The sequence below is a fragment of the Panthera leo genome, chromosome D4, assembly GCF_018350215.1.
Source record: "Panthera leo isolate Ple1 chromosome D4, P.leo_Ple1_pat1.1, whole genome shotgun sequence".
Taxonomy (NCBI): Eukaryota; Metazoa; Chordata; class Mammalia; order Carnivora; family Felidae; genus Panthera; species Panthera leo.
Genome location: NC_056691.1, coordinates 44,987,136 through 45,563,851, shown reverse-complemented (window position 1 = coordinate 45,563,851; position 576,716 = coordinate 44,987,136). Strand labels below are relative to the sequence as shown.

The 576,716-nt window shown below is 41.6% G+C and overlaps 10 protein-coding genes and 1 pseudogene across 14 annotated transcripts; 9 read left to right on the top strand and 2 right to left on the bottom strand.

The window, feature by feature from the left end:
- Positions 1 to 3,713: 3,713 nt before the first annotated feature.
- On the top strand, positions 3,714 to 4,393 carry LOC122204553 (interferon omega-1-like). Its single transcript, XM_042912083.1, has one exon. It carries the CDS (start codon positions 3,803 to 3,805, stop codon positions 4,391 to 4,393), a length of 591 nt encoding a protein of 196 aa, XP_042768017.1. The 5' UTR covers positions 3,714 to 3,802.
- A 9,790-nt stretch (positions 4,394 to 14,183) lies between these two features.
- On the top strand, positions 14,184 to 14,753 carry LOC122205007 (interferon alpha-like). Its single transcript, XM_042912944.1, has one exon. It carries the CDS (start codon positions 14,184 to 14,186, stop codon positions 14,751 to 14,753), a length of 570 nt encoding a protein of 189 aa, XP_042768878.1.
- Positions 14,754 to 23,034: 8,281 nt separating this feature from the next.
- LOC122205002 (interferon alpha-like) lies at positions 23,035 to 23,601 on the top strand. Its single transcript, XM_042912935.1, has one exon. It carries the CDS (start codon positions 23,035 to 23,037, stop codon positions 23,599 to 23,601), a length of 567 nt encoding a protein of 188 aa, XP_042768869.1.
- A 5,636-nt stretch (positions 23,602 to 29,237) lies between these two features.
- On the top strand, positions 29,238 to 29,832 carry LOC122205256 (interferon omega-1-like). Its single transcript, XM_042913477.1, has one exon. It carries the CDS (start codon positions 29,238 to 29,240, stop codon positions 29,826 to 29,828), a length of 591 nt encoding a protein of 196 aa, XP_042769411.1. The 3' UTR covers positions 29,829 to 29,832.
- A 16,336-nt stretch (positions 29,833 to 46,168) lies between these two features.
- On the top strand, positions 46,169 to 46,738 carry LOC122204995 (interferon alpha-like). Its single transcript, XM_042912925.1, has one exon. It carries the CDS (start codon positions 46,169 to 46,171, stop codon positions 46,736 to 46,738), a length of 570 nt encoding a protein of 189 aa, XP_042768859.1.
- A 5,628-nt stretch (positions 46,739 to 52,366) lies between these two features.
- Positions 52,367 to 53,091, top strand: LOC122205223 (interferon omega-1-like). Its single transcript, XM_042913416.1, has one exon. It carries the CDS (start codon positions 52,391 to 52,393, stop codon positions 52,979 to 52,981), a length of 591 nt encoding a protein of 196 aa, XP_042769350.1. The 5' UTR covers positions 52,367 to 52,390; the 3' UTR covers positions 52,982 to 53,091.
- A 22,978-nt stretch (positions 53,092 to 76,069) lies between these two features.
- Positions 76,070 to 76,627, top strand: LOC122205560 (interferon alpha-2-like). Its single transcript, XM_042914028.1, has one exon. It carries the CDS (start codon positions 76,070 to 76,072, stop codon positions 76,625 to 76,627), a length of 558 nt encoding a protein of 185 aa, XP_042769962.1.
- Positions 76,628 to 110,598: 33,971 nt separating this feature from the next.
- On the top strand, positions 110,599 to 111,159 carry IFNB1 (interferon beta 1). Its single transcript, XM_042914027.1, has one exon. It carries the CDS (start codon positions 110,599 to 110,601, stop codon positions 111,157 to 111,159), a length of 561 nt encoding a protein of 186 aa, XP_042769961.1.
- A 52,119-nt stretch (positions 111,160 to 163,278) lies between these two features.
- HACD4 (3-hydroxyacyl-CoA dehydratase 4) lies at positions 163,279 to 200,272 on the top strand. Of its 2 annotated transcripts, none has more exons than XM_042914244.1 (7): positions 163,279 to 163,391; positions 164,655 to 164,758; positions 167,566 to 167,693; positions 181,040 to 181,152; positions 185,646 to 185,752; positions 197,341 to 197,466; positions 198,563 to 200,272. In XM_042914244.1, the coding sequence occupies exons 1-7, from the start codon at positions 163,363 to 163,365 to the stop codon at positions 198,643 to 198,645; spliced, it is 690 nt and encodes a 229-aa protein (XP_042770178.1). In that variant the 5' UTR covers positions 163,279 to 163,362; the 3' UTR covers positions 198,646 to 200,272. The 2 variants fall into 2 exon arrangements, with proteins under 2 accessions (XP_042770178.1, XP_042770179.1); XM_042914245.1 differs by lacking the exon at positions 163,279 to 163,391 and adding an exon at positions 163,468 to 164,566.
- Positions 200,273 to 206,274: 6,002 nt separating this feature from the next.
- FOCAD (focadhesin) lies at positions 206,275 to 529,226 on the bottom strand. 4 transcript variants are annotated; one of them, XM_042914239.1, is made up of 44 exons: positions 529,171 to 529,226; positions 498,014 to 498,112; positions 494,741 to 494,815; positions 492,291 to 492,445; positions 472,367 to 472,471; positions 454,314 to 454,415; positions 449,144 to 449,348; positions 444,043 to 444,249; positions 434,980 to 435,067; positions 431,168 to 431,370; positions 421,223 to 421,480; positions 375,931 to 376,035; positions 374,962 to 375,063; positions 374,309 to 374,439; positions 372,250 to 372,376; positions 335,371 to 335,505; positions 329,227 to 329,277; positions 328,138 to 328,221; positions 320,726 to 320,864; positions 316,342 to 316,527; positions 306,498 to 306,619; positions 292,301 to 292,393; positions 285,884 to 285,972; positions 283,116 to 283,160; positions 277,632 to 277,740; positions 274,628 to 274,744; positions 271,410 to 271,648; positions 268,164 to 268,253; positions 261,773 to 261,920; positions 259,473 to 259,592; positions 257,720 to 257,842; positions 257,175 to 257,252; positions 256,476 to 256,547; positions 254,824 to 254,926; positions 252,620 to 252,700; positions 231,792 to 231,920; positions 229,060 to 229,175; positions 224,960 to 225,220; positions 224,114 to 224,203; positions 220,713 to 220,890; positions 218,991 to 219,088; positions 211,471 to 211,722; positions 209,222 to 209,297; positions 206,275 to 206,673 (listed from the first exon to the last, which is right to left on the bottom strand). In XM_042914239.1, the coding sequence occupies exons 2-44, from the start codon at positions 498,068 to 498,070 to the stop codon at positions 206,600 to 206,602; spliced, it is 5,418 nt and encodes a 1,805-aa protein (XP_042770173.1). In that variant the 5' UTR covers positions 498,071 to 498,112; positions 529,171 to 529,226; the 3' UTR covers positions 206,275 to 206,599. The 4 variants fall into 4 exon arrangements, with proteins under 4 accessions (XP_042770173.1, XP_042770177.1, XP_042770174.1 ...); XM_042914240.1 differs by lacking the exons at positions 206,275 to 206,673; positions 209,222 to 209,297; positions 211,471 to 211,722 and adding an exon at positions 218,080 to 218,370; XM_042914241.1 differs by lacking the exons at positions 206,275 to 206,673; positions 209,222 to 209,297; positions 211,471 to 211,722; positions 218,991 to 219,088 and having other exon boundaries at positions 220,726 to 220,885.
- On the bottom strand, positions 433,070 to 433,168 carry LOC122205720 (annotated as a pseudogene).
- Positions 529,227 to 576,716: the final 47,490 nt, after the last annotated feature.

Genomic DNA, 576,716 nt, shown 5'->3' with positions numbered 1-576,716 from the left:
ATGAGACAGAACATGAACGGGGGAGGGGCAGAGAGAGAGGGAGACACAGAATCGGAAGCAGGTCTGCTAATTTTTTGAATATCACCATCTTTGGTGGGTCCCCAAATAACACAATTATTACATAAAGACTGACAGTCTTTTGGGGCACCTGAGTGCTCAATTAAGTGTCCAACTTTTGTTTTCAGCTGAAGTCATGATCTCAAGACTCCTTAGATGGGCCAGGTGTCGGGCTCCAGGCTGACAGCAGAGAGCCTGCTTGAGATTCTCTCTCTTCTCTCTGCCCCTCCCCCACCCGTGCTCATATTCTCTCTCTCTCAAAATTAATAAGTAAACTTAAAAAAAAAAAAGACTAGCAGACTTTCTTCACATGAGAGTGCGAAGCTGGGTTAGGCATCGTCTTCATACTTAAGGCAACAAAAAATTGTTTAAAATCAGCTGTAACCGCAACATGAATAATGGAAATCCATGGAGCAAATGTGAGTTGTGTATAATTCAGGAACAAAAACAGAGCTAAGAATTATAACAGAATATTGTGAATACTAACTAAAGTCATGCACTTGAATGGCACCAAGCAACGCATCTTCCATAGAGTAACGACCAAAAGTATGGTTCATATTTTCTTATTTTTCTTCAGACGGCTCTATATGAGAATAGTGTTTGTCTCTTTCAACAAAATTCTAGGCAACTGTGTGTCCTACCTTTCACTAACTGACCTTCAAAGGAGGCAGCATTAGAAAACAGCATTTTGTGGTGAATTCTGGAGAAGGCTGACTGAGTCACTCCTTATTTCAAACAAGTGTCTTATTTATATTCAATTAGGAAATAGTGGCTTGTATTAATATCTGAGAGTTGAGAATAAGTATCTAGATGGATGTACAGGGGCACCTGGGTGGCTCAGTCAGTTGAGCATCTGACTTTGGCTCTGGTCATGATCTCGCAGTTCGTGAGTTCGAGCCCCACACCCAGCTCTGTGCTGACAGCTCAGAGCCTGGAGCCTGCTTCGGATTCTCTGGAGCTTGTTTCAGATTCTGTGTCTCCCTCTCTCTCTGGCCCTTCCCTACTCGTGCTCTGTCTCTCTCTCAGAAATTAAAAAAAAAAAAATTAAAAAAAACTTAGATGGAAGTACAAAAAAACATGATGTTTCTTTAATATTGTGGCACCTGCACCTCTCCCCTCAGCATTCCAGGACACATTCCCCTGTCCTAATCGTTTCTAGTTTCCTCCCTGTCCCAGAAGGAAGTCCCCACACACCCTGTCACTCACTCCCTTCAACTGTCAGCCTATTCACACAGCAGCTTTCTGGTCTGTTGTGGTCTCAGCTTAAACGTTTCCCTGAAGAGCAGCATGTCACAAGTAGAAACTAAAAATCAAATGAAATCTCTAAGTTTTGCAGAAACATCTTCAAGAAAGGCTTTTTATTTACTACCGTCAAATGTGATGTATTAGCACTTGCGGGGAAAAAGACAGAAAGGAGGATCCGGTTGAAGGGTGGGCTACCGAAGCTCCTCTCAGAGAAGACCACCCCCTGGTGGCCACGTGCAGCAAGGGCAGAGACCAAGACTGGAGGGCTGGCTTGGGATCCCTGCAGAAATCCCGCCACTTCTTGAGGATGTCCCCTCAAGCTGCAAAAAGCTACCAGCTGGCAACAACAGATTCTAACGCTGTCTATGACAAGGACTAAGTATTGCCCTGAAACTCTCTATAGCCATCTTCAGTTTCAATCCCAGAGCTATTAAGTGCTAAATACTGGAAAGTGTTGGAGAACCGAGTCTCAGGGTGGGAGGCACGGGCGGGCGAAGGGAGTGATCACCATCCGCCAGCTCTCTCCTTTGAGCCTCAGGCCAAAGCAGCTATTTTCCTGATTTGGGGGAATTCAGTGTGGCCTTCACTCTTCCCTCTGCCAGAGCTCCCGGCCCCCAGTTTGCTGCACCGATTGTGTTAACCAGCCCTTTGCTTTTTTGCCAGCAGAGAAGTCACTTCCCTTTTTTCATTTTCATGACATTCAGACCTATATTTTCTTTTGCCCAACACAATTGTTGTGTTTTGCTTTCTAGGAGAGTTGAAATGAGAAACAAAAAAACAAAAACCTGATATCTTGGAAATATAGAGAAAAACGGTGCAGCCCCTCATTCTTTTACTTGCCTTTGTATTGCCTGCGGATGATATAAAACATGATGCAGGAAGAGCAAGACAGACTATGTCCAGTAAACCACTGCGTAAAAACTAAGTCATTAAAATTCTTTTTGTTGCTGTTTTTTAAATTTAAAATGAAATAACACAAGTAAGTAAAGGAGAGAAGGCTGTTTCTCCCTGACATAATAGCCGGGGCCTCACCCCCTACATTCTGACCCTCAGACAGATGAACAGACTAAGAAGCCAAAGAGAAATACCTAGACTGAATGAACAATGGAGAGTTGCTAGTTTCTGTGCTGGAAGCTTCCACTGAGAGGCATCATCAGTGAGTCCCCTGAGCCCAGCTCAGAAATGTTGAGTCTAACTAGTGCTCAATAGTTGAAGTAAAAGATTGAACAATAAAAGCTGTGGTGGCAAAATGACAAATATTTGCTTACTGAAGGTGAAATGATTACAGTTGGGCTATTCCCCTACTTTTGCCTCAAAAGTTGAGACAAATTTTGCCCTAAGCATCTGAGGGCTATTGACACTTTGATACCTGCTCAGGAGAGTAGGAGGTCAGCGCTGAGAGCTAGGGTCCCTCACAAAAACACTCCAGGGACAAGGCCAAGGATCTAGGGGCAATAGCTGTTTTGCTAACAAAGAACCTAGCCTCTCCACAGCAGAGGAATTCTAATGTCCTCAGGACAAGGTGAGCCTGCCCTCGGGGAGTGAGTCCAAGAGAGGTTGGGTTGAGGACACTCAGTCACTCCAGAGGAACATGTTAGTAGAGGTGATAACAACCTTGCGCGTGAGGGTTTGCTGAGAAAATAAAATGATCTGGGATTAGAATCTTCACAGCTACATGTCCCCGACCAGAACCGGGCTTCCTGCTGGGGCACACTGGCACAGTCTGAGGAGCACTGTAGACGGGTTACGAAATGGCAGAAGGATAGTGTCTGTATTATTAGTCTTGACCCTGAGGCCCCAGTGAAGCATAACTGCATGGACCTGCATCAATTATTTCTAGAATGAAGAGAAACATCCAAGAAACTCATTCACTTATCACCACAAGCCTCTAATGTGAATACAACAGTAATTAAAACCCAGTCCTAAGTAAAGTACTAAGTACTAAGTACTTATTTAGTAAATAAGTTCTAAAGAGTTTATTTACCATACATCGTCTGGTCAGAACCTAGCAAGATACAAAAACCCATAGGAATGAAGGAGTCTGTCTCTGTATGAAGTAAAGAGGGTAAAAACCTAGTCCACGATCAAGGCCAAAGTTTATTTCTAACACAAAGAGCAATGTTCATATATGAAAATATATATGTGAGCAGGTGTGTGTATGAGTACCTACATGCCTACATCACTCCAGTCTTTAGGACAAAGACGTTTCTCATTTGGTTGATAAGTGTCCATTGGGGTGGACATATCAGAAGTTTATTGGGAAATAAAGCTTCCATTGCCAACGTAGTATTTTAGATTGATGACATCTTCTTAGACAATAAGGAGAATGCATAAATGAAAACAAAAAAAAGGAAGTAGAAGTGGAGAGGATGTTCAGAAAATGAAATTGTCCGCGTTCCCTATTTAAGAGCCATGCTTCGAGGCCGTGCTCAGAGAACCTCGGCCCCGAGGTCCCCCAGCCGCCCAGCTCAGCCCGGCCAGCAGCCCCCTCGGCTTCCCCATGGCTCTCCTGCGCCCTCTGCTGACCGCCCTGGCGCTGCTCACCTGCCGCCCTGGAGGCTCTCTGGGCTGTGCCCTGCCTGGGAGCCACGCGCAGGTTAGCAGGGACAACTTGGTGCTCCTGGGCCAGATGCGGCGACTGTCCCCTTTCTTGTGCCTGCGGGCCAGAAAAGACTTCCGCTTCCCCCGGGAGATGCTGGAGGGCGGCCAGCTCCGGGAGGCCCAGGCCGCCGCCGCCGTCCTGCGGGAGCTGCTCCAGCAGACGTTCAACCTGTTGCACACGGAGCGCTCCTCGGCGGCCTGGAGCCCCGCGCCGCTGCACGGACTCCGCTCTGGCCTCCACCGGCAGCTGGAAGCCCTGGACGCCTGCCTGGTGCAGGCCACGGGCGAGGGAGAGCGCGCCCCGGGGATGCACGGCCCTGCCCTGGCCATCAAGAGGTACTTCCAGGACATCCGCGTCTACCTGGAGGACCAGGGATACAGTGACTGCGCCTGGGAAGTTGTCAGGCTGGAAATCATGAGAGCCTTGTCCTCCTCGGCGACCTTGCAAGACAGCTTGGCCATCAAGGATGGAGACCTGGGGTCACCTTGAAGTGATTCTCAATGACTCACGTGCCACATCACCCTGCACTATGCCTGCTCACTTCAAGAGACTCTCACTGCAGCCTTCATTACAGAATTTATTGACTTTAATTCCACAAATATTTTGTGAGTAGTATTAAGCAAGAATATGTAAAAAAAAAAAAAAAAAAATCCGGCTTCAGGATCATCAGTCCTTAAGAGATGATTGCCCTGATGTTATTTATTTATTGTTTATTATTTATTTATTTATTTATTCATTCATTCATTCATTCTGTTGACTAATTTATATTTATATTTCCCTATAAAGGTTTTTGTCTTTACATTGTGTTAAAATGTATAAAACGTATTCACCTTTTCATTTTATTAAATATGCATTTTGTCTTAATAAATTCTTATCAAAGACAACTTGTTGAGTCTCTTTATTCTTAAAACCTAAGTCCAGGGTGCCCGGGTGATTCAGTCAGTTGGGTGCCCAACTTTCACTTGGGTGGTGATCTCACAGTTCATGAGTTTGAGCCCAGAGTCGGGTTACTGATAAAGGCCCTACTCACTTTTCCACCTTCCCCCGCTTGATGAGAGAGCATCGCTCTCCCTCATCCCAAGCCTCACCATGGTGCCCTTCCCCTGGGTGCAAAACCTCTGTGACCCCAAACAGAGGGACAGTTCCAGAAGGCTTAGCTTTGGACAGATTTCCTTGGCGCACAGCAGAGAAGGCTCTAGTAAGATGCTTATACTTTATCAGTGACCTCTCCTCTCTCCTGACAGTATTTTCCTTTCCACATAAAAAAAGTGAGCATCAGATGTGCCTCATTTTCATCTTCTTCATCCCAGCCCTACAACCACCTGTAGGTATTATCTTGCTTCTGTCATTCTGTTCATACCCAGACTATTTGAAGTTCTCTGCGGTGTCTGTTCCCAGTTCGCGGTCAGGTCGTCCTGCCCTCACTGTAACGTGGCTTCAGCCTCCCTGTTCTCCTGAAACTGCTCGGCCCAGGTTTACACTAAACCACATCTTACTGAGGTCAGAGATTGCTGTCAGCCAGCCCTGGCTGCCATTTCCAAACATCTGAGCCCTTTGGCCACGCCTCCACTTTCAAGTCTGACCTCCATGTGGCTTCTGTGTCTCTACTGTCTTCTGCTTTTCTGCTCCTGCCCCGCTCTTTCCTTTGTTGACTATTTTCTCTCATCTTGGGGCAATCTGGGTGTTCCTCAAAATTCCATGCTGGGTGCCACACTCCTTCCTCTCTGCACATACAGACTCAACCTCCCAAATAATTCCGAGTGTCATCTCTAAGATATGACTTCCAGGTGTGTGTCTTTGCCCAGAATCGTATCACGAGCATTAGTCATCATCTCCAAACTCTTATTTCTGTCTGCGCTCCCACAATATCTCCACTGATCATGTTCAGAATCGACCATCATGCATTTATTTGGCGAACTCCTACAGATCCTTGGATGCCAGCTTGGCAGACGCTTCTTGTAGAGTTTGCGCCCCTTTCATGCTCCTTTGTGCTCCCAGCGTCCTGTCCTTTCCCTGTCCTGGCCACAGAATGACGTTACTTGAAAGCTCAATGACCCAGAACCACCAGACTGGAAGCTCTGTGACAGCAGGCGGTGTGTCCACTATTTCGTCGTATCGGGCACCCACCGCAGCGCCCACGGATAGAAGATGTATTCACTACTTTGTTGTTGAAAGTGAAATTCCAAGATTCTGTAATATCTTTCACTTTGGTGTCTAGTTCATGCAATCGCTGAAATGGAATCAACAATCATCAGACATGATTTCTCCAAGAAACTTTTAAGTCCAGTGGACCAGCTCCAGCTGCTATAATCTGTCAGAGTGTCCACTCCACCTCCTTCATCATTGTAGAAAGGATTCCTACGTAATTACTTACTCCTTATGGTTAGCCTTCTCTGCCACAGTGTTCCACTAAAGAAAATAATATTTTTGTTTTATTTCCCAACACACTCACCAACACAAGTGAATTACTGAGATACTTCAAAATATTTCTTTATGAGTCCTTGAAAGGAGTCAAACTGTTTATGTTCCCCTTGGATTTAAAGACACCTTAAGCATTTAAGCACACTTGGATCTCATTATGAGTAAGACATAACGTTGAAGCTAGATTTCATATCCCTGAAGCAAATGAACACAGACGACAAAACCGGTCATACAATAATATGACAAGTACATTTTGTAAATACAACACTTGCTGTGGATAAATGCATAAATTATAATTCTTATTGTGACGCTGCAGATCAAACACACTCATGGAAATAATAGAAGTCTCAGTCCAATAGGATACGTTCACCTAAATGACACCCCAGGTTGAGGTAAAAACCCGACTCTCCGTCCATGTCTCTTTTTCAATTCTAAAAAGAACGCTCAGTGGTTTGATCCAGGTACCATTCTTCCACTTCTTCCAATGCACTCGAAGACAACATGCCCCAACCCTCTGCATTTCTCTCGTAAGGGGCTCTCCATTAAGTTTGAATTCTCCCCTATTTCTTTACAGGAGACATGGCTCATATATTCTGACACAGTCTGAAGATAGTAGAGGCATAAAGGTGAACTTCAAAGGTTAACTTACAGAGTTCTCTGCATCCTGTCCCCCAGAAGGTGCTGCCTGCACAACACGCGGAAGGCAGTGTGTGGCCATGTGGACTCACAGAAGGCAAGACAGGGATGGTGACTGCCCTCCAGGGAACAAGGAAGGCAGACATTAAAGACATGGTTCAGATTAATGAGGCAGCAGTACAGTCAGTGCAGCTAAGGGCACGTACTAAGAGCTGAGGAAGAGGAGGGACTGGAGAGCGGCAGAAAACCCCACTTTTGAAGACACCTGTGGCTGCGGAGGATAAATGACACCGGATTTTCATCTCCTCCTCCAAAAGAAGTGGAGACAACATTAGTAGTGGTCACCCAGGAAAGTGTAAAGATTAAATGAGATAAAGTTTGCAAACTTTAGGCTGATCATAGATGAGAGTCCACCTGACCGCAGTAAATGGTAGCTGCCTGCAGGGCTAGTAGGACGTCCAATGCTGGGTAGAGTCCACACTCAGCCAAACCAGCTCAAGCTTTCAGTGAAGCTCTCCTAACACCCTCAGGGGTGTGCATGGGGAGCCCCTCCCCCCACCCAGGACCCTCCTGGAGAGGGCAGTGTCTGCAGGACTGTGAAGGACCAGAGCCCAAGTTTCCCCTCTGGGGTCAGTACCTGGAGCATAAAGGAGAGAGATCTCACAGCGCAAAGAAGGTCTTTGCGGGGAACCAGCCTCTTGAAAGTTGTCTGACAGAAATGGCTGCTCTGTGAATCGTATAAAGCGGTCAGAGCTCCTTCCCTCAGGCTCACTCACCTTCAGACCACTTCCGGTGATAGTTCTGAAGGCACAGTGGAGAAGACACAATTTGTAGAAACGAGGACACCAGTTTTAAAAATTATGAAGGAGAGGGTGATGAGAAATGGGACATTCCTAGATGTTCAGCCATTGACTTTCACAGCCCTAATTCAAAAGCTATTTCCTGGGTTAGTATTTGGGTAAAGTAAGTGAGTACTTCCTTCAAGTACTAAATTTAAAGAGGCACCAAATCTAAGTAATCAAGATAAATACCTTAATGCAATACTTTAAAATGTAAGCTAACGCAAAACATCCATGAGGTACAAAATATCAACATGTTAAATACAGAGGAGAACTGACCTTGCACGTGCAACTTCCTGAGTCTTCAAAGGAGCCACGGTGCATATGAAATTCTGGCAAATTCCATTCAGTCTATGAATTTCTTGCCAAAGAAAATAAAAAGATCTCACCTGCCAAATGTGCTGAATGCTTGTGCACAACACCACCCTTCCTCTTTAACCATAGAGTCAAGTTGGAATACTGGGAGAGAAGTTTCATTAACCAGGAGTTAAATAAAAATGACATGAAGTTTGTCAGGGAGACACAAGAAATGGTCAAACGTACAGTTCTACCAACTGTAAGAAGAAGTAATCTCCACTATATTATTGAGTTTGTTTCCATCAATGGTGGAGGAGTAAAGTTATATTCAATTGTGGTTTTGCGGTAAATATCCATTCAATCCCACTGCAAAAAGTTCACGAAAATAGCGGTTGAATATCTTAATATGAGAATGTTTAATATCTTAGGTCTGATATTTTAATGTAATATTCACTATCAAATACGTCATGGTGACCCAGTTGACGACAGTGCTGTGCGAGATTCTCAATTCCTCCTTTGCAAAGTGCCATCTGTTGACGCCTGCGCACCAGCTTCCCGCTGGCCAATGTTGCTAGTAGTCAGCAGAACGCTAGTGGGCGCCACACTTCCTCACAAAGAGCATCCAGATGGTGGGGGCGCGCGACTGGCTCCCACGACTGTATCAGCGCTTTGGTCCAGGAGCGTCCTATCGCCCCATCGCCCCATCGCCCGTCGCCCTATCGCCCCATCGTCGCATCGCCCCATCGTCCCATCGTCCCATCGCCCCATCGTCCCATCGTCCCACCGCCCCATCGCCCATTGTCCCATCGTCGCATCGCCCCATCGTCGCATAGCCCCATCGCCCATCGCCCCACCGTCCCATCGCCCCAAGTCCCAGCGCCCCATCGCCCAATGCCTCATCGTCCCATCGTCCCATCGCCCCATCGTCCCATCGTCCCACAGTCCGGTCGTCCCTTGATTCCGACGCTGGCCACTGTTGCTGGAAGTCAGCAGAACGCTATTGGGCGCCGGACTTCCTCACAGAGAGCATCCAGATACTGGCGGCGCGCGACTGGCTCCCACGACTGTATCCGTGTTTTGGTCCAGGCGCGTCCCATCTCCCCATCGCCCCATCGCCCCATCGCCCATTGTCCCATCGCCGCATAGCCCCATCGTCCCATCGCCTCACCGTCCCATCGCCGCATCGCGCATTGCCCATCGTTGCATCGCCCCATCGTCCCATCGTCCCATCGCCCCATCATCGCATCGCCCCATCGTCCCATCGCCCCATCGTCCCATCGCCTCACCGTCCCATCGCCCCATCGCCCATCGCCCCATCGTCCCATCGCCCCATCGTCCCATCGCCCCATCGTCGCATAGCCCCATCGTCCCACCGCCCCATCGCCCATTGTCCCATCGTCGCATCGCCCCATCGTCGCATAGCCCCATCGTCCCATCGCCCCATCGTCGCATCGCCCCATCGTCCCATCGCCCCATCGTCCCATCGCCTCACCGTCCCATCGCCCCATCGCCCATCGCCCCATCGTCCCATCGCCCCATCGTCCCATCGCCCCATCGTCGCATAGCCCCATCGTCCCACCGCCCCATCGCCCATTGTCCCATCGTCGCATCGCCCCATCGTCGCATAGCCCCATCGTCCCATCGCCCCATCGTCCCATCGCCTCACCGTCCCACCGCCCCATCGCCCATTGTCCCATCGTCGCATCGCCCCATCGTCGCATAGGCCCCATCGTCCCATCGCCCCATCGTCCCATCGCCTCACCGTCCCATCGCCCCATCGCGCATTGCCCCATCGTCGCATCGCCCCATCGTCGCATAGCCCCATCGTCCCATCGCCCCATCGTCCCGTCGCCTCACCGTCCCATCGCCCCATCGCGCATTGCCCCATCGTTGCATCGCCACATCGTCCCATCGTCCCAATGCCCCATCGCCCCATCGTCCCATCGCCCCATCGTCCCAATGCCCCATCGCCCCATCGCCCCATCGTCGAATCGCCCCATCGTCCCATCGTCCCATCATCCCATCGCCCCATCGTCCCATCGCCCCATCGCCCATTGTCCCATCGTCGCATAGCCCCATCGTCGAATAGCCCCATCGTCCCATCGCCCCACCGTCCTATCGCCCCATCGCCCATTGCCCCATCGTTGCATCGCCCCATCGTCCCATCGTCCCATCGTCCCATCGCCCCATCGTCCCATCGTCCCATCGTCCATTGTCCCATCGTCGCATCGCCCCATCGTCGAATAGCCCCATCGTCCCATCGCCTCACCGTCCCATCGCCCCATGGCGCATTGCCCCATCGTCGCATCGCCCCATCGTCCCATCGTCCCATCGCCCCATCGTCCCATCGCCCCATCGTCCCATCGCCCCATCGTCCCATCGCCCCATCGCCCATTGTCCCATCGTCGCATAGCCCCATCGTCCCATCGCCTCACCGTCCCATCGCCCCATCGCGCATTGCCCCATCGTTGCATCGCCCCATCGTCCCATCTCCCCATCGCCCATTGTCCCATCGTCGCATTGCCCCATCGTCGCATAGCCCCATCGTCCCATCGCCCCATCGTCCCATCGCCTCACCGTCCCATCCCCCCATCGCGCATTGCCCCATCGTTGCATCTCCACATCGTCCCATCGTCCCATCGCCCCATCGCCCCATCGTCCCATGGTCCCAATGCCCCATCGCCCCATCGTCCCATCGCCCCATCGCCCCATCGTCGCATCGCCCCATCGTCCCATCGTCCCATCGCCCCATCGTCCCATCGTCCCACCGCCCCATCGCCCCATCGTCCCATCGTCGCATCACCCCATCGTCGCATTGCCCCATCATCCCATAGCCCCATCGTCCCATCGTCCCATCGTCCCATCGCCTCACCGTCCCATCGCCCCATCGCGCATTGCCCCATGGTTGCATCGCCACATCGTCCCATCGTCCCATCGCCCCATCGCCCAATCGTCCCATCGTCCCATCGCCCCATCTTCCCACCGCCTCATCGCCCATTGTCCCATCCTCGCATCGCCCCATCGTCGAATAGCCCCATCGTCCCATCGCCCCACCGTCCCACCGTCCCATCGCCCCATCGCCCCATCGTTGCATCGCCCCACCGTCCCACCGTCCCATCGCCCCATCGCGCATTGCCCCATCGTTGCATCGCCCCATCGTCGCATAGCCCCATCGTCCCATCGCCCCATCGTCCCATCGCCTCACCGTCCCATCGCCCCATCGCGCATTGCCCCATCGTTGCATCGCCACATGGTCCCATCGTCCCATCGCACCATCGCCCCATCGTCCCAATGCCCCATCGCCCCATCGCCCCATCGCCCCATCGTCCCATCATCCCATCATCCCATCGTCCCATTCCCCCATCGTCCCATCGCCCATTGTCCCATCGTCGCATCGCCCCATCGTCGAATAGCACCATCGTCGAATAGCCCCATCGTCGAATAGCCCCATCGTCCCATCGCCCCACCGTCCCAATGCCCCATCGCCCCATCGTCCCATTATCCCATCGTCCCATCGTCCCATTCCCCCATCGTCCCATCGCCCCATCGCCCATTGTCCCATCGTCGCATCGCCCCATCGTCGAATAGCCCCATCGTCGAATAGCCCCATCGTCCCATCGCCCCACCGTCCCAATGCCCCATCGCCCCATCGCCCCATCGCCCCATCGCCCCATCATCCCATCGTCCCATCGTCCCATTCCCCCATCGTCCCATCGCCCATTGTCCCATCGTCGCATCGCCCCATCGTCGAATACCCCATCGTCGAATAGCCCCATCGTCGCATCGCCCCATCGTCGAATAGCCCCATCGTCGCATCGCCCCATCGTCGAATAGCCCCATCGTCGAATAGCCCCATCGTCCCATCGCCCCACCGTCCCAATGCCCCATCGCCCCATCGCCCCATCGCCCCATCGCCCCATCGTCCCATCGCCCCATCGTCCCATCGTCCCATCGCCCCATCGTCCCATCGCCCCATCGTCGCATCGCCCCATCGTCGAATAGCCCCATCGTAGAATAGCCCCATCGTCGAATAGCCCCATCGTCCCATCGCCCCACCGTCCCAATGCCCCATCGCCCCATCGCCCCATCGCCCCATCGCCCCATCGTCCCATCATCCCATCGTCCCATCGTCCCATTCCCCCATCGTCCCATCGCCCCATCGCCCATTGTCCCATCGTCGCATCGCCCCATCGTCGAATAGCCCCATCGTCGAATAGCCCCATCGTCGAATAGCCCCATCGTCCCATCGCCCCACCGTTCCATCGCCCCATCGCCCATTGCCCCATCGTCCCATCGCCCCATCGCCCCATCGTCGCATCGCCCCATCGTACCATCGTCCCATCGCCCCATCGTCCCATCGCCCCATCGCCCATTGTCCCATCGTCGAATAGCCCCATCGCCCCATCGCCCCATCGCTCCATCGCCCCATCGTCCCATCGTCTCATCGTCCCACAGTCCCGTCGTCCCTTGATTCCGACGCCTGATCACCCCGTCGTCCCATCGCGCTAACGTCCCACTGTCCGCTCATCCCGTCGCTCCATCGCCCCCTCCTCCCACCCTCCCATCTTCCTGCCTTCGGGCCCTGTCCTCCGTACCCTCTTACCCCCCAATCCTGTCCGAGCCGGTCTCGGCCGCGGCCTCGGGCGCACACGCTACCCTAGGCTGACAGCGCGATTCAACGCGCTCACGCGGGTTCGGAGCCTCCAGTTCGTTTAGGAAACGATTGTTGGAAAAAATGGCCCGGCTGCACTTTCGGCGCAAAAGGAGCGTTCTGGACACAGGGAGCCCAGAAAACTCAAGGTCCACGCCTCCCTCCCCGTGGAGGATGTTCCTGGAGGAGGAAGCACAGAGGAGGTGCCCGCCAGGCGTGAAGGGCGGGGAGAAGCAGGGCTCTGCGGGGATATAAAGGCAGCACACAGTTGGCGCCGAGAGCGCCTCAGCCCTCGCTTTGCCCTGGCGCTCTTGGAACGGCTCAGCCTGGAGTCCCCCGAAGCTGCCCAGAAGCTGCCCCGACGCTCCGCTTTCGGTTTCAAAGTCACAGCTTCTTTGCCCCAAAGCCACTTCCGAAAAGGACGGCCGCGGGCCACCTGCCGGCCGCCTGGAAAACCACCGAAATCGTCAATGGCCCAGTAGCTGGATCGCCAGAGGACTCTCCCTCCATCATTTGCTACATTTCAAAGCTGTGTTGTGAGAGGTGGGCTTCCCTTACCTAGAAGAGGCCACGGTGCTTACGTTGGAGCCTTAGCGTGAACTGGGCTCTAAAACTAAATGCGAGTAGTTTATATTTGATCATTTAGTTCTACTCAAGTTATTCAACTCATTTATAATTATGTCAATTGCTGAAAAGAAATCGATGTTGAGAATATCTTGATGAATATCTAGCTGCTAGTGAAATGAAAAATTGTTTTTTGATACGAAGCAAAATTAAAAGTTAAGACCTAAAAATACATGTTAAGACAATACTGTAATTTTTCATTTGTTTTTAGAAGTTCTTGAAAACGTTTTAAGTATATCATTACATGTATATTATTATTGTCTTTGTATAATTTTCAATTTGAATATGTAACTTAATACATTACTATTTATATACGTAAATATGTTAAAATTTGCTCTGCAAACTTAGCTATAGAGATACATAAAATGTTAATAACTTTAAATTTACTTTTAGCTTAAAATTTTTATCAATTTTAACCCTGCCTTGGATAAAAAAGGAAGTTTGGCACTCTCTTTTTCTATGTATAAAGGATAGATACAGAGAGAGTACATAAATAGATATAGAGTATAACTGTGTCATTAAAATTTCATTAGGGGTTCAATTAGCAAAAAAAATCTAAAAGGGCTCAGGGGTCAGGGGAAGGGGACAATAATTAAAAAAAATGGTTGAGAAGCACTGCTCTAAACCCATTTGGAGAATGCAAAATGAAAAACAGAAAACAAAAATAGGAAGTAAGAGGAGATTCGGAAAATGGAAACTCACGTGTTCCCATTTAGGAGGTGCGCACAAGGGAAGATGTTCAGAGAACCTAGAGCCACGGGTCACAGAGTCGCCCACCCCAGCCAGGCCGACAGCATCTGCAAGATCCCCGATGGCGCTGCCCTCTTCCTTCTTGGTGGCCCTGGTGGCGCTGGGCTGCAACTCCGTCTGCTCTCTGGGCTGTGACCTGCCTCACACCCACGGCCTGCTGAACAGGAGGGCCTTGACGCTCCTGGGACAAATGAGGAGACTCCCTGCCAGCTCCTGCCAGAAGGACAGAAATGACTTCGCCTTCCCCCAGGACGTGTTTGGTGGAGACCAGTCCCACAAGGCCCAAGCCCTCTCTGTGGTGCACGTGACGAACCAGAAGATCTTCCACTTCTTCTGCACAGAGGCGTCCTCGTCTGCTGCTTGGAACACCACCCTCCTGGAGGAATTCTGCATGGGACTTGATCGGCAGCTGACCCGCCTGGAAGCCTGTGTCATGCAGGAGGTGGGGGAGGGAGAGGCTCCCCTCACCAACCAGGACTCCATCCTGAGGAACTACTTCCAAAGACTCTCCCTCTACCTGCAAGAGAAGAAATACAGCCCTTGTGCCTGGGAGATCGTCAGAGCAGAAATCATGAGGTCCTTGTATTATTCATCAATAGCCTTGCAGAAAAGATTAAGGAGCGAGAAATGAGACCCGTTCAACATGGAAATGACTAAAGTGTGACGAATCATATCACACTTTCCACGTGTTCTGCCATGTCAAAGAGTCATTTCTGCTGTGATTGTGACATGAATGGCATCAATCTGTCAATATTTTCAGGAGTCTTAAGTACATCATGTCAACTCTACAAGCACTAGTCACTTTCCGATGACCTTGCTGATCTATTTAACAATTTATTTATTTACTTAACTATTTATAAGATTTAAATTATATTTGAATAATAATGATGTACTTTCACTTTGTGGTTAAGAGAAAAATATATTCTTTATATTTATTCAACTTATTATTTTCTTTATTAAATATTTTCTATAGAAAAATTCTTGTCTTTGTTTATCATTTAAAAAAGAAACAACTCTGATGAAAGAATGGATTGTGCAATTCACTTATTCATTACATTATTCACGTTATACATTAAAAATAGACTTTCTCTAAGCCAGTCTGTATGCGGCTGTCAGGATAGGGGTGGACATAACAAATCCAGTTCTGCTTTTGCACCAGTGGGTTTTGTGGAGAAAGCAACCTAAAGACAATAATCACACTGAATTTATATCTGTTATATTAAACGGTAGGATGAGGAGAAGGGGAAAAATGGAGTTCTCTCAGCAGAATCTGCAGGAAAGCATGCCAGGAAACAGAAACAAAAGCCGTAGATATCTCCTATAATTGACTGGTAGACTTCCAAGTGCGAATATTCTTTGGAAAATGGATATTTGAGTCTGCAATTTACAAGCAACGCCATTAACTGAAAGCCTTAAAACAGAAGCGGTCACACGGGAGGAGGAGAGCATGAGCAAAGAACTTCAGATTGATTCCTCGAAACTTCACATGGTAAAGGGAGAAAAGAGCCACAACAGAAACAGAGACGGAATGGCCATGAGGTAGTAGGGTAAGAGAGAATATCGGTAAAAGTCTATTTCAAGGACTGAAATGGCTTCAAAGAATTGCATCATTGTAAAATGTGGATGTCAAGTGCCCACCGCACTGGGATGAAGGGGGCATTGAAGCTTTGGTGAGAGCTGGTTTGGAAGAACTCACAGAAACCATATTGGAGGGTGGGAGGGAATGAGTGAATAAGAGAAGAGAAGTTCAGCTATAAGGAGCAAATAGTTGTGAGAGATGTGCCTGCTGCAATGCAAGAGGAGAATAGAATGGGAATTGGGAATTACGTGAATTTTTTTTTTTTTTTTTCCTGCAGAGTTCTCCGTTTTGCGCTATGTGTGTCTCTGGATAGATACATGGATTGGATGTATTGGCAAATCATGTTCATATGCTTAACGTTGTGTTTATTTTAAAGCATGGCACCTTTCATTCCTTACCATGATAATCTATTATCATTTTGATGCGTACTATGCGGAAGGTCAGGAAGCTGTTCTGTGGACGGAAACCTTCCAGTATGTGGGGAAGCAGATGGAACTGACCTTAGCGAGGGCTGGGTGGAATTCACAAGCAGGCACCACAGTGAGCAGGTGGAAGGTGGTAGCAGAAGCCAAGGGCTCCTGCTGGCTTCCTCTCACCTGGGAGCCACCCTAGCGTTTCCACGGCCATCACCACGGTCAGATTTGCCTTTGATTTCCTGGTGCCTCGGTGCATCCCAATGCCGTGACAGCTTTCTAGGAAAGCTGAGTGGAGAAAGAAAAAGATGCTGTATCAAAACTGATGGGAAATAATGGTATAGGCCCTTCCCGTTTTCACTCTTGCTTCCCTCTTTTGGTACTGACCTCAAGATGAAGGAGAAAGGAATTCAGAAGAGAAGTCCACCCGTGCCTATAAAATTACTAAATTAAAAAGAACATATACAATGTAGAAAACTCCAAGCTAGTAAAGAAAGGGGTTAGTTTTCTCAGGTATGTGGCCTCCCTGCCCCACATCTTCGCTGTGAGATGGATCACGATGAACCAAATAGCCCAGGAGAAAAGAACTGACTCACTAACCCCGGAACCCTTATTAGTTACTTCAGTGCAAGCCTCCAGCAGCAGGAAAATCAACACTGAGTCCCCTGCGGCCTCAGAAACTGAGAGCATGAGAAGGACTCCACAGGTTAATAAACTGAACTCCACATAGAAATCAACATTTAGCAAAATAAATTTCCTATTTTAGGTTACAATAGGTAAATTGTAAATAGGTAAATTCCTATTTAAGGTTACAAAAAAAAAAAAAAAAAGATAGTTTACCCACACCAGTGCCCCCTACACACATGAAGTGCATAACGTTTGTGTCCTCTGGAAGCTATGGAAAAATCTGACTCTTGAGCACCTGACAGAAAGAGAAGGAATTGGTCACAGAAACAAGCTTGGGTCGCAGACAGTTGATTATTTGGGGGACAAAAGCAGTCACCCTCCAATAAAATTTTGCTCAAAGCTGGAAGTATGATGAGCTGACTCCTGGCGGCCAGTTACAGAGAAAGAGAGAGTGAGCGAGGGGAGCCAGGTGTCACACACAGGGCTATGGGCACGCTGACCCAAAGGGACCAGGCATCTTGACTGATGCGCAAAAAATAAAAATCACAACAACAGAGCTCAGGATCGGAGGTAAAACTATGTCCTGAGCAAGGAGAACAACACCTACCTACTTTTGATCGTAACACAAAAGATTTCCGTCATTTGAAAGCTTTGGATCCCTTTACGCTGAAACATTTGAAGTACTGGGGCAAATTAAACTTCAATGAAATAGTGAAATGAGTAATTCATAGGGTTAATGTTTTCTAATCTAATCTACTCTAATCTAAGGCTTACATAAAGGAAGGAAAAAAACTTGAGAAGAATAAAACGTATACAGGAACATTCAGAAAATGAAAACGGTTTTGTATTAAAAGACATGTGAAAAAGAACTTGAGATGAACTAGGGCCCAAGATGCCCCCCTCGCTCGTCACCCAGGCCACCAGACCCCTCAGGTGCCCAGCACGCACCCCCTCTGCGGGACTCCTGCTGGATCCCTGTGGCCGCATCTCCTTTCTGGGCTCTGACCTGCCTCCCGGCCACGGGCGGCTTCACAGGAAGACCTACTGCTTCTGACACAGATCAGGAGGATGTCCCCGTTCTCCTGACTGAGGGGCATCCCCCCCGGGGAGAGGGTGGGTGGCTGCCGGTTGCAGGAGGCCCAGGCCACCTCTGTCCTCAGGAGCTGCTCCGGCAGACCTTCTAAGTTCCTCACAAAGTGCCATCCGCTGCCTGGAACCCGATTCTGCTGGACAAACTGCCCGGGGCTCCAGGGACAGCCGGAACCTGGGACACCTGCCTCAAATGCACACACCCGGACACTCCTGCAAGAACCTTTCACTAGAGGACAAAAGTTCCATCCGGGACTTCATCTCAGTCTAAAGAGAAGCAATGGAGTGATTGTGCCTCTAGAAAGATGCCTGAGTGCAAATCACGTGATCGTTGTCTGCATATTCAAATTCGTAACAATTAGTAAGGAGGAAGGAAGGAGACCCCAAAATGATTCTCTTTAATACATGAAGTCACATTCCCAGGTATTTAGTCATTTCACTGACTTTATTTCTGCTCTCGTCTTAGAATGTATCGAGTTAAATTGTTCAAAAATGTGCTCCAATGTTCTTCTCCAGTGATTATCTCTCGGGCCTCTTTCCTTGGGAGACACTTACCTCTAACGATGGGACATACGTATTCATGTATTGGCGGACGTTCTGGTTCCCATCCAACATGTAATCAGCTGGGCTCGTCGTCAGCCTTGACCTTCCATCAACTACAACACAAGTGCCAAACAAGCTGAAAAGCAACAACTCTTCTTAGATCCATCAGAGAATTGGGGGTCGAGGTGCCAGCTGCCGCCCTTAGCTCTGCAGAAAGAGGGGGATGCAGGCAGAGACCCTGGATGACTGGGAGCAGAAATGCAAGAGTTTAAAGCACAGCTGAAGCTCGTATTGGTAGAAACACTGAAGCTGAAATGGAAGAATTACTGGCAGTTCCATATGGATGAGCTTGAGATCGAAAAACTGCAAGATATCCTGTCTTTGGGGGCCACAGGCTTTTGTGAGTGTTACCTTCGGGAGAAACCTTCACCAGGTTCTCACTGTGAAGATGAGAAAACAAACTCCTGGTGCTTCCAGCAGAGGAAAGGAAAGAGAAATCACTGGCTGGGAATCCTCTCAGTCTTCTGTTCCCCTCAACAAAGGCCTGCTCTCCAGGGAAATGATTTTCCTAGAGCCTCCCCCCACCCCCACCGGGGGAAGGGAAGTCCAGCCCTCTCTCCTCTTCCACTCGGGGGACAGGGAGGACAAAACTGCAAGCCCCTCTAACTTTCCTGTGTCCCCTTAGCAGGGTGGTCACGTTAGAACATTTAGAAGCACTTAGCGGAGTATTTTCCACTGAATGAAGGCTTACCATCATGTTCTTATTTATTCGTAGAGGTCTATAAGAGCATAAGTAACTTCTCCTAGCCCTCTCTCTGTAACTGACTGCAAAATGCTGATAGTCTAAAGAAACAGAATTGGGATCAAGTGGCTCATCAATGCAATTATATACCTACTAATATACTATGTGCACATAGATACTATGTATATACACGTGCACTATGTATTCTGACACTAGCACGTTCCCCTTTCCTCCCGCTTCTCCAGATCTCATTCTTCACCTGCATCTCACAGTGTTTCCTTCTGCCCCAGTGTAGAAACCCCCAGTGAGCTCTGCTCTCCTCAGTCTCTCCTCCTGAACCTGCCCTGCCCATTCACACAGCTGCTTCCTTTTCCGCTGTGGTTTCTGGCCATGTGCAAAAGTCACTAACTGAAATCAAGAGTTGTGTGAAAGTTCTAGGTTTTTGGAAACTCTCATAGGAGAGTTCTTGTTCTCTTCTTTTTCTTCTCGTGACTATTTTTGGCCATGACGGAATGTTCCTCCTGCAATGATGTAACTAGCTTAGGGAAAAAGGAAAGAGAAAGCAGCATCATTTTAGTCAGGGGTCCGTTAAAATATTTACGAAGGAAGAGTGCCACCTACTGGCCAAGATGGACAAAGACAATGACCGGGTCTGGAGACGTGGCTTGTGGTCTACAGAAGTCTGTTCCCAGGCAGGAGTCTTTTCTACAGAGAAAAATGGCTCTTTCCTGGAAAGAACGGACTCCAATAACATAATAAGCCAATTTCCTTACCTTGGATACAGTTTTGAAAAAGCACAAGTGTTCTCTTTCTTTTTTTTTTTTTTTTTTTGAGAGAGAGAGTGAGCACATAAGGGAGGGGCAGAGAGAGACTGGGGACAGAGGATCTGAAGCAGGCTCTGTGCTGACAGCAGAGAGTCTGATGTGGGGCTTGAACTCATGAATCGTGAGATCATGACCTGAGCTGAACCAACTGAGCCCCCAAGAGCTGTTAGCTTCACAGCAAAATTGAGTGCGAGGTATCGAGACTTCACATACTCCCCGGTTCTGTATATGAATAGTCTCCCCCATTATCAGCATTGCCACCCCAGGTGGAATAGTTGTTACAATTGCTTCCAAGGGTATAACAGTAAGTTCCTAGGGTTGTGAACCAGCCTGGAATATTGCAGTGGTCTGTGGCACTGCAAAGCTCAACATTGGGCCAGTCTAACAAAACATTATTCCTTAATATTTATTTTCTCTCATTGGATTTTCTTGGGTATCATACGAGAAGCACGGACATTGGATTTGTGGAATATACACAAAACATCTGCAAGATCAGTGTGACAAACCTGGGGCTAAGCCGTCTCTGTGATTGGAAGAGTTTCTCTCCATTGTTTCTTGGATCTCAAAGTCATTCTGGGAGAGGTGGCCTTTGCTTATTTGTGAGCTGCTATGGGCTGTCTTGTGCATGTTGCTTTTGTCTGAGCCTCGTGTGAAATGGGCTTTGGGAATTAAATACAAATATATTATATTTTATGATTTAATTCTACAAAACTCACTCAACACATCAGCAATTATCTAGTGGGAAACAGAAAAATATTGTGACAATATCTTCAAGAGTATCTAGCAGCAGGTTAAGTTAAAAATTATTTTGTCAGGGCGCCTGGGTGGCTCAGTCGGTTAAGCGTCTGACTCTTAATCTCAGCTTAGCTCATGATCTCACGGTTTATGAGTTTGAGTCCCATGTCGGGCTCTGTGCTGATGGCGCGGAGCCTGCTTTGGATTCTGTCTCTCCTTCTCTCTGCCCCTCTTCTGCTTGTGCTCTCTCTCAAGTAAATAAATAAACTGAAAAAAATTATTTTGTCATGAGGCAACATTAAAATTCAGTACACTGAAAATAAATCAGGGAATAATTTAAGTGAATAATTAAAATTTTTTCTTGCTTTAAGCAATTTGGAATGATTTTAAATATTTAAGTACATTGAAATAGTTATGTCTTTATAGAAATTTTAATTTACTTATGTACTTTATATAAAATTTATATAAGTAAATAAGTTATAAGTCACAAATTAAATTTAGGTCTGGAATAGAACAGAGACTCCAGAATCGGACCCACAAATGTATGGCCAGCTAATCTTTGACAAAGCAGGAAAGAATATCCAATGGAAAAAAGACAGTCTCTTTAACAAATGGTGCTGGGAGAACTGGACAGCAACATGCAGAAGAATGAAACTAGACCACTTTCTTACACCATTCACAAAAATAAACTCAAAATGGATGAAGGACCTGAATGTGAGACAGGAAACCATCAAAACCCTGAGGAGAAAGCAAGAAAAAACCTCTCTGACCTCAGCCGCAGCAACTTCTTACTTGACACATCGCCAAAGGCAAGAGAATTAAAAGCAAAAAATGAACTATTGGGACCTCATGAAGAGAAAAAGCTTCAGCACTGCAAAGGAAACAATCACCAAAACTAAAAGGCAACCAACGGAATGGGAAAAGATTTTTGCAAATGACATATCGGACAAAGGGCTAGTATCCAAAATCTATAACGAACTCACCAAACTCCACACCCAAAAAACAAATAATCCAGTGAAGAAATGGGCAGAAACACGAATAGACACTTCTCTAAGGAAGACATCCTGATGGCCAACAGGCACATGAAAAGATGCTCAGCGTCGCTCCTCATCAGGGAAATACAAATCAAAACCACACTGAGATGTCACCTCACGCCAGCAGAGTGGCTAAAATGAACAAACCGGGAGCCTATAGATGCTGGCGAGGATGTGGAGAAACGGGAACCCTCTTACACTGTTGGTGGGAATGCAAACTGGTGCAGCCACTCTGGAAAACAGTTGGAGGTTCCTCAAAAAATTAAAAATAGATCTACCCTATGACCCAGCAATAGCACTGCCAGGAATTTACCCAAGGGATACAGGAGTACTGATGCATAGGGGCACTTGTACCCCAATGTTTATAGCAGCACTTTCAACAATAGCCAGATTATGGAAAGAGCCTAAATGTCCATCAACTGATGAATGGATAAAGTTTTGGTTTATATACACAATGGAATACTACTTGGCAATGAGAAAGAATGAAATCTGGCCATTTGTAGCAACGTGGATGGAACTGGAGAGTGTTATGCTAAGTGAAATAAGTCATACAGAGAAAGACAGATATCATGTGTTTTCACCCTTATGTGGATCATGAGAAACTTAACAGAAGACCATAGGGGAAGGGAAGGGGAAAAAAAAAGTTAGAGAGGGAGGGAGGCAAACCATAAGAGACTCTTAAAAACTGAGAATAAACTGTGGGTTGATGGGGGGTGGGAGGGAGGGAAGGGTGGGTGATGGGTATCGAGGAGGGCGCCAATTGGGATGAGCACTGGGTGTTGTATGGAAACCAATTTGACAATAAATTTCATATTAAAAATATAAATAAATAAATAAGCAAACATTAAAAAAATCAAATTTAGGTCCATACTTAAGCATCAATGGCATTAAATTTTAACTTTTAAAAATTTTTAGTAATTCTTAACCCTGCATTGGATAAATAGAGTAAACTTTATATTTCCTTTTTTATGATTTTTTATGTATAAAGTACAGTTAAATATACAGTACATAATTACACATAATGTGTATCTGTGTTATTAAATTTTCTTAGAAGGTTCAATTAGATAAATATGTACAAAAACTCTGGAGGCAGGAGGTAATGATGAAAAAAAAAATGGTTGTGGAACCCATGCTCTAAACCCAAGTAGAAGGTGCATAAAGGAAAGCAAAAACAGAAGTAGAAAGTAAGGACAACGTTCAGAAAGTGAAAACTGCTATGTTCCCTACTTAAGCCACACGCACAAGGGAAGATGTTCAGAGAACCTAGAGCCACGGGTCACAGAGTCGCCCACCCCAGCCAGGCCGACAGCATCTGCAAGATCCCCGATGGCGCTGCCCTCTTCCTTCTTGGTGGCCCTGGTGGCGCTGGGCTGCAACTCCGTCTGCTCTCTGGGCTGTGACCTGCCTCACACCCACGGCCTGCTGAACAGGAGGGCCTTGACGCTCCTGGGACAAATGAGGAGACTCCCTGCCAGCTCCTGCCAGAAGGACAGAAATGACTTCGCCTTCCCCCAGGACGTGTTTGGTGGAGACCAGTCCCACAAGGCCCAAGCCCTCTCTGTGGTGCACGTGACGAACCAGAAGATCTTCCACTTCTTCTGCACAGAGGCGTCCTCGTCTGCTGCTTGGAACACCACCCTCCTGGAGGAATTCTGCATGGGACTTGATCGGCAGCTGACCCGCCTGGAAGCCTGTGTCATGCAGGAGGTGGGGGAGGGAGAGGCTCCCCTCACCAACCAGGACTCCATCCTGAGGAACTACTTCCAAAGACTCTCCCTCTACCTGCAAGAGAAGAAATACAGCCCTTGTGCCTGGGAGATCGTCAGAGCAGAAATCATGAGATCCTTGTATTCGTCAACAGCCTTGCAGAAAAGGTTAAGGAGCGAGAAATGAGACCTGTTCAACATGGAAATGATTCTCACTGACCAATCATACCACACTTTCCACCTGTTCTGCCATGTCAAGGACTCGTTTCTGCTGTAGTCGTGACATGAAACGAAATAACTTGTCAAATGTTTTAGGAGTAATAAGCGACATCATGTCACCTCTACGAGCACAAGCCACTTACCGATGACCGTGCTAATATCCTTTTATCTATTTAAGTATTTATTTATTTATTTATTTATTCATTTAAATATTTATGAGATTTAAATTTTTTCAAGTAATGTGATGTGCACCCTTATGTTTTGGTAATATAATAAAATGTATTCTTTATATTTAATCAGTGTATCATTTTTTTATTTCATTTACTGTAGGAAGTGTTTATAAAGAGTAACATCAGGTCTCATGGTGCAACTTGATGGAAAACCGGATGAGAGGATTCATTTACCCATCAGATTCTATTAAAATCAGAGGTAACAACTGTCTTCCTCTAAGACAAGTTGTTCGTTGCCCTTACGACATGGGATATAACAAATACAGTTCTTGCTGTCTTTACCTTTGATTTTTGTAGGGATAGAAACCTAAAAGCCATCATCATACTTAATATTATAATGAAGCAGGGAGAGAAGTGAATTCTCTCAACTGATGGTAGAATGAAGAATGTCAGGAAATAAAAATAAAAGCTGTCAGTCTCCTCTACATTGACTGATACACATGGAAGTGCCAATGCCCATTGTCAGTGGATAGGCGAGCTTAGATTTTTTTAAAAATGCCATAGGACAGGTCGATACATGGCAACAGGAAGCCAGAAACAGAGGTGGTCATGCGGGACGACAGTGTAGTGTGACCGAAAGACTTACACTTGATTCTAAGGCACAGCAGGGGAGAGAAGAACCACGAAGGATACACAGGTATACTGACCATTCAGTAGAAGGATAACAAGAGAGGATGCTGAGTGTATTTAAGGAAATACACGTGCTTAGAAGAATGTCAGTGGATTCATGGAAGATGTGCGTCTAACTGCCTGCTACGACAGAAAAATGGATACCATCGTGAACTTCATGAGAGTTCGTTTGATGGAATTACTAAGCAGGAAACCACACTGGAATTCCTGAAAGCCTCAATAAGAGAAGTTAGCGCCTCTGAAGTGAAAAAGAATACAGCGTGCGGTCTGGAAAATAACGTGGGGCAGTTTTTCTGTGCATCGTTCTGCCTTTTATGCCATATATCTATTTCTCACTGATTTCATGGAATTGATGTGCTGGCAAATCATAATTATGTGTCTAGTATTATATTTATTTTGAACCACAGCTCATTTAATTAGTTACGATTTTTATGCTGTCTTGATTATTATTACTTTGTACATCAGCAAGCTGCTCATCTTTAAGAACCGACTGGGCAGGAATGGATAATTAATTCAATCCTTCACCAAAATATCTATTACCACTGAGAAAATAATACTCCCTAGAATTACTGGTTTTATTAATTAAGTTACTTCACTGATCATTATGACACTGGCTTGCTGTGGCAGCCTTATAGCACGTTTCACTTTCTAGGGGAGTTTGACACGATAAGAAATCTTTCACGTTACTCACGGGTAATTTCTGCTAATTTTTTTTTAAATTTTTTTAACGTTTATTTAGTTTTGAGACAGAGAGAGAGAGAGAGAGAGCATGAACGGGGGAGGGGCAGAGAGAGAGGGAGACACAGAATCGGAAGCAGGCTCCAGGCTCTGAGCCATCAGCCCAGAGCCCAACGCGGGGCTCGAACTCACGGACCGTGAGATCGTGACCTGAGCTGAAGTCGGACACTTAACCGACTGAGCCACCCAGGCGCCCCCCCCCCCTTTTTTTTTTTTTTTTAATTTTTCTAACGTTTATTTAGTTTTGAGACAGAGAGAGACAGAGCATGAATGGGGGAGGGGCAGAGAGAGAGGGAGACACAGAATCGGAAGCAGGTTTGCTAATTTTTTGAATATAACCATCTTTGGTGGGTCCCCAAATAACACAATTATTACATAAAGACTGACAGTCTTTTGGGGCACCTGGGTGCTCAATTAAGTGTCCAACTTTTGTTTTCAGCTGAAGTCATGATCTCAAGACTCCTTAGATGGGCCAGGTGTCGGGCTCCAGGCTGACAGCAGAGAGCCTGCTTGAGATTCTCTCTCTTCTCTCTGCCCCTCCCCCACCCGTGCTCATATTCTCTCTCTCTCAAAATAAATAAGTAAACTTAAAAAAAAAAAAAGACTAGCAGACTTTCTGCACATGAGAGTGCGAAGCTGGGTTAGGCATCGTCTTCATACTTAAGGCAACAAAAAATTGTTTAAAATCAGCTGTAACCGCAACATGAATAATGGAAATCCATGGAGCAAATGTGAGTTGTGTATAATTCAGGAACAAAAACAGAGCTAAGAATTATAACAGAATATTGTGAATACTAACTAAAGTCATGCACTTGAATGGCACCAAGCAACACATCTTCCATAGAGTAATGACCAAAAGTGTGGTTCATATTTTCTTCTTTTTCTTCAGAAGGCTCTATGTGAGAATAGTGTTTGTCTCTTTCAACAAAATTCTTAGCAACTGTGTGTCCTACCTTTCACTAACTGACCTTCAAAGGAGGCAGCATAAGAAAACAGCATTTTGTGGTGAATTCTGGAGAAGGCTGACTGAGTCACTCCTTATTTCAAACAAGTGTCTTATTTATATTCAATTAGGAAATAGTGGCTTGTATTAATATCTGAGAGTTGAGAATAAGTATCTAGATGGATGTACAGGGGCACCTGGGTGGCTCAGTCAGTTGAGCATCTGACTTTGGCTCTGGTCATGATCTCGCAGTTCGTGAGTTCAAGCCCCACATCCAGCTCTGTGCTGACAGCTCAGAGCCTGGAGCCTGCTTCGGATTCTCTGGAGCTTGTTTCAGATTCTGTGTCTCCCTCTCTCTCTGGCCCTTCCCTACTCGTGCTCTGTCTCTCTCTCAGAAATTAAAAAAAAAAAAAAATTAAAAAAAACTTAGATGGAAGTACAGAAAAACATGATGTTTCTTTAATATTGTGGCACCTGCACCTCTCCCCTCAGCATTCCAGGACACATTCCCCTGTCCTAATCGTTTCTAGTTTCCTCCCTGTCCCAGAAGGAAGTCCCCACACACCCTGTCACTCACTCCCTTCAACTGTCAGCCTATTCACACAGCAGCTTTCTGGTCTGTTGTGGTCTCAGCTTAAACGTTTCCCTGAAGAGCAGCATGTCACAAGTAGAAACTAAAAATCAAATGAAATCTCTAAGTTTTGCAGAAACATCTTCAAGAAAGGCTTTTTATTTACTACCGTCAAATGTGATGTATTAGCACTTGCGGGGAAAAAGACAGAAAGGAGGATCTGGTTGAAGGGTGGGCTACCGAAGCTCCTCTCAGAGAAGACCACCCCCTGGTGGCCACGTGCAGCAAGGGCAGAGACCAAGACTGGAGGGCTGGCTTGGGATCCCTGCAGAAATCCCGCCACTTCTTGAGGATGTCCCCTCAAGCTGCAAAAAGCTACCAGCTGGCAACAACAGATTCTAACGCTGTCTATGACAAGGACTAAGTATTGCCCTGAAACTCTCTATAGCCATCTTCAGTTTCAATCCTAGAGGTATTAAGTGCTAAATACTGGAAAGTGTTGGAGAACCGAGTCTCAGGGTGGGAGGCACGGGCGGGCGAAGGGAGTGATCACCATCCGCCAGCTCTCTCCTTTGAGCCTCAGGCCAAAGCAGCTATTTTCCTGATTTGGGGGAATTCAGTGTGGCCTTCACTCTTCCCTCTGCCAGAGCTCCCGGCCCCCAGTTTGCTGCACCGATTGTGTTAACCAGCCCTTTGCTTTTTTGCCAGCAGAGAAGTCACTTCCCTTTTTTCATTTTCATGACATACAGACCTATATTTTCTTTTGCCCAACACAATTGTTGTGTTTTGCTTTCTAGGAGAGTTGAAATGAGAAACAAAAAAACAAAAACCTGATATCTTGGAAATATAGAGAAAAATGGTGCAGCCCCTCATTCTTTTACTTGCCTTTGTATTAACCTGCGGATGATATAAAACATGATGCAGGAAGAGCAAGACAGACTATGTCCACTAAACCACTGCATAAAAACTAAGTCATTAAAACTCTTTTTGTTGCTGTTTTTTAAATTTAAAATGAAATAACACAAGTAAGTAAAGGAGAGAAGGCTGTTTCTCCCTGACATAATAGCCGGGGCCTCACCCCCTGCATTCTGACCCTCAGACAGATGAACAGACTAAGAAGCCAAAGAGAAATACCCAGACTGAATGAACAATGGAGAGTTGCTAGTTTCTGTGCTGGAAGCTTCCACTGAGAGGCATCATCAGTGAGTCCCCCGAGCCCAGCTCAGAAATGTTGAGTCTAACTAGTGCTCAATAGTTGAAGTAAAAGATTGAACAATAAAAGCTGTGGTGGCAAAATGACAAGTATTTGCTTACTGAAGGTGAAATGATTACAGTTGGGCTATTCCCCTACTTTTGTCTCAAAAGTTGAGACAAATTTTGCCCTAAGCATCTGAGGGCTATTGACACGTTATACCTGCTCAAGAGAGGAGGAGGTCAGCGCTGAGAGCTAGGGTCCCTCACAAAAACACTCCAGGGACAAGGCCAAGGATCTAGGGGCAATAGCTGTTTTGCTAACAAAGAAACCAGCCCCTCCACAGTAGGGGAATTCTAATGTCCTCAGGAAAAGGTGAGCCTGCCCTCAGGGAGTGAGTCCAGGAGAGGTTGGGTTGAGGACACTCAGTCACTCCAGAGGAACATGTTAGTAGAGGTGATAACAACCTTGCGCGTGAGGGTTTGCTGAGAAAATAAAATGATCTGGGATTAGAATCTTCACAGCTACATGTCCCAGACCGGAACCGGGCTTCCTGCTGGGGACACTGGCACAGCCTGAGGAGCACTGTAGACGGGTTACGAAATGGCAGAAGGATAGTGTCTGTATTATTAGTCTTGACCCTGAGGCCCCAGTGAAGCATAACTGCATGGACCTGCATCAATTATTTCTAGAATGAAGAGAAACATCCAAGAAACTCATTCACTTATCACCACAAGTCTCTAATGTGAATACAACAGTAATTAAAACCCAGTCCTGGTTCTAAAGAGCTTATTTACCATACATCGTCTGGTCAGAACCTAGCAAGATACAAAAACCCATAGGAATGAAGGAGTCTGTCTCTGTATGAAGTAAAGAGGGTAAAAACCTAGTCCACGATCAAGGCCAAAGTTTCTTTCTAACACAAAGAGCAATGTTCATATATGAAAACATATATGTGAGCAGGTGTGTGTATGAGTACCTACATGCCTACATCACTCCAGTCTTTAGGACAAAGATGTTTCTACTTTGATAAGTGTCCATTGGGATGGACATATCGGAAGTTTATTGGGAAATAAAGCTTCCATTGCCAACGTAGTATTTTAGATTGATGACATCTTCTTACACAATAAGGAGAATGCATAAATGAAAACAAAAAAAGGAAGTAGAAGTGGAGAGGATGTTCAGAAAATGAAATTGTCCGCGTTCCCTATTTAAGAGCCATGCTTCGAGGCCGTGCTCAGAGAACCTCGGCCCCGAGGTCCCCCAGCTCAGCCCGGCCAGCAGCCCCCTCGGCTTCCCCATGGCTCTCCTGCGCCCTCTGCTGACCGCCCTGGCGCTGCTCACCTGCCGCCCTGGAGGCTCTCTGGGCTGTGCCCTGCCTGGGAGCCACGCGCAGGTTAGCAGGGACAACTTGGTGCTCCTGGGCCAGATGCGGAGACTGTCCCCTTTCTTGTGCCTGCGGGCCAGAAAAGACTTCCGCTTCCCCCGGGAGATGCTGGAGGGCGGCCAGCTCCGGGAGGCCCAGGCCGCCGCCGCCGTCCTGCGGGAGCTGCTCCAGCAGACCTTCAACCTGTTGCACACGGAGCGCTCCTCGGCGGCCTGGAGCCCCGCGCCGCTGCACGGACTCCGCTCTGGCCTCCACCGGCAGCTGGAAGCCCTGGACGCCTGCCTGGTGCAGGCCACGGGCGAGGGAGAGCGCGCCCCGGGGATGCACGGCCCTGCCCTGGCCATCAAGAGGTACTTCCAGGACATCCGCGTCTACCTGGAGGACCAGGGATACAGTGACTGCGCCTGGGAAGTTGTCAGACTGGAAATCATGAGAGCCTTGTCCTCCTCGGCGACCTTGCAAGACAGCTTGGCCATCAAGGATGGAGACCTGGGGTCACCTTGAAGTGATTCTCAATGACTCACGTGCCACATCACCCTGCACTATGCCTGCTCACTTCAAGAGACTCTCACTGCAGCCTTCATTACAGAATTTATTGACTTTAATTCCACAAATATTTTGTGAGTAGTATTAAGCAAGAATATGTAAAAAAAAAAAAAAAAAAATCCAGCTTCAGGATCATCAGTCCTTAAGAGATGATTGCCCTGATGTTATTTATTTATTGTTTATTATTTATTTATTTATTCATTCATTCATTCTTTTGACTAATTTATATTTATATTTCCCTATAAAGGTTTTTGTCTTTACATTGTGTTAAAATGTATAAAACGTATTCACCTTTTCATTTTATTAAATATGCATTTTGTCTTAATAAATTCTTATCAAAGACAACTTGTTGAGTCTCTTTATTCTTAAAACCTAAGTCCAGAGTGCCCGGGTGATTCAGTCAGTTGGGTGCCCAACTTTCACTTGGGTGGTGATCTCACAGTTCATGAGTTTGAGCCCAGAGTCGGGTTACTGATAAAGGCCCTACTCACTTTTCCACCTTCCCCCGCTTGATGAGAGAGCATCGCTCTCCCTCATCCCAAGCCTCACCATGGTGCCCTTCCCCTGGGTGCAAAACCTCTGTGACCCCAAACAGAGGGACAGTTCCAGAAGGCTTAGCTTTGGGGGCGCCTGGGTGGCGCAGTCGGTTAAGCGTCCGACTTCAGCCAGGTCACGATCTCGCGGTCCGTGAGTTCGAGCCCCGCGTCAGGCTCTGGGCTGATAGCTCGGAGCCTGGAGCCTGTTTCCGATTCTGTGTCTCCCTCTCTCTCTGCCCCTCCCCCGTTCATGCTCTGTCTCTCTCTGTCCCAAAAATAAAAATAAAAAAACGTTGAAAAAAAAAAAAAAAAAAGAAGGCTTAGCTTTGGACAGATTTCCTTGGCGCACAGCAGAGAAGGCTCTAGTAAGATGCTTATACTTTATCAGTGACCTCTCCTCTCTCCTGACAGTATTTTCTTTTCCACATATAAAAAGTGAGCATCAGATGTGCCTCATTTTCATCTTCTTCATCCCAGCCCTACAACCACCTGTAGGTATTATCTTGCTTCTGTCATTCTGTTCATACCCAGACTATTTGAAGTTCTCTGCCGTGTCTGTTCCCAGTTCGTGGTCAGGTCGTCCTGCCCTCACTGTAACGTGGCTTCAGCCTCCCTGTTCTCCTGAAACTGCTCGGCCCAGGTTTACACTAAACCACATCTTACTGAGGTCAGAGATTGCTGTCAGCCAGCCCTGGCTGCCATTTCCAAACATCTGAGCCCTTTGGCCACGCCTCCACTTTCAAGTCTGACCTCCATGTGGCTTCTGTGTCTCTACTGTCTTCTGCTTTTCTGCTCCTGCCCCGCTCTTTCCTTTGTTGACTATTTTCTCTCATCTTGGGGCAATCTGGGTGTTTCTCAAAATTCCATGCTGGGTGCCACACTCCTTCCTCTCTGCACATACAGACTCAACCTCCCAAATAATTCCGAGTGTCATCTCTAAGATATGACTTCCAGGTGTGTGTCTTTGCCCAGAATCGTATCACGAGCATTAGTCATCATCTCCAAACTCTTATTTCTGTCTGCGCTCCCACAATATCTCCACTGATCATGTTCAGAATCGACCATCATGCATTTATTTGGCGAACTCCTACAGATCCTTGGATGCCAGCTTGGCAGATGCTTCTTGTAGAGTTTGTGCCCCTTTCATGCTCCTTTGTGCTCCCAGCGTCCTGTCCTTTCCCTGTCCTGGCCACAGAATGACGTTACTTGAAAGCTCAATGACCCAGAACCACCAGACTGGAAGCTCTGTGACAGCAGGCGGTGTGTCCACTATTTCGTCGTATCGGGCACCCACCGCAGCGCCCACGGATAGAAGATGTATTCACTACTTCGTTGTTGAAAGTGAAATTCCAAGATTCTGTAATATCTTTCACTTTGGTGTCTAGTTCATGCAATCGCTGAAATGGAATCAACAATCATCAGACATGATTTCTCCAAGAAACTTTTAAGTCCAGTGGACCAGCTCCAGCTGCTCCAATCTGTCAGAGTGTCTGCTGCATCTCCTTCGTTGTTCTAGAAAGGACTCCTACATAATTACTTATCCCTTCAGGTTGGGGGAAGAGGAGAGACTACAAGGCAGTAGAAAACCCCATTTTTTAAAGAAATCTGTGGCGTCAGCACATAAATGACACCAGATTGTCATTTCTTCCTTTAAAAAATGGTGACAATATTAGTAGTGGTCACACAGGAAATTATAAGGATTAAATGAAATAAAGTTTGCAAATTTTAGACTGAATCATAGTAGATGAGAGTCCACCTGACCGCAGTAAATGGTCGCTGCCTGCAGGGCTAGTAGGACATCCAATACCGGGTAGAGTCCACACTCAGCCAAACCAGCTCAAGCTTTCAGTGCAGCTCCCTTAACACCCTCAGGGGTGTGCATGGGGAGCTCCTCCCCCCACCGAGAACACTCCAGGAGAGGGCAGTGTCTGCAGGACTGGGAAGGAGCTGAGCCCAAGTTTCCCCTCTGGGGTCAGTACCTGGAACACAAAGGAGATCTCACAGCGCAAGGAAAGTCTTTGCAGGGAACCAGCATCTTGAAAGTTGTCTGCCAGAAATGGCTGTTCTATGAATAGTATAAGAGTGGTCAGAGCTCCTTCCCTCAGGCTCACTCATATTCAGACATTCTGGTGATATATTTTTTTTAATTTTTTAAATTTTAATTTTTAATAATTACATCCAAATTAGTAAGCATATGGTGCAACAATGATTTCAGGAGTAGATTCCTTAGTGCCCCTTACCCATTTAGCCCATCCCCCCTCCCACAACCCCCCCAGTAACCCTCAGTTTGTTCCCATATTTATGGGTCTCTTCTGTTTTGTCCCCTCCCGATTTTTGTCTTTCTCTGACTCACTAATTTCACTTAGCATAATAGCCTCCAGTTCCAACCACGTAGTTGCAAATGGCAAGATTTCATTCTTTTTCAATGCCGAGTAATACTCCATTGTATGTATGTATATATATATATATATATATATATATATATATATATATATATATACACATCACATCTTCTCTATCCATTCATCCATCAATGGACATTTGGGCTCTTTCCATACTTTGGCTATTGTTGATAGTGCTGCTATAAACATGGGGGTGCATGTGCCCTTTCAAAACAGTATACCTGTATCCCTTGCATAAATCCCTAGTCATGCAATTGCTGGGTCGTAGGGTAGTTCTATTTTTAGTTTTTTGACAAACTTCCATACTGTTTTCCAGAGTGGCTGCACCAGCTTGCATTCCCACCAACAATGCAAAAGAGATCCTCTTTCTCTGCATCCTCGCCAACATCTGTCGTTGCCTGAGTTGTTAATGTTAGCCATTCTGATGGGTGTGAGGTGGTATCTCATTGTGGTTTTGATTTGTATTTCCCTGATGATGAGTGACGTTGAGCATTTTCTCATGTGTTCGTTGGCCATCTGGATGTCTTCCTTGGAGAAGTGTCTATTCAAGTCTTTTGCCCATTTCTTCACTGGATTATTTGTTTTTTGGGCATTGAGTTTGATAAGTTCTTTATAGATTTTGGATACTAACCCTTTATCTGTCATTTGCAAATATCTTCTCCCATTCTGTCAGTTGCCTTTTAGTTTTGCTGATTGTTTCCTTCGCTGTGCACTAGCTTTTATTTTGATGAGGTCCCAGTAATTCATTTTTGCTTTTGTTTCCCTTGCCTCCAGAGACGTGTTGAGTAAGAAGTTGCTGCGGCCAAGATTACAGAGGTTTTTGCGTGCTTTCTCCTCGAGGATTTTGATGGCTTCCTGTCTTACATTTAGGTCTTTCATCCATTTTGAGTTTATTTTTGTGTATGGTGTAAGAAAGTAGTCCAGGTTCATTCTTCTGCATGTTGCTGTCCAGTTTTCCCAGCACCACTTGCTAAGAGACTGTCTTTATATCATTGGGTATTCTTTCCTTCTTTGTCAAAGATTAGTTGTCCATACGTTTGTGGATCCATTTCTGTTCCACTGATCCCAGTGTCTGTTCTTGTGCCATACCATACTATCAGGATGATTACAGCTTTGTAGTATAGCTTGAAGTCTGGGATTGTGATGCCTCCTGCTTTGGTTTTCTTTTTCAAGATCGCTTTGGCTATTCAGGGTCTTTTCTGGTTCCATACACATTTTAGGATTATTTGTTCTAGCTCTGTGAAGAATGCTGGTGTTACTTTGATAGGGATTGCATTGAATATGTAGATTGCTTTGGGTAGTATCGACATTTTAACAATATTTTAACAATATTTGTTCTTCCTATCCAGGAGCATGGAATCTTTACCCATTTTTTTTTTGTCTTCTTCAATTTCTTTCATAAGCTTTCTATAGTTTTCAGTGTATAGATTTTTCACCTCTTTGGGTAGATTTATTCCTAGGTATTTTATGTGGTTTTTTTTTTGTGCAACTATAAATGGGATCAATTCCTTGATTTCTCTTTCAGTCACTTCATTGTTGGTATATAGGAATGCAACTGATTTCTGTGCATTGATTTTATATCCTGCAACTTTGCTGAATTCATGAATCAGTTCTAGCAGTTTTTTGGTGGAATCTTTGGGGTTTTCCATATAGGGTATCATGTCATCTGCGAAGAGTGAAAGTTTGACCTCCTCCAGGCCAATTCGGATGCCTTTGTGTTGTCTGATGGCTGAGGCTAAAACTTCCCAATACTGTGTTGAATAACAGTGGCAAGAGTGGACATCCCTGTCCTGTTCCTGACCTCAGGGGGAAAGCTCTCAGTTTTTCCCCATTGAGGACGATATTAGCATTGGGTCTTTCGTATATGGCTTTTATGATCTCGAGGTATGATCCTTCTACCCCTACTTTGTTGAGGGTTTTTATCAAGAAAGGATGCTTTATTTTGTCAAATGCTTTCTCTGCATCTATTGAGAGGATCATATGGTTCTTGTCCTTTCTTTTATTGAAGTGATGAATCACATTGATTGTTTTGCAGATATCGAACCAGCCCTGCATCTCAGGTATAAATCCCACTTGGTCATGGTGAATAATTTTTTAATGTATTGTTGGAGCCGGTTGGCTAATATCTTGTTGAGGATTTTTGCACCCATGTTCATCAGGGAAATTGGTCTATAGTTCTCCTTTTTAGTGGGTCTCTGTCTGGTTTTGGAATTAAGGTAATGCTGGCTTCATAGAAAGAGTTTGGAAGTTTTCCTTCCATTTCTATTTTTTGGAACAGTTTCAAGAGAATAGGTGTTAACTCTTCTTTAAATGTTTGGTAGAATTCCCCTGGAAAGCCATCTGGCCCTGGACTCTTTTTTTTTTTTTTTTTTTTTTTTTTTTGTCAGATTTTTGATTACTAATTCTATTTCTTTACTGGTTATGGGTCTGTTCAAATTTTCTATTTCTTCCTGTTTCAGTTTTGGTAGTGTATATGTTTCTAGGAATTTGTCCATTTCTTCCAGATTACCCATTTTATTGGCATACAATTGCTCATAATATTCTCTTACTATTGTTTTTATTTCTGCTGTGTTGGTTGTGATCTCTCCTCTTTCACTCTGGATTTTGTTTGTTTGGGTCCTTTCCTTTTTCTTTTTGATCAAACAGGCTAGTGGTTTGTCAATTTTGTTAATTCTTTCAAAGAACCAGCTTCTGGTTTCCTTGATCTGTTCTACTGGTTTTTTGGTTTCGATAGCATTGATTTCTGCTCTAATATTTATTATTTCCTGTCTTCTGCTGGTTTGGGGTTTTATTTGTTGTTCTTTTTCCAGCTCTTTAAGGTGTTAAGTTTAGGTTGTGAATCTGTGATCTCTCTTCCTTTTTTAGAAAGTCCTAGATTGCTATACACTTTCCTCTTATGACTGCCTTTGTTGCATCCCAGAGGTTTTGGGTTGTGGTGTTATCATTTTCTTTGGCTTCCATATACTTTTTAATTTCCTCTTTAACTGCTTGTTTAGCCCATTCATTCTTTAATAGTATGTTCTTTAGTCTCCAAGTATTTGTTACCTTTCCGAATTTTTTCTTGTGGTTGATTTCAAGTTTCATATGCATGGTATGATCTCGATCGTTTTGTATTTGTTGAGGGCTGATTTGTGTTCCAGTATGTGGTCTATTCTGAAGAATGTTCCATGTGCACTGGAGAAGAATGTATATTCCGCTGCTTTAGGATGAAATGTTCTGAATATATCTGTTAAGTTCATCTGGTCCAGTGTGTCATTTAAAGCCATTGTTTCCTTGTTGATTTTTTGATTAGATGATCTGTCCATTGCTGTGAGTGGGGTGTTGAAGTCTCCTACTATTATGGTATTACTATCAATGAGTTTCTTTATATTTGTGATTAATTGATTTATATATTTGGGTGCCACATTTGGTGCATAAATGTTTAAAATTGTTAGGTCTTCTTGATGGATAGACCCCTTGATTATGATATAATGCCCTTGTTCATCTCTTGATATAGTCTTTATTTTAAAGTCTAGATTGTCTGATGTAAATATGGCTACTCCAGCTTTCTTTTGTTGACCATTAGCATGATAGATGGTTCTCCATCCCCTTACTTTCAATCAGAAGGTGTCTTTAGGTCTAAGTGGGTCTCTTGTAAACAACATATAGATGGATCTTGTTTTCTTATCCATTCTGTTACCCTATGTTCTTTGATTGGAGCATTGAGTCCATTGATGTTTAGAGTGAGTACTGAAAGATATGAATTTATTGGCATTATGATGCTTGTAGAGTTGGAGTTTCTGGTGATGTTCTCTGGTCCTTTCTAATCTTTGTTGCTTTTGATATATATATATATATATATATAGGTGTATATATATATATCTCTCTCTCTATATATATAGGTGTATATATATATATCTATATGTCTTTTGGTGTGTATATATATATCTATATATCTTTGGATATATATATATATATATATATATATATATATATATATATTTCATCTTTTTTCCCCTCAGTGAGTCCCCCTTAAAATTTCTTGCAGGGCTGGTTTAGTGGTCACAAACTCCTTTAATTTTTGTTTGTCTGGGAAACTTTTTCCCTCTCCTTCTATTTTGAATGACAGCCTTGCTGGATAAAAAATTCTTGGCTGCATATTTTTCTGTTTCAGCACACTGAATATTTCTTGCCACTCCTTTCTGGCCTGCCAAGTTTCTGTGAATAGGGCTGCTGCAAACCTGATCTGTCTTCCTTGTATGTTAGGGACTTTTTCTCTCTTGCTGTTTCACGATTCTCTCCTTGCCTGAGTATTTTGTGAATTTGACTATGATATGCCTTGTTGATGGTCAGTTTTTGTTGAATCTAATCTGAGTCCTCTGTGCTTCCTAGATTTTGATGTCTATGTGTTTCCCCAGGTTAGGAAAGTTTTCTGCTATGATTTGCTCACATAATCCTTCTACCCCTATTTCTCTTCCTCCTCTGGGACCCCTATGATTTTGATGTTGTTCCTTTTTAATGAGTCACTGGTTTCTCTAATTCTTAAATTGTGCTCTTTTGCTTTAATCTCCCTCGTTTTTTCGGTGTCAGTATTCTCTATAAGTTTGTCCTCTATATCACTGATTCTCTGTTCTGCCTCATCCATCCTTGCTGCCGTGGCATCCATCCGTGATTGCAGCTCAGTTATACCATTTTTAATTTCATTCCAGCTATTTTGTTACTTCTTTTATAGAAGGGATTCTAATCTATTTTCGACTCCAGCTAGTATTCTTATTATTGTGATTCTAAATTCTGGTTCAGACATCTTGCTTGTATCTGTGTTGGTTAAATCCCTGGCTGTTTCTTTGTGCTCTTTCTTTTGGGGTGAATTCCTTCATTTTGTCATTTTGAAGGGAGAAAAGAAATTAATGAGGTAGAAAAATTGAAATTAAAAAAATTAAAATTAAAAAAATAGTTAATTTAAAAATTGAAAACATACACACACACAAATCGAATAGATGATACTAGATCCTAGGTGTGTTTTGGTCTGGGTGTTGAAAGTGGTTTGACAGATTAGAGAAAAAAAGGGGGGGGGGAGAAAAAGAAAAAAAAAAGAAATCGTTTGAGAATTGAAAAAAATGAATACACTGAAGTAGACTAAAATGAGATGAGGGGGGTAAAATAGAATTTGAAAAAATATACACAAAAGTAAAGAATACAGTAGAAAAAAATTAAAGAAAAATATTTTTAATAAAAATTAAATATTATATGATTTTTCTTCTTATGTATTCAAGAAAAAAGAAAAGAAATGAAAAAGAGAAAAAAGATAATAAAAGAAAAAAGAAAAAAGAAAAAAGGAAATCGTTTGAATATTTGAAAAAGTGGATACACTGTAGTAGACTAAAATAAAATGATGGAAGTAAAATAGAATTTGAATAAATTTACATAAAAGCAAAAAATATATTAAAAAATTAAATTAAAATATTTTTAATAGAAATTGAAAGTAAAAATGAAGTTTTTCTCTTTCTGCATTCAAGAAAAAGAAAAGAAACAAAACAGAGAAAAAAAGAGAAAGAAAGAAAAAAAGGAAATTGAAAATTTGAAAAGGTGAATACACTGAAGAAGACTAAAATAAAATGATGGAAGTAAAATAGAATTTGAAAAAATTTACACAGAAGTAAAAAATATAATAATAAAAATCAAAGAAAAATATTTTTAATAAAAATTGAAAACAAAAATGAATTTTTTCTCTTTCTGTATTCAAGAAAAAGAAGTGTAAAAGAGAAAAAGAAAAAAAAAGAAAAGTGAATAAATCAACCTGCTAACAGATTGAAGTAGGACTGAAATTACTTCGTTTTCCCCTAGAAGTCAGTCTGTGTAGTGCTTTACAGTCCATAAAGCAAGCCGGCCGTGAGACTTGTGTTCTTGAAGAGCAAAGTTGGCCCAGTTGGGTGGGGATCAGTGTAACAGCTCCACTCTCCACTAGATGGCGCGGCTAGCCTACTGGGGTGGATTATTGCCACGCTCATAGGTGCGTATGCGCATGCGCGGGACTGGTGAAAATGGAACGACCCAGCTATCCAGTGTGTCCTCCCTGATTAGCGATCGCGCACTTGTTCTCTGCCTTCAGCTCTCGTCCACTCCCCACTTTTTCACTGTCTGTGACCAGGCCCCAGGCAGTACCTCTCTCCCGAGTTTTGTCTCAGATGGGGCTGTTTTCCCTGGCCCCTTACTTGTGAAGGACTGCAGCTTTGACCTGTTCCGCCCCTCTGCAGGAGGGTCTCATCGACCAATGGCTGAATGTCGGCTGCACCCAGGAACGCTTGCTGGACCCTGCTGCTGCCGGTGCCCTGAGACTACGGCCAGGTGCCAGCCTATCCCAGAAAAAGTTCGCGAGATAGTGTAGCAGCAGGGTTTCAGGGATTATGGAAAATCACAACACACATCTGGCACCAGGCTTCACCCTAAACGACCTGTTCTAGCACCAGCGAATGTGGCCGTTTTCTGCGGTCTGCTGGGACCAAGTGGCTTCAACAGTCTCTACCAAATGTCCTTCCAGCAGTGGAACCGCTTTTCTCCGTGTGGCCCGAGAACCTCCCGGACCCCACTCTGTTCCTGGGGATTCGCCCTTCTCACCAGAGCACTGCCAGGTATCGAGCTGCAGAGTTTCAGACTCTGCACTCCCCCTATTTATAGAGTCTTAATGGAATTTAAACCCTCTCCTGTCTCCTTTCTCCCTTTTTAGTTTGGTCCTTGCAGTTGTTTCCAATTTTCCACTTTCTCTCCAGCTGCTTTTGGGGAGGGGTGCTTTTCCCGTATTCTCCCCCCTTCCCCAGTCTCGGTCCTCTCTCCGCCCCCAAAAGTGGTTCCCTACCCTTCGCAGCTTCTCGCTCCCCAAATTCACCTCTCCGCGCCGCGTACCTGCTGAATTCTGTGGTTCAGGTTGTGCAGATTGTTGTGTTAATCCTCAGATCAGTTTTCTAGGTGTGTAGGATGGTTTAGTGTTGGTCTGGCTGTATCTCATAGACACAAGACACACAAAAAACTTCCATGCTGTTCCACCATCTTGGCTCCTCCCCGTCTTGTGATATTTTTGGAGGCACAGTGGAGAAGGCAAAATTCGAAGAAACCAGGAAAACAGTTTTAGAAATTATGAAAGAGAGGGTGATGAGAAATAGGACACTCAAAGATTTTTACCCATTGACTCTCACAACCCTAATTCAAAACCTATCTCTTGGGTTAGTATTAGGATAAAGTAAGTGAGTACTTCCCTCAAGCACAGAATTAAAGAAGGTACCAAATGTAAAGAATCCATATAAATAATATCTAAATCAATGTTAAACCATGTATACTAATGCAAAACCTTCATGAAGTACAAACACCAAAAATTTAAATAAAGGCAAGAAATCAGCCTGCACTTGAAAGTTCCTGAGAGTCTTCAAAGGAAGAAGCAGGATGCATAGGAAATTTGGGCAAATTCCATCCAGTCTTTCAAATTCTTACAAAGAAAATGAAAAAATTGACCCGCTAAATGCCCTTAATGCTTGCAGACAACTCTTTAACCATAGAGTCAAGGTGAGGTCCTATGAAAGACGCTTCACTAACCAAACGTTAAATACAAATTATTTAACACTGTCATGGGGACACAAAAGATCATCAAACATACAGTTCTGCCAACTGGAAGAAGTAAAGGAGTAACCTTCACTGTATTATTGAGTTTGTGTCCATCAGCGGTAGCAAACTAAGGTTATGTCCAAGTGTTGTTTTAATGTAAATAAAATATAGCTTCAATCCTATTGAAAAGGTTCCCTAAAATATTGTTTGAGTATTTTTATTGTGAAGAAGTTTTGATATTTATGTGTGACATTTTGATTTATTATGCACTGTCAACTATTTCATGGTGACCAAGTAGATGACAGTGCTGAGTGAGTTTCGCTATTACTCTTTTGCAAAGTGCAATCATATTCCCTCCTTCCCATGGGCAAACGGTGCTAGTAGTCAGCCGAGGGCTAGTGGGCACAAGACTCCCTCACAGAGAGGATCCAGAGGATATGGACTCCAGACTTGCTGTGTCCACCAGGTCCTCACTGTGGCCCAGGCGAATGCTGTCATCCCTTCCACCCTCCGCTGTAGCCCAATCGTCCCACCCTCCTGTCTCCTATCCTCCCATTGCTTCATTGTCCCATTGCCCTATGGTCTTTAGTCCTGTCGTCCTGTCGCCCCTTCGCCCCAAGGATGCACCTCTCCGTTGCCCCAGCACCCTTTGGCCCCATCTCACATTGTCCCACCCCCCCATTACTCGTGTGCTTTCCTCCCGTTGTCCCAGCACCTCATCACCCTCCCATCATCCCATCCCCCAGTCGCCCCATCCTCCCACTGTCCTGTCATCTCTCGCCCCCACCAGTGCCCCATCATTTCAGTGGCCCATCATCCCATCGCCCTATCATCCCATCCTCCATTCATCCTGTCCTCCAGTTACCCTATCTTCCCAACGTTCCTTCATCTCACCCCTCCACCAGCACCCCATAGTTGCAGTGGCCCATGGACCCATCAGTGCATCCCTTCCATTGTTCTGTCATCCCGTTGCCCAATCGTGCCATCATGCCGTGGTCCCTCTGTCTTTTTGCCCATGTCCCACAGTCCGATCACCCCATTGCTAAATGTGCACCTACATGTGTAGCTGTATGTTTCCCATCTTGCTATTATTTTCTTTGTTCCTATGGCTCTCTGTGTCTTTCTTTCTTAATTTCCTGCCTCCTTGGATGAATCAACGGTTTTTCAATGGTTCCATTTTATCTCCATCATGGACTCTGAGTTATTCTTTTTAATTTTAGTTTCCTTTATACTCTTTACCATATATTATTTCAAATTATCACACTCGACCCTTTCTGTAGCTTTCCCTATATTGTTGTAAGACCCTTAAACTAGCATGCTTCATTTGTTATCATCCCACCTGTGGCTCTGTGTGTATGGCCCCTGTGACTTACCTCTTACCGCTATATGTGTTTTAAATGGCTGGACACAATTTTCTTATTTTGTATTAGACAATTCAATACTTACTATTCTGTATACCTCAAAATTTCCATCTAGTATGATTTTCTCCTTTGCTTCAAGAGTATCTTTTAACCATTCTTACAGTACAAGTCTTACCATGAATTCTCTCAGCTCCTATATTTCTGGAAAAGTCTTTATTTACCTTTAATTTGAAGGATTTTTTTTTGGCTGAATTGAAAAGTGCAAGTTAAAAAGTTTTATTCCCTCAGGCTTTATATATGCCATTTAACTGATACTGACTTTGCATAATTTCTGTTGAGAAATCCAAAGGTAGTTTTCTTTTCTTTCATCAAATGTAATCTCTTCTGATATGTAACCACTTTAATATTTTTGCTTTACCAATTTTTCTCAGCAATTTTATGATGATGTGCTTTGCGCTGGTTGTGCTTGTGTGTGTGTGTGTGTGTGCGCGCGCGCACGCACTGCTTAGAGTTTATTGAGGTTCTTGGAGCCAAGGTTGGTGTTTTCATCTAATTCACAAAATTTCCTGCCATCATCTCTTCCAGTGTTTAGTGGGCCTTTCTCACTCTTATGGCCCTGGAAGAATCTGAGACCCTCATTTCGTTCCATGCTCCTGTTGGACACATTCTACTCTTGTGCATTTAAGGATCCTGATCTTTACATCTCTACCTCATTTATCCTTCTCTAAAGTGCATGTGGGTTTTCATTTATGTCTTCCATTTCTATCCTTTAGGAAGCCTTCAGGAAGAAAGGCATGTTTCTTGTTGAACTCAAGGAGATGTTGTTCTTTGCCTCGACATCACAGACAGTTTTCCAGTTGTTTCTCCTAAGAGCACATATTCAGACCTTCTTGATACATCGTGACTGAAACCGCACTCCGTTCCTTTTTCAAATCGAATCTTACACCAATTATGTATTCCATCATGATTTCATTTTCCTCTCTCATATAATAAGAGAGTTGACATTGATCTCTGTCTGGATTGGCAGGTAATCATTGTGGAACCATTTCCGGACAGTTGATCCCACCAGTTGAACATCAGATATATACTTTATCCTAAACTTAACTGTCACTGATAACACAACCATTTTGGATATCATGTGTTTTACCAGTCTCGTCCCCAGTTTTCTTCCTTGTTACATTGCATTTTCTGTACTTATGAATACCTCTTACTTTTTCATAGACAATGTTATGTCTGGACTTCTCTACTGTTCCTTTTTTTTTGATTAAATGAAGATTTGATGTTTAGGGAGAGCAATGATTTCAGAAAAATCATAACTTCTTAGACATCATTAAGTAATGAATTTGCAATGGATATGATAGCCAGGGATGCTTCTGTCATAAGATGAAAACATGAAAGGTAATCAGAAAATTTCTGTTCTCCAATATCTAACAAGCAAAGTTAAAAAGCAAGAGCATCATCAGTAAAAGCCAGAATCAAGAAAGGGTATAATTTGGGGATTCAAATGTATGAGAATTTCATAGTAAGAATTGTTAGTGAGATTTATGCCTGTGATAAAGGATTATGTACTGCATGTAGATTTTACCCAGGAATTTAGATGTTTGATCTTGAATAATTCACTTAACCCCTCTGGATCTCAGTTTCCCCATAATAAAGTAGGTTGGAAATGTTCCTAGAATTGTATTAAATAATCTAGAATATTTCAAAGTACTTAACAGAGTGTCTTCCACTGAGTGAGGACTTAACAGGTGCTGACAAGTTTCTTATTTTTTCATAGGCGTCTACAAGAGGATAGTAAATTGATAGCCTTGTCTCTGTTACTCACTAAAGAATGTTGATAGTCTAAACACACAGAATTGGGAACATGTGAATCTCACTTGTATGTAATTGTATACATGATAATATAATGTACACATTATACATTCTGATACCTAGCACATTCCTTCTTCCACTTTGTTTCCCTGGACCTTATTCTTTCACTCCCATATCATAATATTTCCTTCATCCCAAGAGTAGGAACCACCCCGCCTGCCCACCCCCCACCCCCTCGCTGCAATGAGCTCTGCTCTCTACATTCACTCCTCACTAACCTGTCCTGTCCATTCATAGAGCTGCTTCCTCTTCCGTTGTGGTTTCTGTCTGGCAATTTTACTTCCAAGTACAAAGCCACCAACTGAAACCAATAGCTGTGTGAAAGTTCTAGGTTTTTTTGCAGACTCTCCTAGGAGAGGCCTTGTTTTCTTCTTTTTCTCCTGGTGGCTATTTTTGGACATGAGAGGATGTCCCTGCTACAATGATGTAATGGTGGCAATAGGGGAAAAGGAAAGAGACAGGATCATTTTACTCTGTGGCCTGTCATGATATTTACAAAGGAAGAATGCCACCTACAGGCCTAAGAAGGACAAAGATAGTGACCAAGTCTGGAGATCTGGCTTGTGTTCTAAGTGCAAATCTGCAGGAGATTTTTCTCAAGAGCAAAAAAAGTCTCCTATCTGGAAAGAACTGACTCTAATAGTATAATAGGTCAATTTCTGTAGTTTTTATATATTTTTGAAAAAAAACATACTTTTCTTAGAGAGTTGGTAGCTTCACAGCAAAATTGACTACAAGATAAGGAGATTTTTCACATACTCCCTAGTTCTGTATTTGCATAATCTCCCCTATCATCAACATTCCCTCACCAGATGGAACAGTGGTTACAATTGCTTCCAACCTTGGGGCACCTGGGTGGCTCAGTCAGTTGAGTGTCTGACTTTGGCTCAGGTCATGATCTTGTGGTCTGATCTGTGAGTTTGAGCCTCACATCGGGCTCTCTGCTGACAGCTCAGAGCCTGGAGCCTACTTCAGATTCTGTCTCCCTCTCTCTCTGCCCCTCCCCCACTTGTACTCTGTTTCTCTCTCTCTCTCTCTCTCTCTCAAAAATAAACATTTAAAAATTTTAAAAAAACACAAAAAAACAATTGCTTCCAACCGTGTAACTGTTAGCTCTTAAGGTTGTGAACATGTCTTAAATATTTCAATGATCTGTGGCACTCCAAAGCTCAACCTTGGAGCAGTCCAACAAAACCTTATTCCTTAGTATTTATTCTCTCATTGTTTTTCATGAGTATCACACAAGAAGCATTGACGTTGATATCGTGGAAGAGACACAAAATGTCTGCAAGCTCAGTGTGTCAAACGTCGGGATAATGGGGCTCTGTGATTGGAGGAGTCTATCTCCATTGATTTCTGGGTCTCAAAGTCATCTTGGGAGAGGTGTCCTTTGCTTACCTGTGAGCTGTCATTGTCTGTCTTGTGGATGTTGCTTGTATCTGAGCCTCAATATTATACAGGCTCTGGGAATTAAATAGAAGTAGATCATATTTTATGATTTAATTCTACAAAACCTACCAAAACTTCAATAATTATATCTAGTACTAAACAGAAAAAAAATATTTTGACAGTGCCTTCAAGAGTATCTAGAGGCAGGTGCAGTTAAAACTTATATTCTCATCAACACAGCATTAAAATCCAGGACACTAAAAACAAATGTCAAGTAAATAAGATATTTTTACAATTGCTGTTAGCAATTTGGAATTATTTTAAATATTTGAATACATTGAAATCATTAATATCTCTTTTTAGAAATTGATAATTTGCATATTTGGTTTACATTTTATAATTAATATAAGTAAATACATTATAAATTACTCATCACATTTAGTAATACATTTAAGCATCAATGGATTTTTTTTTAATTTTTTTTTATTTTTTAATATATGAAATTTACTGTCAAATTGGTTTCCATACAACACCCAGTGCTCATCCCAAAAGGTGCCCTCCTCAATACCCATCAATGGATTTAAAATTTAGCCTGTAGCTTAAAATTTTTAGTCATTATTATCCCTGTACTTATAAAGAATAAAAAGAGTAACTTTACACTCTCTTTTGTATGTACAAAAATCAGATATAAATAGAGTATAAACTATATATAGAGAGTATAAACTATATATATTATATATATAACATATATATAACATATATATTTAACATTATATATAACATATATAACATAACATAACATTATATATATAACATATATATTATATATATATATATATATATGTAATATATATATACATATATGGTATCTGCGTTATTAAGATCTTGGATGGTTCGATAAAAAAAAAAAAAACAAAAAGACTCTGGACACATCACCAATAATGAAAATAATATATATGGATGGAAACAGTGCTCTAAACCCGTGTAGAAAGTACATAAAGGAAATCAAAAACAGAAGTGGAAAGTAAGGGCAACCTTCAGAAACTGAAAACTACTATGTTCCTTACTTAAGCCATGCGCACAAGGGAAGATGTTCAGAGAACCTAGAGCCACGGGTCACAGAGTCGCCCACCCCAGCCAGGCCGACAGCATCTGCAAGATCCCCGATGGCGCTGCCCTCTTCCTTCTTGGTGGCCCTGGTGGCGCTGGGCTGCAACTCCGTCTGCTCTCTGGGCTGTGACCTGCCTCAGACCCACGGCCTGCTGAACAGGAGGGCCTTGACGCTCCTGGGACAAATGAGGAGACTCCCTGCCAGCTCCTGCCAGAAGGACAGAAATGACTTCGCCTTCCCCCAGGACGTGTTTGGTGGAGACCAGTCCCACAAGGCCCAAGCCCTCTCTGTGGTGCACGTGACGAACCAGAAGATCTTCCACTTCTTCTGTACAGAGGTGTCCTCGTCTGCTGCTTGGAACACCACCCTCCTGGAGGAATTCTGCACGGGACTTGATCGGCAGCTGACCAGCCTGGAAGCCTGTGTCATGCAGGAGGTGGGGGAGGGAGAGGCTCCCCTCACCAACGAGGACTCCATCCTGAGGAACTACTTCCAAAGACTCTCCCTCTACCTGCAAGAGAAGAAATACAGCCCTTGTGCCTGGGAGATCGTCAGAGCAGAAATCATGAGGTCCTTGTATTATTCATCAATAGCCTTGCAGAAAAGATTAAGGAGCGAGAAATGAGACCTATTCAACATGGAAATGATTCTCACTGACTAATAATACACACTTTCCATGTGTTCTGCCATGTCAAAGACTCTGATTTCTGCTGTAATGGCGACAAGAATGTAGTCAATTTGTCAAATGTTTTCAAGGAGTATTAAGTAACATCATGCCTACTCTACAATCACTAGTTGCTTACAGATAACCATGCTGATGTCTATTTATCTATTTAAATATTTATTTATTTAAATATGTATAATGTATAAATTATTTCAAGTAATACTATGTGTACCTTTATGTTGCAGTAATATAATAAAATGAATTCTTAATATTTAGTAAGCATATCTTTTTTTATTTCACTTTTACTGCAGGAAATGTTTGTAAAAAGTACCACCAAGCCTAATGGTGCGACTTGATTGAAAAATGGACAACAAAATTCATTTACCCATCAGATTCTATTAAAATCAGAGGTAACGGGGCGCCTGGGTGGCTTGGTCGGTTAAGCGTCCGACTTCGGCTCAGGTCATGATCTCGCAGTCCGTGAGTTCGAGCCCCGCGTCGGGCTCTGTGCTGACAGCTCAGAGCCTGGAGCCTGTTTCAGATTCTGTGCCTCCCTCTCTCTGTGACCCTCCCCCGTTCATGCTCTGTCTCTCTCTGTCTCAAAAATAAATAAATAAAAAAAAAAAGTTTAAAAAAAAAATTTTAAAATCAGAGGTAACAACTGACTTCCTCTAAGGCAAGTTGTTCGTCGCCCTTAGGACATGGGACACAGTAAATACAGTTCCCGCTGTCTTTATCTTCGATTTTCATAGGGACAGAAATCCAAAAACAATAATCCTGCTTAATATTACATTGAAGAAGGGAAAGAAGTGAATTCATTCAACTGATGCTACAGTGAGGAATGTCAGGAATAAAAGTGAAAGCTGTCGGTCTCCTCTACAGTTGACTGATACACATGGAAGTGCCCATGCCCGTTGTAGTGGATAGGTGAGCTTATATTTTACAAAAAACGCCGTGGCTAGAGGTCCATTCTAGTCCTGGGAAGCCAGAAACAGAGGTGGTCATGGGGTGAGACAGTGTAGTGTGACAAAAAGACTTACGTTGATTCTAAGAAAAAGCAGGGGAGAGAAGAGCCACAAAGGATAGGCAGGTATACCGGCCATTCAGTAGAAGGATAACAAGAAAGGATGATGTTGAGTGTGTTTAAGGAAATAAATGTGCTTAGAAAAGCATCAGTGGATTCAAGGAAGATGTGGATCTAACTAGCTGCTATGTCACAAAAATCGATACCACCCATGACTTTCAGGAGAACTGGTTTGGTGGAATTAATAAGTAGAAACCACACTGGAGCATGTGGTAACATAAATAAGAGAAGTTAGTTCCTCTGAAGTGGAGAAGAATATAGTGTGGGTTCTCAGAAAATAATGTGGGTTAGTTTTTCCGTGCAGAGTTTTCCCTTTTGTGCCATATGGTTTTCGTGAGTGATTTCATGGATTTAATGTACCAGTAAATCGTATTAATGCATTTAGTATTATATTTCTTTTGAGTCATGACTTACTGAGTTACTTAAATTGTTTATCCTTTCTTGGTTATTACTACCTTGTGTATCAGCAAGGTGATCAACCTTAAGAATTCACTAGGCAAGAAGAGATAATTAATTTAATCCTTCATCAAAATATCTATTACCACTGATACAATAATATTTCCTGGAATTATTGGCTTTATTAACTAATTTGCTTACCTTTCGTATTGTGACAGTGGTTTACTACAGCCACTTTATAGCACGTTTCACCTTCTAGGAGAATTTGATATGATAAGACTTCTTTAACGGTACTCACTGGTAATTTCTCCCAGTTTTACGAATATTACAATCTTTGGTGGATCCCAAAATAACACAATTGTCATGGACATGAAGACTGACAGACTTTTGGGGCACCTGGGGATGCTCGATTAAGCGTCCAACTCTAGTTTTCAATTCAAGTCATGAGCTCAAGGTTTATGAGATGAGCCAGGTGTTGGGCTCTATGCTGACAGCATGGAGCCTGCTTGACATTTTCTCTCTCCCTCTCTCTACCCCTCTCCAACTCATGCTTGTGTGTGCGCGCTCTCTCTCTCTCTCTCTCTCTCAAACTAAATAAATAAACTTTAAAAAAAAGGACTAACAGACTTTCTTCACATGAGAGTGGGAAGCTGGGTCAGGCATTGTGTTTCTTAGTATTTAAGGCAATGAAAAGAACTGGTTAAAATCAGCTAAAGACACAACATGAATGACAGAAATCCATAGAGAAAATGTGAGTTGTGTATAATTCAGGAGTGAAAAAAAACATTTAACAATTAAACAGAATGTTCTAAATAGTAACTGAACTCAGGCACTTGAAAGGCACCAAGATCACATCTTCCATAGAGTAACAATTGAAAACATGGTTCGTATGTCCTTATTTTTCTTCATACAGTGGCTATAAATGAGAATAGTGTTTGTCTCTTTCTGCAAAATTCTTACTGTGTGTCCTACCTTTCAGTAACTGACCTTCAAAGGAGGCAGCCTAAATAAACAGAAATCTGTCATGAATTCTAGAGAAGGCTGATTCATTCCTCATTTCAAAGAAGTGTCTTATTTATATTTAATGAGGAAAGGTGGCTTGTATTAATATCTGAGTTTCAAGAATAAGTATCTAGATGGGAGTACAGAAGAATATAATGTTTCATTAATATTCTGGCACCTGCCCCACCCCCAGCATTACAGGATACATTCCCCTGTCCTAATCGTTTCTTCCCTGTCCCAGAAAGAAGTCCCCACACACCCTGTCACTCACTCCCTTCAACTGTCAGCCTATTCACACAGCAGCTTTCTGGTCTGTTGTGGTCTCAGCTTAAACGTTTCCCTAAAGAGCAGCATGTCACAAGTAGAAACTAAAAATCAAATGAAATCCCTAAGTTTTGCAGAAACATCTTCAAGAAACGCTTTTTATTTACTACCGTCAAATGTGATGTAATAGCACTTGTGGCGAAAAAGACAGAAAGGAGGATCCGGTTGAAGGGTGGGCTACCGAAGCTCCTCTCAGAGAAGACCACCCCCTGGTGGCCACGTGCAGCAAGGGCAGCGACCAAGACTGGAGGGCTGGCTTGGGATCCCTGCAGAAATCCCGCCACTTCTTGAGGATGTCCCCTCAAGCTGCAAAAAGCTACCAGCTGGCAACAACAGATTCTAACGCTGTCTATGACAAGGACTAAGTATTGCCCTGAAACTCTCTATAGCCATCTTCAGTTTCAATCCCAGAGCTATTAAGTGCTAAATACTGGAAAGTGTTGGAGAACCGAGTCTCAGGGTGGGAGGCACGGGCGGGCGAAGGGAGTGATCACCATCCGCCAGCTCTCTCCTTTGAGCCTCAGGCCAAAGCAGCTATTTTCCTGATTTGGGGGAATTCAGTGTGGCCTTCACTCTTCCCTCTGCCAGAGCTCCCGGCCCCCAGTTTGCTGCACCGATTGTGTTAACCAGCCCTTTGCTTTTTTGCCAGCAGAGAAGTCACTTCCCTTTTTTCATTTTCATGACATTCAGACCTATATTTTCTTTTGCCCAACACAATTGTTGTGTTTTGCTTTCTAGGAGAGTTGAAATGAGAAACAAAAAAACAAAAACCTGATATCTTGGAAATATAGAGAAAAATGGTGCAGCCCCTCATTCTTTTACTTGCCTTTGTATTAACCTGCAGATGATATAAAACATGATGCAGGAAGAGCAAGACAATGTCCAGTAAACCACTGAGTAAAAACTAAGTCCTTAAAATTCTTTTTGTTGTTGTTTTTTAAATTTAAAATGAAATAACATGAGTAAGTAAAGGAGAGAAGGCTGTTTCTCCCCGACATAATAGCCGGGGCCTCACCCCCTACATTCTGACCCTCAGACAGATGTACAGACTAAGAAGCCAAAGAGAAATACCCAGACTGAATGAACAATGGAGAGTAGCTAGTTTCTGTGCTGGAAGCTGTTGACTACAGTACAGTATTAATAAACTCTTGCCGCCTACTGTATTTAATGTAACTGGCAATAAGGCAGCAGAAGAAGGGTCTATATCTGCAGGCAGCCTGACCTAGAATGAAGCAAAGCATTCCTAAGCTTCCTCTTGTATGGAAAAGCAAAGGACTGTCCACAGGTGCTTAGAAATGACAAAAAATACACGAGAGCCAGTTGTGGACACCTTCCAGCATTTTGAAAAATCCCAAATTTCTGCCAAACACCGTGGCCTGAGACCAAGCATCTGAGCATGGGAGAGGATCACCCACAATCCAGCAGTGAGAGAGAGAGAGAGAGAGAGAGGGAGAGAAAGAGAGAACCATTGGCTCAGTGGTGATCATGTGACACTCAGCATCACCTACTACCTTTACTGCAAGACATCGCTCCTTTATCAAGTTAAAATTTATTAGAAATGTTTGCTCCTCTTGACGAACACTCAGAGAACAAGTTACTCACAATCCAAGGTTTTACTGTATTTGTTTACTAAAGGTGAAATGATTACAGTTGGGTCACTCCCCTACTTAGAGGAAACTAACTGTGACCCTCAGCATCTGAGGGCTGTTGACACTTTGATACCTGCTCAGGAAAAGAAGGGGTCACCACTGAAAACTAGGGTGTCTCACACAAACACTCCAGGGACAAGGCCAAGGATCTAGGGGCATTAACTCTTTTGCTAACAAAGAACCTAGCCTCTCCACAGCAGAGGAATTCTAATGTCCTCAGGACAAGGTGAGCCTGCCCTCGGGGAGTGAGTCCAGGAGAGGTTGGGTTGAGGACACTCAGTCACTCCAGAGGAACATGTTAGTAGGGGTGATAACAACCTTGCGCGTGAGGGTTTGCTGAGAAAATAAAATGATCTGGGATTAGAATCTTCACAGCTACATGTCCCAGACCAGAACCGGGCTTCCTGCTGGGGACACTGGCACAGTCTGAGGAGCACTGTAGACGGGTTACGAAATGGCAGAAGGATAGTGTCTGTATTAGTCTTGACCCTGAGGCTCCAGTGAAGCATAACTGCATGGACCTGCATCAGTTATTTCTAGAATGAAGAGAAACATCCAAGAAACTCATTCACTTATCACCACAAGTCTCTAATGTGAATACAACAGTAGTTAAAACCCAGTCCTGGTTCTAAAGAGCTTATTTACCGTACGTGGTCTGGTCAGAACCTAGCAAGATACAAAAATCCATAGGAATGAAGGAGCGTGTCTCTGTATGAAGTAAAGAGGGTAAAAACCTAGTCCACAATCAAGGCCAGTTTCTTTCTAACACAAAGAGCAATGTTCATATATGAAAACATATATGTGAGCAGGTGTGTGTATGAGTACCTACATGCCTACATCACTCCAGTCTTTAGGACAAAGACGTTTCTCATTTGGTTGATAAGTGTCCATTGGGGTGGACATATCAGAAGTTTATTGGGAAATAAAGCTTCCATTGCCAATGTAGTGTTTTAGATTGATGACATCTTCTTACACAATAAGGAGAATGCATAAATGAAAACAAAAAAAGGAAGTAGAAGTGGAGAGGATGTGCAGAAAATGAAATTGTCCGCGTTCCCTATTTAAGAGCCATGCTTCGAGGCCGTCCTCAGAGAACCTCGGCCCCGAGGTCCCCCAGCCGCCCAGCTCAGCCCGGCCAGCAGCCCCCTCGGCTTCCCCATGGCTCTCCTGCGCCCTCTGCTGACCGCCCTGGCGCTGCTCACCTGCCGCCCTGGAGGCTCTCTGGGCTGTGCCCTGCCTGGGAGCCACGCGCAGGTTAGCAGGGACAACTTGGTGCTCCTGGGCCAGATGCGGAGACTGTCCCCTTTCTTGTGCCTGCGGGCCAGAAAAGACTTCCGCTTCCCCCGGGAGATGCTGGAGGGCGGCCAGCTCCGGGAGGCCCAGGCCGCCGCCGCCGTCCTGCGGGAGCTGCTCCAGCAGACCTTCAACCTGTTGCACACGGAGCGCTCCTCGGCGGCCTGGAGCCCCGCGCCGCTGCACGGACTCCGCTCTGGCCTCCACCGGCAGCTGGAAGCCCTGGACGCCTGCCTGGTGCAGGCCACGGGCGAGGGAGAGCGCGCCCCGGGGATGCACGGCCCTGCCCTGGCCATCAAGAGGTACTTCCAGGACATCCGCGTCTACCTGGAGGACCAGGGATACAGTGACTGCGCCTGGGAAATTGTCAGACTGGAAATCATGAGAGCCTTGTCCTCCTCGGCGACCTTGCAAGACAGCTTGGCCATCAAGGATGGAGACCTGGGGTCACCTTGAAGTGATTTTCATTGCCTGACGTGCCACATCACCCTGCACTATGCCTGCTCACTTCAAGAGACTCTCACTGCAGCCTTCATTACAGAATTTATTGACTTTAATTCCACAAATATTTCGTGAGTAGTATTAAGCAAGAATATGTAAAAAAAAAAAAAATCCGGCTTCAGGATCATCAGTCCTTAAGAGATGATTGCCCTGATGTTATTTATTTATTGTTATTTATTTATTCTTGTAGCTTATCATATTTATATTTATATTTTGATATAAAAGATATTTCTCTTTACACTGTATTAAAATTGATAAATCATATTCACCTATTTTATTAAATATGCATTTTGTCTTATTAAATTCTTATGAAAGACAATTTCTTGAGTCTCTTTATTCTTAAACCCTAAATCCAAATCTTGGTTGTTCTAAAGCAAATGGAAGAATGGATGGTAGTATTCATCTACTTACTCATCCTTTCAGTTCACGTCATATGTAAACAGGAAATCAAGACGGCAGATGCAGAATCACCTTCACAAAGCACAGCCGAGTAAATCGAACATGGCAACTTCTGTGTCAAAACTTTTAGTCTCACAGGGAAAGAGGCATTAAAAGAGGATAAATATTTTAAAAATTTTAATTATATTAAAAAACACAAAATGATGTAAAGGAAAATGTTATTCTTACATAGAAGCTTTAAATACAATAATTTTGAGACGGGGGAAGATGCACTTGGGAAATACATAATTGCAGAAGTCTTGCTGGCTGTTGGGCATGGGGTCAGCAATGAACAACAAATGCTATGCGGGGGTGGTATTAATTTGAGATTCTTTATTACATAATTGGGAATGAGCACATGGGAATGGGTGAGGTAATTTTTGTCTTTTATTTGAGAGAGAGAGAGAGAGGGAGAGAATCTCATGCGGGCTCCATGCTCAGTGTGGAGCCTGATGCGAGGCTTGTTCCCATGACCCTGGGATCATGACCTAAGCCAAAATCAAGAGTCAGATCCTCAAGCAACTGAGCCACCCAGCACCCCTGGATATGGTCACTCTTTTTTTTTTTTTTTTTTTGAAGGTTAAACTTTGATTTAGAAAGGCTGAAACAATTGTATGTTAATTGCAACAGCTAGGTTGTACAAAAATATGACTTGAAAATTCCCTTTTCATATTCTTGAAGAACTGGATTCCCATTACATACATGCCTTATTCTCTCTTCAGACCTCTGATTTCAGACTGGAGCTGAGCAGAGAAATGGCTGAGGGTCCCTCAAATCATTCTTGGGCTCCAGACAAGGTGCTGGGCCTCTAAGGAAATAAGCAGGTTATGGGTAAACCATACCTGTTAACTCTGGAGGCTTTTTGGTAGCATGCAAGAACAAACTGCTCCATCCTTAACTCTTTCCAGGAGTTCGACCCAGGGTACGTCAGTGGGCATCATAAGCTAGGTGAACGTATCACCATCAGGACAACCGGTGTTCACCCTGGGAGGCAGCTGGGTTCCTCCAGCTTGGTGAGGATGCTCATGTAATGCCTAGTTTGCAGGGATAGATCTTGTCCCATCCTCCAACCTGTGAGGTCTTTTGAGCTGAACCACATTCTAACAAGTCGGCCCTCTTCCGCTCTTTAGTGTTCCAGTGTGCACCTGAACCCGAGTGCCATGAAAAAATTAGCTGGATATGGTCACTTCTAAGTAGAGTGGGCAATGAGAAGAGACCTAAATGTAGTCCTGCAGACCCTCAGCATTTGGAGGCAAAGCAGAGGATAGTCTGCCAGGGGCACAGAGGTGGCGTGGCCAGTCCAGCTGGAAGGACACATGGGGACGATAACACATGGGGGGAGAGACCCCCACAGGGAAGAAGGGTCAGAGTGGTGCTCACAGTGTAGGTGCAGACGAACTGCCCAGGGGGTCTGAAAACAGATGCCATAGGTGACCTTAGCATGATCTGGTTTAGTGGAATTAATGAGGCAGAAACCAGATGGGTGTAGGTTGAAGAGGAAACACAAGAAGAGGAATTACTGGCACTGTGTATAGGAAATTATTTTGGGAAGCTTCTTTGTGAAGTGGAGACAGAAATAAGGTGGGACTTTGAGGAAAATGTGGGTCGGCGGTTATGAAGAGTTTGGGCGCCCCCTTCTGGCGGTTGGGGCGCAGCGAGGGGGCCTTGGAGGCGCTGCGGATTGCTGTCCACGCGTGTTTCACTATGGCCTGAGGAATCACAGATCGCAGTGACATAATCTATTCGCTAATGGTGCTGGTGATGCTTTGTGCCAGCCCCCCTGAATCTGATGGTTGTGAAAAACAGGAAATCATGCTTTTGAGATATCTGAAAAATGATAGCTTCTCAGTCACGCCAGAATAACAGGACCTGGGTTTTTTGGTTTTTGTTTTTTTTTTGTTTTTTTTTTTTTTTTTTACCACAAAATAGATATCAACAGCCAGAAGGCACAAGCCACCTGTTTCTGCCATCAGATTCTCAAGCTGTCCCACAAAGACTACAATACAGATCTTCAACCTGTTTATACAGAAAACTACAGCACGGCTTGGAGTGGATCTGCTGGTTACATTACTCCCGAGGAAGTCTGGAACAACAGCAGAAAACGAAAGTAGAAATTCTTCTGGTTTGTACTTACTTGAAGGTACCTAAAAGCACTTGCAAGGAATCAGCAACCGTCTAAAGAGCAAGGAATGTAGCTGCTGAGCCTTGGAGGTTTTTAGAGGGGTGGCTGAAGTGTGCTTTTCCCTCTTTAATACATTCCAAAAACAATCAGGAAATGAGAAAATTATTTTCATGACTCTCTAATCACTGTATTTTTGTTTGTCAAATCAAAGAAAGCAATCTGCACTGTTTTTCTGCACCAGCTATAAAAGATCTGAAATCAGGGGCGCCTGGGTGGCAAGGTTGGTTAAGTATCAGACTTTGGCTCAGGTCATGACCTCGCCATTAGTGAGTTCCAGTCCCAAGTTGGGCTCTGTGCTGACAGCTCGGAGCCTGGAGCCTGCTTCGGATTCTCTGTGTCTCCCTCTCTCTCTCTCTCTGCCCCTCCCCTACCTGAACTCTGTCTCTACCAAAAATAAACATTAAAAAAATAATAAGAGATCTGAGATCAAAACTATATTTTAGGTATAAAGTCTCCAAAAAATGTTCAGAAAAGTAAATGATCTGTTTCTTTAAAAAATAACCTATGATAATACATTTTTCATTTATCTTTTCAAATTTTTGGAGGGTATTTTTTGTCCCTAGAATCTGAAATATAACATATCATGGAAAACCTTCTTTACGTTATTTTGTTACAGACCTCTGTGAAGATAATGTTAGATGTTCAAACAGATACAAATGAAAATATCAGTATTTTGAACATAACACATGTTTATCTTCCCTTCATGTAACACTTCAATGCAAGTATTACTGAACAAATGACTCTTCTGGTAGGTTCTCCCTCAAACAGTGACTCAGGGATCCAGCTACCTTCTATTTAGTGCCTTCAATATGTGACTTTAAATATGGCTGTGGTATTTGGGCTTCTTCCACTTAGTTGTAAAAAGAAAAAGTACCATTGATCACATGGGCATATTTTCAAGGGCCAGATCTGCACAGAGCAAACGTAACTTCCACCCACATTCAGTTGGCCAGGATTCATTCACATGGCCACATCTAACTGTAAAGAGACTGGTAGAGGGAGTATAATTTTGTCACCAGTGGGGAAAAGGTACAAGTTTAATTTACTATTTACTATTTACTAAATTTACTATTGATTTTTAAACTATGTGCACTAATGCTGTTCTTTAGAAGAAATGGCCAATTTTCTTGCTTTTGCATCCAAAAAATGCTGAGTGCAGATCTGATTCCACAAATGAAAACCAGGCAAGAGACCTAACAGAAGAAGGCATGGGTGTTTGTATTATTGGCCCTTTAAAAGGGAGATTCACAGGGATTCCCAAGGGCATAGGTTAAAGTTGAAACACACATGGGGCGCCTGGGTGGCTCAGTCGGTTGAGCGCCGACTTGGGCTCAGGTCACGATCTCGCGGTCCGTGAGTTCGAGCCCCGCATCGGGCCCCTGTGCTGACAGCTCAGAGCCTGTTTAAATTCTGTGTCTCCCTCTCTCTGACCCTCCCCCATTCATGCTCTGTCTCTCTCTGTCTCAAAAATAAATAAACGTTAAAAAATAAAAATAAAAAAAAAATAAAGTTGAAACACACAGCTTCTGGATTGGAAGTTCTTTTTTTTTTTTTTTTTCTTTTTTTTACATTTATTTATTTTTGAGAGACAGAGCATGAGCAGGGGAGGGGCAAAGAGAGGAGACACAGAATCTGAAGCAGGCTCCAGGCTCCGAGCTGTCAGCACAGAGCCCGATGCGGGGCTCGATCTCACGGACCGTGAGATCATGACCTGAGCCGAAGTCGGACACTCAACCGACTGAGCCACCCAGGCACCCCTGGATTGGAAGTTCTTTTGAGGTCCCTCTTACAAATCAGTCCCCATTCAAACTCTCTCCTGGCTTGAGACCATGCTGATCTGTAAGACTCTGGCAGATTACTTCCGGCCTGTTGTTAACTACTGTAAAATTTGGGATTGCAAGTAACTTGTTCTGGGAGTGTTCCACAAGATGAGCAAACATTTCTAATAAATTTTAATTTGATAAACAAGCACTGTCTTGCAATACAAGTAGTATGTGATGCCAAATGTCACGTGATCACAACTGAGCCAATGGTTCATGAAATTCGCTTTGATATATGAGTGCTTTGGATTACAAGCAGGTTTCCAGAATGAATTATGCTCGCAAATTTTTACTGTACTTGGAAGCTTTAGGCTGAGAGATCTTATCCATTCACCTCTGCTCCCTGGGCAATGTATATAGGGTAGAAGGAGTTGATCAGGATATACTAGCCGCTCTCACTGCCAATGGTGCTTCAACTTGAAAATATCCCTGTTAGGCAGCTAGAGGAGAACATACTGCAGACATCTCCACATCCCCAGATATCTGGGTGCACATTCAGCAATGTTCTGGGAAAAGCTGAACTATGTGAACCCAGACAATGACACTCAGAACTCAAGAATTGTGCCAAGTAGGAGTAACTGTATAAGGAATAAATGGTAGCATGCCTGCTCCTCTCCTTTATCTTCCAGAAAATCTGTTCATTGTCAATAATGCAGCATAACATAATTAGAGTGGTTGGAATTTTTTTTTTAATTTTTAACGTTTGTTTATTTTTGAGACAGAGAGAAACAGAGCATGAACGGGGGAGGGTCAGAGAGAGAGGGAGACACAATCCAAAACAGGCTCCAGGCTCCAAGCTGTCAGCACAGAGCCTGACATGGGGCTCGAACTCATGGAGTGTGAGATCATGACCTGAGCTGAAGTCAGACGCCTAACCAACTGAGCCATCCAGGCACCTCTAGAGTGGTTGGAATTTTCAGTTAGACTGTCTTGGGTTTGAATCTTCATTGCTTGGTAACTGTGTGGCCTTGGATAAATTATTTAATATTTCTAAAGTTCATTGTCCTCATTGAAAAGTGTGAACAATAAAAAATGATAAATCTGCATTATTATAGAATAGTTGATGTTATACACATTATGATCAGATAAATTTACAATCAGTTGAAAAATGGGAATAACAATTTGGACCCTTTGAGGTGTCCTTTGTTGGTGTCACCGGTATTCCTGCTCTGGTCCTCCAAACGAAATTTAGGTACTTTAGTCTCCCAAGGGGCTTTAGGGACTGAAAGAGGTTGATGGTGATTTTTGCCAATATTCTTAACCTCAGAGCTGTGATTGTGTTCTTTAGTTCTTTTTTTTTTTTAATTTTTTTAATGTCTATTTATTTTTGAGAGAGAGAGAGACAGAGTATAAGTGGGGGAGGGGCAGAGAAAGAGGGAGACACAGAATCTGAAGCAGGCTCCAGGCTCCGAGCTGTCAGCACAGAGCCCGACACGGGGCTCGAACCCATGAACCGTGAGATCATGACCTGAGCTGAAGTGCGACGCTTAACCCACTGAGTCACCTGGGCACCTCTGTGTTCTTTAGTTTCTAAAATTCATCAGTCTGTCCTGCCCATGTCTTGCCCATAAACAAAAGTGTCTACGATCTCGCGGTCCGTGAGTTCGAGCCCCGCGTCAGGCTCTGGGCAGATGGCTCAGAGCCTGGAGCCTGTTTCCGATTCTGTGTCTCTCTCTCTCTCTCTGCCCCTCCCCCGTTCATGCTCTGTCTCTCTCTGTCCCAAAAATAAATAAAAAACGTTGAAAAAAAAAAATTAAAAAAAATAAATAAATAAAATAAAATAAAAAAGAAAGAGAAACAAAGTAAGTGCTTTGTAAACCTTGCACATGAGCGTATCTGAAAATTGTGTTATCTACTTTTTGTCAGAGTGCAAGGTATTATCTCCTTTGAACTGCCCCAACTGAAAAAAAAAAAAAAAAAAGTGTCTACGAGGCAACTGTGTGTCAGGCATGGAGAAACCCTCACTACAACTGCGTGTAGGAGTTGTTACTGATGAGAAAATACAGACTTAGGTTAAATAATTCTCCTTACAGTTCAAATGGTTCAAAATACTACCTGAAATTGAATCCAGGTCTTTCTGACTTTAAAATTAGCATAATCTTGCCCATTTTTCTGAGACAGAAAGCACAGTTAGAAGCCAATCTCCTAGACTGTAGCTGACATAGCATGTTTGAACACAGGCATCTTGTTCAATGTGAGCTGCAGCCTTGGAGTCACGACAAGGATGGATCCAAAGTTTAGAACCACTGACTGTCCTTGACATGGGTGTTACTGTGCCTGGTTCTTCCAGTTTATCATCAGTCATTAATATGCTCCAGTTGTGGCAAAATAAAAGCCTAATGATGCCTCTCCTCTTGATGTCACTAAGAGGGCCAAAAGCATCACCACTGCACAATCTTCCAAGCTAGATGGATCACTGTGTCCCCACTCTGCATCCCCCTTACGCAAGTCCCATCTGAAACAGAAGTCTGATAAAATCTTTAAATGAATCTGAAAGGGCAAGTTACTCATTCATCATACTCCGCTCCTTCCAGCCTCAGAAAGACAAATCCTTAGCTTAGGACAGACAAAGATGGCCATCTAGGTAGAGGGCTGTATGGCATTCTCACCATATGAGGATCCTTTGGGGGAAGTATGTTCAGCTGCCACACAGAAAATGTCAGCAAACCATTCCGTTGTGAGTTTCTCAGCCCCCTGGGATCCCATATCTACTACCTAATCGTAAAACCCACTCATTCTTGGGCAGCATTTTGCAAAGTTTTCTCACCCAGAATCTCATTGGAGCTGCAATGAGGAATGATTTTCAGATCAAAGTGGGAAGTGATATCTTCAAGGACACTCATCCAGGCTGTGGCGAGAGGCAGAGATAGGACTCACAGCCAGTTCTGAATGTATAACTAGTGTTCTTTTTGCCATATTGAATCTGTCTAAGCTACACCTTGTCACCAGTCACGCGAGATTGATGAAAACCCTCAACACTAATACGGCTTTCGAAGAAACTTTTATTTTTCAATCTATTTCTTTTTTAAAAGTGAGCAAGCTCATTGATGCTTATCCTGGTGGATCAGCATCAGAAAGAAGAGAGTTCAGCACAGTCAGAAAATGAGGAAGAGAAAGAAAAATGTATCTGGCCATTTATGCACCATCTACAAGGTAACTAATATTACTTCCTAAATTGCCCTGTCAATTTGTGGAAACAGGGATGCTATCAAGTCCATGTATAAATGAATAAAGCAGAACCCTAAGAGATGAAGTGACCCATCCAGTGCACAGCAAGTGGAGCTAGGAGTTGAGCCCAGGTGTGCTGATAGAGACTCTTAATACCTGGCAGAACTGAGTTAATGTCATGCTTCCTCCCCTCCCAGATGACTGTGGCAATCAGGAGAGGTCAAGTGCCCACAAATCACGCTTGCCTTGCTCCCTCTCTACCTCATGCCCCAACCCCCTTCTCCTTATCCTCCTACAGCATTTATCTAGATAATGAGCAAATCTTCTGTAACCAGCATGAGTACATTCGAGACCCCAATGATTCCCCCTCAGTTATACTGAGATATAACTGACATATAACATTGTATCAGTTTACAGTATACAAGATAATGATTTGACATGTGTTTATATCGTGAAATGATTACTAAATTTAACTAACATCCACCACCTTATATGGTTACAATTTTTTTTCTTCTGATGAGCGCTTTTAAGATCTACTCTCTAAGCAACTTTTAAATATGATAGAGTATTGGTAACTATAGTCATCATGCTGTGCATTACATTCCCAGAACTGATTATCTTCTAACTAGAAGTTTGTGCCTTTTGGCCACCTTCACCACCCCCTTACCCATCCCCGCCCCTGCCTCTGGCACCCACCAATCTGTTGCATACTTTTATGCCCTTCGTCTGTATTTACTCATTTGACACACTAATCCTTGAAAAATACCATTATTGTCCCCCACATTAAAGATGAGGAAACTAGAGAACGTAGTGTTTATGTCATTTACAAAAGTTCCACTAACAGTGGATAGCAGAGCTGGGATTCAACCCTCAAACTCTGGCTCCAGAAACACATTCCTTAACCACTAAAATACATGGTGCAAACCATCAGGACAAGTCGGGGCAGAGTCCAAAACAATAAAATGAGATGTTTTGAAGAATAACCACTAACTTTCCCATAGGACCTTGCATATGTTTTCCCACACAGTCTTCCAATGTATATTTCCTCACATGCAGCAAGGAACACGGCGGGGGGGGGGGGGGGGGGAGGCAGTATGAGGTTCTGAGATGAGAAGGGTTTTGCCCAAGAGCCACAGCTGGTGAGAAGAGTCAAATGTGATCTCAGGACAGACTAGGGCCTATTATTTTCTTATCCATTTCACAGAGGACAATAGTAAATAGAGGCCAGGATTAAATGTGTAATAGTATCCCACCTCAAGTGAGCCCAGCTAAGCATGTTGCAGGTGTTTGGTGTTTAAAATGTAAGAAGTTCTAGAAGTGCCTTCTCTTTGTACTGAATGTAAAGAGCCTAAATGTCCAAAAACTGATGAATGGATAAGGAAGACGCGGAATGTACACACAATGGGATACTACTCAGCGACCGAAAAGAATGAAATCTTGCCATGTGCAACAACGTGGATGGAACCAGAGTGTATGATGCTGAATAAAATAAGTCAGGCAGAGAATGATAAATATGATACGATTTCACTCATACATGGAATTTAAGAAACACAACAGATGAACCTAGGGGAAGGGAAGGAAAAATAAGATAAAACCAGAGAGGGAGGCAAACCATAAGAGACTCTTAAATACAGAGAACAAACTGGGGGTTGCTATAGGGGAGGTGGTGGTGGGGGGATGGGTTTAATGGGTGATGGGCATTAAGTAGGGCACTTGTTGGGATAAGCACTGGGTGTTACAAGTAAGTGATGAATCACTAGGTTCTCCTTCTGAAACCAATACTACACTGTGTGTTAACTAACTTGAATTTAAATAAATAAATTAAAAATAAAATAAAATAAAATAAAATAAAAGTAACTGTTCATAGCCAGTCTTGGAATCTCGCTTCCAGGAAGTTTACTTCTAAATATCTTTTATTTTTAATGTTTATTTATTTTTGAGAGAGAGAGCGTGAACAGGGGAGGAGCACAGAGAGAAGGAGACACAGAATCCAAAGCAGGCTACAGGCTCCCCATGTTTTGAGTCATTTCCACATTCATCTGATTTCCATCCAGTAAAAGAATAAAAACAATAGTGTTTGGAATAGAAGTGTATTTACTAAAATTAAAAAAACACGGTGGCCAAGTGCATGGCATAAAAGTAAGTGCTCAAAGATTGTCATACAAAGTTCTAGGCCATAATTTCTCATTTCTTTGCCAACATGTGTCATTACTCTGGCTCCGGTCGATAAAAGACTGCCTCTTAAAAAAAAAACAAAAAACAAAAAACTGCCTCTTACACATTTTGTCATATCTGTAATACTTGACATTCTTTGAGAATTAACACCTGCTTCTCCCTTCTCTTAGCGCTAGGAAAATATTTTGTATTTATGGATTCAAGCTCTAAACGGATCTGCCAAGACAGAGGAGACTAGGGCTGGAGGTTTCAGGTAGTTCATTACAAAGTCTAATTGTTGGTCAGATACACTTGCTGCAGGGGAAAAAAGAAAACATGTAATTAGTGAAAAGAAAGTTTGTGTGTGGTGTGGTGTAAAGGCAACTTCCCTAGCAGACCCAGGTTATTAGATTTATTATTATTATTATTATTAAATCTCTTATTTAAAACGTAAACTTCTGTGGGTCTCAGGTGATTTATCTACTTGATGTTGGCTGCATATGAGAAAATAGGAGGCATGGTCCAATTGCTCTCTGAAGTTATTTCTCTATCTGGGATCCTACGAGAACGGTCTAGAAGAAATTTGTTTTTGGGCAGGCAGAGGGTACCCCTCTGTTCCTATTTGCTCTTCAGCTCCCCTGAAAAGGAAAATTGAACTATGTGTAGTAAGACCAACCATAGGATAGTCAAAGGATACAAGGTATCCTACAAGGTAGGGCCTTAAAAAGCTCCACAGCCTTGGAGATCTTCATTCTTCACCTGGGACAGCTGGAGTTCTAACGGATTCCCCATGAATCTCAGTCCCACCTTCTCATGCCTTATGTCTATCCCCTGTTTTGAACTGTGTCCACATTCATCTGATTTTTGTCAAACTGCCTCTCACCTGACTGCTTTCTTGCGACCTTCCCCCTCAAGTCTGATGGGTAGCTGGAAGGTCACCTCTCAGTGACTCCAGGGGTCCCAGTTCATGGTCTTCCTCCTTCAGCACTTCACGGAGACCCAGGAATCAGCCATCCTGGTCCTGGCCCAGAATCCCATGGCCAGCTTGCTTGAATAGGGTATCAGGAAGTTAGCTCCAAGGGATGGAGATGAAATTTGGCTTCTTATAGTCCAAACACTTAGAACGATCCTCTGATTATTCCAGGAAGGTTGTTGGGAAAAGTCTGTCTGGGAAAAGTCACTTTTCTCTCGGCTCATCATAAACTAATCACCTCTCTGAATCTTCCTCCACAATGAATTTATTTTCTGACTCAACAAACTTTGTTCACTCTGTCCTTTGCCATCCACCCTAACCACCAGCACTCTGGCTGCCACTCCCAGAGAGTGGATCCTGAACACGTTGCGCCACGCAGACAGTGCTCATTGTCATGTGATCATGCCATAGCTCGTATGATTCTACCTGGAGAAAAATGTCAAGTGAGCATCTGCTTTTACTGAATGTTTTCCATGAAATAAATTATTGATGTGTATAGCAAAGAAAGTTCCTGATGGTGGAGGTGGGGGGAGAAAATTTGGATAGCAGAACTCTAGGATCCTTTGAGAAAACAGGAACCAAAAGCCCAACCCCATTCATCCCCAGATTCAGTTATTAAAACTTGGTAATTGTCTTAGTGTGGTGCTTGAGACAAGGCACGTCAGCCCAAGGATGGCAAGAAGTCTTACACACAAAACTGTTAATGAGATACAAATGTCTCTTTTTGGTTTAAATTAGCCTACTTATACACATATGCCAATTATATGTACAAACTTACTTTGGAGTAAGAAGAGGATGATGTAGGTCTAAAAACGTACATTTCACATTACTAGGATCATTATGAATTAGAATTTATTTTGCTTCACTTATACATCTGTGTCTTTGTTTTCAAATGGGCAGGACATCAAAGTGTTTTTTCTTTTATTTCTAATTTCCTGTGCCTTCTTCCCAGCAGGAGGTCCTGGAAGGGAGCGGTGGTCTCTGAGTCAGTATTTGACCTACATGCAGTAGATGGCAGTATAACACCAAACTTCCACACCTTTAGTTCTGGACGCGTCAGTCAATAGGCCAAACAAGACTCCAGAGCTGAGGGCTTGGACCACAGAGAAGGAATGTCGTCTAAAATCTTTATTCTCTCTTTGTTTTAGCTTGATCCAGTCCAGCAGTGGATAATAAATTACCAAAGAGAAGCCATTGAAGGCCTACAGGAAGAAATGAAGATCATAGAGTAAGGAAGTAACCCCTGCTGCTTATACTCTACACTCAGACTAACTTGCTTCTTCTCCCTTTTTGGGTAAAGGTTGGAGGGAGCCATCAAAAAGGCATAGCCTATGGGGCACTCATGTACATCTTTCAATTGTTTCCTTTTCTTTCTTTTTTTTTATGTTTTTATTTATTTTGAGAGAGAAACCACGAGCAGGGGAGGAGCAGAGAGAGAAAGGAAGAGGGAGACTCCCAAGCAGGCTCCCCAAGTCAGTGCAGAGACCGCCGTGGGGCTTGAACTCCTAAACCATGAGATAGTGACCTGAGCCAAAATCAAGAGTCCAATGCTTGACAGACTGAGCCACCCAGGCACCCCTCGGTCATTTTCTTAACTGTGAATGTGCCTTACCGTAGTTTCAATCTGAAACTTGAAAAACATGTCAGAAATATAATGACTGAGAATGGCAACAATATTATCCTCATTCAAAAGATTTTGCGGGACACCTGGGTGGCTCAGTTGGTTAAGCATCTGGCTCTTGATTTCGGCTTAGGTCAGGATCTCACAGTTCATGAGTTTGAGCTGCATATCAGGCTGACAGCACGGAGCCTGCTTGGGATTCTCTCTCTCCTTCTCTCTCTGCTCCTCCCCTGCTCGTGCACACACACATACTCTCTCAAAAATAAATAAATAAACTTAAAAAAGAAGATTTTGCATTCTAGGATGACAACTGCCTTCAGAGCCAATTTACAAAGTAGCAAGTTGGCGTCTGGGTAGCTAAGTTGATTGAATGTCTGACTCTTGATTTCAGCTCAGGCCATGATCCCAGGGTTGTGGGGTTGAGCCCCACATCAGGCTCCACACTAAGGATGGAACCTGCTTAAGATTCTCTCTATCCTTCTGCCCCTCTCCCCCGCTCACGCACGCTCTCTCGCTCGATCTAAAATTTAAAAAAAAGTTTTGGGGTGCCTGGCTGGCTCAATCAGTTAAGAATCCGACTCTTGAGCTTAGAGTCGTGATCTCAAGGTTCATGGATCAAGCCCTGCATTGGGCTGTGCACTGACCGTGCAGAGCCTACTTGGGATTTTCTCTCTCCCCCTTTCTCTGCCCTTCTTCCACTCACATGTTCTCTAAATAAATAAATAAATAAATAAATAAAGTTTAAAAATATATTTAAAAAAACAAAGTAGCAAGAATATCAAAGTCATTGACCTTCAGTCATACGCTTCATCTGAAAATGTTTAATGCAAGCTGATTACCACCTCATTGACCACATGACCCTAAGAACTTCCAGTGGTTACATTTAGAATACAGGTGTTTATTTCACAAACTACATCCAAGTTAATACCATCCTCAGAGCATTCAAAATTAAATATTTTTGTTTTCTAAAACAAGAAGTAAGTTTCCATTCACTAACTTTTTAGACCTTCTTATCTGTTTATGTATAAGCATGAATTCCCATGCATATATATCTATATGATGTCTCTTATGCGCAATTATTATGACTAAAAGCAATAGTCCCTGTAAGAACTGGGAGTAAATAATAAAAGTTAAAATTAATCTTAAATTAAAATTTAAAAAATTATATTTAAAGCATTGTGCAATGTTTCACTCAAAAATTAAGGGACATTTTAAATTGTTTTGAAAAATATATTGTCCTTAATAACAATTGGGGAGCTGGAGGGAGTATGACAAGTTTCAAAAAAAATAAAAGTAATCTGAAAAATAAGGCATAAGTCAATACATTTGAGAACCAAATACATAATGGTCAAGATTAGAAGTATAAACTGCTTAAACTTCCTTTCTAAAAGAAAAAAAAAAATCATTGATTGGTTTACAGCACCAATCTCATTATTAGTTTGCATAGGGGGAAAAGCCTAAAATCAAGTTATACTACATGTTTAGTACCAAAACTGTATTATAAGAAAAGATGGGCAAAGTTGGAGCAAGAAAACACAATGGAAGAAAGTATTTAGAGGTGGCAATATTAATACAAATGAGATATTAATAATGATTAATATCAATATTGATCTCCATGAGAATTGAATGAATTAAATTTGCGAAAGAAGATCACTATACCTAGGAAACAAATAGAATCTATAATTAAAAAGCTATGGAGCTAAAATTCAAATAATATAAAACATTAAGCAAAAGTTTTTAGCAATATATACAAATGTGAACAGAAACATGATGGTAGCATTGAAATGTTAGCACGTTGTCTATAAAACAATGTAGAAAAATAATAAGGACAAGAAGATTTAAAAGTAAATTATTGGTTAAGACTCTCGAGCACTATAACTTCTTTCAAATATTTATAAATCATTCACAAAAATCATCATATATTAAACTACAAAGAAGGACACCTGGGTGGCTCAGACGGTTAAGCATACGACTTTGGCTCAAGTCATGATCTCGCAGTTTGTGAGTTCAAGCCCTGCATTGGGCTCTGTGCTGACAGCTCAGAGCCTGGATCTGCTTCACATTCTGTCTCCCACTCTCTCTGCCCCTCCCCTGCTCACGCTTTGTCTGTCTCTCTGTCTCAAAAAAAACCAACAAAAAAAAAAATTACCCACTGAGGTCAACTCACAGCCTAAACAAACATATGAATTGAAAACAGACCCACCTCACATATTAAAGTCAAAAAAAAATTCTAAATAACATTAACACACTGTATAAAGAATACAAGGGGCGCCTGGGTGGCTCGGTCGGTTAAGCATCCGACTTTGGCTCAGGTCATGATCCCACAGTCTGTGGGTTCGAGCCCCGCGTCGGGCTCTGTGCTGACAGCTCAGAGCCTGGAGCCTGTTTCAGATTCTGTGTCTCCCTCTCTCTGTGACCCTCCCCCGTTCATGCTCTGTCTCTCTCTGTCTCAAAAATAAATAAACGTTAAAAAAAAAAAATTAAAAAAAAAAAGAATACAAGCTAGCATTTATTGAATGTTCACTCTCTGCATCAGGGACAGAGCTAAACACATTACAGGAAGTATTTTTATCTTCTCAACAACGCTGTCAAGCTCTTAAACAATAAACAACACCTTATTCTCTACTGCATAACCTTAGATAATAATATTTATTGAGCACCTACTGTGTGCAAGAGCAGCAGATAATAGAAGCTATTAAGCAGCAGAACTATGATTCAGAGCCAACCAGTATTTTCCCAATTCTATATGCTGTCCAATGTGACATCATGTTAATAATCTAATTCATCATGATTAAGAAGAATATCATGGAAATATAGAGATGATTTTATACTAGAAAATATATTTATATAATGTGTTATTTATCACACCAGAGCTTGTTAAGTGGTAGTTTCTTAAGGATTAGTTGCAATGTGGAGTCTAAAACTAAAACAATAAAGTTCAAAAAGTCTATTACAAAAAAACCCATCAATCTGACTTGCTCTTTGAATAGATCTCTTTCACCCAGGCATAATTTTGTAATATATGCATCATTTTCATTTTCCAAATGAAAATATCTGTTCACTAAGATATTCTGACATTACAAATCTATATATATTTCAATTATTATAACCAAGTAATTTATTTGTTAATATCACCATTGTTGTCATCACAAAAGTCTTTTAAGTATTGAAAAGTTGTCAAGTTTGCAGTGATAGGTTTTCCAAAATTTTAATTTTCTTTTTTTTTTAAGTTTACTTATTTATTTTGAGAGAGAGAGAGAGAGAGGGAGAATCCCAAGTAGGCTGCACGTTGTCAGCACAGAGCCAGACATGGTGCTTGAAGTCACAAACCATGAAATCATGACCCAAGCCGAAATCCAGAGCCAGATGTTCATCCAACTGAGCCACCCAGCTGCCCCCCCCCCAATTTTAATTTTCTATTGAAAGCTCAAATGTTATCATTGGAAACTAATGGTTTTCTTTAAGTAACAAATTCACTTTTGTAAGTATCTTGAGAAAGTGTTTGTCAAATGCCTAAGTCTGAGTAACCATGCTTTGTCTGTCTGTCATTCTTTCAAGTGAAAACGGATTCTGCGAAGAGTGGCTAGTTTAGCTCACAACTCTAACAATCATATAAATGGTTTTCCTCAAAACGATCATCTTGCATGCAGCAGAAGTGCTTGTCACTCAGAATATTAAAAGACTATCACAGAGAATATTCAAAAGATGTGCACTCACAAGTCAAGATTTAATCATTATTATTATTAATTATTAATAAAATTAATAATCTTTTTATTTCATCAAGGACATTATTAAGTGAGACTGGCTTTATTTGTTGCTCCAAGTATATTACAGTGAAAAATGTAATAATTACTGGTACATTTTGGTGACACTGCCTTCATTGACACTTGGGCATTAGCAGTTTTATTCACTGTTGGTGTTACACCATTAGTGCAAATTGTTAATGCGGTAAACAAAGCAAATAATGTCTGGATGTTATTGCCAAAGTATTTTTGATTTCCTGGATCCCCTTAAAGTATCTTGGGGACCTCTAGGGGCCCACAGGCCACACTTTAAAAAAAATTTTTTAATGTTTATTTCTTTTTGAGAGAGAGAGAGAGAGGCAGAGTGTGAGCTGGGGAGGGGTAGACAGAGAAGGAGACGCAGGATCTGAAGCAGGCTCCAGGATCTGAGCTGTCGGCACAGAGCCTGATGTGGGGCTCGAACTCACAAACCGTGAGATCATGACCTGAGCCAAAGTCAAGACGCTTAACCGACTGAGCCACCCAGGTTTCCCAGGCCACAGACCACACTTTGAGAACTGCAAGTCTAATGAATTTCCTTGCACCAGCTCTGGTCAGGCTACTCTCTTGCTTTAAATCCTGAAGTCGCTTTCCTTGGTTCCTAAGATAAAGTCTAACATCTTTAACATAGTCTATTGTTGGACTTCTTTTCATTTCTCCAGCGTCATGACAAGCCATACTTTCCATCTGTTGGTACAGTCCACCTCCTCTGGTGTTTTGCTCTCTTTCTGAAGTACCAGCCCCTTTCCTGCTAGAGGGCCACTCCCTCCCTATGCAGCTCCTTTTAACTTCCCTGTGATATCTTGCCCTCCATGTGATACTTACCAAACACCTGTTCATCTTTCCAGTCTCATACTTCATATTACTTCCCTGGGGAAAACTGAAGGTAGTATAAATGAGCTACCCATGAAACTCACTGCCAGAGCATCTTTTCTTTCTGTGTAGCCCAGATCCCAAATGTAAATACCTAATTACATTACAACTACTTCTTTATTTATTTAAAAAAATTTTTTTTAACATTTATTTATTTTTGAGAGATGACAGAACATGAGCAGGGCAGGGGCAGAGAGAGAGGGAGACACAGAATCTGAAGCAGGCTCCAGGCTCTAAGCTATACAGCACAGAGCCTGATGTGGGGCTTGAACTCACAAACCATGAGATCATGACCTGAGCCGAAGTCGGACGCTTAACCGACTGAGCCACCCAGGTGCCCCACAACTACTTCTTTAATGGCTATGTCCTTCACTCTAATGTAAGTTCCAGAAGGACAGACACTACATACCCATAATCAAGACTCTATCCCCAAGGCCAATAAATGAATGAATGAACTGCACCACATATTTTTATGTTTAGTGTGCAGAATTAGAACCTCAGAGAAATTAAAAAAAAGAAGAGAAATGTCTTAAATTTAATAAGTAAAAAAACTCACATTTTTATTAAAGATGAAAATGTAAAAATACTTCTATATAAAAATAGAACATACGAGTGCAAATTCCATAAAAGTGAATAATAAATTAATATAAGTAAATATATACATAAACATTTTATAAAATGAGGTTCAGCCCCAGGGCACCAGTTACATTTTCTCCAATTCTGAAACTAGCTGGGCATAGACGTGTTTAACATTACTGATAAAAATACGCCAACTATGATTCGAATTATTTTATAACTGAAGCAAAAAATAACAGTTTTGGAAATAAATGAACAATTAAGAGTCTGAGCTAGGACATTAGTCACTGAAAACCAGGTTCCTGTTAATTCCTGAGTTTTCTTACGAGCTTGTAAATGAAGAGAAAGCGACTCCTGATTTCCAGTCTGACAATTTCCCAGGCGCAGTCACTGTATCCCTGGTCCTCCAGGTAGACGCGGATGTCCTGGAAGTACCTCTTGATGGCCAGGGCAGGGCCGTGCATCCCCGGGGCGCGCTCTCCCTCGCCCGTGGCCTGCACCAGGCAGGCGTCCAGGGCTTCCAGCTGCCGGTGGAGGCCAGAGCGGAGTCCGTGCAGCGGCGCGGGGCTCCAGGCCGCCGAGGAGCGCTCCGTGTGCAACAGGTTGAAGGTCTGCTGGAGCAGCTCCCGCAGGACGGCGGCGGCGGCCTGGGCCTCCCGGAACTCCCCGCCCTCCAGCTGCTCCCCGGGGTAATTTGAAGTCAGTCCTGTACTTCAGACGGGAAAGAGAGATCGTCACCGCTTGGTTGAGAGCTGTGAAGCTCTCCTGCTTTCCCAAGTCAAAGCTCTGAGGCAGGTCACAGCTAATGGAGGTCAGGGGGTGGGACAAGATCAACACTAGTGCCATCAGCAAAGAAATTGAAAAAGCCATTGGTAAGTTTCAAGACGTCCTTTTGGTTGAGATGGGAGATGATGAGATTTTGTCCAGCTTCTCTGAAAATCCTCCATCTATGTGTCTCTTAAATATTAAGCATAAGAGTTTTCATTTTCTAAATTTCCCACAGAATTTTGTTCTTCTCCATTTTGGGCTTTCCTTTCTTTTGAAGGGTCTGAAGTTGACATCAGTTTCAACTCTTTCTGTATTGTTACAATTGAAGAAAAACTTATTCACTAAAAAAGTAGAAGTTCTAAGTCAATGGAATGTTTATTATCGTAATAAAAACCAACTTTGAACTAATGATAGAGCTATCTGGATCTTTCTTCCTGATGTTAAGAACAACTTCTAAGGAAGCTTTACTAAGGCTTTCTTTTAAAATCTTCTTTCTCCCCTCTCCTCCAGATGGCCCTCTTAGAAGTATTGGTCAGGTGTGAAAGATAACCTGATTTGCATATGCATGGATGTCACCCTATTCTCTGCTGCAAAATATGTAGTTTGTCAAATTTGGTGTTATTTACTCTGCTTCACTGAGAAGACTACTGAGCATTTCTTCTGTGCCAGTTATTACCGTGAGCTCAAGCTATACTAACATGATTAAACCTCCAGTCTTGCCCACAAGAGTAAAGAGTAACCATTGCTACCTTAAAGGTGTTCAAGTTGTTAGAAAGTGTGTTTGCTGCTTTGTGGCAGGCCTCTTTGTGTTAGCCCAGACCATGGTCTTAGCTCTGGAGGAGTCATGGTTAAACAGTCCTTGTTGTTCTTTGCTATTTTGGCATAATTATAAAATCGTTGCCTTTCATTTGTATTTGTCTTTTCTCTTTATGAAAGCTGTCCTAGTGCTTTTCTATTTCCACTCTGAGGTTTGTTGGGAAACAAGGAAGGGAAAATGTAAGAGAAAAGAAGAGATGACATTTCCTCTATGATTTTCAAAACATCAGAACTTCCCTCTCTCTCTTAACATTCCTAGAGAGTAAAAGGAAGCAGTCATAAAAACGTAATGCACAAAAGACAAATGGAAAGTAAATGCTGAAAATGAAAGGGAAAAAAAAGTGACATCTTCTCTGTCCAAATGACAAAATGTCACTAAACCTCTGCAAGGGATTAAGAGCTCTATAGAGTGGCAGGTTTCAAACAAGTCTGTGTGAGATTGTTTCCCTGCAGAAAGGTCCCCAAGGAGGACAGCTGGCTTTTTTTAAGGTGGGCGGTTACCTAAAGGGCTAGTTTTCAGCTTTACTGAATCCGCAAATCTGTCTATCACTCTATCTATCTATCTGTCTGTCTATCACCTATCTACTTTTTTCTCTATCGACAGAGGTGATCAGATTCCAAGGATTTAGTCGTACCAACTCACCCTCAAGAGACTGGGTTATAGATCAGACAGCCATTTTATTAATGTGTGAGAGGTCAGTTATTACCTGGAAGCTGATAGACGTTAGTGACTGGGACAGGGCACTCCCTGTCATGTGAACACCTGCTAGATGAACACAGAAGAGATGACATTAGAAATAAAAGTGTTTATTAGTGAGCTGAGAAGGAAGAGAAGCCGATCACTTCAGGGAAAACTTGCATCCAGTTCCCATAGTTGGATGGGTTAGTTTTCTCCGTTGTGATAACGGCTGACGGCTGTTGAGTACTTATTTTGCCCAGGCATTGTTACAGGTACATGACATCATCCCGCCTTCACAGCAACCCAGTGAAATCGATATGATTATTATTTCCATATGACAGAGGAGAAAAACAAGAAGCCCAAGGTCACACACACACAGGCTGGAGCTATGATAGGAATCCAGGCAATCTGGCCCCAGAGTCCACTCTCCTAGCCACTAGATGGGGCCTTCTCTGATCTTCTTCCTATCTTCCTATCTTAGATTAATACTTAGCAAGTTTTTTCTCTCCAGCTGCCATTCTTAGTCACCAAAAAGCACCATTCGCTTATTCCGGAGACACTGCAATACCCTTGAAGAGGATACAGCTTTCTTTTCACTTGCTAGATTCCAGTCTTATCTTTCAAATGGTGTGTTTTGTTGATCTCTACTGGATCTTTGAAACTCCCTGCTCCCATCTGACATATTTTCAGAAATCATCCAGATTAAAGAATCCATTTAAGTCCATCAACTGATGAATGGATAAAGAAATTGTGGTTTATATACACAATGGAGTACTACATGGCAATGAGAAAGAACGAAATATGGCCCTTTGTAGCAACATGGATGGAACTGGAGAGTGTGATGCTAAGTGAAATAAGCCATACAGAGAAAGACAGATACCATATGTTTTCACTCTTATGTGGATCCTGAGAAACTTAACAGAAACCCATGGGGGAGGGGAAGGGAAAAAAAAAAAAAAAAAGAGGTTAGAGTGGGAGAGAGCCAAAGCATAAGAGACTGTTAAAAACTGAGAACAAACTGAGGGTTGATGGGGGGTGGGAGGGAGGGGAGGGTGGGTGATGGGTATTGAGGAGGGCACCTTTTGGGATGAGCACTGGGTGTTGTCTGGAAACCAATTTGACAATAAATTTCATATATTGAAAAAAATAATAATAAAATAAAAAGGTAAAAAAAAAAGAATCCATTTAAGATGCATCTCACTTGAGTTGGTCTTAAACTCATGGGAGATTTTGTTTAGAAAACAATATTGCAGAGTAAAAGTTATTCTTACTATCTCTGTTTTCGGAAGACTGTTGTTTTCTGACACAGCCCACAAATTTAAGGCCTACTCGTATTTGGAACATGTAGTCCTTTTTGTATTTGTTATGGGACAGAAAACTCTCTGTGTGCCTCCTCTGTAACACTCAAGATACACATTACTGCCCTCAGGGAGGTTATAGTCTATCAGGGCAGTCAGATGGTAAACAAATAGTTAAATTGATTACTTAATCACAAGCATACAGAATGTAGCCAAAAGAGAATGCTTAAAGTTAAGGAGTAATATGGAGGCAGAACAGTGCAGCGGTGAAGTACCACTCATGTAGCAAATTGTGTCTTTTAGCAAGTTAAGTAACCTCTCTGAGTGTTTGGTTTCCTTATCTGCAAAATGCAAATAATTACAGTAATTCCCTCTTAGGAAAGTTGTGAAGATAAAATGAAATAATGTTTGCAAAACACTTTGCTGAGAACCTACATATAATTGGAATTAATACTGCTGCCATTAATATTATTAAAAATAATCTATATATTACAGATTCAATGAACACATATCATGATATGCTTTGTTGGGTTTCTTTTAGATTTAAAAAAAAATTTTTTTTGCACTTATTTATTTTTGATAGACAGAGCACAAATGGGGGAGGGGCAGAGAGAGAGGGAGACACAGAACCCGAAGCAGGCTCCAGGCTCCGAGCTGTCAGCACAGAGCCCGATGTGGGGCTCGAACTCACAAACCGTGAGATCATGACCTGAGCCGAAGTCAGACGCTTAACTGACTGAGCCACCCAGGCGCCCCTAGATTTTATTTTTTTAATTTTTATTTTTTTAATGTTTACTTATTTTTGAGACAGAGTGTGCAAGTGGGGGAGGGGCAGAGAGCTAGAGGGACAGAGGATCCAAGCGGACTCTGTGGGAACAGCACGGAGCTAGATGCAGGGCTGGAACTGAACTCAGGAACCACGAGATCATGACCTGAGCTGAAGTCAGATGCTCAAACGACTGAGCCACCTAGGTTTCCCTAGATTTTATGTTTTTAAGTAATCTCTACACCCAACATGGGACACCAACTTACAACCCTGAGATCAAGAGTCACACACTCTACTGACTGAGTTAGCCAGGCGCCCCATCATGATAAGCTTTGAATACCATTACAGCCCCATTAGCCCTGAGTACGTGATAGGATATCACTTGTCGAGGGAATATCTAAGGATATGAGGCTGTCTGAATTACCACACAATGATTAAGGCAAAGTTTTTACTATGAAAGGTTGTACTTGGTAGAGAACCAAGAGACTCACACACTTGAATGCAAACTTGAAACTTTTAGGGAAACGAGCACCTAGCAAAGTGCTTGGCAGGCCATTTTGACAAATGATATCTGCAATATTGTTTTCCAAACAGTATCTTCCATGAGTTTTCAGATGAAACTCAAGTGATATCTTTGAGGCATATATACAACTGAAAAGCTTTAAAGACGGCAGAAAAGTGTAAACAAGGAAAAAAATAAGAAAAATTTAAATCTCCTGTTTTAATAGGTTTTTTATGTTTCTTGTTGACTTAGAAAGACCATCATTTCTTGCATAAATATTTCTCCCTTTTCTGACTTTGTCTAGGCTTTTCTCCCCAAGAACAATCTGGGTGGTATGAAAAATATGTTATAATGCTGTGTAGATACTGCACTGGCACATGTGGTTGGAGTCCCCCATCTAGGCACTCATGTCAATAAATGTACATTTTTTACTGATTTTGTAAAAAAAAAAAAAAAAAAAAAAAAAAAAAAAAGTAGAAAGGGAAAAGACCGGGCAAAATGGAAAAACCCAGAAAATGAAAGTTTCTATGTTCATGATTTAAAAGGCACTCATCACCCAAAGTTCTTAGAACTTTCTGAGACTTCCTCTTCAGGCAGTCCTGCAGAATCCCACCCTCCAGCTGCCTCATGGCTCTCTCAATCTCTGTGCTGTTGGCTCTGGTGATGCTGTGCTCCAGCCCTGCCTACTCTCTGGACTGTGACCTGCGTCCGAGCCACGGCAATCCAGAAACCTTCACACTTTTGAGTCAAATGGAGAGAGTCTCCATTCTGTCCTGTCTGAAGGACAGGACTGACTTCAACTTTCCTCAGATACTTGTGGCTGGGAACCAGCTTGAGAAGACACAAGTGACAGCTGTCGTGCATGAGATGCTCCAGCAGATCTTCAACCTCTTCAGCAAAAGCGACTCCTTTGTGGCTTGGGATGAGATGCTTCTGGATAGATTCCTTGTTGGACTTTACCAACAGCTGGATGACCTGGAGACGTGTTTGAGGGAGGAAATGAACGTGGAACAGCTACCCCTGGGAAATGAGAACTCCAGACTGGCTGTGAAGAGATACTTCCAAGGAATCAGTCTCTATCTTAAAGAGAAAGAATACAGCCACTGTGCCTGGGAGGTTGTCAGGGTAGAAATCAGAAGATGCTTGCTCGTCGTTAACAAGCTCACAGGGACATTCAGGAAATAAAAAGGATGCTGAGTTCACCTGGCCAACTAAATGGCTATTTTCCAGGACTCAGAGTGCAATCTTCATCTCTAATTTTATGCCATGTGAAAAGTGAATAACAGCAAATGTGTGAGATTATTTAAAATCATAGTAAATGTTATAAGTTGCACTACGCTGTTTAGAACAGAGAAATGCACAATTCATTTGCTTATAGCTTAAAATCTTTTGTATTTTTTATTTATTTAAATTATTTGAAATATTCGTGCTACTCATACTATTTAAGTATTTATTGTTCACAGACCACCTGTTTAGTGTTATGCTGTGTATTAGACTATTATTCATTTTTAAGTCATGGGAAATAAAAGCAATTTTTAAAAATCGATTGTGCTTGCACACATTTTTTAAAAATAAAAACCTAACCTAAAGCCTGATCTCACAAAATAAACCTACGGAAGGTTCCCGAATGCAAAGGGAATGGGGGTAGCCCAACATGGCTAGTGGAAAAGCCAATGCTAATGCTCATATGGAATTGCAAGTGACTTCAAATTGCTGAAAAAAATCTTGAAAAATAAAAGCAAAGTTGGAAGACTCACATTCCTGATTTCAAAACATCCTAGAAACTACAGTTATGGAAACAGCGTGTTACTGGCATAAAGGTAGACATATAGATCAATAGAGTAGAATTGAGAATCCGGAAATAAACCTATACATCTATGGTCACTTGATCTTTGACAAGGGTATTAAGACCAATTAATGAGGAAAGAATAATATCTTCAAAGCTAAATCTACAAAACTCTTAGAGAAAAACGAAGCTAAATCTTGAATGACATTACATTTGCCAATGATTTCTTAGATAAGACACTAAAAGCATGAGTAACAAAAGAAAAACTTACCTACATTGAACTTCATCAAATTAAAACTTGTGCAGCAAAGGACACTATCAAGAAAGTGGGGCTGGAGGGAAGATGGCGGCGTAGGAGGACGCTGGGCTCACCGCGCGTCCTGCTGATCACTTAGATTCCACCTACACCTGCCTAAAGAACCCAGAAAACCGCCAGAGGATTAGCAGAACAGAGTCTCCAGAGCCAAGCGCAGACGAGAGGCCCACGGAAGAGGGTAGGAAGGGCGGCGAGGCGATGCGCGCTCCACGGACTGGCGGGAGGGAGCCGGGACAGAGGGGCGGCTCGCCAGCCAAGCAGAGCCGCCGAGTCTGGCTGGCAAAAGCAGAGGGGTCTGACGGACTGTGTTCCGACAGCAAGTGCGACTTAGCGTCTGGGAGGTCATAAGTTAACAGCTCTGCTCAGAAAGCGGGAAGGCTGGAGGACAAAGGGAGGGAGAGCTGCTGAGCCCCCGGAGGGCAGAGCTCAGCTTGGCGGGGAACAAAGGCGCTCGCCAGCGCCATCTTCCCCGCCCATCCCCCAGCCAAAATCCCAAAGGGAACCAGTTCCTGCCAGGGAACTTGCTCGCTCCGCGCAAACACCCAACTCTGTGCTTCTGCGGAGCCAAACCTCCGGCAGCGGATCTGACTCCCTCCCGCTGCCACAGGGCCCCTCCTGAAGTGGATCACCTAAGGAGAAGCGAGCTAAGCCTGCTCCTCCTGCCCCCGTGCACCTTGCCTACCCACCCCAGCTAATACGCCAGATCCCCAGCACCACAAGCCTGGCAGTGTGCAAGTAGCCCAGATGGGCCACGCCACCCCACAGTGAATCCCGCCCCTAGGAGAGGGGAAGAGAAGGCACACACCAGTCTGACTGTGGCCCCAGCGGTGGGCCGGGGGCAGACATCAGGTCTGACTGCGGCCCCGCCCACCAACTCCAGTTATACACCACAGCACAGGGGAAGTGCCCTGCAGGTCCTCACCACTCCAGGGACTATCCAAAATGACCAAACAGAAGAATTCCCCTCAAAAGAATCTCCAGGAAATAACAACAGCTAATGAACTGATCAAAAAGGATTTAAATAATATAACAGAAAGTGAATTTAGAATAATAGTCATAAAATTAATCGCTGGGCTTGAAAACAGTATACAGGACAGCAGAGAATCTCTTGCCACAGAGATCAAGGGACTAAGGAACAGTCACGAGGAGCTGAAAAGCGCTTTAAACGAAATGCAAAACAAAATGGAAACGACGACAGCTCGGATTGAAGAGGCAGAGGAGAGAATAGGTGAACTAGAAGATAAAGTTATGGAAAAAGAGGAAGCTGAGAGAAAGAGAAATAAAAAAATCCAGGAGTATGAGGGAAAAATTAGAGAACTAAGTGATACACTAAAAAGAAATAATATATGCATAATTGGTATCCCAGAGGAGGAAGAGAGAGGGAAAGGTGCTGAAGGGGTACTTGAAGAAATTATAGCTGAGAACTTCCCTGAACTGGGGAAGGAAAAAGGCATTGAAATCCAAGAGGCACAGAGAACTCCCTTCAGACGTAACTTGAATCGATCTTCTGCATGACATATCATAGTGAAACTGGCAAAATACAAGGATAAAGAGAAAATTCTGAAAGCAGCAAGGGATAAACGTGCCCTCACATATAAAGGGAGACCTATAAGACTCGTGACTGATCTCTCCTTTGAAACTTGGCAGGCCAGAAAGGCTTGGCACGATATCTTCAGTGTGCTAAACAGAAAAAATATGCAGCTGAGAATCCTTTATCCAGCAAGTCTGTCATTTAGAATAGAAGGAGAGATAAAGGTCTTCCCAAACAAACAAAAACTGAAGGAATTTGTCACCACTAAACCAGCCCTACAAGAGATCCTAAGGGGGATCCTGTGAGACAAAGTACCAGAGACATCACTACAAGCATAAAACATACAGACATCACAATGACTCTAAACCCATATCTTTCTATAATAACACTGAATGTAAATGGATTAAATGTGCCAACCAAAAGACATAGGGTATCAGAATGGATAAAAAAACAAGACCCATCTATTTGCTGTCTACAAGAGACTCATTTTAGATCTGAGGACACCTTTAGATTGAGAGTGAGGGGATGGAGAACTATTTATCATGCTACTGGAAGCCAAAAGGAAGCTGGAGTAGCCATACTTATATCAGACAAACTAGACTTTAAATTAAAGGCTGTAACAAGAGATGAAGAAGGGCATTATATAATAATTACAGGGTCTATCCATCATGAAGAGCTAACAATTATAAATGTCTATGCGCCGAATACCGGAGCCCCCAGATATACAAAACAATTACTCATAAACATAAGCAACCTTATTGATAAGAATGTGGTCATTGCAGGGGACTTTAACACCCCACTTACAGAAATGGATAGATCATCTAGACACACAGTCAATAAAGAAACAAGGGCCCTGAATGATACATTGGATCAGATGGACTTGACAGATATATTTAGAACTCTGCATCTCAAACCAACAGAATATACTTTCTTCTCGAGTGCACATGGAACATTCTCCAAGATAGATCACATACTGGGTCACAAAACAGCCCTTCATAAGTTTACAAGAATTGAAATTATACCATGCATACTTTCAGACCACAATGCTATGAAGCTTGAAATCAACCACAGGAAAAAGTCTGGAAAACCTCCAAAAGCATGGAGGTTAAAGAACACCCTACTAACGAATGAGTGGGTCAACCAGGCAATTAGAGAAGAAATTAAAAAATATATGGAAACAAACGAAAATGAAAATACAACAATCCAAACGCTTTGGGATGCAGCGAAGGCAGTCCTGAGAGGAAAATACATTGCAATCCAGGCCTATCTCAAGAAACAAGAAAAATCCCAAATACAAAATCTAACAGCACACCTAAAGGAAATAGAAGCAGAACAGCAAAGGCAGCCTAAACCCAGCAGAAGAAGAGAAATCATAAAGATCAGAGCAGAAATAAACAATATAGAATCTAAAAAAACTGTAGAGCAGATCAACAAAACCAAGAGTTGGTTTTTTGAAAAAATAAACAAAATTGACAAACCTCTAGCCAGGCTTCTCAAAAAGAAAAGGGAGATGACCCAAATAGATAAAATCATGAATGAAAATGGAATTATTACAACCAATCCCTCAGAGATACAAACAATTATCAAGGAATACTATGAAAAATTATATGCCAACAAATTGGACAACCTGGAAGAAATGGACAAATTCCTAAACACCCACACTCTTCCAAAACTCAACCAGGAGGAAATAGAAAGCTTGAACAGACCCATAACCAGTGAAGAAATTGAATCGGTTATCAAAAATCTCCCAACAAATAAGAGTCCAGGACCAGACGGCTTCCCAGGGGAGTTCTACCAGACGTTTAAAGCAGAGATAATACCTATCCTTCTCAAGCTATTCCAAGAAATAGAAAGGGAAGGAAAACTTCCAGACTCATTCTATGAAGCCAGTATTACTTTGATTCCTAAACCAGACAGAGACCCAGTAAAAAAAGAGAACTACAGGCCAATATCTCTGATGAATATGGATGCAAAAATTCTCAATAAGATACTAGCAAATCGAATTCAACAGCATATAAAAAGAATTATTCACCATGATCAAGTGGGATTCATTCCTGGGATGCAGGGCTGGTTCAACATTCGCAAATTGATCAACGTGATACATCACATTAACAAAAAAAAAGAGAAGAACCATATGATCCTGTCAATCGATGCAGAAAAGGCCTTTGACAAAATCCAGCACCCTTTCTTAATAAAAACCCTTGAGAAAGTCGGGATAGAAGGAACATACTTAAAGATCATAAAAGCCATTTATGAAAAGCCCACAGCTAACATCACCCTCAATGGGGAAAAACTGAGAGCTTTTTCCCTGAGATCAGGAACATGACAGAGATGCCCACTCTCACCACTGTTGTTTAACATAGTGCTGGAAGTTCTAGCATCAGCAATCAGACAACAAAAGGAAATCAAAGGCATCAAAATTGGCAAAGATGAAGTCAAGCTTTCGCTTTTTGCAGATGACATGATATTATACATGGAAAATCCGATAGACTCCACCAAAAGTCTGCTAGAACTGATACATGAATTCAGCGAAGTTGCAGGATACAAAATCAATGTACAGAAATCAGTTGCATTCTTATACACTAACAATGAAGCAACAGAAAGACAAATAAAGAAACTGATCCCACTCACAATTGCACCAAGAAGCATAAAATACCTAGGAATAAATCTAACCAAAGATGTAAAAGATCTGTATGCTGAAAACTATAGAAAGCTTATGCAGGTAATTGAAGAAGATATAAAGAAATGGAAAGACATTCCCTGCTCATGGATTGGGAGAATAAATATTGTCAAAATGTCAATACTACCCAAAGCTATCTACACATTCAATGCAATCCCAATCAAAATTGCACCAGCATTCTTCTCGAAATTAGAACAAGCAATCCTAAAATTCATATGGAACCACAAAAGGCCCCGAATAGCCAAAGTAATTTTGAAGAAGAAGACCAAAGCAGGAGGCATCACAATCCCAGACTTTAGCCTCTACTACAAAGCTGTCATCATCAAGACAGCATGGTATTGGCATAAAAACAGACACATAGACCAATGGAATAGAATAGAAACCCCAGAACTAGACCCACAAACGTATGGCCAACTAATCTTTGACAAAGCAGGAAAGAACATCCAATGGAAAAAAGACAGTCTCTTTAACAAATGGTGCTGGGAGAACTGGACAGCAACATGCAGAAGGTTGAAACTAGACCACTTTCTCACACCATTCACAAAAATAAACTCAAAATGGATAAAGGACCTGAATGTGAGACAGGAAACCATCAATACCTTAGAGGAGAAAGCAGGAAAAGACCTCTCTGACCTCAGCCGTAGCAATCTCTTACTCGGCACATCCCCAAAGGCAAGGGAATTAAAAGCAAAAGTGAATTACTGGGACCTTATGAAGATAAAAAGCTTCTGCACAGCAAAGGAAACAACCAACAAAACTAAAAGGCAACCAATGGAATGGGAAAAGATATTTGCAAATGACATATCGGACAAAGGGCTAGTATCCAAAATCTGTAAAGAGCTCATCAAACTCCACACCCGAAAAACAAATAACCCAGTGAAGAAATGGGCAGAAAACATGAATAGACACTTCTCTAAAGAAGACATCCGGGGGCGCCTGGGTGGCGCAGTCGGTTAAGCGTCCGACTTCAGCCAGGTCACGATCTCGCGGTCCGTGAGTTCGAGCCCCGCGTCAGGCTCTGGGCTGATGGCTCGGAGCCTGGAGCCTGTTTCCGATTCTGTGTCTCCCTCTCTCTCTGCCCCTCCCCCGTTCATGCTCTGTCTCTCTCTGTCCCAAAAATAAATAAAAAAACGTTGAAAAAAAAAATTTAAAAAGAAGACATCCGGATGGCCAACAGGCACATGAAAAGATGTTCAACGTCGCTCCTTATCAGGGAAATACAAATCAAAACCACACTCAGATATCACCTCACGCCAGTCAGAGTGGCCAAAATGAAGAAATCAGGAGACTATAGATGCTGGCGAGGATGTGGAGAAACGAGAACCCTCTTGCACTGTTGGTGGAAATGCAAATTGGTGCAGCCGCTCTGGAAAGCAGTGTGGAGGTTCCTCAGAAAATTAAAAATAGACCTACCCTATGACCCAGCAATAGCACTGCTAGGAATTTATCCAAGGGATACAGGAGTACTGATGCATAGGGTCACTTGTACCCCAATGTTTATAGCAGCACTCTCAACAATAGCCAAATTATGGAAAGAGCCTAAATGTCCATCAACTGATGAATGGATAAAGCAATTGTGGTTTATATACACAATGGAATACTACGTGGCAATGAGAAAAAATGAAATATGGCCTTTTGTAGCAACGTGGATGGAACTGGAGAGTGTGATGCTAAGTGAAATAAGCCATACAGAGAAAGACAGATACCATATGGTTTCACTCTTATGTGGATCCTGAGAAACGTAACAGAAACCCATGGGGGAGGGGAAGGAAAAAAAAAAAAAAAAGAGGTTAGAGTGGGAGAGAGCCAAAGCATAAGAGACTGTTAAAAACTGAGAACAAACTGAGGGTTGATGGGGGGTGGGAGGGAGGGCAGGGTGGGTGATGGGTATTGAGGAGGGCACCTTTTGGGATGAGCACTGGGTGTTGTATGGAAACCAATTTGACAGTAAATTTCATATATTAAAAAATAAATTAAAAAAATTAATAATAAATTAATATGATTCAATCAAAAAAATAAATAAAAGCAAAAAAAAAGAAAGTGAAACGGCATTCTGCAGAATGAAAGAAAATATTTGCAAATTATATATCTAATAAGAGTCTACCGTGCAGAATATATAAAGAACTCTTATAACTGAATAATAAAAAGGCAAAATACCTTAATAAAAAATGGACAAAGGACTTGAATAGAAATTGTTTTTCAAATAAGATAAAAAAAAGGGGTCAACAATAATATAGAAAGATGTTCAGTATCGTTAGTCACTAGAGAAATGCAAATCAGAACCACAGTGAGATACCATTTCATACTTACTAAGATGGTTATCATAAAAAAATTGAAAATAACAAGTGTTGGTGAATTCAGGGACATCATAACCTTTATACATTGTTGGTGAGAATGTAAAATGTTTCAGGTTCTGTGGAAAACAGTTTAGTGGTTCTTCAAAAAGTGAAACATACAATTACCAGATGGTCCAGTAATTTCACTTCTAGATATGGATCACAAGAGAATTGAAAATGAATATTCAAACAAATGTTTGCACACATATGTTCTCAACAGCACAATTCATGATAGCAAAAAGTGGAAACAGCCCATTGGTGGATGAATGGATAATCTGTAGTATATTCATGCCATGGAATACTGTTCGGCCATAAAAAGGAATGAAATTGTACTGATATACTTGCTGCAATGGGAAGGAACCTTGAAAACATTATGCAAAGTGGTAGAAGCCAGATGCAAAAGATCACTAATTGTATGATTCCATTTATATGAAATATAAATCCATAGGGACAGAAAGCAGACTGTGGTTGTCAGGGGCTGAAAAGGAAGAGGGTGTGAGGAGAGACAATTGCTTAATGTGTATGAAGTTTCCATTTGGGCTGATGAAAAAGTTCTGGAAATGGATTGCAAAACATGGTGAAGGTACTGAGTACCACTGAATTGTACACTTTAAATCATCTAGATAGAGGATCTTTTCTTCCTTTAAGCATTTCCCATGTTCATGTCTTCCCCAAAGACCGTGAGTTCCGCAAGGACAAGGAAATACTAGATCCTTTCACCCAAGTCAGCTAGTCCAGAACTTTGCACAGAGGAACCTTTACATGATTGCTGAGTAATTGATCCTTTAGAGGAGTGATTATGACTTCTTTCAGAGTGTCTCATCCCATTTACAGGGCAGTGCAGAGAGATCATAAAGACGGTTAATAAGAGTAAAAAATTAAACCCATATATAGAGTAGTTGTGTTGAAAGAGTAATTAGTTTTTATGAATGCTGCATTATTTCATATTAACTCTAGTGTGCTAGTCTTGTCTTTTCCTTTGGGTTTCTTGCAAAGAGGAACCCTTCGTAGCATCTCCCATGGTTTACTGCAGGTCTTAGGGAAGTTGCCTAAATCTTCCATGGCTTAATTTTCACAGTGTATTATGGGATTCATAATAATACCTACCACAGAGACTTATGAGATTAAATGAGTAATGGGTACAAAATGCCAGGCACATAGGAATCATATAGAAGTGAGATATTGTTACTATCATTTGTTTAAAAAGTTTATTTATTTTGAGAGAGAGAAAGAGAGAGAGTGAGCACAAGTGGGGGAGGGGCAGAGAGAGAGGGAGAGAGAGAATCCCAAGCAGGCTATCAGCACAGAACTCATGAGATCATGACCTGAGCCGAAACCAAGAGTCGGATGTTTAACTGACTGAGCCACTCAGGTGCCCCTGTTACTATCGTTTTTTTACTAACGTGCACACTATAGTTACTCAGTAAATAATTACTCATCTCTGCGTTTGTTGTGGTAATTATTTAAAGAAATTCAGGGGCACTTGGGTGGCTTAGTCAGTTAAGTGTCTGACTTCGGCTCAGGTCATAATCTCACAGGTCATGAGTTCAAGCCCCTGTTGGTCTCTGTGCTCACAGCTCAGAGCCTGGAGCCTGCTTCAGATTCTCTCTCTCCCTCTCTCTTCCCCTCCTCTGTTCTCACTCTGTCTGTCTCTCTCTCTCTCAAAAATAAATAAACGTTAAAAAACAAAAAAGAAATTCAGATGCCTCTTGATCTTTGGCTAATGTCTCTACATTTCAGGAGCTGAGGAGAAAGAATTGGTCAAAAATACAGAGAAACTGCCAGGGAACTTACCTCAAAAACCAAAGTACAAAACTTGAGGGGATAAAAGGGTGTTAAAAGTCTTGCATCCATAACAACGGCAGCAAAACCCAAACCTAATTTTCAAATAGGCAAAGGATTTTGGAGAGACATTTCTCCAAAGAAGATACACAAATGGCCAATAAGGATATGAAACTATGCTCAACATCACTGATCATTAGGCAAATGCAAATCAAAACCACAACGAGATGCTACTTCCCACTTGTTAGAATGGTTAACTACAAAAAAAAAAAAAAAAAGTGTTGACAAGGGTATAGAGAAATTGGAACCCTATACACTGTTGGTGAGAAGGCAGAATGGTACAGTCGCTATGGAAAAAAGTATGATGGTTCCAAAAAATTAAAAATAGAATTGCCATATGATCCAGCAAACCCGGCAATTCCACTTCTGGGTATACCCTCAAAAGAAGTGAAATGCAGATTCTCAGATATTTGTACACTCATGGTCATAGCAGCACTATTCACAATAGCCAAAAGATAGAAGCAGCCCAAGTGCCCACTAATAGGTAAATGGATAAATAAGATGTGGTCTATCAAGACAGTGGAATGTTATTCAGCTTTAAAAAGGAAAGGAATCTGACACATGCTACAAGATGAATGAACATTTAAGACATTATACTATACATTATATGTACTATACATTATATGTTATAGTTTACTATGTATATATACACATATATACATATATACGTTATATACACTATACATTATATATTATAGTTTACTATATACACATATACATACATATATACATTATATATACTATATATAGTATAGTATACTACACACACACACACACACACACACACACACATACATACATATATATTATAGTATACTATACATTATACCTGAGCTGTGCTGACACCTCGGAGGCTGACAGGGGCTCGAACTCACGAACCGTGAGATCATGATCTGAGCTGAAGTCAGACACATTATACTAAATTAAATAAGCCAGTCACAGAAAAGATAAATACTGTATGATTTCAATTATATGCAGTACCTAGAGTAGTCACATTCCTAGATACAGAAAGTGGAGTGGTGGTCGCCAGGGGCTTAGGCAAGGGGAGAAGGAGGTTGTTTTTAATGAGTATAGAGTTTTCAGTTTTGCAAGATGAAAAGAGTTCAGGAGGTTGGTTGTGCAACAATGTGAATATACTATAAGCTTAAAAATGGCTAAGATGGTAAATTTTATGCCTTTGCATTTTACCACAATTAAAATTAAAAGAAAACATTTTAAGTCTTGCATAGACACCCTAAACTCATCAGTGTGGGTAAAGGCATGGGATTTTTTCAGAGTCTTGTCTACGGCCATACCACCCCGAACGCGCCCGATCTCGTCTGATCTCGGGATTTTTTCAGAGTCTAAACTAGTGTTTAAAAAAATTTTTTTAATGTTTTATTTATTTTTAAGACAGAGAGAGACAGAGCATGAGTGGGGATGGGGCAGAGAGAGAGGGAGACACAGAATCTGAAGCAGGCTCCAGACTCTGAACTGTCAGCACAGAGCCTGACGTGGGGCTCGAACCCACAGACCGTGAGATCATGACCCAAGCTGAAGTTAGACGCTCAACCGACTGAGCCACCCAGGCACCCCTAAACTAGTGTTTAAATTCTGGCTTCTGTCTAATTCACTGTATGACCTTGGGAAATATACTTAACCTCAGTTAAGTTTTCTTAACTTTCGCAGCCTCAGTTTTCTCCTCTACAAAATGGGAAGAATTATACCTTCTTCGCGGCATTGCTGAATTGATTAAGTGAGATAGGGTATGCAGTACAAAACAATACTTGGCCCATGAAATGGAGAGTTATTATTGTTGTTATTCAAACCAAGAGAAGTCTATTGAATTTGTCAATCAGGTCTCTGGTGATCAGGAAGAGGGTAATATCAGTAACAAGTTAGTAGTAGACTGAGCCCTATTCAGCAGTGAGAAAAATGAAGGCAGTAGTAAGAAAGTTGTTTCATCATGGATAAATACAGGAAAAATATCTAACCAAGGGCCTCATGGAAATGTCTCAGGTTATGGGCTCTCCTCCTTCCCTCCTTGCTCTAACCTACGTAGCTTCTTTCATATTAACGCTTATCAGGGGTTACCTTGTACTGTTAATGAATATTTTATTTTCAAAATCTACTACCAGGGAGAAAAATATTCAAGGGTAAGTATTCCTGGTCTCTTCTCCCCCCCCCCCCCCCCCCCCCCCCCCCCGTAAGGACCTGGGTGTGTCTCTTGACTCTCAGTGTTGGGTTCCTTGGAGTTAGGGATGAAGATGCTCACCTGAAGTGACTCACAGAAGGGGAAAAAAAAGTCTTGCTGTTTGGAAGGAGGCAAGGAGAGCAGGATGGTCTGGAGTTTGCAAAGACAGGTGAGAGTGATATGAGGATGACCAGCTGTCGTGGTAACTGTGACTTTAAAGGAGATTTCTTTCTTTCTTTCTTTCTTTTTTTTTTTTTTTAATTTACAACCAAGTTAGTTGCATATAGGGCAACAATGATTTCAGGAGTAGATTCCTTAGTGCCCCTTACCCGTTCAGCCCAGCCCCCTTCCCACAACCCTTCCAGGAACCCTCTGTTTGTTCTCTATATTTAAGAGTCTCTTATGTTTCATCCTCCTCCCTGTTTTTATATTATTTTTGTTTCCCTTCCCTTATGTTCATCTGTTCTGTATCTTAAAGTCCTCATATGAGTGAAGTCATATGATATTTGTCTTTCTCTGACAGACTAATTTCGCTTAGCATAATACCCTCCAGGTCCATCCACGTAGTTGCAAATGGGATTTCATTCTTTTTGATTGCCGAGTAATACTCCATTGTGTGTGTGTGTGTGTGTGTGTGTGTGTGTGTGTGTGTGTGTGTGTGTATACACCATACTTTCTTTATCTAATCATCCATCGATGAACATTTGGGCTCTTTCCATACTTTGGCTATTGTTGATAGTGCTGCTATAAACATGGGGGTGCATATGTCCCTTCAAAACAGCACAACTGTATCCCTTGGATAAATCCCTAGTAGTGCAATTGCTGGGTCGTAGGGTAGTTCTATATTTAGTTTTTTGAGGAACCTCCATACTGTTTTCCAGAGTGGCTGCACCAGCTTGCATTCCCACCAACAATGCAAAAGAGATCCTCTTTCTCTGCATCCTCACCAACATCTGTTGTTGCCTGAGTTGTTAATGTTAGCCATTCTGACGGGTGTGAGGTGGTATCTCATTGTGGTTTTGATTTGTATTTCCCTGATGATGAGTGACGTTGAGCATTTTCTCATGTGTCGGTTGGCCATCTGGATGTCTTCCTTGGAGAAGTGTCTATTCATGTCTTTTGCCCATTTCTTCACTGGATTATTTGTTTTTTGGGTGTTGAGTTTGGTAATTTCTTTATAGATTTTGGATACTAACCCTTTATCTGATATGTCATTTGTAAGTATCTTCTCCCATTCTGTCGGTTGCCTTTTAGTTTTGCTGATTGTTTCCTTCACTGTGCAGAAGTTTTTTATTTTGATGAGGTCCCAGTAGTTCATTTTTCCTTTTGTTTCCCTTGCCTCTGGAGATGTGTTGAGTAAGAAGTTGCTGCGGCCAAGATCAAAGAGGTTTTTGCCTGCTTTCTCCTCAAGGATTTTGATGGCTTCCTGTCTTACATTTAGGTCTTTCATTCATTTTGAGTTTATTTTTGTGTATTGTGTAAGAAAGTTGTCCAGGTTCATTCTTCTGCATGTTGCTTCCAGTTTTCCCAGACCACTTGCTGAAGAGACTGTCTTTATGTCACTGGATATTCTTTCCTGCTTTATCAAGGATTAGTTGGCCATACGTTTGTGGGTCCATGTCTGGGTTCTCTATTCAGTTCCATTGACCTGAGTGTCTGTTTTTGTGCCAGTACCATACTGTCTGGATGATTACAGCTTTGTCGTATAGTTTGAAGTCTGGGACTGTGATGCCTCCTGCTCTGGTTTTCTTTTTCAAGATTGCTTCGGCTATTTGGGGTCTTTTTTGGTTCCATACAAATCTTAGGATTGTTTGTTCTACCTCTGTGAATAATGCTGGTGTTATTTTGATAGGGATTGCATTGAATATGTAGATTGCTTTGGGTAGTATCGACATGTTAACAATATTTGTTCTTCTTATGCAGGAGCATGGAATCTGTACCCATTTTTTTGTGTCTTCTTCAACTTCTTTCATAAGCTTTCTATAGTTTTCAGTGTATAGATTTTTCACCTCTTTGGGTAGATTTATTCCTAGGTATTTTATGGGTTTTGGTGCAATTGTAAATAGGAGCGATTCCTTGATTTCTCTTTCTGTCACTTCATTGTTGGTGTATAGGAATGCAACCAATTTCTGTGCATTGATTTTATATCCTGCAACTTTGCTAAATTCATGAATCAGTTCTAGCAGTTTTTTGGTAGAATCTTTGGGATTTTCCATATAGAGTATCATGTCATCCGTGAAGAGTGAAAGTTTGACCTCCTCCTGGCCGATTCGGATACCTTTTATTTCTTTGTGTTGTCTGATTGCAGAGGCTAAGACTTCCAATACTATGTTGAATAACAGTGGTGAGAGTGGAAATCCCTGTCTTGTTCCTGACCTCAGAGGGAAAGCTCTCAGTTTTTCCCCATTGAGGACGATATTAGCATTGGGTCGTTCATATATGGCTTTTATGATCCCGAGGTATGATCTTTGTATCCCTACTTTCTTGAGGGTTTTTATCAAGAAGTGATGTTGTATTTTGTCAAATGCTTTCTCTGCATCTATTGAGAGGATCATATGGTTCTTTTCTTTTCTTTTATTGAAGTGATGAATCACATTGATTGTTTTGTGGATATTGAACCAGCCCTGCATCCCAGGTATAAATCCCACTTGGTCATAGTGAATACTTTTTTTAATGTACTGTTGGGTCTGGTTGGCTAATATCTTGTTGAGGATTTTTGCATCCATGTTCATCATGGATGAACTTGGTCTGTAGTTCTCCTTTTTAGTGGGATCTCTGTCTGGTTTTGGAATCAAGGTAATGCTGGCTTCATAGAAAGAGTTTGGAAGTTTTCCTTCCATTTCTATTTTTTGGAACAGATTCAAGAGAATAGGTGTTAACTCTTCCTTAAATGTTTGGTAGAATTCCCCTGGAAAGCCATCTGGCCCTGGACTTTTTTTTTTTTTTTTTTTTTTTTTTTGGCAGATTTTTGATTACTAATTCGATTTCTTTACTGGTTATGGGTCTGTTCAAATTTTCTATTTCTTCCTGTTTCAGTTTTGGTAGTATATATGTTTCTAGGAATTTGTCCATTTCTTCCAGATTGCCCATTTTATTGGCATATAATTGCTCCTAATATTCTCTTATTATTGTTTTTTTCTGCTGTATTGGTTGTGATCTCTCTTCTTTCATTCTGGATTTTGTTTGTTTGGGTCCTTTCCTTTTTCTTTTTGATCAAACTGGCTAGTGGTTTGTCAATTTTGTTAATTCTTTCAAAGAACAAGCTTCTGGTTTCCTTGATCTGTTCTACTGTTTTTTTTTGGTTTCGAAAGCATTAATTCCTGCTCTAATCTTTATTATTTCCTGTCTTCTGCTGGTTTGGGGGTTTTAATTGCTGTTCTTTTTCCAGCTCTTCAAGGAGTAAGGTTAGGTTGTATATCTGAGATCTTTATTCCTTCTTTTAGGAAGGCCTAGATTGCTTTTACTTCCCTCTTATGACCACCTTTCCTGCATCCCAGAGTTTTTGGGTTGTGGTGTTATCATTTTCATTGGCTTCCATGTACTTTTTAATTTCCTCTTTAAGTTCTTGATTAGCCCATTCATTCTTTAGTAGGATGTTCTTTAGTCTCCAAGTATTTGTTACCTTTCCAAATTTTTTCTTGTGGTTGATTTCAAGTTTCATAGCGTTGTGGTCTGAAAATACGCACGGTATGATCTCGATCTTTTTGTACTTGTTGAGGGCTGATTCGTGTCCCAGTATGTGGTCTATTCTGGAGAACATTCCGTGTGCACTGGAAAAGAATGTATATTCTGCTGCTTTAGGATGAAATGTTCTGAATATATCTGTTAAGTCCATCTGGTCCAGTGTGTCATTTAAAACCATTGTTTCCTTGTTGATTTTTTGATTAGATAATCTGTCCATTGCTGTGAGTGGGGTGTTGAAGTCCCCTACTATTATGGTATTATTATCAATGAGTTTCTTTTTTTTTTAATTTTTTTAACATTTATTCATTTTTGAGAGGCAGAGACAGAGTGTGAGTGGGGGAGGGGCTGAGAGAGAGGGAGGCACATAATCCGACAGTTGAGCTGTCAGCACAGAGCCTGAGGTGGGGCCTGAACTTACAAACCATGAGATCATAACCTGAGCCAAAGTCGGAAGCTTAACTGACTGAGCCACCCAGGTGCCCCAGTGAGTTTCCTTATGTTTGTGATTAATTGATTTATATATTTGGGTTCTTCCACATTTGGCACATAAATATTTACAATTGTTAGGTCTTCTTGGTGGATAGACCCCTTGATTATGATATATGCCCTTCTTCATCTCTTTATATAGTCTTTATTTTAAAGTATAGATTGTCTGATATAAGTATGGCTACTCCAGCTTTCTTTTGTTGACCATTAGCATGATAGATGGTTCTCCATCCCCTTACTTACAATCTGAAAGTGTGTTTAGGTCTAAAGTGGGTCTCTTGTAAACAGCATATAGATGGATCTTGTTTTCTTATCCATTCTGGTACCCTATGTCCTTTGATTGGAGCATTGAGTCCATTGACGTTTAGAGCGAGTACTGAAAGATATGAATTTATTGCCATTATGATGCTTGTAGAGTTGGAGTTTCTGCTGGTGTTCTCTGGTCCTTTCTAGTCTTTGTTGCTTTTGGTCTTTATTTATTTGGGTTTTTTTTTTCCATCTTTTCTCCTCTCAGAGAGTCCCCCTTAAAATTTCTTGCATGGCTGGTTTAGTGGTCACAAACTCCTTTAATTTTTGTCTGGGAAACTTCTTATCTCTCCTTCTATTTTGAAAGACAGCCTTGCTGGATAAAGAATTCTTGGCTGCATATTTTTCTGATTCAGCACATTGAGTATATCCTGCCACTCCTTTCTGGCCTGCCAAGTTTCTGTGGGTAGGTCTGCTGCAAACCTGATCTGTCTTCCCTTGTAGGTTAAGGACTTTTTTCCCTTGCTGCTTTCATGATTCTCCTTGCCTGAGTATTTTGCTAATTTGACTATGATATGCCTTGTTGATGGTTGGTTTTTGTTTAATCTAATGGGAGTCCTCTGTGCTTCCTGGATTTTGATGTCTGTGTCTTTCCCCAGGTTAGGAAAGTTTTCTGCTATGATTTGCTCACATAACCCTTCTACCCCTATATCTCTCTCTTCCTCTTCTGGGACCCCTATGATTCTGATTTTGTTCCTTTTTAATGAGTTACTCATTTCTCTAATTCTTAAATCGTGCTCTGTTGCCTCAGTCTCCCTTTTTTTTTCTGCTTCATTATTCTCTGTAAGTTTGTCCTCTATATCACTGATTCTCTGTTCTGCCTCATCAATCCTTGCCGCCATGGTATCCATCCATGATTGCAGCTCAGTTATTGCATTTTTTATTTCATCTGGACTACCTTTTCCTTCTTTTATCTCCGCAGAAAGGGATTCTAATCTATTTTCGACTCCAGCTAGTATTCTTATTATCGTGATTCTAAATTCTGGTTCATACATCTTGCTTGTATCGGTGTTGGTTAAGTCCCTGGCTGTCATTTCTTCCTGCACTTTCTGTTGGGGTGAATTCCTTCATTTCATCATTTTGAAGGGAGAAAAGGAAGTAATGAGGTAAAAAATAATAAAATTTAAAAATTATTAAAATTAAAAAATTAAAAACACACACACACACACACACACACACACACAAACAACAACAAATAAATGATGCTAGATCCTAGGTGTGTTTTGGTCTGGGTGTTGAAAGGGGCTTGATAGATTAGAGAAAAAGGGGAAAGGAAAAAAAAGGAAATTGTTTGAAAATGTGAAAAAGTGAATACACTGAAGTAGAATAAAATGAAATGATGGAAGTAAAATAGAATTTGAAAAAATTTCCACAAAAGTAAAAATATAGTAAAAAAAATTTAAAGAAAAAAATTTTAATAAAAACTGAAAATAGAAATGAATTTTTTCTCTTTCTGTATTCAGGAAGAAGAAAAGAAATGAAAAAGAGAAAAAAGAAAATTGAATAGATGGACCAGCGGACTGACTGAAATACGACTGAAATTACTTTGTTTTCCCCTAGAATCAAACTATGAAGCTCTTTATAGTCCATAAACTAAGCAGGCAGAGAGACTCATGTTCCTGAAGAGCAAGGTTGGCCCAGTTGGGCGGGGCTTAGTGTAATGGCTCCGTTCTCCACTAGATGACGCTGCTTACCTTACTGGGGTGGTTTGTTGTGGCGCTTGTAGGTGCCTATGCGCGTGCGCAGGAGCAGTGAAAATGGCGTCACCCAGCTACCCGGTCTCTAGTATCGGAACTCTGCTCTCCCCAACCAGCAATTGTGCACCTGTCCTTTTTCTTCAGCTTCCTTCCACTCTCTGCTATTACACAGTCCGTGACCAAGCCCCAGGCAGCACTTCCCTCCCGAGTGTTGTCTCAGATGCAGCTGTTTTTTCCATCCCCTTATTTCTGAGGGACTGCGGCTTTGACCTGTTCCACCCCTCTGCAGGAGGGTCTCACCGAGCAATGGCCAGGTGCCAGCCGCACCCAGGAATGTTCGAGGGACTGTGCTGCTGACAGCTACCAGAGACCGCGGCCGGGTGCCAGCCCGCCCCAGAAAAAGTTCTTGAGATAGTGTGGCAGCAGCGTTTCAGGGATTATGGCAAATCACAACACGCATCTGGCACCGGGCTTCACCCTTAATGACCTTGTTCCAGCACCAGCGAATGTGGTTGTTCACTGGGGCCTTGCCTTTGGGGGACCGACACGGCCTCTACCAGTTGTCCTCCCAGCAGGGGAACCGCCTCGCCCCGTGTAGCCTGAAGAACCCCAGACCTCGCTCTGTTCCTGGAGATTCGCCCTTCTCACCAGAGCACCTCCAGGTAACAAGCTTTGGAGTTTCAGACTCTGCACTCTCTGTTTATATAATCTTAATGGAATTTATACCCTCTCCTTTCTCCCTTTTTAGTTCAGTCCCTGTGGCCGTTTCCACTTTTCCACTTTCTCTCCAGCTGCTTTTGAAGGGGGGGTGCTTTCCCATATTCTCCCCCTGCCCCAACGTCTCCGTCCTCTCTCCTCACTCCGAAGTGGCTCCTTGACCTCCGTGGCTTCTCTCTCTCCGCCAGTTCAGCTCTCTGTGCCGCGTACCTGCTGGATTCTGTGGTTCAGCTTGTGCAGATTGTTGTGTTAATCCTCAGATCAGTTTTCTCGGTGTGCAGGATGGTTTAGTGTTGTTCTGGCTGTACTTCATGGACGGGAGACACAAAAAAAACTTGCGCGCTGTTCCACCATCTTGGCTCCTCCCCCTAAGGGAGAATTCTTAAATTTATTTATATTTACAAAATACACATGGATTTATTGTCATTGTTAAGTTTTCAAACAATTCATATAAGGAAAAAGTCCACCTTTCACCTCTTGACCCCAGCCCAACCCCACACTGCTAATAATTTAATGTGTATCCTTCTAGACATTGTCCTATGTATTAAGGAAATCTCTACATACAGAAATATTCAGTGTAAATACATCAATATTATTATTCCATATATATCAATCTCTAATTTGTCTTTTTTTACTTAGTAATAGATCTTAGAGATATTTCTCTCTTTGTACATACAAATCTACATTATTTTAAATTTTGTATTAGTGTATAAATTGAATTCATTCCTAATCCATAGATCAATGAGAACTTTAGATGGAACTTGACTGTAAAATGTATCAAGAAGAAATCATTTACATGAAAATCTGAGAAAGGAAGAAATATACAGGTCAGCTTGACTTCTCAAATATCAAATGATCTTCTAAGGCTATAGAAATTGAAACCAAGTGGTGTCCTATTCGATCAAGAAAACAGAATGGGGTTGCCTGGGTGGCTCAGTCAATTTAGCGTCAGACTCTTGATTTCAGCTAAGGTCATGATCTCACTCACAGTTTGTGGGATCCAGCCCCTCATCAGGTGCTGATAGCTCGGAACCTGCTTGGGATTCTCTCTCTCCCTCTCTCTCTGCCCCTACCCCACTTATGCTCTCTCTCTCAAAATAAATAAAATTTTTAAAAGGAAACAGAATAAAAGTTGAGGATAAGACAATTGGATTTAGTGGAACTTTCAAGCCAGTGGGAAAAGTGGGTGTTAGCTAAGCCATTTAAAAATAGCATAATCCCTCTATCACATTCTTAGAGTTCTCACTGCTGCTTTAGGCCTAATTATATAATCAAAACTGGGGAGGGGGACACAAATATAAGCTAGATATAGCCATGTGACAGAATTCTAAACATGAGATTTGGGGGAAGTCTGCTGGGGGCAATTCTAGAAAGAATTTCAGCTTTTATTCCTTTCTTTCTGCTAGGGATGCTCTTGTAAGTCTTTGATGTTTGCAGTCAGTGTACCCGACCTATGACTATGAGCAAGAGACCAAAAGAGGGACAGAGATGACAGTTCAGCACACTCACAGCTTTAAGCTGCTGATCTAACCCTGCAACCATCACCCTGTAGACTTTAAATTGACATAAGATAAGCACCCACCTTCATTATTTTGCCTCTAATAACTGAGTTACCTGTTAACTTACAACAAAAAGAATTCCTAACAGATATAATAATATTGATCAGATTTAAGCTCCTTCTTCAAGCTTCAGTAGGCTAAGGTATAGCTTTTTAATTAATGCAGGGATTCTGAGACACCTATTAAGATTAGTTTGGTTTTTCTCCCTGTTGCATACTAATGCAGTGAATTCCACAAACAGATTTTTCTTTTGAACTATCATTAATGTCCTGGATAAACTCCAGTTGTTTGTTGATAAATTCTTTTGGTCTGATCTCCTAATGTTTAACGTGGTATTTTTATCTTCACGTTTATAAGTAAGAATGTCATATGGTTTTTTCCTTCTGATTTTCTTTTCTAGGTTATAAGAGCCTTATAAAATGAATTGATTAACTTTCCATCTTTTCCCATACTTTCTTACAACAGGAACTCAATATGATTTACTGAATAGTTTCATGATATGGTTTCCCACTTTGCTATTTCTTCAAGACACTTCCCTGAAGACCTGTATTGCTTTCTAAAGACTTTTGATGATAGATTTTTACTTCTTTTGGATGCAATACCATGCTGAAAAGAGCTTAAGAAGTAGTAAGAAGATCCTCATGCAGTGGGGCTATCCTTGTCTAAAATAATATTTAAGTTTTATCAAAAGGAATAGTATTGTATTTTGAATTTTGTTTTTCTTCCTTTGTTCACCTTGCCTAGCAATGCGCTCATGCATATAACAGGGGCTTGAATTCTTGTCAAGACAACTTATTACATGAACTCTCAGCAAATAGCATTGAGATAGCCTCTTGGAGCTTGACAACCAGAAGCTCATCAAAGCACATATTCCAGGCACAGTATTTATTTAAGAAACAATATTTAAGTCCCTACCATGGGCTGGAAACTGTGCTAATGACTGGGCATACAATGCTCAGATTCAAAAAGTCTAATCTTCTGGAAGAGACAGAAAAAAAAATAAATAAACCATCAAGTACAGAATAGAATGATATGTTCTACTGGAAGAGCTGTATTTGCAAAGAGCCATAAGCGGGGGGGGGGGGGGGGGGGGGGGGGGGGGGGGGGGGTTGTGAAGTGGAGAGAGATAATCAAATAATTGGTACTTTAAGGCTGCTAGATGGAGATGGAAAGACATTTAAAGAATTGGACAATGGGAGAAGAGCCAGAGATGTGCAGGGATTTGGACGCAGGAGTTAGTCAAGGAGTTGGCAAAATTGGACATTTTATAAAAATAAGAAATCAGAGCTAGGAACAAAATCAAGTTTCCCTCCCTACAAGGGGTCTGGAAATGAGGATGGGAAAGTTACACTAGACCTTCAACGTCCCTGCTAAAACTTTGAGACCAGGATGTTATTGTTAAATTTCTTAACAGTCCAGGAAAAGAGGACCCTGTGCCCAGTTTCCTTATCTGTAAAATTAAGATAACCATTGTACCACCTCCTAAAACTGGGGTGAAGATTAATTGCTGTAATTTATATAATGCAGTCAGAATGGCACTTGGCAGGGGTGCCTGGGTGGCTCCGTCGGTTAAGCATCTGACCGGCTCAGGTCACGATATCAAGGATGGTGAGTTTGAGTCCTGCGTCAGACTCCATGCTGGAGCTCAGAGCCTGGAGCCTGTTTTAGACTCTGTGTTTCCCTCTCTCTCTGCCCCACCCCTGCTTGTGCTCTCTCTCTGTCCTCAAAAATGAATAAACGTTAAAAAAAAAATTTTGTTTTTTTAAATGAATGGCACTTGGCGCTTCGTAAGTGCTCCTTACATGTCAACCGTTTGAATCTGGTTAGAAGATTATTCCCTGATGTTCCACGTTTGTGGGCGGGAAGAAGCGGCAGTTCCAAGAGAGATGCCCAGGAGCACGTGCAGTGCCAGCTAAACCACTGCACCGGGGACGAGAAATAGCCATTCACGGGGATGGCCCGGCCAAATGGATCTTGGCCAGGAATCCGACTTGGGACACACACCAGCTGTCTCCAAGCACACGCCTTTCCCGGCTCCGCTCCCCGCTGTGAATCTCCCTTGCATTCACGATCTAGAAGTTTCCACCAGAAGAATCCTGTGCTCCGTGAAGTTTCCACGCACTGAACTAAGACAAGCCTCTGGGCCAGAGGGAAATCCCAGCCTCCTTTTTCAAATTCAATTTGACCACTTGCATTTTAGTTTCCTTTTCGTTTGTTGCATCAGACTCATTGTTATTTTCTGCATTCACTACGCAATGGCTGATGATGAAATAAAACTAAATTTAGCTGTTAAGTCTTAACTACTTAGAAGGTTTTGCTTCGGGCTGTTTCCCTTTAAAGAAGACCCAGAAACTGCTGCAGCCACCGGAAACGTCCAAGGAGCGAAGACAGCTAGCCACTCCCACTGTTAGCGGAGTTTATGCTGACTCAGCTGCTATTGTAAAAGTGTTGCCCATTTAATTCTCTTCTCAAGCCCCGCTGGGCCTGGCTCAGGCCACCCCTAAGAGGGGTCGTGAGAAAAAGAAATCCGGCTCAGAGCCTTGCCTGGCATTTGAAGGGAAACGTGAAGCCAGGCTTGATGCAGACTGGCGTCTGTGTCTCTGGGGGCCGGTCTGCAGTCGTAAGCAGCAGTGGCATTCCCGGCAGCAAGCGCGGGGAGACCCTGGGTGGGCGGCCCGGTGTGTGTCTCTCGGCCACCGGCCTGTTGATGGGAGCATTCCGAGGGTGGCAGGGGGATGCACAGTGCAGGACCCTCTGGCGGTGTGTGCGTGTTGGAGCAAGGCTGCGGGTAGCGCGAGGTAGGCAGGACCTTCAGCAAAGTGGCTTTGTCCCAGGGGATTCCAGGGGACCAGGAGGGAAACCGAGGAATGAGTCTAGTCAAAGGCCTGTGACAAGACACCCAGGATGTGGGAAAGGGAAAAGGAGAGAGAAGATCCTGAAACCAGGGTCACTTAGATCTTGGCTGCATGTTCCGCTTCGCCACACCGGGTCAGTAGCCCGAGGGTAATTGACCTCGGCAGCTGCTGGCCTGTAGTTACAGGGAAACCCCAATCCCAGAGGGCAGAATCAGCCTCCGGGGCTGAGTGAGGGCAAGAATACGGTGGCAGGTGACAGACTCTCCCCTCACCCCGAAAACAGGCTTTCGCATTGTGGTTCCAGAGATTCTCAGGAGCTCTTCTGCTCCCCAAGCAAAATTTCTCCAGTGAAAGGGAAATTTTGGTGAGATTACCACTCGTTTATTGTTGTAGAGAATATTCTTTTCTGAGCCAAGTTCTTCCTCGTTTCCTGTGTCTTCCTTACCTCCCATCGTCCTCCTTTGTCAATGGACTTCGCCCCAAGTGGAACCTCCCACCACAGTTGTTATCCAAGTTCAGGGGGAAAAATCACATTTGTGTGATGTGAATAGAACAACCGATAAAAAAGATTAATGTTATTATTAACCCATAATACTCATCTTCAATTAGCCACCCAGATGGGTTCTTGTAAATATCAACATCAGCTATTTTTAAATGTTTTGGTCACAAGACCCACCTATACTCTTAAAAAATATTGAGACCCCCAGAGAGATTGCATTTGTGTGGGTTACATTTATTGATTCTTACTGATATGTACCATGGGAGAAATTAAAACTGAAAAAGTTTTAAATATTCATTCTTTTTAAAATGGGAAAAATAAGCCTATTAAATCTTAACATAAAAAAATATTTTTATGAAAGTACACTTGCCAAGGCAAAAAGAAATAAAGAATGTATTTTAAGGTTTTGCATATTGAATGTCTGGCTTCGTAGCAGGCAACTGGATTCTTGTATCTACTGTGCATTCAATCTTCTGTAATACCTCGTTTGTTTCAGTCTTTGGAGGAAATCCAGTCTCAAACAGATATGTGCTTGGAAAATGGAGAACCTCAAAGAATGCTAAAAGAGTCTCTGGGAACCTCGAGGTGCCCAGATTACCCTCTGAGAACCACTCATATACGTCATCATCACAGAAGGTTGAAAGGATACTTACTGCCCACAGTGAGTTTGAATTACTGTTCATCTGCCTATTTCCAATTCTGCCTATTTTCATTATAGTTTAGAAAAACAAGCAGGATTGGAAAACACTACACTCATGTGGTTGACATTGCTCAGGATTATCAGCTAAAAGGTTTAGGTAAGAGTATGTGTTCATTCACACCTTTGATTCTTGTTTACTAACCATCTTTCATTGTGAAATACAACAATCATATACAAAAATGCACCAAACATGAGTAAACATTTTAATGGATAATTAAGGCAAATACTCACGTAGCCACCAGCTAACAAAAATAATCAAATTTCACAGCATTCCAGAAGCCCCACCACCATTACCATCCAGTGTGCCCCTCGTGGGTATAACTCCAACCCTCTGTACTAAAGGGAACCAGTATCCTGAATTTTATGGTAACCATATCCTTGCTTTGCTTTATAATTTTACTTTGAATCACCCAGTCCAGTTTTGCCTGTTTTTAAACTTATATAAATGGACTATGTATTCTTTTGAGTTTAGTTTTTTCATTTATCATTATGTTTGTGAGATCTAGCCTTGTTTATACATATAATTGTGGTTCTTCGTTTTTCTTGTTATTTATGGTCCTATTACATGCATAGACTACAACATATTTATCCATACAACTTTTATGGGGTATTTGGGATGTTTCTCATTTGGGACTATTATGTATAGTATTGCAATGAATATTTTTGTGCATATATTCTGATGTATATCTGTATTATTTTTTCCCCCAGGATAATTCCTGAAAGTAGACTTACTGGGTCATAGGCCATGCATATTTTCACCTTTGCTAGATAAGGCCATAATGTTTTCCAAAGTAGCTGGACAAATTTACACACTCAACAGTAGTGGATGAGAGTCTTTTTTATTCATATTGTCCTCACACTTGACATTTCTAGTCCTCTAATTATTTTACACACATCCGATGTATTTGTTTCTCCAAAAATTTGAAAAATCAATAAAAAAACCTTTTAGACATAATTTTTACAGAGTTGTCCAGGTACAGAGTCAAAATTAATAACTTTCACATATATGTGTGTGTGTATGTGTATTTATATATATATGAAAATGTAATGAGTTAGTCCCATTCAAGATTAGAAAATGTAATGAAAGAATCATTTCATTCATAATTATAACAATAAGAAAGCATAAAACATTGGAGGAGGAAAGAATATGCAAGATATAATCAAGCCAACAGTAAAACTTTATTGAAAGACATTTTAAAAATAGCTCAATGAAATGACAAGATTCACCATTTTTCTTTTTGAAGCGCTTAATAATTATTCAATAAATGTAGGTGTGTTTCTCAAGCGGAGGCTGGCATCGGCGGCCTATTTAGAGTCTGATTTCCCTTCCTAATGATGTTGCCCAGCCCACCACATGCTTAAGTGTCCCTTGCTCACCTACAAAATGAACCAATGAGAGAAGCTGCTTAATCTTCACTGGTGATCAAAGTGAAAACAATCTGTCTCAATTTAAGAGACAAAACTATGCAATGCTTTTCACTGGTTCCTGGCCAAAGAGGAGGATAACTTTCCCCGTCAATGTTATGTTTTAAAAAAAATTTTTTTTTTAATGTCCAGTTATTTTTGAGAGAGAGAGAGAGACACACACACACACACAGTGTGAGCGGGGGAGGGACAGAGAGAGGGAGACACAGAATCTGAAGCAGGCTCCAGGCTCTGAGCTGTCAGTACAGAGCCCAAAGTGGGGCTCGAACTCACGAACTGCAAGATCATGACCTGAGCTGAAGTCCAGTGCTTAACTGACTGAGCCACCCAGGCACCCCGGTTTTATTTTTTTAATTCAAGTCATACTTTATTCAGATTTCCTAATTACTTTTTTTTTTTACCTAATGTTCTTTTTCTGTTCGAGGATCTCATTCAGAATGCCACCTCACATTTAATTGTCACATCCCCTTAGATTCCTCTTGGCTGTGACAATTTCTCAGTGGTGGACTTTTTATGATATTGTCAGTGGCATCATTTTTTTTAGTGTCATTTCCCAATTTTTTCTTGCTAGTATAAAAAGAGGTGATTGATTTTCAATATTGATCCTGTGCTCAGTCTCCTTGCTAATTTCACTTTTTAATTCTCATTGTTTATCTGTAGAGTCTTTTGTATTTTGTTGTAGATAATGAAGTAAAATATCTGAGATAGCCAGAGATTTGAATAGGCACCTCACAAAGAAAATATCCCAGTGGTCAATAAACGTAGGAAAATGTGCTGAACCTTATTAATGACCAGGGGACACAAATTAAAACTGTAATGAGATATCACTACACACCACGAGAATGGCTAAAATTAAAAACACTGGTGACACTGGGTATTGGCAAGAGTGTGATGCAAACGTGCCTTCCAAACACAGACAGCAAGAATGTAAATTGGTGCAAACATTTGGGAAATATGCTGGATATTATCTGTTAAAAATATGCACATTCTGTGACCCGGTTACTTCATCCTATGCATATACCCAAAGAAATACGTACAAATGCGCCTCAAAAGATACATACAAGGGTTTTCATAGCAGAATTCATTATGATGACAAAAAATCAAGAAGAAAAATACCTGAATGCTCATCCAGTAGTGAAAAGGGTAAAACACTGGGGCATTTCTAAGTAGATACAACACATTCATGCAAATCAAGGAACTGTAACTGCACAAACAACATTGGTGAATCTCACGGACATACTACTAAGTGGAAGAAGCCATTTATGCAAAGTTTAAAAACAGGCAGAATGTAGGGAGTTCAAAGGCACAGTGACCCTGTGGCAGGAGAGTGAAATAATGATTGCAAGGGGACAGACGGGGGTTTCTGTCCTGTGGCTAATGCTTACGCCTTCACTTAGTTTGTGTTTACAAAGATGGGCAGAAGGTTTTATTTTATAATAATTTCTTGAGCTGTATACTTAAGATGCGTGCATGATTTTCTATGTAAAACATATAAACTTTTTTTTTCAAAAGGAGAAATGGGGGATTCTCCCTTTTATCTGTCAACATTCTCCCTTACTATCACCTTCGCTGCCCCTTCCAGGTTATCACCGAAAAGGGGTTTTGGGTGTTGATTTTGGTTCTGCCACTGTTCAGACACTTGTGAATAACTTTTCATCTTGTCCAATTTATCATTTTTTTTGAAGCCTTTCCCTTGAAAAAATAGTTGAAGAGATGATAAGACAACTGTAATTTTGCTTTCTGGGTACATACTCGTCCTGCATAGATAATGAATTGCATCAAAAAAGAGGAAGAACCACTTCCTGTGAGTTTATAGAAAAGCAACTTCAAATCATCAAATGATGACTCCAGATGGCTAGCCTGTTCAAGTTTTATTTTCTAAATGTCACTCTGCCTTGTCTGGAAAACCTCATTAACCAGAAGAAACTGGTGCAGGGGCAGGAAGTAGTTGTCTGCACCACAGAAAGCTGGTGGGAGAAAATGTGTGCAGAAAGCGATCTCCACAGGGACCCCTGGGTGGCTCAGTTGGTTAAGCATCCAACTCTTCATTTCGGCTCGGGTCATGATCTCATGGTCGTGACCTCACGGTTGTGAGATCAAGCCCCGAGCCCCATGGTGAGTATGGAGGCTGCTTGGGATTCTCTCTCTCTCTCTCTCTCTCTATCTCTCTCTCTCTCTCAGGGCTGGGGCATTAATCCTGGCAATGCAGGTATACATGAGGCTACTCTAAGACATAGATATCCCTGATAGAGACAAGTTCTATGAATTTTTCTGTTTACTGTGATAAAACTCAAATAAATTAGAGGAATGAAACTAAAAATAAGAGACAGTGTCTTACAAAGGAAGAGACTTTAACCCATGCATAGATAGACTCCTGCTGTGATTTTTGCCAGATCCTCTGGAGAGGGGGTAGAGGAGAAATTTCATGAAGGAGACTAGAAGAGTGGACTACGGAGCACCTCACGAATACAATAGCGAGAACCGGGAAGTGGACACAGGGAAGAAACCAGAAAAAAAGAATTCCCTTTTCATTACCCTGCATCCCTCCCTTCTGTTCCAATCCCCGAGCTATGCTTTTATCTCCAACCTCCATAGCCACCAGAGCCTCCTGGCAAGGCTTCTTCCTGTCTCTCCCCACTCTAGTTCACCTCCAATATTTCTGCCTACTCTTCTGCCCAGGGCAAAGGGCTCCAGTCTCCCCTCTGACCCAAAGATCTCTTGACTTAAGTAAGTACAAATGCTACACTCTGGCATTCAAGAGCCTCCACAATACATCCTGAGTTCATTTTTCCACGTTCAGTCCCCTTGACTCCTAGCACTTAGCCTGTCCACAACCTGACTCTCCTTCTATTTGCTCCTTACAAATTTGTCCATTCTCCTGGCCCTGTTCATGCTTCCCCTCCATCTGGGGCATTGAGCACTCAACGAGTCCAAACGGCGCTGTATGATGAATGTAAAAATATGCATCATATTTTGAAGACAGCCTAAAAAAGCAGAATGTAACTATGTCATTAATAACTGTATTGATTACATGTTAAAATGATACTGTTTGGTTATATTATGTTAAATAAACACACCATTAAACTTAACTTTCCCCTTTTTTAATGTTTCTTTTTATCCTTTTAATGTAGCTAACTAGAAAATTTTAAATTGGGTAAGTGGCTCCCACTGTATTGCTATTGGACAGCATTGATCTAGAATGCCCTCTACCATATCACCTTCACCATGACCATCACCTTTCCAGGCACACCGTTTGCCTCCTTATCCTCCCATCAGCTGTAATCCCTTTGTCCTTTGAGAGCCACCATTGCCACCACGGTTGGCACCCTGTACCACCCTGAAGGCACTAGCTGTTGTCTACTCCACATTCCATGTGTGGTACACGGAAAGAGCACAGGTTTGAATGCAGTCCACTCATTTGATTATCTTTGTGTATCCTGCGTATATTACTTAGCCTCTTTGTACCCCAATTTCCTCCTCTGTAAAATGGGAGTAGTGATAACCCATCTCAAATGTTTACTGTGAGGGGACACCTGGGTGGCTCAGTCGGTTGAGCGACCAACTCTTGGTTTTGGCTCAGGTCATGATCTCGGGGTTTGTGAGTTCGAGCCCTACATCGGGCTCCATACTGGCAGTGTGAGAGTCTCTCTCTACCCCTCCCTCCACTCCTCCCCTGCTCGCACACACACACACTCTCTCTCTCTCAAAATAAATAAACTTTATTTTATTTTTTAATAAAGTTATTTATTTTTATTTATTTATTTATTTACATATAAATAAATAACTTTATTAAAAAATAAAATAAAGTTTATTTATTTTGAGAGAGACAGAGACAGGGTGAGTTGGGGAGGAGCAGAGAGAGGGAGAGAGAGAGAACCCCAAGCAGGCTCTGTGCTGTCAGCACAGAGCCCGATGGGAGGCTGGAACCCACGAAACCGTGGGATCGTGCCCTGAGCCGAAACCAAGAGTCGGACGCTCAACCGACTGAGCCACCCAGGCACCCCTAAATACGTAAACTTAAAAAAAAAGTTTAGTGTGAGAATTACTCAGAGAATGACGCCTAGAACTGCTCAATTTGTGGTAACTAATACTACGGCCACTATTGCCACCATTATTGATTTTAGATTATGGACTCTCTTATCAGAGATGACTGGAGGCTATTGGATGTGGGCAGGATGAGGAGGCCCTCTGCCACACCTGAGGAGCTCAGCTCTGGCCAAGCTCCAAGTCACCCTGGAGGAGTAGGCCCCAGTGACCAGACTCCTTGGATGACCTCCATTCGCTGAATGCGAGGGCCCATCTCTAGGTTGGCTCACCTCTATGACTCCTTGCATTGGCCTTTGTGGTATGAGCCTTGGATGATTCCAGGCACCCCTATTCTGGCCATTTTTGAAAAAAACAATCTTCCTTGTTCTCCAAATATTTGCAGAAATTTATATTTCCATTGAGTGTATATCAGAGTAACCATTTCCCCAAGGCCTTTGCAAGTCTTACTGGTGAAAAATGATTACCTCGTTACTAGTTTGACACATTTCTTAGTAATAGTGAGCAGATTTTCATTTCTTTTATTGGCCCTTTAAATGTCTTTTCCTGATATCTGGCTGTTTACAAACTTCTCTAGTTGATAGGTTTCTATTAATTTTAAGGGCTGTTTGTGAAGAAAATTAATCCCTTTTTCTCATTGCGTACTGTAACAATGTCTTTAACTTTGACTTTTTTGGTCATTCTGAAATTTATAACTTATTTCTAGCCATATTTATCAATTACTCCTATATAGTTTAACATATATATGTATATGTACGTATGTATATGTATACATATATAGGGGCGCATGAGTGGCTCAGTCAGCTAAGCGTCTGACTTCAGCTCAGGACATGAGCTCGTTGTCCGAGCATTATATATAGTCTATACCATATGGTACCATTTTTTATTTTCTGAAAATAATTCCCTTTGGCCAATATACTATTTTTTATCTACTGTTGCTAACATTTTCCCCCAGATTAAAGTTTTTCACCAGTGCCAGATTTCCCCTAAACTTCTTGTATCTTGAGACTCTATCTTATTCAACAAAATTGAGACTTTTTTCTTTTATTTCTAATTATTTCCTACATATGTTACTTTATTTCTGAGTTTGTCTAATTCTGATTTATGGTGTTTTTTCTCATTTCTTAATATTTTAAACTCCTTTGGTAACACGAGGTTAAAATTTTGATCTGTTTTGTGCATGCATATTCCTGGTACATTCTCATTATCTACCGAGATATTATTTACTCCTCATTCACTTTTTTCTATTAATCACCTTGTATGAATCTCAATCTTAATGCATTCTGTTGCGCCATTTTATAGGAGTTTACTTTTCCTAAACTTCTAGAAGAAATGGTTTGGTAGTTTTTCTAACTTCACAGAGCTCCCTCTTCTGTTGCTTTTGTGAAGTGTTCAAAAATGGCCACTTGTTCTGAGTTGTGCGTTCCCAAGCTGGTCTGGTTTTCTCTTTCCTTGCCTCTGTTGTTTCCATCCTGCTCAAATTTGATTCTACTTCTAGCAGCTTCTCCTCCATGTAGGGTCCTTTCCCAAAGGGGAGCTGTACCCGGTTGGTTTGAAAACAACTTGTATTCTAGACTGTTCTAGCGCCTTTCGGAATTTACTGAGACCTCTCACACTTCCCGGCTATTGATTTGGTCAAAATCCCTGTTTCAACTGTTGTTCTCAAATCGGCCGGGATGGCTTTCCAGTAAATACCTCTTGGCTATTTTAAGGTTCTCGAGTCCGTTGCTTTTCCGTGCTTTCTCCCACACAGACAGTGTTACCAGACAGGTTCCGTGGAATTTGGTGGTTTGTCCTCATTGGCTTGCATTCTGTGGTCCGTGTCAACAAGTTTTGTGTCAAATGGGATTTTGGTTTCTATCTAGTATCAGCGCCTGGTTTTGCAGGGGGACTAGGGGAAATTCAGAGCTATACTGCCACCTTGGCCATCTTCCCGGAATCTTGTCTCCATATTTTTGGATTGTCCGCTACATCTTCTCAGCTCTCCATACTATTTGAATGAATATCACTAGGATCTTTCCTATTCCCCCAACTTAGAAGGAAAGATAAATTGCTTCCTCTCCACCCCATTTAGAAGGGATTGCACCAACACAGTTCAAGCACAAGTAATTTTCTTAGGAACACCTCAGATGTCACCAATAGATACTCCCTCCTGGGGAGAGCTGATTACATACAGCCAACTAAGAAGAAAGAATAGGACTAGGGGAATATTCAGGAGATATGTGGAGCATATTGTAAAGATCAGAAGACAGGAAATGTATTGATGATGGGAAACCTGGCGCTCACAGTTGCTGCTGGCTCATAAATCCACATTTACCCGGCTACTTCCAGCCTCTATCTCAATTTGTTACAATAGAAGTAACGTCCCGGTACATTAAGCATATATAGAAATCACCATAGTCAACAGAACTGATGCTGCTATCTGAAAAATGATAGAGGATTTCTTCAAGCATTTGAATCGGGTGCTGTCAGGAAATGAGAGAGTTCACATAAATGAATTCGTTCTCCACCACTAGCTCCATAGTCTAAAATTTTCGTTAAGTCTCCTAACTGTTCTGCCTGTATCCATTCTGTGCTCCCTCCATTACTTATTGCTTACTGTAGGCAATTTTCCCCCCAAATCTAATCAAGTTATTCCACTTCGCCTAAAACCTTTCCATGGCTTCTATTGCTCTACACACACACACACACACACACACACACACACACACACAAACTTCTTAGCCAAACCCTGTGCTATCTGGCTCCCACCTGCCCTTTGACCTCATCTCAGGCCATTCTCTGGCCATTCTCTGACTTGAAGGTCACATTTGCCTTTGATCAAGTTCTTTACCCTTTGGCTTTTGGTCAAGTTCTTCCCACCACAGGGCCTTTGCACATGTAGTTCCATCTGATCTTCCTTTTGATTTCAGCTTCACGGTCACTATCACAGGACAGTCTTCTCTGACCTCTCCTACTACATATGTCCCCATGTCATAGGAACTCCTGGTACTACAAGCCTTTCCTCTGCAACATTGTCATCATTGTATTTTACTTCTGTGTAATTCTTTGATTAATGTTCTTCTCCCCTAGTAAACTGTACAATCCATGAAAGTGAGGATTACAATCTGTAGCAGCTCAGATGAGTTCTTTGCACTCAGTGAGGTTTTGGTAAATTCAGGTTGAAAGATAAGGCAAGGTTTTCTGAAAACTTAAAAGTTATTAACTTTAAATGTAAAAATAATTACAAATTATTTTTGTATTAAAATCTTTAGAAATGTACATATGCCTTCCTGCTTATATAAGCAGGATATAAAAATATTAATTTAATTTTTAATGATTCTTTTATTAAACTCTGTTACTATATTCTAGCAAAAAGAAAATGGCCTTAAAAATATTGACGTAGAACCATGTGTTTCTACAGTAACATCCTCTGATTGCTTGATTTTTTTCCCTCCCATTTTCCTTCTAGACCTCTTTATAAATTGTTGTTTGTGTGAGAATGGAAAATCAGATGTTTAGATTTATTAGAAGAATATACAAAATAAGAATAAATTGGCCCTCGATAATGATTACAAAAGACCCTATATGGGGAGCCACAAACTTTTATGCATGGCTTGTACAACATTCATTTTGTCTGTTTAGAAATATTGCTTAATCCTTAGTTTTCCACCTGGATATAAAACAATAAATAAGGTTAGGGGCACCTGGGTGGCTCAGTCAGTTGAGCATCCAATTTTGGCTCAGATCATGATTCTCACGGTTTGTGAGTTCAAGCCCTGTGTCAGGCTCTGTGCTGACAGCTCAGAGCCTGGAGCCTGCTGGGACTCTGTGTCTCCCTCTCTCTCTGCCCCTCCCCTGCTCACACTCTGTCTCTCAAAAATAAATAGACATAAAAAAATAGTAAATAAGGTTAATAAAACTATGTGGTGTCTTGCTGTATACACTTAAGGCCCTACAAAAATATTGAGATCAACTTAGTTTTCACGCTATTCTATTTTACAGAGGCAAAAAAAAAAAAGGTAGGTGTCTTTTTTTTAATGATAAACTGCATATATTTACTGTTTTGTGATAGTGTAATTGGGAGTTAAACTTAATTCTTAGGAAAAAGAAAACTCTCACTCAAAGACCCCCCCCTCCAAAAAAAACCCATCTCATAAAACTAAAAAAGAAAAATAAAAAATCTTTGCCAAATGAAAGAACCCTGTAATGGTAGAGTTCTGAATGATTGAGCTTATTTTTTTCCCTTAGTAACTGAGAATTCATTGAAATTATACAAAACATTAGAAATCCTCACAGTTTGTATATCTTATTCCTAATCTATGGAGTTTAAAGAAAAAGAGTTTTAGAGACTGCTATTAACTTAAATGACATAGGAAAACTGAAAGGGAGAACTGAAAGTGGGAAATTCCTATGAAATAGAAAGGGGACCATCCTGTATAAATAGGCCATACTCATGGAAGAAGGGCATTCACACTGCAAACTCTCGAAGTCTTTGCTTCAGCACCTAGACAGTAGCAGGCAAGACTTCTATTTTCATCATGACCGGCAGGTGCATCCTCCAAATCGCTCTCTTGGCGTGTTTCTTCACCACCGTGCATTCCGTGAGCTACAAGTTGCTTGGATTCCAACTAAGAAGCAGCAGTTTGGAGTGTCAGGAGCTCCTGCTGAACTTGAACAGAACCTCTAAATATTGCCTCAAGGACAGGATGAACTTCGAGGTCCCTGAGGAGATTAAAAAATCACAGCGGTTCCAGAAGGAGGAAGCCATATTGGTCATCAACGAGATGTTCCAGAAGATCTTTAATATTTTCAGTAGAAACACCTCTAGCACGGGATGGAATGAGACCACTGTTGAGAACCTCCTTGCGACACTCCACTGGCAGAAGGAACACCTGGAAACGATCCTGGAGGAAATCATGGAGGAGGAAAACTTCACCTGGGACAATACGACCCTTCTGCACCTGAAGAAATACTACTTAAGGATCGTGCGGTACCTGAAGGCCAAGGAGTACAGCATCTGTGCCTGGACAGTAGTCCAAGCAGAAATCCTCAGGAACTTTTTCTTCCTTGAGAGACTTACAGATTATCTCCAAAACTGAAGCTCTCCCAGCCTGTACCTCTGGGAATGGACGATGCTGGCAATGGATTCAGGGATTCTTCAACTCACAGAGACTCTGTAAGTGACTGGCAGCTAATGTACTCCATGTGAAAGAACAAAGACTTTAAATTGTTTTATTAATATATGCATTAAGTTATTTTTCTATTTATTTAAATTTTTCCCCGGAAAATAAATTTTTTTATGAACAAAAGTCAAAGGAGCAGTTTTCATTTCAACTTGATTTCATTACCACCGTATTCGAAATTACAGAGCACCTGTTAGAGGTTCTTTGTAAAATGCGCCCACAAAACAGCATAGGTTCTGGCCTCTGCCTTCGAGGAATGTGAAATCCAAGGAAGCCATGTGGAACATGTAAGAGTATAGATGCTGGGGGGTGGGGGTGGAGTGGACCTTTCAGGAGAATAAATGTGGCCTCAGCTTCTTCAGGATTAAAATGGAAGAGGCAGGTAAGTGGCTCTGGAATTAGAACAGGGGGCTCAGGGGCACCTGGGTGGCTCAGTCGGTTAAACAACTGACTTCGGCTCAGGTCATGATCTCACAGTTTGTGAGTTTGAGCCCCGCATCGGGCTCTGTGCTGCTAGCTCAGAGCCTGGAGCCTGCTTCAGATTCTGTGTCTCCTCTCTCCCTGCTCCTCCCCCACTTGTGCTCTGTCTCTCTCTGTCTCTCTCTGTCTCTCAAAAATAAATAAATGTAAAAAAACAAAATTAGAACAGGGGGCTCTCCTGCTTCTCCTCTGCTTCTAATCTGTGCCTCCAGGCTCTCTGACCCTGAAGTTAGAATTTGACTGGCTATCAGGGTAGCTAGAGGGATATTTCAGCTCTCGTGTTTGCCCTAAACTCATTCCTGTTATTTGCAGGATGCTCTGCTTGCCACCCTCCCCAGCCCCGCAGGATTTTAAAATATTTATGTGCCCCTCTAAGCTAAGGATGGGAAGTCGCAGCCATTTCTGTGACACCATTAAAGTAGCAGTCTTTTTATTGTACTCCTCCTGGACAACTAAGATGTACGGGTGTCTAGGGGTGCCTGGGTGGCTCTGTCAGTTGAGTGTCTGACTTCGGCTCAGGTTAGGATCTCACGGTTTGTGAGTTCGAGCCCCACGTCAAGCTCTGTGCTGACAGCTTGGAGCCTGGAGCCTGCTTTGGATTCTGTGTCTCCCTCTCTCTCTCTCTCTGCCCCTCCCCTGCTTGTGCTCTCTCTCTCTTTCTCTCTCTCTCTCTCAAAAATAAACTCAAAAAAAAAAAAAAAAAGATGTACGGTGTCTTAGTGGAGCTGGGGTCTCTGTCTGCTTCCAGGGCTCAAACACCATAGGGAGAAAGAACTCTGCTTTATACCTCTGCTATCTGGCTAGGTTTTCTCCCCATTTTGTCAGAAAAGCAAGTTGGCTCCTCATCTCCCCTCCCCCTGCTGTTCATACAGAATTCCAGGACTCCCCTATCTGCTTTTCCTGATGCTCTGTATCTCTGAAGCCACACATTCCTTGAAGCCAAAGCCAAGTCAGGTGCGGCAGATTGAGTCATTTCCGTCAGGTGAAAAACCCAGAAGTGTGGGGGAAAGGGAAATTCAGGGGGGAGGGGGCAGAGAGCTCACGAACTTTTCTCAGGGCTTACACCGAGAAAATAAAGTTTTCCTACGAGCTCTTTGGGCACCTAGCCAGCACGTGCCAGTTAGCTGACTTTCTGTCTTTGTGCCGAACCCCCTTGGGGACTTTAGATGCCTCTGTTCCTGTCATTCCCAACTCCGTCTAGGCGATGCACCCCCTTATGTATATAATCGGGTTTAGTCCTCCTCACAAGCACCCCTCGGGTGGGTACAATTACATTAATACAGTTTTACAGGTCCAGAAACAAATTCTCATGTTTAGTTAAGTGCCCCAAGGTCACACAGCTAATGCATGGAGGTTTTAGAAAGTACAAAGGGAAGAATCCTAGAAGACTTGGTTTGTATCTAGGCATTTTCACCTAGAGCAGTACAGAAGTCTGAGTTCCCTTTAAGGGAGTCAGCCTTGAGGACAAGAAATCCGTCAAGAGTTTCAGAGAAGACACTACAGGACAGTGCAGACAATGAACTTGGGGCTCCCTCTTCTGGCTCAAGGCCAGTAACACACCGGCTGTGGAACCAAGAAGTGCTCTTACGTCCCTTGTGGATCTGCTGCTTTGTCTCGAGAGACCTTCCCTCTCGCCAAAACTCCTCACACTCCACCATGCCACACCCCAGCTCTGCCAAAAGCCTTCCACAGACGTACTTTCTTTTGCCAGGGAGTCAAAGACTAATGGGCAGTGGCTGGAAGAGCTGAGAGGCTGCTCACGAAGCCTCTGTCGGCAATGGGCCCCAACCTCCCATCATCTCCTCTGGGCTGGGTTTACCAAAGAAGGCTCAGTCGTATGCTCTTGTCTGCCGCCTTCTAAGCTGGCCCAGAAACCAAGAGTCTGGGGCAGCCCTGGAAAGGTCTGTTCTGTGTTTGTGCTGGGAGCCCAGAAGGATAGAGGAAAGGCATCTTCTGAAGAATTACAAATGCCTATGCCACCGCCGAGAATGTCAGCCCATCCAAAATACCAAAAGTATGCCCATCACCAGGAGAGAATAAATGATGATTAACCTTAATTCCAGTAAGAATGAGGGAGGGTGGCCCCAAAGCACATGTGTGAGTGTGTGCACATGCTAAACAGATAGCTACATAGAAGGAGTAAAGTTATTATTTTAGCTGGTACCAGAATACCTCAAAGGAGAGTGCTCGTTCAGAAAAATATTGCTGCGCCTCTCGAGATTGTGGAAAAAGCAACACCAAAGGTAGTGCAACGGCAATAGCGTGTTTCCGTGCGTCTGTTTCCGGTGAGGAGAAAGAGAAAAGCCCATCAGATGGTCTCGAGCCACCCAGGCGTCCCAGGAGGGGGGCAGTTTTATCTTGCTCCTTTTTTTTTTTAACTTTTTTTTTTAAGTTTTATTTATTTTTGAGAGAGAGAGAGAGAGAGAGAGAGAGAGCATGAGGTGGGGAGGAACAGAGAGAGAGGGAGACCCAGAATCCGACGCAGGCTCCAGGCTCTGAGCTGTCAGCACAGAGCCCAACAGGGGGCTTAAACTCATGAACCGTGAGATCATGACCTGAGCTGAAGTCCGAAACTTAACCGACTGAGCCACCCAGGAGCCCCAGTTTTATCTCTTAAGCAGTTAGAAGGCCCTGGCAAGCATTTGGGTCGCATATAAATGCATAAACACTGCCCAACCATATGGACATGTAGATACATGGTAACAGCATATGCCTGTATGGTATTTTGGGCAGCTGACAAAGCTGTTATTTAGGCGCTTTGGGTGTCAATAGGCACATTCAGCTACGCAGATACATCTGATACAGGGACTTGTTCAGAAAATACTCTTAAGAAATGAAAAGAATAAGCCACAGACTGGGAGAAGGTGTTTGCAAATCACATATCTGATAAAGGACTTGTATCCAGAGTATGTATGTGTGTGTGTATATATATATATATAAATATATATATATATTTATATTTATATATTTATATATATATATTTATATATATATTTATATATATTTATATATATATATATTTTTTCAAATATTTTTAAAAAATACTCTCAGGGGCGCCTGGGTGGCTCAGTTGATTAAATGTCTGACTCTTGATTTCGGCACAGCGGTGAGATCAAACCCTGGTGTTGGACTCCGCGCTGGACGTGGAGGCTGCTTAAGATTCTCTCCCCACCCCTCTCCCCTCTCCCTCTGCCCACCTCTCCCCACCTCTCAAAAAAAAAAAAAAAAAAAACCTCTCAAAACTCACCAATAAAAAAATAATCAACCCCATAAAAAATGGGTGATACATTTGAATGGATACTACACCAAGAGATAGGTAAATAATTCAGCAAATATGTACATAGAACTACTGAAGCCCTCATCATGGAATTTTTTGTGGTTTAGGCCAGATAATGAATGTGAAATGGTTTTCAATTGCAAACAAGTCCACTCCGTGAGGACCTATCTTAGCCACAGCCCTTTCGGAGGAAAGTCATCCCAGTCAGCTTTTAAATTGTTTTTTTTAATTATTATGTTTATTTATTTTGAGACAGAGAGAGAGAGGCAGAGAGACAGAACATGAGCAGGGGAGGGGCAGAGAGGGAGACACAGAATCTGAAGCAGCCTCCAGGCTCCGAGCTGTCAGCATAGAGCCCGATGCGGGGCTTGAACTCATGAGAGCCACGAGATCATGACCTGAACCGAAGTTGGATGCTCAACTGATTAGCCACCCAGATACCCCTAGAATAGTTAATTTAAAATAATAAACTCTGGGGTGCCTGGGTGGCTCAGTCGGTTAAGCGGCCGACTTCGGCTCAGGTCACGATCTCGCGGTCCGTGAGTTCGAGCCCCGCGTCGGGCTCTGTGCTGACTGCTCAGAGCCTGGAGCCTGTTTCAGATTCTGTGTCTCCCTCTCTCTCTGACCCTCCCCCGTTCATGCTCTGTCTCTCTCTGTCTCAAAAATAAATAAACGTTAAAAAATTTAAAAAATAATAAAATAAAATAAAATAAAATAAAATAAAATAAAATAAAATAAAATAATAAACTCTGAGATTGGACTACAGTTGCCTGCATGGAAGTATACTCTCCTAAGTTAGTAGGACCAAGTTAATCACTTAACTTGTGAATTAACTTGATGAAGCCCATGTGTTCACATCAATTACCACCAAATCAGTGGTAATTTGACTTCAATTGACATTGTTTCAAAATCCTGCTTTGTTTTATAATACCATGTAGGGTGTTCTTAGGGAACCCAGAATGCATTATTTAAATTTTATCTCCGGACAAGTAATCTAGGAATAAGAAAAAAATGGAGCTCACTTCAAAAGACCCTCTTAAGAAGATGAAAAGACATGTCACAGACTGGTAGAATATATTTGCAAGTCACGTATCTGTCAAAGGGCTTATATCAATTCATAAAGAACACTCAAAACTCAGTAATAACATAACTACTCAATAAAGATGAACAAAAGATTTGAACGCACGCTTCACCAAAGATGACACACAGATGGCTAATCGATGATCAACATCATTAGTGTTTGAGGAAATGCACATTAAAACCACAATGAGGTACCATTACATGCTTATTAGAAGGGCTAAAATTAAAAAGACTGACTGTATCAAATTTTTGCAAGGATGGGCAACAACTGGAACCCTCACATGCTGCTGGTGGAAATAAAACATGGTACAACCACTTTGGAAAATCGTTTTGCAATGTTTAAAAAGGTAAACATACACCCGCCATATGACCCAGCCATTGGGCTCAGTTGTTTACCCAAGAGAAAGTGTTTCCATGCACAGACTTGTATATGAATGTTGGTAGGAGGGAGGAATTACAAAGGGATACAAGGAAGCTTTTGGGAGGACACGGATATGCTCACAATCTTGGTTGTGGTCATGGTCTCAGCGGTCTGCACGTATGTCAAAACTTACCAGTTTTCACTTCAAATGTGTTCAGTTTATTGTATGTCGACTATCTTTCACGAAAGCCCTTTATTGTGTTTGTTTATTAATTCATTTTAAAAAAACAAGTGAAATGGAGCCAAAGCACATTTCGTGTCTCTTTGTCAGAATCGACATCTGTTGTTCGATGTCCCAAGATCTCTCAGTAAGACTCCAAGATAGGACTAAATCAACAGGCTCTCGGACAAAAAATTATCTTAGACTCTAAGTTCGTCATTATCAGCACTTGGATCATTAGGGGTTTTTATGTCACATTCACACATATTTTAAAAGGTTGCCCAAGAAACTGATCCGTAGCTTCACATTTTAAACCCTGAAAAAAAGCTCAGAGCACTTGATACGTTGCAGAGCTGGACCATGTGCAATGCCAGTCACAGAAAACCAAGTCCAGCGCTCAAGAAAACTATTTGTCTCTCTCCCTCTCTTCTTGTCTTGTGGTAAAATACACACAACATAGAATTTACCATTTCCACCACTTCTAAGTGTACCCTTCTGTGGCGTTAAGTACATTCCATATATTTGTGAAACCATCACCACCATCCATTTGCAGAACTTTTTTTTAATCTTCCCCAACTGAACTGTACTCATTAAACATTAACTTCTCGTTTTCTCTTCCCACCGGCCCCTGACACCCACCCTCCTACTTTCTGACTCTATGTACTTCGTACGAGTGGAATCGTAGAATATTTGTCCTTCCTCACGCCAGTCAGAGTGGCCAAAATGAACAAATCAGGAGACTATAGATGCTGGCGAGGATGTGGAGAAACGAGAACCCTCTTGCACTGTTGGTGGAAATGCAAATTGGTGCAGCCGCTCTGGAAAGCAGTGTGGAGGTTCCTCAGAAAATTAAAAATAGACCTACCCTATGACCCAGCAATAGCACTGCTAGGAATTTACCCAAGGGATACAGGAGTACTGATGCATAGGGGCACTTGTACCCCAATGTTTATAGCAGCACTCTCAACAATAGCCAAATTATGGAAAGAGCCTAAATGTCCATCAACTGATGAATGGATAAAGAAATTGTGGTTTATATACACAATGGAGTACTATGTGGCAATGAGAAAGAATGAAATATGGCCTTTTGTAGCAACGTGGGTGGAACTGGAGAGTGTGATGCTAAGTGAAATAAGCCATACAGAGAAAGACAGATACCATATGGTTTCACTCTTATGTGGATCCTGAGAAACGTAACAAAAACCCATGGGGGAGGGGAAGGAAAAAAAAAAAAAAAAGAGGTTAGAGTGGGAGAGAGCCAAAGCATAAGAGACTGTTAAAAACTGAGAACAAACTGAGGGTTGATGGGGGGTGGGAGGGAGGGCAGGGTGGGTGATAGGTATTGAGGAGGGCACCTTTTGGGATGAGCACTGGGTGTTGTATGGAAACCAATTTGACAATAAATTTCATATATTAAAAAAAAAAATTAAAAAAAAAAAAAGAATATTTGTCCTTTCATGACTGGCCTATTTCACTTAGCACAGTGTCTCCAACTTTCATTCATGGTGTAACAGGTCAGAACTTCCCTCCTTTTGAAGGCCGAGTAACATTCCATTGTGTGTATTTGTCCCATTTCAGTTGCCTGTTCATCCGCTGATAGACGCTTGAGTTGCTTCTGTCTTTTGGCCGCCATGGGTAAACACCTGCTGGAGACCCAACTTTCCCTTCTTTTAGGTATACAACCCAGTATACCTAAGTGGAAGTGGAATCGTTGGGTCATATGTTAAATTTAATATAATTAATTTATTGAGGAATCATCAAAGCAACTTAAAAAAATTTTTTTTTCATTCTGTTTAATATACATAGAGAGAGAGTAAACTGGGGAGCGGGGTAGAGGGAGAGAGAGAGAGAGAGAGAGAGAGAGAGAGAGAGAGAGAATGTCAAGCAGGCTCCTCACTGGATCCTACAACCCCAGGATCATGACCTGAGCGGAAACCAAGAGTCAGACGCCCAACCAACTGAGCCACCTAGGTGCCCCACAAGTATTTCTAAGTTATGTCTTCATAGTGCAAACAAACATTTACAGTAATAACATAATGCAAACATAATAACAGCCACATTTCTTTTTTTTTAATGTTTCTTCATTTTTGAGAGAGAGACAGACAGAGTGCAAGTAGGAGAGGGGCAAAGACAGAGGAAGACACATAATCCAAAGCAGGCTCCAGGTTCTGAGCTGTCAGCACAGAGCCTGATGCAGGGCTCGAACCCACGAACCATGAGATCAAGACCTGAGCCGAAGCTGGACATTTAACCGACTGAGCCACCCAGGCGCCCCAACAGCCACATTTCTCAAAGACGTATGTTTTGCATGGGACTCTGCTGTGTTATAAGTATATACTATCTTACTTAATTCTTCTGAGAACCCTAGGAGGAAAGCATTATTCTCCCCTTTCTATACATAAGAAAACCAAGGCTCAGTAAGGTTAAATAACTTGCCCATGTCTACAGTGTATAAAAGAGAGGGAGAGAGAGAGAGATTTGGAACCAGAGATCATACTCTTAACTACCTGTAATCATCTACTACCTCCCAAAATGTTATTTTTATCCAAGCCCATAGCACTGATCTTGTGATTTAGAGAGGGAACGAGAAGCTCTGCCGCCCAATGGCTCCAGCTCCTGGCTTTGCTGCAAGTGCCCACAAGGACCTTCTGCCGTCCTGGCTGCTGTTTTTCTCCCTTCCACGCCCAGAGGAAGACTCCCTTCTCTTCCTTCAGAGGAAGACTCTCTCCCTCTCTTTCTCTACGCAGATTACTAGGAAATTCCCACTCACTCCCTCACCAGACTACACAAAATATCTTCTTTTAAGTTTGTTGGAGCAATTGTCTGAGCCGTGAGTCATAGTTTTCCCTGGCAAGGCTGACTACAGTTATCCCCCGGAGTGGCTGCAAGTCTCCGAGCGCAGTTTCCTTTTCAAGTCTGGCATCAGCCGCTTTCATTATCTCATAGGAACACTTAAGAACCTGTGTTGTTTAATGGAAGCACACAACAAATTTCTCTTCCCTTTCACTTTTTAATGTCTTGCTTTTCTCTCTCTCTCTCTCTCTCTCTCTCTCTCTGCCTCCCTCCCCCCCCCCCCCGAAAACCCACAGGTCGGGCAAATAGTCTTCAAAGAAGAAAGTGACTTGTTAATCCAGGAATGCATTGGAAATGTGTGAATTTGAAAGTCCAACTTTTTTTTTTTTTTTCTTATACCCAAGAGGTAAAGGCACAGGACATGGAGTTATACAAACCCTAGAGCTAATGTGGGTTCTGCCACTTTCTAACTGTATGGTCCTGAGCAAGATATGTAAGTTGGAGATCATCATACCTTGAACTCTTGAGGAATAAATGTAATCACAGGATGTATGCCTTGGTCCAGCACTGGGCCTTGCCTATGAAAATGCTCATTTTTTCCCTTAATTAAAAGTGAATAAAAATTATAGAAATTTGTCACATAAAAATAGGTGGACTCCTAGAGTACTCTTCCCAAAATCTTATACAAAAAACAAGTCCTTAATAAATAGATAGTTGATAGCCATAGGCTCTGATAATGGGATCTAACTTCATTTTTACACATCATATTTATGGATATATTAGGAAAGAATACTCAGCATCTATGATTACAATGTATAAATAAGACTTCTCTAAAATTCCAATTTCAACATTTGTATTAGTGGCCTCTGGAAAGTGACGTAAGAAGCAAAACCAATTGTTTCACAAATCTTTGAAATGTCCGGGAAAAAGATGGGCAAAACAAACAGACTGTGGGGAAGGGTGAGCAGAAAGAATAATCGGTCTTTGTTGATCTCCTATGATGTGCCTGAGCTGAGCTCAGCTTTTCACATAGTACATTGGGCGTCCGTTGTCGCCTGCCCGGCGTTGAGCACCACCAGCGGCTGTGGGAGTGAGCATCTGACCCAGGCTGGGCAGCTGACAGCACTGGTTTCTCTATGGCCACCATGACTGGGCAGAGGGTGGGGGAAGAGGGTCTCTATCTGCAGTAGTGGGTGCTTGGTCCAGTCTAAGCCTCTGGACGCCTCTTCCAGCTACACAGCTTATCCTCTGCACACCTTTAGGTGGTGCTCTTCTCTGGTGATCCTCACATGTCCCATATTGGAAGAAATGCTTAAAAATAAAGCCAACTAGGGGCGCCTGGGTGGCTCAGTTGGTTGAGTGTCCGACTTCAGCTCAGGTCATTGTCTCGCGGTTTGTGAGTTCGAACCCTGAGTCGGGCTCTGTGCTGACAGCTCGGAGCCTGGAGCCTGCTTCGGATCCTGTGTCTCTTTCTCTGCCCCTCCCCCACTTGTGCTCTGTCTCTATCAAAAATAAATAAGTGTTAAAAAAAAATATGAAGCCAACTAGGGGCGCCTGGGTGGCTAAGTCAATTGAGTGTCAACTTCAGCTCAGGTCATGATCTCACAGTTTGTGGGTTCGAGACCTGCATCTGGCTCTGTGCTGACAGTGCAGAGCCTGCTTGGGATTCTCTCTCTCTGCCTCTCTATATGCCCCTGCCCCATTTGAGCTCTCTCTCTCTCTCTCTCTCTCTCTCAAAAGAAATAAATAAAACTAATAAAAATAAAAATAAAAATAGAGCCAACTCAAAGGACAGCAGAAGGGAAAGACAGAGAAAGCCACGTACCTTAAAATGTTTCAGCCATGCCTGAAGGTTTGTGTCCTAAAATGTTTAACCAATCTGAGCTTTGAAAAAGAGTTAGAGGGGACTGGAAAATAAACTAGAAACTCACCCAACCACTTATCAACCTCTCTTGCCTTTGGAAGCAACCCATCCTTGTTCCTTCATCCTAAAGTTTAGGAAAGATGCTCCGGATAGGTCTGCCCATTAGAAGTGTGGAAAGGCACTCAAAGCCCTTGCCTGACTGGCCCTTTTCTTGCTTTTCCAGTGTAAGCTGATGTCTATGCACTAATCAAGATCAATGATATATGAAGCCTCATACAACCTTGTCACTAAATGCTTTAAATTGAGGTTCACGGGGCGCCTGGGTGGCTCAGTTGGTTAAGCGTCCGACTTTGGCTCAGGTCATGATCTCGCGGTCCATGAGTTCGAGCCCCACGTCGGGCTCTGTGCTGACAGCTCAGAGCCTGGAGCCTGTTTCGGATTCTGTGTCTCCCTCTCTCTCTGACCCTCCCCCGTTCATGCTCTGTCTCTCTCTGTCTCAAAAATAAACGTTAAAAAAAATTGTTTAAAAAAAAAAAAATAAATTGAGGTTCAGCTAAATCTCTATAGAAAGACAGCCAGGCCTTCAGAGTTAAGCCATCATCTCATTTCTAGTGACAAGTTGCGTCTTCTTGGAGACACATAGCTTTGTTTGTCCTTTGATGCAATTCAACAAACATTTCTTAAATGTGCAATGCACGTCAGACACTGTGCGAAGCACTGAACTTACGTAGACAAGGGAGATACAGACATTATACTCAAGAAATTCATTTCCAGGGGAAACAAACAGATAAGTGTATAGCTAAAAATGATAGCATGATGATAAATTTCATTCTAACACAGTGGACGTTATACAGAAGCCCAGATGAGGGTACAGTCTGTTCAGTCTGACGGGATCTGAGCAGCCTCCACAGAGAAAGTATCTGCGCTTGGATGTGGAGCGATAGTGACATTTTAAAATGAAAAGAATGGGGGCGCCCGGGTGGCTCAGTCCGTTAAGAGTCCAACTCTTGATTTCGGCTCAGGTCATGATCTCACGTTTCGTGGGATGGAGCCCCACGTTGGGCTCTGCACTGACAGAGTGGAGCCTGCTTGGGATTCCCTCTCTCTTTCTCTCTCTGTCCCTCCCCTGCTCATATGTTCTCTCTCTCTCTCTCTCTCAAAATAAATAAACATTAAAGAAATAAAATGAAAAGAGTGGGAGAGAGTGCATTTCCAAAAAAAAAGCACTCTGAACAACGGAACTGGAGTCACGAGGACACATAGCCTGTTCAGGGAATGTCACGAAGTACAGCACAAGTAGATGGCAGGTTCCAGGGAAGAGTGGAAAGGAAAAGAAGCTGGAATTGAAGTTGGGGTAGGTGCTGAGGGCCTGGAGAGCCAGGATTTTAAGGAAAGGCGTGGCCTGGGCAGATGTCTTGGAGACAGGAACTGATCACAGCAGGAAGGGATGGACTAGAGCAGGGGGAGACCAGAGCTCAAGAGGCTTTGAGGGTCTGAGCATGACGGGATGGCAGCCTGAGCCAGGACTGAGGACAGGTCGGTTTACAGACACACGTCATGCAGATTCAGTTCCGTATAAATCCCTCAGCCTTAATATGCTCTTTTCTCTTCATATTTACTACTTCCCTCCAATTTTGCCATTACTGCAGGGACACATTTTTTGAAAGGCCTGAAATTAACAATCCTCAATCAGACTGAGAAGCAACGGTTGCTGTCATTAATGAACCATCCCTGTAGCCCCAGACGCTCTTCCCATAAGGCCAATGAGGAGGCTCTAAAGCACGGACCATGCACAACCGGCTGCGTATAAGAAATCACTTGAAGAGATTAACATCCTCTATGTCCATGCACGGTATAAACCCGTTTCCGTACGAGACAGAATATTGCTCCTATCTGCTTGCATTGCAACTGCTTTTCCTGGGAATACCCCGAAAGCTTTCCTATTCGTTGGTGGGTATTACCAAGGTGGGTATTGCCAACCAACCGGGCTTGTGTCCCACTCTCTGGCTAATCCAGCAAGGCCAGGACAGTTCCACGCAATGTCCCTTCTCTCACCTGCAGATGATGGTCTCTTAACCCTGGTGAAAGTCAGACTTAGATAGCAGGATCCGTCACAAAGGATTGCAACCTGGGAGGCTTAGAACAACAGAAATGTACTGTCTCACATTCTGAAGGCTCGAAGTCTGCAAACAGGTGTCAGCAGAGCTGGTTCATTCAGAAAACTGTCAGGAAGAGTCTGTCCTATGTCTCTCTCCTAGCTTCCGGTGGTTTCCCGGAATCTTTGGTATTCCTTGACTTCTGTTGCGTCACCCTGATCTCTGTCTTCATCCGCACATGGTGTTCTCTGTGTGTGTGTGTGTGTGTGTGTGTATGTGTGTGTGTGTACATGTGTGTGTCTGTGTCCAAATTTCCACTTTTTATAAGGACACCAGTCAAGTTGGATTAGAGCCCCACCCTATTCCAGTATGACTTCATCTTAACCCGTTATATCTGCAGCAACCCTATCTCCAAATAAGGTCACATTCTGAGTTGCAGGGGGTTAAGACCTCAACATAGAAATTTGAGGGGGACACAATTCAATACATAACTCAGGGGTAGACGAGATATCTCTTTCTCTTCTCTCCTAAGTTCTACTTTATGCCGGGTGGGGAAAAGTTTAGCAACTCTTCTGTCTTTTGCCCTGAAAGAGAGTCCCCTTTCTCTACCAGCAACAGGGAGCTGAGGCACAGACTTCATGTTTCCTGGAAGTGTTGCTATGAAGTCAAAATGAAAACCAGTCAACTAAAATGCCGTTGACATCGTCACAGGCTGTTAAAATCGCCCTTTCCATTATATTTGGTGTAAATTTTATAAATAGTTTAAAGGACAACAAGATATTTGGTGAATTAGCTTCAACTGGCCTCTGTTGGGTGTGCGGGTATCTCTGCCTCTGTTGAGGAAGGGGAACCACATGTAGGGACAACATTTAATGTTAGCTTCTTCACCTCTTAGGCTACAGTTTGAGCTCTCCTAAAATCCCATGTAGCTGAATCTCAAGGATTAATCTACACATCCCACCCCTGAACCGGTAAATGTGGTCTGCGTGAGAGATTGAACTTCTCTCTATTTACTTAGCTTTGCTCTTATTTCTTATGGGCCTAATAATATTGAACTTCTTAAGCCAAGGGTGCTCAGACTTTCTGGGCTAAATTATAAAACTTTCTGCGACAATCAACAAAGACTTAATTCTTTTTTTTTTTTTAATGTTTATTTATTTTTGAGAGAGAGACAGAGTGTGAGTGGGGGAGGGCAGAGAGAGGGAGACACAGAATCCAAAGCAGGTTCCAGGCTCTGCGCTGTCAGCACAGAGCCCAGACATGGGGCTCGAACTCACAAACCTTGAGATCATGACCTGAGCCAGAGTTGGATGCTCAACTAACTGAGCCACCCAGGCTCCCCTAAGTATGCATATCTTTATGTGCATGTGTTTGGACTCTTTACCTGAAAGCAACCTTTGAAAAGCCTTAGAGAGAATGACTATGAATCACATGAAGGATAGAAGAAGATATCACAACCAAAGTGAAGAAAAGGCAGACACGGAGTTGAAGTGGGATCAAAATCGAACTTTATTTGCTTTGTAATTTTACCATCAAGAAGTGAGGAAATCTAAGCTTCCTTTCTTCTCAGTTTCCCTTTCTGTCAAATGGGAAATTTACCTGCCTTAAATTTACTTTAGAGGGATACATTTTTTGTGAAAAATGCAGACAACTACTTGTGCTTTGAATCTCATTAGCTCTGAAAAGGAAACACAAGTCACTGACTCCATGTTTTAAAAATAATAAAGGTCCAAAATTAGTAAATTTAAATGCCTACTGGCATTTAAAAAAAAGAAATAGGCATTGAACACAAAATAACAGAACTTTCAGGCTATTATTCAGGATATTCAAATATTTGGCAACTGGTAGGATAGCAGAGGGCAACAGAAAGCAATTGCCAAAGGCTTTAAAAGTGTGTATTCCTTTTGACTCAGCAATTCTGTTTCTAGAAATTTATCCCAAGGAAATAATTAGATAAATTTTGAAAAAATGCTCATACAAAGATGTCTATTGGTGCAGACTTTGTAATACCCAACATTTGGGAGTAAAATATAAACTTGCAACCATAGAAAATTAATTAAATTATGCTACAGCCTGAAAATGAAATACTATGTAGTCATTAAAAACGATTACACTATACCAGCAAATAATCCTTTGTCAATAAGCAAACCACTCATACAGTTGTATTTACGTAGGCAAAAATATTTGCTCCCAGAGAATAATATTTTAGTGTGATGCCTTTTTAAAAATGAGACAAGCATTTCAATGATATTACTGAAATGTTTCCTTTTTAACATGTAAGACCATTTAAATACGATTTCTAGTTTTATTTTGTATGTGCTGGGTAGGAGCATTTCAGCTCATAAAGAGTATTTCAGCTGGTTAGAAGAAATTTAATATTTGGGAAAGATTCTTTTGGACTAAAATTAATGTTAAAGCCATTTTAGTACACACTGAGGAATATTAAGTCAAGTTAAGAGTCTGAATGATCCTAGTGCACTGAGTAACTTCTATCCTGTGGACACACTAAGCAGATGAACTTATAAGATATGTTCCATATTGACTCACTTGGTTATAAATACAAAGGTGTCACATCACAGTTAAAATATTTATAATCCCTAAATATATTAAGAGATGAATTTAAATAAAATGTAATAGCAAAAAAAAAAAAAATAAGATTATGCTAGATCTCTATGCATTGATTTACAAAGTTCCATAGCCAACATACTGTTAAGTGACAAAGATACATTTTAAAACAATATACATAAGGGGCACCTAGGTGGCTCAGTCAGTTGAGCATCTGACTTCAGCTCAGGTCATGATCTCATGGTTTGTGAGTTCGAGCCCCGCATCAGGCTCTGTGCGGATGGCTCGGAGACTGGAGCCTACTTCAGGTTCTGGGTCTCCCTCTTTCTCTGCCCTCCCCTGCTTGTGCTGCGTGTGTGTGTCTCTCTCTCTAAAATAAACCTTAACAAAATTTTTAAAAATAAAACAATATACCTACTATAATCCCATTTTTGTGCAAGAATATATTTACATATGCGTACAATAAAGCCTGGAATTGCGTAAAGCATAAATTGTAAATGAAACAGTAGAATGAGCATCTCTGAGTGACAGACTCGTGGATAGGTTTATTTTCTTCTTTGTACTTTTTCTGAATGTTTAATACATTCAGTGGCAGGAAATGGCTTTTCTTAATCATTTAACAATAATAAAGTGATCTTAATTTTAAAGAGGAAAATACATTGTATCCTATCTCATCACCACCCTAAGGAGTCATTTGCCTTAGTTGTACCTTAACATTCCATAGGCTACACTCTGTCCCCGATAATGAAATAACAAGGAACATGAAAGTAAGCACTACTTGATACAGCTCTAAGCCCCCATTTTGTTTCTGAGAATCACATAATGGTATTATTTTGTACCCTTACGTAATTTTAAAACATAATTACCCACTCACAAGCTTTTATTGTGAAAAGAAAATGCACTAGGCTGGGGTTTAGGAGACTTGAATACTTCTCTCTCCTCAGCCACTAGCTAGTGGGCAGATTTCCCAGTAGGACTTCTCAGAGCCCTGTGGGGATTTCAGAGGCTTGAGCCTCCCGGAATTTTAGTTCTGTCTCTCAAGGATTTTCAATGTCATCTGGTACCCATCTCTTTTTAAGATTATAATCGCACATAAAGAATTTTTCCTGGTCGATTTTAATATACCTGAAGCTAAAGGTCTGGATTGGACATACCTATATTTGAATCTATACTTGAATCCTTATATTTATAAGGCAACACCTATATGTTGTGTGACCTGGGGCCAATTTCTTAACTTTTCAGAGGTTCAGCTTCATTACTTCAAAAATGAACAAAGGAAACAATTTATCTCTTTAAGATTTAAGATATGAGATATTCTATCTCAATTCCTGGCACAATTCCTGATACACCGGAAGTGCTAGACAAATGTTAGCTCTCGTTATCATTGGCTACATCGATTACATACCTCTACTCAAACCCAGACCAATCCCTAAACCTTAGGATAAGAAAATATGTAAGACTGAAAAGAGGCAAACTGAAGTTTTCCTTAGCATACCTTTTTTTGAGAGAGAGCGAGAGAGAGAGAGAGAGAGAGAAAATCTTAAGCAGGCTCCCTCTTCAGTGTGGAGCCAGATGTGGGGCTCAATCCCACAACCCTGGGATCATGACCTGAGCTGAAGTTGAGTCGGCTGCTCGACTCAGCTGCTAAACCGACTGAGCCACCCAGGCACTTTAGTGTATGTTTTCATTAGCATACATCTATGTGTCCATTTTGTTCATGTTAATGACACACAGAAATGAAGGAATCAATGGAAAAAAGAGAAATGATTTTATGATAAGAATTTCCTGGGTACTGTTAAAGGAATTTGCAATTTATAAGCACTTGAGAATCACCTTTTCTTATTATTAGTAAAAACAATTTGTCTTAAAATGTTTACCAGCAACCACAACTTAGAATGTTCTACTGAAATCAGCTCATCTCATAAGAGTAGCTAGACAATTAGGGAGGTTAAGCATCCAACTCCGGCTCAGGTCATGATCTCACGGTCCATGGGTTCAAGCCTTGCATTGGGCTCTGTGTTGACAGCTCAGAGCTTGGAGCCTGATTCAGATTCTGCATCTCCCTCTCTCTCTCTGCCCCTTCCCCACTCTCTCTCTCTCTTTCTCTCAAAAATAAACATTAAAAAAAATTTAAAGAGTAAACAATGATCTAATTAAAGTGTTTATTTCCATGGATTCTTTATCCGTTTCCTCAAAAAATTGCACTTGAACAGTTTTAATACTCAGGCTCATACTAAGATTGCCTATGATTTTAGATAAACATTTTCTTAAAGCAGCACTTGAAAGTGCTCTTGTAATTGAACTCCCAAATTTTGAATTTCAAATAGAGAGCAGAGGATTTAGCAAATACGTGATGAAGAGACGTGTTTTCATGTCCTTTCATTTTGGCAGGAACTCTTGTTTCAGTTGAAAACATTCCCTTACCATTACAGAAACCCAGAGGGCAATCATGAGTTAAGACCTGGAAAATAAAACTGAGAGCAAAGACTGGAATAACATGTGGTTGTCATTTCCAAGGCCACAGACAGGGGAAGTGGTTTTCCACTGCTGGCTACACAAAGCCAAGCGCATGTCCCACATTAACATGGAGGGCAGACAGTAAAAAAAAAGAGATGGCAGTTCGCCTTTTTCCCTCATGGGCAGGTGTTGACTTGCCCAGCAGTTAGAGCTGCTTTGTTGAGGATCTGGATGACATTTTAAATTTGAGGCAAAGTTTTCCTATTTATATCTGTGGCCTCTCACAACCACTCTGAACGATAGGGCATCTTACTCAATCTGGCTCCCCTGCCATAAAGATAAAACTTAGTGGGTTGTGGGACTTCCCCAAGACCACAGTTAGAAGTCTGATTGGAAATCACTATCTCTGAATTTTCAGTCTTACAAATTATTCTATCTGGTCCTGCCTAAAAAGAAGAAAGAGAGAGAGAGAGAGAAAAGAAGGAGGAAAGAAGGAATGAAGGAAGGGAGGAGGGAAGAAGGAAGGAAGGAAGGAAAAGAAGAAGAATAAAGTGGTGTTTTTGTTTCAAAAATTTACGATACCAGGTTGTAAAAACAGTATTAACTTGTAGACATAACTATATCATTCTTCTAGTCTCCTTTACAGCTTGTGATCACCTGTCTTGTTTAATCTCCGTCCATCTACCCAGACTTACATCCTGCTCAACCTATGCTCAAGCAAAAGGATGCATACCTAAGGTGTTGTAATGTTTATATGGGGAGGACAACCCATCTTCCCCCCTATCTCATGGCAGACATGGCTGGCTGATTACAGTACTGTTTTCACTCAGCCCAGATGAAGCCTCAGAATCCTCCTCACTCCAGGAGACTAACACCAATTGATTTGGATTGAAGCGTCTTCAACTCCAGCCAGTTTAGAGCACAATCCCTCAACTCTGTAGCGTCGTCACCCACGAACGTTGCCTCTGCTAGTTGTGCGATCCTCGGTACACTTAATCCTACTGAAATTCACTTTCCTCGCCCCTGAAACGAGTGTCATATAATTACCCCGCATCGAGGCTCTAATAAGACAGTGTGTGTAAAAACACTCTGCCAACATACAGAATGACTGCTATTACCTCTAGCTTTATACAATGGTTAGTTTTATTCCACTCGTTTTAATTGTTCCCATCATCACTGGCTCTCTCCCTCAGGAAATCCTGGCCTGCCTTACACACCGTAGCGCATCACCTAGCACATAACTTGTTCTCCATAAGCATTAGTCTTCTGGAGACTAGTTCTTAGTCTCCACAACAGACTGCACCTGTTCCTGCCTCACTCCTGCTCACCCACCAACTATTAATGTCCACAGGGTTTTCACCTACAATCTGCCCCAGTTAAATAAACTGCAAAACATAGCATCTCAGAGGATTTAAAAACAATTATCTCAACTGGTTTCACGAGTCTGCGGCCTTCTTTCCGCACAGACGGAAAACCCTGGAAAGAAGTACGTCAGTGGCAGGGGCATCCAGGCCTTCCCCTCCCTAAGACAATGAGGACGGCGATGCTGCTGATGGCGATGGCAATAAACACTGAACATTTCCCATGTGCCAGTCATTGATCATTAACCTTTATAACAGTCACATGTGATAATATTGTTATCTTCACTGTAGATATCAGGAAATTGGCATAGAGAGGCTAGACAACTTTCCAAAGCCATGCAACTGTGAAGCTGTTGAGTTAGCATCCTCCAGAGAAACAGAACCCATAGGAAATAAATAGATAGAGAGGTAGATAGAGATGAGATTTATTATAGGATTGGCTGATGCAATTATGGAGGCTAACAAGTCCTATGGCCTGGCCTCTGCCAGCTGGAGAACCAGGAAAGCTCATGATATAATTCAGCCTGAGTCCAAAAGCCTGTGAATGAGAGTGGGAAAGGGTTTGGAGGGATGCTGATGATATACTGAAACCAAAAACTTGAGAATCAAGAGCATCGGCCCTCCTCCAAGAGCAGGAGAAGATGGATGTCTCAGCTCCAGCAGAGAAAGAGAATTTGGCCGCCTTCTGCTTCTTTGTTCTACTCGGGCCATCAATGGATTAGATGAGGCCCATGCACACTGGTGAGGGATCTTCTTTACTCAATTTACTGATTCAGATGCTAACCTCTTCCGAAGATCCTTTACCAGACACGCCCAGAAATAATGTTTTACCAACTATCTGGGTGTCTCTTAGCCCACTCAAACTGACACATAACCATCACGGTAAAAGCCATGCCATTATTAAGCAAGGATTTAAACCCAAGCAGGCTGGTTCTAGAACTTATATTCCTATCTCAACGTATTCCTGCTTGGTTTACCCTGGCCCTTCTCTATGCATATGTGGAGGTTGTGTCAAACAGGATAGGTTCTCTCAGGATGGTGTGATGATGGAGCCAGACCCTCTTCCTTCCTTGGCCCCTTCCGGCATCTACAGAACCGGACGGGCACTGCCCAGGTGCTGCCTGATCACCCTGCCCGAGGCCGTACACCTAGAGCATGGGCTGGGCTTTTAAATATCTCATAACATCTTTTTTGATAGCTATAGAAATATAAAGGTATATGCCAAAGTATAAGTAAATTAACTAGGCGTGACAAGTCAAATGCAAAGGTAAATGGAGACAGCAGAACAAACAGGATAAAGGGAGATTCTGGCTGATTGGGTAAAAGGCCAAAAACTGTTCTAAAGTGCCAGCTAATCCATTCAGAAATTAGTTCAGAGGAAGACCAATATTTAAATCCACATAATCCTTTCACAATGTACATATGTATCAAATTATCGTGCTGCATATTTTAAATATCTTACAATTTTATGTATCGATTATACGTCAATAGAGCTGAAAAAAATCAATAAATATGGATTAACCAAAATTTGATATACTCCTCTTGTGCTCCACGAAGTGGAGCTTTCTAAAAGCAACTAAAATCTTGCATTGTGGCTTACAATAAAATAAAGACAAAGAAAAATTAATAAAAAGTAGGCCAAGGAAAGAAAAATATGCCAGTTATTGGGCTAATACAGTTAATAGCATTTTTAAGCTTTTTGCTCAAAAAATTCAAAATTGATCTTTAAAAGGATCCTTATGAGGTAAAAAAAAAAACAACTGGTCATTTAATTCAATCCATTATTCAACTATTTCGACAAATATCTGTTGATGTGCTCTCCACAAATAAATAGAGACGCTTTTAGATTAAAAAAAAAAAAAAAAAAAAACAAAACTAAGGGTTTGCCACTAACAAATCCTAACTAGAATAGCTGCTAAAGCATATGACTGAGTTGAGTATAAAGTGGTTCTTAGGTGGAAGCTCTGTTCTGAGTTAATAAATGATGGTCAGGTCAAAAATAATTTAAATCCATATAAACCAGATAACTCAGCAATTATACTTGTAAAAGTCACCCTTGACCATTAGGTGTCCACTTTTTATTTGTTTTATTTTTAATTTTTAAAAAATGTTTACTTAGTTTTGAGATGGAGAGAGAGAGAGAGAGAGAGAGAGAGAGAGGGAGAGAGAGAGAGAGAGAGAGCATGAGCAGGGGAGAGGCAGACACAGAATCCAAAGCAGGCTCGAGGCTCTGAGCTAGCAGCACAGAGCTTGCTGTGGGGCTCAAACTCACGAACTGTGAGATCCTAACCTGAGCCCAGGTCAGACGCTTAACTGACTGAGCCCCCCAGGTGCCCGTCACTTACATTTTTGATATGAGAGGCACTAGGGCTTACATGATGCCTCGAAATATTTTTCCAGTTTTACAAAACTGGAAATTCTTCCAATAAAGAATCATTCCTGTGAACCAGAAGGGTTTTCTTGCCTTCAAGCAATTATTTCTGGACTTATCTCTAGGTGCTGAACAGTGTTCACTCTCACTTCCACCTGTGGATCTCTCCATGACTTTCCAACATGGGCCATTCCATGCCTTCGTTAATGCCTTTGTCTCTCTACCTGGACAGTGTCTCCAACTTGTCTCCTGTTGGACCAACAGTTCTCTAAGATGCCTAAGTCTTTTCACTACTTTCCCTATTCTAAGACACATGAGTCCTTCTAGAATTTTCTGAAGACTTTTATTGTAACTCATCGCACTATATTATATCGTGGCTATCATCACACTACTAGAGTTCCTTGTTGCCTTCATGGTCTTTTTGTAATCTCTGGATATGAGCATCTTAAAGGCAGGGGTCCTAGCTTCTTTTCTTTGTCATTTCTATATCCCTAGTGTCTAACACAGTGTCCTACACATGGCCCATCTTCAATAAAATTAGAAGGAGGAGTGGGGACTGTTAGCAGCTTTACAATCTTTATAGTTCACAGCACTATAGGATCATGGCAGCCAGCTGTGAGCAGTGCTTGATAATCCTGAGAGCAGCTAACATTCTTGGAACACCGAGAGGGCACTGGACACTGTCCTAAGCACTCTACTCGAATAGGCAAAGAACTGAGGCCGAGAGAGCTAAATTAGCTGCCTAAGGTGGTCGGGGTTAAATCTGATCCAAACCAAGGCAGACTGGCTTCAGTATTGGCACTCTCCATCACTCTGTTTTTCTGCTTAAGGAGGAAAAGAGGAATACCATAAGTAGAAAGGAGGTGAGCGCAATTAAATGGGGGGAGATAGGAGACAAAAACATATTTCACACATTCCACAATTCTGGTTTTGCCAGAAGGGAAAAAAAACCTAACAAAAGTCTCACCATACATAACATGTTAGAAGGACTTTGAAATACAAGTTTGTGATAAAGTCCAATTAGCTAAAACAAAGCCTTGAGAACCATCCCAAATATCTAAACAAGCATTTTACCCAGAGAGAGTCATCCTTGATTGAAACAAGGACAAACAACATAACTAAAGGAAGGAAAGCCATGATGAGCCATGCGCAGAAAATTTAAACTAAGGCAAAAACATTCGCGGCTTTGTTTCCACTTAACTGATTGCTGGTCACATAGGAGATAGTTCATAGCTACCACAGTTCTAAAACTGGACGTGTGTATCGGCGTGCAAAGACACTGCAGAGTTTTGTTTATTATTGAAAAGTAGTAAACAACAGGCGGAAAAGACCACGAGAAAAGAGGGGGACCCTGAAATATTGTGCAAAAACGAGGCTCCCACAGATACAAAAATTCAGCGATACAGAATCTGTGCAGCCAGAGGCTATCCACAGCCGGGCTCTCTCCGGAGAGGGAGTCACCCTGCAAAGGAACCCACCATGACCAGCCGGAGCTTGCCGAGCTGGGCTTTGATGCTACTTCTTTCCAGTACTGCTTGCTCTCTGGACTGTCACTTTCAACGGAGGGGCATCTGGGAGATTGTACAACATTTAGAGAACCTTGGAGGAAAATTTCCCCTGAGATGTCTGAAGGACAGAAGCAACTTCAGATTCCTCCAGGTGGCAAAAATCGACCAGCTTCCGGAGGAAACTGCTTTCCCGGCCATCGGAGAAATGCTGCGACAGGTCTTCAACACTTTCAGCCTGAATGTCTCCCAATCGTTGTGGAATGAAAGCCGTTTAGAGAGACTCTTAAGTGGACTGTATCAGCAAACGGAGAAGACAGGGGTATGCCTGGAGCAGGACTCTGGGCAGGAGGATCATTCATCCTCGCAAAGGGAGGGTACCAGACTTGCAATAAAGAATTATTTCCAAGGCATCCGTGACTATTTGCAAGGCCAAAAGTATAGCCACTGTGCCTGGGAGGTCATCCGTGTGGAAATCCGAAGGTGTTTTCTCTTCATTGAACAGCTGACAAGAAGACATCGGGACCAAGAAATAGGTCACTTACATAACTAACTAATGTGGAACTGATCACTAGTATCATTTTAGATGTCTCCTCAAACCAACGTGGTATTTCTAAGCAGTTTTTTATTTATTCTTTTTGTAACTTAGGATAATATTGTCAGTCAGTTTTCTGGATGGATAAAACCATGCTTATCATTTGCAAATTATTAGTTTAATGGATTTGTTTATTAAAGTTGAGCAAACATTTGTTATTAAAATAGTAATACTATATTTGATGACTTATATATAAAATATCATTTTAAAATTAAATGATTCTTTTATTTCATTTTTACAATCAAATCTTCTAAATTCAGTCTTCTTGTAACTTTGCTCAAATGGTCATCCTCAGACTGCTTGACTTGACAGAGTTTAAACTATCTTTAGGCTCATTTCACAATGCAGAAGGACCATCAACCAATACAGAAGATTGTGGCAGTGATGAAAAATTTGGCAATTTCAGTTCTCAGTAAGTCCTGACCTGGAGCGAGAGCAGGAACACGTCTTTTGCCCTAGCCATCATCCCAGCCTTGGGTTTACCTATCCTCTATTTTAGATGTTATCTGAGATTTCATAAGAGAATGAGAACAAAGAAAATCATGGAGATAATGGTGATAGTGAATATGAAAATGCGAGGGAAAGGCAGAAAGGTGGGGCAGGAATTTCTGAGGTGCACTCTTACCATGTCTCCTCATACTCACCAGTGTGGAAAGCCCTGGAGGATGGTCGCTCCCCATTCTCAGACTTCCATTCTTCCCCTTAAGCCCATCACTGATCAATCATCCATCATTGCTGTCTATTCATTCAGTGTTGTCTTCCAGTCTATGTGAAGCTCGGGGCCACGTTCTCAATCTCACAATTTAGGCAGGGAAACTTGCATATGGACACGCAGAGGAGAGGTCCATGTGAACATGGAGGCAGAGACCGGAGTGATGCATCCATAAGTCAAGAAATGTTAAGCATTGCTAGGGGTCAGCAGAAGCTAGGAAGAAGGCAAGGAAGGATCCTCCCCTACAGTCTTCAGAGAGAATAGAGTCCTGCCAATACCTTGATTTTGGAGTTTTAGCTCCTAGAACTGGAAGGGAATAAGTTTCTGTCGGTTTAAGCCACCTATTTTGTGATACATTGTTTTGGCAGCCCTCTCTCACTACACGGAGAGAGAAGATGCATCTTCCTGATCTTGAATTTGAGTGCAGAGAAAAACAGAGTTTCTCAGGAAAGCCCACCACTCAGAGATGGTACCCATGGGAGTAATCGACTGGTTTTTGTGGTCTCCTAGTGCTTCCGCCTTCCAAATGTTCCTGTTGCTAAATCCAGAGTTAACACCTCTCCCGTGTACACATCAAAAGCTGTGTGCTGCCTCAGAAACATCTTGTGGCGCTTTTTAAAGGCTTTGAAAGCATTTGTTTATTTGCCAGTGAGTTTAATAGAGAATATATGCTATATATAGATTTAGAGGATTTAAGAATAAGACTACAATAAAATTCAGCAGCAAAATAAAAGTAACAGTAACTTGATCTTTTAAAAAACATTATTTCAGGGGCGCCTGGGTGGCTCGGTCGGTTAAGCGTCCGACTTCGGCTCAGGTCATGATCTCACAGTCCGAGGGTTCGAGCCCCGCGTCGGGCTCTGTGCTGACAGCTCAGAGCCTGGAGCCTGTTTCAGATTCTGTGTCTCCCTCTCTCTGTGACCCTCCCCCATTCATGCTCTGTCTCTCTCTGTCTCAAAAGTAAATAAACGTTAAAAAAAATTTAAAAAAAAACATTATTTCAGAAGGCATTTTCAAATTCTACCTACAGTGCCTCGGGATCCATACCTTAGAAATTAATTTTCACCGAAATATAAATGTAGTCACAGCAATAGTTGGAAATTTGCCTTTGGTACTGGATTAAAAAAAAAAAGAATTTACAATATATAAAAAGTTCTGTTTTTTAATAACTAAGAGCTAATTAAAATCCTAGGGGTAAGCACCTAAATACACCTCAGTTGAATAGTTTCAAACCCAAAGACTGACGATCACAACAGATAGAGGCAGTGTGAGGACGAAGGAGCACATGACTTCGGTTAGAAAATCCAGCTACGGTAGTTAGTACCAGGTCCCGACCACCATTTACTCTGTGACTGGACACTCACTTAATTTCTCGGAGGCTCACTTGCCTTCAGCTTAAAACCATATCAATAATACGTACTCTTCCTACTCATGAGCAAGATTAAATGAGACACTGTATATAAACATACTTTACCGTATATAAAAATATGGTAAAAACACCACATATAAAAATATCATATAGGGTGCCTGGGTGGCTCAGTTGGTTAAAGCGTCCAACTCTTGATCTCGGCTCAGGTCATGATCTTAGTGTTCGTGAGCTTGAGCCCTGCGTCAGGCTCCTCGCTGACAGTGTGGAGCTTGCTTGGGATTCTGTCTCTCCCTCTCTCTGCTCCTCCCCTGTCTCCCTTGCTCTCTCAAAAATAAATAAACCTAAAAAATATTTTGAATACCATATATACACATATAAAAACATGTTAAATATAATGTGAACCTTAAAACTCCTACAAAAAATACATTTCAAGCCATTTCAAGAAAGGACTTTTGCATTATTTACCAACTTAAGATTTTATTAAAACCCTAATAAAACCTAATCAACGAAAACAAATTTGTTTAAGAAACAAGTTTATTTTAATAGGGACAATCTTTACCCCATTATAGCTTCCGTCAGGATGAGGACATGTTAGACAAGGAAAGAGTTAACATTCCGATTCTTATTAATTAGAAGCAAAAATATTTTAGCACCAAAGTGGATGTATCATATCTTGTAAATTATGTATTTTAATAAAAAATTATTGAATTTCAGGTAATAATAGTGTGCCAGGCACTGTGCCAAGTGTTTGTCTGTATATGCGCACAGACACGCACATACACACCCATATACACACACACACAACCCTACACAAAATCTAATTTATTTCCCACCACAATGCTGAGAAATTAGAACTATTACTTTATAGATGAGGAAACTAGAGCTTAAAAGGATGAGTTCTTAACCCAAAAGGTCTCTTTGGTAGTAACTGTAACTCAACTATTGTGTTCATATTATTTTTTGAAATGATATTTAACATACTTTAGACAATACATCATTGTAGCTTTGTTATGATTTTAAAGATTTTTCTCTTCAGTTTGTCACCCATTAATATTACCATCTTTTCAAATATACTCTGACATGGGTGCCTGGGTGGCTCTGTGGGGTTGAGTTTCTGACTTTGGCTCAGGTCATGATCTCACAGTCTGTGAGTTCGAGCCCCGCGTCGGGCTCTGTGCTGACAGCTCAGAGCCTGGAGCCTGCTTCAGATTCTGTTCTCCCTCTCTTTCTGCCCCTAACCCACTTGTATTCTCTGTCTCTCTCAAAAAATAAAGATTAAAAAAATTTTTTTTAATAAATAAATGTTAAAAAAATTCTGACATGGTGAGGATTGTATCCAGCAGACCTTCAGCAATACCCCAACAGCATTATTGTGTGTAGTTTGCCATTTACACACAAAGGGCAGATCCGATCAGCATGATAAGCCTCCTTAGAGGCTGAGATACCTCCAGGAGCTAAGCTTCTGCAGCCCTGCCTGCACTCCCAAGTCCCGGAGGAAGGGACAGTTCAGGTTTGTACTTTAAAGAGGTCACACACATCTTGAAGATGAAATCAATCACATTTGGGTGTAGCTCTCAAATCACCAAAGTCAAAAATGTTAAATGTCTAATCATCAAAGATCTCCAACGCAGTATGTTTTGGGAAGGGCTAACAATTTTCCTATCAAAATATTTCTGATGCTCAAAGAAATTGTTTTTATTTTTATTTTGAGACAGAGAGAGAGAGAGGGAAAGATAAGAGAGAGAGAGAAAGAGAGAGACAGGATCCCAAGCAGTCTCCATGCTCCTGACGTGGGGCTCAATCCCATGACCCTGGGATCATGACTTGAGCCAAAATCAAGAGTCAGATGCTCAACCGACTGAGCCACCCAGGCGCCCCTAAAGAAAGTTTTCAACACATTTGTTCTCTGAGAGAGAAGGAACCTTAGCTTAGGAAGAGCAGAGATGTAAATGTGAAAACCCTCCTCTCTCCTGCTCAAGATAGTATTGTGCCTCCATTTGTTAAATAAATTCAACCACTTATTCCCCACGGCACTCTTCCCCTGGGTCTTGAAATGTACACAACTTCCCAAATGTAGAGAAAAACCTCCCTTGATAGTGATATCCACGATCTTCCTGGAATAGGATTCTTTACCGTCCGGAAGGAGTCGTTAGAGGATTACCTGCCAATATCCTTAATGGCAGCTATTTCAAGTGACATTGAACACCATTTCACCAGTACCTACTCCTCTCCTGGCATCGTGCCAGGTTGGGGCTGGGGCGGGGAGCTCATGCAAAGATTCCTATGTTCAGAAAGCTCAAAGTGTGAGGAAGAGGAAGACATACAAATAAGTTATGGTAAACGGTCAAGCCTGAAACGAAAAAGAAGATCCAAAGAGGGGGGAAAGAGACAGGATAGAGCCAGAGAACATCAGTGGGCCACAGAGGGTTTAAAGAGCGGGAAGTGGTTAACAACGTCAAGGGAAGGAGAAAACCAGGGAAGACAGGGTCTGAAAGACAAGCCAACTTGGCTGTGAATGGAAAGGGAGAGATAAGGCAACAGCTGGGGCGAAAGCACAGTCAAGGGAGAGGAGTCTATTAGCTGTGTCTTTATGTGCCTTGAGGGTGATAGATTCAATTTCTTTAATATGACAGCTGCCCCGGAAAATGTGATGGTGATCGATGGATATCTGAACAGCTTCAGATGTAATTAAATTAAGTTGGAGGCGAAAACATATCCCCTGGCACACAGGCTCTAGTTTTAGATTAGCGTAAGGACTAGCCGGCATTCTGTTTGTTTAGTAAATACCACCTTCTCGAGTTCTGGAGCAAAATTTTAAATTCAGCATCTGAAAAGCAATTTTGCGTGCAAAGGCAGTTTTTCAATCCCTTGAGTTGGCCTGAGTTGAAATCTTAGGTTTATGGCATGTTGGCAGTGTTCATCCTGAGTAAGTTGCTTGAATTAGCTGTATCCCAGTTTCCCCATCTACAAGATAGAGATATGAATATCACACCCATCGTGGCTTTGCTGGAGGAACAAGTGAGTTAATTCACATAGGTGTTCAGAATAGAGACTAGCAATTCAACCATCAGTATGTTTAGCTATTCTCATATCTATTCTCATACATAGCCTCATTATTATAACTGTTAATATCATGATTTGGTCTTGTTTTGGTCTAGTTCTCAGAAACATAAGGCAACTTACTTCATTTCACAGATGAAGCAAAATGGCTGCATGTGAGTAAATTATTTTCTTTGAGTCTTACTCCTAGAAAGAATTAGAGCAAAGCTCTCAAGCCAAACCTTCACTCATACAAACCTTAGTCTCTGTTTAATATGAACAAAATTTTATACCAAGGGCATCACAATGCCAAGACAGTCTGAAAAAATACACACACACATGTATGTATATGGGCTCAAGCCTTCTATGTTATCACACCTGCCCACAAGGCCCACAAAAGTTAGATGAAATCCAACTGTATTACAACAAAAAATAATAACAATAAAATAAATTAAAAGGCAGAAATATTGAAACATAGTGTAACATCCAAATTGATGTCATTATCGTCAGCCCTACACTCTATGTAGCCTTGAGAGAACTATGCTCAGAGTATGAACAAAATTGCAAAACAATACCAAGATTTTATGCAAAAAACACACCGACGAAGCCATTGTTGTGATTTTCCATTTTACAGAAGAGTCGCAACACTCTGATCCATCCTTGTAATGCCAACACTTACACCTTGCGTGGCACAAAGATGGCCTGTGACACGGGCCAATTTGTTGAATTGAATGGAAAGTAAGTTAAAGAGTTGAAAATAATCTAAACTCCTCTCTGAAAATTGGCAGAAGTATTATAACCATTACAATACAGTGGAACAATTACAATACAATACAATTGCAATTTACAATTACAATACAAACAAGTGGAAACATTCAGCAGATTTATCATCTGTAGCAATGGAGGTGATAATTCTGAACAAGAGATCAAAACAAAAATCAGTCATGTTAAGTATTGGAAGGCACCAAATGAGGGCAATTTGGGGAGTAGATTTTTCATGCTGTATGTAAACTAAAATAAGACAGGAACGACTTAAGTTTCCCGAGGTCAACTGGACCACAAAAGGAAGGGAGAATGAAGCGGGAAAGGAACAACACTCATATGGAGCAGGTGCTAAACAAAATATGGTAGCAGTTCGTTCATTCATTCATTCATTCATTCGCTCATTCATACTGTCAGGTCCCCCTAATTTCAAGAGATCTTAAAGGCATCAGTGTAGATAGCATAATATAACACGTTTTACCTATAACCATGACTAAGTTCTTGGTAAAGGGTTAAATTGTCTTTAAAGTTTGATTTTAAAAGTCAGGAAAGTAAGAATTATATTTCACAACAATTTCTAGCAAAAATCTTGGCTTTTTTTTCGATGCCTGTGATGGAAGATTAAGTGCTGGTCATGTAGAAAACTAGCCTGTATAACTGATTCTGATTCTGCCTGTGATGGAATCATTAGTATCCCACCATAATCATAAACTCGACAAAATACGTCAATCAACTGTTTCCAGCACTGGACAAGAGACAATGTGCAGCTGTGATCCTTGAGAGAAGAACTGGCAAAATGAGGTACATATTCACACCTGCTTTCTGCCTGGGGGCACTTCCCCAAACTGTGGCACCAGGAAGTCAATCCCAAATAGAGAGCAGTAGTCTTGTTGGGCAAAGAAAACAGAGAACAGGGTTCAAGGCTGCTGACGTGGTTGCAACTGCGCTATAAGAAATCGGAACAAAGAGAGCTATGTGCAGTGACAGCTCCAGATGTTTGCAGAGGCATCCCCTTGTGTCTTTTTTGCCAGGGCAGGGCTCTGCGATGCCTGGCTACCGAGAGCTGTGTGCCAAATAGAAATTCCAGAGCTTTCCCAACAAAGAAACATGTCAGAGTTCCAGCCACCCAGAGTAGAAAGATTTCACTAAATACCATGGCCACAAGAAAGGTCATGTCCTAGTAGGGCTATTCAAACCCTCCGGTCTTGACTACAGGAGACTTTAAAATAAAAAGATAAAGTCTTAAAAGCGATCATAGAGAAAAGATGCATAACATACAGGAAACAACAAGGATTATTGATGGCATCTCATCAAAACAATGTAAGCCAGAAGGTTATGGGAGGATATTTTTATTTATTTTTTAATGTTTATTTATTTTTTGAGAGAGAGAGAGAGACAGAGTGTGAGCGGGAGAGAGGCAGAGAGAGAGAGGGAGACACAGAATCCGAAGCAGGCTCCAGGCTCTGAGCTGTCAGCACAGAGCCCGACGTGGGGCTCAAACCTGCAAGCCCCGACTGACATCATGACCTGAGCCGAAGTCAGACGCCCAACTGACTGAGCCACCCGGGCGCCCCTGGAAGGATATTTTTAAAGTGATGAAAGAAAAGAAGCAGCAGTAACAACCTATTAACCAGGGATTCTCTATATAGTAAAAATATCTTTTAAAAATAAGTTGAAATAGAGACAAAAACAGAGAATTCATTGTTATAAGCACTATATTACCGGAAATATTTTTTAATGTTCTTAAGGACAAAGAAAAATGATATTAAACAACAATAAGAATCATTGTAAGGGAATATAGAATTGCAAAATGGTAAATATATAGAAATATAAATTAAAATTTATTTAGATGATAATTGACTCTAACATACACACAATGGAACTCATTGCGGGATTTATCACTATGTAGAAGTAAAATGTATGATAGAACAGAAATAGCAGAAATAACGGGAGAGGAAAAATGGAAGAATTGTGTTTAAAGTTTCTTCCAATATACATGATGTGGTATAATATGAATCCAATGTAGGTTATAATAAGTTAAGGATGCATATGATAATTCTTAAGCAAAAATTTTTTTTGCTTTGATTTTTTAAGCAAAATCTTAAGCAAAAATAGATCCAAAAAGTCAATATAGGAGATGAGATGAAATCCCCAAAAGTGTTTGGTAATTCCAAAAATGTTAGGCAAGGAGAAAAAAAGATTAAGCAGGGCAACGAGAAAACAGAAAAGATGGCACATATTAACCCAACTATAGCAATAATTGCATTAAGTGTAAACTAAATACTTTAATTAAAAGGCAGAGATTTAAAAAAAAAAAAAAGGGGGGGGGGGGTTTGCGGTGGTTGCCTGGGTGGTTCAGTGGGTTAAGCGTCCAACTTCAGCTCAGGTCATCATCTCATGACTGGTGAGTTCCAGCCTCAAATCGTGCTCTATGCTGACAGCTAAGAGCCTGGAGCCTGCTTTGGATTCTGTGTCTCCCTCTCTCTCTCTCAAGAATAAATAAACATTAAAAATTAAAAATAAAAAAGGCAGAGATTGTCAGACCAGGCCAAAAAAATAAGACTCAACTACATGCTGTTTACAAAAGACATACTTTAAATATAAAGAAAAAGATAGGCTGAAAGGAAAAGGATAGAAAAAGATATATCATGCAGACACTTATAAGAAAGCTCGTGTAACTATACTGTTATCAAAGTAGACTTCAAATTTAACAAAATATTAGCAAACGAATCCGTTATAAAGGATGATACATCATGACCTAGTGATGACATATCACTAATCTTAATACAAGGTTAGTTCATCACATTAATAAATATAATTTTTATCTATTAGCATTGTTTTCATATCTTTTGCTGTAAGAAACATTTTTCTATAATTCTGTCTTGGTTGAACAGCTCTTCCTAACACCTAGGTTGTCTAAATAATCATCTAAATTGTGTAAGTTGTTTCTATGACTTTTTTCTTTACACATAATTCTCTAATCCACCAGGAATTTACTTTTCTATGTGGTATGTGATAGGGTTCCAACTTTATTTCCCTCTAGATGGATTATCCTGGTGTGTCAGCCATTTATTAAATTAGTGATCCTTTTCTCATTGAATTGAAATTTCAACTTGGTCAAACATTAAGTTCCTCTACATGTTGAAACCCATTTCTGGGATCTTGATTGTTCCATTGTGCAGTTTGTTTTTTCCTCCACCAATACAATGTCTTATGATGTATTTTATTGCCCGCTAATCCAAATACTTCTCACTATTCCTCTTTTTAATTAATTTCTTGGCTATTCTTAAATATTTATTTCTCTATATGGAGTTTAAGAATATTTTATTCAATTAAAAAAAAAAACTCAAGGTGCCTGGGTGGTGCAGTCAGTTGAGCGACCAACTTTGGCTCAGGTCATCATCTCACTGTTGGTGAGTTCCAGCCCCGCATCAGGCTCCCTGCTCTCAGCACCGAGCCTGCTTTGAATCCTGTTCCCCTCTCTCTCTGCCCCTCTCCTACTTGTGCTCTCTCTCAAAAACCAAAACAAAACTCTCCTTATGATTTTAATTGGAATTACCTTTCATTTATAGATCAATTTGGGAAAATTTAAACTTGGGGACTACTAAGGAGTCCACCTAAGAACATGATCTATTTTTCCATTTGTATTATTTTTTAATATACTACAACAAGATTTCATAACTTCCTTCTTTTTTTTTAAATTTTTTTAAATATTTATTTATTTTTGAGACAGAGAGAGACAGAGCATGAACGGGGGAGGGTCAGAGAGAGAGGGAGACACAGAATCCGAAACAGGCTTCAGGCTCTGAGCAGTCAGCACAGAGCCCGACACGGGGCTCGAACCCACGGACAGTGAGATCGTGACCTGAGCTGAAGTCGGACGCTTAACCGACTGAGCCACCCAGGCGCCCCACATAACTTCCTTCTTAAAGAATCTGTATCTTTCTTCCTTATTTCTAGAGATCTTGAGCTTTGCTACTATTGTAAATGGATTTATAATTGTATCTTCTTTTTTAACTGATTATTAGTTTTATAGAGAAAGAATTTATAAATCTTTTTTAAAAGTTTATTTTGGGAAAGAGAGAGAGAGCACAAGCAGGGGAGGGGCAGAGAGAGTGGGAGAGAGAGAATCCCAAGCAGGCTCCATGCTGTCACTACAGAGCCCAATGCAGGGTTTGACCTTATGAACCGTGAGATCATGACCTGAGTCGAAATCAAGAATCAGATGCTTAGCCAACTGAGCCCCCCAGGTTGCCCTATAAATCTTTTTAAAGTTAAGGTTCATATCTGGCCTTTTGGAAATACGGGATGAAATCAGCCAGCCCTAGAAAGGCAAGCTTGAGCTCCCAAGATCATCAGGATAAATCAGGACCAGTCGTAAACTTTGTTGTAAATCTCTGCCTCCTGGTGGCACCCTACCTAGCTCTGATTTGGGCACCTCTTTGCAGTTTTTTTTTTTTTTTTTTTTTTTTTTTCTTCCTTGACTGAATTCCATTTGTCATCTGTTCGGTGCCATCCGTGCCTCTAAGGCTGGTCTCAGGGGCTGGGGGCCAGCACATGCCTGGATTTGTCCCATTTTACAGGCAGCCTAACAGACACCAGTCAGTCAATCTCAAGCTATATGGAATAAGACTTTTAGAACAGCAATATAAAACAACTAACCATCTCCACAGTAGTCTTCAAAGTTATGTATGCAGTAAAGATTATTCGTAATGAGCAAGTAAGAAATCGTTATAAACTTTAAGAGTGGCCATTTAAACGTGGTTATATACGGCTAATAAACCTTACAATTAACAGACTAAATCTCAATGCAGGGTTAGCCTTAGCAACAATGTTAAGTAGAAATTTTATCTTCCTTTGACCCTGTTTCTAATGTGCTAATAATACAATGTAGCCGCTCTGTCTTCCCCTGCTGCTGCAACCTACAAAGATCCCATCCTTGCCTGCCCTCAATACCCTTAGGAGACTAGGAAATCAGACTTTTCTGCCTACACAGTTCAATCAACACAAGCACACCTGGCCTATGACACCTCTCTATTTCTGCTTCCTGCTTCTGTCTGCCAGTCCTTATTCAGAGAACCAACCCTTTCACGTATGAGGTTAGCCCTGACTTTTTGAGCTGGCCCCTAACAGAACTCCCCACTTCTACATTTATTTATTTTTTGAGAGACAGAGAGAGACAGAGCACAAGTTGGGGAGGGGCAGAGAGAGAAGGAGACACAGAATCCGAAGCAGGCTCCAGGCTCTGAGCTGAGCGCAGAGCCCAGACGTGGGACTCGAACTCACTAACCTTGAGATCATGACCTAAGCCGAAGTCAGATGCTTAACCGACTGAGCCACCCAGGTGCCCCCAGAACTCCCCACATCTGAATCTGCCTCTGCTCCTCCCCTCAGCAGCACCCCCCCCCCCCCACTTCACCCATCCACTTCCTGTCTATGACTCTTTCCCAGTACAGAACATGTGTTGAATATTCTTGCTGGAGGTCTAGCTCCTGAATTTCATTTAGGATAATTCCTTTGTCTACCATAGCTTGATCCCTCTCCACCCATCAAAACCACCACACCCTCCTTCCCAGCCACACACACCTGTTCCGTCTTTCACAGGCTTCTACCAGATTAGAACAAGTCATGTGCTGGGGTTGCAGAACCCTGGCCTCACTCTCATCTGAAGCTTGATAGTGATCTCATTTGATCCTCATGTGGGATGCAGCAGGCTAAGGTCTATAATACGACTTTCACCCTGGAAATAAAGGAACTGAGGCTCAGAGAGGCATTATTACTTGTCCAACATCACACAGAAGTAAAATCTAGACTTGAACACTGGTCTTCTGACTGAAAATTCCTTGCTTCCTGAAACTCTTTCTTCCTGTTTCTGAGCAGAGTTAAATAAAAATGGCCATTTAAAAATACCTTGAGGGGCGCCTAGGTGGCTCAGTCGATTGAGCGTCCGACTTCGGCTCAGGTCATGATATCACGGTCCATGAGTTCGAGCCCCACATCGGGTTCTGGGCTGACAGCTCAGAGCCTGGAGCCTGCTTGGGATTCTGTCTCTGTCTCTCTCTGCCTCTCCCCTGCTCACACTCTCTCTCTCAAAAATAAATGAATGTAAAAAATTTTTTTTTAATGTTTATTCATTTTTGAGAGAGACAGAGCAAGCAGAGGAGGGGCAGAGAGAGAGGGAGTCACAGAATCGGAAGCAGGCTCCAGGCTCTGAGATGTCAGCACAGAGCCCGATGCGGGGCTCAAACTCATGAACCTCAAGATCGTGACCTGAGCCGAAGTTGGACACTCAACCAACTGAGCCACTCAGGTGCCCCCAAAATAAATAACTGTTAAAAAAATTTTTTTTAAATACCTTGAGGATGTAGACCATGTTTTTTGTCTTTAAATTTATTCTCTCTCCCAAACACCCAGTAAGGGTCCACTTAGCACAAGGTCATGCACAATATTTTTGATAAACAATAATTCTGTGGAAAGTATAAACAAACAGCAGAATAAAAATATAAAACTGATGCATGAAGGAGGAAGTATGAACATTAACATCACTTACAACTGATGGCTTTCCTAGAAACAACTTTTATAGAGAATGCATATGTGAGATATGGAAAAAATCATGGAGCTATAGAATATTAGAACCAGATCATAAAGATATTCATGATCTTTTTACCTAATTCCCCTCAATTTACAGAGTAGCCAACATTGAGAAGGTGATATGAAATAAAGCAATCTGAGGAATAAGCCCTTTTTCTTTGTTCTTCAGAAACTGATTATTCAAGGAAGGAATCTGTGATTTTTCTTTTGGGACCAGCATTTCCTACCATTATTCAGCTATATAAATGCACAATAGGAACTATGTGCATCTCTTTAAGCATCCAGTAAAATTCAATAACTTTTAGGTAAGTTAATGTTTAAGTGTTTAGATTGTTTCTTTTAACTTTATCCCTTTTGTTTTGTACTTTCCGTATTCAAAAAAAGATTACAAAAGACATTGTGTTTTGCTTCTTGACTGTGTATCATACAAACAAGAAGTTTTTTGTTTTTTTTTTATATTTAAAAAAATTTTTTTTTAACGTTTTATTTATTTTTGAGACAGGGAGAGACAGAGCATGAACAGGGGAGGGTCAGAGAGGGGGAGACACAGAATCTGAAACAGGCTCCAGGCTCTGAGCTGTCAGCACAGAGCCCGACACAGGGCTCGGGCTCACAGACCGTGAGATCATGACCTGAGCCAAAGTCGGCCGCTTAACCGACTGAGCCACCCAGGCGCCCCCAACCACGAAGTTTTAAATTCTTAAAGCCTAAGAAATTAGAAAATCTCTTACCTTAGAACACCAAAAAGCAACCCTGCCTTTGAAAGTGATTTAAATGCTAATGATTAAAATTTTATTTAATGAGATCAATACAAAAGTTATCTTTTTATAACGATTTATATCTGCCACCCAAATAATGTTTTCATCGTTGCAAAATTAAACCTTATCTCAAAAATTATCATATTAAGTTGGTTTGCTATGGGTGACTCCTCTAAGTAGTTTATAAAGTGAATTGATCTAAGAAAAGCAATCTTCAGTAATTATAGACAATGGTGTGGAAGCAAAAATATATAGAAATGAAAACTGCATGTGAATTTAAATAAAACCTTAACTGTAAATAACAGGGATAATAGTTCTGAAATATACTAACGGGATTTTCTCTTTTGCATTCCTTTGTATGTGACCTTCTTCCTAGCCTGCCAGAGGCATCCTTTTGCCTCGGGAGATTTGGGGCTGATCGTAGTAAGACTGCCATGGGATAGACCTAATCTCAGCCTTTCTCTACCTAAGTGGCCTTTTTGGTTTCTAGTGAGGCAAGGGTTTGGAGAGTCACACTTTGTCAGGAGGAAAAAGAATTCCTCGGTTCCTCCCCAAAGACTCCTTTCATGATAGCAAAACTTGGAAAGCTCTGGGTTGAGCTGTACTATAAGCCACAGGGAAAGAAAACCTGGTATATGACAATAAATGAAGACAACCTGCCTAGGGAATTAGTGGGGAGATTTGCAGGATGGGAGGGGAGAGAGATTCTTTAAAAAGGAAGCTACAGGGATGTCTGGGTGGCTCAGTTGCTTAAGCCTCTGACTTTGGATCAGGTCATGATCTCACGGGTCACGGTACGAGCCCCACGGTGGGCTCTGTGCTGACCACTCAGAGCCTGGAGCCTGTTTCAGATTCTGTGTCTCCCTTTCTCTCTGCCCCTCCCCCTGCTCCCACTCTGTCTCTCAAAAATAAATAATAAACATTTTTAAAATTTTTAAAAATATACATAGCAAAAGTCCATTTTACTCTTCCCCCACTCCCTGCCCAGGCACAAACCAAACCACCAAGCAGGGCAGGGACCTGGGGAGGACGGGAGGTGCCTGGGTTGCAAAATTTAAGGTGGTGCTCCCTTTCAGGCAGACAATGCTGACAGGGCGCACTTGCTTAAATTTTGCCCCCTGGGTGCTTGCTAGCCTCGTCTAGTCCCAGCCCTGCTACAAGGATGGTCATAGGAACATCCTGAGTGACACGGAAGAATCAGAGCCATGGGCTTAGTATCCCACTTTCTCAGGCAGATGCTGGAAAACCTGTGGGCTCCGAAAGTAGCGGTACATTCAGCTCAGAGCCATGTCCAGCAGGCATCCTGTGGGTGAAAAGAACAGCTTTAAATCCAAATGACAGCCCTGCCTTAGTTTAAAGCTAAGTCCTCTTTTCTGCTTATTATGGATCTTTGATAAGAAATACAATTGCTGAGAAGTCTGTTTTGCTTGCTGTTTGCTACGAGCATTGTGAAACCTTTCCTGAATGTAGTCTGATATGCAATAGAATAAGTGATTGTACACAAACTAACCGGCATTTCTCGCTTCTGTAAACCTGCTTGCTTAACACATTCCTCCCCTACTCCCTCCCCCCTTCCCCCTTTTCCTCCCGCCACAAGTAATGGACAAAGCCTTCCCGCCAAAGGACAAAGGACGCCCAATCAGAGAACAACAAATGTCCTTACTTTAAAACCAACTAATCAGGCCCCTCATAATTTGAAACCTCCCCTGTGCTATTTGTCTCTGTCTATAAAAACGCTGTACCAACCCTGATCAGGGCCTCTCAGCGTCACTGGCGACGAGTGCACAGAGGTCCAGGTTCGAACCTGCAATAAATGACCCTTGCCGCTTGGCTTTGACTTACGACTCTGGTGGTTTCTTGCGGGGGGGTTCGCGACCTCGGGCATTACATGGGAAAGATGCCTGCACAGATAGCCCAAAATAATGTGAGTGATACCTCACAGCTTCCTCCAAAAGTTTACGCAGGACTCCTGTGAAAACTGATAAGAGGAAATCTCAGAGCGGAGTTGGGAGGCTGGCAGGGGAACTCTCACGCTCTCCCACTTGCACCCTGAAGGGAGAGACATACCTTACAGGTGAATAACTTGAGTATACCAGCAGGAGCAAGAAAGGCTGTCCTCCCCCCTAGCAACTGCCCAGCCAATGAGAGACAGGCACAACTCAGCCAATGAAAAGCCACTACACTCCCAACTCCTGGTTTCCTCCAGTGGACTTTTGGTTTATAACAGGCTTCCCAGGGTCCCCCTTTCCTGTGGAAAAGAGCCTTCCCCTGCTTTGTTTGGGGCACTTGCTTATCGTTTTGCCATAGATTGCTCTTCCTGGGTTGCAATTCTCTGCCATCCCCCCCCCCCCCCCCAAAAAAAACCTCACTTTTGCAAGTGAGGTAACTGTCTAGTTTATTTTTTAAAGTTAACGTTACTCGGTGATTGGAAGTGGGATCCAGAAAAGACCCTCAAAGACTCTGAGGCTGGCGAGCAAACAGGTGCGGGTACCCACGGAACCGACTGGGCTCACTGCTTTCTCTCCCACCCTGGTGTTTGAGGGTTAATTTTCTCCTCGATTTCGAGCCACACGCTCTCCAGGCCTTCTTGGGGATGTGTTTTAAGGCCTTGGGTTTTCTTTTCTAGGATAACTCATTTGGCCTTCAGTCTGACTGCTTTTTGGGGCCAGACCATTCCTGTCAGAACTGCTGGCCTTCGGTCAGACTTCGGTTTGGAACTGGACTGTTCCTGTAAGAACTAATCTGGCCTTTGCTCTGATTCCTTCTGGAACCAGGCGATTTCTGTTGCACTCCCCTGTTTAGGAACTTTTGTCTTTGCTGTAGAGAAGAACCTGTAAGAAATGGGATTCCAGCCATCAAAATGCTTTGATGTTGCTGCCCCTGCGACTGGGACTCTGGCCAGTTTTTTCTTAATTTTTTAATGTTTATTTATTTGAGCGGGAGTTGGGGAGGGAGGGGCAGTGAGAGAGGGAGGCACAGAATTGGAGTCAAGCTCCAGCCTCAGAGCTGTAGAGCCAGTCGCGGGGCTTGAACCCAGCAATGATGAGATCATGAACTGGGCCCAAGTCAGACGCTTAACCAATTGAGCCACCCAGGCTCCCCTGGCTGGTTTTGTGTTTAAAAACTATAGCCCATCAGTGTGCGTATTTTATAACCAAGTGGACTGATTTAGCCAATTAGAACTTCAATGGCCATTAAGGGGAATTTTGATCTCCCCAAGCTTGTTTTACTCAAGATTAAATTAGAAAGCCATGACTCCAAAACAAACCAAAACCTGAACGAGATCCCCATTTTAATATTTGTTTATTTGTGACAGAGTGCAAGTGCAGGAGGGACAGCGAGAGGAGGGCAGAAGCTCTGAAGCAGGCTCTGCATTGACAAGCTGACAGCAGCCAGCCCCATGTGGGGCTTGAACTCACAAGCTGTGAGATCATGACCTGAGCCGAAGTCCGACGCTCAACAGACTGAGCCACCCAGGTGCCCCTGGGATGCTATTTTAAAAGGGTACCTTGAGGCTTCCGCATGAGTTGAGGATTCTAAGCTTGCCTCTGCAAAGTACTATTTCTAAATTAACTGAGACAAACAGTTGAAAAGGGTCAAAATGGTTTCTGAGGCCTTTTTCTCCTCTCCCATCTTCTTTGTCTGCAAACAAGGGGCAGCCACCTGGGTTCAGGACCCCGATCCCTGTGCCATTTTTCTGTCTTTGCCAAACTTCCCATTTCCTCCCTCCCCCCCTCCCCAACTTGCTCCTCTCCTGGACCTAGGAAAACCTGCCTCTTTAAAATTCAGTCTGCTAAGGATCTAAACAAAACTCAAGTTTCTTATGTTACCTGGACTAAGGCTGAATTGTGAACCATATTTCATGAGTTTCCTATAGTAACAGACGACTCCCATAGGTTTGCTCAAGAATTTAGCCTGGTCATTCAGACTTACCAATCTGGTTTCTCAGATTTATATCAATTAGCCCGCATGCTTGCTGGTGAGGACTAGGCCAAACATTGGATGAAACTGGTCAGAAGGGAACATTCTGAAGGGAATTTAGAGAGGCAGAGTCCTAACCTTTTTTTTTTTTTTGTAAGTAATCTCTACTCCCAATGTGGGGCTCAAATTCACGACCTCAAGATCAAGAGTCGCATGCCAGCCAGGCACCCCCAAACCCCTAACTTTTGACAAGATGCTGCAGCATGGGCTGGAAAGCTCCCCCAAGCAATTGAAGTAGCTTTTCCCCTGCCTGCTGATTGGAACAAAATTCAGGCTTGCACACAAAAGCCTGATGAGTTTGTTCATGACGGTTATAGTCAATCCAAACTGTCTTTTTAAAGAATATTCCGGTCTTTAGGGCACCTGGTGGCTCAGTTGGTTAAGCGTCCGACTTCGGCTCAGGTCGTGATCTCGCGGTCCGTGAGTTCGAGCCCCGCGTCAGGCTCTGTGCTGACAGCTCAAAGCCTGGAGCCTGCTTCAGACTCTGTGTCTCCCTGTCTCTCTGCCCCTCTCCCACTCATGCGCTCTCTGTCTCTCTCAAAAATAAATGTGTGTGTGTGTGTGTGTGTGTGTGTATACACACACACACTCATACGTGTGTGTGCAAGCCTGAATATATACACATATATAGCATTTAACTCGATGTTTATGAACAGGTTGAACGGGGATCTTTCCCTTTAGCTGAAGGGACCCCAGGATGTTTCTCTTTTAGCTAAAACAACCCCTCCAGATTTAGTTAATTTGGCAAACCTGCTCACTTGCGTCCTAGATGAGTCACCTAACAGAAAGACCGCTCAAATTCTCAATTTTCAACTCCAGCAAGTGAAGTCTCCTAAACAAAATTCAAATCCTGGAGTTTCTGCTGTTACTGCAAAGAGCCAGGGCATTGGAACGAGCAGACTGTTACAAACTGAAGTGCTCCAGGAGCCCGCGGCCCTCTAGTCCGTCTTTCCAGTGTCCTAATTCCCAATCGTGGGGTTCCGAGGAACTACAGGTGCTCTTCCTAATCCTCACTCTTCATCTGCTCAGAGAAGCTACTCTCTAGGTTGGGCATGAATCTCTCTCTATCGATACTGACACCAGAGCTATGCTCTCTGTGCTAAACCCCATTGCTGTAAAGCAGCCCCTGCCTGGAGTACCAGAACAGTTACTGTGAGGGCCTGCAATGAACCTTGAGAGGCCTCTCTCTCTGAACCTACTCCCCTTTGGCCTAAGTCCTTTGAGAGATCCACACTTTTTCTCCTTAGTTCCTCTGACCCTACTCGTTTATTGGGCTGAGATTTCTTGGAAAAGTAGCATGCCTGAATTCCTTTCTCCCAAAAGGGGGAAATAATTCTAGATTTTGACAGTAGTAATCAAAATAGCCAACCAGGGACATTAAATGACACTTGGACATCTTCTATTCATTTTTGTTGGATCAACTACCGTCCTCTTTATGGCCAAAATCCTCGCCTCATATTGGCAGATTCCGAATATATCCCTCACAATGTCTTCCCATAATTAATCAATGCACTGTCAGTAAAAAAGCCCTTCAAGTCATCAAGCCCATAATAGAAGATTGCAAGTGTTAGGACCTCATTATCTCCTGCACTGGTCCCTGCGTTACCTCTACCATACCTATGAGAAAGCTCAATGACTGACGATGGAGGTTGTCCAGGACCTCTGAGCAATAAATAACATTATCATCCCCCGGCACCCTGTTATTCCCAACCCCCATCCATTATGAACATCCATTTGCATTGAATTTTCACTGTAATTGACCTATGCAGTGCTTTTTTTAGTATTCCAGTTGATCAGGAGAGCCAATATCTTTTTGCTTTCACTTGGGAGGAAGGGAAATCTATCTGGATACTAATGCCCCAGGGTTTCACAGAGAGTCCTTCTCACTTCCATAAACATTAAAAACTGATGTGGATGGTATATGGTTTTCTGCAGGCTGTACCAGTTCCAGTATGCAGATGATTTGCTCCCCTGCCCCCCTTCTCAAACCTTTTCACAGGAAGAGGTTAAAGCTTCTGGCTTTAAAGGGACACAAAGTTTCCAAAGAGAATTAGTTTGCTCAAACTCAGTTTTAATACTTGGGGCATCTGATCCCAAAACAAAGACTACATTTGGATCCCGATGAGACCCTTCATGGCTGCTTAATGCTGACAGGTTACCTTTTGAATCCCATGACAATTTACAGGAAACTCCTTAAACATATGTAGACTTTTCATGGTTTACTGGTGGTTTTTATTTAAAGTTTAAAGAATAAAAATGGAAAAATGTCATGCTGGGTATGCTACTGCAGTGCCTTTTGAAGTCATTGAAACAACACCTTTACATTTACAATTCAGCCCAAGAGACTGGATTATATACACACCACTACTTGAACTTGTACTTTAGCCAAAGGTAAAACCACAGACATTTATACCAACAGTTGGTATGCCTTTGGGGCAGCTCATGACTTTGGAATGTTATGGAAACAATGAGGTGTCCTTCCCTCCAATGGGAATACAATTTAAAATGGCTCCTATATCTAAAATATGTTAGGTGCCATGCTTTTGTCTTCTGCTCTGGCCACTAAAATACTGGGCATTCCAGACTTAACTCCCAGGAGGCCACGGTAATCCACCTCACTGATATTTCTGCCAAGAATGTTGCTCTCAAGGAAACCAACAGCCAGATCTCTGTCATGGTTCAAAGGGATGCTCTCTCAAATGATAATTTGGAAAAATTGACAAGAGATACCCAACAATGGGGTTAGTCACATGTACTAAGTCACATGTACTAAGAGACTCAGTTGGCAAACTTTGTAGAGACCCTCCAAATACCTTGGCCTAAAACATTACCGTTGGTCTTCTAAATCTCACATCTATCCTTTGGGAACTCCTAGACTCTCAGCCTTTGAGATAATTACAGGATGTCCAATACACTTGGTCCCTGCCTCCTTTGGCCCATAGTTGATAAAAGGAAATAGACTTCAAGAGTGTAAAGGCTAATTGCTTCTATTAAAAATAACCATGCTTTGTCAGAGTAATCTACTGGGAGGCCATGACTTTAAGTACCCCATCCGGTAACCTGGAGATTTCATCTATTGAAAAAGACCCTTCCAGAAAGACTCTTCTGCCTCACTGGAAAGCCTGTTATCAGGAACTGCTAACTAACCTTTGTGCTGGGGAATAGACTCTTAGATTCATGTGACTTAACTAAAGAAAACAGCAAATCCTGGCTGGACCTGCCCAGCATCTGGTGACCCGAAAGTAAAGAATTCCTGGCATTGAAGCAGATGACCTCTCCTGAGACACTTTCTGAAGATGTCTGGGCCAGACCTGTACACCTTTTTCTCACTGTTGCTTTTTCTCTTTCGTAGAAAGACAATGCTCCTGTCTGCATTTCCCAAGCCCTTGTGAGAGGAAGGAACCTCTTTTGTTTGTGGCCTTTTGGAAATAGCCTCATCATGATCCCAGGACAAGTTAACTTTCCGTTTGCTTTTTCTGAAGGGTTAGAAGTTTTCAAATTCAGGGGCGCCTGGGTGGCTCAGTCGGTTAAGCGTCCAGCTCTTGACCGGCTGAGGTCATGATCTCACAGTTCGTGGGTTTGAGCCCTACATCGGGCTCTGCACTGATGGCTCAGAGCCTGCTTGGGATTCTCTGTCTCCCTCTCTCTCTGCCTCTACCCCGCTTTCATGTTCTCTCTCTCCCTCCAAATAAATAAACTTAAAAATTAAAAAAAAAAACCACAAAAAACAAGAAGTTTCCAAAATCACAAAAGTCTTCTTTAATCTGAACTATTCACTGGCTTTAGATTCTTCTCCAGACTGATGTTCTCTGAATTTACAAACTTACAGGCTGTATTACCAATAACACACTTCAGTGCAAACCCTTCTTTTGAGCTAACAATACAGCATTAAAATGTCTTTGAAGTTGTGCTCTCTTGGAAAAAGTTTATCAGCTATCATTTCATGTTTATACCTAGCTGTATCTTCCCAAATGTACTGACTTAATTCTTTCAGTGTGCTCTTGCAGGATTCACTATTTTGCTTTCATGGTCGCTTTCAGTAGAGATTCCCAGACGGCACACATGACTTCAGGTTTGCTTTCATAGGAAAACCTTTCTCCCCTAAGTCAGAGTAAGTGCCAATAAATATTTCAGTTGGCTACTTGCAGACCTAGAGGCCTAGTTTAGAACCGTCATACAATCTGGAATTGCTGTTACTTCTGTCTCCTATAATTATTTTAACGTTTGTATTTTGTTGCCTGTCGAACTTCTTAAAAATGTATCCGATAAGGTGATGCTGGCTCAAGGCCTTGAGATTTCCAACAGTTATGACCTTAGGAAGATTTTAGGTGGGATAACCTGAGAGTTTCTCCCTCCTAACCTTCCTTGTTAACTCAGATGTGGCCTTAAGTGCTTTCCAGCTGCTACGCACTTTCCCTCTTGGTGTAGGACAGGCCACCCAGGAGAGGTCGCTCCTGGGACTACGGGACAAAACCACTACATATGGAAAACCTGACTCTTAATCAGCAATGCTTTATTTGTTTTTTAAAAAGGTTTTATTGTTTTGAGAGAGCACAAGCAGGGGAGGGGCAGAGAGAGAGAGAGGGAGGGAGGATCCAAAGTGGGCTCTGCGCTGACAGCAGCTAGCCCCATGTGGGGCTTGAACTCATGAACCACGAGATCATGACCTGAGCTGAAATCGGACGCTCAACTGATTGAGCCGCCAGGTGCCTGACAATCAGCAATCCTTTTAAAGAAAGAGCTTGATCAAAAGGGGGGAAATGTGACAGTTAATAAAGGAAATCTCATTCAGAATGGAGTCAGGAGGCCAGCAGGGGAAGCTTCCATGCCCTACCACTCATGGTCAGTAGCAAACCCAACAGGAAGACACAGACCTTGCATGTGGATACTGCTTTACCATCCCAGCAGGAGGAAGAAAGTCTTGACTCCTTCCTTGGCAACATCCCAGCCAATGCTATCTGTCACAACTCAGCCAATGAGAAGCCATTATATACCTCAAACTCCCAGTTTACTCCAATGGACTTTTTGTTTATAACAGCTTTTCCAACTCCCCCCCCCACCCTTTCCTCTGTAAAAGAGCATCCCCCTCCTTTGTTTGGCAGACTTGCCTATGGTTCTGCTTGCTTTTCCTGGATTATATTCTTTGCTGGTCCCAAATGAAACTACTTTGCTGGTAATATAACTGGTGGTATTATCTTTTTAAGTTTTTAAAAAACGTTTTTATTCTTGAGAGAGGGAGAGAGAGAGAGAGAGTGTGTGTGAGCAGGGGAGGGACAGAGAGAGAGAGAGAGAGAGAGAGAGGATCTGAGGTGAGCTCTGCACTGACAGCAGAGAGCCCCATGCAGGGCTCAGACTCACGAACTATGAGATCATGACCTGAGTTGAAGTCGGTCACCCAACCAACTGAGCCACCCAGGCGCCCCTTAGCAGTATTAGTTTTTAAGGTTAACACCCCTCCGGAGGGTGAGGGAATGAGGAGAGGATGGGAGGATCAGTAGAGGCCTTGGGGATAGAAAAGGAGGCTATTAAGGCAAGGACAGAAGACAGGAGGCAATGGGGTGAGGCAGTGGTCTGTGATCAGTGGCAGATGCGATCATCTTGCCATCAGTAGATTCAGTGAGGACACAGCCCTTCCACAGGGCTTGCAAGGTAGGCAACCCAAGGACCTGTGTGCATGGGTGACACCCAGTGTTCACCACCTTGTGTGAACTTCCCCATTCACCAAGGTGCCTTGGGGAGGACAGTAACTCAGAGACCGAAAGGAGGATTTTGAGTTCCTATTAATTGGCCAATTTTACTTTGTGTCGTTTTTCCTTATAATCAGTGGGGTGCAGGCTCACAAACAAGAATAAATCAGTCATTCAAAGCAAACAAGCAAGATGACGTTTCTCCTCATAAGTTAGTGTGTTAAATCTTGGCTTTGTTGAAGTGTAACTGACCTAAAATAAGTGGCATAAATTTAAATTTGTAAGCTTTTTTTTTTTTAAAAAAAATGTTGATTTGTTTTTCAGAGAGAGCATGAGCAGGGGAGGGGCAGAGAGAGGGGGGAACAGAGGATCTGAAGCAGGCTCCTCAGTGACAGTGGTGAGCCCGATGCGGGACTCAAACTCATGAGCCATGAGATCATGACCTGAGCTGCAGTCAGGTGGTCAACTGACTGAGCCACTCAGGCACCCCTCCATTTGCAAGTTTTAAGGGAAGTATACATCTGTGAAACAATCACCACCATCAAGACCATGAACATAGTCGTCATTCCTGCCCCTTGGCTGTCCCTCCCTTCTACCACACCCCTCCCTCCTCCATTTTCAGGCAACTGCTGCTTTCTGCCACCATGGATTAGTTTCCATTTTCTAGAATTCTATGTAAATGGAATAGTACAGCATGTACTCTTTTTCTCCTGGCTCCTTATATTCAACATAATTATTTTGCTTTATCCATGTTGTTTCTTGTATCAGTGGTCCATTCCTTTTTTTAATTGCTGAATGGGATTCTATTGTATGGGTTCGCCACGATTTGCTTATCCATTCATCTGCTGTTGGCCATTTGGGCTGTTTCCAGCTTTTGGTTATTACGAACAAAGCGGTGTGAGAGTTCCAGTTGGTACAACTGGAAGAAGTGGTATGCTTCTTCACCAACACTTGATATGGTGAGACTTTTTTCATTTTATCCATTCTCATAGCTGTGTAGTGATATGTTACGGTGTTTTACGTTTGCATTTCCCTAATGACTAATGATGTTGAGCATCTTCTCATGATCTTGCCATCTGGGTATCTTCTTTGGTGAAGTGTGTGCTCAAATCTTTTGACTGTTTTTTTTTTTTTTTTGATTTTTTGTTTTAAGTTTTAAGTAGACTTACATTTTGACTCTTATATATAATAAAAAGAGAATCAGGACTTGTGAACAAATAGTGAACAATCATATGAAACAACTTAATATAGCACAGTGGTTAAGAATTCACTGGAGACAGACTAAATCTAATGAAATCTAAGTTCCAACATTTACTAGCTGTGCTGATCTTGGACAAGATCTGACCTTTTTTCCTCACCTATAAAATTGGGTAGGAATAGTTACCATCTCATAGCATCGCTCTGAGGATTAAGTGAGATATGTGGAGAAGGAGAGTGTCCATGGCTTAAAAAACAAATTTACAAAATGGCTCCTGTGTAATTGAATGAGTCAGTTACGCACTTGAATGTATTTTCCTTGGAATAGGACCGGAGAGAGATTGGAGAATGATGATGCAACCAGGCAAGTATCCCAGTCCAGGGTTTGATCTTTTGAATGGAGTAGTAAGGGTCAAAGTCATTTAAAGGAAGGATGGTTAAAGTTCCAGCAGAGACGTACAAGCAATGCTTTGGAATATCTGGAGAAGAGTGATAATAGAGGCTAAGTACAAGCAAAAATTACAAGGGATGATGATTATGACTCATGCCTAAGATTAGGTAATGGGGCAAATATGTCTGAAACTTTGCACAGGGCTATGGAAAGAGATCTCAACCTAGCTTTCACTAGCTTTGGGGTGCCTATGAAATAAAAAGATTAGATCACATAATCTCTAGGGTTTTATTTGGGTCTAGCAGCCTGTGGAATTTCCAATCTAACATGAGACTGGGCATGGGAAGAAGGGGGAGATTGTGATCCCTGAAAATTTTAGATGGTTGAAATAAAAAAGAAATCTCAAAGTCATCAGAGTATAACTGGTTCCTTACAGAGTCACTTGGGGCTGATGGAAGCTAGAGTGGCCAATGGGACACTTTCCCAGAATCTCTGCTCTCAGTGAATATTGCATGTCGTATTGGCATTTTATAATGCCTGAGTCTCTCAGTTGGTAAAGCATCTGATTCTTGATTTTGGCTCAGGTCATTGCTCTCAGGATTCATGAGTTTGAGCTTCGTGTCCTTCTCTCTCCCTCTCTCTGCCCCTCCCCTGTGCTTTTGTGTGCATTCTCTTTCTCTCAAAATAAATAAACTTTAAAAGATAAAATGAGATTTCCAAGGAATAGGAGGGAAAAAAACACAAATAACAACGGATGGATGGTTAAGTGTCCAAAGTCAGGATGTTCAACCATTGGACTTAACTTCTTTGAAGATTATTGTGAAATAGTATATTTTATCACTTTTTAGGTATGGTTAAAAAAACAAACAAACCTTAAGTCAGTCTGTTACTGCTATGACATATATTTTAAGGCTTTAGTCTCCCAATTAGTCAGGGATGAAAACACATTTAAACCTTTGCCCAAGAAAAACAAAACTGACGTGTTCAAATAATGTCAAAATTCCTTCAAAAGACAGTAGATTAACTTAGTGTTATTTGAACTATCTTGGCCTCTGACATCTGTACAAGTAGATAATTGAAAGTCTACTGTACATATTTAAAAAATGCAACTATTTCTGAAAGTTTGTTTTATATTGGTTACAATTTTAGGAGAGGAGAACTCATACCAGGTTTCATCCATTCATTCAAGACATTTATGGACACCCATCATGGCATGCACTCTAGGAGGTACTTGTATACATTTTATATATTTTATACATTTTCTTATTTAGTCGCAACAATTGTGTACTTGGGAAAAAGAAACTATTTAGAGAAGTTAAAACTCGTCAACTCCTTACTGTTAGTTAAGAGGTGTAGCCCTCTGGGAATCTGTAATCTAGTGGGGTAGGCAGGTATCAAACTAAAAAAAGGTAAGTACCATCATAGACCTCTACTGGCCCCGTGTGGCTCCTTGAGGAAGCCCTGAGAAGGGCTTTAGAACTTTTGACAGGTAAGTATTGGTCTGTGAGAAGGCGTGGAGGCAGAAGAGAAATTCAAAATGAGGAGAAAAGTTCCACCGAGGCACAATGGCCGAGAATACCTGGTGTGGTCATGGAATGGCAAGCGTTGCTGTAATGGGGGTGGGGGGGGGGGCAGGGGGAAGGGACAGAATGTTCGCACTGGACAGGCTTGGAGGCAAGATGACATATTGTTGCCAGGTGAGCTGGGGAGATCTCTGGGCCCTGAAGCTCCCTCCTGCCCATCCTGTCTCCCCTTAGTCTCATCACAAGAAAAGAATTCAAGGAGGACCAGACATTGGTTGAGCAGTGCAAATGAAGAGTGTACTAGGGAGAGTCCACTCTTGAGAGGTGAGACCGGGCGGGCTCAACGGACAGCTGTGCTCCGGGTTTGGGTTGCTACCTTTTATTGACAGGTGTTAACTCAGGGGAGGAATATTTATTACTCGGGGAGAGGATTTTGGGGGGGAGCAGGGTTTCCTGCCATTTCTCCCTTACTTGGCCAGAGTCTCCTGCCTTCTAGATGTAGCAGTTAACGAGGAACCAGCGAGGGATTTTGACCAGGAGAATAGCTGGTACAGGGCTATGTTTTAACAATACTTCCGGTAGTCTTCAACTAACGTATGGTAGTCTGGGTAGAAGGAGGAGGCAGGAAGGCTGCTGGAAGCTCTTCTGGTCAAGCTGGCAGAAGCTGAGGAGGACTTGCCAAAGGAAAGGGAGCATTTTACTCCCCACCCCAAGGGTTCTCTTGTGAGCTCTCTTCTGTGTTTATTCCTTGGAAAACAAGGTACAGTTCCCTAACTGATGTGAAGAAGATTTTTGTTTGTTTACTTTGTTCTTTGGCAAGCAAAAAGGGAGCTTTTCGTGTGTCTTTTTTATTCAGGTTGTGGGTCATGAGGAATGGAAGTAGAATACGAGTGGTCAGTAAGGCATCTGGAAAGGATGGAATCCGTAGAATTTGATTGGATGGGGAGACTTCATGATGACTCCCAAATTTTAAACATCAGTGGCGAGGAAAATGGGGGTTTCCCTGTGGGAACTAAGACAGTGATTTGAGAAGGACAGTATGCTTAAACGGGCTCAGTGGGAACTTGCAGTAGGCTCTTTGTGCAGAAATATCCAGAAGCTGTTGAAAAGCCAGAGCTGGTATTAATAATAATAAAAAAAAAAAAAAAAGAGTAGGGGCTGGAGATAATGCAGTTGGCTATTGTCTGCGTGCAGATAAAGTGGCGAGTGGTGAATGTCTGTGCGGAGGGATAACACGGTGGCAATGGACAAGATGGCCCAGGGCAGAACTTTGAGAAAACAGAGCAGGAGAAGGAGGAGGGGACCCATCTAGGGAGAAAGAGAGGACAGGAGGTGAGAGAAGTAGAACATACCGAGGTGTTGAGGTAGTGGGAGGGGATGGGAAGTTGGTAAATGCAGGAGGCTGGTGGAGGAGGGGGGAGAAGGAGGATGTAGGCGCAGGGGCTGTGTTTGGTGATAAAGGGTCACTTCCTCTGGGCAGTCTCTTTGTCCCACTCCAGGCCATCCTGGACTGTCTTCCTCTTCCCCAGGCTTGGCCTGCCCATCGGTGACAGGTTGGCCACCAGTGTTTGCTTGTGTGTCCGTTTGCCCTTTAGATCAAATGCTCGCAAAGAGCAAGGTCTGTGTAGAGTTGTCTACGCGGTGAGTATAGGACGAGGGCTCAGGAAATTAAGGCCACTCCCTGAGAGAGCAGTTTCAGGAGCGCATCGAGAAGGAAAGTCAAAGCGTAGGGTGTTCGGAAACGGGAAGATGGTAAGAAATGAAAGAAACGTCTGATTTAGAAGACAGGGCAGGCAGGCAGTTATGAGCAAAGAGGAGAGAGAAAGCAAATCACCAAGAAAGAAACAGAATAAAATGTCTAATTCTAGAGTAGGAGAGATTTGCCTGTTTCTAAACTGTGGCGTGAGCCAGTGGAAGCGAGTGGATAAGGATGCAACAAGAGACGGTGGTCATGCCAGTAATGCCAGATGGAGTGATTTGGAGAGGGACCGGTAAATGCAGGGGAGGGATGAACCTCTGGCAGAGGGCAGGGGTGGGTGAAAGTGCAGAGAAACCTAGCTGTCAGAGGTGGGCTATGAGGTGAGGGGTCATAATGAACTGTGAGGAAGGAACCTATGGCCTCATGAAAACATACTCCGGCCTTGAAGTTCTAATACCGCCCTTTATCGGCCACGTGGACTGTGACTTAACATTTTTTCCGAGCCTCAACCTTCCTGTAGGTAAAATGGGGGTACTAGCTTCCAGCTCCAAAAATCAGATGTTGTCATCCCACTTACTGGCAAGTGCTTTCTTGGCTTGTTTGTTTGGGTTTTCAATTTATTTGGGGAGGTTTCCCTTAGACGGTAGAGACACTGGAAGGCGGTCTGGAGGTGATCAGCAAAGCAGGAGGGGGGCTTTCTGAGCATGGAGCGAGACAAAGATGCCATAAGCCCGAGGGCTCAGGAGATTTTCTGAGGGCTGGGCACAGGATAGGAAGAAAGACTCAACGTGAATAAGAGGATTTGCAAACATCTGCGAAGACCCGGGGGAAGATTAGAGGGCAAGGATGCCTCTTCCTGGAGCCATCAGGCCCCTTGGCTGAAAAGAAGGTGTTAGGGAGAGCGTGCCCACAGCTGACGGGCTCTCACAGGTGAGGGTAATCAGAGAGGCAGGCGCCCACCTGGGACCGGTGCAGCCTTTGGCATTTGGGGGAGAGGCCCCATTAATTTCCACGCAGCTGCAACGAAGGGTCCATCCAAAGATTAGCAAGGCCTGGCAGGCGCTGCGCGAACCCCGTGGGTGCGCTCCGGCCGCCGCCAGGCCTGCCCAAGCTCGCGCGCGTGCCGCGCCCCCGCCGGGCACTCGCGGGACAGCGCGCTCTAGCCACTGCGGGAACTTGAGGAACTTGACTTTCATCTCTGGCCCAAAGCAAGACCTTAGGGTTTGGTGTTTTTTTTTTGTTTTTTTTTTTTTTTTTGTAAATTGCTGAGTGTGGCGAGGCCCCGCCTTTCCGGGCCGGGCTTTGGCCGCCGGGCCGCCCCTCCCGGGCGGGCGCTCCTTCCCTGACGGTGCTGGAGGGCCTGGCGGCGGCGGCCCGTGACACCCATGGCGCTGCCCGCCTGGCTGCAGCCCAGGTAGGGCGCTCGGCCGCGGCGGGAGGCGAGGAGCGCGGGTGAAGGGGCGCCAGGGGCGGGGTTCCATCCCCCCGCGTCCCCCGGCAGCGCGGCGCTGCGCGGCCCAGCGCCCCGCACGCCCTGGAGCTCTGGACGGGCATTAGCTGGTTGGGTGCTTTCTTCTCTCCCCCCTCCGCCCACCCGGAGTCCTTTCCTTACTTTCTCAGACCCAGCGTTGCGGGGAGGTTTTTAGGTCTACCTGCTGCAGAAACACCTATCGCACGTGTAGATTCCAGGGCCCAGTTCCGGAGAAACTGGTTCAGTGGTACTGGGGGTAGAGCCTGGGGAATGTGAGTGTTTACCCAACACTCCAGGTGATTCTTTTGCAGCTTTAAGAAGGGATCCTTCTTCCCCACCCCCTCCTCATCTGTTGGATGCCTGTCGGCAAGCTACACTGTATCTGCTTCCCAGCCTATTTGCTCTCTTTCTCAGAGATTTCACACCTCCGACGAGGAGAGATCCTTGTCTATACAGGCAGGGCCACTCCCACCACCCTTCTGAACCCTCGGGCACACTATAAACATTGCTCTGCCTAACTACCTCAAACTGTATCTGTCAATCATCCCTTAGTCATCTCCCCAGCAACCCATTTTTAAACTCAGCTTGACTTCCCTTTTCTGGCCGGAGCCACTAAACTGCTTTCTATGTGTGTCTGGCGAAGGGAACGATCTGCCCTTGCAGATACAATAGGCAGTAGCGGGGTGCTGACCCCCATCACGTAATACATTCAAAAGTCGGGTATGGCCAACTACTGAATGATCCGCCCTTTGGAAATGCCACAATCACCACTCCCCCTCTTGTAACCCTAAACCAGTCATTTCAGGTTTTGCACTGAGCAGGCCCAGCTACAGCAACACGTGGGGCACATCAAGCCCTCACCATCTTTTTTTTTTTCCCCTCTCCCCCAAATATTCAGAGTCATCTTTGCAACACTTCCTTTTATTCCTTCGTGAGAGCAAGGTTAGAACTTCCTCAAAGCTAAAGTGAATTTTGAAACAGAACCATATTTGGCTTTAAGCAAACCAAAGACACTCCTTTTAGCAGATAATGCATGCTATGGGGCGTTTCACAATCTGCTGTGCATTACAGAGGCAACTAAATTAAAGACTGCTCTGGAATAGTTTTCTCTTGCTCAGGTGGGCCAATAGGCTAGTTAAGAGATGTGTGTATAATGCTGAAAGGATGATGAAGGAAGTGTTTAATGGTATTTTCCTGTATCTATAGGTATAGAAAGAACACCTATCTTTTCATCTACTACCTAATCCAGTTCTGTGGCCACTCATGGATATTTACCAATATGACAGTCCGATTCTTTTCATTTGGAGAAGGTAAAACTCCAAAACAGTTTTGGATTTTTAACTTTGAATCCTTGTTTTCACCCAGTCCTGCTTATATTAATATTTTAACTTCTGTGAACTTCACCTAATATCCTTCACTGCTCTGAAATTTAGTAACCACATTTTTCAGTAACCTTGCTTCCTATTGCAGAAACCAAGCCTTTTTGGAGAAGGGGGCAGGTAAGACGAGGGAAAGGGATTTGGCTTCCCTCTGACTAGGCAATTCGCCCTGAAAACACAGACATGCCATTGGGGCATGCCATTTCACTCTTCCTTTTTGGTTCTGCAGCAAACCTTAGTGGGGTTTGCTCAAGCCCTGAGGGGGCTTGAGGAAATCTGTAAATTCCAGTATAACATTTTGTGCAGGGAAATCAGGAATTCACCAAATTCTTCCCTTGTTTTCTTATCCCCCAGGTTTAGGGTAACTGGAGACTACTAATAAGTGAGAGACAAACTTACAGTCCCCAGGGTTCTCTTTGGTCCCCTTCAGGAGTAATGTGTCCCTAAATAAATGACACATCTCTAGATGACTTGCCATCTATATGGGAGCTGGTATTAATGGTTTAAGTCGTAAGTTTCCTCCAGTTTTCTCAAAAGTAAAGGTTTTGACTAGCGCTTCAATTTGTAAAAAATGAATCACTAAGTGGCTGTCAAAATAACATTCACGCTCCATCCCCACGTGGGTAAGTGTCATCACAGTGTACAAATGTTGGGTGACTTGACCGTTTGAGCAAGATTCAGCTAAAAGCTGACCGTTTGAGCTGCTGGATTCAGCTAAAAGCAAACACCTAGAATATACCCCGGGGAAAGTCCTGCTGTGCTCATCAATTCAGACTTGTGTATCATAAGGAAATTTAATTCTGAGGTTACCAAACCTGTTTTATGTTGCTTTTTTCTTTTTAATTTTTTTTAATGTTTATTTTTGAGACAGAGACAGAGCATGAGCATGGGAGGGGCAGAGAGAGAGGGAGACACAGAATCCGAAATAGGCTCCAGGCTCCAAGCTGCCAGCACAGAGCCCGATGCGGGGCTCGAACTCATGAGCCGCGAGATCATGACCTGAGCCAAAGTCGGACGCTCACCCGATGGAGCCACCCAGGCGCCCCGATGTTGCCGTTTTCTTACTGTAAATCTGTAGTTAAAGTCTTGCCTTCAGCGGCCTCCAAAGATACAGCCTAAGGCTTGAATTTCATCTATGAATGTTGGGAGTCTTCAAGCAGAGGAAAACCCAAGCGGTGGGCAATGAACTCTTTCTTATCCTGCCTGGCCCTTCCAGTGGGAAAAATTGCTTTAGTCACCAGTGTGTTTATTTCTTAATTATTATCCTGCTGTTGTAATTATAGAAGCTACTTATTAAAGACACACAACCATTCATATGGAAAGCAGACTGAAAACAACCAAGTGGGGGTTCGGTGCAATTCCTGAATCCGTGTATAAATTATAGTAAGTAGCTTAATAGCAATCTAATCACCTGAATGGTAACACCTGCTACCTTTCCTGTCCCGGAGCTGTGTGACTGATAATGCTGTGTTGTAGCCAGTGCAGGGCAGCGGATGAGAGCATGAGGCTGTCTGCCTCAGCCATCATCTGTGAAATGGGGGTGATGATAATAGTGTTCACCTCATGGCGCCGTTGAGCAGCCCTCAGTGCTCGATAGATTATCGTCATGTGAATGATCACGGGACAGTAAAGGCCCAAAAGTCCTCCCTAGGTGTTTCTTAACACAGCGGGATTTCATTTTAGAATTTAAACCAACAGATTTATCCTATTTAGAGGAAGGGTTGTTTTCCCTCTTATTTCAGTTCTCTCCAAACGCAGCAAGGGCTCTCAGCAACTCCAGAAATCCCCACCAGAGGCCCAAGTTCTAACAAAGATCCAGAAAGCACCAACCAAGTATGTATAGGATGCAAACGCTAGATACACGTTATTTAATATCACATTATTAATGCCTTTTCCATAAAGCTTCTCTGAAATATTTTTCTCATCTTTGTCATTTTCTTGTCCATGGAAACATTGTGAATATGCCAGCTTCTTTAATAAGCTTACCTCCAACCTGTTCACATTTGATATAGTCTAGATTCTACCAGGTTGCTTTTATGCAGGAATTGCTTTACAATATAGGGAATAAATCCTATAGCTTTGGCCATGATCCTTCTTTTGCAGATTTTTACTTCTTTTTTTGGAAGAGGAACAATTAAGATGTATTATGATATGAAGTGCTTTCTTTGGTTGCATAGTATTCCTTTTTTTATTTTAGAGAGAATGTGTGTGAGCAAGAGCGAGAATGGCAGAGAGAAGTTTTTTTTAATGTTTTTATTTTTTGAGACAGAACGAGTGCGCATGAGCAAGGGAGGGGCAGAGAGAGAGAGAGAGAGAGAGAGAGAGAGAAAGAGAGACTCTGCAGCAAGCTCCAGGCTCTGAGCTCTCAGCACAGAGCCCGATGTGGGGCTCGAACCACGAACCGCGAGATCATGACCTGAGCCGAAGTTGGACACTCAAACGACTGAGCCCCCCCAGATGCCTGAAGAGAGAATCTTCAGCAGACGCCATGCTCAGCGCAAAGCCCAATGCGGGGCTTAATCCCAGAACCCTGGGGTCGTGACCTGAGCCGAAATCAAGAGTTGGCACTCAAGTGACTGAGCCACGCAGGCACCCTGGTGGCATAGTATTCTTAGCAATTTAGTAGCTGTTTAGGAAATTTCTCACCTGTGCAATGATTTTTATTTCAAAGTGCTACATAGGTTTGGGTTATGACCTAGTTTTTACTTACTGTATCTGTGTTTAATTCCCTGACGCAGATTCCATGGTTGACACTTTTTATGCTATCGGTCTTGTGATGCGCGTTTGCCAATCCATTTCCCTCTTGGAGTTGCTGCACATATGTGTCGGCATTGAACCAAACCATCTCCTTCCTAGGTTTCTGCAGGTAGGTGGTGGTTTTATTTATTTATTTTTTAGCCATGTTATTGACTGTAATCTCTATGCTGTACTTTTCATTCCTGTGACTTATTTGATAACCGGAAGTTTGAACCTCTTAATCTCCTGTATTTATTTCACCCATCCCCCCAGCCAGCTCTCCTCTGGTAGCCATCAGTTAGCTCTCTGTATTTTAGAGTCTGTTTGGGGTTGTTTGTTTTTTTTTTTGTTTGTTTTTTTTTTTTTTTTTTTTGGTTCATTTGTTTTTTAGGTGCCGCCTGTAAGTCAAATGATGTGGTATTGTGTTTCTCTCTCTGACTGACCTCACTTAGAATAATACCCACTAGCTCCATCCATGGTCTTGCAAATGGCAAGATCTCATTCTTTTTCATGGCTACTATTCCTGTGTGTGTGTGTGTGTGTGTGTGTGTGTGTGTGTGTGTGTGTGGTGTGGACCACATCTTCTTTATCCATTCGTCTATGGATGGACACTTGGATTGCTTTCATATCTTAACTATTGTAAATAATGCTGCAATAAACATAGGGGTGCATATATGTTTTCAAATTAGTGTTTTTGTTTTCTTTGGGTAAATACCCAATAGTGGAGTTACTGAGTCATATGTTATTTCTAGTTTTAATTTTTTAAGGAACCTCCATACTGTTTTCCATCGTGGCTGCACTAATTTATATTCCCAGCAACCGTTCCCCTTTCTCCACATCCTTGCCCACACGTGTTATTTCTTGTCTCTTTGACTCTAGCCATTCTGCCAGGTGTGAGGTGATAGCTCATTGTGGTTTTGATTTGCCTTTTCTTGATGGTAAGTGATGCTGGACATCTTTTCATGTGTCTGTAGGCCATCCTTCTGGTTCCTTTGGAAAAATGTCTATTCAGGTCCTCTTCCCATTTTTAAATTGGACCAGGGTTTTGTTTGTTTGTTTGTTTGTTTGGTGTTGAGTTGTCTAAGTTCTTCATACATTTTGGTTACTAACTTCTCAGGTATTTCACATGCAAGTATCTTCTCCCATTCACTAGATTGCTTTTTTGTTTTGTCGATGGTCTCATTAGCTGTGCAAAACCTTTTTATTTTGGTGTAGACCCGGTAGTTTAATTTTGCTTTTGTTTCCCTTTACAATATAGGGAGACAGAAGCATAAATATGTTGCTAAGGCTAATGTCTAAGAGATTACTGCCTATGTTTTCCTCTAGGATATTCGTGGTTTCAGGTCTCATTTGATCCATTTTGAGTTTGTTTTCGTGTGTGGTTTAAGAAAGAGGTCCAGTTTCATTCTTTTGCATGCAGCTGTCTCATTTTCTCAACACCATTTTTTGAAGAGACTGTCTTTTCCCCATTGGATATCCTTGCCTCCTTTGTCTAAGATTAATTGACCATATAATCATGGGTTTATTTCTGGGCTCCCTATTCTGTTCCACTGCCGGGTGTGTCTGTTTTGGTTCCAGTTCCATACTGTTTTGATTACTCCAGCTTTGTTGTATATCTTGAAATCTGAGATTGTAATACCTCCACTGTGTTGTTCTTCCTCAAGACTACTTTGTCTATTCGAGGTCTTTTGTGGTTCCATACAAATTTTAGGATTACTGTTTCTAGTTCTGTGAAAATGCTCACGGTAGTTTCATAGGGTTTGCGCTGAATCTGTGCTTTGGGTAGTTGGGACATTTTAATGATACTGATTCTTCCAATCCATGAGCATGGTTCTGCAGGGTGGTTTTAATCACATTATCAGTCTTACAGAATCTGTTTTATACTTTGTACTGTTTCAGCCTCCCTTGACTTAAAGCTAGCAGTTAAAAAGCAAACCCCTGCAAACTTGCAACCCAAGTCACTAATACGAATTCTATAAAAAACAAACAATAAAACAAAAACCCCCACCTCATTCTAAGACCCTACGTGGTTAGAAGAGCCATTTGGAAACATTCAGGACAATGACGCTGTTGGTCTGTGCAACACTTTAGTGATCCTGTCTTAGGGACAGATTTTCCAGCCACTTCCCATGCTCACTGTGCCACCACCCTAGGCAGTGTAGGACAGAGGAGAGTCCTAGGATTGGAGTCATTCAGAGTTGGGTTGACACCTGGTTCCTCTGCCTTTCACTGTGGGATCATATCCACAGTCATTGAGCTGTTGAAAAAGACACCACACAAAATATCTGGCAAAGTGTAAATGATCCAAACAGAAAAAACAAGTGTCCTTCATCCATATCGAAAGAATAGAATACTTAGCCATTTCTTGTTCTTTCTGCCACTTTTACTGAATACAAATGGAAAGGAGAGATATATGTTTATCTAGTATAGCATCTAATCATAGACTTGGGAATCCTACAGACCTGGATTCAAATCCCACTTCTAGCTCTTACTAGTTGTTATAATTTGTTTTTTCTTATGTCAAGTTTTTATTTAACTTCCAGTTAGCTAACATATAGTGTAATAGTAGTTTCAGGAGTAGAAACCAGTTGTATGGATTTAAACAGAAATTGTTGGGGCGCCTGGGTGGCTCAGTCGGTTAAGTGTCCAACTTCGGCTCGGCTCATGATCTCACAGTTCGTGGGTTCGAGCCCTGCGTCGGGCTCTGTGCTGACAGCTCAGAGCCTGGAGCCTGCTTTGGATTCTGTGTCTCCCTCTCACTGCCCCTCCCCCCGCTCGCACTCTGTCTCTCTCTCTCAAAAACAAACAAAAAACATAAAAATTGTTCTGAACCAATTGTTCAGAACCAATTGTTCTGAATCATTTTCTCAAGTGATGTGAAAGTAACTTGTATCTCTTGGAGTAACAGAAAAAACAGGTGAGATAATTTCCTAGCACTTAGAATAGAATACCTGGGAGCTATTGCCATTTGTCCAGCTATTTTTTGTTTCCTCTACTGTATCTTTAGCTCTAGATGGCCATGTTCCTTTTTAAAGGCCGGTGGAAGGGAAGGTGAGAAATTCACGGGTGGAGATCTAGTATAGGAAATTATTGCTGGTAAGGTGAGAGAGAGAGAGGAAAAAAAAATACCATGAAAGCTTAAAAGATGGAAATAGGACTGTAATCCTAAAGAGGCTGTTAAGAACTCAGCATTATAAGTTTATGGGAGATTTTAAATTTTACTTATTAAATAAAAGTAGAGAAATAGTGTTCATTAAGATGAAGACATTTTAAGTGTTGAAATATCAAATGTAAAATAAAAGTCAGGATAATATTTAGAGCCTTGACTCCTAATAACAGAGTAGTCAGCTAGCCAAGACCTAGATGGACTTCCCTTAACTGTATTTCCTTACAAAATAAAAAGGAGTACATGTCTGTCCCAGAAGCAGCATATTTGGGACAAGAGTTATTGATGTTTATTATACGTTAACTAACACAATGTTTATAGTTCCAACATTCCATCATGCTAATTTTAGAGAACAGAATTAACCATCCAGGTTGAATGCAAGTTGTAGTCTATCATGGAATTATTTTACCTGGAGGATGACCAAGCTCGTTGAAAGTCTAAGTCATGTTTTCTTTTGGCATACTTTCTTTTGGTATTCTTTGGTGTATATTTTTTGGACTTTTTACTTTCTTAGGCTAAATTGGCTAATATCAGTTTCATGGTGAAACAGCACTTTCAAAATTAAGAGTAATGTTATTTTAGTTATTGACATTGTAAGGCATGCAAGTGAGAACGGGATAAGTAGACTAGTAAGAAAGAAAACAGAGCACCTTAATTGTGCCTAGAAAATGTGCACCTTTTTTATGATTTCCAAAATTATGTAGGCTTGCCTAGTTATAGAAATTATTATGCAGCTTAGAAATCTGATGTCTTGGAGTTCCAGAAATTCCAGACTATTTAAATGTGCTTGTATTCACTATTAATCTAATGTGATCTAATTATAGAACTATGGTCCGTGTAATCAAACTATATCCTGGTTTGGTAATTAAAAAAAAAAGGCAAATCTACGTTGAATCTTTTTATTCAGAGTGATTTGCAGTGTCTGCTGTTCATGGGGCTCAAATGATTTTTAAGTCTTTTTTGTTGGGAGGGATGACAAGTGAGGGATTTACCACATGAGGGAAGACAGCTGCCATTTTCATCCTGGGCTACTATTAATTTTTGTTGTGATTGTTTGCCTTCCTCTTTTTATCTCTTTCAGATTTTATCTGTCCTCTATTTGTGGTATTCATTTACTGTCTTTTCTATAGTTTTCCAAATAGACCTGGTGTTGGAAAAAGCTTTGAAAATCCGTCTCATCATATTCAAAGTTTCATTTTCTACCCCCTTCCTTCATTTGAGCTCTGCAGACAATTAGAAGAATTCCCTCATTATGAGATGACTCGGGAGGCCCCTGCTTTAAAATAACCAAACAAAACTCTAAGGTTGTGTAATCATTCTTGGTTTTCCTGTTTCCCCATTTTTTTAAGTGAAGAAACTGTAGTTAAGATTGTGGCTAAGCTTCTTTCCACCGTTAGCCTAGCTGATTGCATATAGCATCTTGAAAAATGCATTGGTGTGCAACTGCTTTCAGTGGGCTGAAAAACACGTCCACAAATTTGTGATGTCACTTGGCCGTTACCTTTGCGAGACTAAGTGACGACTGAATTATCTTTTTGGGAAACTGGTCTTCCAAAATCTCAAGATAAGTGATTTCATAAAGCAACAGGAGAGTTTAACTAACTGAACCATGTATCAAATGATTGTGGTGGGTTTATAGAAGGTGTGTTTGTGTTCCGTGTTTTGTTCTGTGCATTTCTGGATGTTGTATACACACGTATTTATTTTGATAGGGAAAAGCCATTATGAATTTCTAAAAGCCATCATGAATCACACACAATTGCAAAAGGGGAGGAAACCCATTGACAATAAGACTAAAATAATTTAATGGAATAAAATTTTTTATGTATTTTCAAAATACACAATATACATTAAATACAGTAAACAGTAATAAATTTTATATATTTAAAAAACACACTTTAGGAGTAAAAGGCAAACCTATAAAATAAATCGTTGCTTAAAGACATCCTTTTTGGAAATAATTACATGTCAATTAAAATTATATAGAGAAGGGGCTCCTGGGTGGCTCAGTTGGTTGAACGTCCAACTTTGGCCCACGTCATGATCTCACAGTTTGTGAGTTCGAGCCCCATGTCAGGCTCTGTGCTGACAGCTCAGAGCCTGGAGCCTGCTTTGGATTCTTTGCCTCCCTCCCTCTCTGCCCCTACCCTGCTTGTGCTCTGTCTCTGTCTCTCTCTCAAAAATAAATATTAAAAAAAAGTTATATAGAGAAATATAGTAAACTTTTAATTTTATAATACAATATATATAAAACATATAAATATGCTTTTAATTTATAAAATGGGAAAATAAAAAAGGTCCAAAAGAAACACAGAACTATTTTAACACATGATAATATAAGTGAATATAAAACTAGGCGTTACTCCTCTCCAACCCCTTCCTCCCAAAAGAGTCCCCATGTTTAGCTTGGTAAAAATAAATAAATAAATTAATTAATTAATTAAATTAAATTTAAAAAGTTGAATTGAGAAATTCGTTTATTTCAATAGAGGTAATCAAAATAGCTTGGTTTTCATAGTGTGGAAACACTACCAACCCTGAAATACTGATTTTGAAGGACTTTGTTCTGACTTTGTGCAGAAGCCTGAGAAAGGTTTTTATTGATCCTCCTGGATGTCTCAACTCCAGGAGAGGGGAAAATCTCCACAAAACTAACCTTTGTATCAGGACATTAGACTGATATGCCTTTAGGAAACTCTCAGAGTAATCCAATTTACTCCTTTGCGTTTTGAGAAATGCTTGAAATTCAAAGACTTCATATAAAATCGAATTAAAAAGTCTAAACTCTGCATTGTTCCTTTGCATTGCAATAAACACTGCTGCACATGTATTCATTTTACAAAACGAAAAATCTATAAATCAAAACACCAGGAAATTCCTCAAATTCCTGTGCCTACAAAACTTCCATTTGTGAACCTAAATTGCAAAAACCATTGTTACATTTACTAATAATCCCCTCCCATTCCTGATAAGGGCAAGCAAGCGTCTGCTGGTCAAAAATCCCTCCAAGGATCTCACACAGTCTTAGATTCTGCGAACAAACATGAAGGAAATGCCAACAGAGTATTGTAAAGTAAACCCTTTTCGGAAGACCGCCAAATTGCACCCTGATTTCTTTTTAGCTGTGTGGCAGGTACGTTTTTGCATTGCTGGATTAAATAATCTGGTTTTCCATGAAATCACAGATTTTCTTTCCACTTTTGAGTTGAGATCAGGTTTATGTTGTTGGAGATAAAACTGTCCTGGAGACTGTGTCAGGCTGACCTTCTCAATGTTGAATCTTCCTGGGAATGAATGGCACAGTTCACTCTGTAGGTAGGATTTTAGGTTTTTCCTTTTTTTTTTTTTTTTTTTTTTTTGCGTTTGATCCATGCAGTTCTTCAGTGTGATCATTAAAAAACTATATTTATAGTATAATTTTAAAGATGCTGAGATTCGCCTTTTTTATTCACTGATAGTCTTTAAAAAAAAAAAAAAAGATTATTTATTTTGAGGGAGGAGGGGCAGCGTGTGAGAGAATCCCAAGCAGGCTCTGTGCTGTCAGTGCAGAGCCCAATGTGGGGATCGATCCCACAAACTGTGAGATCATGACCTGAGCTGAAATCAAGAGTTGGATGCTTAACTGACTGAGCCATGCAGGCGCCCTTTCACTGATAGCCTTAATGTACTAATCACTACATTAAATTATATTTATTTTATTAATAATAGCTTACATTTATTTAGGACTTTTTAAAAAAAAATTTTTTTTTAACACTTATTTTTGAGACAGAGAGAGACAGCATGAACGGGGAGGGTCAGAGAGAGAGGGAGACACAGAATCCGAAACAGGCTCCAGGCTCTGAGCTGTCAGCACAGAGCCCGATGCAGGGCTTGAACTCACAGACCGCGAGATCATGACGTGAGCCGAAGTCGGACGCTCAACCGACTGAGCCACCCAGGCGCCCCAATTTAGGACTTTTTATGTGCCAAATAGTTTTCTAAGTCCATGTGCATTAACTAATTTAATCTTCACAATAACCTTATACTAAATATTTACTATATAATATTAATACTAATTATTATTTCCAGTGTAATTACTTAACACAAGTTAAATAAATGACTGAAGGCCACATAAATTGTGGATGGTGGAGTGAAAATTTGGATTTAGGCTATTTGTCTTGAATTCTCTACTCTTCTAAATGTGCTTATTGTATATCTCACCAAGTAGGATATAAATACCCTGAGGGCTGGGCCTTGGTCTTATTCATGGCTAGATCTCCCAGGATCCAGAACAGTGCACTTAATAAGTATGACGAATGATGAATAAACAAAAATATATATAAATAAAATTATGTCAACGTTTGTGTCTTACAGAAGAAAGTAATTGATGGTTTTGAACACGTTAAAGATCTGCTTCTAAGGTTCTTGACAGAAATTCATAGGATGGAAATAGTGTGGGTTATTTAGTAAAATAATAGTCTTTGAGGCTAATTTTTATTTCTTTTTTAAATGAAATATAATTAACATACAGTGTTGGGGCGCCTGGACGGCTCCCGTCGGTTAAGCGTCCGACTCTTGGTTTCAGCTCAGGTCGTGATCTCACGGTTCGTGAGTTCAAGCCCCACATTGGGCTCCGTGCTGACAGCATGGAGCCTGCCTGGGATTCTCTCTCTCCCTCTCTCTCTCTGCCCCTCCTCTGCTCTGTCTCTCAAAATAAATAAACTTTAAAAAATTCAAAAACGTAGTGTTATATTTCAGATGTACAGTATGATTCAACAGTTCTGTACTCAGTGTTCATCACTCTAAGTGTACTCTTAATCCCCTTCATCTCTTTCACCCATCACCCCACTCACCTCCCCTCTGGCAACCACCAGTTTGTTTTCTGTATTCGAGTCTGTTTTTTTTGTTTCTCTTTTTTTTTTCTTCATTTGTTTCTTAAATTCCACATTTGAGTGAAATTATATGGTGTTTGTCTTTCTCTCTCTGACTTATTTCACTTAGCATTGTATCTTCTGGGTCCATCCATGTTGTTGCACATGGCAAGATTTTGTCCTGTTTAATGGCTGAGTAATATTCCATTATATATGTGTACACACACACACACACACACACACACACACACACACACACCCCATCTCTTCTTTATCCATCTATGGATGCACACTTGAGTTGTTTCCATATCTTGGCTATTGTCAATAATGCTACTATAAACATAGGGGTGTGTATATCTTTTCGAATTGGTGTTTTCATTTTCTTTGGGTAAATGGAATTCCAGTGGAATTACTGGATCATATGGTATTTCTATTTTGAATTTTTAAGGAAACTCCATACTGTTTTCCACAGTGACTGCACCACAGGCATTTTCACCAACAGTGTACCGATGCTCCTTTTTCTCCACAGCCTCACCAATACTTGGTATTTCCTGTGTTTTTGATTTTAGTCATTCTGACTGATTGATATCTCCTTGTGGGTTTGATTTGCATTTCCCTAATGATTAGGTTAGGGATGTTGAGCATCTTCTCATGTGTCTGTTGGCCATCTGTATATCTTCTTTGGAAAAATGTCTATTTGGGTCCCCTGCTTGTTTTTAATCAGATTATTTGGTGTATTTTTGGTGTTGTATAAGTTATTTATATATTTTGGATATTAATGCCTTATAGGATATAGCATTTGCAAATATCTTCACCCATTGAGTAGGTTACTTTTTGCTGATGGTTTCCTCCCCTATGCAAAAGTCTTTTATTCTGGTGCAGTCTCAATAGTTTAATTTTACTTTTGTTTCTCTTGCCAGAGTAGACCTATCTAGAAAAACATCTCTATAGCTGATGTCAAAGCAATTATCACCTATGTTTTTTTCTAGGATTTTTATGGCCTCAGGTCTCACGTTTAGGTCTTTGACCCATTTTGAGTTTATTTTTGTGTATGGTGCAAAAAAGTGGTCCAGTTTAATTCTTTTGCATGTAGCTGTCTCATCTTCCCAGTACCATTTGTTGAAGAGACTGTCTTTTCCCCACGGTGTCCTCTTGCCTACTTTGTCTTAGATTAGTTGACCAGAGATGTGTGGGTATATTTCCAGGCTCTCCTGTTCTTTTGATCTATATCTCTGTCGTTTGTGTCAGTACCATACTGTTTTGACTAATACAGCTATTGTCATGTATCTGGAAATCAGGGAATGTGATACCTCCATCTTTGTTCTTCTTTCTCAACATTGCTTTGTCTGTTTGAGGTCTTTTGTGGTTCCTTACAAATTTTCGGATCGTTGAGGCACCTGGTTGGCTCGGTTAAACATCTGACTCTTGATTTCAGCTCAGATTATGATCCCCGGGTCATGGGATCAAGCCCCACATGGGCTTCATGCTAGTGTGGAGCCTGCTTAAGGTTCTCTCTCCCTCTGCCACACTCGTGTGCTCTCTCAAATTAAAAAAAACAAATTAGGATTATTCTAGTTCTGTGAAAAATGTTGTTGGCATTTTGATAGGGGTTGCATTAGATCTGTAGATTGCTTTGGGTGGTGTGGACATTCTAACAATACTGGTTCTAATCAGTAAGCGTGGGATACCGTTCCATTTATGTGTCATCTTCAATTTCTTTCATCAGTGTTTTATAGTTTTACCTTTATCTCCTTGATTACATTTATTCCTAGATGTTTTGTTATTTTTGGTGCAATTGTAAACATGATTGTTCTGTTGTTTTTTTTTTTTTTGTTTTGTTTTTTTAACGTTTTATTTTTGAGACAGGGAGAGACAGAGCATGAACAGGGGAGGGTCAGAGAGAGGGAGACACAGAATCCGAAACAGGCTCCAGGCTCTGAGCTGTCAGCACAGAGCCCGACGCGGGGCTCAAACTCACGGACTGCGAGATCATGACCTGAGCCGAAGTCGGCCTCTTAACTGACTGAGCCACCCAGGCGCCCCAACATGATTGTTCTCTTAATTTCTTTTTCTGCTACTTTTAATTCTAGAAATTCTCTCTATAGAGGGAATAGTTCATAACAAAAGCTGCCATTTATAAAGTCACAACTTAGTTTTAGTCACTGCTTAACTTGGAATTTAGGATTCCCAAATAGAACATAAAAATGCAAAGTATTTTTATTTTATAGTTACCATACTTTTTTGAGTATACCACATTATGACAATGTTTCATTTGGCCTAAGTTACTGGTTGTTTTTTTTTTTTTTTTTTTTTTTTTTTAATGATGCTTTTATTCTACCTGGTTTGAGCTATGCTAAACATTAAAAAACCATTAGTAATTAGTCATGTTCTCTTAGGATTTGTTTAAAATGATGAAGTGCTAAGTTCTCACAGGTGTAGAGCTCCAAATAACTGGCCAAATTATTATACATAAAGGCAAGTAATAAATTAAAAAGTCTAGTCTTCAAAAGTGTTTGGTGTTGATTTAGAATATCAAGGAGGTTCTTGTTTTAAGTTTAACTTTTTAAAAGAGGCTTTTTAAAAAAAATTTTTTTTTAACGTTTATTTATTTTTGAGACAGAGAGAGACGGAGCATGAACAGGGGAGGGGCAGAGAGAGAGGGAGACACAGAATCTGAAATGGGCTTCAGGCTCTGAGCTGTCAGCACAGAGCCCGACGCGGGGCTCGAACTCACGGACCGTGAGATCATGACCTGAGCCGAAGTCAGATGCTTAACCGACAGAGCCACCCAGGTGCCCCTAAAAGAGGCTTTTGAGGGGCACCTGGTGGCTCGGTTGGTTAAGCATTCGACTTCAGCTCAGGTCATGATCTTACAGTTAGTGAGTTCCAGCCCCTCATGGGCTCTGTGCTGACAGCTCAGAGCCTGGAGCCTGCTTCGAATTCTGGGTCTCCCTCTCTCTCTGCCCCTCCCAGGCTTGTGCTCTGTCTGTCTCAAAAATAAACAAACATTAAAAAAAAATTTGAAAAGAGGCGTTTTGAAAGAATAGACTATAACCTGGATATTAGGCATGAGGATAGCCCATGAAATGACAAGGGGGAAAATGTCTTTGTGCTTCAAAACGAGGGATTTAGAGTCACGTCGTCTAGATTTTTATCCCAGATCTGTAGGCAAGTCACTTTCACTTTGTAAGATGCAAGGCCCTTTATAAAAGGCAGAAAAAAATTAAAACACTTATTTCTTAGAGTCATTGTGGAGATTAAATGAGGTATGGTGTATGTTTGGAACCTTACACGAATTAACCGGTAAATATTGGCTGTTCTCAATTTAAGAATAGCTCCAACTAGATTCTCCCAGTGTATTGTCATCGAATGGTCAAGTTAGAGTTGAAGAACCATCAGATAATTTAATTGACGTTGTAAGAGGTGTCTTCACATATTCCATATGTATGTATGTGGTTGTGGGGTTTGGGGGCATGTTGATTGCCAATTTCTATGCAATTGGGATTGCATCAGTAACAAGTGGTGATTCTCAACAGGGCGAATTCTATTGTCCAGTAACATTCTCTGTTTTAGGAGATTTCCCCCTCTGTACTCATCAGTTAAGGGGCAGTCTGACATCATGGATAGCTTACAACTCCGGAAACCAAAAAGCTCGGGATCTATATGTTTCTAGGTCTGCCGCTAGGGCAAGTCACTTCTCTGGTTCTCCAGTTTTTTATTTGTAAAAAAGGTAGGATTGGGCTAGAGTGGACCCTAGAGATCCATCTTATTAAGAAGTATTTAGGTCTTTTCTTTCTGTAGTGAGCCATAGAATTAGGAATATGTGTTGTTATGTACGCATTCACGTGTATATATCTTCTGAGATTTTTATCAGAAATTAGATGATTTTCCTAATTAGCAGGCACTGACCAAACGGAAGATTAGGTGGTTCCTAAGTACTTATTTGCTCCTCAGATGTTCGCCTAAAATCTTTTATCTGAAGGCTGCCGGGTGTCACTGACAGCAAGCTTGGATCATTTGGTAATTATAATTGCAGTTAAGTATACTTCTTTATGTAAATATAAATTAAGAAACTAGGGCATTGTAAAGAAAGACTAACAAAATAAATACAGCTGTGTAGATAGCTTCTCTAGATGGACTAACGTATGAATCATATGCAATTCCCTTAGCCAAGCAGAGACCCTCTTGACTCAGTGCTGCGGTCATAAACATGCTGATAGAGCATGTGGGCCCAGTGTTGGCACATCTTGGATTTCTCTGCAGTAGGTGATTTTCCAGGATTAACAAGCCTATGATTCTAAGTCACAGATTATTCCTAGATCTGCCTCAAAAATAAAGACAGCTATTGAAAAATATAAAGCAATCCTCCTTCTTTAAATCACTACTATGCTCCTTCAATCTCCAGTACATTTTCCTTTTACCACTGAAAGCAAAGTAAAATGTTCTCTTAAAAAAAAAAAAAGAAAAAGAAAAAAAAATGCAGCCTATACAGGGGGTATTAATGTAAGAAGTCACGTTATATTTAGATTGGGGAAGAAGAATGTGTGTTTTGAGGTCAGTAATTGGAGCTGAGCCATAAGTGTGTGAATTCTCAATGATTTGAAAATGCTTACTGACTTGGAAAAAAATGTGTATGTTGAATTCTTTTCATTTTCCACTGGCTTTTAAAGGTTAGGATTGTATTACTTCTCTTCCCCCTTAAAAAAAATGCTACGATGACTTAGATGAAATCGAAATTTCTGGGCCCATTATTCAAAACCCTTCACAACCCAGCCCCAGCACCTTTTTTATTTTATCTCCTATTATTCCCTTCTCTACACTTTCCTCCAACTGTAGCCTCCAGGGGTTCTCATTACTCCCCAGTACACCTGCATTTTCACACCTCTGCCTCTTTGCTTAGTCTGCTCCCCTGACCTAGGATGCCCTTTCTCCTACTCGGTCTACCTGACAGACTCCCGTCCCTTCTCCCAGATCCCTCTGAAGTGTTACCTGTCTTCATGAGTCTCTCTGGATCCTTTCCCGAGGCAGGTCTCTCCCTCACCTGTGCTCCCATACAGAGCACTTTAAACGGCACCATTATTCACACCGTGTCAGAATTCTGTCCTCACATTCTCCTACCGCTGCTTTCCTCTGGAGCAAGGACCATGGTTTCTGCCAAAGTGAATAACAACACGTGTGCCTTTCTTGCAGGGGGAGAGCTATCCCGATTCAGATAAAATACAGGTTTTCTTTTCTCTTCATTTGTTATATGTAATTTGGAGAATACAAAATGCAAAAAACAAAAAGGAGGAAATGAAACGGACCTCTAACCCTACTCCCTCAGAGGTTATGTTAACAGTTTAGTATACCTATTTCCAGTGAAAGCATACTTTTAAGAGGGACTGGGGTGTTTAAAATTAGAAAATTACCTACATGCTTACCAGATGATCCTAATTCTTGACTTTGCTGTTTCTTTGTTAGCTCACAGAGAGAATAATCATCCTCTTTGTGGTGATCACCAGTCAAGAGGAAGTCCAAGAGAAATACGTGGTGTGTGTTTTATTCATCTTTTGGAATCTATTGGATATGGTTAGGTAAGGAGGCAAAATAATCTCTTAAAACAAAGCCAAGTTGCTTTTCTACAATGCAGCCAGTAATAGCCGCCTACGTTTGGTTACTGTGAATGAGAGAGAAAAACATAACCCCTTTGCAAATTATTTTATCTTGATATGGAAATGTATTTTTAGCGCTTCCCATAATGGGCATATCAGAGATAATGAAAACCTACTGCGGTATTACAAGAGCAAATCAGCGCATTCAGGTTTCCTGCAGAAAACTTGGCAAAACACCAGTTTGGAATAAACCTCACAGCTGTTTGCTAATGAAAGGCATTCCTTGCAATTGCTCTGGTCCATGTGACTCTAACAAGCAAAGCAAGACTTTTATCATATCCCAGTCAGGATTTCCAAAGTTGCTTTCTGTGAGTTCCAGAATATTTTAAATACAGGACCTCATCTCTCTGGGGGGAAAAATGCACCTCCACATGCATTTATTTTTTTGTTGAAGTATAATTAACATACGATGTTATATTAGTTTCAGGTGTACAACATAGTGATTGGACAGTTCTATACATTACTCATGCGGTGCTCACCGGGATAAGTGTAGTCACCATCCGTCACCATACAATATTATCATAGTATTATTGGCTACATTCCCTGTGCTGCACTTTTCGTCTCCAGGATACATTTTGAATACAATTCCAGTGGGTTTGAATGACTTCTTGAAGGTATTTTATGGATTCCTTGGGAATCCTTGAACCTCAGGTTAAGAATCTTTTCCTCTAGATGATCTTCAGTTTCCTTCTATGTCGAAAACTTCTCAGAGATGGGTCTAGTCTTACCTTTACCAGCAGTGGGGTGAACAGTCCCCTTTGCTCAGAGGCTCATCTTGGGGAGGTGTCCTAACTGCGACTTCAGCTTTCACAATAGAGACCTGCCTCTCCCACTTGCAAGGTCTGGATGTGGTTAGGTAACAAAAGAGCCATAGCATTTTAGCTGAGGTTATGTAAATTCTTTGTTTATTGTATTGTCAGTAACCTAGCTGAGTTAAAATATTTCTAAATAATAGGTTGAGCCCCTAGAGTGAGTTAGGATGAACTATTTTGTTGAATTCTTTGTGTATATAATTTGTGTAAGCTATTTCTCATTTTTAACTGATAGTTTTGTAGAGTCGGGGCAAATTCCATGGACTTCTGTAGCCCATGACTTTGCGTTCCTGAGACCAGGAGCCCCGACTGGGACTGGGACTTTCTGATGTCTTGTTCTCTGTTGTGCCCGAATTTCTCAGTGCCTGTTCAGTCTCAGATGAGCTCGGTTAGACCCATTAGAGAACAAAATGACTTAGCATCGGGAGCAGCATCATGATGTCCGGAAGGACTTTTTAACACAGAAGATCTTAGGATGAATCTCACCTCCACTACTTGCTATATAATCTTGGACAAATCACTGAGCCTTTAAAAACAAATAACAGAATTAAGATAATTCATGTACCTTAACATTCACCCTTTTAAATATAAAATTTGGGGGTTTTAGGGTATTCAAAGATGTGTATAACTATCATCACTAATTCGAGGACATTTTCATTGCATTCAAAAGAAACCCCAAGCCTGTTAGCAGTAAAGTCCCCATTTTCTCCTCCTCTCAGCCCCTGGCAACCACTAACCTACTCTCTGTATGAATTTGCTGGCATTTCATATGAATGGAATCATATGGTATGTAGCCATTTGTGACTGGCTTCCTTCACTTAGCATAATGTTTTCAAGGTTTATCCATGTTATAACACATATCAGTATTTCCTCTTTATGGCTGAATAATACTCCATTATATCGATATACCACTTTTTATCCTTTCTCTAGTTGATGGACCTACTTTTTGGTTATGAGGAATACTGCTGTAAACATCCATGTACAAGTTTTTGTGTGCACAAAGACTTTCATTTCTCCTAACTTAGAAGTGAAATCCCTGAGCACCTAACTAACCTTTCTCTATGAAGTTGGGGAGGAATTATCTTCCCAGCTTACCCTAGAATGACGTTTTTATAAATGCAAGGACTAGAAATTTGCCCAACCTAATAAAGGCATCTATAAAAAATCTGCATCCAAGTGATTGTTAATGTTGAAAAATGGATGCTTTCCTTCTACACCCAGGAATGAGACAAGGAGGTCCACTCTTGCCACTTGTGTTCAACATTATACTGGAAGTTCCAGCCAAGTTCTGGCAATTGGGCAAGAAAATTATGTGAAAGGCAATCATATTAGACAGGAAGGAGTGAAGTCTCTATTGGCAGGTGATATGATTTTGTATATAAATCATAAGGAATCCACTAAAAATATTAGAACTAGTAAACTGGTAAAGGCCGTAGAATACAAAACCAACATACAAAAGTCAATTGTATTCTATACACTTGCAATGGCCTATCCTAAAATAAAATTAAGAAAAACCGTTTCATTTATAAAAGCATCAAAAAAAAAAAAAGTACTTAGGCATAAATTTAACAAAAGATGTGTAGAACTTGTCCCTTGAAAACTATAAAATATTGTTGGGAGAAATTTAAAAATATCTAAATAAATACAAAGATAACCCGTGTTTATGGGCTGAAGACTTAATGTTGTTAAGACTGCAAAACTCTGCAAACTGATGTACACATTTGGTGCAATCCTTATCAGAATCCCAGCTGGCTGCTTGGAGAGAATTGCGAAGCTGATCTTAAAACTTGTGTGGAAATTCAAGGAACTTAGAATAGCCACAGCAATCTTGAAGAGGAAGAACATGGTTGGACGACTCACACTTCTCAGTTTGAAAACTTCCTACAAAGCAATAATAATCAAGAATGTGATACTGGCATAAGGATAGACCATAGAATAGACTTGTTAGTCCAGAGGTTAAACTCTCACGTTTATAGTAAATTGATTTTTGACAAGGTTACCAAGACAATTGTTGGAGGGCAAAAAGTCTTTTTAACAAATGGTGCTGGGACAACCAGATGTCCACCTGAATGGTCCCTTACCTCCCACAATACACAGCAATTAACTCAAAATGGATCAAAACACTGAATGTAAGATCTAAAATTATAAAACTCTGAGACGAACACGTAGGGGTAAACCTTCATGGTTTTGGATTTGATAGTGGATTCTCAGACACCAAAAACACAAGCAATGAAAGAAAAAAGATACTTTGGACTTCATTAAAAGTGGCCTTTAAACATATGAGAAGATGCTTATCTACTTTTGTACTAAAAAGAAAAATAGGGGCGCCTGGGTGGTTCAGTCAGCTGAACGTCCGACTTCAGCTCAGGTCATGATCTCGCGGTTCGTGAGTTCGAGCCCTGCATTGGGCTCTGTGCTGACTGACAGCTCAGAGCCTGGAGCCTGCTTCGGATTCTGTGTCTCCCTCTCTCTCTCTCTGCCCCTCCCCTGCTCATGCTCTGTCTCTCCCTCTCTCTCAAAAATAAATATAAAAAAATTTTTTTAAAGAAAAATAGATGCTATTTTTCACTTAGATTGGTAAAAATCAAGTTTGATAACCTGCCATGTTTAATGAAGGCTCACGCTGTTGGTGTATAATACCTGTACCCATAGATAAGCAAATGCAAAACTATTTAAGAGAATACATAAGAAACTGGCATTGGTCACTGCCTCTGAGGAATGGAATTGGGGTCTTAGAAGGGGAGAAAGATTTCGTTTTCTCTGTGTTTTCAGTGTCAGATTTCTTGGGTTTTTGTTTGTTTGTTGGTTGGTTTTGTTTTTTTTGCTATAGTATGCATTGCCTACTCCAGTAGTTCTCAAAGTATAAACAGATACCTGACCAGTGACACCAGCATCACCTGGAACTTGTTTATAATACAACTTCACAGGCTCTACCTCACATTCCCTAAATGAGACACTCTGGGGAGAGGGCCTAGCAATTTGTGCTTTACCAAGACCTCTGGGTGATTCTGATGTATGCTTAAGCTTGAGAATCACTGCCCAGTCGGAGAAACAAAAAGATGTGTGCTGTTTCATCTATTACATCACGAAGGCAGGTGTAAAACTACCCACTGCACCCAAAACGAGATTCTAAGGTCAGTTCTTTTAATTGGTCAGACGACAAGGCAAAGGGATGCCAAACACGGACTTAGAAGTCACACCTTTATTTTAAAAATTCATCCCCTAGATATTTACGAGTCTGTCCGTCTTAAAACACCTAGCCATGTGCTCCATAAAATGGGCTTAGCTTCTGAGTGAAATTGAAGTCACTGATCAGGGAAGCTTGTAACTGTAACTCACTGAGGGATAGGAGTTACCTTTTTGTTCACTTCCATAATTATCCATGATCCACCCCCCGAGACAAACCAGACTGACACAGTTCCCTTCCCCTTATTATTAGTTTTTTAACCTCTTCTCCTGCTTAAATGCTAGGAAGTAAAGTTTGGACTTTGCACTTTCCAGTTGTATTTCTGTGTTCAATTACAGTGTAAGCTATTTTCTTCCCTTGTTATTTCCCAGACATCAGCAGGAAATGATGTTGATGAGCTCCTTGTCTCCTTTTAGGTACACTTACAGCATGTTGTCAGTCATAGGAATATCCTACGCTGTCTTGACCTGGCTCAGTCAAACACTGTGGATGCCGATTTATCCTTTGTGTGTTCTCGCTGAAGGTAAGCAAAGAGTGACTTTGCAGTGTTGCTTACTGACAAAGCAATCTAGTTATAATGGCTCACTAAATTTTTTGATGATTAAATTACTATTTTTGCTACCGCTGACAGCTGACCCAGTGTATCATTCCTGGCACACTTCCCTTGATGCAAAAAAGCCGAGCATTAAGAAACAAAGTTGGAGGGGGCAGCAGCTTTGCTCAGTAGACAAAATATTGGGTGAGGAATGAAGACATCTGAGCACAGGCCCTTAACTTCATTAACTTGTTATATGAGTTGTAACCTTTCAGTGTACTCATCCAAAAGGGGTTTAACATTTAGTGACTCAGTGGTTATGTTTAATGCGTAGAAATTCAGTTCCCTCTGGCGGGACTGTCTTTCCTACTTAACTGTCTCCCATGCATCATACTCTGCCAGGAATAGACTCTACCTTTATTTTTATTTTATTTTATTTTATTTCTTTTATCTACTTATTTATTTATTTTATTTAATATAATTTATTGTCAAAGTGGTTTCCATTCAACACCCAGTGCTCATCCCAACAAGTGCCCTCCTACCTGCTCATCACCCACTTTCCCCTCGCCCCCCACCCCCCACCTATAGTTTGTTCTCAGTCCTTAAGAGTCTCTTATGGTTTGCCTCCCTTACTCTCTGTAACTTTTTTTTCTCCCCTTCCCTCCCCCATGGTCTTCTGTTAAGTTTCTCAAGATCCACATATGAGTGAAAACATACGATATCTGTTCTTCTCTGACTGAGTTCACTCAGCATAATGCCTTCCAGTTCCATCCACATTGCTGCAAATGGCCAGATTTCATTCTTTCTCATTGCCGAGTAGTATTCCATTGTATATATAAACCACATCTTCTTTATCCATTCGTCAGTTGATGGACATTTAGGCTCTTTCCATAGTTTGGCCGTTGTTGAAAGACTCTACCTTTAGATCAGTCATCAGTTTCTCAGGGAAGCCTTCCTCAACTTTCTCAACTCAGTCAGTCCTATCCCCCACCCCCAGTACAGCATCATGAATCTGTCTTTTACAAGACCTATCTCGGGTGTAATTAGACATTTGTGTGATTCTTTGATTAATGCCTATTTTCTGTGTAACCTCTGATATCCTTGGGGATATGAGGTTGTCTGTGTTTCCTTGCTTTCTTTCTCTTACATACCCAATATACATGCTCAATAAACACTGAATGAATTACTGAATACGATATAAAGTAAGCTAGTTACTTAGCTTAAATGTAAAACTAAAACTTAAATAATTAATCTGCCTGCAAAAAGCTTGAGGATATTAGGGGAATATATACTTCCTTCTGTAATGGAGTTGGCAAGACTGGTAGGGAACTTTCTGAAACAGACATTAAGAATTTTGAAAACAGAAGGCATAAACAAATTAAGAAAGCATATTGAGATAATTGAGGGAAAATATACAGAAAGAAATTTAACATAAAATGGTGACATTGGTGATAATCTTAAGGGTATACGTTATACCCACATGTTTTCTATCTGCCAATGACCAAAGAAAGTTTATATTATAATAAATCACAATAGGTAGAACTTTAAAATGTGTTTTGCTTTCAAAAGAATTACTAATTTTTAGAAAAAACTATGCCAAGAGACTCTAGGGAATACTCCTGAAAATTGTAAAACAAAACAAAACTGAATTACTTATTTCTTTGAGAATGGAGTCCTTCACTCATTGAAACATTTATTAAGTACATTCCTTTGTTGTATCATATGAAAAATACCATAAAGAATATACAAAGGAATAAAGTAGAAATATGACTGATCTTTTCCTAAACATAAAGGATGAATAGCTGTATAGAGAGCTTTTTCATTCTTGTTATTTGGTAATGTTAAGTCTTCTCCTTTCTGGGAAATCCATGTTCCTGTATGTTTGCCATAAAACCTATTTCTTTTGTTGAAATTAGATTCATAAACTTACTGCAATTAAAAAGCAAAGTGTATGCAGAAAGAATCCTGGAAGCATATGTGACAAAACATCAATAATGATTCTGGGGGGCACAGAATATAGGTAACTGTAGTTTTATCTTTATGTATTTCTATATATTTCAAATGCCCCAAAGTATAAAAATACGTAGTTAAGACAATCTACTTGACTTTTGATAACTCCACTATTTTTTAGTAATATTTTTTTAGTTTCCCATACAATAATATAAAAGACAAAGACCAAGTTCTTTAGATAACCAAATCAACTGTTGATACTGATAAAATGCTGGAGACTCAGGTGCAGCAAATGGAAATCTTAGATGGCACGTTTTGGTGTCACCTGCAGATCCTAGGTCCATGACCCTCATCGTGCTCAGGCTTCTCTAACAGCTTTGGTTGCCTGACATTTCCTCGGTCTTAAAATTAAAAAAAAAATTTTTTTTTAATGTTTATTTTGTTTTTGAGAGACAGTGAGAGAGAGTGAGAGAGAGAGAGAGAGAACGTGAGCAGGCAAGGGGCAGACAGAGAGGGAGACACAGCATCATCCAAAGCAGGCCCCAGGCTCTGAGCTATTAGCACAGAGCCCAACGCGGGGCTCGAACTCATGAACTGTGAGATCATGACCTGAACCGAAGTTGGACACTTAACCAAGTGAGCCACCCAGGCGCCCCCAAAATCCTTTTATTTAAAAGTAATTTTAGACTCATGAGAAGTTACAAAAATCGTGCGTTGTTCCCATGTACCCTTCACCCACTTATCCTAATAACATCTTAACATAACCATAGGACATTATTATTTCATGAAATGTCATAAAATAATCTATATGTGAGATATAATTTCATAGAACCTTCTTCTCTTTATTGAAGTATAACAGACAATGCTATATTAGTTTCAGGTATACAACATATTGATTCAACAATTCCATACATTACTCATTGCTTCCCACAGTAAGTGTAGTCACCAGCTGTCACTCTACATTATTACGATATTATTGACTATGACACCCTATGCTGTACTTTTCATTTGTCTTACTCATTTTATAACTGGAAGTTTGTACTTCTTAATCCCCTTTGTCTATTTAGCCCATCCCCCCCCCCCAACCACCTCCCTAACTGGCAACCGCAAGTTGGTTCTCTATATTTAACAGTCTATTTCTTGTTTATCTTTTATATTCCACATATAAATGAAATTATATGGTATTTGTCTTTCTCTGTGTATTTCACTTAGCATAATACCCTATCTGATTGATAAGTCCTTTGTGTATTTTGCATATTAAACCCTTGTCAGATATTTCACTTTCAAATATCTTCTCCCATTCACTAGGTTGCCTTTTTGTTTTGTCGATGCTTTCCTTTGCTGTACAAAAGCTTTTTATCTGGGGGCACCTGGGTGGTTCCGTTGGTTAAGCAGCTCTTGATTTTGGCCCAGGTCATGATCTCACAGTACGTGAGATGGAGCCCTTGCTTGGGATTCTCTCTCCCCCTCTCTTCCCCTCTCCTTCCCCCCTCTCAAAATAAAATGAACAAACAATTTTTAAAAATAAAAAAAATTTTAAAAAGCTTTTTATTTTGATGTAGTCCCAATGATTTAATTTTGGTTTCATTTCCCTTGCCTAAGGAGACATATCTGTAAATATGTTGCTAAGGGTGATGGCCAAATTACTGCTTATGTTTTCTTGCAGGAGTTTTATGGTTTCACGATTCACATTTAGGTCTCTAATCCATTTTGAGTTTATTTTTGTGTACAGTGTAAGAAAGGGGCCAGTTTCAATCTTTTGCATATAGCTATCCCATTTTCCCAGACCATTTATTGAAAAAACTGTCTTTTCCCCATTGTAAATTCTTGCCTTTGTCATTGATTAATTGGCTATATATGCATGGGTTTATTTCTGGGTTCTCTATCTTGTTCCATTGATCTGTGTATCTGTTTTAATACCGTACTGTTTTGATTACTACAGCTTTGTTGCCTATCTTGAAATCTGGAATTAATGTACCTCCGGCTGTGTTGTTCTTTCTCAAGATTTCTTTGTCAATTCAAGGTATTTTGTGGTTCTATACAAATTTTAGGATTATCTGTTCTAGTTCTATGAAAAATGCTATTGGTGTTTTTATAGGGATTGCATTGAATCTGTAGTTTGCTTTGTGTAGTGTGGATCTTTTAATGATATTTTTCCAATCCATGAGCATGTTTGTGTCATCTTCAGTTTCTTTCATCAGTGTCTTACAGTTTTCAGAGTGTAGGTCTTTCACTTCTTTGGTTAAGTTTATTCCTAGGTATTTTATTCTTTTTGGTGCAACTGTACATGGTTAGTAGTGTATAGAAGAAATGGAACAGATTTCTCTGTTATTTTTGTATCTTGCAAATTTACTGAATGTATCAATTCTAATAGTTTTTCAGTAGAGTCTGTAGGATTTTCTGTATATAGTGCACCATGTCATCTGCAAATAATCTTGGTTAACTTCTTCCTTGGCAATTTGGAAACCTCTTATTTCTTTTTCTTGTCTGATTGCTGCAGCTAAGACTTCCAGTACTATGTTGAATAAAAGTGGTGAGAGTGGACATCCTTGTCTTGTTCCTGATCTTAGAGAAAAAGCTTTTTTTTCCACCATTGAGTATGATGTTAGTTGTGGGGTTTTCATAGGTGGCTTTATGGTATGTTCCCTCTAAACCCATTTTATTGAGAGTTTTTATCATGAATGGATGTTGTATTTTGTCAAATGCTTTTTCTGCATCCTTTGAAATGGTCCAGTGGGTTTTCTGTTTCATCTTGTTAATGTGATATGACACATTGAATGATTTGCAAATATTGAATCACTCTTGCATCCCTGGAAAATCCCACTTGTTTGCAGTGAATGATCTTTTTAATGTATTGTTGTATGCAGTTTGCTAATATTTTATTGAGGATTTTGCACTATGTTCATCAGAGATACTGGCTATAGTTTCATTTTTTAAACAGTGTCTTTGGTTTTGCAATCAGGCCTTGTAGAATGAATTTGGAAGTTTTCCATCATCTTCTATTTTTTTGAAAAGACTTAAGCACTTCTTTAAATGTTTGGTAGAATTCATCTGTGAAGCCATCTGGTCCCAGACTTTTGTCTGTTGGGAGATTTTGATTACTGATTCACTTTCATTACTAATAGTAATTTGCCTGTTCAAATTTTCTATTTCTTCCTGAATCACTTTTGGGAGATTGTATATTTCTAGGAATTCATCTGTTTCTTCTAGATTGCCCAATTTGTTGGCATGTAATTTTTCACTCTATTCTCTTACAATCCTTTGTATTTCTGTGGTATCAGTTGTTATTTCTTTTCCTTCATTTTTTATTTTAGTCCTCTTTTCTGATGAATCTGGCTAAAGGCCATCAATTTTGCTTATCATTTCAAAGGGCAGCTGTTGGTTTGATTGATCTCTTCTGTCATTTTTTTAGTTTACTTTTTACTTTTTTCTGCCATAATCTTTATTATTTCCTTCCTTCTACTTTCTACTAGCTTTGGGCTTTGTTCTTTTCCTGGCTCCCTTAGGTGTAAGGTTAGGTTGTTTGAAAGTTATTCTTGTTTCTTGAGATAGGCCCGTATTGCTATAAACTTCTCTTGTAGAACTGCTTTTGCCATGGCCCAAAGATTTTGGACTGCAGTGTTTCCATCTTCATTTGTCTTCATGTATTTTTTGATTTCCTCTTTGATTTCTTTGTTGACCCATTTGTTGTTTAATAGCATGTTGTGTAGCCTTCCTCTATTTGTGTTCTTTCCGAAATTTTTCTTGTAATTGATTTCCAGTTTCATACTGTTGTGGTTGGGAAAAAATGCTTGCTATGACTTCAACCTTCTTAACATTTTTGAGGCTTGTTTTGTGGCCTAACATTTGATCTGTCCTGCAGAATGCTTCATGTGCACTTAAAAAGAATGCATATTCTGTTTTTTAATGGAATGTTCTGTAGGTATCTGTTAGGGTCGTCTAGTTTAATGTGTCATTCACAGCCACTATTTCCTTGTTGATTTCCTGTCTGGATGACCTGTCCATTGATGCATGTGGGGTGTTAAAGTCCTCTCTTATTGTGTTACTCTCAGTTTCTCCTTTTATGCCTGTTAATTGCTTTATGTAATTAGATGCGTCTTTGTTGGGTGAATAGATGTTTACAATTGTTACACCCTCTTGGACTGATCACTTCATCATTATATAGTACCTCTGTCTCTTGCTACAGTCTTTGTTTTAAAGTCTATTTTGTCTAATATAAGTATTGCTACCCTGTTTCCTGCCCCATTTGCCTTGCATAGGTTTTTCCATATCTTCACTTTCAGTCTGTATGCGTATTTAGGTCTGAAGTGAGTCTCCTGTAGGCAGAAATGGATGGGTCTTGGTTTTGGTTTTTTTGTTTGTTTTTTAAATCTTTTCAGTCACCCTATAGGTGCAGTTAGTTCACTTACATTTAAAGTAATTATTAATAGATATGCACCTATTGCCGTTTTATTCATCGTTAACAACACATTGGTCGTTTTCAGAATTCTGTTCCTTTCTTCTCTTGCTCTCTTCCTTTGTGGTTTGATGGCTTGCTTTTGTGTCACATTTGGATTCCTTTCTCTTTATTTTTTTGTCTGTCTATTGTAGGTTTTTGATTTGTGGTTGCCATTGGGTTCAAATATAACATCTTATGTGTGTAATGGTCTGTATTAAGTTGATGGTCACCTAAGTTTGAACACATTCTAAAAGGTTTTACTTCCCCCTCCGTGTCTTATATAAACGATGTCATATTTTACATATTTCCTTTTTGTGTATCACTTAAATTTTATAGATATGATTGATTTTACTATTTTTGTGTTTAAACCTCCATGCTGGCTTTATAATCGGTTAGTCTACCACCTTTAAGGTGTGTTTGCTTTTTACCTGTGAAACTTTTCCTTTTATAATTTTCTTCCAGTTATGTCCTAGAAGCAGTTCTTGCTGCTTTAAAAATTCACTCTATATCACTACTTTTTGCCATATCAATTATTATGGTTGAATAATAATTGGTGTGCGCGTCCTTGGATTCATCTTTTTGAGGCTTTATGTGCTTCCTGAAGCTGGATGTCTCTTTCCTTTCCCAGATTAGGGAAGTTTTCAGTTATTTCTTCAAATAATTTTTCCCCTCCCTCTCTCTCTCTCTCTCTCTCTCTCTCTCTCTCTCTCTCTCTCTCTCTCTCTTCTGGGATCCCTTTAATGCAAATATTGTTACTCCCGATAATGCTGAGTTCCCTTAACGGATGTCATTTTTTTCCTTCCTGCTCTTCAGCTTTATTGCTTTCCATTATGCTGTCTTCCAGATTGTTGTGTTCTTCTGCATCCTCTAATCTGCTCTGGATTCCTTCTGGTGTAGTTACTTCGTTTTTTGAATGCTTCAGCTCTAACTGGTTCTTTTGTATATTTTCTCTTTGTTGGAGTTCTCATTGAGATCTGAGATCATCTACTCTTTTCTCACACCCAGCGATTATCTTTATGACCGTTACTTGGAACTCGTTATCAGGCACATCAGTTACCTGTTTCATTTAGCTCTTTTACTGTGATTTTGTTCTTTCCTTTGGGCCATATTCCTCTGTCTCCTCATTTTGTCTGTGTTTTTGTGTATCAGGTGAGTCAGCATCTCCTGGTCTTTTTTTTTTTTTTTTAAACGTTTATTTTTGAAAGAGAGAGAGAGTGCGAGCGCGTGAGCATGAGCAGGGAAGGGGCAGAGACAGAGGGAGACACAGAATCTGACACAGGCTCCAGGCTCTGAGCTAGCAGCACAGAACCTGACGTGGGGCTCAAACTCACAAGCTGTGAGATCATGACCTGAGCCAAAGTCAGACGCTTAACCGACTGAGCCACCCAGGTGTCCCTGCATCTCCTGGTCTTGAAAATAGTGTCCTTATGTTGAAGAGATCCTGTGGCGTCCTGTAGCACAACTCCACCTTGGTCTTCAAAATCAGGAATGTCCCCTATGCGGGTTGCCTATGCCCTACTGTTATGGCTGAGCTGCAGTTGCCTTCAGTGCAGCCAGCTGCTATGACCCACTTTGCCAGCTTCGGGCACACGGGGCAGAGTTTGATCCCTATGGTATTGAGAGGGCTGTTTGAAGCCTCTGTAACTAGTTGGTGGGTAGACCAACAAGTGTAATTACTGGATAGTACAGTGCTCCTATATTTAATTTTTGAGAGACCTCCATACTATTTTCCACACTGGCTGCACCTGTTTATATTCCTAGTAACAGTGTAAGAGGGTTCCCCTTTCTCTACAGCCTTGCCAACACTTGTTATTTCTTTTCTTTTTTCTTTTTCTTTTTGTACTAGCCATCCTGGCAGGTGTGAGGTGATATCTCATGATTTTGACTTGCATTTCTGTGATGATTAGTGATGCTGAGCATCTGTATGCCTTCTCTGGAGAAATGTATGTTCATGTCTTTATGTTTTTGCATTGCATTGTGTTTTTGGTGTTGAGTTGTAGAAGTTCTTCATGTATTTTGGATGTTAATGCCATGTAAGATACACACCTTGCATTCTCCCACTCAGTAGGGTGCCTTTCTGTTTTGTGAATGGTTCCTTTCACTGTGCAAAATTTCATTTTGGTGTAGTCCCAATTTTGCTTTTGTTGTCCTTGTCTGAGGAGACCTACCCCTAAATATGTTCCTAAGGGAAATATCCAAGAGTATAATGCCTATGTTTTCTTCTAGGAGTTTTGTGGTTTCAGGTTTCACATTTAGGTCTTTTATCCATTTCGAGTTTATTCTTGTCTATAATAAGGGGTCCAGTTTCATTCTTTAGAATGTGGCTGTTCAGCTTTCCCAGCATCATGTATTGAAGTGACTGCCTTTTTCCCATTGTAAATTCTTGCCTCCTTTGCCATAGATTGACCATAGAAGCATGGTTTATTTATTGGCTCTCTACCCTCTTCCATTAATTTTTGTGTCTATTTTTGTGCTAGTACTGTTTTGATCATATCGGGTTTGTTGTATACCTTGGAATATGCAGTTGTGATACCCCCAGCTGTGTTCTTTCTCAAGATTGCTTTGGCTAGTCAAGGTCTTTTGTGGTTTCATATAAACTCTAGGATGATTTATTCTAGTTCCATGAAAAAATGCTATTGGTATTTTGATAGGGATTATACTGAATCTGTAGTTTGCTTTGGGTAGTATGTCCTTTTTTTTTTATGTTTATTTATTTTTAGAAAGAGAGTAAGTGGGAGGGAGAGAATCCCAAGCAGGCTCTGCACCGTCAGTGCAAGCCTGATGCAGGACCTGAATTCACAAATTGCGAGATCATGACCTGAGCTGATGTCAGACACTTACCCGGCGAAGCCACCCAGGCGCCTTGGGTACTGTGGACATTTTAATGATAATTCTTCTAGTCCACGAGCTTGGTATATCTTTCCATTTGTTTGTGTTGTCTTCAGTCTCTTCCCTCAGTGTCTTAACAGTTTTCAGAGTATAGATGTTTCACCTCCTTGGCTTATTCCTAAGTATTTTGTTTGGTGCAACTGTTAATGGGATTGTTGTTTTCTGAATTTTTCTTTCTGCTACTTTATTAGTATATAGAAACGCAACTGATTTCCATGTGTTAATTTTGTAACCTGCAACTTTCCTGAATTCGTTTGTTTCTTCTGTTTTTTTGGTGACATCTTTAGGATTTTTATGTACAGTATCATGTCTTGTGCAGTGAGTTTAACTTCTTCCTTTCCAATTTGGATGCCTCTTAGTTCCTTTTCTTGTCTGACGTGGCTAGGACTTCCAGTACTTTGTTGAATAAAGTGACAAGAGTGAACAGCTTGACTTGTTCCTGATCCTAGAGGGAAAGCTCTTAGTTTATCACTACGATTTTAGCTTTGGGTTTTTAATACATAGCCTTTATTATGTTGAGGAATATTTTCTCTAAACCCACTTTGTTGCATTTTTATCATGAACAGATGTTTTGTCAAGTGCTTTTTCGTCATCTATTGATTGTGATTTTTATCTTTTGTTGATATGGTGTATCACATTGACTGCAAATATTGGACCAACCTAGCATCCCCATAGTCAATCCCACTTAATTGTGGTAAATGGTCCTTTTCACGTATTGTTGAATGTGGTCTGCTAATTTGTTGAGGATTTTTGCATCTGTGCAATAGGGATAATGGCTTGTATTTAGAGGGAGGGTGGTAGTCTCTTTGCTTTTGATGTAAAGGTAAAGCTGGCCTCATAGAATGTATTTGGAAGCTTCCCTTCCTATTTTTTTTAGAATCGATTGATGTGAATAGGTATAAACTCTTCTTTAAATGTTTGTTAAAATTCACCTGTGAATCCAGTTGGTCCTGGACTTCTGTTTGGGAAGTTTGTAAAGTATCGATTCAAGGTTGTTTCTAATAATGGGTCTATTCGGATTTTCTATTTTTTCCTGATTCAATTTTGGAAACGTGTTATGTTTCTAGGAATTTCTTTCTTCTAAGTTGCCCAATTTGTTGGCATCGAAATTTTCGTAGTAGTCTTGTAATCTTTTGTATTTCTGTGGGTCAGTTTTTATTTCTCCTATTTTCCGATTTTAGTTTAGTCTCCTTTTTTCTTGAGGAGCTTGGCTAAAGGTTTATTAATTTTATCTTTTCAAGGAACCAGCTCTTGGTTTCATTGATATTTTCTTTTTTTAAGTCTCTATTTCATTCATCCCTGGTCTGATCTTTATAATTTCCTTCCTTCTTCTAACCTTGTATCCTGCTGAATTTTAAGGCTCCCAAAGATTAGCCCCACTGGATTTCAAGGCCACATGTCATAGGGACTCGTTCTCACGGCAGTCCCCCAGTGCCAGGGCCCTCTGCGGTGGTTCCTTACTTCCTTGCGCTTCCAGGCTTGTGGTGTCCCCTCCGTTTGTGGTTAGTCTCACTAGGGTTTTGGTTTCCAACCACATCTCCACCCCTCCTACCCTGTTCCATGTGGCCTTCTCTCTCAATTCGCTGTGGAAGGTCTGTCCTGTGTTCAGGACGTTTTCAGAGTTGTGCAGATGTAGCTGTTACTTCGGCGTGTCCATGGGTTGAGCTGAACTCAGGCTCCTCCTACTTCACCATCTGCTCCCTCTCTGAACTTCCATCTCTTTATCTGACCCCAGCCTCCTCCCTCAAACTTCTTTAGGCCACCATTTCTCCCAGAGTTGCTCAGAAGTCTTTATAAGTTCTACTAGTGGGTGGGGAGGAAGGAGGAGCTATTCGAAGGCCAGTTAAGCTGAGGAGATGTTGAGTGAAACCAGTTTCTTTGTTGCAGAGCTTTTCAGAATCTCTACTGCACTGATAGGCGTTTTGAAACTCCAAGGAGAGCAACCGTATGCCACATTTTTCGGATTCATCAACCTATCCATCCATCCCTATTAGTGGCTAAGGAGACAAGTATTGGGGGATACCACTTTAAGAAACATTGTAAACTATTTCTCTGTGGGCACAGCCAAGTGTAAAATGAACAACAACAAAAAAATTCAAGTCACACCATTGTCATGGTCTTGCCAGTTTAGTCGTTCACATTTCTTTGTTAAACTGTAGCTTTAGCTGTGGGATTCAGCAGTGGTCACAACCGTCATTATAAAATTCAAAATATCCATACACACGCACACACACGCACACACCCATCCCTGTAGCAGTATGAGAGGAAACTCACAATTCTTTCTTTCCTCTTTAAACAGCATTTGCCATCTATCAGTCGCTGCCTTATTTCGAATCATCTGGCACATACTCCACGGAGCTGCCTTTCGACTTAGCCATCTATTTCCCATACGTGCTGAAAATGTATCTCATGATGCTCTTTATAGGTAAGTGGCTTTTGTTTTTGCATTCTTCCTGTGCTTTCTGGTTTGTGTTGCTATCTACCTTAGCAGAAAGGTCTGCAAACACGGGAGAGGCAGAAAAGGAACCCCGGCATGATGGACTAGATCTTGCTAGTAAAGCACCTCGAAGTTATAATGCTTTTTGCAGGACATCACAAGATCAAATATATCACTGTTTCACCGTATAAACAGGAACAGTTTCCGTAGCAGGTAACATACCTGCAGTTGTAGGAAATGTAGAAGTTTGACCATGGAGGGGCGCCTGAGTGGCTCAGTCAAACATCTGACTTTGGTTCAGGTCATGATCTGATGGTTTGTGAGTTCGAGTCCCGCGTTGGGCTCTGTGCTGACACCTCAGAGCCTGGAGCCTGCTTCGGATTCTGTGTCTCCCTCTCTCTCTCTGCCACTCCCCGGCTCATGCTCTGTCTCTCAAAAATGAGTGAACATTAAAAAAAAAAAAAAAAAAAGTTTGACCATGGACATAGTGATCTACAGAGAAAACACAGATGTCAAACGAAGCAAGCTTGGCCATTCTGGTTTTCCCATTTATATCGATTTTGTTTCCTGTTTGTTTGGTTTTATGTGCTAGCGTTTCCCCAGCAGGCAAGTGGGAGTAGGTGCTAAAAACGCAAGAAAAATGTGTGGCACAAACACTTGGAGTTGAGAAAATTTAACTGGCAGAGGACTTCCACGATTACGTTTCACTCTCTGCAGCTCTAACCTTCCCCAACCCCCAAGAGAGTTGTTACCTTCCGGAGGTAATCATTATCAGACCTGTAAGAACAACGCATCAAAGAGAAGACAGATGCGACGCTTGCGGGGGGGGTAGAGAGAGCTACCCTAGGGAAAGGCAGAAACGAATCCCTTGCCACAAACCAAACGGGACAGCAGAGTATGCTTTCCTTCCCTTTCCGCAGAAGATCTGGACCCTGGGTTAAGTGTTCCTTCTCTGGGTCTCCCTTGCAAGTGTCTTGTCCTTCGACTCCATGCGGCACTCCGACTGTATTTTAAAACCACGGTTCTTTCCAGGGAAACGCTTGGTGAACCTTACTTACTTCTGCCCCTCCCTTCTCCATGTTAGGTATGTATTTTACCTACAGTCACCTTTACTCAGAAAGAAGAGACGTCCTCCAAGGCTTTCCCGTTAAAAAGAAGAAAGTGTGAAGCACGGCGCTCTGATGTGACAAGAGAAAAACCAGGCTTGTGGATTCGCTGCAGTAAACGGCACCGTGGCGGAAAAACACCTGGTACTTGACAAAAAACCCACGACGGGATTGCTCTCCTCAAACTTGAGACGTATCACGGCACTCTCTTATCCTCGCATGTTTTCAAAACACGTATTCTGTGCAAGCTACTTCACCAAAGCTGTGGGTTTTATACAAGTTAAATTTACGTCGTGGGAAGCCTGATTATTTTCCTGTAAGGTTAACGAGACACAGGAGAGGGACTGGGATAGACTCCGTTAAATTGAGAAACCAAAGGTGTGAGCCGGAATTGTATCTGTTTACGTCTCTCTACATTTCTTTTCACTTCGGAGTTCCCAGATAGCAAGTCTGCAGGAGGGCAACGATGTGAAATATGTTTTGCAGTTGTCCAGGAAGACGCTGTATAGACAGATGCCCCGCCATCGCCACGGTTAACACCATTTTACACATGAGACACGCTTAGGAAATGACACGTTTTCCAAACCCTGGAAGAATATTCACTAATATTACACAAGGTACTTGGACTTCGATCCTTAAAAGAGGACCCTGATGAAACAGAATAGATCTTTGATAAATATACAAATAATGCCCCATATTTCTTTCCTGAAAAAAAAAAATGAGGCCATATCCATACCTTATAGGGACGTAAAAGGTACAAAACTATAATAATAATTTTGAAGGAAACAAGGCAACTAAGAACTAGTGATGTTTCAGATTAATGAATTATTATTGCTAATTACTATGTCATCCCTTAGAGTTTTGAAAACTTTTGAAGATCTAAAATATTTGTGAATAATTGACTAATAGCATCATCTCTGTAACACTGGTATATCATTCACTTTTCTTGAAAGAATTCTAGAATCTTCTGATCCAGTAACCATAGAAAAAGGGAACTAAACATTTTGTGACATAAAAACCAGGTAGTAAAAACGTAGTTACAAAAAAATTGGTAATCTCATTTCCACTAAATAAAACGTTTAAAAAGTTGAGCGTCAATAAAGATAATTGCTATCTTTACAAATTTAGTATCCTATTTGGAATCTCAAAATAAGTATAAAAGTGATCCTTTTAAAAATCTAGATTTTGTTTGTAATGTTGCTTATTTTAAAAAATTTACTGAAAGCTCTAGCGTAGGAAGAGAACAGAATCCCTCTGCAAACTTTGGGTGATTCAGTCTAGCTTCCTCTCAATTAAGATCGCTGAAATACTATTTACATCTAGAATCACTGAAGAGCAGCGTTGTAACAATTAGAGAAACTACATTTTGTTATTAAATAATACTTTAATTTCTAAACCAAATGACCTTAAGAACCTGCGTACTTCTTAAAATAGAAGACTGAAAAGAAACACAAGGAAATTTAGAATTATGGATTGACAATTTCAGGTCTCTGCAACAATTGAAACCAAAATCCATGACTCCTTTGGTGACCCAGTCACAGTTGTTCTTGTGGTTGGTTGCCTCTATCCATAATTGAGAGAAATATTAAATTTCGTTAGAGATTAGCAAAAAGAAGGATGTATTTTTTCCTTCGCCACGTTAAGAAACCCAGCCAGTAAACATCTACCTAGTCAATTGGATATGACCCAGAATGCAAAGTTGATTTCTTTGGCTATTTTAACTGTGTGTCCATCAAATCTCTATTTCATTTTGTTCGGTGTTGTCAAATGCTCAGTTTCCCAAATCTAATACATATAGATGAAATAGGAAACTATTAGATATTTTAGAAGCATAACACGTAACTTTTAAGATGACTTTTCTTTGGAGTTTTCAATGCCAAGTTCCAGTGCCTCAAGTTCCAAGTAACCCCAGCTAAGGTGTAGTAAGTAATCAACAGCACCGGGACCTCCGGAGGGGGTGGGGGATAAAACTGCTCTGAACGAAAACGCTGCAGAGCTTATTTCATCACTGAGCAGAAGTCTGCCTGAAAAACATCACATGCACACTGTAATATCATCAAAGTCCCTGGGCCTTTCCTTTATCAAAGTAGTGACTGAAAAGCAGTAACACTTCTTCCGAACATATCCATTCAGTATTAATGCATTTTCTTTTCTTCACTTTCCAACACTCTTACCCTTGTCTGACGTTTTTCTTCAATAAACAGATTGTTAGTAAAAGGAGTTGATTCTTAGTTGCTGCAAACGCGTCTACATTCATTCAAGAAACAATGTTGTGGGGTGCCTTGCACACTGTAGGCGTAAAATTGTAAAACCTTTATCAGGCTTCCTGCAAACACATTTGTTACTGAAGAATAAACCGCATCTTCCTGAAGTCCCTAAAAGAAGTTAACCCTTTTGTTTTAGTATATACCTTATTCTGCCTACCTTGAGCAAGCAAATTTCGAAAGAATTTGCATTTCTCTCGAAAGATGATGTAGCTATAACATCAATATCCAAAATGTTTCTGCAAAGAATCTTATGTTTATATACAAAGAAAACAGTCACGTTTTATTGTGCTAAAGCATTAAAGTGATTTAAAATTAAAATGTGCTAAAAAATTATCTCCCCTTTCCCCAACATCGTCCCCTCCTTTATTTTTGCTTTGTAAACATTACGTTGTTTTTCCTTTGTTCGGGTAACTTTTACTTTCTATTTCTGGGCCTAATTGCTGCGCTAACTTTGATATGGCCCTTTTTACCAGGGTACCTTTTCAGAGTATGTTTCAGGGAGCAACAGTCCCAGAACTAACCAGGGTACCACCTAGAAGGCAGATTCCAGGGTGCCCCTGGGAGCCAGGAACCTGCATTTTGCCAGGCTCCTCAGATGCACTTCTTGCACACTAGAGGTTGAGTCCAAAGTATTTCAGCTTTGGACAGAAAACCGCTAATAAGAACTTCAATAAAAGCCACCATGCCATGTAGTTCTGTTTTTAGAACCAAGACAATGACATTCATTTATGTTTAAAGGTGCTACCCGGGAATTCATTTATCTCTGGTAAGGGTGGCTAGAGTTGAAAAATCTCATCTTAGGGGAACTGTCATTTCCCTCTGAAAATCAATTAGTAAGACCATGTCTTGATTCATCAAATGTAGGTGCCTACCGCGTGCTTTGTGGTATTCAGCTGAGCCACGGGATCCAGTGAGAATGTGGCCTGGAAGTAAGAGCGGTCGGTGGGTAGGATTTGAAATCCAGCTCTAATGTTTACCAACTGAATGCCCCTGAGTTCGTTTCCTGCCCTGGCCAACACATGAAGTATGGTAAATTAAACCTTTTTAAAATATAAGCAGCTATACAGAAGTAGGAAATTTGTCACATGCTTTCCCGGATGCTTTAAACTTATAAGATGGTTCGCTGATTTACATTTTCTGAATCTAAGTTCCGTGAAGGCAGGAATGTCCTGTCTTACTTTGTCCCCCAGGACCTTATATGGTGCCACATAGTACTCATAATTGTGCAGCTCAGACTTTATAGATTGCTACCAATACATCCAGAAATAGACATTTTAAGAAATGTATCAATTAGGTGATGTTTCAATTATATTTGATTCGTCTCAACACTTCATGTTTAGAAGACACATGAAGTTTTTTAAAATTTACGTTAGTACCCTTTCTTAATGGGCTACTTGCTTTTAGAATGTTTTAAATTTGTTAAATTTCTATGATCTTCCCAAGTCCCAGTGCACATATGGTCAAGCATTAGAGCTATTTTAGTGAAACCTATAAAAGTAACATTTCTATTACATTTGAGAATTTATAAAGCATATTTTTGTATTTGATCCTTACAACTACTTTGTGAGGGAAGTTACTCCTTGTATTCAAGAAATAAAACCAAAGTCAGGGAATCATCACTGTCACTCTTAGTTTCAGATCCAATAATTTAGCTGGAAATTATTTCATACGTCCCTTATGTTTGACAAGAATCAAATGATCTTTAACAAGTTACATGCATATTCACAACTTCATAATTACTATATCTTATACATTCAAAAAAAAAAAAAATGAGACCTTAGTGTTTCCAGGATCAGAATTAAGTATTTAAGTACAAAAACACATTACCTCATCCAGGACCAACGCGACGATGATACACATTTACACATGAAGATGATGCCGTGAGGTGTTTTCTCCAATGGGAGGAGGAAGGATGTGAATTATTGCAGCCCCATTCCGTCCCCAGGTCCCATCTGAAATGCCTGCAGCCAGGAATGGGCTTGTGGGGTGGAGATAGGGACTCACCAGACACCTAGCCTACAACTCTGGCTTTAGCGAAGGCCACAACGTCCAAACCAAATGATCCGACTTCCCTTCTAAAACAGCAATTTACAAAAATGTTTACCGAAAGTTTAAAACGGCTTATTTTCAGAGTTACCGAGTTACTTCAAGATAGCAGCGGAGTTCCTAACAAAGTCTTACTATTATCACAGTATCGTTATCTTTGGTTGAAATCATGTAGTAGAAATTCGGGCGGTCAACTTCAAAAAAGATTAAGAACCCTGTAGTTAGTTACCATGGAGTCATTACATTACAAATAAAAAAAGATAATTTTAGGCACTTGCATGGATGCCAACATCTGCTCGGAATGCACACTCTTCAAATCAAGAGTCAGAGTGTTTGGATACTTCTGAGACACATAATAAAGCTTTCACCCCACACATTAATTTGTTAGGATATTCCAACATGCTATTTGTCTTGGCAACTTGTGATTTCGAAATCCAACAGAAGATAACTTGTAAGGGAATATTTCCTTTTGTATATAGTTTGGAACATCTGGTCTGAAAAGGCAGAGACTTCTGTTTTCTAGAGAACGCGAGGCATCCTGAGGGAATAGCCTCCTTCTGACCTGAGGTCACACAGGTGACCAACAGAAAGAGTGTGCTCATTCCAGTGGCCTTAGATCTTGAGGTTTTAGAACCTTCAGATTTTCAAATTTAGAATCTTACATCTTAGACCCTTCAGAGGGTACCGTGAATCGGAAAATCCCACAAATGTGCAGCTCAAGACCGCTGAAAACAAAACGGGGGTGGAGTGGGGTGGCGAGGGAAGAACGGATACAGATTTATTTTATTTCTTCCATTTTGTACTCTTCTGTTCCCCAAGGGCCCGAGCAGGGGACAAAGTTTGAGATCAAAAGGGCAGCCTGGATTTAGAAGACCGGGTTGATTCTTCCTTCCCTCTCCTCCCGCACCAGCAAGGGCTGCCTGCCGATTCAGGGCGGAAATGCAGACACCCTCCGTGTCCACTTCCTCTCGCTGTTCTTGACTGCCACCCACGTTTGCAAGCTGGCCCGGGAATTCAAAGTCCCTTAACCCACAAAGACCCATTCCTTTACAACTCCTAACTTCCCAATTTCAGCAGCTTATCAACATGAGGTAGTATCCTTTTCTCGTTTTTTTTTTTTTGTAGTTGACAATGTTGTATTAGTTTCAGGTGTACAATATCGATGTTTGACCCTTCCATACATTACCCAACGTGCACTCCCGTTGAGTGTGGTTACCATCTGTCACCATTATTTCAGTATTATTGACCGTATTCCCTGTGCTTAAGGGTTATTTCGTTTTTCTGGTTACAGCAATCGATATTAAGCATGAACGAGATTCAATCCTTGGTAGGAGTTTTCATCTTTTAAAAAAAATTTTTTTTAATGCTTCATTTATTTTTGAGAGAGAAACAGAGCATGAGCGGGGGAGGGGCAGAGAGAGAGAGGGAGACACAGAATCCGAAGCAGGCTCCAGGCTCTGAGCCCGATGCGGGGCTTGAGCCACGAACCGCGAGATCATGACCTGAGCTGAAATCAAGAGTCAGACGCCCCGACCGACGGAGCCACCCAGGCACCCCAGGAGTTTTCATCTTCAAGTGGATGCTGATGCCCTGATACGGTAGAACGAGCACTGGATCTGGGGTCTTAGGGCCCTGCTAATCTATATATAGCTCTGCCTCTCATTCGATGTATTCTCTCCATTTCAAAATAGAAATGCCTCTTCACACTATTGTTGTAGGAGTGAAATAAGATCATACAAGTGGAGGTTCTAGGGAACTTACAGTATGGCACCTAACAACAGATATTAGATGAATTTCAGTCTCTGGTAGGAAGTATAAGAAAGTGTATGCAGTGGGAAGGCAAGAGAAGCTAGCTTCTCACATAAAACTTTCAGCTTCTGCCCTCAAATTCATTTCCCTCCAGCCCAGCCTCTAAGGAAATAGTAAACACGAAATATCGGCAACGCAGGTGAATACTACCCGAGGGCCCGTCTCGCCTTCCCCTTTCCTGAAAGCATCTTGGCACCTTATTGAGGTTCGGCAAAAAGAAAGAAGAATTAAGAAAGTGAACCACAGTTATCTGGAACCTGCAATCACAAATCCATATATTTGGAAACTAAACTCGTGGAGTTATTTTTAACCTGAGCGGGAGGGAGGTTGACTGGGTGACGACATGAGCGCACAGTACGTCAAACAGGAAGACTAAAAGTTCGCCGGTGCTTGTAAAGAACCGGGCACTGATATGGCATGGTACACACAAAGGTATATTATCACTCCGGGGGGCACAACGTTCATCCCCAGTGATCCCACGTATGTATCCATCAGAACATACAGAACATGATTGGTTAAAGGCGGCTTTGATTAATGCCCGCATGAAGGAAAAATTATTAGCAAGCAGATCACAATGGAAATGCTGCCTGATTCTCAAGCCCTCGAGTAAAACGCCGTCCTCAAGGACATTGTCACATAACTTCATTTATTTGTCATTAGGCCACCAGCCACCCTGCTTAATTAGAGATTTGTACTTATAAAAAACATTGTTCTTTCAAAAAGATATATTTTTTAAATGTTTATTTCTTTGGGGGTGGAGAGCACACACACACAAGTGGGGGAGGGGCAGAGAGAGAGAGAGAGAGAGAGAGAATCCCAAGCAGGCTCTGTGCTACCAGTGTAGAGTCCAACCAACATAGGACCTGATCCCACGAACTGTTAAGATCATGACCTGAGCTGAAATCAAGAGTCGGAGGCCCAACTGACTGAGACGCCCCTCAAAAAGATTTCTATCCAGCATTCCCTCATCTTTCTCCTGGAGGAAACCCGGTTTAGGTATGACCCAGGCCAGGTAGATTGGGGTACCCCACCTCCCACGTCCATGTTGTTCGGGGACTCACATGTGATCCAAGCCCAACCAGAGTCCTCTCCATGCTGCTCCTGTCATACCTATGGGCAAGGACACCTTTCCTTCCCTTTGTGGTTGCGGGCAGCCGTCTTAACAACTGTGTGGCGTGATCACGCGCCCTAATGGCATTGTTTGCCTCACCGAGCGCAGCTGACTGAACCTGATCGGATCTGCTCTTGAACTTCTTGGTTTGTGAGTCCTTGTTTTCTTCTTTGGCTGGAGCTTTTTTAGATCCGGTAACTTTCAGACTGCATTCAAGAGACCCAAGCGTAAGAAAATTATAGCCACCACTAACGAATCTGAGTTAGCTAATGTTCCACTCACACCAGGCTTATTATTGATAGGCGGCAAGACTGTTTTCTCAATAAGAAAACTTGAAGTCAACGACTATCCTCCAGAGACTTCGAGGGAAATCGATGGTGATGTCACTGTCACCACTATAGTTTGGTTTTGCTAGCAAAAGCTTCCCCATGCCTTAAAACAAAGAAGTCACAGGCACAACATTCACAGGATTATTTTACTGGAATTTACGGGGGAGAGGATGATGATGTCCAATTTGCACAGAGTAAATCTTCAGATTGAACTCCTGCCAAATAAAGGAAAATTCAAGTTCTTGTTTCAGTCCCAACTGGCCTGGGTACGGAAGCAATGCCCGCTTCTTCTGGTACGCGTGAGTCAAACTGCCGGTTATGTCTCCACCTTTTCGTGACCCTTAACTCTCTGCGTCAAGGCTCAGCGACCCCAGACACGAATTCTGGAAAAACTTCTTCCATTTCTATGGTTTTCCTCATCCATCTGAGGATGTTGCCGGCTATCACAGAACTTCACCAACCATACGCTCTGGTCCATACGGCTTTCTTCTTAAACTCTGGGAGAATTCTCAAGGACAGCAGGGTGGCTAAGGGGACAAAAAAAGTGAAGTGTGCTGTTGCATGTGGTGAAATGCATTCAAAAAGGTCATTTGCTTATTTATTTTTAACTGTTTGTTTATTTGAGAGAAGGCACGTGTGTGAGCAGAAGAGGGGAAGAGAGAGGGGGTGGAGGGAGAGAATCCCAAGCAGGCTCCATGCTCAGTGCAGAGCCTGATGCAGAGCTCGATCTCACAACCTCAAGGTCACAACCTGAGCCAATATCAAGAGTCGGACGCTTAACTGACTGAGCCACCCAGGTGCCCCTGAAAAGGTCATTTAGATAAAAAAATGTGTCAGAACAGAACTTGGCTTTTTCTTACTTGGCTAAATCTTTAAGACTAAGCAAGCCTTAGGAAGAATTTTAATAGTAGAAAGCCTTTAATAAAAGCTGGGGAAAAGGTTGTTTTTTTTTTTTAATTGTTATTTAAGTTATTCTGGAACCAGTTAACAGGAAATTCTGCAGATTTAACCAAAACTGACTTCTGGGATGCCACTGTTTTGTTGTTGTTTTTTTTTATCTCATGATGATTACATAGGTGTGTTCCCTTTGTAAAAAACCTGCTTATGATTTGTACACTTTTCTACATGAATATGATTTTTCCATTACATGTTCAGTTAAAAGGTAAAAGACAGAAATAAAATACTGGTCCTGTGATGAAGTTATTAGGTTCATGTGCTCAATGGAACAAGCCTGACTGTACTAATCTGTATGTGACTATGTACCCACAAGTCTATACCTTTTCTTATTTGTCATGGGTCCCTCAGGGATCAATTTCAAGTAGGAAAGTTCTATGTAATTCCTCTAGGTAACTTATTATAGATCTTATTTTAGGATATTAATATAAATATATTGAGATATTATTTAAAATATAATAGTATGAGGCTTATTATAGATCTTATTTTGGGATATTAACATAAATATATTGAGCTGTTATTTAAAATATAGTAGTGTGAGGAAATGTAGGTAAGCCAGAGTTACACAATTCTTGTGTGTGACTCTAATAAGCCCTTGACTGTATAATCAAGTGAACATGTACTTCTTCCTTGACCCAAATAACTATTTTCCTCATCCATATCAAGGTGTTTGTTATCTTCATGACCTAAAACAGTGTATGTTTGGAGGAACCAATGGTATTAGGGACCCATGGTCATTAAGCATGAGTTTAAACTCCTTGAGGCAAACAAATGGAGGAAATCCTAGCAAGTCTCTAGGGACGGATCAAGTGAACATATGTCGGACCACTGCCCTTATTCTCAGTGAAGTTCTGTGGTTGATCACAATCCTCTTCCTATACATGCCCTCTGCCTATGCTGGGGGTAGGGAGAAGGATCAGAACCAAGAGATTAGGGAATTCTTACTTGTTTGGCAACCAAGAAATTATACCCTACTTAGAGAAAAGGACGGTCATACTATGACCATTATCAGGCTGGACAGATATGATTATCACAAGTGTAGGCCAACAGGTGGTTTTCCCAAGATGAGACCTTCTAGTGCAATATCTTACAGCATGTCAGAGGCCATATCAACAGCAGCCATTGGTTGGACAGGACCCCTGAGTCCTAAGACACAGATGACAATACAAGGTATTTCAGGCCACAGAACCAACACCCAAAAGACTTCTCAGATTTGAGTAAAATAATGTACATAATTTTCACATGAAGATATTCTATATTTGTGGTTCCTATAGTCATAGTTTAACAAATCAATAGAGAAGTATAAAAAACACAAAAACCTATTTAAATGCCTCAAAGTGTAGGAAATGTTCAATTCCCTTGGCATAGCTACACTATGCAGCTGTTGTAAATACTATTAATGAAGCCAATATAGGAATAGGTTAAAATGCTTTAAAAGATGATTTTTAAATAAAAAAGGCAGTGTGCTCAAAGTGTCTATGTGAATTTTTCAGTTGCTTATGATTATAAACATGTTAGAACAACACTCATACGCAAAGAGGGCAAAAACTTCTTAGGAAAAAATATCAAAATTGCCATTGGGCAATGGGACTCTGGATTCCTCGTTGCTCTTTTCTGCATTTTCTAAAATTAATTAAAGTGATCTTTTGCCATTAGAATAAAACATTTAAAAGCTATTTAAATAAAAGTTGGGGCGCCTGGGTGGCTCAGTCGGTTAAGCGTCCGACTTCGGCTCAGGTCATGATCTCGCGGTTCGTGAGTTCAAGCCCCGCGTCGGGCTCTGTGCTGACAGCTCAGAGCCTGGAGCCTGTTTCGGATTCTGTGTCTCCCTCTCTCTCTCTGACCCTCCCCCGTTCATGCTCTGTCTCTCTCTGTCTCAAAAATAAATAAACGTTAAAAAAATAAATAAATAAAAATAAAAGTTAAATTTAAAGGCATGGAGCTCTTTTTAAATCCACTTTCTAATTCAAAATGCCACATGACGACAGCTCCAGATTACTTTTCTAAACTGAGTTCAGATGAGCCTTTCAGGGACCAATATATACTAGGATGTGGTTTCTGCAGCAAAGACAACCATGGATGGCTTTCATCTATGCTGGGCATGTAGTATGGAAGTAATACCTTTCAAAAGATCCCTGGATTTGGCTGAGAGGCCTTCTTTGGGGCTTTCCATGATGCTGAAGAGCCAGTCAATGAACTAGGGTGAAAAGAAAAGAGCAGGATCAGTGAAGACAGTCCCACTAATAGCAAGAGACCAGTTGGGGCCCTTTGGCCTGCATACATGCATATCGGTGCAGGAGCTCTGAGGTAAATACCGACCTGAGCTGGAGGAGTGGAGAGGAGAAGGGGACCAGGCATAAGAGACGGAGAAGCTGGACACAGCTACCATTTAGTCCAATGACCCAGCAAAGTCAAATCTCCTTCCCCTGCTAAACATCCTGAGATCCACTATAGATTTTTAACCGTGAGGTAAACATGGGTCCAGAGGTCTCTTGTGCGCCACGAACTTTCTCTCTCATCACTCTGAGAGCACCAGAGAGGTTAAGAACCTTGCCCAAGTCCACTCCCAACGAGCAGCAGAATCCAGACTTGAACCCAACTGCACCTGACTTGAGAGCCTCACGTCCCTTCTTTGCATCACGCTGCCTGATTCCGCGCGCATCTAGGCCCAGACTCGTAGGGCGGGTGGTAAATAGGGAAACACATCAGACAGAAGCCTCCGTTTCTAACATAAGACATTCCGTAGATGAGAACAATTTGTGCCCAAGTGGAGACAAAACATGAAGTTGAAATCCAAGAGAAAGGCATAAAATAATTTGCTAGATAGAGCCAAATGTGCTAACTGCAAATAAATCCTGCAAATGCGGTAGAAACTCGGACTACTCATGAGTTTGACTGATTTCCCAGGGTAAAGACAAAATTGGTTTTGAATTAGATACCAGGTAATTTCATTAATGACTGAACGTTGTCAATCTTGACTCATGAAAAACACATACATTAGTCATGGGTACCGGGTATTTTAACTTTGGACACAGAAACTGGTTTGAAGAAAGAGTAAAACAGAAAGAAAATATTCCTAATTCTCTGCTTTAATTAAATTACATTTTTTTTCTTCTTCTTCTCAATTTTGTTTTTTAATATCCTACTGGTAAGTAAATAAATCAAGCACTACACATACATAATAGATGCAAGATGTCTACATTGTAGTCCAAAGTGATGATGGTGTCCTGGGCCAGAAAAAACATGAGGGGATTCCACATTTAAAAATTTGTTTTGATTTAAAATTAAATGGAAAACATAACATTTGGGATAATACTAACGCTTAAGAAAACAAAGGCATTTTAATTGAGATGCTCAGCGGAGTTGCGCATGGCTAACCCGTGGGTCCGTAGTTCAGAAATATTTTTAAAGACTAACGTTCAGATTTTTAACAGTAAGCTACAAAAAGTTGGCTTTAAGCTTTCAACTTCACAGAAATCCAGTTTTCATTAAATGGGATTCAAAAAAGAATCTTTCAATCAACTGTATTAAAGACAGTTCAGAGCCACTTCATGAGAGGCACAGGAAGCACGGTATTTTCAGATGCTCCGCACGACGGCTAAGAGCCCGGGGTAACTCGACATTAAAAACCAAATGGTGCTTCCTACAGTCGGATTTTCCTGGGAGCAAGGGTGATGACCTTTTCAATTTCCCCATGTCCCCTAGCACAGGCCAGGAGCATGACGGGCCCCTGGAATGTGGCTGTAGGATGGCATGAGCTATGAGGAACCTTAAATATGCTACAAGAACATGGACACTCCAGATTCCCGTTTCCCTGACCCAACCCCCAGGCATGGTTGGTCATTCCCTCCATTATCCACCACCACTGTATTCTCCTTATACAATCTTGCAGCCTTGAACTTGCCTTCCCGTCTGTCCTCCCTCTGACATTCTGAACGCTCAGGGACTTACTCATCCCGTCACCCCCAGGATCAAGAACACATGTGCCTTTAACTGAGGGTTGATGGGGGGGTGGGAGGGAGGGGGGGTGGGTGATGGGTATCGAGGAGGGCACCTTTTGGGATGAGCACTGGGTGTTGTATGGAAACCAATTTGACAATAAATTTCATATATTGAAAAAAAAACAACACATGTGCCTTTAATAACGGAAGGCAAGTAAAAGCTCCTCTTTCTGCCTCACCTCCAACTGTAAGCAAGTTATTGCTCTTGTCTTTGTTGCTGTTTTTAGCCAGCAGTTAGCCTCACTCTCTGAGGCGGAGTATGAAAACCCGTGGTGTGATGCCCATTTCACTTTAACTCCCAACCTCAGTTCTACTGTAGAAATTGCTAAAGAGAAAATGGCCATCAGGGCGGGCGGCTGCGAACCTCACCTTCTGGGTCTGTTCCTTCCATGGCTCTTTCTGCAGCAGAATAGGCATGCTACTGGGAAGGAGAGTGAGAGTCTCCTGCAGAGTGACCCTGTGCATTGGACTCCTGCCAAGGAAGCTCGAAGCTGACCCAGCTGGGCCATTTTCCTGATGCCATGGCAACCAACTGGCACTAAGGCCAAGGAGGAGAGGGGCCGCATGGTCTGCCCATGCAACCACTGCGATTGCAAATATCAGCAACAAGAAGTCCAAAGCCTACAAAGGAAATAGACACAAGGTTAGGTCACACGTTTGAACAATTTAAAGTAACACATGTACACATACACAGCCCCTATCACGATGCAGTGTTACCTTCCCCTTTACCCCAGAAGAGGAACCAGACTGAATAGCAAACTCCATTTCCACACTTAATAAACAGACATTCTAGGACTTTGGAAGGTTTTAGGGATCCTCTTTTTTAAGACAAACAGTTTCACTATTATTGCTCTAATAATGCAGGGGAATGTTATTTAATTCCTCATCATATTGAGATCCAGACACTCCTCTGTTTTGGGGTTTCCAAAGAGACTAAAGAATTCATTAGGAGGGATATGGAAAGGGAGATTTAGATTTATTGTTACGTAGCCCCAACTGAGTTTTAGAAAAACGTATAGTCTGATTCTATTTTGAACAACAAATGACTCTCCACATGTATTTTATTTTTCTGTTCTCAATATTTAAATATTTGAGTGGCAAACACTTGATTTTGTTCCACGAATGCGGAAAATATAAGCATTAAGACAAAATAAAAACAAGCATTCTTGGCGGGAGTCATAACAAATCATTAGGCATTTTTTTTAAAACATATTTTTGAGTATTAGCAGGCATGAAATGAAATACACTCCCCAAACTCTCGATCCTGACCTACATCTATAATCCCAAGGTTTGTTTTTTTTTTTTTTCTTTTCAATTTTACTTCCAGTGTAGTTAACATTCAGTGTTCTGTTAGTTGCAGGTGTACAATATAGTGACTCAACACTTCCATGTATTACTCGGTGCTTATCAAGCTAAGTGTACTCTTGAATCCCACACACCTATTTCACCCATTCCCCGGCCCATCTCCCCTCTGGTAACCATGTGTTTGTTGTCTATAGTTAAGAGTCTGGTTTTTTTGGTTGCTTCTTTCCCGCCCCTGCTTTGTTTTGTTTCTTAAATTCCACATATGAGTGAAATCATATGGTATTTGTCTTTCTCTGACTGGCTTATTTTGCTTAGCACTGTACTCTCTAGATCCATCCATGTTGTTGCAAATGGCAAGATTTCATTTTTTCTTATGGCTGAATAATATTCCATTGAGTGTGTGTGTGTATGTATGTGCATATGTATGTGTATATATTTATGTGTATATGTATACATATATATGTACACGTACACACACACACACCACACCTTCTTTATCCATTCATCTACTGATGGACACGTGGGCTGCTTCCATACTTTGGCTATTGCAAATAATGCTTCAGTGAACACAGGAGCACTTATATCCCTTTAAATTAGTATTTTTGTATTCTTTGGGTAAATACGCAGTGATGTGATTGTGATTACTGGATCATAAGGGCAGTTCTATTTTTAATTTTTTGAGGAACCTCCACACCATCTTCCACAGTGGCTGTACCAGTGTGCATTCCCATCAACAGTGAAAGGATTCTCCGTATCCTCACCAACATCTGTTGTTTCTGGAGGTTTTGATTTTAGCGATTCTGACAGGAATGAGGTGATATCACCTTGTGGGTTTGATTTTCATATCTCTGATGATGATTGATACTGAGAATCTTTTTACGGGTCTGTTGGCCATCTGGATGTCTTCTTTGGAGAAATGTCTCTTTTATGTTTTCTGTCCATTTTTAATTGGATTGTTTGGGGGTTTTTGATGTTGCGCTGTAGAAGTTCTTTATATATTTTGGATACTAACCTCTTGTGGGCTAGGTCATTTATAGATATCTTTTCCCATTAAGTAGGTTGATGATTAGTTTTTGTTAATTGTTTCCTTTGCTGTGCAGAAGCTTTTTATTTTGATGTAGTCCCAATAGTTTATTTTTGCTTTTGTTTCCCTTGCCTCAGGAGACATATCTAGAAAGATGTTGCTATGGCTACCATGAGAGAAATTACTGCCTGCACTCTCGTGTAGGATTTTAATGGTTTCAGGTCTCACATTTAGGTCCTCAATCCATTTTGAGTTTATTTTTGTGTATGATACAAGAAAGCGGACCAGTTTCATTCTTTTGCATATTGCTGCCCAGTTTTCCCAATACCATTTGTTGACGACACTTTTTCCCTTGCATATTCTTGCCTCCTTTGTTGAAGATTGACTGACCATATAATTGTGGGTTTATTTCTAGGCTTTCTGTTCCATTCCATTGATCTATGTGTCTATTTTTGTGCCAATACCATACTGTTCTGTAATTATAGCTTTGTAATGTAACTTGAAGTCTGAAATTGTGATATCTCTGTGATATCTTTTGTGGTTCCATAAAAATTTTAGGCTTGTTTGTTCTAGTTCTGTGAAAAATGCTGTTGGTATTTTGAGAGGGATTGCATTAAATCTGTAGATTGCTTTGGGTAGTATGGACATTTTAAAAATATTTGTTCTTACAATCCATGCACATGGAATGTCTTTCCATTTCTTTTTATCATTTTCATTTTTTTCATCAATGTTTTATAGTTTTCAGATTACAAGTCTTTCAGTTCCTTGGTTAAGTTTATTCCTAGGTATTTTATTATCATTGGTGCGATTGCAAATGGGATTGTTTCTTAATTTCTCTTTCTGCTGCTTCATTATCAGTGTATAAAAATGTAACAGGGTTTTGTATTGATTTTGTATCCTGCAACTTTACTGAATTCACTTATCAGTTCTAGCAGTTTTTGGATGGAGTCTTTTGGGTATTGTATATACAGTATCATGTCATCTACAAAATGTGAAAGTTTGACTTCTTCCTTACTGATCTGGATGCCTTTTATTTTTTTGCTGACTGCTGTGGCTCTCAGTTTTTCCCCACTGAGTATGATGTTAGCTGTGGGTTCTTTATATGTGGCTTTATTATGTCAAGGTATGTTCCCTCTAAACCCATTTCGCTCTAAATCCATTTTGTTGAGTTCTTTTTTTTTTTTTTAATCATGAATGGATGTTGTATTTTGTCAAATGCTTTTATGCATCTATTGAAAGGATCATAAGGTTTTTATCCTTTCTCTTATTGATGTCTTGTACCATGTTGTTTGATTTGCAAATACTGAACCACCCTTCCATCATAGGAATGAATCCCACTTGACTGTGGTGAATGATTTTTTTAATGTATTGTTGGATTCAGTTTGCTAATATTTTGTTGAGAATTTTTATATCTATGTGTATCAGAGATATGCAAAGTTTCTACTGAAAAATCTGCTGATAGCCTTCTGGGGTTTCTCTTGCACATAATTGTCTTCTTTTCCCTTGCTAATTTTAAAATTCTCTCTTAATTGCCACTTTTTGCCATTTTGATTACTTTGTGTCTTGGTGTGGACCTCCTTGGATTGATTTTGTTGGGAGCTCTTTGTGCTTCCTGTATCTGAATTTCTGTTCCCTTCTCCAGATTTGCAAAGATTTCAGCTGTTTAAAAACAAATTTTTTTTTAATGTTTATTTTTGAGAGAGAGAGAGACAGTGCACAAGCAGGGGAGGGAGGGGCAGAGAGAGAGGGAGACACAGAATCTGAAGCAGACTCTAGGCTCTGGACTGTTAGCACTGAGCCCGATGTGAGGCTTGAACCCACGAACTGTGAGATCATGACTTGAGTTGAAGTCGGATGCTCAACCAACTGAGCCACCCAGGTGCCCCAGCTATTATTTCTTCAAATAAAGTTTCTTCCCCCTTTTCTCTCTTCTTCTGGGATCCCTATAATGCAAAAGTTATTACACGTGATGGAGTCACGGAGTTCCCGAAGTCTGTTCCCATTTTGCCTAATTTTTTTCTTCTCTCCTGCTCAGCTTGATTACTTTCCATTACTCTGTCCTCCAGGTCGTGGGTTCATTCTTCTACTGCCTCTCTAGTCTGCTATTTATTCCATCCAGTGTATTTTTAATTTCATTTATCATGTTCATCATCTGTGATTGGTTCTTCTTTATCTCTTTATTAAGGGTGTCACTTGGGTGCCTGGGTGGCTCAGTCGGTTAAGTGTCCAACTTCAGCTCAGGTCATGATCTCAGTTTGTGAGTTCGAGCCCTGCATCAGGCTCTGTGCTGACAGCTCAGAGCCTGGAGCCTGCTTCAGATTCTGTGTCTCCCCCTCTCTCTACCCTTCCCCTGCCCATGTTCTGTGTCTCTCAATAATAATAAATAAACATTAAAAACAATTTTTTAAAAAAAGGGTGTCACTGATGTCATCCACTCTTCTTTAAAGGCCAGTGAGTATAATCATTACTTTAAATTCTCTATCTGGCATATTTATCTGTTTCACTTAGGACTCTTGCTGTGGTTCTGTCTTATTCTTTCAGTTGAGACGCATTCTTCAGTCTCCTCATTTTGTCTAACTCTCTGTGTCTGTTTCTGTATGTTAGGAAAAGTCAGCGATGCCTCCTGCTCTTGAAAGTAGTGGCCTTATGAAGAAGAGGTCCTGTACACTCTGCAGGGCAGTTTTCCCCATTTACCGGAACCTAGTGCTTCCGAGGTGTCTCCTATGTGTGTTGTGTGCACCCTGCTGTTGTCGCTTGACTGCTTTTTCCTTTAGTCCAGTAGTCTTCGGTGGGTCGCTTTGCCTGTCACCGGCAGCGTTTGGTCCCTGTAGTGCCTGTGGGCCAGTCCCGTGCTGCTTTGGGCTTCAGTTGAGTCAGACTAGGCATTTGCCAGAGATGCAGGGGCACCAAACTGCAGAGCACTTTCCCTGTGTCGTCCGGCCCCGAGAAGCTTCTTTGGTTGACGCGCAGGGCCAGCAATCAGACCAGTCGTCTACCCCCAGCCGATAGGTGGGGCAACAAGCTGACTGGCGTGTGTGGCTATCTTTCTCGCTCTCTCTCCAAGGCAGGAGTCGCTTTGGAGTGGCACTGCTCCCTGTCAGGGCCTCTTGCACACTTCCAGGCGGGTGGCTTCGGTTTGAGTGGGCTCTGGCCAAGAGCTTACTGGAGGAGGTGGATCTGCAACGGGCTCGGGAGGGCGATGCGCAAAGCCCCCCCAAGACCTGTGCGCCAGGGTGAGGGGACATGCCACCGCATCTGGGGCCACAGTGGCCGGGCACGGTCTGCAAAGCGTTCAGGGGTAGGGCATGCAGTTGGACCCAAATGCGCTCAGGTTTGCTGTGAAAGGAGACCTACCGCCACCACGGGGCCAGCCCGTGCGGATCTGCAAAGAGCGGGTGGGCGGGGCACCCAGTTTCAGCAAAGTGCGTGCCGGGCTTCCACGGGAGGGTACCTGCCACCGCCACCGCTGCCAAGGCCCCGCAAAGCGCGCGGTCGGCAAAGTTTGAGCAGGTCTGGGGAAGGGGATCCGCAGCACTGGAACTGGAGCAAGCCCAGCGGGGGGTGGGGTGGGGGTGGAGGCGGAGCGGATCCACGAAGCCCGGGGCGGCAGGGGCAGACGCAGCGTAAGCAAGTTAGACTGCGAATGCAGGTACCAAACTGGTTCCTACAGGTGGCGCTGTGTTCACGCTGGGGAAGGAGATGGTGTCTACCGCGCCTTCGTTCCTGGAGAAGTCACCCCGTGGACACTACCCCTCCGGACACGGACATGCTCTGAGAGGAGTAAATAACTCTCCTTCCCTTATGCCCCAAGCAGTTTTCAAATTGCTGCCTCTATGCGGTACCTCCAGAGGCTGTTTGTTGTGCTGTCTCCTTAAGGGCAGGGACTCGGTTTCCTATGAGCGGCCAGGCTCTCCCAGAACCCCACCTGCTGATTTTTCTTTTTCTTTTTAATTTTTTTTAACGTTTATTTATTTTTGAGACAGAGAGAGACAGAGCATGAACAGGGGAGGGGCAGAGAGAGAGGGAGACACAGAATCTGAAACAGGCTCCAGGCCCTGAGCGGTTAGCACAGAGCCCCACGCAGGCTCGAACTCAGGGACCGCGAGATCATGACCTGAGCCGAAGTCCGACACTTAACCGACCAAGCCACCCAGGCGCCCCCCACCTGCTGAATTTTAAAGTCCCAAACTTTAAGTCCTGCTGGTTGGAAGAACTCACAAAATTAGCCCCCTCCAAACTCATGAGATCAGCCCCCTCTAGTTTTCAAAGCCAAATGTTACGGGGGTTCATCTTCCCCACATGGGCTCCCTCCACGCCTATGGTCTGTTTAGGCCCCCACCCCCGTCTCTGCCCCTCCTTCCCTCTTCAGCCTGGCCTCTTCTCTAGATTTAGTTGAGGAGTTTGTTCTGTCAGCCTTTGGGTCATTTCCCGGACTATCGACACTGATGTGAGTGTTCTCCAGTGTCCGTGGGATAAGGTGAGCTTAGGGTCCTCCTATTCTGCCATTTTCTCAGACTATATATCTCCACAAGCATTCCAAACCATCTGTCTAGGATCCATCCATCTAGAGTTGAGACTAATCTAAACGCTCACAGACATGGTGAGAACAAGGGCCTCCTCCGACTTGTGATTTAAACGACACTGTTTATCTGTATTTTCTAGGTTTTAAACAAATTTTTTAAATAAATAAAAAGATGTTTGCAAGAAAACAGAACGTTGGCAAAACCTTAGGAGATCAGAAGGAAAAGAAGACAGATTCTGCTCGGTAAACACAAAGCTTAAGAAGTCTTCTTTACTTCCTTAAAATTCATAATCTCACTGATTACAATTTCAAGCCTATAGCCAACTCTTCTACAAAGCTCGTCAGCATTTCAAACAACATCCCAGCTTATACAAATGCCACTCACACCGTCAGCGGGATACCTGTGAATGAGTCATGCCTACAGAAAAAAAAAAAATCTACTACTAAAAAATGCACAGTGGGCAGCAAAGTCAAGAAAATAAGCAGAGTGGAAAGTGCTGTCTTCCTTTTATGCATTAACCTTTTCTATTTTAATTTACCTACTATCAATGGTTGCGGATCTTTTTTGGGTCACACTTCATATGACAGGTGTGCTGAAACTCCTCTCACGCACGTTAAGCATCGGCGCGAACACAGATTACTTGCATACGCTTCAGGAATCTCTTCAAACCAGGTGTTTGAAGACATTCTCTGGGCCGGTACAAATGTACCCCACCTCCTTGGTGGGGTCAAGGCCAAGGGCACAGAACCCTGGGTTCCCTCATCAGCTAGTGTCCTCTGTGTTCTGCCTGTTGAGGAACTTTTTCTGTTGAAAATATTTTTTGAAGGGCAGCCCTAGCAGTCTTTGGGAGCCAGGCAAGCACATCCATTTCCTTGTGACATCGGAGAGTTATCATCATCATTTCCCAAAAATAAAAAGAAGGGGGGGGGGAGGGCGTGGAAAGCAAGCAAGCAGCAACTTTTTTTTTTTGTCTTTGGGGAGAGCAAACATAAGTTGTACATTTTAAGAAAGCCACAGGTCACGCCTCTAGATTGTACCTCGTCAAGAGCCACGTTCTGAACAGAGGTAGACTGGTATGCAAGGTTTCTGATGTAACCCATCAGTTCCAAGAGCCATTCCATTCTCTTCAACACGCCTGAAACAGAAAAGGATGTTTTTGTACCAGACCACGGTTTTCCTATGAAATGTAAAACCCATCAGTAATAGCCATCATAACTAAAGCATAACACCCAGTGAGGATTCCATGAAACGGTTTCAAATCCTCTTGCAATGCATGAGACCTGTGATTTTGCGTGAGAGTTCTTTGACGCTCTGTGTGTCAGAGGGACCGTATTTGTGTCTTTATTCTCAAAAGGTAATCTGTTCTTCAAAACTGCGCCCCCACTAGTGATAAAATGCACTTATTGGAGTTTCTCTCTCAGCATTAAACACACGAGGAGAAATCTGGCATGCCAACAAGTCAGTAATGTTGACTGTTGTTTTTATAGGTCTTCCTTTAACTTAGATGTTCCCATTTTATGCCCAAATCCCAGAGAAAGCCTATCCCAAAGACATAAAAAGAAAAATAAAAACCAGCTATTATACAGCAACTGGGGGACAAACACCAGCATAAATATTGATTTTTTTTCCTTTTTTATTTTTTAAAAAGGAGAATTCCCAGCACAGTAAAGATTACTTGGGAAGGCTGTCAAATATAAGTGAGGAAAAGGAGAACAGGAATTAAATGGGAAGGCCAGCTAGTTAGACCCAAAGGCTCTATCAAATTGAGTTATTTATTCTTGATATTTATTCTAGTTTATTCTTCTTGATAAATGCACTTTTGATTTAGAGTAAAAAATCTAGCTTTTCATCACAGGGTCATTTTTCACTGGGCAGACACTAATGCGGATAGGAGACAACCATCTCGATTGCCAAAGAGGAGAACAAATCAAAATTTCCTGTACAATCTCACAAAGGGCACTACAATTCTGCCTGCCGGTTTTCACTCACAACCTTGAAGATACAAGATGATGAGGAAAATACAGAAGATACAGAACCAGAAGTTGCCTAGGGGCACTCGGGTTTCCAGGTCCTACCTGATCTACCGAAGCCGGGTGTCATTCAGAAAAGAACGTAGACGTCACGCAACGTGACCAAAGGTATAGGAGGAGAAATGGGAGAGCTGCCCTTTCAGATGACTATTAAAGTATAAATGTCTACAACGGTCTAAAAGTTCTACCGTCTGATTCACTAGCAGAGAGAGCTTCAGGCCTAGAGCTTCGGGCTTGAGGATGCAGTTAGGGCACCCAGATTTTATCCCTCTCACCCTTGAGAGGTTCTCTTCTAGAATAACGATGTAATTTTGTTGTGGCTGTTTTCTTTCTTTCTTTTTTTTTTTTTTTTTACTTGTTTGGTAAATAACCACTCAAGAGCCATTTTCAAGAAAACATGAGGCAGAATCGACTGACACCCTGTTTGGGTAATGGAAGCAGGCAGACTCAACCTAATAAACTTGTTGATATCCTCGAGGGCCCGGAGGGCTAAAGACAGTATGAAAGTCACCAGCGGAATCCATTTGTATCTCCGAGGTGGGGGTTGGGAGCTGGAACAGGTCTTTCCACTTAAGGTGCTCTTCTTTGGGGGGGGGGGGGGTAACCAGAGCTCTCCTGTGTCAAGAAGCATTAACCTAGTTTTGAAGTGGAGGAAATAATTATAGCTCAAAGGGAAAGGTAGGCAGGCAGATCTTTCGGTTTCTGCTGTTCGCCCCGGGCCGGCCTTACCTGTGTTGGCATGGCTCACAATCCGGGCTTGGTATAAACCGTGCAGTACCATCCAAGCTAGTGTGTCTTTTTCACGGTGCTGCATAGCAACGCTGAGTATATCAGTCAAGCCCGTCAAGGGGAATCGTCCTTGAGAGACCAAGTACAGTCTGACAAAGGCAGCCTTTTCTACGCTGCTCTGCAAAAAAGCAAACTGTTCTGTTACTATTAAATTAGCTGAAGTCATTATGAAACCTCGAGGCAAGGGCAAAGCAGAAAGGGTGAGTTTAAAGTGGGTTATTATTCCGAATGCTAAAACTGTTCGTTTCCTGCAGCGTGTGACCTATCTGCCTCGTGTGCTAGATTTTAAAGTGTACATACAGACGGAAGGTTGTAATGTCACCTCCCGTTTTCTCATAAAAACCGTAAGTGATTTCAGGGGTTGATCGGTGGTGATATTTTGTAAGAACACACAAATAATAATAACGACAACTAACAAACACAGTACTCACGTGCCAGGCACCATTAACGTGTATTAACTCAGCAGGTCACAAAGTGTGGTACCCAGACCTCTGAGGGACCCCAAGACCCTTTTAAAGGGTCCGTGGGGTCAAACTATATTCACACTAGTGCCCAAACTCCAGTAACAGTCGCTGTATTTGTCGCTGCTACTTGCAACTTTTTAAAAACCAAGTTTTATTTAAAATGCTCTTGTAAACAATGACAATTATTGGTTTCATCACACCTTTGCCCTTGAGTACACATCTTTTTAATAGCCTGTATAAAACAGGAAGTCCGCAGAAGGGCTTTCTGCGGCATACCCAAGTAGGAGGGTTGTCTCCAGGGAAAACACTTGTGAGTTTGCGCTGTGAACTCAAAACGGCCAGTTTTTTATGGAACACCACTGACCTGCAAGGACGAAGGATGGACAAACTATGGTTATTCAGACTGAGTATTTAACAGATTATTGTCGTTGTTGTTTTCAGTCGAAGAAAGTGGGCCTGTCGCTTCGAGGAAATACTTGGCAGTATTTGTTGCCAATGATAAAACCTGAGCTTTCACGTGAAAATCTGATTTTTGGAAAATCTATTTGCTACGATGAGTTGGCAGCTTCACAATGCATAAAAGGCTTTTCTGAGGATTTTAACCAATGTGATGTTTTGATACGGAATAATGAAATGGGTCAACGTGTGGAGGATTTTCAAGACTCAGTGATTCGGTATTTTCCAAATGATTTTGTAATATCGTACGTTGGGGAGAAGACCCACAGTGCAAGACAGACCGATGGATTTTAATATAGCAGAGTATGTCAAGTTCACTGACATGAATTCACATTCTACACCCTGCAACTACCCCGAAGAAAACACGGTTTGTTGAGTTTTGTTGCAACATCAAAAAAAAAAAAAAAAAAATCCATAATTATCTGTAACTATTGACACACTGTTCCCTTTTCTACCGACATTATTTCTATGAGGCTACATTTTCCCCCCATACTTCACCAAAACAACAATGCAACAGATTAAGTGAAGCAGCAGCCAGGAGAAGTCAACATTAAAGAAATTTCGACGAGAGGCCAGACGGAGGAAACAGATCGGCAAAAAATGTAAAACAATGTCACTTTTTCATTTTGTTTTCAAAAATTCTTATTTATACTGAGATGCAATGGATTTACTGAAAGAGAGGACCATTTAAATCAAACCCCTATGGAATCCTCAACAACTTTTAAGACACTAAAGTACTCCTGAGACCAGCAAGTTCAAGAAGCCCTGTATTGACCATTTAATTTTCACACCACCCGATGCAGACGACTACCATCATCCTGCCCTTCGGAAGCACAGAGGTTAAGTAACTTGCTCAGTTAAGGTCACGTGGCTACACTGGCAGAGTGAGAAGTGAAACCAGGAGGTCTGAGCTCTTCACCATTGCCTTATTCTAACCTCCATTCCTTCCAGAAATGAGTAAAAAGCACGGATCTCGGTAAAACACACTTTTGGGGACCTCAGAACACTATTGAATAATAGAACTTATTTTCGCTAGAACGTGAAAATGTTCTAACTGGTACTTTAAGAACCCAGGTGAGTACCACAGCAATCTTTGGCTCTAGGTACCGCGAAGTAAATTACATGCATTACTTCCAAGTATATTACACGAATATCATAATAATAGGATGTAATAGATTACACGAATGTGATAATTAGGATAATGAATAATTACTGAGTGCTCACCTCGGGTCAGGTACGTTTCCAAGAACTTAACATGGATTAAGTCATTGTAACTCTAAATCTAACTCCAGGAGGTAGGTGTTATTATCTTTCTTTCGTAGATGTGGAAACTGAGGCAGGTTATGAAACGTGACCAAGGTCACACTGCTAGTAAATTACAGAGCTGGATTTCAAACCCGACCGGTGAGGCTCTATAGTTCCTTCTCTCACGAGTTTCCTCATAGTGCTCATCCTTGCTTCAACTCATCTCCAAAACCTGATATTCCAAATGGTCTAGCAGGGGTTCTCAAACCTCAGGATGCAGCACAATCACCTGGAGGGACTGTTGAAAAATCACACTCCTGGGCCCCACCTCTGACTCAGCAGACCTGAAGTGGGACTCTAGAATTTTCATTTCCAGTCAGCTCCCAGGCTTATGCTGCTGGGTCCAAGGGACCCCATTTTGAGAATCAGTGCTACACGATGCAGAAATTCAAGGATTCAACTGAACCTGCCATCTTGAGCGAAATAAATGGTAAGAGGTCCACCAGCTGGATAAGGGCCCATAATTCTCTAGACCTTTGCTATTACCTGGTATGCAGGGTTGCCATTGGAATAAGTATGTCCATTGGGATATACTTATACTAAAAAAAAAAAAAAAATCATTGTTTACAGGCAATTCAAATCTAATAAGACATCTATCATGCTAACTAAATGTGGCAACTTTATTGGTATGTTACTCACTCATCCTTTGGGTGTGGGTACCAGGAGCACTTGTTCATTAGCTGTGTCCGTGCTAATGGTGCTTGTTTTTCAATTAGCCACCTTTCTTCATTACAAAAGGATAAGTACCAGGTGAGAGAAAATAAATTTAAAAACAAGACTACTTCATGGTTTCCGCGCACCGCAAGCTTTTCAGCCAGAATATTCCCGTGCTTCTGGATTTGGTATTGAAGACGTTGCCCTGCGCTTACGTTTGCCCACAGGTGACACTAAAATGTTCTTGACAAAGTGGGATTAGGTAGGTTAAAAAGCCATTCATCCATCTATCCATCCATTCCATGAGGCTGAACATGAGACCCCACAGTGAAGCAGGGATAGTTTCCTGAAATTATCCAGTAAGAAAGAGGCAAAAGTAGCTTCAATCAAAAAGGATAAACCATCTCTTCAACTGTAAGTCCCGCTTCAATAATGGAAATAAATACAGAGATATGTTATTACCTCAGTAATCTGGGTAACTCGATTGGCTTCATCATCTGTCATTTCTGAGAGGCATTTTGCTACACTGATATATAGCTCTAGATCATTTCTCTGGTAAGGAAAAATCACAAGCAGGTCAAAATACAACGTAAGATAACAGATATATTCTCAATGTTCTGACAAATTATTAGATTTGCTTATCTCCATGAATAGCAGTCTCTGAGATTTTAATCAAACCAGAACATATGGCCAGTTTTTGGCACTAAAAAAACCCATCTTTCTGGGGTACCTGGCCGGCTCAGTCAGTAGAGCACATGACCCTTGACCTAGGGTCTTGAGTTCAAGCCCCACGTTGCGCATAGAGCTTACTTTAAAACAGCAGCAACGACACAATCTTTCCTATTATTTTGTTTGGCTGTACTTTTTTCTCCTTATCAGAATCCATCATTCCATACAGATTTTTAACTTCTTCGCAAAGCTGCAAAGAAGTTAAATAATTCAGAAATATATGGCGTCACTTGATATAAGTCATATATTGGACAACATGCTCAGAGATTCTCCAGGTCTAACGCGTAAGGGTTTCTGTGCTTGTTCGTCTCCTACAGGCATCTGGTAAAAGGCCTGGCCGCATATTTCCTGGTGTAGCACTGGTTAACCCGTTTCTAAGCTTGCTCAAAACGTTGGTTCTAAATATTCAACCTCAATTTAGATCTTGGAAGCAAACACATTCTTAGTGCAAAATGCGGTTATTTTCTTCCTAGCCTTCCCACCACATTCTTAAAACATACACCTCCCTGCTTTGCCAAAAGGGCTTAAAAAAAATCCCAAACATAAATGGTCAGGAATGTAAATATTTTTGTTCCTCACCCGAATCTTCTTTGGCAGAAGGTCAAAAATCTTCCCGGTGGCTTCGCAGAGCAGACTCCAGAGGTGGTGGGCAGGGCTGGGCAGTTTCATGGCCTGACTCAGGCCCTGTAAGGCACTCATGCATAACTCGGGATTGGGAAGTGGGGAAGCCGTTTTAAACACCGCCACCATTAAGTTTTCAACAAAACCCGCCACCTGTTCGTCTGAGACGTGTTTTATCCACAGAGGTGTAGAAACCAGGAGGTATTTCTTGACGTTCAACTGGAAGCAAACCAAAAGAGGTCAGGAAGAAACGGGCCAAGTCTGGGCTTGCAGGGTTTAAAACCTCAAGTTCACCCCTGTGTTTGAGGGCACATTGAGAGATGAAAGGTTCAAGGTTACTTCCCTGCCCCTCATTTCCCCCCAGGTTCACGGTCCAGTGGGCCACCGCTGCCTGCGATTGTGGCCACTGCAGTGACCTGTGGTCCGGGGCAACTTATGTATATACGGTATCTGCCAATCCATCTGGGTACCACTCAGCTTAAGCCCTGGATTGTTTTGGGGAGGGGAATAAAATGCTAACTTCTGAAAGTACTTGACAGTTGCTATTTAGTCTTAAAAGGTCACATTCTCTGGCAAAAAAAAAAAAATAAAATAAAATAAAATGAATCCTGGACATGAAAGCCTCATCTGCAGGAAATCGACTGGCCAGAGTATCTGATATTATTAATTTCTTCTTCTAGGAAGCGTAAGGAGATAAGGAGAACTGGCATGCCAGAACCATTTTTGACCAAAGAGGAGAAGCTGAACACATAGAACTGATCGTGGCATGCTGGAGGTCATGAGGGCCGGAAAGGCACATGGTTGAAAAGAGCTCTGTGTCAGAGACGTTAAGAGAGGAGGCTTCAAAAATTCTTCGAAACGGGCAGAGCATGCGGTCTGTCCTGGCCCTGGGGGCTGAGGGCGGGCGCCGACTGGAGCACCTGCTCCGTTCCGCTGTCAGCGCGTAAATCCACAGACAAACATGAATGCATAATAACAGAAAATGGCATTGGAACAGTGGGAATCAGCAGTTTTGCACAGGAAACTTTGTGAGATGCTGTTTACGGTCGTGTGCCTGAAGTGGGGACAAGATTGAACAAGAAGAGTTTGGTGCTTTGGAAAGTGTGCAAGCTGCTCGTGAACTCTATTCTCTATCAGGACAAGTAACTGAAATTGATGAAGCTTTTGCAGAAAATACAGGACTTGTCAACAAATCTTGGTATGAAGATGGTTGGCTGATCAAGATAACACTCAGTAATCCTTCAGAACTGGGTGAATTAATGAGTGAAGAAGCATATGAGAAATACAGAACACCTACTGAGGAGTGAAAATGGAACCCCTAAACCAGTATGAAACAACTTAATCTGGCATAGTTGTCCTAAATTAGTGCTGCAGAGAGGATTTAAAATAGCAACTTTTAGCAATACCAGTGCAGAAAGAAACTACTTGCAACAATGTTAATGAAAGAAAACACCGCTTAACTTTCTGATGATTGCAGATAAACACAATATGTATCTTTTTTGCAACACCCTATGATTTTTAGGCGAGGCTCCAGTTACAATATGGAGAATCCTGAAATTATCTGTGGTTAAAAACTAGTTCCAAAGATTATGTGATTCAAGGATAACATTGTCATCTTAAGCCTTTGGGAACTGTTAATTTTTTTTTTAATGTTTGTTTATGTTTGAGGGAGAGAGAGACACACAGAGTGAGAGCAAAGGAGGGGCAGAGAGAGGGAGACACAGAATCTGAAGCAGGCTCTAGGCTCCGAGCTGTCAGCACAGAGCCTTAGGTGGGGCTCGAACTCACCCCAGGCTCATGAGATCATGACCCGAGCCAAAGTCGGATGCTTAACTAACGGATCCACCAAGGCGCCCTCCGATCGTTTTTTTAAAAAGACAAGGTATATAATTAAGAAAATGAATTCACCGACTTAATTTGTTAATTAACAACGATGTTAAGAAAAGTCCATTCTCAAAGACAAATGCAAAAAAGTAACACAGATCTGAAAGAGAAGTGGAAGGATAAATGAATTCTAGAAAGATTTTTGAGGTAAACAAAACAGGCTGTTCAAGTTCTACCTGGTTCAAAAGGAAAGAGGAGTTAATAGAACAGTGTCTGAGACACGGACTTTGGACTCAGCCAGACTCACTCCCAGATATTAGCTACATAAACTCTGTTTGATCCCAATTTGCCTCAGTTTGTCAACCTGTAAACTGGAAACAATAAAATCTACTTCTCACAAGTGGACTAAGCTGGGCACAAAAGACTTCATATTGTATGATTCCACTCTAAAGAATTTCTAAAGTTTACATGAAATTTAAGTTTGTATGAAAGTTGTTTAAAAAAGGAAAAATTAGAGGGGCACCTGGGTGGCTCAGTTGGTTAAGGGTCCAACTCTTGATTTTGGCTCAGGTCATGATCTCACAGTCGTAAGAGCCCGACATCAGGCTCTGCACTGGGTGTGAAGCCTGCTTGGGATTTTCTCTCTCTCTCTCTCTCTCTCTCTCCCCCCCACCCCCCTTTCCCCATTCATGTGCTCTCCTTCTTCCTTTCAAAAAAAAAAAAAAAAAAGGGAAAAATTATAGAGACTAAAAGCAGATCAGCAGTAGCCTGGGTCTCAGACTGGGAGCGGGGATTGTCTCCAGGTTGGCACGACGGAACTTTCTGGGGGTGATGGAAGTATTATCGGTGATGGATAAAAATGTACAAATGTACCAGAACCCATCAAACTGTACATTTAAAATAGCCATATGTTATGCAATATAAATTCTAACTCAAAGATGTATAAAAAACATTGGTGTGTCAGGGTCGAAGACAGATTCAGTCTGATGTCAGGAAGCGCTCACTGAGTGCTTACAAGTCGCAGGTACGTGGCCACTACTCAGTAATGGCGGCTACACGGCACGTGCTTGGAGCAGACAGCTCATGACAGCTGCTGACGCAAAGGATGCAGACCTCAGTCACGTCTCCCTTCAGTGGAAGAGAATTAGAATATGAAGCGGAGCTTAAAAGAAAAAAAGTACCCGACAGGAACTGAAGTTAAAAGACTGAGGAACTAATACAAGAGCTTGGCCAAATTCTCAAAGAACTAAAGCCTCCCGAATAAAAGAGTAACGATGAGGTCATTTAACTTACGATCAATTGGTAAACCTCTAAGGGATCATGGAGTGTGGTTTTTCTTGTCCCACCTTAGAATATACTCAAAATTATACAATTTACTAATTGCTTTTCTTTAAGCCATCTTATCCCATTCTTCCTACTTACCCTTGGCCTGTACCCTGGAAGGTGCTGGCTCCCTCTTTCTGTCATAGATACCAGGCTAGGTCACTTCTTCCTCAGCGCTTTGTTCAAGCCCAGCACGCTGGCAGAGATGTTTCTACACCCTCCCAGCTACGTGCCCCGTGCCTCTAACTTGATGCTTGATGAGATCCTACCAAGCCTTCAAGGCTCACCTGAATTGCTGTCTTTTCTGTGAAAGGGAGGGATCATATTGGATTTGCCTGTTTCTTAATACCTCCTAAATATCAGGGGCACCAGCGTGGCTCAGTTGTTTGAGCATCCAACTTTGGTTCAGGTCACGATCTTGTGGTTCATGAGTTCGAGCCCCGCATCGGGCTCTCTGCCATCAGCCCAGAGCTCGCTTTGGATTCTCTGTTCCCCCTGCCCCTCCCCTACTCACATGCACATGCTTGCTCTCTTTCTCTCTCTCTCAAAAAGAAACAAACAAAACCAAAACCAATGAGTATCATTTATATGATATAGGTATATAAATAAACCTAGGCTCTCATAACTCCATCACTTTCTAGCTGGAGGATCTTGAGAAAGGAACTTTCGTATCTCTGACCATATTTTCCTTTTTCATAATCAAGGGAAGCTGAAAGCATGAATGTCGACGGCTGGGGCAGAGTTCTGCATCACAATCTTCCCATCTGCTGGCCAGCCATTGCCAAGCCCCCAATTTTTACAAAATCACATCTGGCCACCCTTGACTTTGAGAACATACGCCTAGATGAACGTTAATCTCTCCCCAAAGAACCAGATCCTCCTGTTGCCCAACACCCTTAATTGCTACATACACTCAGACTGTGGATCAGTGGTGGCATCACCCACAGTCCCAACAGCGCAGCTGCATTCTGGGATGATTGCGCCTGCGTCACCATAATTTCCAGGCACAGCTGCTGTATTTCTTCTCCTGAAAGAGAAGAAGAGAGTATTGGTAACACAGCTCCTTCTCAGATTCCTTTTCAGGCTTCCATGTCTTAAATCAAAGCCTCTGCTTGGGTGACATCTACAAGCAATAGAACGTGAGTAAACCGAAAGGTATTTCAAGTGACCTTTTCATTGTGAGTCAAAGAATGTGCCCACAGGCAGCAGCAGGTTAAGCCTTGGAACTGGCAAGGGCCATGATCTAGCTTGGGAAATTTCTCTTCTGGTGTCCCAAGAAACCTAAATAATCAAGGGGCGCCTGCCTGGGTGGTTTAGTCAGTTAAGCATCTGACTTCGGCTCAGGTCATGATCTCATGGTTTGTGGGTTCGAGCCCCACGTCGGGCTCTGTGCTGACAGCTCAGAGCCTGGAGTCTGCTTTGGATTCTGTGTCTCCTTCTCCATCTGCCCCTGCCCCACTCATGCTCTCTCTCTCAAAATAAATAAATAAGTAAATAAAAATAAAAGAAAAAAAAAGAAAACTAAATAATCAAATACCATGAAAAATTTGAGAAAACACGAGCTAAAACTCTTTGCCTCTGTTTTCCTCTCCTTCTACCTTGCATTCAGCTCATAGAAAAATCCGTTTAGGTCTGGAAGGACTTAAAAATGTTGCCACATTCCCCAGTGATCGAGTCCTTTTAGTAGCCTGATCCCCATCAGCACACGTATTTTCCCAACCCCTTTTCTTCTTTTTTCTAAGGATTTTTACTAAAACATAAACATTTTTAATACAGCACACAAAAGTAGGGGGAGGCTCAGGAGAACACAATTTTGTTTTTTTTTTTAATTTTTGAGAGACAGAGACAGAGCAGGGAAGGGGCAGAGAGAGGGAGACACAGAATCTGAAACAGGCTCCAGGCTCTGAGCTGTCGGCACAGAGCCTGAAGCGGGGCTCGAACTCACAAACTGCGAGATCCTGACCTGAGCCAAAGTCGCAAGTTCAACCGACTGAGCCACCCAGGCGCCCCAGGAGAACACAATTTTTAATGAAATCTCCAGAAACACGGTATCGGTGACATCATATCTTACACAGGTATTAGGTTCAACTGGAAGCATTTAAGTGAAAAACTGTACACAGTCAGAATCATCTTTGAGCAACCTCTCAGCTGCATATAAATTATGGTTTATGAGGCGTTTTGTATATCGTGAGCACTGTAAACAGTAGGCAAACACACACACACACATAAACACACACACGATATTATAGCATTGTTAAAAAATTGTCCCCCCCCCACCCCCCGACCAATGCCACTTTTTCTTGAGATCGGGGCCAGCGGGGCGGGGGGGGGGGGGATGTACATGGGATTAAATGTGCATATACTAACTCCACAAAAGAGGTTGCTGGGGTGTGCATTCCCTCTGCCTCTCATCACAAAGAATCTGTGGTAGACAGAATAACGGCCCTCAAAGATGCCTACATCCTAATCCCTGGAACCTGGGAACATGTTGCCTTGCTTGGCAAAGGAGCTTCTCAGATGTGATTGGGAATAAGGACGAGAGATGGGGAGGTTACCCTGGACCGTGCAAAGGGACCCATGAATCACACGAGTCTTTGATGCGGAAAACCCTTCCTGGTTGTAGAGAACCGGAAAGGGGACAGCGTGAAAAGGCTTCGGCCCTCCCACGCGGGCTCTGCAGATGAAGCACGGGGGATGGCAAGCCAAGGCACGTGGGCAGCCTCTAGAAGCGGGAAAGAAATGGATTCTCCCTGTCTCACTCTGTTCGGACTGCTATCCCAATACATCACAGACTCGGTGGTTTATAAACCACAGAAACTGATTTCTCACAGCCCTGGCAGCTGGCAGCCCAAGATCAGGGTGCCAACATGCTGGGCTCGGGCAGGACTGCTTTCCCGGCTCCCGACGGCCAGTTCTAGCCATGTCCTCGCACCGTGGAAGGGGCAAGGGAGCGCGGTGGGGCCTCTTTTATAAAGGGCAACAATCCCGTTCACGAGGGCTCCACAGTCACAACCTGATCACCTCCCCAAGCGCCACCTCCCAATAGCATCACACTGGGGATCAGGATGTCGACACGTGAGTTTCGGGGGGGGGGGGGGGACGAAATCGCTCAGGCCGTAGCGCTCCCCAGGGCATCCAGGGAAGGATGCTGTTCTGCTGATACTTTGATTTTGGCCCAGTGGAAGCCACGCTGGCCCTCGGGTCCACAGAACTCCAAGCCGATACATCTGTACAGCTTCAAACTGCTTCAGGCTGCCAGGTCTGTTACCACAGCAACAGAGAACAAATCCACCCTCCCCCGGGGGGGCTTCCTTGAATCCCAGAGCTCCGAAAACGTGGTCTGATGACCATCAAACCGGGCTCTCTCTGCGACCTGTGCCACGCGGCCCAGCAACGGGCCCACCTCCGTCCAGTTTCGTTTCGGTGAGCGCGTGTGGCCCATGTCATTGGAACTCCTCCCCCTCGGCCTCAGCCACCTATAAAGTGACTCAGGGAAAGGAGCCCAGACGGTCACCCAAGCCGATGGACCTCACGATCGCAAAGGTCTCTCCGGCCGCCGTCACTCGCGACCCAGAATCTACTTTTCTCTTCAGGTCATGTCCTAAAAGCGGAGTCCGAAGGCCTGAAAACACTTGATATTTACCGAAGTTTAGCCTCATGAGTGGCGAGAGGAGCGCGGCCCAGCTCACGGGGGGGAACTGGTAGCTCTCTCCAACAGCTGCGATGGGTTTCATCACGACTTTGAGAAGGGAAGGAGGCACAGACTCAGGACCTGCAACAGAAAGGGAAAAACTAGTAAAATGCTTCGGCAGCATCATGAGAGGCAGAAATGCCAGCTTTCCTTTTCTTCCAGTGCCAAAGGATCTGGTATCACATGTTCAACTATGGTCGGTCCTTCAGTTCTGTGCTCTCAGTCTCAACCCCCTCCGTTACAAAACCCTGCTTCCTCTGCTCTTCTCCTCCTCACTTGCCTCTGGTTTTTCCCTCTTGTCTGGATAGAAATAGTCCACGTCACTACTTGACCGTCCTCCATACGCTCTTTGTCTTTTCATCCAGCTTTCTAAAAAGAGTGACTCGTCCACGTTCTTGCGCCATTAGTCACTCCCCAATCTACTTCCAGAAGAGGAGGTCATTACTGCCTCGTCAGGCATAGTCCCTTCTAGTGGCCGTGAAGTCCTTCCATCCCTGTGGCCCACAGTGGTCGTGCCGTGTACCATGTGACTTGCCACTTTCACTCTCCAGCCTGTGCCACGGCTGACAGCTCCAGAGGGAAGTGCCTTCCATCACAGCTCATCCATAGGCCAACCAGCTATCTATGGCATGGGGCTATGGCTTTAACATACTCTTGTTTTGTTCCCCCAGGGGCGGGTTAATTTGCAACTGAAATGATGAGACACTGGAGCAGGTATGAGTGGAGCCATAAGGCACAGTCAGGGTTTGAGGAGCCATGAAGGGCCACGTAAAAGTGAGGTCTGAAGGAAGCCGGAAATGATGTGTATAAAGGTTAAAGAGCAAGGAGAAAAGCAAAAGCAGCCGGATCAACATAGGTAGCAGAAGGGAAATCAGCATCAGCAGCCAGAGAAGCAGACTGAGTAAAAGGAAAAGCATCAGTAGGAGAAGGATAATCAGGGGTCGAATCAGGAGATAAGCAGCAGAATCAGCAGTGAAAGAGGGGAAGCAAAGGTGGGGCAGAGTCAGCAAAAGGCACAACAGCTGTAGAAAGGAGAAGCACGGGAGAAAGGAGAAGCATGGAAGAAAGGAGAAGCTCAGGCAGACAAGGCAGCAGAATCAGTAGGCACTTAAGACGGGGAAGCAGAAGCAGGGCAGAGTCAGCAAAAGGCACAACAGCTGTAGAAAGAAGCACGGGAGAAAGGAGAAGCTGAGGCAGACAAGGCAGCAGAATCAGCAGGCACTTAAGACGGGGAAGCAGAAGTGGGGCAGAATCAGCAAAAGGCACAACAGCTGTAGAAAGGAGAAGCATGGGAGAAAGGAGAAGCACGGGAGAAAGGAGAAGCTGAGGCAGACAAGCCAGCAGAATCAGCAGGCACTTAAGACGGGGAAGCAGAAGTGGGGCAGAGTCAGCAAAAGGCACAACAGCTGTAGAAAGGAGAAGCATGGGAGAAAGGAGAAGCACGGGAGAAAGGAGAAGCACGGGAGAAAGGAGAAGCACGGGAGAAAGGAGAAGCTGAGGCAGACAAGGCAGCAGAATCAGCAGGCACTTAAGACAGGGAAGCAGAAGCGGGGCAGAGTCAGCAAAAGGCACAACAGCTGTAGAAAGGAGAAGCACGGGAGAAAAGAGAAGCACGGGAGAAAGGAGAAGCACGGGAGAAAGGAGAAGCACGGGAGAAAGGAGAAGCACGGGAGAAAGGAGAAGCACGGGAGAAAGGAGAAGCACGGGAGAAAGGAGAAGCACAGGAGAAAGGAGAAGCACGGGAGAAAGGAGAAGCTGAGGCAGACAAGGCAGCAGAATCAGCAGGCACTTAAGACGGGGAAGCAGAAGCGGGGCAGAGTCAGCAAAAGGCACAACAGCTGTAGAAAGGAGAAGCACGGGAGAAAGGAGAAGCATGGGAGAAAGGAGAAGCACGGGAGAAAGGAGAAGCACAGGAGAAAGGAGAAGCACGGGAGAAAGGAGAAGCACGGGAGAAAGGCGAAGCTGAGGCAGACAAGGCAGCAGAATCAGCAGGCACTGAAGACGGGGAAGCAGAAGCAGGGCAGAGTCAGCAAAAGGCACAACAGCTGTAGAAAGGAGAAGCACGGGAGAAAGGAGAAGCACGGGAGAAAGGAGAAGCATGGGAGAAAGGAGAAGCACGGGAGAAAGGAGAAGCTGAGGCAGACAAGCCAGCAGAATCAGCAGGCACTTAAGACGGGGAAGCAGAAGTGGGGCAGAATCAGCAAAAGGCACAACAGCTGTAGAAAGGAGAAGCATGGGAGAAAGGAGAAGCACGGGAGAAAGGAGAAGCTGAGGCAGACAAGCCAGCAGAATCAGCAGGCACTTAAGACGGGGAAGCAGAAGTGGGGCAGAGTCAGCAAAAGGCACAACAGCTGTAGAAAGGAGAAGCATGGGAGAAAGGAGAAGCACGGGAGAAAGGAGAAGCTGAGGCAGACAAGGCAGCAGAATCAGCAGGCACTTAAGACAGGGAAGCAGAAGCGGGGCAGAGTCAGCAAAAGGCACAACAGCTGTAGAAAGGAGAAGCACGGGAGAAAAGAGAAGCACGGAGAAAGGAGAAGCTCGGGAGAAAGGAGAAGCATGGGAGAAAGGAGAAGCACGGGAGAAAGGAGAAGCACGGGAGAAAGGAGAAGCACGGGAGAAAGGCGAAGCTGAGGCAGACAAGGCAGCAGAATCAGCAGGCACTGAAGACGGGGAAGCAGAAGCAGGGCAGAGTCAGCAAAAGGCACAACAGCTGTAGAAAGGAGAAGCACGGGAGAAAGGAGAAGCACGGGAGAAAGGAGAAGCACGGGAGAAAGGAGAAGCACGGGAGAAAGGAGAAGCACGGGAGAAAGGAGAAGCTGAGGCAGACAAAGCAGCAGAATCAGCAGGCACTGAAGACGGGGAAGCAGAAGCAGGGCAGAGTCAGCAAAAGGCACAACAGCTGTAGAAAGAAGAAGCGCGGGAGAAAGGAGAAGCGCGGGAGAAAGGAGAAGCGCGGGAGAAAGGAGAAGCGCGGGAGAAAGGAGAAGCGCGGGAGAAAGGAGAAGCGCGGGAGAAAGGAGAAGCGTGGGAGAAAGGCGAAGCTGAGGCAGACAAGGCAGCAGGCAATGAAGACGGGGAAGCAGAAGCAGGGCAGAGTCAGCAAAAGGAACAGCTGCAGAAAGGAGAAGCATGGGAGAAAGGAGAAGCACGGGAGAAAGGAGAAGCACGGGAGAAAGGAGAAGCTGAGGCAGACAAGGCAGCAGAATCAGTAGGCACTGAAGACGGGGAAGCAGAAGCGGGGCAGAGTCAACAAAAGGCACAACAGCTGTAGAAGGGAGAAGCAAGGGAAAAGGGAGAAGCTGAGGCAGACAAGGCAGCAGAATCAGCAGGTACTGAATACGGGGGAAGCAGACGTGGGGGCAGAATCAGCAAAAGGACAAACACCATAAAAGGAGAAGCACAGGAGCAGTAGTAGCTGAGGCAGAAAAGACAGCAGAATCAGGAGAGACTGGACAGAGGGAAACAGAAGCTGGGCAAAGTCTGCAAAAGGACAAACAGCTGCAGAAAGGAGAAGCACAGAGAAAGAGGAAAGCAGAACCAGCAGATGCTGCATATGGGGAAGGAGAAGCAGAGGTAGAGTTTTTCTAGAGAGGATACAAAAATGACCAATAAAAATATGAAAAGATGCTCAACATCACTTAGCATTAGAGAGATGCAAATCAAACCACAGTAAGATATCACTTCACTCACATCCATTAGGATGGCTGTTTTTTTGTTTGTTTGTTTAAAGAAAAAGGAAAGAAAGGGGAGGTGGGTGGGGGGATGGGTATTAAGGAGGGCACTTGTTGTGATGAGCACTGGGTGATGTATGAAAGTGATGAATCAATGGATCCTACTCCTGAAACCCACACTATACTATATATTAACTAACTTGAATTTAAATAACATCTTGGAAGTTACTTAACACTCCACAATTGTTGGTGAAGATATGGAGAGATTGGAACCGCTGTGTACTGTTGGTGGGATTACAAAATGGTAGAACGGCTACAGAAAACAGTATGATGGCTCCTCGAAAAATCAAAAATAGAATTCTGGGTCTACACTCCAAAGAACTGAAAGCAGGATCTTGAAGAGATGTTTTTACACCAGTGTTCACAGTAGTACTATTCACAACAGCCAAGAAGTAGAAGCAACCCAAATATGTCAATGGGTAAATGGATAAGTAAAATGTGCTTATGTGTACATAAGCAAAATACTATGTGTGTACATAAGAGTGTGTGTGTGTGTGTGTGTGTGTGTGTGTACACAGTAAAACCTTAGTTTGCAAGCATAGTCCATTCAGGAAACATGCTTATAATCCAAAGCACTTGTATATCAAAGTGAATTTCAAGAATCATTGGCTATGTTGTGATCATGTGATTTTCAGCGTCACGTACTACTCGTATGGCAAGACATCGCTTGTTTATCAAGTGGAAATTTCTTAGAAATGTTTGCTCGTCTTGTGGAACACTCACAATCTGTATACCATATATATACAAATTAGTTTCAACATTAAAAAGTAAGGAAATCCTGTCAGACATTATAACATAAATGAATCTTGAAGACACTATGCTAAGTGAAATAGCTCAGTCACAACAAAACAAATACCGTATGCTTCCATTTATATCAGGTACCTAAGTAGTCAATGTTAATAGAAACAGAAAATAGGGTGGCTCAGTCAGTTAAGTGTCTGACTCTTGGTTTAGGCTCAGGTCATAACCTCGTGGTTCGTGAGTTCGAGCCCCGCATGGGGCTCCACGCTGACAGTGCAAAACCTGCTTGGGATTCTCTCTCTCTCTCTCTCTCTCTCTCAAAATAAATCAATAAACTTAAAAAAAAAAAACCAACCCAAAACCAGGAAATAGAATGGTGTCTACCAGAGATTATGGGGAGGGAAAAAGGGTTTTAATGGGTATAGAATTTCAGTTCTGCATGATGAAAAAGATTGGTTTCACAATAATGTGAATAAACATAACACTATTGAACATATGCTTTAAAAAAATTATACATTAAAAAAATTAATGGGCGCCTGGGTGGCTCAGCCGGTTAAGTGTCTGACTTTAGCTCAGGTCACGATCTTGCGGTCCGTGAGTTCGAGCCCTGCGTCGGGCTCTGGGCTGATGGCTCAGAGCCTGGAGCCTGCTTCTGGTTCTGTGTCTCCCTCTCTCTGTGCCCCTCCCCCATTCATGCTCTGTCTCTCTCTGTCTCAAAAATAAATAAATGTTAAAAAAAAAAAATTAATAACCTTCCAAAATGGACCGTATCAAGCCCAGGTGGGTTCACCGAATTATACCAACTATTTAAGGAAGACATTACACTAATTCTTCCGTATACTAATTATACTAATTTCTCTTTCAGAAAACAGAAGCACAGGGAATACTCCTAACTTATTCTGAGGATAGCATTGCCCTAATACTAAACTAGACCAAGATAAAACAAGAAACCTCCAGACCGATATCTCTCATGAACACAGATGCAGAAATCCTTAACAAAATATTAGCAAAATAAATCTACCAATGTATAAAGAGAATTATAAACTATGACCAAGTGAGGTTTATTCCAGATATGCAAGGCTGGCTCACCATTCAAAAATCGACTGATATAACCTATCACATCAGTAATCACTAACAAAGAAAATCACACAAACAATATCAATAGACGCAGAAAAAGCATCTGACAAAATCCAGCACCCATTCATGATAAAAAAAACTCTCAGCAAACTAGGAATAGAGTAGAGCTTCCCCAAAAAACTCTAGGCTCACATCATACTTCATAGTTAAAAACAGAAGCTTTTTTCACTAAGATCAGAAACAAGTCAAGATGTCTCCTCTCATCACTCCTTTCCAATATTATATTAAAAATGCTAGCTTATGCAAGAAGATAAGGAAAGGAAATGAAAGTTATACAGACTGGAAAGGAAGATGGAAATACCTAAAATCAGAAATAAAAGTGAAGACATTTCTACCAACCTTAAACAAAAAGAATTATAACAGGAAACTATGAGAAACTGTGTGCCAACAAATCAGATAATCTAGATGAAACAGACAAAATCCTAGAAACACACAAGTTACTAAAACTGATTCGAGAAAAAACAGAAAATGCAAACAGTCCTATGACCAGGAAAGAGATAGAAACAAAAAGCTCCTGGGCGCCTGAGTGGCTCAGTCGGTTAGGCAGCTGACTTCAGCTCAGGTCATGATCTCGTGGTTTGTGAGTTCAAGCCCTGCATCGGGCTCTGTGCTGACAGCTCAGAGCCTGGAGCCAGCTTCGAATTCTGTGTCTCCCTCTCTCTCGACCCCTCCCCTGCTCTTTCTCTCTCTCTCAAAAATGAATAAACATTAAAAAAAGAAAAGAAAAGGAAAAGAAACAAAAAGCCCCAACAAAGAAAAGCCTAGGACCAGATGATTTCACTGGTGAATTCTACCAAACACTTAAAGAATTACCATCAATCCTCAATTCCTTCCCAAGAAAAGCAGGAGAGGAGGGAATATAGTTAATTCTTGAACAACACAGCGGTTAGAGGTGCTAAACGCTGTTGCAGCCAAAAATCCACATATAATTTCTGGCCTCCTCCCCAAATTTAACTACTATAATAGCTTACTGTTGATGGAAAGTCTTACCAATAACGTGAACAGTTGATTAATACATATTTTGTATATTAAGCTAGAGAAAAGAAAATGTTAAGAAAATTACAAAAAAGAGAAAATACACTTACAGTACTGTACTGTATTTAATGAAAAAAATCTGCATATAAGTAGACATGTGCAGTCCAAACCCGTGTTGTTCAAAGGTCAACCGCACTTTTTTTTAATGTTTATTTATTTATTTTGAGAGAGAGAGAGAGAGAGAGAGAGTGAGTGAGTGTGTGTGTGTGTGTGTGTGTGTGTGTGTGTGTGGGACAAGGGGCAGAGAGAGAATCCCAAGCAGGCTCCTCACTGGCAGTGCATAGCCCAATATGAGGCTCGAACCCATGAACTGTGAGATTGTGACCCGAGCTGAAATCAAGACTCAGATGCTCAACCAACTGAGCCACCTAGGCGCTCCTCAACTGCACTTAACTCATTCTATGAGACCAGCCTTAACCTAACACCAAAGGCAAAGAAACCACAACAAACATTTAACAAAAAAAAAAAAAGAAAAAAAGAAACACAAAAAAACAAAAAACTACAGACGAGTATTTGTTATGAATATAGTTGTGAAAACTCTCACTGTAACACTGGCAAACTGAATCCAACAGTACATTAAAAGGATTATTCATAATGACCACACAAGATTTATGCTAAGAATGCAAGTGTCATTCAACATAAGAAAATAAATCAATGCAACTTACCACGCTAATAGAATGAAGGGGGAAAAACACATGATAATCTCAACTGACACAGAAAAGCTTTTGATAAAGTCCAACAGCTTTTCATGATAAAAATACTCCAAAAATTAGGAATAGGATGGAATCATCTTAACGTGATAAAGGGCATTCATAAAAAATACACAGTGAACATTATATTCAACGGTAAAAGACTAAAAGCTTTTCCTTTACAATAGAGAACAAGACCAGAATGCCCACATTCACCATTTTGTATTGCACATTCTGGCCAGAGCCATTAGGAAAGAAAAAGAAATAAAAGGCATACAAATTGGAAAGAAGTAAAACTACCTGTATTTACAGATGACATGATTCTACGTATAGAAAACAGTTCAGTAAAGTTGCTGGGGGTAAAATCAACACACAAAATTTAGTTGTGTTTCTGTATCTCAGGAATGAATAATCCAAAAAGGAAATTAAGAAACAATTCCACTTGCAATGGTGTCCAAAAGAATAAAATACCTAGGATTAAATTTAACTGAGGTTGGGGCGCCTGGGTGGCTCAGTCGGTTGAGCGTCCGACTTCGGCTCAGGTCACGATCTCACGGTCCGTGAGTTCGAGCCCCGCGTCGGGCTCTGGGCTGATAACTCAGAGCCTGGAGTCTGCTTCCGATTCTGTGTCTCCCTCTCTCTCTGCCCCCCTCCCCCACGTTCATGCTCTGTCTCTCTCTGTCTCAAAAATAAATAAACGTTAAAAAAAAATTAAAAAAAAATTTAACTGAGGTGAAAGACACATACACCGAACAATACAAACATTGCAGAAAGAAATTAAAAATATACATAAGGGGAAAGATACCTTAGGTTCATGGACTGGAATACTTAATACTATCCAAAGGTATCTACAGATTTGGCATAATCCCTACCAAATTTCAATGGCTCTTTTTTTTTTTTTTTTTTCAGAAATGGAAAAGTTGGTCCTCAAATTCACATTGAATTGTTAAGGGACTCCTAACAGCCAAAACAATCTTGAAAAAGAAAAATCTGAAGAACTCATACATACCAATTTCAAAATTTACTACAGAGCTACAATAATCAAAACAGCATCAAAGGGGGCGCCTGGGTGGCTCAGTCGGTTAAGCGGCCGACTTCGGCTCAGGTCATGATCTCGCGGTCCGTGAGTTCGAGCCCCGCGTCGGGCTCTGTGCTGACAGCCCAGAGCCTGGAGCCTGTTTCAGATTCTGTGTCTCCCTCTCTCTGACCCTCCCCCGTTCATGCTCTGTCTCTCTCTGTCTCAAAAATAAAATAAAAATGTAAAAAAAAAAAACAAAAAAACCAAACAGCATCAAAGGATATTATTGACAAAGTGAAAAGACAACCTAACACAACAAAATATTTCCAAGTTACACATCTGATAAGGGTCTAATATCCAGAATATACAAAGAACTTTTACAACTCAAAAACCAGGGGTGCCTGGGTGGCTCAGTTGGTTAAACCTCAGCTTCGGCTCAGGTCATGACCTCACGGTTCATGGGTTCAAGCCCCGCGTCGGGCTCTGTGCGGACAGCTCGGAGCCTGGAGCCTGCTTCGGATTCTGTGTCTCCCTCTCTCTGCCCCTTCCCCGCTCATGCTCTGTCTCTCTCCGTCTCTCAAAAATGAATAAACGTTAAAAAAAATTTTAAAAAAAACAACTCCAAAACAAAAAGAGAATCTAATTTTTAAAATGGTCCAAAGACTTGAAGAGATAATTCTCCAAGGAAGAGATGCTACAAATGGCTAACAAGTACTGGAAAAGATGCTCCCGCACCATTAGGTATTTGGGAAATTCAAATCAAAACCAAATGATATCGCTTCACACTCAACAGGATGAAAATGATGATGATGATGATGGAAAAGGGCAAGTGCTGGCAAGGATGTAGAGAAATTGGAACCCTCATACATTGCTGGTAGGCATATAAAAAGGTGCGGTCACTGTGGAAACACGTTTTGCAGATTCTCGAAAAATTACACAGAATTACTATATGACCTAAAAATTCCTCTTATAGATAGATACCCCAAATAACTTAAAACAGGTGTTCAAGCACTGACTTGTACACAAGTCTTCATAGCAGCACCACTCATAAAAGCCAAAAGGCAGAAACAATCCAAATGTCCATCAACTGATGAACGGATTGAAAAACAAAACAAAAACAACGCATATCCATAGAATGGACTATTATTCAGCCATAAAGAGCAGTGAAATACTGATGCTTACCACTACATGGATGAACCCTGAAGACGTTATGCAAAGTGAAAGAATCCAGCCACAAAGTGCCGTACAGCATACGATTTCATTTAAATAAAACTTATGGGACAGGCACATCCATAGGGACAGAACGTAGATTAGGGGTAGCTGGAGGCTGGGGGAAACAGGGAATGATGGGGGACCAACTGCTCAACGGGTACAAGATTTCCTTTTGGGGTGATGAAAATGTTCTAGAACCAGATAGCGTTGACGGTGGCACAACACTAAGAATACATTAAATGCCACGCAATTGTAGACTTCAAAGCGGTTAGAACTGTCAATTTTGTTCTGTTTTACAAAAAAAAAAAAAAAAAAAATTAAAAGAACAAAGCCCAAGATGCACAGAAATAGATGAAGCAGTCTGGAGAGAAAAAAACCAGAATCCATGACAGAGATTGACACTGTGCAGCCCCTGAAAGGAAGAGTGACCAAAAGGCTCAGTGCCTGCTATCCGTGTCGGCTCCCGGTCCTCGTGCCACTTGAACTGCCCTTGCAAAGATTTCGATTGCTCTCTAAATGCCACATGCAAGGACACTTCTTCCAATCTTTCATGTCATACTTTCCCACATACAAACTGTATCATGCCCTCGTTCTTGAAATAAATGCTTCCCTACGCTTCCGGGTTTCTCTCTGCTGAGTCTCGCTGCCTGCCTCCGCTTGCTCTCACAGTTTCACATACTATTCGTATATTGACCAAGTAAAGCCACACTTACAACCCAGGCCTTTCCTGATGTTGGACACTCTTATTTCCAGCTAGAGCCATTTCAACAATCAGCCTGTTTTCTCAGGCTAGCCACCAATTAATCTACCTCCGGACCCAAGCCTCTGCCAAGTTAGAAACGTAAAACCAAAAGTGTACCTCCCAGTGATGTTTCTCTCCCCTCCAACGAACACGGTTTGGCTTTTTGAAAATGTTAAAGTTCAATACTCTTCTAAGCTGTGTTACCAGTAACTGAAGCTTTATTTCTATTCCATCTTAAGATGGAATACGAGGAGTGCAGGAAGTCAGGGAATCTACCACTGCTATTACAAAGAGAATTTCTAACAAATAAAGAAATACATACATAGATAAATAAATAAATATATTCATAAAAAAATTCATTCATTCAGTCACTGAGTATCTAGCAGGTACCAGGCACTGTTCCAGACAGTGAAGAGAGTATTCAACACGACAGAATAGATTCCTTCACTAGTGGAGCTTATATTCGAGTAAGAGGATAGACAGACAAGGCAAAATCAGGTATGATCAAAATAAAAACGCTGTGATAGGAATCAACTGGTTGGCTATTTACATAACTGTCTACTGATTACACACAGCAGGTGACTGTCCCTATACAATATAGGCAGCAAATTGGAGTCTTTGATTTCACACACACCCCCAGAAAAATTTAAGCCACATTTTTGGGGTAATTTTGGTGTGTGAATCTTAGAAATGGCTTGATGGGCTGGCAGACGGTACAGTAAGTATCTGTGCATAGAACTGCTTTTCTCTCCTATTAAGGACATGAATCCAAATCTATTCTGGAAATCATTAATTCACAAGCAGATTCCTTTACACTTTTTTCTCAGATCAAGAGTTTTCAAAATTACATAAGATGTTATTCCAGGTCCTTCTACAGAATTCACTACAGAAATTTTGCAGTTTCCAGAGGATCTAGGGAATCAGGGAAGGCATTCACCCTGTCCTCTAATACTAGCACCCAGTGTGAAATATGACCATTTTCTCACACACACACACACACGCACACGCACGTGCGCACACTCACGCGCACACACACGCACCATGTTTTATTGTTTAGACAACGAGCTCTCCCTTGACAGGAGAACAGAGCCTGCATTAATAACCGCACTTTACTATCCATTTTGCATGTTGCTTCCGTATTGACCTGATATACAGCAAGTGTCAGAGACAAGAAGAACCTGTAACATGGAACCCAGGGCTGAAAATCAAGTAAATGCTATGACACAATAAATCTTCCGCTTTTAAAAGGGCAAAGCATCGCTACTGAGTAGCATAACCAGAATCACACAAAATTTTCCGCTGTATTTACAGGGAACTAATTCTGACATGACTGGAATGAAAGGAATTATAGTAACTGTCAGGAATGGAAGAAACACTTGGCAGTTTCACTCGTGCCGGGGGAGGTATGGAAAGAGACAGAGTCCCACAATGGGAGAAGAGAGTCACGTGGTTCCTTCCCCAGAGATCTTCAGCGTCGGACACAGGAACCCAAAGCCAAGTGACGGGAACGATTAGCTCCCTCCTTGCAGTGCTTTGTCTTTTAGGCAAGTGCCTTAGATAAAAGGAAAGTGTGGAATGCTTTATAGACAATGGCTTTGGAACTGAGAAGGCCTAACAGTACTTGTTAATGGGATCCAGATGTTTGAAAATCCAGATACAAACTTGCTTTAAATCTCTCATCCAGTTGACAGCCTCAAAGGACCTTGATATAAATGGCATATCCGAACATAATGCATTACAACAGGACCCATTATCACACATACTTTGGCTACACAGGGGATCACGTCTCAAGGCCACGACGCACATGTGTAAACCCTCCAGTGCAAGTCTGGTAGTAAGTAGTAGGCTGACAGCCGGTGCTTGTCTCTTGCCCATCACAGCATGTCGCTCGTGTAGTGTGGGCATGACTTTGCTTTCTCCATCTTCAGTGCTGTTTAAAAGCAACTTAGCGTAGAATTATCCAATACACACACACACACACACACACACACACACACACACACACACGCACGCTCAGAGCTGCAGATCAACAAGTGTTTGAACACTAGTAAATGCCAAGTACTGTGTTCTAAGCATCGAGGATAAAACACGGATGTTCCTCCTGCCCTTGAGGAAATTACAGTCTAATGGGAAAGACAGACTTGAAACAAAGAACCACAAATAATTAAGAAAATAATGGCTCAGATGTAAAGTACTATGAACAACATATCAGAAAGTGTAACCTAAGAAACCTAAACCAGTCTGGACATGTCACAAACCCCCTCCTCTTCCCCCCACGGAAGAAAGGATGTTGAAACCAAGATGGAAAGGATGACGAGGATTTTTCCAGATGAAGTCCTTAGGAAACAACGATAGAGATATTTACAGCACGGCTTATTTGTGGAGACGAGGAGATGCTTGGTCCCTTGCCAGAAACGACTCTAAAATCAACATGGTAGTTGGAAACAGGTGAGAATTCTGATCGGTCAGTCAGATACTAAGAGTTGGGAGGATGTTGTGAACAGTACTTTCACGACGTTCAGAGTTATCAGGGGCCCCTTAGCACCAGGAAGGCCACCAAGCAGGGTGGCCACCCAGTGGCAATCAGGACCTGAGAGAGAAAGGCGACTTCCACAGGGCTCTGGCCCAGCGGGAACGGCAGATTCTCTTCAAACAGGGTGACTCCAAAAATGAGCAGATACATGGAGAATAACGGAACCAGGCTTCTTACTACCGTCAGAGAAGAAAGTTACAAATACGCAAAGAGGGAAAAGGAGAGTGAATCCTGTGGTGTTAACTGGAGTTGGAGATATTATGAATTCATGACTTTCAATATATATAGCTATAGAAATGTATATAGACATGAGAGACAGAGCAAGAGAGAGAGGGAGAGTCTATTTCCTAACTGTCCACTGAAAGAGCCTGAGAGCAGGGATTGCTCTAGTACCAAGGAGAATTTGTGGCCAGACCTTTGCTTCTAAGTATTGTTCCCAGCGTGCCTGAGCGGCACAGGGAAACACTGTGGGTGGTTCGAGTCCATGAGCGTTGGGATCTGTGCTGATGATGCGGAGCCTGCTTGGGTTTCCGTCTCCCTCTCTCTCCGCCCCTTCCCCATTTGCTCTCTCTGTCTCAAAAATAAACAAGCAAACAAAACAATAAATAAGTAACATTCCCCACTGAAAGGAACCTGACCTAGCCGGCTATTATGGGACTGAAGACGAATACAAGATGAGCCTAGAATGTCTTGTGCCGAAACCAAAGTACTCACAGAATGATGGGGCCATGTCAAAAGGACACAAAGCCAATGTAAAGAGGCTCTCACTATGGAACAATATGAAGGATGAAATAATGAATAATTGAGTAACAAATAATTACACGAAGTAAAATTTTAGTAGTCCATACTAACAGAGAGTGAGAGAGAGGGAGGGAAATGGCAGCTCTTCCTTAGAGAATGCCTACTGAAAAACATAAATGGAATGAGGGAATTTTAAGAATCACCTTTTGGCAGGGGTGCCTGGGTGGCTCAGTCGGTTGAGTGTCTGACTTCGGCTCAGGTCATGATCTCACAGTTCGTGAGTTCGAGCCCCACGTCAGGCTCTATGCTGACAGCTCAGAGCCTGGAGCCTGCTTCGGATTCTGTGTCTCCCTCTCTCTCTGCCCCTCCCCTGCTCACACGCTGTTTCTCTCTCTCAAAAAAAAAAAGATTAAAAAAAAAATTTAAAAATAATCACCTTTTGGCAAACATCATAGGAATAATTCAGGCAAGAAAACATTCATGGACAATGAAACTCATGGGCAAAAGCAGGATGAAAAACCAGATAATCCTAAAGTCTCAAAACAGCTCCACAAAGAATATTTACTGATGATAAAGGGAAAGGAGAACTTACTAGTGGAGAGGCCCGGAACATAGCACCTTAGCCAAGAGATCAAAATCAACATCCCCAGTGCAGAAAGACATCATGAGCCCCCTGGTGGGATGCCGTGAGAGGGGCAACGCTCCGCGTCTGTGATATTCCTGCCAAGGATGACTGACCTACCCTCACATGAGCAACCGCAGGCAAACCGGCAGATCCAAACAGCTGAGTGTTCTATAAAATAACTGGCTTCTGGGGCACCTGGCGGCTCAGTCGTTTAAGCAGCCGGCTTCTGCTCAGGTCACGATCTCATAGTTCGTGAGTTCGAGCCCCATGTCAGGCTCTGTGCTGCCAGCTCAGAGCCTGGAGCCTGCTTCCAATTCTGTGTCTCCCTCTCTCTCTGCCCCTCTGCCGCTCTCACTCTGTCTCAGAAATAAACCTTAAAAAATTAAAAACTAAAAAAAAAACTTTAAAAATAAAAAAATTAAATAAAATCACTGGCTGCTAATCTTAAAATACTTTCAAGTCTTGAAAGGCAAACGATGACTGGAGAACTGTTCTAGATTGAAGGAGACTGGAGGTGGGACAGACTATATTCCGGATTAAACTCTTTTTCTGCTAAAGACATCGTTTGGACAGTTGCTGAAACTTGAATAGGGTTCTCTGGCAGTTTTCACTATTTTATAAGTTTGGAATTACTTTAAAACAAAAAGAAAAAAAGGTACAAATTTTGGGGGCGCCTGGCTGGCTCCATCAGTAGAGCATGTGACTCTTGATCTCAGGGTTGTGAGTTCCAGCCCCACAGTGGGTGTAGAGCTTACTTTAAAGAAAAAAAAAAAGCACACATTTAAAAAAATAAGTGTTCTAAAATTTAATTAAAACGTAAACCTTGGGGGCACCTGGGTGGCTCCGTTGGTTAAGCGTCTAATTCCTGATCTTGACTTAGGTCATGATCTCACGATCTGTGAGATCAAGCCCTGCATCTGGCTCTGCGCTTATAGCATGGAGCCTGCTTGGGATTCTCTACCCGCCCCCCCCCCCCCCCGTCTCATTAAAAAAAAATAATAAACTTAAAAAAAATAAACTTCTTGGACAGTAAATATATGCAAAAATGTTCATTCCTTCTGGAAATGAAAGGTTAATTAAAGCAGTGTCAAGGTATGATTTTATACCTGATGGATTTTTTATTGTAATCGTGTTTATCTATATATTGGTTTGCTTTGTAATATGATAGCTAGAAAGGGTTTCCTCTTTATTTTTTATTTTTTTAAAATTGTTTTCTTACGTTTTTATATTTGAGAGAGAGACAGAGAGCGAGTAGGGGAGGGGCAGAGAGACAGACACAGAATCCGACGCAGGCTCCAGGCTCCGAGCTGTCAGCACAGAGCCCGACGCGGGGCTCGAACTCACGAACCGTGAGATCATGACCTGAGCCGAAGTCGGATGCATAACTGGCTGAGCCACGCAGGTGCCCCTTTATTTTGTTTTCTAAGCACTGTTACATAAAGTGACTCATAAACTCATAATGTTTATCAAAACTCTATAAAGATTCAATTATTCTCTCCACTTTACAGAAGTAATTGAGGCTTAGGGACGTAAGCAGCTTGTCTGAAATTATACAGTAAAGTGGTGTGTGAGCCCTGGCAGCCTGACCCCCATGCCTTTAACCTCTGTTGTGATCTCCTGCTTTGCACATGCATCCAGGGCTGAGGTACCCAAACCTGGTATAACCCTTTTGAAGAACAAAGAAGCCAAGGAAAACCTTTATGCGGAAGAGCGACATAAAGATGTTCTCCATAATGGCAATTTTTTACATGACCAATAGATAAATGGCTAAAATAATTATGATCCATCAACTTGATTGAATCCTCTACAGTCATTTAAAAGTGATAATTATGGAGATATATGAAATGCAGGGAAATGTCAATAATAGAAGTTAAAAGATTCAAAGCATACGTACACTGGGAAGTATGCAAAAATTATGTGTGCATAAAAACAAATTAAAAAGTAAAATTCAAAAATGATAATAGTGGTTAGAAAGTCATGGGGCAATTGGTGACGTTTTTCCTTCCAAATATTTTTGATGGTGTTTACAATCAAAAATAGCAATCAAACACTCCCAAAACACATCCCAGGAACAAATGCAAGGATTCTTTTCACATCTTCTCGCAAGCTTCTTTCTGGAGGAGATAGGTGGTGATTTTGTCCATTTACATGAGAAGTCAGTAAATTTTTAAAAAATTAGAAGGCAACAAAATAATATACATGTTATGATTCAATATCACATAACGCACACACATCCAGATGGACGTAAGGTAGAATATCTATTGTGGCTATCTCTAGGTGGTGAGATTATAGGAGATTCTTTTTTCTTCCTTATACCATTTTTGAACTTAGTGTTATATACAAGTATTCATTTTTAATAATACTTGTTAAAAGATCTGTACAGGTAAACTATCACTAAACTAAAATGCTTTAACACAATCTCGGTAATCAACTCCGTAATTTCATCAGAAAAATAGGACAGCTTTCCCATATTGTTTATTCTACACCCAGAGTTTACTAATCCTGCTTTTGACTAGACTCATCATATAATTACATCTTCTGCTGGTTCAAAATTATATATCTGATGGTTATATATCTTCTGCTGGTTCAAAATGATCAACTGAGAATATGTCTATCTACAGTTCATTTAAGAACCCCATACTTATGCACATAGATCACTGACCAATGAATTCCTATCAAGAAGGAAATGCCAGGGGCGCCTGGGTGGCTCAGCTGGTTAAGTGTCTGACTTCAGCTCAGGTCATGATCTCACAGTTTGTGAGTTCGAGCCCCCCCCACTGGGCTCTCTTCTGGCAGCTCAGAGCCTGGAACCTGCTTCGAATCCTATGTCTGTCTGTCTGTCTGTCTGTCTCTCTCTCTCTCTCTCCTCTCTCTCTGCTCCTCCCCTGCTCACACTCTGTCTCTCTCTCTCAAAAATAACTAAACCTTTAAAAAAAAATTTAAAAAAAAGGAAATGCCATTCATCTTGACTTTATTAAAAGGATTTAAATAACTTTCTGCAAATAATACTTCTTACTGTGAACTTTAAAGCCTAACAGAAAAATACAAGCTTAGAAAGCCAGTCGAATTCCCCAGGAAGAGAATGATAAGAAAAATAATCCTAAATTATTAGGTAGAAATATGTGGTGTTAGCAGCAAAAATGAATCATTACTTTTCTTAAGTACTTCTAATACATTTTAAGTGTTTTATAAAAGAAACAGATACAATCTTGGTGAAATCTGAACATGGCTAGGAGACTGAGAAAAAGCAAAGATCAGAAGTCAGGAAAAAAAATGAATAGAAAAGTAGCAAAAATCAGAGTCAAAATTTAGAGTCCCTTAAGGGGAAAAAAATAATTCCATGATAGGATGAATTAGATTGTGAGTAAATTTTAAACCTAGCATAGTTAAGAAATGTCCGTAGGAATAAATAATACATCATAATGATCATGACATCTGCTACGAGGGTGTCAGGGCTATTAGGGAAGAGAGGAGAATGTTACAGGGCAGAAAAAAACAAAAACAAAAACAAAAACAGTTACATTCGAAACTATTAACTGAAGCTCTGAAAAACTAGAAGCACTTTGTAGTTTTGGTTTTCAAATTTAGGCCTGTATGAAGGAATGGATGTTATCAACATCTCGTGTGTACTATCATGCGGATATTAAAGTGAGGATCCAAGGTGAGAAAAGCCCTGAGCATTAGAAAACAGATTAATAGGGGCACCTGTGTGGCTCAGTCGGTTAAACAACTGACTTCGGCTCAGGTCACGATCTCACAGTTCATGGGTTTGAGCCCCGCGTCAGGCTCTGTACTGACAGCTCAGAGCCTGGAGCCTGCTTCGGATTCTGTGTTTCCCTCTCTCTCTGCCCCTCCCTCGCTCACATTCTGTCTCTCTCAAGAATAAGTAAACATTAAAAAAAAAGAGAGAAAAGCCTTCAAAAAAAAAAAAAAAAAGAATGAAAACAGATGAATATATTCATTATCTCAAATTTGATTGGCTAGAATTGATGGTCCCCAATCTCATCCTGGCATAAGTGTGGATCAGGGATAACTCATCCCATTTTTCTTCCTCTCAGGAGTTATTAAATAGCATACAGAGACAACGAAGCCAGGCCATCCCTAAAGTCTCCTCTCTCCGGCCTGTGCCACGCATGATTTTTATTCTCTAAAGCCATTTCTTCCTCAAAAGAGCTCACCAAAGTCGTCATCCTTCCTATCAGCAGCCCCACTGGGCTCTAGTGAGTGACATCCAGACATTTAAACTCAAAAGCTGCTTCAGAAGGGAGTTATTAAAATTCAAATGAGCTGGGCATATTGAAGAAGAAAACACTCGTTTGCATGCACACCTCCGCATTTGGCCACCCCATTTAGACCCATAGAGCAGGGTCTGGTTTTGTTTTTGTAAATGGGCTTCGGAGGCGGAGGTCAGCCTCCCACGGCCCCCACTCCTCTGGGGTCATCGTTAGTAATGTGTAAGGCTGAATAGATTTTCCTCTGAATCTAGTCAGCAAACCGGACAAGAAGGCAGCCCTCTCCCACAACCTGAAAATGCCCAAAATCTGATTGGTAGCATGGCATTTTTAATACTTCATTTATCTGTCTGAAAATAGCTTTCAGCAAGATTGCAAATCACGTCACTGATGCCAGTTCCACCTGATTTTTCAATTTTAGAGCAGAATATTTCCTGTTGTGCCTTGACTGTGTAACACAGAAATGTTATGTTTGACCAAGAATTTCCCACAGGATTCAGAGAAAATTCACGTCTGCTAAGAAATATGGATCTGGGGAGTCAACATGACATTTTATTCACTAGAAAAGGAGTATCTGTCATTTTATCTTACGAATTTTTATTTTATTTCTCATGGAAATACCTCACATCATCATCATTTAAAATTTTTATAAGATACCAGGGAGCAAACTAAGAAAAATGAGCCAAAATATGTATTCCAAAAGTTATTCTAGCCATGGAAATTTAGACGCTCCTTTAGTAAGAATTCAATTTCTTACTAAGGAAGACATCTCTATTATGAGATCTAATATAAAGAGACTTAGTTTATGACAATATAAACAGTGAACTCTACATTACGTGTAATATATTACATGACTATATCCAAATATATTACGTACAACAATGACATAACTATTTATCTATTTTTCATAAGGGTATATAAAAGCAGTTAGACTAACTCATGACCCTAAAATAATAGTACAATCTCTTGAACTCGAGGAAGCAAAGGAATTTATCTCTGAACTATGAAGCCAGTTGAAATCTGGCAACTCCTGGGATTACTGTACCTGGTGGGAAATCAGATGACATGACCTTTAATGTCCTTTCCAACAGTAAGATTTTACTCTTCCCTGACCTTCATTAGTCAAACTTGCTTCCTCCAGATTTCTTCATTTGAATTTAAAAACTTTATTTTCCCCTAAAATTGGAACGGTTTTGCCCAGAATGACCTAACCAGGCCAGGGAAAAGAGAAAGTAGCAAATAGCATCAATGAAAGAATATTACATCAATGAAACGGTTTCCTAAGCCAAGATATTTTCTAGTGAGATACATTTTCTCTCACAGCATTGAAGAGTATGTGTATCAGTAAGGGGCATTTATTTTTAAGACTTATATGGCATTATTCTGACTCCAGTCAAAAACAGAAGGCACTTGGAGCGCCTCAGTGGGTTAGGTGTCTGACTCTTGATTACGGCTCAGGTCATGTTCTCATGGTTCGTGAGATCAAACCCCACGATGGGCTCTGTGCTGACAGAGTGTAGCTTGTTTGGGATTCCCTCTCTCTCTCTGTCCCTCCCCTACTCATTCTCTCTCAAAATAAATGAAATAAACATTTTAAAAAAAGGCACTCAATCTCTGTCTTCAGGTTGCTTGTGCTCTAATGTGGGTGGCAGCAATAAAGGATCACGAAGGGACAAGGCACCTGGGTGGTTCAGCCGGTTAAACATCCGACTCTTGATTTGGGCTCAGGTCTTTGCGGGATCCAGCCCCACACTGGGTTCCACGCTGATGGCACAGAGCCTGCTTGGGATTCTCTCTCCCCCCCCACTCTGTCCCTCCCCCACGCACATGCACGCTCCTTCTCTCAAAATAAATACACATTAAAAAAAAAAAATCACAAAAGAACAACTGTTTGCAGAGAAAAAGAACACACGCTAAAATTAGGAACTAGAGCCAGTGATCCCAACAACAAAGACTGATCATTCAAGGTTCAGGGAGAAGGCGTATTTCCTAGTCAGGTCCCAGGTGTGTTTCCTCTTTTATGGTCACACCCATTCGAAATTGACAAGAAAAGAAATGTACATTCATATTTTTGAAAAAGCCAAATGAAAGTTTAAGGTCTTCACAGATTCCCTGCTCACCGCCCCCCCCACAACCCCTAAGGTCAAATACGATTACACAGAGTATATGTTTACATACCACCTTAGCGTAGTTGGTCTCCTGGTCATTTCTGTTGCAAAGATGGTCTCGCAGAGGAAAATAGCCACTCCTTCAGATTTGTTATTAATTCTACAGAAGCAGGCTCAGGGCACACAAACCCACTGCGTAGAAAGAGTGATAAAATTCGAGAAACATGCTCACTTGCCTTTTTTTCCTCCTGTAATGAAGAAGCCAATGGCTGCTCTAATAAAACTGCTCTCGGGCAAATAGCTATAGTCGGTAGGAACTGTAGAGACAGAAAATGATCAAATTAACCAGTGAACTCGGTGGGACTAATGAAGGAAAGATAATGATCTCATGCTGCCATATCAACCTAGAGATAAAGCGGAGATGTTTATGCCATTAATCTCAGCACAATACTCTGTGGTTGCAACTAATTCTATTAGATTAAGTGACTGGCCTTGAAGTAATCACTTAGGCTATGCAAGCAATCTAAAATGGGTGGTAAACCTAATAGAGACTGAAAAATCACAGGGGATGAAAACTTTACTGATGCGGTTAAAAAAAAAAAAATCCTTTCCAGGGGCGCCTGGGTGGCTCAGTCAGTTGAGCGTCCACCTTCAGCTCAGGTCATGATCTCACGGTTCATGAGCTCGAGCCCCGTGCTGGGCTCGATGCTGTCAGCACAGAGCCCATTTCAGATCCTCTGTCTCCCTCTCTCGCTGCCCCTCCTGCACTTCCACTCTCTCTCAAAAATGAAGAAACATTAAAAAATATATATATTTTCCACATGTTCACATCAATGAGCCCCGTCCAGTTAGCCTCAGCGTCAGCAAGGAGTCTGCTGGGCTTCGAGGCTGAGACTGCCATGCTAGGAGCAACTTCAGGACATTCAGAATCAGATATATGAACCATGGAAATACAACAATCAGTAATAACAGCGGCCCGTCTCTTACTTCATAAAGCAGGGACCTCTAAGTGACCAACACGTGCGAATAACCAGATGTGGCTGCTGACCTGGAACAGTGAAGCAGTGACTTTTATGCTGGTTGTGTCTGGGGAGTTTCCTAGATTCTTTTCCTCCCCATCCCCCATAATTGTTTCATGAGATGGTTTTCACCACAACAAATGGCTCGACTGGAAAATTCCAACAGGAACATGCCGCTGTACTTTTCCAGACACACAGTCATTTCATTTCAAAGAACCCGGGTAGAAGATGATTCACTGCCACCTGACTTGAGTATATGTGGGCCAGAGCACGTAACCCATAACGTAACAATTAAAAGTCTATGTAAAAAAGCAAAAGCCTGACGGAAACTTGCTATTTTACCAGGGCATTATGAGAACACTGCCCTTCAAAACCAGCATTACCTAAGGTTTCCGCTATGACTAAGTTTTTTTTTTTTTCTTTTTTTCCCCATTTAACGTGACAGCTTCCGGCTGTCTCGAGTTCATTATATTGGGAGCGCTGCAGAACCGTGTCCTATTTCTATAGCTAAGGAGTGATTGAAAGTGAGGGAAGCAGTAATTACAGTGCTACATGTTCATGGTGATGCTGTCCGCAGACTACCTGTCAGGGCATACGCGAAACTAGGTTTTAATGAGAAATCTTTGGTAGCTAAACCTCTCTGGCCTGGGTCCAAGAGAGCCAGGGGGTCAAAATTCTATAAAGAGCAAAGAGCAGATTTAGGTCCCCGTGTAGTGCAGTGATGCCTTCCTCGGAAAACCTCCAAGTGCAAACATACATTAGGCAGGTGAGAACTGCAAATATTTTTTTACTGCTTTTCTCCAAAATATGGAAATAGAAAAGGAAAAAAAACTCTTGTTATGTTAAGAGCTAGGATTTCAATTTCAAGGCCAAGTACATACACACCTTTGAATGTACTTACCCCACTATTTTCTTAAAAACAGGGGCCAGAAGAAATGCAGTCATATATGAAGAGGCTTTCAGTGAAACTGGAGTATTATGCAAAGTGTGACTCCATAAAGTAAAAACAAAAAGAACTCTCTTCCAAGCCTCAAGGACCTGGTGCCTACTCCCTAGATTTGTCACCACGCTAACGCCACTTGGAAGTCACGTTATCTTTCTAAGCCTCAGCTTGCTTTGTGAAATACGGGGTTAGGCTGAATGTCTAATCTCCTCTCTGAGGGAGGCAGAGAGGAAGAAGGACGAAAGCCTGGGCTGGGGAAGCCAAGCGATGGCAGGTCAGCTGCGTCTGCAACTTACGGCCACGTGATCCTGAGCAAGCCAGGAAGCCTCTCCACAGAGCATTCTCTCCTGATGTAAAATAGGGATGGTAACACCCACCACTTACGGTGGCTGCAAAGATTAATGCTCTTAACAAAGGACATGGCCTCCAGTCAGCAATCCCTCCTTCCAGCTCCAGTGTTCTAAGAGTCCAGCCTTACCGGAGGTCCTACTTTGACTCGAGGACAGAGTAGACAGATGGAGATGGCCCAGAAGCCAGAGCGCATTTGACTGAAGACCAATCACTCCAGACACGCTGATGACCTATGGATGGAAACGAGACAGTGCAATGATCGGGCAAGATCCAAACTCCACTTAATAAAAGGTCACTCATAGAAAGTCGTTTATCTTTAACGAGGTGGTAGCTTGTCTGGTAATGACAAGCTCTATGACAAGTTGTAAGGTCACATGCGTGTCTTCTAAACCCTGGACATACAGCTGATCAACAACTATTGCTGAATTAACGAATCAATCAGTCAAACATGATAGGAGGTAGCACTGGTGGTCTCAGGTTTCACCGAGTCAGCTGGTCTCAAAGGAATATTTTTAAAAAGGAAAAAAAGTCCCGAGAGTGGGGAAAAAAAAAAAAAAGGTGTTAGTTATTTAAGAATAAAATACCTTTAAGGATGGAAGGAGATGTTATTTTGTCCTCTAAGTAATGTTCTATTACTGCTTTATCACTCATCATAAGGATTTTGTTCAGTAAGAGTTTTCATTTATCGGTTTTTCTCCCAAGTGGAGCAACTTAAGTTTCAGCATAATTCTTTTCTTGAGAATTGTGTTCATACATTCACGAGAGAGTTTCTTCTGTTTAGAGATTTATGTTTGCTTTAAAAATTTTTTTTTGAATGTTTGTTTATTTTTGGAGGAGAGAGAGACAAGAGCGTGAGTGGGGAGGGGCAGAGAGAGAGGGAGACACAGAATCCGAAGCAGGCTCCAGGCTCCAAGCTGTCAGCACGGGGACCGACGCGGGGCTCGAACTCACGAACCGTGAGATCATGACCTGCGCCAAAGTCGGACGCTCAATCGACCAAGCCATCCAGGCTCCCCAGATTTATGTTTGCTTTTAAAAGCACGAATCACTAAAACTTGTTTATGTGGTAGGTGTGATAATCAGCTGTATTTTACAATAATGAGAAAAAAGTATGCTAAATGCAAAGACTACTTGAAAAGGCCATCTACAAAGTTCTATATGTACTAAGAATGCCAATTATGCAAAGGAACTAAGAATTCTTGAAAAGATTTATGACCAATTTTACAAACACTTGCTTCGAGTTGTGAGGACCATCAGTGATATTTTTTTCAGCTTCTTTCATTCTGTACTTTCACATTCGAGGCAATGAAATTAGTACATTTTTAAAAGTAAAAATCTTAAAATATAAAATCATTTCTCAGCCGATGAACAGACTCGTTCTCTAGCCAAGAGTGCTGACAATGATTTACCCAAATAGTTTTATCAGTTACATGTGAACTAGTGCCTCTTGACCATTCTACTTCGACACGGGCCCTTCCTTTGGTCACCCTCCATTTTACTTTGTCCTTAGGACCTAACACTCCTTGCAGGGTCAGGTTTTAAGTTTTAAAGGCAACCAATGCCAACTCAAGTTAGCTCAAACACGACCGCTTTTTCTCCAGAGGCAGTGGGTGTTTGTTGGCAAATGCAGGGGCATAAGCCACTCTCAACGCTGCTTGGACTCCATGTGAATGACCAGCGATCTCCCCATGTTTCAAGCAAAAGTCTGTATCATCAGAGAAAGGCAATAAAAGGGAGTATCCATTTTCCCATCCACGGATTTTAAATCCCTCTTCTCACCTGAGTTACAGTTTTAATGACTTCATTAAGTCTGGCTTGAAAATGAGAGGTCTGGATGGCTTCTGCCTTCAGCTGAAAGAAAAAGAAATACCCACGCCAACATTCCCCAAAAAGTAAACGATGGTATTCACAGTGTATGAGCTATCATCTTCTAAGCTATGCTATAATTTGCCATTGCGTCTTTACATCTCAAAAACAAAAGCTATGGGCTCCTTGAGGGGAGGGCCCAAGCTGTATTCATCATCGATTTCCTGGAACCGGTTCCGTAGCACTCACTTAACACACCTTCACTGTACGAACACGGGTGCTCCTTAGAATTACTTGTTAACTGAAACATACATGTGTCCACTGTGGACGTAATATACTAGATAGAAACTTAAATATGACAGATACAAAACGTAGTTTCTTACGGATGACTTAAATTTCTTACGATCTGGTCACTTTTCTCGAGCAGGGAACTTTGTGGAAAGTACATAAGCTAAGTTTAATTCCTATACACCGGATACAAAAAGGGAACAAATATCTAACAACAAATTCTTAACCCAGAGCGATTTTCTATACATCAAGGCACTGAAAAGCCCAGTACAACCATTACTGTGACCATGTATTCGGTCCTTAGCATACTGAGATACTGGGCATGCTCCTCTTGCCGTGGCTATGTACACATTCAGATTCCTCCCCTTCTTTTGTTGTTTTTACCTGCATTACATCCCCTTCAGAGCCCACCAAGGCCACCATGCCATGAAGAGCTGCAAGGCAGAGCATTGTCGGAGTGCCCTGGAAACAAAGCATCGGATATGTCAAGAGGCAAACGGTCCTTGGGTTTGAATTCTAAAAAAACCTATTCTATCACAGAGAAATACGGGTCAAAATGGTACTAAATTTCTAGGGTCAACATAACCCGTATCCCTAAACCAAAAACAGCAGCAGGCTTGAATAAAGTAATAGGTTGAAGTTATTAGATCATAGGCAGCTTCTTGTTGGTTTTTATTTTTCAAAACCCCAATGCGCCTTTAAAATGAAAACACTGAGAAAGTAGCCTCTTAAAAAAAAAAAAGCTGTCATAGTTGACAGGATAGATCATTTATAAGGGATTAAAAGTTCCTGCATCTCTTTTGTTTGAAATTGCCTATTCTTTTACTGTTCGGCTGTGTACCTCAGCAGCACCTGTAAGTGGCCTAATAAAATAGCTCTTTTCTTCCTTTATAAAAATATAAAATAACATGCAGGACGTGACCTCCTACCTCTGTCAGAACAATTCTGATCCAGGCGGGGAGCAGCCGGTGGCCCAAGTCCTCCGCTTTTCCGTGTCCACACACAGACAATCCGTGAACCAGGTTTCCTAACGCTAGGGCAAAACCTGACGTCTGCATAAGCAAGGGAAAGACAAAGGGTAAGGAAACAGAAGAAGAATGGAACGGATCAGGAACTCGATAGACAGCAACCAAGCACTTCTAGGGGCTCCCTTTCCTACTGACACCTTCTCCTGCCATCTGAAAATCAGAGATTTGCAGATTTTTTTTAAAATCAAGACTTCTGGTTTGCAACAGAAACTGCAGTCTCACTAGGGAATTCAGCTGCAGTGAATGGTTTCTTTTAAGAAAGTAAGACCGGACTGTTACAAGACTTGACTCAAATGATCCAAATTTTCAGAAGGAATTAGGGTGAAAATACCAAGGTAGATCATGTAAGCCAAGTCAACTCCCAAACAAGAGGAGAGAAAGTCCCGAAACGAGTACAGCATATGCAAACCTCCACGTTTTGGCGTTGCAAGACCTATTCTGAATTTAAGTGTGCACTCTTATGACCGTAAAACAGTAACAACGCAATATTAGCTAATAACCAGCAAATCCTGCAATAATTCACGATGGCCAAAATCGAGACCATGGGAAACCTATAAAAATCCAAATGGGGAAGGAGCATTTTTTTTTCAATTTAACTGTCGTAAAATATACATAACATAAAATTTACCGTCTTAACCACTTTTCGGTGTAAGTTCAGTGGCATTAAACATATTCACACTGTTGTGCCACCGTCACCACCATCCATTGCTAGAACTTGTTCATCCTGCAAACTCCAACGTTATATCCCTTAAATAAGAACATCCTATTCTCCCTCTCCAAGCCCCTGGCGACTACCTTTCTTCTTTCTGTCTCAGTGCTTTTGATTACTTGAAGTATCTCGTGTAAGTAGAATCATACAGTATTTTTCTTTTTGTGATTGGCCTGTTTCACTTAGCATAATGTCCTCAAGATTCACCCACACCGTGGCATGTGTTTGAACCTCCTTCCTCTTGAAGGCTGAATAATATTTCAGAGGGAACATTTTAAGGGTATTTAATTTAATTGGCAGGTTTGTTTGTTTGTTTTATTTTTTTTAATGTTTGTTTTTGAGACAGAGAGCAGAGAGCAAGTGGGGGAGGGGCAGAGAGAGAGAGGGAGACAGAGGATCCAAAACAGGCTCTAGGCTCTGATCTGTCAGCACAGAGTCCAACACGTGGCTTGAGCCCACGGACTGTGAGATCATGACCTAAGCCGAGGTTGGAAGCTCAACTGACTGAGGTACCCAGATGCCCCTTTAATTTGCAGGTATTTAAACTGTCACATGCGTATCCGGTCATGAACAGGGGTTCTCTGCTTTGAATTTGCTGAGGTTTCATGTTATCAGAGTCCTCTATGTGTTTATATCTTTACAAATTGTTATCGCTAGCCTTACCTTCCCCTAGCTACATGTTTTAAGATTTTATAAATATAGAACAATACATGGGGAGAGAGAAAAGTCTTTCATACCCAAAGAACATAGAACATAAGGAGAGGAAAAAAAGACACTTCTGACTGTTGGCTAGAGCAGTGACAAGAGAGAAGAGTTAGAAGTTCTTTAGTTCTGGGCACAAAAGAAAAAAAGCCCCACTACAGTCCAATTCTGAGTTAGCCAAAATTAGGACTCAGCAGCAACAGGAGACCCCAAGAGAGTTGTAATCACGGCACGCATTCCAACCTGTTGGTTGTTTTCTACCAACAGCTGAAGCTTGTTCATGATATCTTCAGCCTCGGTAGCCTCAATGATTCCGGCACTGAATGCTGATGTGCATACACAGCTGAGGGTATAGGCAAGGACCTAGACGAAAAGACAGCGGAAAATGTTTCTTCATGAGTGCAAACAAAAGAACACAATTTGGCTGACACCGATGTTTTGCCAAACTTCTCCCCGGGATAAGGAATGGATTCAAGGACACCAACCATAGACCGGGCACCGTTCCGCAGCCCAATTCACGTGTCCCAACAACGTTAGGAGGTGGGTGTCACGATTCCTGCTTTACAGGTACGGACTTTGAGGCTCAACTACATACAGCTTGCAACTGACAGAGGCGAGATTCATACCTAGGTCTTTGGACTCAAAATCAAAAAGTTCCATCATGATCTCATGGGAGGACACAGCATGAATCAACAGCAGAGGCAGATTTTTATCCCTAGTGAATGCCATCTTCTAATAGCCATGTGCTCTGATCCAAGGCCAAGCAGGAGAGGAAATTCAAAGAAGTTAAAACCCTGCTGCATTGGGGCGCCTGGGTGGCTCAGTCGGTTAAGCATCTGACTTCGGCTCAGGTCACGATCTCGCGCTCTGTGAGTTCCAGCCCCGTGTTGGGCTCTGTGCTGACAGCTCAGAGCCTGGAGCCCGCTTCAGATTCTGTGTCTCCCTCTCTCTCTGGCCCTCCCCCGTTCATGCTCTCTCTCTGTCTCAAAACTAAATAAACGTTAAAAAAAAAAAAATTAAAAAAAAAAAAAAAAACAACCCTGCTGCATTAAGACTGTCTTTTAGGAGGAGTGGGGCATAATGGACCAGGCACATGGTTTTTAGGGTCACATAAATTGTGTAAAATAGAGGTAATACTACTTCCCACAGAGCACCGGGGTGCTAATTTAATAAATCAATGAATAGATAAGTAAACGAATATATGAATTAATTATAAGTGAAAAAGCATGCTGGGAGTCGAGAGCACGCACACTGAGGTGTAGGTCCCCAGTCGACCATTTCCGGGCTAAGTAACTTGGGGCGGGTCACTCGATCTATGTGAGCCTCAAGTTTTGCACATCACGGTTCATCATCCCCTCCCTGCTGCCTCCCACTTTCCTCTTGAAGCCCTCCTTTACAAAGATGCTGTTAAGGCCCGGTGGAAAGGTTCAACTCCCCACCGTGGTCGGTACGGCGTGAAGAAAGGAAGCCGTTTCCAAGGTAGAGGTTGGATAATAAAACATCAGAGGTGGGGAAAGACAAAAGTGCCTGCTCAAGCCTTATGAATCGAAACATCAAGGCAGGCCGACGCAGCAGTTGTAAAAAACCTTGCCCTCCTTTCACTAATCACGTTGCCCCTTGGTGGCAAAGTTTCCTCCGTGGGCTTACAAAAAAATACGTGCTTTCAGCCCGTGTCCTGCCACTGCTTTCAAAATGGAAATGCGGTGCCTGTGTTGGAACAAAACTGCAACCCTCCGTGCCCCAAAGAAATTCACCGATTCGACAAGTCCCATTGGGGAAAGCGAAGGGGCCGAGCAGGGAAACACAGCAGCCATTATGTAACTCATCAATGGCTCCCGGGCAGGCCCGGAGAAAACAGAATCTGCTCTAATGAGACAGAGAATCCGGCCAGGCCAAAAGGTCGTCCCCGGGTCCTCCCAAAGAAGAACACAAGGCGGTTCAGCTTCACCTGGGCACAGAGACACGCGCCTCGGACGGTCGCTCGGGACGCGGGGGACACGCGCAAGCTGCGTCACACAGGCCGCAGTTGTGCGTAGTTTCGCGCCGCGACAGAAAAATCTTTTCGTGAAGTGTGGTAAAGGGAATTTCCTCAATGATTTTTCATGCTGGCTGACACGAAGAAAGGGGAAAAAAAAAAAAAAAAAATCAAATGCCTTTTCGCTCTGCAGTTTCTTAGGCTTCTTCCGGGCCATCTTTTATAGTCACATTTGGCTGGAGCGTAATTCTAAATATCTCCATTTAACCTTCCTGCGGAAATCGCAGCTCTTCTTAGAAAGTGCCTTCTGGCGATGCTGACTTAGGTTTTTGCATTCACTAAAGGCTCTTATCTTCTATGCCACATTTAAGTCTGAGTTGATTTAAACAGCTGCACAATTTGAAACCTTATGATCTAACATAGGTTGTTTGCCACTCAGATTTTTCTCCTTATCCTGGCCTGAAACTGAGGAAGAATTTAATTTCAGGGTGACCAAAACATGAGAAGTAGAAAATAAGCAGCAACAGGATCACAAAAAACAAAGAAAGCCGTCACTTCCGGCTCCTACCTCCTGAAATGTTCTGCTTTGGCTCCCACTGTCATCCAGGTAGGTAGACAGCTTCCGAAGCGATGCTGCCACATGAACTCGAGACTCCATTCGGCTGCTGTGACTCATGAGGGACAGAACAAGTCCAACTCCCAATATACAGCCCGTGCTTGGATGCAAAGAAAAACAAAACAAAACAAAACAAAACAAAAACCCACAAAAAATGAGGTGTTAAAATCACCAGAAACCCACATCACCACTCTTCACTTATCACGCGAGTTTATACTGCTCTTCAGCCTGAGGTGAGATGGCTGGCTTCTAGATCCGCTGCCTGGGATATAAGTGTGCCCCATGAACCACGACAGGTGCACCCACCGCCCCCCTCAAAAGGAAAACTATATATTCAAACAAGTGTCCGTGGCCCGCATTAGTGCTGTGTACCCACTGGAGAAGAACAAACGAAAACATGAAATAGGTTTCACTTAAACTCTAGGGTGAGGTAGGAAGACAAATAAAAAGTCAGGTGAAAGCAGCTCTACGTCTACCCTTAGAGAAATGCCATGGTCCTCTGCACCCTCCCTCTACGTCCACATATTGAGTGCACCATGATTAACTGCATGGGAGAGAAGACTCCGTCTCAGGATGCGAGCTGAGGACCTCTAATAATGGGGCAGGGGGCGGCGGGGGGCGGGGAGGGGGACGCATTGCGAGGCATGATGATGAGCAACTAAGTGCTTCATGTTTCCTAGTCAACATCCACAAGTGGAATTTCGTCCTTAAACTATGTATTTGTCTGTGCACAATGACATTAGTCCTCTTCTCCCCTCTGATCCCTCGGAGTACCACTGGGTCAGAAGAGAAAATGGACAAATGACAGGCTTGTCAAAAGTTACCCCATGTGACAATTCAATTGGAATCTTGGGCTTTGTGCCCCAATTCTCGTGAAAGAACACATATCCATTTGAAGGAAAAAACCAAAAACTTCTCCCGGAAAACTTCTGGTTAGGATGATAAGATCATGCAGCTGGAGGGCGATTTTCTACTTAAAAAGAAAAAGAAAAAAAAAAAAAAAGGTTTTGGTCATCATTGTGTTTTGAACTGAGGAGATGCCGAGCGTTTCAGAAATCATCCCGATTCTGGTTTGGCTTGCCTCGCACAGTATCTGCTGCTTAGGACGACGTTCCAGGGCACTTCTCCAGTAACATGTTTCACTGCCCGTAGGCTCTGTCAGTTTGCTCTCATATAGTAACTATCTCCGTGGCAGGTGTCAAGAACACTCACACTGCTTCTTGCACATGTTAGTTACTTCCCCCAAACACCTCTTGCAAACGAAGCATCGCACATCTGATAAAAAGACACCCAAGAGGAGAGAGACGCTGCAGGATTTGTTCAAGGCCATATGGAGAGTTTCCAGCAGATGACGGCCAGAAGACAGAGGTTTCGGACTCCCAGCCTTCTGTTCCATCTGCCCAATCCCAGGCCCCTCTCAGTGTCCCGTATGATGGCTGGACGAAATTGCCTATGAGAAGGCACCCTATCTAGAGCACGTTATTCCAGGTTCTATGGCGTTAACTATCTGGCATTAGGAAATCCTTTGCAAAGAAGCTACTGCAGTAATAATCCATCATTACTCAGGCAGAAGTGCTGTTACAGCTTACATGAACTTAACAACTAGCTCAACTAGCATAATGCACTGCCAACCAGTTAAATCAGCATCTAACATCTGAACGCTGCGTGCTTTTGAGACAAATCATGTTTCTGAAAGAGGAAAGGCACTCTTCATTGGTATGGATTTTTTTTTTAATCTTTTTTTTTTTAACGTTTATTTATTTTTGAGACACAGAGAGACAGAGCATGAATGGGGGAGGGTCAGAGAGAGGGAGACACAGAATCTGAAACAGGCTCCAGGCTCTGAGCTATCAGCACAGAGCCCGATGCGGGGCTCGAACTCACGGACCGCGAGATCGTGACCTGAGCCGAAGTCGGCGCTCAACCGACTGAGCCACCCAGGCGCCCCTTCATTAGTATGGATTTATAGCCCTTGTTTCTATTTAGGATCGACAGGGAAGGTTTTTTTTTTTTTTTTTTTTTTTGCTTTTGTGTGTGTGTGTGGGGGGGGGGCTATCTTTCTGTACCGATGCATATAAAAAATTGACCGAATTAGAATCAAAGATAGACAAAATGTGATTAAGGGACACCTGGGTGGCTCAGTCAGTTGAGCGTCTGACTTCGGCTCAGGTCACGATCCCCTGGTTCGTGAGTTCGAGCCCCGCGTCAGGCTCTGTGCTGACAGCTCAGAGCCTGGAGCCTGCTTCAGATTCTGTATCCCTTGCTCTCACTGTGTCTCTCTCTCAAAAATAAACAAACATTAAAAAAATTATAAAAAACTAAATAGCAGGTATCTAAGTCTTGCTTTTGGCTATTCTGGGCATGCCAAAAACCTTTATCCTCTGGACTGAATGAAGTTCCTCTTCATCCTGAAGCATACGGGCACAAAGGCTTAGAAAAAGACATCCTGGTTTCTAGCTCACATTTACCTAAATATTATCACAGCATAATTATTCTTGGGCAAGGTTATCATTAATGATTCTATCCGTTGCTACAATGGTAGATGTCTGTTGTCATGTGTGAATACATAATCTAACTATGTATATCAGTGTGCCAATATAAATATGCTAGAGTGTATGCATCTATTGACCTCCTAAACTCCTTCTACTCTGTCTCATTTTTCCAGCATGCACCAGGAAGGCAGTCCTAAAGCTTTACTCCCGATGTTTTCTTCTGATTTCCAAATTATCCATATTTTAATGAGCTTATTTTTTGTCCTAAGTCTTAAAGATTCTTCTAGGTGCTTAGGTCAGCATTTCTGCACATTTACCTCATTTTAGCTTCCCTTTGATATGTTTGCCAGCTCTAAACCAAGAATGACTTGGGCAGAGGTAGCTTTCACAGCTTTCTCTCCAATGAAAACAAAAAGGAGTTCCACAGTGGTGCCTCAGACAGATAAAATAAAAACATATTATAATATTAGGTGTTAATTTCAGGTTTTGGAATTAATAACATGAATCTCTAAGAATACTAACAAACGATAAAGAGAATTTAAGTTGTAAAATCATATGCCCTATTATGTCCTGACTTACTTGAATCTCTTGTTCAAGCATACTAAAATATCACTGGCAAAAAGAAAATCTACAACTTCAAAGCTGTGCAATTCTGCTATGGGTGTTGCTATACCAAATGAGATATAAAGATTATCATGACACATTTTTTCTAAAATTAACCAGATGAATCTTCAATTCCTTACTTTATTGTGGGCACTCCTGCAGATTGAGTACGAGGCCATCTAATAATTAGTTCTAATAACAGTTAACATTTGTATAGCGCTTTGCCCTTTACAAAGTGCTATACAAATGTTATCGTATTTGTAAAAGCTCAATAGTAATTAACCAATGCTCAGGTCATCGATGGATGGCAGGACTGCTTAAGGCTGGGAGGACTGCAATGGCACAGTAATTACCACTAGATGGCAGCAAAAGGTAAGCGATTGGGCCACGAACACCGACCAGACCAGGTGCAGGGTTCTCTCAGCAGGGACGTGTCCATTAAATCAAGGAAGCGTGGTGAATTTGCTCTGGGTGAATTCTACCACTTGAGGTAGCACGCTCCCAGATCTATTAACTACCCCCTGGTAATGCTTCCACTATTTCACTTGAGAGAGGACCGCCCTAGACTCCTGAATCTCATTAGACAGGGGAATACTTTATGCCTGGGCCTAGTTAGAATCTCTCTCTCTCTCTCTCTCTCTCTCTCTCTCTCTCTCATAGTGAGACACACCCACATGTTAAAAAAAAAAAATAGTAACTACCATACTATCAGGTGTCAAATCGCTTTCTTTCTACTGAAATGTGTTCTCCACACAGAACTAGGCAAGACAGAAAAATGGCTTTGAAGTCCGACAACATAGGCTTCTCCCCCAGCTCTGCTACTTACTGTGTGACCTTGAACCAGTCTATTTGAGACTCATTTTCTTAATCTATAAACCAAAGTGATGAGTATTCCTGTTTTAGTATCAACGTTTAGACTGTCACTGGGGCTTCATTACACGAGAAACGGGTGTGAAAATGCCTAGCTACCTAAGCACTAACAGCCACAGAGCATCAGGAATGACAAAATACTAAACTTCTTTAACTGTAGGAAGAACAGGAGTTTGGAGAAGATAGAGGGAGAAGTTCTTGAAGGATCTGGGCTTTTAATTGAACTCTCTGAAAAACAAGCAAGACTTCACTGAAGGACAGGAAACTTCTGATGGCTCTATTCTATTTAATTCTGCAGCATTAATCCCTATCTAGGCCCATCCTTCCCTCTCCCAAACATGGTTCTTCATTAAGGAGGTAAGAATCATGAAAGAAGAATGAAATAAGAATCTTATCAATATAAAAAGTTAACTTTAAAGCTAAATACACTTAGACATAGGAGGTTTTTATAAGCATAAATACCCATACTGTGGACAATTCAGTTATCTCTATGGTTCCCCTCACATTGAAACAAACTTCCTGCGGATTAGTGGAGATAACATGTGAAAGTCGTGCCTGATTGTTCCAACTGGCTGAAAGCCTGCAACATGTTAATGCACAAATGTGTACCCAATTTTATAATACCCTGAGCTACAGCCATGATGGATACCTGTGGGAAAAGGTAGGACTGAGGTGGCAGGTGGGCGTGGGGAGAGAAATGTATCTTACTCCTTGGTTGTAAAAGGCAACACCACCAACACACGGATTGGACTCAAAACTACCAATTCTTCATCAGACCCAGCAACGGTTAGATGGCCCTATCCCTTCCATTAAATCATTTTTGACATTCAAGAGACTTCCATCATGTCACCAAACTCTCTTTTCCCATATTCAAAGTCATGCTCTTAAAACATCTCGTTTCATCTCTAACATGTTTCATGATAAACTGGGTGGGTGTCAATGATTCTTATCTAATCTCAGCCTGCATTTCAGAGAAGACCCTACAACTACCACCTACAAAGTGAAGAGTTCATGTTCTACTCATAATGAAATAGACGATATAGGCAGTTACTTCTAGTTACTTTTGTTAGTCTGCACTTACTTAACAGGCTAGATGATACGAATGTCACGCCAGATCACAAGTTCCTAAAGAGCCACCAATGTAAACACTCATATCTAAACAGTGCCCATAACAGCAAAAAAGTAAATGAGTTCATAAACTGGAGGTTAGTGCTTACAATTTGTTGGGTTTTTTAATAATAATGAACCTCAGAGGATCTAAACCGGAGGTTCCCAAACATGTGGAAGTCCAAAAAGATACAATGTAGTCCTCAAGTGTGTCAATGTTTCAGAAAGCCTAATAAAACTACCTTCTCCCACACAAACACAGACCAATTAAAACATTAAATGTCTCACTAAACAAGTATGGTTAGCCTTGTTTTTTGAGGGTTTTTTGTGGGGGGGGGGGATTTTCGTTTTATGTAATCTCTACACCCAACACGGGGCTCAAACTCACAACCCTGAGATCAAGAGTTGCCTGCTCTATTGACTGCGCCAGCCAGGCACAAGGTATTGTTTTCTAAGTATTCTGTTTTGGTTTTGGTCACCTTTCACAAATTTTAAGATATTTAATAGACAAAATCTTTAAAAAGCATGAGATCTGAGGCGAGACAAGGAGAACCTATTGACACGGAGGAGGTTGGGACCCCCTGATATAACCTATGTTTTGCTTCCATTTTGATTCCTCAGTCATTGGGTTTCACAAGGGAAATCTAAATCATGGGTCAAAGGCTCCCTTCACCCAATCAAATTCAACCATTCAAATTTCCAATCAAATTTCAACCATTTAAAAAGGTTAAGTCATGCACATAAGTCTCCAGATACATGCTTCATATGATAACTACAAGACAGAACTAAGGTATTAGTAACTTAACGACAGCCATGAAGTGACGTGCATTGCTCTGTATTGAAGCAAACTATTGCTGAAACATGGTTTTTAGAAACAAGTAAGCTTTAAATTTTTTTTTAATGTTTATTTATTTTTGAGACAGAGAGAGACAGAGCATGAGCATGGGAGGCACAGAGAGAGAGAGAGAGGGAGACACAGAATCCAAAGCAGGCTCCAGGCTCTGAGCTGTCAGCACAGAGCCCGATGCGCAGCTCGAACTCACGAACCATGAGATCATGACCTGAGCCAAAGTCGGACACTTAACTGACTGAGCCACCCAGGCACCCCAGAAACAAGTACGCTTTAATTACAGGTTTTTGATAATTACTGAAAAACTCTTTGTGAACGAATTCGAGATCAAGTCCTATGAATACTTCACGATATAATGCAAAATTCATGGCAGAGGAAGATTTGATGCCTAAATATCAGAGAGGAAAGGAAATCAACATACTTATATTCAAGACTAGCATCAAAGCAGCAATTTTCCAGGGCATCCAAAGACTTCATCAGAAGGAGGTTCATCTGTTGGCCAGATATATCGCTAGGCAAAGCAAGAGGAAAAACTGAATTACTGAAAATAATTCACATGTCCAAAATACCATTTAATATTTTCCTCTTAATATTTTAGTGAAAATACATTTTGTTAAAAAAAAATAAAAGTCACAGTATTGATGACTCACATATACTTATTTTGCAGAGAATTTAATTATTGAGTTTCCGTACAGTAGCATCACTTGTAAACCAATAAACTCAAAAATGACTACTTTTGTATTTCCTCAGCCCATTCACATTTTAAATCACTGAAAAAGACCAAAATCGGAATTCCAAAAACATTTTCAAGAAGGCCAATGTGATTTTCTTCGGAATATTTAACAGCCCACTAAGCTGATATTATCAATAATCATTGCAAATCTCTTTTCTTGCGAGGACTGTTACTTCTGATTTCATGTCTCAATTGGGAAGGCTGGTAAGCTCTACTCCTTTTTTCAAAGGCGGGGAGGGGAACCCCAGTCATTTATTTTCCCTGCCTTTATACAGTAATTGATGTGGTTTTGCAATAGTCTTGGTGAGGGCTATGACTTCTGTAGTAAAACAAAACTTACAAGGTCATTCTGTGGCTGTTTTCTCAGGCAGAGTTGTGGGTTTCATCACCAACACTTTTTTTATCAAGGGGTTTCTAAGATGTCACTTCTCCTGCTGCCCCCTCGGACCACGCTAAGAGGAATGCGGCCCCAGGAATGCCAAACGGCCAGAGAGCACTTTAAATAAGGTCTTCCCAAACCAAAAATATAGTACTTTTGCCTGTGGTGAAGGATTGCATTTTGCAGCGAGAATACGCACGCACACACACACACACACACACACACACACACACACACAAACACACACACACACAGAGTTTTAATAGCTTTGACTAAATAAGTCCTTATTACAGCTGTTCTCTGGAGTAAAATATACTTAACTATCCTAAACAAATGCTAAAGAGATCCTACCGGTATCCTCTGGGAGTTATGACAGAAGCAAGCTTTGGAATAATATGCTTTTCTGAATAAATTCTAGACTGGAATTTAAATTCAGGTGACTTTCTCCTAAGCCTTAGCTAAAAATGGATGGCCATGATTCTCTTCTACAGGGTGATTTTTCATACTTGAGACCAACATACTGTCCTAATCCTGTTCCCCTGACGGGTCATACTGGGCAACTTATTTGATGGCACTGGCTATTCAGGGTCAACAGCCCTCAAAATGCTTACTTTAATTTTAGAAAAATGGAAACTTCCTCCGAAAACGTCATTATCTGGTGACACCGTCATTATCTAGTAAAATATTTCTTGGCACCAAAAGTAAACACTTCAGGTTCCTCTCCTCCAGAAAATTAGGAAGGTGGGCACCATGAATAATTATACCACTGGCTACAGTGTGAACCCACTGACCAAAGGATGAAGCGTGCTATCCAGACAGATTATTAGAGCAAAGTGAAAATTTGCACTTATTCTGAGGGCTTTTGGCCTTGGAAAACACTTCCTGGTGTCCTTCCCCAGGCTCTCCAGCAGGTGCAAAGCCAAGTAAGACAGAGAGGGGTAGAAGGCGATCTAGGAACCGGTTTCTCAAGGTAGCATGATTAAATTAACCACACATGCGAGCTTGTCAAGCCCTAAACCCAGCAGCATCTCATCCTAAACTAATGAAGAAAGGAGCCAGAGCCAAGATGGGATGAAATGAGTTGCCTGGAATTAAACTGCCATGGCTCATTTTTAGTTGTAAAACATGTTGCTTGAAAGATACTGAAGAAAGAGCATGAACACAGATGGTGAAGAAACTGCCATTTGTAGCATTGTAGCAAAGGGAAAAAAAAAATCACTTTCAAGTTTTAAGCCTTTCAAAAATATGTTGTGTTCTGTCGCACACACAAGATATGTAACAGTCAATTCACATGCAAAGGGCAGCTTTTTGTTCATGTCCAGAACCAGGCCTATAAATAATAATGCTGGTGAACAGACCAAAATGAACATTCTAGAAACGTTTCATTTATGATCACAAAGACTAAGCCAATCTTCCCAATCGTCTGACAGATGTTTCTAAGAGCTGAAAATGATCATCTGAAATCTAGTATTTCCCTAGATCAATAGCAGTTCTCCTAAAGGTTTCACATAATGGTGTTTGCACAAAGCTATGTAAATTACAAATGCAAACTTAACCACTGGTTTCGAACTGAAATCTAAATATAGCGTCATGTCATCCAGTTTACCCACACTGACACCGTTTCTTGGCTTTGGACAGACCGTTAATTTCTGCCAACCAGGGAAGTTTAAGGACATCGAACATCTCAACAGGATGCCTCTTCCGACTACCCTATTTCCAGTGCAGGAAAATGGGGCCGAATTCCAAGTCAGCGACATCTAAATATTCATGATATTCAAATATTCATGTTGTACCACACTACAATCAATCTGGATATATAAAATTCTAAGATTTGTTATAAAATAAAGAAGAAATATAATGAACAACACAACCAAAGTAGATTTATGCACGAGACAACTTTTCCATCTAGTGGAATTTTCCACTTGGGTCTTTGCTATTCTGTTAGGTCCATTCAAGGGTAAAGCTAGCAGTCCAAGATTGACCAAACTGAGTAAAGCACGCAGTATAATATGCACAGATTAAGACTCTTTAAGGATTACAAAAATGTAGCCAAGGCACAGGATAAAAGCAATATTTAAAACTGGGTACACGCAGTTCTCAGGTGACTCAGGTAATTCCCAGCACCTCAGGCATAAGGGATACTCCAATCTTCGTCTCCCATTTTACAGTGATCCCAGTAAAGGATCAGCAATTATTTTCACCCTCATGAACCAGGAAAAAGAGCAGCTTTTTCATTTTTAGCACCAGAAGATTACACTTTTCCTCATATCTATTACCTGGGTGTATCCTGGGCTCTCATCTAAGGACGGAATGATTTTCAAGCAATCGTCACCTTAGTAAGAGCAGCCCTAAAAACACATTCATGTCTTCGCGATGGCGTTGGAGGCAAGCCAGGTTCCCTCACAAAGGAGAAGAAAGGCCCAACTTGCCCATGTCAAAAAGTTTGGCGAGCACACGCGGCTCAGAGAGCGCGTGCGTGCGCGCGTGTGCACGTGGGCCACGTCCTCTGCCTACATCACAAAGAGGAAAAGGAGGAACACGCGAACAAACCGTACCTGAGTTTCTCCTCACACAAGCGGGACAGAAACATCCCCAAAGCAAGGCCCATGTGGATTTGCACGGCTTGAGACTCATCAGCTCTTGGTTTCCCAGGTAACCTGGCAGTCAGCATGTTGAGGATTTCCTCAACCTTCTCTTTGCAAGAGATAATGAAAACTTGCACGAGGAGAGACAAAGCCGTGGCGGCAGCCGAGCGGGCAATGGCACTGGCTGTGTTTTCACCAGAATAGGATTTCTAGGACATGCCAAAGAAAGAAAACAGGGGGTTGGCCTTTTGTTTAAAACATGAAGGAAGCATACCTATCACCAGAGCACGAAATGCAACAATATCAGCTTCTCTTAGATCCGCTCCTGCTGGTGAAAAAAATGCAATTAAAAAAAAAATCTATTTCTGGGCTTGTCTGTAGGTTACCTTGTCACTCTTCCTTACTGAAACGATTTTCGACTGAAACAAGCAGCTGATTAACAATATCCTTTTAAGTATGGGGAAAAAAAATCTTAAGTGTCTTCTCTTAAAGGCTGTGAACTCCCTCACTATAAAGCCTGAAAAAAATGTCAGTGTTTTGAAAGCCCACATGCGTATATAATAAAGAACCCAAAGTGAAGTTACCCAAGCTTGGAGAAACCAGCAAGCCACATTATAAATGTGTACAGAGCTAGTTTTCTAGGAGAGAAAGAAAGAGTGTGCGTGCGCACACGCTGCAGGACGGGAGGGGGAGGGGGTGCGGGGGGGGCAGGAGGGGGGAGTGGTTAAAGTTTAGTATGAAGGAATAAATGTAAGTTCAGCACAGGGATCTATTGGCAGATCTCCCAAAATTTTTGGTGGGAACGCTTCCCAGTAGATGGATTATTTCCTACAGGGGGTTAATTCCTTTTAATTAAAAAGGAAGTTGAAATCCTAAAAGCCTCTGGTTACAAAGCAATAACCAGCTATTCAAAATGAAATGGGGAGCTCTATATGCGCCTTCCTATATGTAATTATGGGAAAAGAAATGAATAACAGCCCTGATAAAATGACAGGGCAGCTGAATATGAACAGCTTCTCCAAGAATCCCATGTTAGGGAGCTCCAACAGACGTTAAATACACTTACAAATACGTCTCGAATGGGGAAGAAAGCCCATTTATCACTCGGCACTGTCATCTACTTCAACTTTTCAGACACACCATAAAGGCTGTGCTGTCCCTTGCAGTCAAAGCACGTTAAAAGGTGTTTTTAATTCTGCACCCATTTGCTAAGCTTTAGCACTTTTTAAGGATAAAAATCACACACGTGCTAAGGTATTCTTTCAGCTAACATGGTACAATCGTAATGACAATACTATTCAAAATGACCCAGCTGCTAGAACACCGAAAATAAAGAAAGTGACTTTCGAATCAGGGCTTTGAAGAAGCACAAGAATGCAAAAAGCACAAAGGTAAGAGGCAACCCTGAGCTGGCTACGAAAGAGATTATTTTTATTGGTTTGCAAGAACTAAGCAGCGTTATTAGAAATCTCAGAGAATATCCTGTCCTGGTGAATATCAGAACCAGACAGCTACTGCAAAGACCTCTATATAATCAGTTTTTCATCCATCATTAAAGGAGTAAGAACACGTCTGACAGAAAACAAACTATCATAAAGAAATTACTTCTTTGAGTAAAGTCTACTTTCCAATTTAATTCTACATTATCTAGAAGTCATTTTTTTTTTGGTCCCCAAGTATAGTTTAAAATTCTAGTTCTAGACCCTGAGCCCCAGATGAATACGTACCAGGTCCTCCCAAAAGGAGGACACAGAGGCACAGAGAGTGTTGTAGAGAGAAGACCTAAGGCAGTGGAGTTTCAGGCTAAAATCACAATCTTAGCAACAGTTCATGACCTGTGCTATATTTTTATTCGAATCAACTATAATCCTCCGCCGCTCAGCTGATTGTCCCATGATCACTATAATTCCCTAAGCACTGGAGACTGATAAGGCAGAACCAGAATAATTCCATGCAGATCCCCGAAATAAAGCATGCACTAGAGCCAATGAAGGGAAAAGAAAACCTCAACAAAAGAGTTGTATTTTCAGTTTGTTTCAAACTCTTAGGCTATTAGCAAGAAGAAAGAGAGTGACTCTTAAGTAACAGGTACTTTTTTTTACGATCAACAACAATATTACTCTGTACGTGAAGAGTATTTCACAGTTTTCAGGACATTTTCCCACAAATGGCATCATGTGATCCTCACCAATCTTTTATGAAGTTGGCAAAGCATTAGTTTTTACCTTCATTTTACAGGTAAGGAAAACAAAATGGTGGGTGAAGTATCAGGTCAACTTTCACAAAACTAGTAAAGGGTGGAGCTGAGGCTAAAATCACTACTGATAATACTGTTCAACTGCCTGGTTTACACACAAGGAAACAAAGGTCCAAAGAGATTAAGTGAACTGCCCACGGTCACATATCCTGAAATTAAAAAAAAACCATGACTAGGGGCGTCTTGGTGGCTCAGTCAATTGAGCTTCTGACTTCGGCTCAGGTCATGATCTCATGGTTTGTGGGTTTGAGCCCCGAATTGGGCTCTGTGCTGAAAGCTCAGAGCCTGGAGCCTGCTTCAGATTCTGTGTCTCCCTCTCTCTCTGCCCCTCCCTCACTTGTGCTCGGTCTCTTTCTCTCTCTCAAAAATAAATAAACATTAAAACAAACAAACAAACAAACAACTATGACTGGACACTCAGGGACAGCAATCTTCAACTAGTGTTTATTTCACTACAGCTGTAGCTCTTGACTCTGACTACACATGGGAATAATCCAGAGACCTTTCCAAAGACTGATAACACCCAAGACCTATCCCTAAGCAATTAAATTAGAGGAGAGGCCTACAGGTCAGTATTTATTTTTTCTGGATACATCTATCTATCTATCTATCTATCTATCTATCTATCTATCGAGAGATAAGATATAGATGTCTATCTAGATGTCTATAGACATATATAGACATAGATACATATATAGACATATATAGATACACATATACATATATATATACTTTAAAGTGTGTACATATGCACACATACACATATGCACACACTTAAAACTTCCCCAGGTGATTTTAACATACGGCTAAGACTGAGAGTAATTACCCCACAGCATGGCTTTCACGTGAACAACTAATAGGAGACAACTCAACCCTTGGGTTTTCCATCTTCTTTTTTTTTTATTATTATTTCTCTTATTCTCAGACTTACATAATAAAATGAGGAGAAGATTTGTCCTCTGGGTTGGTGATGGCTATCCACAATGACCAGGAGAGTATCAGACACCATGGAAACCCACTCTTTCATTGAAAGGAAATTAGGATGAACCTGTAAATGAAGGAAAAAACCATGAAATGGAAATGGAAAAAAAGAAAAAACCTAAACATTATTTCTAGATCCAGGGTACAACCCCCTTCTGTTATTAAAGAGTAGAATGCTCTTCTCAAAAAGTAAGCTTCCCTGGCCAGGACTTTGGGAGGCAGATAAGTATTTGACAAATACACATCCTTGACCTGTGCCCCAACAGGAGTACGATTTACCTTTTGTTCAAGACAGGCAGAGGTGAGAGTCTGGGGGCTGCAGAACAGACCACATCTGAGAGCTCTCCCTGTGCTTGCCTGTGTTTAGTGAGGGTGATGGGGGGTGAAAAAGAGAGATGCACAGAGAAAAGAAACTCACAATGTCTCATTTCAATGACTTGCCATTTCACCAGGGAGGCACTGAAGCAGCCTACGAAATTTTCATCACCATCTTTAGCATTTCTGCTTACTATCACCATATATTTATCATTTTGAATCATCACAACAATTGCCTAGCTAATTAGGTATGAAAGCATGAATGATCCTTCAGTTGGGAAAAGAGGAGGAAAGAGAATGCAAAAAAACGAAAACCAAAACCAAAACCACAACAAAATCCAACTTATTATAAAGAGAACTTGTTTTTCAAAATCATTCATGACCATGGATGTCAAAAGCATTCATTAACTCACATGGTGATGACACTCAGGTGGTACAAATGATAAAGGTCAATGCGCTGTTAAGTATCCTTGAAATTAATTCCTTGACTCAAAGAAGGCCTTCTTCCTAAGACCTTTAGTTGTTAGTCATATGCAGCTTTGAACAGAGTTTGAAAACTTGAATTTTAATCAGATAAGGAGGTCTTGAGTTTGTACTGAGGCATAGCCAAAGACAAGGTCATCAAGAATAAAAGCAAAGCCCCGTCTTTGGCTTGTGTGGCTTCTCGATGTTTCATCTAATATGTGTTACAGCACAGAACAAAGGGTGGGGGAGGGCGGGGGGGTAAAGAAGATGATGACTGCCTGAAACTCCACCTCTGAGCTAGAACCCTGGTTATTACTGGGGCAAACTGCCCCAAACAAGGAATCCTAGAAAGGCACATTCACTTTTTAGGCCGTAAGATTCTACTTAGCATGTTGTCTTTGCTAAAGTACTCCATGGCTCTTTCAAGGATATAAAACATTTCCTCTCGTAAAAAGTTTCGTCTTAAAAATTAAAAACAAAAAAAAGGGGGTGCCTGGGTGGCTCAGTCGGTTGAGCGGCCGACTTCAGTCCAGGTCATGATCTCGTGGTCCGTGAGTTCGAGCCCCACGTCAGGCTCTGTGCTGACAGCTCAGAGCCTGGAGCCTATTTCCGATTCTGTGTCTCCCTCTCTCTGACCCTCCCCCATTCATGCTTTGCTCTCTCTGTCTCAAAAATAAAATAAACGTTAAAAAAAAAAAAATTTTTTTTTAAATAAATAAATAAAAGCACTATGTCCTTTAAAAAAAAACAAAAAAAACAAAAAAAAGTTTCATCTTGCTCATCATTAAAATAAGATTCTGGATTTAAATTTTCATACGGTAACTACCCTTTTATCCTTCATGCAATAATTCCTTGGCCTCTTTGCCTTCCCCACGTGAAATGTACATTTGTAGCTTTTGCCACCCAGCGAAAGCACCTGTGCTCTTGTTCAGTGGTGACAGCACCTTTGGAGAATCCCCTCCTCCGTGATCTGAAGCTTGGTTAAATGCTCGATGAAGCTACCCATCTGACCCGCCCAAGGTGTGGGTATGAGACCCAGGGGACCCTAAACCTTAAGTGACCATCCCAGTGGGGGTAGTCTGCTCAGATGGTTCTGATATCAGTTCCTGTGCCTGATGTCCTTCCCCAAACCCAGTTTTCAGCTGTGCCTTCAATCCCACGGGCTTCCAGATTCCACATCCTTCTGGTTCCTTTTTTACTTAGATGAGAGTTGGTTCCCTTGCTTGCGACCAAAAAACTCCACCACGAAAAAGGAGTACAGATGGCCCACAAGCCAGACACGCTGACGGAACAGAGACAGGCTGAGTAACATTGAATAAAGTCTAGTTTTTGCATCAAGAAGTCAGACGATGGTTACTATTGCCGGGAGCTTGGTATCTACCGGCTGCTGTGCTCTACATACATTAGTTCCTTGAATCCTCGCAAGAGTCCTTGCTGGTAAGTATCGTTATCCCCATTTTACAGATGGGGGACCAGGCTTTGAAAGGGGAAGTTACTGAAAATAGGCCGCAGAGCTAGAAAGTGCAAGTACTAGGATTTAGATAGAGGACTCTCCTATTCCAAAGCCTCTGCTTTTTAACCACTTGGCTATATTGTCTCCAGATAATGCAAGCTACTAGATAATGGGGCTTAAAAGAAGAATAAATCCATGCCTTTTTATTTTGACAGATATGAATTATCTGTAAAAGCACATTGGAAATGAACATTGGCCAGCTCGCCACATGTTTAATTAAGAAATAAACGCCTTGCAAAAATGAATAGGCACTTTGTCATTGACATCTACAATTAAAATGCAAAGTACGATTTTTTTTCAGTCGGTAAACACTGCTTATTTATCATTTTTTTGACAGCATTGTTCACTTTCAGTAAGCCTAGTTAACCTCCCAAGATTGGTTACCACTGATGCAATCACAGAAAGACAACCCCTGTTGCATAAAATTGGTACCTTCAAATGGAAATGACCACTTAACTGTGATGGAGAAAGCAAAACAGAAAAGCAGCAAGGGAAAGTGTCGTAGGAGACCCTCAAGCTCACAGTGTAAAGGCCCCTCGAGTAGCATAACTTGGTGCTGTTGCAAAGCATAGACTCTAACCTCGTAAATTCAGGGCCAGGCTCAAAGACACTGCTCACTTTTCAAACGCCGCCCAACTGGTTCAAGTCACCCTTAACTCACCTCCGGGACCCCCTCAGAGTCAGAGGAGAGGCTGGCTTCGTGTCTGGATACGACGACAGCAAGGCTGCTTAAGGCTAACAGCGCGTTGCCCTTGACCACTGGGCTCTCCCTGTTTTAAAAAAAAAAAAAAAAAAAAAAAAAATTCCAAGAGAGGATTTGGGGGCATTAACCGGGAGAAGAGAAGGCGTTTTTACAGAGAAGGCAGATGAGGTCAAAAACACCTCTATCCCTTCCCCGAGCTTCACCAGCGCGCGTCTGCTTGTTCCCTGAGGCCTGTGGCTTTTTTTTTCTTCTCCGGACACTCGTGCTGAGTTTTCACTCTCCTCATACACGTATATGCTCATTGTGCTTGTCTTGCAACCTACAGACCTGAGCTCATGTATCTGAGTTCTTTCCTTCTGAAATTTTTATTTCATCATTTGACACTGCATTTCCTAAGCTGTCTCCTTCTGTGTCATCTCTGGCCCACAGAACTCTATCGATTTGTTCTGAAAACACAAGCGAGGGCAGTTGCGTGAATTAGAGCAGTAGAATGGAATTGGCCTCTGGCTTTTCTAAGGCACTGGTGTGTGGAAACAGCTTCTAGGGAGCCACTCGGATAGTGTCCTTCACCAGCCACCTGCCATGCTCGCAGCTTCTGGCAGTCATCATATTATCCTCCCCTTCTTTCCCTTGATATGCCAAAGCCAGCAACCTTCAAGTTAGTTTGGAACATAATTTTAGAGACCCTAGATAAGATGCAAAAATGGCCTGTTTTTATTTTATTTTGATTTCTTTAATGCTCATTTATTTTTGAGAGACAGAGATAGCACGAGCAGGGAAGGGGCAGAGAGAAAGGGAGACAGACTCCGAAGCAGGCTCCAGGCTCTGAGCCATCGGCACAGAGCCCGACGTGGGGCTCGAACTTATGAACTCTGAGACCATGACCTGAGCCAAAGCCAGATGCTTAACCGACTGAGCCACCCAGACGCCCCAAAGCCTGTTTTTAAATTATCTGGATTGAGAGTTGTCTTTTCTCATTATCCAAATGGTGTTTTCTTTTTAATATTAGCAACAAAATCTTAAATTTGACTTTTTTTCTTAATTCTAGTTATGTACTTTGAGAGAGAGAGAGAGAGAGAGAGTGTGTGTGAGCAGGGTAGGAGAAGAAAGAGGGGGAGAGAGAGAATCCCGAGCAGGCCCCACGCCATCAGCAACAGAGCCTGACGCAAGGCTCAAACTCACAAATCGTGAGATCATGACCTGAGCTGAAATCAAGAGTTGGAGGCTCAACTGACTGAGCCACTCAGGAGACCCTTGACTTCTGAAGTTAGTATCAAGAAACCTGAACCTTTTATTTTTTTAAGTTTATTTATTTTGAGAGAGAGAGAGAGAGAGAGAGAGAGAGAGAGAGAGAGACCCAAACAGGCTCCACACTGTCAGCACAGAGCCTGACAATGGGCTTGATCTCACAAACCATGAAATCATGACCTGAGCCAGAGTCAAGAGCTGAATGACTGAGCCACCCAGGTGCCGCAAGAAACCTGAACCTTCCAAAATATACTTACCATTTGAAAATGAATGTTTAGCATTATTCCATAATTCCAAGGTGATTCTACAGAATAAAATCTTAAATGGACACTGATGCGATACTCTTGGCTTGCCACCTGTGTCATAACAGAACTCAGGCAAGAGGGCACCCGTACCATCACACTTCAGTTCTGGCCTGGTTGTGGACTCCCATACAAACAGACAAAATGTTTCCCAAAAACTGGACTTGAGACTTGAACGTGAATCTGTGTGTCCATCCGAGAATGGCTCCTGTCCAAGAACGACCCCAGCATAGGAACGGAACAGGTATGTTAGATGAGGAAGACTTTCGGCCCCGCTCCCCTCGCGAGCTGAGGACCTCCAGACCCAGGCCACAGGCATGACTAAGCATGTGAGCTAGTGGGCATTAAAAGGTTAGTATTCACACATGTTCTTGCATTTTTGCTTCCGTCTGGTAAGAATGGGACTGAGCTCCTCCTTCGTCCTACACATCTAGTCCCTCCTGCCTTCTCGTTCTCCCTCCTTGGGGTGGTTAAACTCAGTGAAAGCTTGCTCTGCCCAGTGGGTCATTTGGTTCACTCATCCTTAATTTCTTCCACTATGAGGCCTGCCATAAGTGGATTAGAGCACAACATTTACATCAGGGGATGGGATGGAGGGAGAAAACAGAAGGAAGGCTTGAAGGCTAAGCAGATGCCTTCAACCCAGGTTTTGCTAGAGTTTTGCAGTGAGGATTACTGGGAACTCAGATAGCTAATAATAAAACACCAGAAAGCCAGGCAAGGTCTGGGTATTCCTGGGTGCCCAAGCCATACATTACATTAAAAAAAAAAAAAAAAAAAAAAATGAAATCTTTTATTTCTAACATTATCTCTTTCCTTTAGCTGAGAATATCCTGAAGCCTGTCCTGCTACAAAATGGCCATGAATCCCTAAATGAAAAAGAAAAAAAAAAGAAAAAAAAAGTTTTAAATTCTCAGTGTCAAGACTTCGATCCCCAGTGGTTATCACCATAGAGAAAAGCTCGGATGGTCCCCAGGAATAGGATATCAAATCTTTTTAAAACAAGGGTATTAGACAAGATGACATGAAAAGCACTCTTATAACTCTGAAATTCTGAGAGAGCATTATTTAGCCTCAGTTCCAAAACCGTGCCCAACATGGTTTTGTTTCAGAAGTCTTACTGGCCTTGACATTCCTGAACATGTATTGTCCTTGTAAAATGGAGAAAAATGTTATTTAAAGCCACTAGTAATGAGACCTTCGGTTGCGGACTAAATGTGTATTCGGACATTAATCTTTGAATAGAAAAAAGTATTTCTCGGTCCACATAATGCATGCTCAGACCACGCTGTACATTTCACAAAGGTACTGTGACCGGTTTCTCTTGGTCGTCTCTGCATTCCCTACTTGCTGCACGCAGCGACTTATGGAAAGGAGACACTCAATACGGATTTCGTGAAACAAATTCGTGGAGGAGCTGGCCAGGTAAACATCTACAACCAGTTCAGCAAATACTCATCAGCTTGTTGATCAAATAACTATCCCCCCCCAGCCCACCCCCCCCGCCCCGCCCCAGTCGGGCAGTAGTAACTAATTTGCATAATAACATGTCAGCATCAGTACAGTATTTATCTAGGCAACACCACTAGCATTTTAATTAAACTGTCCTTTGGAACAAACTGATGCCATTAACCTAATTAAAAAGCACAGGGAAGGATGAGCTACAAGGATGCTTTCTTTGGGACAAAGTATTACATTACATATTAGTAAAGTGACCCAGTCCTTTGGGGATTTTCATCTTCGGGTTCAAATCTATTTAATTAACAACAATGAAAATGAACTTACATCAATCATCAGGTTTTATCTGTTCTCTGATTCTCCCTTAGCCCTATCCTTGATGCTTTAAAACTGCTCTTAAGTGAGCAAATCAGTCTAATCCTGCGACTGGTGTTTTACTTCCTGCATTTAACTTACACGGCTCAGAACAAAGTAAGTCTTACAATGGCCCAAACCAGCCTGTGGCGGCCATGGTCCAAAGAAGGCTAAGCTGGCAGCAGGTGGTGGTGGGGTCTTCACATGGTTGGAGGAAGCCAGGGGGAAAAAGAGAGAGACGCAGAGTGATTCTTCCCCCCCCCCCCCCCCCCCCCCCCGCTCTATCATTAATCTCTCAGCCTTTGAACCTGACTTGCTGTCATACCTACTATTGTCAGCATTGCTTTAATAAGATAAGGTCTATAAAATACTTTGAAATTTTTGATGAAAAGGTAACACTATGAGAACATGAATTATTTTTACTCCGTGCCACTGAGAATGTGAAGACACTCTTCGTAGGCATTTCATGAAACGATGCCTGGCAAATCGGAAGATTAAAATCTTGTTGAAATAAAATTTTAGAATGGAAAATGCACAAGCTAGTAGAGAGGCAAAATGATAGCTTGTTTTAATAGAGAGCTGCTAGATTCTTCAGCGTTCCACGTTTTTTTTCCCCCCTGCAAATGTCAGAGCACGGTTTTTACCAGGATATAAGTAGATTACATAATAGAACAAACTATGAAAGGTGGGCTGAAGACAGTCCCCCCCTCCCCGCCCCAGCACACCCTCCCCTCCAACAGGCAGCTGAGCGCTCCGCTCCCCCACTGTGTCTGCAATTCACCAAACTAGATAAGCAGACACAAATGAGTCCCTATCGAAGCCTCTCTGTACTTTAGTTTTCATTTTGTCAACAGATATGTCAACAGATATTTCCCAATGCCTCCCACAGAAGTGGGTGCAGGGGAGGATTACCACTTCTATTTCCCTTTATTCAGAAGGCATTAGGCTGAGTGGTGATCGTGTACTGTGATTAAGGCAAAACCTATTTAGCCACAGAAAGTTCTGGAACACGATAGGGATAAACTATATTGAAATGAATTATGTCTAGATAATATGGACACATGAAATCCTGTAGGTCGAAGGTCTATTTATGTTATTTGGTGGATAAGAAGAAAGGCAGCAGCTAAAGGTGATGGTGGAAGGCAGAAGCAGACATAACTGACGTGTAACTTACTGCCAGAAACAATTACTCAGCTTGTTAGCAAAGGAACCCGAAGAGATTGTTCAAGCAAGTTCATTAGGGTATAATTTTCTGTTGAGAGTTGGCTTAAGATAAATAAAAAGCCTCAAAGTAGTAATACTCGTTATTTTTGTTAAAACAACCATAAGGATATGATTGAAACTGCCTTTTTAATGGGTCATCACATTCATTTTTAGCATTTAAAAATTCGGTTTTTAGGAGAGCCCGGGTGGTTCAGTCAGTTGCGCATCCGGCTTAGGCTCAGGTCCTGGTCTCACAGTTCGTGAGTTCGAGCCCCGCATCACAGCCGGCTTCTGATCCTCTGTCCCCCTCTCTTTGCCCTTCCCTTGCTTGCGCGCTCTCTCTCAAAGATAAATAAAATCATTTAAAAATTCAATTTTTAGATATCCTGGACCCCATAACACAAAGAGAATGAAAGGAAGTACTACTGTGATTTATTTCCTGGCTCACAATTGAGATTTAATAACCTATTTGTAGAACCTACATAATTCACATTAGCAAGGAATTCTCTTTCAAACCACAACACCCCCCCCCCTTCCCCACCCCAAACTAAATGAGAATCCTTTAAATCTAAGTCAAAGCACAGGGCATTTTGTTAGGTGTACGACAAGGGCACGACCCCAGCGATTCTTGATGTGGAAGTCATGTTTGTATTGATTCCTCCGTATTCTCACAAAAAGACATTAACTTAAGAATTAACTTAACATGAGAGAGGATGACAATTGATTTTTTCTTTCTTTCTTTTTTTTTTAATAATTGAAGAGTCCTTTAACGTTCTTAAAGTTAGGACATACTCTAAAGGGAGAAACTGTATGCACCCGCCAGGAAAAAATAAAACGTTCATAGAAAATTTTGGGTAAGAGAATGAATGGATCTTACTTCACAGCCGTCTTGGTGATCTCATCAGTCAACATGTCTCGGACCCTGCAGTAAAGATTGGAAATAGGTGCAAGAGTTTATGTTAGAATAAGAGCCCAATCTTTTTGCTTATCCATCAGTTAATAAGACCCTCTGGCAATGACCCCAGGTCCTAAAACTGTATGTGTGGAATTGTAGTGTAAGGTGAAAACACTATAATATGAACTTTATTTCAAAGTTTCCTCTGCCTATTCCTTAGGTCACTTATCCGAGGCGGGGAAGAAGGTGCCTGTAGACACACAGTGTTGTGATGATGTCATCTCTTAAACTGAATGGTGGCTCTACTAACATTCTTTATATTATATTCTTAGATGAGGCCTTTGGGAGGTCCTGAGGGTGGACCCCTCATGCATGGGTTAGTGCCCGTAAGAAGAGACACAGAATGCTTGCTTTCTCTCTCTGCTTCCCAACATGTGAAGACACAAGGAGAAGGGGACTGCCCGCAAACAAGAAAGCAGGCCCTCACTGGCACAAGACCTCTGATCTCGATTTCTCAGCCTCTAGAAGTGTGAGAAGTAAGTTTCTGCCGTTTAAGTCAGCCATCCAGTCTATGTATTTTAGTTACAGCAGCCCAAACTGATTAAGATATTCTCTCTTTTTACGCAGAAGAGCTCACTAAAACAGCAATTTACTATTTCCAAGTTGTAGATAAGGGCATAGTTGCTATGTACGTATGTAAAATAAAATTTTAAATGTTGGTTATAAAATCACTCCAAAGTTGAAAGAAAATGATTCCACTTGTGGATCTGAAGATTGTATACTCAATCCAAATATTCAGAAAAATTTTTTTTAATATAAAAGCCCTGAGATATAGAAAAGAACACCCAGTGACCGCCAATATTTACATTTTGAAGAAGCAACCACAGATAATTTCACTATATAGTTTCATAAACTCAAAATTTTTATAAATACGATAAAATTTCCACAAATATAAATTATATCGGCACTCTTACTGTCACCAAAAATACTTAAAAATCTTAGTTATTCAGCCCTGAGAATGACTCAATCTTAAGAGCCAAGTATATCTACCATCTTCAAAGAAGAAAAAGCTCTCCAGCAATTGCCTCATTTCATTCCTTCTCATGCATCAGAACTTATTTAATAGTTCATCTCCTTCCACTCTCTCTAGACCCCTCTACAATCTGGCTTTTGTCCCCACAGCTCCACCAAAACAGCCCCTGTCATGGCCGTCAACGACTTTCAGGAGGCCAAGTCTCTCCTAGTTCTCAGTCTCCACCTTTTGCAGCCTCCCAGCACCCTCTGACACAACTGACTGCTCCTTTCTTGAAATATTTTATTCCCTCGGTGTTCAAGATTCCATTCTCTCTTGGTTTTCTTCCTCCATCACCAATCACTAATTTTTCGTGTGCTTTGTCGGTTCCCTCTTCATCTACCTCACGTCTAAATGTTGAAGTGTTCTGAAGCTCTTCCCTCTGACCTTTTCTCTATCGCTACTCATTCCTTAGGTGATCTTATCCAGCAATCAGGATTTTAAATGCAGCTGATATGCTGATCATTCCCAAATTTCTATTTCTAGCCCTGATCTCACCCCCTAACTCTAGATTCATATCGTCAACAACATACCTGATTATCTCCAAAGTGGAGGTTTAATTATGTATCTGAGGCTTAGCAAGTTCCAAACCTGATTCTTCCCCTACGCAGACCTGCTTTTCTATCGTCGTCTGCATCTTAGTAAAGGGGAAGTCCATACTTTTCGTTATTCACGGTCAAAATCTTGGAGCTATCCTTGACATTCATCTATCACATTCTTCCTTCTGTCTCTATCTATTTTGGAGAATATAGTCAATATGCGACTATACATTCACCAAATTATCATTTTTAGAAGATGAAAGTCAAACTTTATGCAAAAGATCGTCACAAAGAGGAAGTGAAATCCAAAGTCTTAACCTCTAATTTTAAATTCAATGTCATAATGTTTTAAGCTGTGTTGCTATTTTTAAAATAAATCTAGAAAATGTCACTTAGAATAGAATTATGTAAATATACACACATGCACACGGAGCTCCTGCTTTTCTACATACGCCAATTATCAGTAAATAAATCTAAACTCAAGCAAGCTTTGAATAGATTTTTAGATTAAAGAAACCTGTGGCTGCAGGTAAAGCAATTTAGATTCTGGGCACTTTACCTAGATTTAGGCTGCTGCCACATTAATCTGACAAGGTTTTCTTCCTAACCCATGTAACAATTTAAATTGCTTTTAATGTTCCAGCACTTACACATTTCTAGATAATACAGTGGGAATTCACCAGGGGACGTCTGCCAAAGAAATTAAAGCCCTGATGTGGTAAAGTTGCTCCTAATAATGAAGATGTCTTGGGGAGAGGGAGGGAGCATGGGAGCAGAGGGGTATTCCTCGACTAAATGTGAGTTAGGAAGACAATGGATTGAGTGGGGAAAACAGAATCTTTCACTTGAAAGTATATAAAATAATCAGTTATGGGGGGGGGCGGTGAAGGGAAAAGCAAACCATTTCCACGCTGCTGTAGAAAACAATTTAAAGAATAATTAAGATTTATGAATAAAACTCTACTTGTGATAGCCAGGGAGAGGGTGGAAAATCCACCTATCAGATTTTTGGCCTCTCCCCCTTCGGGCAGGTAGGTAAGTGACAATTCTTTGCACACGCCTTTAAAGCGGCCACGTTCTCCCTCATCGTTCATTCCGCATGGCGAGCACTCATTCCCAGCAGAACAGCATCCCCTTACCAGAGCCAGGCTGTGCCTTTTTTGTACTGCACCTCCTCGGGTCCTTCCTTCCCATGTTTCAACTGCAAATCCAGTTCTCCTATTCTTCCCTGCAGGACACACAGCATCAATCAGCATGCAGACCCCGTGGCCAAAATGACCCTGAAATTTCTTTGTAAGACACTGAGAACACACGTAGCCTTTCTCAGTTGGCCTTTGACGTTCCTAATAAAACGTTAGATTATAAACAAGGATGTGTGAGGAGAGAGGATTCTATCACTGCTTTGGTATTTCAGTGCTCACCAAAGAAGTTTATCCTGGAGAAGCTGTGGGTTTGGGAAATTTAGTGCACAGCACTTCATTTGGGAAGATCTATTAAAAGCAGATTTGAATTCCAAAGGTCTGGTTAAAAAAAAAAAAAAAAAGAAATCCCCTTTCTCATAATGATCTGTGTCCTCAGCGGATAATTTGAACTGACACTGTACCAAGACTGGGGTCTGAGCACCAGTATTGTAACAGAATGGTAGAAAAGGAGGGTAATCACATGACACGTAAGAGGTAATCTACAGGGGCACCTGGGTAGCTCAGTTGGTTAACTGTCCAACTTCGTCTCAGGTCATGATCTCACAGTCCGTGGGCTCGAACCCCACATCGGGCTCTGTGCTGACCATGCAGAGCCTGGAGGCTGCTTCGGATTCTGTGTCTCCCTCCTCTCTCTGCCCCTCCCCTGTTCGTGCTCTGTCTCTGTCTCTCAAAAATAAATAAAAACGTTAAACAAATAATTTTTTTTAAAGATTCAGGTAATCTATAACCAAAGCTATTCTTAAACATCTGCACGTTGCATTATTTCTTGAACTTATAAAAATTGGTATGTTCAGCTTCTACACATAATAAAAATGTAGCTACTCTTACCCCTTTAAGACCAAGACCTCCAGATAGTTATTATTCTATTTTCTTTTACACTCAGGATCATTTTGATCAGCTTCATTCCCCTCTAGTCTATCAACAATTACATTATTTAAATATACTGAAAATACTGGCTTATTGATGAGCCCTACATTGGATGAGAACTTCCTGTGCTTCGTGTTACTGAGTGATAGCTCCCACGCCATTTTCAAAAGTGGTCGTACAGCCTGCGTTCTCACTAGCAGCCAATAAAAGTTGTAGCTACTCCACATTCTCACCAACAACTGGAATTGTCAGGCTCTGAATTGTTCCCGTTCGGGCAGGTGTGAAACGGTGTTCATTGTGGTTTTAATCTTCACTTCACCGTTTACCAAGGAGATGTGAAAACCTTTGCACACGTTCGTTGACTTTTAGATTTCCTATTGGGCCCATTTTTTTATTGGCTGTCTTTTTTTTTTTTTACTGATTTTAGAGTTCTAAGGTATGTTTCACAGAAGAAAAGTGTATATCCATATATACCCTAGAGGGAGAAGCAATACAGCTTGACGAGTAAAGGAGGTAGGCTCTGGAATCAGAATGCCTTGTTCTAAAGCCATGTCTAACTGCTTGCTGTATACATTCGGGCAAGTAACTTCACCTCTCTAAACTTCAATTTCCGCATTTGTAAAATGTACCTAACAACTATCTCGTGACATTAGAGCATGTTAAATAACGTGCAGAAGTGTCTCTTTCGAGTAACTACCATTACCAGGTTTGTTGTTAACAACAACCAAAAAAATCCCACCTCCCTTTATCATCGTCTTATGAAATGATCTTTCATGAATATATATAAACTCTGTTACCACCAGTGCGTGAGCTCACTGAAGGCAAGGACTGTTTGTCAGTCTCAGGGGTCCTTGTACTTAGCACAATATTGATATTGGCCTCCCAGGGGGATAGGCAAAATAGAAAATCGTATTTATTGCCTGTCTCTGCTAGTTATGCTTCTTAAATTAGCCTCTTTACTCCTAGGAACATTTACTGGCCACAGTGCTTTTCCAAAAAAGATAAGCAGTAGGGAAGGAAAAGGCTAAAATCTGCTTAGAAATAAACTAAAAAACAAAAGAGCTTTGCAGTATCTGCACAGCCTATTGAAAAGACCTGCTTTTCTCTATCTCCGTAGCCATAACCCACTACACCATCGACTATAACTAAGTAAACTTCGTATTTCTTCTTCCAAAATCTCTTGCTTCTCTCAACCCCCTCTTCTGGAAGGTCCTTCTCACCCTGTCCACCCAGTCCATGTTAGGCTGTTTATTCAGAAGCACTTTGCCCCCTAAGTCTCTGTCGGTCACTGAGGTGCAGAGGTGAGAGAGCCTCTCTGTCACCTCTGCTTCTGTGGTTAACGGGCAAAACCACTCACTGGGGGAGAAGACACTGAAATGATCACCTGAATTGAGATTTCGGGATTGCCTGTAGATGCCGATTATTTATCGATCCTTCTTGCGTTTTTGTTAATCTTCAGCCTATGTAACCAAGAGCTTGCTGATTACAGTGAGTAATTTCACCTAGCTCCAAACCTACACATTAGAAACAAACATCTCTTACCCACGGTCAGAGAGAAATCTACCCGGGTCACCATTCCTGACCCTGGTTTTGATTTTCGATTATTTCACAGTTAGCTGACCAACTCAGGAAGCAAAAGTCTGCAGTCGGCCTGCTTTAGAATTCCTCTCTCTAGTCTGAGGTCATATTCACAAGAGCCCTTTATACAAAGGCTGGAGACCTTAACCAACTCAGCGTCCCACAGGGCATCAAGGGAAAGATGGCTATAGAGGCCTCCTTCCCAAAATGGACTCTGAATTGTCAATCGCTTGTGTCTACCTATGTTTCCCGACCATAGTGATGTCGTGTGGACCATACTGATACGCTTAAAATGCAAAATCCGACGTTCTCGTGGAAAAAAATTAGACGAGGCTGGACGTCGATGCCCAGGCAGAAGCTACCTGTGGTGTCCAAATCTCAAACTTACCCCCATCACAATCAAACCCCCAGGAAATAAGGTAGAATGTATCTTCCGGCATATCTCTTAGGCTTAACTGAGTAAAACATGTGCCTCCTCTAAATGATCCTCTGGTTTAATGCTACAAAATATGTTGAGCACCAGATGGAAGTAACTGTAACTCTTGTACAGAAGAAGTATCCTCCAGGGCAGAAATTCTTGATATAGACTGGGAGTCTGGCACGGTTGCTCTAATTCTAAGATACCATAGATTGTGTTGAAGTGTGGGGGCCTGTTTCAAAAAACTCAAACACTTAATATGCATCCGTGTGCATGTTGCCTAAAAAGCTTCCCTGTACCTTCAAATCATACTGAAAATCTTAAAGCCTATACTTTCAGTTTCATTTCTTTGGTCACCTGTTCTCAGTGGAACTGGACCTAACCAGAAATGCAAAGTAGAAGGATCTTTTTTTTTTTTTTTTAATTAAAAAAAAAAAACAAACTGTTTTAACGTTTATTTGTTATTGAAAGACAGAGAGAGAGAGAGACAGAGCATGAGCAGGGGAGGGGCAGAGAGAGGAGACACAGAATCCGAAGCAGGCTCCAGGCTGTCAGCACAGAGCCCGACGCGGGGCTCGAACTCATAAACTGCGAGATCATGACCTGAGCTGAGGTCGGACACTTAACCGACTGAGCCACCCAGGCACCCCTAAAGTAGAAGGATTTTAAATGATAAATAAGCAGAGAGGCACGCTATCACCCACCACAGGAGAAAGGCAGGATAACTGACGTGCATCCCTGAAAATACTCAGCTGGCTTTTCATGCATAGCCCTATCCTTCAAAATATTACACCGATTTGCATTATTTGTTGTTGCAACGAATGACAGTGCCAGGGAAAATGCATGCTGCAGTGGAAAAGGCTGAGGCTCAGGGGTCACAGACAAATCCTGGTGTAAGTTTCAGTTCCTTCTCAGGGGCCCAGTGGTTTCTGCCTATTGGGGTTTGTACCACTGCCTTGCTTTCCTAGCTAACCCTGCTTTTTCACCTGTAATCCCATCATACATGGGGTTAACAACACCCACTTCAAAGGGTTTCTGTAAAGATTCATTGAAATAATACGTTAAGTGTTGGACACACACTAGTGACTCAATAAATGGTAGCTCTTATTATAAGAAAAAACCGTTTTCTTTTTTTAAATCAACTGTAAGTCATCTGCATGAGTTATACCATAATCCTGTTCGATTTAGCCTTCCTTATGCCGAGAGCTAAATAAAATTCTCAGTTCATTCTGCGGGAGGAGGAGTTATTCTTGCCTTCTTTCTCTGGGCGCCCATAGGACTTTGCACATCCTCTGTTAAAGCCTCAGAGATGTTGTACCAACATTGCTGATGGACATGTCAGTCTCCCACACTGGCCTGGGAGCTCACTGATAGGAAGGAACGCTTTATTCTCCTTGGTACCCCACGCACCCCACACAGAGCCTGGCCAAAGGTGCGCCACAAATGTTTACTGAAGGAAAACACTGCAAAATTGCATAGAGAAAAGGCGATGGGAGAAAAAGTGCCTACTCTGGCCTGCACTCTCACTCTTCTTGAATAAAAACTATAAGTGGTTTCAGGGTGTGTATGAGTAACACACAATCCTTCACTCACACACCTACTCAAAACTGAGTGCCCAGATGCCACCCAGGACAAAAGAGGCGTGGAAGCCGAGCCAAAGGAGATCGTGTTTCTAAAAGAACATCTTTAAAATGTGGACTCCAGGGGTGCCTGGGTGGCTCAGTCGGTTAAGCGTCCGACTTCAGCTCAGGTCACGATCTCGCGGTCCGTGAGTTTGAGCTCCACGTCCGGCTCTGGGCTGATGGCTCAGAGCCTGGAGCCTTCTTCCGATTCTGTGTCTTCCTCTCTCTTCGCCCCTCCCCTGTTCATGCGCTCTCTCTGTCTCAAAAATAAATAAACATTAAAAAAATAATAATAAAATGTGGACTCCAGTGTAGTTTGGGGAACCATCTAAAACACTGCTGCTCAGAGTGTAGCTGACAGAGTAACTATGTTGAAATTACCCGACAGCTTGTTCAGGTTCCTGGTCCCCTCCTCAGTTCTGATGAATCAGAACCTCCGAAGATGCATCACTGTTTTATACATCTTAGACTCAATAAAATATGTTGCAGCAAATTTTCAATTTGAGAACACCCATGCTAAAATGCTTAATCATTCTTTCCCCATCTCCTTCCCACTCTTCCCCCCTCCATCTTTAAAAAATAATTTTTGGGGGGGCGCCTGGGTGGCTCAGTCGGTTGAGCTTCCGACTTCAGCTCAGGTCATGATCTCGCGGTCTGTGAGTTCGAGCCCCGCGTCAGGCTCTGGGCTGACAGCTCAGAGCCTGGAGCCTGCTTCGGATTCTGTGTCTCCCTCTCTCTCTCTGCCCCTCCCCTGCTCAAGCTCTGTCTGTCTCTCTCTCTATATCAAAAATAAACATTAAAAAAAAAATTTTTTAAATAAAATTTATTTATTTTTAATAAATAAATAAAGCGGGGGAGGGCCAGAGAGAGAGAGGGAGACACAGAATCCGAAGCAGGTTCCAGGCTATGAGCTGTCAGCACAGAGCCCGACGCGCGGCTCGAACCCACGGACTGTGAGATCGTGACCTGAGCTGAAGTCGGACACTTAACCGACTGAGCCGCCCAGGCGCCCCGAAATAAATAAAATCTTTAAAAGGGGCAGGGGGGGGGTCTAAGATAGCACAGTGGAGGGGCATGTAATCCAGTTTTGGAGGGGTGGGCCTCATAGATGCCATCTTAGATAAAATGATCTAAAGAATAAGTAGAAATCAGGTGGGCCTTGAGGGAATGGCAGTTCCTGTTACAGAAGGAACAGTGTGTAAAAGTCAAGAGGTTAGGGTAGACGTGCTGGGTTTGGGAAACAAAGAGGTTTAGCAAGGCTGAAACTCAAAATTCAGGGGAAGGGTTAAGAGATAAGGCTGGAGTTGTAAACGAGGCCAGCCCGAGGAGGCACAGGAACAAGGGAGACGATGAACTCCGTCTGGGACACGCTTACGTCAAGGTGCTATGGGACAGCCACGGGGGTCACCTGGGCCATCTAGGAGATCTCCGAAAGCAGCAGGATGGAGGAGAGGAGCACCCGAGAGGGAGCTCCGGACAGGCCACAGGGGGAAGACATCAATATTTAAGCCTGACATGCAGCTGGGGGCCCGAGGGGCTCAGTCGGTGAAGTGTGTGTGACTCTTGACTTCGGCTCGGACCATGAGCTCACGGTTCGTGAGATGGAGCCCCCGTCGGGCTCCGTGCTGAGTGTGGGGTCTGCTTGGGATTCTCTCTCTCTCCCTCTCCCCAACTTGCTTTCTGTCTCCCTCTCTCAAAGTCAACATTTGAAAAAACTGAGTGCCATTATGTACATAACTCACATTCTTTTACGAGCAGAAATAAGCACTGCGTTGTCCTAAGGGCTTTTATATTAAATACGTGTTGGCAGTGAAATGTGAGATACAAAGGAGACACTCGCTATGGCAAAGGATCCTACGGTCCCCTTACCTGTAAAATGGCATGGTAGGCTCGACTCATATACGCCAGCCAGGCCTGTGGCAGGAAAATCGCACGGTGCCACTCAGAAAGCTGGATGTGAACCTGCGGGGGAAAAACACACCGCCACGTAAGTTAGACTATGCAGTATGAAAGCAGAATGAAATTCTTCCCTTCCCCTTATTTAAATGATTTAGATCCTAAAAACAAACCGAATGAGTCTAGGATCAGAACCACAAATAAGATCTTTTGGCTGCTTTCAAAGGAGAAGGGTTTCGAGCCCTGTAAAGACAAAATAAAAGCAGCCTGGAATTTTCTAAATTAAAGCAAGGAGAATTCTACAACAGTAACAAGTCAGGACGCGTGCGTAATACAAACGTGTCCCTGAAAGTTAGGGGGAAACCCTGCGAAGCCTCTTGCCAGTGTCAGGAAACCAGGTATCGTCTAGCCAATCCCCCCCCCCCCCAACCATTTTCAATGAAAATAAATATTGCTCACATCCCGGATTTCCAATAGGACAGTTTCGGAAGTAATGACCTGAAAGGGGCGACGGAAACATCACGCGTAGAAACCACGACAGCAAGAGGTGCAAACGGACAAGTGCACGGGGCAACCGGGCACACCGCTAGACCGGCGCCCTTTCATCAGGGTGGGTGAACAAGAGAAAGAAGGTATGTGCCAACACCGAAGCCTTGTTTCTGAAGAGAGGCCCAGACAAAACATCGGGTTTTCATAGTCATTTCTGTTTTTCCCCATTAGTACAAGGCTATCTTGCAACAAATCTTCCCAAGGCCTGCTTCTGTTAAAGGAAGATCGCTCAAGAACAACAGTCAGCGTGCATCGCATTTCACATTTCCTGTAGCTCATCTCATCCAAACCCAAACACCTGAAACGTCAGCGTGGGTCCCACAGACCAAAGACGACGACAAACAACCAGGCAGGCAAGTGTCCACAGAATTGCCCCAGAATCATGATAACTGGGAGTGTGTTAAGGAGATTTTGCTGTATTAGAGGAATTAATTTTCTCAAGGGCTTTGTGATAGGGAAGCGATGAGCCTCTCTGAATACAGCTCGTCCCCAGGGCCTCTGGTATTTTCTGTAATCCCAGTCTTAGTGCGGGCCTACTATACACAAGCTACTACGAAAGGGCTCTGAGGATTATCTTTTTTTTTTTTTTAATTTTTTTTTAATGTTTATTCATTTTTGAGACAGGGCATGAGTGGGGGAGGGGCAGAGAGAGAGAGAGAGAGAGAGAGAGAGACAGCATCTGAAGCAGGCTCTAGGCTCTGAGCTGTCAGCAAAGAGCCTGACGCAGGGCTCAAACTCACAGACCACGACATCTATCATGACCTGAGCGGAGGTCGGACACTTAACCGACTGAGCCACCCAGGTGCCCCAAGGCTAGGATTATCAACCGATCTATGTCTGCAGAGATCTTTCTAGCGGGAGAGTCAAAAATGGGCACAGTCAGGTTATAAGGCCAAAGTATGAGGAACCCACGAGAATGAGAAGAACAAAGAACATTAACTCTGTCTGCTACCACTTCTCATTCCACCACGGTTTAAAAAAAATTCTTTTTGATATTCAGACAGTATGAAAAAGATACAACATGAAATGAACTTTAAACAAAATGATAAAGACAGGTTTCTTCTTTTTCTGATTAAGTACTCACTGCATCGAGTAGGGTAGGGGGAGCCGGGTCACTATGTCAACAAAAATCCTTGAAGGGGCAGGCCCAGGGCCCTCTCTTGTTATCCAGGAAGGAGACTACAACCTAGGCCGCATTTCCAGCTGGAGAGGCATTAATCAGTCCTTGGCCCTGCTCTCTTGTTTCCAAAATGTGGGGAATTTTCCTATCGATTCCATTTCCGTTTCATAAAGTACATTAACTATCAAGTCCTATTTTGAGACCCGGATTTAACAGAGAGAACGCTCAAACACCGCAACCAAAACTTTTTTCTCTTCTCTCAGAGCCTCAAAATAGTTCAGTATTTTCCTGCCAAAGGATCCATGGACATCACTGCACTACTGAGAATATCCACGGTCTCAGCAAATTGCCAAAAAGAGCACTGGATGTTTCTGGAAGGACAATGGTCGCAATTGCTTCTCAAACCTGAGTTAAAAAAGGAAAGTATTATGGGAAAAAATGTGAAGGAAAATGAGCAGATCAAACGTTGAGCTTCTAAGGGCAAAAGCACTCATGCCCGGAAACCTGTTTAAAAGGAGGTTAGAAACTGAAGGTGAAAGCCAGTACTCCAGCTGCCACTCCAACCACATCTGAAGGTGGGTGCGGGGACACAGCAGAAAGCGTGAGCCCACACCCCAGCCTGAACTACTCATGTTTTATGAGATTATACGTAGTCTCGGGGTTCTCTGGAGTCAGCCGTGAATAAATCTCCTTAAAAATGCACTCTCTTGCTCTTTCCCTTACTCAAGAGAAACTTAGGGAAACAGTTTAAAGTGAGTCGTGCTCTTACATGCCGGTCGTGTCACACGCAAAAGAGACTTCCTTGACCATTTTTAACAAAAACACATTTTAGGAGGCTACTCTAATTCAATGTATAGCCACCCAGGTAGGTTATTGATCCTCGGCTGAAAAATACAATTAGCATTTCTAAAGTATGAAAAGTATGTCTAATTTGCTACAACTTTGAGAAGTCTCTGAAGGAAATCCAATCGACAAAATTAACCGCAAATCATGAACTTGCAACCTCATCATGCGGCGGATGGTAAAGCAGGGCGCTCAACCACCGTGGCCAAGTTGCAATGGATGTGAAATTTACTTTTGCTTTAACTACGTATACCCGTGCAATGACAGGTGTGTGATGGGACTGTTGACATGAGCAGGTTCTATGATCTGGGGATGACTAAGAGTTTCTAGGTGGAAGAGGTAGTAAGTATAATGAAACGTTACGCTTGTGCCTAAAAAGAGACCACGTTAGAGAAACAGACACAAGTAGGGGACGGGGGAGGACACTGGGGTGAGGGCAGGGACGGGAGCACATTACAGGACTAAATATAAATCGGGTTGTCAGGGTAGACCTCGCTGAGAAGGTGAAGCCTGAATGAAGACCTGAATGCAACGAAGATACAAACACCCAGATAAGGCAGCACCTACTCGGTGGGCTCAGCATTTGACTCCATTTTGGCTTGAGTCATGATCCCAGGGTCATGGGATCGAGCCCTGTGTCAGACTCTGTGCTAAGCATGGACCCTGCTTATGACTCTCTCACTCTCTCTCTCTCATGCTCTTTCTCTCTCTTAAAAAAAAAAAAAAAAAAAAAAAAGGAAAAACCCAGGTAAGTGCTGATGGGAATATAAAACAGTTCAGTTATTATAGAAAACAGGTCATTCCTCCAAAAAGTCAAACACAGAATTACCCTTTGACCCAGCAATTCCAATCCTACGTATATACCCAAAAGAATCGAAACCATGTATTCAAACAAACACTGCACACGAATGTGCATGACAGCACTTTCACAATTAGCCAAAAGGTGGAAAGAACCCACACGTTCAATGAATGAATGAATGAATGAATGAAATATATCTACAATGGAATATTCAGCCATAAAAAGGAATGGCATACAGATGCACGCTAGAATGTAGATGAACTGTGAAAACATTTACATGAAAGAGAAAGAAGCCAGACACAAAGGTCGCATACTATATGATTCTATTTATATGATATATCCAGAGTAGGTAATCCATACAGACAGAAAGCAAATTAGTGGTTGTCAGGGGAGGGGAAGAGAGAGGGGAAGGGAAGAAGGGAGGGAGAAATGGGAAGTGAGAGTTTGATGCACACAGGGTCTCACTGGAGGGGGATGAAAATGTTCTGGAACTAGCTAGAGGTGATGGTTTGCACACTGTGACTACACTAAATACCACTGCGTTAAGCTTTGAAGGTTTTAGTTTTACGTTATGTGAATTTTACCTCGATTGAAAACACACAAACACACAAGGTAAGGCAAAAGTCCTACAGCAAGCCCATGGCTAACCTGTCTGAGGAACACATAGAAGGCCAGTGTAACCAACCAACCAATCATCACAGACAGAGTGAGAGAGAGAGAAGGTCGGAAAATTAACAGGGCACTCAGGGAATGCAGGGAAGTGACTTCAAGGTCACGTTCCAGGACTTGTGTTAGTATTCTTAGGAAAGGGGGAGCCATTACAAGGTTTTGGGAAGAATGACATGACATAGTGAATAGTGTAGAAGATCATGGTGACTGCTACGTTGAGAACAGACTGTAGGGGGCAAAGGTCAGAGCAGAGACACATCCTCGCAGGCTACTGCAACCATCCGGGTACGAGAGAACCATGGCTCAGAGGTGCGTCCGCAACCTGCAGGATACTAGTTTTCGAATATTTACCTATATAATTCTTCCACTCACCCCAAATGTTCAGTAAAATGCCAAGACATAAAACAGAAAATAGGTAAAACTTGTCTCAGTGAAGTGAGGAGGAAGGCTGGGGGCTTGGTGTTCAGCCCTCTTGCTCATTAGATGCGACTGGTAAAGGTCCCTGAGATGCCTGAAAACACAGCTTTAACTAGAAGGACATAAAATAGATCAGTGGTTGTCAGGAGAAGGTGGGGAGGAAAGGGACTGACTACCAAGGAGCATGGGGGAATTTTTAGGGTGACAGAACTGCCCTTCTTTTGACTGTGGTACCGGTTCCATGAACGTGTGCACTTGTAAAAATCCATACAACTGTGTACTAAGAGACGAGAAATCTACCGTATGTATATTATGCCTCAACACACACGCAAGATTAAAAGTACATAGTTTGAAAGTCGCTACTTTCAGATTGTAGTACTTCTCAAACCCTCTCCTCCCACCATCTATGACACTCTGTACACTTGCCATCAGCATTGCAAATCCACTCTTCCTTTTACCGTTCGTGTTTCTATCAATACCACCAGCCAATATCCCAGTCACCCAGTCACCCAGGTTGGGAACTTCTGACTTATCCCGGACTTCCTTCTTGCCCCCAACTCAACCGTCAACTCCACCACTGAAATGTTTGTTCTATTTTCCCATAGTTTCTGCTTCACTGCCTTTTTCCTAATTCCTGCCCAGAGTACTGAGGCCCCTAACTGATCTCCCAACAGCCGAAAATCTTTCTTCCTTCTAATACATCCTAAACGGTGCTGCTACTCTTACATTAACTCGGAACTTCTTTTCCCAAACCTTTGATGGTTCATTAAAGAATACGGTCCCAACTCTTCTGTACTAGGTTCAAAGCCTTTTAGAATCAAAAGCCCACCATTTACTTTAAGAAATAATTTGTTCTCATGTAAGAACTCTGCTGGCCAAGATCCCCAACCAATTTCCCCAGATGATTTCCTGGTCTTCTCTTTCATTTAACCTGCATCCTGGCTGAATTGGGTTACAAACCAATTCCCAAGTCAGTCGTCTACTCTACAGGACTACTTCTAGGGCCTGGGATGCCCTGTCCTTCTCTCATCTCTACTCCCTGAAATAATTTCTTCCATCTCTATGCTTCCAGGATGCTACCAACCTCTCCTATAACATTCGACCGATTCCCTGTTAGATTATTTGTGTATGCATCTTACCCTCAAACAATGCTAAGGGCAGAGATCACATCCTGTTCCTCTCGGAATCCCTCCCACGGACCCATAAGAGTGTCTTGTGTTCAAGTAAGTACCTGCTGAGTTTAATCAGATTTAATGCACAGTATTGGCTTTAAGACAAAATTCTGTCATGAGAAAACTATATGACCATAAACAAGTCATCACAGAAAATCATGAAGTTCAACTTTCAATCCCTCTGGAAACAGTGTTAGAACACTTTTTTTTTAGCAGACACAGCTAAATTCAAACACAAGTTGTTGAGGACACAGTTCTAAAAGCATGTCCAAAATGTTCTGGCCAGGAAAGGTTTAATTCCAGCTGAAAACACAGTGAGTGACAAAGCAAAATTTTAAAGCGGGTTTTAGGAGCAGAGAGAGAGGGAGACAGAGAATCCCAAGCAGGCTCCACACTGTCAGCTCAGGGCAAAGCCCAATGTGGGACTCGAACTCATGAAGCATGAGGCCATGACCCGAGCCGAAACCAAGAGGCAGATGCTTAACCAACTGAATCCACCCAGGCGCCCCAAGAAAACATCCATTTTAACAGACTTTCATTAAATACTATAAATCAAGGAAGACAGATGCTGGTGAGGTTGTCAGATGGCCAAAGTAGAAGGAAATAAGGTAGGGTAACATGTACAAATTTACCGATAAACTAGGTGCTTACTATTGATTTTAAAACCTTAATTTCACAAAGTAAGGCCTTTCCATGTTCCCCAGATGTATATATATTATTATCAAAAGAATAAAAGTATTTAACTTCAGTTGCTACAAAGACACGCCAACACTGAGCCACTACATTTAGTCTGTGATGTGCCCACACTCCTCCCACATTGCCAGAAGAAAAACCATTTGTACTTAGTGTTCGAGACCCCAAAAGCCACTCAATGTCCCATTGTTTATATATGAGATATAATAGCCTTCAATTTTCTGTCAATAGTAATCTTGTTTGCACAAAAATAATTTTGTTATTCCTGTCTCCTGACAAATGGTGACTGGAGGACAAGAAGGGAGGGCTTATAGAGGATACATTTTTAAAGTAAAATGACACTCGTTTCTTTGTGGGTGCTTTCTGGACATTTCAAAGTCTGACTCCCCCCTTCCCTCCTTCGTCCTCTCTCTCTTCCACAGCCTATCTCTCTCTCCCCGCTCCCCCCCCCCCCCATCAGTATAACATTAGCTTGAAAGCTGACAATTCAGTCACATCTCAAGCAACCATTTACTTACTCTGTTATTTAATAGGAGGGGGGAAAACCCAGTTACCATAACAACTCACATCACATGGCAATTATGGAGTCTCTAAAATACAGCAAACCATACTTTTCACAGTGTTTTCTAAGGGGAATGTGTAATAAGCACAGATACCACTTCTCCCAATGATTATTCTGAATTTCTATCTAATTGTTTCATATTGCATGAATGTTACTGCTACTCCATATTCTTCATACGAAATATGTTTTTAAGTAAGAAGGAAGTGAAAGAAAAAGGCAAATATATTACTTGTAGTTCAAACGATGGGGTATAGCCCACCTATTTCTGGGCATCTGGGGGGGGGGTCCATAGAAGGCAGAAGAAAAGCAAGATTAATTTCTAGAGGAAAAAGAATCAAATGATGATCAATGAGAAAGGAAGAGAGGAAGGAAGGAAGGAAGGAAGGAAGGAAGGAGAGAAAGGGCGAGAAAGAGGGAGAGGGAGAGAGAGAACGAAAGATTGATTTCATTCAGAGTAGTGCTACCAAGAAGTCCAGATAAGGTTTCTCTGAACTAACAACGAAAAAAGAGCTCATTACCTAATGCAGAGGCAGAAATATGGTCGGGTGGCAGCAGCAAGATTGGGAGAATTTGCCTGTGTCCAAAGATGGAGGAAATAATGAAGCAAGACTGCCATTCTCATCCAGGGACAAACCACCATCATCCAATTTAGGTGAGAGTGTCATGTCAGAGTTAGAAATGCCAAAGGATGACAAGGCAGGCAGCAAGTTTCAGGGAAGGAAACTGTCATTCACCTTCAGCTTCCTCATCAACAGGAACCAAGTTCGTCTCAGGATGAGAACGTGTAGTTTAAATCAGAACAGAAGTGGGGCACCTGGATGGCTCAGTCGGTTAAGTGCCCGACTTCGGCTCAGGTCATGATCTCGCGGTCTGTGAGTTCGAGCCCCGCATCGGGCTCTGTGCTGACAGCTCGGAGCCTGGAGCCTGTTTCAGATTCTGTGTGTCTCTCTCTCTGACCCTCTCCCGTTCATGTTCTGTCTCTCTCTGTCTCAAAAATAAATAAACGTTAAAAAAAAAAATGTAAATCAGAGCAGAAGAGGACAGTCACTTGAGCTTGGAGAAGCCCTACGAGGTCTGGAATGACCCCTGGTTATCCCCTGTTCAAAGGAGCGGAGAGAGAGGACCACTTCAGGTTTAGAAAGCCCTAAACAGGACGATGATGACACAGAACTCCTCCCGGATGTCAGGTCAAACTCAAATCAGACTCACGTATCTGCGAGTCTTCCAAAAGTATCATGGGAGAGTTTCACTGTAAGAAGAGTCAATTAAAAAAAAAATTTTTTTTAAGTTTTCAAAAAGAAGACAATACAATAATCTCCAAAAGAATTCATCACAGGTTAAATTAGTAGTTCATAGCTAGTTTTCCACAAAATGAAAAGTTCCTTGGTTTACTAAACCTAGTTTTCGGGAAATATTGACAATTACGAGAAGCAAAATACATGTCGGAACATGAAGAGCAGAGCATTTGGGACATTTGGGACATTCAAAACAAAGTTCCTCCACCTGTTCATACACATCCACCCACCCACAGTTACAGGCATTAAGAAGGCCATAGCATATCCTACAAGTATACGTCATCCGTGGGAGGAAGACAAGGCTACCTCTATCTACTCATATAAATGAAAAGTGACATAAAACAGTGCATAAGAGCTATTCAAATTATAATAATGTCATTTCTGGAAGCCCTCAATAACCGTTAGATTCACCATCATGTTAATTACAACATTCTGGAAAAAGGAAACCATCATACCACGCGCACATACGAAGTCTAAGGCGCATCCATGTTTCAAAAGGATTAAAATCATCAAGTCAACAAATGTCTACTATGTGCCAGGAATACTGGGCACGCTCGAACTACAGGCGACCAAAACCAACTTCCTGATTTTATAAACTTTACACCTCACAGAAGGGGACAGACCCCAAGCTTCAGGATTAGTGGGAATGGATGGATAGATTGAGTGAAGAGCCTCATATATCAAATAAATTGAATTCACAGTTAGAAACATTCCTAAAGACAACTCCAAACAGTTTCCAAATTTTCACTGGAAAATTCTATCAAGTATTTAAGGAAAAATTATTTCTTAGGACAGCATTACACAGTAACACATCAGGCAGAGATAATACAAGGAAACTACAGAACAAGATCCCTCATGAGCACAGATGCAAAATTCCTTAACAAAATGTAATTAATAAATCAAATTCAGCAATATGTAAATAGGATAATACACTATGATTACATGGAGTTTTTCCTAGGAATGAAGATTTGGTTCACTTAGACAAATCAAAATAATTTGTCATATCAACAAGTTCAAAAACTATACAGTCCTATGAGCAGATATAGAAACAACCCATGTGACAAAATTCAACATCATTTGTGACAAAAACTCTCAGCAATTTAGGAATAAAAAGAAACTTTGTCAATCTGATAAAGGATAGCTACAAAATCTTTATACTAAAATAAGGTAAATATAACATATTCAATGTTAAGACACTGAATGTTTTCCCACAAAACTGTGTATGAGATAAGAATGTATGCCCTTACCACTCCAGTTCAACACTGCTGGAGGGCCCCAGGCAAAAAGACCAGAAAAAGAAATGAAAGGCATACCGATAAGAAAAAAAAAAAAAAAAAATTAAGACCATCTCTACACACAATGTTACCATGAAAAACAAAAAGCTACAAAAAAGTAACAAGAATATATAAGTAGGTTTAGTAAAGTCATAGAAAAGTATCCATTATATGTTTATATACTAGCAAGGAGCGGTTGGAAATTAAGACCAATAAAAAAAACACTTTGAGGCACTAGCATCAAAATACTTAGGGACACACAACACTCATTAAATTTAACAAAATACGCACAAGATTTGTAGTAAAACACTGACCTAAAATAATCGAAAGATATACCCTGTACATGAGTTCAAAGACTCCATATTAGTAAGATGTCAATTCTCTCCCAAATTTATCTACACAGATTCAATACCTCTCTAACCAAAATTACAGCTGACGCTTTTTTTGTTTTTTGTGGTTTCTCAAAGCTGATTTAAAATTTACATGGAAAGGCAAAAGGCTTAAGACAGTCAAATTTCAAAACAACAAAATTGGAGGACTCATATTGCTTGATTTCAAGACTTCTTATACAGCAACACTAATTAAGCCGTATGGTTCTGATTTAAAGCACACACATATAGATCAATGGAACAAAATTGAGTGCAGAAATAGACCCACACATATGGACAAATGATTTTCCACAAAGGTGCCTTGGTGAAGAAAGAATGGTACATTCAAAAAATACAACCCATACCTTGTGAAAAGTTAAGTTACACAGATCATAGGCTGAAATGTAAACTGTAAGACTTCTGTAAGTAAACACAGGAGATCATCGAGTGACTAATGGATAAACTATATATAGTATGTCCCTACAATGGAATATTATTAGGCCATAAAAAGAAATAAAGTACTGATACGTGTGACCGCAAGTACAAATTTTGAAAACATTATGCTAAGTGAAAGAAGTCAGACAAAAAAGACCACATATTGCCCGATTCCATTTACATGAAATGTTCAAAATAGGCAGATCTATCAAGACAGAAAGTGTGTGAGTGGTTGCTAGAGGCTAGGGAGAGAGGAAAATGGAGAGTGGCTGCTGATAGGTACAGAATTTCTTTTCGGTATGATGAAAAAACAGAAAATCTTTGAGGCTTTGGGTTGGAGAGAAAGCAAGAACATAAATAGAAAAACTTGATAAACTGGAATTCTTTAAAGCTAACAATTTGCTCTTCAAAAGACACTGCCAAGGAAATAAAAAGACAAGTATACAGATTCAGTATAAATTTTTTTTTTTTTTGCAAAACACATTTCTAAGAAAGAATTTATGCCAGAATATATAAGGAACTCTCATTTGAAAACAATAACCTGTTTTTTTTTTTTTAAAAAGGTAAAACAACACAATACTTCATGGAAGATATGAATGGCAAAAAATGCATGAAAACATGCTCAACATCAATAGTCATTAAGGAAGCACAAAACCACAAAGAGAAACCACTATCCATGTATGAGAACGGCTAGCTTTTAAGAAACTGGTCATACTGCGCATGGGCAAAGAGGCAGGGCACCCGGGACTCCCTTCCATTGCTGGCGGGGACTCAAAATGGGACAGTCACCAGGAAAAGTTTGCTAGTTTCTTATATTCACTTACCAGATGGCTCAGCAAGCCCAAGCCTACGTCTTTATTTACTCAAAAAGACATGAAAACAGATGTCCACACGTACACCTTACGAGAACTGCTTATAGCAGCTTCAGTCATAATTGCCAAAAGCTGGAAACAACCCAAGGGTCCATCAACGGCTGAATAAACCAACTGAAACTCTCATGACAGACTTTTTTTTTTTTTTTTTTTTTTTAAATAAAAAGACCCAGAAGCAGTGATGAGAAACCCAAGGCAAGTCTGAAGGAACTTGAGCTGTAATAATACCAAAAGGACTGCAACAAAGCAAATACTAGAGTCATCTTGGGAAGACCCAAAGGTATTTTTTAAATGTTCTCTGCTTAACCTGGGACTAGGGAGGGTAGTTCAAGGACCACCCTGAGTCACACTGCTGGGATCAGTTTCCAGGCTCCTCTACTTACTAGTTCTGTGATGTCGAGCACAATAGCTGTACCAACCTCACAGTGTCAATGTAGAGATTAAAGGAATTTAGATATAGGGGTGTCTGGGTGGCTCAGTCACTTAAGCGTCTGACTTTGACTCAGGTCATGATTTCACGGTTTGTGAGTTCGAGCCCCACATTAAGCTCTGTGCTGACAGGTTGGAGCCTGGAGCCTGCTTCCCATTCTGTATCTCCCTCTCTCTCTGCCCCTCCCCTGCTCACACTCTGTCTCTCTCTCAAAAAAGAACAAACATTTAAAAAAAAAAAAGGAATTTATATTTATATATATAAATTGCCCCCCCCCCCCACACACACACGGCAATTTTTAAAACGCCTGAGCTGGTTATTAGCTATTATTATTCCAATTATTATTCTGATTAACCAGATCTTAAAACTCTTATTTGTTGTTGCCTAGTTTGAGAAAATGGGTGATTCATTCTCTATCTCTGCCTTTTTTTTTTTTAATGAATTACAATAGGATGAATTCAAACAAAAATCCCACCACAGGTTTGACAAAATTCTATCCAATATATCTTCCAGCTGACTTGTAAAAAAAGATTTCTCGGGGCTCCTGGGTGGCTCAGTCAGTTAAGTGTCCAACTCTCGATTCTGGCTCACATCATGATCTCACAGCTTGTGAGTTTGAGCCCCGTACTGGGCTTTACGCTGACAGTGTGGATCCTGCTTGAGATTCTCTCTGCCTCTCTCTGTCTCTCTCTGCCCCTTCCCTGCTTGAGCACACATGCGCGCGCGCTCTCTCTCTCTTCTCTCTCAAAATAAATAAATGAATAAATCAATAAATAAATAAATAATATGAAAATGAATAAAATAAAATATTTTCTCATCTCTTTGAAATTTTCTAGGCATCTACAAGACAAGCAACAAGCATTTTAATCCAAATATTTTCTCTGTTCATATCCAAGCCACACCCCATAAATTGTGATGCCATTTGCTGAATTTACTAGATTGCCTTCTGCTATTCCCTGTGTTAACAATTTTTATTGTTTCTGTTCTGATGGTGACTTTTAAAGTCAGCTTTCCATTAATACTTAACACTGTGGTTATCCTTCAATCTCCTAGGTGCACAGCGTAAAAATACAAAAAGGCACCAAACTCTACCTTCTCCGTAGCCAAGTAATAAGATGTCAGGGAAAACAAATCTAGAAATCACCTACGTTCTCTCTTTCATGAAATTAAACCTCTTTTCTTCCCGGATCTTCATTCCCTCCTCAGTTAAGTGAAGACACTGAATTAGACTAAAAAGGCTTTGAACCAAGTATTTACATAATTTCAACTCTAATTGAATATATGAAAGAACACGGTTGCATAGGATAAATATAGGTCTCTAAAAACTGGCTATGCTAACTGGTAGGATGCAGAATATAATCCGATGAAACTCTGTGATGCCAAGATATATAAATTATGCACCAAAATGAGATTTAGTACAAACATCCAGTAGGAGCTCTAATTAATTTGACATCAAACTATTACATGCTTCACAATTTTTATCTTCATTTATAACTGACTGATGTTAACCTATCATGTCTTAATTATATAAAATAAGCCTCCTTGCTATATTTTGTTATTCATTTATATATTTTAATTTATACACACCCGAACAAGTAACTGTCATAAAACGTGCAAAGATAACACCAAAGTACACACTGCCCATGTGCTCTCTAGCCTCCCTCTTCCCTCTGGTGTTGTTATGATCTGCAATGATCAGACTTTATATAAATCATCTCATGGCATCACATAACTTTATTTTAAAAGGGTAGCCTAGGGGCGCCTGGTTGGCTCGATCTGTTAAACGTCCAACTCTTGATTCCAGCTCAGGCCACGATCTCACGGTTTGTGAGGATGAGCCCTGCATCAGGTTCCGTGCTGACAGCGTGAGGCCTGCTTGGGATGCTCTCTCTCTCTGTCTCTCTGCCCCTCTCTGGCTCACACTCTTTCCCTCTCTCTTAAAATAAATAAACTTTAAAATTAAATTAAATTTAATTTAATTAAAAAATAAAAGGGTAGCCTAAAAAAAATAGAATAAACACTAAAACCAAAGGGTTTTTCTCCCCCCTTAAACACTTTTATTTACTGTTCATTCCCAAAATTCACAACATATATAAACACTGGTGCCCTACATACTTGCAAAGGATTCAAATTAAGAAATAGGCAAGATTATTTCTTTAAGTAATAAACTAGCATTTATTTTGAACAATAAGAGTTTAACAACAATGAAATAAACCAAATTTGTACGTACCACTCCCTAATAACAAGGCTGGGCAATGGGAGAAGCGTACTAGTTTCTTTCAGAAACACATCCAAATGTTTTTTTTTTAGTAGTGAATCGGGTCAACTATTGTGATTGCCTTAAAAAAATTTTTTTAATGTTTTATTATTTATTTTTGAGGGAGAGAGAGAGAGAGAGAGAGAGAAAGACAGAGCATGAATGGAGGAGGAGCAGAGAGAGAGAGAGGGAGACACAGAATCCAAAGCAGGCTCCAGGCTCCGAGCTGTCAGCACAGAGCCCCATGTGGGGCTAGAACCCACAAGCTGTGAGATCATGACTTGAGCCTAAGTCAGACACTTAACTGACTGAGCCACCCAGTCGGTTGCCTTTAAAAGCAACTTACGTTAATCGTGATAAAGAGAAAAATTATTTCCAAACACACATTAAATTACAGGTAAGGCAAGGCACCTACCTCATGCACAAGAGCAAGCGAGGTCTGCTTGAAACTTCGCCCTCTACTGGCCATCAGTCGATTCAATGGTTTGCCATCTTTACTCTGGTACGTTGAAATATCGTAACAAAATAACATACCACCTGAAAAAAAAAAAACTTATAAAAACACTTCTTATGGGAAAAATTCATTAATCATATTCTCAATAATCCGTATTCACTCAACCTGGATAGAGGTATTTAGAAATGAAAAGAATTTACTAAGCAAATTATGATTTTTGACTATTGGTGTCTAAGGAAAGAAAAAACAGAAGACATACAAGACCTCAGCTGTTACTCTATTCAAACTATCACTTATTTACAAGCCTTATTCATTTGTAAATAAGTGAAGAAATTTACATTTCGCACCTTATTTTAATCTCTAGAAGTAACCATTCACGAAGTTTAAGTTTTTAAGAATAAATTCCAATAAGGGGCACCTGGGTGGCTCAGTCGGTTAAGCGTTAAGCGTCCGACTTCGGCTCAGGTCATGATCTCACAGTTTGTGAGTTCGAGCCCCGTGTCGGGCTCTGTGCTGACAGCTCAGAGCCTGGAGCCTGCTTCACATTCTGTGTCTCCCTCTCTCTCTGCCCCTTCCTTGCTCATGCTGTGTCTCTGTCTCAAAAATAAATAAACATTAAATTAAAAAAAAAAAAAAGAATAAATTCCAATGAATGAGAAATGCTTGCACCAATACCAATCTTCGGGACCTCCTGATAACAGGGGTCCCTTTCGTTTACACCCACAAGTGGACAAGTTTTCTTTCATCCCTACACTCACCGTGTATTCACCCTCCCCTTCTCCCTCCTTCCTCCTCCTCTAACCCTTGCTATCCTCCCCACTTGGGTTAACTAAGTTCTTGAATTGAACTCCCCGTTCTGGCTGGCCCCCAGTGTCAACTGAAAAGCAAAGACAGGCAGCCAAATGCTAGACTATGAGTGAGAGTAGTCTTGGAAGCTCTCTGGGGGTAACTGAGCCAATGAGAAGACACACTCAAGAACTAAGATAATTTAAAACACAAAGATCATTGCATTTTTAAACCTTTCTTATTGAAGTATAATATACAACACAGGAAAAGTGCACATTGAGCATACAGCTCAATGAATTCCCACAAACAACATATGATCAGCATCCAGATGAAGAAACAAAACATTATCAAAATCCCAGAAGCCTTGGGGCGCCTGGGTGGTTCAGTCGGTTAAGCGTCCGACTTCGGCTCAGGTCGTGATCTCGCGGTCCGTGAGTTCGAGCCCTACGTCGGGCTCTGTGCTGACAGCTCGGAACCTGGAGCCTGCTTCAGATTCTGTGTCTCCCTCTCTCTCTGACCCTCCCCCCACTCATGTTCTGTCTCTGTCTCAAAAATAAATAAACGTTAAAAAAAAATTTTTTTTAAATCCCAGAAGCCTTTCTCATGTCTCCTGCTGGCCACATCCACCCCCACCCCAACGGTTACAACCTTCTAATGACCATTTTGTCTACTTTGGTACTTTATGTAAATGGAATCAGACTGTACATATGCTTTTATATCTGGCTTCCTTCACTCAAATAATCATTGCGAGAATCAGCCCCAATAGTGGCAGTTGCAGAACGCTCATTCTTGTTGCGGAGTAATATTCCCTCATGTGAATGTAACACAACTGATTTATCCATTTTACTGCCAGTGGGCAAGGAGATAGCTTCCAGGTTGAGGGCTACTCAAAGAATGCTCCTGTGGACCTTAGAGCATGTCTTTGGTGATTTCATCTCGGTTTATCCCTGAGACTGAAATAACTAGGTAAAACAGGATCTGAACTGGCTCAGAACCAGTTTTCCAAAGTGGTTGCACTAACTTATGAATATTCCCAGCAGCTGTTCTGGTTGTTCCACATATTAACCGATACTTTTTATTTTCCATCTCTTTTCACCTTAGCCATCCTGCTAATGGTATCTTATTGTGGTATGAATTTGGATTTTTCTGATAAGGAAGTTAACTATCTACTCGTATGTTCACTGGACACCTGAATTTCTTCTTTTGGAAGATGTGTTCAATTCTTTCTCCCATTTTCCCCCCCATTCATTAATTGAGTGACTTTCTTATTGATTTGCAAAAGATTCTCGATATCATCTAAATTGAGTCCTTCACAAATATGTATCATAAATACCTTCTTTGCATTCCGTGGCCAGCTTTTTCACACTCTTAAAGGTAGATTTTGGTTAACACATGATCTTGATTTTAATATAATTCATTACTATTTTTATAACTTGAGACTTTAATTATAGGACCATTTGTTGAAAAGATCATCCCTTTTCTTCATAGCAATGCGGTGCCCCTTTGTAATAAATCTGGTGACCTTGACACGTGGGTTTGTTTCTGGATGCTCTATATTCTTCATTGGTAAATCTGTCTATCCTTGCAACAATGCTGCACTCTCAATTTTTTTTAATTTTATTTAAAAAATTTTGTTTTAATGTTTACATATTTTTGAGAAAGAGACCGAGTGTGAGCGGGGGAGAGGCAGAGAGAGACAGGGAGACACAGAATCTGAAGCAGGCTCCAGGCTCCGAGCCCTCAGCACGGAGCCCAACACGGGGCTCAAACTCACAGACTATGAGATCACGACCTGAGCCGAAGTCAGATACTCTACTGACTGAGCCACCAGGCACCCCACTCTCTCAACTATTGTGGCTTTATAAGAGGCCTTGATATCTGGTATTATATATCCTCCTACTTTCTTGCTATTCTTCAAGATTACTTTGGCTATTTTTGGTCTTCTGCATTTCCACACAAATTTTAGAATCAGCTTGTCAATTTCCAAGATCTTATGTGGGATATTGCTTGGGACTGGATTGAATCTATTAATTTGAAGAGAACTCACATTTTTACAACTTGGTGTCTTCTAGTCCATAAACATTATGTATCACTTCATTTACTAGGATTTCTTTAAGTTTTCTCCATAATATTTCGTAGCTTCCAGTGCAAAGGTTTTACACACTCTGCTAAATTTATCCTAGGTAATTAATATACTTCAGTGCTATTATAAATGTACAGTTTTAAAATTTTACTTGTTATGGTATATGAAAATATATAATTGATTTGTATGTTGACCTTTGTATGTAATGCAGTAACCCTGCTGAATTCATTTATGAATCCTCTTTTTTTCAAGTTTTTATTTAATTTATTCTGAGAAAGAAAGAGCATAAGCAGGGGAAGGGCAGAAGGGCGGGAGGGAGAGTTAGAGGGAGAGGGAGAGGGAGAGGGAGAGAAGAGAGAATCTGAAGCAGGCTCCACACTGTCAGCACAGAGCATGACACGAGGTTTGAGCTCATGAACTACAGACCTGAGCTGAAACCAAGGGTCAGACACTCAACCGACTGAGCCACCCAGGCCCCCCATTTATTAATCCCAATTAGTCGGTAGATTATTTTGGATTTTCTATGTACTACACAGTCTACTACACATTATCTGCAAATAATGACTATTTAAATAATCACAAATGCCTATTTTTATTTTTTTTAAACTAAGCTTTATGCCCCCCATGGGACTTAAACTCACAACCCTGAGATCAAGAGTTACATGCTCTACTGAGTCAGCCAGGCACCCCACTAATGACTATTTTAATGTCTAATTTGTCATCTGCAAATAATTACTGTATTATTTCTTCCTTTCTAATGCTTATGACTTTTATTTCTTTTTCTTGGCTTATTACATTAGCTACAGTCTTTATTAAAATACTAAATAATAGGGGCGTCTGGGTGGCTCAGTCGATTAAGTGTCCAACTTTGACTCAGGTCGTGATCTCACGGTTCTTGGGTTCGAACCCCGCATTCGGGTCTGTGTTGACAGCTTGGAGCCTGAAGCCTGCTGTGGATTTTGTGTCTCCCTCTCTCTGCCTCTTGCCTGCTCACACTCCATCTCTCTGTCTCTCTCTCTCAAAAGTAAATAAACATTTAAAAATTAAAAAAAAAATACTAAGTAATAGTGCTTATTTAAAAAATTTTTTAATCTTTATTTTTGAGAGAGAGAGAGAGAGCATGAGTGGGGAAGGGGCAGAGAGAGAGGGAGACACAGAATCCAAAGCAGGCTCCCGGCTCTGAGCTGTCAGCACAGAGCCTGACATGGGGCTCGAACTCATAGGACTGCGAGATCATGACCTGAGCCAAAGTTGGACGCTGAACCAACTGAGCCACCAGGCGCCCCTAAATAATAGTGCTTATAACAAACATCCCTATCTTTTTCCCAATCTCAAGGAGTACAAGTTTCAATCTTTCAGTATTAAGTACAAAAACAACATTGTAGCTGTTCTTTATTAGAAGTTTAAAAATTTCCCTTCCAGAGGCGCCTGGGCGCCTCAGTTGGTTAAGTGTCTCTGGGGTTTAGTCTCACACTTGGTGAGTTCGAGCTCTGTCTCGAGCTCTGCACTGACAGCGTGGAACCTACTTGGGATTCTCTGTCTCGGTCTCTCTCTGCTCCTCCCCCCCCTTTTGCTTTCTCTCTCTTTCAAAATACATGAACATTTTTTAAAATGTTCCCTTCCATTCATAGTTTAACGAGAGTCTTTTTTGTATCATGAATGGGAATAAAGCTTTTCAAAGGTGTTTTCTACATCTATTGAGATCATCTGAGGATTGTTCTGCCTTTTTCTATTAATGTACTGGATTATACTGATTTTCAAACATTGAATTAACCCCACTCAATTGTTATATATTACCCTCTACGTATTGAATTCAGTTTTCTAACATATTTTGGGGTATTTTTGCAACTATGTTCAGTGGGAGAGGTTGGTGTACAGGTTTATAATATTCCCTTCTGGCACTTGGTATTAAGATTATGCTGACTGCATCAACAGTGTTCCCTTCTTCCATTCTGTTAGAATTTATGAAAGATGATTATTACTTCCTCCTTGATTTTTGTGTAAGAACTAACCAAGGAAGCCATCTGCACTTAGAGTTTTCTTTGTAGGAAAGTTTTTACGGATTTAATTTCTTTAATACATATTGAACGATTCAGATAGTCTATTTCTCCTTCTGTTTTCCAAAATTTTATATTTTGATGAATTTCTACATCCTGTCCCAACTGTGAAACTTATTGGCTAAAAGTTCTTTATAATATTCTTTTATGATCTTTTTGAACGCTGTAGGGTCTGAAGAGGCATCTCCTTTGTTGTTCCTGATTAGAGGTAATCCATATTTCTCTATTTTCTTGTGTAGACTTACAATGGCTTTATCAATTTTATTAAAGTTTTCAAAGATTCGATTTTTGGCAGTGATTTTCATTATATGTTTTTTATTGTTTTTCTTATCTTTATTATTCCTTTCCTTAAGCTTAATTTAGGTTATTCTTGAAATGGAAGCTTAAATCATGATTGTCTTCCTGTCTTATTTTTTTAACATATGCACTAAAGAAACGAATTTCCATGTCATGCTGCTTTAGCTACATCCCACAGGTCATGTGGCTCATCCCACAGGTCAATAAGCCATGTGGCTTGTTTTCATTATGATTCAGTTAAAAATATTTTCTGATTTCCATTTTTATTTTCTCTTTGATCCATGGATTATTTATAAGTATACTGTTCAATTTTGAGGCTACTGGAGACATTCTAGCTATCTTTTTCTTTATTTTTAGCTCAATTCCACCAACATCAGAAGACAGGCTCTAAATAACTTCAATGTTTTGAAATTTCTTGCAGTTTATGTCTGTCATATATATGGTCACTTTGGTAAGTTTCCCAAGTACCGTTAAGCAACATAAGAATTCTATCACTGTAAGTTACAATGCTTTTCATGTCAATTAAGTAAAGTTTGTTCATAGTCTTATTCAGATATTTTGTAAATTTACTGATTTTTTTTGTCTGCTCTTTCATCAAGCTATTTAAAATAGGTTTTTTGTTTTTTTGTTTTTTTTTTTTTTATTTTTTTTATTTTTGGGACAGAGAGAGACAGAGCATGAACGGGGGAGGGGCAGAGAGAGAGGGAGACACAGAATCGGAAACAGGCTCCAGGCTCCGAGCCATCAGCCCAGAGCCTGACGCGGGGCTCAAACTCACAGACCGCGAGATCGTGACCTGGTTGAAGTCGGACGCTTAACCAACTGCGCCACCCAGGCGCCCCTAAAATAGGTTTTAAAGTGTCCTACTTCTATTGTAGGTTTGTCCTCTTCTAAAATTTAAATTCCAGTTAGCTAACATACAGTGTAATATTACTTTCAAGTATACAATGTAGTGATTCAACACTTAGATACAACACCCGGTGTTCATCACAAGTGCCCTCCTTAATTCCCATCACCCATATAACCCATTCCCCCACCCACTTCCCTTCTGGTAGGTGTGCCTATTTGAACTTTTAGCTTTGCTAATTTCTTTCATATATTTTGAAATTATGTCATTTTGTGCACCCCGATTAGAACTGTGAGATTTTCTTAACGGAGTGACCTCTTTATCTCCATGAACTGTCCCCTTCATTTCAAAGTTTCTTCCGTTTTCGTGTGTCCAGGACTTTTTCATCATATACTGGACAGTATACAAAGGAACCACAGGAAAATCTAAACGATATTTTTTAATCAGAGAGGAGCTGTCCTCCCCCGTCAGACAGATACAGTGAAGGACTGATCATGAAATTGCATCAGAGATTGAACTGGATTAGGCTTGATTATAGCTTTGGTAACTCTCGGTCTACCTGAGAGTCCCTGTTCCTAGGGAGCACCTCCCCCAAGACTTTCATCTGACACCCTACTCAGTCTCCTCAATACGGAAAGCTTATGAGAGATTCAGATGTGTCACAGGTTTTTGGCTCACCTCTTTCATTCCCATCCCATCAAGCTTCAAAATTTGACAAATATCGTGACGGAGAAATAGACTATGTGTCGAAGGCCTGCAAGTCTCCAGTTTTGCCATGCAGGCACCGCGTGAATGACAAGATCTCTGTTGGTTTCTCTGCCTCCTGCACCAGCCTCTTGTCAAGGTCAAGCCTGAATTTCAGCCTCCAGCTGAGGCAAAACAAGTTAAGTGCACCCAGGTGAAAAGAGCTGTAGATCATCATTATCAATTCACTGCTTGTGTGCTTTGTTTTCTGTCCCGTTCTCCCTGCTCTTCTTTGTTTCGTAAGGCTGGAGATTGCATTTTGCCTCTTAGAAGCGCCAGCCTTAACTTTCAGCGCAAACTCGAAATTCAGCCAGATAGCTTATTAGATGGCTTATTCAGCTTATCAGCTTATGAGCCAGAGTCTTCGGAGAACCAAAACCAGAAACAGAATCTCAATCAATATAATATTATATAAGAATTATATAAGAATTGGGTCACAAGATTATGGGGGCTAAGAAGTCCCATAATCTTGTTGTCTGCAAGCTGGAGAGACCCAGGAAAGATGGTAGTGTAATTCAGAGATGGATGTCCTAGCCAAGGAAAGAGCAAGTTCACCCCTTTAATAGTCTTCTGTTCTCTTCAGGCCATCAGTGAATTGGGATGTTGCCCACCCACACTGGTGAGGGTAAACTTCTTTATTCAGTCTACTGATTCAAATGTTAGCCTCTTCTAGGGGCGCCTGGGTGGCTCAGTCGGTTAAGCATCTGACTTTGGCTCACGTCACGATCTCGCGGTCCGTGGGTTCAAGCCCCGTGTCGGGCTCTGTGCTGACAGCTCAGAGCCTGGAGCCTGTTTCAGATTCTGTGTCTCCCTCTTTCTCTGACCCTCCCCTGTTCATGCTCTCTCTGTCTCAAAAATGAGTAAACGTTAAAAAAAAAAAAAAATTCAAATGTTAGCCTCTTCTAGAACGACACTCACAGACATCCAGGAATAATGTTTTACCAGCTACCTGGATATCACTTAGCCCAGTCAAGTTGACATAGAAAATTAACCATCACATCACTCTAGACCCATGCCACCACTAAAAGCTCCACTAGTTTCTCTGTACTCCAACAGACCTCTTCCTAGGCCAAGCCCCAGTCCCAGCCCACAACCGAAATCACTGTCTATCTTCCACGGGGCAGTGGGGGGCACAGTTCTAAAATGTTCTTTCTCTCCCTTCTGTGATTTTAATCTACTTATCTCTGCCTCAATAATTCTCCAGTGCCTTTACAATGTGGTTTATCTTTGCCATTTTATCCAGTTGTGTCTAAATGTTAGCAGCAGCAGCACTCTGCCATGACCCATCACATCCTTCTTGAAAGTGGAAGTTAAATCATGACATTAAAAACCTATACCTTGGGTCTATCCAACAAGAAGATTTAATTATGGTAAATATTTATGCCCCCAACTTGACACCACCCAAATATATAAATCAATTAGTCACAAACATAAAAAAAAAACTCATCGATAATAATACCATAATAGTAGGGGACTTTCACACCCCACTTACAGCAATGATCTCTCAGCAGAAAATCAACAAGGAAACAATGGCTTTGAATGACACATTGGATCCAATGGACTTAACAAACATATTCGGAACATTTCATCCTAAAGCAGCAGAATACACATTCTTCTCAAGTGCCCATGGGAACATTCTCCAGAGTAGATCACATACTGGGTCACAAATCAGCCCCTCAATAAGTACAAAGAGATCAATATCATACCATGCATATTTTCAGATCAAAACGCTAGGACACCTGAAATCAACCACAAGAAAAAAATGAAAAAGTCCACAAATACTTGGGAGATTAAACAACATCCTACTAAAGAATGAATGGGTTAACCAAGAAGTTAAAGAGGAAGTTAAAAAGTACATGGAAGCCAATGAAAATGAAAACACGACACTCAAACCTTTAGGATACAGCAAAGGCAGTCGTAAGAGGGAAGTACATAGCAATCCTAAAGAAGAAAGAAAGGTCTCCAATACACAACCTAATCTTACACCTCAAGGAGCTGGAAAAAGAACAGTAAATAAAGCCTAAAACCAGCAGAGGAAGAGAAATAATAAAGATTAGAGCAGAAATCAATGATGTCGAAATCAAAAAACAGTAGAACAGATCAACAAAACTAGAAGATGGTTCTTAGAAAGAATCAATAAAATTGATAAACCCCTAGCCAGATTTATCAAAAAGAAAAAGGAGAGGACCCAAATAAATTAAATCATAAATGAAAGAGGAGAGATCACAACCAACACCATAGAAATACAAACAATAATAACAGCAGTATGGAGATTCCTCGAAAAATTAGAAATAGAACTACTCTATGACCCAGCAATTGCACTGCTGACTATTTATACAAAGGATACAAAAGTGCTGATTCAAAGGGGCACATGCACCCCAATGTTTACAGCAGCATTATCAACAATGGCCAAATCATGGAAAGAGCCTAAAAGTCCATTGACTGATGAATGGATAAAGAAGGTGTGGTGTGTATATACAATGGGATATGACGTGGCGATCAAAAGAATGAGACCTTGTCATTTGCAACAAAAGTGGATGGAACTAGACTGTATTATACTAAGCAAAATAAGTCAGCCAGAGAGACAAATACCTTATGATTTCACTCATATGTGGTATTTAAGAAACAAAACAGATGAACACAGGGAAGGGAAGAAAAAATAAGAAAAATACAGAGAGGGAGGCAAACCATAAGTGACTCTTAAATACAGGGAACAAACTAAGGGTTGCTGGAGCCGTGCTGGGTGGGGGGATGGGCTAAATGGGTGATGGGCACTAAAGGGGACACTTGTCGGGATGAGCACCGGGTGTTATATGTAAGTGGTGAATCACTAGATTCTACTCCTGAACCTATCATAACACTTTATGTTAACTAACTTGGATTTAAATTTTAAAAACTAAATTAAGAATTAATTAATTGATTAAAATACAATTAAGAACGCTTCCTAATTAAAACCAAACCCGCTACCTTGATATTATGTAGTGCACTCACCTGCAAGGCCAGGTTTCAAACCCGGTTGCTTGTTTGTTTCATACATTTTCAAAATAAAATTGGGGATTCCTGCTACGGTCTTTCCTTGGTCTGAGCGAACACCTCCTTTTAATGCAGAGTGATATACTCCACGGGGCATATTCACCATTTCTTGCTTCACAAGAGACGTAAAAAATTCCTCCAAAGCTGAAAGAGGTGAAAGATCAAAAGTAAACACAGTATGTTAGGAGAGCATCATTCACTCTTAACTCATATATAGTTATTTTCATGCATGCTTGCACACCCACACACACAGCTGTATTTCAGACCAAACTTCACACAGTGAAAGGGAACTCTTGATTCCCATCCTTTGCCTAGTCTTCCCAAATTATAACATGGCACCCAGTTACTCAAGCTTAAAACCTTCATCATTCCCAATTCCTCTCTTTCTCACACTTCGTATACGTAAATCCATGAGCAAGCCCTTGCAGATCTACCTGCAGAAATATACCCTGGCTCCATCATCCATTTCTCTCCATTTTCACCGCTGCTTGCCTACAAAACAGGTTTGTACTCAAGTGTTATTTCCCTAGGGGCCACTAGAGGTTGCCCAATGCAGAAACAAAAACAACGAACACATCTAAGCTAAACAAATGGTAGGCATGGAAAACAAAATGGAAAACCACTGCCTGTGCCTCTCGTAAGAATAAAAAAGAAGGGTCCACCTAACTAAACAGGAATTTCATTCTTAATAGGTCTCAAAGTCCTCTTTAAATGACTGTGATTAAATTGAAGGTGCTCACTGGAGCATCTATTATGCGCCCAGTTCCGTTACTCCTACATAGAACCTTCCTAGAGGTGACCACGCTTCTCCACTGAAAGCCCAGAGAACGCCTGTGTGGGATGTTTTCCACTTACCCCTCCAGACCGGCCCTCTGCCCTCTCAACCTTGCTCTGTACGTTGGGAGACAACCTTTATCGACTACATCCGCAGGGCTCCCTTGTCCTCCGGCTTTTAGTTGGCTTTTTCCAACGGGAGACACTCGCCAAAGATCACAGGTTGGAAGCAGAGTGAGGTCAGGGCATGTGTCCCCAGACACCCTCCTGCAGGACTGTTACAAGTGGCCTGCATCCCTCTTCTGCAGCCCCTGGCTCCCCTGAGGCAGTGCTATCCACGACACAGACGCTCTCCCCGATTCTCCAGACTGCTACATCCCCTTCCTTACCTCTTCAGGCTGGGGGACATTAACCATTCGGGGATAACGCACCATTGCTTGTGAATTTCCTTCAAACCTGACCACACAGCTGTAAATGGTGCCTGTATGAAACCCTCAAGGACTCCAACTGAATGGGCCTCTTCTGCCAAGCCCCTGGCTAATACATCATCTACATGAAAGAGACGCACGACGTCCAGTCACAGGCCACGTACCCCAATTCCTGCATAGGCGTGCACAGGTGGGACTGCTTCACCCTGGGGGTGAGTACAGACGACTCAGAATGTAGCTAAAGATCATGTTTGTGAGGACAGAGGAGCTATGGCGGGAGAAGGTAATTTCACGCTTTCTCAGAAGGGAATCTATTTTGGCAAAAGCTCATCCGTGTCAGGAGGTAAGTACACATCTTCGTGTAGACTAACTCGGGAACCGAACTCTGTCTCCTTGTCAAGGTCTTCAGAGAACTAAGGACTCTCAAATTAACTCAAGCCCCCAAAATGAGTTTAAATGAGGGTAGGACACCATGAGTATGACCAGTGTATATCTTCCCTGGCCAGGAAGCTAGGAACTACGATTTCTTTTCTACTGCTTCGGAGCCTTGCCCTGTCCCTCCAGATGATCAGGTGAGAATTTAAAAGAGCTGAAAATTCTGTAGAACACAGGGTGTTAAATATAAATTTTTAGAACACCCCCCAGTGTCCTTTAATAGGTGAGGGGACAAACTGTGGAACATCCTACAATGGAGTACTACTCAGCAATTAAAAGAAATCGACATAGGCAAGTATTTGCATAAAGATCAAAGTCATTATGCTGTGTGTAAAAAAATTTCTTTAACTGAAAAGTCTATATACTATATGGGGGGGAACTAGTGAAATCCTAAGTCTATAGTGTTTTTTTGTTTTATTTTTTTTTTTTTTATTTTTTGTTTTTTTCAACGTTTTTTTTTATTTATTTTTGGGACAGAGAGAGACAGAGCATGAACGGGGGAGGGGCAGAGAGAGAGGGAGACACAGAATCGGAAACAGGCTCCAGGCTCCGAGCCATCAGCCCAGAGCCTGACGCGGGGCTCGAACTCACGGACCGCGAGATCGTGACCTGGCTGAAGTCGGACGCTTAACCGACTGCGCCACCCAGGCGCCCCTGTTTTATTTTTTAAAGAGAGAGAGCGTGAGCAGGGGAAGGGGAAAGAGGGAGGGAGGGAGGGAGGGAGGGAGAGGGGGAGAGAGGGAGAAAAAGAGAGAGAGAGAGAGAGGGAGAATCTTCAGCAGGCTGCAGGCTCAGTGCAGAGCCCGACACGGGGCTCGATCCCATAGTCCTGGGATCATGACCTGAGCCGAAATCAAGAGTTGGACGCTGAACCGACTGAGCCCCCCAGGAGCCCCTAACAGGTCTATGGTTTAAATAATTGCTTTGTACCAATGTGAATTTCCTGGTTTTAATAATGAACCAAAGTATGTGAGAGGTTATCCCGCTGGGTACGTTACAGTGTACCTGCAACTTCTTTTAAGTCATTTAAGTTTATTTCAAAATAAAAAAACAAAATAAAATACCAGTAACATCCCTATTTAAAAGGCGGCAAATTACTGGATTCCTCTGCAGCTGCTTTTGTGTTTACTTGAAAAGACATCAGGGAAGAAAAGGACCAGGGTTCACTCATGCTCAGTGCAATTTGGTTTTCTGGCTGCTGTAACTAGAGACCTCATGTGTATTACCCACCCTGTGCCTTTTAGGGCGTATGTTCCTAAGGCTGGTGCTTTCTCCTGTTTCTTTTTTGAATTCTCCAGTAACTGCAGGGAGAGGGAGGCCCAGGAAAATAAAGAACTTGGCCCCACGGCGACACGGTTTGCCAGACCCCGGCAGTTTCCAGAGCACCCCCACGTGACGCTACTGAATTTTCTCTCCAACAGACATACTTGCTGAACTCAAATCCTCCCCTTCTTTCTCAGGGAAAGGCACTTGTAACGATCAAGTACGAACAATGTAGAAGAGCCAGTTAATGGCCACCACATCCTGAGAGGACAGAAGCAACAGCACACCTTGGCCACACCATCTCCTTTCTCCGCCACACACCTTGGGGGGGACTGGATAACATCATTTAAAAAGCCCAAAAGGACTAGAACTTCTACCTCTACGGCAATTTGGGGACGCAGGAGGAACTTTGGATAACTGAAGGCTTTTTTCCTTCCCGGGACTCACTATTTAAACCGCAAAGGGATCCTAGACTCTCCAGGGCCGTGAGCTGGGAAACGGGGAAGAACAGAAACGGGGAACAGGAACAAGTCCTTAAGGCTCTTTTCTGGACATCGAGAGAAAAGGAAATGTGAATTCTTTGTCTAAGTTGTTCCATTTCAGTTTTCTCTCATGAAAGGAGGCAGGGATTTGGGACAGAATTGTCTAGAAATAAATAGTATGCATGTGCCTGAATTCCTCAGCTAATCTCCATGGGGGTAAAGCCAAGGGGGAGAAAAAATCCCCTATTATAGGATATGGCGATTATGATTGACAAGATGACATTTCTTGTGTGGGCTGATCTTAATTTTCAGAAGCTGACCTTTTCACATCCATGTACATTCAAGGTAGAATTGGGACAGAACAAGGTAATCGGTGCCTGCTCGGAAAAATGTTGGCTAATACTGAATTAGAATAATTAGATATAATTAGAATAATTTTTTTAAATGTCACGGTCCTAGAAGCTTTTTATCAAAACTGAATGATCATACAATTTAATCCATTAATTTACAGCTTTCGAATATTGATATCATCTTCGGAATAATTCTAAAGAAAGAATAAATTCGTAACGAAAGTACCCAGGAAATCTCTGTAGATTCTAACGATCTTTTCATTTAGCTTATGGAATAAAGAACCGTTATTTGAGCCAGTGACTTAAAGTCCCACTGCAAATTTGTCTCGTAGAATATGGCTTTTGAAATGGATTTTAATTTCTCACTGAAAATGGTGGTTTCAACTGGTTTTCCAGGGCAATTTTATTCGACCCTAACGTTTTTCCGTGTGTTCGGAACACCATCACCACCTCAAGCCGTCCCTATAAAAGAGACACCTTTTGCCTTTCAGATAGAAAGGAAGCTACAATTAAAGTAAACTATAAATATGTACACATCAGAAAAGAACACCATCGGACAGGTAAAAAACACTGACAAATGCTGGCTTCCCCGCCACTGAATAGGAGTCACCTGGTAAAACCGAAGGAGCAGTAAGCGACAATAGTTTGAGATAGCAAGAGCCAGGAATGGAAAGATCCAGATCCTTTTCATCACCCTCATCATCTTCATCTTCTTCTAGCTCATCAGGAATAGGGATTTCTGGTCTTATCTGAAACGACAGAGAAGGCAATAGTAGAACGTCACATAAAATCTTTTCTTTTTCCTTTTTATGCAAAGACTTAAAGACTGAGTTAGACTCGTCGCTCTGTAATGTCAAAAGACCATTAAAAATTAATTTTAAAATACCTGTTCATTTTCAGATTAACTAAATGGTAAATTCTATCTTATGAGATAGAATCCCAGACCCATGTAAAGAACTAGTGGTAATATACTAAGAAAATTACCATAAGCAGGCATAAGCAATGATTATTATAGAGCACTAATAAAATTTTACACCCTCTGACAGTAAAATGCAAACAACTGACACATTCAATATATTGAACTTCTATGGTTTGTAGTTAAATATTTGCCTTGTCGGAATACTTTTTTTTTTTTTTTTTTTAAATTTGTGATTCTGGCCATATCTCTGTGGCAAAGCTTAAAATCTTCCAGTAGAATATATAGTAGAGATCGGAAAAGGATAGAATGCTTTAGTTGACTTTTTCTTAGACTCGGCAGTTTGTTGCTATAGAATATAAAAACACTAAAGTCTGTAATTGGTAGCTATACTTTATTGTGTCTAATTTGCAATTTGAAGATTTTTGTGGTTGCTCTGTGATTAGTTAGGTTTCTTTGAACCAAAAATTTAAAAATGGAAAAAGATTACCGTTATTGTAGCTTCTATAAGATACAACTGTCAAGCAATTAATTAAATTTTTAATACTTTCAATGACACACCATCATAATGCCCACATGGAGATAATTAAGCATTAGGGGAGGAAATCAAAATATATAAAAGTGGTTGCTATAACCATAAAGTGCCAGAACCCAGTCATTACCATTAGCCTGTCTCCCGGAGTTATTTTTAGAAATAATTAACAATTCCTGCAGACTGCCTTCTTCATAGGTCCCCAAAGCACTGTTCCATTTAGGAACTGCACTGAGTCAGGATTCTTGCAGGGGGATGAAAGAAAACAGAAAGGAAATGCTTCTCTTAAGTATAATAACCTCCACTCCAATGAAGCCTTTCAACCATAACTAGTGTTCTCTTCACTAGTGAAGGAATAAAAGCAACCTGCCTAGACGAGCACTTTCCAAGACGAGATTTAATTCTGATTCACTACGGAGTACCCAATTCTCAGAGGACCAAGCCAGCCATAATTACAGAGATAACAATAATGTACGCTCCACATAGGGCACAATGGCGTTTGTTGATTTCAGTGCAAACTGGAGAAAACCCTGGCGCATTTGCAACCCTTTTGGCTCTCACAAGCGGGGTTTTCCAAGTGTCTCTGGTCTGTCTACATACTTTGAGCTTGCCAGGTTTAGTATCATCAGGAGTTCTCTTGGAGATTCTAACCAGTCCTAGTCGTCTACAAAGATCCAGAAAAGGAGTTGGTTCTGGGTCTGTCTGCCTTGCCTGTCCCTTTTACACATCGTAGTACACACTGAAAATGATACTTGAACGGCACCCTGGGGGAAACAGACAGTAATGCTTATAGCTAGAGACTGCAAGGGTAACACCAGCTACCACCCCAGTTATCAAAGCACTGGAAAGCTCGGACACATACCATATCCACAGGTGGCGGGAGGTTTGGGGAGGTGGAACACAGAGGTGACCACTTCAATTAATATGAAAATGCAGAGGGATGGTGAGGAGAGAGAGAAATCAGAACGCTCCTGCTCTGCTGGTGGGCATGTAAAATGGTGCAGGCAGCCCCGTTGACAAACAGTTGACAGGTTCTCAGAAAGTTAAAGAAGAGCTACCCCATGGCCCGGCAATTCGACTCCTCAGTATACAAGGAGAGAAATGAAAACGTACGATCACACAAAAACTTGCACACGAATGTGAACGCGTTGTTCGAAACGGCCAAAAAATGGAAGCAGCTCAAAGGTCCGTGAACTGGTAAATGCATAAACAACGTGTGGCGTATCTACACAATGGAATATTCTTCAGTTGTAAAAGGGTATGAAGTACAGATACGTGCTGGAGAGGAAGGAACCTTGAAAATATGCTAAGTGAGGGAAGCCAGTCACAAAAGACCACATACTTACTGCGTAATTTCATTATAGAAAAGGTTCAGGCTAGGCAAATTTAGAGACAGAAAGTAGATTAATGGGTGCTCAGGGCTGCAGGAGTGGAAAGGAGTGATGGGGATTGACTACTAATAAAATGTTCTAAAATTAGATTGTGGTTGCTCTGTGATTCCTTGCACAGTTCTTTAAATATAGCAAACCCACTGAATTGTTCACTTTAAATGGGTGAATTATATGGGATGCGAATTATAGCTCAATAAAGCTGTTGAGAAAGAGGAAGAAGGCGAGGAGGAAGGCAGGCAAGCTAGAAGAAGGACGTGGAGAAGAAAGGGGAAGGGGACGGGAGGTAGGATAGAGTAAGAGGACGCAGAAGCAGGAAGCTGTCACCACCTTCAGAGGGATTTGGACTGGTGTATGAACTATGGCAAACAACCAAATGCTTCCAATTCCAGAATTACTTAATGTAAAAGGGACATGATTATTTCTGCACACATTTTAGCCTATCCAGTCTTTCTGATCAGTCCACCTAAATTACTTACAGTGAGTCACAGGACCCAGACCATCAATATCTCTTAGACACGCTAAAGAAAGACAGACCTACTAGGTTGGAGATTAAAAAAATAACAATCTATCTTATGTTGTCTAATTTTACATCCACATAACTGGATGCCTCTATTAATTTATCTGCCATGTGGCAAAGAGCATATGTCTTATGTAGTTTCTTAACAAAGAAACTACAGACATACTGTAATTTAAGAATAGCTGATATATTCTGCCTACTTACAACGGTATGATTTGTTTCTTCAAAGGTGAGTTAATTCTGAACAAATTAGCACTTATTGTTGGACCTTTGGTTCCATCTCATTTCCATCCTCCTCCGCTCACCTCTTAAAGAAGTATTTGTCCCAGCTTCCCTGTGCAAGACCCAGGCTTTTCTCTTGCTTTGTGCGTAACTACTGAATTGCGATGAATGGGCGTACAACTAAGAAAAGTCAAGAGAAGTCATCTAAAAGAATACCTGTAAAATTATCACATTTTGGTAATTATATGACAGTAGCTACTAAAAACACCCAGGAAAACCACATATATATTTAAAACACACACACATACACACAACTACACCCTTCCAATTATCGCTAAGCTTTGTTGAAGAAACTTAAATGGAGAGCCAAATATTAAATGACAAATTACTTTTAGAATCTGCTTCAAATTGAATATTGGAAAGTTTATACTACAAAATGCCTCACTATGGGTTCTGAGCCAGATAACCTTTTAACCACCTTTCCTGTGTATAACCCATGAAAATCTAAGAGTTTGTGCATAAACACAGGATTTTATTTAGAACATGTCAAGTATCTGCATACATTTATTTAAAAAGAGAAACAGCTTCTGATGAATGCAGTGACATTCACTTAAATCAAAGCCAAAGAGGTTACACCACATTAATACCAACGCAGGATGCATAATGAGTTCTCTTCCATTACTCACTTCGAAAATTAACTCCAGAAATCAAGAACACAATCTATCTTAAGATTCTTTAATTAAAAAAAAAAACAAACAAACTTAATTTTTGAACAGCTAAATAGTTTTTAATGGACCCAAGTCAAAGATGAGAGTCAGTCTTCTGCCTAAATGTCCATTACTGATTGTTTTACCAGAATAACAATTCTCTATATTTTTGTTTATTTTTGTTTGCTTTGTTTTATTGGGTTGGGGGGACACTAAAGAAGGCCAAAGAGAAGAATAAATAGTTCAACAGAAGAAAGAAATACAAACTAAAAAACAAAAATCATTTCTGTCCATTTCTTAACGTTGGAATCAACAAGGCCTCAAAGAAGCCCCTGAAACTTTTTGACCAACTTCAGATTTACATGTTTCAAGTGATCAACGATGATATTTTTACAAACCAACGAAACATATGGATTCGCTCAACATTCCCAGCTTAGAATATGGCCTCGGGCTTAGTGTATGTCCAATAAATAATTGCTAAACTGATACAAGTATGAAGTGTCTATCAATAATCCCACAGAACTTCCTAATAACAACCTAATGACAAGAAGAGGAGTTCATGGATTTGATATTCAAACCCCTAACTCACATGGTATCTCGTTAAACTCCAGGGCTCATAGACATGTTCCAATCCTACCTTAGGTGGACTGTTTCATTCAACCCAAACTGATGTCTGCCACTCTCCCAACACCTTTTGTTCTATCCATCTGTGAGCTTTCAACAAGTTTCAGGGTTTAAATGGATGTATCAATGAACAAGAAATCTTTCTTTAGTAAATTTAGAGAAAGGCAATACAGTACTTACAAGAGTAGCTACATTATATAAGAAAGTAGTCCTGTTGCTAAGGATACAGTGTATCTTTTTGTTGTTGATTTTTACTTGAAATTTACAGCACTCTCATTTAAAAGATTCTTTCACAAGTTTTCACAGAGAGAATGTGGATGTACTTTCACTGGAAAGGTACAGAGGTAACCTTCAGTTTTCTGAGTAAGTCAAATTGCCCGTCGTGCAGAGTGACTAATCTCTGTCAACAAGGAAGAAACAGAAGTCCCTACCTGGAAGGGACTCTTCAAACCATTGAAAATACGTTTTTATAGAAGAGCCTCAGTTTCACATCACTGCTATCATCTATAAAACAGAGGTAGGGACGTGACTCAGTTGTATCCTTAGCCTTTCGGGGTTTGTTTGGGATATAAACACATTGACCACTTTCTGGACTTTTAGTTCTTAGGTATTCAAACAGCCAAATTGAAAATCAGTAATCAGTGAAAGGAAGAAGAATGCATTGTGCAGTCTTAGAAGCAATAATTCTCCATGAGGAGGCAGGTCGTCTATATCAGAAACTGGGGGTCAAAGACAGACTCTTTCAAATCACTTATGTCCCCTCCTCTTAAGCCTAGTTGAGAATATCCACTGCAGTGAACACTGTTACTTCACGGAGTAGGTCGTATCCCAGAAGGGGGTTAGGGTAGAAAAAAAGTTGAGAAGCACGGCAGAAAAAGTATAAATGTTAGACATTTCCTTTATAGTTCTTCACACTCTAATGGTGAAAACCCAAGCATATATAGAAACCCCAACTCTAAGTATACCACTACCCTTTACATTGGAAGGTAAAAAGAGCTATTTATGTGTCCTCAGCTAGCAGAGGACATTGAACAGTTAGATTAAGAAAGTATCTAATAGAGATGCCTGAGTGTCTCAGTCAGTTAAGCATCAGACTCTTGATAATGTCTCAGGTCATGATCACACGGTCATGAGACTGAGCCCTGTGTTGGGCTCTGCACTGAGCGTGAAGCCTGCTTGGGACTCTCCCTCTCTCCCCCCACCCCACCCCACCCTCGCCTCAGCCCCTACCTGCCGTGGGCACATGTGCGCACTCTCTAAATAAATAAGAAAGTATCTAATATTTGACTAAGCATAGCCCTTAACTGAATCTAAACTCTAATACCAGAAACTGAACATAATGCTAAAGTAGGAAAAGATATAAACATATCAATACCTAAAGAGGTAGAGACTAAACAGCTAGGAATATGTGGGAGTTATTTAATCAAAGCTACTATTCCAAAGCTACTACTCCAAATTTCATGAATAATAGCTAAAAGTAAAGGTAATTATGATGCTGTAATCTAAATTAGCAATTGCTTATTAAAATAATAATAATAATAATAATAATAATAATAATAATAAAAAGTATCTTTCCAGATGTTGTACCCAATTTACTGGTAGGCAGTTGCATACAAAATTTACATGTAGCTTTTTTACCTTTACCTTTTCCTTTTTTAAACTTTTTTGTTTTCTTTCTTTATGCGTTTACGTGTTTATTTATTTTAAATATAACTTACCATCAACTTAGCTAACATACAGTGTATATAATACAGTGTGCCCTTGGCTTTGGGGATTCATCACTTACATACAACACCCAGTGCTCATCCCAACAAGAGACCTCCAGTGCAATCTGAAGTTCATCTTTTTTAATTTCATGAGTTACAGAACACTTTTTCTTAAGTCTTCCCATTTGGGATAGCCACACGACAAACTGGCCCATCTGTCTTTGCATCGTCAACGTGAGAAATCCTGCCTTAGTTAGGATTTGATTTTACAAGAGGCTTTCAACAATCCCTCCAATTCAATTCAATAAACACAAGTTTGCCTTGTTCCTACTGGCAACTAACCTCTATAAAAACTCAGTCCCAAGGAAAAAGTCAACCCATTTTAATGCCTTAGGATCCTAAGACATTTGTATCAAAACTTCTTGAGCCATTTGACCTAAGGACTGATTCTGGGTAACATCAGATGTAACTTCTTCTAACACAATGTCTGCTTTACACTCTAGAGGCATTCAAAAAACGTTCATACGCATTTAAATTAGCAGTAACATTAAATGTGAGATCCATACACTTAGGTCCTTAACATAACCTAGTAACTTAAACCTGGTCATATTAAGTAGATATTAGAAAAGGTTGTATGTTTTCAATCTAAAAACTAAGAGGGACACCTGGCTGGCTTAGGCATGCGATTCTTGGTCTTGGGGTCGTGAGTTCAAGCGCCACGTTAAGCATAGAGCTTCAAAGAAATTAAAAAATATATATATATATATGTGTGTGTGTGTGTGTGTGTGTGTGTATGTATATATATATATATATATATATATATGTATGTATATGCATATACATATACATATAAACTAAGATAATGTCACACAATGTGTTAACTCTTAGAAGAATGATCCTTTCTTCATCCAGTTCCCTGGGACTAACCTATGTATCATTTCACACTAAATGAATTAAAATAGCAGATTTTTCACATGCATCTCAATTTTGTATCACAAATAAGGATCTCTGGCTGCACAGGCTGCCTAAACCTTAGTCTATGCAGGCCATGCTTGGAAGTGAACTACTCCAGGAGGTAGCAAACTGGGCAAAATGGTTCCTACGGTGACACAGATCCTCCGGGGTAAGCCAGGGGCACCGGCATGCAGTTACCTACAGAGACTTCGTCAACACCATACGTGCCTTCCATCTGCTTCCAAGAGATTTAAGTTCATTATCTGTGGGGTCTAAGACCTCTCCAGTCTTTTACAGATTAGACAAATTAATATATGTAAGTTCTCATTCTTTATAGACAACATATCTAGAGTTACGTATGCGTCAGCTAAAAATCTTCAAAGAGAGGAAATACAAATACAGTTATGAACCCCAGCAGTCAAGAGATACCACTGGGAAAGCAGAAAGGCCTACCTCTTCGGGCAGATGAAGAATGGTATGCTCTCCCGCGCTAAAATGTGACAGAGATTTATAGGCAGCGTTTGCTACAATTGATTCCTAGATGGGGTACACCAGTAAAACAAAAGAAACAATATATATTACACATCACCTTTGGAGGAAGAACAAAATTCCCACGCCAACCTCAAAGTGCTATAGTCAGGGCTTTGGAAATGGTATTCATGGCTTGCTTACTAGGTCCCACTAAAAAGAGAGAGAAATCAGCGCTCGGTAGAGAGATCAGAAGCACTGCGTTTTTATCCCAGTTTGGACATTAAACATCAATTCACTCCAAATCGCTCAGGTCCCCATCAGGTGGCATGGTTTACTGAAGCAGTATATGGATTTAAAGTTCGATCCGTTGGAATTAGGTTCTGATTCTCCAGCTACTAAAAAGTTAGCCCTTGGGAATCTAAGCTCATACACTCATGAGTGTAGTATAACGTCACCAACAGACACCCTCTTCTTTGTACTCCTTGATTGGAAATGACATCTAAAAAATGAACTGGACTTTTTGTTCGTTTGATATGCTCGTTGTTGACGGACAGGCAAAGCAGCAAAGGGGAAGGGCCATTAAAAAAATGACGCAATGGCACCAGTCTCTCTTTACATCTGTCAGCTTCACCAGGTAACAAGTGCCTTTTATGACAAAAATGCATTAATGGGCATAAACTGGAAAGAATTTCTAGGGGCACCTGGGTGGCTCGGTCGGTTAGGCGTCCGATTCTTGGTTTTGGCTCAGGTCATGATCTCACAGTTCGTGAGTTCAAGTTCCACGTTGGGCTCTGCACTGGCAGTGCAGAAGCCTGCTTGGGATTCTCCCTCTCTCTCTCCCTCCCTCTGGCCCTCCCCTGCTCATGCTCACACTCTCTCTCTCAAAATAAATAAATTATTAAAAAAATAAAAAAGAAAAGAATTTCGAAAACCTAAACTTACTAATGTCAGAATTCTTTTAAGATCAAGAAGCCATCATTTCAAATTAGTTATATTTTTTTATTCAAACAGTCTTGTTTCACAGTTCTTTCCCACCTGGGTTGCGTTTCACTGACACCCTTGTGAAAGTACCTTGTTTTGAGTGTGGGTCCAGAGGAAGCTGAGGACTTGGACTTTAAAATTCTGAAAAATCAATAAACATCACAATAAATTTTTAAGTCGAAGGCAAAACTGACAACAATCTAAAGCAGCAAACGGTGAAAATTAAATCACTTTCAAAATTATACCGCTAGTGATAGACTTCATCTGTATTTACCCATCATTCAGAAAATGAAAATGCTCAGAAACAGACTCATCATGGAAACATATGGACATTTTAAACACAGTGAGATGTTAGGATTACTAAATTGAGAAACCTGACCATTTTTTGCGGACTTCTCAAGTCCTACCTAGTACGAATGTCACTCCTCTTTCATGCCACGGTTCCCAGGAGGCAGTTCTCCCTTCTCCAAGTGACCATATGGCCCATGGCACGCTTCAGCATCCGGTTTGATTATCTGTGTATGTGGCTAACTCCCTAGTAGATTTACACTCCTTAGGGCAGTGACTGACTTTTTCATTTCCAAAGCCTATACTATAAAGCCCAGGTCCTCAAATGACAAATATTTAATAAGTAACTGAGCTTAAAAAGCCATTTCTTTTCCAAGGCCCACAGTCTTCATCATTTCAATCACATCTAACTTCTTGTCCTTATAAATCATAGAAGGTTCTTCTATAACTCCTTGTCTTTGTATATTCTATTTCTTAGACTTCAATACGAAGCAACATTTTTTTTTTTTTTTTATTCTACAAGAACCTAGTCTTATAGCACCAACTAAATAAGGTTTACTTCAATCCCTCTTAGAATGCTGGCCCCTTCCACACCATACTCTCATAGCCCTTTGATTAAGTGTACTCACCCATCAAATGTTATTATTATTGGCACAAAAACAGACATTCAGATCAGTGGAACAGAATAGAGAACCCAGAAATGGACCCACAAACGTATGGCCAGCTAATCTTTGACAAAGCAGAAAAGAATACCCAACGGAATCAAGACAGTGTCTTCAGCAAACAGTGCTGGGAAAACTGGACGGCGACATGCAGAAAAATGAACCCGGACCACTTTCTTACACCAGATGCAAAAATAAACTCAAAATGGATGAAAGACCTAAACGTAAGACAGGAAGCCATCACAATCCTAGAGGAGAAAGCGGGCAAAAACCTCTTTGACCTCAGTCTCAGCAACTTCTTACTAAACACGTCTCTGGAGGCAAGGGAAACAAAAGCAAAAATGAACTATTGGGACCTCATCAAGACAAAAAGCTTCTGCACAGCAAAGGAAACAATTAGTAAAACTAAAAGGCAACCAAAAGAATGGGAGAAGATATTTGCAATGACGTATTAGATAAAGGGTTAGTATGCAAAATCTCCAAAGAACTTATCCCAACTCAACATCCAAAAAAACAAATAATCCAGTGAAGAAATGGGCAAAAGACATGAAGAGACACTTCTCCAAAGAATACATCCAGATGGCTAACAGACACGTGACAAGATGCTCAACATCACTCATCATCAGGGAAATACAAATTAAAACCACAATGAGATACAACCTTATACCTGTCAGAATGGCTAACATTAACAACTCAGGCAACAACAGATGTTAGCAAGGATGCGGAGAAAGAGGATGTCTTTTGCACTGTTGGTCAGAATGCAAGCTGGTGCAGCCACTCTGGGAAACAGTATGGAGGCTCCTCAAAAAACTAAAAATAGAACTACCCTACCACCCAGCAATTGCACTACTAGGTATTTATCCAAGGGATACCAGTGCGCTATTGCAAAGGGGCACATGCACCCCAATGTTTATAGCAGCTCTATCGACAATAGCCAAAGTCTGGAAAGAGCCCAAATGTCCATCGATGGTTGAATGGATAAAGAAGATGTGTGTGTGTGTATTATATATACAATACACACACACACACGTTCATTCAAAAAGAATGAAATCTTGCCATTTACAACTATGTGGATGGAACTAGAGGGTATTAATGCTAAGTGGAATTAGAGAAAGACAAATCTATGATTTCACTCATATGTGGAATTTAAGATACAAAACAGATGAACATAAGGGAAGGGAAGCAAAAATAATATAAAAGCAAGGAGGGGGATAAAACATGAGACTCTTAAATACCGAGAACAAACTGAGGGTTGCCAGAGGGGTTATGGGAGGAGGGATGGGCTACATGGGTAAGGGGCATTAAGAAAGACACTTGTTGGAATGAGCACTGGGTGTTAAACATAGGGGATGAATCATTGGAATCTACTCCTGAAATCATCATTGCACTATATGCTAACTAAGTTGGATGTAAATTAAAAATACAATAAAAAAAACTTTTAAATGTTATTATAATTATTGTTGCTTACGTCTACCTCTTCTGCCAACCTTTGAGCTCTTGGAAGGCAAGGACTGGGGCGCGCCCGGGTGGCTCAGTGGGTTAAGCGTCTGACTTCTCCTCAGGTCATGATCTCACAGTTCGTGAGTTTGAGCCCCGCATCAGGCTCTCCGCTGCCAGCGCAGAGCCCGCTTCAGATCCTCTGTTTCCCTCTCTGTCTCTCTCAAAAATAAATAAACATTAAAAAAAAAAAAAAAAAGGAAGGCAAGGACCGACAACATGGTGTAATGGGGAAGTACAGACTATGGAGCTAAAAGTTACAGGTTTAGACACCAGCCTTCATTTAGAAACTATAATGTTCGTCAAGTTACTTGCCTAGCATGTGGCAGGTACTTAATAAACATTTAATGAATGGATGAACCTCTTCAAATCTCAGATCCTTTAGCTATAAAATGAAAAATAATACCTTCCTGTGAGACATTATAACAAATTGGTATAAATTAATGGGAAAGGTGCTGGGAATATAATAAACACTTAAAAAGAATATCTAGAATATGTATTAGTGTCTGTAAAGCCTAGCACAGTTTTAATAAATATATCCTGAGTCAATGAATGGATATACAAGCACTTTGCAAAGCAATTCAGAAAATACACTAATGGAAGCATCGTGTCTATTTTCAACAAGCTTATACTTTAATGGGAAAAATAATATATGCACAAACACACATATCTGTAGTATAAAATAGAAATAAATGTTCTTAAAGGTGCCTGGCTGGCTCAGTCGGTTGAGCTTCTGGGCTTCGGCTCTGTCATGATTCTGCGGTTTGTGAGTTCAAGCCCTACATAGGGTTCTGAGCTGACAGCTCAGAGACTGGAACCTGCTTGAGATTCGGTGTCTCCCTCTCTTTCTGCCCCTCCCCTGCTCTTTCTCAAAATAAATAAACGTTTTTTAAAAGAGAAATGCTCTTAGAATAGTATAAAGAATCAAGTCTCTAGCACTAGATTCCCACTTGCACAAAAATTCTCAAAGAACAGGATGAATTCAACCAATTATGTATCGTCTAAAATCAATTTTAAAATTAGAGATGGGAGGGGCGCCTGGGTGGCGCAGTCGGTTAAGCGTCCGACTGCAGCCAGGTCACGATCTCGCGGTCCGTGAGTTCGAGCCCCGCGTCAGGCTCTGGGCTGATGGCTCGGAGCCTGGAGCCTGTTTCCGATTCTGTGTCTCCCTCTCTCTCTGCCCCTCCCCCGTTCATGCTCTGTCTCTCTCTGTCCCAAAAATAAATAAAAAACGTTGAAAAAAAAAAATTAGAGATGGGAAAAAAAAGCAATTCTGACAGAAAACAATGTGCACAAAGGAAATGAAATGGAAAAGTTTGGAGGCAGGAAAAAAAAAAAAAACAAACCATTACCAGTGGTTTAATTTTCCTAGAGTGCAGGGGGCAGGAAAAAAAGAGTGAGGCCAGATTCTAAAAGACCTGATTAGGTATTTACTGGTTAGGTAAAGAGGGGTTGGATTCCATTTTAGGCAAACACAAGACACTGCAGTGACTGGGAACAGCAACGACCTAAGAAATGCTTTGGGAAAATTATACCCAAACTCTAAGCAGTTAACAGAGAACCCATTATCTAGATACATATAGGGAGAGAGGCAAAGAGGGAGGGAGAAAGGAAGGCAATGGACGGTGAGAGAAGAGAAGATGAGGGAAAAGAGAGGGATGGGGAGAGACAGAGAGAGAGCAAGACAGACAGATCGAGACAAATGGACAGAGGTCTCCTTCTACATGTCTTTATTTCTGCTTCCAAGTGGATATGGTCACTGAAGGGCTCTCTCTTACTGGGAGGAAACTGATGGATGGAATGGCCTCAAAGCAATCTATCTGAGCAACAAGGAACCTCATTAAGATATGCATGAACATTGGGGCGCCTGGGTGGCTCCATCAGTTAAGCATCCGACTTCGACTCCGGTCATGATCTTGCGGCTTTTGAGTTCGAGCCCCGCATCAGGCTCTGGGCTGACCACTCAGAGCCCGGAGCCTACTTCAGATTCAGTGTCACCCTCTCTCTGCCCCTCCCCTGCTAGCACTCTGTCTCTCTCTCAAAAATAAATAAACATTTAAAGAATTAAAAAAAAAAAAAAAAAAAAAAGATAAGCATGAAGATACACCAGAATAAGACACCACTGGAAAAGAATGTACGTTCGAAAAAGAAAAAAAATCAAGTCCCGCCTCCCCACAACAGAAAACTGACAGCCACTGGTAAGCAAAGAGAAGAAACCAGCACAAAAACCAGTTCATAAATTAACCTGTAATAAAATCTGAATAACTCAAAGTACAAGCAATACAAAGGTATAGGAGTTCAGTCCTTGAAAACAGAAAATGAATATACACAACATGTCCTTACTTTGGCTTTTAGTCTTAGCTCTGTGTTACTAGCCCAACAGACTTTCTGATAACGTAAGTATACGTATCATAACGGTCGCCATAAAAAAGACGGTTGGTGAACTACATACTCTAGAGTCTCAAATTGATTCTTTTTTTTTTTTTAATACCCTGAAACAAAAACCCAAATGTGAGAATAAACTCACAGTCCCCTATATTGGTTCAATCATGCATGAACTATTTACTGAATATATGTTATGTGCCAGGCGCTATGCTAGGTATTGTATCTTCAGGAAGGACAAGTTTGATTTCATCCACTGTGCAGCACTAAGAATGATTGGAAGAAGTATTATCTTATAATCCTGCCTTCTCACATAATCTAAAGCATTTAAGAGACTATTATTGGATTCTTACGGGGGAGGTAGTTTATCAAAGTCTGTGAAGAACTAAATCAAACTAAAAGTTCACGAAGACTTCAAGTGAAAATCAATTGCTCCTCTTTAATGGAAAAAGGGAAAAGGTGAGCATGAGCGGCGATATGGCGACAAAAGTCGAGACGTAAATGAATTCGCCACTCTCTCATTTGACTCATTTCAAGAAGAGATAATACAGAAAATGTTAAGCAGAATATATGAATCTTCTAGCAAAGCATCTTCCACCAAGTGTTTCGGGTCACTACAATGACAAATACTGAGCAGCTAATAAGATTATTTTCCTCTCGGGGCGGTGGGGTGGCTCAGTTAGTTAAGTGTCTGCTTTCAGCTCAGGTCATGATCTCACAGTCCGTGAGTTTGAGCCCCGTGTCAGGCTCTGTGCTGACAGCTCAGAGCCCGGAGCCTGTTTCAGATTCTGTGTCTCCCTCTCTCTCTGCCCCTCCCCTGCTCATGCTCTGTCTCTCTCTATCTCAAAAATAAATAAAAACATTTAAAAAAATTAATTAAAAAAATTATTTTCCTCTCCTAAGACAGTTTGATTTTTCAATCATCCTCATTGTATAGACGTTCATAGGAAGTGTGAACTAACATGTAAAAATCAAATCTACGACAAACGTAGAAGCAAAACACAAATGACAGTATGTCTGTACTATGGGAGACTTCTGCCCTGCCTTATTAAAGTCTTTGTGACATTTTTTACAAGTAAAAACACCAACAAAATGAATTTCAACTTTTGGCCTCAGGAATTCTATTACTTTAGAAACACTGTTTTTAACACACTGACTTTTTAAAATCTTGACTATCTTCTCCTAATAAAAACTTGGTATCCTTTAGGTAAATAAGCCTTAAAAAGACAGAATTGATAGGATGGATATTCTCCTACTCCTACGCCACAAAGATTTCACATTCTCAGAACAAAATGTGGTAAAGGAGTTTTGGCAAAGGTTACGAATATCTTCTTCCGTAAGTTATCATAAAGCCCGCGTCTTTCCAAGGTAGAAACAGATCATTTATCGAGCTCCAAGTGCATACCTCATATTCAGCTGTATTGACTGTCAAGGAAGGAACCAGAGAGAACAGTTCACTGAGGGTCTTCAAAATGAGAGGTCTCGTGTCACAGCTGAGCTTCGGGGAGAGAGCATTCCACGTGGAGCGAATGCAAACAACCTGGGAAGCAAATAAAAAAGTCAACACCTAACCAAATCCCAACTGGCAGGAGGCCACTAGTAAAAGGAGTTGCTTTATTATGAGGAAACTAGGAAAGAACAAGAAGAGTATTCCCGGAAGTTAAGATTTGATAAGGTAATCACGCCTCAAAAGAACTTTTTTATTTATTTATTTTAATTTTTATGTTTTCAAAAGAACTTATTTAAACCAAGGTAAACAACTGTTGAAGAAGACGCAGCCTGATTCACACGATGGCTTCTTTACTACTTTATTTTGGTGAATCAAGGAAATAAAACTCACACATGCGTGCACATGCGTAGACACACACACACACACACACACACGCACACCAGATTAGCCATATACATTGTTGAAGAATCATTGCCTGAAACAAAGAAGGGTAAGCCAATGTTAGAACAGTTTTAAAGACAGGTAGGTATGCACAGTTTTTGTTTTTCAGTCCTGCTGAAACTGCATCACCACTCCGAAAATTGAGATGTTAACAGATATAAATCGAACACACTCAAGTCATCTTGCAAACATTTAAAGGAGTCTAGAGAATAAGTGTATTATTTAAAATAATAATGGTGGGGGGGCGCCTGGGTGGTTTGGTCAGTTAAGTGCCTGACTCTTGATTTTAGCTCAGGTCATGATCTCCCCGTTCGTGAGTTCAAACCCCTCACTGTCAATGCACAGCCTGTTTGGGAGTTGCCCTCTCTCCTTCTCTCTCTCTGCCCCTCCCCTGCTTGCTCTTTCTCTCTCTCTCTCTCATTCATAAATAAACTTTAAAATAATAATTGGGGTTCCTAGATGGCTCAGTTAGTAGAGCAAGCAACTCTGGATCTCAAGGTGATAAGTTAAAGCCCCATGCTGGGCACAGAGCTTACTTTAAAATATATATATATATATATAAATATATTGACAGATTGGTAGATAAATTACTTTAAACCTTGGTTATATATAAATATATTGACAGATTGGTAGATAAATTACTTTAAACCTTGGTTTTCAAAGTCTCTACAGATTTTTTTTTAAACTTTTTTTTTTAATGTTTATTTATTTTTTTTGAGACAGAGAGAGACAGAGCATGAATGGGAGAGGGTCAGAGAGAGAGGGAGACACAGAATCCGAAACAGGCTCCAGGCTCTGAGTGGTCAGCACAGAGCCCGACGCGGGGCTCGAACTCATGGACTGCGAGATCATGACCTGAGCTGAAGTCGGACGCTTAACCGACTGAGCCACCCAGGCACTCCTCTACAGATTTTTTTAAGAGACTGTTAAATGATAAAATAAAACTACAGCTCTGGGATGCCTGGGTGGCTCAGTCAGTTAAGTGTCTGACTATTGATCTCAGCTCTGGTCTTATCTTAGGGCTGTGAGTTCAAGCCCTGCGACGGGCTCTGAGCTGGGCGTGAAGTCTCTTTACAAAGAAAACAAAACAACAACAACAACAACAACAACAACAAAACCCACTGCCCAACAAAAATGTTATTTTTAACTTGACCCAATTTTCTAAATCAAGTGTTCTTAGTTCATTTCAGTATCGTTCATTTCAGTATCTCGTTTTCTGGATATTCAAATGTCTCTTAAGTTCGATCCCAACTACAACAGATGATTTCTTCACGTACAGATATTTTATTAAAATTTTAAAACTCAGGCAGGAAGAGTGCCAACACAGATCAATTAGATAGAGTTTAACAAGGATTAATCTTTCTAAAATACTCCCATCTCTTCTCTTAAGCTTCAATTAACACACAATTTATCTCCATCTATAAACTTACATTATTTAGGAAAAACTACATAAGGTAGTAAGTGAAAAGATGTCAAAGATAAATGAATATACTTAAGGACACAGATTAAGGAGAGGCTTAAAGAGGAGATGGCGAAGAATATCTCAGAACAGCTGGAGTTGACGCTTTTGCTCTTATTTTCTTCTTTCCATGAAAGAGCAGAAAAGTGGTCTTTGGCTTGGGGTCCACTACAAATTTGGATCCCGTTAACATATACTAAGGGGGCACCTCGGAGGCTCAGTTGGTTGAGCGTCAGTTTGTGATCTCGAAGTTTGTGAGTTCGAGCCCCACAGAGAAGCATAAAGTACTAAGAGGAACAATGGAATATAAAACACAATCGAACATTTCAAAGAACTTAGCCCCTCTTGGAAAGGAAGAGAAACGTATGCAATTCTAAATTATCAGGAAACAAAAGGTGTATGGTTAGAACCTAAACTGTCTTCAACAGAAAAGAGTTTCAGGAGGCACCGGGGAGTAAAGCTTTGTCTGGGGGTAGAGGTCATCAGAGAGAACATCGAGAGCCAGCAAGCCGTGAGATGGGACTTGAGGAAGGAACGGGCAGAAATCAGGCAGACACTCCTGGAGGAAGTGGAAAGCATTAAGTCAGAACACAAAACACAAAACCAGTGCCCAAAGTACCGGTGAGGAAAGACTGGCACATCAGAGAGTCCCTAGGATACCAAAACAGTTTCAATCAGAATCAAAAAAGAAAAGGAATCCTCCAGGGGTTTCTGAGTTGGGGAACAATCAAAATTAAAATGCCAGGGGCACCTGGGTGGCTCAGTTGGCTGAATGTCCAACTCTTGATTTCAGCTCAGGTCATGATCCCAGGGTCATGGGATCGAGCCCTGCACCAGGCTCTGCACTGAACGTGGGGCCTGCTTAAAGATTCTCTCTCTCTCTGTCGCCCCCCCTCCCCCGGTAAAAACTGAAATGCTACTTTTGAAAGATTCTTCTGGTAGTCTCATAGCCAAAGTCAAAGCAGCCACCCAAACTAATTCCTATTTCTCACTGGTCCCTATCACATACAGAGCCTCAAACGTTTTCCAAAAACCCCATGCTCACTAATTGTCTATGCTTTCTCTTCACTTTAAACGCCTGTCCGATTCCAACTGAGGTGTTTCAAGACCCAGTTCAAAGCCCCGTTCCACAATTAAGTTTTCTTACAATTCAAGCCCTCCTTTTATCCCTTTCCTTTCCTCCACCTTCCAACTTTTAAAACTCTGTACCACCCAATTTAGCATTTAATTATATACTGTCTAGTATTCTTCACTATTTTCGTGAATGTAAGTTGTCTCCTCAAGTAGATATTAAGTTCTCTGAAGACAATGATCATGTCTTTTGATTCTCCTTCCCCACTCACCGCGCATGATAATAAGTATACATCAGATTATCAGTCCTTATCAACGACTCATGGTCCTGGAACCTGAGGAGTACTAAATGGGAGATGGAGAATAAAAGAACGCAAAGAACTAGGAGGATGAATTGGGAAGGGACAGGTTTTGCACCTAAAGACCCGAGTGAATAAAAAGCAACATGTAAAAAGGAGGGAAAAGCGGAAGAAAAAGCGTATCTGTAGGAGATGAGGAGTTCCGTGTGGGAGATGTTTGCTGTGAGTTGACGGAAAGACATCCAGAGAGAAATATCCTGCAAGCAACAGGAAAGGAAAGTACTATGACTCAGATGTGAGGTTGGTCGCCAATAGCTTTGTCGTTTGAATATTTCTACAAATCAAAATACGCCGAGCCAAGTACGGCCGCACAGATGCTCTGATGCACCCTGCCCACCAGCAGAGACGACGTCTGGCCGCCAAGTACAGAAGTACAAAAAGGGCCTTGCCCTTTCCATGGGTGGTGGGTGGGGAGGAAGGCTATATCCTCCAAGTATTGTTAAGGGCTCACAGAACTTTTTTAAAGAAGTCTTCCGCCTAGAAAGTTTGAAAGCTAATGCCTGAAATGGTACTGGACATATGGAAAATATTTCAGAACCCCAGCCATGAACTGTGGCCTTAAACATAAGCAAAGGATACCTGCAGGGAATACTTGTAAATCCGGCTTGCTCCCATACATAATCGGAAACAGGGCAGCCTCTAGTAAAGAAGGCTGCTTTCTCTGACCTTCCCAACTCTGGGCTATTCTTGACACCACATCTCAGAGATCTTCTGACCCCGAGAGCGCCTTAGATTTAATCTGTTACCATCTTGCTACGTGCATCTCGTGGAACCCCGTGAATCTGACCCACACTACCCATTTGACTTGTACAATCTGTCAAATTACATCGGGTTCATCAGTTTACTGGCTTGTTCTGCCTCTACTATGCATCACCCAATGACTTGTCTGTTTTCAGAAAGCAGATTGACTTCTGGCTCTAGCAATGGGATAGGCCACACCTGAAATGGCTGATAATGAAGGAAATTCTGCTACATACAGCTGAGCTGAAGAGGAAAAAAAAGGGGCAGGAGGGGTTGGTGTTAATTACCCAGTGCCCGAAACAAGAAGGGAAATAACTACACTGAGGTTTTTTTGTTTTTTTTTTTTAATTTATTTTTGGGACAGAGAGAGACAGAGCATGAACGGGGGAGGGGCAGAGAGAGAGGGAGACACAGAATCGGAAACAGGCTCCAGGCTCCGAGCCATCAGCCCAGAGCCTGACGCGGGGCTTGAACTCACGGACCGCGAGATCGTGACCTGGCTGAAGTCGGACGCTTAACCGACTGCGCCACCCAGGCGCCCCTACACTGAGGTATTTTAAGAAAGCTGTCAGTTTCCATAACCTCATAGCTTGTGTTTTGAAGTCCACATGGAAAGAGGAGATACTACCTTTAGCCTACAGGAGGCAGGGAGTTGGAACGGAGCACCCTTGAAGGGCTGCACCCTTAGCGTAACAGCTGGACTGAAAACCAACAAGCTGAGACATTAACATAAAAAATGGCAGTGACGTGGGGGCACCTGGATCACTTCAAGGGCTATTCCTCCAACACATAACCCATATGGTTCACACGGAAAAATGAAGTAAAATACGCTCCTCTAAAAAAGGAGTTCGGAAAACTATAACGATACAGTCCCACATGAAAGAACTAACAAAAGCAACAAACAGCAGGACTAAAAATCCCAAGACCTTCAGATAACGAAATGGAAATACAGAAGTACTTGAAAGAATTAAAGATTTCAGACAGGGCATTTAATTCCCAGTAAAAGAGTACGGCATGATGGGGGTGTCTGAGTCACTCAGTCGGTTAAGCATCCGACTCTTGATTTTAGCTCAACGCATGATCTCACCGTTTGTGAGATCGAGCTCCACATGGGGTTCTGTGCTGACAGCATGGAGCCTGCTTTGGATTCTCCCTCTCTCTTCCTCTCTCCCTGCTCCTCCCCTGCTCTCTGTCTCTCAAAACGAATAAATAAACTTTAAAAAAAAAAAAAAAAAGAGTATGGCATGATGGAAAAGAAGAGGCAAGTTTGGAAAAGAGCCAATCTCCAGAATCAAAGCATGTAATCATTGAAATTATTGACCCAACAGATAAGAAGTTGTCCTAAACACTCACCAGAGAGATCAGAGTTACAAAATATAAAAAGAAATTTCAAAATCGGGTTGTATCAAAAGAAGTGGCCTTCCTTATGTTTATCAAGAGTTCCTAGCCTGGGTGGCTCAGTCGGTTGAGCATCCGACTTCAGCTCAGGTCACCATCTCGCGGTCCGTGAGTTCGAGCCCCGCGTTGGGCTCTGGGCCGATGGCCCAGAGCCTGGAACCTGCTTCCGATTCTGTGTCTCCCTCTCTCTCTCTGCCCCTCCCCCGTTCATACTCCGTCTCTCTCTGTCTCAAAAATAAATAAACGTTAAAAAAAAAAAAAAAAAAAAAAGAGTTCCTAAAGGAGTTTAATTTTAGAATGGCCCTTGGAGAAGTGGTTGATTCCAGGACTAGACTAAGAAAATGTAACATAAGTCTGGAGCATCTTATGATGCCAAAAGTAGGGATGTGTTCAAAAAAGGATGTCAACTTGTTGAAGGGGCCTAAGAGCCAATTTTAAAGTGTTCCCAATGGCCAAATAAATATCCCCTGAGTCCACAGAGGCATAGCTAAATAAATAAGCAAATAAAAAAGAAGGCACAGCTCTTCCTTAGAGAAAAATTCCAATTAATAAATGCAGAAGCAATGAAAGAAAGAAATCATCACCATTAGACAGACACCACAGGAATAACTGTCACAGGCAAGAGCTGCTGGTGGATAAGATTAGTGGACAAAAGTGTGAGGACAAACAGGACAACTGGATGGTCTCAAAGAATCTCCTCCAGGAAATGTGTTAATTACAAAAGAAAAAAACCAGTAACCGTGATGTAGAAAAACCCAGGATGTATCACATTCACCGAGTATTGAGTCGTGAAGGTTAATATCACCAGTAATGACACATACCAACATCACGTACTCCTGATATGATACAGTGAGAAACACTACTTCTGGAGTATCCTTACCAAAAAATGCACAAGCTCAGTCTAATCATGAGGAAAGACCATGTACACCCAAATCGAACGACATGTTACAAAATACCTAACCAGGACTCTTCAAAAATGTCAGCGTTGGGCGCCTGGGTGACTCAGTCGGGTAAGCATCCAGGTCTGGATTTCGGCTCAGGTCATGAGATCGAGCGCCATGTTGGGCTCTGCGCAGAGAGCACAGAGACTGCTTGGGATTCTCTCTCTCCCTCCCTGCCCCTCCCCCACTCACGTACACACTCTCTCAAAAATAAATACATAAATAAAGTGTCAGCATCAAGAATGTTGAGGAGACCGAGAAACTGGCACAGACTGGATGAGCTAGGTAACGTGACACAAGTGCCACGTGAGATCCTAGAATGGATCCTGGAACAAAAAAAAAAGGACATTAGTGGGAAAACTGTGAAGCCCAAATAAAGTCTGCAGTCCAGTTAATGGCACTGTACCAACGTTAACTTCTTAGTTTTGGTGGCTGTGCTGTAGTAATGAACGTAAGATGTTAACACTAGGGAAAGCAGAGTGAAAAATATACACGAACTCTATGTACTAGTTTTCTTTTTTTTGTTGTTTCTAACAGCTTTTTTGAGATATAATTCACATACGATTCACCACCTGTGTACAATTCCATGGTTTTCAGGATACTCCCAAAGTTCGGCAACTATCATCATCATCAATTCTGCAACAGTTTCATCACCTCAAAGAGGAACCCCATAATCATTCATCACTCATTTCGCTCCAGTCTTCCCAATCCTAGACTACCATAAATCTACTTTCTATCTTCATAAGTTTGCCTTTTCTAGATCTTTTCTATAAAGGGGATCATGCAATATGTGGTCTTTCATTATTGGCTTCTTTCAATTAGCAAATTGCTTTTAAGGTTCATCTACGTCACAGCATGTACTGGTAACTTGTTCTTTTTATCACTAAATACGATTCCATTCTATGTATATACCTCTCTGCACTATTTTTTGAAACCTTTCGAAAGTTATTTATTTTTTACTTATTTTTTTGAGAGGAGAGTGAGCGAGCAGGGGAGGGGAAAAAAGAGAGAGAAAGAGAGAGAATCCCAAGCAGTCTCTGTGCTGGCAGAGCCCGATGCAGGGCTCAATCTCGTGAACTGTGAGATCTTGACCTGAGCGCGCAAGTCAGGAGTTGGATGTTTAACCTATTGAGCCACCGGGTGTCTCTGAAAGTTATTTCAAAATAAAAGTTTAAAAATAGGAATAGAGAGAGAGAGAGAAAAAAGAACTACTTCAAGAAATAATGGCGAAGAAATCCCAAAATCAATGAAAGACATTAATTCTCTAAGCCCTCAGCAAGAAAAATAAGTTTCCATTCACATACATTATAAGATGGCTATTTAGCACCAAAGGCAAAGAGATAATCTTCAAAGCCAAATGGGAAAAAAAAGAGAATATCAAAAAATAGAGACTATCTGCAAAGGACCAATTTAGAGTAACAGCAGACCTCAAAATTAACAAGACCAGGGACCATGCAATAACATCTTAAAGGTGCTGAGGAAACTATCAGCCTACAACACTAAATCCACCATTCACTAGTAAGGGCAAAACAAACAAGAATAGATAAAGTAGATGGAACACCTAGGTATTATGGACATAGAGCATATGAATATTTACGGACAAATTACTCTGAACACCTTGCTTAGTGCATCTATGAGTTTTGGAGAATAAACCCACTCTAAGTGCTTACATTATGCATATTTTATTGCCAACTGTGTTTCTCGGGGAGAATGATATTTTTGCCATGTCATTCGTCCATGAGAATCTTAGCAACACTACACAGCACAGATTAAGAAGACTCTGGGCAGTGTGGTCCACTCAAAAGAGCACACGATTAGAGTTCAAAAGCCCCAGGCTCTCCCATTTGGTAGCTGTGTGACTACGGCAAAGTCATTAATCTCCTTCAATCTGTTTCCCCAGCTGCAAAACGGAAATAATACTAGAAACACCTGCTCTGCGTATAGCACAAGGTTAGCAGTAAAGGCAATGTTGAGACAATTGTATGCAAACGTGCTTTGTCCGCTGTAAAAGATGGTTACTGCTGTTATAGCTGAAGGAAGAAATAACGAATCCTCGTGCCTTAAGAATGACTTTGTTCCTTCACAGAGGAACATCAGATAGCTATCTTCTAATTTTACTTCCAAAAGCTATTTCTAGAAATTCCTGGGAACAGCCTACTCCTTTTGTCCTGATGTTTTTTTCCAACAGAGGGAAAACTTTACATATATGTATGTATGTGTGTGTGTGTGTGTATATGTATATATATATATAGGCAATATATATATATATATATATATATATATATAGGCAATGAAAACTGCCTTATTTGCCCTTTTCATAATGAAGGTAAAAGAAACTGTCTTCACAATTAAAGGACTCAGGTCATCATCGTGCACTGAAGTCCTCTTAAGCTAATTCAGCACCCACGATTCATAAAACAGAATGCTTCTGTTACGAAAATACAGTAACAGGGGATAAGAGGGAGTTTAAGCAGACACACAATCAATGGAGCAGAAACAATGAGAAAAATAACATTCTTTCTTACCCTAATAATATGGGGTTAAAGGTTAGAAGCATAAGAAAATGACTAGCCCAGGTTTATTTAGGCAATTTTACAGTCTGTCAATGCCTGAGACTAGTTTATTATCAAGGCAGTGTCCTAGAGAATAAGTGAGGTATATACTAACTTGCCTTTTTAAAAGTCCTTTATAATCTAAAGGGTAGTAATTCCGATGATTTCCTATGACAGTTGCTCAATTTCTGTCCTGTTCAGGGCAAATAATGTAGAAACACGTATCTAAATCTCAAACTGTGGCTCAGCAAATGTAAAATATTTGTACTTGACGTGGTAAGGTTGCCCTCCTGTTAACAATCCTTAACCTCTCCAGGCCATCTCCAAAAGAAGTGCGCCAGAGACCTTTCAAATTATTCTGTATTTCGGAGAAAGAGTTGGGCGGTTTAGAGCGCAGACTTGTCATTCTAGTATCTGAACAGGAGGGGCTTAGAATTGTGTGAGCCACACAAGTAACAACAGAGAGGCATTTATCAAACAGACTGATCTAGACTCTCCCTCCAAGGGACTCGCTTCTCAATGGCCAGGGGTTTTAGGTTTCTCTTTTATTTCCCCCTGTGAGAAGTCGCAGCTTCCCTGAGATACTGCCCTATAGAGAATAGTCTCTTCCGATGCAAACTCCATTGATTTCTCTGCAGGAACAGAGAGAATGACACAAAGAGCTCCCCGCAGGGACGTTCACTTTTCAATTTTGCTAGATTCTGTCCGGATTAATTATCTATTTCATGTTGGGCATTCTTCTGGCATGAACTAGCAAACGCACAGTAAGAATGTGTCAGAAATATTCTCTGACAACAAAATGATTAGTTCTCTCTTCCCCTCCACATAACCAGAGGGAATTTTTTTTTTTAAAGGTCAGTTCCTTCCACTGTTCAGGAGAAATGGAGGTTAGAGTTCAAGGTAGTAAAGAAAAATAATAGGAATTCGATCAAAATAGCTTAAAATCCAAAAAAAACACAAGAAACAAAAAACCAAAACCCAAATTGTTAAAAAAGCTGTTCAGCAGACACGAAACTGAAAGCAAAGCAAACGCAGTGTCTTAGCAGCAAAAGTAAAATATCGCCCACCTACATTTTATTTTTTTATTATTTATTTATCTTAATGTTTATTTTTGAAAGACAGGCTGAGCGCGAGTAGGGGAGGGGCAGGGAGAGAAGGAGACACAGAATCCCCAAGCAGGCTCCAGGCTCTGATCTGTCAGCACAGAGCCCGAAGTTGGGCGCGAACTCACCAGCTGTGAGATCATGACCTGAGCTTAACTGACTGAGCCACCCAGGCACCCCATCACCCACCTAAATTTTTAAAAGGGCTAAAGTGGGGGGGGAGCGGCTGGGGCTCAGTCAGTTGACCATCAACTTTGACTTCAGTCATGATCTTGCAATTCGTGGGTTCAAGCCCCTGCATTGCGTTCTGTGCTGACATCTAGGAGCCTGGAGACTGCTTGGGATTCTGTATCTCCCTCTCTCTCCGCCCCTTCCCCCGCTCATGCTCCCTGTCTCCCTCCCTCCCTCCCACCCTCTCTTTCTCCCCCAAAAATAAAAATAAACTTTTAAAAGTTTTAAAACAAAAATAAATAAGGGTTAAAGGGATTAATATGAGTGCACCGTGTAGAGCTTGAGAAGTCATTTAGTGCCATTTCACATTGAAAAATCAACCACGTGCTACGCGTCAAAAATAAGTGATGGATTAAGCAGTCAGTACAGAGGCTCTAAAAACATTTTCCAGAACAATTTTAAGCAGCACACATGAAACGTTTGGGAATACCTATTGAGTTTAGTCCCCTTTACAATGATGGAGTTCCACGAAGACATCTGAGTAACCAACGTTGCCATTACTGAAACACGACCAAACTACATGTTCACTGAAAATGATTCTTCTATCTTCCTCCACCCCCTCTATGTATCCACAGATTTGCGGATAATACAACGGACGAGTTCTTTGTAGATAACAATCGTGAACATCAGTCTTGCGTGCCTGAATTAAACAGATTCGTCTACAACTTCCTAAGAACAAGGAAGAAACATACTTCAGACCCCTTTCCAAAGAAACAACCAACCTCCTGTTTAATAAAAATTAAAGGCAGGGGCACCTGGATGGCTCAGTTGGTTAAGTGTCCAACTGCGCCTCAGGTCATGATCTCGGAGTCCGTGGGTTCGAGCCCCGCGTCGTGCTCTGCGCCGACAGCTCAGAGCCTGGAGCCTGCTTTGGATTCTGTGTCTCCCTCTCTCCCTGCCCCTCCCCAACTCACGCTCTGTCTTTCTGTCTCTCTCAAAAATAAACAAACATATACAAAAATTTTTAAAAATAAAAATGTAGAGACTCAATGTTACCCCACCCCAACCTCTTTTCAAACCTAATTTGTCCATTTGCATCAGAAATGTGAGCACACTAAATAATGAAGATTAAGATACAAAAAACCACTTCTCACAGTGTGGCTTACAACATGAACAATCAAAACAAGAGAGTGAATAATTTGAGTATCCTACAACAGGAAATTTACTACGTTACAGCCACATGTTCATTCAATTCGATGTGAGTAGACACATGACTTGGTGCCCACAGTGAACTACTAGTTGAAGAAATGGATTAAAAAAGAATATATAATACATCCCTTTAACATAGTATGATCTCTTTTTTGTTAGATACATATCACTGAGGTTTAGAGGTGATTTTTAAAATCTTTTTCTCAGTTAGAACTTATTTATGACTTTCCTACTACATACATATAATACCTGAGTATTATTTTAAAGGAAATACATAGCCATTTTATGGATTTGAGCCTTAATCATTTTTCCATAGTTAACATTAATATGATTCTTCCATTTCCCTATAGTTTACATTAAAAAAAAAAAAAAAAAAGATTTGGGGCTCCTGGACAGCTCAATCGCTTAAGCTTCCGACTTTGGTTCAGGTCATGGTCTCACCGTTCGTGAGTTCGAGCCCCGCACCGGGCTCTCTGCTCAGCGCAGAGCCCACTTTGTATCCTCTGCCCCCCCCCCTCCTATGCCCTTCCCCCACCTTTCAAAGATAAATAAGCTTAAAAAAAAAGATTTATTTTCCTATGACACCTAAAATTAGTATATTTTTAAAATGATATTTGGCTAAGTGATCATTCTTTGGTAAAAACTAACATTCATGTTTCTTCTTTCCACACCCCTAAATTAACATTTTACAGGGACACTTGAAAGCTTCCTATATTTTTATCCTACAGAATGAAGCCAAACGTCTTCCACCACACGTGGGAAACCTAATATAATTCCAAACATTTTCTTAAACACCCTCACTGCCAGGCATGATTATCGCTCCTCCTCCCGCAAAGCATAAGCCAAGAATTAACACCTATTCCCGCCACATCAACTAAAAGTATGGCTGGTGATAACTGTACAATCCATAAACACCTGCCAGGAAAATAATACTGCACAAAGCTGGAAAACTTCTGAGCAGATGGACTAAAGAGCCTCCTGTAGGGTCTCAAAGCAAATAATAGCCAGTGGCACCTTCAGAGTTTAGATTTAACATGCTACAACGGGGATGAGCCTTGAAAACAGTAAGCTGCGTGAAAGAAGTCAGTCACAAAACACCGCATATTATATGACCCCGTGTATACGACACGGAAAGCAGGCAAACCTAGAGAGACTATCAGCCAACTCCAGGTTCAAACCTTGCCTCTGCCACTAATGGGCTGCATGAACTTCAGTTTCCTTATCTGCAAAATGAAGGACAGTATTGGTATTAAGTCAGGATTTGCCAGAGAAACAGAACCAGCAGGAGATGATGGGTGGATGGATGGATGGATGGATGGACGGACAGGTGGACAGACAGACAGGGAGAGAGACAGGAAACAACGTGCTGTCAAGCAAGCTGCAGAACCAGGAAAGCTAGTGTTATAATTCAGTCCAAGTCCATGGGTCTGAGAACTAGGGAGCCAGTGGTGTAAGTCTCAGAGTCCGAAGGCCCGATCACCAGGAGCTCCCTCGTCCAAGCACGGAAGACAGCTGTTCCAGGTTAAGAAGAGAATTTGCCCTGGGGCGCCTGAGTGGCTCAGGTTATGCATCTCACAGTTTGTGAGTTCAAGGCCCTCATCGGGCTGACAGTGCAGAGCCTGCTTCAGATCCTCTGTCTCCTCTCTGTGCGCCCCTCCTCCCTCCAAAATAAATAAACATTTAAAAAAAAAGAGCCGAGAGAGAGAATTTTGCCCTTTCTTCACCTTTTTAGTCCACTCCCAGCCCTCCATGGGCTGGACACTGCCTCCTCACAGATCAGTGAGGGAGGATCTCTTTTCTCAGTCTGATTCAAATGCTAATCTTTACCAGAAACACCCTCTCAGTTATCTGAGCATCCCATAGGTCAAGTTAACACATAAATTTAGTCATCACAGCATTATTACCAACCTCACAAGGTTACTATGAAGATGTCTGTAAAAAGACATTAAGAGCGGCTGTAAAAAGACCTGAGTGGCTCAGTCGGTTAAGCGTCCGACTTCGGCTCAGGTCATGATTTCGTGGTTTATGGGTTCGAGCCCTGCGTCAGGCTCTGTGCTGACAGCTCAGAGCCTGAAGCCTGCTTCGGATTCTGGGTCTCCTCCTCTCTTTGCCCCTCCCATGCTCATGCTCTGTCTCTCTCTTAATAATAAATAAACGTTTGGGGGAGCCTGGGTGGCTCAGTCGGTTAAGCATCGATTTCACCTCACGTCATGATCTCACACTCCATGAGTTCGAGCCCCACGTCGGGCTCTGTGCTGACAGCTCAGAGCCTGGAGCCTGCTTCAGATTCTGTGTCTGCCTCTCTCTGACCCTCCCTCATTCATGTTCTTTCTCTCTCTCAAAAATAAATAAACACTAAAAAAAATTTTTTTTTTAAATAATAAACGTTTAAAAAAAAAAAAGACGTAAGATAGTTCCTGGTGAGGCATAAGCACTCAACTAATGTTCACTTTTGGCATCAGCATTAAGATTACGTTCTGCTTTTAACTTGGGTAGTTTTCCAAAGATGGACCAGACATCCGACCCCCATCCATTTTCAGCACTTGCGTGGCCACCACTCTTCTTCCGGCTTTAACCAGCCCTCTTCTGGGTCTGACGGGGATGGGAACACACGGGGTTCTGTGGCCTCGGCTTCGTCCACCTGAGCTGGCTGTGCGTACCATCACACTCCCATCGTACTGTTTGGACAATGCTCCCAGGCAAAGAAGTAACGGTACTTCAAAAGCTCTCCTTTCTCCTTCACGCTCTTTTCCCCTCGCTCTTTCATAGCGGACGTCTGGCTGCTAGAGTCGGGGGCTGAAGCTAACACAGTCCCATGAGAGGAAAAGAGGAACCTCGGCAAGCTGACTGCATCCACCGAGGTTGGCTTTACCTTTCCGATGACTCTATGCAGCCTAACCTCCAGGCTGGGAGCAGAAGGCAGGGCTGGGCAGAGCCTCCCTGGGAGAGTGTGTATGCATTTCTCCGCAGTGGCTGCTGAGTTTCAATCCTCAGAAACCTGGTGCAACCACAGATATCTAGATGCGGTACACGGGGCCGCGAGGAGAGCACCTAACACAATCACTGAACGGCCACATCCTTGCCTGGCGTCCCAGAAGGTAACCCAGACGTGTCTATATGAGTGTAGAAGGTTTCGAGGCCTTCACATTACTCCTTACCACAACTTCCCACCCTAGGCTACGAGAAAGTAAATGTTAACGTAAAGCTTTTCTTGCAGTAAAAATAATAATAATAATGTGTGAGATTTCCTTGCGTTTCCTCATTTGCTACAAGGTGTCATATCCTTTATTCTCGGCTAACTGTCACCAAATCCTTAGTAATGCCTATTACCTACGTTAGCAGATGTAAAAGGCTCACTTTGATATGTAACTGAAAGAATAAAGAATTAAGTTACAATGGTCAATCGTGTTTTCCAAAATAAATGAAGACATGTATGAAAACTTCGTATCCTGTGCAGAAAAAAGTATAGGTAAAGCAACACTCCTACTTAATGCAGGTAGGAGTTCAAAAGGGAGAAATATTTATGGATGGTCATTTATACCCTTGGGTCAGCAATTCCATTTGTAAAAACTTATTCTAAGGACTTTAAACACTAGAGATACGTACTAAGGTTTAGATCTAAGGACAATCATCATAGCCCTCTAGATGATAGTAAAAACTGAGAAACAAACAAAATACCCATCAATAAAAGGTTGGTAAAAGTGTAATACATGCAATGTACAAATACTATTTAGCCACTAAAATTTGTATACATGGGGTGCCTGGGTGGTTCAGTCAGCTAAGCATGTGACTCTTGATTTTGGCTCAGGTCATGATCTCACAGTTCATGGGTTCGAGCCTCACATCGGGCTCTGTGCTGACAATGTGGGGCCCGCTTGGGATTCTCTCTCTCCCCTTTGCTCCCTCATGCTCTCACGCACGCTCTCTCTCTCTCTCAAAATAAATAAACATAAAATAAAATAAACATAAAATAAAATAGTGTATACATATTGCCAGAAAGAGATATATGCAATACATTCAGAGGAAAAACATCAGATCATATTAAACAGTATGCTCAATACACTCTCATTTTTAAAAATATCTATAGATATACAACCCATCTATAAAGAAAAAGGTGCAAAATTATATAGCAAATTGTTTACATTAGATTTATCTCTGGATAGTGACATCATATGCATTTTTTGGTTACACATTTTATGTATCCATATTTTCTGATTAAAAAAAATTTTTTAATATTTCTTTATTTTTGAGAGAGAGAGAAAGAGAGACAGAGTGCAAGCAGGGAAGAGGCAGAGAGAGGGAGACACAGAATCTGAAGCAGGTTCCAGGCTCTGAGCTGGCAGCACAGAGCCCAATGGGGGGCTCGAACTCATGAACCGTGAGATCATGACCTGAGCCGAAGTCAGATGCCTAACTGACTGAGCCACCCAGGCGCCCCCATATTTTCTGATTTTTGAATAAACATGCCGTGCAATAAAAAAAAAAATACTTTAAAACCTCAATACACATATTTCAAAAAGTAAAAATTCATTAAGAGAGTGGAATATAAAATGTGAAATCATAACTTTCCTGGACACTTAGAATGTCTCACAAACGAACTGGCACCAAATCTAATAGGCCAACTCCTCTGTTCAGAACTAGGACTAGAAAGAAATACAGAGAGCTTATTACATCCCCAAAGTAGCTCACAGGAACACAACCATGGAAACCAATATTCACAGCAAGTTATCACGTTCAAATATAGAGGGATGCTTTGGGACAAGGAGAGAAGCCGAGGGGTAAAGAAATTTCATAAAGGAGGAACAGAAACCAATCATTTAACTTCACGACGAACCGGGAAAGGCCTCACTAATAACAACAAAAGTTTTACTAGCATTGTTAGGTTACCTCAAATTCACTCAGCTTGTTCCAAAGCAATGTGTAGTCGTGCTTTGTAGAATTCATCACAACTGCAAACAGGGAGGTGGACCACGAACGGTTAAACTGCCCGTGTGCTTGGGGCCCCGACCTAAGAGGAGAGTTTCCCGAGGGTATGAACTAGGTCTGTCCTTTACATCATTCTGTCTCTAGCGTCTAACAGTGCCTTGTGCACAGTAGGCACACAAATTTTAGTTGAATAAACAAACATGGATGAATGAATAGAAACAAAAACAGTGTATCCTTTCCTCCACAGGGTTGGCTCAGAAAGCAGACCGTCTTGCTTGGCTCCAGGATGCATGTCACTTGTAACTAGAATCAAGTCCCTCTTTAACACTGTTCTGCAACTGCTGACTCTAAACCCTAGCCACTTCTAAGTGGTTCTTGAGTTTTCTGTGGCTAAAAGGAAATGCTCTTGCTTGCTAAATCTCTAAGCCATTCTCCTTCAGCCCTTTTATTTATCAAGTGGCAGTTGGCTACGTCTCCCCCGCCTTTGGGGTAGGAGGGGACAAGGGGGTAGGGATGGGAAGATGAGTGAGAAGAATTGATTACGTTATATGACACAATACAGAATAAAAGGGAAGGAATTACCCTTGCATTTAAATCCCAGCTCTGCCCTGTGGCTCCATATGCCCTTGCAAAAATTACTTATACTCATGGGTCTTAGCTCCTTCACCTATAAAATAAGGACAAGACCACCAACCTCACAGAGACGGTGTAATAATGAAATGAAATAAAGTGTGTTACACTGAGTGCTGTGCCTTGACCGCAACAGGCACTCAATAAATGGCACAGTTGTTTTCTTTGTCTTTGTGGTTATTACATAATGCTATTTGCTCCTAAATTACTCATTTAAAGGCAATTCCTCTAAGTGAATGCTATATCCTAGTTTCTTTAAGTCAAGTCCTTGTTCTTGCAACGCATTTCCAAAAACCATATATAACAAAAAACCTGAGAAAAGGGATCGTCCTTAACAGACCTCTTCATAAAGATGGCGTGTGATGGCACCTTTGAAAGACATCTTAGTATATGTTACACTGGAGCAACCTCTAATCCAGTGCCCTATAGACATGCCTGTTTGTACATCTCTACTGGTTAAAAAAAAAAAAAAAAGAAAGAGAAAGAAAATTAGCATACCAGCATATATGCACATTTATTCACATGTTATATACATGAACTCTAAGAAGGAAAATATTAGGCAAAGTTAATTTGAAACAATTGTTCTTAATAAAAGAAAAATGTAGGGCCGCCTGGGTGGCTCAGTCAGTTAAGCATCTGACTCCGGCTCAGGTCATGATCTCATGGCTCGTGAGTTCGAGCCCCGTCTCAGGCTCTGTGCTGACAGCTCAGAACCTGGAGCCTGCTTTGGATTCTGTGTCTCCCTCCTTCTCTGCCCCTCCCCTGTGCATGCCCTTTCTCTCTCTCTCTTTCTTTCTCTCTCTCTCAAAACTAAATAAACATTAGAAAAAAATGTAAAATATCTTTAAGTTCAATGAATTGGAACCTCTATGTAACACAGATTTTTTTCAGAGACACTTCCAATCTCCGTACAAAATACTGTAAGTAACTCAGGAAACAACAGATGTTAGCAAGGATGTGAATTCGATTTATCTCTGGAGAGTGACATCATCCTCTTGTGCACTGTTGGTGGGAAAGCAAACCGGTGTAGTCACTCTGGAAAACTGTGGAAGTTCCTCAAAAAATTAAAAATAGAATTACCCTACAACCCAGCAATTGCACTACTAGGAATGTATCCAAAGGATACAAAAATGCTGATTAGAAGGGGCACATATACCCCAATGTTTATAGCAGTGCTATCAACAAGAGCCAAATTATGGAAAGAACCCAAATTTCCATCAACTAGTGAATAGATAAAGAAGATGTGGTATATACATAAAATGGAATACTATTCAGTGATGAAAAAGAAAGAAGTCTTGCCATTTGCAACAACATGCATCGAAGTGGAAGGTATTATGCTAAGGGAAGTAAGTCAGTCAGAGAAAGATAGATATCATACGATTTCACTCATATGTGGAATCTGAGAAACTTAACAGATAATCATAGGGGAAGGGAAGGAAAAATAAGATAAAAACAGGGAGGCAAACCATAAGAAACAATTAAATACAGAAAACAAACTGAGGGTTGATGGGAGTGGATTCGTGGTGGGTGGGGGATGGGGAAAATGCGTGATGGGCATTGAGGAGGGCACTGCTGGGATGAGCACTGGGTGTTATATGTAAGTGATGAATCACAAGAATCTACTCTCGAACTATACTGTATGTTAGCTAATTTGACAATTAAAAAAAAAACAAAACAACTTATCCAAAGCAGAAAAAAAAAATACTGTAAATAATATTATCTGCCAGCAAGCACATGAAAAAACACTCAACACCATTAAATCAATAGGAAACTACAATCAAAACTACAGTGAGATACTTCATATCCAATAGAATGACTACAATAAAAAAAGACGATTAACAAATGTCGATGAGGATGTGGAAAAATGGAAGCTCTCATACATTGCTGAGAAGAATGCAAAATGGTGCAACCACTTGGGAGAATACTTTGGCAGTTCCATGAAAAATTAAAAAGAGTAAGCATATGACCCAGAAATCCCATTCCAAAGTATCCATCCAGAGAATGGAAAACGTAAGTCCATGCAAAAACCTGTGTACAAATCTTCAAAGCCGTACTCAAAATAGCCACAAAGTAGAAATAATGCAAATGTTCATCCTTTGATGAATGGATGAATAAAGTTTGCTGTAGCCATGCAGTGGAATATTATTCAGCCACAAAAAGGAGTGAAGTTTTGGTTATGCTTGAAATGTTGTGCTTGAAAATGTTGTGCTAGGTGAAAGAGGCCAGACACAAAAGGCTCTATATTGCATGATTCCACTTACAAGAAAAGTCCAGACTAGGCAAGTCTGTAAAGAAACAAAGTGGTTGCCAGGGACTGTGCTTTTCCCACAGGCAATTGAGAGTGACTACTAATCGGTACAGTTTCTTTGAGAGATCGTACTCATTTCCTGTGGCTGTAACGAATTACCACAAATTTAGTGGCCTAAAATGACAGAAACGTATTATCTTACAGTTCTGAAAGCCAGAGCTCAAAGAAGTCTGACAAAGCTAAAAATCAAGCCATTGATTTCCTTCCTTCTGGGGCTTCTGGAAGAGAAGCCATTTCCTTGCCTGTTCTAGTTTCTGGAAGCTGCCTGTATTCCTTGGATCAGGATGTCCTCGTCATATCACATTATTTTTGGTCCTTCGGCTTCACGTCACATTCTTTCTCCTTGTCTCCTTCTTACAGGGACAGGTATGGTTAAATTTAAGGCACCACCCAGATAATCTGCCATAATCTACCCATCTCAAGATCCTTAACTTATTAATCAGATATTCAGAGTCCTCTTTATTACACAAGGTTATATTCATAGGTTCCAGAGATTAGGACCTGAATATCTTTGGAGGCCATTATGCAGCCTACCACAGGAGTGATTTTGAAATGTTCTGGAGTATGGTAATGGCAGTCGATGCACAACTTTGTGAATATACTAAAAATCGCTGAATTATACACCTTAACGGTCAACTTTATGGATGTGGATTGTATCTCAATAAAGCTGCTATTTCATTTATTTCCTTAAAAAGACACTGTTGTCAGAAAATGATAGCAATTAAATTGTTAAAAAAAAAAAAAAGACAAATGACTTGTGTGTAGTTGTGCTTAGGCATTACACAAGGGAATAAAGAAATTCCATAAAGTCATGGTTAACAGTGCTTCAGATAAACTTTTCAACAACCCAGACCCAGAATCATCATGTCCAATAAAATAACACAACTACATATATATACATACATATGTATGTATATGTATATATGTATGTATATACATGTATATATATATACACACACACACACATATATATAGGACATGTATATATATGTGTGTATATGTATAAATATATGTCCTATATATATATATATATATATATATATATACACACACACACACACACACATATATATACATACATATGTATATGTATATATATGTGCATATATATAGGACATATATATACACATACACACACATATATATAGTATATACACACACATTCCACACACATATAAATATATGCAAAATGACTACATACATTTGTATATATGTATGCATGTATGCATATATATCTCCTATAAATTCACTTAGCTGATATGCATAAACTGTAATGGACTGCCATATTGTAACAGAGGAGAGATGATGCTACTCTGTGATGATGAAGCCATTCTTCATTGTGGAACTCCCCCTCTTCCTTTAGAATACCTGGCTACTTTAGGTGACACATGGTCATCTGATGAGAAGTATAAGAAACCCATTAATCTACATATTAAATATTATTAAAGCTTAATTTCTCTTTTTGAGATAAAAGATAAATAAGAAACATTCTAGTATCTTCTTCCTATACCTCATGGGTAGGCTTACATGCAATCCACTTGAGAGATTGTTGCTCTTGCCACTGGTCCCAAACATCACTGCACGTCATCGCACTGGGGAAGTCATTAAAAAACAACCAACCAACCAACCAAACAAAAAACAGCTTTCGCTTCGTCTCTAGAGATTCTGATTTAGTAGCTCAGACCTCCCACAAACTTTTGAAAACTCTACATACTAAAAACTATCACCACTCATTTTTCTGTGAAGTCCTTAACTTTCATAAAGTAGCTAAGCCAAACAAGTGCAAGGGAAGGAAATATACCCCAACTGAAGTTTTAAGTATAGTATAATGAAACAAAGTCAATGATACTCTTTTATTTGACCTGTATTTCGACCATGTCAAACCAAAGTCATTTCATGTCAATTTGCTTAAGTAAGTTACTTTGTCAAATGACCACTTATGTAAGTAGAGGCAATGTGGCATGGCTCTGAAGCAGAAAGAATGGTACCCCTGAGACTATCTTATCCATTCATGCTGAATTAGAACCTAGGTCAATACATTCCACCTTGCTATCGTGAGAAAAATTAAGCCAAGCTTTTCATAAAGGTCAAAAGCCAGACTACGTGACTTGTAGTACGAACTCATGGAAATCATAAAATAATATATACTCAAAACATGAAAAAAAGCTTTAGAATGACATCCAGCTAACAGTACCGTCCACAAACGAACAAATCCTTTACTATAAAGAGTCTCCTATTACCTCTTCTAAATACAACTTCCACAATTGCAGGCGTGTTAGAGACGTATGGAGTAATTCTGTGCCGTTGTGGAGACTTATCAAATTCTTACTGTCGTAATTCCAAATATTTCCTAAGCAAGTTAGCCACCTTTTACCAATACGTGATTCTAGTCATCCAATCAAGGTGAAGTCTAATATGGAACCGGTGTTTCCAGAAATGAGCCTCTTAGCGATATTTTATCTTAGGCAATGAGAGGGTGAGATACTTCTGTTTTTATCCGTACGTTTACATGGCACAGAGATGAGTTTAAGCACCACAGATAATAATCCCATTTTTGATCAAAGTTTAATTCTGGGTCACTTAAGGGTAACACTGAATAAAATCTTTTTCAAAACAAACCTTTTAAGTTCTTGGAAGGCACCCAAATGATGCTTGCAGTAAGATCTCAAACATCCATAAAGCCTTTCAGACATTAATGCTATTTAGTCTACTACCCTGATTCAGTAATTCCCTCTCTACACCCCATGTCCCCACTTACCCCCCAAAGGAAAACTCACCCCTTGTATAAGCTTAAACCAATATATTTTACTCATTGGAATGGTGGAATGGTACACAGCCAGCATCATTTTAGTCATGTCATTATTTCCAGCTCAGTGGCATTTATTCAGATGAGCACAATTCGCAACCACTGAGCCCAGCTCTTCTGATGTTAACTGGCATCATTGAAACCCTCCCAGTGTCCAACTTGTTTGATCTTTTAAAGAATGCCCTGGGTTTGTGACCGAGAGCCGGAAACTCACGGCTGGATACCCCGAACAGCGTTCATGTTCAGTCACAGACTACTCACATCAGTTAATAATCCTCAGAGACCATGATTCCAGTACAAGAGAGAAAACTTTTCACACCCAAATTCTTTACACACAAAAATAAACAGAAAATTGGATTAGGATAATGTAGAGGGGGGCCAGGGGAGCTCCTAAATGTGGTAACTTCAGAAGTTGAAATCACAAGTTTTTCAAAGTATTTTTAAAAGATCATAGCATTAAAGGGCAGATAGCAGAGGAAAGGGGGCTGAAGTATAAAAGCAAAAACAAGGGAGGTGGGTGGGGCGCTGGGAGAACTGGGTGATGGGGACTAAAGGGAACACTTCTGAGGAGCCCTGAGTATGCACAGAACTGTTGAATCATTATATTGTACACCCGAAACTAACATAACACTGTATGTTCACTACACTGGGATTACAATAAAAACTTAATAAAAAAAAAAAAAAAAAGAAAAACAGGATGTTAAATTCCAAGACCTCAAATTTCAATTTTCCTTATTATAAGTTTTGATATAGTGCTCAGTGTGAAATGATCTCCAAATACTTCTTAAAAACAAAAAAAAGAGAGAGAGAGAAAGAATAGTGGGAAGCTTAAGTCTTTTCTAGTTAAAGAAAAAACGCCAATATTTTTATTTTCCCGCCCATTTCACACATCTGTGGGCGCCGAATAGTATTCCACCGTACAAAAATATAAATAAATAACACAGTTAAATTTTTATTTTGAAAATGAAAAACCATACTGAAAAATCTACTTACGGGGTGACAAAGTAAATGTTATAATATCCCACAAATGTTTAATAAAAGGCAAGTTCCTGCTGTCCTTTTAAAGTTAAAAATAAGGCCAAACTACAACCACAAGTGCAAAGGGTCATTGTGCCGGATATAAAAAGCTCAGCATGGAAATAGATTCAACAAATGTACAAAAAGCGTTTTCATGCCCAGAAAGAACTGAAGGCATCAAAAAACATGCCCCAACTACAAATAACGCAGAGCTCGGTTCAAAAAGACCAGCAAATTCCTTCCCTAATGCACGGCAAATTAAACTTAATCAAATCCTCTGCAAGGTTGAACAGGCAATCCACCTTTAAATGTCCCCACAAACAAAACGTAAGAACAACAAAAGCGGTTCCAGGGTGTAATAAATACTGAATCCACAGTAGGCGACAGAATCCTTACTGTACACAGCTGAGAAAACCTGCCGTGGGACAATGGATCACATTTCCATATTAAATTATATTTATCACGCTGAAAAATGCTTCAACAAAATACAGGATTTCTATTGGCCACTTCTGTACCACACTCACTCCCTAAAACCTTTCAAACCTGCTGAGTCCCATTGAAAATCGTTCCCACCCCATGGTGCTCCGAAGGAGCCGTTAGACAAAGAGCTGGGATGATGAGAGAGGGCAGGACAACTACCTTCCCCCGTGATTTCAGAAAATAAATCAATAAAAGAGGATAGAATAGCCAAAACATAACCTTGGCATAGGGTATTTCCGGGAAAATCACTGCTGTGACAAATGGCCTGAAGTGAACTCTTCCAGCGGTCAAGAATCCCCAGGAAAGGCCCCTCCCCTTCTTATCTATTGCTCAATTGTACAATACTCCGCTTTGAAAATACGACACCCTCTTGGAGCTGGGCAAGATGAAAGAGCTTTTCTTCATGATCCTGCAACGCCTATTAATTTTTGCTACAACAGACTCACAGCTGATTAAGAAAACAGAGGGCTAGCACTGCCTCACATTCCCATCTCAAGACTCCAGAGAGAAAATGTTAAAAGTGAAGGAGTCCTCCTTTTCAGTACAATGTATTGATTTTCATTGCCGCACACACTGTAGCGGCTTCCCCCCCCACCCACTCCCCAACTGCAGGCAATTTGTTTAGACTGGAAGTTATTTTCCTCCTTGAAACAGCAGCAATGCTAGGAGATTCCGATGCACGTACCGGATTATCTTCCAAAAATATTATGACTCATTCACCACCTCGCCGAGCACAGGTTTAGAAATCAGTGGCTTATGTCACAAAACAAACTGTCCCAAAGTATAACTCACACTTGTATCACAATTGGGAAAGCAACATGATCGAATGGGAAATGCACAAGACTTACAGTCAAACCGCATTCAAATCTCCATGTTACCACCCATTTGTGTCAATTTAGATGCTACTTAAACTCTCTACCCTCATCAGCAAATATCACCTATAGTATAAGGTTATTATGGAGTTTAATAATGGATGTCAAATGCCATATATGGTAACTAGCATTAAAAAATATAGCTTTTATAGCTTTGTTTTATGAAAGTATAACATACTACAAAAAGTACAGACCTTAATTGTACAATTCAATGAACTCTGGCAGATGTATACAGTTAAAACCACCACCCCAATCAAGATGGACAGACCATGGAAATAGAATGTGAACCACATATTCAATTTTAAATCTCCGAGGAACCACAGGAGACAGATGAAATTAACTTGAATATATTTTATTTAACCCAATATACCCCAAATATTATCATTTCAATATATACTGATTTTTAAAATATTAGCAATGTGGTATTTTACTCTTTTTTTCATAAGGCTTCGATGGGCCATATATTTTACATTTACAGCATATCATAATCTGAATGAGGCATAATTCAAGGGCTTACTAGTCATATGTAGCTAATAGCTACCGTATTACCAGTGCGGATATGGACCACAGTCCAGGAATGTCCTTAGTCCCCTTTCTCTATCCTCCACTTCCCCACCCCAAATCAACCACTATGCTGACTTCTGTCCCCATAGAATAATTTTGCCTATTCTTGAATTTCATAAAAATGCAACGTGACTGGCTTTGTGACTGGCTTCTTCCACCAAACATGTTCTCAAGATTCATCCATGTTGTCACAAGAAGCAGGGTACATTCCTTTTTATTACTGCATAGCATCACACTGTACAAATATGTCACAATCTGTTCACCCGTCGACCAGCTGATGACCATTTGGGTTGTTTCCAAATACATTACCATTAATAAACCTGAAATGAACATTCTTGTACAGTGGAAATGCTGGATCATAAAGTAGGTTTATGTTCATCTTTACCAAAAAACTGCTGAATACTCTTCCTCAGGGGTTGCATCATTTTATATTCCTGACAACAAGGTAGGAGATACTCACACCTTCTCTAATATCGGGTGTTGTCAGTCTTTTTAATCTTAGTGATTGCAGTGAGGTATGTTTCCAGATGACCAACAAGGTTGACCTTTTTCCATGGTGACCAGCTGATCATAGTGGTTTGGACAGATGAAAGGAGAGTTGTTACAAAGACAAACTGAGATCACTTATATGAAATTACTTGTAATATTAAAATAAGGGACACCCTTGGGGTGCCTGGGTGGCTCAGTCGGCTGGGCGTCCGACTTCGGCTCAGGTCACAATCTCACAGTTCGTGGCTTCAAGTCCCAAGTCAGGCTCTGTGCTGACAGCTCGGAGCCTGGAGCCTGCTTTGGATTCTGTGTCTCCTTCTCTCTCTGTTCTTCCCCTGCTTGCACTCTTTCTCTCTCAAAAATAAAGATTCAAAAAAATTAAAATAAAATAAAATAAAATAAAATAAAATAAAATAAAATAAAATAAAATAAAATAAAATAAAATAAGGGACATCCTTGCAAGGACTACCTGAGTCAGGCAGGTCATGTAAATCCAGAAGCCAAGGAACAGTAGCAAATTAGAGCACATGCTCGTCTAAAGGAAGTTGCTACGTACTACTTAGTACCAAGTGGTCATTGCCATGTGGTAAAGCAGGCCAGGTACTTCAAGATGTTCCTGTATTATCAAGAAAGAGTAGATAGCTGTCTTTTTCTTTTTCAAGATTTTTCTTTTTAATGTTTATTTATTCTTGACACAGAGAGAGACAGGCACGAGTGGGGGAGGGGCAGAGAGAGAGGGAGACATAGAATCTGAAACAGGCTCCAGGCTCTGAGCTGTCAGCACAGAGCCTGACGCAGGGTTTGAACTCACAGATCGCGAGATCATGACCTGAGCCGAAGTCGGACGCTCAACCGACTGAGCCACCCAGGCGCCCCTCTTTTTCAAGATTTTATTTTTAAGTAATCTTCACACCCAACATGGGGTTGCAACTCACGACCCAGAGATGTAGAGCTACACATTCCACCGACTGAGCCAGCCAGGTGCTTCTCTTTTTCATTAACATTAGAATTTAAGATTAATCCCAGGATAATCAAACAAAAGAGGCCCTAAGTTTTCAAGCTCTAATTTATAGAAATGTTGGTTTTTATGAAGACAAACATCCTTAGTATGGTAAACATTACACCATTCAGGATTGTTATTAATTATTTGTCAAACAGTAATTAAAGGACACCTAGTGAGGCAAGGGTTGGCAATGTCCCAAAAGCAGATGACAAAATCATTTTGAGCAGCAAGGCAACAATGCCCCAAAGAAAGTTCGAAAGAAGCAACTGGCCAGGGCGGCCCTTCTTTCCTAGCAATGCTCCTCTGTGACCAAATGTTCTTATGTTCTCATTCTTAAAGGACTATCCACATGATGTGCATTTTTTAAGAATGTAGGTAACAGCTAATAATGCTCCAGTGGCCATGGCTACCTAGAAGTCTCTGCATTATTTGGGGCGAAGAGAAGAAAGATGTTGGTAAAACAGTACAGCTTCTTTGGAAAACAGTCTGGCCATCACTCACCCAGTTCAACATAGAGTTATATGATCCAGCAAATGCACTCTTAGATAGACAGCCAAGAAAAATGAAACATATGTCCACACAAGACCGTGCACATGAATGTTTATAGCAACACGATTCATAATAGCCAAAAAAATGGGAAAAACCCAAATATCCACCCCCTAATGAATGGATAAATAAACCGTGGTATTACCCAGCTATAAAAAATATTGTAGGGGTGTCTACAGTCAATTCATTAAGCATCCCACTCTTGATTTCAGCTCAGGTCATGATCTCATAGTTCATGAGATCAAACCCCATGTCGGGCTCTGTGCTGACAGCATGGAGCCTGCTTGGGATTCTCTCTTTCTCTTTCTTTCTATGTCTCTGTCTCTCTGCCCCTCCCCTGCTCATGTTCTCTCTGTCTCTCTCAAAATAAGTAAACATTTTTTAACATTGCAAAACAAATAATATATTGATACATGCCACAGCATAGATGAACCTTGAAAACATTATGCTAATGAAAAGCCAGTGACAAAAGGCCACCTATTATATGGCACCTTTTATATGAAATGTCAAGAAAAGGGAAATTTATAGAGACAGAGATATGGAGATATGTGTACTTAACAGTGTTCTCTCCTCCTAGACTGTGACTTCCTAGACCCAAAATGGCTCATAAATCTTTATACCCAGAGAGCCTTGAACATCCTGGCTTAAATTGTCAATATTTTTATTTTAAGGTTAAAGCTTTTTGTTTTCTGCCTAAGGAATCCTTGCCTAAAGTTTTCTGTGGTGGCCACAGGGTTTGAGGGGGAAGCCACACCATGACCTCTTCCCTTTCTCTCCTCCCCACCTCCACTCATCAGAGGATGAATAAATGACAATGTGTCAGAACACTTCTGAAAGGCTTCCAACCCTTTCTACTTGAACTTCTTCTGGAAAAGGCAGCAAACTGCATGAGATTAGGAGACGAATGGACCCCTTTTATACCTAAAACCCATAAATCTATAAAGTAAAACAAGGACTGTTTTGTTTTATATATATATGGGCCACCTGGGTGGCTCAGGTGGTTAAGCGTCCCACTTCAGCTCAGGTCATGATCTCACTGTTGGTGAGTTCACGCCCCACGTCTGGCTCTACGCTGACAGCTCAGAGCCTGCTTTGGTTTCTCTGTCTCCCTCTCCCTCTGCTTTGTGCTCTCTCTCTCTCTCTCTCTCTCCAAAATAAATGTTTAAAAATATAAACATAAAAGCCAAAAAATGCTGAAGTTTGGATTTAATATGATCTCAACAAGATGAATTTCACAAGCACTCATAACAATACACAAATGATATAAAACTAAAACTAAAATATACTTACCTTTTCATAACTTCTACTTAAACATCTACATTGAATTAAATCACCACTCTGCCTCCTTTATTAATAATTCTCCAAAGCCCTAACGCTAAATGTACAAAGGCAAATTCACTACGGGGAAACAATGTAGATTTTTCGTCTCCTTAATGACAACTTGTCATTTTAGGACATAAGGGATTATGGGCTCCTGGTAGCAAGCAGAATGTTCACAACAAAAGAAATGCTACGCTGAAGTTAATGAGGTAGTGACACAACTGAACTGTTCTCCCTGGTAACAAATAATACTGGCAGAAACTTGGGTACAAATTGCAACACTCTTCCTCTTTCTCATGCCCAGGTAAACCTGGAAAGTTACTACAACAATAAGTGAACTATTTAATAAGATCATAAAAATATCCTTAAAATTCTAAAATATTTATTCTAGGGGCGCCTGGGTGGCGCAGTCGGTTAAGCGTCCGACTTCAGCCAGGTCACGATCTCGCGCGGTCCGTGAGTTCGAGCCCCGCATCAGGCTCTGGGCTGATGGCTCGGAGCCTGGAGCCTGTTTCTGATTCTGTGTCTCCCTCTCTCTCTGCCCCTCCCCCATTCATGCTCTGTCTCTCTCTGTCCCAAAAATAAATAAAAAACGTTGAAAAAAAAATTTAAAAAAAAAAAATAAATAAAAATAAAATATTTATTCTAAGAACATAATCCAAAAGAAAGTTAAAACTTTACCTCTGTCATGACTTCCTAGACTATTAACTACAAAGCGGGGAAAGTGGGAAGCAACTAAAAACCCAATCAAAAATGAATTATTTGATTACTGATGATACTTTTGCTCAATGGGATCAAGTCATTACAATATGTAGCAACATCGAAAATATTCCTAGCCATGGGGCGCCTGGGTGGCTCAGCCGGTTAAGTGTCTGACTCTTGATTTTGGCTCAGGTCATGATCTCATGGTTGTGACACTGAGCCCCACATAGAGTTCTGTGCTAGGCATGGGCCCTGCTTAAGATTCTCTCTCCCTCAAAAACAAAACACAAAACAAAAAACAATGATTCTCTCTTCCTCTCCCTGGCCCACCCACCTCATGAGCACTTGTGCTCTCTCTTTAAAAAAAAAAAAAAAAAAAAAAATCCCAGTAAAATGTAGAGAAGGTAGAAAAAATATACTTGTAAAGAAAATACAATGGAAAGGAATACAAACAAAATGAAAACGCTTTTGTGACAAGTTTTTCATTTTTTTCATTATTCAAAGTAAATGTGATGCTCTAAAAACCAAATGTCTACAGAGTGATATAAAAACACTGCAGCGCATCTTTCAAGCTTATCATCTAATTTTTAATCAGTAAAAACACTACAAACAAATCTAGTTTATCTCAAAATATCTTTTTCATTAGGATCTTTATGCAAAGCCTAAGTTATATAAAAATCTCGTGCAGTAAACCAATCACAAAGGAAACGGAGAAGACGTGTGGGAAATGAGCACAAATATCACATTCATAAAAAGATTTCTTGAATAATATCACACCATAACAAGGTCAACTGAACACAAACATGACTAATAAAAACACATAGTGGTAGTTTGAGAATTATCTCTCAACAAAGCTAGGGTTTTTTTTTTAAGGTGATTAAGATGTAGACTTTGAATTCAGACAGATCTGGGGGCCCCTGGGTGGCTCAGTCGGTTAAATACCAGACTTCAGCTCAGGTCATGACCTCACAGTTTGTGGGTTTGAGCCCCGCATCGGGCTCTGTGCTGACGGCTCAGAGCCTGGAGCCTGCTTCGGATTCTGTGTCTCCCTCTCTCTCTGCCCCTCCCCAACTTGTGCTCTGTCTCTCTCAAAAATAAATAAACATTCAAAAAATTTTAAATTAAAACAAATGAATTCAGACAGATCTGGGTTTGAATCTTGGCTCTATCAAGCGTTAACTTAATGACCTCTGGCAATTAATTTAACCACTGTCAGCCTCCCAGAAGAAAACAGTACCTTGCACTCAGAAGGCTTTTTTTTTTTTTTTGAGTAAGATTAAATGAGATAATAAATATAATGATTGTAGTATATAACGGTTACTATACAGAAGTCACTCAGTAAATCAGTCTATGTTTACTAATACTATTATTAAAACATCTCTGATAGTTGTACATAAACCAAAATGAAAACATTCTGCTAATTTCATTAAAAACAAAGAAAACGTAATATGCAGACAGAGTAGTAAAATGGAACATATGGGTCTTCATCTAATGTTTCATATGGTTTGATAAGCTCCCTTTGTAGCAAAAGGTCTATAAAAAAGCTCGTGATTTCCCAGTCTCCTTTACTTTGAAGTACAAGAACATTTACTAATCATTCCTATAGGAACAAAATGTAACTTGGCTGACAAGGCAAGTTAAATGCTATAAAGAAGAAAATAGTCAAAGGATCAGAATAGACATTCCTCCAACAAGACATACAAGTGGCCAAGAAACATAAGAAAAGCTTAGTATCATCCGACAAATGCAAATCAAAGCCTTAAATGAGATCCCACTTCCCATGCACTAGGATGGCTACAGTTAGAAAAAAGGAAAAAGGGGTGGTGCCTGGGTGGCTCAGTCACTTGAGCATGTGACTTCAGCTCAGGTCGTGATCTCACAGTTCAGGAGCTCAAGCTCCACATCAGGCTCTCTGCCGTCAGAGTGAAGCCAGCTTCAGATCCTCTGTCCCCCCCTCTCTCTGCCCCTCTCCCACTTGCAAGCATGCACGTAAGGGTGCTCTCTCTCAAAAACAAACATTAAAAAAACGAAAGAAAGAAAAAAAGGGGGAAAAAAGGCAGCTAAGAAGAAGTGTGGCCGAGGAAGCAGCGAAATTAGAACCTTCATACACTGCTGGTGGGAACGCAACATGGCACAGCCATTTTGGAAAATAGTCTGGCAGTTTCTTAAACAGTTAAACATAGAGTGAGCATGGGACCCAGCACTTCCATTCTTGGGTGTGTACCTCGCCAACATGAACACATAGGTCTATGCCAAAATCTGTACACGAATGTTCACGGCAGTGTTATTCATAGACCAAAAAAAAAAAAAAAAGGAAACCGTTCATTGACTGATAAATGGGTAAAACGTAGAGCAGCCATACAGAATATTACCCAACCACAGAAATAAATGATGTACTGATACCTGTTATAACATTGGCGATGCTTGGGATTCTCCCTCTCTGCCTCTCTCTCTCTCCCTCTCCCTCTCTCCCCTTGCAGGCACTCTGACTCGCTCTCAAAATAAGTAACAATACACTTTAAAAAAGAAAAAGGAAATTAAGGCAAATGGGGATGGAATGGGGCAAAAAGTGATGAGATGAGAAGCCTGAATGGAAAAAAATATGAAAAAGATAATGCAAAAATATTAATTTTCCTTTTAAAATGGCAAACCCTCAGCTTGAAGGCAGAGGAAGGTTCTTCTTTCAAGCTCATATTTTTCAAAGGAAGGAAGCCTCAAACTAACAAGAGTGTCAGACTCAGAGCGAGTCTTAGATCTACTTTCCTTCTCTTTCATTTATGAGCCATGTGAACCTTGTAAACTTACTCGAATTACCAGAGCCACTGTTTCTCCAAAATAAAATGAATTCCCTGGGGCACCTGGGTGGCTCAAGTTGGTAGAGCATCGGCTCTCGATTTCAGCTCAGGTCATGATCCCAGGGTCCTGGAATTGAGCCCCCTATCTGGCTCTGCACTGAGCTTGAAGCCTGCTTGAGATTCTCTGTCTCTTTCTCTCTCTGCCCCGCTCCCCTGCTTGCTCACTCTGTTTAAAAAAAAAAAAAAAAAAGAATGAATCCCCACATCACAAAATGTCCAAATTCACATTAGGTACCCAAGAAATAGTAGCTGTAACTTTCACATAGTTCCGTGTACAAAAACAAACAGCAAACAAAACCCATGTGTGAAGTCCTAAATTAATATACCAATAGTGTTAAGAAAAGAGTACATTTCTTCTCCAGTTCCCAAATGGAAACTACAGTCTTGTCTTTATAATTAACCAAGATTCCTAGAATTTCCCCTTTCTGATTGTTTAGTAAAGCAGCACAGAAGAACCCCATATTGGAACCACAATCTTCACCTTGACAGAGCTGACATTTACATGGAATCCATCCTTTCAATCTCTCACTGGAGACCATGATAAATGATTAAGCAGCAGTCATTGCAGGCTTAATCTCACCCTCCAGGACAAATGAATTTCATGACTGTGACTCCAAACCTGAGGGGTTCCCTGTCAACCTTCAGAAAAAGAGCTCTGCTTCCTATACAAAGGCAAGGATGGGAAAGCCCAACGAAATCCAATTTGGGATGGTTTTCCAAATGAGGTACTTTCCAAAAGATAGGGTTATTCAATGTTACTCTCTTTTCCCCACTGGTTTCTAAAATTTCACTGTTTTAGGCTTTCTACATTCCTAATTATATTTGACAGTCAAGGATCTAAAAAGCAGTGGATAGACAAATTACTACCAAATGCTACTGGGAAATAGATTTAGAACGATGCTGAATATTTTCATTCTTGAAACGCTTGGCAACCATCAATGTTTCACACATGATATCAATTAGAAGACAGAATAAATGGCCTCACAGAACGCATGCTGGCTTCTGTGGATAGCATGCTGGCAGGAAGAAAAAAAAAAAAAAAAAAAAGGAGAAAAAGGCTAGGCCAAACTTAGTGGATGTGGCCTGGTGAGAGCCACCAAACTGAGTATATTTTTGCAACTTTAACACACATCACAGGACATAACAGCAGCAGCTTCACAAATAATGAACACATACCAAAAAAGCTTGGAAAGGCTTAAACAAAACCCAAAGATATATGAATTACCATCAAGGCTCGTCAAGGGGAAACAGATTATTTCTACTTATTTAAATGAATATAGAGCTATTCATTACCAAACACTTTTTTTAAGAGCATATTTCTGTTGCCAAAATTAACTGTGATGCAGTCAGTTTGAACAAATTCCACAACTTGGGACACTTGTACTATCCATGAGGAAAAGATGTTAAATAACACTATTTACCTCTAGTAAATATCAATAAAATAGTGGAGTTGTCCCCCAGACAAGAAAGATGAAAAATAAGGGATGAGATGGGCCACCTGGGTGGCTCAGTCGGTTAAGCGTCCGACTCTTGATTTTGGCTCAAGTCATGATCTCACAATTCATGAGTTCCAGCCCCATGCTGGCAGTGTGGAGCCTGCTTGGGGTTCATTCTCTCTCTCTCTCTCTCTCTCTCTCTCTCTCTCTCTCTCTCTCTGTCCCTCCCCTGCTCTTTCTCAAAATAAATAAATAACCTTTAAAAAAAGAAAAAGAAGGAAATGAAAATAAGTATTCTTTTTTGTTTTGTTTTGAGTGAGAGAGAGGGAGAGCAGGGGAGGGGCAGGGAGAGAAAGGAAGAGAGAGAGAATCCTAGGCAGGTGCCACATCCCCAGCCCAGAGCCCAATTCAGGGCTTGAACTCACAAGCTATGAGATCATGACATTAATCAAGGGTCAGACACTTAACCAACTGAGCCACCCAGGTGCCCCAGAAAATATTCTTTGTAATAAATGAAGTTAACGGATTGGGGCTGTTGTTTTATGATTTATTCTCACAGAAAGGATTAAAAGAAGTTAGCATGCCTTTGTTAGAAAGACACGTAGGATTTCTTCTTTCATTTGCGACATGGCAGTTGAAGTGTTTTAAAAGCAAGTTTTTGATAAAAATATCATGTGGGATTTGGATTTCATAACATGAAAAGAAACAGAAGGGGAAGGGGTGAGACACAATGGAAAAGTGACGTGCCTTTAACCAAGCAGAGGAAAAAGTATTAAGGTATCAAAGTAAGACACAAGCCTCCTTAATTAAAATACCTAGACATGATGTCTCCATTCCTCCACAAGACGGTGGAATGTGAGAAGTAAAGAAGCTGCTGTAGGCTGAACATTCATATCCCCTCCAAAATTCATATATTGAAATCGTAATTCTCAAGGCGATAGTTTTAGGAGCTAGGATCTTCAGGGGATGACTAGGTCATGAGGGTAGAGCCTTCATGACTGGGATTGATGCCCACATAAAGAGACTCCGGAGAGCTATCTTCCCTTTCAGCATGTGAGGTTATGGCAAGAAGAAAGCTATCCATCAAGATAGTGGTCCACGAACCAAGAAGCAGGCTCTTACCAGACAGTGAATCTGGATCTCAAACTTACCAGCCTCCAGACCATGAGAAATAAATGTGTGTTAATAAGCTACCCAGTTTAAGTTATTTGTGTTACGACAACCTGAATGGATTTACACAGTATATGGTGCTACGGGTAGAAGTTTGGATTGGGGCAATAGATTTCAACCATCTCAAATTATCTCCTTTAAGTATAGAAAGAGGCAACAAGAGCTTCAGCACTGAAAGGACAGGATCCCATTTGCAGGAAGAAGTCAAGTCACTATCATACATGAGCTGTAGAGAAAAGATTAAACAAGAAACAAACGACTTTGAACCTCCTTGATGGCATGGACTATATCAAACTGTGTACCAACCTTTCAGGAGCAAGCTCAACATTTAAAGAGCACCCGTGTGGGCAGACATTATACTAGGTATGTTTTGTGTGGTGTGTGTGTGTGTGTGTGTGTGTTATCTTTTATCTTCATTTGAAGAAACAGAGGCTCAGAAGTTAAGTAAACTAACCAAAGGACACGTAACTAATAACTGGTATATATACCAGGTACAGTCCCATGACTGCCCCAAAACGAAAATGCTTCCTACCACATCAGGCAACATTTTTCATATCTCCAGTACTTACTCAAGTTAATGATATCTTAGAGAAACGGAATGAGAAAACTAACGCCACACACTGAGCATTTCTTATGAGTTAATAAGCATCTATAGACAACAGAGCTGTTGAATGGGTGGAGAACACAATGGAATTACAGCCCCAGTCAGACAAAATTACCATTCGTTAGAGGGAAAAAGTTAATTTCGGAAATGAGCTGATTTCTGTTTGGAAAAAATAATGAAAAGGAAATACTCCCAAAATGGTAACAGTGATCACCATTCAGAGGTAAACGTATACAATTCTCTCTTCTCTCAAAGCTTCTACTGAAAACACATTTCAAAATAACATTTAGAATTATTTATTATGAAAGTAATAGAATTATTAAAGTGACACTTTGCAATTCCAGATGACTAACTGACACAGTAAAGAACAAAAGTCCTTGGTCATGTATAGTAGTCCCCTGCTGTAATATGAAACCCTTAACAACTCTGTCAACTACTGGGCATGTGGTCTAAAAGCATTGCCCTTAGCACACATTGGTTTCTAAACAGTGACAGTGCTCGCTCTCTGCTAAAATAAGTGTTTATCCAAAAGAAAATTACTTTTAGGGGCGCCTGGGTGGCTCTGTTGGTTAACCGTCCGACTTTGGCTCAGGTCGTGATCTCACGGTTTGTGAGTTCGAGCCCCTGTCGGACTCTGTGCTGACAGCTCAGAGCCTAGAGCCTGATTTAGATTCTGTCTCCTCTTCTCTCTGCCCCTGCTCACTTGTGCTCTCTCTCAAAAACAAATAAATGTAAAAACATTAAAAAAAGGAAAAAAGAAAGAAAATGAGTTTATTCTCATACCAAAATCCTGAGTAAACAACCTCCCTCCAAGGACTATTTTCCTCATTTATAAAATGATGTTATAACCCCTCTATTGCAGAATTAATGAGGAACATAAATGGAAAGTACTTTGCACAAGAACAGGGGCGTATAAACACTCAATACAGTCACTGCCTGTATTATTGTATCATTATATTCATTATCATCTCAACCATAATTGCCATAAGCTAAGAGAATTCCACCTAGTCTCAGTCACTAAAGGACTACAATCGTGTAAGTATGTTCACTGTGCGAAAACTTTGGTTCGGTTGATAAACGATCACTGACATAATTACCGCATTTCTCCAAAACGGTTAAGGATTCTCTCTGCTGTGTTGTGATTGGGGGAGTGGTATAAAGTTCAGGAAACGATTTGGAGGCTCAAGTCTAACATCAATCCATCCTACCCAAACTGATCACCAGGAAAGAAACACTCCTTGGCCAGTCTTCGGGCCAACAATCGTTTTTGCTGGCTATAAAACTCCCGCTGGCTTATGCCAATCCCTTCTTCTCTGCTTCTTAAGGCTCTCTGACCACCAAACTAAGAAGCAAATAGACTCAAGAGCTCCAAGAGCCTAACTTTCCCTTCTATGTTACCAACGACGACAAGTAAGAACAGGGAACGGCATACAGTGGTTTTCTTTAGCCTCTGGAGCACGTCCACAGAACCCGACATTTCAAGACTCCCCTCCAGAAAGGATTTCTAACGTAGAAGGTCTTGCTTCCCTTCCCCAACAAGAATCCCTGGGAGTGACTATTCCAGCACTTAGTTACTCGACTCTGAACTTGCAGCCTGGTAACTCGTATGCCTCGTAAAACATTTTCTGCAAAACTATCCAAAACAGTGTTGAAAAGCCTACCTCAGCTTGGCAGAGGGCATGAAGACCTTGTAGCACCAAGGCTGCTGGAGTGGCTTGGTCAGGTTTGGTGCACTCATTCAACACCTGGGAAATGGCTGCCAACATGTCTGCTCCATGCTGATAGGGCCTGTGAGAAACGATCGTTCAGAGACCAGATCAAAGTCGAAGAGCGCAGGCGCACTCCCAGGACTTCTGCCTGAACACAGAGCGTTAGTACTTTTCTTTACGCTTGTGCCCACTGAACGCTGACCCTCCAATACGAATGCATGTTTTCGTCAAAGATTCGCATCATCGTCGTTACTGCTGTAACCGGAGACTCATTTCTGATACAGAAATGTTATCCAAAAAAGAGGACCCGTGCTAACAAATGTTACTCTTCCCTAAGCCATACATCCTATTGTCTGAATTGACACAAACTCAAGTCTCCGGTAATGGTGGAAAGAACTGACTGACCTCACTGAGATTATCAGTAAAAGATAGAGCTATTTCCTGCCTGCCCCTTGCTCTGGTTATCAGCCACTGACTACAAAAGCAGGGACTGCGTCTCAGAAGGTCATTTATGACAGTAGCAAAACTAAGGGGGTTACACCTATCACAATAATGATGCTGATGCTGAGGACGATGATAAAAATAATGATATGAATCGTAACTGACCAAACACCTATCTCATGCCAGGCACTCTGCTGGATTCATGCACTCAGGCTCCTCCTCTCCTCTCCTCTATTCCACATGTCATGTGCTGTCCCCAAAAGGATTTTAACTCCCCAGAGAAATGCTCAGGCCCATCCTTGGCTTTCCCGGTCACCCCTGAATGATGTAATAGTTTTCTCTAACGAAATACCAACTGATTAAACTGCCTGGCTGGATTCTACGGTTCCATTGTCTGGCAAACGGAAATGGTTTTCCAAAACTGGAAACATCTAACAGATCTTGAGGTGGCAACTGAAAGGAAGACTGAATAAATTCAATAGACTCTGACCTGGGCTGATATTTAACTTTTACTGAACCTCAACTTTAAGTGTGTAAAATTAAAATATTGGCTAATGGGGTGCCTGGGTGGCTCACTCGGTTAAGCATTCAACTCTTGATTTCGGCTCAGGTCATGATGTCACGGTTCATGAGTTCAAGTCCCACGTCAGGGCTCCATACTGATTCTATAGAATCTGCTTGGGATTCTCTCTCTCTCTCTCTCTCTCTCTCTCTCTCTCTCTCTCTCTGCCCCTCCTAGCTTGCATTCTCTCTCTCTCTCAAAAAAATAAAATAAAATAAAATAGAAATGGTGGCTAATAATTCCTTCATCTCTAAAATTTTTTCCATGCCGATACCTCAAGAGAATCCAAACTCTCAGGTCTTGGGTTGTATGTGTGTGACTGTAGAGTGAGGTTATGTTTGGGTGGCCAAGAGACTGAAGCTTAGAAAAGAAGCAGAATTGCTGAGGTTTAGATCCATGCTGATCCGAGATTTATTTGAAACCGGAATCATCCACGTTACTGCTTCAGGATTAATCCATAATCGACAAGGGCAGAGTCACTTTCCTAAGACCCTCACATCTTCCTATACTCTAGAGCATACACGAGGATTCAATAATAGGCCTCCCTTGTAATAATTCCTAGTAATTAATTCTATGCGATGAGTCACAAATAAGGCCTTCCCTATTAAAACTCTTTATAACAATCGGGCATAACATGGGGAAAATATAAGAACGAACAGTTTGACTTTACTCCACTGTTTAGGTTTTAGAAATTTGTTGTATACAAAAAAAAAAAAAGAAAAAAGAAAACATAACATCACATTTTTATTATAATATTATTATCCAGAAAAGGATCTGAATTTCCTATAAATCAAGATACAAGGCTAGTACTGAGATAGACATGCTTGTTTCTTGAAGTCATTATCCAATATTATTAAGTTTGATAATTAGAAAACTTGACCTGAAAATTAACTTATTCTTACTCAAATACCCTCTGCCTATCTTTCCTGGCTTCTCACTTGCAATAAAAGAATTAGGTGCAAAATAAGACACCATGATACACATTCCCAAGAGTTAAGCACAGCTTACCTTTGCTTACATATGTCTCTTATCGATGCTGCTTTAGCGATGAGTTTCTCCCACTGGACTTCCTTGCCCACAGACAGAGAAGGCACGTCAGACATGGCCATGAAACGCTGCAGTTCAGGATATACACGATCCTAAGAAGGCAATTTCACAAAAAAGGTAATTTCCCAACTTGAGTTGAATAATCACTTTACACAGCATTTTTACCTCCAAATCTCACATTTGCATCGCTAATTACAACGCATTTCTTCTAATCAGCAGAGAACAATGCTTTTGTGATTGCTGGGGATTTTCTTAGAGACCCATGCATGCCTCATTTCATAAGACAAGAAAAAGGTGGCTGAATCTCACCCTAATTACAAAGGCTCTAATCGTTTATAATCACACTTCTATTACTTTTTCCACACAGATGGAAAAATCAATTTCAGAATTCAGGGAAAAAAGTTTATTTTCTATTCTCAATTTCTCTTTGAGAGCCAATCACAACTGACTGCCTTACAGATCAAAAGCATCCCGCTGAACCAAACTTTCTCAATGCAATCACGGACGTGACTCCTTAACACGACTGTATCAAAGCTTTGTCACACGTACTGAAAAACTCATTTGCTTCGGCGAAAGGAACATGTTTGATATGCAAGTGTTTTATCAGAGCTCACCTGCTTTTCCCACAAAGATGTCAACAAGCGCACAGTGACAGCTCTTAGGTGTGGAGTAGTTCCAAGAAGTTGGATCACTCGTAGAATTTGTCCTATGCACACCTAGAAAATATTGAAGAAATTATGGTTTCACAAATGTAAATGCAGATAATCCTGAGGTTACCAAAATAACGTGAAAACCCCTTGTTATAAAATAAGGACTGAAATGGAAGCTAACTATAATATTACCCATCTTTCTGAGAGGTGGGGCTTAGTTTTAGGGAGGAGCTAGCTAGCAATCCTTGGGGCATAAAGACCTAATCTCAGACAACAGCCAATGGGAAAACTTGGCTATGAAATGATTTCAAAGAATTCATTCTTTAATTTTTTTTTAAATGTTTATTCATCTTTGAGAGACAGAGAAAGACAGAGCATGAGCGGGGAAGGGGCAGAGAGAGGGAGACACAGAATCCGAAGCAGGCTCCAGGCTCCGAGCCATCAGCACAGAGCCTGACGCGGGGCTCGAACTCACGAACTGCGAGATCATGGCCTGAGCCGAAGTCGGGCGCTCAACTGACTGAGCCACCCAGGCGCCCCCAAAGAATTCATTCTTAAATACTATAATAAATACTTTGGGCCCAACAAGGAAAATAGTGGTCATGGCAAAATTAAGAGCTCAAAATTTCACGATACCAAACAAACTTCAATGTAGTATTCATGCCTCACTTTCTCTTTTTAAATTTATTATTTACTTTTGAGAAAGACAGAGAGAATGCAAGCAGGGGAGGGGCAGAGAGAGAGAGAGAGAGGGAGAATCCCAAGCAGGCTCCACGCTGTCAGCACAGAGCCCGACGTGGGGCTTGAAGTCACAAAACTGAGATCACGACCTGAACCAAAATCAAGAGTTGGATGCTTAACCGACTGAGCCACCCAGACGCCCCTCATGCCTCACTCTCTTTTTGCCCCCAAGTAAATTGGTTAAATACAAACCTTGTGAACACCAAGTGTAGGCAAAGTATACAAGATATCATTATATAATACAGGTTCCAGTGGTCTTCCCAATTTGAACATCAAAACTGGAATCAGATTTGGTACCTAAAATGAATTTAAAGAACATATTCGTTATGCCTTCTAAAATAAATCAATCTCCAAAGCAATCATTATTGAGGTTTTCTTCAAAAGAATAATGGGAATATATATAAATTTCAAGACTTAACGTTAGCTAGCCATTTTTCGTTAATGCAATTTCACAGTACCACTAATACTCTATTTCTTTTGTAATTAGCCACCAAATACCAATCAAAAATGTTTTTCTTAAACAACTATGACATTACCTCTCAGCAATACAAAAGTAGTTAAAATATATCCTGCCCCAAAGAAGTGCACAGTTCTAATGAGAAGCTGACACTTAGGATATATACACTAAAAATAACTGTAGAGTGAAATATGTTATTCCAATATGAAATAAGTAAAATTAGTTGTACGGTAAGGGAGGGTTAATGGCAAAAACTTCCCTGCAGGTCTCCATTTCAATCCCCACGATAAAATAAGAAGAACAATTCATTTGTGGATGAAAAGACGTGATATTGTTAAGATGGTAATATTTTCCAAAAAGGTCTGCAGATTCCACATAATCCCCATCAAAAACATAGCTGACTTCTTTGCCAAAATTGAAAAGTGGATCCTAAAATTCATGGGGAAAAGCAAGGGATCCCCAATAGCCAAACAATCTTAAAAAGAATCAAGTTTGAGGACTCAACCTTCACAATTTCAAAGCTTACTACAAAGCCACAGTAATCCAAAGAGTGTGGCACTGTTACAACAACAAGAAATATAGATCAATGAAACAGAACTCTGAGTCCAAGAATAAATCCTTACATTCACGTCCAGTTGATTTTTGATAAATATTCCAAAAAACCTACAATGGAGAAAGAAGAGTTTCTTTGAAAAATGACACTGGATTTCAACAACTGAATAGCCACATACAAAAGAATGAATCTGGGCCCTTTCCTTACCCAACACATAAAAATTAACTCAAAGTAAATTTCAGACCTAAGTGTCAGTGCTAACACTACCAAACTCTTGAAGAAAAGATAGTAGTAAATCTTTGTGACCTTGGGTTAGGCAAAGCCTTTTTAGATGGGACACCAAAAGCGAGTGCAACAAAAGAAAAAAAAATACATTTCACCAGCTTAAAAATATCTGTCCTTCAAAGGGCACCACAGAGGGGGGGAAAAAAAAAATCACAGAATGGGGGAATTTTTTTTTTTTTTTTTTTTTTTACAAAACATCCATCGAATAAGATATCTGTATTCAGAATATATAAAGAATTCTTCTAATTCTATAATAAAGGGACAAATAACCCAACTCTAAAAGAGCAAAGGATCCAAAGAAGATAAGCAAATGGCAAGAAAGAAAGACAGGGATACTCAACCATAATTAGCCATGACATATTCTACTTCTAGGTATCGATCTACCCAAGAGAAATGAAAACATATCCACACAAAAAACCTGTACAGGAATGTTCAGAGAAACATAATTCACAACAGCCAAACAGTGGAAACAACCCAAGGGTCCATAAACTGATGAATGGATAAATAAAATGTAGCCTAGGGGCATCTGGATGGTGCTGGTTGAGCATCTGACTCTTGACTTCAGCTCAGGTCATGATCCCAGGGTCCCAGGAGCGAGCCCCATGTTAGGATCCGTGCTGAGCATGAAGCCTGCTTAACATTCTCTTTCTCCCCCTCTGCCCCTCTTCCCTGCTTGTGTTCTATTAAAAAAAAAAAAATGTAGGGGCGCCTGGGTGGCGCAGTCGGTTAAGCGTCCGACTTCAGCCAGGTCACGATCTCGCGGTCCGTGAGTTCGAGCCCCGTGTCAGGCTCTGGGCTGATGGCTCGGAGCCTGGAGCCTGTTTCCGATTCTGTGTCTCCCTCTCTCTCTGCCCCTCCCCCGTTCATGCTCTGTCTCTCTCTGTCCCAAAAATAAATAAAAAAAAAAAAAAAAAATGTAGTATAGCCCTACAGTGGGAATATTATTCAGCCATAAAAAGGAAAAGGAACCAACAGGGATGAACTTTGAAAACATCACGTCAAGTGAAAGAAGCCAATCATAAGAGACCACACAGTAAATGATTCCATTTATATGACATATCTAGAACAGGCAAATCTATAGAGACAGAAAGTAATTGCATGAGATTGGAAAGTTGTAGAGGGAAATGGGGAGTGATTGCTAATGGGTACAAGGTTTCTTTGGGGGATGATGAAACTGTTCTCAAAGTATTTGTAATTATGTTTGCACAACTCTGTGAATATACTAAAAATCACTGAACTGTACACTTTGCATGAATTACATAGCATATATAACACAAAGCATGTGAATTATATCTCAATAAAACTATGAGCCTATCGATGGCACACTTTAGTACCAAAACGAATTATTTTCCTTCCAGTGCATTTCAGTTTTGTTGTCCAGAATGTTACATGTCCTCTATCTGCTATAATCTTAGAAAGTCTGTTTCTCCTAAGCTTAAGAAAACATCTACTTTAATTCACTTTCAAGAAGGAAGAAAAATTCTCCAAACCCTACTAACCAAAAAGTAACAGTTGAACATTAATTCATTAATGACCTTGACCATGATATACCATGGCAGCATTTGGAGCTACCCATTATAAGGGCCACAGGCTCACAGCACATAGCCAGAATTGATGTTTTTAACAAGTGCTGGGACTCTGTTAAAACAGAAGTTCTATCACCCTATATTGAGCAAATGAATGGAGACAAATTTTTGAATTGGCTTCTTATTCCCCATTTTAATTAAAAACAAAAGGTTATCTTAGATTGCATTACACAAGTCTCAATTACCCCTTCTGGTAAGATTTCTACCAAGACACTTTGACAGATTCTTAGTTCTGGGAAGGCAATCAGTACATTTACTGACATTTTATAAAATAGTGTATTTAGCCGTATGGCTTCCAAACAACTGGTTTAATTATATTGTCAGAAAAGAAATAAAGTACTCTATTTATGTTAAAGAGTACAGTTTTGTTTTTTTTGTTTTTTTTTTTTTTATGAGCCCCAGACTTAAAAAGTATGTATGGGTGGCTTTTTTTTTTTTTTTTTTTTCCTGAGTTCAGGAATGAAAAAAACCTACGTGGGAAACTTTTACTGTAAATAATCTTAAATTCATGCCTTCAACAGTTCCAAGGCTATTATATCCCAAATTATATCCTCAAAAGTAAATGGGAAAAACAAAATAGGTATTATTTCATTAAGAAAACAGATGCAGATATAGACGTGTGGAAATTTTTTTTTTTTTTTGCATAAAGTATGTACCATTGTTTTCCCAATGAAATAACATACGTGTATTGATTGATTTGAGATGTAATTATGAGCTCTTGATCCCTCTGTTCTTGATCATTCTACTCTCTGCAGGCAGAAAAGACAATGAATGCTCTGACTTTAAATTTAAAATAAGCTGGGGGCAGCTGGGTGGCTCAGCCGGTTGAGTGTCAGACTTCAGCTCATGTCACGACCTCACCATTTGTGAGTTTGAGCCCCGCATCAGGCTCTGTGCTGACAGCTCAGAGCCTGGAGCCTGCTTCAGATTCTGTGTTTCCCTCTCTCTCTCTGCCCCGCACCACCACCCACCCCCAGCTCTGTCTCTCTTTGTCTCTCAAAAATAAACATTAAAAAAAATTTTTTTAATTAAAAAAATAAAATTAAATAAGTAAATAAATAAATAAGTAAAATAAGCTGGAAAGTGTCCTCTAATTCACAGTCTCAAGATCTTCTGGTTTTAGAAAATACTAAGCTTTTGCTTCCCTTTTTCAGAATTCAAGTCACTGATGAACAACTGATTGAGAATGACGGGATTATTAAGGAGCTCCATAAGACTACCAGCAGATTCGTCAACAGAAATCTTATAGGCCATAAGGGGATGCAGGATAATATATTTAAAGTGCTCAAAGAAAAAAAAAAAACAAAAAAACAGACAACCAGGAATACTATGTCCAGCAAAACTTTCCTTGAAAAACGAAAGAGAAATAAAAACGTTTTCAAATAAACAAAAGCTGAGAGAATTCACCCATCAGACCTGCCTTTAAAGAAACTCTAAAGGTAGTCCTTCAAGATGAAATCAAAGGACCTTACACAGCAACACAAAAGCATATGAATGTATAAAGCTCACTTTAAAGGTAAATAAATAGAAGAATACACAATACTATAATACTATGATGATACTGCATAAATCACTTTCAATTCTGGTATGGAAGTTAAAAGACAAATGCATAAATAACTATATAAAAATATGTTAATGGATATACAATATAAAAAGATGTAATTTGTGAGAACAATAACAAAGTGTGGGGGAAATAAAAAAGTAGAGTTTCTGTATGCAAATGAAGTTATGTTGTTACCAGCTTATAATACACCATTACAGCTGTGTTTTCTATAAGCCCCATGGTAACCACAAAGAAAATACCTAGGGAAGATACACAAAAGATAATGAGTAAAGAATCAAAGCACTTCACTACAAAAAAAAAAAAAAAAAAAAATCAATGAAACACAAAGTAAGATAGCAATAGAGGAAAAGAGGGCAAAAAAGCTGTTAAGACTGACAGACAATAGAGTGCCCGGGTGGTTCAGTCAGTTAAGTGTCCAACTTTAGCTCAGGTCATGATCTCATGGTTAATGGGTTCAAGCCCCATACCAGGCTATGTGCTGACAGCTCAGAGCCTGGAGCCGGCTTCCGATTCTGTATCTCCCTCTCTCTTTCTGACCCTCCCTTGCTCATGCTCTGTCTCTGTCTCTCTGTCTATCTGCCCCTTCCCTGCTTGCACTCTTTCTCAAAAAGAGATAAATGTTAAAAAAAAAAAAAAAAATTAAAAAAAACTGACAGAAAATAATGAATAAAACGCCAATATTAAGTCCTTCTCTATTTGTAATTACTTTAATTTTTTTTTTTAACGTTTATTTATTTTTGAGACAGAGAGAGACAGAGCATGAACAGGGGAGGAGCAGAGAGAGAGGGAGACACAGAATCCGAAACAGGCTCCAGGCTCTGAGCTGTCAGCACAGAGCCCGACGCGGGGCTCGAACTCACGGACCGTGAGATCATGACCTGAGCCGAAGTCGGATGCTTAACCGACCAAGCCACCCAGGCGCCCCGTAATTACTTTAAATGTAACTGGATGAACCTCCATAATCAATACACAGAGTGGCTGGCAGGATGAAAACCATGATACAAATACACGCTGACTACAAGAGATTCTTGTCACATTTAAGGATACACATAGGTTAAAAAGTAAAGGATAAAAGAAGATATTCCATGCAAATGGTAAGCAAAAGAGAGCAAGGACAGCCATACACTTATATGATACAACACAGCCTTTAAGTCAGAAACCATCACACAAGACAAAGACATTATTATAAAATATTTTTAATGTTTATTTTTTTTTGAGAAAGCGAGTGAGACAGAGAGTGAGCGGGGATGGGCCAGAGAGAAGGAGACCCAGAATCGGAAGTAGGCTCCAGGCTCTGAGCCATCAGCCCAGAGCCCGACGCGGGGCTCGAACCCACGGACCGCGAGATCATGACCTGAGCTGAAGTCGGACGCCCAACCGACTGAGCCACCCAGGCACCCCTGACAAAGTCATTATTATAATAAAAAGGGTCAATTCACCAGGAAGATAGACAACTATAAATACACAAGCAGCCAGCATCAGAGCAATATATGTAAGCCCAAATATATGAAGCAAACATTTACAGAACTAAAGGGGGAGTATTCTCCAGGATAGATCACATACTAGCTCACAAAGTAACTCTTAAATTTAAGAAGACTGAAATGATACCAATTATCTTTTCTGACCACAGTGGAATGAAACTGTGAGTGAACAACAGTAAGAAAACAAAAAAATGCACAAATACAAGGAAACTAAAAACCACACTCTGGAACAACCAATAAGTCAAAGAAGGAATCTAAAAGGAAATTAGAAAATATTTTGAGGGGTGCCTGGGTGGCTCAGTAGATTAAGTGTCCGATGCGTGGTTTTGGCTCAGATCATCATCTCACAGTTTCAGGAGTTCGAGCCCCACATCAAGCTCTCTACCGGCAGCATGGAGCCTGCTTCAGATTGTCTCTCTCCCTCTGCCCCTCCCCTGTTCTCCCACGCACCTCCAAAATTAATTAAGTAAATTAAAAAGAAAAGAGATCTCAAACTAACTTTATCCCTCAAGGAACTAGAAAAAGAATAAGCTAAAACAGAGTTAGCAGAAGGAAGAGAATAGTAAAGATTAAAGCAGAAATAAATGAAATAAGGAATAGAGAAGTCGGAAAAAAACAAAATTAAGAGTTGGGATTTTAAAAGATCAGTAAAACTGACAACACTATCTAGAGTAAGAAAAAAAAGAGAAAAGACTCAAAATCAGAAATGAAAGAGGAGACATTACAATGGGAGTCACAAAAATAAAAAAGGATATAAGAGACAATTATATACACTTATACAACAATAAATGGAATAACCTAGAAGAAATGGATAAATTCATAGAAACATACAACTTACAAAGACGGAATCATGAATAGAGAATAGGAACAGACAGGTAATGAAGAAGGAGATTGAATCAGTAATCAAAAACCCAGAAAAAGCCCAAGAGCTGATGGCTTCACAGGTGATTTCCACCAAACATTTCAGTAAGAATTAACACCAATCTTTCTTAAACTTTTCCCCGAAAATTGAAGAGGTGGGAATACTTCCAAATTCCTTTTATGAGACCCTATCATTATCAGACCAAAACCAAAAGACACTACAAAGAAAAGAAAACTACAGGCCAATATCCCTTATGAACCTGGATGCAAAAATCCTCAAAAAAAAAAAAAAAAATACTAGCAAACAATTCCACAGAATCCTTTAAAAAGATCACATACAGTGACCAAGTGGGATTTATCTCTGGGATGCAGGAATGGTTCCATACACAAAAATCAATCATGGTACAAACTACATAACAGAATGATGGGAAAAAAAAAAAAAAATTACATGATCACCTCAATAGACAGAAAAAAAAAAACAAAAACATATGCCAAAACTCAACACACTTTCATGATAAAAGCATTCCTTAGCTAGGGATGGAAGGAAATTACCTCAAAACAATAAAAGCTCTATCTAAAAAGTCCACAGCTACCAGCACAGTCAACAATAAAAAACCAAAAGCTTTTCCTCTAAGACCGGGAACAAAGAAAGGGTGCCTACTCTTGCCATTTCTATTCAAAACAGTACTAAAAGTACTAGCCACAGCCATTAGGCAGGGGAAAAAAAAGAAAAAAGAAAGAAAGAAAGATCACCCAAAACAGAAAGAAAGAAGTAAGATTATCTTTGTTTGCAGATGACATGACATTACATGCAGAAAACCCTGAGGACTCCACCAAAAACAAGATAGTTAAAACTAATAAATGAATTCAGGAAACTTGCCAGATACCAAATGAACATTAAAAAAAACCTCAGGGGCACCTGGGTGGCTCAGTTGGTTAAGCATCTAACTTCAGCTCAGGTCATGATCTCATGGTTCATGAGTTCAAGCCCCATATCAGGTTCTGTGCTGACAGTGTAGAGCCTGCCTTGTCTTCTCTCTCTCTCACTCTCTCTGTCCCTCCCCACTTGTTATCTCTCTCTCTCTCTCTCTCTCTCTCTCACTCACTCAAAATAAATAAATAAACTTAAAAAAAATCAGATGTGTTTTCATACAGTAATAACAAATAATCCAAGAAGGAAATTAAGAAAACTATCTCGGGGCACCTGGGTGGCTCAGTCAGTTAAGCGTCCAACTTTGGCTCAGGTCATGATCTCACAGTTCATGGGTTCGAGCCCCGCATCAGGCTCTGTGCTGACAGCTCGGAGCCTGAAGCCTGCTTCTGATTCTGTGTCTCCCTCTCTCTCTGCCCCTCCCCTGCTCACGCTTTGTTCTCTGTCTCACAAAAATAAATAAATGTAAAAAATAAGAAAACTATCTCATTTACAATAGCATCAAAAAAATAAAATACTGGGGCACCTGGGTGGCTCAGTCGGTTGAATGTCCGACTTCAGCTCAGGTCACAATCTCACGGTCCGTGAGTTCGAGCCCCGCGTCGGGCTATGGGCTGATGGCTCAGAGCCTGGAGCCTGCTTCCGATTCTGTGTCTCCCTCTCTCTCTGCCCCTCCCCCGTTCATGCTCTGTCTCTCTCTGTCTCAAAAATAAATAAATGTTAAAAAAAAAAAAATTAAAAAAAAAATACTTAGGAATAAATTCAACTAACAAAGTGAAAGACTTATATACTGAAAACTGCAAAGCATTGCTTAAGTTAAAAGAAGACACAAATAAATGGAAAAACATCTTGTGTTTATAGACTGAAAGAACTAATATTGTTAAAATGTATGTACTACCCAAAGCAATCTACAGATTCAGTACAATCCCTATCAAAATCCCAATGGCATTTTTTGCACAATAGAAAAAACAACCCTAAAAATCAATGGGCCCTGAATAACCAAAACAATCTTGAGAAAGAAAAACAAAACTGGGTGCCTTTCACTTCCCGACCTCAACACATATTACAAAGCTACAGTAATCACAACAGTGTGATGCAAGGACAAATAGACCAATGGAAAAGAAGAGAAAGCTCAGAAATAATTCATGCATATGTGGCCAATTTATTACAAAGAAGCCGAGAAAATACAATGGAGAAAGGACGGCCTCTAGAATAAACGGTGCGGAGACAACAGAATGTCTGCATGAAAAAGGACACTGGACCCTTATCTTACACCATACACAAAAATCAACTCAAAATGAATTGAAGACGGAAACAGAAGCCCTGAAACTATAAAATTCCTAAAAGAAAACAAAGGGGAAAAACTTTGTAACACTGGTCTTGGCAATGTTTTCTTGGATAGGACACCTAAAGTACAGGCAACAGAGGCAAAAACAGACAAGTGGGCCTACTTCAAACCAAAGCGCTTCCGTGCAGGAGAGGAAACAATCAACATAGTTTAAACAACAACAACAACAAGAAAAAACAATCTACAGAATGGCAGAAAATACTTATAAACTCCATATCTGATAAGAGGTTAATATCCAAAACACATTCCAAATGACCAAAAAAAAAAAAAGAAAGAAAGAAAACAACCAAATAACTCAATTAAAAATTGAGCCAAGTTGTTGAACAGACATTTTCCAAAGACGTACAAATGGCCACAGGTAGAGGGAAAGATGCTCAACATCACGCATCATCAGGGAAATTCAAATCAAAACCATCATGAGCTACCACCTTACACCTGTTAGGACAGGCATTATCGATAAAACAGAAAACACGTGTTGGTGAGGCTATGGAAAAACTGGAACCCTCATGCACTATTGGTGGAATGTAAAATGGTGCAGCCACTACGAAACACAGCACGAAGTTTCCTCAAAAAAATTTAAAAAAAACTTACATACGACGATCCAGCCTTTATACTCCTGGGAATTTCAAAACAAGTACTAGTCTCTTTTAAATATACCGACAGGGGGCGCCTGGGTGGCTCGGTCGGTTGAGCATCCGACTTCAGCTCCCGTCATGATCTCTCCCTGTTCGCGGGTTCAAGCCCCACATTGGGCTTGCTGCTGTCAGTGTGGAGCCTGCTTCAGATCTTCTGCCCCCTCTCGCTCTGCCCCTCCCCCACTCGTACTCTCTAAAATAAACATACATTAAGAAATAAATAAAATAAAATAAAATAAAATAAAATAAAATAAAATAAAATAAAATAAAATTATACTGACAAAATACTATTAACTGCACAGTTGCTGTTAGGTACCTTCAATAGTCTTTCTATTGAAACACAAACAAACTTTTCTCTAATATTTTACGGACTATAAGACTAATTGTGGGGCGCCTGGGTGGCTCAGTCAGTTGAGCATCCAACTTCGGTCCATTTCATGATCTCACAGTTCGTGAGTTCGAGCCCTGTGTCGGGCTCTGTGCTGATAGCTCAGAGTCTGGAGCCTGCTTCGGATTCTGTGTCTCCCTTTCTCTTTCTCTCCCTCTCTCTCTCTCTCTCTGTCTCTCTCTCTCTGCCCCTCCCTGACTCGTTCTCTCTCTCTCTCAAAGATAAATAAACTTAAACTTTAAAAAAAAGGGTCTAATTGCTTGCCTTCCTTTATTTGACACTGTTAGTATTTATAATGAAACACGCACAGGGATTGTCTTTTAATATTTCAAAGAACTGCAGTATTTCAAAAGAATTGAAATCGGGATCTGGAAGAGGTATTTGCACTCCCATGTTGACTGCAGCATTATTCACAATAGTCAAGAGATGCAAACAACCTAAATATCCATCAATAGATGAAAAGGTAAAGAAAATGTGGCACATACATACAATGAAGTATTATTCAGCCCTAAAAGAAAGGAAATCCTGTCATACACTACAGCACGGATGCATCTTGAACATATTATCTTGAAACAAACATCTTGAAACAAGCCAGTCACAGACAAATACTGCGTGACTCCACATTTATATGAGGTATCCAAAGTAGACAGCCTTCCAAGAAGAAAGTAGACTGGTGATTGCCAGGGAGAAGGGTAAATAGGGAGTTGCTATTTAATGGGTATAGAGATTCAGTGGCTTCCAAGATCAAAGTCTTGTACAAGATGCTGTACTGTACCCCCAACAATTTGATAAGAAGGTATATTTCATGTTACGTGTTTTTTACACCCCAATCTTAAAAAAGAATCAAGGAGTTGTTTTTGGTTTTTGTTTTAGGAGTCAGGAGAGTCGTTGTCAAGTTCATTTAGTTAAACAATGTTACTTTGTAGATGATGGAAGTGAGGTCCAGAGGGACCCAGTTAGTGGCTGGGGTCCGTGCCTCAGTTCACCCCTCCATTTTACTTGGCAGAGTGAAAGCAATCAGAGATTCCAGGCCATCTATATATAACAGGATAAAAGGCTATCACGTAAGATTTCTCCCTGTAATTAGAGAAAACATACAGGACAAAACAAGCAGGAGAGACATACGCCAGCATCTCCTTGGAGTCAATCGTACGAAGAACAGAATATAAAAATTTAACTCTGGACGCCATGAAAAATGTCCACATTGGCCACACCGTATGAGGGTAGACAGAATGCAATAGTCTCCCAGACAGTTCTATCATGAAATCATGAGTAGCGCCAGCTGCTTATAAATTATGAGATAAAAAGTGCTTTGTTATTCATCGTAGTCGTCAGATGGGGTGATATACAATTAACATTCACAACTATCACTCTTTTTAAGGGGACAGAGGTAGCTCATACTTTATTACTATATAAAAGATGCAGTAATAAATTAATATCAACGGAAATAAAGATAGCGAAAAGAAGCAATTTAAGACACAGTCATCTAATGGAAGATGCAAAAATCCAAAGCAGCATCGGGTTTTCTTTAACTTTTCAGACTTAGGTTTTAACAAAATTGGATGGGAGCTACACAGATACATTCCTCGTTCATATTTTATTTATACCCGTAGGTTAGATCAATGCTGAACCATCTTTGCGTAAGACTTTCTCCTGTAGAAAAAATGGAAGTAAATCTTATGTACACAAGTTATTTGCCATTTAGAAAACAGTGGGAAGAAAACAGTGTGTGTTAAGTCAGAAATGAAAGAAATGCGTTTTTATACAAAGAATGAATAGACTTGAATGGTACATACAAAGAGAAGCAAAAATGCATTCCTTAGTAATTTGAACACTGAAACCTTACAAAATTATTTATTCTACAAAAGAAGGGCATAATGTACTATTAGTCCTTTGAACATTAGCTAATTCCACTTTCCTCACTTACTTCCTCACATAACTACTTACGGTTTCTGCTTATTATTTAAGTAATACATTGGAACGCAGTCCACTGATGAAGTGCTGAAAAGCTAATCATTTCCTTCACTTACAAGGAAGCGGCAGGCAGGTGGCAACATCAAAGAAATGTAAACAGTACAATTTTATTCTTCTGTGGCTCAAATTATATTTGTATCATAACATAATGAAATAAGTGGTTTAGGGTTTGGAGATTTCAACTTTGAGAGTCAAACAAGGTCAAGGGAAGAAAGAGCTCTAGAACATGGAAGATTCCCTGGTAGGAGCCTTCGTTCTATTCACTCTAGCCTTATTCCAGTCCAGCCTGAGCATGTGATCTATAGCGACTCCTCTAGGGGCACCTGGGTGGCTCAGTTGGTTGAACGTCTGACTTCGGTTCAGGTCACGATCTCACAGTTCACAGGTTTGAGCTTCCACATCGGGCTCTGTGCTGACAGCTCGGAGCCTGGAGCCTGCTTCATTCAGATCTTGTGTCTCCCTCTCTCTCTCTGCCCCTCCCTTGCTTGCATTCTCCCTCCGTCTCTCTCTCTCTCTCTCTCTCTCTCTCTCAAAAATAAACGTTAAAAAAAAATTTATAGTGACTCCTCTATCAGCTAACATCTACTAAACAGTCACTATGAACAGCATCCTAAACACTTTATAGAAAATCACTATCATCACCTTGTTTTAAATGACAAAAGCAAAACTCATAAAGGGCAAATAATTTGCCCTAGCTAACAGAGCTGGTACATACTGGAGTTAGGAATGGACCAAAGCAATTGAACCCCAAAGCCCATGTACTTGGCACTCTGCCCTGCCAAAGACAGGGATGACATCTTCTTGACTTTTGTCTCTCTGGTTCCCAGGATAACATAAATGCTTTCAAAACTACTGCTAATTTCTTTGCTCTGATTCCATTCAGCAAGATGGATCTTGTAATAATGTTATAGCTATTTGATGAGGTCAACAATTACTAAAAACATACCACTTGTAAAGCAAAGTCCTTGAGGACGGTACTCTAACCAAATTAACACAGAATGAGAAAATTTACCTACTAGGTCAATGTTACCAGGATATCAAAATGTTACCAAGACATCCATCCGAATTTGAGGTAAGAAGTTCCAGTATATAGGAAATCAGGTCAACAACACAGGAGCTCCGCGAATGGAAAAACAGGAGAAACATCACTACACTAGAAGGTAAAGTCAAGTATCAAATCACTTGACGAGTTTAAAACCCTGGAAGCAAAGAACCATGATCTTTCTCTACCTCAACTTGACTTCCAGGTTAGTCTCCTTAGCCATCTGAACCTTCATTACCTCTCAGAGTCAGAGGTAACTTACATTTTTAGAAAAAATGGTATAAGAAACCTTAAATTATAAAGTAATGGTTAGCCATATAATTAATATGCAACCCCCAGTGGGAAAAAGAAATATAACCAACCTTAAGTTTTTTGATTGCTAACATTTTGACACTTGCTATAAATGATAAGTACAACGACTGAATTCCTGTAAGCATAAAATTTCCTTCCTGAACAAAAGCAGGTTTTACATTTCTACCACAATCACATCTAAATCTTTGGTGGTCAGACCGGCAGGACACAAGTTAAAAGTCAATGTCTTATAAATATAATGTGTGTATTTTTCCTTCCAATTAGGTGCAGTCAATTTCTACTACTGTATCTGTCACTGGCAATGTGTTCTACATCAGAGTTGGAAGGAGAAGTCTGAATGTCCTCTAATAGTGGGATACAATTAGATATAGCTCAGCTAGGTAACCAATTATGTAATGAAAATAGAGTCAATGCTTTTGAATGTATTAAAATAGTAAACTGCTCAAAGAACCCAGAGCTATGACAGGTCGATTTATTGGAATATGAAAGACGATGCCAGACTGACGATGGTAAATGTGAAGCCAATCCATTCTACATTTGAGAAAAAAAGATTAAATGGCCAACATGAGTTGGCTGAATATAAAGTATGACTCCAATCTTCACTCTTTTTCAATGACAAAAGAAATCCTTTGAAGATTAAGTAAGTGGTAAATATCTTAATACTATGCATTTTACAAGGTCCTAATTCAGTCTCAAATAAAAGACTGACCATTAAACAGGGTCTACATGAATAATGGTAAACAAATGACCTTATTAGAATGCTATATTGGCCAAGAAGATTAACACCCAGGATGAAGTGAAATTAATGAAAGCAGCCAGTAACATAAAAAAGGATTGATTTAAATTTCTTGCAACAGTGAATAAGAAGACTGATTCCTCTGCTTGGAGTAGATGGTATACCATTAAGGAATGAAAGAAAACAGATTTAGTAAACTCCTATCATGCATGCTCTCTGCATTGAGGAAAATCATTAGACTACAAAGATAAAATGAATGTTAGTAAGCAGACACTGACCGTGACATTCATGACAGGAGCAGACGGTGCAAACCAAGAGTTAAAACATTAATCCGTGAATGATAGAAAAACTAGTTAATGAGGAGCAAGAATCCTAACATATTACCATGCAAGAAAAAAATTCCAGATGGATTCAAGAATTTAAATCAAAGAGAAATATCTTTTAAGAAACCAGAATTGTACGGGAATATTTACATGTTCTCTAGAAAGAACTCAGGAAGCATTAAAACAATGAGCAACTATGTAAAGATGGATACAATTTAAGAAAAAGAATATTTAAAAAATTTCAAAAAGCTGGTCAATTTAAAGGCATGTTGGCATAACAAAATATTCAGTAAGTTGGAAGATAAAGGTAAGGAAATCTCCCAAGAAGTAGAGTAAAAAATTGAAGGAAATAAAAAAAGAAAGATAAGAAAATTTTAAGATCAGTATAGGAATTCAGGGTCCAAATAAGAGAATTTCCAGAAAGAAAAATAAGGTCAGCAGAAAGGGAAAAAAAGTAATGGCAATAGAATAAAAAAAAAATTTCCAGAATTAAAGGAACTGCATTTCCAGATTGAAAAGAGCTACCAATTATCCAGCCCAAGAGATGAAAAGGGAAAGAGCTCAAAAGTCCACTGACTGATGAATGTATCAAGATGTGGTACACATACACAAGGGAATATTACTCGGCGATAAAAAAGAACGAAAACTTGCCATTTGCAACTATGTGGATGGAGCCAGAGTGTATTATGCTAAGTGAAGTCAGTCAGTCATAGAAAGACAAATACCATATGATTTCATTCATGTGTAATTTCAGGAACAAAACTGATGAACGGGGCAGTGTGGGGCAGTGCAGGGAAAAGAGGCAAACCAGGAAATAGACTCTTAACTATAGAGAACAAACTGAGGGGTTACTGGAGGTAGGGGGGTCAGGTCACAAACCAGGAAATAGACTCTTAACTATAGAGAACAAACTGAGGGGTTACTGGGAGATGGGCTAAATGGGTGATGGGCATTAAGGAGGACACTTGTTGGGATGAGTACTGGGTGTTGTATGTAAGTGATGAATCACTAAATTCTATACCTAAAACTAATATTACACTGTATGTTAACTGGAATTTAAATAAAAACTTGAAGAAAAAAAAAAAATGAATGTATATTTACATCAAGGCACGTCATCATGAAATTTCAGGGCATCGGGGCCAAGAGAAGATCCTAAAAGCTTCCTAAAAGCTTCCTAAAAGGAAAAATAAAAACAAACACTAGGTTCACATAAACATACTCAGAAATTCAGTAAGTAGAATAACTTTGAATTTCTCCATCCCAACACTGCAAGCTATGGAAACAACGGAAGAGAACAAATAAGATTGTGGGGGAAAAAATGATTTCTAGCCCAGAATTCCACATCTAGCCAAACTAACCCAATACCTGCCACACAGTAAAGCATTAATAGTTAGCTATTAAACACACACACACACACACACACACACACGATTATCAACCAATTATTTCACATGCTAAAGAATGCATGCTCTCTAAATAAATAAATAAATAAACTTAAACATAAACTTAAAAAATACATATAAAAAAGGTAGGGGGCTCAGGTCACAATCTCAAAGTTCAGGAGATCAAGCCCCACATTGGCCTCTGCATTGCCAGTATAGAGCCTGTCTGGGATTCTCTCTCTCCATCTCTCGTTCTCCCTCTCTAACCCTCACTTCCTCTCTCTCTCAAAATAAACACATAAACGTAAAAAAATACATATGAAAGACTACAAAAATTCTTAAGATACAAATTCCTTTCCCACAAAGTATAGGCAAAACACATAAATCTAAAACTCAAAGAAAATGAAACAAATCTAGCACCAAAGTAACCTGAAAACCCACGATCAACTTCTAAAACTAAAAATAAGATCCAGAGGTGCCTGGGTGGCTCGGTCGCTTGAGCGACCAACTCTTGATTTCAGCTCAGGTCGTGATCTCCTGGTTCATGAGTTCGAGCCCCACATTGGGCTCTGTGCTGTTAGCGCAAAGCCTGCTTGGGATTCTCTCCCTCTCCCTCTCTCAAAAATAAACAAACAAACAAAAAACTAAAAATAAGATCCTATTCTCACATACTGAAGTTTAAAATATTTTAAATTATAAATTTAATGTAAACATACAGTGAAACAGATATTTTCATGTAATTCTGAGAGAGTAAAATGTGATACAATGTTCCTAAAATGAAAATTTTCAAACTTCATTTAAAAAGTTCAGTTCCGATCTAAGATTTGCTTCAAAAGCACATTACAGGGGCGCCTGGGTGGCTCAGTCGGTTAAGTGTCCGACTTCAGCTCAGGTCGTGATCTCGCGGTTGGTGAGTTCGAGCCCCACGTCGGGCTCTGGGCTGATGGCTCGGAGCCTGGAGCCTGCTTCCGATTCTGTGTCTCCCTCTCTCTGTCCCTCCCCTGCTCATGCTCTGTCTCTCTCTGTCTCAGAAATAAATAAAACATTAAAAAAATTTTTTTTAAATATTAAAAAAAAAAAAAGCACATTACAGAGCTCAGGACTGTCGAGTAGAAGGTAGAGAAGATACAGCTCAACCATGCAATGACTGTTGAGATTAAGGGATGTGTGTGTCAAGTTTATTCTCTCCACTTTTGAATATAAAGTTTCTCATAATAAAAGGTTAAAAATTTCCTAACCTTCTATTCTCTCTATATCTTTTAAACAAATGAGAAGTTCAATAACATTTATTTCCCCAGATATACATAAACATACGTATGACAGCATGTATTCTCTTTATGTCAGAGTAAATCAACTAATAAAGCAAAACAAAAAGTTCCATATTAAAAACCACTAATAGAGTGTACAATACACATGCACGACATGTTCCAGGAAAAAAAAAATACTATAAACAGGATTTTTTGTTATAACTACCAAAAAAAAACCCAGTAAAAACAAAAAAGGGGGAGGGGGCAAAAAGAAACAAAATTCTGCGTTCTGCACTACTGAAAAACTGAAGACAGACAACGGATATCTTGAAATATTTTTTAAAAATTTTGTGTGTTTATTCATTTTTGAAAGACAGAGACAGAGCACAAGCAGGGGTGGGGCAGAGAGAGAGGGGGACACAGAATCGGAAGCGGGCTCCAGGCTCTGAGCTGTCAGCACGGAGCCTGATGCGGGGCTCGAACTCACGAGCCGTGAGATCATGACCTGAGCTGAAGCTGGACGCTCACCCGACTGAGCCACCCAGGCGCCCCAATATCTTGAAATATTTAAAGGGCTAATATATAAATGACAAATCAGACTTGTTTTATGTAATCCTGCAGCCCAAATCAGAAGGCATATTTGGATTTAATAAGGAAAAGGGATTTTTTTTTTTAATTTTTAAAGAACAGAGTGGGCTGCCCTAAGAGGAACTAAGTTTTAACTAAAGGTACCTAACAAGAGAATGAGAATCCCCTACTTAGAAGATGTTTAATGGATATGTTTAAATATCAAAAGAGAGAGTAGGAAGGAACATTGTAACAACTGGTTTTGGACCTGCTACTTAAAAAATAAATCACAATCCAGATTAATCAAAATTGAAGTAAATTTTGATGCACAAAAGAGTTACCACCGCAGGCCTGAGATTGCCATCCTTAAAAGACTTCATTGCAAAGTCAGCCTTTGGGTGGGATCCTGGAAAGTGGATTTTCTAAGGGTTCCCACCATTCTTTACTAAAACATGGTGCCTAACCAGCACCCAATAAAAACCTTGGGCACAGAGTCTCTAACGAGTTTCCCTACTAGACAACACTACATATGTTGTCTCAATTCAGGGCAAGTGCAGCCTGTGTGAGTCCCCTGGGAGACGACACTTGGAAGCTTGCACCTAGTTTCCCCTGAACTTCACCCAATGATTCTTTTCCCTTACTCATTTTGCTTGTTACCCGTTTGCTGTAATAAATCACAGTCATGGTTGCAACTATATCCCGAGTCCTGTGGGTCCTTCTAGCAAATCACGGAACCTGGGTGTAGGGCTGGTGACCCCTGAGCCAGAATCATCTTACTTATATTTTGCTTTAAAAAAAAAAAGAAAAGAAAAGAACACTAGCAATTAAAAAAAAGTTATATAGATTTTTTTAAAAGAACTTCTAGAGTATTTCTAATATCAACAGTAACAGTAAACTTTCCTACGAGCTGTATAGCTAACAAAAATACTGAAGGCCAACTCCACAGTGGATGTCGTGTTAGGCTTTAAGGATACATCTAAGAAAAGTCAGCCCCTGCTCTCCAGGAGTTCATGGTCTACTTAAGAAACTAACAGAATCTCAATCATCATTGACTGAATAAGCCAAAGTCAACTTTGAAGATAAAAAGTACAGAAATAGTTTCTATAGACAGAAATTAAGATATAAGAACAAGAAAACAATTCAAAACAGTCTTTGATAAGTGCAAGCTACTAACCATGACTGCTTTTCATTTTTCAGAGGAAGGGCGAGATTCTAGAGTTGGGCTGCCCAATAGAGTAGCCACTAGCCGTATGTGGCTATTTTTTTCTTTAATGGTTATTTTTGAGAGAGAGAGGGAGCAAGCACGAGCAGGGAAGGGAGAAGCAGAGGAAGGGAGAGGGAGAGGGGAGAGGGGAGAGGGGAGAGGGGAGAGGGGAGAGGGGAGAGGGGAGAGGGAGAGAGGAGAGGGAGAGAGGAGAGGGAGAGAGGAGAGGGAGAGAGAGACAGAGAGAGAGAGAGAAACCCAAGCAGACTCCACACTGTCAGCACAGAGCCCAACGAGGGGATTGAACTCACAAACCTTGAGCTCGTGACCTGAGCCGAAGTCAAGAATCAGACGCTCAACCAACTGAGCCACCCAGGCATCCCACATGTGGCTATTTAAACTTGAATGTAAACTAATTAAAATCAAATAAAACTAAAACTCCAGTTCCTCAGTCACATTAGCCAAATTCCAAGTGTTCGAGAGTCACCTCCGGCTAGTGGCTACCCTATCACACAGCACAAATTATAGAACATTTCGTAAAGTTCTACGGGACCAGGCATGCCTCCGATGATTGCTACACATTATCTGTAATGGCAACAATAACAAAACAGGGACAGCTGAAACATCTGACCATGGGGGAAACGGCTACACACATTAAGCTGTGGCTAAACTGTGGAACACGAGCATCCTTTAAAAATCATCAAGTAGATGGCACAAAAACAGACACATAGACCAATGGAATAGAATAGAAACCCCAGAAATAGACCCACAAACATATGGCCAACTCATCTTTGACAAAGCAGGAAAGAACATCCAATGGAAAAAAGACAGTCTCTTTAACAAATGGTGCTGGGAGAACTGGACAGCAACATGCAGAAGGTTGAAACTAGACCACTTTCTCACACCATCCACAAAAATAAACTCAAAATGGATAAAGGACCTGAATGTGAGACAGGAAACCATCAAAACCTTAGAGGAGAAAGCAGGAAAAGACCTCTCTGACCTTAGCCGTAGCAATCTCTTACTCGACACATCCCCAAAGGCAAGGGAATTAAAAGCAAAAGTGAATTACTGGGACCTTATGAAGATAAAAAGCTTCTGCACAGCAAAGGAAACAACCAACAAAACTAAAAGGCAACCAACGGAATGGGAAAAGATATTTGCAAATGACATATCGGACAAAGGGCTAGTATCCAAAATCTATAAAGAGCTCACCAAACTCCACACCCGAAAAACAAATAATCCAGTGAAGAAATGGGCAGAGAACATGAATAGACACTTCTCTAAAGACGACATCCAGATGGCCAACAGGCACATGAAAAGATGCTCAACGTCGCTCCTCATCAGGGAAATACAAATCAAAACCACACTCAGATATCACCTCACGCCAGTCAGAGTGGCCAAAATGAACAAATCAGGAGACTATAGATGCTGGAGAGGATGTGGAGAAACGGGAACCCTCTTGCACTGTTGGTGGGAATGCAAATTGGTGCAGCCGCTCTGGAAAGCAGTGTGGAGGTTCCTCAGAAAATTAAAAATAGACCTACCCTATGACCCAGCAATAGCACTGCTAGGAATTTATCCAAGGGATACAGGAGTACTGATGCATAGGGGCACTTGTACCCCAATGTTTATAGCAGCACTCTCAACAATAGCCAAATTATGGAAAGAGCCTAAATGTCCATCAACTGATGAATGGATAAAGAAATTGTGGTTTATATACACAATGGAATACTACGTGGCAATGAGAAAAAATGAAATATGGCCCTTTGTAGCAACATGGATGGAACTGGAGAGTGTGATGCTAAGTGAAATAAGCCATACAGAGAAAGACAGATACCATATGGTTTCACTCTTATGTGGATCCTGAGAAACGTAACAGAAACCCATGGGGGAGGGGGAGGAAAAAAAAAAAAAAAAAAGAGGTTAGAGTGGGAGAGAGCCAAAGCATAAGAGACTGTTAAAAACTGAGAACAAACTGAGGGTTGATGGGGGGTGGGAGGGAGGGCAGGGTGGGTGATGGGTTTTGAGAAGGGCACCTTTTGGGATGAGCACTGGGTGTTGTATGGAAACCAATTTGACAATAAATTTCATGAAAAAAAAAATCATCAAGTAGAACTGTGGAAAATGATGGAAAAATGGCTCCATCGTACTGACGAGAGAAAGAGACAAACTACAAAGGAACATTTATAAAACGTAATGCTTTTGTGTGTGGAAAGGCTCACTGGAGGAAGCAGACTGAGGGCAGACTTCTTGCCCAAAAAGACCCCAAGAGGCACCTGGATGACCCCTTGGTTAAGCGTCCACCTGGGATCTAGGCTCCTGGGATCGAGTCCCACCTCCGGCTCCATTCTGAGTGCAGAGCCTGCTTAAGATTCTCTCTCCCTCTCCTCCTCTCTCTTCCCCGCCCCCACTCAGGCTCTCTCTGTCTCTCAAAAAAAAAGACACTTGATGTCAGGGAACAAAGTCTGATCATGCTTCTCCCCTACCTTCTTACTCAGCTTGTTTTTCAAGGTACATCTAGTCCTTCCTCTTGCGCCCTGAACGTTGTATGTGTTTCTCTGTTTTTAAACTGATAGTTCAACTATTTAGGAACTCACCGTGAAAAATACTGTTTTATAGCCATGAAAAATATTTAAGGCTAATAGAGTAATCGGCCCTTTCTGGGCAAAGAATATTCTAAGTGCTGTTTGTCACTGGAGCTCTGTGCACACCTTCATTTCAGTGCACTTTGGGGAACAGTCACTTCTTCTCATAACTGATGCCCACGCCAGCCTGTGAATGCCTCGCAGGCAGCCACCCTATTCCTGTTCTTTCTACCATTAGTGCCAAAAACACATATAGCCAATACTCAGTAAACATGAGTGGAATGCAACTGGAGATGAGCACTTAAAATGGGGTAGTCTAAATTGAGATGTATTGGAAGGCAAAAATATGCACCAGATTTGGAAGGTGTACTAAAAATATATATCCATACTTTTTTTTTTTTTTTAATTTTTTTTTTCAACGTTTTTTATTTTTATTTTTGGGACAGAGAGAGACAGAGCATGAACAGGGGAGGGGCAGAGAGAGAGGGAGACAAAGAATCGGAAACAGGCTCCAGGCTCCGAGCCATCAGCCCAGAGCCTGATGCGGGGCTCGAACTCACAGACCGCGAGATCGTGACCTGGCTGAAGTCGGAGGCTTAACCGACTGCGCCACCCAGGCGCCCCAATCCATACATTTTTATGTTGATTATATGTTGAAATGATATTTCAGATTTATGGAGTTAAATAAAATTTGTTTTTTTTTTTAAATTTTTTTTTTAACGTTTTATTTCTTTTTGAGACAGAGAGAGACAGAGCATGAACGGGGGAGGGGCAGAGAGAGAGGGAGACACAGAATCGGAAGCAGGCTCCAGGCTCTGAGCCATCAGCCCAGGGCCCGACGCAGGGCTCGAACTCACGGACCGCGAGATCGTGACCTGAGCTGAAATCGGGTGCTTAACCGACTGAGCCACCCAGGTGCCCCTAAAATTTGTTTTTAAGATTCATTTCATCAGGGCACCTAGGTGGCTCAATTGGTTAAGCGCTCAACTTCAGCTCAGGTCGTGGATCTCACAGTCCCTGAGTTCGAGCCCCGCGTCAAGTTCTGTGCTGACAGGTCAGAGCCTGGAGCCTGCTTCTGATTCTGTGTCTCCCTCCCTCCCTCTCTCTCTCTCTCTCTCTCTCTCTCTCTGCCCCTCCCCCTCCCCCGCTCACGCTCTGTCTCTCTCTCAAAAACATAAACTTTTAAAAAAGTTAAAATAATTTCATCTATTTACTTTCATTTTTTTAATGTAGCTACTAGAAAATTTAAACTTATATATGTGGTTCCTGTTATATTTCTATTGAACAGCACTACTGTTTATCCCCTTAATGCACCTTAATATAGTCCTCCCCCCCCCCCACACACACACACACACATACAGGCACACACAGAAAACAGTTAATGGCTGTCTTTTCATGTACTTGGGAAATAAAGTATAACAATAAGCCCCAGATGGGCAAAGAACATGTCTATTTGTTAAACAGCCTAGCACTGCTCCTTGAACATAAGGCAGTAGATAAATAATTGTGAAATGAATAAAAGAGGCTATAAAAGTCAACCACAATTTTAATAATATATAACTTTTATCGAGCACTGATTATAAACCAGGAACTATATTCTGCATGATCTCATTTAATCTACATGATGAATTTAATGAGGCAGGTTCTTCTACGCTTCTTATTTAAAAAAAAAAAATTAAGTTTATTTATTCATTTCAAGAGAGACAGAGCGAGAGGGGGAGGGGCACAGAGAGAATCCCACGCTGTCTGTGCGGAGCCCGATGCGGGCTTGAACTCATGAAACACGAGATCATGACATGAGTTAAAACCAAGAGTCGGATGCTTAACTGACTAAGCCACCCAGGCGCCCTGTACTATTCTTATTTTAAAGAGGAGAAAACACAGACACAGAATTATAACAGAATCTCTAGTATACTTTGCAATGTGACAAGAAATGAAACAATTCCATTGAGATGGTCTATACGGGAGGTTTACACAACTTGAAGTAAAAAATACTGAATGCCTTCCATCACATGGTATTATACTGGGTGCTGTGACATCAGGAGGAATCACAGGTTAATACAAGCAAAATATAAACAAGGTATAGGCTAAATCCTATTACAAATAAATCCCACTACAATTATCCCATATCCTACCAAAATATTAACAAGCTTGACTAATGGCTAATAATCCAGCCACACCAAATTCTTGTTGGATTTAGACAATACCTTGGAATTCACTGTAAAAACTAGCGTTCATCTGACACTTTACAATGTTGTTCATGCACAGAATCTTGTAATCCTTGCAACACCCCTGATAGATAGTTATTATTAGAGGGTGGGTGGGATCTTACAAGTACTTAGACGCATTATCTGATCCGGGGATGTCCCTTATCAGGCTTTAATTTATATTCTGTGCTTGCTTTATGGCTACTGTCCAGGATTGGGGTGGGGAGGGAGGAGGGGTGGGAGTTTTAGGCAGGCCACCTACAAAATTAGTTTTGGGTTCCAGATTCCTATCATCTTTAGAAATAACGGCCTTGGGCCGAGTGAGGCAGGAAGAAAGTGTAATTAAAACTTCCAAAGAGGCTTAAAGAGGCAAGTTCCAACAACTTCTCACTTTTGGCAGGGGGCAAAAAAGCACTCGAATTTAAAATAAGTCTTCATATAGAATCACTTAACTAGCGTCAGTAGGAACTAAGTCATCCTTATTGAGCCCCTTTTGGAAAACCTACTTATTAGGGCTCAAATCTTGGTCCACCTTGAAAAAAATGGAGCAAGATTCAGTACACGCTAAATGGTCAACTTAATTTTTAATGGGTAAATGACACGGCGAGAATAGTTCAGGTACTTGCAAATGCTAAATGTCTGGGTATGTCTTCGTCGGCTTTTGAACAGTTTCAAAGAGCAGACGTGAGGATTCATTAGCTCTTCGCACATATGAACCTGCTCCAAAGGCAGCCAAGAGAGTTGCCTAGCAACAGTGCATTTTGTATCTCCCATCAGCCCCAAAGATGCTGCAGCAGCGGCAGCTAGGTCAAGCCTCTCATTAGCAACCTGACAAAGGGTTTCTATCTCCCGTTTTACAAAATTATTTTTATTTCCAGGTGAAGCTCAAATATCAATGTATTACTCCTACTGACAACATACTCCCTTTCCTCTCTTTCTCCTCCTTACCAAGCCCCATTTCAACAGCTAGGTTTTAATGAACCTAGCAGAGTACCTGTAACAAAGGCAGGGAAATCCAACAGAATCCATACGCTTATTCACATACTGTGACAGTTCCACACCTTTTCGGCAACCAAGTAAGGAAGTTTTAGAAGAAAGAAGGAAAAACAAAGACGCTGAAATCAAATCACGGGAAGAGGAAAGAGGACGTCAAAACTGAAGAAAAAAAATTACCCAAATTATTTGCAATGCCCTTGGTTTCTTATCTCTTTTCCCTTCCATAAAAGCTGATCTCAACCTTATAGCAAGATAGCAAAAAGCGAGAAAATTCCGGAGTGGTAATTCCAGAGTGGATTGACAGTTTATAATGAATGTAATCCATTGGAAAGGCATGCTGGTTCCCAATTTATTTATTTATTTATTTTTTGGCTCCCAATTTAATAACGGTGTTATAAAGCCTCACCTCAGGTCAATAGCTATTCATTCCCTTCTGAAAATATTTCTTAAAATATTTACCACTCAGCATGGTTGCCATGCAGAACTAAAATATATACTCACATAATCTTCCTTATATACACTCAGAGATCCTTAAAAGAAAATAAACAAAATAAGCAGACTTCTCATTTCATGAATTTTCAAGTGCTTAATCCAGATTTTGACATAAACCACACGCACCCTTGGTCTCTGAGCTTTCGTGCGATCATCAATTTCCCTAAGGAAAAGATTACAGAATGTGTGTGACATGTTACGAAAGATAAAGTGTGATACTAACAGACCCAGATTAAGAAGGGTGTAATGAGGAACATTTAAAGGCAATCATCATCACACCAAGTCAAAATAAGTAAATGTTTTAAGTGATCTGAAAGGAACAATGTGATTTTTTTTTTCCCCGAGGCCCCTCCCTCTTTTTTAAATGTACAAACAGCAAAGAATGGATCCTTAGGAGGATTTCCCAGAAGGGTGTCATTTACCACTAAAATATTTCATTCCAGCAGTTGAAAGACCATAAAAGGGTGAATGTCCTCCAGAGCCCCTAATAACGGTAATAGATCTTGTGTTACTATTCACAAGTGACCTCTCAGTCAGGCGATTTAATTTTTCCCCCTGCAGTATGGTTGGCTTCACACACAGTGTAATAACAGTTTTTGCACAACAAGACAATTCATCCGATTAGAAGGACTGTATTAAGTCTTTCGTGAACAGCATGTGTCACACAGCTTCAGCGAGGGTTTGATTTAAGACAACCTAATATATGCATGCATGGTTCTTCATTTTTCCACTGGTTTAAAAAAGATTCCTGGACTTTCTTCAGCAATTTTGCAGACCATTGCCTGAATCCTCCCCGGCTTCAAAGAATAACTAAGAACTCATCAAATGCTCACGGAGCACTTTAAAACAGGTACCGACATTTTTTTCATCAGGCAACAGAAATGTACGTAAGGCTCCTCGTTCCTCCGTGGGTTACATGAAATTCCACTCATGTCTCAAAGGAGGGAGACATGAAAAGGGACAGAATGGGCATAACTGGTTACTGCAATTACTTGTATGCATCACAACATTGCAGCAATTCACCATTAATTATGAAGACAATCTGACATTACCGAGAGAAGCGTCAGATAAAGTGAACTCAAGGCCCTCCCTTTGGAAACCTCCGCAAAGCACAAAAAAATTAATAAAAACTGGAAACCAAAGCAAAAGGTGTGAAATGAACCCACCATCTGACAAGCCCTACTTCAAGAAACGGTTTGGCATCGTGCAAAGCCCACAGAAGCCTAAACCTAAGGCATCTGTCTACATATTTCTTACTGCCTTGCTGAGGAGATTAAGAAGGTTGAATCCAGAATCTCTGCAGGGAAAGGCTATCCAGCCAGGGCACTGGATTCAGGAGCACCTGGCTCCCAGGATCCAAGCAGACCGGGTGTGGCCACTCACCACTGGCAAAATCCAAAGAGACCAGTGGTGGGGGAATGAGAAAGGAATTTATTTCAGTGAGGCCAACACAGGGAAGACTTAAGTCTCAAAGGCAATCTCCAAAGTGCTGAAAACGACTTCCAGGTTTGTAGAAGGAAAATGGGGGGCGGTGGTCAGCGGGTACGGGCGGGTGGGGGGTGAAGGTTAGGTCAATCACTGTCTTGGGGTCAATCAGGGATGGGGTCTTGATGGCTCAGGGCAGTCCTTATTGCTTGAGGGGGTAATTTCAGTTCCTATCGGGGAATGTTTTGCCAGCAGCGGCCTTTCCCCGAGTGAAGAGGTCAGCTGGAAAGAAGAACTTAATAAATTAGAAAGGTTGAGGTCAACATGGAGGTAGCTGAAGTCCTCTTTCCCAGTGACAGTTGGAGGACTTCTCAGGGGTTCCCTTGACTGACTCCCTTTAGTCGATGCTGCTGGGCGTGGCTTCGTCCCCCCCTTCCATCCCCGGACGTGAGCCAGCCCCTCGGAGGAGCAGGGTCAGAACTTGGCTACAGGACTAAGCGTGTCTTTACAGCTCACATGCCCCCAAGGGACTCTCCTGCGGCTCCGTGGCAAGAAGCCTAAACCTGCAAGATTAAGTTCTCTTTAGACTTGATTCAGGTGAGAGGCTCTCTTCCGGTTTGATTGTCCCCCCCGAGCTGTAGGAATCCGGGTTCTTTCCAAAGTGTGCACAGCCCCTAAATAAACCTGTAGGACGAGATGAGACAAGCCCACCGCTGCTCCCCTGCCCGCGCCACCCACACTCTGTCCACAGGAAAGGCGCACACACCTTTTGCTCCGGCAAATTCTAGGCACGCAGGCCAGTCCCCACATTTCCCACACTCTCCCTTTTCGCTTCCGGGATCACAACAGCTGGCTGGCCCATCCCTCTCTGTTCGAGTTTAGATTCGGGGGCCAGTCACCGTAGACATCTGCCCGCCCCAACTGCAAGCCGCCCACGTAGTTGGATGGGAGTGTCACGGGGCTCCAGGCAGAGAGGGCTGGCAGTCGTAGGACCCAGCACTCCAGCAACTTGCTGCAAGAATCCCCCCCTCTTCTCTTCACCTATCCTGTCCCATCCTAACTTCCAGATCCCTCAGCCGGAGTGAGGCATTAAAACCTGTGGTAGCCCTTGGACACCTAAGTTTATTCCTGCTGCGCTCCAAATTCTCCAGGGTGTCCGGTCTCAAAATCCATTTTGGTATTTCAAGGTCCCCACCAGAGCTTCTAACATCCTGTCCATATACCTTTATCTCCTCTATATCTGATTACCCCAATACTTTAAATAAACTCTCACCTCCCGCCTGACCGCACGGCTCTCAGGATCTGGTTTCCAAATACGTGCCCAGTATCCACTCTGGAAAGTTTCCCGCACCCTGTACCTCCCAGATTAATACGGTACTGTTTGCAGTCTTCTCCCCTCCCATGACCTGCCACACATTTGCGTCTCTCTGCCTAGAATGCCTTCCCTCTCCCCTGCATCAGGGAAACCTGTGGTCCTCTGCAGATACGTCCCAGGGACACTTACATACCTCCACAATGACAATTACCATCCTGCACTGAACAGCAAATTTTAATACCCCTGTCAACACACTAAGCTCTATGATTTCTGAAAACAAAGACTGTATGCTTTCACCTTAGTATTACCAGAACCTGCCATAGAGGAGGTTTGTGCATGCGCTCTCTCTCTCGCTCTCTCTCTATATATATATGGCGAGGGGTGGGGGAAGGATGATGAAACGAATGTCTTGAAAATGCTGAATCAAATGAGACCTAATAAAAATGAGGTATCTACAGTATTTCAAGCTGAATGAGAATTCCATGATAATTCCACTTAACACAGATCAAGATGCACCATTAAAAACTGAATACAATTTGACAACTAAATACACCTAAGTGGAGGAAAATGCCACCAGTATAATTATCACTAATAACAATTCAGACTACTGGTGACAATGAACGTAGGAAAGAGTGGATTAGAGAAAAATGTTAAAGAAACAAAATTCGATTACTTTCATGTACATACTGTAACAAACTAATTAGCCAAGAGTTGCCAAGTATCAGTCCCTGCTGATATGTCTTAATGAATAGATAATGTGATCATTTTAAATTGGCACATCCATTGTACTAATGCAAATGAGCAAGCCCAAACTGTCGAAAAACAATAGCTTCAAAATCAGCTTATGTTTTAACTCAGCCTGTATCTAATTACCCTGAACCCTAAATTAATAGGATTTCATTTAATAAGATGGCATTGTAATCTAACCTAACCTAAATTCTATCCCTGGACCCCACACTGTTCCTTTTATTAGTCTGGATAACACATGAAAATATTGGAAACGCGGGTTTTTTTCGGGTTCTACTAGTATGGGTACATACACCTAATGTATTTTTGTGTTAATTCAATCAGGCAACAAAGCAGCTATCGGAGCCCAGGAACTGTCCAAGGTCATGAGGAGGCAAGAAAAAGTAAGACCATTTCCCTTAAGGAATTCCTTTTGGAATTCTAAATCTAATCGTAATCTATTCAAAATTTCCTTTGAACGCCGCTGACACTCAACATAACTATAGGACACTTAAACATGCTCATCTGTGCTTACTCATATTCATTCATCTTTAGCCCTGTTTAACTCTCTGATATGATAAATTCAGGTTACATATATTTTTATAAGCTCATTTTCTCCAGATGTGTGGAGGTGGTGGGGGGGGGGAGGTTGGGAGTTAGAAATGCAGATGGTCTCAAATGCAGATGTAATCCCACTACCACAAAAATGCTACTGAACAAGGATAACAGGACACAAGGTCTCTGAAAGTACAATCAACACGCTAAAGCCTGACCTACAGAAATCATCCCAAGTCACTCCTTAACTACCTGTCTGGCTCCCCTGAGTTTGTAACCATGTCTACTCATTTGAAATAAACGGACTTAGGAATGCCCAGTTGCATTCCATAACTGTCCTGACAACTTGCCAAGGAGTCTATTATGCTATCTATCATGAAAAGCTCAAAACTGTCACTGGTGGGGTAGAAGTCCAGTGTGCCAGGGGTGCCTGGGTGGCTCAGTTGGTTAACCATCCGACTTTGGCTCAGGTCATGATCTCGCGGTTCAGTTCGTGGGTTTGAGCCCCGCATTGGGCTCTGTGCTGACAGCTCAGAGCCTGAAGCCTGCTTCGGATTCTGTGTCTCCCTTTCTCTCTGCCGCTCCTCCACTGCCTCCCTCCCTCTCTCTCCCTCTCTCTCTCAAAAATAAGCATTAAAAATGAAAAAAAAAAAAAAAAAGAACTACAATGTGCTGTAAAGACAAAGGGACAGAATAAGGCTCAAGCCTGGTAAGGGAAGTAACACACCTGTCCTACTTTAAGAATTCTAGAATAGGGGCGCCTGGGTGGCTCAGTCGGTTAAGCGGCCGACTTCGGCTCAGGTCATGATGTCGCGGTCCGTGAGTTCAAGCCCTGCGTCGGGCTCTGTGCTGACAGCTCAGAGTCTGGAGCCTGTTTCAGATTCTGTGTCTCCCTCTCTCTGACCCTCCCCTGTTCATGCTCTGTCTCTCCCTGTCTGAAAAATAAACATTAAAAAAAAAAAAAAGAATTCTAGAATAAACCTTTCCCACCAAATCCACCAAATCCTGGCCCATCCATTCAAATACAGCTATCAGACAGTAGCTACAATTGTAACTAAGTGTCAGTGACTTTCTTTCACTCCCCAAAAACAAAAAATCACTTCTGAAATACAAGATACATATTTTTTGATGCTTTTATTTTATTTTTGAGAGAGAAAGAGAGAGCAGGTGCACAAGAGTGGGAGGGGCAGATATAGAGGGAAACATAGAATCCAAAGCAGGCTCCAGGCTATGAGCTGTCGGCACAGAGCCTGATGCAGAACTCGAACCCATGAACTGTGATATCATGACCTGAGCTGAGGTTGGACGCTTAACCAACTGAGCCACACAGGCACCCCTGAAATATAAGATATATTACTGCTAGGGAATCTATGGTTCACAAAATAAAAACTACTCCAACACCTTCAGAAATGTATTTATTTCACTGTTTGACCAACAAAGATACTCAAGGAGGATGATATAAATGTCATATATAAAAAGTAGTGCTTTATGGGGGTGCCTGGGTGGTTCAGTTGGTTAAGCGTCCGACTTCGGCTCAGGTCATGATCTCACGGTTCGTGGTTTGAGCCCAGCATTGGGCTCTGTACTGACAGCTCAGAGCCTGGAGCCTGCTTGGGATTCTGTCTCCCTCTTTCTCTCCCCCTCCCCACTAGTATTCTATCTGTCTGTCTCTCTCTCTCTCCCTCTCTCTCTCAAAAATAAAAATCAACATTAATAAAAGAAAGTAGTCCTTTGTATGTAATAAAAACAGGCAACATATGCTTCTTCTAGGTCATTTCAAAGATACTCTTTTTTTAACTTGTATTTGTCCTGCAAGACTTAGCTTATGAATCACCTACTTCAGGCAATCTTCCTATTATGACTTAGCTGCCCCTTTCAGGGCTCCTACAACACCCTGTGCTTCCCCACATTATACCATTATACCCACAGAGCGTATTGATTATATGTTGCTACCTTCCATATGCAGTGTCTCTCTCTCTCTCTCTCAATAATGGTCTTTGTAGCCCAAGTTCCAACTACAATGTGTGTCCCACCTGAATGTGAGACAGGAAACCATCAAAACCCTAGAGGAGAAAGCAGGAAAAAAACCTCTCTGACCTCAGCCGCAGCAATTTCTTACTCGACACATCTCCAAAGGCAAGGGAATTAAAAGCAAAAAATGAACTATTGGGACCTCATCAACATAAAAAGCTTCTGCACTGCAAAGGAAACAAGCAACAAAACTAAAAGGCAACCGATGGAATGGGAAAAGCTATTTGCAAATGACATATTGGATAAAGGGCTAGGATCCAAAAATCTATAAAGAACTCACCAAACTCCCCACCCGAAAAACAAATAATCCAGTGAAGAAATGGGTAGAAGACATGAATAGACACTTTTCTAAAGAAGACATCCAGACAGCTAACAGACACATGAAAAGATGCTCAACATCACTCCTCATCAGGAAAGTACAAATCAAAACCACACTCAGATATCATCTCACGCTGGTCAGAGTGGCTAAAATGAACAAATCAGAAGACTATAGACGCTGGAGAGGATGTGGAGAAACGGGAACCCTCTTGCACTGTTGGTGGGAATGCAAACTGGTGCAGCTGCTCTGGAAAACAGTGTGGAGGTTCCTCAAAATATTAAAAATAGATATATATACCCTATGACCCAGCAATAGCCCTGCTAGGGATTTACCCAAGGGATACACGAGTGCTGATGCATAGGGGTGCTTGTACCCCAATGTTTATAGCAGCACTTTCAGCAATAACCAAATTATGGAAAGAGCCTAGGTGTCCATCAACTGACAAATAGATAAAGAAGATGTGGTTTATATATACAATGGAATACTACTTGGCAATGAGAAAGAATGAAATCTGGCCATTTGTAGCAACATGGATGGACTGGAGAGTGTTATGCTAAGTGAAATAAGTCATACAGAGAAAGACAGATACCATATGTTTCCACTCTTATGTGGATCCTCAGAAATTTAACAAAGACCATGGGGGAGGGGAAGGGGGGATAAAAAAAAAAGTTACAGAGAGGGAAGGAGGCAAACCATAAGAGACTCTTAAATACAGAGAACAAACTGAGGGTTGATGGGGGTGGGGGAGAGGGAAAAGTGGGTGATGGGCATTGAGGAGGGCACCTGTTGAGACAAGCACTGGGCGTTGTTTGGAAACCAATTTGACAATAAATTATATTTAAAAAAATAATAATAAAATAAAATGTGTGTCCCAAAGAAGTCTTCCAAGAGTATTTACTGAATAACTGATTCTGTCATCTTTCAAGATCCTGAATTAACGATGTATCTTACTGGGGCACCTGGTGGCTCAGTTGGTTAAATGTTCAACTCTGATCTCAGCTCAGGTCTTGATCTCAGGGTCATGAGTACGAGCCCCACATTGGGCTCCACACTGGGTATGGAGCCTACATAACAAAAAACAAACAAACAAACAAAAAATATATGTGTGTGTGTGTGTGTGTGTGTGTGTGTGTGTGTGTATACACACACATATATATGTATATATATGTATGTATGTATATGTGTATATATATGCATACACATATATCTTATCAAATAATTTAAATGTTTCAAACCTAACCAATGTATAATTTTCTTCAAATTCATAAACATTTTTCAAAATAAAAGAACAACCTAATTTTGTTCACTAATATTCCTGACTTTGATTAGATTTCAGAATCTCCCAGTTATGATCAAAAGTACATAAAAGCACTAACCCCAATTGCAACCATGCTTGCTGATTTGCTGATTCACTGGAATATTCTCACTCTCTCCTCCGATAGGAGCTTTCAGGAGTTAGGACTGTGCATAGGTGTTCCATTTAGGTATAAATATCCGGCTAAATGCGATTTACCTATTTATGGAAGGGCCAATGGAAGCTAGAATAGAGACAAAAATAATCACACTAGACTGAAGATCTGGCAAGATTTCAAACAAAGGTTGAGGTTCTTATCTTAGCATTTAATCCTCTCTACAGCTGAGTAGGCCAATCTTAAAAATGTAAAGTTAGGGGCACTTGGGTGGCTCAGTTGGTTGGGCGTCCAACTTCAGCTCAGGTCATGATCTCATGGTTTGTGAGTTCGAGCCCTAGGTTAGGCTCTGTGCTGACAGAGCCTGCTTTGGATTCTGTGTCTCCCTCTCTCTCTGCCCCTCCCCACTCATGCTCTGTATCTCTCTCCTTCAGATATAAACAAACATTAAAAACATTAAACAAAAAATACGAAGTTAATAAACCTTGTTTACTTTTTTTCTTAACATTATTTATTTATTTTTGAGAGAGAGAGAGATCAAGAGAGTGAGTGGGGGAGGGGCAGAGAGAGAGGGAGAGAGACAACGTCAAGCAGGCTCCATGCTGTCAGCAGAGAGCCCGATGCAGGGCTCGAACTCACAAACCATGAGATCATGACCTGAGCTGAAACCAAGAGTCAGACAATTAACCAACTGAGCCACCCAGGCGCCTCAACCTTGTTTAACTCTTTCAAAAAAAATTTTAGTAGTTTGAGTAAAAGTTGTATAGAGACAGTATAAAACACCAGGTAACAGCACAGACTCTGGAACTATATGTACTGGGTTCAAATCCTGACTTCGCCAATTACTAGCTGTGTGATTTGGGGGAAATTAATCAAACTCTGTGCCTCAGTTCCTAAACAGTGGTGGTGGCAAATTCACAGAGCTGTTGGTAAGTTATTTAATATAGGCAAATTAAGTGATTAAAATAATGATTGCCATATAAGAAGTATACATAAATGTTAGCTATTTTCATTAGCTATTACTTTGAGAAGATAGTTTACCTTCTAATGAGTAGATGATATTTAAAACTATTTATTTAGCACTGCAATACTAAGAATAGAAGAATTCATTCCATAGTATCAGCCAGGCTATCAAAAGGTCTAGGACTGATTTATTCAGCAGAACTCAGACTTCAATCAAGTTGGCAAATGGGACAAGCACTTCACTTTTGGACCTTGGGCACTAGACAGGAAATTGATTAATTGAATACCTTTCTGCAGTGAATCTATGGTAATGAATCAGAACCCATACACCAATTAAAGGTAATTAACGGAAAAAACAAAACTAAAGGTCTTGCAATCATAAGGTCATTAAATTTCAATCAAGGATAAATATTTATAATGTGAATTCCACATCTAAAGCATCATACCAGAAGCCACTGTCTGCTATAACTATAAAACTTTGCCAAAACACAGTTTCTGTATATTTCTAGTATTGTGAGTTATAGTTTCTATGCTGCTTATAAATTATATCTTTCCCATAGACTGCCATTTTTTTTAATTTATTGGGTTTTTAAAAAGAAAATCAACTGGTTTTGTTCATTGATGTTGTATCTATCCACTGTTTTAAACTCTCCTATCCATTCTAAAAGCAGCAGCTTTTTTTTTGTCCTTCAAAGCTTTCATTTATTTTTTTTCAATATATGAAATTTATTATCAAATTGGTTTCCAAACAACGCCCAGTGCTCATCCCAAAAGGTGCCCTCCTCAATACCCATCACCCACCCTCCCTTCCCTCCCACCCCCCATCAACCCTCAGTTTGTTCTCAGTTTTTAAGAGTCTCTTATGCTTTGGCTCTCTCCCACTCTATCCTCTAAAAGCAGCAGCTTTAAGTATAACCTCTTGCATTTTCTAAGGAGCATTGGCTTCTTCCTTTATAGTACATACGTAAGTTTTCTTTCTTTTTCTTGAATGAACAATGAGCAGAATCTCCAGAAAAATAGTAAAACTAACATCAGACATATTTCTCTGATTCTTAACCTAGATGAAACAGCTTCTAAATGAAATCTGACTTGGAATTCTACCTAGGTCAGTATAAAATACCCTCTGTCCTGTGTGAGAATTTTTACCTTGGATTCTGTATTATCTACTTGGATGATAATTTTCTAGCTTCTTAATGATCTACCCGGCTTTTAATTTTCACCATTTATTTTCCTTTTTAAAAAAAATTTTTTTTAAGTAAGCTCCACACCCAGTGTGAAATCCAACGTGGGACTTGAACTCATGACCGTGAGATCAAGAGTTGGACACTTAACCAGTTGAGCAACCCAGGTGCCCTTCTACCATCTATTTTCAACTTGTGTCACTGTTTCAAGGTTTGTCTCTTAGAGTCTATGAATCTCTCTTTTGATAAGGTAATTTAATTGGCTCAATGATAACTGGTGTATTTGGAATTCTGTTGTGTGACTTAGAAATTATAAATCACTAATTGATACCAATAAGAGCTTAAGTACATATTTCAAATTATTTTTCTACTAACATCAAGAACTATTCGGTTCCCCCCAAAAACCACCCTTAGCACATTCTCAACTCTTCACACTATCACATTCCCACTTTCAGCCCTTACCACGTTTTAAAGCTCAGACTTTAGTTCCAGGTAGTTATTTTTTCATACTCTACATAATTATTCTAAATTAGCCATAAGGCTTACTGGATATTTTGATCACCATTCAACATTTCTTCTCTGTGCTTTTCCCGGATTCATGTTCAGTTTTGCTAGAGCATGTCCTTGAGGGGTTTTCTCCCCACCCCCTAATAAAATCAGTAAGTCAGTAAGCAAGAAATGTTCTTGAATTCTTACACATCTGAAAAAAGTCTTTATTACCATCAGTAATAAAAGGTAGAATAAGGGGGGGGGGGGGGGGGGCGCCTGGGTGACTCAGTCGGTTAAGCACCGGACTCTTGGTTTCAGCTTAGGTCATGATCTTGCAGTTTCGTGAGTTTGAGCCCCGCATCAGGCTGTGCACTCATGGTGTGGAGCCTGCTTGGGATTCTCTCTCTTTCTCTGCCCCTCCCCTACTCAACACTGTCTCTGTCTCTCTCAAAATAAATAAACTTGGAAAAAAAAAAGAAAAAGGTAGATGAAGAAGGACAAATAATCCAGGTGCAGAGTGACTTTCCCCAAGAAACTGGAAGGTGATATTCCCAGTTTGTTGGGTATTCCAACACCCAGTGTGCTGCTGGTAAGAAATTGAAGATCAGTCTTACTAGGTTTTTCTTTCCCCCCATTCTGCTCTAAAAATCTCTTATGACTTTCTCTTTATCCTTTAAATTCTGGGGACAAATTTAGGTATTGATCTATTCTTACATATGCTGCTTGGCTTTCAGAAGGTCCTAACAATCTATATCCTTGTGTCTTTTTTTGTTTGTTTGTTTTTTAAGCTCAGGAAATAGTGTTTTGTCACGTTTTAAGTTTCTCCCCTTCATTTTCTGTTCCCTCCAACAAGAATTTCAATAGAAAGATGTTAGAGCTCCCAAAATCGACCCTCAATGTCTTAACTTTTTTCTTTTCTATTTTGGGCTCTATATTCTGAAATGTTTACTTGAATATTCTGTAAATCACTAATCCTGTCTCCATTTATGTACTGTGGCAATCACATTTTTAATTTCTAAAAATCTCTTGTCATTGAATTTCTTCTTTGTCACAGCAGTATTTTTGTATAGAATAGCTTTACAACACCTCGTAAGACTTCGATCGTTTTTGCATGATCTTCTGCTCCCTGAGTTCTCTTTCTTCTGGAAACAGATTCTTTGGTCAGTTATGCTATTAAATTTTCTCAAAGTCTGATGAGCCTTTATTTTCCATTTATATATATATTTATATTCATATATATATTTATATTCATATATATATTTATATTCATATATATATATATATGAATATAAATATATATATATATATAAATCAATGCTAAGTTGCTTGTAGGGAACTTGCATGGGTTGCTGCCATAGATGTAAAGCAATGTTTCCTTAAATAAGACTCTCCTCTTATTTGAAGGGTTGACTCCGGAAGAGCTAAAGAATGAATGGTAGGGGGTGTCTGGGTGGCTCAGTCAGTTAAGCAGCCAACTCTTGGTTTCAGCTTGTGATCTCACAGTGCGTGAGTTCAAGCCCCTGCATCGGGCTCTGTGCTGACAGCACGGAGTCTGCTTGGGATTCTCTCACTCTCTCCATCTCTCTGCCCCTCCCCTGCTTGTGTGCTTGCTCTCTCTCTCTCTCTCTCTCTCTCTCTCTCAAAATAAGCAAGTAAGCAAGTAAATAAATAAAGTGGGGGCAGGGGGTGGAGAATGAATGGTAGAGGATGTCAACTGGAAACTTCACTTTAAGAGTGGCCATGAAACAAGTCGGCGGGAGGCCAATCCCACCTTCTCCCTTCCCAATCCATTCATTAAAATGAGAATTTTTTATTCTGGCAATAGTGGGCTTTGGTGAGTTTTCCCCTTGAGGAGAATTCCTCATGACTGTTTTGAAATTCAAAGGTGCCCCAAAATCTGATCCTCCTCTGAGTCCTTCACCGACACTTAGGCCATCTCAAGCAGGTAGTTCCCTTAGGGGGGTTTCGCAGGGAGAAAGAACTACTCTCATCCAGTATTTAACTGGGAGCAGAAAGAGTCCACTACGCCAAATGCAGTACAGGGCCCCAACCTCATCAGACTCCAACCTCCCTCCTCGCTGAGCCTCAGAGCTCACATATGACAAGTGTTTTTGCTTCACTATATTAGAACTGGTGACTATCGCCTTGAAACTGAACAGAAAATCCCAAACAATCCCTTCAGTGAGAATCTTAAGCGGTTTACAATCTATAGACTCCTCAAAAGAAATTCTCCCCAATATGAACACTTAGGGAAAGCAAGAAATTGATATAGAACTCCTTGCTGAGTAAAAATTCTAGGCTTGGTGGGGAAAAAAAACAAAAACCAGAAAGATTTCAAAGGGTTCAAATGCCAGTTAAAAAACATGTTTATTCCACAGATATCGAAGTGGGGTTTATAAAGAAAAAATAAGCATATTAGCACAGCATGGAATAGATACCTGACCTTGGATTTTGGTCTGTGTTTCTCTTTGTCTAATTGTTTCATGTTGACAGGCTCAGCCCAATTTTGCTCCGGGCGTAATCGATGCTATGGCTACAAGGGAATAGTAGTACCGCACTTCTTATCTGTAAAGCTCTTTATTAAAAGTATTGTACATTCCAGCTTCTTTTTGCTGATGTGAAGAACACAGAAAGCAGACTGACTTCAGGGGGTAGCAATTCATAGAACTCGGTGACAATAGAACAGAGTGCAAAGTGTCCAAAGACTCTTTGTGCAAGTTCTTTTATGGAATATATTTTCTCCTTTTCTCACAGCAGTAACTTACAGACCATTAAATTTCACACATTTCCTATTCATTTTCCATGTTAAAATATGGCTTATGACCCAGAGTAGAACTATCACAGGATTCTGCCCTGAAAGTCAGCTTTTTTACTGTTTGATAATGTGGGACTTTTAAAAGACCAGCAAGTCATGGGCCATGAACCTGGCCACGTAAGTGATTTCAAATGGCTCAAAAGTGTATACACTTATACACATGGAAAAAATTAAGCCCTGAACACATTACAAAGGAGAAGATTAAATTATCGAAGAGTGCCAACTGTTCCCATTAAACAAGACCTTTAACTAGGCTTAACAACCAAAATGTGAAAATAAAATAAAATTAAGTAAATAAATAAATACCCAGCTCTAGCTATCTCCACTTCAAAACAAGAGAAAAGTAAAGCAAGCACAAGGGCTCGGGAGAGGCAGGGAGTTTCACAAAACGTCATCTGTTGAGCTCCTCGATGAAGGTAGGTTTTAAGGAAGGGATGTAGAGTTTTCTCAAGCCAAGGTTCATAAACATTTCCTTTTTTGGCATATTCTATCAGCCAGAAAGAAGATGATAGACTTTACACGTAGTATTTAGAGTTATTCCATTGAAGTTGAGACACTAAGCTAGAAGATTGCATTCTAAACCATCTTGGCCATGGTTCATTCTACACCATCTAAAAACTATTAATCTTTGTGGCTCATGTTCTTTTTTTTAAATTTTTTTTTTTAACGTTTTATTTATTTTTGAGACAGAGGGAGACAGAGCATGAGCAGGGGAGGGGCAGAGAGAGAGGGAGACACAGAATCGGAAGCAGGCTCCAGGCTCTGAGCCGTCAGCCCAGAGCCCGACGCGGGGCTTGAACCCACGGACCGCGAGATCGTGACCTGAGCTGAAGTCAGCCACTTAACCGACTGAGCCACCCAGGTGCCCCTGTGGCTCATGTTCAATTCAGATTCCTATGTCATCTTGCCATAAACTCTTTATATACACAGAAACACAGGAAGAGGGGTGCCTGGCTAAGCGGCTGACTGTGGCTCAGGTCATGATCTCACAGTTCGTGAGTTGGAGCCTCACGTCAGGGTCTGTGCTGACAGCTCAGAGCCTGCTTCAGATTCTGTGTCTCCCTCTCTGTCCCTCCCTCGCTCATGCTCTCTCTCTCAAAAATAAACAAGCATTAAAAAAAAAAAAAAAAAAAAAAGGAAACATAGGAAGAAAACACATTTTCTCAAGTTGTAAAACTACTAAGTAGCACCTGGGTGGCTCAGTCGACTTCAGCTCAGGTCATGATCTCACAGTTGGTGAGTTCGAGTCCCACATCAGGTGAGCTCTAGTCCCACTTTGGGTGAGCCCTGCTTCTCTCTTTCTCTCTCCCTCTCTGCCCTCACTCACTTGTGTCCTCTCTAAAATTAAATTATATTAAATTAAATTAAATTAATTTAAATTAAATTCAACCACTAACAGTAGCCTTGATTTCCAAAAGAGACTATAATCTTTTGTCAGGTGTCCTCCCTCCATATATTTAGAAGATCTACTGTGAAGGACCTAATAATTCCATTAAGACTTTTGTAGAATCATACTGCTATGTGGGAAAATAGCTTCCTCTAACACCTCTATCAACATCAGATGGAGAATCTCCATTCCATCAACTGTAGAGAGCTATAATATCTAATATAATAATTACATCTTATATATTTAATATATATTAATATAATTACATAATCTAGTATGTTACATATATAGTACAAGAAAATATAGCAAATATTATAATAAGTAGCTAATAATATAGTTAATATAATATAGCTAAGCTAATAGGAAAGATTTTAAGAGTTGAATAGCAGCCTTTTCTTCTCAGGGGACAAAGGGGTCAGAAAAACATCTTAGGGGGTTGGTTGGGGGAGTCCCAGGTAAACATACGGCATTTACCTGAAGCCGCCTTGTTGATTTATTAACCTCTTCTTAAGGAAGTTCTATCAGTCTGAGACACTGCCAAACTGTCCATAGTCATGTTATACACAGGCTGGCCAATCATTGGCTAAGGGTTCAAAATATGATTTGATATTGCCCTTTTTAAAAGCTGTAATGATCAGGGGCAGCTGGGTGGCCCAGTCAATTGAGTATCTGACTATTGACTTTGGCTCAGGTCAATACTCATGGGATCAAGCCCCACGACTTAGCATGGAGCGTGCTTAAGATTCTCTTTCACCCAGACAAATATCATATGACTTCACTCATATGAGGACTTTAAGAGACAAAACAGATGAACACAAGGAAAGGGAAACAAAAATAATATAAAAACAAGGAGGGGGACAGAGCAGAAGAAACTCAAATATGGAGGACAAACAGAGGGTTACTGGAGGGGTTGTGGGGGGGGGGGTGGACTCAGTGGATAAGGGGCATTAAGGAATCTACTCCTGAAATCATTGTTGCACTAGATGCTAATTAATTTGGATGTAAATTTTAAAAAAATAAAATTAAAAAATAAGTAAGTAAAAATAAATAAAATTTATTATACAAAGAAAAAAAAAAGATTCTCTTTCTCCCTGTGTCCCTCTCCCCCTGCTCATACTCTCACTGTCTCTCTAAAAAATAAATAAAAATAAATAAAAATAAAAGCTGTAAAGCTCAGAAAATGTCCTCATTTAGGCCTACAGTCTACATCATCCCTTAATTAACTCAGTCAAGTCCGTTTTTAACATTCACTACCAATGATTTCACACCAGATGAAACCAGGTCCTGAACAAACCAGAGGGGTAGTGAATAGCTCGGTGAAGAGGAAAGAATAAGGCCAACTGGACATTACTGTACATGAGCCATGAAGCCATGTGCTTTAATGCTCATTCAGGCATCCCTCAAGGCAGCCTGAATGACTTATATCAAAACGTATGAAAATAACATTACTCAGTAGCAGACAGGCAGGAGCTATTATATAAACATAACCAAAAAGCACACAAATCTATCATATCAAATTTTTTCTATTTCCAGAAAAAACACTAATTTAAGAAATAGATGGCACTCTCATTTATTATAAGCATAGGCCATGATACAAAAACCTCTCTCTTAACTAAATTGATGCATTTAAAACCTTCAAGACTTCCACGGGAATTTACACAGGATGCTCATTCTCGGATATCTCCCCAGAACATTCCCTCCGAGAAGGTAAAAGACACTTAACTTTTACCAAGTGCTGCCTGACCTGAGCTTGTGTCTTCTGCACATTAAATCTCACGAGTAAGAGATATTTCTCTGGGTAAGAAAACTGTTAGGATTAGTAACTACTGACAGCACTTCTAGATGTGGGGGTGGGGGAGGGGGAAGAGTTGCCTATTTTTTTCAAGTGTCGATCTATTGTTGTGTCTTTGGGTAACTATTTTAACATCGTCATCTGCATCTATTTAACTCTAAAATAGTACTGACAGAGCCAACTTCCCTTCAGACCACTTAACTCCACTAGTCTTCCATGGCCCTAAAGCTATAAATCCCAATGGAAAATGCATACCCCAGGGGAACCAGGTGAGAGACAAGGATGAAAACTCACTGAGGAGGAAGAGGCATCAAAACGCATGATTAGTAAGAAGTAACATCCTCACTTTTTTCAAAAAGCCCATTTTCTGTGTGGGGATGGGGTAAATGGGTGATGGGCGTTAAGGAGGGCACTTTTTGGGATGAGCGCTGGGTGTCATATGTAAGAGATGAATCACTGGGTTCTACTCCTGAAGCCAAGACTACACGGTATGTCGACTAACTTGAATTTAAATTAAAATCATCATGATCGTCATGTGTTAACTAAATGAATATTACTCACAAACCAAGATAGGTACTTACATGAGGCATAAGGCATGCAATGTCTGCTTAATAAATGTCTGATGGGGGCGCCTGGGTGGCTCAGTCGGTTAAGCGTCCGACTTCGGCTCAGGTCATGATCTCGCGGTCCGTGAGTTTGAGCCCCACGTCGGGTTCTGTGCTGACAGCTCAGAGCCTGGAGCCCGTTTCAGATTCTGTGTCTCCCTCTCCCTCTGACCCTCCCCCGCTCATGCTCTGTCTCTCTCTGTCTCAAAAATAAATAAACGTTAAAAAAAAAAAATTAAAAAAATAAATAAATAAATGTCTGATGCATGCAAAAGCAAAAGCCCGTTTTCTTAGCGTTATGAACACTCACATCACATTACTAGTTGATACTGACTTGTACTACCGTTCACGGGCACTAAAAATAACTTCAGTTGATACTTTATAATGATAATAACAAGCATACCAAAACATACTTCATCACGTTCAAGCTTTTCAAATGCTTTCTCTCGCAAGAGCTTACAGTAGGATTCTTTCAATCAATTAAGATGTCACACAAAGTCGATCTTTAGCAAGCATACTGCACCTCAACAAATTCTACCACAGTGGTTAAGTGACCACCAAAACAGAGGTGAAAGACAGCCTCGAAATTCCTGCTCTTACCTACCTATTTACTTAGCTTCCCCTTAGTAGTAGTCTCAGACTTTTCTGTAGTATAAACTGCCCCATGAATTTGAGCCAATGACTGCTTAAACATAATATAGCTTCTTCCTCTACGGTGAGAACAGATAAACAACACATAAAAATTCACAAGCTTCATGCAGCCTTGTCAACTCAGTGAACGAAAGAGAAACAACCCACCAATAACGGATTACAATCATAACTCGTTTCGACTGAGTCTATTCCAAATATCTGCTCACAATTAGAAAACTTGCTCTTTCCAAATATTCGGTCCTCTCTTTTTGGCTCCTTTACCCGTAACCCGAGTCCCGTGAAAGGATATGAAATGGTCACTTCAAAAGGAGAAGTGAGGAAACACAACACTATCTCCTAGTTCAAGGATGCTCCTTTTCACAAAAACTCCACTTCTAAGTTCTTATTAATGACACTGCCTTTGCTTATGCATGCAGCTGAGGAACTATTTAAGCATTGCACCCTACTATTCATCGTAACGGCACAATTACACTCGTTGTTTCTCACTTCTTTCCAAACTACCCAAGAGATCGTCAACAGAAGTGGAACATACCAACTTCGATTTAGACCACTGCTTCTTAAACGTTTATTGAAAAAGATAAACAAACCTGATGGTCACGTTAGTACTTCCCCACCTTTTCTACTTTGTGGCACACATGAAAAATCAGGCTTATAAGGAGTGTGGGGTAAATACCTGAAACCCCAGGTGGTCAGAGGCTACCAGCCAAGCCAGCACCCTGAGCCTAGACTACTACATGGCCGCCCGAGAGCTCAGAGGGGTGAGGACCTTGACATACCTGAAACGCCCTCACACCAGTTCAGAGCTCCCACAACACGGGCTGAGACGTTCACCGATACATTTTTGGCCTATTTAGCATATCCCCACTTTCATTGCCAGGAAACGGATTTTCTTTTGGGGGATCATCCCACCCTCAATCCACATGATCACGGTGGCATTCAGGATTGACCCTTCACCCACTTCCATTCTACTTAGGATGGCCAATTAAAGTGCCCCATTATCCTGCCACAATGGTTGATTCAGTATGGGCACACGACCCAATGAGGTCAATCCAAACACCTCTACGTCTCTCTTCCTTTTGGGCTATGAATATAAGGTTATAAGGCTTCGGGCTTCCAGCCAATTCACAGAGGAAACAAAGAAACTCTACCGTGGATATACTGTCTAGGTCATGCTTTTTCTAAATTCTGGAGCTAATAAAAACCATTTAAGACAGACGTGTCGCCATTACTTATAACCAAAAATATCACCCTAGAATTTCAAAGAGCCAAGCATTTCCTGAAAATCAACACAGAATTTGATGTAATATACGTTTTACATCAGTGGCATACGCAGGTCAGGTAACCTACCACAGGACTTCTTTAGATAATCTCCAGGCATTATCTGCGCATTAACTATTATAAAGATATTATCTTACAAGGTGTCAGCACTGAAACAAAACATCTATTAGAAGCACAATCACTGCAGCATGTAAAGGGAGAAATAAAGTAGGAAGCAAATTGAAATGATTCACATTATGCATACAATGCATACACCAGGACACAAAGGTACTTTGAGAACATCACAAATCCACTTGGAAAAATCAGACCACAAGAGGTCTAGTCCGAAGGAAAACTTTTTATAGATAGATCAATGGTTCCTCACTTGACTAAAAAGAATGAGCATAACAAGCTGGGAATAAAAAGAATCCAAATACATTCACTTCGTATCTTAATCACTTTTATCCTGTCTCTATCAACTGAATTTTTTTCCTGTAGGAACACACATTTTCCATAAAGAGATGAACTTTTTCTCCACCATGTTTAAAAAGAAGCATCAGCACAGATACTAATAAGCAGAATAATAAAAATACCTATATGGTTAGGAAGCCTTTCCCTTCAAAGGAAATTAATTCTTGAGAGTCTATCCAATGGGAAAAAGTTAGATTACTTTACCAAGGATAAGGTTAGTTACAAAAGGTGGACGGGGGGTGGGGGGAGTCTTATTAATGTCTAAGACTAGACAATGCTGCTGAAACAAAACATCTATTAGAAGCACAATCACTGCAGCATGTAAAGGGAGAAATAAAGTAGGAAGCAAATTGAAATGATTCACATTATGCATACAATGTGAATGTATGCATTCCAAGATCTGTGCAGATAGGAAGAATCCCACCATGTTGATCATTATCATAGATAGCAAGGACTATTTTTTAGCTTATTAAGGGACTGAATCAAGACAGAATCAAATTGCCAGAAGTCAAAAAGAGATCGATGCCTACTGCATAGGTACCTTTATCCTAAATTGATTAATCTGCATCCACTTTAAAAGATCAATATTAGAACTAAGGGATATTCATCTGGGAACAGGCCGCAAGAGTTAACAAAAGTGTTGCAGATTAGCCAATCTACCAAAAAAACAATAATACCACAATAGCATCACGTGTAGATTTCAGTGTCAAGTGTGTTTTCATGAAGGAAACGCGTGCATCGTTAAGCATACATCAACTCAGTGTAAGGACAAAAATGAACAAGTTGAGAAGATAAAGATAGCCCACCATCCTAAACAAAGGAATCAACCCATAATTTAAAACTTTGATAAGAATCATCCACGAACTAAGAAAAATCGACAATTCCAACAGTTAAGCTTTACTCCTATTACTGTCCCATTATTTTCTTACTTTACCTGAGAGGAATCTGCTTGGGCCAATTCTGTAGTGACCTTCAGTATTTGGCGAAGATTTTGTCCTTGATCTTCAACAAGGAGGTGAGCCAACAAAAGAAAAACATGCGCAGGGATTACTGTGGTTATAGGGAGCAAGGACTCTACGGAAAACAACCAGTCACTTGCAGCAGACTTTTCTCTCATCACTTCGAGGATCCTCCAGGCTGTAAATATTGATCCATACATGCCGGTTATGGGGAACGCAAGCTTGTAGGAGAGCTGAAAAACAAAAACAAAAACAAAAACAAAAAAAAGGCATGAATAAGTGAGGTACGTGTGCTTGTCAGAAATATATTCATTTATTTTTATACTTCATCGTAAGAAATCAATCCTTCCAACAAAATACGAAACTTTTGATTCCTGCCAAAAACTTCTCAGCATGTGACTAAGCTAAGAGGATTACGCAAAAAGAACAGTTGTTAGATGGAACTCTAGGACAGATTCTTTCAACTTTTCCTCCTGTTTACCATTCACTCCCAGCTAAGGCAGGGGAAAAAAAAAAAAAAAAAAAAGGATCCATACACAAGATCCAGAGGCAACAGAATTTGAAGAGAACTCACTACCACTAAAAAAGTATTTGCCAGTGAGAGGGAAGATTCAAAGGGGAACAAAAAGTCACTGTATCTGCCCAGCTCCAGCTTCGGTAAGAGGCAACCCTGGGCAGGTGGCAGACTTAGACTGAGGACAGTTCATTTTGGTAACAAAACAGTACGTTGATAGGAACAGAGTTAGTTCAGCTGGAACCGGAGAATACGAATAACTGTGAATAGCTCCTACAATAAGAAATGACAGCTGTAGAGTGAGATGATACCCAAAGAAGATGGTATGCTGAAGTCAACCTGAGAAATGGCTCCTCACAGAAAGGAAGTAGAGCAGTCAGGGACAGAGAATAGACAGAACTCGGCCAGCGTGAGCAGTGCGCGAAATGGCTAAGGAGAAGCCACAGACATTAAAGAAGCATTACGGATTGCCTGCTGATAAAATAATTCAATTCACTTAGAATGTGATGAAACAAATTCGAAGGATCTAGAATCTAACTGTCCGGTTATTAGAAGCTGATTTATATGGTAACAATTAAAAGGATGGGAAGTAAAAATTAAGCTTTATAGAAGTTTTTTTCCTCTTTCCTTTTTTTTTTTTTCTTTTTCCTTTAAAGTGAACTCATGACCCGGAAATTGAGTCACATGTTCTTCTGACTGAAGAACGTCAGAAGGTGACCTGACTGAAGGTGCCATCCAGGCACCTCTGAAATTTTTTAAATATTGGCTTTATTGGGACGCCTGGGTGGCTCAGTCGGTTAAGTGTCCAACTCTTGATTTCAGCTCTGGTCATGATCTCACGGTCATGAGATCAAGCTCCACATTGGGCTTTGTACTGGGCATGGAACCTGCATAAGATTCTCTCTCTCCCTCTGCCCCTCCCCCACTCACGCTCTCTCTCTCAAAACATAAAAGTTTAGGGGCGCCTGGGTGGCTCATTCGGTTGAGCGTCTGACTTCGGCTCAGGTCATGATCTCGCGTTTCATGAGTTCGAGCCCCGCATCAGGCTCTGTGCTGACAGCATAGAGTCTGGAGCCTGCTTTGAATCTGTGTCTCCCTCTCTCTCTGCTCCTTCCCTGCTCATGCTCTGTCTCTCTCACTCTCCTTCAAAAATAAATTTAAACATGTTTAAAAAAAAAATAAAGTTTAAAATTCAGTGAATTTTCGGGGCGCCTGGGTGGCTCAGTCGGTTGAGCATCCGACTTCAGTTCAGGTCACGATCTCACAGTCCATGAGTTCGAGCCCCGCGTCGGGCTCTGGGCTGATGGCTCAGAGCCTGGAGCCTGCTTCCGATTCTGTGTCTCCCTCTCTCTCTGCCCCTCCCCCGTTCATGCTCTGTCTCTCTCTGTCTCAAAAATAAATAAACGTTAAAAAAAAAAAAATTTAAATTCAGTGAATTTTCATAATTCATGGAGTAGTGGAACCATCACCACAACTAATTTTCCTCACCCAAAAGGAAACCCCACACCCATTAACAGTCACTCCTCATTCCCCCAATACCACCCTCGCAGCCCCTGGCAATCCACTAATTAACTTATTTTGTTTCTATTCTGGCTATTTCATATAATAGGAACCACACAATATGTGTTTTCTGGTGGCTGGCTCCTTTCACATAGCATGTTTTCCAGGTTCCTCCAGGCTGTAACTTGTATCAATACCTCATTTGTTTTTGGGGGCAAATAATATTCCATTGTATGGACGTACCACGTTTTTATCCACTCATCAATCAATGGACATGGGGTGGTTATCACTTTTTGGCTATTATGAGGAATGCTGCTATGAACAGTCCTGTAAAAGGTTTTGTGAGGACGTAGGTGTTCAATTATCTCAGGTATATGCTTTAGAGCCGAGACAACATTTGAAAGTAAACCCCACTGTAAAAACAAATCAAGAAGCTATCTTTATGGATATGAAAAGGTCTCTGATATGAAAATATAAGATGCAGATAATGTGCCTGGAATGTTATCAATTATTTTTTTTAACGGGGGGGGGGGGGAGGGACTATATATCTGTATTTGCTTGTGTATGCAAAGAAAAGTAGGAGGCCAATACAAAAGAAATTAATACCCACTAATCATTACCTGTTTGATGAGAGGCTGGGAACTAAACAACCAGAATCAAGGGTAAGAAGGAAGCTTTTCACTGTATACGATTTTGTAATTTTGGAACCACTTTAATGTGCTACAATTTTTAAAAATTAAATTTGTAAAATTAAATATTTACATTTACTATAGCTCTCTCTCTCAAAATGCTTCCCCTAACCAAAGATGGAATTCATAAAAGATTAGAATCAAATCTTTTTCTTTTAATTTTTTTTTTTACGTTTTTTTTGTTTTTGTTTTATATTTCAAAGAGAGACAGACAGACAGACAGACAGCATGAGCGGGGGAGGGGCAGAGAGAGAGTGGGAGACACAGAATCCAAAGCAGGCCCCTGGCTCCGAGCCGTCAGCACAGAGTGCGACACGGGGCTCAAACCCACCAACCGCGAGATCGTGACCTGAGCCGAAGTCCGATGCTCAACCGACTGAGCCACTCAGGCGCCCCTAGAGTCCAATTCTTTCGATAAATGACAAACAGCATTGGACCGGAGATTTAAAAGCCAGGACTTTAGCACAGCCATGCCAGCTACTGTCTCTTCCACAATCTCTGAGCCTTACTTGGCTCATTTGTAAAATGGAAGTAATGACTACCTTCCTGCCAAGATCACTGAGGTAGATGATGACACAGTAAAGCACCTAGCACAGTATCTCAAGTTGCAAATACAGGGAAATATTATCACTGTCATCTTTAGGAGAGAAAAATAAAGCTGGTAGAGAGGAGTATAAAAGAAAATAATTGGAAATCACCATGAGCCATAAATTGAGTCGCAAGCGGCAACGTTACACAGACACGTAAGAGTAAACATATGGAAACAGAAAAGCGATCCTGCTTTACTCGAAGTATTAGGTTGATGTTTAGGCTCTGTGTTTTGTCTGTTTGTTTGCCTAAAGGTTAGAACAGCAGGCGAAAAGCACAATGTTGAATGAGACATCACAGAACAGTCTCTGTGTCCCAGTGAGTGACAGCTGCCCCTGGCACAGGCCCAGAGCAAGGATGCAACTCAGGGTTTTCTCGAAAGTACCAGCCACCAAATCGTGGCCCCACAGCCCGGAGAAGGGTCTGTGAAAGTGCTGGCCGGCACTTTGTTTTAGAGGAGAAAGCAGATGTTTAAAAATAAAAGAGGTTTATGTTCGGTGAATGACATCTCAGTAAAAAATAAAGAAGAACCAATAAGAAAACAACATCTAAATGAATATTACATGGTTGTAAAGCATCTTTCACAGATATTAGTTGAGAACCTTCATTCTAAAAAGCTTGTAATAAAAACGTTCAAGTCTGTTAAGTATTAACAATAAGACAGACATCTGATAGTACTTCTTTGTCTAAAGGGGTCTGCAAAAGAAATTGTCAATTCAGTGAATATAGATCTTCATTAATTTTGAAGAATAACCCTCATCTGCAATAGTCTCTAAAATAGGCTTAACCCAAGTGGAGCCAGGATTTTATCAGGAGAGGGAACACAGAAACTCCAATCGGGAGTCCCTTAAAAGAAGGACAGGTTTTTTGGAGAGAGGATCTCATCGCTCACCAGACCAGAAGCAGACGACCGGACTAGACATGGCTTCAAGAGGCTCTTTCTGCTCTATATCTCTATGAAGAATCCAGTCAAGAGTGGAGAGCTTTGGGAGGGCTACTTATCACCAAAGGAAAATCCACACCAACCTCAGTATCCATGTTAGTCAGAGGCAATGTTAGATGTACAAGATCAACGACTTAATTCCTTTTCAGTGCCAACCAAAGCTTTTAAGAAACCAGTTTATTTTAATGTACTAGGACTTAGTACTTGCCTATAAATCTCAAACTCTGTGCTATTTACTCCCAAGTTCAGCACAAAAGATGATAAATTACCATGCCAACAACAAAAAATCAAAGCGGAGGCAAAAGGATGGAGGCTCTACAGTTAAATAGTTAAAAATCTGAATCTCAGGGTGCCCGGGTGGCTCAGTTGGTTGAGCGTCTGACTTCGGCTCAGGTCATGATCTCACGGTTTGTGAGTTCGAGCCCCGCGTCAGGCTCTGTGCTGACAGCTGGGAGCCTGGAGCCTGCTTCAGGTTCTGTGTCTCCTTCTCCCTGCCCCTCCCTCGCTCATGCTCTGTCTCTCTCTAAAAAATAAATAAATAAAAAATTTAAATATTTAAAAAAAAAATCTGAATCTCAACTCTATCCTTCCCGACCTGTGTAATTTGGGCAACTTAGTTAACCTCTCTAGTCTCCGTTTCTTTAGTTGACGTTCTTAGAATACTTTCTAGACGTCAAGCAAACACAAACCAAAACCACAATGAAAAAACACTTCAACACCCACCAGAAGCAAAAATACAGACAATGACAAGTGTTGGCAAGGATGTGTACAGACTGGAGTCTTTGTACACACGTGGTGGGAATGTCCCTTTGGAACACAGTCTGGCATCATCTCCAGCAATCAAGAGAGTCATCGTATGATCTCACAATCCCGCTCCTAGGTATCTAACCCACAAGAAATGAAAACAAGGCCACGTAAAAACTTGTATAGGAATGTTCATAACAACACCATTCATGATAGCCAAAGAATTAAAACCCAAATGTTCATCAACAGATGAACGGAAAAACAAAACGTGGTATATATTCAGGCAGTGGAGTCTTATTCTGGGATTTCTCCTACCATGTATGCGACCCCCGCAGGTGTCTTCCTGTGGACCAGCGTCACCGCCCTCACACCCCAGGGGGTGGCTTCCTAGAGCCCAGCTCTGGCATGAGGTGCCCAAGCCAACTGCACCATCCAGGAGGCCATAGCCACATTCTTTCCAACAAGGTCTGATCTCAGTCTTGAGTGGGGAGATGCTCTCGGTTCCTTCCTTGTTTACTCTCTCCAGTCCTGGAGTAGGAGTAGCTGCTCCTTACATTTATTAATGCAATATTCCTTACAGCCTCTTTTACTCGTTAATAATTCTTTGTAGTTTTTCTTTGTTCAAATTACCAGCATGGTTTCTCTCTCCTACCTAGCCCCAGGCTCATACACTGGTGCTTTCTTTTCTCCCCCCACATCCTCTGCAGGCCAGGGCAGTTAAGATTTTTAAGCATGTCAGAGGAGCCTAGGTGGCTCAGTCAGTTAAGTGTCTGACTTCAGCTCAGGTCATGATCTCGTGGTTCACGGGTTCAAGCCCTGCATAGGGCTCTGCACTGATGACATAGAGCCTGCTTGGGATTCTCTCTCTCCCTCTTTCTGTCTCTGTCCCACTTGCTCTCTCTCTCTCTCAAAATAAATAAATAAACTTAAAGATTTTAAGGGGCACCTGGGTGGCTCAGTCGGTTAAGCATCCAACTTTGGCTCAAGTCATGATCTCACAGTTCATGGGTTTGAGCCCCACATCAGGCTCTGTGCTGACAGCTCAGAGCCTAGAGCCTGCTTCAGATTCTGTGTCTTCCTCTCTCTCTGCCCTCTCCCCTGCTCGCCCTCCGTCTCTCTCAAAAATAAATAAACATTAAAACAAGTAAAAAAATGATTTTAAACACATTAAAATTTATAACTAGTATCTTTTTTTTAAACCCAGAAAAGCACAAAGGTAGTTTTTTTGTGTTTTTTTTTTTTTTTTTTTTTTTTTTTTTTTTTTAATTTATTTTTGGGACAGAGAGAGACAGAGCATGAATGGGGGAGGGGCAGAGAAAGAGGGAGACACAGAATCGGAAACAGGCTCCAGGCTCCGAGCCATCAGCCCAGAGCCTGACGCGGGGCTCAAACTCACGGACCGCAAGATCGTGACCTGGCTGAAGTCGGACGCTTAACCGACTGCGCCACCCAGGCGCCCCAACACAAAGGTAGTTTTAAATATCACATTTAATAGCCTAGGAGACAGGATCCTGTTTTCCACACACCACTAAAAAACAGTACAAGCTTACTAGATTATGTGAATCTTTAAAAATAAGATGAGTGGCTGTTCTGGTATCTTACATTTTTTAATTCTCAAAAATTAGAAGTTAAAATGTGCTCAATTTCACGGTTATCAACCCTTCAGAAATGGATAGGTTAATACAGAATCACATGGTACAAGATATTTACCCTTGTTTTCATTCATCAGAAGAATTGGGCTTTTGAAGAATTGCTCTAAGGGCGCCTGAGTGGCTCAGTCGGTTAAGCGTCCGACTTCGGCTCAGGTCATGATCTCACGGCTGGTGAGTTAGAGCCCCGCGCCGGGCTCTGTACTGTCAGCTCGGAGCCTGGAGCCTGCTTCAGATTCTGCGTCTCCTTCTCTCTCTGCCCCTCCCCCACTTGTGCTCTGTCTCTGTCTCTCAAAAATAAATAAATGTAAAAAAAAAAAATTTTTTTTTCAAGAACTGCTCTAGTTCTAAAGCAAACATGCTAAGTCAGAGACACCCATCTAAAAATAATAAAAAAACAAGATCTGTGGTTTTGTACAAAGGTCTTTTTGTGAGAGAGACAGAAAGAGTGTGTGCGTGCACACAGGTGCAATTGGAGGCGGGGCAGAGGAAGTGGGAGACAGACTCTTAAGGAGGCTCCATGCTCAGCAGAGTCCAATGTGGGGTTCAACCCCACGAGCCTGGGATTGTGACCTGAGCCAAAATCAAGAGTCAGATGCTCAACTGACTAAGCCAGCCAGGAGCCCCAGGTCTTTCTGTAATATGTAAAGGTAATAAAAAGATCTTCTGTATCCTTATCAGAAGCACACATTCCTCACTGAATAGCAATTTACTGAATGTCTATCATGTGGTAAACAAGGTGTTAGGTATTGAGGATACCAAGATATGTCGGCAACATCCTAGCTTATTTAAGTATGTGGAAAATAGAGTATTCAATTAACAGCTGGCTAAAGTATTTTTGAATGCTCTTTCTACGATCAGCTGAAAAAGATAAAGCAAAAAACACTGGTGTGGAAAAATACAAAATTTCAACAACTGTTGCAATTTCGATTTTAATGTGCTTAGAAAATAAAGGTGAAGTGTGAAAAGGGTCACGATTCTTCCCCTCGATGAGCTCACGGCATAGCTGGAGATACAAATACGTAGCCCCCTAAGTTAAGACACAGCACAAGTGAGTAATGTTGTAAGTGCTGGGGACGCAGAGGAGAGGGTAATGAATTCGGACTCCAGGAGGCTGAGAACGTTTGGCCGAGTCTTGAAGAATGAGTAGGTCAGGCGAAGGAGACAAAAGAGCATTATGTGCAAAAGCAAAGATTCAGGGAGAGACTCAGAGACTTTGCATCCTGTTAAATTTATAGGTATGCTTGGAATATAAAGGCCTGGACAGGTGCAGAAGAAAAGCCAACAGTAAACCGTGGCTTACATTTTTAAAAAATGGTGATCGTAACTACGCTGAGCGTCCACAAAGCAGCACATTATCATCGGGAGAATGTTTATAGCCCTAATGGTATTCCTTCCTCCTCCCTCTTCACCAGCTGCTGGGGACAGAGTCCAGCTGTTAGTGTTAATGAATACGATTCCCACACACCTAGGCGAATAGCCAACTGAGCGCCCGTGTATTCCTTTCAGAGTGATTCTCAAAACATATCACTTGCGAGCTAAAAGAACAGAACTCTTAGACATAAGTATAGCCTGCTCTGCCCCCATCCAGAATACAATCATTGTTCTGTACCAGCCAATCAGGCGGGAAAGTAAAAGGCTATTAGAAAACCTGGGCAGGGCACCTGGGTGGCTCAGTAGGTTAAGCATCTGACTTCTGCTCAGGTCATGTCACCGCTCGTGAGTTCGAGCCCCGTGTTGGGCTCTGTGCTGACAGCTCAGAGCCTGCTTCCGATTCTGTGTCTCCGGCTCTCTCTGCCCCTCCCCTACTCACTCTCCGTCTGTCTCTCTCTCTCTCATCTCTCTCAAAAATAAATATTTAAAAAATTACATATACGATTTAACCATCAGCAACAACAACAAAATAAAAACATTTTTAAAAAGTAATTAAAAAAAAAAAAGAAGAAGAAGAAGAAGAAAGAAAACCCAGGCTGCACTTGTATTAGAGTGGGCACGAGAACATCCTTCCCTCTTTTATTTTTTTAAAATATTTTTTAATGTTTATTTATTTTTGAGAGAGAGAGAGAAAACACTAGTGGGTAGGGGCAAAGGGGCAGGGAGACAGAGGATTCAAAGTGGGCAGCCCACTGACAGCAGTGAGCCCCATGCAGGGCTTGAACTCACAAACGTCGCGATCGTAACCTGAGCTGAAGTCGGGCACTTAACTGACTGAGCCACCAGGCGCCCAAGAACTTCCTTCTCTCATTGCAAGTGAATTACCTATACCAAGTTTTAAAGTTCTGGACAAGCAATTAGGAATTCGGATGCTGCAGTATGCAGCCAATTTGCCTATGGGCTAGTTTTTGCTGTGCCTTCAAGCAAGGAATCACAGTGCCCGGATTTTTGCTGCTAGAACATGTAACAATACGTGATTCCAGGTTTCCCTGCTTTCGCGGATGAAACAACTGTGGCAGTCGCCTGCATTTATATAATGTCACTCTCCACAGAGACAGAAGATGTTTCACCTGTTTTACTTCTTTAATCCTCATTCAATCCCCAGAAAATCGGTAGTTGGGAAATAATCCCACATTTTACTGAAGGCAAAACTCAAATACCAAAAGAGAAAAGGTCTAACAAATGCAGGCCCAGAAGCGAGCCACTAACCAGATGTTGACAATACGTTTACGTTATCGTAACAGAGACGGTGAGATTGACAAAGCAGAATGAGGTATGCCTAGCAGGCAGGAATACGGATGGAGTGGGACAGACCCGCAGTCTTCAGACTGAAGGTCGCAGCGTAGGGGCACACACAGGAGACATCGGGAGCCATTAAGCCAAGGAAAATGGCAGAAGGTGCCACATTTTAAAAAATGAAGTCCTAGCTCTTGCAGATGCCAGAACTTCCAGGCGTTTGAGATTCCCAGCCTTGGATTGTCCCAGATGTAGCAACACGCTGTCCTTATTAAACCGTACGACAAGAAAGGAGGATTCCTTGCTCAAATGTGTTGGAGAAGCACTAGGTTAAATTGAACTAGTTCCTTTTCTGCAGGATTTCTCAGGACCTTGAACTACTAATGTAGACAGGAAATTCAAAGAGGAAAAAAAAAAATTATACGGCACTTCCAAAATTGATTTTACCCTCCCCATTCACAGTCCAGAGGAATATACTAATAGCTACACCACTGCCTGACAGAATGGTAACGTTCAAGGTGTTCACACCCAAACAGACACTTCATCGGGATGTGAGATTACCTGCGCAAATCTAAGTCCCACACTGCCACCTTACTTAAGAGAAACAAGGCTGAACTCATTACCTTCTGGCGGTCGTCTCTGCAGGATTCCTGCTGTACTATTTCCAAAAGGTTTACAGCCAACTGCTGCCTAGAGGGACCTTCTTCATCTGTGGACATACAGTCTTCCAAGGCAGTAGAAGACAGGATCTGCAGAAGGGGCATCACCAGCACCAAGGAGGCCTTTGGGATTTTCTGACCCTCAGCAAAAGAGACGAGCTTCAGAGCTATTCATCAAAACAACAATTCACAGTTAAGAAATTACTACCACAACCCGACAAAATGCTATTTTGTTTAAGAGTGATATGCAAAAAGTTTTCTTACCCCTTTACAATTGGGTCAGACACATAACTAAGATGACAAATCTTATCCTTTTAGAAATCGGAGGAACGTAAAAACGAACTATTATCGACAACAAGCGGTGAATGTAGGTAACTGGTAATGAAGACACTCTTAGAGAAAATACATACCACAGAGTATAAACCAACTCTTTAAGTAAATATGAATTTCTTTAAAGTACAACTCAACTGTTGCCCTTGTACGGTCAGGTCCTTCTACTGTCCTCAGCGGACCCAGAGACCAGAGTTCCTGATCAGTGGGTTCTAAGACTGATGTGCATGCTTCCCTGACAAACCCAGGTGAGAATTATATTGAGATGCTGAAGCGGGGCTTGTCCTTCACTGTAACTGCTAAAAAGCTGATCAGGAAAAATCTCAAAGTCCATCACCAGCAACCATCAAACTCATTCTTATAAATGATGTTTTAACATGGACACTCAGCTTACACATCAGAAACATACGCATGAATGGGTAATAAGTTAGTTACATGTATAATCTCCCCTAGACCGTTAACATAATGAGTTAAGGCCTAAATATCTATTTCTTCACAATTATTAGATGAACACTAATTTACGGAAAGATGTCATTCATAGGATTCAGAGCTAGGGTACCAAAGTAATCATCTGAATTACCCATCGCAGCAAAAAAAAAAAAAAAAAAAAAAAAAAAAAAAATTCTATGAGCCTTAAGTCAGGTCAAGGAGTTGCCAGTATTTTCTTTCGATCAGAAGTCAAACCTGGGCTGCACCCGCGTGGCGGCCGTGACGCACAGCCGCCGGCCCGGGGGGCTCGTTCCTCCGGTTACTGAGGTTGGTCTCAGCCACGATCGCCACTGGGGACCTGACTCCGCTGCACTGCCACTTGGGCAAATGGCATTGCCAGCCCAACTTCCAGGGTCTGGAGCGTGACCTGACCCAGCACTTGGCCGGGGCGCCGGCGGTGAAGGCACCAAAGGTCTTCGCGCAGGACCCAGCCCCCGACCAAGCCACTGGTCCTCTCCCTGCAGGGCTGGACAGGCACTGGCAAGTCCTGTGTCAGCTCCCTGCTGGCGCACCGCCTTCTTCCGGGGTGGCCTCTGCAGCCCTGTCACGTGCACCACTTTTCCCTGCCATCCACTTCCCCCAGCCCAGCCCCATGGAGCACCACAAGAAGGATCTTAAGAGCTGGGTCCAGGGGAATCTCGCTGCCTGCAGCCACTCCCCCTTCCTCCTCGACGAGATGGACAAGCTGCTCCCCACCTCTTCAGTCCATTACTCTTGGCCCCTTGCTCTGGCACCATACTCTCAACCCTCCATTCCACACCCTGTGTCCCAGTGTCGTAAAGACAGGCTGAGACTTCTCAGTCTCCATGAACAGAGGGACTCAAGCTGCCACGTGGGCCTGGTTTTTTAAGTGTTTAATTTTCTAAGAGAACAAATACAATAAACTTAGCCATGGGACCGGGGTGGGGGGGTGAGGGGTGGGGAGTGGAGGGCAGGGAAGAAGTCAAACCTAAACATGGTATGAAGTCCAAACACCTGTTACTCTAACACTACTAATTGACCTTTTCTGCCTAGGTATCAGGGGGGTTTTTTCCCCCATTAAGTTTTAAGCATCTGGAACGCTTCACAAATTCGCATATATCCTTGCACAGGAATGCAAATCTTCTCTGTATCGTTCCAAGCCAGCCATGAGTCTTAATCCAAGATTCTCTCTGAGAGATTAGGAAAATCCATCACCTTTTATGAAACAGGAAATGCATAGAGTTCTATCTTCCTTGTTATAAATCTTCCAGGCATTTTTAGAGGTCGCTATTTACAATCAAGGCGAGTGTTTAATAACGAAGCAGCATAACCTTTGTATTACCGCTGCGCATTTAGCAAATTCGAAATCATCATCCTCTTGGTGCTCCTGTTTGAACGCACTCTTGCCCAATAGACAAACAACACATCTTCCCTACTTTGCAACATAACATCCCGGATGATAGAAATGCTCGAAAACAAGATCGCACGGCTGGTTACACAACTCTGTAAAGTCATTTAAAAAAAAAAAAAAAAAAAAAGCTACTTTACACTTAAAAACGGGGAACTTTATGACAAATAAACTGTACCACAAGAAAGCTGCTTAGAAAGAGAAAGAGAAAGAGAAAGAGAAAGAGAAAGAGAAAGAAAAGAAAAGAAAAGAAAAGAAAAGAAAAGAAAAGAAAAGAAAGGAAAGGAAAAGAAAAGAGAAGTATGGCTGTCTAAAGTGCTAGCGTTGGCAAATTATACCCGCGGGAGGATGCCATGTGCACCGCCAGAAGAACAACATCAACCAAAAAGGCAAAAGCAGTTCAGAAAGAGCCTCAGGAGGGCCTAAACAAGGCCAACAGACAAACAGCGCGGGAAGCCACGGGTCCCCTCCACTTGCTAGAGCCATGGTCAAGACAGATTGTAAACAGGAGACCAACTGACCCTCAAAATCGTGATGAATTAAAATGCCCACCATGAAGCTCCCCGTCGGGGTTTACCTCAAAAGCACTTGAAAATGACAGTGGGGACAGATCCACAGATCACGGCACCAAGCAACATAATCTAGTCGGATCCTACATGACTACACGGATCGTATTAGACCGAGTAAAGCAAGGCGACATTAGCATAAAAGCTGCGTTTTAAAGGTATGACATCCTTGCCAATCTGTCAGCCCTAGCGACTGGATTCTTTACCATATTCTTAAAAGGAACATTTTTAAACTCCCCTCCCACCCCCCCTTTAACCCCATCCCTCACCCTCGTTTCAAATCAATCCTGGATAGTCGGAAGAATGTTATCTTTCATTTGTTTCCAGCTAGGTTGATACAGTGACTATAAATTAAATCGTGTTCCAGGTTGCAACGGTTTTAAATAGGAAAGGTATATAGAGTTTAAAAAATGAATACAAATGCTATTTGTACCTTTCTTTTGTTTCAGGCGTTTTATGCTATTGACTTTCAATCTGATGTACACTGTGAATAAGTTGAGATGCCCTTCAAAATATTTACCAATGTCATTGCTACAGGATGTAGATTATAACATCCTAACGCACAGCTGAGATAACTGGTAAATTATGGCATAAGGAGCCTTGCAGAAAACACCTTGCTGGGGGCGCCTGGGTGGCTCAGTCGGTTAAGCATCCAACTTAGGCTCAGGCCATGACCTCACGGTTTATGGGTTCGTGCCCCGCATCGGGCTCTGTGCCGACAGCTCAGAGCCTGGAGCCTGCTTCGGATTCTGTGTCTCCCTCCCTCCCTCTCTTCCCCTCCCCCACTCACGCTCTCTCTTTCAAAAGTAAATAAACATTAAAAAAAAAAATTACCAAAAAAACCGCCACCTTGTTGGGTAATAAAAACAAAGTTCTACTTTGTTCCTTAATCAGGAAAATTCTAGAATGGACACTCAAAGTATATAGGACTTTATAGCACAACCTAATACATAGTTCAAGTGAGTCCTGCTACCACTCATGTTAGATTTACGATTTACTCTTGTGAGAGTATTTTTATTTACCCAGACTTAAGATCGGCTTCTGCTGACTTGCCGGAGTCTGTAGAAGCAGTAAAGCTATTCCAATTATGACCAGTTCAACAGGAAAATCCTAAAAGAAAAACAAGAGTGGAATTAAAGAGGTTCCCAGAGCCATGCTTTATTAACACATATCCAGGAAGAGTACATACATATAACATGAGAGATCTTAAACCTATTGTACAACATTTTTTTTTAATTTTGTATTTTTTTTTTCAATATATGAAGTTTATTGTCAAATTGGTTTCCATACAACACCCAGTGCTCATCCCAAAAGGTGCCCTCCTCAATTGTACAACGTTATTTACAGTAAGCCTGCTCTCCTACAGGAAGGATAGTGACTGCCACGGCAGTGACACGTAAATTCAAAACGTTATCGCACCTGGCTGAAGAGCCTAGGCTATATCCCAAATCACTTTAAAGCAGAAAACTCCGTAACACAACAGACTGACAAGTCTTCAAAAACAATTTTTCAAACCACTGAAAACCTATGTGAAATACTACGAGATACTTCATTTCTGCAAAGTAGCTCAACTAATCCAGACTATACAACTTAAGTAAAGAACTACACTTACCAAATTTTAGTAAGTCATGGTATTTTTATAAAAGAAACAATAGTACCCAGGGAGGCAGAAATTATTTTTACATGACAGTAATCTATTAGGCACGTTTAAATGTAGCAAAGCAATAACCATAGAAACTGAAAAATATTGTCATCAAGTATATAAATGAAATGAAAAAGAAGAATGTGAACATCAAGTTCTAATAAATAAATTGCAAAAAACGTAAGATATTATTTGAGCTTTCTAAATAAAGAAAACATTAACGTATTCTGGAACTAAAGAAGAAAGGTCCAGGCTTTTGCTTAAATTTTCCTGAAGTTACTTCATTTCTGAAATTTTACAGAAACACCTGCCGAGCAGAAGTGTCTAGGAACTGTGAAGACAGGCAAGGGGAAAAAAAAAAGGAAAGGAAAAAAAAAAAAGGAAACAAGAGCTAGAACCAAGTGTTAAGAAAACACTTGGAGAAAACAACTTAGTCTGACAAATTCAAAGTTATAATCTTGGAAATACTCTCAACTCCGGCACTGTATATAATAAATAAACATCCACATCTCTGTTATACCATTTAAAAAGTGAAAATAAACTGCACACTCTTCCAAAGTGCTTATTTATGGACTTCTCAAAACCAGCAAAGAAAGAAAAATTGTGAATTGTTTTAAAGGAATATTTTCTAATGTGTGTCTTTGGGCCTATACCTGCTCACTGTTTTGAAATACAGTTGAGAACAACGAAGCAATGGTTATCTACTTGAGGACAATCAATACATTTTGAAACCAATATGCTTACTGTATATACCGTCATACTATTCTTTGCCATTATCTTTTCGTCCGTTTCATTTCAAATTCTGCACGTCCGCTTATTTTTTATTTTTTTATTTTTAGAGAGCATGCACAAGCAGGGGAAAGGCGCAGAGAGAGAGGGAGAGAGAGAGAGACAGAGAGACAGAGAGAGAGAGAGAGAGAGAATCTTAAGCAGGCTCCATCCACACCCAGTGCAGAGCCTGACATGGAGCCTGATCCCAAGAACCTGGGATGATCACCTGAGCTGAAATCAAGAGTCGGATGCTCAAGCAAGTGAGCCACCCAGGTGCCCCTCCATGCCCCGTTTAAAAAAGAAAAAGCAGGGGCGCCTGGACGGCTTAGCCAGTTGAGCGTCCGACTTTGGCTCAGGTCATGATCTCACGGTTTGTGGGTTCGAGCCCCATGTCAGGCTCTGTGCTGACAGCTCAGAGCCTGGAGCCTGTTTCAGACTCTGTATCTACCTCTCTCCCTGCCCCTCCCCACTCATGCTCCATCTCTCTCTCTCTCTTTCTCTATCTCAAAAATAAACATTAAAAAAAGTTTTTAATTTTTTTTTTTATGTTTTTATTTTTGAGATAGAGACAGAGTGCAAGCAGGGGAGGGTCAGAGAGAGAGGGAGACACAGAATCTGAAACAGGCTCCAGGCTCCGAGCTGTCAGCACAGAGCCCGGCACAGGGCTTGAACTCATGAACCGCGAAATCATGACCTGAGCCAAAGTCGGCCACTTAACCAACTGAGCCACCCAGGTGCCCCCAAAATTTTTTTAATTAAAAAAAAAAAAAGCAGCAAGGTCATTTAAATTTCAAATTTCCTGGCTACCAACAGGATCACAGACAAATGAAAGTATGACTTTATACCAAGGCCATCACTGCAAAGCCTTTTTCACACAAGCTATCACCACAAGGGCCACAACGTAGGTTTTCAGGATCCTGACACGACTAAGTGGATGGAACTTAAAGGTACGAAGGCCCAGGTACAAAAGGCATTCTCCAAGAGGGAGACTGGCCTGTTCGGAACACAAGAAAACGAGATGGAGAGCAAGGCACCAAAATGAAGGAAAAGGAATAGCAGGGGGATTACACTAGATAATCTTAACTTGCGTCCAGTTCCGGGAAGTTTTTTTGTTGGATTAGTTGATTTTTTTTTTTTTAATTTTTTTTTTTTTTAACGTTTATTTATTTTTGAGACAGAGAGAGACAGAGCATGAACAGGGGAGGAGCAGAGAGAGAGGGAGACACAGAATCCGAAACAGGCTCCAGGCTCTGAGCTGTCAGCACAGAGCCCGACGCGGGGCTCGAACTCACGGACCGTGAGATCATGACCTGAGCCGAAGTCGGACGCCTAACCAACCAAGCCACCCAGGTGCCCCAGGATTAGTTGATTTTTTAATGGAGACCAAGGAATGGTAGCACTTCATGAGGTCTTTTTTTTTTTTTTTTTTTACTTTTCTAATTTTTAGTTTCTTTATGTTAAATATAATTTATTGTCAAATAGGTTTCCAAACAACACCCAGTGCTCCTCCCAACAGGTGCCCTCCTCAATGCCCATCACCCACTTTCTCCTCTCCCCCACCCCCCATCAACCCTCAGTTTGTCCTCAGTATTTAAGAGTCTCATTGAGGTCTTTTAATAAAAGACAGTGTTAAACATGTCACATGACACTCCACATCCTACCAGCATTGATCCTGTAACTCGTGCCTCCTGCCGCAGACCAGTGAGAGGTCCAGAGGACAGGGCAGTTAAAGCCCCATCAGCTGAGGCTTGACAAATGGACAACAGAAGCTCAGAGGTAAATGCTTCCCCCTTTTATCTGGATCCTTCTGGAGTGTTCTGAGACGTACTTCATAACACTTCTCAGAATAATCTGTGAGATCAAGCAGCTGGTTGCTTGTGGCACAGGGAAACACGACGACACTTGTACGGCCTCCCCCTGCTCTTGACTTTAGGGAAACTCGGGGCTTACTTCTGGAGGAGCCCAGGCTAATTCAGAGCCTATCTGGAGAAAGGAAGTAAAATATAAAAGAGGAGGACATACCTTTACACTGGGCCACAGATGTCACAAGACTTTTTTTAAGTTTATTTATTTATTTTGAGAGAGAGAGAGAGACATGGCATGAGTGAGGAAGGGGCAGAGAGAGAGAGAGAGAGAGAGAGAGAGAGAGAAAGAGAGAGAGAGAGAACCGCAAGCAGCCTCCACACTGTAGTGAAGAACGTGATGTGGGTCTTGAACTCATGAACCGTGAGATCATGACCAAGAGCTGGATGCTAAATCGACTGAGCCACCCAGGTGCACCAGATGTCATAAGACTCTTAAAGTAGCAAACTTTGGAATCCACACTTTTTTCACTCAATTCAAATGAAAGATAATCACTGAGACACTAAGTACATATACTGGGCCTAGAGATGCAGCTATGAACAACATAATATGGAAATCTTTTGTTTTGTTGTTGTTGTTGTTTGTTGTTGGTTTGTTTTTCTTTTTTTAAGTAAAAACAAGGTATGAAAAAAGGCTACATCAGAGCTAAGTATCTGCAGCAGACACAACAGAGATGTAGCCCAGCTCGCACAATCCCCCAGGGCCATGACTTTACCAAATCCCCTGGTCCTCCGGTCAGAGTGGACTGATCCAAGCTGGGCCAATCAGGTCAGTTTTCCTAAGACTCTGAAAACTTAAACTGAGACACACAGTGAAGAAAGGTGAGGGGAACTGAGTCAACTCTCGGCAAGGTCCTCAAAGACACAGGTTCCTGGCCTTACCAAAAAGGAGATGTTTAGCTCTTGAATCACTTTGACAGCTACCCAGTCTCTTCACAGTATCATTTTTGTCTAACGTTGCCGACAAGAGTAAATAAAAGTATTTTGCTTGAAGTGGAAAAGGACCTCGGTTATGATCATCCAAACAGGGCTAAAAAGAGCTCAAGTAAGACCATATCCGCTGAAACTAATATAGCATAATAAATGCATCCATCTTCAGTATGCCATGACACATCTCTAAGATAGGAACAGAAAAATAACAAAGGGGGAAAGACAAGTTAATGTAATACTTGAACTGCATATCCAGCTGATAAAAGCCAGTGATATAGAAATATAGATATAGCCTCAGCCTAGGTAATAAGAGTGTTTTATTCTACTTTGGTTTGGTTTTTTTTTTATGTTTTATTTATTTATTTTGAGAGAGAACATGCATGTGAGCAGGGCAGGGATTGGGGGGGAGAGGGAGGGAGGGAGGGAGGGAGGGAGGGAGGGAGAGAGAGAGAGAGAGAGAGAGGGAGAGAGAGAGAGAGAGAGAGAGAAAGAAAAGAAAGAAAATCCCAAGCAAGCTCCATGCTCAGCACAGTGCGATGAGGGGCTTGATCTCATGATTGTGAGATCATGACCTGAGCTGAAATCAAAAGTCAGACGCTCAGCCGACTGAGCCACCCAGGTGCCCCTATTTTATTATATTTCAAATTACAGTGTATATATAGCCCTAAAGGATATAGGTTTGCAAATTAATTTTCTTAGGCTCTTTTTTTTTTTTTTTTTTAAACCTCAGAAACTCTGGGCCACAGGTGGAGGCAGGAAATTACCTAACACAAGTATCTTAACAGTTCTATTTATATTTACTTCTTTCTAAAATTATTAGGTATTGAGCAAAAGGAAGACATCATAAATATGAATGTCACAGGCATCATTTCATTGTTTTCAATTAAAGTAGTCTGTCATTCCATAGGCCAATAGCCCTAATGAGCACACATGAAAAAAATCCTCAACAAAGTATTAGCAAGCCATATTCAACAGTATATTTAAAGGATCATATATCATAATCAAGTGGATTTATTCCAGGGATGCAAGGATGGTTCAATCACAGATCAACATATTACCCCACATTAACAGAATGAAGAATAAAAACCATATGGTCATCTCAATAGATGCAGAAAAAGCATTTGACAGGGGCACCTGGGTGGCTCAGTTGGTTAAGCGTCCAACTTCGGCTCAGGTCATGATCCCACGGTTTGTGGGTTCAAGCCCCACGTCAGGCTCTGTGCTGACAGCTCAGAGCCTGGAGCCTGCTTTGGATTCTGTGTCTCCCTCTCTCTCTTCCCCACCTCTACTCTCACTTTGTCTTACTCTATCTCTCAAAAATCAATAAATGTAAAAAAAAAAAAAAAAGCATTTGACAAAACTCAACAATCATTTATCATAAAAAAAAAAAACTTCAACGAAGTGAGTAGAGTTGGAACATACTCTAAAATAATAAAGGATATATATGACAAACCCACATCTCACATCATACTCAATGGTGAAAGTTAAAAGCTTTCCCTTTAAGACCAGGAACAAGACAAGGATGCCCACTCTCACCCCTATTATTCAACGTAGTATGGGAAATCCTAGCCACAGCAATGAGGCAAGCAAAAGAGATAAAAGACATCCAAATTAGAAAGAAAACTGTCACATTTGCTGATGACATATACTACATACAGAAAACCCCAAAGCCTCCACTGAAAAACTATTAAAATAAATGATTTCAGTAGAGTTGTAGGATACAAAAATCAATATACAGAAATCTGTTGCATTTCTATACACTAATACTAAACTATCAGGAAGAGAAATTAGGAAAACAATCCCATATACAACTGTTATCAAAAAAGAAAAAAATACACAGGAATAAATTTAACCAAGGAAGTAAAAGACCTGTACTCTGACAACAATAAGGGACTGATGAAAGAAAATGAAGAAGATGAAAATAAATGGAAAGATATTCATTCCACGTTCATGGGCTAGAAGAATTATCGTTACAACGTCCATACTTCCCAAAACAATCTAAAGATTCAAAACAATCCCTATCAAAATACCAATAGAATTTTTCACCAAACTAGAACAAATAATCCTAAAATTTGTGTGGAACCACAGAAGGACCTCAAACAGCCAAGGCAATGTCGCAAAAGAACAACAAAGCTGGAGGTATCACACTCCCAGGTTCCAAATTATACTGCAAGTTTACAGTAATCAAAACAGTATGGTACTTACACAAAAACAGACACACAGATCAATGGAACAGAACAGGGAGCCTGGAAATAAACCGACACTCCTATGGATGATTAATCTTCGACAAAAAAGGCAAGCATATACAATGGGGAAAGGACAGTCTCTCCAATGGTGCTGGGAAAAACTACACAGCTACCTGCAAAAGAATGAAACTGGACCACTGTCTTACATCATACACTAAAAAACTAAAAATGGATTCAAGCCTTACTATAACACTTAAAATTATAAAATTCCTGGAAGAAAACATAGGCAGTAAGCAATGAGAAGTTGGTCTTAGCAGTATTGTTTTGGGTGTTTCCTGAGGCAAGGACAACAAAAGCAAAAAACCAATGAGACTGCATCAAAATAAAAAGCCTTTGCACAGCAAAGGAAAGGAAATCATTAACAAAATGAAAAAGCAATCTACGGGACGGGAGATCATTCGCTAATGATCTATCTGATGAGGGATTAACATCCAAAATGTAAGAAGAACTGTGTTTTTACATATTTTCTATATCTTATCTAGAAATATTATGTCATAAACAGCAGATGTTATATATCTAATAGGTATGGTTATATATATTTATACATCTAAATAGGGCTTTGATCTATAATGATTATCCTGTTATATACAACATACAGTAGAGATAACAGATTTTATGTAATAGAGATAAAATATTGATCTTTATAAAATAGAGATATTCTATTACTATAGAATATATACCACATATTACTATTACACATATCAATATATATTATATAACACAAACACATCGTTGACAAATTGACAAATTTGCCTTCCTTGGCTCCCACTTCCCTCTAAAATCTACATCCCCTTTCTGTTTCCTACCTATCACTTACTCCTTTATTCTAATTTGGTTCCATCACTCCAAACTGCTTCCTCTAATGCAAACAATAAACTTCTACTCACTGCATCCTAACAGTACTTTCCATACCTTATTTTAAATACTCTTAGCATGACAATGCTGGCCATTCACCTTTTCGAAATAGGAGATATTCCTTCCCTTGATTTTCACGTCCTCAGTCTCTTCGGTTTAACATGTAATCCTTCTAGCCATCCTCTCTCCCCATTTTCAGTACACTCTAGCCCCTGGAGTTCCATGAAAACCCACGCAATGCAATCCCATGGCTAAAACTCCCACCCCGAAGTAGATGTCTACAAAGCTACACCTTTCGCTTAAGCTTCTATCCTGAATTTCAAAACCACATACCCAACTATCTATGATTCATATATACCTCACACCAAGTCTCCCTAAAACCAAGATTTGTCATCTTCCCTCCAACATCTGCTGCCATTCCTCCAAGTGAATGGCACCATCCAGTTGCCCAAAAGAGAAAGCTGAGACTCTTGTCAAGGAACTTCTCCTTTGCCATCTAATCAGTCACAAAGCCCTACTGACTTCGTCTCCCACATCTCTCTTTTCCTACTCTCTTGCTCTCCATCTTCTACTCTTTCCTACTCTCATCTCCTAATCAGCCCCTTGCTATGGACAGAAACGTGCCTCCGCCACACAAATAAATATGTTGAAGTCCTAACTACCAATGTGACTACATTTGGAGTGCAGAATTAAAGTTAAATGGGGTCATAAGGGTGGGGCCCTCATCCAGGAAGAATAGTGTTCTTTTAACAAGAAGGAATGGCTCACTCTTGCTCTCTCCCCACCCTGTGAGAACGCAGCAAGGAGGCAGCTATCTACACGCCAGGAAGAGATTCCTCACCAGAATCCAGTCAGCCAGCACCCTGGCCTGGGACTTCCTGGTCTCCAGAAGCGTGAACAACGAATTTGTGTCGTTCAAGCCACCCATCCCGTGGTAGTTTGTTACAGCCACCCCAACGGTCTAAGACGTGGCTCCTCACTGCCTGCCCCAGCAGTAGTGTTGCCCTGCTCTAAAAACCTCCTCCACTCTCCCACCACAATGATCTTCCACACCCGAAAACAGGAGGGCACCTCCATGCAGAAAGGTTGCAATAGCACGCCTCGCTTAGAAGATAAAGTGTAAATTCATTCGTGTGGCACAGAAGACCTTTCGTGGTAGGCCCAGCCTCCTCTCCTACATCTTGATCGGTCAACAGTACCTCGTTGACACCTTGTTTTCTGAAAAGGTCACGCCTGCCCAGCTTGCTCATGTTTCTGTGTTTGGGCACATGCTGTTCCACAGCTGGAATGCCTCCCCAACACCTGGTTTGTATCAGGCAAACCCCTCTTCAGACTTCCTCAAATCTGAACTCAAGGCCCTGCTTCCCTTAATTTGTACTCCCGCTGCACTTTCCAGATCCTCCCAGAAAAGCATTTAATTTACTGTCCTCCATTTATTTGCGTTATTTATTTGCACGTTTGTAAGTCTCTTGGGGTCACAGACTGTACCTTCTCTTGTATGTATTCTACAAGGTCGAGCATACAATAGGTGCTCAGTACTTGCGTTGTACGTGAAGAAATGAAAAACAAAATGCTACAGGGGTAGACCCTTAACTGGTGCTCCAAATTTAGTGACTCGTTTTTATAACAGATGACAGCAGTAGCACATTAATAGTATGATCTAATGGTATTTGATCAAAACACCTTTGACATGCAATGAAGTAAAAGAATACACTCACCCTGCTTTGAAAGGCCCACTTAAGTGCCAACAGGGATATTAAAATTTCGTACTATCCTTACCTCCTTCAGAAGTTCAACGCTGTGCTCTAAAAGGTGAATTAACGAGGAGCATTCCCCAGTTATCTTTAAGCTGACTTCACAGACACACAAGAGCTGAAGGGTCAGCTGGCTAAGCTGAATTTTCCAGAAAATGGGATGACGCAGAAGGCTTAAATATACTTCTTCAATAAACGTCATCACTTCTGTTGTCTGGACCAAATCTTTTACCTGTTTAAAAAACAAATTAATTGTATGATATTAAAACAATATACAAAACCAAAGGATAATTGTAAACTACACAGGAAGCTTTAACAATATTTTTCTCCAAATGTATGAAGACTTCCAAGAAATGAAGAAATGTACAAAACTCAAAGAGGATTAAACCATGGATCAACTCCGCCTTTTTCTGTCACTAGCCAAAATACAATTTGCTACTGTTTTCATTGCTGCTGGCTGGTCCAACTTCTTTTCTTTTCCTAACTTCTCTGAGTGCAGATTTTTTTTTTTTTTTAAAGACAAATTACATGACACTGCCAACGTGTTGAAGGAAATTAATTAAAGCTGGTTTTGAGTGCTCCAAATGAACTCTCCTTTCTACAATTCCAACATAGTTACCTGGAAGAAATGGGTTGGCATGTTAGTCTATGTACTACTAAGCCCTTCACCTGGAGGTTATTTGCTCAGACAACCTTAACTGAGGGCATCATTTCCACACTTGGCAGATGCAATGGAAGACCATATTCAAAGGGTAGGATGTCTACTCAACAGGCTAATGTATTAGATAGGAAGGACTTGGGTGCTCTTGAAAATCCCAATTCAATTCAAACCCAGCTGTTCCGATCAAAATTCTGGAGTTGGTATTAAGGATATGGTCCTACTCACAGACACATTGGCATTTCCCAGAGATTCCAAACAATGAACCATCTGCTTCAATCCGAAGCCTCATGTCTGTTAAATTCATCAAGAGGAAAGCCTACAGCTGACCAGCTGTACCTTTCACCAGTTGTTACCACCATAATAACCCAAAATGACTTTAAGATATACCAAGAGAAAAATCAATGGCTAGCAAACAAAAGAAAAAAAAAAGATATTAAAACATCAAGGGAGATAGAAAATACTAAGTTATAAAAAATAAATGTGAACAGTCCAACAGCTAAATTATTTTGCTCTTTTGCAAATATACAATGAGAAAGGAAAAAGGCCACCAAGAAAATGGATTTAAAACAAAGCCTCAAGTTTATTGGACAATGTATTTCCTTGAGTGTATTTTTTTGTGCATACTTGAAATTTTCCATAATAAAAAAATTGGGGGACAACCTCAGCAAGTTAGCATCAAAGGCTCTCTAACCTGTAATATCACCAAAATTTGTAACAATATTTATGAAGTAATGTTCTTTCTTGATGTAGCAATAGGTCATGTACAATAGACAACATGTGCGATGACAAGAGTCACAATTAAAAGGAATGAATCAAAGTCTTGGACAAAGTCAAAAGTGATGTTTAAGGCAGGTAAATCCAAAAAAAAAAAAAAAAAAAATACAATTCCACAAATACAACATGGAAGAACAACTGGTGTAAAAAGAAAACAGGATTTCCTTGACTATGATTTCAGCCATCAGTGGCATGGCTTTCTCTAAAATAATTTTTCTTTTAATTAACGAGATACTACTCAAGTGCACAGTATGGGTCACACCACAAGTACAGGAGTATATTCAGCTCTAAAAAGAACATTTCATAATGATACATTCTGAGCTGTGATAAGCTAAAGAATTCCTGGCAACGGACAGGGAAAAGTCTGGAAACATTGGTAAAGAAAGTGATGAAGGAAAGAAAGGAGGGGAGGATGGAAAGGAAGAAAGGGAAAGAAAAGAGAAATAAACATAAAACAGGATGTAGATGGGCTCTTTTTAAAGCCTACTTTGTTCTGTTCTACGAAGAAGGGAGACTAATGGGTAAAATCTTAGGAAAATGCAGGTCAATTAGAAGTACTTGAAGAAAAAGGTTGCCTTGCAAAATTGCATGCTTCCGATCACTAAAATATTTCATTAGTCATGGGATGGTTATCTCAGAGAACTGAAGAAACACCTGGGAAAATGCCTCAGTGGGAAAACGCATGACATCGCCACTAAGATCCCTCCAGATGTGGAGATTCTTCATATTCTAATAAAGCCGATTTGTAACATGATTAAATGTATTTATGTCGCTAGCTCCATTAGTTCAAAATGATGTATCCCTTTTTTGTTCACCTGTCATGACTCTATTAAACAAGCCACAGACTGCCAGAAAGGTTCCACAGAGCTCACTGCTAGAAGTTATTTAGGCTTGTCAATAATCGGTTCGTAAGGATGAATGCAAACATTCATCAAAGAACCCCGAACAGTTTCAGGCAAGCATGTGGTGGCAAAGTGCGCCCCGGTTCAAGATGTTCTGCCTACACACTGCTTTATTGCCCACACAAAACAAAAGCTTTGGAAAAAGCCACAGGAGAATTCATTTTAATTAACGTTTCTCGGCCTTGATTACAGGAAAGCCTATTTATGAGTCGCAAAGGAAAGATTCACTCGAGTCACTCTTTGGGAGCACAAACTTAAAACCGGTCATCTGTGACCTCAAGTGATCGCTCTGAAAAATATTCACAGGTTCCCTCCATCAGCTAAGCAACATGGGGCTCAGAGTCTAGGCAAAAGACAAACCTCCATGATAACATGGGATGGCCTGACAAATTAACTCACAACACTAATATCTCAACACACGGGCAACTGGTATTTTTTTTTTTTTTTTTTTTTTGATCTGTGGTTATAGGGGCGCCTGGGTGGCTCAGTCAGTTAAGCATCTGGCTTAGCATCTCATTTCTTCAGCTCAGGTCATGATTTCATGGTTGTGAGATCAAGCCCCACATCTCGCTCTTCACTGAGTATGGAGGCTGCTGAAGATTCTCCCTTTCTCAGGGCGCCTGGGTGGCTGAGGAGGTTCAGCATCTGACTTTGGGTCAGGTCATGATCTCACGGGTCACGAGTTCGAGCTCCCTGTCAGGCTCTGTGCTGACAGCGCAGAGCCTGGAGCCTGCTTCGGATTCTGGGTCTCCCTCTGTCACTGGTCCTCCTCTGCTCATGCTCTGCCTTTCTCTCGAAAATAAAAATAAACATTAACCAAAAATGGTCTTTTAATGTTTTTTTCCAAGATCTTCTCTTCCTCTCCCTCTGCCCCTCTCCTGCTCCTGCTTGCTCGCTCTCAAAAAAAGAAAAAAATTAAAAATTTTTAAGAATTAAAAAAATTTTCCAATCTGCAGTTACGAAGACATTAGCTCATATTTCTCCCTTGAACTTCCTAGGCATTGGATCCATACCTGTTAGACATCTTTTTTTTTTAATTTTTTTTTTTTTAACTTTTTTTTATTCAGTTTTTGAGAGATGGAGAGAGACAGAGCATGAGTGGGGGAGGGGCCGAGAGAGAGGGAGACACAGAATCCGAAGCAGGCTCCAGGCTCCAGGCTCCGAGCTGTCAGCTCAGAACCTGACGCGGGGCTCGAACTCACGAACTGTGAGATCATGACCTGAGCCGAAGTCGGACACCTAACCGACTGAGCCACCCAGGCGCCCCTAGACATCTTTTATCCATCTACTTCGAAATAAGAGAATATGTATACTTGTCTTAACTCCCTTACTAGACTGTGGGCTTCTCACGAGCACAGCAAGAAGCATCAGGGTCACTGTGTATGTCGTAGGGAGACGCGTGGAAACTGGAATCTAGCCAGCACTCAGCTGGTCAAGCCCTGCATCCTCAAGGCTGTATCTTCCCCAAGACAAACCTTTTTCTAACTTGTACAGAGGTCTTTTTTTTTTCCTTGTAACTTTTTTAGTGTCTAGCACAAGGAGAAACTCAACTCAAAACTCTTTTCCCCTGGGAAGTCTTTCTTAAACAACAAAAAGTGTTCATTCTTACTAATCCTAAAATGGATTATGTTGATGTATATCTTTTTTTACTTGATTTTATTTATTTTCATGTTTATTTATTTTTGAGGGGGGGGGGCAGTACGAGCATGGAAGGGGCAGAGAGAGAGAGGAAAACACAGAATCCGAAGCAGGCTCCTGGCTCTGAGCTATAGCACAGAGCCCAACACGGGGCTTGAACTCATGAACCGTGAGATCGTGACCTGAGCCAAAGTCAGACACTTAACGGTATGAGGCACCCAGGAGCCCCTAAACTTTATTTTTAATGCTTATTTTTGAGACAGAGACAGAGAGAGACAGAGAAAGAGAGAGAGACAGAGAGAGAGAGACAGAGAGAGAGAGACAGAGAAAGAGAGACAGAGAAAGAGAGAGAGCGAAAGAGAGAGAGAGAGCGAAAGAGAGAGAGAGAGCGAAAGAGAGAGAGAGAGCGAGAGAGAGCGAGAGAGCGAGAGAGAGCGAGAGAGCGAGAGAGCGAGAGAGAGCGAGAGAGCGAGAGAGCGAGAGAGCGAGAGAGAGCGAGAGAGAGCGAGAGAGAGCGAGAGAGAGCGAGAGAGAGCGAGAGAGAGCGAGCGAAAGAGAGAGAGAGAGCGAAAGAGAGAGAGAGCGAAAGAGAGAGAGAGAGCGAAAGAGAGAGAGAGCGAAAGAGAGAGAGAGCGAAAGAGAGAGAGAGCGAGAGAGAGCGAAAGAGAGAGCGAAAGAGAGAGAGAGAAAGAGAGAGAGAGAAAGAGAGAGAGTGAAAGAGAGAGAGTGAAAGAGAGAGAGTGAAAGAGAGAGAGTGAAAGAGAGAGAGTGAAAGAGAGAGAGTGAAAGAGAGAGAACATGCATGCACGTGAACAGGAGAGAGGCAAAGAGAGGGCACAGCAGCAAGCCTGATGCAAAGCTCGAACTCACAAACTGCGAGGTCACGACCTGAGCTGAAGTTGGGCACTTAACCAACTGAGCCGCCCAGGCATCCCGATTTATATTTCTGTGAAGCTAGTTAACATATGTATTAATGTTAAATCTAGAGTTGGTCCCTTCATCGTCTCCAAAAGCCTGCAAGCGTTTCTAGAGCGGAGCTTGTATTTGAGTTTGCAGATCACATGGGTTCTTACTTCATGTATGATGACAATGACCAACAACACTTGCTGATGCTGACGTTGTGTAAGTAAAGGAGGACAAGAAGGCCTTACCTGCAGACATGGAACCATGTCACAGCACAGTTGAAGTATCTGTTGTTCCAATGTTGACGGCTGTTCTGTGTCACCAGGAACCCGGGGCTGAAGTAAGACTTTCAGCAGGGTTAGTCGGAGTTTAGCATATTCTTCTAACTGAGATGGTTCACAATACAGATACCACAGAAATGGTGCCATTATTTGGATGCATGAGACTTCTGACCTGCAAGCCATGTAACGCATCAGCCAGTCACCAAGTTAAACTAAGTACCAAGCCATAATCGTCAAACATCAATTTATAGTTCACGAAAAGCTACGATACCATCAAGTGTAACTTTTTCTCGTGATTCCACCATTGCACCGTGACCTACCTGGATCCGTGCCAAGCAGTTCTTCGTGTCACTTCGTGACAACACCTGGAGACCATAAGCCTGATACCCAGCACTGAAAGGATCTCTACTTGCATACTAGAATAGCATCTACATCTGCAGGACCAGTCTTTGATGAAGAGCAACCTGAGAACCTTTTTGGAATTACAGACATCAGGATCCACTCTCCAGGAATATGACACAGGCATGCATTTTTGGAAAAACTCTACCGGTGAAGTCATATGTAACACAAAACCATACAGACATCCCAAGATTATAACAACGGTTAACATTTACTTGTCCAATTGTTAACACACGCGGTGCAAGTTACTGCACTTTATGCCTTTCAACTCATTTCTTCTTCACCAAAACGCTATGAAATTATGCCATGACGCAGAGGCAGAAACAAAGCAGAAAGAAGTAAAGTAATTTTCCAAGTCCTGCCTCTTAAGCTCTTCCCACTCAAAGGAAGAAGCCTTGGGGCACTTGGTGGTTCAATCGGTTGAGGGTCCAACTCCTGATTTCGGCTCAGGTCATGATCCCAGGGTTGTGGGATCGAGCCCCACATCAGGCTCCACAATGGGAATGGAACCTGCTTAAGATTCTCTCCCTACCTCCCTCTGCCCTGCTCTCCGACTCATGCTCGCTCTCTCTTTCTCTCTTAAAGAAGAAAGAAGAAGAAAGAAGAAAGAAGAAGAAAGAAGAAGAAAGAAGAAGAAAGAAGAAGGAAGAAGAAGGAAGAAGAAGGAAGAAGAAGGAAGAAGAAGGAAGAAGAAGGAAGAAGAAGGAAGAAGAAGGAAGAAGAAGGAAGAAGAAGGAAGAAGAAGGAAGAAGGAAGAAGAAGGAAGAAGAAGGAAGAAGAAGGAAGAAGAAGGAAGAAGAAGGAAGAAGAAGGAAGAAGAAGGAAGAAGAAGGAAGAAGAAGGAAGAAGAAGAAAGAAGAAGAAAGAAGAAGAAAGAAGAAAGAAGAACAAGAAAGAAGAAAGAAGAACAAGAAAGAAGAACGAAGAACAAGAAAGAAGAACAAGAAAGAAGATGAAGAAAGAAGATGAAGAAAGAAAAAAGAAAAAGAAAGAAAAAAGAAAAAGAAAGAAAAGAGGAGGAAGGCTTTACAAATTTTTTCCTATCTATTTAGATTTCTATATATCCCAGTAACTCCACATCCAAAGTCACTAAAATGCCAGAAGCACCTTCCACATATAAAAATTTGCTCAGGTTAATAACCAGCTTAAAAGAGTGTGCCCCCACTTAAGAGAAAGTATTTAGACCAATTTGCAAGCCTTCCATAATTTAGCCTCTGCTGGTTCATTTCTTGCCACCCCCCCCACCTCTCCACTCTCCACTGAGCCACACTAAGTGTCTTTCAGGTGTCAATCAAGTTATCTAAGCTTTCTTCTCACGTGCCATTCCCTCTCACGTTCTCCTCTTTCTTCCTTCCGTGTTCCTTCTTCTGCTAATTCCTATCATTTTCCAGCTCCCTCCTTTCAAATGACTCCCGGAGTCACACCTAGCCAGGGCAGATCCCCATTTCGTGCTTCAACAGGACAAGGACTTCATTTGTCATTATTTACTTAACATCTCTATCCCCTGGCAGACTGTAAGCCAAAGGACAGCATGGATTTCTGTTTACTGCTGTATCACCAATGACTATATACTAGGCCTCCAAAGCGATCACTAAATTAATCGATTCACTTACTCTAAGTCATAGGCTTACAATCAGTAGGCATCCGATATCATAATTGCATTTTCACGTTTCATATTACACATAAGGAATTATTACGGTAATTTGCCAAGTTCTACCTCTTAAGCTCTTCCCACTCAAATGGGTGGCTCAATCAGCTGAGTGTCTGACTCTTGTTTCAGCTCAGGTCACGATTTCAGGGTCATGGGATCAAGCTTCATAGTCAGGCTCCCAGCCGAACATGGAACCTGCTTAAGATTCTCTGTCCCTCGGGGCACCTGAGTGGCTCAGTCGGTCGAGCATCCACTTCGGCTCAGGTTATGGTCTCGCAGTTCACAAGTTCGAGCCCCGCGTTGGGGTCTGCAAACAGCTCAGAGCCCAGAGCCTGCTTCGGAGTCTGTGTTTCCCCGCCTCTCTCTCTCGCCCCCTCCCCCTGCTCATGCTCTATCTCTGTTTCTCAAAAATAAATAAATGTTAAAATAATAAATAAAAAGATGGTCTCTCCCTCGCCCACTTCCCTCTCCACTGCTCTCTCTCTCCCCTCTAAAATTTAAACAGAAAATGTTTACAAATGGAGCTAACTGTGCCTGTATCTACACACAAGTCTTTTCTATTTATGTTCAGAGGGAGAAGTAGTGGGAAAAAAACTTGGAATGAAAGTCAAAAACCTGAGGCTGTAGGCCCATCTCAATCTCTAACCAACCATCTGACCTTCAGCAAGTAATGTGAAGGAATTTCTCACTCCTTCATCTGAGAAATTATACGTAAGACTAGATAACCTTAAAGTATCCCGGCCTAAAGACTATGACACTGTTGACGATTTATCCAATTCTCAGGTCCATGAAGGTGAAGTCTTACCACACAGGCTTTCTATAAATGAAGGCAGAATTTATTTAGAAAATAATGGCCCGGGGTGCCTGGGTGGCTCAGTCGGTTGTCTGACTTCGGCTCAGGTCACGATCTCACAGTTGGTGGGTTCGAGCCCCACATCGGGCTCTGTGCTGACAGCTCAGAGCCTGGAGCCTGCTTCAGATTCTGTGTCTCCCTCCCTCTCTCTGCCCATCCCCCACTCATGCTCTGTCTCTCAAAAATAAATACATGTAAAAAAATAAAAAATAAAAAATAAAATAATGCCCCACAAAAATCTAGCATGAAGATATAGTGTCATTTTAGGACATCTACATACTATTAAAAATGAACTCAGACAGTCAACAATTCCTAAGACAGAAAGAGCTAGAATACAAGCTGCCTTCACAACATTTTGCCTTCTTCCCATAATTGTGAATCACTAGATTTTCTCAGTAAATTAATCACCAACACTCCTTCATTACCTTCCAAACAACAACTAAAGTTACTAAGTACTAAGTGACTAAGTTAACTTGCTCTAAAATTAAATCTCAGGAAACTAATAGACTGTTGAAAAATGCAACCAGAATTATCAATTTCCTCCTGCAGAGAAAAATCCCATAGTGTATAAGCAGAAAGGAGACAACTGAAATTATTCGTGGCAAATAAACTGAATTTAGAACTTCCTAAAGGCTCTAGATGGCATAATCTAAGATCTGAGAATTTAAATGAAAAGAAGCTTATCAGTGAATAAACCAAAGTTAATTAATAATCTTTTTTTACCTTAGGAATATCTGGACAAGTTTCATTAAAATAACTATTTCCAAATCCCAATATAATACTCCTTTGAAATGAAAATAACCAAAAGGTAATTAATTACATGTCGACTAAAGATTTAGAAATGTTTTCTTTTTTTTTTAAGTTTATTTTGCAAGGGAGCACGAATGGGTGAGGGGCAGAGAGAGAGGGAGAGAGATAGTGTCAGTAATCCTGCCCACAGCCCAACACAGGGCTCAATCTCACAAACCATGAGATTAAGACCTGGGCTGAAACCAAGACACTGAAACTTAACCAACTGAGCCACCCAGGCACCCTGGAAATGTAGTCTTAAGGATTACCTAAAGCCAAGCTTAATAATAAACTTGGCACATCAGGAGTATCTTTTATAAAATATCCTAATCTATTTAATAACAGCAAGAAATTTCATTTTAAAAATGTGTTGATCATGAAAAGATACTCAACATCACTCATCATCATCAGGGAAATACAAATCAAAACCACAATGAGATACCACCTTGCACCTGTCAGAATGGCTAACATCAACAACCCAGGCAACCACAGATGTTGGCGAGGATGCGGAGAAAGAGGATCTCTTTTGCACTGTTGGTGGGAATGCAAACTGGTGCAGCCACTCTGGAAAGCAGCATGGAGCCTCCTCAAGAAGTGAAAAATAGAACTACCCTACAATCCAGCAATGGCAGTTATTAGGTATTTATCCAAAGGATATAAAAATATGGATTCAAAGGGGTACATGCACCCCAATGTTTATAGCAGCATTATCAACAATAACCAAATGAGATGATAATATAAGCCAGTACAGTATGGATGGAAGAAAGGGGGGTGGTTCTGAGGACCATTAGAATGCCCTGGTGAAGCTAAACTAACCTCCTGTGTAGCTGCATTACTTGATCCCAATTGGCAGGCTTCTTCCTTTTTGTTTTTTTTTCTTTTTTCTTTTGTCTGTTTGTTTGTTTTTTAGAGAGAGAGATGGAGTGTGAGCCGGGGAGGGCAGAGGGAAAGGGAGACACAGACTCCGAAGCAGGCTCCAAGCTCCAAGCTGTCAGCACCGAGCCTCGTGTGGGGCTCGAACCCACGAACCATGAGATCATCACCTGAGCCGAAGTTGGATGCTTAACCAGCTAAGCCACCCAGGCGCCCCCAAATTGGTAGGTTTCTAATGGAGAAAGAACTCACTAGCCAATTTCCAGGGGGGGGGGGGGGGGAATCTATCTTTTGTATGCATTGTGTATAGTCATTTACCAAATACTTCTAATCAACTTTCCTACCTAACCAATGCTTATTAACTTTGTTAATAATATCTTTTCTTACATTCAATATTTCAACTATCAATTAAATCTACATTTTTTTCTCTTACTCTTAAAAAGAAAATGGAAAACTATACTCTAAGACATCTCTTTAAGAGAAAACAACATAAAGCAGCTTTAAAAACAAACACACAAAAAGCTCTACAATGAGCATATGCCATTCCATCTTCCTCATTTATTTTACGTTACCTTTCAGGACACCGCTGGAAAAAAGCCGTCAGCTGCTGCAAAAGTACTGGCCAGCAATCAGGTCTATGTTCAAGCACAGTGATCAAAGGCTGAGGACGATTTCTGAAAAGCACAGAAAGTCACATTGGAAAGCTGTCGTTTTTAGGACTACAAATTCACAGTATTCAAATATAATGCAACAAAAAGCCAGTACCCTCTAGAAACTTTTTTCCAGGATTCCTAATTGTCACAAAATGATCATTAGCTGCAGAGCTGGGTCATTAGAACATTTTTTTTTTCCTTTATCTGTTCTGCAGAAAAGAGAATCGACTCTGGAGTCTTAGGGACCCAAGATTTGAAAATTAACTCTGCCATACATGAACTCTGGGCAAGCTCTTGAATATCCATCCCCTTGCTTCCTTCATTCCTCGAAGTCCCAGGCCACCTTCTCCTCCTGTTTCCAAACCTGGAAGGTTCCCTTTCCTCTAACGCTGCCCCAACTTGTAAGCACTATCTCCCTCTCAGTTCCTGCTCGTCCCCATTCTTCTCAGTGTATGGCTCCATCCCTCCAGCATATTTAAGCTAAGTAAAAAGAAAACATTTCTCCCATCTCAAAGCCAACAATCCAAACTGAAAATTCTTAAAATTTCTATTGAACAAGAATGAGTATTTTTGGTTTGAGCTATATCCATTAAGATACCTAAAGAGACTGGGGCACCTGGGTGGCTCAGTCAGTTAAGCGTCCAACTTCGGCTCAGGTCATGAACTCACACTTAGTGAGTCGAGCCCTGCATCAGGCTCTGTGCTGACAGCTCAGAGCCCGGAGCCTGCTTCAGATTCTGTGTCTCCCTCTCTCTCTGTCCCTCCCCTGCTTACACTGTCTCTCTCACAAAAACAAATAAACATTAAAAACAATTTTTTTTTTTTTTAAGATATCTAAAGAGACTCTAAAACATAAGATCTGCAGCACCTGGGTGGCTCAGTCAGTTAAGCGTCTGACCCTTGATTTCAGCTTAGGTCATGATGTTGCAGTTCATGAGTTCAAGCCCTACTTTGGAATTCCCTCTCTCTCCCCGCAGCTTCCCTGCTCTCTCAAAATAAATAAACTTTAAGAAAATTTTAAGAAATAAAATGTAAGATCTGAAATCTGAAGGATTCTTAAGTAATGAGGTTAAAAAGAAAACCCACAAACAGGCTATTTTAAATGTTCAAAAACTCTATTAGAAATAGTAAATTCATTAGCTTTTTAAACTATGAAGTACTATACAGAGCTTTTAATTATCATTGATACAGCTTTTTCCTCCAAAAAAAATTTTAATAAAATTATTACCAAAAAAGCAACCCTTGTTTCATATAAAAGGAATCCTATACATAATATTCTTTAATCTCAAATTTTAACTCTACAACGTATCTCTAGCAATATTTAAGACACCATCAAACCATCAATTAAACCCAAATGACTTTTTTTTTTTTTAAGACTGCCTTCTTGGTGATTCTCAAAATGTGGTCACCTTACCAGCAATATCAACATCACCTGGGAACTTACTAGAAATGTAAATGGATTGTCAGGCCCCAGCCCCGACCTCATAAATAGCCCTCCAGACAACTGTGGTGCCCTGCTAGAAAGCAGGGCTTCTCAACCCTGGCTGCATGTTAGATTCATCTGTGGAGCTCTTTTAAAAACACCAAGGGGCGCCTGGGTGGCTCAGTCAGTCAAGTGTCTGACTTCGGCTCAGGTCATGATCTCCCGGATTAAGGAGTCTGAGCCCCGAATCAGGCTTTGCGCTGACGGTGTGGAGCCTGCTTGCGATTCTCTCTCTGCCCTCCCCAATCAGGCTCTCTCTCTCACAATAAAATATATATATATATATATATATATATATATATATATATATATATTATAAAAAATAATAGAAAATAAAAAACACTGATACCTAAGCCTCAATTATATTGGGGTTGCTAGGAATGGAGCACATATATTAGTAATTTTTAAGAACTCTTTCAGCAATTCTAACATGTTGCCAGGGCTGAGAACCACTACATGGTGGGTGGGGGGGGTGGGGGGGGGGAACCACAACAGAAGAGGGAGGTTAAGAGTCAGGAAGTGTTCTCATTTTTCTCTCTCTTAAAGAGATAAGTATGGCAGGCCGGTCACATCAAAACGCTCATGTTAAGCACGTTAACACGGTTTCTGCATGTTATAACACCATCTATTTTCTCATCAACCTCACCTAATCTATCATGCACTAACTTCACACGCTGGCAGCCTCCTGTTTGTTAAAGCACAGGCTATTTCTGACTGATCAGATTACTGCCATTGCTAAGGGATCGCTCCAACGTTTTCTGCCAGCGCTCAGAAATCATAGCAAAATCCTACTTCCAAATTCCAAACTCTTTGGCACTTAAACCTATCCAGAATTGCTTCTACTCTAGGTGCCGCAGATATTAATGAACAAATGTTACCAATCCTGAAAGTCTCCTAGGAATGTCAGATCGGCCGAACTTCTAAGAGTCGGAGTTCAGTAGGTCACGTTCGTGAACATGAACACAAAGGAAAGAAGAGAACCTGCAAATCTTAGGTAGGGGTTTTTCTCCCGCCAAGCATCATACTGAAGTGAGGAGCATCCTCTATGACCATCCATTAGTCCTCCATTTAATGGTGGTATTGACGACTATTCAAGAAGACGATTCAACAAGTTACCACACCACTGTGTATTACCACATACGTGTGGGATTATAGAGCACTTACGTGCTTATACATCATCCCTCCCTCCTTCTGACTCCTCATCCCACAAAAAACTTATCTCCTTTTTTTTTCCTATCTACTATTTAAGTTTTGTCCACATTAAAACAGGTCAATTGATATAAGAGGTAGTAATTCTAATTTTTTTTTTAATGTTTATTTTTGAGAGAGAGACAGACAGACAGAATGTGAGCAGGGGAGGGGCAGAGAGAGAGAGGAAGGGAGGGAGACAAAGAATCCGAAGCAGGCTCCGGGCTCCGAGCTGTCAGCACAGAGACTGACGCGGAGCTTGAACTCACAGACCGTGAGATCTCGACCTGAGCCAAAGTCAGAGGCTTCACCGACTGAGCCACCCAGGCACCCCAAGAGGTAGTAATTTTAAAGCAGGATCAGAAATGATGCACATAGGACCAACCACTAAAATTTAACTTTTACCTCACTGGGATTGTGGGAACCACTCTAGCCTTTTTGCATGAAGCCGAAGGCTTATCTTGCTAGCCGCTGGATTCAGCAATTCTATTTAGTATCTCTGACTTTTACACTAAAGATGAGATGAAGTAGAATATAGTAGAATAGGGATTATCCAGATTAATTACTGATTTAGACATCTGGATAATTAAATTTTCTACAGAATTGATTATGTCAGATCCAAGTGCAAATATTGCAGAGAATAATACGCAATATTGATTCCAAGAAGCTCTCTTGAGGAAGAAGGGAAGCCCAAAATAAGAACATTGAATCTTACTAGTGATTAACATTTGATTATAATATTATACTCTTCCCATTGAATACAATGAACCTAAAATCAATTATAATTGCCAAAATTTTGTTTTAATACTTTGAGCATAATGAAGCCAAGAGCTAAATTCTCCCTTGTGAATCATCAAATTGGTAAGTGAATACAAATATATAAAGCTTTATGCTTAATTGAGTGAATGCATTTTGCAATTCAATATATATTATGGTGCAACTGCCATGCATGAAGTTTTCCCACTCTTTGCACTACTGCTCCTTGAGGTTAGATGATTCTTTGGGGGGGGGGGGGGGTTGTCCAATGCACTGAAGGATATTTAAAAGCATTCCTGGACTCTACCCACTGGATGCTAATAGCATTCAATATAGTTGTGGCAATCAAAAATGTCTCCAGACATTACCAAATGTCCCCTGGGGAGCACAACTGTCCCTGGTTAAGAAGCACTGCAGTACGTAAAATGACAAGCACTATCAGAGGCACAAAACCGATTAAACCATGGTACCATCCCAGAGCCACTGCAAAAGACTAGGATTCCACCTTCACCTTCCTTACGCTGAACCAAAATCAATCGATCGTACTCAAAATTTCACATTTCTTATGGAAATACACCGATCAAATTTTAACATTGGAGCACAAGAGTTAACACAATACAGTAGAAAGAAACTCAAAAATGTCTGCTGGAAAGCTAATGGAAAAGTATTCCTTTCCAAAATATAGAATTAGGTTCCAACATAAATGGTATTAAATAATATACACACTAATTTGAGTAGGATAGAAAATAGTTACTTTCCTATTTAAGATACTATAATTAGGGCATTGAAAATGTCACAAGGCTAAGTATAATTCACTCCACTCCTGATGCATTCCAGGATTATTAAATTCGTGGATTATTCACGATTTTTCTTTCTCTCAATTCACTGCTCGTTAGCCATGCCACTTCCTTCAAGTACATCCGGCTGAGAAAGGTCAAGGTAAATGGAAGGATCGGCAACTTAAACAAGTCACCTCTGCTCTTCATTAGGATCACTTTTGGTCCAAAAGAGAATGTGGTACAGAAAAACACCAAGCAAGACCTGGGTGATGCCTTAAAATTTCAATGATCCCCAAACCTGCTACTCAAGTTATAAAGCGTAAGTTGCCTATAACAATGGATTCAAAATGATAAATGGGTTGACCATACAACCAAACTGATCACTTGTGAAATGAATAGTGGCAGACAATGGTCTGAAGAACAAACACCCACGTGGGACACGGTCATCATTTTCATTCATACAGGCAGTGCGTCCGTATCATCATCACAATCCTATCTCGGAAAAGACTAGGAGTGGAGAGGGGAGGGGAGACAGGAAAGGGAAAAGCAATGAACTAAAAGGGTCGAGCTCCAAATTTACATTCTGGCTCTGCAACAAACCGTGGGATTTCAGGCACGAGAATTAACCTCTTTTGGGCAAAGTTTCTTCATTTGGAAAATGAGGACATCAGACTGAGTACCTTCCAGTGCTAGAGGTAGAGAACTCAAGCCACCCATTAAAGCCCTAACCTTCACACTGCTCCAGACTTGAGGTAGAACCAAACCCTGTCAAGGCAGAAAGCGGTACGGATGGCTCTCAACTGTTAATAATTCTAGACCGAGCTTATAGGACTCTAAGGCCAACATCTCATAAAATCCAAGCCTCAAAAAAGAGGTCTCCCATTTTTAATCTCAAAGAGATAAATCATACCAGATTTTTTTATTTCAGAGAGAAGTGCTTGTGTCCGGAAGGAGTACAAATTTTTAAGTCAGAATTTTCTAACTCCTGAGACATCCAATAGATTCTCCCTTCCTCTTAAAAGAGAATAGCACTGTTTTTCTAAAGATTACAAATCAATACAAACCGGGCGACCTGGTCACCTTTCACCGGCCTGTAAGGGCCTCTTCTCTCTCCCTCCCTCACTGTGTGGTTTTTGTTTCTGCCCCAGATGAACCCATCTGTTGTACAGTCTTTGACACTTTCCCATCTCAGGATTTATAAATGTTTAACTGCCATTGTAAGTAAAGCATCTAACACAGTACCTAGCACACCAAATACCCCATAAACGGGGTACTGCTGTGATGATCACGCGGGTAGGTTTCTATCTTAAACCAGAGCAAAAGCTGCTTGAACGCTGGATCGGTCTTAGTCTTGTTAGGTTTCCCTTTCGGTGCCAAGGCACGGCTACAGTAAATGTAACACACACACACACACACACACACACACACACACACTTTCCCCAAAGCACCTTTTAAAAACTCTTTCACCGGATCCTGAAAAACCAACTTATCATAGTGCCTCTAGTACATGGTTTCAAAGTCCACATTGTTCAGAGAAAAAAAAGCCCAGAGGAAGCACGCAGAGTTGGTACCTAATACTTCGGCGCTCCCCACCCTTTAATAATATTGTCAACAGCACAGAGCAGTACGCGCATCTTAACAGAATGGAGTGGGGGAAGGAACGAATGATAAATTCATGGTTCCACTAGACTAGCGCGGCGGCAATGACAGAATAAGGTATGTAACTAGATTCACCTCCCCAAGTATAAATACATCAATCTTAATAGAAAAGAGGGAGTAAAAAAAATTAGTCTTGTGGTAGGCAAATCAAAAAAGCAAAAGTTATTTGTAACCTTTGGGTCACCTCAACCTTTCTGCTCCATCTCTGAATACACAAAAGCTATGATTTGATTTACATCATAAATTCAGCGATAGACACAGATTGCCTTTTCTGTGTGAGGAAACAATGCCTGCAGTCACCATGCATTTTCATGTATGCAGCTGTGACCCTGGCGTTTTCAGAAGCATAGCATAGCACTTACTACATCAAATATGCATTTTAAAAGCATTTCTCTACCTGCTCTGAATTTTGATTTGAAAGTGCTGGGTAGAAGCCAAAAAGGGATTTACCAAAAAAAAAACAAAAAACAAAAACAAAAAAACACCACTCTGCAGATTTTAAGATAAAGAATTACATAACAGAAATTTAAGATTCCACAATGCATACTACTATAAAAAAAAGAAAAATTAAACAGTAATTGTGAATTATCCTATAGTCTTGTGTTTTAAGACAAACGTATTTTTCCTTTCCACATAGCTCCCAGAAGAAGATTTTTAGATCAAAAAGTATTTTAATTCTGACATAGTCACTAATGTCGACGAATTTGACTATTTTCTTTGGGTCCATAATGCAAACAGGGAGAGTATAAGATTTCTTTGAAATCTTTTTTTTTTTTTTTTTTGCAGGATCCCTTTTTTAAAAATTTTTTTTAATGTTTATTATTTTTGAGAGAGAGATAGAGAGAGACAAAGCCAGCAGGGGAGAGGCAGACAGAGAGGAGACAGAATCTGAAGCAGGCTCCAGGCTCTGAGATGTCAGCACAGAGCCTGAAGCAGGGCTCGAACTCACAAGCTATGAGATCGTGACCTGAGCTGAAGTCGGACGCTCAACCAACTGAGCCACCCAGGTGCCCCCAGGATCCCTATTTTGAGAGGCAGGGTATTAATGCAAAGGTGTCTACAAACATCGGAAGTTTAGAACTATTTTTAAGTACAAGGTAATGGCTGTGGGGCAACCAATACTCAGGGTTCCAAAACTTCTATTATTAAGTTACATGCCGTGATTGCAAAAAATATGTACAAATAAAAATAAAATTACATTAAACACTAGAGAGACAAGATAAATAGGCTAATAAGGCAAATATTACATTTTATGCCCTTAAAGACATTTATCATCAAATTACTATAGCAATGTTTAAATTAAACATCCACGTTTAGAAGAATTTAAAAGCATATTCTAGTGGCAATTGCTAACTGGAAGACTGTACAATACGTGTAGCTTATTCTTTAGGTCTGATTCTAAATCCCAAGTGTAAACCCCAGGTGATTAGAACCAATAAACTGTGAACAAAGACTTCCCTGGGTGGGAAAAAGGAGAGAAAAGAGGAAATGAAAACAGAAGCAAAACACGCAGTTCAACAGAAAGAATCAAACTGCAAAGAGCCAGATGGCCCTCGGAAAGTTATTGGCTCTGCTTTCCCGGTTACTGCCCTTGCTTAGTTCTTATCACTAACTCTGCTGGGCTTTCTCAGAGTCAGATCTGACACTGATAATTCCTTCTTACCCATATTCTTTTTCATAATTTTTCTATAAAAATGTCCATGCATCCATTAAAGCAAGAATTCACAATCCCTTTGAAATGATACACAAAATTTTGAGGACTCATGTGTGTGTGTGTACATTTTCTATGGAGGGACCAAAACTTTTCTGGGGTTCTCAGAGAAGATCCTGATCAACCCCTCACCTCCAAAACCTGGTAAATACCAGTGAATTACAGTATATCTAAAGTAACTGTTGCAATTCAGGCTTGTTAAATTCCCGCTTTCAAAAAAAAAAAACTACAAAGTAAAATACTACTTACTCCCTCCCCCAAAGAAAGGTTATATATGATGTGCCCAAAAATGGTAACTCCCCAAGTACTGAAGTTTCTGTAACTTCAGCAAAATTAAAGTATCTTAATGTGTTCTAATGGTTCCAATCCCTTACGGCAGCTTGACTATGTAGTACAGACGATTTAATAATGGTGTCATGCTTATTTTATGCTAAATAAAACCAAACGTCTACATCTCAGGGGATCCCTTTAGATAATATATTCAATTATTGAAATAATCAGCTTCCCCAAAAGCAAAATGCTCACTTTGACCAAAAAAAAAAAAAAACAAAAACCTAAGGATTTAGATGGTCAAGTTTTTAAAGTATTACAGGATTCTAAACAACCTCATTAATAAAATGTAAATGTAACAAGAAAATTTACAAAAAATGAAAACAATAGCTACTCTTTTTAATTTTTTCCTTTAGTGTCTCAAGTTTTAATTCTAATTAGTTAATGCACAGTGCAATGTTAGTTTCAGGAGTAGAATTTAGTGATTCATCATTACATATAACAATAACTACTTCTTTTTCAAACGTTTATTTTGAGTAAGCCAAGTACGCATGCACGTGTGCACATGGGGAAGGACAAAGACAGGGAGAGAGAGAATCCCAAGCAGACTCCCCACCGTCAGCACAGAGCCCAACACGGGGTTCAAGGGGTTCAATCTCACAAACCGTGAGATCATGAGCTGAGCCAAAATCAAGAGTTGGACACTTAACCAGTTGAGCCACCCAAGCGCCCCTCTTTTTTTTATTTTATTTCATTTCATTTCATGGAGAGAGAGAGAGAGAGAGAGAGAGCACTAGCCAAGGAGAGGGACGGAGGGGGAGAGAGAGACCATCTCAAGCAGGTTATGTGCTCAACACAGAGTCTGACATGGGGCTCGATCCCATGACTCTGGGATCATGATCTGAACCAAAAACAATTGGATGCTCAGCCAACTGAGCCACCCCGGCTCCCCTAACCTCTCCCTGATTTTAGAAAAATTCACAGATGTCATGTAAAATATAGTGCCAATATAATCATAATAACTTGAGTATTACAGAGAAAGTAAGTTCAAATCCAAATCTCACTTATTACCTCAATACACCTGGCTGACGATGTCCATTTTAAAGATGAAGACATGGAAGGAAAGAAAGGTGTATCTTTTTCTAATGTGACCTTGAAATACCATGATGTTGTTTGGTTATTTTAGCTATTTGCCAGTGATTCACAAACCTACTTCCACATCAGGAAATTTTGTTAAATATGTCGATTCTAGGCACCCACACTGGCTGACATCCAAGCTTTCTAAATCGGTATCTATAGACACAGGGTTTCAGAATCTATAGATTAAGTGCATTTCCAGGAATCCCTACTATTTCCATCTCTCCATTGCCACTAGCAAATCTGAAAGGAGTGGTAGGCTAGGGAAATCACCACTTTGAAATCATCATGATGAAAATTAGTTGGGAGGCTGTGGGCTTAATGAGGAGCAGGATAGCTGCTTGATTCCAAGAGTCCTCCCCAGAGATTGCTTATTAGTTACAAGAGGAAAATGATTAACAGAAACAAGACATCACCTTGACTGGGTAACCAAAATTAAAATCACCACTCGGGGCACCTGGGTGGCTCAGTCGGTTAAGCAGCCGACTTCGGCTCAGGTCGTGATCTCACGGTCCGTGAGTTCGAGCCCCGCGTCGGGCTCTGTGCTGACAGCTCGGAGCCTGGAGCCTGTTTCCGATTCTATGTCTCCCTCTCTCTGACCCTCCCCCGTTCATGCTCTGTCTCTCTCTGTCTCAAAAATAAATAAAGGTTAAAAAAAAATTTTTTTAAATCACCACTGAGGGGTGCCTCGCTGGCTTAGTTAGTAGAGCATGTGACTCTTGATCTTACGGTCATGACTTCGAGCCCGGGCTGGGGGTAAAGTTTACTTAAAAAAAAAAAAAAAATTATCCAGTGATGGAGAAGATGGACATCAGTGCTTCCAGGAGTGATATCCTGGTAAGGACACGGCATCACTTTTATGGCATTCCAAAATGTCAAGGTCATAAAAGACAAAGAGAGGAAGAGAAATGGTTCCAGACTTCAAAAGACTAAAAAGAGAGGACAACTAAGGGGACCATGTGATCCTCAACTAAATCCTACACACTAAAAATAAAAAGGAAAAAGGTAGAAAAGAGCATTATTAAGAGAGAGGACAAAACTGGAATATGGACTATAAATTTCTCGATGTTAAATTTTCTCAAGTTGAGAACGGTTCTCTGGCTATATAAAAGAATATCCTTGTTCTTAGAAAATACACAGTATTGAATACATACAATCTACTCACAAATGTTTTTAAAAATTGTATCGACAGGGGCACCTGGGTGGCTCAGTCGGTTAAGCATCCAACTTTGGCTCAGGTCATGATCTCACAGCTCATTAGGTTCAAACCCCACACTGGGCTCTCTGCTGTCAGCACAGAGCCTGCTTCAGATCCTCTGTCCTCTTCTCTCTCTCTCTCTCTCTCTCTCTCTCTGCCTACCCCCACCCCCCCACCTCATTCTTTCTCGGTCTTTCTCTCTCATATAGCACGATAAAGCAAATGTGGCAAAGCATAAAAACACTCACGGGGTAAATGGTGTAAGGGAGTCCTTTGTACCATTCGTGCAACCCTTCTGGAACTTTAAAATTATTTCAAATTATGAGTTAAAAAGAAAGACCTCCGATAACTCCCCACTACGCTTTAACTAAAACCCAAAGTCTATGCCACGGTCCTGTGTTCTTGGCCACGCCCCCTGTCCCGGGCCTCTATCTCGGCCTCCCCGTCTCTCCAACACTAAGCTCCAGCCCTGCACCTCCCCGTGAGCAGCTCCAGGGCACCAGCCCTTTTCCACAGCAGCATGCAGGCACGTGCTTCCACCCAGATCTGGAACATCCTTCCTGTGTCCTTCCCACGGCGGACTCCGCTGCGTTCTTCAAAACGGATAGAAGACGCAGAAGGAGTTCAATGCTAAGAAAGAGCTAGTCAGCCAAACTAAACCTGGAGCTACATTTTGAGGTCCACAACCACCAACCGGTCTTGGCGCATTCCGCGTGGGAATTTCCCTTGGGACTCTCTCGCGCTTTCTATTTGACTGCCTTAAGGGACAAATGTGTTTGCCTTAAGAGATAAGTGAAAAAGATCAATATGAATTCGAAAGTACTTCAGCCTTTAGGACACACGTCTTCACTTTCTTAAAATTAACTCTCCATCTAAATAAACGACAGAACACCGTCCAAACAGATGAACAAATACACATCTAGAGTGCATAACTAATCCACTCAGGGTACAACCATCCATGACTATTGGCCTAATCACCCATTTCAGAGCACACAATCTGCCAAACCATTTAATATTCCCTGATTTCAGAAAGTACAGCTTGATGTTGATCAGACTGAACCTTTCCACAAATAAGATTCTTAACATTTGCTATTTGTGCATGTCGGCCACTGTCTGGCACATCAGAATGGTGCCGGAATTCTGGAACAAGCAGTCACTGCTCATGAATTCACAGCTATTTCCTCACTTCGGCTAAAGGAAGAGAGATCTTGAAAAGATTGCCATAATATGAATATGCAGAGGAAAAACTAAACGCAGAAGCACATGGTAAAATTGCAAGAGGGAAAAACATGGCTTATTACAAAGCCACGGAGAAAATGAGCCTCAATAATTTAGGAACCATAAAGATTTAGTTTAGTTGTTCTTCCTTCCGACTGACACGCCCACTACGTCTCAGTTCTCTGCCACACTTCCTCTATGGTCAATATTGGAGAACGTTTAAATAACTTACATCGAAGTATGTTACAGAAATGTGGAGTTCAAACTAACCAAAAGGAAATCCAGACTGAACAAAAGGGGGAAAAGAAAAATAAGCCTCAACTAAAGGACACATTAGCAGTTTAAAAAAAAAAAAAAAAAAAAAAAAAAAAAGGTAATTAAAAAATTGCTCACAGGGGCACCCGCGTGGCTCAGTCAGTTAAGCATCCGACTCTTGATTTCAGCTCAGGTCACGATCTCACAATTTGTGAGTTCGAGCCCCAAATGGGCTCTTTGCTTACAGCAGCACCTGCCTGGGATTCTCTCTCTCTCTCTCTCTCTCTCTCTCTCTCTCTCTCTCTCTCTCTTTCTGCCCCTCCCCTACTCTCTCCCTCTTTCTCAAAATAAATAAACTTAAAAAAAATAAAAAATAAAAAAACTGGGGCGCCTGGGTGGCTCAGTAGGTTAAAGTAGGCGTCCAACTTTGGCTCAAGTCATGATCTCACAGTCCATGAGTTCGAGCCCCGCCTCAGGCTCTGTGCTGACAGCTCAGAGCCTGGAGCCTGCTTTGGATTCTGTGTCTCCCTCTCTCTGCTCCTCCCCTGCTTGCGCTCTGTCTCTCTCTTTCTCAAAAATAAATAAACGTTAAAAAAAAGTTAACTATTAAAAAAAAAAAAAAAACTTGTTCACAAGGAAAGAAGAGCTTCTCAAGTTTCTGAAAACTGGTAAGTGCCTAAAACAGAGGCTGCAAACCTGTTTGCACTTGGACTCCATCCTGTGAACAGATGTGTTTTGTCTGCCTACCCTGTATTTTTAAAAATTTGAATTGTTTTCCAGCATTCAGTGGTCAGGAATTTCAGAGAAAATATTCTTAACATTGAAACATCTGAAGGTCTAGCAGCAATGAACCCCTACTGCCTCATGTCAACAACTGGCCAGCAGTTCTCCACCCTACCAGCACGTTGGAAACCATCTAGGAAGCTCTAAAATCACGCCAGTGCCTGAGGCTAACACTCCAGTCATTCTAGCAAAAAAAGCCCAGGCACCTGTATATTTAAAAGCCCCTCAGAGGCTCTACTGGGCAACCAGAGTGGAGGCTCATGGACCCGGAGTTTCACACGTAGCCTCTGCGAAACATAAATGTGCTGTGTTGTGCTTCCAGCTACCCCCATCCTAAAAACCATTCACTGAAACCACATTTAAACATCCCCATTTAATCTTGTTGAAGGCACAAGACTAAAGAAGGGTCCGGCTCAGCGATACGAACTTTACTAGCCACATACACTCTAGTCTAAGGGATCTCAAAGCATGGTCAGTAGACCGCCGGTCTATCCAAATCTTAAAATGCACGTTTCCAGCCATGTTCCAAACAGATCAAAAACGCCGAGGATGAAGGCGTCTGGGTGGCTCAGCCGGTTAAGCGTCCGACTTCGGCTCGGGTCATGATCTCGCAGTTTGTGAGTTCCAGTCCCGCACTGGGCTCTGTGCTGACAGCTCAGGGCCTGGAGCCTGCTTCGGATTCTGTGTGTGTGTCTCTCCCTCTGCCCCTCCCCTGCTTGTGCTCAGTCTCTCTCTGCCTCTCAAAAATAAACGGTAAAAAAACAAAATAAAAAACAAAACCCTCTGAGGATGAGCTCCTTATACACTACAAACACTGCAAATAAGTATTGCTTTACAAGAGGGTGCGGAGGGTTCTCTTCCCCTCCTGCTCCAAACAAGCATCATCTGACCATGAAGAACACTAACTTGCTAGGGCCACAGAATTATTTCTTTGAGTAGAGCGGTGGAGTTTAAATCTTACATCCCCTCTCGCATGTGTACTTCACTTGCTTTCACTGGTCTGCTTTTCCTTTAGAAATGCTCTCTGGTTCTGCTCTCGACCTCTCTATTGTCCTTGGTGGACATGGCAAGATGAACTTGGTGCCTTGGTGCTTAGGAGGAAACGGACCTTTTGCCTCCCAAGCAGGGAACAGAGGCAAGGAAACAGGACTAAGCCACTCAATATCCCCTCTGGTGTGCCCCCAAGGGGCTCCTTGCAGCTCATATGTGGTACCTTTAAGCTCCCAGGGGCTCAAGCAATAGTTCTCAATTTTGACCCACAGGTGACCTATATCCAGATCACTGAGCAGCTGGGTAAACACATCGATTCCCAAGTCTCCTGCAGAACCTACTGAATACTCATCTCCAGCAAGAGCTTGAGAAGTGGTCCTGTTAACAAGCTCCCCGGGCGCTTCTTAGGCACAGAAAGTTAGAGAACCGCTGAGCTCCAGGTTCAACAAAAGAGAATACCCTCTCTAGAGCGCCTTTGAGAAATTCATAGGAACCAGGGGAAGCCGCTGGCTCATGCTGCGGGGGCTCCCGCCCCGCTCTCTTCACTTCCATACTGGCACAACTTGTGCAATTCAGCACCGACCCATTTAAAATAACCGCAGACTCTGTTTTGCTAGAATTCAAACTAATCTGCTATTAGGACAAGGAGAAGTGAGAAATGCGTAAACTCCAAGGCTGTGTGCTAGCAGAGTCCTTAATACCATCAAAACGCAGATCAGTTTCATTCCCAGAAAGCTTACAATTATTTGTCATACAACTTCCATTTTAAATTAATCTTCCAGCATAACCAGGGAACGCCTCTCTCAGTGGAGTTCTGGGCTCCGGGTATCCCTTCTATGCTTTCGTACACAGCTCATCAGCCGCCTCTCCAAAGCGGAATGATATTGCTAACCACCGTGTGGCAAAGAAGGCTCTAAAACAGCATGACAATTTTATGCTTGACTCAGGTAAAATCATAGCTCTCTTGAGGGGAATCTGCTCTTCAGACTCACCTCTCCTCTGTTCCTGCCATCCTCAATCCCCCCTGGAGGAACTTAAGGCTCTTACACACTCGATTACACTCTACTGATTTATAGTGCCAAACAGCCATTCACATAAGGGCTCTCCATAAACATTACTGGATTATGCCAACTCAGGTGATTGATTCTGGACCTCTTAATGTGCCGCCCCTCTAAAGCCACAACTTATGTATCCAGTACGATCTGAGCTCCTCACACGAGGCTCCCCATCCTCACCTTCCACCGACTGTCTTTTGAAAACAAGACCGTAAGTTAGAAGAACCAACTAGAGGGGATAATAAATTATAAAGCGGGGCAACAGGTGAAACATTACAGATGACTGAAGGTCTGGCAATCACACACAGCAAGGGCAATCAGTACGAAAAGGAGAATAACTCTTTGGATGATAGAAAATTTGCTTTTACCATCCTCTGAACCAGAGCTTCCTAAACTTTAAGGTGCCTACGGATTACCTGGAAAATCTACCTGGAGCGAGGGTGCTGATCCAGGTAGGCTGAAACAGAGTAAGAGATCTCAGCCTCCTAACAAGCTCCCAGGTACCACTAACACCGCTTCCGATCAAGCACTGCTTATATAGTATAGCGGCGGAAAGCAGCATCGGCTGAATCACCTGGGAACTTGTTACACGACAATCCTGAGCCCATCCCAGACCTAAAGAAAAAGAATCCTGCGGCACCTGAGTGGCTCAGGCGATTGGGCATCTGACTTCGGCTCAGGTCATGATCTCTCAGTTCATGAATTCAAGCCCCATGTTGGGCTCTGTGCTGACAGCTCAGAGCCTGGAGCCTGCTTCAGGTTCTCTCTCTCTCTCTCTCTCTCTCTCTCTCTCTCTCTCTCAACAATAAATACATATTTTTAAAAATTACAAAAAAAAAGAAAAAGAACCCTTTAATCAACAAGGTCCCGGGCACTTAGCATGCACATTAGAGGAGGGCATGAGCACTGGGTGTTACCTGTAAGTGATGAATCACTAAATTCTACTCCTAAAATCAGTATTACACTCTATGTTAACTAACTGGGATTTAAATAAAATTTTAAGTTTTTACAAACATAAAAGAAAATGCACATCAGAGCAAGCTGACATACCGTCTTGTACTCACTGTGAATCAGAATCATGTGGGATCTTTTTTAAAAATCCAAAAGCCTAGGCCTTACAGCAGAGATTCTGATTCAGCTGATCCGGGGCATTTGATTAGTCCTAGGTTTGTTTGTTTTTAAGCACACCCAGGTCGTTCTAATAAGCAGTCAGTGCTGAAAACCACTGAATTAAAAATACGACACTGGGAGGGTGTCTGGGTGGCTCGGTCAGTTGAGTATCCGAGATGAATACTCAACTCGGGAAGAATTTCACGGGATGAAGCCCCAAATTGGGCTTTGGGCTGACAGCCAGAGCCTGCTTGGGATTCTCTCTCTCTCTCCTGCTCTCTGCCCCTCCCCCCCACTCTCTTGCTTGCTCTCTCAAAATAAATAAACATTAAAAAAGATATATCCCCCTGGGAGGAGGGAAATATGGAGTGACTACTAATGGGTGAGGAATGTGGGAGGATATGAAAACATCTTAAAAGTAATTATGGCAAGGTTGCATAATTCTATGAATATACTAAAAACTGTTGAATTGTATACTTTAAATGGGTCAATCCTGTGGTATGTGAATTATATCTCAATAAAGCTATTACATAAAAATTTAAAACTTGAATGACTTTCCTATTTTAAAATAAATAGTTCCCAATGAACAACAATGAAATGGAATTATTTTCTATCCTAGAACAGTGGCCCAAGAATTTGAACTTCTTTAAACACACACACACACACACACACACACACACACACACACACAGATGTTTATATGACTCATCTAGAAATATTTAAAATCTGCTCATCTTCGTCTTAGGTTCAATTCTGGTTAATGTAATGGATGAAAGAGAAACCAGAAATGAAAACATTGTTATCTCACAGAGCACCACTATGTTTAAAAAAAAAAAAAAAAGAAAAAAATCGTATTTATCAATTTGAAAAAGTTTACACACCCCAAGTTTCCAGAGTATTTTCAAAAAAACAATTTTCCTTTTGCTTCCCCAATTTAAAAATAAATTAATTTATGAATTAACTCATAAGTTAGCAATGAATTCACTAATTCATTGTACTATATTCTTCCAAATTTTTTGTATGTTTGAAGATATTCAAAAAACATGTCAAGAAGAAAATACATAAAATGAAAATCTGACCTTGTTAGAAAACTGGCTTGAGAAACTCAAGAACGTACTCGCAAAAATCAAAAAGATCATAAGTAGCACTAAAATTTCAGAAAAGATCATTGTAATACAGGAGACATTTTTGGCTTATTATCAAAAGCAAAGTACCAGAAGTATATGTAACAGGTTTCAGTTGGTATTTTGGAGACTCTCGTAGCTTCTGATAGCTGTGATGTCAAATGCTCAAAACTACAGGTGCTATATGCTCAAGCCAATGACGGTTCATTAGCACCTGACTTATTTTCCCTGTTGGATCACCATGTAAGCCATTCGCCCCCCCAAAACCACTGCCCTTGTTTATGGTCCCACGTTCTCATTCTTCTGAAACAGGCATATTCCAGACGCATAACTGAACAGAGTTCCTGGGGCCCTCTATTCACTAAGAGATGCTCTCTTAAGAAACGGCTTTCTGGGGGGTGCCTTGGTGGCTCAGGAGGTTGAGCGTCCAGCTTTGGCTCAGGTCAAGATCTCATGGCTGGTGGGTTCCAGCCCCGTATTGGGCTCTGTGCTGACACCTCAGAGCTGATAGCTCATCCCATGAACATTTTCTTTCTGTGCTGACAGCTCAGAGCCTGCTTCAGATTCTGTGTCTCCGTCTCTCTCTGCCCCTCCCCCTGCTCTCTCTCTCTCTCTCAAAAATAAATAAACATTAAATTTTTTTTTTAGGAAATGGCTTTCTGGGACCTTCAATGCAATGGTTAGGGTCACCTTCACAAGTAAGTATGATGCATCCCTTGTCCAAACTCCTCAATAAAATCCAATGTATTTCACTGTAATTGTTACTACCTTCTATGTTGCTATGTTCTTTTTAACACAGTTCTACCATGTTACATTATATACAGGACAAAGAAAAGGCAAATCAGTGCCCCTAACTACCAACCTTGCCCTGGGTATTAACCTTTAAATGGCCTATTCCTTTTTAGAGTGAGGAAGTTTACCCTCCTACCTAACCCAAACTCCTCCTGCTTTATGTACATTCACTCAATCAACTCTACAGTTTTCACAGTATTGGGAAGATGGTTACAATTTTCCAGAGCAGAAGGAATTTTGGGTAACAGAGTCCAATTCCAAGGAAGCAACCCTGAAACCCACAATGGTGACGTCGGCATGTTTTCAACTCTGCCTCAATCTTACGCATCTTTAAAATACTAACTTCCTGAGAGGTCAAGACCCACAATCACTGCCTAAATAACTAGTTCTTAACAGATTAGCATATCTGTTCATAATTTAGTTAACAAGTCGCACACATTTTGAAGAAAGAAAAAAAGGCATACCTTATAGTATATAAATTCCGAATATTCTTCTCCCCACCTTGTCCTTCCTTTAGAGCTTGCATTTGTAATAACTTCATAATGGCTTTTAGCAAGCCATGTGTATTCCTGTAAAGAAACATAACAACGCGTTAAATGCCAGAGATAAAAAGTGAATATTCTAATCAGGCTCTTAACCCTACCATTTTTAAATAATTGAACACTTGCCACCCACACTAAACAGAAACCACCCACACGCACCCACCTCTTTCTACAGCACAGCCAAGAGGCCTAAAAGTCGACAGCTCTCAGGCAACATACTTAAAAGAGAGCTGGAGCCAAAGAATCAAACCACCAGCCTCTCAATCACCTCCCTACACACACTTGTGGGGGGTACCAATCAGGAAAAAATAAACATCAGCCCACATAATTGCAGGCAGTGACCACATCAGTTACCCATGCTGAATAATTAAGTCCTTCATTTATAAATATTAGTAGACCATGAATAATAACCAGACATATGAAATGGATTAGCCACTCAAAAAAATGGGCCAGGGGACCATTCGGGGCAAATAACCCCCAATAAAATAAAATTAATGGGAGTGAGGAATAAAATCTTAAAATTTTCCTTTATTCTCTCTAAGAGGTAGGAGGATAATATATCAAAAAAAAAAGAGAGAGAGAGAGAGAGAGAGAGAGACAGAAAAAGAGAAAAATAGAATAACCTACCCTTTTTATTTTTTTTCTTTTTATTTTTTTTAATTGTGAAATGTGATCTTTTCCAGCTTTATTGAGGTAAAATTGACAAATACAATTATAGTATATTTCAAGTATACAATGTGATATGTGCATACACTAACTTGATTATGGCAATCATTTTATAATTAACGCATCCATCAACTCACATACTTTTTTTCTGATGAAAATACTAAAGACCTACTCTCAGCAATTTCAAGTATACAATACGTTATTGTTTACTGTAGTCAACATGCTATACATTAGATTATCAGAACTTACTCACCTTATAACTGGAGTTTGTATCCTCTGACTAACCTCTCCCCGTTTCTCCCACCCAGATGCTGGCAACCACCAGTCTACTGTTTCTGTAAGTTTGGCTTTTTTTTTTTTTTTTTTTTTTTTTTTTTTTTTTTTTTTTTTTTAGTAGGTTCCACACCCAGTGCGGAGGCCAACAGGTAGGGGCTTGAACTCACGTTCGAGACTGAGCTGAGATCAAGAGTCAGACACCTAACCGACTGAGCCACCCAGGCACCCCCTTTTTTTTTTTTCCTTTTAAGATTCCACATACTAAGTGTTACCTAGTTCAGTATTTGTCTTTCTCTGGGTTAATACGTAGCATAATACCCTCCAGGTTCATCCATGTTATTACAAATTAGCCTGCCCTTTTAAAATAAGGTTTTCTTGGGGAATAAAAAAGAAATCTTAGAAATAAAAAAATAATTGCTTGTTAAATGGGGGGGAGCAGTATTTTTTAAATCATGGTTGTTAATATTTATGGACCATCCACTGTAAGCTAAGTATACTCCTAAGTGCTTAACATGTATTATGTAATTTACTATCCAGAATATGGTAGGTTACAAGTCACTGTTAACTTTATCTTTAGGCTAGGGCAAGACTTGGACTTAATTCATTGGTATCATTTGGGGCAATTATGTGAGGTGTTATTTAGTGTACTCTTTTATGACATTTAAAGTTTTCCAGCTGCCAAGAGGTTTGTCCACACTGTCTAATACATCAGCCAAGAGCCACATGTGGCTCCTGACCACTTGTAATGTGGCTCATCCAAACTGAGACGTGTGATGTGTATAAAAGACACACTGCGTTTTAAAGATTCAGGACACAAAAAGAATATAAAATATCATGTGTAATTTTTTATATTGACTGTACATTGAAATAATATTTTCGATATATGGGGCACATACTATGTCATTAAAATTAACATCACCTGTTTCCTTTTACTTTTTAATGCAGCTATGAGAAAATTTTGAGTTGCATATGTGGCTCACAATTGTGGCTCACATTTCCTTATTTAATAATTTGCTTTCGATGTGATTGGAGTTCTAGAGAAGACAGATAACAGCCCTATGATTTTTTTTATTGATAATATAGTTAACATACAGTATTATATTAGTTTCGGGTCTACAATATAATGATTCAACAATCCTATATACTTCTCAGTGCTCATCAAGATAAATGTACTCTTAGTCCCTTAAAGAATTTCACCCATCCCCCCCACCCACCTTCGCTCTAGGAACCATCAGTATGTTCTCGTATTTAAGAGTCTATGTTTTTTTTTGTTCAGCTTTTTTTCTTTCTTTGTTCATTTGTTTCTTAAATCCCACATATGAGTGAAATCATGTGGTATTTGTCTTTCTCTAACTTATTTCACTTAGCATTATATACCCTCTAGGTCCATCCATGTTGCTGTAAATGACAAGATTTCCATCTTTTTTACAGATGAGAAATATTCAGGGTGTGTGTTTTATTATATCTTCTTTATCCATTCATCTATGGATGGACACATGGGTTGTTTCCATATCTTGGCTTTTGTAAATAATGCTGCAATAAACACAGGGTGCAGATATCTTTGCTAATTAGTGCCTTCATTTTCTTTCAGTAAATACCCAGTGGTGAAATTACTGGGTCATATGGTAATTGTTTTTAATTTTTGAGGAAACTCCATACACACCTATGATTTTTAACCAATTTGGGTCACCCATTCCTAAAAGCAGTAGAATCCCAGAGAAAAGCACATACATCATATATATGCATTTAATTTACAGAAAACTAAGGCTAATAAATGAACTCCAGGTTTTTTTAATTTTTTTTTAAAGTTTATTTTCTTGAGAGAGAGAGAGAGAGAGAGAGAGAGAGAGAGACAGAGCGTGAGTGGGCGAGGGACTGAGAGAGAGGGAGACACAGAATCCTAAGCAGACTCCAGGCTCCGAGCTGTCAGCACACAGCCCAACGAGGGACCAGAACTCACAAACCATGAGATCATGACCTGAGCCAAAGTCAGACGCTTAACCAACTGAGCCACCCAGGTGCCTCTGAACTCCGGTTTTCTAACCTTTAAGTTAAATCTTGTTTGGTCTTATTTGTGGATCCAGACTTTACTGTGTGGAAAATTAAGTCTATACCATATTTTAAGCAAAAGTGTAGCATGAATAGATCGTAAGTTTTGAAAAATAATGGCGTCAATCAAATAACAGATGCATTCAAACAGTAAATTCAATTGAGTAATTATTTAAATTATTCAAATATTTCAAGTGGCCTGAGAGAGATGGTTTCAGATTAATTTTTATTTAAATTCTGGCTTTAATTCTAATTAGCTAGGGAATGTTGGGCAAGATTTGTAACACCTAGAAACCACAACATCCTCATCCATACAATCTAGAATCATAAGCCCATCTCTTGTGTTGTTATAAAGAATAAATGAGGGGAGCCTGGGTGGCTCAGTCGGTTGGGCAGCCGACTTCGACTCAGGTCACGATCTCGCGGTCTGTGAGTTCAAGCACCGTGTCGGGCTCTGTGCTGACAGCTCAGAGCCTGGAGCCTGTTTCAGATTCTGTGTCTCCCTCTCTCTCTGACCCTCCCCCGTTCATGCTCTGTCTCTTTCTGTCTCAAAAATAAATAAACGTTAAAAAAAAATTTTTTTAATAAAAAAAAAAAGAATAAATGAGAGTATGTCAGTAAAGCACCTGGTTGTTTTTTCAATAAATTGTGGTAATCTAGTACTTGTAACCGTACCATAAAGATTGTAATGTTTTTCCCCCTTTACAGAGGAGGCTATACAAACCCAAGGGTCAGAGTTCATAAATGCTCAAGCCTAGAATATGCCTAAAACTAACTACAAACCCAAACCTACCCTAAATCCTAGTATTTTCCATCTGTCCTCATAAAGACAGCCATTGTTTTCTGTGTCTGAGGTCTTGTTTTCAGCCATTGTTACTCTGAGATCTGCTCTTAAAAAACTATATTTTTAGGGCGCCTGGCTGGCTCAGTCAGAAGAGCGTGCAAATCTTGACTCAGAGTTGTGAGTTTGAGCCCCACTCAAACTCAAAACTCAGAGTTGTGAGTTTGAGCCCCACACTGGGTATAAAGATTACTTAAATAAATTTCTTAAAAAACTGAAAAATACAACTAAATTACAGGGTGCCTGGGTGGCTCAGTAGGTTAAGCGTCTGACTCTTCATTTCGGCTCAGGTCAGGATCTCATAGTTAGTGAGTTCGAGCCCCATACAGGGCTCCAGAGCCTGCCTGGAATTCTCTCCCCCTCTCTCTCTGCCCCTACCTTACTCATGCTCGCTCGCTCGCTCTCTCTCTCTCAAACTAAACTTAAAACAAATTTTTTTAAACAAAATTTCTATTGAATTCTATATGATTGCAGAAAGAGGTTACAATAACCACTTGATTAGTGCTGAAAATCAAAATGGTGAAATAGTAGAAAACAATAACAACTAGAGAAGCAAAAATCAAAAACAGGATAGGAAAATTTTTCATTGAATTTATGTCTCCAAATTAAAAAGGCCACCAAGTGGTAGACAAGATTCCTGAAAAAATTAATTGCTGACATTTCTCAAATCCAAAGACAAAAGGAAAATCCTATAAACTCAGATTTTATAAAATAAAACATATAAAATAAAGACCACTAGACTGACATCATTTCTAATTTCACATCAGCATTCTCATCTGCAACAGTGATTGAAGAAATATATATGGAATTCTAAGGAAAATGTTTATATAACTTAGTAAGTCTAAACACCCCCCCTCCAAAAAAAAAATAAGAGTAATTCATTAAGACAAAAGAAATACTTTCAGACATAATATTCTGACATTTGTCTTAACGAAGTTCTCCAGTTAAAAGATAACCCAGGGGCACCTGGGTGCTTCAGTCAGTTAAGCGTCCAACCCTTGAATTTGGCTCAGGTCATGATCTCACAGTTGGTGGGATTGAGCCCTGCATTCATGCTGACAGCATGGATTCTCTCTCTCTGCCCCTCCCCAACTCGTGCTCTCTTCTTGCTCTCTGTCTCTCAAAATACATGAACGTGAAAAAAAATTTTTTAAGATAACGAATGATGATTGTGCAATTTTGTAAATATGCCCAAAACCACTGAGTTATACGCGCTTTCAAAGGACGATATTCTAATACGTGAATAATATCTCAATAAGGTTCTTATTTTAAATTAAAAAAAGAAAAGAAAAAGATAAAGGATTAAAAAAACTGAAGAAACAGAAAGAGATATATGACAAAGAACTGGTCAGGATGAATACCAAAAGAATGTATAGCCAAGTCTTTAACATTTTTCAAATGTGACAAAGAACAGAAAAAGACAATCTATAACTAAAATTCCAGGTGGTTTTAGCAAAGTGAGTGGGGAGGGTTTTCAGGTGAGAAAAAAAACATTAAGAGACAATATGAGATGAAATATTTACAAACCTATAAGACACACAAAGCGTTAACATCCAAAAAACAAGAAAAGCAATGAAAGCAGCCTAACCATATAACAGAAAGATGAGCGAAGAATAGAGATATGCAAGTCACAGAAAAGTAAGGTTCAAAATATCCAGGATTGATGAGTGAATGGGGGGAAAAAGCACTTTCAGGTTGAGCATTCGTTTGTTCAAGGTTTTTTAAGGTTATTCTTTTTAGTAATCTCTACACCCAACATGGGCTCACACTCACTATGCTGAGGTCAAGACTCAAGACTCGCATGCTTTTCCGACTGAGCCAGCCAGATGCCCCCGCTGGTTCAGTCTTTATGGAGAACAAATCGGCAGCATCCATGAATTTTTAAATCCATAAAAAAAATTGTTTAAGTACATACCCGCTTTCCCATGAATGCCACTTCTAAGAACCCCTTATATAGAATTACCCTTATATATACTCAAAAGAAGATTTTACACTGCATTTGTTATCTTAAAAAATGGAAGAAGAGGGGTGCCTGGGTGGCTCAGTCGGTTGAGTGGGCGACTTCTGCTCAGGTCATGATCTCGTGGTCCGTGAGTTCGAGCCCCACGTCGGGCTCTGTGCTGACAGCTCAGAGCCTGGAGCCTGCTTCAGATTCTGTGTCTCCCTCTCTCTGACCCTCCCCTGTTCATACTCTGTCTCTCCCTGTCTCAAAAATAAATAAAACGTTAAAAAAAATTTTTTTAAAAAATGGAAGAAGAGGGGCGCCTGGGTGGCTCAGTCGATTAAGTGTCGGACTTCGGCTCAGGTCGTGATCCCACAGTTTGTAGGTTCAAGCCCCGCATCGGGCTTTGGACAGGAAGCTAGGAGCCTGGAGTTTGCTTCAGTTTCTGTGTCTCCCCTTCTCTCTCTCTGCCTCTCCCTGCTCATTCTCTGTCTCTGTCTCTCTTTCTCAAAAAAAATCAACAAACGTTAAAAATAAATTTTAAAAAATGGAAGGAAAACATGTTTGTCAAATAGAGAAATATTTCAAATATGATACGTTCACAATCTAGAATACTCTAGCCATTAACAAAGCTGCAAACAGACCTATGGAAAGATGTCCAATACCTATTAAGTAGGGAAATGCAAGTTTTAGAACAATGCGCGTATGAAAGGAGTATCCCATTTTATAACGCTTATGGAGTGTATGTGCTTATAAAATATCTTTGATACAGGTCTAGAAATGGGGCTCCAATTTCAGAGCAATTAGCTGGTCCCTGATTGCATGTGCCTGGACTTGATTACAAAGCATCACCCTGGCTTCTTCTATATTCCAGAGTGAACCAAGTTAAGATCTGGTAGAACCTGTGAGACACCTACCAGACACCTACCCTGAGCCCCATCACTTCCCAGTTTTTACCAGAGCCCAAAAAGGAAGTGATTTTTTTTTTAATGTTTGTCTGTTTATTTTGAGAGAGAGAGAGAGAGAGCGCGCGTGCATTCGGGGGAGGGAGGGGCAGAGAGAGAGGGAGAGAGAATCCCTAGCAGATCCCGCAACATCAGTGTGGAGCCCGACGCAGGGCTTGATCTCACGAACCATGAGATCACAACCGGAACCAAAATCAAGAATCGGATGCTTAACCCACTGAGCCACCCAGGTGCCCCAAGAAAGTGAATTTTTAAAAAAGAAGAAAAGAAGGGCACCTGGGTGGCTCAGTCTGTTAAGCATCTGACTTCAGCTTAGGTCATGATCTCACAGTTCGTGAGTTCAAGCCCCACGTCGGGCTCTGTGCTGACAGCCCAGAGCCTGGAGCCTGCTTCAGATTCTCTGTCTCCCTCTCTCTCTCTGCCCCTCCCCCACTCACACTCGGTCTCTCTCTCTCTCTCTCTCTCTCTCTCAAATATAAGTAAACATTTAAAAATTTTCTTTAAAAGAAGAAAAGAGAAGATGACAAAAAGGAAACGTTTACTGCTTACTACTTTCATTGCCTCCAAGTGCCATTGTTTGAGTTTTCAAAGAAGTACACACTACCTTTATTTTTTTATTCGTGAAAAAGGGGATGGGGAGATTTAGAATCTCAAGATGAAGATGGGCCACTGAACACAAACAGGAGATGAAATCTGATCTAGGTGGATAGTATGAGCAGAAATTTAAATAAACAATGAAATAACCATGGGGTCCTTTATTTAGGACTTCTCTTTCGCCAGTTTGGCACAGACACGAAAACATGTTAATATGAAAAAGCAGACTTCCGAGAGACGTTTGTAGGACCTGGAATTAGCCCGTAGGTAGATAAGCAGGCTGCCTGTGTTTGAGGTACACAGGTACGCAGAAGAGTTCCCTAACGAATCAAAGTGAAGGCTTTAATAAGGGCAGAAAAGATCTGGTTACATATTCTGCCGAACATTCAGGGCATAACGTGTCACCTGATATTCCCGCTCCGGTACTGGAATGTGCCTCAAATTCAACATGTTTAAAACCTAATTCTTGCTCTTTCCACACACCTTGTCTTTTGATGTTCCCTATCTACCTGTTAGGCCAGCCAGAAATCAAGGAGTCACCTTTGACATACCCCTTCCGGGCACCCTCCATAGTTGGATGGAAGATGGCTGACCGTCTTGCTTGACTGCAGAAGTGACCTCTAAAAGTAATTTCTAGTTCTCTAACTACATGATTTTTACACATGCACGTTGAAATTATTGTATCAGATAACTCCCTTATGAAAATCTGTCATTAAGGGGTGCCTGGGTGGCTCAGGTAAGTGTCCAACTCTTGATTTGGGCTCAGGTCATGATCTCACGGTTCATGAAATGGAGCCCCACGTGGGATTCTGCACAGACAGCACGGAGCCTGCTTGAAATTCTCTCTCCCTCTCTCTCTGCAAACCCTCCCTTTCTCTCTCACACTCTGCCCTTCCCCAGAAGGGAGGCTGGTGGGTTTTGTTGGAGTTGTTTGTTTCTTTTTTAATACATCTTAATCCATGTAACTGCAACATTAAAACCAACTTAAGACTCCTGATAGAATAAGTTAAAGTAAGGGGCGCCTGGGTGGCTTGGGCAGCTCAGTTGCTTAAGTGTCTGACTTCAACTCAGGTCATGATCTTGTGGTCCGTGGGTTCGAGCCCCACATCAGGCTCTGTGCTGACAGCTCAGAGCCTGGAGCCTGCTTCAGATTCTGTGTCTCCCTCTTTCTCTGCCCCTCCTCTGCTCATGCTCTCTCTCTCTCAAAAATAAATAACCATAAAAAAATTTTTTAACTTAAAAAAAGAAAAAGAATAAAGTAAAAGATAAGTACTCAGCATGGTAACAGAGATGTACCTACTATATTGAAGACTGCCCACCATGCAGCTAGATTCACCACACTGCACATGAACTCCTATGAGAACCTTAGGAATATTAGATGGTTCCTGCGACTTAAGATCAGAGTGGCCACAGGAAGTCCCCTTTGGAAGATGCTATTTTCTTTCACTCCCTTCCCTCTTCATTCATTTGTTATACATGAAAATCATTAAGTGGCACTGGGACTTCTGAAACTTACATTTCTCTCCCCCCATCTTCCTCCTCCCTCAGTGCTTCCAAAGAATGGGTCTAAAACAGACTCAAAAACAGGGAAAAGATAATAAGGTCTCAAAAACTGATTTTAAAAAAAAGAGGGAAGAGAACCGAAATACTTCAGTTAAGTCTAAACCCATGAGCACATTATAATTCTTTATAAAATAAAACCTAATTGATCAACCACTGAAGGATGTTATTAAAAGCTGAGTATTTTGAAGTTTGGCAAATTTATTTGAGAAAGAACCCACTATATATCCTGCCTTTCCTATACAAGCTGTACTGCTGGGTAACCAAATAATGGATATGGGGAAGATTCTCTTTACTGCAATATTTTAGGTAACTAGTGAAGAAAAAATGATAGAATTTCAACCATGTTGAAACTCCAAATGAATTAATGGATCTCACCACTCAGCATCAACAGCTAACATCTCCAAAAAAGAAAACAGATATTGTTTCCCTCTTGACTAAAGAACATATTATCGTCTATGAGAAATCTTCTCTCCCCTAACACCCCTCCCAATAACAACAAAAACTGAACATAAATCTTATCAAATTTCTAAAGCAAACTTTCATTTTGGAAATACAGGGAAATAAGCGAAAGCACACCACTTTGCATGCATGCAGCGAAGTCCAAGAAAAAAAAAAGAGAGCGATAAAGAGGGCGCCAGAGATAGGTAGATGTAAGGGGGACAGCATGTAGCTCTAAAAAGATGTAAAAGCCATAACAAATTCTTATTTGGATGGTCATTCAAACAAATCATAAAAAAAAAATATGAGGCAACTTGAAATCTGAACACTGTACATTTAAAAAATCATAGTATACACAGGGGCGTCTGGGTGGCTCAGTCGGTCGGGCGTCCGACTTCAGCTCAGGTCCTGATCTCATGGTTCGTGTGGGTTCGAGCCCCACGTCGGGCTCTGTGCTGACAGCTCAGGGCCTGGAGCCTGTTTTGGATTCTTTCTGCCCCTCCCCTGCTCTCTCTCTCAAAAATAAAATCAAACATTAAAAAAAAAATTATACACACACACACACACGTATATCCAGCTATAATGATGACACTACTGTTGTTTTTTAAAAGGAAATACACAGTTAAATAGCCACAGAAGAAATTATATAGTGTCCGGGATTTCCTTCCAAGCATGGCAGGGGTTGGTTATGGAGGGAGCAGGATGTTTTAAGAGGCTGTTGGGATGAGTGACAGAACATGAGGGTTCATAATACTGCTCTACCTATTTTTGAAATTGTCTATTAAAAAAGTTTTTAGAGTCAGAGGAAAAGTTCTTCTTTCTAACACCAACTTTGTCCAAAATTTTCTTGGTAACTTTTTTGGGTCTCACTGTAAGTTAGTTTCCTTCCCTCCCTCCCCCCTGGCCATCGAGGCAGTGGTTGTTTCTACCATGGCTACTGTTTGGAGAGCTAATATATAATTTCAAATGAATATTCCAGAGGATGATGATAACGGAAAAGATGGTGGCATCTCACCATCGCAATAACACAATTATGTTAGCTTTGACAATGATTCTCTATTGACTCAGTGTCTCCTCTCTCTACCCCTGTCAGAGCAATACCGATCTAACATCAGTCACTCAGACTTAAGCACGGCTGAGCTGAGGGGCTGAAAGATACCTATTTCCAACATCATGGCTTTCCCTCAATTCAGTTCTGCTGCAGAAGAGTCCTCGGAAATAGTGTTCCAGTCCCCTCTCTGTTTGGGGAATTGCCACTCCTTCCCCGTTCGTGTGGTTACTGTATATGGAACCTAGTACACATATGTTCACATAATGAAGACACAGCCTGCCGAGGGTTAAATTGTGTCCCCCAGAAGGACACATTCAAGTCCTATCCCCTGGTACCTGTGAATGTGACTTTATTTGGAAACAGGGTCTCCGCAGATATAATCAAGATCTGGAGATCAGATAATTCTGGGTGGGCCTTAAATTCAATGGCTGGTGTCCTTTTAAGAAAAAGGAGAGGGAGAGCAGAGATAGGAGAGACAGACACACGGAGGAGGAGGTCTTAAAAAGACACAGGCAGAGACTGGAGTTATACAGCCACCAGCCGAGGAACGCCAAAGGTTGCAACAGCCACCAGAAGCTAAGAGAGAGAAAGGGAACATATACTCCCAGCCTGCAGAAGGACCCAATCCTGCAGACTCCCTTGCTTTGGGACTTCCAGCCTCCAGAATTGTGAAATGACACGTTTACGTTACTTAAAGCCACCAAGTTTGTGGTCATTTGTAACAGCGGCCTTAGGAAACTGATATATAGCCCCCGGCAGACCTGACTGGTCCAGAGGGAACATCTCATGCACACTGGTCCTTGGAAATCTGTCACTGTGACCAACCTCAGTCTGGCTGCCTCTTATACGTAAGAAATATTAACCCAGGAGCAGGTTGTGCCCTGTAGATTAGAGGCAGAGAAACTCGGTCTGCAGTAAAGGGGGAGAAACACACAGCCTGTATTCAATTCACTTTGAGGCTTGGCTGCATCCCTGTTCTTGGGTCTTATGGGACACTCTTTTACTAAAAAAAAAAAAAAAAAAAGATAAAAGTCACCCTTTTATGCTCAAATTAGTTCAAGTGGTTTTCTGTAACTTGTAGCCCAAAGAGTCCTAACATACTCAGTAACCTGCTACTAAAAGTCCTTCAGTAAAGGCCAGCTGGATCAAGTTCTTCCTTGAGAAGGTGCCAGAAAAAGCTGAATTGACTCAAGAACCCTCTAAGCAAGAGCAACAGAAACTTCTGGCCTGAGCTACAAGCACAATGGTAAGAGGCAATGCACAAGAGGAACCTCACTTTTCAATGGCATAAGAGCCAAGACCCAGATCCTATAATGAGAGGGGTGTGTGGGTCAGCAATGATGTTGAGTATTACAAAGAAATCAGTAAGACAGAAAGGAAAACATTTTTGGTCAAGCTGTACAAACTACAGTAATTAAAACCACCCGCGAAAATTGCTTCTCTCTAGGTAAATATCTCTCTAGGTAAATATAGCACAATTACTAGTGTGCGTATGAATAGCATACATCAGGTTTCCTCTGTTTGGGGTTGATTTGATTACAACATTAAACACTGCTCATGTATGCTCAGTCGCCTTTGGGAAATACCTCAAGTACGCTTGGTTCTTTGCTTTTGAAATATTCCAAATATGAGGTACAAGGAAGTAGCCATACTAATTTTTTGACCAGGGATGAGAGTAACAAGGGTCTGGGTCGAAAAGAATGGCCCAAATTATCTCTGAAGGGGGCATCCGTGGGCACAACGGGAACAAATGGTACACATGTGGCCAAGTCCCTTTTTTTAACCAGAAAGGATAACTGGTCAGCCTTAAGCACAGTAAGTCACCAGCAAATAAGAGAACACTAAACATTAGATTAATGATCAAATCCTTTTCTAAATTCGTTACAAAATTATATGAGAAAAGAGAGACACAGAGAGAAAGAGAGACAAAGAAGACCAGGAAGAAAGGAAGGAAATCAAAAACAGTTCTGGGGAACCCATGCTTGAATAAATAACAAAAAAAAAAAAAAAAAATGTAAGAATATAATGCTATTGACTTTTTGCTTGGGGAACTCATTTGTCTTCTCAGTACCAGAAAACAGCCTGATTCCTTATGAAGCCTTTTCCCACTATAAAAGTAACATGTGTTACAGTAGTTGCTTTTCTTAAATCACCTAGAAACATCTTAGCACAAACATATGACTCTTACGATGGAAGATTTGTGACAAAGCCTTCGACCAGATCAAGGAACTTGAAAAGAAATAGGGCAGAATGTCCTACATGAGAAAAGTAACTGGAATCACTTTTCTGGTTACGAGCTGCAAGCTGAGAGAGGTTTGGGGATTTTAGGGAAAGAAAAAGGATTGGAAAGAAGAAAAGGAAAACATCTGGAAACAAGCTGAGCTGCTCACAGGAATATTTAAGGGACAAGATGGGGAAACAGACATGGTCTAGTGATTCTGTCACTCTCAGATAAGAGCTAAATGAGCAATGATATCCATGGAGATATAAACCTGAAACCGTCTCAAATTCAAGAGAAATACTCTGATGCACCAACTACAGATGAAAGCACAGATGACTGTACCCCTTAAACCCTGGGGAGCCTCATAAAGTCCTCCTTCCTTGATTCTTCTTCTCCTGCCAAATAAAATAAAAACAAAGGCGCTAAATAGTACGGAAATGCTTCAATAACACAAGAGATGAATACCGTGTGTCCTCAGTTGCTAGCTATTTCCTACAAAAGCACAAGACAATTAAGTTTCCCAAGGAACAGAGTCATCAATAAAAGAGAAGACCCTGAGAGACGAGAATTTCTCTCATTAAATTACCCTCAATACTCCCAATAGTTCTCAGAATCATTTCTAACCAGTTTGGACCTTCATCAATCCATGATCAAAGACTCACTGAATCCATCACCTTTACTCAGGGCCACCATGGGCATTTTTAATATTCTATGCAAGATTTCACTGAAAAAGTAGACTTTGCTTTTGGGATCTCAGAAAACAGACTTTAATCTCTCATACCTTAGCACACTTTATTTTCCCGAAATACATAAACTGCAGGTGTCTGCCCATTTAAAAGCACAAAAGGCACATAAATCAAAGGCTAGCCTAGTTTATCTAGAGCATAACCATCCTACCAAACACATTTTTAAAAGAAGGAAGGGATTGGGGAAGCAGCTGAACTGAAATTACGGGCTGTCGTGACATCTCAATATCAAAAACTGAATACCTGGTTCCACAGGAGAATACAGTTTTTATGCACAGTCCCGTTACTAAGCAACTATGACAATGGCTGCATGAGCTTTCTAGAAGCGGGTGCAGTTAAGGGAGGAAGGGAGGGACCTAAGAACAGAAAAATGGAAAAACTCCTTGCTTTGAGAATCTTTATCTCAGGATAAATTCAATGTAAAAACAAAAACAAACAAACCCGAAAACAATCGAAACTGAAAACAAGCAGTGCCTTAAGAGACAAGAAAAGCACGTGCTACCATGTATCATTCACTTTAATTTCAGTTTTAATTTCAAAATTCACATCTAACTGGTGATAATGATTTCCTTACTGCGCTTCCTTTGTGGTCCCCCTTCTTTCCTTCACCCTCACTAGGGAGTAATTTTTTTTCCAAATTTCCTTACTGATTAAAAGAACATTTTAGACCTCTTAAATCCATTTCTTTGTTTACAGAAGCTATAAAAACTAGTTCAGTTTACAAGTGTTTCATGTTGCCTCAGCTTTGAACCGAGAACACTCTTAGACATCAAACTATTCCTTTGAAGGAAACAGTCTCTCAAATAGAGCCAGACGCTTTCCCAGCCACTCCCTAAAATTTAGACAACCAGAGTTTGACAAACGTCAAGGCTTTTTCAAAGTTAGACTATACAATGGAGCAGGCTCTAGACCAATGTTTCTCAAATTGCAGGTTGAATTGGTGGAGGGAGCAGGGAGGGTTTCCATACATGTTCCGAGAGAATTTTACAGACGAGTCTTGCAAAGGGCCCAGGAGCAGGTTAGAAGGCGGGGAGCGATGACCTCACTGACTTTTCCTTCCATCTTTCCTTGCAGATTTCAACATTCACTGCAATGCTGAGAAAGCTCCAGAAGCTACATTCTCTAAAATATCTATTCGATAGAAGGCTGCTTCTTCCTCTGCCTCACTTACTCCCTCTCTCAATCTCTCTCTCAGTTCCTAAAGGCTGCCAGCCTGGCAAGTAGGCAAAAAGAAAAGATAACATTGTAGAATTATTGTTCTACATCAAAGCTGAGCAATTACTGAGGGGCACTGTTCCCAGGGTGCCTCTAGATTCTGATAAACCTCTATTTAAGAAGAGCAATCCAGAAACAAGTAGACATTTAAATACCGGAAACTGAAGATCCAAAATGTCTCAGCCAAGAAGCACAGGGAAATGACAAAGTCATTCCTGCTTTTAGATCCCAAAGATAAAGATGGTGGCGTTTTTTAGGTTTGGGTATGTTTGTTTGTTTGTGATTTCCAGTTTTGTACTGTTGTGGTCAGGAAAGATGCAGGACAGGATTTTAATCTTTAATTCACGGAGATTTGTTTTGTGGCCTAACATGGCATCTACTCAGGAAAATGTTCCATGTGCACTTGAAAAGAATGTGTATTCCACTGTTTTTGGATGGAATGTTCTAGATACATCCGTTAGGTCCGTCTGGTCCAATGTGTCATTTAAAACCACTGTTTCCCTTGTTGATTTTCTGTCTGGACGACCTGTCCAATGTTGTAAGTGGGGTGTTACAGTCCTTTATGTCTATTAATAGTTGCTTTATATATTTAGGTGCTGCCGTGTTGGGTGCATAAATATTTATAATTGTTATATCCTCCTGCTGGATTGTCTCCTTTATCATTATATAGTGTTCTTCTCTGTTTCTTGTTATAGCCTTTATTTTAAAGTCTATTTTGTGCCATATAAGTACCAGTGCCCCAGTTTTCTTTTGCTTCCATTTGCACAGCAAAAAGATGGTTTTCTGTGTCAGAAAATTCCTGGAACAGCATTTGAAGGCAGAGGCTGTTTCGGTCTCCTGTTTTTAATTAAATTAAATTTAATTTCTTAAATTTGCTTCCCATTTTGTTGTTTTTTTTTTCTTAAGACATAAACAATGCAAAGTATAGTCTTTGTAATCACTACAAACCACAAAGCTCTGCTACTTGAAATAAATGAAAAAGTTCTTGAAAAACAATTATTATCTCTACTGGCAACAATGAAAAAAAAATAGCACTTATATAACACATTTCATCACCAAATTGATTCCAAAATTAAATCAGTTAGCTTCAGGGTCTACCCTGTTCACTTCTCTTTGTGGCTGATAAGTTAGACAGGAACATTCTCAGATAAGAAACTTTGAAGAAAAAAAAATGTTTCCCCAGGATCTTTCAATTGTTAAGATTCCTAAATTTGCTTACTGTAAAATGCAAGCCTTTCTTCTATATCTTGACCATATTTCCCAAGACCCTTGAAAACTAATGGACACCTTTATGTATAAGATTACTCACTAAAGCATTGCCTGTAATTGCAAAAATAATAATAATAATAATTGACAACAATGGGGAATTGGCAAATTATGGCACGTCCGTACAATGGAATACTATGCAGCTGGAAAAATTAGAAAGCACTTTATTTTTGTTAAAGAAGCATCTCCAGGGGCACCTGGGTGGCTCAGTCGGTTAAGCGGCCAACTTTGGCGCAGGTCATGATCTTGCAGTTCGTGAGTTCAAGCCCTGCATTGGGCTCTGTGCTGACAGCTCAGAGCCTGGAGCCTGCTTCGGATTCTGTATCTCCCTCTCCCTCTGCCCCTCTCCCACTCGCACTCTGTCTCTCTTAAAAATGAATAAACAACGGGGCGCCTGGGTGGCTCGGTCGGTTAAGCATCTGACTTCGGCTCAGGTCATGATCTCACGGTCCGTGAGTTCAAGCCCCGCATCAGGGTCTGTGCTGACAGCTCAGAGCCTGGAGCCTGTTTCAGATTCTGTGTCTCCCTCTCTCTCTGCCCCTCCCCTGTTCATGCTCTCTCTCTGTCTCAAAAATAAACGTTAAAAAATTAAAAAAAAAAAAAAAAAATGATCTCCAGGGGCACCTGGCTGGCTCAGTCAGTAAAGCATGCAACTCTTGATCTCAGGGTTGTAAGTTCAAGCCCCATGATGCTGGGTGAAGAGATCACTTACAAACATAATCTTAATAGAAAAAAAAAAAAAAAAAGGTATAATCTAACCTGCTCTAATTCTCCCTTATGTAAACAGAGACATCACTCTGGCCCCTTAGCTGCTAGTAACTTACTTTTGAATATAAACAGTACAACTACACAGTGCAAGCAGATTTTATGTTTATGAATTTTAAGGCTCTTGAAGACTACTTAGGGGGAAACAAATATCATTACCTGCATCTGAAAAAAAGCATAAGGCAAAATCTAGGTGGCTTGCTTAAGATCAACCAGTAAGTTAAAAGAGAGACACATTAAAACTTAAAAAAAAAAAATCCTGATGTTTTATTTATTTTTTAGAGAGTGCAAGCGAGGGAGGAGCAGAGAGAGAGGGAGACAGAGGATCAGAAGCGGGCTCTGTGCTGAGAGCAGAGAGCCCAACGTGGGGCTTAAACTCACAAACCGGGAAAACATGACCTGAGCCGAAGTCGAACGCTCAACCGACTGAGCCCCCCAGGTGCCCCAAAACTTGACGTTTTAAAAGTCTCCTCAAAACTCCTTTTTTAGGGGCACCTGGGGGGCTCAGTTGGTTGAGCGTCCGACTTCGGCTCAGGTCATGATCTCACACTCCCTGAGTTCAAGCCCCGCATTAGGCTCCGTGCTGACAGCTCGGAGCCTGGAGCCTGCTTCCGATTCTGTGTCTCCCTCTCTCTCTGCCCCTCCCCTGCTCATGCTCTGTCTCTCTCTGTCTCAAAAATAAATAAAAACATTAAAAAAAATTTTTTTAACTCCTTTTTGAAGGGTATGTGTAGGTGCGCGTGTGTGAGCATCCACACGAGGAAAAAGACATAAAATCATTACATTTTTAGCCACGATCAAATTCTTACTTATTCAGAAATATATGATCATCTAATAACTGTCAAAAAAGGTGCTAAGCATAAAAATACAGGTTTAAAAATATATATACTACGGAAGAACAAGTAGCCCAGCTGGGAAGAGAGAAGGTATCTAGGCAGGAGAAGGGATGCCTGGACTGAACCTTGAGGCATGAAGGGCATGTATCAGAAGGAAAACGGGAAGAAACCTTCCCATTCATGCAGAAGCTCAAGAATAGGGAATAGGGAAGGCCTGTGTGTAGCGGGAGAGGAGTGCTCGTGGCAGGACACGCAGGCTGAACAGAAGGCTGGCCCTAGTTTGGGCAAGGGCATGTAGAGCACTCAGAAGAGTTTGGACTTCTAACTACAGGCGGCACGCTATAAAGAAAAAGAAAGAAGGAAAGGCAAAGAAGGAAAATGCAAGGTTCCAAAAAGATACCAAGAGAGGATCTAAGGGAACAAAATAAGATTTGTGAAGCAAAGTTAAAGGGCCAGAGGTTACTCAGCCTTCACATCGGAGGACGACAGGGAGAACAAGCAGCCCCACAGAGAGGGAGGGGAGAGGCTGAGTAAGAACTAAGAGAAGGGAGCAGACGCCCCAGTGATTTAAAGTAGGCAGAACTGCAGACATCCAGATGAAGATCATTTCTTGAAGCAAAGAGGGGCATCTCATTTTCAGGGAATGTGCCGCGAGAGACGCTCACTTCCATGATGTGGTCCCAACACGGTCCTGTTTGACCACCTCAGAACGGTGTATGCCCCTTTCAATACTTGCGACTCCATTAGTGTCAGTCTATAAATATATAGTCACACTAGGGGCACCTGGGTGGCTCAGTCAGCTAAGCATCTGACTCTTGACTTCGGCTCTGGTCATGATCTCACGGTTCATGAGTTCAAGTCCCGGGCCAGGCTCTGCGGCTAACGGCGTGGAGCCTGGTTGGGACTCTCTCTCCCCCTCTCTCCGCTCCTCCCCTGCTTGCACCTGTGCGTGTGCTTGTGCACACGTTGTGGCTCTCTCTTGCTCTCTCTCTCTCCCAAAATAAATAAATAAACTTAAAAAAATAAATAAATAAATACAGTCATAGCAAAAATTCAAAACACCAAACATGCTTTACTTGAGATAATCAGAGGAAACACGTCTAAATCACAAAATACTTTTTTTAAAAATTCGTGCTGTTATTTCTTTTTCAAGTTTTATTTATATTTTTAGTAATCTCTACCCCCGATGTGGGGCTTGAATTCATGACCCCAAGATCAAGAGTTGCATGCTCTTACAACTGAGCCGGCCAGGTGCCCCAGTGCTATTATTTTCTAATTCACGTACTAAAGCCAAAGTCTGACCAAATATTACCAATAATATATAAACTTTACCACCGTGGGAGTAGTATTGCTTATGGGCAACCTACTTGCTTAATGTAAGTCAAGAATTTGCACTGCACTCGTGAATTATAAACTACTTAGCTATTTTCTTCATTTAAGAAAAAAAAAAAAAGAGCAGTGACAGGGGCACCTGGGTGGCTCAGTCAATTAAGCGTCCAACTTCGGCTTGGGTCATGATCTCACAATCCATGATTTCTGGGGTTTTTTTTAATGTTTTGGGTTTTGTTTTTTTTTTTTTTTTTTTTTTAATTTTTTTCAACGTTTTTTATTTATTTTTGGGACAGAGAGAGACAGAGCATGAACGGGGGAGGGGCACAGAGAGAGGGAGACACAGAATCGGAAACAGGCTCCAGGCTCCGAGCCATCAGCCCAGAGCCCGACGCGGGGCTCGAACTCACGGTCCGCGAGATCGTGACCTGGCTGAAGTCGGACGCTTAACCGTCTGCGCCACCCAGGCGCCCCTTGGGTTTTTTTTTAACGTTTATTTATTTTTGAGACAGAGAGAGAGACAGAGCATGAACGGGGGAGGAGCAGAGAGAGAGGGAGACACAGAATCGGAAGCAGGCTCCAGGCTCTGAGCCATCAGCCCAGAGCCCGACACGGGGCTCGAACTCACGGACCGTGAGATCGCGAGATCGTGACCTGAGCTGAAATCGGACGCTCAACCGACTGAGCCACCCAGGCGCCCCTCACAATCCATGAGTTCAAGCCTCACGCCAGGCTCTCTGCTGTCAGCACAGAGCCCACTTCAGATCCTCTGCCCCCCTCTCTCTCTGCCCCTCCCCTGCTCACGCTCTCTCTCTCTCTCAAAAAAAAAAAACATTAAAAAAAAATTTTTTTAAAGCAATGACACATTTAAGCAGAGCCCTGAAACTTACAGACAGCAACTGACCACAAATTCCACAACTATAGAGTTTAAATCAGCGCCTACAAAATATCAACGGCATGACATTGGAAGGGAAAGAAAATCAACTGGCAAGTAGGGTGAATGTGGACCTTTAATGGCAAATTCGTGAATCTGTTTTCTAAAAATGTAAGTGTTTCGCTGATCAAACGGGAAGGAAAGACGACCTGGTCGACGGAATCAGGTTGAGTATCCCATTGAGCACATAGCTGAACTCTGCGTGATCCTGGGCGACGAGTGCCACCAGAGCCTCGCAGCAGGCCGTTCGAACCACCGCATTATCACCGCAACACTTCTCCCACAGCAAGTTCAAAGCCGGAGTCTGAAATCAAACCAGTGATTAGAAGACACTTGCAACGAGTGCCAAAAGCATACAGAATACCCCCCGCCGTTCGTCGAATTTGTTCCCAGCAGGCTACCTTCCCTCGACAAAGACGGTGCTCTTGTCCCACCATTTGTAGAATAAACTCAAGTCAGCTCCCCAGGAGAGATAATGGATGCGTTCGGAGAGAGCAGCTCGCTCTCACCTGGTGCAAACTAAGGCGGCTGCACTCAGCCGTATGACTTGGGTCTGAGCAACACGACAAACCCAACAGGAGATCAAAACGAAGACTGGACTCTGGCGCCGGGCTCTAACCAACCCCTCTGACCAGCCACCATCCATGTCAGTCCAGCAGTTAGTCTGCGCTGTGCTCCAAATCATACCTTCAAGCCCTACGTGCGGTGACATTTTCAGAACGTGTTTCTGCTCTCCTACCACCAGACTCTACCATCTCCATGCACCCCACCCCGCCCCAACGATGTCCTTGCCCCAACTTACTCAAGTCTAACGTGGGCCCAGAGGGAAGGCAGTGAGGTAAAACAGGATACCCCCAAGTTGCCCCGCCCACGGCGACCAACAGAAGCCGAGAAGACCGTTTTGGTCAGGAAAGAAAGGGACTTTTTGCCCCCGCACACTATGAACCTGTCATCTTTGACAGAAAAGCACCAGAAGGGCACAGAAGTCAATGTAAGTGCTTTATTCTGAAAAATCCTATAAAAGCAGAGACTCTAGCTTTCACAGCTTTCTCAGGAACCCACCACCCAACAACCCCCAGGGGGTTCACTACTCATGATGAATCCACATTTGAATGTAGGTTAAGTCCATTTAGAGTTACATGCGGTTTGAGGTGTTGTTTCTGTTTTTGTTTTTTAATGTATTTAAAGAACACATAATGAAGTTATTTTTCCCGCCTTCGGACAGAACTTATTAGAAAAGTATATAATCTGAGAAAAAAAAAAATTCAGATCCTCAGCTCCCACAGAATAACTAAAAAAATGAAAATCAACATCATATTGTGCCCACTTTCCCACTGTGGCTGGCTTTGGGAGCCTTTTCAGTCTTAGGATCCCACTCTAACAGCAGGAAAGAAATATTTATATTTCTTTAATAGTCACAGCAGGAAAGAAATATTTATATTCCATTTCTTTTATTCAGAAGGAAATTTTATTCGCCTGTACAGCCAGTACCAAAGGGTTCTAAATGTCATTACTCCATTAGAAGCCACAAAAACGAAATCAGTGAATAAAAAACCATCGCCTCAGGTAATACTATGCCCTCGTGGAAGTAAGCATTCATTTATTAACAGAAGAGAAAACAGTTAGTTACAGGCATCTGACATTCAATAAATCCTGGCCGTTTAAGTAAAACCACTAGATCACCTCAGAGTACGTAACGCGATTATCGGCAGGATTAAGATCAGGGTTCTCAGGAAACCTAATTTGTGGGACTACACACAAATGCCAGACAAATGCCAATTAGAGAAGTTTGCCTCTATGCTTATTTCGACATGGCAGCGGAAGCTATAGAGAGGGGTAACCTGGAATAGCTGATCAAACGCAATGTGGCGGGGGGTGGGGAGAAAGCCACGTGCGAGAAAGTAAATCAACGGATTTCAGTTGTGAGAAACATTGTCCTATTTCCGTCACCGGTATTTTCCACAGAGTTTACCTTAGAGCACCTACTTAAGTGGAGTTTCCAACCGGGCAGGTCGAAATACACAACACCAGGTGACCAAAACCCAAGTGCTATATAGCTCGGTATAAGCTCAGCATGGCTTCCTCTCTCAGCATTCCCCTGTCCTATGCATGGTACGGACATGCATCCTTCAGCTCCAAGTACCGATGCCCGACCTTTCCCACGCAGAACTCCTTCTTGGGCCACCGTAAAGTACAAGAATTCGCCCACATCCAAATTGATCCCCTCTATATTCACTTGCTCTGGTAAACAAAAATATGCCCTCAGAGGTAATCCTACCAGCATTCTCCAAGGCCATGTCTACCCTCATTTCACCCGGGGTTATTTTTCCCTAACAGTCACCAGACTACTCCCCTTCACCCCCTCCCCCCCACCCCCCACTCCACATCTCATTCCCGGAGTCTGTCGTAACAAATTTTTTAATTGTCAAGCATTTGGAAGAAGAACATGGCAAACCAAAAAAAAAAAAAACAAAAAACAAAAAAACACCAAGGCAAGGAACGTCTCATTTCTACAGTGACCTGAACTCCGGGAGAAACAAAAGAAGTGCGGCTGGCAGCAGTATCCACATAGAACTCAAGCACGAGGTTGAATACAGACCTGGTCTGTGGATTGGTGGATCTTTTCTGAAAAACCACTTTCCTTTAGGACGGCAGCAATGAGATGACCCACAGCCTTAAAAATAAATAAATAAATGAATACATAAATAATCAGTAAATACATTGTGTGAGAGGTTCTCTCCAATTAGTGCCTTTGAAGGTAACTCATATCGATACTAGCTGATAGGAATAGGCGTGCGCCAGGCAGGCAAGTCCCATTCGTTTGAGTGCGTGATCTGCGCAAGGCACTGAATTAGGCAATTCTACGGGCATGATTTCTCATCTTCCTAACAACTCTCAAGGGAAGCCTTTTGATCCCAATAAGCAAACTACAGTTCACAGATGTTAAGAAAATTGCCAGGTTCTCAGTTCACATTGCTGTCACTTAGTATTAAAAGGTCACGCGAGATCGCTTCATCCCCTTAAACCAGGAGACAAATGAGAAACTCCACAGCTTTTGAAATCATTTTTGCATCTACATGAAATCCATCGTGCTTCATCATGCCCTTAATGAAGATGAAGAAAACCCCTCCCCCTCTTGATGACCGTGGCCCACGCCGCCGATGGGAACCAACAGGTCTCCCCCCCCCCCACCACCCCCCCCCCCCCCCCACTGCAGCCGCCGTTCTCTCCCGCTTAGGCTCTGTGATTTAATTTCTTTCTTATTTTTCTCAGAGGTTTCAGCCCTTTAATAAGCTTTTGGCCTCATGAATCTCTGAAACTTTCCCATATCCTGCTTTGGTCAAAAAGCCCGAAATTAAATCTAAGACTTTTATAGGAGGGATGATGACTTAAGTACATAAATATCATTCTTTCCTACCACCGCAACTCCATTCTAGTTCTTTGGCCCCACCCAGCACCGCCGTCTTAGAGCTGGGCGCTGGCAGCAAGGACAGCCACCCTGTGCACGGGCTGGGAAATACCTTTCCAACTCCAGCCAAGTGTTGACCCTGCACTTGGACCAACATATGATACACCTGTGAATCCCTGTCAGCCTCGCACTCACTTAAGTCTCCGGAAAAGCTCGCAGAAAAACATAGCACCCACTCCTTTGTTTCTTTTCTGTATTTCACACATCGGAAATCCTTTAAGACCTCAGCGCGTGATGATCTCAGTTTTGCAATATAAATCACTCATTTACATGAATATTAAGTTTAAGATCAATTAACTGTCTCTTACCTCCCAGTGAAAGGAATAGTAACAAGAACTGAAGACCAGTGAACAGTTTTGGTGCCCATTTACAAAATATACCATATTTCATTGACTGTAACTGGCCATCAACTGCAAGATGCACCATTATTTTATGAACCACTAAGGAAAAAAGGCTGCCAATTAAACCTATGTTATATAATGCTCCTTATAATGTAGAATTGTGATTTTCTATTAACGGAAGAGCCCTTTCAGACTCATTTAGAAAATCGTGGCCAAGTTCACAATTGTGCAAGCCACACCAACTGTGTAACAACTGCTGCCACAAATTACTAGATGCAACCCATTTTCAAAGACGTTAAAATGTGAAAAGATGTGTGTGAATCAATGAAATATGGTGCTAACACTGAGCAGTGGTTACAAAAGAACAATAAGAAGTATTCACAGAGAACAGGGCACAATTGCAAGAACCAAATAAAATGAATGTGAAACACAACAGAGACCAAAAAAAAAATTAAATTAAATTAAAAAAAAAAAAGCCACCGTTCACATTTAGAAAAGACTAGAAGAATATCAGCTTCCTGACAAACATTCCCCCACTGCCCACCAAGTTCAGCTTCTTCCTCTTGCCTTTCTATGTATCTTTCCAACAAATCAGAGAACAGAGGCTAAATTGATTTTGAAGTAACAAAATTTTAAAGTACAAAATAGGGATAAATGACCCTATACTGCTACGTAAGTTTTCCATAATAGAATAAAGAGACATCCTCGGTGAAACAATACACGTGCACTTTGCAGTTAACGTAACAGTAATGTTCTCGGTTATCTATGCTAATGAAGGGGCTGCAGGCAGGGAGAAACAAAAAACTGTGGACGGTATCCTCCACGCCTTCATCTTCCTCTTCATGGTAAGGACCTGTGCTGCACAGGATAGGATTCCAACCCAGTCAGGTAGAAGGGAATCTTGCATAAGGAGTGTTCTACTCCTCATGGAAGGGTTCCCCACTACCCAGCTAAGTCAATTCCCACAGCAGGCATCTCCGGAGTTAAGTGTCGAAAGCAGCCCAGACGCTGGGTGTCTTCCAGTCTTCGGGCAGGCTTCTGCTGGCCCCTTGGCTTCGCTCTCACAAGAAAAAACAGTAAGCTATTATGGTATCTTGACTAACCAGAATGCTTCTGGTTAGGGGAAGGCTGACCAGAAAACCACTTTTGTTTTAGCCCTAATAACTGAAAAGCTCTCTAAAATACATTGTCACCAGCCCCTGCCTACGTTAGTACATACATCAAGTTTGTTCCTCCAAGGTATTTTACTTACTGAACGTCACTACCTATCAAAATCTCTTATTCTTAATTGCCGTCCAGGGGTAAAATATACCATTTCAAATCTTAATCTCTCATACTCTGTGGATGCATAGTCATTTGCTTCTATTCCCAAAAATTAATTATAGACTAAAATAAATAAATAAATAAATAAATAAATAAATAAATAAATAATACAGATTCAGGGGCCTCCTAGTTAATCCAAGTTTTATTAGGTCTAATAGGAAAAGTATGAAATAAATAGAAGCTGAGATTGGTCAGTTTCAAATATTTACCCTCCTACATCACACACAAATTTTTATTTTATTCCATTATTTTATTTTTTTAATGTTTATTTTTGAGAGCAAGAGAGAGAGAGAGACAGACGGAGTGTGAGTGGGGGAAGGGCAGAGAGAGACACAGAATCCGAAGCAGGCTCCAGGCTCCAAGCTGTCAGCACAGAGCCCAAAGCGGGGCTTGTACCCACAAACTGCAAGATCATGACCTGAACCGAAGTCGGACACTCAACCGACTGAACCACCCAGGTGCCCCCTCATTTTCTTTTTTTAACGTAATCTCTACATCCAACGTGGGTTCTGAACTCGTGACCCCGAGATCAAGAGTCACGTGCTCCACCAACGGAGTCAGCCAGGTGCCCCTCAATATAAATTTTCAAATTAACTTACATAAAAGTTAATAAAATAATAATTATCCCCACATATGGAGTAAAATATTTAATGTTAAAAAGATAAAGTTCTATCAACAATCCACCAGCAAGGTTCAGTTGTTACCATGAAGCAAAAATAATTAAATAAATAAAAATTACCTGTGATTGGATAAGAGAATTTGGAAATTCAAACCTTTTCCTGATATCATCTGACATTTTTTATTCTCTCAGATTCTCTTACAGGTATACATGCAGACTCTGTAATCAAAACAAAAGAATACTTGTTAGTCCAGAAAAGGAGTTCAAAGCAATTACTCCTCACATAACATGAAAGCAATTCGTTTCAAAGACAACAATGGAAATAAAGCATAGGGCTCTGCAGAGTAATTGTTGCCAATCATACCAACGACTTCAGTCCACAAATGCCACAATTGATAAGTAAACAATAATGCTCAACCGCTCTTGGTTTTTCCCATTAAAGCTAATCCTGAAACAGATTAATTCGCACTATGGAAACAAACACACAAACAAACAAAAACTCCAAAAGCTCGAGCCCAAATAACGTGACTTTAAAAGTTCAACCACATGTTTGAAATAGAAACTCTTTCATGGGTCAAAACTTCCAAGGGAGAAAGACTCGAACTTCCCCAAAACTGTTTAAACTGTACCACAAGCTTTCATTTAAGCACTAATCCAACCGCTAGTGACAAGTGTAATGCCTAAGTGAGCTTTTCGCAGGAAGTATAGAAATGACCCAGAAACTCACACCATGAAACAGACTGCTCGTCTGCTAAAAGAGCAAGCAATTAGCACCAACTTTTAATATTTACATCACACCTCTCATTCCTACTGGGCTGTCAAAAAAAAAAAAAAAAAAAAAGAAAGAAAAAAGGAAAAAAGGAAAGAAGGGAGAGGAGAGGAGAGAAAAGAAAGACAAAATAGTTTTCAAGCATACAAAAAAAGATGCAGGAGGGCAAGGTGGTGAAACTATTGACAGGATTTCCTAAGGATCTCAATTTATCCAGTCCATGCAGCACTAAACCCACCAAATTACACTACTTTGAAAAATAAATTGCTTTAGCTCACCTATTTATTACAATATAACTAAAAATAATAATTAAAAATTAAAAAAAAATTTTTAATGCAGGTACTCCAGATTACCTTACAAAAATAACAGGCCATCAAACCAAGCTCTGCTGGTCTCACAAACGTCGGCGCCTTGTGTTGAACCCGTGGCTGTAACTACTTTCGTCCCCTTTTTCCAAGGCTAAATTCTCTGAAGGGATCGTTTATCCTAGCCTTCTTCTTCAACATCTAGGTCCAACTTAACTCCCTTGAATTAGACATTTCACAGCACTGAAACAGCTTATTCTCAGACTGCAAATTATGCCCCCTATCAAAATCTATCCATTAGTTTCACTCAGCTCAAAATTTCTTCGACTTCCAGATGTGTCTGTCTCCTCTTTCTTGGAATTTTCTGCTCGTTTGAATTCTGTAAGATATCAGAACAGAATTCCCCAAAGTGTGTCCCTGAGAAACACAGGGTATGCCAAGAGGGTAAAAAAAAAAAAAAAAAAAAAAAAAAAAAAAAAAAAGGATTTTGTAGGGGTGCCTGGCTTGGGCGTTTAAGTGAGGGGTTAAGCATCTGACTCGGTTTCAGCTCAGGTTGTGATCTCACAGGTTCATGAGATCGAGCCCCATGTTGGGCTCTGAGCTGACGGTGGGGAGCCCGCCTGGGATTCTCTCTCCCTCTCCCTGCCTCTCCCCGACCTGTACGAACTCTCCCTCTCTCTCCAAATAAATAAACTTTGAAAAGATTTTGTAAGGAACATATATATTCCCACCTTGGATTTTCATTCACTCATGTAACAAGTACTTATTAGGTGACTGTCTATTTGGTGTCAGGCACTGTTCTGGGTGCTTTGGTGACCATGGGAAACAAAACAGACAAAAATCCCTATACTCATGGAGCTTGGAATATTACAGAAATACTTTCTATTTTAAATACGGCAGTCAGAGGAGCACCTGGGTGGTTCAGCGGGTTAAGCCTCCGACTTCAGCTCAGGTCATGATCTCAGGGTTAAGGAGCCCGAGCCCCACATCTGGCTCTGTGCTGACAGCTCAGAGCCTGGAGCCTGCTTTGGATTCTGTGTGTGTGTCTCTCTCTCTGCCCCTCCCCTGCTCATGCTCTGTCTTTCTCTCCTTCAAAAATAAATAACATTAAAAAAAATTTTTTTAATTAAAAAAATAAAAAATAAATATGGTAGTCAGGGCCAGTCCCATCTAGAGAGTCTGACATTCAGTGAGTAACCCATACAGATGTCTGGGGGAAGAGTGTCACAGGCACAGTGAACAGTGAGTGCAAAAGCCCAAAGCCCATAAAGTGCTTAAGGTTTGGTCTAGAAAGAGCAAAGAAAGGAGTCAGGAGTGGATGACGGCAGAAGAGAACAGGAAATCAGAAAGCCAATGAGAAGACAGATCAGAAGAGGTCTGGTAGATCACCAGTAGGACAGATGTATCTATCCTGAGTGAAACAGGAAGGTACTACAGGGAAAAAGTGGTTAGATTTTAACAGAATCACTTAAAATAAGAAATGCTCAGATTCGAGATATAATTGAAGGGAGAGCAATGTGGCTGTGGCTAATGATTGGATGAGAATATAGAGGAAAGGTTCAGAGAGGACTCCAAAGTTTTTGATCTGAGCACCTTTAATTTTAATCTCCATTTCTTTGGGCATTTTATACATTAAACCAAACAATTTAGGGCGCCTGGGTGGCTCAATCATTAAGCATCGGACTTCAGCTCACGTCATGATCTCACGGTTGGTGAGTTCGAGCCCCGCATCGGGTGAGCACGAGCCCTGCTTTGGGTGAGCCCCATTCTCTCTCTTTCTTTGACCCTCGCTCATTTGCATGCTCTGTCTCTCTCTCTCTCCCCCTCTCTTTACCCTTCATGGGATTCTCTCTCTCCTCTCGCTCTCTCTCTCTCTGCTCCTCACTCACTTGCACCCTCTCCCTCTCTCAAAAGAAAAAAAAAGCAAAATTTAGGGCAAAAAATGTATACATCACTTACCATGGCATTTTTTTTTACTAAAGGAAAAGATGGAGTCGCCATCAACTGACATAGGGAAACAAGTTTTGTGGGCAAAGACTGGGAGTTTCATTCTGAACAGGTAAGTTTCAGGTGTCTAACAGATATACAAATGGAGATGGTGGGTAGAAAGTTGGATACATGAATCTGGAACTGGAGAGACAGATCTTAGTTGAAGATATAAATGACGATACACATTAATTATAGAATCTCCGAATTTCTAAGGCAAGAAGTCTGATAAACTTTGCTTCACCCAGAGCTTACCAAACTTATCTGATCATGGCACCCTTTTTTTCTAGAAATATCCATTAACAATCTACACAGCCAGCCTTTCTTTCCTGGGATAAACACTGGGAAACTCTGCTCCACGGACTCCTGCTCCTCTGTCCACTGTACTTCCTGCGTCCCATCTTCCTGCTCCCAAGCTCCTTGTGCTCTCTTCCTTCCTGGAAACTCCCAGAGCCCAGTCATGTAGCTAAATACTTCCCTGCCTTCTCTTACAAAGATAGCAACTGGGAAAAAATAAAAAATAAATAAAATAAAATAACAAAAAAAAAAAAAATAATAATAATAATAATAATAATAATAAAGCCAGAGACGGGCACCTGGGTGGCTCAGTCGGTTGAGTGTCCAACTTTGGCTCAGGTCACGAACTCACGGATCATGAGTTCGAGCCCTGCGTCGAGCTCTGTGCTGACAGCTCAGAGCCTGGAGCCTGCTTTGGATCCTGTGTCTCCTTCTCTCTCTGTTGCTCTCCCACTTTCTCTCTCTCTCTCTCTCTCTCTCTCTCAAAAATAAAGCTTAAAAAAAAAAATTAAAATAAATAAATAAATAAAGCAAGCAAGCAAGCTAGAGACTAGAGAGCTCAAAAAGAAAGTACATGTTTTACTCACAAAAACATTTATCATGAGGTGCCTTCGTGGCTTAGATGGTTGAGCATCTGATTGTGGCTCAGGTCATGATCTCATGGTTTGTGAGTTCAAGCCCCGCATCAGGCTCTCTGCTGTCAGCACGGAGCCCGCCTCAGATCCTCTGTCTCCTTCTCTCTCTGCACCTCCCTGCTCGCTCACTCTCTCTCTCTCTCTCTCTCAAAAATAAATAAACGTTGAAAAAAAAAAGTTTACCATTTCGGTCCCACGTTTCTCAGTTTCCCTCTCACGAGTTTCTTTGCCACCATCCTCTACATCCACTCAATCAGAGTCGGTTTCCTCCCTCCCAGCACCTCACAGCCTGCCTCTCCTCCCCATTTCTACCCTCCTCGCCTCAGTTCCTCACGCTAGGCTTCCTTCACTAACTGCTTGGTCTCGGGATCTCCACGCACGATCGCATCCCTTACGCTGCTGTCAGATTCACTGTCCTACGACGTGATTTCCATCACATCATTTCCCTGCGAAGAATTCAGAGCGGGGGTCTCACTAGCCTGTCACACTCAATGCAAATTCGGATTCTGAGCTTTGAGGACCTCCATCAACCGTTTCTCCTGGTCACCTTCAATCTCACTGTTGTCTGATTCCGATCTGGCCACAACACTTCTCAAATTAGTCCCACGTGCTCATTCCTAAGGAATTTTCCTTACGCTGTTCTTGCCTGCATAAAATACCCTCCTCTATATGTTCCCTCTATTTAAAGATGAAATTTCTTTCATAGCACATCTTTTTCTGTCAAGCCTCTCCCCAGTAGCCACATCTTATAAGAGTCACCTTGTTTTATATTCTTGCAGTATTTGGGCTGACGAACACCATCATGTGACTAATTGCATTAGGATTGGAAATATTCTTTTCTAAAGGGTCAGGTAGTGGGGCGCCTGCGTGGCCGAGTTGGTTGAGCGTCCAGCATCAGCTCAGTTCACGATCTCACGGTTTGTGAGTTCAAACCCCACATCAAGCCTGTCGCTGTCAGCGCAGAGCCCAGTTCAGACCTTCTGTCTCCCTCTCTCCCTGTCCCTCCTCCACTCACACTCTCACTCTCAAAAATAAAGAAAACCTTATAAAGATAAATAAATATAAGGGTCAGATAGCAACTACTCAAATCTGCCACTGTAGCCTGAAAGCAGCCATATCGACCAGAGCTGTGCTATGATAAAATTTTATTTACAAAAACAGGACAGTGGGCCACAGTGTGCTGACTCCTGGCTTAAACAATGACAATTTTTTTAATGAATTTGTAAAACTTACTGACACAATTGCTAAAATTGACATTCAGATTTGGCCCTGTGCTCCCAGGCACAAGTAAATATACAAATAAGGTAACTTACACACCTTTCATTGTGTAAAAGATGGGCAGAAAAGTACCTTTTATCAAAGAAAACAATCTTTTTCATACTTCTTACCTCAAGGAAATTTGTCACATGAGGCTTTATCTGGGGATTACAGAGTGATATAATAAGCAACACTGCCAATAACATAAGCTAAAGGGAATTTTATATTACTTCTTTCTTAAAGAAAACCCTGGATAAAACCATCGGGATAACATACCATGTGATTCAGCAAAACAGCCCCAGCTAATGGAATCCAAGTACAGTTTTCTGACGCTCCAACTCGGTAGAAAGTACACCTTAGACTCTCCAGAGCAGCAGACGCTTAGAAACGTATCACAGAATAGACTTACCCACGTGTCAACAGCCATAGAGCTAACTAGAAGAAAATGTGTGGTTACCCTCTCTGATCCAGGCCCCGAATGGTGAAATTCCAAAATGCTTTGGGGATCGATGAGCGGCTGGTAAGGCTAATGGCTTCTTATGCAGTGAAAAAGCCAACCCTTACAGAAAGAATGACTTTGTGTCCAGGAGGCAGGCCGACAGAGTAAAAGAGGGCCGTTTCATCAAGATTACCTAAGTACAGATGACAAAGAGCTAAAGTTTACAAAAGAAGCCCTAACGCTCGAGAATGAACACATTTTTAAAATCTATGGCAACCGGATCCTTCCTAATAAACAGCTGCCAGCCATTCTAAAAACCACTACCCAAGCTGCATTATGATTTGATATCATCCTTGATTTGCTATCCTTGGGCTGCAAGCTCCAAGTGTCTTTCATCTGCCAGAGACTTGGATTTCAAGGTTAATCACAACCATGTGGCCTTTCCGGGTATCAGAACATCATATCCTCTTAGGGAATTTCAAAAAACAGGAGTACGTAATGCTTGCTTTAGCACTGGTAGTCTAGCTTGGGTCCTACTTTTAATCTCAACTTCCCTTGGGCATTTAATACGTTAAGGAAAACAATTTATACATTACGTCTTACCGGGACACTCTTTACTAAAAGGAAACCACTCACAATATGCTCCATAAACCACATGTGACAAAAAAAGTGTTTGCTTTTAAAAGATTTATCTCCAACCTGTCATTGTGCCTTTTGGCCCTAAATCTAAATCAGAAAGTGAATTTTTAATAAGGCCTTCAAGTTCCAAGCGAATCAAAGCATCTGCTTAACTTAAGCAATTATCACCTGATCTGCCACGGTGTTCCAGCAGCACCAGAAGACTTCCAAGAAAATATATCTATAGGGGCACCTGGGTCGGTTGAACACCCAACTGCGGCTCGGGTCATGATCTCACGGTTCGTGAGTTTACGTGTGAGCCCTACATCGGGCTCTGCGCTGACAGCTCGGCACCTGGAGCCTGTCTGTGTCTCCCTCTCTCTCTGCCCGTCCCTAGCTCGCACTCTGGCTCCCTCTCTGTCTCTCAAATAAATATTTTTTTTTTAAGTATAAAAAAATTAGAAAAGAAATCTATCAACTGCATTCTAGAGGTAATAAAGGAGCAGCAGGTAGACAAAGCGCTTTAGGTTTTCAAGTCTCGCCATAGTTTCTCTAGGATACGAACATATACAACCATCTATCACGCAAAGGTGTTGAGCGTCCAACTTCAAATGGCATGCACAATCTGGAAAATGAAAGATCTAATCATATTCACACTTGCTACGGGAATCCGGCAGAGGGATTATGTAGGGTGGTTGGGAACGGGATGCGGGGGCTGGAGGGATCTGATGATCACAGAGAAAGACAACTTTGAGCACTCTTCACTACCAAATTCCTTTATGGGAAGGACTCACGGCGGCAATGTAGGTCAAATCAGGGCTACTGAAAGTACACTCCTGAAGCCAGTTTACGTTAGCAGACTGATAAAAATATATACTTCGTTCACATTAAAGGGACCCTGTGCTTCAGAGACGCAAAATCTAGGAGGACTTTCCAAGTCTTTAGCGACTATTCCAACTCTCAGTTATGTATGTATTGTTTCTTTCTCCCTCAGATGAAGCTACAGAACTGTCACCCTGGGGATTTAAACCATATATGTGACGATTTTTTGTCACTCTTAACAGCATAGACAAAAGCTGATGGCACCATCAATATATTTGAGCCGCTCTTACAAGCTGGTCAAGACTGTGGCTCAGGGGTATACTCCAATCCCTCCTAATTGCTTCGCCCTGCTTTTTAAAGAAGGAAAAAAAAAACTGTCTGTACTTTTCACCCACACACCTTGCTTTGCTATCCACTATTGAGGTCAATTGCCTGCATAGCTTCTCATCTACCACTTGTTGGTCCCTAACTGCTTTTACACATGCTGTCTAGAATCTGGCCTTGGGACTGTATTTTGTCACCCAGTATTAAACCCTGATACTTCCTAGAGAGTCAACCCTAGCTTCAGCTCTTGCTTCAAAAGCTTTGAAATCCAACTGCCACCTGCCACCTCAAATCAACAGGACAGAGCACCTGCGTGGCTCAGTCAGTTAAGCATCCAACTCTTGATTTCAGCTCAGGTCACGATCTCATGGTTCGTGAGTTCAAGCCCCACATCGGGCTCTGGGCTGACAGTGAGGAGCCTGCTTGGGATTCTCTCCCTCACCATCTCTCATTGCCTATCTCTCTCTCCCTCTCTCTCTCTCTCTCTCTCTCTCTCAAAATAAATAAACTTAAAAAAAATAGAAACAAACAGGATGGAAAGAACCCAGATCCCTAAATGACAGCACAGAGCAGAACTATATACCTGAAACTCCAACTATTACATGAGAAAGAAAGAATCTTCTACTTTGTTTGAACCAACGCATTTGGGGATCTCTTTGTTACAGTAGGTCGTACTTCCTTAATAACACGGTAGACCTGAGACCAGCTCCCTTCCTTACTTCTTTTTCCCCAGAGAAATGAAGAAACTGAACGTCAAAGAGGTTAAGCAACTTGCCAAAAAGGCTGATCAGGCTGGCGATTCAGGTGAGAAGGGAGGGCGGGTGCTCCCCTTGTGGCTCAGTGCATCCCTGGACCATCAGTACCACGAGGCATGACCGGCACGTTCCGGTCATGGCTGTACGAGGCCCCAGGAATTTCAGGGTCTGTAATTCAAGTGCCGAGCAAATGTAGGTGGCTACGGCTTCTGATGATCTCACCGGTTACAATTTACGAAAATACATCAAACTGCAATCAAATCCCTGCCTTTACAATTTAGTTCTTTCTCCGTTTATATCACATGCTACTTACTCACAGATTTTGAAGTGAGAGTCTAAAATAAGACCAAAGGCAGGAAATTCCAAGTTAGAACTGATTGCTGTCCAGGAGAACCAGGCATTAAAGTAAAACACAAAACCACTTCCTTGAGGAATGCCTGATTTTGTTACATTTTCCCTAATTATTCCTGAGTAATCTTTTTTTTTTTAAGTGTCATATCTGTGTAGGCATTTATGTGACAAATATATGAGAATAAAGATTAAAAAGTTATTTTTAAAAAACCTAAAGATTTTTTTTTTAATCTAAAGGCTTGGGGCACCTGGGTGGCTCAGTCAGTTAAGCATCGACTTCAGCTCAGGTCATCTCACAGTCTGCAAGTTCGAGCCCCACGTTGGGTTCTGTGCTGACAGCTCAGAGTCTCGAGCCTGCTTCCAACTCTGTGTCTCCCTCTCTCTCTCTGCCCCTCCCCCACTCACACTCTTCTCTCTCTCTCTCTCTCTCAAAAATAATAAATAAACATTTAAAAAAATTTAATCTAAAGGCTTCTCGGCCTTTTGGCTAAGATCAAATGTAAAAAATCTAAAGATATACTTACCTAGAATTTTTACAGTATCCAATCTAAGCCTTCAAAGTCTTCAAATTAGCTCTTTTATGAGATGATTTTTTCTATTACAATTTTGAAATTTTTTGCTCCACCAAAAGAATACTCAAATTGCTCAGTGCATTTTTGAGATAAATATTTCATGTTGATACAAAATCATCTTTACAGTATATTTATAATAAAAACTGATACCCAATCATTTTAAAGATCTTCCAAATAAAGGTCTAATCTGAACAGCTAAAATATCCACTTTTATAATTTTACTTCAAATACTATTCAGTTAACTAGAATTTGGTAAAGCACCACAGAATATATTTTATAAGTATTTTACTTGTATTTCCTCCCCTCAAAAATGACTCTGTGGGGTCCCCGGCCGGCTCAGTCAGAAAAGCAGGAGACTCTTGATTTCAGGATCCTGAGTTTGAGCCCATGTTGGGTGTTGAGATCACTTAAATAAATAAAACTTAAAATAAATGACCCTAATTCTGTGCACTGGTTCTCTAAAATAATTTACTTCACAGCAAATATTAATATAGTATAAGCTGAAGTATTTAGGGGGTAATGATAGGACATTAAGGATTTTCTATCAAATATTCCACTTACCCTGGGGGAAGGGGGAGAGGGATAGATTAAAACAAGAATGTCTATCTAAATGCTCATAATAGAGGAGTACATTTGAGTTCATACTACTATTCTATTTTTGGGTATGTTTGAAAACTTCCATAATAACAAGTTTTTTAGGTCTTCCACCATATAAGGACACAGAGAGAAGTTGCTGCCTATGACCCAAGAAGAAGGTCCCACCATGCCGGCATCCTAATCTCAGACGGTCAGCCTCCGGAACTGTGAGAATTAAATTTCTGTGGTTTCTTTAAAAAAAAAAAAAGAAAAAACATTTTTAAAACCTCACATAGGGGGTTCTTACTAAGGGCCAAGCAATATTCTATGCACTTCACCTATATTAACTCATTTAACCCTCCAATAACCCTATGAGATAAGTACTCATTTTGCAGATGAAGAAACCAAGGCACAGAAAAGTTAGATCGGTGTTTTTCAAGATCGTAAAGTAAGCTGAAATTCAAATCCAGATTGTCTGAGCACAGGTGGATGTGGAAAAGCCTGGAAAATATATCTTATGGGGGATTTTTGGTTTTGCCTGTTCCTATTTTCTAATTTTTTTCACAAGACCATGTGTTTTTGCGATTTTGAATAGTCACCAAAATATTTATTCAGATACTAACACATGCTTTAGAAACAAAGATAGGACTTTCTGAAACCAAATTACAAATCCATCATTAACAGGTGTGATGCAGTGAGCAACAAACTAGGAAAATTTGAGAAACGATAAAAGATTCCTTTGTTAGCCGGGGCACCTGGGTGGCTCAGTCGGTTAAGCGTCCGACTTCGGTTCAGATCATGATCTCGCAGTTTGTGGGTTCGAGCCCCACATCGGGCTCTGTGCTGACAGCTCAGGAGCTGCTTAAGATTCTCTCTCCCTCTCTCTCTCTCTGCCCCTCCTCTACTCATGCTCTGTCTCTCTCTCTCTCCCCAAAATAAATAAAACTGTTTAAAAAAATGTTTTTGAAAAGATTCCTTTGTTAGCCATTTTACCAACGCTTTATGGAAATAGTAATATTGAAACAGGTCAATGTAATTTAACTAGATAGATGCAATTACCTTTAAACCATGCAAAAACTTCTTCCATTTTTAAGGAGAAACATAACCATTAAAATTTTCCCATTTAGACTCCCAGGTAAAGTTTACACCAAAATAAAAGCTCTTACTCTTGAAAAGAATTGTGTAGACTGATTACAAGTTAAAAAGCAACATTTTTCTTGATTGCTGCAAAGTGACCATTCAACCTCAGTTCTTATTTTCCATGAAAGCCAAATTACTAAATTCATGTAGAATGCAATAGTTACAGTTTAGTTATTTTAACCTGCATTCTTAGTGCTGGTGAAAGCTGAAGATCAAATAAGCACAAGAATTTTAGAGGAAGATAGAAAATTTCCCCACTGTTAACTAGTCAATGTAGCCCTGAAATAAAGTAAATATGGCACTGGGGGCACCTGGCTGGCTCAGTCAGTAGAGCATACAACTTTTGAGTTGAGGTCATGAGTTCAAGCCCCACACTGGGTGTAGAGATTACTTAAAAATTTTTTTGGAAGTATTATTTATTTATTTTGAGAGAGACACAGCGTGAGCGGGGAAGGAGCCGAGAGAGAGGGCAAGAAAATCCCAAGCAGGCTCCGCACTACCCACACAGAGCCCAACGCGGGGCACAAACCCACGAAACCCCAAGATCAGGACCTGAACTGAAACCAAGAGTTGGACACCCAACCAACTGAGCCACCCAGGTGCCCCAGAGAGTAAATAAAACTTTAAAAAGACAATAGTGCACTGGGAAGCAACCTCCTTCACAGCTTTATCACAATCTCAAATGGTCATCATTCATTCACTTATTTCCGCTGCCTCTTTCTATCCCCGCGATGGATGGCAAACTCTTGCAGGAAGGGACCTGGTCTCTCTTTTTGACCACTGTGACCCCAGCATATAACAAGTACCTGTTTAATAAAGATTCACTCAGGGGCACCTGGGTGGCTCAGCTGGTTGAGCAGCTGACTTCAGCTCAGGTCATGATCTCGTGGTTCATGGGTTCAATCCCTGCATCAGGCTCTGTGCTGACAGCTCAGAGCCTGGAGCCTGCTGCGGATTCTGTGTCTCCCTCTCTCTCTCTCTCTCTCTGCCCCTCCCCTACTCATGCTCCATCTCTCTCTGTCTCAAAATAAATAAAAACATTCAAAAAAAAAAATTTTTTTAAACTGATCCTATCGGGTCTGCACAGTAACTCTGAGGTAGATATTATTAACTCCCACTTCCCACACGAGAAAACGACATCTCAGAGAGGAAGTAACTTGCCTGAGGTTATACAGTGGTATTAATAGCCAGGATATTGAGTTTTACCATGTGCCAGGCGGGCACTGTCGAAGCCCTTTATGTGTCTTCTCTCATCCGATATTCAAAATAACTGCATGACAGGACTACTATTATTATCCACATTTTCATATGAAAAACCAAGTGAGGCAAAGAGAGGTCAAAATTAATTGCCTAATTATGTAAGCAGAGCACAAATATGAACCGTGCAATCTGTCTCCGAAGTCCACGTTCTTAACCGCTACCCTATAAAGGACAATTGATGCAGAGTTTTTTTTCAAATTAAGATAATGCATTAAAGCACTTTACTCACAACCAGGCACATAATGAACACTTTCAAAATGTTGGCTATTATTATTCTTAGTCTGAATCCAACGCCTTGTTTTTTCTACTACATCTTGCTGCATCCCAGAGAATCTAGTGTCTCTTTAAAACAAAACAAAACAAAACAAAACAAAAAACCTGGGTTCCCAAAGTAGTTCATCAGCCTATGCAAACAGCTATGTATCTTTGTATATATTGCAATCCACCCTGGGTGTGGCGATTGCTTTAAAATAAAATCATTTTTTTTAATGTTTATTATTTTGAGAGAGAGACAGACACAGTGTGAGCATGGGAGAAGCAGAGAGAGAGGGAGACACAGAATCCAAAGCAGGCTCCAGGCCCTGAAGACAGTGCCTGACGCGGGGCTTGAACTCATGAACCATGAGATCATGACCTGAGCTGAAGTCGGACGCTCAACCGACTGAGTCACCCAGGCACCCAAAAATAAAATCTTTTATTCGTTTTTTTTTTTGGTTTTTTTTTTTTAGAGAGAGAGAGAGAGAGCACATGCAAACAGGGGTGGGGGCAGAGGGAGAGAGAGAGAATCTGAAGCAGGCTCCACACTGTGTGTGAAGCCTGACATAGGGGTCAATCCCACGATCCTGGGATGGTCACCTGAGCTGAAATCAGGAGTCGGGATGCCCAACCAACTGAGCCACCCAGGAGCCCTCAAAAAAAATCTTTAAAAAAACCGGAGGCATCCCATGCAGAGCACAAAACACAAAAACGATCAATATAAACCGACCCTCATCCTGTATATTTCTTGATTTTACATTTTCATTTCATCACTGACCATTGAGTTTAAGTCCAGTGAGCATCTAACAAAAACAAAGATTGGCTACTCTTGTCATGGCAATGAGTGTGTGGATCTTTCATTAGGTCCATGCAAATTCTTTTTTTTTTTTTTTTTTTTAATGTTTATTTATTTTTGAGAGACAGAGCATGAGCAGGGAAGGGGCAGAGAGAGAGAGGCAGACACAGAATCCAAAGCAGGCTCCGGGTTCCAAGCTCCGAGCTGTCAGCACAGGGCCCGATGTAGGGCTCAAACCCACGAACTGTGAGATCATGACCTGCACCCAAGTCGGACGCTTAACCGACTAAGCCGCCCAGGCACCCTGGTCCATGCAGATTCTTACCAGTGATATCAAAACTTCCATATTTACACTTCCCTTTTTTTTTTTTTTTAGCAAGCACAAGACAGTTTATTAAAAAACCATTTTCCATTTTTAAATAAATAGGTAAATATTCGTTGAAACAGATGAAAGCAATCCTTTGCCCAAACGATTGCTCAAACACTATCCCACAGGCACAGACGGCCACACTTCCGCAAAGGAATGCTTGGCTGGCAGGTGGCCCCATCATGTGACAGTTCAAAACACAGCTCCGTGAGACAGAGAGAAATTTCCGTATGGATGAGGTCATTTGTAAGAACACAGAGTTTGCGACCATGGTGGAGTGTTCGGGAAGAAATGTCCAGAAGAAAGAGATCACACAGAAGCCACGCCACGTCCCTTCTCAGTTCCCGCGGCCGTCTCAGAAAACAGGGTGAGGACTACACTTTGCCATCACCTTCCAGGCAAGGACAAGAAGAGGCTGAGATGCAGAGCTGGGCTCAGGCAATTTCTAACGTCCCTTCCAGCCCTGTGAGGACTGTAATCCGTCCTCAAGATGGAGAAGACCTTCTCGTTCTGAAGGGGCTAGCTGCCATGGGATCGCAGCTGTACCTGCTCAGACACTAGGGAAGAAGGCTGTCGAACAGGAAGGGCTCCTCTCTGACCAAGCCTGCCGCGTTATTCCCCTGGACTTTTCGAGTTTTCTTGAGAGAAACAGCTGTGTCTTGCTCACCACTGCTGGGCCTGGGGTGCAATGGGCAGTTAGTAAAAGTGGTTTTCGACTTGCTGTGTTTAGCACAGTAGCTAATACACAATACGCTCCAAAAAAAAAAAAAAAAAAGAAAAAATGTTAGAATCAGAATTCTGTTGTTTATTTTGCTTTCGGAGCAACTTTCCAAAACAGAAAGTGAGAAATACAGAAGAATCTGTATCTTTCTCACGAATTAGACTCACGAAACGAAGACCAAAATAAATTAATAGGAGCCAGAAGTAGAAAAACATATTTGTGAACAGTTTTCTTCTTCTTTTTTTTAAGTTTGTTTATTTTGAGAGAGAGTGGGTGGGTGGGTGGAGCAGGGGCGGGGGGGGGGGGGGGGGGGGGGAGAGAAAGAGAGAGAGAGAGAATCCCAAGCACGCTCTGAGCACTCAGCTCAGAGCCCGACGCAGGCCTCGATCACGAATCCTGAGATCATGACCTGAACCAAAATCAAGAATCGGACAGACGCTCAACCGTCTCAGCCACCCAGGCGCCCCTAAACGACTTTATCTCCGAATTAACACAGCAACCGGAAGTCACTTACCAACACATTTAGGGTCTGAAAATAATTCACTCTCCTTAGCCACATCCCTTCCCCGGCTTTTTTTTTTTTCCACTGAGCAAATAACTTTTGTATAGATAGTATCACGATGAACCAAGTCCAAATCCTAAATCAGCAGAACCCAGATTAGTGATATTTTATTACACTGTTATTCATTTTGATACATTTTCTTAAATTAAAAAAAAAAGGTCAAAGAACACATGCAAAAGCTCACAAGACTGGCTCTTCACTGTTTCCAGCTGAATCTAACAGAGCTGGAAAATGGGTCTTTGTTACTTGAATACATCATAAGTTTTACTTGAATGCTTCAGTCGACAGCTATTATCTGTTATAGCCACGTCCTTAGTCTGCTATGTATTACAACCCTTTAGAAACCCGCAGTATCACCTCTGCATATTTCCCACTGGGGGTAAAAGGCGCTTTAAGCATGTAACTACCCAAAGAAGTAACATTTACTAATTTTCTATTCCACAGCTGGCATTATTCACGGCTGTTTTTATTTGTAGGGTGCTTAATAAGCAGATACCAGTTAAACCTTCACAACCATCCCGAGCAGAAGACCTTTAGTAAATCATTTCACATTAGCCTGGAGACACGAAGCACCATATGCAAGAATTAGAAGAGGCTCCTGGAAAAAACAAAAAACACGCCGATATCCAGTTGGCAGAATACGGTATGTAGAATGTCCCTGATAGTTCATTTCAAGATCATATTTAGGGGCTCCTGGCTGACTAGTCGGTAGCACATAGGACTCTGGCTCTCTGGGTTGTAAGTTCGAGCCCCACGTTGACGTAGAGATTGCTTAAAAATAAAACCTTTACCAAACAAGTTATACTTAAAGAAGAGGAGGAAGAGCAGTTGGAGGAGCAGGAAGAGGAACATGTAGCTCCTCATGGGAATTTTTAGGGGGTGGGGGGGAGGAAGGGGCAAGAGGGAAAGAGAGAATCTCAAGCCGGCTCCACCCTCAGCACCGAGCCCGATGCAGAGCCTGATCCCACGACCCTGGGACCGTGACCTGAGCTGAAATCAAGAGCCGGACGCTCGACCCACGGAGCCACCCGGCATCCCCAGCAATTTTTTTTTTTTCAAGTTTACAAATTTTCAAACTGATACATGCAATTTTTATAGGTACAGTTTCTAGGAAACTTTTCAACACCGTGGGGGAAATAGATGACCGACTAGATGAACAGCAGCAGCAGCTCTATAGACCGGCAAACTCACAATAAAGCCACTGTTCAAAGAGCGTCATTTCAACCTCAAAGACCACTTCTGCCTCTCGGCCCAAATGCAGACACTAGGAGATCGCTCCCAACCTGGCTTCCCTCCGAACTGACGCACAGGTCTTCAAAGCCGCAGAAATAAGGCAGAACCAGCCTGGTGCCCGGGACCACAAGAGACTCCCCAAGGCCCACCCACCCAACTGAATCCCACAGGGAACCTGGCACAATAAAGCTGAAAGTCTAAGGTAGGTCAAGACGAACCCACTTTGCTACGGGAGTGGGCAGTCAAGGTGCTACTGACTGAGCATTTGATCTGATGCTTGGCACTTCTTGGCTACCTCCCCCAGGGTGGCATGTAGGTCTTCAAGTCCCATTCACTCCCCATTTCAAAAGTATAAGAATACAAAGAATACAAAAGGGGGGAGGCGCCTGGGCGGCTCAGCGTCAGACTCTGGATGTCCGCTCAGGTCTCGATCTCACAGTTTGCGAGATCAGGCTCAGCATTTGGCTCCGTACTAACAGTGCAGAGCCTACTTGGGATTCTCTCTCCCTCTCTCGCTGCCTCTCCCCCATGTGAACCTGCTCTCCCTCTCTCTCAAAATAAGTAAGTATTAAAACGCCAGAAAAGGATACAATAGGGTTAAAGGCGACCATCTTCGGCGTAAAGTTATTCATTGATCTAAAAGATAAGCTACGGAATATGCAGATAAAATACTGATTAGGTATGAAAAATACATTTACAAAGTTTTAATCGTATAAGGAAATGCTTATGGTAGAGTGAAAGAAAGAAAGAAAGAAAGAAAGAAAGAAAAGAAAGAAAGAAAGAAAGAAAAAGGGGCACCTGGATGGCTCAGTTAAGTGGCCGACTTCAGCTCAAGTCATGATCTCACAGTTCATGAGTTCGATCCTAGTGCCAGGCTCTCTGTGCCGACAGCTCAGAGCCTGGAGCCTGCTTTGGATTCTGTGTCTCTCTCGCTCTCTGCCTCGCTCTCTCTCTCTCTCTCTCAAAAAGCGAGTAAACATTTAAAAAATTTTTTTAAAAAAGAAAGAAATTTTTGCAAACAATCATGAACATAACCAAGTTTAAAGTATATATATAAAGTATATACATAAAGGATTAAGGAAAAAAGTGAATATGCAAAAATGTTAACAAGTACCCTTCTGTCAGACGCTCAACCGACTGAGCCATCCAGGGGCCCCAACAAGTACCCTTCTGGATAATAAGATGACAGGTGATTACCACCTATCAAATTCCTCCTTGTATTTGCTACATTTAATTCCCCACCTCCCCTGCAATTGGCATACATTACTTTTTTTACACTAAATAAAAATCACTAATCCTCTTCAAATAAAACCATAAGATCAGTTTTGGGGTCTCGATAAAAAAAAAAAAAGAGTGATCTCGGGGTTCATGACTGGCTCAGTCGGTGGAGTGTGCGACTCTTGATCTCAGGGCTGTGGGTTTGAGTCCCACACTGGGTGTAGAGGTAACTGTACAAAAATAAAATAAAATCTTTAAAAAAAAGTGGTAATGTTATCGATTCACTTGAAACCACAGTCCTTTATCACTGTCTGCAAGAGGCAGTTTCACCACCGCACACAAGATAAAAAGGTCTCACTTGATCCAATTACACTGCTTATTAAGAGCTATTTAATGAGAAAGTCACACCTTTGAGTTATTAGAAGCTCTAATGGTCCTGCAGAGTTCCAAACAAGTAAGCTAACAGAATTACCTTGGATTCTAAGTGGTTTGCCAGCAAATGAATCCATCTGTCCCTGAAAAAAATTAAGTGTTCCTCCAGTGTGTTCAACTTTCTCCAATCTCATGTTAATCAAGTAAGTTAGCCTCAGGTGAGAGAGTAGGTATTTTTGTCACCACGCTACTGTATAATAATGGACATGATATCCAAGGAAATGCACATAACTTCTCATGTACCACGTGAGGAGTCCGGACACATGCAAACGCCCAGGATACCATCGGCACAATCAACGTCATAGACACGCAACACCTTCCGTGTCTTGTATCCTTTTGGTTGGGCATGGTCGTTAAAGACAACCTAACATGAGATCTACTCTATCGGATTTGGGGGGGCTCCCGGGGGGGGGGGGGCTCAGTCGGTTGAGCGTACGACTCTTGGTTTTGGCTCGGGTCACGATCCCGGGGCGGCGGGAGCGTGGAGATTGCTGGGGATTCTCGCTCTCTCCCTCTGCCCCTCTCCCCTCTCCTGCTCTCTAAAAAAATAAATAAATAAGTCAAAAGTCAAAATAATCTGTAAAAAAAAAAAAAAATTTTTTTTGAAGTTCACAAGACCATATTGTTAACTACTGGCACTGTGTGTCAACAGTAGTTCTCTAGCACTTATTCGTCTAGCCTATAACTGACACTCTATAAAAGCTAGGTTCTTTTAGTTGCTAAAATTACAGTACAAAGAGTTTATTTCCTTTTAATTTTCCAAATGCATATACAACATAACACCTCAAAACCACTACGTCATCAATAGATAAATTTTAGGACAGTCCATTCATTCATTCATCCATTTACTGGCAGAGAGAGGGAGACGGAGAGAGGAAGAGAGAGGGCGAGCCAAGGAAGGTCAGAGAGAAAGAATCCCAAGCAGGCCCCACACTGTCAGCGCAGAGTCCGTCACGGGGCTCTAACTCACAAACGGGGAGATCATGACCTGAGCCGAAAGCAAGAGCCACTTAGCCCACCGAGCCACCCAGGCGCCCCTTTAGGGCAATCTTATATGTTTGGGCATCTGTCAAAGGATAAAGAAAGGCCTTTCTGGGAGAGTGACATTTGGACAGAGACCAGAAGGAAGTAATGAACATTCCAGACAGAAGGAACACGAAGCACAAACCTTGAGGTGGAGACACGCTTAGCAGGTTTAGGGAAGACCGAAGACACCAACGTAGTTCGTCCACATGAACAAATTGGGCAGTGGGAGAGCAAAGAGTGACCAGGGGCCCAGATATTGTAAGTGCCTGCAGGCCGCCGTGAGCTTTGGGGTTCCTCAGTGAGACAGAAGAGTCCTACAGGGTTTGGGACAGGAGGATGTCAGACTCGACTGTCATTTCTAAAAGATCATTCTGGCTTCTCTGAAGAAGTAAACCATAAACAGGCAAGAATGGAAAAAAGAAGAGACCATGAGGAGGTTCCAGCAATAATCCAGGGAGAGAAACCACATTGCCTTGGAGAACAGCAGTAGCAACGGGGAGAAGAGGTCAGACTTTCCATATATTTTGACAAAATGTGCAAACGGATTGGATGTGGAAGGTAAGAAGAGGAAAGGAGGACACCAAAGGTTTTAGGTCAGACAACGGAAAGAGGCAGTCATCTGCTGCAATGCAGAAGACTAAAGGTAGGCTTTTGGTACCAAACTATTTTCGGGCCTGGGTATCTCTTTGGTGTTTTATGGCAAAGCTCTTGGAACAGATTCTGGCTCTTACCCGAGGAAACCCGTGGCTTCCTCTTGCAATCACTTTTGTGATCTGTTTTTTTTCAGAGGTCTGCTTAGCCAGAGTGTTCTTCCACATCCAGGCTCTTTGTTCTTTGGAAGAGGGTCATATTCTCAAATCAATGGCATGGAATACCTGAACTTTAGTCACGGAATAGCAGCCTCTTCACTTTGAGATATAAATCGTAACATTTTTGCCAGATGATTACCACCCTCGTATTACTGCCACCTCCAGCCTGTCCCATAGTTACCATTTCCCATCAGCGTTTTTAAAATTTTTCTTAAATGTCTATTCTTCACAGAAAGACAGCGAGCAGGGAGGGTCAGAGAGAGGGAGGCAAAGAATCTGAAGCAGGCTCCGGGCTCTGAGCTGTCAGCACAGAGCCCGACATGGGGCTCAAACTCATGAACTGTGAGATCATGACCTGAGCCAAAGTCGGATGCTTAACCGACTGAGCCACCCAGGTGTCCCCCATCAGCATTTTTTAAAACAGTTGATCACTTTCTGCTTCTTGAAACACCTTCTTCCCTTAATGATCAAAGATGCACAATTCCTGGTTTTTCTTTCACCTGATGCCCCTTTTCTTTTCCCTTCCTGGTTCTTTCTTATCTCTCTGACCTCTTAACATTGGAGTGCTCCTGGGCTCAGTGTTAGACCTCACAGTCCCCCAATCATATCATTCAGTCCTTAATACTGGTAATAGTCAGCTGCAAAATTTATATTTTTAGCCTGAACCTCGTTCCTTGAAATCCAGACTCTGTGTATCCAGATACGTACCCAGTGTTTCTATTTGAATGACTAATAGAAAGCTCAAACTCAAGTCCTGATTTCTTCCCTATACTTGCTTCATCTGTGGTCTTCCCCATCTCTGTTAATGGAAACTCCTTCTTTTCTATGACTCAGGGAAAAAACCTGGGTGTCATCCTTGACTCTCCACTTTCTCTTACAATCCACACATATGTCTAGAATCTTCTCACTACTTCTCATTACCTACCATTCTCACTCTAGTGTAAGCCCCCCATTGTCCGTCCTTGATGTTCTAAGAGCCTCTATTGGTTAGCGATTACAACCCACTTCTGAAATTTAGTGAGGCAAAGCAACCATCACTTACTAGTTTATGATTCTGGGGTTGGCAATTTGGGTTGGGTTTGAAGAAGAGGAGAGGGGGTACTTCTTTTGCGAGTCTTGTCTAGGCTCACTCATGTGGCAAACGGGGACCGGTAGGTTTGGAGGCTTCCGCTGGGATGGCTGGTCTCTCCTACATGTGTTACAGCAAGCTATTCCATGCTTCTTAACGTGGTGGTCTAATGGAAGCAAGGCAAGAGGAAGCTATGTGGCTTTGAGACTAAGAAATCCCACTTCCCCTGCTGCTGATTAAAGCAGTCACAAGGAAGTCCAGATTCAAGGGGATGGAGAAATGGATTACCTCTTCCTGAGGGAAGCAACAAAGTCACTTTGTAAAGAAATGTGCATATAGGAAATGGGTAGAACGTGGGGCATTTTTTGCAACAGCAGCCAGAGTGATTATTATTATTATATATATTTTTATTATATATTTAATTACATATATTATTATATATTTATTATTATATGTAATATATAATTATATATTTAATTACATATATTATATATATATTTAAACATATATATATAAATTTTATTCATTTATTTTGAGAGAGGGGGGGAGAGAGAGGGAGACAGAGAATCTCAAGCAGGCTCCACACTCTCAGAGTAGAGCCTGATGTGGGCCTCAAACTCATAAACTGTGATATCATGACCTGAGCAGAGATCAAGAATCGGATGTTCAACCGACTGAGCCACCTAGGCACTCCCAGAATGATTATTTTTCCAAAAAAAGTTTTTTTAATGTTTACTGATTTTCGAGGGCGGGGGGGGGGGGGGGGTGGGAGACACAGAATCTGAAGTGGGATCCAGGCTCCAAACTGTCAGCACAGAGCCCAACACAGGGCTCAAACCCACAAACCATGAGCTCATGACCTGAGCCGAAGTCAGACACTTAACCAACTGAGCCACCCAGGCGCCCCATAGAGTGATTATTTTTAAAATACTTACTAGATTTCTCTTCTGTTAATATGTGTCACTTTCGCAATATGTGTCACTGATAACTCAGTAAAGTTGGGGCAGAAATGCTGATGAGGTCAGGTAAGAGATGAGGATTGAAAGACAGACCTTTGGGTTTAGCAAAATGAAAATCAGAGTCACTTTGAGGAGAGCAAATTGTTTCAGAGTGTGAGGGAAGCCAGATTACAGTGGGTTTGAGGAAGAAAGAGAAGAAAGTAAATGGACACATAAGTTTCACCATAAAGGGGGAAAAAGAAATTATGCGGCGGCATAAGGGGGAAATGGGATGAAGACAGGTTTTGTGTTTTTTTTAAGGATTTAGTTAAAAAAATTTTTTTTTTTAAGATTTTGTTTTCCGGAGGGGTGCCTGGGTGGCTCAGTTGGTTGGACATGGCAACAGCACTCTTGATTTTGGCTCAGATCATGATCCCAGGGTCATGGGATCGAGCCCCACATCCAGCCCTGCACTAAGGGTGGAGCCTGCTCAGGATTCTCTCTCTCTCTCCTTCTGCACCTCCTCCCCCACCTCTCCAAAATAAAATAAAAATTTTAGTTTAAGTGTTTATTTGTTTATTTAAGTAATCTCTATACCCCATGCGGGCCTCAAACTCACAACCCCCGCATCAAAAGTTGCATGCTCCTGACTCAGCCAGCCAGCCACCCCTTTAAAGACTTTTTTTTAGGATTTTGTTTTTAAGTAATCTCTACACCCAGTGTGGGGCTCGAACTTACAACCCCGAGATCAAGAGCCACGTGCTCCACCGACTGAGCCAGCCAGGCACCCTGGAAAGGTAATTGTTTTAAGATAAGAGAAATAGGATGTTAACATACTGAAGGGAATAATCCAGCAATGAGGGAAAAAAGCAATTTTGCAGGAGAGAAATTGGAGCCAAACCTCTGAAGAGGTAAAACGAACAGGATCTTATGCATGAGTGAGGAACAGTCCTTAGAAACACAGACTGCTCAACGGGCCTCGAGGCCCTAAGATAACAGGAAGGAAATCAGAGGTAGGTGCATGTATGCCCGCCTCCCAAATCCATGGCAGTCGTCATTAGTATCGAGGCATTTTTTACACCAGAACGAACCTAAAATGGTCAACATAACCTTCCAGGCGTCCTAACAATACCGGAGAACTGGCACGTGCGATGAAAAGCGTGTTGGAAGTCAAGACAAATGCTTCAAAGCCAGACGAACGCTTCAGAAAAACAGGGTCAGCCTCCCTCACACCCAACACTTCCTAACCTGCCTTCCTCTCCAGTAAACAGTCCTCGCTTTTTGGACTCTGATTCCATGGTTAACAAGTTCTGTTATTAGATGCTCAACATCTTCATTAGATGCTCCCCTTACTTCTTTTTAAAGTTTATTTTGAGGGGCACCTGGGTGGCTCAGCCAGTTGAGTGACCGACTTCGGCTCAGGTCATGATCTCACAGTCCATGAGTTCGAGCCCCGTGTCGGGCTCTGTGCTGACAGCTCGGAGCCTGGAGCCTGCTTCGGATTCTGTGTCTTCCTTTCTCCCTGCCCCTTCTCCACTCATGCTCTCTCTCTCAAAAATAAAACAAGGGGGCGCCTGGGTGGCGCAGTCGGTTAAGCGTCCGACTTCAGCCAGGTCACGATCTCGCGGTCCGTGAGTTCGAGCCCCGCGTCAGGCTCTGGGCCGATGGCTCGGAGCCTGGAGCCTGTTTCCGATTCTGTGTCTCCCTCTCTCTCTGCCCCTCCCCCGTTCATGCTCTGTCTCTCTCTGTCCCAAAAATAAAAATAAAAAACGTTGGAAAAAAAAAAAAAAATAAAATAAAACAAGAACATTAAAAAAATTAAATTTACAGTTTATTTTAAGAGAGGGTTGGAAGAGAGAGCACACTGTCTCGCTCGCTCTCCCTCTCGCTCTCCCTCTCTCTCTCTTCCTCTCAAGACGAAGCACGAGCAGGGGAGGAGAAGAGAGAGAGAGTGAGAATCCCAAGCAGACTCCACAGGCAACACGGAGATGTTCCCCCTACTTCTTAGGCCGAATGGAAACTACACTTTCCTTCTTTGGTGGCCATTTCGGTGAAAGTTAATCATTCTGCCAAGCTCCAAGGCCCAGAAGAAGCCTGACCTTTTAGTCTCATACCTGTGAGGTCATGCCATCCAAGTATCTTCATGTCCCACATATACTAATCACTACTATAGGCAATCTTAAAACTCAGAAACCATAGTCTGGCTCTCCACCCTGGGTACCATGGTCTTCTGGGGCCCATTTCTAAGTCAGTGATTCATCCAATACACCAGTCTCATTATTCTTGAATATCTCCGTATCACCTCCATTTCAGCCATCTACACCCCTGGCCAATTCCTACATTCTATCAGCACCCTAAAATCTTAAACTCCAATATTCTTCTCTGATTCCAGAGTACTTCTATCAGCTATCTTCCTTATACCCTATATACCTTATACAGGCACACCTCACCCAGACTTCTAATCCCTTGAACCAATATTTTCTATCAATCTCTCAGCCCCCTCTTGGCTTGGTCACTACCTCCACGCAGTCTAAACCTCATGTTTCAACACTTCTACCATTGTCTTACTAATACCTTGAGCTCCCTTGCATTCCTATCATAGGTAGATAACAAAATCCAAACACTGGTTCATTCCAACTATACATAACGTCTGGTTCTATTGAATTTTGCTACAGAAAGTTATACAATTATATGAACTAGGAACGTTGCAAACTAATCATTCTTGCCTATGTGGTAGACCTTCCTAAAACCTCTAGACAGCACTCTTCCATCCTCCGTGGTATTTCACAGTTGTCCATTCTCTCCTTCTGAAATCCTCGACGCCCTTGCCTTCTAGAGCTCCACTGTTCCTTCTCATTCTTTTTCACTGGATCATCTTCCTTATACGGTGGTACTTCCCAGAGTTTCTTTTTTGCTTGCTTCTTTCTTATCCTACAAACTCTCTTCGGTATCTAGATCTATACGCACACTGTTTTAACTATCACCTATATATTGATAACATCTTAATCGCTATATTGCTTAAAACCACCTCCTCCTTCCCAGACCAGTACTGCCAACTGCCCACAGAACAGCATCAAATGTGTGACCTAAAGGCATATCCAAGACTGATCTTAGTTTCTTGATAATCCTCATGTGATTCCTACCTTGGGAAGCCATAAACCTAGGAGGTATCCTTGACTCCATCCACCTTTTCCTCATCCCACACATCGAACTAGACACCGCTTTCATCATCTTAATAGATCTTGGGTCCATCCTAGTCTCTCAAGCCCCCCTGCATCATTTGGAGCTCTATCATACTGCCCTTTCACCAACGCGCCTTGCTCCACTACCATTCATTCCTCGCCTTGCCACATGAAACTGATCTTAACTTTCTTCAACTTAAAATCTCTTACCCATTCAGGACACATGCACCCCCATGTTTATAGCAGCACGATCAATGATAGCCAAAGTATGGAAAGAGCCCAAATGTCCATCGATGAATGAATGGATAAAGAAGAGGTGGTATAGATATACAATGGAGTATTACTCGGCAGTCAAAAAGCATGAAATCTTGCCATTTGCAACTATGTGGATGCAACTGGAGGGTATTATGCTAAGTGAGATTAGTCAGTCAGAGAAAGACACAAATCATATGACTTCACTCATATGAGGACTTTAAGAGACAAAACAGATGAACACAAGGGGAGGGAAACAAAAATAATATAAAAACAGGGAGGGGGACAAAACAGAAGAGACTCATAATTATGGAGAACAAACTGAGGGTTGCTGGAGGGGTTGTGGGAGGGCGGGTGGGCTACATGGGCGAGGGGCACTAAGGAATCTACTCCTGAAGTCATTGATGCACTAGATGCTAACTAATTTGGATGTCAATTTAAAAAATTTAAAATAAATTTTAAAAAATCTCTTACCCATTGGATCACCACAGCCTCAAGGATAAAGGTCAAAATGTTTAAAACGGTAGGGAAGAGGGCTTTTCATTATATGCTCTTTGTTTATATATTAAACCTCATTTCTCTATCCACCCCTTAATACGTGAAGAGTCTATGTTTTGTCTCTCATCTGTCAGTCTGTTCTCACTTCTCCCTTGGGCCCAGAATGTTTATCCTCCGTCCTCACCAACTAATTTCTACTTGCTTTCAAAATTCAGTTCAAGCAAACAAGCCTCCAGAAAGCCTTCTCTGAAGCTCCTGAAATCTCATATTCAGTTTCCCCCCTTTGCCCTCCAGTATGCTATACATGCAACTAATTGTAATATTCCTCTCTGTAGTTTGGCCCTCTCTGTGGCTTCCACACAATACTTTTCAAGTTCTTTGAAGGAAAGTTAGGGACCCAGGACCAGAGCAGATACTCTTTGTTGGAAAAAAAAAAAAAACGACCCCGAGAGTCACATGCTCTACCAACTGAGCCAGCCAGGCACCCCAAATAAATACAGTATCTTTAATATCAATGACTCTAAAAATTCCATTTATTTAAATGTTTCAACAATACCAAACTTTTTTTTATTTTTTTAAGTTCTTTTATTTATTTTGAGAGAGAACACCGAGCACATGAGAGGGGGAGGGGCAGAGACAGAGGGAGAGAATCCTCAACAGGCTCTGTGCGGTCAGTGCAGAGCCAAATGTGGGGCTCAAACTCACGAACCGCGGATCACGACCTGAGCTGAAGTCAAGAGTCGGACACTTAACGGACTGAGCCACCCAGGCACCCCAACAATGCAAAACTTTAATAAAAAGTTTCTGCCACTCCCTCCATGTGTCCTAATATCATAAACTAACACCTGAAGTTTTGATTATATAAACCAACCTGTTCAATGATCATTAAATAAAGTAAAAGATACAGTAAATTCTGAAAGCAGCTAGGCCAAAGAAAAAGGTTTTAAAGAGAGGAAAGAAAAGTACACCGTGGCCGTGAGAAAACCTGGTAACAGGGGCGCCTGGGTGGCTCAGTCAGTTAAGTGTCAGGCTTAGGCTCAAGTCATGATCTCACGGTTCATGAGTTCGAGCCCCCCATTGGGCTCTGTGCTGACAGCTCAGAGGCTGGAACCTGCTTTGGATTCTGTGTCTCCCTCTCCCTCTGCCCCTCCCCCACTCATACTCTGTCTCTTTCAAAAATAAACATCTTTTAATGTTTTTAAAAATTTTAATAAAAAAAAAAACCTGGTAACAAAACTATAGTTACAACATTCACAATTATGACGTTTGTTCAACATGTTTATCAGCCAAATTAGCAAGCCTTCATTTATTTAACCAAAAAGAGATTAAAGGATATAATCTAATGCACTGAAAAGAACTGAAATCTTCAGTTCAGAACCTTGGATGGAATGCTTCATTGGTCTCCAGGCAAAGGAAAAGACAAATCTCTAAATAAATAATAACAGCTGACTATCTATGCAGTTCAGATTCTCAAATTCCTTGGGCCTAAAGAAGTATTTTCCCTATCATGAACAACAGAAAATTGCACAACATTTAATATCAAATTTTTTGAACATCTTCAAAATATATAAAACTAAAGTAACTCAGTCTAATTGAATAAAAGCCAATATAAATTTAGCAAAATTTAAAAATCATAACTGCAATGTTATTACTTCCAACAGGACTTGAAATAGGATAAAAATTATGAGACCAGGAGTGCTTAGGGGGCCCAATTTATAAAAACAACAACGTTCAATCTATTGTTTGAAACTAGATGGGATCTTCCATATTGCTTGAAAGTTTGTTTTAAATAACTTAATTTTTTTTAACATTTTTATTTATTTTTGAGAGACAGAGACAGAGCATGAGTGGGGGAGGGGCAGAGAGAGAGGGAGACACAGAATCAGAAACAGGTTCCAGGCTCTGAGCTGTCAGACAGAGTCTGACGCTGGGCTCAAACTCACAAACCATGAGATCGTGACTTGTGCCAAAGTTGGATGCTCAACTCACTGAGCCACCCAAGCGCCCCTTGTTTCAAATAATGTAAATGGGAGGGGTGCCTGGCTCAGTTGGTTGATTTCAGCTCGGGTCATGCTCCCAGGGTCGTGGGATCGAGCCCCACACGGTGAAGCCCACTTAAGATTCTCTCTCCCTCTTCTGCCCCTCTCCCTTGCTCCCTTGCTCCCCTGCCCCCCTCTCTCTATATATATATATAAAATAAAAATGTTTTAAAATAATCTTTCAAATGTTTTAAAAATGTTTTAAAATAATAAATGGGAGAAAAACTGATGAACATCCCTTGTCCTATCAGCTGAGCAAATCTCATTTCCTATCATGTAGAGATAGTATATACTACCTTCATCCAACTTATCATGAATTGCAAATCAAACTTACACTTACATAATTATACTATATTTTATTATACTACTCATCTTTAGACCTGTAGTACTTTTTTTTTTTAATGTTTGTTTATTTTTGAAAGAAGAGAGAGCACGAGCAGGGGAAGGGCAGAGAGAGATGGGGGGGGACAGAGGATCCAAAGCAGGCTCTAGGCTACCAGCAGAGAACCCAATGTGGGGCTTGAACTCACAAACCATGAGATCATGACCTGAGCTGAAGTCAGACACTAAACCAACTGATCCACACAGGCGCCCCTAGATCTGTAGTACTTCTTCAAAAATATATAATATAGGGGCAATTGGGGGGCTCAGTCAGTTCAGCATCCGACTCTTGGTTTCGGCTCAGGTCACCATCTCATGCTTTGTGGGTTCGAGCCCCATGTGGGGCTCTGTGCTGATGGTGTAGAGCATGCTTGGGATTCCATCTCCCTCTCTCTCTCTCTGTCCCTCCCCCACTCACATGCACACGTACTCTCTGTCTCTCAAAAGTAAATAAACATTAAAAAAAGTAAAAATAAAAAAATAAAAATAAATTTAAAATGTACAATATAGATTTCACATCTCCGAAAGAAGCATGTATTGCCCAGATGTACCATGATCAAAGTTGAAATTACCACTCTAGGTTTCTTTTTTAGGAACCATAAATAGATGTCCATTGATAGATGAATGGATAAAGAGGATATGGTACATTTTATTTACATACACCAGAATATTACTCGGCCATAAAAAAGAATGAAATCCTGTCATGTGCAAAAATATGGATGGACCTAAAGTGTTTTATGCCAAGGGAAATAAGTCAGAAAAAACCCATCGTCTGATTTCACTTACATGTGCAATCTGAAAAACAAAATAAATGAACAAAACAAAACAGAAACAGAGTCATAGATACAGTAAACAAACTGTTACCAAAGAGGAGAATGGGGGGGGGGGGGGGAGCGCACAAAATAGGTGAAGGGGGTTAAGAAGTACAAACTTCCAGTTATAAAATCAGTAAGTCATGGGGATGTAATGTACATCATAGGGAATATGGTCAATTATATTGTAAGACCTTTGCATGGTGACAGATGATAACTAGACTCACGGGAATTTCACAATGTATAAAAATATCAAATCACTATGATATACACCTGACACTAATAGGATAGCATATGCCAATTATACTTCAATTTTAAAAAAATCAAGTTTTGATATAGACTCACCAGTAATCCTGACACTAGTATTTCCTTACACTTCTTCCAAATATAGTTATGTTTGTGTTTTTCACTGTGTTTTTTTCTGCTCAAATTTTAAACTAGAAAAGTCTCCACTTGGATTTTTTTTCCCTCAGTTCTTACATTTCTCCTCAATCTTCCCATCTTGATCTGGTCCATTTCTAGAACTAGAAAGTTCTAGAAATTTTGCAAAAGCAAAACTCTGAAAAGTTCTATTTCCTTAAACTTTCCAAATCCCTAATAGTGACATAAACAATTTAATTCACATAATGGCTTGTGAATAACATCCAAAAAATATCACAAGGCTATGAATATCATGTCTCAGAACTATTTTAGAAATCATTTTTTCACCTGCAAGAAGGCCAAACGATTTACTTGTAAGTCCCATTAACCAATCAGCAAATAAAAAAACTATTGTTCTATCTCTATGGGCATTTTTATTCTCAAACTAATGATTTATTTACCTTTGGGTTATCAATTCTCAAGTGGAAGCAGCAATCAATTGAATTCCAATAAATTTCAGCTTGATAAAATACATGTTAACACAGAGATGACATTGATAGATATTAACCAGGTGATGGTAACTACCTAACATTTAACCAAGTAAGCAAATAACCAAGGCAGACCTTGGTTTTAGCTACCACTAATCTACCGCTGCAACTCAAAGTACTTTGAAAATTGCATACTTATCCAGTTGTCTTTATATCATACCTTTAAGCATAACATTAAGAAGATCCTGATTATTACATTTCAAAATTTAGATGAGTCATAGTGCTTTGTATGCAGGAATTGAATGTGAACCAAAATTGTAAATATGCACCTGCTTGCTAGTCAAAAAGTAAATGTGGGCAGATTCAGAAAGATTAAAGCATATAATCATAAAATACATTCTGTGTTTTAAAAATGGTCACTTCCCAACCACTAACACGGTTCAGTAAACATGCCGATGCCCTTCCTCTCCTTGAACATTTCAAAATTACAGAATACTTCTAATTCCATCCCCTCACTTTACACACAGGCACCTAAAACCTAGGGTCTTTCATAGTACAGTAAGCAATATTACAGCACCTCTAGCCATCATGGCCTGAGGCTTCCTAGAGGTGAAAGTAAGAAAAACTGAATGAGATCTCAGAAGAGCTCTATCTTACGATATAGAATCATGAGCTTCTGTACCTAAATCTGGAACCTGAAACTAAACCATCAACATCAACAACAACAAAAAAAAAACCTACATCTCAAATCTAGACAATAAAACTGGCAGATACAATGGGGGAAAGGCAGGGAATGCCATGTTAGTTTCTGACATAAAACCCTAACCATTAAGGAATTCATCAAAAAAAAAAAAAAAATTGTCAAATGGATGAATGAACGATTGCATGATACTGGATAGGATGACTTCATTGATTGCAGAAGCACCAATTTCAGGAACTAAACTGAAGGATCATGATGATGCCATAGCTGAAATTAAAACTCATGGTGCAACACACAACTCGTACGTGCAACACAACGGCAAGTCTATGCAAATCTCCGCATAGGTGTTGTAGGCATTTCAAAACATATATATGTATATATATGTTATTATTATATTTTTTTTTTTTAGGTAATTCCAGCAAGGGAGGACAGAGCCTGAGAATCAGGAGGTCTGAAAACAGGCCCTGCTCACCCATAAGCCTTTGCATTGAAGTGGACAGGATCTGAATGAGTCACTGGTAATGAGGAGACCGTCCCCGTCCCCTCCAGGCCCCCCACCTCCCGGCCAGAAAGGAAACGACCCAGAATCCCCTGCACTGCCTTCAACTGGGGAACCGGTCAGGGAAGAGTGGAAGAACTGCAACCTGCTGCAGGTTAAGTATGCAAGGATCGCGCTGATCGGTTTCCGAGTCAAGATCCTGCTGAGCCCCCACCGCAAGCACCAGAGCCGGCCCCACCCAGGCATCGCGGAGCTCTCTAACGCAGAAGGCCTAGTCGTCCAGGAGTTCAGAGCCCAGACAGGAAAGGACGAGGACAAACGGCAGAACCTGTCCCATTCCTGGCCACCCACGCCCTGGTGCGGCCCTGCCGCCACATGCTCCACTGCCCCATCTCCCAGCACAGCCCCAGGCCTGCAGGGCCTAAGCCGCCCTCCACGCCAAGCTGAGACAGGCCACAGGCGAGTGCGATCCTGCGGCCTCTGAGCAGGGGGCAGCGGCCCGCAGCCGGCCGCCTGCCACCCCGCATCGCTTACCTCCCTTCTGCCACAAGCTCAGCCCCGCGCCGGCTGCCTGACGTGGCCCGCCCCGCCGCCACGAACGTCTGGGGGCGGGGACTACGGGGAGAGGACCAATGGACTGCAGACTGCGAGCGCCTGCCGCGCCTCCTCCGGCTCCGGCCCGCCCCTCCCCGCTACGTCGCACGCACGCCCAAGGCCAAGGCCGCGCACTGCGGCTGGCGGGCGGCGTGGGCGGCTGGGTACTTCTCTGCGGGAGCCCGCGGGCCGGAAGAGCCGCGCCGGCAGGTGGGGGGCGTGGGGTGGCACCGCAGCTGGGATTAGCCTACGAGACAGCAGATGAAAGGAGCTCGCCTGGAGATGCCACTGCAGCGTGCCCGGGTAGTCCTGTTGGCAGCGTGCCCCTATGCAGCTTTTGACGATGCAAAGCAGCTTTGGAGATTGTGTTTCTCAGGAACAAAAAATAGTCCCGAGAGCGTGAAGGATTCAGAAAATTTATGCAAGCAGCCAACTTGTCACTTCGTTCTTCCCCCCTGTAGCTGCTGCCTCGTATTTTTACTTCCTTGGCCGACACAGAGCACTGCCGCTCTCAGTGCTACACTGGTACATCCACCTGTTGGATAGTCCCATAGGACGTTATAGCCTGGGTATTTCTGCTCGGTTACGCGGGGGAGAGCAGGCACACCTAATTGTTACTATTTTTGTCTAATAATTACTGAATGTCCACCTGTGCGTGAACACTCGTTTTCATAGAAGACTAAATGCCGCACACAGTAGAACAGAAGCTGAAGGAGGCAGCAGAAAGAGAGAGAGAAAAAAAAAAAAAGGTTATGAAGGAAGAATTCTAGTTGTGGAAAAATTATATACAAGAGTTAAGACAAGTTGCTCTAGAGAACCTGACTTACCCAGCAGTTTCCAAACTACCTTCAGAAGTAGGTATGTATATAGGGGCACCTGGGTGGTGACTCAGTGGGTTCAGCGACTGACTTAGGTCATGATCTCACAGTTGGTGAGATTGAGCCCTGCCTCCAGCTCCTCCTTGGCAGCACTGAGCCTGTTCACTCGAGTTCTCTCTCTCTCTCTCTCTCTCTCTCTTCTCTCTCTCTCTCTCTCTCGTTTAGAACATTTTTTTAAGAAGGTATATATAGAAGTGGGGAACTTTTTAAAAAATACTAGTACCAGGGTCCCATCACTAGAAATTGTCTATTTAATAGCTCTGCTCTGAGTCCTTGGCATTGGTACTCTTAAACTTCCAAAGTCATTTTGTGCTGACAAGCACAAAATCATTCATAGGAAGGATTTGGTTCCCTGTACCCCACTTTAGAAAAGTAATTCTATACCACCGGCCATTTCAGTTCTCTTGTGCATTCTGGAAGAATTTATCTGAATTAATTTTGAAACTACTAATATATTCAATCTCTGTTATCCACTGAGAGAAGTAGTTGTATAAGGTTTATGATTGCCTTCTTGATTTTACGGAATTTGATATGGTAATCTTGAAAATAAACTGGCAGTTATTTTACCAGCCGAAGATGGGTTTATACAGGAATAGCAGAGAATTGCAATCCAAGACATGCAAGCTACAGCAAAACCATAGGCAAGTCCAACAAACAAAGGAGAGGAATATTATTTTATGGAGAAGAATGAAATCCATGAAATCCAATGAAAATCCATTGGAGAAAAGCAAGCGTTCAGGGTGATACTGGTTTCTCATTGGCTGAGTTGCAGGGTAGTTCATTTCTTATAGGAAGTGCAAGGTGCATCCTTTCCTGGTTGGGGCCTGTAATTGACCATTCTTTCCTGTCTATTCTTCTGTTGGGTCTGTAATTGACATTGAGTGGTATGGCTTTTCCTACCAGTCTCCTCTTCAAGTATCCCAAGTCCACTCTACTGAGGTTTTCCTTAATTAATTTTCACAGTTGTTATTTTCCTTCAGTCTTAATAATTCCAAATGCATCAGCATTTCTTTAAGACCATTTTAATTTTAATTACCCCCCCCCCGTTTAAGCCATTTTAACTCTTTTATTTTTTAATTTTTTTTAATGTTTATTTATTCTTGAGAGAGAGAGAGACTGAGTGTGAGCGGGGGAGGGGCAGAGAGAGACAGAGACACAGAATCCAAAGCAGGCTCCAGGCTCCGAGCTGTCAGCACAGAGCCCAACGCAGGGCTCAAACTCACGAACTGTGACATCATGACCTGAGCCAAAGTAGGACACTTAACCGACTGAGCCACCCAGGCGCCCCTAAGCCATTTTAATTGTTTTTTTTTAATTCTTCTATTCCCTTGAGTTGCCTGGGTGGCACATTCAGAAGAGCATGTGACTCTTAATCTCAGGGTCATGAGTTCGAGCCCCACGTTAGGTGAAGAGATTATTTAAATAAAACTTAAAAAAAAATTATATTCCCATGTTTCTTGAGACGCATTAGTCAAAGTTATATGTGAACACTTAACTATGTGAACAGCACTGCTCTAAGTAAATCAACTCATTTAATCTGCAAAACAACTTATGAAACCAATAGAGTTATTACCTACATTTTATAAATAAGGAATAGTAGGCACAGAATGGGGAGCATCTTGACCAAGAACATGCACCTACTTAGTGGCAAAACCAAAGTTGGAATCCAGGCACTCTGACTCTCAAACAGATGTACTATCTCTGCTGTAGAAAGGCTGGCCTTTAGGAGTACATGAGGAAATGCCCTTTTAAAAAAAAATTTTTTTTAATGTTTGTTTATTTTTGAGAGACAGACTCTGAAGCAAGCTCCAGGCTTTGAGCTATCAGCACACAGCCCCATGCAGGGCTCAAACTCCTGAACTGTGAGATCATGACCGGAGCCAAAGTCGGATGCCCAACTGACTGAGTCATCCAGGTGCCCCAGCAAATGCCCTTTTAAAGAGTGATGTAAGTCAGGGCACCTGGGGGGCTCAGTCAGTTGAGTGACTTTGGCTCCAGTCACGATCTCACGGTTCGTGGGTTCGAGCCCCACATCAGGCTCGCTGCTGTCAGCCTGTCAGCTCAGAGCCCACTTGGGATCCTCTGTCCCCCTCTCTCTGCCCCTCCCCTGCGTGTGCTCTCCCAAACAACAAATAAGTAAATATTAAAATAAAAAAAATAAACAGTGATATGTTAGTATGTGATTTTTCCCTTTTTAATTTTTTTTAATGTTTTATTATTCTTTAGAGAGAGAGAGAGAGAGACAGCGTGCAAGCAGGGGAGGGACAGAGAGAGAGAGGGAGACACAGAATTTGAAACAGGCTCCAGGTTCCAAGCTGTCAGCACAGAGTCCAGCTCGGGGCTTGAATTCACAAACCTCGAGATCATGACCTGAGCCGAAGTCAGACGCTTAACTGACTGAGCCACCCAGGCACCCCCACTTTATTTATTTATTTTTTTTTAAGTAAGCTCTATGCCCAATATGGGGCTTAAGCTCACGACCCTAAGATGAAGAGATGCAAGCTCTACCGACTGAGCCAGCCGGGAGCCCCTATGATTTTTCACTTTTGAGAATTGAGATTCAGGGGCACCTGGGGGGCTCTGTCCATTAAGAGTCTGACTTTTGATTTTGGCTCAGGTCATGATCTCATATGCATGGGGCTCTACACTTTCAGTGCTTGGGATTCTCTCTCTCTCTCTCTTTCTCTCTCTCTCTCTCTTCCTCTCTCTGCCCCTACCCCGCTTGTGTGCACACATGCGTTTTCTCTCTCTCTCTCTCTCTCTCTCAGAAGCTCTTAGTCCATGACAAAGTTTTCGCTGACAAGTGCTGAAATGAAAACTAAATAAGGACAATGTATTGAGTTTTACTAAAAATAAATGTATTCAATTTATTTTTTTAATGTTTTTATTTATTTTTGAAGGAGAGAGAGAGACAGAGCATGAGCAGGGGAGGAACAGAGAGAGAGGAAGACACAGAATTCAAGGCAGGCTCCAGGCTCTAAGCTGTCAGCACAGAGCCCAACGCGGGGCTCAAACTCACAAACTGTGAGATCGTGACCTGAGCTGAAGTCGGACGCGTAACCAACTGAGCCACCCCGGCCCCCTAAATGTATTCAATTTAAAGAACAGTACTTTTTCTGGGGCACCTGGGTGTCTCAGTCGGTTACGCGTCCGACTTCAGCTCAGGTCACCATCTCGCGGTCCTTGAGTTCAAGCCCCGGGTCGGGCTCTGGGCTGATGGCTCAGAGCCTGGAGCCTGCTTCCGATTCTGTGTCTCCCTCTCTCTCTGCCCTTCCCCCGTTCATGCTCTGTCTCTCTCTGTCTCAAAAATAAAAATAAAAACAAAACAAAAAAATGAAAAAAAAAAAGAACAGTACTTTTTCTGAAATTATATTTCAGTGGTAGTGGTGGTCGTGTTAAAAATGTTCTCTCATGGGGCACCTGGGTGGCTCAGTGGGTTGAGCGGCCGACTTCGGCTCAGGTCATGATCTTGCGGTCTGTGAGTTCGAGCCCCGCGTCGGGCTCTGTGCTGACAGCTCGGAGCCTGGAGCCTGTTTCAGATTCTGTGTCTCCTTCTCTCTCTGACCCTCCCCCATTCATGCTCTGTCTCTCTCTGTCCCAAAAATAAATAAAACTTAAAAAAAAAAAATTAAAAAAAATAAAAATGTTCTCTCTTGTATGGAATAATAGTCATTGATAATAGTCATGATAATAGTAGTTATAGTTTGGAGTCGGCGGTTATTTTTTTTTTTTTAAGTTTATTTATTTTGAGAGAAGAGAGAGCTAGCGAGCAGGGAGGGCCGGGCTGAGAGAGAGAGAAAGAGAGAGAGAGAATATCCCAAGCAGGATCCGCATTGTCAGCGCGGAGCCTGATGCAGGGCTCGACCTCACAAATCGTGAGATCAGGGCCTGAGCTGAAACCGTGAATCGGACGCTTAATCTACTGAGCCACCCTGGCACCCCGAGTTTGGGGTTTTTTAAATGATCTTAATGTTGGGTCTCAAAATTTTTTGATGTTTTACTGATTTAGCTTAACCCAGTTAATTCACTGAGAGGGAAACTAAGATTCCAGAGGAGAAAAGTCCCGTTCTCTTTGTACTGCATACCCACAGGCCCATTTTGAGTGCGGGGCTAGAAATTATTTTAAGTGATAATAACAAACTTCAAAAGAAATCAGGGTCAAGGTTAGACAACAAAGATTAGAACTGGTTCTGATAGGCCAGCTGTGTCGTTAGCCGGGAGGAAAAGGCTCCTGCCTGCTTAATTAATCAGATTAGCTAAGTAGATTGGTTTCCTTCTGCGCTGAAAGCAAAGAATGGGGCCTGAGGGAATACAGCTACTGTATGCAGTTACATTTTGATTGAGGTAAGACCTAGGAAGGTCAGCTTGATGGAGTAGGGCGCACCCACGTCTGATACGGATATTTGGAGCCCTCCGCAAGTGTTTCCCTGACAGTCAGCCTGGGGAGATTTTTCGAGAAAGGGCCGGGAGAGGGAGGCCTCTCTGGGGAGCGATGAGAGGAGAAGCCACTTCATTCGTATAACCTGCAGAGGTTGAGCTAGATTTAATACTAAAAGAGCCAGGACCAGATGGAATTGTCAACTGAAGGATGAAAACACGCTTCAAATCTGTATATTATTTTCTGGATAGGCTGAGATGGCAAATGCAAATGAACTCTTTGCCTTTTAAGTATTCACGACAAACCACTGTCTTTAAGAGGTAAGCAGGCAGACAGCATTTCTGTTAACCTTCGTGTATTATTTCCCCTGAAGTAGTGAGGCAGTTAGTTCTCTATTATACCAGACCCTTTAGATAAGTACACTTTTTGAAGTCAGTATAGAAGGGCCTATTGACTTTAACAACAACAAAAGAAAGAGAGTAAGAAAAATGTGTCCACTCCCAAATCATTAACTGAACTGAAAAGAATATGCTAACAAAGAAAGACACTGTAGTCTGAATCCTGTACTGTAAGGGAAGGTCACGTCACCCACAGCATCAGGAGAGGCACAAAGCCTTGAACTCAGGCCCAAGCATGCTGGGCTAGCTTAACACACCCACACATTCACCAGCGGGCACGAGACTGGGAGGAGAAATTCAGAACTGAGTCACACAGCTCCATTGTGGACACATTAACAGAAAGCAATCTTATTAGCTTTAATTGGATGTGAGTGAATGGCTCCCGATAGTTTCCCATTTCTTTCAGAGTAAGAGCCAAAGTCCTTACAAAGGCCAACGAGTCTATACACGATTTGTCTCTCCTGCACTGTGTATTTCCATACACATACACACACACACACACGCACGCACGCACAACCAGTCCTGCCTTTGACCTTGCCTTCCACACTCCTCACCAGCTCACTTGACTCCAATCTCCCTCCCCCCCCCCCCCCCCCCCCCCGCAGGACCTTCTGGACTCATTCCCTTGGATCACAAAAGTCAGCCAAGATGTTACCTTCTGGGTAAGGCCCCCTCTATCAGTCTGGGTCCCAGCAGGAAACAGCACAATCAAATTAGGAAAACTGGAGGAGACTTCAGTAAGAGCCTAGAAACAAAGGTATGGTCAGGGAATAAAGAGATTACAAGAGAGACTTTGTAATAGGGGGGCCCCCCAAATCACCCCTGAGCCTAAAAGGGCAAGGGGAGGAGGAGTTACCAAGCAGTGAGGAGGCTGTCTACAAAGACTACCTGACTACCTCGGATCATAGATCAAGGAACACAGCCAATCCACAGTGACCCAACAGGAACAGAGCCCAGGAATTAATACCTTAACCTCCCTTGTTCGCATTTCTCCTTCTGGATCTTCTGAAGCAAAGGAAGTTCTTGGAGCTCATACAGGTCAGCCTTCCGGGGGACAGCGAAGGGGCACAAAGAAGCTGTCTGGCACGTTCACCTTGATCACCCATAACAGCTTCTGCTGTGTAACAAACCACCCCAGAATCTAGTGACTTAAAATCACAAACGTTTATTTCTTCTCAGAGTCTTGTAGGTTGCCCAGGCAGTTCTTGTGATAGAGGCTGGCTTTGCCGGTCCCTCCTGAAACTACTTCTATGTCTACAGTCAACTGGCAGCTTGGCTGGTCTAGGATGGCCTCATTCACGTGCCTGGTGGTTTGTTCAATGTCACCGGGGGCAGTAGGGATGATGTGGCCAGGTATTTCTACTGACTGTAACCAATCACTTTTCTTACTCATCAGACATTATTGTTAGATTAGGCAGTTAGGTTCTCATAGGATACCTGGAGGCCCACAGAGAGGAAGTCCTGGCCAGCTATTGAAAAAAGTCAGAGACCTGTTCTGGCAGCCCTCCACAAGAAGCCAGATCAAACTAGACAGGCCCAAGATGACTGACAAAGTAGGCCAGAAACCTGACCAAACGAGGAAGAAAAGGCACACAACGCTTCCAAGAAATACCCACCCCAAGTAATTAATATTCCGCCCCCTTGTTAACAACTGTCAATAAAAGATAGAAACCCAAACCCCAGGGCACAGCACAAACTCACCCACAGTCAGGCTGCACACGCTCCACGGCTCCTTCTCTCTCTTTCTTTCTCATATTCTCTTTCTCCCTCACCCCTTTCCCCCTCCTTCTCTGCCTCCCTTTCTCTCACCCACCCACCCACTTTCACATATCCAGAGAATACTGTCACTTAAATTTTCCCACTTGTGTCGCTTGTCCGCTATGTTGTGCGTCTGCCCTTGAATTCCTTCTTGGGACGAGATCAAGAACCTTTGGCGACACCTTTGGGATGGGCTGGGTTGAGGCCTCGGGACCCAGGCTCTCCCCGATTCACCTGGCAAAACTATCAAATCCTTGCTAATATCAAGATACATTATTTCAATGGAATTCCCATGTTAAAACAATCCCAATTTTTATTTGATTCAGTAATGTTCCCAGCCCCAGGGGATAGAACATGATTGATCAAAACCAGAGGTCAACAAATTTTTTTTTTCTATAATGAGCCAGAAAGTAAATATCTTAGATTCGTGAGGCAAGAGGCAAAATTAAAGACATTGTATAGAAACTTGAGTAACAAGAAAGAAAACCAATTTCAACAAAATTCTTAATGATGAAATCTAAAATATAATAATTGAGCGCAATAATTCCTCTTTAAGTTTATTTATTCTGAGAGAGAAAGAGATCAGGGGGAGGGGCAGAGAGAGAGGAGAAAGAGAATCCCAAGCAGACTCTAGGCTCAACACAGAGACCTGGGGCTAGATCCCGTGAAGTTGAGATCACAACCTGACCTGATATCAAGAGTCTGACGCTCAACTAACTGAGCCACCCAGGCGTCCCTGAGTACAATCATTTCTCATACAGGTCTACTAACGAGAAGAACAGAATTCTTTGCTAGGGGATAATAGTTCATTTAATTGGAGTTCAAAGTTAATACTCTGTCATCAAAATCAATTGCACACATTCATCCATTAAGGCTCATCTATGAGATTCTATGCATTTCATCTTTGAGAATGTCTTTTCACACAGATGCGTATGGCCAAATACTTACATCAACCTATGAGAGTATGATTTTACTTGAGCATATTTATCACTTGGAAGTAATTTACAAAATCCTATTAGACCCTTCTCTTCATATTTGCCGATTACCATGTCATTATAGTGCAGATTAATCACCTCCAACTGAAGACCCTCAACTGCAAAGGTAAATGGATTTTGAAATATGGAAAATTCCCCTTGCATTGAGATCCAAAAATGCTTTTGGAACCACAGTTGGAGCTTACAGAATACATCCTCTGCAAATTTTTGTGGAAATGGAGATCCTGATTTAAAAAAAAAAAAACAAAACTTTGGGGCGCCTGGGTGGCTCAGTCGGTTGAACGTCCGATTCGGCTCAGGTCATGATCTCATGGTTCCTGAGTTCGAGCCCCACATCGGGCTCTGTGCTGCTAGCTCAGAGCCTGGAGCCTGCTTTGGATTCTGTGTCTCCCTCCCTCTGCCCCTCCCCTGCTCATAATCTGTCTCTCTCTCTCTCAAAAATAAATAAATGTTAAAAAAAAAATTAAAAAAAACTTTGACAGCACAGGAAGTATATTAAACAGCTTGACATTATTTGTGTTTCAAACAACATTAATTGTTGTTAAAATGACTTAGCACAGTATAACTTTTACATAAAAGTACTGTTTGCCTTGTCATTTTATATATATTTTTAATTTTTTTAATGTTTATTTTTGAAGGAGAGAGAGAGCACGAGTCGGGGAGGGGAAGAGAGAGAGAGAGGAAGACACAGAATCCGAAGCAGACTCCAGGCTCTGAGCTGTCAGCACAGAGCCCGACTCGGGGCTTGAACTCACAAGTCTTGAGATCATGACCTGAGCCCAAGTCGGACGCTTAACCGACTGAGCCACCCAGGCTCCCTGCCTTGTAATTTCATGTTGAGAAACATGATCAAGTCCACAGCTAAAGCTAAATTTTCAAAGCCATTCAGTGTTCAATAAAAGCGATTGAAGGAAGTTCTCATTCCAAAAAATTTCGGGCTCCAGACTGAGTTCAAAAACCACAATAAAACTTTACCCCTGCTAAGCCACCAAACTGCTTGTGGGTTCAGGTAAGTCAAGATATTCAGCTTCTATTTTTGACAACAGTTCACGGGACTGATGATCGTTAATTCCATCAGAGTACACGAAGTTCACCTGGGAGACCACTGGTTCAAAAGCAGAAAAATTCAAACGCTTTCTGCCAATTACCCACTGAGGAACAGCACAATGATAAACTATAGGGTTTAAATACCTACATTTTCACAAGCATTATAAATTTGTTCAAATAAGCCTTTTTTGCTCTCTATATATATTCTTTTTAAGTTTATTTATTTATTTTGAGAGAGAGAGACTGCAGAGGGGCAGAGAGAGAGGGAGAGACAGAGAATCCCAAGCAGGCTTCGCACCGGCAGCATGGAGCCTGACTCGGGTTTTGAACACACAGACCTTCAGATCATGACCCGAGCCAAAACCAAGAATCGAATGCTTAACCTACTGAGCCGCCCAGGCGCCCCCACATGTATTTTTATCACCATCCATTGTAAATCATCTTAACAGATTCCGCTTCGGCTTGTACCGAATTAAAGTTTTCTCAATTTCTTTGAAAACATACTCACCTAGAGTTGTTTCATGCAGAAAATTCATACAGGTCGCTTCTTCTGTCGCTTGAAACTCGGTATTGACTCCTTGAATAAATAACAACTGATCAGTGCTAGGAACATCTGTCGGTTCATCAAAAGCTAAGGAAAACCACTCAAAACCATTTACTTTGTTTTTTAATTAACGATTGATGGTGCCCCCAGTGTCCTCGACTGTTTAAGCAACTGTGTTCACTGAAAGGCTAATGGTCTTAAACAAGAATATTTTCCGCAGAAACATGTCTTTAGCTGCGGCAATCAAACATGATTTAATTAACTCGCCATCAGTACCCAGCTTTCCTGGCTCGATTAACAGATGAATTACTAGAAACGTACTTTGGTTGCAGTTTTTTCATTGTGGTATATATTTTAAGTTTATTTATTTATTTGGAGAGAGAGAGATACAGAGAGAGCACAAGCGGGGGAGGGGCAGAGAGAGAGAGAGAAAGTAAGAGAGAATTCCAAGCAGGCTCTGCGCTCGAACCCACGAACCATAAGATCATGACCTGAGCCGAAACCAAGAGTAGGACACTTAACCTGCAGAGCCACCCAGGTGCCCCTCATTTTTATCTTTGTAAAGAAATTCTGCTGATGAAATACTGCATCTTAAATTACACTTTTCTTACCCTTGCTTTCCTATGAGTTTGGAATATTGTGAGAATCCTGGGAATGTTAATGCATATTATAACCACAGGTACAGTGTCACTGCACAATAAATGCACACTTTGGGGGCGCCTGGGTGGCTCGGTCGGTTAAGCGTCCGACTTCGGTTCAGGTCATGATCTCACGGTCCGTGAGTTCGAGCCCCGCATCGGGCTCTGTGCTGACAGCTCAGAGCCTGGAGCCTGTTTCAGATTCTGTGTCTCCCTCTCTCTCTGCCCCTCCCCTGTTCATGCTCTGTCTCTCTCTGTCTCAAAAGTAAATAAACGTTAAAAAAAAAAAAAAAATTAAAAAAAAAAAATGCACACTTTGCCATCTAGTTTGGTAACAGAGCAACCCACACTCCATTGTGCCTTCAAAGCATGAGGTGAAAGGGGAGTGGTGTCACCAAAATGTCAACGCAGGCGACCCCAGCTTCTGTTCCCCCACAAAAATCAACAATTAGCTATCCATTAACAAAAAGAGTTCCAGGAGAGCTCTGACATCCACTTAAGAAATGTCAGCCCCACAGCAGAGCAAAACACCCAAGAATAACTGCGCAAGAGGGAAGACAGCTCGGCTGTGGCTGTGCCTGCCTCATCCCATCCCCCAAGCTGCCACTGCTCCCGGGCCCGAGAGGGAATTTCCCAATTAGGAAGCGCTCCCCTCACCAGGAAAGGAAGAGCAGAGTGAGCCAGCAGCTTTCTCAGCCTTTTGGGACAGGGCACAAATGTCCTACTTCGGTTTCACTCAACCCAGCCCACAAAGCTGAGACATGCAGAGATGGCTGGGGACAAAGAAGAAAAGCAGGGGCCAGCCGCAGCAGCCACTCAACTGAAGCAATTGCAGTTCAAAGTGACCTGCTTTGCAGACAAACTCAGCAGATTCCAATACTGAACAATCCAGCAGCCACCGCAGCGTCATCAGAGCTCTGCAGATTTCACCTTGATTTCGCCCCAGAGGTATTCATGTTCACTGACGCCAGTCGCCTGAGTCCCTCCCTGCTCCCTTCCCCACCCCCCATGCCCTCCAGAGCCAGGGAACTGCGCTGATGCCTGTCACCAGACTCCAGATGCACCCCCCCCCCTCCCAGGGAAAGACTGTGCAGCCACAGAAGAGCATACCGATGGCCAGGGCCCCCCCAGCTGCCAGTGATTCCACGCTTGGCCCCGGACCCTTGCTGCCTCCCTGGCCCCGCACCTGCACTTGCATTTGTAACTTGCCTTTGCCACTGCGTGGGCACCTACAGCTGACCCTGGCAGTCAAGTGGGTGCACACCCTAGGCTCCAGCCACCGCTGCTGCCTGTCCTGGTCACTAGAGACACAATATACCAAAACATATGGGATATAACAAAAGCATTCCAAGAGGGAAGTTGATAGTAAATGTCTACATCAAGAAAAAAAAGGAAGGGGGTGCCTGGCTGGCCTCAGTCAGTAGGGTGGGTGACTCTTGATCTCGGGGTTGTGGGTTCAAGCCCCACCTTGGGTGCAGAGATTAGTTAAAAATAAAATCTTCAAAAAAAAAGAAAGATGCCAAATAAGCAACTTAACTTTATACCTCAAAGAACAAGAGAAGAATAAACTCAGCCCAAAATTAGCAGAAGGAAGGAAATAACAAAGATCAGAGCAGAAATTAAAGAAAACAACAACAACAAAAACAAGAAGAAAAGTAATTTAAAAGATTAATGAAATCAAGAACTGATTTTAAGGAGCACCTGGCTGGCTCAGTCAGTGGAGCATGGGACTCTTTTTTTTTTTTTTTTTAAGTGTCTTGTAGTCTTTTATTTTGAAGGTATACACACACTTATAAATATATGCACATCTATTTTTAAAGTCAAATAGAATTGGGGTGCCTGGGTGGCTCAGTTGGTTGAGCATCTGACTTCGGCCCAGGTCATGATCTCACGGTCTGTGAGTTCGAGCCCCATGTAGGGCTCTGTGCTGACAGCTCAGAGTCTGGAGCCTGCTTCGGATTCTGTGTTTCCCTCTCTCTCTGCCCCTCCCCCAGCCGCGCGCGCGCGCGCGCGCTCTCTCTCTCTCTCTTTCAAATATAAATAAACATTAAAAAAATTTTAAAGTCAAATAGAATAACATTAAATGTAGTTTTTTCAGTTTTATATTTTTTGTTTTTTTAATGTTTATTTTGAGAGAGAGAGAGAGAGAGCGCGCACAGGCAAGGGAAGGGGCAGAGAGAGAGAAGGAGAGAGAGAATCCCAAGCAGGCCCTGCACTGTCAACTCAGAACCCAATGCAGGGCTCGAACTCACAAAAGTGAGATCATGACCTGAGTCAAAGTCGAGTTGGATGCTTAACAGACTGAGCCATCCAGGTGTCTCCAGTTTTATATTTTAAAGTAATTTCAGACTAACAAAAAGTTTTGGAGCATGGGACTCTTAATCTCAGGGTTATGAGTTCAAGCCCCACACTGGGTGTGAAGTCTACTTAAAATTAAAGGAAAAAAAATTTAAGAATTGATTTTTTTTAAAACGATTTAAAAAATTGACAAATATTTAGCTAGACTAGGAAAAAAAGAAGACTCAAAGAAATACGATCAGAAATAAAAGAGAAGACATTACAGTCTATACCACAGAGTTACAAGAGACTGTAAGAGACCACTATGGCAATTATGTACCAACAAATTGGATCACCTGAATGAACGGAAAAATTCCCAAAATTCCTAAAATTCCTAAAATGATTCAAGAATGAATCATTAAGAAATATAAAACCTGAACAAGCCAATAATAATGAGTAAGGAGGCTGAATCAATGATCTAAAACCTTCTGGAGCCAACCTCCTGGGTGGCTCAGTTGGTTAAGTGTCCAACTCTTGATTTCAGCTCAGGTCATGATTTCAGCATTCATGGGATTGAGCCCTACAGCAGGCTCTGCACTGACAGCATGGAGCCTGCTTGGCATTTTCTCTCTCCCTCTCTGTCCCTACCCCACTCGCACACAAACACTGTTTCACTCTCTCTAAATATAAAATAAGTAAATGGGTTTTTTAAAATTTTTTTTAATGTTTATTACTGAGAGACAGAGAGAGAGAGAGAGACAGAGCATGAGCATGGGAGGGGCAGAGACAGGAGGAGACACAGAATCTGAAGCAGGCTCCAGGCGCTGAGCTGTCAGCACGGAGCCCGACGCGGGGCTCGAGCTCACAGACTGTGAGATCATGACCTGAGCCGAAGTCGGACGCTCAACCGACTGAGCCACCCAGGTGCCCCAATAAGTAAATACTTCTTAAAACAAAATTATAGTAATAGTAAAAAGCCTCTCAAAAAAGAAAAGCCCAGGACCACTGGTTTCACTGATGAATTCTACCAAACATTTAAACTAAAATTAACGACATTTTTTCTCAAACTCTTTCCAAAATTTAAAAAAGGAGGAACACTAACAAACTAATTTTATGAGGCCAGCATTACCATGAAAACAAAACCAAATAAAGACGCTACAAGAAAACTATAGACTAATATCCCTGATAAATATAAATGCAAAACTTCTCAACAAAATATTACCAAACTGAATTCAACCGCACATTAAAAGAATTTTACACCGTGATCAAGCTGGATTTATCCTTGAGATGCAAGGATGGCTCAATGTATGCAAATCAATGAATGTAATATGGCACGTTAATAGAATGAATGATAAAAGTCGTTTAATCAGCTCAACAAATGCAGAAAAAGCATTCGACAAAATACAACCTTTTCATTTGACAAAAAAACAACAATCTTTCATGATAAAAATGCTCAACAATTTGAATATAGAAGGAACATACCTCAATATAATAAAAGCCATATGTGACAAGCTCAGAGAAATGTTGGAAGCTTTGCCTACAAGATCAGAAGTAAGACAAAGGTGCCCACTCTCACTCTATTCAACACGATACTGGGAATCATACTCAGAGCAATGAAGCAAGAAAAAGAAAGGCATCCAAATCATAAAGAAGAAAAACTCTCTGCAGATGATGTGATCTTATATACAAAAAATTCCAATGTTTCTACCAATAAACTATTAAAACTAATCAATGAATTCAGCGAATTTGCAGGATATAAAGTCAATATATGAACATAGGAGTCTGTGGTATTTCCTCGTAGCGGACTGAAACAGACAAAGACAGAGGGGCAGGGGCATCTGGGTGGTGCAGTCTGTTGAGCGTCCAACTCTTGATTTTGGCTCAGGTCATGATCTTGGGGTTGTGAGATTGAGCCCTATGTCTGGCTCTGCCCTGGCCTGCTTGAGATGCTCTCTCTCCCCATCCTTCTGCCTCGCCCCTGCAAACAAACAACCAAATACATAAATAAATAAAATTCTAAAAAACGAGGACAGAGTGGTGCTTGTGATTTATGTAGCATAATACTCCCATCATGGTCAACATCACACTTTGCACATGATGTCACCACACATGAGTTCGAAAGACACGTGTGCAGTCAGCTCTCTGGAGCCCATGCGAGGCAGGTGCCGCACGCTATAGCGCTAACCATGGTTTAGGGGTCTGTGTACGTTGTTATTTTTGAGGGCGGGGGGAGGACAGACACATCACATCTTTAAGGGTTGGCTGTACTGGGGAGCAATGCAGGAAATTCTTTGCTCCCTTCCTTCCCTGTGGGGAACCCATCTATTCACTCCGGCATCTAACTTGTCTTTCTTTCTCTCTGCTTTTTTTCTTTTCTTTCTTTTCTCCCCCTCCACCTCTTCTATATCTCATTACATGTTGCCACACTGAACTACTTCTGTAAGAGAACGGTGCTTCTCTTACAAAGAGGGCTGATAGGAGGTCAGTTGAACAGTCACCCTACCCATGAATTCAGAGATTTGTTCTCCTGCTGTGCACGCAGAGGTGCTCAGAGACTGTTGTGTCTACCTAAGGGGAGGCTCATCCGGCTGCTTCCAGACCTGGAGCACATTTTTAAAAAAATTTTTTTAATGTTTATTTATTTATTTTTGAAAGAGAGAAAGCACAAGCAGGGGAGGGGCAGAGAGAGAGGGAGAGAGAATCGGAAGCAGGCTCCAGGCTCTGAGCTGTCAGCACAGAGCCCGACACGAGGCTCAAACCCACGAGTCGTGAGATCATGACCTGAGCCAAAGTCAGATGCTTAACCAACTGAGCCACCCAGGCACCCTGGAGCCATCCTTATAGCCTGGAGATTTTAGAAGACCGGTACAGATCTTCCATATAATGATGGGACAAGTGAGGATTTGCTTTCACCAATATTAAAGTGTATTTCATTCTTTACAATTTAAAAAAATTTTCTTAATGTTTATTTATTTTTGAGAGAGAGAGAGAGAGAAACAGAGTATGAGCTGGAGAGGGGCAGAGAGAAGAGGGAGACACAGAATCAGAAACAGGCTCCAGGCTCTGAGCTGTTAGCTAAGAGCCCAACGCAGGGCTCGAACTCATAGACCGCAAGATCATGACCTGAGCTGAAGTCGGACACTTAACCAACTGAGCCACGCAGGTGCCCCAAGTATATTTCATTCTTAAGGGCTATTTCCTCTTTAAGACTTATCTTCCTTGAAATTTGTCACCAAGAATTCAGATGTGTGGCTTTTTGTATCTATCTAATTTGTCCTCATGTGTATTTTAAGATAAGACTAGGGTTCTAATTGGCCTGACACCTTTGTAAGGTTGTTTAGTGTCCATGATACAATGTATCATATATATTATACCCATGATATAATAATTTCATTGCCCTCTAGCAGAAGCTCGGAAAAGTACTGAAAAATAAGTTTGACAATATATCTGCCTAAAAAAAAAAAGAAAAGAAAAAAAGAAAGAAAATATATTTACCTAAGGAGGGAATGCCCTTTATATAATCAGAATCCCTTGTTAGTATTTACTCGTTGGGATTTCTAAGGTTTTGAATAATAATTATTTTCTGTTATGAAGTTACTGAAGTTGCTAGAGTTATGATTTTATTAATACCAGAAGACGATCCCAAAACCAATCAATCATTCCAGAGTGCCTACTATGGGCACAGGGGTTAAAAGCTCAGACTTTGGGATCGGAGAAATGTTGGTGCCAATCTCAGAGGCTAACTAACTATGAGACCTTGGGCAAATTGCTCTAACTCTCTAAGTGTCATTGTCCTTATCTGTAAAATGGGAATTGTAATATTATCTCATGAGGTTGCTTAAGGATTAAGTGAGATCATTCATATAAAACCCTTAGCCAGGGGCACCTGGGTGGCTCAGTCAGTTGAGCAGTTGAGCAATTGAGTGTCCGACTTTTGATTTCAGCTCAGGTCATGATCCCAGGGTCATGGAATCAAGTCCCAAGTTGGGCTCCATGCTGAGTGTGGAGCCTGCTTGGAATTCTCTCTCTCTCTCTCTCTCTCTCTCTCTCTCCCTCTCTCTCTCTTTCTGTCTCCCTCTTCCCCCCCACCACCACCACTCTGTCTCTAACATAAATAAAATGGAAAAAAAAAAAACAACCTTAGCCAGCTTCCAAATTTTATGAATCCATCCATTTCACCACCAAATGTAAATACTTACTATGTGCCCGGCCTGGGGTCCATCATAAGAGTTAACTAAATACTGGTTATTATTGTTGCTGTTAAGCTCTCCCTATGTGTTTAAAAAAAATTTTTTTTTTTACTTTTTTTAATGTTTACTTATTTTAAAGAGAGAGAGCCACACAGTACGAGTGGAGGAGGGACAGAGAGAGGGATACACAGAATCTGAAGCAGGCTCCAGGCTCCGAGCCATCAGCACAGAGCCTGATGCAGGGCTTGAACCCATGAACTGTGAGATCATGACCTGAGCCGAAGTCGGACACTTAACCAACTAAGCCACCCAGGCACCCCTCTGCCTATGTGTTTAATACACACCATAGGTTGATAAGGCACATAAGAAACCCATGATGCCAATCATAGGGTTTGCAAGATTTTAAAATGACTTTTAACTTTGTTTTCTAACACTTTTCCAGCTCTCCACAATTCCTTAAAGATCAACTATTTCATTTGAAAATATCCCAGAACCAGAGCATATGACCTGTGTAGTCACAGAGAACCTCACTCTCAGGAAGTCCTTGTGTTTAGTTTAATGCTCTGTTCTTGCCTTCTTGAAATTCTCAAGAATTTGTCAAGGGGGCTCTTCCTTTGTTTTTGTTTTTTTTTTTTCACCGGGCCTTAAAAATTATGTAGCCAGTGCTGCCCAGGATATAATGTTTCTGGGCCCTAGAATCCAGAATTCATTTAGAACAACTAAGTATTCTCCAGCTACTTCTCAGGCTCGGTTCCCTTTGCTATTTTGGTCTTTGTTGCTTTGATTATAAGGAACAGAATCTGCTAAAACCAGCTCAGTTAAAGGAAGGGTTAATGTAAGGAATTAGTTATCAAAATTTAAGGAGGCTCTTGCACTCAGGTGCTCATTCTGCCCTTGTATGAACCTGAGAGCGAATGCCTCCCTAAATATTGGACCCTAAAGGCCCCACTTGCCTTACCCTAGTTTGGCCCTGCTGTGGTCCTTGATGGAGCACAAGACCCAAGAAAAAAGATACCAGGGAATTAATAAATATCCAAGAGCAGGGAATTAAAAATTCTCTCTTTTGGGGCGCCTGGGTGGCTCAGTCGGTTAAGCGTCCGACTTTGGCTCAAGTCATGATCTCGTGGTTGGTTCATGAGTTCAAGCCCCGCATCTGGCTCTCTGCTGACAGCTCAGAACCTGGAGCCTGTTTTGGATTCTGTGTCTCCTTCTCTCTCTACCCCTCCCCTGCTCTGTCTCTGTCTCTGTCTCTGTCCCTCTCTCTCAAAAATAAATAAAAACATTAAAACACATTTTTTTAAAATCTCTCTTTCATCCTCCGATCTCCAACAGGACTTCCCATTGGCTGAGTCCAAATGGAAATTAAAAAGTAAGGAATCCTTTTGACGCACCCCAAAGAGGTCAACCCAGCCCACCTGGGAGACCAAGAGAGGCAAACAGAGACAACCCAGCACAGGCTGGGAACAGAACAAACAGATGGTAAAGTTTATCTAGTGTCATTACCACTACTTATGCTATGTATTTTAGTCCAGTCCAGAAACACTAAATTACTTTTGAGCCTTGTTACTTCATTCCTATTCACAAGAACAAAACAGAACAGAACAAAACTTTTTTATTTATTTATTTATTTTTTTAAGGTTTGTCCAGATGAGTCAGGATTCAACCTCCTGACAAGGCTAATACTCAGCGTAGGCCAGCTTGTATGTGGAAGGTGACCTCCTCAGAGACAGCCATTTAACTGGCTTCTGACAGCTTCAATTATGACTAATGGATCTATTCACTGGCCATCATGCCCTGTAATCACACCAGTTAGGATTTTTACAACCTTTATAGCCTACCCTAATATCTCTCCTTTTCCTCCCTCCATATTTTTTAAATATAGATGTTGCTTTATATCAGAACATAAAAAATAGAAATATGAAAGCAATAGTTAGCTGTTAGTAATTACGTGTCACCAGGAGTATTTTCTTGCACAGCATAATAATGCTAGCAGATAATGCAATTTTGTTTGTATCCATGCACATTTATAAAATGTTTCCTTTTGGTTCACATTTCCATCTGAATGGGTTGAGCGGATGCCCTGCGTCTGGCTTCTCTTTTTTGTATCTAGTTGTTAAAATGAAGTCATCAAAGTAAATTAAAAAAAATAAAAGTAACAAATATGAGGGGAAAAAATAAATAAAATAAAATGAAGTCGTCAAAGATCAGAGAATTCTGGGATTATTTTTTTCTTCTCATGATTAAATGCTTTAATATTCAGTAATGAAGTCTGAAATAGAAGAAAACAAAGGGAACTTTGTCATTACAATTAACATTTAATTCTAAAAAAATTCTAAAGATAGGCACAAATAAAAATGGATTTCTTCTCTACTACGCTAAATAAGGAAATGGATTTATTTACAGAAAATACACAATTAAGTTCCACTTCACTCAGAAATTGGAAGAGACTTGTCTCTCCCAGGAAGAGTTACAGAAGGAAAGGTACACTCCCTCCCTCCTGTCTAAATACGCTTAAACCTTTTTAGTGGCGTCTATAAGCAACTGAAAAATATTTACAATGTAGCCCCACTACTGTTGTCTATATCAGAACGATGTTTTTGATAAATACAATTAAGAAAGAACTCTTTTTTTTATTAGGAAAATGTGTAGTCTGGTTTTTATTCTGGTGTGATTGCTATTGTTGTTTGGGGGGGTGGTGGTGATTTATTTATTCTTTGGAAGTCCAAGGTTTTCCTCACGTAGGTTTTCCACCGCCGGACTCTGAAGAAGTACTTTCTATCACAACAGTGACCATGTGCAAAAGGTCTTCGGTTGTCAGTTGTAAAGCACCTAAAACATACTCAGAATTTCTGTAGTGGTTTCCTAGGTGATTCCTTTTTGTCCTCACGGGGATGTTCCTGGATCTCAGGCTAACATCGTGGAATTAGAATGAAAGATTCCATTGTCAGGGAAGTGGCCAAAGGGTGAGATTAATTTTGATGGTGCTAAGACACAGAAGATGAGCCATTTATTGGGCGCTTTTTCTTTTACCAATTTAAATTCTCAATTATAAAATTATATAGCACACATTTAGTTTCTCCCTTCTGGGTTAATAAATATGGAGACCATTCTTTAACCGTAAGCGCCGATCCACGAGAATTACGTAAGACAATTGCAATCTCAAATGAACAAGTGAATCACTTTTAGATATAGCACGTGTCCATTTCACATAAACATGTTTTGGGGGACTATACAGGGTGGACAAAGAAAGAGAAACTGATCAGTTGTAGATTAAGTGGATTTAAATGTAATTATTAGTGGCTGCAGAGAACCGTGCTGGAAACATCTACCACATTTGCCTGAATATAAAGCGACCTCACATTTAAATCAACGCCCTGTTTTCGTAATGAGAAGATGCGAAAGTAGTGGTGCGGCGGGGGCACAGGGGTGCGGCAGCACCTGGCTTCAGGGGTCCCAAGCAGACTGGGTTAGGCCACTTGCCACCGACAAAATCCAAAGACAGAGCGGTGGGGACACAAGAAAGGAATTTATATCAGCGAGGCAACACCTGGAAGACAGCCTCTCAAAGGCTGTCTCCAAAGTGCTGAAAATACTTCCAAGTTCAGGTAAAGAAAATGTGGGACAAAGGTCTGCGGGAACAGGCGGGTTGGTGGGTACGTGCGTGTGAGCAGGAAACATCTTTAAGTTGATGTCTCCGTCTTGTCTTGGAGTTCTTCGTGGGCAGGGGCTTGATGACCCAGGGAAGTCCTTATTGCTTGAGGGGGTAATTTCGGTTCCCATCGGGGATGCTTTGCCCCCAGGGTCTTTTGCCTGAGTTTAGAGATAAACTGGAAAGATAATAAAAATTAGAAAGTTTGAGGTCAAAATGGAGGTAAGTCCTTTTTCAGGGGAATATTTTTTTTTGTTTTTTGTTTTGCCAACTAGAATACGTACTATTTTAGAAACATTGAAGAAATAGTCAAAAAATTTAAATTTTTACCCACACGTATTTACAATATGATATCTGATGTTATTTTATTTATATATATTCATATATAAGTTCATTACAATTTTATTCAAATTCTTCACGGGTATCTCCCACATTGGTATTTTATCTCTTTTTAAAGATTTTATTTATGTTTTATTTATTTCACCTATTATTAATATTTTTTTTTTTTTGAGAGAGAAAGAGAACACAAGCAGGGGAGAAGCGGGGGGGGGGGGGGGGGGGGGGGAGAGAATCTCAAGTAGGCTCCATACTGAGTGTGGAGCCCAACACAGGGCTAGATCCCATGACCCTGGGATCATGACCTCAGCTGAAATGAAGAGTCTGATGCTCAACTGAGTCACCCAGGCACTCCTAGATTTTATTTACTTTTTAAAAGTAGTCTTTACACCTAATGTGAGGCTTGAACTCACAACCCTGAGACCAAGAGTTGCACATGCTACCGACTGAACCAGCCAGGTACCTCTCCAACATCCGTATTTTTGTCATCCTAGAACAACATTTTAAATCATAATAATTTTCTAGCACAGTATCTTACTTTCATCTAAGTTGCTTAAGACTAAGAATTTACTCAATCTGTATATGAGCTCCAACTGGAAATTTTATTCTAACCCATAAGTACTTAAGTAAGATTAAGTCAGTTATTTGTATTCAAACCATACGTAATATTCATGATCTTCACCAGATAACCATTTAATAGCTTAATAACACGGGTAAATAATTTAAACAATCACATAGTAAGTGGTACAGGATCTTAAACAACATCAAAAATAGTAGTCTTATGATCTAACTTTCCTTACCTCTGATTCCAGATCTCTAGTGGCCACCACATTCAAGTCTGTTAGGTTTTTTCCTCCTAGTATTTATCTTCCAAGTCCTAAATAGGTTATACTAGTATTTCCTGATTTTCCAAAAAAACATTTTATATAATATCTGTGGACTTCTTACTTTGAAAGATGAGGATTAATCTCATATATTAATCTCCTCCTGCAAACTCTCTCCCTCTCTCTCTCTCTCTCTGTGTGTCTCTATCTTTTCAATGTCATTATATTACAATTTGGGGCTAAATCAATATTCAGTATTTATATTATTCCATTTTTATTACATTATTCACAACTGAATCTATATATAATATACCTTATGTACTATAACAACATTTTCATTATTATGCAATTTCTAAATTTTTCCTGGCACTAATGATTGCTCATTTATTTTCATTTGCTCACCTTTCTATGTATCTATTACGAATTCATCCTCAAGCTGTCAAAGAAAATTGTAAATCTTTGTTTAGTATCTCCAAACACATCAGGTAATCTGTTTCATTTTTATAGGGACGAATCCCTCCTGAATCTCTTTGTCTTCCTGATTGGTCTCTATCTGTGCTATACAGTGTCCTCCTGGGACCTACTGCCATTACCTATCATTATCATCACCACCACCACCACCATCATCATCATCAAAATTCCCTTTACTTGTTTCTTCTGGTGGATCATCTTTTTTCTTGTTCCCACAACTTTCTCAGCTTACATTCTCACTAGCTTCCTAAGAATGAAAGGTGGGGAGGTAAATTTTTTGAGATCTTGCATTCTGAACATACTACATATTCTTTTCTTATATTGACTGATAGTTTAGCTAGGTATAGAAAGTTTGGGGTCTACATATAGGCTGATCAATTTCTGCTTCTGTATTTTCATTAAAAAAATTTTTTTTTAAATGTTTATTTGAGAGACTGAGTGTAAGTGGGGGAGGGCCAGAGGAATATGGAGACACAGAATCCAAAGCAGGCTCTAGGCTCTGAGCTGTCAGCACAGAGCCTGACGAGGGGCTGGAACCCGTAAACTGCAAGATCGTGACCTGAGCCAAAGTTGGCCACTTAACCAACTGAGCCACCCAGGTGCCCCCTCCCTGTATTTTCATTTTTAGAAAGGAGAGTCTTCTTTAAAAAGAAGAGTCTTTTTTATTCTTTCAATATTTTTATAATATCCTATTAATATTTTATGAATACAGTACTTTATCTCTCTGAAATGTTTCTTTTTTGCATAATTGCTTTTGTTTTATCATTCTCCCTGTCTCTGTTTTCTCAGTTATTTCTTTTCTTCTGTTTTTGTTTGTTCCAATATACAACTGCCTCTAACTTCTGAATAATTCTGGAGTTTTCTGTCTTTGGGGAGGTTTCCTTCTTTTTTGTCTTATCCACTTAAGTATCAGCTTTCTCAGTTTCGTTCTGTTATGTCAAATACTATTCACCCATTTTTAAGCTCTCAAAATGTTAGTGATATCTCCGATCTGTTGTCTGCACCTCTTTCGTTCCTTGTCCTTATGGTTTTATACCATTTTATTCCTTTACTATCATTTTCCATTGGTGTTTTCTGGAAGTGGCAGAGAGAAATTCATGTCTTTGCTCCATCAACTTTAGTTGGAAACCTGTATTTATTTTTAAGGGCATCTTAAAATAAAGCCTGCTTCAGGGGTACCTGGGTGGCTCAGTCAGTTGAACGTTGGACTTCAGCTCAGGTCATGATCTCACAGTTTGTGAGTTCAAGCCCCATGTCGGGCTTGCTGCTATCAGCACAGAACCCACCTCATATCCTCTATCTCCTCTCTTTGTCCCTCCCCAACTTGCACTCTCTCAAAAATTAATAAAACTTTTTTTTTTTTTAGTCTGTTTTAATGATAAACAGTGCTTTCAGTTTGAGGTCATACCCTCCCTTACCAGGAATAATGACTATAGTTAACCTAGTTAAGTTTCTTGGTCTTCTTTTTTCCCCATCTTTTTTAAGTTTATTCTATTACTGACTTCTTTAAGCATCACAAACTAGCATTTACTGAAGTCACATCAAACCAATGGCTCTTCAAAAAATGTGCTTTGTAACTCAAATAACATGATTGAGGAATTGATTACATGATACAAGAAACTTTATAAAAACTTAAATATAGAGCAATTCCTTTTAATCCAAAAGAAAATTGGGAGGACAAAATTTCATTTTATTGGTGGCATATATTTAATTTTAAAATAATATATTTCAATAGTATTCTAGATAATGACAGATTAAGACCTGGGAAAAGCAAATGTAAAAGAGATTTGTTTCCTTCCAGAACCACTATTTCTTTCTCCTGCTTCAGCTTGTATTTTCACACTTTTTACCAGCATACTAACTCATTTTCTTTCTTTTACTCTCATATTTATGGCACCAATCAATTGTATACACATAACATAAACATATACACACTTATTTGATCTTCTCCTGACACAACATAGACCACAATTCTGAGGAAGTACCTTGAGTATACCACTCCCCTTACATTCTCCAATTAGATAAAGAGACAACTTAGTTGATTCTACATTACCAAAAGATACAGGAACACCTGGGGGGCTCAGTTGGTTAAGCATCCGACTTCAGCTCAGGTCATGATCCTGTGGTTCGTGAGTTTGAGCCCCCCATTGGGCTCTGTGCTGACTGCTCAGATGCTGGAACCTGCTTCAGATTGTGTCTCCCTTTCTCCTTGCCCTTCCTCTGCTCATGCTCTGTTTCTCTCTCTCTCTCTCTCTCTCTCTCAAAACTAGACATTAAAAAAAAAATTTAAAAAGATACAGAATTGGGTTCTGTTGATTTGAACCAATGTGAGTCAGTGCAATATTAAAAAAAAATTTTTTTTTACATTTATTTATTTTTGAGAGACAGAGAGAGACAGAGCACAAGTGGGGGAGGGGAAGAGAGAGAAGGAGACACAGAATCCGAAGCAGGCTCCAGGCTCCGAGCTGTCAGCGCAGAGCTTGAACTCACAAACCGTGAGATCATGACCTGAGCTGAAGTCGGATGCTTAATGGACTAAGCTACCCAGGCACCCCTGAGTCAGTACAATATTAATCATAGCTTCCCAGAAACAAAAACATAGGTGTGCCTGGGTGGCTCAATCGGTTAACCATCTGATTGTTTATCTTGGCTCAGGTTTATCTCATGGTTTGTGAGATCGAGCCCCAAACTTGAGCTCTGTTCTGACAGCATGGAGCCTGCTTAGGATTCTCTCCTCTCCCTCTCCTTCTGCCCCTCCCCTGCTTGTGCACACGTGCCTGTGCACGCTCAATCTTAAAATAAACTTTAAAAAAATGTAAAAGTTCGGTGTTTATATTTTTCACTACCATACTCTCTCATCACTATCATGGTCTTCTATAAGACTGAGAGGAAAACTGTGCAATCATCCTAGGCTCTTAGATCCCTTGGGAATTAATCATACTTAGTCTTCACAAAACTATAAGCACAGGTTTTCTTTCTTCTTTAACAGTCCCTAAGCCAGTAATTCAAGGGATACTATCAGGGTGCCTGGGTGGCTCAGTTGTTAGGGGTCCAACTGTTGATTCAGCCCTGGTCATGATCTCATGGTTTGTGAGATCGAGCCCTGTGTTGGGCTCTGCACTGACAGCCTAGAGCCCGCTTGGTGTCCTCTCTCCTCTCTCTCTGTGCCTCTCCTGCTTGTGCTCTTTCCCTCTCTCAAGATAAATAAACTTTGAAATAAATAAAGACGTTAAAAAAAACAAACAAACCTTTAATAATCACTATGCCTACCTAATCTAGTAGAATACTTCACATTGAGTTAGTCTTCTGGGCTTTATCCCTTTCCTTTTGTAATTCAGTCAACTAACATTGTCACCAGTTCATACTTCATAAAGCAGAACATGAGTTTTATCATTTCTCTGCTTTAAAAAAACTGCAGTATTCTCTATTGTGTATTGTATCATGTAAAATCTTCTCACCTTGTTATTTTGAAAAATTGCTTTTGGGATCCCTGGCTGTCTCAGTTGGTAGAGCATGAAACTCTTGATCTTGGGGAGGGCGTTTGAGCCCCATGTTGAGGGCAGACTTTACTTAAACAATAAATAAATAAATAAATAAATAAATAAATAATAAATTACTCCCCCACCCCCACCCCCAAATAGCTTTAGGGGTATCTGGGTGGCTCAGTCAGTTAAGCGTCTGACTTTAGTTCATGGTCTCTCAGTTTGTGAGTTCGAGCCCCGCATCGGGCTCTGTGCTGACAGCTCAGAGCCTGGAGCCTGCTTCAGACTCTGTGTCTCCCTCTCTCTCTGCCCCTCCCCGGCTCGTGCTCTGTCTCTCTCTCAAAAATGAATAAAAATATTTTTAAAAATTAAAAAGAATAGCTTTAGTAAAGTAGATTTGACATACAATACACAGTGTATACCTAAAGTGTGCACAACTTAATAAGCTTCAACATATGAACCCATCATCGTGACAAAGATATTATCTTGGTATTTAAAGCTCTATAGTAGGGGCATCTGACTGCCTCACTTGGTAGAGCTTGTGACTCTTGAGGTGTGAGTTCAAGCCCCACATTGGGTGTAGAGATAACTTAAAAATCTTAAATGAAAGAGAAATGAAGCTTCATACTATATAATCTCTTCTTTATGCAATTTGTCTCTCAGTGTTTGTTTATTTGCCTTATTCTTCTTGAATATATTATAAACTCTTTAGAAAGAGGGAGTATTGCCTGTCTATAGAATGCTCTAAGTGTTTGATAAATGATACCCACTCAAAAAGAGGAACTGTTAGGGTGCCTGGGTGGCTCAGTCGGTTAAGCGTCCGACTTCAGCTCAGGTCATGATCTCACCGTTTGTGAGTTCGAGCCTCGCATCAGGCTCTGTGGTGACAGCTCGGAGCCTGGAACTGCTTTGGATTCTGTGTCTCCCTCTCTCTCTGCCCCTCCCCAGTTTGCACTCTCTCTCTCTCTCTCTCTCTCTCAAAAATAAGTAAACATTAAAAAAAATTTTTTTTAAAGAGTAACTGTTTTTCTCCTGAGACCAATATTGCACTGTATGTTGGCTAACTAAAATGGAAAAAAAATAAAAAGAATAACTTTTTATGGAGGCCTGATCTTCTGAATCTTTAAATCGAGTCAGCACTAGTTGAACTATTATAACCTTTAACTTCCTTTAGTAAAATAGATATTTCTATGGCCATGGTAGATGTCAGATCACTTGGTAAATGTCATATCACAAATAGATGTGAATTTAATACTATAAATTCTTTTTTATTTATCTATAGGACCAGAAGTACTAAAGGAACTTTTACTTATTTATTTATTTTAGTTATCTCTATACCCAAATGGGTCTTGAACTCATGGACCCAAGATTGCGTGGTCTTCCGAATGAGCCAGCCAGGCGCCCCTAAAAGAACTGTTAGAAAGGAAAACATACTTATGAAGAATTTAAATTACATTTTCTGCAGAATCTTGAGGAGAAAAACAAGGTTTAATATCTTATTTCATTAATAATTAATAATAAAAACAATGATACTATTTTCACTGTTTCAGAAACACTTCGAAATTTATTGTGTCATCTGACCTCATTAAGATAAAGGACAACACAAAATAGGTAACTATGAAATTTTTTTAAGAACATCATCCACAACGGAGTTGCTTTGTGACATTAATGATAATTAGGAAATTTTTTTAAGAACATCATCCACAACGGATTTGCTTTGTGACATTAATGAAAATTAGAAAGATATGTAATTCCTATATGTTTATTTTCTAGTATGAAGCTTGGGGGGAAATACTATCCAAAGTACATTTTGTAAGGATACTTGAGATGATTTTTCACATAAAATGTATTTTAGGAAAATAGAAAACACAGAAGGCTGAATGGAAAATTTTTCAGAAAATGCTGATAACGAAAGCAGCCTCAGATTTGAGGTTACACATTGCTCTCCTCAAACCACAAGTTTAGAGGCATTCTGGTGATATTATTCAAACACTGACTGGCCTGTGAGTTCTTTGAACACAGGGACTGAGTCTTAGAATAGTTCCTGACACATAGCATTTAATAATTTTTTTTTATTAAATGATTAGGGACATGATGGATGAGAGATTTCAAACTGAGGGGTCAATTTAGTGTGTATGTCTGTGTGATAAGTAAGGTATACTATTGGTATATTTCATTAAGTAAAAGAGTTCCTTTTCATTTACTTTCATTTGTAAAGCAGCCATTGTTCTAACAACAACAACAAAAAAACCGTTTTGTTACATGGTCATTTATTTATTTACTTTTTGCTGAGAACAAGATAGATTCTACGTGCTCTTAGTATCGCTACTATAAAAGGTTACGTTGAGGATGTTGGGGATGTAACGTACAAGATGGTGACCGCAGTTAACAATACTGCACTGCATATTTGAAAGGTGCTAAGAGAGTAGATCCTAAGAGGCCTTATCACAAAAAAACAATTTCTGTAACTATGTATGGGGTCAGATGTTAACTAGACTTATTGCGGTAATCATTTTGTAATATATACAAATATTGATCATGTTGTACACCTGAAACTAATATTAAGTAACATCGGGGGCAGGGAGGTTATGTTGAAATACATTAGACTCAACACAACTGGTTACAAAGAATTTTCTCTGATGTTAATTATTCCTTTATGCGGAAACTTTTTGGCTTTGCTGTTAAGTGTGATTCCTGTTGGAAATAAAATCGCTAGAGTGTTACAAACACGTGTGATTCACAGATAATTATCTCCAAGAGCTGACTGTGAGATGTTCAGGGTGCAAGAGGTTTATAAGGGAGAAACGCCGGTCAAAGGTGGGGGAGGAAGTGGAAATGACCCCAAAGCTAGCCTGACAAAACCTCCGCTCAACCCGTCTGGGAACCCAGGAGCTAGAACTGCCCTTCAGAGTTGTTCCTTGTAGGGCTTTGGTTGCCTCTGATTTCATTCTCCTCTGCATCATATTTATTGGATGACTTAGCCTCCCTACCTCTCAGAGAAGACGAAGAACTTCTGGCTCTGCTCTGTCCTCTTCCAGCTGCCATCGTCAGGCTCCTGAGCTGTGCTCTTACTGGCACTCCTCTAGTCCCTTCAAACACATCCCTGCTGTGGAATTTTCTCTGTCTCCCCCCTTCTGCTGATTCACCTCCCAAGGTCTACGAACATGTTCAACCACTTTATTTTATATACAACCTTTCTTGTCATGTGTCCCTCTAGTTTCTGCTGAACTCTCTCTTTCCTAGTCTTTTCAGCCATGATTCTTTACTTTTAGCTCAACCCGCTCTTTTTCTGGCTTACTTCTCAAATCACTATACTCAAATCACTGACTCTCTCTCTCTCAAAAATAAACATTAAAAAATTAAAAAAAAAAGGGGGGGGCACCTGGGTGGCTCAGTTTGTTGAGTGTCCAACTTTGGCTCAGGTCATGATCTCACAGTTCGTGAGTTCGAGCCCCGCGTCGGGCTCTGTGCTGACAGCTCGGAGCCTGGAGCCTGCTTCGAATTCTGTGTCTCCCTCTCTCTCTGCCCCTCCCCCGCTCATGCTCTGTCTCTCTGTCTCTCTCTCTCAAAAATAAACATTAAAAAAAAATTTTTTTTTAAATCACTGACTTCTGACCCTCTCCCCCAAAACTCCACTGAAATGATCTTTGCTGGGGCTGTCAATTACCTCCTGCTTTTCACATCCCACGAACACTTTTCTGCCCCTGTTACTTGACATCTCTGTGATATTGTCCAGTATTGACCACATTGTCTTCCCCTGGTCTTCCTTCTATCATTCTGAACAAACTGCTGCTTTAGATTTTTTCTTCTAACCCCCTACATATTAATATTTTATCAGATTTTATCCTTACCTCTTTATTTCTAATTCTATAGGGACCTTCTCCACAAGGGATCTCAATATCCTTCCCTGATTTTAACTACCCACTGTATGAAAAGGCAGATAATCCACTTGTCAAGATACACACTCTAAAAACAGACGGCCAGCGTTCATAGCTGGGCTATACTGCTTCCTGGCAGAGAATAACCTTGGGCAATCTCCCTCTGCCTTCATCTTTAAAATGAGCATAATAATAGTATCTACAGCATAGGGTCATTGTAAGGATATGTGGGTTAATATATCTAAAGTGTTTGGAACATCGCCTGGCCCAGGCATGAGAAACCCATTCCGTGCTTTCAAAATGTATGGCTTATAGCCTATCACACCTGCGTCATTGGAGCATGGACTTTTGCAGATGAATTCGAACCACTGCATTGCAACCAAGTTGTCTCATTCAGCTTTAAATTCAAGACCAATTGTTTCAACTAATTCAGGGAACAGTCTGACGCCTAAAGAAAGAAAGCCTTACTAGAAAAAGCTTCATGTGGCTCTGGACCCACAAAGGGATTAATTTGGGGACCTCCACAGCCCTGAGAAATCTACTCCTCACTTACCAGTATCCTTAGTAACCAGAAACCCACAGGTCAGACACAATTTTACTCCAGTCCGAGCAAGTGCCCAATTTGACTCAGACACAGTAATCTGAGAGGTCTTTATTTCTTGTAAAAGTAGCTATGTTTCACTGCCTTGTGATCACTTGGAGATTTAGCCAGGGTGAACTTTCACAGCATTTATTTTGTTACCGGTATGAGTTGTTCTCGTACTGCTCCGCTGTTCTCAGGTACAGGACATGTCACTTTTCTTTATTTTCCTTTTTTCTTTTTTCTTTATTTAAAACAAATTTTTTAGTGTTTATTTATTTATTTTTGAGAGAAAGAGAGAGCACAATCGGGAGAGGGGCAGAGAGAGAGGAAGATCAGGGAATCCCAAGCAGGCAACATGCTGTCAGCATAGAGCCCGACGCGGGGCTCAAACCCACAAACTGTGAGATCATGACCTGAGCTAAAATCAAGAGTACGACCCTCAACCGAATGAGCCACCCAGGCGCCTATAAGAAGACCAGTTCTGGGGCACCTGGGTGGTTCAGTCGGTTAAGCGTCCGACTTCGACTTGGGTCACGATCTCTCAGTCCGTGAGTTCGAGCCCCACGTGGGGCTCTGGGCTGATGGCTCGGAGCCTGGAGCCTGCTTCCGATTCTGTGTCTCCCTCTCTCTGCCCCTCCCCCGTTCATGCTCTGTCTCTCTCTGTCTCAAAAATAAATAAACATTAAAAAAAATTAAAAAAAAAAAAAAGAAGACCAGTTCTGAGGGCCAATCCCAGTCTTTTCCTAGAAGGGCAAAATCCATAGGTCTAAAGGAGTGGAGACAATTACCTTTCCTTTTTTTTTTGCTAATGAGACTGGATCCAGAAAAAGGGAAGAGACAAGACTTAAAGCAAACCTCTGTTGTACTTTCTGAAGTTGAGTTCACAGTTGGTTTAACTATCAGAAGGTATAATTTTTTAAGAAAGCAAACTTTTTCTTTAAAGAAATATCTCCCTGTGGCACGTGGGTGGCTCATTTGGTTAAGCATCTGACTCTTTTTTTTTTTTTAAACATTTATTTATTTTTGAGACAGAGAGAGACAGAGCATGAACAGGGGAGGGGCAGAGAGAGAGGGAGACACAGAATCTGAAACAGGCTCCAGGCTCTGAGCGGTCGGCACAGAGCCCGACGAGGGGCTCAAACTCACAGACCGTGAGATCATGACCTGAGCCGAAGTCAGACGCTTAACCAACCAAGCCACCCAGGCGCCCCAGCATCTGACTCTTGATCTAGGCTCAGGTCATGATCTCACAGTTTGTGAGTTTGAGCCCCACATCAGGCTCTGTGCTGACAGTGCAGTACCTGCTTGGGATTCTCTCTTCCCTCTCTCCGCCCCTATCCCTCTCTCTCTCTCTCTCACTCTCTTGCTCTCTCTCTCTCTCTCTCTCAAAATAAATTAAAAAACTTAAAAAAATAATAAAGAGGGGCAGCTGGGTGGCTCAGTCGGTTGAGTGTCTGGTCTGACTTTGGCTCAGGTCATGATCTCATGGTTCGTGGGTTCGAGCCCCTTGTTGAGCTCTGTGCTGACAGCTTGGAGCCTGGAGCCTGCTTCAGATTCTGTATCTCCCTCTCTCTCTGCCCCTCTCCCACTCATGCTCTCTCAAAAATGAATAAACATTAAAAAAAATTTTTTTTAATAATGAAGATATCCCATTCTGACTGTATCTTAACATAACCTTTTTTCATAAACCTTCTGACCATTGCCATGCCTCTTATACTTAAAGAGATTACTTGCTCATTCCTTATTATTTGTGTGCTTTTCATAGAGTCCTTTTCCAGACAGCGAGCTCCCTAATAACTGAAAGCTAGTTTGCTTCCTGACCTGTCATAGCCCCAGTGCCTAGCACGGTATTTAGTGATAGCCCATACTCTTTAATATATTTTGACTAAAATTCATTAAGTATTGGGGCACCCGGGTGGCTCGGTTGGTGGAGCTTCCGACTTCGGTTCTGGTCATGATCTCATGGCTCAGAGTTCGAGCCCGCATTGGGCTTGCTGCTGTCAGTGCGGAGCCTGCTTCGGATCCTCTGCCCCTTCTCTCTCTGCCCCTCCCCTGCTCACATTCTCTCTCTTAAAAATAAATAAAACATTTCAAAAATGCATTAAGTATTGAAGTCGAGCTCAAATATTCTGGTCAAATGATGAAGGAAGGAGGAAAGCAAGCAATCAGCCCAACAGATAAACCATCAGAATAAAAATAAACTTTCCAAAGTTTCCTAAAATTCACGTATTGAAAGTAATAGTGAATGTAAAATAATACTGTGCCTCAATAAGCTTAATTCTCTTCTCTGTAGATGATTGTTTCTCAGCTACAGGTTCAAATAACCAGAGCACTGCAAATTTAAATAAAAGATTTTCTTCGAAAGCAACATTTTACTGCTAATAGAGCCAGATCTAGAGCCTGGCCTCATCGTCTGTATTTTAGCCCTTTGGTGCACACATCCTTACTGTAATAATTTATTAAATGCTATCACTAATAAATAGATTAATGAATGTCCTTGATAGAACGTAAGAAATATATAGTGCCTATTTCATTTCACCAATAATAATAGTAATACCCTGGATATGAAATGGTGCAGATGTATGCCAAATGGATGATAACTCGGGCACCTGGGTGGCTTAGTCAGTTGAGCGTCCGACTTCGGCCCAGGTCATGATCTCACAGTTTGTGGGTTCGAGCCCCGCATTGGGCTCTGTGCTGACAGCTCGGAGCCTGGAGCCTGCTTCGGATTCTGTGTCTCTCTCTCTCTCTCTCTGCCCTTCTTCTCCTCATGCTCTCTCTCTCTCTCTCTCTCAAAAATAAATAAACTTAAAAAAACTTTTTTTAAATAAAAAAATAGGGGCGCTGGGTGACTCAGTCGGTTAAGCGTCCGACTTTGGCTCACGTCATGATGTCACAGTTTGTGGGTTCAAGCCCTGCATCCGGCTCTGTGCTGACAGCTCAGAGCCTGGAGCCTGCTTTGGATTATGTATCTTCCCTCTCTCTCTGCTCCTCCCCTGCTCACGCTATGTCTCTGTTTCTCTCTCAAAAATAAATTAATGTTAACAAAAATTAAAAACAACGGGGCACCTGTGTGGCTCAGTCAGTTAGGTCTCTGACTTTGGCTCAGGTCATGACCTCATGGTCGTGAGTTCGAGCCCCATGTTGGGCTCCCTGCTGACAAAGTGGACCTTGCTTGGGATTCTCTCTCTCTCTCCCTCTCCCTCTGCCCGTCCCCCACTCAGTCTTACTCTCTCCCCTCCAAAAAAAAAACTATAAAAAAATTAAAAATCATACTAAATAAAACCATTGAAAGTGACCGAAAGTGATGGGTATGGAATCATATATCGTTGCGGAAATTCGCTGTCCGTGACAAACAGCAGTTCAACTTAGCACAGGGACCGCAGATGTTGGAAAACAGAACTGTATCGGGCTGTTTATATTTCGGAGACATGACTTAGCAGTCACGCCGGGACATTAGTTTAGTTTAACAGCTTTTGAAGATAAACGAATTCGGTATTTGGAGCAGCCGGGAAAGAGTTACCCCCCGCACCCCCTCCCCCCATGAGAGACTAATGCTTAACGTGTGCTTTCTGTTGTACCTCTCTGTTGTGTCTCCCCTCCTGCTCCCTGGGACTCTTTCCCTGCACGTCACCTCTGAGTTAGCACTGAGTCGACATTTTGCTCCAGGGGAGCCTCAGAATTATTTTGTCACTTCCACAGTCAGCAAGTACTACCATGTAAATGAAAAATGGGGAGGCATGTTTCACAATTTTGCTCAAGCTTTAGAATTGGTCGTATATTCGCAGGCCACGCAGAGGCAGAGGCCGAAGGGGTGCACAGCAGGAAAAGCTCGTCTCTACCTCTGTTTCCCAGCCATGCCCCTTCCTTTTCTAGAGGCAGGTGGTACAAAGAGCTTCTGGCTATCTTTCTGGAGACAACCCGTACACATAAAGACAATTCACATTTATTTTTTCCCTCCTGTTTTGGCGCAAAGGACAGCGACCTCTGCCCACCGGAGCTTGAGTTTTCTGAGCGACACGGGATCAGAGAGCTCATTCCCTATCACGTGAAGAACATCTTCGCACCTGCTGTATCCCCTACAGGGATGTGTCATTGTGTACACCCTCTGCCGAATAATCTTTTGGTTTGACAAACAATGCTACGATGAGTCATCTATTTCATACATCGTTTCATACCTTAGATCTTTGCTGATAGGATGATTGAGAAATGATCTTCCCTGAGGTTTTCACGGGCGTTTCTGTTTTTGGGAATAAGATTGAGCAGGCATCATTTCTTATGTTTGTGGGTCATTTGCCCAGGATCTTACTATCTGGAACTCGTGGGCAAAACACCCTCTTTTCTTGGGGATAATGGAAATATGAGAGCAAGGGCAAAAGACAGAGGAATGTACAGCTGAGGGACAAGTGACAGAGAGAGTCTCTGAAAGACGCAATGGTGTTTCAGCCCATGGATCCTGTCATCCCTGATAACAGCCCTGTCTCCTCTTCCTGAAACTTAATGCTCATCTCTTAATTCTGTGAGTTTCTTCAATGTCCTTCCAATGATTTCTACTGCTTCCCTCCTTTTTTTTTTTTTTTTTTGTAGTGACAAAAGAATTAAGATGAATAGGTAGAAGTCAGATTGTAATTGGTTTAAAAATGAATGATATAAAACACCTCAGGATAACCATAATAAGAAATGGACAGGAACGATATAAATAAAACTACAAAATTTTACTGAAGAACATAAAAGAAGAGTTGAATAAATGGGAAGTCCTACCATGTTCCTAGGTAACAATGACTAGTATAAAGATGTCAGTTCTTTTCAAATTAATTTACAGGTTTAATGCAACTACAATCAAAATCCAAATAGGAATATCTTTTGGAGCTTGAAACGGTAATTCTAAAGTTGATTAGCTAGAAAAAATAGAGAAGAGCCAAGACATTTTTTTTTTGTAATTTTTTTAAATGTTTATTTATTTTTGAGAGAGAAAGAGATACAGAGTGTGAGCAGGGGAGGGGCAGAGAGAGAGGGAGACACAAAATCTGAAGCAGACTTCAGGCTCTGGGCTGTCAGCACAGAGCCCAACGCAGGGCTTGAACTGAGAGATCATGACCTGAGCCGAACTCGGACGCTTAACAGACTGAGCCACCCAGGCGCCCCAAGAAATTTTTTAAAAAAAAAAGAAAATTGATGACGGCAACAAGAAGTTCCTACACAGTGCCCTCCCCACCTCAAAGTATTTAATAAAGGTGCCTCTGTAACTGTCTCTGCTGCTCAAAGTAACCCTGACCTCGGAGCACAGTTGATCGGTCCATGAATATTCTCCCTTTTGCTTAAAATAACTTTAATAAATTTGTTAGTTGTAACTAGAAGGCTCAGTACAAGGATATGCACCACAACGTGTCAAAAGATAATAAAGCAACTCATGAAACAGAGGGCTACTTGTATAAACTTTTATAAACATGTCTTTGGAACAGAATAAATAACCATAAATAGATACTATGACTTACAAAAATGATGTAAATAATAAAGTTGGGGGTCTCCTGGGTGGCTCAGTCGGTTAAGTGTCTGACTTCGGCTCAGGTCATGATCTCACAGTTGGTGAGTTCGAGCCCCACATCGGGCTCTGTGCTGACAGCTTGGAGCCTGGAGCCTGCTTCAGATTCTGTGTCTCTCCATCTCTCGGCCCCTCCGCTGCTCATGCTCTGTGTCTCTCTGTCTCTCAATAATAAATAAATGTTAAAAAAATTTTTTTAAATAATAAATTTGGCATCACAATGTAATACATAAAAGAAAAGTTATTCAATATATTGGGTGGCTGTGATGAGCTAAATTGTCACCTTACCACAGATATTTAAAAAAATTCCAGATGTTACATGTGAAGAGTGTTCAAAGTAAGAGAAACAAACAAATATTAAAACATGTGCCTGAAATATAATCACGTTTGCCAAAGTGCTGGTTACAAAGTTAAAAGAATACTTAGGAGACTATTTACTCATTCTCAAGCTAAGGGGAAAATGGTCTACGCATGAATCAATTGGTAAACAAAAGAATCAAAAATCAAAGATTTGACTACATGAGCAATTTAAAAGAAACTGTCAAAAATTGAAAAGTAAATCACAAAGGGAAAGTATCTGACAAAAAGTAAGTAGTAGTTAAAATCAATAATGAAAACACTGAAATTTCAATGGGAAAAGGTGCAATGACAATGTATAGACGAATCTCAGAAGTGAAAATATAAAGTGAAAATTCACCATTGGTGGTTACAAAATAAGACATCAATGACATATCATCGTATTCTATAAAAAAAAATGAAGACTCTAAAATTTATAAAGTTTGAGACCGATGAAGTTGTTTCAAAAATAAGCCCAATCACGGGTGCCTGGCTGGCTCAGTCAGTAGAGTGTGAAACTCTTGATCTTGGGATTGTGAGTTCGAGCTCCATGTTGGGTTAAGTAAAAGATTACTTAAAAACTTAAAAAAAATCTTGGGGCACCTGGGTGGCTCAGTTGGTTGAGCGTCCGACTTCGGCTCAGGTCATGATCTTGCGGTCTGTGAGTTCCAGCCCCACGTCGGGCTCTGTGCTGATAGCTCGGAGCCTGGAGCCTGTTTCAGATTCTGTGTCTCCCTCTCTCTCTGCCCCTCCCCCACTCATGCCCTGTCTCTCTCTCTCTGTCAAAAATAAATAAACATTAAAAAAAAATTTTTTTAATAAAAAAATAATTTAAAAAAATCTTAAAAAAAAAAAAAAAAGCCCAGGGGCACCTGGGTGGCTTAGTCAGTTAAGCATCCAACTCTTGATTTCGGTTCAGGTCATGATCTCGCGGCTCATGAGATGGAGCCCTGTGTTGAGCTCTGGACTGACAGCATAGAGCCCACTTGGGAGTCTCTCACTCCTCTCTCTCTGCCCCTCCTCTGCTCACACAGTCTGTCTCAAAATAAATAAATAAACTGAAAGAAACCTGCCGAACCTGTGAACTAACTCAGGACCCTTCCATTGAATTCTTCCCTTACCCCCTTGCCTCCCTGGTTTCAATAGAAGACTGTTGACTAACTTAACTACTTTGGCAGAAATGGATATCGCTTCTTTCTGCTAGATTAATACACCATACAATTTTTGGTAAGAGTACTGATTGCTTTGAGTCATGATAATTGATTTTAATCCACATTTAAATAGTTTGAAATTAAAATGGATCCAATATTGGCACCTCCCATTGTGTCTACCTAAACCCGATGTTAGATTAACAAAACCCCTCATGGATGAGAATTCTGGGTGAGATTTTTAACAAAGACAAGGCAATGTTTACAAAACCGAGTAGAATAAATGCAAAAATTGGAAAAAACAAATGGGCCCCCTGGGAGGCTCAGTCGGTTAAGCATCTGACTTTGGCTCAGGTCTTGATCTCCTGGTTCTTGAGTTCAAGCCCCGTGTAAGGCACTGTGCTGACAGTTCAGAGCCTGGAGCCTCCTTCAGATTCTGTGTCTCCCTCTCTCTCTCTCTCTCTGCCCCTCCCCCCTCACACTCTATCTCTCTCTGTCTCTCAAAAATGAATAAACATTAAAACATTTTTTTTTAGGGGCACCTGGGTGGCTCAGTCAGTGGAACGTCCAACTTCAGCTTGGGTCATGGTCTCGCAGTTTGTGAGTTCGAGCCCCGTGTTGGGCTCTGTACTGACAGCTCGGAGCCTAGAGCCAGCTTCAGATTCTGTGTCTCCCCCACTCTTCCTCTCCCCCACTTTCTCTCTCTTTCTCTCTCAAAAATAAATAAACATTAAAAAATTTTTTTTAATTGGAAGAAAATTACTGGATTTAGTTCTAATTAGAGAGATAAGATTGATTCATGGGGACACTGTCAGTAAGTGATTAAGTAACACTTAACAAAAAAAAAAAATGAAGGGGTGCCTGGGTGGCTCAGTCCGTTAAGCATTGGACTCTTGATTTCAGCTCAAGTCATGATTTCATGGTTTGTGAGTTCAAGCCCCACATTGGGCTCTGTACCAGCAGTGCAGAACCTACTTGGAATTCTTTCTCTCTCTGTCTCTCTCTCTCTCTGCCCCTCCCCTGCTCTATATCTCAAAATAAATAAACTTAAAACAAACAAACAAACAAACAAACAATGAAATTGAGTATCCCAAAGGGATGCTCTTGAATCCATTCCTTGCTTGATGGATCAAAGCCTTTGACGCAGTTGACTGGTTGACCACTCCTTTCTTGTCTTTTTCCTCAGCCTTCACAATTCCACATTCTCCTGGCACTTCTCATTTTTGCCCTTCTCCCTTGGGTTAAGTAATAGTTGGGTTAATTCAAGTAAAGAGATGTAACAAGAGATGGAAATTACTTAAACAAGGTAATTATTTCTCATGTAATAATTTTGCATATGTGCTCCAGGAATAATATGGAGGGCCAGGGACTTTGAGAACCCATTATCCTTTTAACTTATGACATCTATTTGGATATGGCGCTCGTCCATGTGGTGTAAGTTACTTTACTACCATATCTGCCTTCAAGTTCATGGAAATGGGGGACATGCTTCTTTCCTATGGCTAGAAGTTGCAAACATCATATCTGCAAAATGTCAGAGAGCAAAACCCAGTCATGTGACCACAATTAACTCCAAAGGAGGCTGGGACATAGTCTCTATTTGGAGAACCATGTACCCAGCTAAACCTGTGTTAAATAGGAAGATAGCACTCTCTAACACACCTTCTAATTTTTTTTAGCCCAGTTTTCTCTTCTGGAGCTCAAAACTGACGAGTAAACAGTTGAATAAATATGAGTTGTATATATGGTACATGTATCTTTTAAATGGAGATATAACGTACATGCAGTAAAGTACGTGAAGTACAGTGATATACTCGGTAAACCTTAATGAATCTTACATATGTACCTACCTATTTAACCTCCATCTAGATTAAGACACCCTTCAAAGTTCTCTGTGTCTTTTTCCAGTCAAGCCTTATTTCTCTCGCTTAGATAATTATATCAGCTTTCTTAAGGGTTGCATCTATTGCAGTAAATTCACCGATGATCTTTCAATTTCTGTGTGTGTGTGTGTGTGTGTGTGTGTATACACCCCCCCCCCCACCCCCGCCAGCCTCTGGAACTTTATTTCACCCATCCTTATCCTCCCTTTCCTCTTTTTCCTCTGTTAATCCTGCTATAATTCAGATCTCAGGGTTTTTTTTTTTTTCTTTTAAGATTTTATTTTTAAGTAATCTCTACACCCAACATGGGGTTTGAATTCACAACCCTGAGATCAAGAGTTGATTGCTCTACTGACTGAGCCTCCAGGTGCCACTCAGATCTCAGTTTAGACGTCATTCTTTGTCAAGAGGCCCTATTAGTTGCTGCTATGGATTTGCCTAAATAATTTTGTTATGGTTATCTAAGCTCGGGAAAAGGAGGAAGAAAATTCCTGGTGAATATGCTTTTCTTTGGAATATACAGTTTTGGGGCAATGAATCAGAGATCATATTTTACTGGTCAATGAGAGCTGGGCACGAAAATGTTTTCATTCCTTATATTAAACATTGCTCCTGTAAATTAGCTATAGCAGCAAATCAGAAATATTGTAGCCTTAGCTCCTCTGAGTGGTTCTTAGGAGTGAATAAACTATTGTGAGGTAAGCTCGTAATTCTTTTTAACCAATTTCAAATAAATGACACACAGTAAAGTAGACACATCTTAGTAAAGTGTATAATTTGATGAGTTTTGACCACTGTATACATCTGGGCAACTAATACCCCAGCTGAAATGTCGAATTTTTCCATTACTGCAGAGACTTCCTTTATGCCTCTTTAGTCAGTCTTTCCATGAAGCAGCCACTGTTGTGATTTCTATCACAATCCATTCGTCTTACATGTTCTTGAAGGGCATATAAGTAGAATCATATACTTTTACATGTTTGGCTTCTTTTGCCCAATCTATGTTTTTTTTAATATATTAAAATTTTTTTTAATGTTTACTTTATTTTTGAGAGAGAGAGAGAGAGAGAGTAGGGGAGGGGCAGAGAGAGAGGGAGACACAGAATCTGAAGCAAGCTCCAGACTCTGAGCTGTCAGCACAGAGCTGGAGGTGGGGCTTGAACTCATGAACTGCAAGATCATGACCTGAGCCCAAGTCAGATGCTGAACCCACTGAGCCACCCAAGTGCCCCTTAATATATATATTTATAAGTTTATTTATTTTTGACAAAGAGAAGGAGAAGCACGAGCAGGGGAGGGGCAGAGAGAGAGGGAGGCACAGAATCCAAAGCAGACTCCAGGCTCTGGGCTGTCAGCACAGAGCCTGATGGGGGGGCTCAAACTCACGAACCGTGAGAACATGACCTGAGCCAAAGTCGGATATTTAACAGACTGAGCCACCCAGGGACCTGCTTAATTTATGTTTTGGAGATTCATGCATTTTGTTGCATACGTGAGTAATTCGTTCATTTTTTCCTCAGCCCTGCTGAGGAAGGGCTGCCTCAGCAGATAGTGGGCTCCCTGTCACCAGAAGCTGGTTGCCCAGGTGGATGGGTGAAGAGGGACCTCCCTGTCTTGTGGGGAGAGAGACTGCCCAGAACCTCCTGCTCAGAGGTTCTCAAATACTCTTAATCCAAAGATAGTTTCCTGAGCCTTACGATTAGTTTTTTTAAGGGACCTTACTAATTTTCTGAGGATCAAAAGTTTTGGAGGATCGAAAGTTTTGTGAGGGGCCTTTGGGCAAGGGAATGCTCCATTTCATTAGACGTGGTCTAATGATGTGGGTCAGTATCTTCAAGTCAAGACTGCCGGAACCCTGCTGGGTGGCCTGCTGGGCAGGGTGGGGTGTCCTCGGGGTCCCTCAGAGCCAAAGCTCAGGGCACAGTGCCGGTGCTGTCTCTAAAATTTCATGTAAGCTTCTCCAGCTTCTGGAGAAAATGAATGTTTAACCAAACAGTATTCCAATGTAGTGTATATATTTCAACTGGTTTATCCATTTTATCAGTTCTCACGTTGATGGACTTAGGGATTGTTTCCTGTTTATGGCTATTTTGAATATTCTTCCGGAAGTCTTCTTATAAATGTATATTTTCATAACTCAACTTTAATAAAAATCCAGTAGTTGAAGAGTGGGATCATAGAATAGGTGTATTTTTATCTTTGTTGTAAACTGCTAACCCGTTTTTGAAAGTGTTGGTTGGACTTTACACACCAACTAGAAATGATTGCAAGTTCTAGTTCCTCCACATCCACAGTCAAATCTGATGGTGTCGGTCTTTTTTTTTTTTTTTTTTTTTAAGTTTATTTATTTTGAGAGAGATGGCACAAGTGGGGGAAGGGCAGAAAGAGAGAGACAGAGCATCCAAGCGGGTTCCCCACTGCCAGCGGCAGAGCCCAATGTGGGGCTTGAACTCAGGAACCGTGAGATCACAACCTGAGCCAAAACTGAGAGTTGGACCCTTAACCTTAACCTTAACCTTAGCCAGTTGGGCCCTGGGTGAGTTGGCCACCCAGGCGCCGCAGTGTTGTCAGTCTTTTTGATGTTTGCCATTTTAGAAGTGTGAAATGATGTTCTCGCTGTAGTGTTAATTTGCGTTGCCTAAAAATGTTGAACACCTTTTCTAGTTTTCTCTTCCGGAATCCTTAGGCTGTGGCATTCATTCGCCTCCTTACCAAATGGCTGCTGGGGCTCTAGCTGTCACTGAATTGTAGGCAGAAGGAAGAACAGAAGATCCAGGTCCTGAAGTCATGCCTCTTTTGTGACTTTCTCAGACACCTCATCCAGTGGTTTACATCTTAATGGAAAGAGTTATGTCACATGGTCACTTTGATCTGCATGGAATGCTGGGAAATGTACTTTTTTTTTTTTTCAGTTTATTTATTTGCTTTGAGAGAGAGAGAGAGAGAGAGAGCAAGCTGGGGAGGGGCAGAGAGAGGGGGAGAGAGGGAATCCTAGGCTCTTCACTGCCAGCACGGAGCCGACTTGGGGCTCAAAATCCTGAACCGTGAGATCATGACCTGAGCTGAAATCCAGAGTCAGATACTTAACCGACTGAGCCACCCAGGTGCCTGTGGGAAATGTACTTTTTAAAGTTGGTGTTTTGGGTATCTATTGCTGTGTAACAAACCAACACAAAACTCAGTGGCTTAAAATAAAAACGTGTTTTTTTTGCTTTTTGTTTTGTTTTTTTTCCCACAAATATGCCATTTGGGCAAAGCTTAACAGAAACAGCCTATTGCTCTGCATTTAACATCAATGTAGCAGCAGGTGATCCTGGCTGCGAGCCAAGAAGACTCACACGGTTGAACCTGTGGTTAGAACACCTACACATGACCTTTTCATGTGGCTGCTTGGCATCCCACACCATGGTAGCTGAGTCCCAAGGGTGAGGGTCCCAAGAGAGACCCAGTGGAAACCATATTGCCTTTTATGACCTAGGCCTAGAAGTCATATATCCCTTGTGCTGTGGTACTCTTCACTGTGACAAACACAAAGACTGGGCCACGTTAAAGGGGAGAGGAATAGATTTTACTTCTTGGTGTAGGGGGAGCACGTGGGATCAAAATATTAGTGTGGCCATTTGAGGAAAATATAATCTCCTACAACTGGGCATGCTGCCTGCCCCCAACTAAAGTGGGGTTCTCTGAGCAGGAAAGACATTGGCAAAGCGAGTTTCTGTCACGTTCCTCATACATATCACATTATAATTTTTTGCTTTGCCACTAGACAGCAATAATCTCCATGAGGGCAGTAGCCAGATTTGTCTGTCTTGCCAATTATTAACTCTTCATGGTCTAAGAGGGGAAAAAAGCCATTTAAGAAATATTTGTCAATGAATGATTATTAAACCAAATAAAACTACATAGAAAATATCAGTTTTATTTTTAAATGTTTATTTATTTGAGAGAGAGAGTGAGAGTGTGCTTGGGTGGGGGAGGGGCAGAGAGAGAGGGAGAGAGAGAATTCCAAGCAGTCTCCATCGTGGAGCTCAATCCCACAATCCCATGAGATCATGAACTGTGAGATCATGAATTGAGCCAAAAGAAAAAATCAAGATGCTTAACTCACTGAGTCACCCTGGTTCCCCAACCATTGGACTCTTGATCAGCTCAGGTCTTGATCTCAGGGTTGTGAGTTCAAGCTCCATGTTGGGCTCTGCAATGGGCATGAAGCTTACTTACAAAAACAAAACAAAACAAAATACTGCCTCCCCCATTAGAGGTAGAAATATAATTAGAAATCTGTGCATATGGGGCGCCTGGGTGGCTCAGTCAGTTTAGCGTCCGACTTTGGCTCAGGTCATGATCTCACAGTTTGTGGGTTCAAGCCCCGCGTCGGGCTCTGTGCTGACAGCTCGGAGCCTGGAGCCTGCTTCAGATTCTGTGTCTTCCTCTCTCTCAAAAAGGCCCTATTGGCACTCTGTCTCTCTCTCTCTCTCTCTCAAAAATAAATAAACGTTAAAAAATAAAAATAAGATAAAGCATGGGATGCCTGGGTGGCTCATTTGGTTGGGCATCTGACTTTAGCTCAGGTCATGATCTCATTCAAAAATGAATAAACATTAAAAGAGAGAGAGAGAGAGAGATAAAGCATGCTCAGGGAGATCAGGGACTACTAGCCAACCTCCATGATTTTTGTATATATTTTTAAAAATTGGTTTAGAACACCCAACCATTGACCATTATTTGCTATTTGGAGGGACATCTTGGAAACTGCCACTTCCCTAATCCTTCCTGGATCACTACTGAGGTCAAGAACTTCTTCATGAGGTAAGCTTTCTCTTCTTCATCCTTAAATACCTTGTTGGGTCAAGTGGCTTAAAATTTTTCTGACTTATTTCCTTTGATAAGCTTTAATCTTTCCCATTGTTTTTATTAGTTTTGTAATCCTTTCCAGGAGATCTTCAGCTTTTTTTCTTCTTGTGGTCCATTTAATAAGTAGTTTACTATTAACAAAATAACAAGTAGTTTCCCATTAATCTTGTCTTCTCATGGCACATTCCTTAAGACCATGTGACAAACATTCTCATCCCGCAATCCTTTTAATATGCAAATCTGATCCTGGGACTCCACAGCTCACACTGTGTCAGTGGCTCTCCATCAGCACAGAGGAAGGTAAACTTCTTTTGCGGGGTGGGGGGGGGGGGTGTGTGCAGCAGGGGGAGGTGCAGAGAGAAAAAAAGAGAGAGTCTCAAGCAGGCTCCATGCTCAGCCCGGAGCCTGACGGGGGCTCGACATGGGGCTTATCTCATGACCACAAGATCATGACTTGAGCCCAAATCAAGAGTCAGGTGCTTAACAGACTGACCCATAGCAGGCGCCCCAGATAGTAAACGTTTTGACATACAAGGCCCGCTCCTCGTCTGTTTTCACTCTTCTTCCCTCAGGCTATTGAGCTCTCTCAGGTCCCAGTGCCTCCCGCCCCTCCCTGCCTCGTGTCTTTCCAGACTGAGGAAAGCCTTATCTGTTAAGTGTTTCCTCCCAAGGTCCCTCTCCCTTCCCCATGTGATAAGCTCTTACTCATACTTCAGTCTCATCTCAAGCATTAACTCCTTGTTCACCCTTTTCCTGAACTCCTTTTACAGATTGGGTATGTTTCCTTTGTCTTGGGTTTGAATGTCTAAATTGGGCTTAAGGCTATTTTTTTTTTAAATCGTCTTCATAGCTCTCAGTTTTGTACACAATCTAGTTAGAAGAAGCCAAACACAATAGTTTTTAAATTGGCATTCATTATTCTGTCCTCTCCCCAAATCTTTTTGTAGGAGTACAGAGGTACCAGGAGGGAGTAAGGCATCCTACTCCTTTTTTGGCTCTTTCTGTAGATGGTTTTGGCCGAAGAAGGAAAGACAAGTGGAGAGTGGGGATGTTCCTCTTCTTGGAATGTCTTCTGAAAGAGTTCATCCACTCAGCGGAGTGCAGAATTGACTTAGAAGGTGAGAGCTGAAGTTTGGACTCATGCTCTGTAGATACACTTCCTATTTTCACCTGCATCCTTCACCAGGTGAAAGAGATTTTAGGGTATCTTTCTCCATCTGCCCAGGGGACAACCCATTCACCTTGTCTGTCCTCTGGTCCCCCTGGGGACAGCAGTTCTTTTTTTTAGGTGGTGTGGTCACCGTAAGGCTGGATGATGATTGAAAGGAAAAGGCCAACAGACACAGAGACAAAAGGAAGTTTCCTTAATAGCTATGGATAGAGACAATTACAGAAACAGTCAGACAAAGCAGGAAATAACACAGGGTGCTCCCAGTTAGATTTACAAATTCTCCATAGTGCCCAGTTGTGAAGCATGAGACATCTCCTTTGCCGTTCTGAGAGGGAATTTCCCAATCTTCCCTCTGCCTGATTTTCTAGAGACTCTGTACTTGCCATATCTGTTCTGCAAACCGGGACAGTGAGTCACCCTAGACCTTGACTACATACTGGGTGTGTGACCTTCCCTGATTTAACCATTCAGGGCTTCAGATTGCTCAAGCCTAGAATGGAGATACTACTGGCTTTAGTTAGGATCTGTAAAGTGCTTATAAGGGTGGCTGGCATATATGAGTGTTTGTTGAATTAAAATATTAGGGAAGACAGGGGCACCTGGGTGGCTCAGTTGGTTAAGCGTCTGACTTTAGCTCAGGGCATGATCTCATGGATCGTGGTTTCTAGCCCCCATGTAGGGCTCTGTGCGGGCAGCTCAGAGCCTGGAGCCTGCTTCAGATTCTGTGTCTCCCTCTCTTTGCCCTTCCCTTCTTGTACTCTGTCTCTCTCTCTCTCTCTCAAAAGTAAATAAACATTAAAAAAAAATTGTTTTTAAATTAAGGAATAAATTTTCCCCTGGGCATAATCTCAGTGTCCAAGCAATATTTGTATTTTCTGCCATTATTTCAGGGATTTTCAAAAGTAATTTTCTCATTCATCTACACATTTACATGCACACATAGAAAAATTGGGTTTTTACCATCTAATTTTCACATTTGGCCGTATGTACTAAAAACAACACCACTGTAGTAATGCTGAATGGCAAAATGGTATGAAGTGACGTGAGTAGTAAAGGAGGTCCTTCTATTGTGAAGAATGTCCTCCAAACCCCTGACCCTCTTTTTCTGCTCTTACGCTACTTTTTTAAAAACTTTTTTCTTTCTTTTTAATGTTTATTTATTTTTGAGAGAGACAGAGACAGAGACAGAGCATGAGCGGGGGAGGGCAGAGAGAGAGGGAGACACAGAATCTGAAGCAGGCTTCCGGCTCTGAGCTGTCAGCACAGAGCCCGACGTGGGCTTGAGCTCACGAACCATGAGATCATGAGATCATGAGATCACCAACCTGAGCCGAAGTCAGACGCTTAACCCTCTGAGCCACCCCTGCTCTTACACTACTTTGATCAAATCTCCGTTATAACTAATATAATGGTATCTGCCAATTCAACATCCATGAAATTTCTTTAATGTTTATTTATTTTCGAGAGAGAGGGGGAGTGTATGCGCAGGGGAGGGGCAGAGAGAGAGGGAGACAGAGGATCCAAAGGGGGTTCTGCGCTGACAGCAGTGGGCCTGATGTGGGGCTCAAACTCACCGACCGTGAGATCATGACCTGAGCCAAAGTCAGAGGCTTAACCGACTGAGCCCCCCAGGTGTCCCTTAAATGTCAACTTTTTAAAAAAGCTCCCCCCCACCGAACTCCATTATAATAATTACTGCATTGTACTAGAATTGTATGCCTATTATCACACGAGAGAGGATAAGCAAGGGGTGGGTTGGGGAGAGCCTATGCTGTAGCTGACAGCCTGGAGGGAGAAGGGGACCTGGGTCAGTGGCTTTTGACATCTGCACCCTTCCACCACAAATGATGGGCCAGTGAGTGTCAGATCCCTGCCCCTGAGATCCGCCCCTCTTCCTCCACTAGAGGTGCGGAGAGGAGTTCATTCCCATATTCTACGAAAATGAAAAGAGAGTCGGATTGCAGATTTTTCTCCCCACCAACAGCTTTTTGACTAAAAACTCCCCTCCTTTAAAATACTGGTTAAAAGTTTTGAAGCTTTAACCCTTGGAGTTCAAATCTAGAGGAGTGTTCTTGGCAAGGGGTGCATGCAAATTTCAGTATGTAAGAAATAACAAGGCCTTGGGGCGCCTGCGTGGCTCAGTCAGTTAGGTGTCTGACTCTTGATTTTGGCTCGGGGCATCATCTCCTGGTTTGTGAGATCGAGCCCCACATCGAGCTCTGTGCT

Coding starts and splice junctions, on each gene's coding strand:
- LOC122205560 (XM_042914028.1), top strand. CDS start 76,070: ATGGCTCTCTCAATCTCTGTGCTGTTGGCTCTGGTGATGCTGTGCTCC.
- LOC122205256 (XM_042913477.1), top strand. CDS start 29,238: ATGGCTCTCCTGCGCCCTCTGCTGACCGCCCTGGCGCTGCTCACCTGC.
- LOC122205007 (XM_042912944.1), top strand. CDS start 14,184: ATGGCGCTGCCCTCTTCCTTCTTGGTGGCCCTGGTGGCGCTGGGCTGC.
- LOC122205223 (XM_042913416.1), top strand. CDS start 52,391: ATGGCTCTCCTGCGCCCTCTGCTGACCGCCCTGGCGCTGCTCACCTGC.
- FOCAD (XM_042914239.1), bottom strand. CDS start 498,070: ATGTCAGATGATATCAGGAAAAGGTTTGAATTTCCAAATTCTCTTATC. Junction 494,816..498,013: donor ATTCTCTTATCCAATCACAG/GTAATTTTTATT, acceptor TTTATTTTTAAG/GCTGTGGGTCATCTCATTGC. Junction 225,221..229,059: donor CACTGATCCACAGTCTGAGT/GTATGTAGCAAT, acceptor GTTTGCTTCCAG/TTGAACGTCAAGAAATACCT.
- LOC122204995 (XM_042912925.1), top strand. CDS start 46,169: ATGGCGCTGCCCTCTTCCTTCTTGGTGGCCCTGGTGGCGCTGGGCTGC.
- LOC122204553 (XM_042912083.1), top strand. CDS start 3,803: ATGGCTCTCCTGCGCCCTCTGCTGACCGCCCTGGCGCTGCTCACCTGC.
- HACD4 (XM_042914244.1), top strand. CDS start 163,363: ATGGCGCTGCCCGCCTGGCTGCAGCCCAG. Junction 164,759..167,565: donor ATTCTTTTCATTTGGAGAAG/GTAAAACTCCAA, acceptor TCCCTGACGCAG/ATTCCATGGTTGACACTTTT. Junction 167,694..181,039: donor TCCTTCCTAGGTTTCTGCAG/GTAGGTGGTGGT, acceptor TTTCTTTGTTAG/CTCACAGAGAGAATAATCAT.
- IFNB1 (XM_042914027.1), top strand. CDS start 110,599: ATGACCGGCAGGTGCATCCTCCAAATCGCTCTCTTGGCGTGTTTCTTC.
- LOC122205002 (XM_042912935.1), top strand. CDS start 23,035: ATGGCGCTGCCCTCTTCCTTCTTGGTGGCCCTGGTGGCGCTGGGCTGC.